General features: G+C 51.3%; 12 protein-coding genes, 4 long non-coding RNA genes, 1 other non-coding gene and 3 pseudogenes across 155 annotated transcripts in view, besides 101 other annotated features; 12 read left to right on the plus strand and 8 right to left on the minus strand.

Annotated features, from left to right (window-relative positions):
* Positions 8,524-9,516: an enhancer, noted in NCBI's record as "H3K4me1 hESC enhancer chr16:57541954-57542946 (GRCh37/hg19 assembly coordinates)". NCBI's record gives its function as "activates a minimal SCP1, AML or CMV promoter by ChIP-STARR-seq in naive H9 embryonic stem cells {active_cell/tissue: H9 hESC(naive)}" and the evidence as "EXISTENCE:reporter gene assay evidence [ECO:0000049][PMID:30033119]".
* Positions 10,212-10,712: an enhancer, noted in NCBI's record as "H3K4me1 hESC enhancer chr16:57543642-57544142 (GRCh37/hg19 assembly coordinates)". NCBI's record gives its function as "activates a minimal SCP1, AML or CMV promoter by ChIP-STARR-seq in primed H9 embryonic stem cells {active_cell/tissue: H9 hESC(primed)}" and the evidence as "EXISTENCE:reporter gene assay evidence [ECO:0000049][PMID:30033119]".
* Positions 12,663-37,498, minus strand: CCDC102A (coiled-coil domain containing 102A). Of its 2 annotated transcripts, none has more exons than XM_011523469.3 (9): positions 37,442-37,498; positions 29,075-29,806; positions 26,383-26,609; positions 21,550-21,658; positions 19,107-19,223; positions 18,550-18,759; positions 16,775-16,945; positions 15,823-15,926; positions 12,663-13,352 (listed from the first exon to the last, which is right to left on the minus strand). In XM_011523469.3, exons 2-9 carry the CDS (start codon positions 29,657-29,659, stop codon positions 13,223-13,225), a joined length of 1,653 nt encoding a protein of 550 aa, XP_011521771.1. In that variant the 5' UTR covers positions 29,660-29,806; positions 37,442-37,498; the 3' UTR covers positions 12,663-13,222. The 2 variants fall into 2 exon arrangements, with proteins under 2 accessions (XP_011521771.1, NP_149989.2); NM_033212.4 differs by lacking the exon at positions 37,442-37,498 and adding an exon at positions 36,982-37,053.
* Positions 20,412-20,581: an enhancer, noted in NCBI's record as "experimental_43689 CRE fragment used in MPRA reporter constructs". NCBI's record gives its function as "activates a minimal promoter by MPRAs in K562 erythroleukemia cells, with activity observed for both the introgressed and non-introgressed 16:57553927 variant alleles {active_cell/tissue: K562}" and the evidence as "EXISTENCE:reporter gene assay evidence [ECO:0000049][PMID:34662402]".
* Positions 29,425-29,925: an enhancer, noted in NCBI's record as "H3K27ac hESC enhancer chr16:57562855-57563355 (GRCh37/hg19 assembly coordinates)". NCBI's record gives its function as "activates a minimal SCP1, AML or CMV promoter by ChIP-STARR-seq in naive and primed H9 embryonic stem cells {active_cell/tissue: H9 hESC(naive and primed)}" and the evidence as "EXISTENCE:reporter gene assay evidence [ECO:0000049][PMID:30033119]".
* ADGRG5 (adhesion G protein-coupled receptor G5) lies at positions 29,555-77,671 on the plus strand. 8 transcript variants are annotated; one of them, XM_047433776.1, is made up of 12 exons: positions 29,555-29,901; positions 43,129-43,183; positions 62,538-62,639; positions 63,573-63,729; positions 64,330-64,461; positions 65,516-65,632; positions 67,081-67,233; positions 67,952-68,073; positions 68,338-68,606; positions 70,900-71,017; positions 75,297-75,574; positions 75,920-77,671. In XM_047433776.1, exons 1-12 carry the CDS (start codon positions 29,748-29,750, stop codon positions 76,018-76,020), a joined length of 1,758 nt encoding a protein of 585 aa, XP_047289732.1. In that variant the 5' UTR covers positions 29,555-29,747; the 3' UTR covers positions 76,021-77,671. The 8 variants fall into 8 exon arrangements, with proteins under 8 accessions (XP_047289732.1, XP_011521251.2, XP_047289734.1 ...); XM_011522949.3 differs by lacking the exon at positions 43,129-43,183 and adding an exon at positions 62,866-62,941 and having other exon boundaries at positions 29,748-29,901; NM_153837.4 differs by lacking the exon at positions 29,555-29,901 and adding an exon at positions 62,866-62,941 and having other exon boundaries at positions 43,125-43,655.
* Positions 30,256-30,415: an enhancer, noted in NCBI's record as "active region_10896". NCBI's record gives its function as "activates an Ori minimal core promoter by ATAC-STARR-seq in GM12878 lymphoblastoid cells {active_cell/tissue: GM12878}" and the evidence as "EXISTENCE:reporter gene assay evidence [ECO:0000049][PMID:35858748]".
* Positions 30,616-30,665: an enhancer, noted in NCBI's record as "active region_10897". NCBI's record gives its function as "activates an Ori minimal core promoter by ATAC-STARR-seq in GM12878 lymphoblastoid cells {active_cell/tissue: GM12878}" and the evidence as "EXISTENCE:reporter gene assay evidence [ECO:0000049][PMID:35858748]".
* Positions 32,942-33,501: an enhancer, noted in NCBI's record as "H3K27ac-H3K4me1 hESC enhancer chr16:57566372-57566931 (GRCh37/hg19 assembly coordinates)". NCBI's record gives its function as "activates a minimal SCP1, AML or CMV promoter by ChIP-STARR-seq in primed H9 embryonic stem cells {active_cell/tissue: H9 hESC(primed)}" and the evidence as "EXISTENCE:reporter gene assay evidence [ECO:0000049][PMID:30033119]".
* Positions 33,502-34,060: an enhancer, noted in NCBI's record as "H3K27ac-H3K4me1 hESC enhancer chr16:57566932-57567490 (GRCh37/hg19 assembly coordinates)". NCBI's record gives its function as "activates a minimal SCP1, AML or CMV promoter by ChIP-STARR-seq in primed H9 embryonic stem cells {active_cell/tissue: H9 hESC(primed)}" and the evidence as "EXISTENCE:reporter gene assay evidence [ECO:0000049][PMID:30033119]".
* Positions 36,346-37,295: a silencer, noted in NCBI's record as "silent region_7531". NCBI's record gives its function as "represses an Ori minimal core promoter by ATAC-STARR-seq in GM12878 lymphoblastoid cells {active_cell/tissue: GM12878}" and the evidence as "EXISTENCE:reporter gene assay evidence [ECO:0000049][PMID:35858748]".
* Positions 39,562-39,651: an enhancer, noted in NCBI's record as "active region_10898". NCBI's record gives its function as "activates an Ori minimal core promoter by ATAC-STARR-seq in GM12878 lymphoblastoid cells {active_cell/tissue: GM12878}" and the evidence as "EXISTENCE:reporter gene assay evidence [ECO:0000049][PMID:35858748]".
* Positions 39,902-39,951: an enhancer, noted in NCBI's record as "active region_10899". NCBI's record gives its function as "activates an Ori minimal core promoter by ATAC-STARR-seq in GM12878 lymphoblastoid cells {active_cell/tissue: GM12878}" and the evidence as "EXISTENCE:reporter gene assay evidence [ECO:0000049][PMID:35858748]".
* Positions 39,972-40,031: an enhancer, noted in NCBI's record as "active region_10900". NCBI's record gives its function as "activates an Ori minimal core promoter by ATAC-STARR-seq in GM12878 lymphoblastoid cells {active_cell/tissue: GM12878}" and the evidence as "EXISTENCE:reporter gene assay evidence [ECO:0000049][PMID:35858748]".
* Positions 42,905-43,074: an enhancer, noted in NCBI's record as "experimental_43712 CRE fragment used in MPRA reporter constructs". NCBI's record gives its function as "activates a minimal promoter by MPRAs in K562 erythroleukemia cells, with activity observed for both the introgressed and non-introgressed 16:57576420 variant alleles {active_cell/tissue: K562}" and the evidence as "EXISTENCE:reporter gene assay evidence [ECO:0000049][PMID:34662402]".
* Positions 44,469-44,518: a silencer, noted in NCBI's record as "silent region_7532". NCBI's record gives its function as "represses an Ori minimal core promoter by ATAC-STARR-seq in GM12878 lymphoblastoid cells {active_cell/tissue: GM12878}" and the evidence as "EXISTENCE:reporter gene assay evidence [ECO:0000049][PMID:35858748]".
* Positions 44,579-44,888: an enhancer, noted in NCBI's record as "active region_10901". NCBI's record gives its function as "activates an Ori minimal core promoter by ATAC-STARR-seq in GM12878 lymphoblastoid cells {active_cell/tissue: GM12878}" and the evidence as "EXISTENCE:reporter gene assay evidence [ECO:0000049][PMID:35858748]".
* Positions 64,909-65,410: an enhancer, noted in NCBI's record as "H3K4me1 hESC enhancer chr16:57598339-57598840 (GRCh37/hg19 assembly coordinates)". NCBI's record gives its function as "activates a minimal SCP1, AML or CMV promoter by ChIP-STARR-seq in naive H9 embryonic stem cells {active_cell/tissue: H9 hESC(naive)}" and the evidence as "EXISTENCE:reporter gene assay evidence [ECO:0000049][PMID:30033119]".
* Positions 65,771-107,504, minus strand: LOC105371291 (uncharacterized). Of its 2 annotated transcripts, none has more exons than XR_933627.4 (4): positions 107,210-107,504; positions 71,652-71,783; positions 70,957-71,115; positions 65,771-68,331 (listed from the first exon to the last, which is right to left on the minus strand). It is a non-coding gene; the product is annotated as an uncharacterized LOC105371291 (long non-coding RNA). The 2 variants fall into 2 exon arrangements; XR_933626.4 differs by having other exon boundaries at positions 71,652-71,803.
* Positions 75,701-75,870: an enhancer, noted in NCBI's record as "experimental_43740 CRE fragment used in MPRA reporter constructs". NCBI's record gives its function as "activates a minimal promoter by MPRAs in K562 erythroleukemia cells, with activity observed for the introgressed 16:57609216 variant allele {active_cell/tissue: K562}" and the evidence as "EXISTENCE:reporter gene assay evidence [ECO:0000049][PMID:34662402]".
* Positions 76,917-76,986: a silencer, noted in NCBI's record as "silent region_7533". NCBI's record gives its function as "represses an Ori minimal core promoter by ATAC-STARR-seq in GM12878 lymphoblastoid cells {active_cell/tissue: GM12878}" and the evidence as "EXISTENCE:reporter gene assay evidence [ECO:0000049][PMID:35858748]".
* Positions 90,121-90,190: a silencer, noted in NCBI's record as "silent region_7534". NCBI's record gives its function as "represses an Ori minimal core promoter by ATAC-STARR-seq in GM12878 lymphoblastoid cells {active_cell/tissue: GM12878}" and the evidence as "EXISTENCE:reporter gene assay evidence [ECO:0000049][PMID:35858748]".
* Positions 93,394-93,473: an enhancer, noted in NCBI's record as "active region_10902". NCBI's record gives its function as "activates an Ori minimal core promoter by ATAC-STARR-seq in GM12878 lymphoblastoid cells {active_cell/tissue: GM12878}" and the evidence as "EXISTENCE:reporter gene assay evidence [ECO:0000049][PMID:35858748]".
* LOC107984889 (uncharacterized) lies at positions 95,837-98,629 on the plus strand. The gene is made up of 2 exons (XR_001752212.2): positions 95,837-95,956; positions 97,975-98,629. It is a non-coding gene; the product is annotated as an uncharacterized LOC107984889 (long non-coding RNA).
* Positions 100,738-100,817: an enhancer, noted in NCBI's record as "active region_10903". NCBI's record gives its function as "activates an Ori minimal core promoter by ATAC-STARR-seq in GM12878 lymphoblastoid cells {active_cell/tissue: GM12878}" and the evidence as "EXISTENCE:reporter gene assay evidence [ECO:0000049][PMID:35858748]".
* HMGB3P32 (high mobility group box 3 pseudogene 32) lies at positions 103,580-106,020 on the plus strand (annotated as a pseudogene).
* Positions 110,329-110,428: an enhancer, noted in NCBI's record as "active region_10904". NCBI's record gives its function as "activates an Ori minimal core promoter by ATAC-STARR-seq in GM12878 lymphoblastoid cells {active_cell/tissue: GM12878}" and the evidence as "EXISTENCE:reporter gene assay evidence [ECO:0000049][PMID:35858748]".
* Positions 115,073-115,122: an enhancer, noted in NCBI's record as "active region_10905". NCBI's record gives its function as "activates an Ori minimal core promoter by ATAC-STARR-seq in GM12878 lymphoblastoid cells {active_cell/tissue: GM12878}" and the evidence as "EXISTENCE:reporter gene assay evidence [ECO:0000049][PMID:35858748]".
* Positions 115,243-115,302: an enhancer, noted in NCBI's record as "active region_10906". NCBI's record gives its function as "activates an Ori minimal core promoter by ATAC-STARR-seq in GM12878 lymphoblastoid cells {active_cell/tissue: GM12878}" and the evidence as "EXISTENCE:reporter gene assay evidence [ECO:0000049][PMID:35858748]".
* Positions 119,847-120,351: an enhancer, noted in NCBI's record as "H3K4me1 hESC enhancer chr16:57653277-57653781 (GRCh37/hg19 assembly coordinates)". NCBI's record gives its function as "activates a minimal SCP1, AML or CMV promoter by ChIP-STARR-seq in primed H9 embryonic stem cells {active_cell/tissue: H9 hESC(primed)}" and the evidence as "EXISTENCE:reporter gene assay evidence [ECO:0000049][PMID:30033119]".
* ADGRG1 (adhesion G protein-coupled receptor G1) lies at positions 120,220-166,049 on the plus strand. 62 transcript variants are annotated; one of them, NM_001370440.1, is made up of 15 exons: positions 120,220-120,363; positions 142,069-142,190; positions 150,735-150,833; positions 151,682-152,104; positions 153,685-153,817; positions 154,468-154,615; positions 155,881-156,012; positions 156,358-156,474; positions 156,708-156,753; positions 156,996-157,099; positions 157,855-157,973; positions 159,895-160,163; positions 161,250-161,358; positions 162,179-162,447; positions 163,934-166,049. In NM_001370440.1, exons 3-15 carry the CDS (start codon positions 150,770-150,772, stop codon positions 164,062-164,064), a joined length of 2,064 nt encoding a protein of 687 aa, NP_001357369.1. In that variant the 5' UTR covers positions 120,220-120,363; positions 142,069-142,190; positions 150,735-150,769; the 3' UTR covers positions 164,065-166,049. The 62 variants fall into 62 exon arrangements, with proteins under 62 accessions (NP_001357369.1, XP_006721403.1, XP_047290863.1 ...); XM_006721340.4 differs by having other exon boundaries at positions 142,073-142,190; positions 151,667-152,104; positions 159,877-160,163; XM_047434907.1 differs by having other exon boundaries at positions 142,073-142,190; positions 151,667-152,104.
* Positions 120,352-120,855: an enhancer, noted in NCBI's record as "H3K27ac-H3K4me1 hESC enhancer chr16:57653782-57654285 (GRCh37/hg19 assembly coordinates)". NCBI's record gives its function as "activates a minimal SCP1, AML or CMV promoter by ChIP-STARR-seq in primed H9 embryonic stem cells {active_cell/tissue: H9 hESC(primed)}" and the evidence as "EXISTENCE:reporter gene assay evidence [ECO:0000049][PMID:30033119]".
* Positions 120,856-121,360: an enhancer, noted in NCBI's record as "H3K27ac-H3K4me1 hESC enhancer chr16:57654286-57654790 (GRCh37/hg19 assembly coordinates)". NCBI's record gives its function as "activates a minimal SCP1, AML or CMV promoter by ChIP-STARR-seq in primed H9 embryonic stem cells {active_cell/tissue: H9 hESC(primed)}" and the evidence as "EXISTENCE:reporter gene assay evidence [ECO:0000049][PMID:30033119]".
* Positions 122,751-123,605: an enhancer, noted in NCBI's record as "H3K4me1 hESC enhancer chr16:57656181-57657035 (GRCh37/hg19 assembly coordinates)". NCBI's record gives its function as "activates a minimal SCP1, AML or CMV promoter by ChIP-STARR-seq in primed H9 embryonic stem cells {active_cell/tissue: H9 hESC(primed)}" and the evidence as "EXISTENCE:reporter gene assay evidence [ECO:0000049][PMID:30033119]".
* Positions 124,859-125,153: an enhancer, noted in NCBI's record as "tiled region #10529; HepG2 Activating DNase matched - State 5:Enh, and K562 Activating non-DNase unmatched - State 22:ReprW". NCBI's record gives its function as "activates a minimal TATA promoter and a strong SV40 promoter by Sharpr-MPRA in HepG2 and K562 cells {active_cell/tissue: HepG2 | K562}" and the evidence as "EXISTENCE:reporter gene assay evidence [ECO:0000049][PMID:27701403]".
* Positions 128,293-128,948: an enhancer, noted in NCBI's record as "H3K27ac-H3K4me1 hESC enhancer chr16:57661723-57662378 (GRCh37/hg19 assembly coordinates)". NCBI's record gives its function as "activates a minimal SCP1, AML or CMV promoter by ChIP-STARR-seq in naive H9 embryonic stem cells {active_cell/tissue: H9 hESC(naive)}" and the evidence as "EXISTENCE:reporter gene assay evidence [ECO:0000049][PMID:30033119]".
* Positions 128,949-129,604: an enhancer, noted in NCBI's record as "H3K27ac-H3K4me1 hESC enhancer chr16:57662379-57663034 (GRCh37/hg19 assembly coordinates)". NCBI's record gives its function as "activates a minimal SCP1, AML or CMV promoter by ChIP-STARR-seq in naive H9 embryonic stem cells {active_cell/tissue: H9 hESC(naive)}" and the evidence as "EXISTENCE:reporter gene assay evidence [ECO:0000049][PMID:30033119]".
* Positions 129,154-129,223: a silencer, noted in NCBI's record as "silent region_7535". NCBI's record gives its function as "represses an Ori minimal core promoter by ATAC-STARR-seq in GM12878 lymphoblastoid cells {active_cell/tissue: GM12878}" and the evidence as "EXISTENCE:reporter gene assay evidence [ECO:0000049][PMID:35858748]".
* Positions 131,573-132,228: an enhancer, noted in NCBI's record as "H3K4me1 hESC enhancer chr16:57665003-57665658 (GRCh37/hg19 assembly coordinates)". NCBI's record gives its function as "activates a minimal SCP1, AML or CMV promoter by ChIP-STARR-seq in naive H9 embryonic stem cells {active_cell/tissue: H9 hESC(naive)}" and the evidence as "EXISTENCE:reporter gene assay evidence [ECO:0000049][PMID:30033119]".
* Positions 151,686-152,086: a silencer, noted in NCBI's record as "fragment chr16:57685116-57685516 (GRCh37/hg19 assembly coordinates)". NCBI's record gives its function as "represses an EF-1alpha promoter that drives an FKBP-Casp9 reporter gene in an ReSE screen in HepG2 liver carcinoma cells {active_cell/tissue: HepG2}" and the evidence as "EXISTENCE:reporter gene assay evidence [ECO:0000049][PMID:32094911]".
* Positions 159,492-160,490: an enhancer, noted in NCBI's record as "H3K4me1 hESC enhancer chr16:57692922-57693920 (GRCh37/hg19 assembly coordinates)". NCBI's record gives its function as "activates a minimal SCP1, AML or CMV promoter by ChIP-STARR-seq in naive H9 embryonic stem cells {active_cell/tissue: H9 hESC(naive)}" and the evidence as "EXISTENCE:reporter gene assay evidence [ECO:0000049][PMID:30033119]".
* Positions 160,491-161,489: an enhancer, noted in NCBI's record as "H3K4me1 hESC enhancer chr16:57693921-57694919 (GRCh37/hg19 assembly coordinates)". NCBI's record gives its function as "activates a minimal SCP1, AML or CMV promoter by ChIP-STARR-seq in naive H9 embryonic stem cells {active_cell/tissue: H9 hESC(naive)}" and the evidence as "EXISTENCE:reporter gene assay evidence [ECO:0000049][PMID:30033119]".
* ADGRG3 (adhesion G protein-coupled receptor G3) lies at positions 166,111-189,860 on the plus strand. 10 transcript variants are annotated; one of them, XM_047433780.1, is made up of 13 exons: positions 166,111-166,182; positions 173,803-173,950; positions 176,682-176,820; positions 178,652-178,798; positions 179,659-179,793; positions 180,298-180,337; positions 180,747-180,847; positions 180,987-181,099; positions 182,967-183,107; positions 184,414-184,694; positions 184,872-184,965; positions 186,125-186,408; positions 188,834-189,860. In XM_047433780.1, the coding sequence occupies exons 2-13, from the start codon at positions 173,856-173,858 to the stop codon at positions 188,941-188,943; spliced, it is 1,680 nt and encodes a 559-aa protein (XP_047289736.1). In that variant the 5' UTR covers positions 166,111-166,182; positions 173,803-173,855; the 3' UTR covers positions 188,944-189,860. The 10 variants fall into 10 exon arrangements, with proteins under 10 accessions (XP_047289736.1, XP_005255899.1, NP_740746.4 ...); XM_005255842.5 differs by lacking the exon at positions 166,111-166,182 and adding an exon at positions 168,788-168,887; NM_170776.5 differs by lacking the exons at positions 166,111-166,182; positions 182,967-183,107 and adding an exon at positions 168,788-168,887.
* Positions 177,255-178,195: an enhancer, noted in NCBI's record as "H3K4me1 hESC enhancer chr16:57710685-57711625 (GRCh37/hg19 assembly coordinates)". NCBI's record gives its function as "activates a minimal SCP1, AML or CMV promoter by ChIP-STARR-seq in primed H9 embryonic stem cells {active_cell/tissue: H9 hESC(primed)}" and the evidence as "EXISTENCE:reporter gene assay evidence [ECO:0000049][PMID:30033119]".
* Positions 190,324-190,433: an enhancer, noted in NCBI's record as "active region_10907". NCBI's record gives its function as "activates an Ori minimal core promoter by ATAC-STARR-seq in GM12878 lymphoblastoid cells {active_cell/tissue: GM12878}" and the evidence as "EXISTENCE:reporter gene assay evidence [ECO:0000049][PMID:35858748]".
* Positions 190,574-190,623: an enhancer, noted in NCBI's record as "active region_10908". NCBI's record gives its function as "activates an Ori minimal core promoter by ATAC-STARR-seq in GM12878 lymphoblastoid cells {active_cell/tissue: GM12878}" and the evidence as "EXISTENCE:reporter gene assay evidence [ECO:0000049][PMID:35858748]".
* Positions 190,674-190,723: an enhancer, noted in NCBI's record as "active region_10909". NCBI's record gives its function as "activates an Ori minimal core promoter by ATAC-STARR-seq in GM12878 lymphoblastoid cells {active_cell/tissue: GM12878}" and the evidence as "EXISTENCE:reporter gene assay evidence [ECO:0000049][PMID:35858748]".
* Positions 195,288-232,287, plus strand: DRC7 (dynein regulatory complex subunit 7). Of its 9 annotated transcripts, none has more exons than XM_047434768.1 (19): positions 195,288-195,334; positions 196,885-197,076; positions 198,395-198,634; positions 199,332-199,506; positions 200,627-200,752; positions 202,418-202,612; positions 205,358-205,516; positions 207,942-208,160; positions 218,829-218,957; positions 222,149-222,221; positions 223,195-223,323; positions 223,484-223,612; positions 225,097-225,317; positions 226,550-226,765; positions 227,314-227,424; positions 227,781-227,891; positions 228,872-229,066; positions 231,413-231,552; positions 231,647-232,287. In XM_047434768.1, exons 3-19 carry the CDS (start codon positions 198,432-198,434, stop codon positions 231,738-231,740), a joined length of 2,625 nt encoding a protein of 874 aa, XP_047290724.1. In that variant the 5' UTR covers positions 195,288-195,334; positions 196,885-197,076; positions 198,395-198,431; the 3' UTR covers positions 231,741-232,287. The 9 variants fall into 9 exon arrangements, with proteins under 9 accessions (XP_047290724.1, NP_001276091.1, XP_047290726.1 ...); NM_001289162.2 differs by having other exon boundaries at positions 196,946-197,076; XM_047434770.1 differs by lacking the exon at positions 223,195-223,323.
* On the plus strand, positions 214,205-215,551 carry MTCH2P3 (MTCH2 pseudogene 3; annotated as a pseudogene).
* Positions 234,103-235,080: an enhancer, noted in NCBI's record as "H3K27ac-H3K4me1 hESC enhancer chr16:57767533-57768510 (GRCh37/hg19 assembly coordinates)". NCBI's record gives its function as "activates a minimal SCP1, AML or CMV promoter by ChIP-STARR-seq in naive H9 embryonic stem cells {active_cell/tissue: H9 hESC(naive)}" and the evidence as "EXISTENCE:reporter gene assay evidence [ECO:0000049][PMID:30033119]".
* On the minus strand, positions 234,311-237,126 carry LOC107984852 (uncharacterized). The gene is made up of 2 exons (XR_001752221.3): positions 236,918-237,126; positions 234,311-236,089 (listed from the first exon to the last, which is right to left on the minus strand). It is a non-coding gene; the product is annotated as an uncharacterized LOC107984852 (long non-coding RNA).
* Positions 235,710-235,819: an enhancer, noted in NCBI's record as "active region_10910". NCBI's record gives its function as "activates an Ori minimal core promoter by ATAC-STARR-seq in GM12878 lymphoblastoid cells {active_cell/tissue: GM12878}" and the evidence as "EXISTENCE:reporter gene assay evidence [ECO:0000049][PMID:35858748]".
* Positions 235,710-236,093: a biological region, named in NCBI's record as "Sharpr-MPRA regulatory region 7942".
* Positions 235,799-236,093: an enhancer, noted in NCBI's record as "tiled region #7942; HepG2 Activating DNase unmatched - State 1:Tss, and K562 Activating DNase unmatched - State 1:Tss". NCBI's record gives its function as "activates a minimal TATA promoter and a strong SV40 promoter by Sharpr-MPRA in HepG2 and K562 cells {active_cell/tissue: HepG2 | K562}" and the evidence as "EXISTENCE:reporter gene assay evidence [ECO:0000049][PMID:27701403]".
* Positions 235,840-236,009: an enhancer, noted in NCBI's record as "active region_10911". NCBI's record gives its function as "activates an Ori minimal core promoter by ATAC-STARR-seq in GM12878 lymphoblastoid cells {active_cell/tissue: GM12878}" and the evidence as "EXISTENCE:reporter gene assay evidence [ECO:0000049][PMID:35858748]".
* On the plus strand, positions 236,252-257,726 carry KATNB1 (katanin regulatory subunit B1). The gene is made up of 20 exons (NM_005886.3): positions 236,252-236,337; positions 237,460-237,765; positions 242,169-242,299; positions 244,876-244,993; positions 251,309-251,409; positions 251,743-251,784; positions 252,123-252,206; positions 252,422-252,537; positions 253,012-253,083; positions 253,260-253,410; positions 253,559-253,749; positions 253,871-254,001; positions 254,427-254,477; positions 255,412-255,479; positions 255,601-255,720; positions 255,827-255,976; positions 256,323-256,399; positions 256,474-256,548; positions 256,838-256,954; positions 257,296-257,726. Exons 2-20 carry the CDS (start codon positions 237,726-237,728, stop codon positions 257,426-257,428), a joined length of 1,968 nt encoding a protein of 655 aa, NP_005877.2. The 5' UTR covers positions 236,252-236,337; positions 237,460-237,725; the 3' UTR covers positions 257,429-257,726.
* Positions 236,320-236,559: a silencer, noted in NCBI's record as "silent region_7536". NCBI's record gives its function as "represses an Ori minimal core promoter by ATAC-STARR-seq in GM12878 lymphoblastoid cells {active_cell/tissue: GM12878}" and the evidence as "EXISTENCE:reporter gene assay evidence [ECO:0000049][PMID:35858748]".
* Positions 237,378-237,447: an enhancer, noted in NCBI's record as "active region_10912". NCBI's record gives its function as "activates an Ori minimal core promoter by ATAC-STARR-seq in GM12878 lymphoblastoid cells {active_cell/tissue: GM12878}" and the evidence as "EXISTENCE:reporter gene assay evidence [ECO:0000049][PMID:35858748]".
* Positions 244,171-244,671: an enhancer, noted in NCBI's record as "H3K4me1 hESC enhancer chr16:57777601-57778101 (GRCh37/hg19 assembly coordinates)". NCBI's record gives its function as "activates a minimal SCP1, AML or CMV promoter by ChIP-STARR-seq in primed H9 embryonic stem cells {active_cell/tissue: H9 hESC(primed)}" and the evidence as "EXISTENCE:reporter gene assay evidence [ECO:0000049][PMID:30033119]".
* Positions 257,471-258,110: an enhancer, noted in NCBI's record as "H3K4me1 hESC enhancer chr16:57790901-57791540 (GRCh37/hg19 assembly coordinates)". NCBI's record gives its function as "activates a minimal SCP1, AML or CMV promoter by ChIP-STARR-seq in naive H9 embryonic stem cells {active_cell/tissue: H9 hESC(naive)}" and the evidence as "EXISTENCE:reporter gene assay evidence [ECO:0000049][PMID:30033119]".
* Positions 257,699-257,993: an enhancer, noted in NCBI's record as "tiled region #7405; K562 Activating DNase unmatched - State 25:Art, and HepG2 Activating DNase unmatched - State 12:CtcfO". NCBI's record gives its function as "activates a minimal TATA promoter and a strong SV40 promoter by Sharpr-MPRA in K562 cells, with weaker activity in HepG2 cells {active_cell/tissue: K562 | HepG2}" and the evidence as "EXISTENCE:reporter gene assay evidence [ECO:0000049][PMID:27701403]".
* Positions 257,792-257,941: a silencer, noted in NCBI's record as "silent region_7537". NCBI's record gives its function as "represses an Ori minimal core promoter by ATAC-STARR-seq in GM12878 lymphoblastoid cells {active_cell/tissue: GM12878}" and the evidence as "EXISTENCE:reporter gene assay evidence [ECO:0000049][PMID:35858748]".
* Positions 258,699-363,340, minus strand: KIFC3 (kinesin family member C3). Of its 39 annotated transcripts, none has more exons than XM_017023221.2 (22): positions 363,211-363,340; positions 298,554-298,764; positions 295,481-295,623; positions 289,057-289,195; positions 285,946-286,148; positions 272,705-272,770; positions 272,025-272,168; positions 271,680-271,919; positions 271,009-271,182; positions 270,290-270,437; positions 270,077-270,207; positions 267,356-267,467; positions 265,941-266,122; positions 264,625-264,729; positions 262,622-262,752; positions 261,895-262,018; positions 261,524-261,653; positions 261,208-261,437; positions 260,764-260,898; positions 260,210-260,318; positions 259,607-259,635; positions 258,699-259,391 (listed from the first exon to the last, which is right to left on the minus strand). In XM_017023221.2, the coding sequence occupies exons 1-21, from the start codon at positions 363,316-363,318 to the stop codon at positions 259,631-259,633; spliced, it is 2,970 nt and encodes a 989-aa protein (XP_016878710.1). In that variant the 5' UTR covers positions 363,319-363,340; the 3' UTR covers positions 258,699-259,391; positions 259,607-259,630. The 39 variants fall into 39 exon arrangements, 38 of the variants coding, with proteins under 38 accessions (XP_016878710.1, XP_006721251.1, XP_047290037.1 ...); XM_006721188.2 differs by lacking the exon at positions 259,607-259,635 and adding an exon at positions 285,406-285,483; XM_047434081.1 differs by lacking the exon at positions 363,211-363,340 and adding an exon at positions 302,852-302,973.
* MIR6772 (microRNA 6772) lies at positions 272,771-272,834 on the minus strand. The gene has a single exon (NR_106830.1). It is a non-coding gene; the product is annotated as a microRNA 6772 (primary transcript).
* Positions 275,124-275,702: an enhancer, noted in NCBI's record as "H3K27ac-H3K4me1 hESC enhancer chr16:57808554-57809132 (GRCh37/hg19 assembly coordinates)". NCBI's record gives its function as "activates a minimal SCP1, AML or CMV promoter by ChIP-STARR-seq in primed H9 embryonic stem cells {active_cell/tissue: H9 hESC(primed)}" and the evidence as "EXISTENCE:reporter gene assay evidence [ECO:0000049][PMID:30033119]".
* Positions 276,253-276,312: an enhancer, noted in NCBI's record as "active region_10913". NCBI's record gives its function as "activates an Ori minimal core promoter by ATAC-STARR-seq in GM12878 lymphoblastoid cells {active_cell/tissue: GM12878}" and the evidence as "EXISTENCE:reporter gene assay evidence [ECO:0000049][PMID:35858748]".
* Positions 276,253-276,859: a biological region, named in NCBI's record as "NANOG-H3K27ac-H3K4me1 hESC enhancer GRCh37_chr16:57809711-57810289".
* Positions 276,281-276,859: an enhancer, noted in NCBI's record as "NANOG-H3K27ac-H3K4me1 hESC enhancer chr16:57809711-57810289 (GRCh37/hg19 assembly coordinates)". NCBI's record gives its function as "activates a minimal SCP1, AML or CMV promoter by ChIP-STARR-seq in naive H9 embryonic stem cells {active_cell/tissue: H9 hESC(naive)}" and the evidence as "EXISTENCE:reporter gene assay evidence [ECO:0000049][PMID:30033119]".
* Positions 284,218-284,820: an enhancer, noted in NCBI's record as "H3K27ac-H3K4me1 hESC enhancer chr16:57817648-57818250 (GRCh37/hg19 assembly coordinates)". NCBI's record gives its function as "activates a minimal SCP1, AML or CMV promoter by ChIP-STARR-seq in primed H9 embryonic stem cells {active_cell/tissue: H9 hESC(primed)}" and the evidence as "EXISTENCE:reporter gene assay evidence [ECO:0000049][PMID:30033119]".
* Positions 284,821-285,422: an enhancer, noted in NCBI's record as "H3K27ac-H3K4me1 hESC enhancer chr16:57818251-57818852 (GRCh37/hg19 assembly coordinates)". NCBI's record gives its function as "activates a minimal SCP1, AML or CMV promoter by ChIP-STARR-seq in primed H9 embryonic stem cells {active_cell/tissue: H9 hESC(primed)}" and the evidence as "EXISTENCE:reporter gene assay evidence [ECO:0000049][PMID:30033119]".
* Positions 285,715-286,374: an enhancer, noted in NCBI's record as "H3K27ac hESC enhancer chr16:57819145-57819804 (GRCh37/hg19 assembly coordinates)". NCBI's record gives its function as "activates a minimal SCP1, AML or CMV promoter by ChIP-STARR-seq in naive H9 embryonic stem cells {active_cell/tissue: H9 hESC(naive)}" and the evidence as "EXISTENCE:reporter gene assay evidence [ECO:0000049][PMID:30033119]".
* Positions 287,034-287,692: an enhancer, noted in NCBI's record as "H3K27ac-H3K4me1 hESC enhancer chr16:57820464-57821122 (GRCh37/hg19 assembly coordinates)". NCBI's record gives its function as "activates a minimal SCP1, AML or CMV promoter by ChIP-STARR-seq in primed H9 embryonic stem cells {active_cell/tissue: H9 hESC(primed)}" and the evidence as "EXISTENCE:reporter gene assay evidence [ECO:0000049][PMID:30033119]".
* Positions 287,693-288,351: an enhancer, noted in NCBI's record as "H3K4me1 hESC enhancer chr16:57821123-57821781 (GRCh37/hg19 assembly coordinates)". NCBI's record gives its function as "activates a minimal SCP1, AML or CMV promoter by ChIP-STARR-seq in primed H9 embryonic stem cells {active_cell/tissue: H9 hESC(primed)}" and the evidence as "EXISTENCE:reporter gene assay evidence [ECO:0000049][PMID:30033119]".
* Positions 295,096-295,914: an enhancer, noted in NCBI's record as "H3K4me1 hESC enhancer chr16:57828526-57829344 (GRCh37/hg19 assembly coordinates)". NCBI's record gives its function as "activates a minimal SCP1, AML or CMV promoter by ChIP-STARR-seq in naive H9 embryonic stem cells {active_cell/tissue: H9 hESC(naive)}" and the evidence as "EXISTENCE:reporter gene assay evidence [ECO:0000049][PMID:30033119]".
* Positions 295,915-296,731: an enhancer, noted in NCBI's record as "H3K4me1 hESC enhancer chr16:57829345-57830161 (GRCh37/hg19 assembly coordinates)". NCBI's record gives its function as "activates a minimal SCP1, AML or CMV promoter by ChIP-STARR-seq in naive H9 embryonic stem cells {active_cell/tissue: H9 hESC(naive)}" and the evidence as "EXISTENCE:reporter gene assay evidence [ECO:0000049][PMID:30033119]".
* Positions 301,916-302,592: an enhancer, noted in NCBI's record as "H3K27ac-H3K4me1 hESC enhancer chr16:57835346-57836022 (GRCh37/hg19 assembly coordinates)". NCBI's record gives its function as "activates a minimal SCP1, AML or CMV promoter by ChIP-STARR-seq in naive H9 embryonic stem cells {active_cell/tissue: H9 hESC(naive)}" and the evidence as "EXISTENCE:reporter gene assay evidence [ECO:0000049][PMID:30033119]".
* Positions 303,270-303,946: an enhancer, noted in NCBI's record as "H3K27ac-H3K4me1 hESC enhancer chr16:57836700-57837376 (GRCh37/hg19 assembly coordinates)". NCBI's record gives its function as "activates a minimal SCP1, AML or CMV promoter by ChIP-STARR-seq in naive H9 embryonic stem cells {active_cell/tissue: H9 hESC(naive)}" and the evidence as "EXISTENCE:reporter gene assay evidence [ECO:0000049][PMID:30033119]".
* Positions 310,716-310,845: an enhancer, noted in NCBI's record as "active region_10914". NCBI's record gives its function as "activates an Ori minimal core promoter by ATAC-STARR-seq in GM12878 lymphoblastoid cells {active_cell/tissue: GM12878}" and the evidence as "EXISTENCE:reporter gene assay evidence [ECO:0000049][PMID:35858748]".
* On the plus strand, positions 311,001-317,434 carry LOC388282 (uncharacterized). The gene is made up of 4 exons (NR_169553.1): positions 311,001-311,266; positions 314,144-314,363; positions 315,906-316,127; positions 316,702-317,434. It is a non-coding gene; the product is annotated as an uncharacterized LOC388282 (long non-coding RNA).
* Positions 311,036-311,095: an enhancer, noted in NCBI's record as "active region_10915". NCBI's record gives its function as "activates an Ori minimal core promoter by ATAC-STARR-seq in GM12878 lymphoblastoid cells {active_cell/tissue: GM12878}" and the evidence as "EXISTENCE:reporter gene assay evidence [ECO:0000049][PMID:35858748]".
* Positions 311,156-311,215: an enhancer, noted in NCBI's record as "active region_10916". NCBI's record gives its function as "activates an Ori minimal core promoter by ATAC-STARR-seq in GM12878 lymphoblastoid cells {active_cell/tissue: GM12878}" and the evidence as "EXISTENCE:reporter gene assay evidence [ECO:0000049][PMID:35858748]".
* Positions 317,193-317,738: an enhancer, noted in NCBI's record as "H3K27ac-H3K4me1 hESC enhancer chr16:57850615-57851160 (GRCh37/hg19 assembly coordinates)". NCBI's record gives its function as "activates a minimal SCP1, AML or CMV promoter by ChIP-STARR-seq in primed H9 embryonic stem cells {active_cell/tissue: H9 hESC(primed)}" and the evidence as "EXISTENCE:reporter gene assay evidence [ECO:0000049][PMID:30033119]".
* Positions 325,333-325,834: an enhancer, noted in NCBI's record as "H3K27ac hESC enhancer chr16:57858755-57859256 (GRCh37/hg19 assembly coordinates)". NCBI's record gives its function as "activates a minimal SCP1, AML or CMV promoter by ChIP-STARR-seq in primed H9 embryonic stem cells {active_cell/tissue: H9 hESC(primed)}" and the evidence as "EXISTENCE:reporter gene assay evidence [ECO:0000049][PMID:30033119]".
* Positions 325,835-326,334: an enhancer, noted in NCBI's record as "H3K27ac hESC enhancer chr16:57859257-57859756 (GRCh37/hg19 assembly coordinates)". NCBI's record gives its function as "activates a minimal SCP1, AML or CMV promoter by ChIP-STARR-seq in primed H9 embryonic stem cells {active_cell/tissue: H9 hESC(primed)}" and the evidence as "EXISTENCE:reporter gene assay evidence [ECO:0000049][PMID:30033119]".
* RNU6-20P (RNA, U6 small nuclear 20, pseudogene) lies at positions 331,019-331,124 on the minus strand (annotated as a pseudogene).
* Positions 336,045-336,546: an enhancer, noted in NCBI's record as "H3K27ac hESC enhancer chr16:57869467-57869968 (GRCh37/hg19 assembly coordinates)". NCBI's record gives its function as "activates a minimal SCP1, AML or CMV promoter by ChIP-STARR-seq in naive and primed H9 embryonic stem cells {active_cell/tissue: H9 hESC(naive and primed)}" and the evidence as "EXISTENCE:reporter gene assay evidence [ECO:0000049][PMID:30033119]".
* Positions 336,547-337,046: an enhancer, noted in NCBI's record as "H3K27ac hESC enhancer chr16:57869969-57870468 (GRCh37/hg19 assembly coordinates)". NCBI's record gives its function as "activates a minimal SCP1, AML or CMV promoter by ChIP-STARR-seq in naive H9 embryonic stem cells {active_cell/tissue: H9 hESC(naive)}" and the evidence as "EXISTENCE:reporter gene assay evidence [ECO:0000049][PMID:30033119]".
* Positions 337,862-338,598: an enhancer, noted in NCBI's record as "H3K27ac-H3K4me1 hESC enhancer chr16:57871284-57872020 (GRCh37/hg19 assembly coordinates)". NCBI's record gives its function as "activates a minimal SCP1, AML or CMV promoter by ChIP-STARR-seq in primed H9 embryonic stem cells {active_cell/tissue: H9 hESC(primed)}" and the evidence as "EXISTENCE:reporter gene assay evidence [ECO:0000049][PMID:30033119]".
* Positions 346,245-347,128: an enhancer, noted in NCBI's record as "OCT4-NANOG-H3K27ac-H3K4me1 hESC enhancer chr16:57879667-57880550 (GRCh37/hg19 assembly coordinates)". NCBI's record gives its function as "activates a minimal SCP1, AML or CMV promoter by ChIP-STARR-seq in naive H9 embryonic stem cells {active_cell/tissue: H9 hESC(naive)}" and the evidence as "EXISTENCE:reporter gene assay evidence [ECO:0000049][PMID:30033119]".
* Positions 347,129-348,010: an enhancer, noted in NCBI's record as "OCT4-NANOG-H3K27ac-H3K4me1 hESC enhancer chr16:57880551-57881432 (GRCh37/hg19 assembly coordinates)". NCBI's record gives its function as "activates a minimal SCP1, AML or CMV promoter by ChIP-STARR-seq in naive H9 embryonic stem cells {active_cell/tissue: H9 hESC(naive)}" and the evidence as "EXISTENCE:reporter gene assay evidence [ECO:0000049][PMID:30033119]".
* Positions 373,616-374,143: an enhancer, noted in NCBI's record as "NANOG hESC enhancer chr16:57907038-57907565 (GRCh37/hg19 assembly coordinates)". NCBI's record gives its function as "activates a minimal SCP1, AML or CMV promoter by ChIP-STARR-seq in primed H9 embryonic stem cells {active_cell/tissue: H9 hESC(primed)}" and the evidence as "EXISTENCE:reporter gene assay evidence [ECO:0000049][PMID:30033119]".
* Positions 379,194-379,243: an enhancer, noted in NCBI's record as "active region_10917". NCBI's record gives its function as "activates an Ori minimal core promoter by ATAC-STARR-seq in GM12878 lymphoblastoid cells {active_cell/tissue: GM12878}" and the evidence as "EXISTENCE:reporter gene assay evidence [ECO:0000049][PMID:35858748]".
* CNGB1 (cyclic nucleotide gated channel subunit beta 1) lies at positions 382,822-471,610 on the minus strand. Of its 3 annotated transcripts, none has more exons than NM_001286130.2 (33): positions 471,542-471,610; positions 467,610-467,776; positions 464,969-465,026; positions 464,612-464,684; positions 463,456-463,546; positions 463,324-463,354; positions 463,047-463,092; positions 461,322-461,397; positions 460,982-461,012; positions 460,370-460,547; positions 458,892-458,967; positions 457,823-457,859; positions 450,863-451,022; positions 449,835-449,921; positions 440,716-440,803; positions 439,912-440,074; positions 432,198-432,360; positions 423,755-423,862; positions 420,869-421,026; positions 419,581-419,736; positions 417,750-417,958; positions 416,611-416,661; positions 415,731-415,817; positions 413,412-413,476; positions 412,235-412,357; positions 405,216-405,357; positions 404,304-404,463; positions 402,010-402,107; positions 401,834-401,917; positions 398,278-398,396; positions 397,879-398,025; positions 388,337-388,556; positions 382,822-384,939 (listed from the first exon to the last, which is right to left on the minus strand). In NM_001286130.2, the coding sequence occupies exons 2-33, from the start codon at positions 467,766-467,768 to the stop codon at positions 384,646-384,648; spliced, it is 3,738 nt and encodes a 1,245-aa protein (NP_001273059.1). In that variant the 5' UTR covers positions 467,769-467,776; positions 471,542-471,610; the 3' UTR covers positions 382,822-384,645. The 3 variants fall into 3 exon arrangements, with proteins under 3 accessions (NP_001273059.1, NP_001288.3, NP_001129111.1); NM_001297.5 differs by having other exon boundaries at positions 460,964-461,012; NM_001135639.2 differs by lacking the exons at positions 382,822-384,939; positions 388,337-388,556; positions 397,879-398,025; ... (16 more) ...; positions 449,835-449,921; positions 450,863-451,022 and adding an exon at positions 455,157-455,850 and having other exon boundaries at positions 460,964-461,012.
* Positions 384,069-384,616: an enhancer, noted in NCBI's record as "H3K27ac-H3K4me1 hESC enhancer chr16:57917491-57918038 (GRCh37/hg19 assembly coordinates)". NCBI's record gives its function as "activates a minimal SCP1, AML or CMV promoter by ChIP-STARR-seq in primed H9 embryonic stem cells {active_cell/tissue: H9 hESC(primed)}" and the evidence as "EXISTENCE:reporter gene assay evidence [ECO:0000049][PMID:30033119]".
* Positions 384,617-385,164: an enhancer, noted in NCBI's record as "H3K27ac-H3K4me1 hESC enhancer chr16:57918039-57918586 (GRCh37/hg19 assembly coordinates)". NCBI's record gives its function as "activates a minimal SCP1, AML or CMV promoter by ChIP-STARR-seq in primed H9 embryonic stem cells {active_cell/tissue: H9 hESC(primed)}" and the evidence as "EXISTENCE:reporter gene assay evidence [ECO:0000049][PMID:30033119]".
* Positions 406,965-407,174: a silencer, noted in NCBI's record as "silent region_7538". NCBI's record gives its function as "represses an Ori minimal core promoter by ATAC-STARR-seq in GM12878 lymphoblastoid cells {active_cell/tissue: GM12878}" and the evidence as "EXISTENCE:reporter gene assay evidence [ECO:0000049][PMID:35858748]".
* Positions 411,880-412,586: an enhancer, noted in NCBI's record as "H3K27ac-H3K4me1 hESC enhancer chr16:57945302-57946008 (GRCh37/hg19 assembly coordinates)". NCBI's record gives its function as "activates a minimal SCP1, AML or CMV promoter by ChIP-STARR-seq in primed H9 embryonic stem cells {active_cell/tissue: H9 hESC(primed)}" and the evidence as "EXISTENCE:reporter gene assay evidence [ECO:0000049][PMID:30033119]".
* Positions 439,285-440,112: an enhancer, noted in NCBI's record as "H3K4me1 hESC enhancer chr16:57972707-57973534 (GRCh37/hg19 assembly coordinates)". NCBI's record gives its function as "activates a minimal SCP1, AML or CMV promoter by ChIP-STARR-seq in primed H9 embryonic stem cells {active_cell/tissue: H9 hESC(primed)}" and the evidence as "EXISTENCE:reporter gene assay evidence [ECO:0000049][PMID:30033119]".
* Positions 440,113-440,940: an enhancer, noted in NCBI's record as "H3K4me1 hESC enhancer chr16:57973535-57974362 (GRCh37/hg19 assembly coordinates)". NCBI's record gives its function as "activates a minimal SCP1, AML or CMV promoter by ChIP-STARR-seq in primed H9 embryonic stem cells {active_cell/tissue: H9 hESC(primed)}" and the evidence as "EXISTENCE:reporter gene assay evidence [ECO:0000049][PMID:30033119]".
* Positions 465,067-465,566: an enhancer, noted in NCBI's record as "H3K4me1 hESC enhancer chr16:57998489-57998988 (GRCh37/hg19 assembly coordinates)". NCBI's record gives its function as "activates a minimal SCP1, AML or CMV promoter by ChIP-STARR-seq in primed H9 embryonic stem cells {active_cell/tissue: H9 hESC(primed)}" and the evidence as "EXISTENCE:reporter gene assay evidence [ECO:0000049][PMID:30033119]".
* SPMIP8 (sperm microtubule inner protein 8) lies at positions 477,026-488,598 on the plus strand. 5 transcript variants are annotated; one of them, NM_199046.3, is made up of 8 exons: positions 477,026-477,116; positions 478,297-478,521; positions 484,785-484,846; positions 485,118-485,292; positions 485,688-485,749; positions 485,883-486,028; positions 486,391-486,423; positions 487,878-488,598. In NM_199046.3, exons 2-8 carry the CDS (start codon positions 478,299-478,301, stop codon positions 487,906-487,908), a joined length of 732 nt encoding a protein of 243 aa, NP_950247.3. In that variant the 5' UTR covers positions 477,026-477,116; positions 478,297-478,298; the 3' UTR covers positions 487,909-488,598. The 5 variants fall into 5 exon arrangements, with proteins under 5 accessions (NP_950247.3, NP_955535.3, XP_047290033.1 ...); NM_199456.3 differs by having other exon boundaries at positions 485,964-486,028; XM_047434077.1 differs by lacking the exon at positions 485,688-485,749 and having other exon boundaries at positions 485,964-486,028.
* Positions 485,692-485,841: an enhancer, noted in NCBI's record as "active region_10918". NCBI's record gives its function as "activates an Ori minimal core promoter by ATAC-STARR-seq in GM12878 lymphoblastoid cells {active_cell/tissue: GM12878}" and the evidence as "EXISTENCE:reporter gene assay evidence [ECO:0000049][PMID:35858748]".
* A 6,559-nt stretch (positions 488,599-495,157) lies between the features above and the next one.
* On the minus strand, positions 495,158-501,154 carry ZNF319 (zinc finger protein 319). Of its 4 annotated transcripts, none has more exons than NM_001384366.1 (3): positions 500,883-501,154; positions 499,975-500,147; positions 495,158-499,004 (listed from the first exon to the last, which is right to left on the minus strand). In NM_001384366.1, exon 3 carries the CDS (start codon positions 498,745-498,747, stop codon positions 496,999-497,001), a length of 1,749 nt encoding a protein of 582 aa, NP_001371295.1. In that variant the 5' UTR covers positions 498,748-499,004; positions 499,975-500,147; positions 500,883-501,154; the 3' UTR covers positions 495,158-496,998. The 4 variants fall into 4 exon arrangements, with proteins under 4 accessions (NP_001371295.1, NP_001371296.1, NP_001371294.1 ...); NM_001384367.1 differs by having other exon boundaries at positions 499,975-500,152; NM_001384365.1 differs by lacking the exon at positions 499,975-500,147.
* USB1 (U6 snRNA biogenesis phosphodiesterase 1) lies at positions 500,085-522,100 on the plus strand. Of its 5 annotated transcripts, none has more exons than NM_001330568.2 (7): positions 500,085-500,165; positions 502,961-503,127; positions 510,411-510,594; positions 514,755-514,808; positions 517,816-517,921; positions 519,454-519,537; positions 520,623-522,100. In NM_001330568.2, the coding sequence occupies exons 2-7, from the start codon at positions 503,016-503,018 to the stop codon at positions 520,725-520,727; spliced, it is 645 nt and encodes a 214-aa protein (NP_001317497.1). In that variant the 5' UTR covers positions 500,085-500,165; positions 502,961-503,015; the 3' UTR covers positions 520,728-522,100. The 5 variants fall into 5 exon arrangements, with proteins under 5 accessions (NP_001317497.1, NP_078874.2, NP_001182231.1 ...); NM_024598.4 differs by lacking the exon at positions 500,085-500,165 and adding an exon at positions 501,889-502,063; NM_001195302.2 differs by lacking the exons at positions 500,085-500,165; positions 514,755-514,808 and adding an exon at positions 501,889-502,063.
* Positions 500,238-500,507: an enhancer, noted in NCBI's record as "active region_10919". NCBI's record gives its function as "activates an Ori minimal core promoter by ATAC-STARR-seq in GM12878 lymphoblastoid cells {active_cell/tissue: GM12878}" and the evidence as "EXISTENCE:reporter gene assay evidence [ECO:0000049][PMID:35858748]".
* Positions 500,628-500,757: a silencer, noted in NCBI's record as "silent region_7539". NCBI's record gives its function as "represses an Ori minimal core promoter by ATAC-STARR-seq in GM12878 lymphoblastoid cells {active_cell/tissue: GM12878}" and the evidence as "EXISTENCE:reporter gene assay evidence [ECO:0000049][PMID:35858748]".
* Positions 500,808-501,407: a silencer, noted in NCBI's record as "silent region_7540". NCBI's record gives its function as "represses an Ori minimal core promoter by ATAC-STARR-seq in GM12878 lymphoblastoid cells {active_cell/tissue: GM12878}" and the evidence as "EXISTENCE:reporter gene assay evidence [ECO:0000049][PMID:35858748]".
* Positions 501,365-501,534: an enhancer, noted in NCBI's record as "experimental_43822 CRE fragment used in MPRA reporter constructs". NCBI's record gives its function as "activates a minimal promoter by MPRAs in K562 erythroleukemia cells, with activity observed for both the introgressed and non-introgressed 16:58034872 variant alleles {active_cell/tissue: K562}" and the evidence as "EXISTENCE:reporter gene assay evidence [ECO:0000049][PMID:34662402]".
* Positions 501,698-501,947: a silencer, noted in NCBI's record as "silent region_7541". NCBI's record gives its function as "represses an Ori minimal core promoter by ATAC-STARR-seq in GM12878 lymphoblastoid cells {active_cell/tissue: GM12878}" and the evidence as "EXISTENCE:reporter gene assay evidence [ECO:0000049][PMID:35858748]".
* Positions 501,698-502,001: a biological region, named in NCBI's record as "Sharpr-MPRA regulatory region 3942".
* Positions 501,707-502,001: an enhancer, noted in NCBI's record as "tiled region #3942; HepG2 Activating DNase unmatched - State 1:Tss, and K562 Activating DNase matched - State 1:Tss". NCBI's record gives its function as "activates a minimal TATA promoter and a strong SV40 promoter by Sharpr-MPRA in HepG2 and K562 cells {active_cell/tissue: HepG2 | K562}" and the evidence as "EXISTENCE:reporter gene assay evidence [ECO:0000049][PMID:27701403]".
* Positions 502,028-502,127: an enhancer, noted in NCBI's record as "active region_10920". NCBI's record gives its function as "activates an Ori minimal core promoter by ATAC-STARR-seq in GM12878 lymphoblastoid cells {active_cell/tissue: GM12878}" and the evidence as "EXISTENCE:reporter gene assay evidence [ECO:0000049][PMID:35858748]".
* Positions 512,693-513,225: an enhancer, noted in NCBI's record as "H3K27ac hESC enhancer chr16:58046115-58046647 (GRCh37/hg19 assembly coordinates)". NCBI's record gives its function as "activates a minimal SCP1, AML or CMV promoter by ChIP-STARR-seq in naive H9 embryonic stem cells {active_cell/tissue: H9 hESC(naive)}" and the evidence as "EXISTENCE:reporter gene assay evidence [ECO:0000049][PMID:30033119]".
* Positions 513,226-513,757: an enhancer, noted in NCBI's record as "H3K27ac hESC enhancer chr16:58046648-58047179 (GRCh37/hg19 assembly coordinates)". NCBI's record gives its function as "activates a minimal SCP1, AML or CMV promoter by ChIP-STARR-seq in naive H9 embryonic stem cells {active_cell/tissue: H9 hESC(naive)}" and the evidence as "EXISTENCE:reporter gene assay evidence [ECO:0000049][PMID:30033119]".
* Positions 524,845-525,432: an enhancer, noted in NCBI's record as "H3K27ac-H3K4me1 hESC enhancer chr16:58058267-58058854 (GRCh37/hg19 assembly coordinates)". NCBI's record gives its function as "activates a minimal SCP1, AML or CMV promoter by ChIP-STARR-seq in naive H9 embryonic stem cells {active_cell/tissue: H9 hESC(naive)}" and the evidence as "EXISTENCE:reporter gene assay evidence [ECO:0000049][PMID:30033119]".
* Positions 525,433-526,018: an enhancer, noted in NCBI's record as "H3K27ac-H3K4me1 hESC enhancer chr16:58058855-58059440 (GRCh37/hg19 assembly coordinates)". NCBI's record gives its function as "activates a minimal SCP1, AML or CMV promoter by ChIP-STARR-seq in naive H9 embryonic stem cells {active_cell/tissue: H9 hESC(naive)}" and the evidence as "EXISTENCE:reporter gene assay evidence [ECO:0000049][PMID:30033119]".
* Positions 526,236-543,925, plus strand: part of MMP15 (matrix metallopeptidase 15) — a 21,148-nt gene continuing 3,458 nt past the window's right edge. Inside the window, exons 1-8 of the mRNA NM_002428.4 lie at positions 526,236-526,994; positions 537,954-538,102; positions 538,748-538,876; positions 540,357-540,664; positions 541,019-541,180; positions 542,099-542,352; positions 542,713-542,851; positions 543,692-543,842. Of these exons, the coding sequence (NP_002419.1) occupies positions 526,833-526,994; positions 537,954-538,102; positions 538,748-538,876; positions 540,357-540,664; positions 541,019-541,180; positions 542,099-542,352; positions 542,713-542,851; positions 543,692-543,842 (1,454 nt within the window). The 5' untranslated portion in view covers positions 526,236-526,832. The remainder of the gene's footprint in view (positions 526,995-537,953; positions 538,103-538,747; positions 538,877-540,356; positions 540,665-541,018; positions 541,181-542,098; positions 542,353-542,712; positions 542,852-543,691; positions 543,843-543,925) is intronic.
* Positions 526,245-526,384: a silencer, noted in NCBI's record as "silent region_7542". NCBI's record gives its function as "represses an Ori minimal core promoter by ATAC-STARR-seq in GM12878 lymphoblastoid cells {active_cell/tissue: GM12878}" and the evidence as "EXISTENCE:reporter gene assay evidence [ECO:0000049][PMID:35858748]".
* Positions 526,245-526,800: a biological region, named in NCBI's record as "H3K27ac hESC enhancer GRCh37_chr16:58059673-58060222".
* Positions 526,251-526,800: an enhancer, noted in NCBI's record as "H3K27ac hESC enhancer chr16:58059673-58060222 (GRCh37/hg19 assembly coordinates)". NCBI's record gives its function as "activates a minimal SCP1, AML or CMV promoter by ChIP-STARR-seq in naive H9 embryonic stem cells {active_cell/tissue: H9 hESC(naive)}" and the evidence as "EXISTENCE:reporter gene assay evidence [ECO:0000049][PMID:30033119]".
* Positions 527,351-527,900: an enhancer, noted in NCBI's record as "H3K27ac-H3K4me1 hESC enhancer chr16:58060773-58061322 (GRCh37/hg19 assembly coordinates)". NCBI's record gives its function as "activates a minimal SCP1, AML or CMV promoter by ChIP-STARR-seq in primed H9 embryonic stem cells {active_cell/tissue: H9 hESC(primed)}" and the evidence as "EXISTENCE:reporter gene assay evidence [ECO:0000049][PMID:30033119]".

The following is a 543,925-nucleotide window of genomic DNA, read 5'->3' on the forward strand; positions in this document are numbered from 1 at the left end:
CTTACTAGCCTATTGAACCTCACGGAAACAATCTTCATTTCACAGGTAGAGAAACTGAGGCCCAGGAAGTAGAAGAATCTGTCCAAGATGATGCAGTCATGCCAGGACTTGAACTAGTGACTCTGGAGACTCTGTTGCTTGGGGCCTTGGCATAACCTAGAAGGATGGGGGTCCCTGTTCATGTCAGCCTTCTATGGGGCCTCTCGCAAGGTCCTTGCTCCCCCCACACTCCCCAGGTCTACTCTTGGGGAAAAGGGTAAGCTCCACAGAGCCAGGTGCCAGGCCCAGGGAAGAGGAAGACACCTGGAGTCCCCTGAATCCTGGGCAATGTCACCACAGCCATCAGACTGGTGAATTCTTTTTTTTTTTTTTTTTAAGACGGATTCTCACCCTGTCACCCAGGCTGGAGTGCAGTGGTGCGATCTCGGCTCACTGCAGCCTCTGCCTCTTGGGTTCAAATGATTCTCCTGCCTCAGCCTCCAGAGTGTCTGGGACTACAGGCGCCCGCCACCGTGCCTGGCTAGTTTTTGTATTTTTAGTAGTGATGGGGTTTCACCATGTTGGGCAAGCTGGTCTCAAACTCCTGACCTCATGTGATCCGCCCGCATTGGCCACCCAAAGTGTTGAGATTACAGGCGTGAGCCACGACGCCTGGCTATGAATTCTTTTCAAATGACATTGGTGAGAGGCTGGTGTCTTCGAGAGCTACACGGGAGCACTGAGAGCTGGCCCCTCTGTCCAGTTAAGATGAGGCCTTGGCCAGGTGCTGTGGCTCATGCCTGTAATCCCAGCACTTTGGGAGATTGAGGTGGGAGGATTGCTTGAGCACAGGAGTTCAAGACCAGACTGGACAACAAAGCGAAACCCTGTCTCTACAAAAAATAATAATAATAAAAATTAGTTGGGCACGGTGGCGCATGCCTGTGGTACCAGCTACTCAGGAGGCTGTGGTGGGAGGATCACTTGAGCCCGGGAGGTCGAGGCTGCAGTGAGCCATGACTGTGTCACTGCACTTCAGCCTGGGTGACAGAGTGAGAACTTATCTCAAAAAAAAAAAAAAAAAAAAAAAAAAGAAGAGATGAGGCCTCTTCCTGTCTCCCTCCCCGACTCGACAGTGACACAAACCAGCCTCCCCAGGAACCTTCACATCAAAGTGGACTGACCAGGAGGGGCGTGGAGAGGAAGGAGACAGGGGCCCCCTAGCTCCTTTAGCTTCCTCCTGAGGAGGCTGGGCGAGGGGCGATTTCTGATGGGCTCAGAGAGCAGCTCACAGGAAGGAGGCTTGGGACATCATTCCAGCCCCACCTCCCCGCACAGGGTTCTCCCTGGACTGCCTTCCTGAGCACATGCGTGAGATGCTAATAGCAGGTCTGACAAGCTGCTCCCTGGACAGGCAGCAGCGAAGGGAGGCCAAGTGCTTGGGCCAGCCTCCTCTCCCTCCCTGATTCATTGATCCACTCAGCAAACATCTGAGCACCTACTCTGTGCCAGGCACTGGGCACTGGGGACACAGTGTTCCACAGGAAGAGTCCATGGCCTTGAGGAGTTCACGGTGTAGTGCAAGTGACCAGCAAGTGCAACTGTGAGAAGGGCAGAGGGAGTGGAAACAGCTATAGGGTGCTAGAAGAGATACGGGGGCCAGGCACAGTGGCTCATGCCAACACTTTGGGAGGTCAAGGTGGGAAGATCACTTGAGGCTGTGAGTTCGAGACCAGCCTGGGCAACATAATGAGACCCAGTCTGTACAAGGAAATATAAAAAAACTAACCAGGCATGGTGGCATGTGCTTGTAGCCCCAGCTACTTGGTAGGCTGAGGCAGGAAAATCACTTGAGCCCAGGAAGTCAAGGCTGCAGTGAATCAAGATCATGCTACTGCACTCCACCCTGGGCAACAGAGAGAGACCCTATCTCTAAACACAAAAAACAAAAGACAGAGATACAGGGAGACCTGATTTGTCTGGGAAGGCTTCCTAAGGAAGGGACCCTTAAGGTGAAAGTGAAAGGATTAGTTAACTTGGTGAAGAAGAGAGGGAGAGTGTTCTGGGTAGAGGGAACTGCACGTGTAAAGGCCCCTTGGCAGAAGAGACCCTGGCCTGGAGATGGGCTTGGGAGGAGGCCAGGGTGGCTGAGTGCAGTGAGGAGGGGAAGTGCGTGCTTGGAGAGGCCAGACACAGGGTCTTGAAGGCCAGTCCCAGGGTTCCAGCTCTATCTTAAGAGTAACAGGGAGCCAGTCAAGGGTTTTACACGAAGCAGGAGATAAGATCCAATTGACTTTTTTTTTTTTTTTTTAAATGGAGTATCACTCTGTCGCCCAGGCTGGAGTGCCGTGGCGCGACCTTGGGTCACTGCAACCTCTGCCTCCTGGGTTCAAGCAATTCTGCCTCAGCCTCCTGAGTAGCTGGGATTATAGGCGCATGCCACCATGCCTGGCTAATTTGTGTATTTTTTTAGTAGAGATGGGGTTTCACCATGTCGGCCAGGGTGGTCTTGAGCTCCTGACCTCAAGTGATCCACCTGCCTCAGCCTCCCAAAGTGCTGGGATTATAGGCATGAGCCACCGCGCCCGGCCCCAGTTTATATTTTGAGAAAGAATCCCTCTGGCTGTCCTTAGAGAGCATATGGAGGGGGCCTAGTGGAACTGGGGGAGCAAGACAGGAAGCAAGAGCAAGTCTCGAAGGAGAGAGGTGGTGAGTAGTGAGAGGGTTGGTGGCTCTGAAGAGGTCTGAGAGATCTTCAGAATGGCAAGTGTCCCTGACTCCTTGGTGATTGGCTACTGGAAGCCAGGACACTCAAGGATAAGAAGGAAGAAAAACAATGACCCTGAGACGAACACTATGGTCTCAGTGCCTCCACAGATATAGACAGAAAACCAAGCCCACGTTGGATGCTTTTTTCCAAAACTGATTTTTCACTCACTCCCTCTTCTTTCGCAGGAAAAGGTGAATTTTACCAACAGTCTCCGACATACCCCTGGAGAAACACACTGTCATTTATTTAACCAGTACCTGACTGCGGCCATTTAGCTGTCTCTATTTTTGCTTTTGTAAACAATGCCACAATGAGCACTCGTGTGGCTAAATATTTGCGCCTGCACTTACAGATGATGTGTGCTTACAGACTTCCTTAGGAGAGATTTCTCAAAGTGAACTGTTTCAGCTGCATTTTGCCAGCCTGCCCTGTTCCCATCTGAGGGTGGGCATCGATGGAGGAAATCTTCTGATGCCCATAAGGTCAAAGCTGTCTTACCTTTAATATTCAGTACCTGAAAAAAAAAAAAACCCTTCCAAGACCAATATGTTGACCAAAGGCTACTAGGAATTCCCCAGATGATTCAAATTAATTTGTTCCTCCTCTGCTATGAGGACTCCAAACTTCCACTTGACAAGAGTCACAATTGTTTGGGTGAAACATTATTTGCTCAGTCCACAGATGAGACTTGCTGAACATATGGGTTTGGGGACCCCCCTGCCATACCCTTAAGTCCCCTCCCCAGGGTCTGAGACTTAGCGATGCGTGGAGAAGTCATTCCCCACAAACTTGCGCATCCCCTGAAGGGCATCTGCACTGAGCAGCTGGGAGGACCTGGGTAAGGTGAAGACGGAAGGTGTGGGGATTAGGTCAACCCTCTGCAGGGACAGTCCATGGCCTAAAGGTATAGGCATTACCCTGGGGATGCACCTTGCGGCCATTTCCTGAAGCAGCATTGTCCTGTGGCAGCAAGACTGGCCACATCATTTTTGGGGCCCAGTACAAAAAGAATATGTGCCCTGCCGACAAATTATTAATAAATTGCCGAGGGGTGACAATAGAGCATTAAACCAAGCCCTGGGCCCTCGGAAGTGTAGGGCCCAAAGTGACAGCACAGGCTGCCCGCACAACCGTGAAGCTGGCCTTCTTGGCAAGTCTCTTCCTCCCAGAAAAGAGGTCTTGCAGGCGTGGAGCAGCAGAGAGGAGGTAAGCGTGGGAGGCCAGCTCGGGGAGCAGCCCAGCCCAGCCATGGCTCACTGCCGGGTAGCCGGAGAGCCTCTGGGGCCTCCTTGAGGCTGCCTGTCAGGCTGATGGAGTGGATAGATGCGGTAGAAGCAGATGGGGCCGGTGACCTGGCAGACAGGTGCGCGCATAACACCTCTGCAGCCACAAAGCCGTGCAAGCCCAGCATGTGGGAGGGACTGGCGTGGCAAGGATTTGCTGCCTGCGGAGCGGGAGAAGAAAGCTGAGATTAACAACAGTGAGAGCAACAGAAGCTCTTCCTGCACACTCATGGGTGCCAGGTGCTGTGCTTGGCCTGAAGAGCCATCCCTTGAGACTGGAGCCACTGTTACCCCCACTGAGGCCCAGAGGGGAGAAGTGGCAGCATCTAGAAATCCTGAGTCCTCTTCTCTGTTCTTCCTTGTCCACCTCCAGCCCTGTCCTGCAAGGGACCAATGCCTGGAGTGGATGGGGAACTGGCCACCAGTGGCAAGGGAGAAACCCAGGAGTCCCACCTCCCAGAATGGGGCTTTGCCTCGATGTTGGGGGACCTGTTGCCCCAGTCCCTTGTTGAGCCTCCACCTTCTCCTCCCTTTACGAAGCCTGTCCCTTGGGACTGAGGGCAGAGGGGTGTGTGTGTGTGTGTGTGTGTATGTGTGTGTGTGTCCTGGATGCATAGGAGCTTCCCCTCCTTCCTCAAGGGAGTCAGCCCCCCCACTGCCAGGACCCACAGCCAAGGCCAGCTCCATGGCCAGACCCCAGATGTTCCTTCCTGGCGCCTCTGTTACTGTTTTTGAATCAGCCGTGCGGTAGCCCCTCCACCCTATCTGGGTTTGATCGTCCATAAAAAAATTAATGGTCCCTGCAAATAAAGAAGCACAACAACAGAGGAAGGCTTTTTAGACAATCAATTAAAAGCCTAGGAGAGGGATTATCTCATTGAAATATCAATTTTTAATAGCACTGCATCTTTGAATTTCCTCTCAAAAAACTTTGCACAGTGCATTTGCCTGACTTGGTTTCTCTCTCCAGCTCTTGCTGCCTTCGAGTGCCCAGAGCAGGGGCCTGAGAGGAAGCATGGGAGGTTATCCAACCATCCATTCATCCATCCATCCATCCATCCATCCATCCAATGCTTAATGAGCTCCAGCTATGTGGCAGGCATAGGTGGTGGGGGCACCAAGGTGAGCAAAAAGGAGGAACTCGCCGGCCGGCAAGGTCACGGGAGGGCAGCACCAGCCAGGTGAAAACATTGGCAATGAGGAAAGTGAAGCCATCTGGAAAAATCAATGTCAAGGGACTGAAATGCAGGTTAATAGGGGCACAGGAGAGGGTGTATCCTTTTAGCTAGAGGAGTCAGGGAAGCCCTTACCACTTCCTTGCCCTTGGGAAATGACCTTTAACTTTTTTTTTTTTTTTTTTTGAGACAGAGTCTCACTCCGCACCCAGGCTGGAATGCAGTGGCACGATCTCCGCTCACTGCAGCCTCCACCTCCCAGATCAAGTGATTCTCCTGCCTAGTAGCTAGGTTTACAGGTGTGCATCACCATGCTCGGCTAATTTTTGTATTTTTAGTAGAGATGGGGTTTTGCCATGTTGGCCAGGCTGGTCTCGAACTGCTGACCTCAAGTGATCCACCGCCTCGGCCTCCCAAAGTGCTGGGATTACAGGTGTGAGCCACTGCACTCGGCCTGGAAGTGACCTTTAAAATGAGACTGGAAGGATATGAAGGAGGGAAAGGTGGTTCTAGGCAGGAGGAACAGCCCGGCTGGAGGCCCCGAGGCAGGAGTGGGATTGGGGTGTTGGAGGAGTGGAAAGGAGGCCAGTGGACTGGCATATAGTCAGGGAGGGGGTGCTGTGGGGAGATGAAGCTGTGAAAAGAGACACCATCCAGACCTCAGGGCCCCGGGAGGCCCAGGAAGAGGTGTGTGTTATATTTAGGGTGTGCCATGGGCAGCAGATGCAGTGGGGTTACTAGCCCTGGTTCGAGCCCTGCCTCTTAGTTGCTCTGAGACCCTGGGAAGCTGCTGAAGATCTCAACCTCGGTTTTCTCACCTGTAAGATAATTAATTATTATCCCCTTACAGGGGATAATTGTCATCACTTTACCGGGCTGTCAGGAGCATCAAAAGAAATAACGAAGTCAGCCTGTTTAGCCTGGCACCTCTTTTTTCTCTCTGCCCCTACCTTTCTTAGATTGGCAGCTTCTTCAGTTTACACTTCAGGGATTGGGGGACCAGATAAGCTTCATCTGATAAAGGATTTCTACCAGACTGATTCCTACAGGATTTTGTTATACACCTGAGTCCAGTTTATCAGCCATCAGGGTGGGGATGGTGGGGACGGTGGTGGTCCAGGGACAGACAAAGGTGTCACTGCTCTCTAAGCATCGCCACTTCCCATCCCCATCCTATCCTGGAATTGAGATAGCTCAGCATTAAGATGCCTAGGCGGGCCAGTAGCGGTGGCTCATGCCTGTAATCCCAGCACTTTGGGAGGCCGAAGCGGGTGGATCACGAGGTCAGGAGTTCAAGACAAGCCTGGCCAACATGGTGAAACCCCGTCTCTACTAAAAATACAAAAATTAGCTGGGCGTGGTGGTGCATGCCTGTAGTCCCAGCTACTTGGGAGGCTGAGGCAGGAGAATTGCTTGAATCTGGGAGGCGGAGGTTGCAGTGAACCAAGATCACACCATTGCACTCCAGCCTGGGTGACAGAGCGAGACTCTGTCTCAAAAAAAAAAAAAAAAGACACCTGGGCGACTGATCGGGTGGAGGTTTCTGAGAGGGGACTGAGGGCAGGGGGAGACACTTGTGGCTGGGTAGGGCAGGCCGTGCAGGCAGAGGCAGATCCTGGACAAGGATCCTGCCCCAGTGTAGACAAGTGTGCTTTTTTTGCCTGAACAACTGGTCTCCCACACAGACCTGACAGGTGCCCTGGGACAAAGGTGGACACACAACAATACTGCTGGTGCTGGACCCTGTGTGAGGGGCGTGACAAAGGTCCTTTCTAAGCCCCACAGCACATCCCGTGTTACACAGGTGGAAACTGAGGCTCTGAGATGTTGTGCGGCTTGCATGGTTAGGGGTGGAGGCAAATCCACATCTGTCTGGTTACGCTCTCTGAATTTATGATAATGAAGGGGTCATTATTTCCTTAACTACGAAAAAAAATAAAAAGAATGGGTGGGGGATAAAGGAGTGATGGATTATGGCCCAATTAAGAGGATCTGGGGATTCTCAGGACACAGATGCTGGGTACCCTGGGACAAGCCACTTTGCTCTCTGGACCTCAGTTTACTCATCTAGGTAATGAGATTCACAACTGCAACCCTTCTAAGTTAGGGGATCAGGTGAGGCTCTGGGTGAGAAAGGGCTTTGCACAATGATCTGAAGGGAGAGGGTTTGGTGACAGCTGTCAGCTCATCGCTGGCTCAGTGCTGTAGCTGCAAATGCCCAGCCTTTGGAGCTACCTTGGTTCGAATCCTGATCCTGCCACTTCCTGGCTGGGTCCTTCCCTCCTTGGGCCTCAGTTTTCTCATTTGCCATTTTTCACCTCCCAGGGGGTTATGAAGGTAAAAATTAAACAGCAAAATAGAGAAGGAGCATGAGCCCCGAATGACACTCTCCTTCCTTTCCTGGGGACACACTCAGGTTCCTGCAGGCAGGATTCCTGCCCTCAGAGCTCGGAGCTCAGGGTCCAGGGGTGGGCTGATGGAGCATGGTCCCAAATCCCTGTGTTCTCTGGCATGCAGTCAGACCAGGTCATTGGTGCCCAGGTCGCAAGGCAGGTGCAGTGGCATTGCTGGGGAAGGCAGTTGGGGAGGAGGAGAGGCCATAGCAAGGGGCCCATCTGGACTTTTCCCTAGAGTAACAGGGAGCTGAGCCCACTTGGAGAATGTGCTCAAGGGTGAGAGTCTGGGGCACCCCAGGAGCCAGGATGTGGCCAGCCCTGCTAGGCCTTCAGCAGGGGAGGGGAAGGCCAGGCTGCTCCTCTCTGACGTAGGGGAAGCCTGGGAAATGGGAAAGCCTCGGAGGAAGGCTTCACGCTTCCACCTTTTCAGGCCCCCTCCCTGGGATGGGGAGGGAGTCTGAGCACTCTGGAGACCACCCCCAGTGCAGCTGGGTCTGTGGGGCTTGAGGAAGACTGGGAGGCTTTCCAGGGGGGCCCTTCTCCATTGGGAGGCGCCTGCCTGGGGCCTGGGAGGCAGATGGCATCTTGCAACCCTGCAATTAGTAAAGTAGGCAGGGGAGCCGGTGGGGGTGGGGGTGGGAGGCGGCCGGCTGAGAGCTGCAGCTGGCTTCTGGATGCTGCCGCTGCCTCCAGCCCCGCTCCGCTGGCCCAGAAGGGCTGCCTGGAGTGGCTGGAGGGCCCCAGGAAGACAAGGCAGTGGGGGCTTGGGAGGAAATACAGGGCAGCAGGGAGAGTCAGAGAGGGAATAGAATGGCACAGTCAATGTCAGTGAAGGCGGGTTTGGACAGCCCATTTGTTCCTGTCCCCATTTGACAGATAGGGAAACCAAAGCTGGGAGAGAGGCAGGAGCTCACTGGAAGACACATAGCCAATCAGAGAGCAGGCTGGGGCCAGAAGCCAGGTTTGTCTGGAGGGCTGGAGTGCAGAGGGCTCACTGCTGGACATGGATTTCTAGGCAGGAACCCCTAGGGGCTGCCTGGTAGAGTCAGGCTGGACAAAATGGCCTTGGCTGGAGAGGAAGGACAGGCCCAGGGCCCCCAGCCCTCCCACTATGGGAGAGGAGGGGCTGGGTGGTGGGGTAGTGTCTGGCTCAGCTGGTTCTCCAGCCCGTCTGGGCACTCCAGCCTGTGAGGAGAGGCACTGACACTGCTGCCCCTGGGCTGCTGTGGCTTTCGGTACCTGGGCTTGGGGGACTTCCACGTCCCCCTCCAGGAGGAAGACTTAGCTGGGCAGCAGCAAGACCCTCCTAGGACTGGCCTGGCAGTTATTGCAGTGGAGCTGGGGGTGGGGTGGGGTTCTGGTTTCAGCTTCTACCATCCCACCCATCCGTCCTTCCTCCACCCATCCTTCCACGCATCCATCAAGCTTTCCCTCCTGCCTCCCCTCTAACACTTAAAGATGCCCACTAGGCCCAAGGCATGTGCTGGTTGCTAGAGGATTCTCTGTCCTCCAGGAGCAGCCAGGGGGGCAGAAGCAGCAGACACATAAACAGCCCCTCTAACACGCTAAGAATGAGCCCAGTAGACCGAGTTCTGAAGGGCTGGTGGGACTTTGATGAGTGCAGGGCAGTACTCGGGGCAGTAAGGAGGTCGGCATGGCTGGAGCTGCAGCGTCTGCAGAGTAGAGTGTGGTGGTGAGGCAGAGGGCAGGGGCCACATGGGGCCTTGCTTTGGAGGGTGGGGTGGCGACCCATGATCAGGAGCGTGGGCCAGGTGCGGTGGCTCATGTCTGTAATCCCAGCACTTTGAGAGGCCAAGGCAGGTGGATCACTTGAGGTCAGGAGTTTGAGACCAGCCTGGCCAACATGGTGAAACCCCGTTTCTACTAAAAACAAACAAACAACAACAACAACAACAAAAAACAGCTGGGCGTGGTGGCACATGCTTGTAATCCCAGCTACAGGGAAGGCTGAGGCAGGAGAATCTCTTGAACCTGGGAGACAGAGGCTGCAGTGAGCCGGGATTGTGCCCCTGCACTCCAGCCTGGGTGACACAGACACACATTGTCTCAAAAATAATAATAATAAATAAAAACAATAAAGGAGTGTGGGCTCTGGCCGGGATCCCAGTTTCATGTCTAGTCAGCTGTGTGGCCTTGGAACAATCACTCCATCTCTCTGAGCCCCTGGATCCTCAGCATAAAATAGGATGATGATGGTGACACCTACCGCGTGTGGCTGTTGGGAATGATCAGTGAGACGATGCCTGTGAGGCACAGTGGGGTGGGAGGGGCGCTCAACACATTCTAGCTGTTCTTGGCAGTCACCCCTGGAGTGACCAGGAGCCTGCAGGGGATCAGAGCCCGCGAGTGACATGTGCTCTTGGCCTGGCTACATCTCATGCTGGCGGGCTCAGCACCTCCCCTCTCTCTGTTTCCTTACTTGCTCAAAGAGAAACTGGACTAAGCCCGAGGAAAAATCTTCAAATGCCTCCAAGAGTGGGGCAGTAATTTAAATGAGTGAGGGCAGTGCAGGGGAAGGCTGCAGGGAGTGGTGGGGACTGCGGTGCCCAGGGTGCCTGTGTCCCACCCCAGGGAGGAGCCTCCTCTCAGCCCAGCAGCTGTAGCCATGTGGGAGTGAGTCCACGCTGGTCAGAGATGCTAACTTCTCAAGAGAGGGAACCCCATGGCTTTGTGGGAAAACCTCCCATTACTAATGTTAGCAACGCATTAAATACTTTTTAAAGTATCAAATGAGGCAAAGCTAATGCTTCTTTGGGCAGTGGCCACCATGAACACTAGGTGACTTTCTCTGCAGGTAAGCTGGGGAGCCACAGAAGGGCTGTGAGCAGAAGCAGCACACGTTCCAGGCTGGGACCATCTCCAAGCCCTATCTGCAACCGTCCCTCCCCTCCCGAGGCCTGTTTTCTTGTGTACCATGGAGGTGGGAAGCCAGACCCTCTCCTTGCTGACATTCTTAGGAGCAGTCTGCCTGGGAGATAGGGGCTGTAATGAGGCCCCTGCTCAGTGCTATCTCACAGGTGGTGCCAGGGAGTCTGGGGGAGCCTGGCCACGCCAGACAGGGTCTGCTCTGTGTCTGGGAATGGCAGGTCTGGCAGGTCCAGCCGGAGGTGGCTCTTAGAGCTAGTGTCAGTGAGGGCCTGGCTCCTGCCTCCTAGCTCTTCAGGGTCAAAGGGCAGCACTTTCAGCCTTTTCTGGGACCAACTTCCTATTTGGGAGAGAAAGCAGACAGATCCCTGGCAGGAAATGACCTTCTTCTCAAAGCCCTGTTTTCCACTGGCGCTGACTTTCCACTGGCCACAAAGCAGGAGTCCCCGTGGTTGTCTCACTCAGCCTCCCCATCCCCCTCAGAGCCCAGGGGCTTTGCCATGGCAGCAAACCCACCTCGCTAACATCATTAATTTAGTGTTGGCAACAGAAAATTTTTCAGTGCCCTTATTTATTAGCGCCCAGCTGGGCTCCTGGGTCTGCCTCTCTCCTCTTCACAATCCCCAGAGCTCCTGGTGACCCTGAGACCCAGCACCAGGTGTCCCTGGTGTCCCTGGGACAGCTCTGAGCATTGTGGCCTCATGGCTCCCTCTTAACTAGGCCACACCGAGAGAAAATCATTTAGTGCAGCTCTCCCACCCCTAGCAGGCAGCCCCTTTGTCAACCGAATTTAACTGCTCTTTGGGGCCAGGCTGGAGCCCTAGCCTCTCCTTGCACAGCCCTAAACACAGGGAGCTCACCACCTTCTTTATGCTAGAATAATCCTGGCAACGCTTCCTTCTGCAGAAAGCAGGCCCGGGTACTGAGAATTTACCTAAAGGGTCCCATCAAAAGAGCAGATGCCCCGAAAGCCACTTTGACTGTGAAAGATCAAAAGTGTATGCTACCGTGTTTCTTTTTTTTTTGGAGACAGAGTCTTGCTCTGTCGCCCAGGCTGGAGTGCAGTGGTGCAATCTCGGCTCACTGCAAACTCCACCTCCCGAGTTCAAGCGATTCTTCTGCCTCAGCCTCCCGAGTAGCTGGGATTACAGGCGCCTGCCACCAGGCCCGGCTAATTTTTGTATTTTTAGTTGGGACAGGGTTTCACCATGTTGGCCAGGCTGGTCTTGAACTCCCGACCTCAGGTGATCTGCCTGCCTCAGCCTCCCAAAGTGCTAGGATTACAGGCATGAGCCACCATGCCCAGCCTGCTACCATGTTTCTAATCACTGTTACCATCAGATTTAACATAAATCTGCTGGTTATAGAAGGTATAGAAATTAAATACCAAAAATAAAACTGCCTGTAATTTCGCTATGTAGGGCAGGGCTGGGGGGAAAAAAAGGGTTTGTAATTTATTGTGTCCACATCTACCTCTAGGTAAACTTCCATCAATACTTGAACTTCATCCCCTGCGCCCACCTGGCAAATCCCTCCTCTCCAGGGAAAACTTTTAGGTATTTAATATAACTAACCTTTACCGAGCTCTGGGTTAACCTATCTAATTCTTGTGACAGCTCTGAGACATCTTATAAATGAAGAAACTGAGGCTCAGAGAGGGCAAGTAACTTCCCAGAGGTTGCACAGCTAATAAGGGGCAGAGACATGAATCCATCGGGTGCCAGAACTGAAGTCTCTAGAGTAGGCATGCACTGTACTTTCTTCCTCCTCGCCACAGGAGTGGATACCAGACTGCTCAGCAGCTCAGATGTTTATTCATTCATTCTTTGTGGGGTTTTTTTTGAGACCGAGTCTTGCTCTGTTGCCCAGGCTGGAGTGCAATGGTGTGATCTCGGCTCACTGCAACTCCCACCTCCTGGCTTCAAGCGATTCTCCTGCCTCAGCCTCCTGAGTAGCTGAAATCACAGGCAATCAACACCATACCCGGCTCATTTTTGTGTTTTTTTTTTTTTTTTTTCATTTTTGTGTTTTTAGTAAAGACGGGATTTGGCCATGTTGCCCAGGCTGGTCTTGAACTCCTGGGCTCAAGCAATCTACCTGCGTTGGACTCCCAAAGTGCTGGGATTACAGGTGTGAGCCACCGTGGCTGGCCTCATTCATTCATTCTTTCTTCTTCACATTCACTCATTTATTAAGTTACTTGACATTCCTGAGCTCTGGTTCAGCGTCAGGTGCAGGCCGATGCCGTCCCCCACAACCCCCGCCCACATCTGCCATACTTTCAGATGCCCCAAGAACTTGAACTTCATTTATTACAAATAACTGGGTTCACTGCATTGTATGATGAACAGCGAAGCCTAGAGAGGCAGCCCAGGGTGGGGCTCCAACAACTGCCCCCAACATGCCCAGCCCTGCATGAAGTCCTGGGTGGGTGAGGTCATCTGGACTGGGCCTTGGAGCTGTCCTGTATTTATAAAACCAAATGGGTCCAAAGACTTCTGGGTGTGCGCGCGCGCGCGCGCGTGTGTGTATATATATATATAAAACATAGGCTTCCTTTCCACAGGGCGTTGGTAGGTGGGACTGTTGACGCCATCCCTGGGAGAGAAGAAAGTCGGCTGTGGCAGGGACTGGTCCCAGAGTGAGCCTAGGCACTGCATCAGTTTGAGTGGCTGGTTAGCCTGGACCCTGGGCAGGTATGGGGCGGCCCATCCTGCCCAGCCACAGGAAGCTCTAGGCCACCTGGATTTGCAGGTCCTCGTCCTCGTCCAGGTCACTGGTTCCATCCTCGGCCTCCTCGGTGCCAAAGCGAGCACTGCGGATCTTCCCGAAGAGGGGAGCGTTCTGCTGCTGCCTGCGGAGCCTGTGGGGTGGGGGTGACAGGAGGTTAGAGCAGCCTGGCTGGTAGTCCCCCGATAAGGTGGCTGCAGCTGGTGCTGGAGCAGTTAAGCCTTCCCTGGTGCTTTCCCTGCTGTCTCATCTCCTGTAATCTCCTTATATGATAGAAGTGCCATTATCACCCCCATTTTACAAGCAAGGAAACCGAGGCACAGAAAGGTGAAGTCATTTGCTCAAAGTCACACAGATGGTGGGGAGTGGGGCAGAGCTCTGAACTGAAGTGGGTGGTGCCAGAGCAGCTGGGCGGTTAGAGAGGTGAAGGAGCTGGCTCAAGGTCATGCTGCAGGATTTGAACCCAAGCCTGGCTCTCAGAGCACAGGCAGCAGAGTTGGTTGGTGTGACAGTGCAGGGTGGGCTGAGCCCTCTACATTCCCAGTGTCAGTGAGAAAGGGCTCAGCCCTAGTTCTTCCTCACATTAAAATTCCTAAAGTCAAAATTTACGAGGAAAACTTTGAGTCTAAGAAGAGCTGGTGAAGGAAATGCCGATCCCTCCCCCAACCCCCCAGCAAAGTGGCCGCCCCGGCTGCATCTTACTGGAAGACATGAATTATTAACACGTAAGGGAGGGGCACAGGCGGGGGCCTCCATTACTGCACAGTGATTTAGTGAGCTGTCCCCGGAACATTAAAGCACAAAAAGTTGGAAAATAAAACGACACAGCGGTCCTGGGTGGCCCCACCCTCCCCGATGGAAGCACTTGAGAGGCCCAGCAGGGCCTGCCTGCCCACTTCTGGAGTTTATGGCTCCTGAACAATGTGACCCAGACTGCGGGAAAGCCCCAAGGCTAAGTGGTCTTTTGAAGGGTGTGTGCTGCAGGGTCAGAGCAGGCAGAGCCAGCCAGGCATGGGTCCTGACTTGGGCCCACGCCTGGGCCCCTGCACAACACTTTATGGGCGTCATCCCAGGCAGATGGGGAAATCGAGGCTCAGTTTACCATGGCACAATAGCTGTTAGGTCTCTGCAGCCCATTCTCTAAGCCACAAGATCTCAGCAAACAGCAGCATATAGTAAATGCTCAATAAATAAGGGCTTGGATGGCTGATGGCCAGGGGTGATTCTGCCTGGCCACCCACCAACTGTGTGGCCATGGAAAGACTTACCCTCTTGGGCCTTAGTTTCCTCATCTGCCAGCCCCCTAGGAAAAAACATCTTTCCTTTCTCTCATAGAAGCAGCGTGATGCTGATGCACAACATGTAACCCAAATATAAGCCCCTCCGCAGCGGTAGTAGTAACAGTAGTAATAGCAGCAGCTGCTGACAATCACTCAGCATTTATTATGTGCCAGGTGTTTTCTTTCTTTTTTTCTTAGAGACGGGATCTCACTTTGTCTCCCAGGCTGGAGTACCGTGGTGTGATCACAGCTCACTACTATAGCTATGAACTCCTGAGCTCAAGTGATCCTCCTGCCTCGGTCTCCCAAGTAGCTGGAACTACAGGCACACACCACCATGCCTGGCTAAGTTTTGTATTTTTTGTAGACATGGGGGTCTTGCTTTGTTGCCCAGGGGGTCTCAAACTCCTGGTCTCAAGCAATCCTCTTGCCCTGGCCTTCCAAACTGTTGGGATTACAGGTGTGAGCTACCATGCCTCCAGGTACTTTCTTAAGAATGGATCAGCTCATTTAATACTCACAACAATCAAGAGGTAAGAACTATCATCATCCCCATTTTACAGATGAAGAAACTGACACAGAGAGGTTAAATAAATGTCCCAAGGCCACACAGCTGCTAATGCTGAGCCAGGCTTCAGACCATTCAGGCAGTCTGGCTGCAGAACCGGGCACCCTCTATTCCACGAAAGAAGAGAATGCAACTAAGTGCATTCTCAGGGCCCGGCACAGGTCAATGCTGTGGCTCCGATGCTCCTTGGGCCTCCCAGCTGTGAAGTGGGAGGGACGTGGACTGAAGTTTTCTGATATCGCCTGGTTCTGTGATTCACAGAGTGCTGGGACAGAGACAGGGTTGGGAGAGGGAGGCAGAGTGTGCTGGGTGGGGCCTGTTGGCAGTGGACGGGATCCAGGCCTGGGGCCCCTCCACGAGTCCCTGCTCACCAGTCTCTCAGATCCCTGCTGTCTTGGTGTCACCTGGGCCCAGTAACGCTGAGGGCTGCCTATTTGAGCCCTGCTGGCCCCACCCACTGCCCCAAGCCTTGGGCCTGACCTCTCCAGCCCGCCCTTCCTGCCCTCACTCTACCCACCAGCCCTCCTGCTAGAGGAGACAATTCCAGGGCCTGCAGCTGGCCTGACTTCCTGCACCCCCTGCCCTGGTTTCCTGGCTCTGGCCCTTCCTGCCCGGAGGGGACAGGATTCTGGCTCCAGGCACCTGGATCTCTTCCTTCGTCTCCCCCTCCAGCCTTGGTTTGGGCTCCGTCCCTGACCGGAGGGTTCCCTGGCTGGAAGTCTCTGCCCTGTTTCTGTTCCCTGCCCGGGGCCCACCTGGACTGCAGGTGCTCCAGTTGCACTTGCAGGTTCTCGCTCTGCTCCGTCTGCTCGTCCAGCGACCGCTGCAGCTTACGTGCCTGGTTGTGGGCCTCGTCCAGCTGTGGGGGTGAGCAGGGCCGAAAGCACGAGGGTCACCCAGGGCTGGGCAAGGCCGGCCACCCGCCCAGGGAAAACCACTCCTGCTGTTCCCTGGGAAGGTGCTCCTCCGAGAGTGTTTGCTCCTTGAGGCCTAGGCTAAGGCTTACCTCTTCTAGAAAAGCATCCCTTTGGTTCCTCTCCATCCCCTTTGCCTCCTCTTGCACATCTACCCATCCTCCCAGGCCCTGCACTACTGATGCAGCCATCCACCTCCTATCCTTCTGTCCCCATCAGTCTGTCCATCGGACCATTCGTCCAGGGAGATATTCATCTGCCCATGGAGACAGTCACCCACCACTCCCCATCCATTAATCTAATCAGCAGCCCATCTAGCATGCCTAGCCATGCCTTCCTGCTCTCCCGGACACACCTATCTTCCCGTCAACCTGGCCTTCTTTCTCCCTCTGTATTCGTTCTTCCACCCACTGACCCAGTCAGCTGTCCATCCATCTGTCCACTCTCTACCCATCCAGCCATCATCTGTTCATACATCCATTGGATCCACCCATCCATCTGCCCGCCCTGCCTCTCTCTCCCATTCATCCATCCATTCATTCCTTTACCCATTGGTTCATCCATGCACACATCCATCTTGTCTTCTGTTCATTTTTCTTCCCATCTTCCCACCCACATGTCCATCCTGCCATCCATTCATCACGCACCTACCCACTCTATCCTGGGCGACTCCTGAGAGACAGGCTTGTGCCAGGCACCAGGGGCTGAGAATGGAGAAGCCAGGATGGCCCTGCGGCCCCCACTCCTCCCTGGCCAAGGTCTGTTGCTGCCCCTGCCCCTCTGTGGTCCTCACCTCGTCCTCAGCCTGGGCCAGCTCCTTCTTGAGCTCCTCCACCCGCAGCCGCAGCTTCTTCACCTCAGCCTCGTGCTGCTCCACCCGCCGGTTGGCATGTGCCAGCTCTGCCACCTTCTCCTGGAACTGCTTCTTCAGCTTGCCATGCACATGCTTCAGGTCTGCCAGCTCCTACAGGGCACAGGGATGGGGTGGGAGGGAGGAGGGAATCAGTATCAGCTTGGGCGCCATGCCAGGGAGTCCCACGAGGTCAGGCAGTTCTAGGGATGCTGGGTGTCTCTCCTTCCCAGAATCTCTCCATCTGTTGTCTGAAGTATCAGCAGTAGAGGTTTGGCTGAGCAGCCAGAGGCTGGAGGTGCCTTCCAGGGAGGTGAGAAGGCTGGGTGGGTGGAACCTGTGGCTCCGGTTTGGATGTGTAACTTTCAGATGCTACTGGATCTACCCTGGAGCTGTTGGAGCAGGGTCGGGGTTTCCGGGGAAGGATGAGGTCTGGAGTCTTCAGGGGCGTATGGCATTGAAAGAGCTGGGTTGGGAATGAGCTAGGCTGGGGAATGGGTGGGTGTCTCAGAGCCCAGAGTGGCTGGGAAGAGGAAGGGCAGCCAGCAAAAGAGATGCCCACCCTGGAGCTCTGTGAGTTCTCTAAGCCTCAGTTTCCATTTCTGTAAAATGGGAATAGGCATTGCCTAAAGGTCTCTTGAGTCCATCCTTTTTGTTCCATCTCTACTGACTGCAACCTGGTCCAGGTCTCCTCCCTCTCTTGTTGTCCAGGGAATGTCAACAGCTTCCCCCCAGCCTGTCTTCCCATCCTCTGCCCACACAGCCTGCTCACACTCCCCTCCTGCTTTAAACTCTCTCGAAGAGTCCCACCACTCGTGCCTCACTTACCACATCCCCCCGCTCACTCCCCTCCAGCACACTGGACTTGTTCCTCCAAAGCTCTGTGTCTCTTTCACCACGGACATTTATTCATGTTATTCCTAACTTCTCTCCATCCCCTCCCCTAAATCCGCACACTACCAGTTAACGGCTGCTTTTCCTGGAGAACTCAGTTTATTTATTTATTATTATTTTTTTGAGACGGAGTTTCTCTGTCACCCAGGCTGGGGTGCAGTGGTGCAATCTCAGCTCAGTGCAACCTCTGCCTCCCGGTTTCAAGTGATTCTCCTGCCTCAGCCACCCGAGTAGCTGGGATTACAGGTGCCCACAATGCTCGGCTAATTTTTGTATTTTTAGTAGATATGGGGTTTCGCCATGTTAGCCAGGCTGGTCCCAAAATGCTGACCTCAGGTGATCTGCCCACCCCAGCCTCCCAAAGTGCTGAGATTACAGATGTGTGCCACTGCGCCTGGCTGAGAACTCAGTTTAAAATGTCACTGCCTCCGGGAGGTATTTCCAGGACCGTGGGCCTAAGCCAGGTCTCCTAGTATCCCCTCTTCTTGCTGGTGACCATGAAGCTGTGTGATTGGCATGAATCTGTGTGACAGAGAGAGCCATGTGTACATCCCCCAAGTAAGTCTTCAGCTCCATGAGGGGAAGAGGGGAGGCCACATCTGTCTGTTCAGTGCTGTGTCTCTGGCACCTAGAGTGGAGCTTGGCACATAGTAAGTGCTCAATGAATGCGGCTACTATAATTACCAACTGGTCTAGCACACAAGGTGCTGAATACATGCAGCTACCATAATTATCACCAGGCCTGACACATAGTAGGGAAGCTGCGCTCTGGCTGGATGGGGAGGTGGCAGCCCCAGCACTGGCCACTCCACTCCTTGCCCCACCTTGTTCTTCTCGAAGAGCGCGGCCTGGCTGGCCCTCAGGTCGCAGTCCAGTGCGCTGGCTGTTTGCCGCCGCCGCCGGGCCAGCGCCTCCTCCAGGTCTCCGACCTGTGCCCGCAGCTTCTTGTTCTCCCGCTCAAGGCCCAGTTTCTCTGTCTCCAGCCGCTCCCGGCGGCCCCACTCCGCAGCGTTTTCGGCCTGCAGCCGCTCCATCTGCAGCAGGGCAGGGCAGAGTGAGGACTCCCAGCGGAGGGGGCATGCAGGGCCTGAGCTGGATGCCCCCGCCACCTCCTGGAGCCATTTTTGGCTCCAGGAAGCAGATCCAGCTGCATTGGCTGTAATTAAGCTGGGCTCATTTCATGGTGTACAGGATGTGAGGGCGCTTCTGGCCTCTGTGTGGGAGAGAGGCCTGCCTCTTGCAGATCAGGACACCATTGGATGTGGCTGGCCCCGCTCAGAGCACAGTCCTGGCCCCTGCCCTGTTCCCAGTGACCTGCTGATGGAGCAGGGCCCCAGGACCCCTAAACCCAGGTCCTCCTGGGTCCCATCCATGGCCTCACCTCGCCCCTCAGCTCGGCCATTTTCCGGTCCATGCTGGAGCGTGCACCGAGCTCATCTTCCAGGTCCTCAGACATGCGGCCCAGCTCGTCCTGGTGCGCCTCCTTCAGGATGCTGAGCTGCAGGGATAAGGCCCCACCTGGTCATGAGAACCACCAGGATATAGCCTGGAACCACCTCCGGGGGTGGGCGCCAGTGCAGGAGTGCTCAGCGTGGAGCCAAGGCAGCGCCCAAATGGGGCAGGCACCAGGTATTCCAAACAGACCTCGAATCTGACCACTTCTGCTCCTCCCAATGTCTCTCCTCCTCATTACTGTCTAGCCTCCCAGTGTCTACTCCTGGCCCTTCTCTGTCAACCCGTTTTCTACAACAGCAGCCCAGAGGGAGCTTTTAACAAAGATGAATGCAATCATACCACCCTCCTCCCACAAAGCCTCTGATGGCTCCCAGGTGCCTTAGGGTAAAGTCCAACTCCTCTCTACGCTCTCACAAAGCCCTGCACGATTGGACACCTACCCGCCGCTCCCCCTTAGTTCACTGTACTCCAGGCACCAGGGACTCCTTTCTGTTCCTCAGACACACCAAGTTCCTGCCCACCACAGGGCCTTTGCACATGCGTGGATCTTTCTGAGACACTTCTTAGGACTGATTTTTCTTATTCTCAGGCCTTGACCTAAAGGCCCCCTCCTTAGGAATGCCTCTTCTGCCCACCTGGCCTGGAGGAGGGGCCTCCTCATCCCACTCCCCACTGGAAAGCTAGCCTGGGAGGACGGGGAGCTTGTGCGTCTGTCCACCTTTGTGTCGTTGTATGGCCTGGGCACAGGGCCGCCCTCAGTGTACAGTGACTAATTCCAACACTGCTCTGCACACAGGTGCATCGGCATTGCTTGGCGTGCATTTAAGACAATAACATTTCTTGCGGTATACAGCAAACCCCAACAAACTGCTGCTCCCTGTAACACACGGATGAGTTTTCAACACATAATGTTGAGGGAGAGACACCAGATACAAAAGAGAACCTTTATAATTTTCTACTAAATTGTACATTTGTGTTTCATTCGCTTTTCTTCGAATGATTATACTTCATAATTTGAAAAGACTAAAAGAACAGGGTCCTGGACCCAGCCCTGAAAGGTGCTGATTCAGGAGGGTGGAGGCGAGGTCTGGGAATCTGTATTTTAGGAGATTTCCTCAGAGATTCTCATGTAAGACCAGTCTTGGTCCCCTCCAGGACAGTTTCAGGCTCTAAAGTTCTGTGATCCTCCCAGCTGCTAGAAACCCACCGATCCAGTGTGGCGTTCCCTGGGTGGCTGCGCCCTCTGGTGGCCATTGAGGCCTGCACAGGAGGCCGTAGTGGCAGCTCAGCCTGCTCTGAGCCCCCACACTGCAGTGGTGGATTCCCTTCTCTGGAGCCTCAGTTTCCCTATCTGTAAGATGGGGACATGAGGACCCAGCTCCCTGGGCTGCCATGAGGCTTCAGTGACACCTAGTACAGATAGGAACCCAATGAATGCCACATCCAGCCTCCTCGTCTTCATCCTGGTCTACAAGGCCCCCTCCTGCGGCCTCGCCTCTCACTTCCTGCTCTCCAGCCACCTGGCCCTCCCTGTTTCCCGCACACGCTGGGCTTGTTCCTGCCTCAGGACCTTTGCACCGCTGTGCCTTCTGCCAGGAACACTCTCCCCTGTATCTTTTCAAGGACAGCTTCCTCTAGCCCCTTTAGGTCTTGCCTCAAATGCCACCTTCTTAGGCCTTCCCTGACCTACCACCCCATCTCTCTCATTCTGTTTTGACTCCTTCATAAATTATGAATCTGCCTGGTGACTGTCGGTCTCCCATGCCCACAGCCCCCACAAAGTGAGCTCCTGAAGGCAGGGACCTTGCCTGCCCAGCACTCAGAACAACTCAGAAAAAATAACATAACATAACATAACATAACATAACATAACATAACATAACATAACATAACATAAATAAAATAAAATAAATAAAATAAAATAAAATAAATAAAAATAAATAAAATTAAAATAAAATAAAGCCAGGCACTGTGGCTTACACCTGTAATCCCAGCACTTTGGAGGCCGAGGCAGAAGGATCACTTGGGTCCAGGAGTTCGAGACCAGTCTGGCCAACATGGTGAAACCCTGTCTCTACTAAAAATACAAAAATTAGCCGGGCGTGGTGGCGGGTGCCTGTAATCCCAGCTATTCGGGAAGCTGAGGCAGGAGAATCGCTTGAACCCGGGAGGTGGAGGTTGCAGTGAGCCAAGATCACACCACTGCACTCCAGCCTAGGTGACAGAGCAAGACTCTGTCTCAAAAAAAAAAAAAAAAGAACAACTGTTGGATGAATTAATGAATGAATTCTCTCTTCCATCTCCACTACTGAAATTCAACAGCGCGATCCTGCCGCCTCCAGGAAGACCCTCTGGTCTCCAAGACTCACCTGCTTGAGCATCTCCTGCTTGGTCTTGCTCAGCTCCTCATACTTGATCTTCCACTGGCTGAGCTCCCCCTCTAGCTTCTCAATGTTCCTGCTCAACGCCAGTTTATCCCTGGGGAAGGGACAGACATGGGGGTGAGCCCACCAAGGCCCTCTGCTTGGAGTCCTCACCAAGGGTGGCCCTGCTGTGTGCCCTCTGCACTTGTTGAGCCCAAGTCCAAAATCCTTGCCTTGGTATTCAGGCCCAGGCACCCTATGTGGCTAGAAGCACCCTGGCTTTGCAGTTCTCCTGGAACTGCATTCCCTATCCAAGTGCAAGTGCCCAGCTCACATTGTGGGGAGGTGGTCGGGGTTCCAGAGCACTGAGCATCCCCGGGCAAGTACCTCTCTCCTGCTGCACCTCAGGCTCATCTGAAAATGGCTCCAGGAGGTGGCGGCCCCAGCACTGGCCACTCCACTCCTTGGCCCACCTTGTTCTTCTCGAAGAGCTGTCAAAGACCACCCTGCTCCTGTCTGTTTTGTAGACTATGTTCCCTGCAAGGCTTGGTCTGAACACATGGTTCTGCAGATAGAAACACTGGAAAACACTGTCCAGTGACCCGAAGAGAGGGTTCTCTCTTGCCATCGACACTGTGTGGGATCCCTACATCCTCCCATAACCCCCACCCTGCCTTGATCTTGAATAAGGCACTGTAGGTAACAAGCATGATGCCTGGCCCTGGCAGAGTAGGTGCTCACCAATGGCTGAGCTCAGCATCACCTTCCAGCACGCTGCCCTTCATGACCCCACACCACACTGGCCTCTCTCTCTGAAAGTGGAACACTCCATGCCTCCAACATGGGGTTCCCAGAGGGGACAACGTCACCCTGTAGGAGGCATGTTGAAAACCCATGGCAACATTTTTGGCTATCACAATGATTAGGGGTCATTTAGTGGACGGGGGCCAGGGTGCCTGACTCCCTGCAATGCCCTGGGCGTCCTGCCCATCAGGATGCATCCTGCATCCTACTGAATGCATGCACAGCCCACTGGACATTGCTCGGGGTAGAGATGATCTGAGCCTACAGCCTCATTCTGATTTACATTGAAACAGAAAGTAATTTTTATACTAACATACACTGAATTTTCTAGGAATGGAATCACTGTATAAACTGAAGGAAGACTGCACTTTTCTTTGTTTTTAGAGAGAGGATCTGGCTCTGTTGCTCAGGCTGGAGTGCAGATCACAGCTCACTCCCTGGAACTGCACTCCCTACCCAAGTGCAAGTGCCCAGCTCATATTGTGGGGAGGTGGTCAGGGCTCCAGAGCACTGGGCATCTCTGGGCAAGTACCTCCCTCCTGCTGTACCCCAGGCTCATCTCTTAAAGACTACCCTGTTCCTGTCTGTTCACAGCTCACTGCAACCTGGAACTCCTGGACTCAAGCGATCCTGCCACCTCGAGCTCCCAAAGTACTGGGATTATAGGCATGAGCCACGGTGCCCGGCTGCACTTTGCTTTGTTCAGAACTTTACCAAAGGCTGTTCATCTCTCAAGAAAGCGCATCGCAGTGACACCACTTGTGTCTTTGAGTTGCTAAGTCTGCACACCTGCATGAGCCGCCTTTGTAGCTGTCCTGCGAGGTGACTTAAATGTGCAGATACATGTAAGCCTTCAACACAACACCTGACTCGGAGCACATGCTATGTCTTTGCTGTTATAACTATCGTCACTATCATCCCATTTAAAGACACCCACTCTGACCACTTCACCATTTCTTCTAGAGGAGCTATGCCCAAGCACTCCCATATCACAACACGTGTATTTTAAGTTACTTTCAGGCTGGGCGCAGTGGCTTACACCTGTAATCCTAGCGCTTTGGGAGGCCAAGGCAGGTGGGCTCCCTGAGCTCAGGAGTTCGAGAGCAGCCTGGGCAACATGGTGAAAACCTGTCTCTACTAAAATACGAAGAATTAGCTGGGCGTGGTGGTGTGTGCCTGTAGTCCTAGCTACTCGGGAGGCTGACACATGAGAATTGCTTGAACCAGGGAGACAAGAGATTGTAGTGAGCTGAGATAGAGCCGCTGTACCCCAGCCTGGGCAACAGAGCGAGACTCTGTCTCCAAAAAAAAAAAAAGTTACTTTCACTTCTACTTTATATTTCAGTTAGTGCACTAGGTTGATTTTTTTGCTTGTTTGGCTTAAACAGTCTAAATTTATTCTCTCATATTTCTAGAGGCTAGAAGTCCAAGATCAAGCTGTTGGCAGGACTGGTTCTCTGAGGGCTGCGAGAAAGAATCCGTTCCATGCCTCTCTCCCAGCTTCTGGCAGTTTGCTGGCCATCTTTGGTATTCCTTGGCCAAAGATGCAACAATGTCCGCAAAAGCATCACCCTGACCTCTGCCTACATCTTCACAAAGGCATTATAGTGATTTTTTTTTTTTTTTGAGACAGCGTCTCTCTCTGTCACCTAGGCTGGAGGGTACTGGTGCATTCATACAATCACAGCTCCCTCAGCCTCGACCTCCTGGGCTCAAGCGATCCTCCCGCCTCAGCCTTCCAAGTAGCTGGGACTACAGTGGCACAGCCCCGTTCCCAGCTAATTTTTTTTTTTTTGTAGGCCAGGCACAATGGCTCATGCCTGTAATCCCAGCACTATGGGAAGCTGAGGTTGGTGGATTACCTGAGGTCAGGAGTTCGAGACCAGCCTGGCCAACATGGTAAAACTCCGTCTCTATGAAAAATACAAAAATTAGCCGGGTCTGGTGGCTAATTTTTTAGCCACCCTCTGGGTTGTCCCCTCTGGGAACCCCATGTTGGAGGCGTGGAGTGTTCCACTCTCAGAGAGAGAGGCCAGTGTGGTGTGGGGTCATGAAGGGCAGCGTGCTGGAAGGTGATGCTGAGCTCAGCCATTGGTGAGCACCTACTCTGCCAGGGCCAGGCATCATGCTTGTAACCTACAGTGCCTTATTCAAGATCAAGGCAGGGTGGGGGTTATGGGAGGATGTAGGGATCCCACACAGTGACGATGGCAAGAGAGAACCCTCTCTTCGGGTCACTGGACAGTGTTTTCCAGTGTTTCTATCTGCAGAAACATGTGTTCAGACCAAGCCTTGCAGGGAACATAGTCTACAAAACAGACAGGAGCAGGGTGGTCTTTGACAGCCCTTCGAGAAGAACAAGGTGGGCCAAGGAGTGGAGTGGCCAGTGCTGGGGCCGCCACCTCCTGGAGCCATTTTCAGATGAGCCTGAGGTGCAGCAGGAGAGAGGTACTTGTCCGGGGATGCTCAGTGCTCTGGAACCCCGACCACCTCCCCACAATGTGAGCTGGGCACTTGCACTTGGATAGGGAATGCAGTTCCAGGAGAACTACAAAGAACATGCGCCAGAGGCATGGTGGCACATGCCTGTAATCCCAGCTACTCAGGAGGCTGAGGCAGGAGAAACACTTGAACATGGGAGGCAGAGGTTACAGTGAGTCGAGACTGTGCTACTGTACTCCAGCCTGGCTGACAGAGTGAGGCTCTGTCTAAAAAAAATATATATATATATAGAGAGAGAGACAGGGTCTTGCTGTATGGCCCAGGTTGGCCACAAGCAATCCTCTTGCCTCGGAATCCCAAAGTGCTATGATTACAGACATGAGTCACTGCACCTGGCCATTATATTGATTTTTTAAAAAGGAGTGTGTAGATAGGTTATGCTATTGTCGTATTTAATTTCTGGACAGAAAAACTGCAGAATATTCATTATCATCAAGCTCGTGCCCTCTAAACTGCTCTGATCAAGGTCACTGGTGACCTCCACATTCTAAATCCAATGGTCCAGGGCTCAGCCCTGTTCTTACTGATCACTCTGTCCTCCGGGAAACGGTTTCTTGTGGTTCCCCTTCCCAGCCCGGCTCCCTTCTCTTGTCTCCTCTGCTGTTTCCCTTTCCTCTAACTGACCTCTAAACTTGGCACTTCAGGGCTGGATCCTCTGACCAGTTCCCTATCCACACTCATTCCTTGGCCCTTGTCCACGCTCATCGTTTTATTTATTTATTTATTTATTTATTTATTTATTTATTGAGACAGAGTCTTGCTCTGTCGCCCAGGATGGAGTGCAGTGGCACAATTCCGGCTCACTGCAACCTCCACCTCCCGGCTTCAAGCAATTTTCCTGCCTCAGCCTCCTGAGTAGCTGGGATTGCAGGTGTCTGCCACCACGCCTAGCTAATTTTTGCATTTTTGGTAGAGATGGGGTTTCAATTCACCATGTTGGTCAGGCAGGTCTCCAACTCCTGACCTCAAGTGATCTGCCCACCTCGGCCTCCCAAAGTGCTGGGATTACAGGCGTGAGCCACTGCGCCTGGCCCAGCTCATGGCTTTCAATATCATCTCTTCACTGGTGACTCTTGCATTTTTACCTCCAGCCCAGGCCTGTCTCATGAACTCCAGACTCATTCACATCCCCAGCTGCCTCCCTGCCATCTCAAACTCACACGTCCAAAACCAAGGTCCCAGCTGCAACCTTCCAACTTCCCTGTCTCCATTCCCTGCTTTTACCCTGCCCACAGCCCTCTCCCCCAACTAGAAAGTACGTTTCAGGAAGGCAGGGGCTTCTGTCTTATTTACGGCTGTATCCTCAGGGCAGAGCACAGTGCCTGGCCCAGAACAGGTGCCTGGTAACGTATTATTTGAATGAATAAATAAAAACTTGCACTGAGTTCTTGGGTGGAACACCACTGCTCTACAGTTCCAAGATACAGTCTAAACACTACCTGTCATCTTCGTGAGTCTAATGTTCTGTGATTCTGAGGGCGTTGTAGCACGGCCTGGCCCTGGCCCTGCCCCCTCCCGCCTCCCACGACTCACTCTCGCTCCTTGAGCAGCACCTTCTGGGACTCATCCAGCCGTAGCCGCAGGGCGGTCAACTTGGAGGCCTCCTCCTCCGTGGCAGCTGTGTCCTCCCAGGGTAGCCGGCTGCGCTCCTGGCGGCCTGAGCTGCCCCGCGGGCCCCCAGCCCCCAGGCTGCGCGCCTCCCAGCAGTCCTCAGACTCCTCTGGCATGCTCTTCAGCAGGCTCTCCACCAGCTCCAGTTCCTGCGGGGACCAAGGTGGAGGCTGGACCAGTGGCCGCCAAGCCAGGCCCTGGGTCTGAGATCAGCTTGATGGGTAACCTTGGGCAAGTCACACAGTGTCTCTGGGCCTCAGTTTCCTCTTCTGCTGCCTGCCTCTCCATCTCTGGAGAAGGAAGACACACCCTGCTCTGGGCCTCCCCTTTCACCTCCTGGAGCTGCAGAGTGTCAGCCACCATGGTTCCCTGTATCCTAGAAGATTCCCCAGGAGAGGTGGTGAGCTCCCTGTCACTGGAAGTATGCAAACCTACGGCGGGGCACCGATGGGAACAAATGTTGAAGCAGGAATTCCTATAATGGCTTAAGCCTAGATTCCTTCCAAAGGAATTCTAGCTCTAAGATCCTGTTTTTTCAGGGGCAAATAGTAAGGCATGGGGAGACTGGTGACACAGGGAAGCAGTGCCTGTGAGGAGAGCCAGCTCCCAGACAGGAAGCAGTTGAGAAATTAGGAACCCAGGGCCGAGCCCCTTTCCTTCTTGCCATCCTGCCCTTCTTCTCCGCCCCGCCCATCTCCAAGGCCTGTCTCTGACACAAACCCACAAGGACCACAGCCCCTGTTCCAGCTTCTCCCACAGCCTTTCCAGATGAGTCTGGACCAGCCTCTTCCTGGCCCGGCCCTCAGTTTCCCTAGCTGGACTGGAGCGGTGGCCCTGAGGACTCCCTGAGGAGTGAGAGCTACTCTTCTGTTTCTCAGATTATTCAGGTGGAGGTGTCCAAAGCCCCATTTTACGAATGGGGAACAGGGAGAGAGAGGACTTGTTCTGGGCCACAGCATGAAAAGGCTGGGCTGGAGAACAAACTCAGACTGCAAGCCTAGGGCTCCTGCCACTGCCCACAGCCCTCTGGCCTGTGACCGACAACTGGAATAAGGATAGGACAGGAACAGCATTGTGCGCAGTGAACACCACCTCCAAACACCAGGTCACCCCAGGGAAGAGGGGACTTCAGCCACAGGAGGCAGCAGTGCCCACGCTAGCCTACGGGATGGAGGGGGCTGGGCAGAATAGAGGAGGGGCAGTCTTATTTGGAGGAGTTGGCCTGTCCAGGGACTGAGCTGGGGACAGAGCTGGGGAACTGAGCTTGGACCCTGCCCCTAGGTGGCTTTCTGGTAACAGGCCTGCTGGCTCAGGAGAGGGTGCCCTCTGCACCCACTGTTAATGCAGCAGCCATCCTGATTATTACCCTGGACTCTGGAGCCAGATTGTCCAGGTTCAAACCCCAGCAAGTTGTCACCGGCTGGCAGACATTGCTGCTGCTTTTTTTTTTTTTTTTTTGAGATGGAGATTCACTCTCGTTGCCCAGGCTGGAGTGCAATGGTGTGATCTCGGCTCACTGCAATCTCCACCTCTCGGGTTAAAGCAATTCTCCTGCCTCAGCCTTCCGAGTAGCTGGTATTACAGGCGCCCACCAGCATGCCCGACTAATTTTTGTACTTTTAGTAGAGATGGGGTTTCACCATGTTGGCCAGGCTGGTCTTGAACTCTTAACCTCAGGTGATCCACCAGCTTTGGCCTCCCAAAGTGCTGGGATTACAGGCGTGAACCACCACGCCCAGCCCTTACTTCTGAATCTCTCTGTGCCTCAGGATCCTCCCCATGGAGCAAATATCTTAGAGGGTTGCTGTGGGGGTTACCTAGATAACGCACATGCTCGGCTAAGTGCTGCGTGGGCGCCCAGTGAATGACGGCCGTTGCTATTACTGCCTTTTTCCAAACTCACCAGGCCCTCTCGGCCTCTAGACTTTTTGCACAGGCAGTTTCTATCAGCTGGAATGCCTTCGGGCACTTTTTTTCTTAATTTTTATTTTTTAGAGGTGGAGTTGTTGCCCAGGCTGGAGTGCAGCAGTATAGTCATATTTCACTGCAACCTCGACTTCCTGGGCTCAAGGGATCCTGCTGCCGCAGCCACAGCCTCCCAAGTAGCTGGTACTCCAGGTACGAGCCACGTCGTCCTGCCCTCCTGGCACTTTTCACAGCTAATTCCTACTCATCATTCTAGTCTCAGCTTAAATGTGACCTCTTCCAGGAAAGCTTCTGTGAAGCCTGCGTCAGGGACCTCCTCTGTGATCCCAGTGCCCTGATTTCTCCCACCGCTCAGCTCTGATTGAATCAATGGATTCGGCTCTGCTACGAATCAGCTAACTTCTAGGCAAGTTGCTGGATCCCTCTCCTGGCTCAAAGGGGATGATTCCTTGGTTCTGTTGACTTCTCAGGTGTGGGAGTGGAGGGATCACAGAACTTGGGATTCTCCACCCTGAGGTCTCTGGAAGGAAAATGATGTGAGGCCCCGCAAGGGTAGAACCCGACCTGGAGAAGTGAAACCTCCAGGAGGCCAGGCCTTTACTAGCTTGTTTCTGAGCCCAGCAGCTCAGGACAATCGGCCCCGCCCACTTCGAGACTGGAGCGCGAACGCCCCGCCCGCGCCGCGCACCTGGCTGCCTGGCGGCCTCTCGGACCCGACGTCACGCACTGGCTCGCGCTCCGCTTCCGGCTCGGGGCCGTCGCGCGTCTGGTCGGCGACCCCCCGGGCGCCCCTCAGCCGCGCCAGCTCGCGGCCCCGTGCCTCGCACTCGCCCTGCGCCTCTTGGCGCTCGCGCCGTGCGCCCGCCAGCTCCTTGGTGAGCGCGTCCAGGCGCTGGCGCAGCTGGCGCACCTCCTCGCGCGCGCGGTTGCGCTCAGCGCGCACCTTGCTCCATTTCTCGCGCCAATTGGCAGTGCAGTCCGACCACCGGCGCATGGTCTTCTCCATCTGCGCCGCCCGCGCCCGCGCCTCCTCCAGCTCCCGCAGCCGCAGCTCCTCGCGGCTCTCCCAGTCGCCGTCGGCCAGCAGCGCGGGCGCGGGGGGCAGGGGCAGTGCGGGCGGCGGCCCGGGCGAGGGCGTGCCGCTGGGCGGCGTGGGCGGCAAGGAGTCGGCAGGCCCCATGCGCTCCGGCGACGGGCTGCCCAGGATGGTCAGGAGGCTGCCCTTGGACAGCTGCGGGGACTCGGCCAGCCGGGGGCTGGGCCCGTGGCTCATGGTGCGGCCGGGCGGGCCCTGAGCTCGAACTCGCGGTCGGGCTCAGGGGCGGCTCCGGGGACGCGCGGCGGGCGCGATACAACTGTGCATGATGACGCCGTGCCCCGCTTCCCTCTGGGCCACCGGGCGGAGGACGCCTCCTCGGACCTACGGGAGAACACAACCGTTATTGGACTGCGACCACCGTCAGTCTCGAAGATCAGCCGCGCCAAGGCCCTGGCGGAGGGAACAGAACGGCCAAGGTAGGAGGAGAGAGTTCTGTTCCAGGAGAGTCCCAATGAGGCAGGATTGGTGGAGCAAGGGCCCGCAAAGGCCTCCTCAGTGGCCTCGACTCCCTGCTCCAATCCCTTCACCCAGCGGCGCTAATCTGAAACCTTGATCTGTTCTTTATTCTCCCGGTCCCGGCTCACACACTGATGGCTTATACTATACTACTATGCAACTTCCGCACAGGACCCAGGCGGGGGCACTGGGCTGGTGCCAGGAGTCCCCTCCCTGCCTTTTCCTGCACTGGGCTAACTCTTCTCATATTTAAGACTCTTCTGAGGTATCACTTCCTCCTGGAAGCCCTCCTGGAGCACTTCAGGCCAGGTCCATCAGCCCCTTATGTGTCTCCATCACTGCACTAACTTACCCTGTCATTTATGTGTCTGCTGTGTACCTTTAACCAAGGCTGTGAGTTTGCTGTGGTCCAGGACTGGGTCCTGACCACTGTTTTAGTCCCAACACATGATGACAATGATATTTGTGGAGGGCAGGCCACAAGCCAGGCACTGTGCCCAGGGCTTTAGGTGAACGATCTCATTTATTCCTTAAAGAGTGGAGGTGAAGAAAATGATTACCTCCATTTATGGTATCTATGAGTACAAATTCAAACTCTAGTAAGGATTTGCTGAATGAACGCACGCGCTGGGGATGATGATGGAAACAAACCAGTCCTCAGATGGAAAGGGCTTCTGAGAGTGCAGCAGGATGTTCTCTCCCCTTCTCTGCCGGAACCACCCCTCCCTGACACCGTGACTCACCGCAAACAGCTCTCTTGTTCTCTGTGTCTCACTTCAGCCTCCCCATCGCCCAGCACTGGGCTCTGCCATTTATGGGCCATGCCCCCCTCCTCCTTAAAATAAATGAGAGGCATGTCCCTCTCTGTCCCCAGTCTCCCTCCACTGCGGCCTCTGTTGACTGCCACCCACCAACAGCCCCTTGGGACATCACACTTTTCCTTCCCCATTAGGCAGAGAGCCCTGGTCCACAGATCTTCACACCTGCCCCTAAGACCCACCCTTTCTGAGTGATCAGTGTACTGTCGGTGGGACTCGGCACTGGCTGTCCCCAAGGCTGCCTGGCAGCCCTCTATGTCCCCTCTCCACCTTCTTCCAATCTCTAACCCACCTCATTCTCGGCAGATGATCTATCGTCATGATTTGCAGTGAAAAAGGAAGCTGTCAAGCCCCACGGCCCCCTCCTCTCTGCCCCTGAGAGGACAGAGGGGTTCTCCTTCCTTGAGCCGAAGGCCTCCCTCCTGCCAGTCCCACCCTAGCCAGTGACGTCCTTTCCAGGGGTCTTACCCCTGCTGAAGTGTCTCCTGACACCTTCTTCTCCCCTCCCCTGGCACCTCCCTTTTAAGGTCCTTCCAAAGTGGTCCACACTCGCCGTCTCCACTCCGTCTACCTGCTTGGCGCTCTGTCACCCGGCCACCTGTGCCAGGCTGGTTTCCAGTCCCCTGTGACGGTGTGCCCTCTGGACCCACCGTGGCACCTGCTTCCCTGCCTCACTTGCTTCCACGTCTTCCTCTCCAGGTTTCCCCTCCTCTCCAGCTGCTCGTCAGCCTCCCAGGTGAACCCCCTGGGCTTATCCCTCGAATGCGGCTGTCATCGGGCCCTGGGCCCCCTTCTCCTCTCACGATATCCCTGCCCGAGCCATCTCGCTATGTCCCCAACTCCAAGTCCCTCTCCAGCCCAGGTTGCCCTCAGAGCTTCCCATACCTCCAACCGGATGCCTGATAGATGATTCAGGCTCATCTTGGTTAAAATAGAACTTGCTGCCTCCATTCCCCCCGTGACCAGCTCCTCCTGGGTGCTCCTCCGAGAGAAGGCACTTCCTCACTCCTTCCAGAGAAGGCACTTCCTCACTCCTTCCAGCTTTGAAGGCACCCTGAAATCTGCCTTCTTTCCTCCCCCACCCACCGCCAAACCTTGTCAGTCTATCTGCTGTGCATCCGCCTTCCATCCACCTTCTTTGTCCACAGTCACTAACCTGTCAGGGTCCACACCACCTTCACTCACCTGGGTAACAGTACCCACACCCACCTCCCTGCCCATCATGCACTTTCACCTCCTTCAAATCCATTCTCAACAGCAACAGCCAGAGTGAGTTCTTGTAAGAACCTGACCACTCTGATGGCCCCTCCCTGTGTCATTACCAATACTGATTCCTCCCTAGCCTCAATTCTAAGGTTACTCCCTCTAGGACTCAACTCCAAATACTCTCCAATCCCAGCAGGAGCCGCAAGCCACTGATCCCACCACTGCACTGCCCACCCCCATGTCCCTCTCTTTCCCAGCTCACCTTCTGTGCTCCTAATTTCTCCCTTGCCAGCACCCTCTGTGCCCTAGGCCCCTCCTGTTCTGGCTTCTCCTGGCAAACGCCAACCCTGTTCCCTCCACTGCTTTGCCCACTCTTACCTTCAACTATGGAGCCAGGCATTGGAGGTCTACACCACCACGTGGAGCAGTATTTTTTAAAACTCATGACCTTTTGTCAAGGTTCCTCCGTGCTGCTCAGCGACCCCGCTGCATTTCTCTAGGCCATTTGCTGTTTGTTTATTGTCTGTCTGCCTTTACCATGCATGAGGTCTAGGCCCAGCTCTGACACCAACCTCATGTAAGCCACTGTCCCTTTCTGGGCCTCAGTTTCCCCATGTGTAGAAGGGGGGATGTGTGAGAGAGACCAGTGCTTCTTCATCAGGGTGTCCTTCAGATTCACCCAGACACTTGGCCCTATACCCGAGAGAGTCATGTTTGCTAGGTGTGGAGCTTGGAATTTGCATTTTAATAGTCTGGGATATTTGAGTATTTGGCGATGCTTTCTTACTACCCACAGTTCCATAAACACAACATGTACACCCCGACCCTGATAACATCTGTGTCACGCACCCAGACACAGCCATACAGATCCAGGCTCTGGTTCCATGTACACCACTGACACCCCAGGAGATCCCTAGCAGCCTGTGCCTCTGTGACCCAGTCTCTCCGCCTGTGCAGTGAGCTGGCTGGCCTTGATGCCCATGTGCATTCACAAACATCTGTGCACACACAGACATGCAATCCCATGCACAGATGCAAAGACCCAGGGGCAGACACACATATGCTCAGATGGACGGACAGGCACACAACGACACGGGTGCATGGAGAGACATTTGCCTGTAGACACAGACACGCCTGAAGACACACATATGCCAGCACACTGACACACAGGTACAAGGACATGCAAGGAGACATGCTCATCCCCAAGTGAAGCAGACACACACACACACACACACACACACACACACACACAGAGGCAGACACACACACTCCTCCTTTTCCTGGCCTAGCTCCACATAGAGAAGCTCTTGGAAAAGAAAAACAATGTGAGAGCCTGTGGGGGGAGGGGAGGAGGAGGAGGAGGCAGGAAACCCGAATGCCAGCCGGCAGCTGTGCTGGGTATGGGGGCCCGGGCCCTGTCTGCTGGGCCCTTCTTGCAGCCGCTGAACTAGGAGCCTGGCAGGGAGGGGGCCACTGCCACATCCTCCCTGCCTCTGGGAGCTGCCAGGCCTGGCACAGGGCTTGGCCCAGAGAGGGCCACCGGCTTCTTCCAGGAATCCAAGCCTGTTGGGCAGGGCCAGGGCAGGCACCACCCAGGTCTCTAATGGCTTCCAGGCACCCATGCTAAAGGCAGAGATGGGGGCTCCAGACTCACCTCATTCTCCTTCCCAGCGGCCTGGCCAGGCCCCTCCTAGGGGCTGGGGGAGAAGGAAAGGGCACAGCAGGAGCACGGAAGTTTTGGAACAGCACTCCCACCTTTGCACTTCAGGCCCAGGGTCCCCTGGAGCGGGTGTGTGGGAAGGGGTGGGGGTCGGGGTCCTCAGGGGAGTTTTCTGGAGAAGCCCACCCCGCCCCCAGCACACCAGGAATCCTGCACTCCCACATAGACCCAAGGGCAGCCAGACCCTGCCTTGCAACGCCTCCCCCTACCCTGCCCCACTCATACAGCACAGCCCTGGGGACACACACTCACATACAGCCCCAGTAATGCACACATTCACACACACACCCCCAGGGACCCGCACTCACACACAGCCCCAGTAATGCACACACTCACACACACACCCCCAGGGACCTGCACTCACACACAGCCCCAGTAACGCGCACACTCACACATGGCCCCAGGGACCCGCACTCACACACAGCCCCAGTAACACTCACACTCACACATGGCCCGAGGGACCTGCACTCACACACAGCCCCAGTAACGTGCACACACACACATACAGCCCCGGTAATGCACAGACTCACACGCAGCCCCAGTAACGTGCACACTCACACACAGCCCTGGTAACGCACACACTCACTGAGGGGCAGCAGCAGCGCAGAGCATGGCTTACAGTCGTGGAGATGCCCCAGCTGCCCTGCCCGCCCCTTCCACCAGGCTCAATGCCCTCTTGCCATGGGGTGTCTATGTGCGTGGGGCGTGGCCTCCTGTTCCCTTGGCATACTGCCCCACCAAGGGGCAGGTCACGGTGGGACCGGCCACCACAGGCCCCGGGGAGCCTTTCCTACCCCACCCTTCGTTGTCCTGCCTCCCAACAGCCAGACAGGTCTATTACTGCTTTAAGTCTCTGGGTTTGTATTCCAAATGCCCATGTCCCAGACTCCAAAACCCCCACCCATCTTCAAGTTCAGCTGCCACCAACTCCAGGAAATGCCTTGATCTCCCCAACCCCACCCCCACCTGGGGACCACAGCCCTACAACCTCCCACAGCCAAGCCTGGCAAGCTGCCATCTCTCTTCTGGCAGTACAGGCTTCCCTCATCCAGATGGGACACTTGTGCCACTTAGAGCTTCCATCAGGGCTCCTGAACCCCAGCCCCACAGCTGTGCTCACTGGTAGCTCACTCCAGGACAGAAACAAGAATATTTTGAGCTGACACTTGCTGCAGGCTAGGCCCTCATCAGCCCTGCCCACAGAAAGTGACCCAGTGGTTCCTGTTGCTTGTGGACTTGTCTGGAATATCTCTCCTTCCTTCATCAGCAAACTCCTACACATCCTTCAAAACCCACCTCCAGTGTCCCCTCCCCTAGGAAGCCTTCTCTAACCTCTCTGCACAGAGTATGCTCCCAAAGCACCAGGCACCTCCGTGTTCTACAGCAAAGGCCTTACTTTGAAGTCCACGAGCGAGGGCATCAGCACAGGGCCCAGCATACAGCAGATGCGTGATGGATGGAAGGTACCCCTAAGAAGGTGGTACCACTCTTAGGGGTACCCTTGTGACCATGCAGAGTTTGGGAAGGTTGAGTCATCCTAAAGATCAGGAGTCAGTCGGTGGCCAGGCTCTGAGACAGGTAGGTATCTGAGCCTGTCTGGCCAGGGTTGGAATAAGAGGTCATCTCACGGCCAAGTCGGCTGTCCCACCTTTTACCTGGGGAAGCCTAATTGACCCACTGGGAACAGCGTTGTGTTTTGTCCTCAGCATGTTTGGATGGGTCTCTCCATATCAGTGAGAGGAATGAGCAATGCCAAGGCCTGGACAGGGGCCAGCTGAAGGGATGGGGAGCCCAGTGCCCCAACCCCTTCCCCGGCTCTGAAACCCTGTAGATCCTCCCAGAGCCTTTCAGGTAGGGCCCTGGGACAAGCCCATGGCCACAGGCCTGGCTGTGGACAGAAAGCAGAGCCCAGTGGGAAACCACAGAGGACAGCCTGATTGAATAAGTGCAGGGCCCAAGGCTGGTCAGCCCACAGACTGCGGGCACCTGTCCCTGTGACCTGCTGCCCAGGATCCAGCTGCAGGACCTCTGGGGGGAGCTGGCTGGCGGGAAAGGAAGGGATGGCGGCTAGGCCTCCAGGCTGGACCTAAGCCCAGGGGTAGGCACCCCTGGCCTATTCCCAGGTAGCCCCATCTTAGACTGAGGAGCCACAGAGACAGCCTGGATCATTGATTTGAACTCCTTTCTTTACATATGGACCAACTGAGGCCCAGAGGGACAGCTACGTGTCTGTGTCCACACCGCGGACCAGCAGCAAGGCCAGAGTAGGGAGCTGGTGATGGGATGCCTCCTCTTCTGGATCTTAGCCACCTGAGGGGCACAATGCCCCCGAGAGCACCTACACGATGGGGTCTGCAGGCACCAGGCCAAGTGGATACGCACAGCTGGAATGGTGGGGTGAACCTTCATGGGGACCCAGCCCCACCCCGACCCCAGCCCCACCCCTCTCGGCAACACCGTGAACTCTTCACTCTTGTACAGCAGACATCCCGCTAGTCCCAGCTCCATCACTGATATGCTGTGTGATATCTGCAAGTCCCTGCCCTCTCTGGGCCTCAGTTTCCTTACCTACAGGATGGGGAGAGGCACTAAAAAGATTCCTGAACGCTCTAACAGGTGGGCAGACCTCCCGAACCCAAACCAATCCAACCCCCACAAGAGCCCTGGGAGAGCGGGGGTGGGAAGGTGGACACCACCCCCACCTAAGGTACTGAAACTGAAGCCCCAGCCCTGCGTCGCCTTAGTCCTCACTTAGTCGACCCCTCCCAAGCCGCTGGCCCTGCGAACCGCCCCGCTCCACCTAGCGACGGGCGGAGGGTGGAGGGGGTTCCCGGCCCGCGCCGCGCGGTCCCGCCCACCCCACCGCATGGCCCCCATTGGCAGTCGCCGCGGCTCTGGGCAGGGCGCCGTGCTCTGATTGGCCAGCGCCGCCCGTCCATCCCGCATTCGCCATGGCGACCACGTTGGGTCCCCCGGGAGAGTCCCAAATTCCGTCCCCGCCCGCCGCCCCCTCCCGTCCGGCCCGGGCCGCGGCATTCCGGAGGCGCCTCCCCTCCCCCATCACCCCGCGGCCCCTCCCCACCGGAGACCTGGGGTTCCGGGGGCTGAGGGAGGCCGGGGAGGCGTCTAGAAAGTTCTGCTCTGAGTTCGGGGGTTGCCGCGGGCGCCCCGACTGTGTCTGCTCCTCCAGCACGCCCCACAACTTAACCCCTTCCTTCCCGCGGAAGGCGCGCGGCCTGGAGCAAGTTCCCGGGCCGCCTTGGCCTGCCGCCCCCCGGCCTGCCGCCCCCGCTCACCTCGGGCCGGGACTTGCGGGCTCCGTACGTCCCAGCCGCTGCGGCGGGGTAGAGCGGGCACCGTGCAGCTGCGACCGCCGCCGGAGGGGCCGAGGGAGGGCCGCGGAGTCTCCTCCTCCCTCCCGGGGGGAGGGGAAGCAGGGGGAGCGGCGGGGCCCCCGAAGCGGTCGCAGGCTGCGGCCCCGCTGTGACCCCGGCCCACCGAGCTGCTGGGGTGGGGGCTCCAGCCTAACTTCGGGGCGAGGGGTGCGGGCCGGGGCGGTGGGCTCTGCTGCAGAGCGGGCCGTACCCCAACGGAGGCCCCACCCCCGTGAGGGGCCGAGAGTTGCGGGGGGGCTCGGCTTTCTTGGTTCAGGTTTCCTCAGCGCCAACTACGTACTAGGCGCCCCCAGCAGAAACGGCCACCGCGGGTCCCAGCTCGGCACGTGGAGCGAGCTTACCAAGTCTTCACTGTTGTTACCTGCATTTTTCCCTGGGCCAGCTCTGCCACCGAGTGGAAGTGGGCCAACAAGTCTGTGCCCATCGGGCCTCAGTTTCTCTTTCTGTACAACAGAAGGGTTGACGAAAGCAACCTTGCGCTTGTTAAGAGGTGGGGGGCGCGGGGAGCACTCGGCCCGGCGGGCGGAGACTTTTCTCTGCATTGCGATGGTGGTTGGCAGGCCCTGGGGAATTACGGTACTTCGCCTTCGGGGACGCCCAGCTGTTTTGGGGCTTTCTCTCTATTGGGGGTAGGATGTTTGTGGTCTTGACTGGAAAGCCGGGACAGGCGTCTGGAGGACTCCCCACTACATCCTGTACCCTGGAAGGCCCCCGAGGTGAATCTATTTAAAAGAAGACCAACAATTCACCAAGATGGTGGGGAAAACCTGGCCTGATTGGGATTTTACCTAGAAAAAGAAGCTAAATATTACGAAGATAAATTAGTTTTACCCCGTGATTAACGGAGTTTAGATTATGATTGCAACCACGCACGCCTTAAAATGAACCAAGAATGAATCAGATGTTAACACTGGAAGTCTTGCTTTTTCTTGTAATAGTTGAGTATGTAGCATCCTTCCCTTCTGAACTGGTTTTTGCAGTAAGAGATTCATTTTTGCAAAAATATTTGAGAGCTTCCTCAAACTCAAGGATCACTCTGAATCCTTTGATAGTCCAGTGCCTTTTTTCGGGTCTGGGTCACTTCCCTTGCAGACGTTCCCTTTCTCTGTGGGCAGCGGCTGTTCCATTTCTCCTGCTTTGCTTCCACCAACTTCATGAAATCCCATACGTTGCAAGACTGGCAGTTTCACTTGTCGATTCATTTGCTTTGTATTTGTTATGCGTGGCTGAATGTTGAAAGCGTCTGTTCACCAGCCAGAGATAGATAGGAGATGTATGTGGGGTTTGAGTACTCAGAGGACAAGGGCATCCACATTTTACAGCTGAGGAAATGAAGGCTCAGAGAGGCTCTTGGCTCAGACTTGCACAAGGTCCTACAGCCAGTAACAGCCTTGGATCAAGAGCCCAGAGGTCTTGCCCAGAGTTTTTGGAGGTGGAAATGGGGCTGGGGAAGGTGGTGGAGACTGAGTTGATGGTGCACCTGAACTCCAGCTATAACCTCATCACTATCAGGCCTTCTCTCCTTAGGAAGAAGCAGTAAATATTGTCCTGAGGATGTCTTTTGCAGGGGCTAGGGTGGGGTGACGTGACCCACCCGATCGTAGAACCAAAGTAGGTGCTGGCCACAGGTTTTGGCAGCTCGCATGATGTTATCTTAGTTACCTAGGGGCTGGGTGTTATTACCACCCTCTCATAATGAGAAAAGTGAAGATCAGAAATGACTGGACTGGGCACGGCGGCTCACACTTGTAATCCCAGTGCTTTGGGAAGCCAAAGCGGGAGGATCGCCTGAGGCCGGGAGTTCAAGACCAGCGTGGGAACATAGGGACACTCTGTCTCTACAAAAAGATAAAAAGTTTAGACAGGTGTGATGGTACGCTCCTGTAGCCCCAGCTAACTTGGGAGGCAGAGGCCAGAGGATCGTCTCGAGTAACTGGCCCGGGGTCACCCTATGAGATGTCAGATCCCAGATCTGACTGTTTCAATTTTACCATAGTTCTCTTTCTAGAACAACACCCCCAGGCGCCTCTCTGAATGCAAGGCTAATCTGGCGTCAACCTCCCCAGTGGTCTCGGCAGGGTTTCTCTCTGGCAGCCTGTCCCACTCAGTTCAGGACAGTCAGGTTTTTGAGGCGTGTGTCAATATTTCCCACACTTCAGCAGTTCTGTTTTCCTGTATTACTGCCACCACTTTTTGCCACTAACACATGCCCTTATTTACCTAGCATTTTTCTTTAAATCATTTCACTTTGTAGGACCTACTTGTATCTTAAAGCCTATTTCATATAGCTAGGTAAATAGAAAATTTGTATAACTTGCCACAAATAGAAAAAGATCATAAAAATAAATAGTATGCAAATAAAACAACGTTAGTAAAGTCTAGCTAGAAACGTTCTCTTTGTTAAGAAGGGGCATCATTTCTACACCCATGTTGATTGTAGCATTATTCACAATAGCTGAAAGGTGGAAGTAACTGAAGTGTCCATCAACAGATGAATGAACAAAATGTAATATGTATTATACACATAGTGGAATGTGATTCAACCTTTAAAAGGAATGAGAGTCTGACACACTACAACACGGAGGAACCTTGAAGACGTCATGCTAAGTGAAATGAGCCAGTCACGCAAGGACAAAGACTGTATGATTCTACTAAGATGAGGCACTTAGAGTGGTCAAATTCAAGAGACAGAAAATAGAACGGTGATTGCTAAGGGCTTGGGGGAGTAGAGAACAGGAAGTTCTGTTTCATGGGTATGGAGTTTCAGTTTGAGAATATGAAAAATGTTTTGGACATGGGATGTGGTGATGTTTGCATGACAGTGTAAAGGTAGATAATGCCATTGCACTGTACCCCTTTTTTTTTTTTTTTTGAGACAGGGTCTCACTCTGTCACCCAGGCTGGAGTGCAATGGTTCGAACACAACTCTCTGCAGCCTCGACCTCCTGGGCTCAAGCGGTCCTCCCACCTCAGCCTCCTGAGTAGGTGGATCTACAGGGGCACGTTACCATGACCAACTAAATTTTTTTTTTTTTTATAGAGGCAGGGTCTGCTATGTTTCCCAGGCTGGTCTCGAACTCCTGGGCTCAAGTAGTCCTACCACTAGGGCTTTGTCCAAAGTGTTGGGATTATAGGTGCGAGCCAACCCACCTGGTCTGAATCTACACTTAAAAATGCTTAAAATGGTAGCTTTTGTTACATATATGTATGTGTGTGTGCGTGTATATATATATATATCTTACCACAATAAAACATTTAAAAGTCAGACGTCCTGTTTTGAAGTCTAATAAAAGATTGAAAAATGGGGAAAAATAAGGGACATAGTCTGTGTTAGAGAGGGGTTAAAACAATTTAGCCCTCGGCGGGGCACAGTGGCTCACACCTGTAATCCCAGCACTTTGGGAGGCAAAGGTGAGCGGATCACTTGACTTGTCAAGAGATCGAGACCATCCTGGCCAACATGGTGAAACCTCATCTCTACTAAAAATACAAAAATTCGCTGGGCGTGGTGGTGTGCACCTGTAGTCCCAGCTACTTGGGAGGCTGAGGCAGGAGAATAGCTTGAACCTGGGAGGCAGAGGTTGCAGTGAGCCGAGATTGCGCCACTGCACTCCAGCCTGGCGACAGAGTGAGGCTCTGTCTCAGACAAACAAACAAACAAACAAAAAACAAAAGAAACAGTTTAGCTCTAAGCTGAGGCTTTTGCTGGACACAACCAAGATTGAAAAAGATGTGTAAATGACTTTTTTTGCATTGTGACTGTTTATCTAAAGTCCTGTCGGGGTCCCACCTACAATCTTCTTGCAGGCTACTCACCAGGGTAAGTAGCCCCCATATAGGGAGACACTTTACTGAGATGGTATGTGGCCTCCTCCCTGCCTGGGGGCCTGAGAGGAGACTGGCAGGCTTCCTACTGCTCAAGCATCCAGAGTGTTTTGTAGAGGAGCAGGAGGCAGAGAAGCCTTCCTGGAGGAGCAGGAGGCAGAGAAGCCTTCCTGGAGGAGGCAGGATCCAGTGGAGCCCTGATGGGTGGAGAGGAGCTGGAGGGCTTCCCAGGTACATGTGTGGGACCACAGCTGGGACCGAGCAGGGAGGTGGGTATTAATATGGCAAGCACAATCAGACTGGGTGGCAATGGAAGTTGGACGGGGTTAGACTGTGAAGGCAATAGGGAGCCACCACTGGTTTTTTGTTTGTTCGTTTTGTTTTTGAGGTGGAGTCTCACTCTGTTGCCCAAGCTGGAATGCAGTGGTGCGATCTCGGCTCACTGCAACCTCCACCTCCCGGGTTTAAGCGATTCTTGTGCCTCAGTCTCCCGAGTACCTAGAATTACAAGCATGTGCCACCACACCCGGCTAATTTTTGTATTTTTAGTAGAGACGGGGTTTTGCCATGTTGCCCAGGCTGGTCTCAAACTCCTAGCCTTAAGTAATCTGCCTGCCTCCACCTCCCAAAGTGCTGGGATAACAGGCCTGAGTCACCGCACCCAGCCTCACCACTGGCTTTTGAGCAGGAGAGTATCTTGGTAGTGAGCTTCAGGATCAGGAGTGCAGGGCTAAGTAACGGGCACTAACTTAGCCCCCAACTGAAGCAAGGCACAGTGAGGCTGGTACAGACCCAGGCTAGAGGGGCTATGGGGTAGGCAGGGCCTCCTCCTGAGCCCTAAGAATAGCCAGTTGGGCTCACATTCAGCATGAGGAAGGAGGAGGTTGGCATGGCAATCCTAGAGGTAGCTGGGTGACCTCGGAAAGGAAGAGCCTGGAGGTCAAGGTCTGGATCCTGATCAAAGAAAACCGAAGCGCAAAGAAGGGCCAAGGCTTGCCCAAGTCACCCAGAGGGAGTGTAGCCCAGGAGTCAGGACACAGGTGCACCGGTGTCCCTGCAAAACCTTCACCGTGCAGCTGGGGTGGGGACCTGGCTGCCCTCCAAGGAGCAGCTCCCTCCTGCTTCAGCAGAGGCCACTTGTACTACCTGCAAGCTGTATTTGGGCTGATGCGGGAAGGGCCCCAGTGAGGCAGAGAGCGGGGAGACCATGTTAGGACCTGTCTGGTTTCTCCCTTTTGCTGCCTCTCCATCTTTCCCCCAGGGCTGGAAGAGCACATTCCTGAGTCAGTTTTCCCAGGAGTCTGGATGGGGCCCAGGCAAGAGAGAGCACCGTCTCCCCATTACCAACACTCTCTCTCTATCCCCCACACACACCTCCTTGCTTTCCCTTAGAGCTCTTCAGAGGGTATGGCTGATGCAGGACAGGCCTATCCAGCTGCCTGGCTCAAGGAGAAGCTGGCCAGCTTTCCAGCCTCATGTTTTCTGGGCTCTGTGGCCAGGGAGGCCCCTCTCCACCATGCTCTGCCACTTGGCAACTCTGGGCCAGGCCCAGGTCCTCTCTGGGCTTCAGGTCCCTCATCTGTGAAATATGACGGCTTCATAGAGCACTTCCAGTGACTTTGCCAGCCTTACCTTTTGTAAGCCCCACACTGCCCTGCAAGATGGTACTGTCATTATCTCCATTTTACAGAGGGGAAACAGGTTCAGAGAGCATGAGTGGCTTGCCCCAAGTCACCCACCCAGTAAGTGGTGGGCTTGGTACTTGAACCCAGGCAGTCTGACCAAGCTGCTGCCTGAGGTCTTTGCCATCATCAATATGCCATCAATTGTCAGGTCAGGCAGGGATCATTTTCCCTTTTCTATAGATGGGAAAACTGAGGCCCAGAGGGGCAACATGTCTTGCCCAAAGGTGCAGAGCTCAGGTGGGTCTTGCGCACTGCATAAGGCCACGTTGCCATGTCCTTGAGCACCTCCACAGAGGAGCAGCCACCCCAGGAAGTAGCTGCAGACTCTACGGGGTGATACCCTCAAAGGGTGACCAGGGCATGACCGACAGCTCGAAGGAAGCAAAGAGGCTGCTGCTGGTGAAAGAAGAAGTGAAGTGAGAGTGTGGTGCCTGGGCCTGGGGTGAAGGGAGCAGAGAGAAGTGCAGTGGGGGTGCAGGTGTGGGGCAAAGGGAGAGGCCACCCACAGACGCCTCCCGACTTCCCCTTCTTCCTGCAGAAGCTACAAGACAGCAGCCGAGACAGCAGCTGAGACGGCAGCGGCAGCTTCTCAGGTCAGCCTCCTCCGGGCCTCTCCCCACTCTCCTCTGCCCAGTTCTCTGTCCTTATCCACAGGCCCCTCAGTGGGCACTGGCCATACCCATGTCCAGGTGGGCACAGACCTGGTGATATCCTGGTGAGCAAGCTGGGGACCCACCCTCCTTCCCTTTCTGGTTGGCAGCTCCACATCTGGGGCAATGTAGAGATCTGTGCTTTTGGAAGGAGGGGCAATTTAAATTAAGAAGTGGTTAGGCATGGGTCTCGAATCTTAGCTTCCCCGCGAGGTCTGGGACAAGTGAAGAGAGGTTTCTTTTCTGGACCTCAGTTTCTCATCTGTAAAATGGGGTGAGTCTGGGAACCTGCACCTTGGATGGCTGTCAGGGGCTCAGTAGAGGACCTGGCACACAGTTTGTGCTTGGCAATCTGGAGCAGGTGCAGCTCCTTTCAGAGTGACCTGGATTGGATCCTGGGGACAGCATGTCTCAGGTAAATGGACCTGCTGCTGGCTTGGTCACAGACTTCCTGTTGGGCTCCAGGGTGGCCTCTCTTTCCCAACCTGGGAAATAGGGTTACTATAGCATTTCTTAGGGCTTTTTTTTTTTTTTTTTTTTTTGAGACGGAGTCTTGCTTTGTTGCCCAGGCTGGAGTGCAGTGGTGCGATCTCGGCTCACTGCAACCTCCACCTCCCAGGTTCAAGCGATTCTCCTGCCTTAGCCTCCTGAGTAGCTGGGATTACAGGCACCAGCCAGCATGCCTGGCTAATTTTCGTAATTTTAGTAGAGGCGGGATTTCGCCACTTTGGTCAGGCTGGTCTCGGACTCCTGATCTCAGGTGATCCACCTGCCTTGGCCTCCCAAAGTGCTGGGATTACAGGCGTGAGCCACCGTTCCTGGCCTGTTAGTGCTTTTTTGCAGAGACCACAGGTTGATTGATTCCTCACCCAGGCCAGGGGCAGGGGCTCCAGACTGTGGTTGGCAGGGGCAGGTGGGGCTGTGTGCGGAGAATGGCTGGCTCAGTAGGCCTTCGTGCTGCTGGGGAGAGGTGGGCTTCGGGGGTGCATGGTCAGCTGTAGGGAGGAAGGCAGGGGTTCCCAAGCCTTGTGCTCAGATGTATTCCTGGCCAAGGACTTTGATCAGAGCCCTGGACCTTTCTCAGGGCCTGATTCCCAGGAGAGGATCAGGGAAATTGTTGTTTGAATTTCTCTTTCTGGGAAATAGATTTCCTTGGCCTCATTTTACAGATGAGAAAACCTGAGACACAGAGAGGTCAGGTGCCTGCCCAGTGTCACACAGCCTAGGCACTGAATACTGCAACTGGTTATCAAATTCTCATCTTCCAAAGGCTCTGTCCTGTGCTCCACAGCTCCTCATTTCTCTATTGGCCTAAATAGAGTCTTACTTGTCTGCAAAGCAACTCAGCTGCCCAACCATCTTTGGGAGGCTGCAGTGTGCAGGGGGTAGTGCCCTGGACCGTGGAGGCCTGGGTTTGAGTCCCAGCTTGCCCACTGGCCTGCTGTAGAACCTCAAGCAGACTCCTCTTACGCAGTATTCGGTTTCCCCACCATCAACTGGAACCATCCTGGAAGTCAGATAAGGGATTGCTGTTTCCTAGAAGGCCACAAATAATGAATTGCAGGGTGGAGAATGAAATGGCTCAGCGTGTGGGGGGATGGTGCATGGTGACCTCTCTGAAGGGATGTGGAGGGGAATTTGGAGGTTGCAAGCAGAAGTGAAGACTGTGGTTTGCTCCTGGGAAAGGGGGTGGAAACCACAGCTTCTATCTGGAGTGCCTGGGGGAGGTATCACTTCTGCTTTGGCCTCAATTTCTTCAGTTGTGTGGTAGGGTCAGGCTTTTCTTCCCTCAGTGCCTGCCTGGAACCAGTGGGGGTAAGAGCCTGGTCTTACACCTTGCAGGTCAAATCCATCTATCTCTCTGGGCCTCAGTTTCACCAACAGTATAGTGAAGGGGTGGACAAATTGGCCCAAGATCCTTTCTGTGCTGTCAGGTCCTCCACTACTGGGCCTGAGTTATCTCTCCTGAATGAGTTCCTTCAGTAGCTTCTTTTGCCTCCCCAAACCTTTCTGTTTTTTTGTTTGTTTGTTTGTTTTGTTTTGCTTTGGAGACAAAGTCTCACTCTGTCACCCAGGCCGGAGTGCAGTGTCACAATCACGGCTCCCAGGCTCAAGTAATCCTCTCATCTCAGCCTCCTGAGTAGCTGGGACCACAGGCTCATGCCACCATGCTGGGTTAGGTTTTTTAATGTTTAATTTTGTAGAGATGGGGTCTCCCTATGTTACTCTGGCTGGTCTCAAACTCCTGGGCTCAAGTGATCCTCCTGCTTCAGCCTCCCAAAGTGCTGGGATTAAGGCATGAGCCACCACACCCGGCTCCCCCAAATCTTGTCCCTTGTCTTTTCTCTGAGGTTCTGAGAGGGTAAGTAAATAGCACAGCCAAATAAATAACCAAATAACCAAATAAATAAGAACCCAGTCCTCTGTGACTCCATAGTCTCTATTTCGTATTAAAAATAAACATATATATTTAAAAAATTCATGTTAAGAAAAATGGGTGACCACCTGGAGAAAAAATGAAATTGGATTTATATCTCCCAGTGCATCCCAGTATCAATGCAAATGGACTGGAGATTTCAATTTGAAAAATGAATCTATAAAAGTACTGGAAGAAACAGGCAAATTCCTTCATGACACTGGAGTGGAGACTGGGCTTGGTGGCTTCCTCCTATGATCCCAGCCCTTTGGGAGGCTGAGGTGGGAGGATCGCTTGAGCCCAGGTGTTGGAGACCAGCCTGGGCAACATGCTGAAACCACGTCTCTACAATAGCTGGGCTTGGATGTGCCAGTTGATACAAAAGTGCCCCAGTTGATACAATAAGTTGCATACTCTACAAACTATTCTGCATTTTGCTTTTTCACTTGAAAATACGTCTTGGAGAGCTTTCCATGTCAATAAGAGCAGAGCTTCCACTTTTTCATCTGCATATTCTAATGTTGTAGGAATAAGTTACAGTTTATTTAATTAGTCCCGTGTTCATAGATATTTGTGCTGGTTCTAGTTATTTGCTCTTACAAACAATGTAGCTGTGCTTATATTATTTCTCACATGTGCAAGTTCACCATTTATTTATTTTTATTTTTTGAGACAGAGTCTTGCTCTGTCACCCAGGCTGGAGTGCAGTGATGTGATCTCTGCTAACTGCAACCTCTGCCTCCCGGGTTCAAACGATTCTCCTGGCTCAGCCTCCCGAGTAGCTGGGATTACAGGCACGCTCCACTGCGCCTGACTAATTTTTGTATTTTTAGTAGAGACAGAGTTTCACCTTGTTGGCCAGGCTGGTCTTGAACTCCTGACCTCAGGTGAGCCTCCTGCCTCGGCCTCCCAAAGTGCTGGGATTACAGGTGTGAGCCACCGTGTCTGGCTCTATTTATTTATTTTTGATACAGGGTCTCATTCTGTCACACAAGCTGGAGTGCAGTGCCACCATCATAGCTCACTGCAGCCTCAAACTCCTGGGCTCACGTGATCCTCTCACCTCAGCATCCCAAGCAGCTGAAACTACTGGGTGCATGGCACCATGCTCAGCTAATGTTTCTGATTTTTAGTAGAGACAAGATCTTGCTATGTTGCTTAGGCTGGTCTCGAATTCCTGAGCTCAAATGATCCTCCTGCCTCAGCCTACCAAAGCGCTGAGATTACAGGTATGAGCTACCACGCCCCGCCATTTGCCCATTTTTATATTGGGTTAGACTTTTCCTTATCAATTTCTAGAAACTTTTACATAATGGGAAAATCAGCTCTTGTCTATTGTACATATATAAAACTATTACATGCAAATATTTTTCCTAATTTGTCACTTGTCTTTTAACATTACATATGGCCTTCTTTTGGCCAGGTAGAAGTGTCTTTTTAAATAATTTTTATGTAATAAAATGTATCTGTATTTTCTCTTTTGGCTTCTGGATTTTGAGTCATAGCTAGAAAAACCTTCCCCACTCCAGTGTTTTCTTATTTGGTTTCTGTTTTTTGTTTTTGAGACAGGGTTTTGATCTGTCACCCAGGCTGGAGTGCAGTGGCACAATCATAGCTCACTGCAGCCTCAACCTCCCGGGCTCAAGTGATCCTCCCACCTCAGCCTCCCAAGTAGCTGGGACTACAGGTGTGCGCCACCATGCCCAGCTAATATTTTGTAGAGATGGGGGTCTTGCTGTGTTGCCCAGGGTGGTCTCCATCTCCTGGGCTCAAGTGATCCTCCTGCCTTGGCCTCCCAAAGTGCTGGGATTACAGGTGTGAGCCACTGCACCTGGCCTGTCCAGATTTTGCATGTAATAAAATATATGGATTTTTTTTCAAGAATGGGATTAGGTTGTTTTGCAATGTGCTTTCTGTCTTTCATGAGCAATATGCCACTATTATTTCTTCCATATTGATAGTCATTTGGAGCATTTAAAAATCCTATTAAAATATTTGTGTTTTTTTTGTTGTTGTCATGAAGGTAATATGTTTGTTGTAGAAAATTTAAACAATACAGAAAATATAAAAGGAAGTTTTGAAAACACCTCTCCCCTCAAAAAAGCATTATTAACATTTTGGTGGCCACCCTTCTAGAGCTCCCAATATGCTTCAGCATGCATACAAACATAATTTTTCATAAATGAGATTATGTGTGTTATTTTCAACCTGTCCTTTCCACTCAGTGATATGCTGTGCTCTTCTTTTACATGGCTTTGTTTTTTGTTTGTTTTTGGTTTTGTTTTTTTTGAGACGGAGTCTCGCTCTGTGGCCAGGCTGGAGTGCAGTGGCGCGATCTCGGCTCACTGCAACCTCCGCCTACTGGGTTCAAGCGATTCTCCTGCCTCAGCCTCCTGAGTAGCTGGGATTACAGGCGCCTGCCACCAAACCCAGCTAATTTTTTTGTATTTTTAGTAGAGACGCGGTTTCATCATGTTGACCAGGATGGTCTCAATCTCCTGACCTTGTGATCCGCGCCTGCCTCGGCCTCCCAGAGTGCTGGGATTACAGGCGTGAGCCACTGCGCCCAGCCTGTTTTTTGTTTTTTGTTTTTGGAGAAGAGTCTCACTCTGTCATCCTGGCTGGAGTGCAGAGGTGCCATCATAGCTCACTGAAGCATTGAACTCCTGGACTCAAGCAGTCCTCTTGCCTCAGCCTCCTGAGTAGCTAGGATTACACGTGTGCCAACACGCCTGGCTAATTTTTATATTTTTAGTAGAGATGGGGTTTTTCCATGTTGCCCAGGCTGGTCTTGAACTCCTGACCTCAAGTGATTTGCCCACCTAGGCCTCCCAGCGTGCTGGGATTACAGGTATGAGCCACCACGCCTGGCCTCAAAATATTTTTTAGAGAAAGGGTCTCACTATGTTGCCTAGGCTGGTCTTGAACTCCTGGCCTCAAGCGATTCTCCTGCCTTAGTTTAGGATTACAGGTGCAAACCATGGTGCCTGGCTATACACATCTTTTTTTTTTTTTTTTTAAAGAATACACATAATTCTTAATAGTGAAATGACAATCTGTTGCATATTTTAACTTTTAATTTTGAGAAAATTATAAATGCACAGAAGGTTGCAAAAAATAGTACAGAACGTTTTGTATACCCTTCACTTATTCTCCAGTAGTAACATCTTGCATGCCTATAGTATAATATCAAAGCCAGGAAATTGTCTTTGGTATAGTTCACAGACTTCATTCTGTATTATACTCACTCATTTATGTATGCCGGTTCTTTGGTAAGTATATTTTAACTTTATAAGAAACTGCCAAATGGTTTTCCTTGCAATTTTATGACATGATAAAATAAAAGATTCCTGTAAACAACACCACGATCAAGACACAGAACTGTTCCATCGCCACAAGGATCCCTTGTGCGAGACCTTTAAAGAAACACACTCCCCCTCCCTAACCCTTTGCAACCACTAATCTGTTCTCCATCTTTATCATTTTGTCATTTCAAGACTGTTAAATAAATTGAATCACACAGCATGCAACATTTTGAGATTGGCTTTTTTTTTTTTTTTTTTGGCTCATGATAATTCCTTTAAGATCCATCCAAGTTGTGTGTGTCAGTAGCTTTTTTTTAGAAATTCATTTTTTTAACTGCTGAGAATTGTATTTCAGAGTGTAAAGGTATCACCATTTAACCATTTTCACCCACTTTGAGGCTATCATGAATAAAGCTGCTATGACTCTTCATATACAGGTTTTTGTGTGAACACGAGGTTTCATTTCTCTGGGATAAAAGCCCAAGAGTGCAATTATTGGGTCATATGATAGGTACATGTTTAGTTTTATAAGAAACTGTCGAACTGTTTTCCAGAATGGCATTGGAGTGTAATTTATTTATTCCTCTATTGATAGACATTCACATAGCTTTCAACTTTTCTTTATTAACAATACTATTCTAAATATTCTTGTATGTGTATAATCCTGGCTTGCCCTATTCTTTCCATAGGATAAATTCATAAGAATGAGTTTCCTGGCTTAAAGGATATTCAGAACGTAAAGTTCGAATGTGTTGCTAAGCCGTCCCCTTGCAGATGAGGCTCAGATCTTAGACAGAGAGTGCAGGAATGTGCCTGTCCCTACAGACTCACTGGGTGCTATCATATTTCAGATCTTTGCAGATCCAATGGTGGAAAAATGAGAACTCATGTTCTTAACTACTTTCCTCTGCCACTACCATCAAACACATATTTTGAGTTTTGTGGCTCTCCCTCTTGAAGCCTTGCAAGTTTTTGTTGACTTCCTTTCTCTAAGAGGAGGATCATCAGTTCTCTTGCCCTCCCTCCCCTATTTCCTCTTCTTCATCCTCTTAATATGTTTTTTGATTGGATTTCTAAAGTCTTGTCTATAGAGGTATACATACAATAAAATTCACCCTTTTGGAGAGGAGTTTTTGCATTTTGACAGATGTGTACAGTCATGTATACATGTATATTACAATCAAAATATAGAACATTGCTGTCCCCTGAAAAGTTGTCTCAGGCCCTTTTGTAGTTAATATCTTTTCCCTACTCCCTGGCAACTACTGATTTGTTCTCTGATCCAATAGTTTTGACTTTTCTAGATTCCACTTCCATGTTACATTCCCTCCAGAAATGAATGAGGCTTCCAGCTGTTCTATATCCTCATAATACTTTGTATTACCATTTTAATCCTAGTCATTCTAGAAGGTGTGTAGTGATATCTGATTGTGGTTTTTATATGCATTTCTCTAATGACTAATGATATTGAGTGTTTCTCATGTGCTTATTTGCATCTATACATTTTTTTTTTTAACATGTAGTTCCAGCTCTGTCACCCAGGCTGAAATGCAGTGGCATGATCTCAGCTCACTGCAGCCTCCTCCTCCTGGGTTGAAGCAATTCTCCTGCCTTAGACTCTTGAGCAGCTAGGATTACAGGCACATGCTACCACACCTGGCTAATTGTTGTATTTTTAGTAGAGACAGGGGTTTCACCATGTTGGCCAGGCTGGTTTCAAACTCCTGACCTTGGGTGACCCACCCGCCTCGGCCTCCCAAAGTGCTGGGATTACAGGCATGAGCCACCGCGCCCGGCCCATCTATATACATCTTCATTGGTATAGTGATTGTTCAAATCTTTTCCTATATTTATTGGGTTGTTTGTCCTCTTATTAGTTGTGTAAGAGTTCTTTATGTAGTCCAGATACAATTTTTTAAAAACATCAGATATGTGTTTGTAAATATTTTCTCCCAGTCTGTGGCTTATCTTCTCGTTTTGCTAACCATGACTTTCAAAAAGCAGAAGTTTTAATTTTGATGAAATTCAACTTATCAGTTTTTTGTTGTTGTTGTTGCCATGGATCACGTTTTTGGTGTTGTTTCTAAGAAATCTTTGCATAACCTAAGTCAGAAGGATTTTCTTTTTTGTTTTTTCCAAGGAGTTTTACAGGCATATCTTGGAGATATTGTGGGTTTGGTTTTAGACCACCACAGTAAAGCAAATATGGTAATAAAGTGAGTCACACAAATTGTTTGGTTTCCCAGTGCATATAAAAGTGATGCTTACGGCCAGGCACGGTGGCTCATGTCTGTAATCCCAGCACTTTGGGAGGCCGAGGCGGGCGGATCATGAGGTCAGGAGATCGAGACCATCCTGGCCAACATGGTGAAACCCCATCTCTACTAAAAATACAAAAATTAGCCGAGCATGGTGGTGTGTGCCTGTAATCCCATCTACTTGGGAGGCTGAGGCAGGAGAATCACTTGAACCTGTGAGGTGGAGGCGGAGGTTGCAGTGAGCTGAGATCGCACCACTGCATTCCAGCCTGGGCAACAGAGCGAGACTGTCTCACACATGAAAAAAGTTATGTTTACATTATACTGTAGTCTATTTAGTGTACAAAAGCATTATGTCTAAAAATGTACATACCTTAGTTAAAGGACACTTTATTGCTAAAAAGTACTAGCAATCTATCTGAGCCTTCAACAAATCACACGCTTTTTTGCTGGTGGAAAGTCTTGCCTTGATGCTGATCAAGGTGGTGGTGGTTGAAGGTTGGGGTGGCTGGCTGTTTCTTAAGACAGCAGTGAAGTTTGCCACATCAGTTGACTCTTCCTTTCATAAGATGTTTTTCTGTAGCATGTGATGCTGTTTGATAGTATTTTACTCACGGTAGAGCTTCATTCAAAATTGGAGTCCGTCCTCTCAAACCCTGCAGGGGCTTTATCCACTACATTTATTTAATATTCTAAATCTTTTGTTGTCATTTCCACAGTGTTCACCATATCTTCACCAGGAGTAGATTCCATTTCAAAAAACCACTCATTGTTCATCTATGAGAAGCGACTCCCCATCCATTCAAGTTTGATCATGAGACTGCAGCAATTCAGTCACATCTTCAGGATCCACTACTAATTCTAGTTCTCTTGCTATTCTAATCACATCTGTAATTACTTTCCCCACTGAAGTTTTGAACCCCTCAAAGTCGTCCATGAAGCATGGAATCAACCTCTTCCAAACTCCTGTTAATGTTGATATTTTGACTTCTTCCCATGAATCACAATCACATGTTCTTGCAGCATCTAGAAGGGTGAATCTTTTCCAGATTTTCAATTTACTTTGCCCTGATCCATCAGAGAAATCACTATCTATGACAGCTATAGCCTTATGAAATTTGTTTCCTAAATAATAAGACTTGAAGGTCGAAATGACTCCTTGATCCATGGGCTGCAGAATGGATGTTGTGTTAGCAGCACGAGAACAACATTGATCTCCTTGTGCATCTCCATCAGAGCTCTTGGGTGACTAGGTACATTGTCGATGAGCAGAAATATTTTGAAATAAATCTTTTTTTTTTTTTGAGTAGTAGGTCTTAACAGTGGGTTTAAAATATTCAGGAAACTATGCTATAAATAGATTGCTATCATCCAGGCTTTGTTATTCCATTTGTAGAGCACAGGCAGAATAGATTTAGCATAACTCTTAAGAGACCTAGGATTTTCAGGATGTTAAATGAGTATTGGCTTCCATTGAAAGTCACCAGCTGCATTACCCGCTAACAAGGGAGTTAGCCTGTCCTTTGAAGCTTTGAAACCAGGCATTGATTTCTTCTCTCTGGCTATGAAACTCTTAGATGGCATCCGCTTCCAATATGAGGCTCTTTCATCTACACTGAAATTCTGTTGTTTAATGTGGCCACCCTCATGCATGATGTTAGCTAGTTCTTGTGGATAACTTGCTTCTCCATCAGCACTTGCTGTTTCACTTTGTACTGCTATGTCATGGAGATGGCTTTTTTCCTGAAACCTCATGAACCAACCTCTGCTAGCTTCCACGTTTTTTCAGCTTCCTCACCCACCTTGGCCTTCATAGAATTGAAGAGTTAGGGCCTTGCTCTGAACTAGGCTTTGGCTTAAGGGAACGTTGGCCGGGGGCTGGTTTGATCTTCTATCCAGATCACTGAAGCTTTCTCCATATCAGCAATAAGGTTGTTTTGCTTCATGTGTTCACTGGAGTAGCACTTTAAATTTTCTTTAAGAGCTTTTCCTTTGCATTCATAACTTTGTGAACTGTTCGGTGCAGGATGCCTCGCTTTTGGCTTATCTGGGTTTTCACGTGTCTTCCTCACTGAGCTTAAAATTTCTAGCTTTTGATTTAAAATGAGAGATGTGTGACTCTTTCTTCTACTTGAACACTTAAGAGGCCATTGTAGAGTTATTCATTGTTCTGATTTCGATATTGTTGTGTCCTAGAGAATAGGGAGGCCCAAGAAGAGGGAGGGAGACAGGGGAACAGCTAGTTGGTGGAGCAGTCAAAACACATACATTTATTGGTTAAGTTTGCCATCTTATATGGGCGCAGTTTGTGGTACTCCAAAACAATTACAATAGTAACATCAAAGATCTCTGTTCACAGATCACCACAGCAGGTATAATAATAATGAAAAAGTTTGAAATATTATGAGAATTACCAAAACAGGACCCAGCCATTAAGTGAACACTTACTATTGGAAAAATGGTGCAGATAGACTTCCTTGATGCAGGGTTGCTGCAATCTTCAATTTGTAAAAAAAACCCACAAGATTTGCAAAATGCAATAAAGCCAGGTATACCTGTACAGTTTTAGTCTTGTTATTTGCATCTGTGATCCATTCTGAGTTAAATTTTGTATGTGCTTCAAGATATGGATTCAAGATGGCTTTTTTGTTGGCATGAGATATCCAATTGTTCCATCACTAATTGTTGAATCAATTATCCTTTCTCTATTGAATTATCTTTGCATCTTTGTCAAAAATTAATCGACAAAAATCAATATATGAACAAATTTTTGGACTCTCTATTCTGTTCTATTCATCTCTATATCTGTCCTTATGCCAGTAACACACTGTCTTGATTATTGTAGCTTTATAGTGAGCCTTGAAATCAGGTAGTGTGACTCCTCCAACTTCATTCTTCTTTATCAAAATTGTTTTGTCAATTCAAGATCCTTTGTTTTTACATATAAATTTTACAGTCAGCTTGTCATTTTCTAAAAAATATCCTGTAGTGATTTTAACTGGAATTGGATCTATATTCATGAGGGGTGTTGGTCTGTAGTTACCTTGTAATGTCTGTGGCTAGTTTTGGTATACAGTAATATTAGCCTCCTAAAATGAATTTGGAAGCATTTTCCCTTCTATTTTCTAAAGGAATACATTTAGGATTGTTATCATTACTTATTTTGTCTTCCATTTTTTTCTAAGAGTTTCTGTAGAATTGATATTATAACTTTTTTAAATGTTTGGAAGAATTAATCAGTGAGGCCATCTGGGCCTAGTGTTTCTTTGTGGGAAGATTTTTAAATTACAAATTCAATTCCTTTAATCAATGAAGGACTATTCCTATTTTCTATTTTTTCTTGAGTAAGCATTGGTAGTTTGTGTATTTCAAGGAATTTTTTTTCATTTCACCTAAGTTATGTAATTTATTGCCATAAATTGTTAATATTATTCTCCTATTTTTTAATATCTGCAGGTTCTGTAGTGATAGCCCCTCTTTTATTGCTGATAACTGGTCATTGTACTTTGTCCTTTTTTCCCCTTTATCATTCTGCCTAGAGACTTATCAATATTATTGAGGTTTTCAAATAACCAGCTTTTGGTTTCATTAATTTTTCTCTACTCCATTTTCTATTTTATTGATTTATAATTTTATCTTTTTTTTTTTTCTTTTTTCGAGACGGAGTCTTGCTCTGTTGCCCAGGTTGGAGTGCAGTGGCGCAATCTCAGCTCACTGCAAGCTCTGCCTCCCAGGTTCACGCCATTCTCCTGCTTCAGCCTCCCGAATAGCTGGGACTACAGGCACCTGCCACCATGCCCGGCTAACTTTTTGTATTTTTAGTAGAGATGGGGTTTCACCGTGTTAGCCAGGATGGTCTCAATCTCCTGACTTTGTGATCCGCCCACCTTGGCCTCCCAAAGTGCTGGGATTACAGGTGTGAGCCACCACGCTCGGCCATAATTTTATCTTTATTATTTTTCCTTCTGCTTATTTTATGCTTAGTTTGCTCTTCTTTTTATATTTATTAAGGTGGAAGCATAGATCACTGACTTGAAATCCTTCATCTTTCCTAATGTAAGCGTTTAATGCTATAAATTTTTCTCTAAGCACTGCTTTAGCTGCATCCCATAAATATTATGTTGTGTTTTCATTTTTATTCAGTTGAATATATTTTATAATTTCCCTTGTGATTTTGTCTCTGACTCATGGGTTACTTAATAGTGTATTATTTAATTTCCAAATATTTGGAGGATTTTTTGAGGCCTCTTTATGTTTTTTAATTCTAGTTTAAGTTCCTGGTGGTTACAGAACTTACTTTGTGTGCTTTTAATCCTTTTATATTTATTGAGATTTATTTTATGGCCCAGAATATGGTCTATTTTTGTGAATGTTTCCTGTTGTAATTGAAAAGAATATGTATTTTGCGTAATTAGGAGAGTGTTCTATAAATATAAAGAAGATAGTTAATAGTGTTGTTCATGTCTTCTGATATGGTTTGGCTGCATCCCCACCAAAATCTCATCTTGAATTGTAGTTCCCATAATCTCCATGTGTCATGGGAGGGACTGATGGGAAGTGATTGGATCATGGGGGCAGTTTCCCCCATACTGCTCTCGTGATAGTGAGTGAGTTCTCATGAGATCTGATGGTTTTATAAGCATCTGGTTTTTCCCCTGCTAGCCATTCTCTCTCCTGCCACCCTTTGAAGAGGTGCCTTCCTCCATGATTATATACCCAGTCTTGGGTATTTCTTCATAGCAGCATGAGAATGGACTGATATATCTTCTATATCAATTTTTGTCTACTTCTAGCAATTACTCAGAGACAAATATTGCATTTTGCAACTATAAGTGTTGGTTTGTCAATTTCTCCTTTTAGTGTTATCAATTTTTGCTTTATTTTTCAAAACTCTGTTATTAGGTGCACACACATTAAAGATTGTTACATTTTCTTGACGAATTAGTCTTTAGCATTATATAATCTTTATCCCTGGTAAAATTCCTTATCCTGAAGTTTACTTTTTCAGATATTAATATAGCTATTCCCTCTTACTTATTGATATGGTTTGGCTCTGGGTCCCCATGCAAATCTCATGTTGAACTGTAATTTTTCAATGTTGGAGAGGGACCTGGTGGAAGGTGTTTGGATCATGGGGACAGATTTCCCCCTTGCTGTTCTCCTGATAGTGAGTGAGTTCTCAGAAGATCTGATGGTTTAAAAGTGTGTAGCACTTCCCCCTTCTCTCTCTCTCTCCCCTGCTGCCATGTGAAGACATGCTTGCTTCCCCTTCGCCTCCCGCCATGATTGTAAGTTTCCTAAGGTCTCCCCAGCCATGCCTGTGGAACTGTGACTCAAACCTCTTTTCTTTATAAATTACTCAGTCTTTGATGGCTCTTTATAGCAGTGTGAAACTATACTAATACACTTATGATTGGTATATCTTTTTTCCATCATTTTACATGTAATTTATTGGTGTCTTTATATTTGGTACGTGTTTCTTGAAGACAGTATGTAGTTAGGTTTTGCTTTTATAATCCAGTCAGACAATTTTTGCCTTTTAATTGGAGCATTTGGACTATGCTTAATGTAATTATTTATATGATTGGGTTTATATCTACCATCTTGCTATTTGTTTTCTCTGTATTCCATCTGTTCTTTGTTTCTTTTTCTTCTTGTCCTGTCTTATTTTGGATTGAGCAGTTTTCATAATATTATTTTATCTCTAGTATTGCCTTACTAGCTGTATCTTATAATTTTCTCTTTTTTGTGATGGCATTGTAGGATTTAAATACACATATTTAACTTTCCACAATTTACCTTCGAATAACATTACAATACTTAAAATGTAGTTTAAGAACCTCACAACCAAATACTTCCATTTCCTCTCTCCTGCCTGTCGTGCTATTTTTGTGGTACACTTCTACTTCTACAGACACTGTGATCCCCACAATGCATTGTTACTGTTTTTACATTAAACAGATATTAAAACCAAGGTAATTTATTTTATATTTGACACATTTTTGCCAGTTTCAATACTCTTCATTTCTTGGTTTAAGTCCAAATTTCCAACTGGCATAATTTTTCTTCTGCCCTAAGAATTTTCTTCAATATTTATTTTAGTGCCAATCTGCTGGCAATGAATTCTCAAACTCCTTGCTCATCTGAAGAAGTTCTTATTTTGCCTTCTTCTTTTTTTTTTTTTTTTTTTGAGACAGGGTCTTGCTCTGTCACCCAGGCTGGAGTGCAATGGCATGATCATGGCTCACTGCAATCTTGACCTCCTGGACTCAAGTGATCCTCCAGCGTTAGCCTCCTGAATAGCTGGGACTACAGGTGCATGCCACCATGCCTGACTAAGTTTTGTATATTTTCTAGAGACGGGTTTTTGCCATGTTGGCCAGGCTGGTTTCGAACCCCTGGGCTCAAGCGATCTACCCACCTCAGCCTCCCAAAGTGCAGGGATTACAGGTGTGAGCCACTGCACCCGACCTTGTCTTCGTTTTTGAAAGATATTTTCACTGGGCATGGAGTTTTAGAATGACAGATTTTTATTGAAAGATATGGCTGCATTATCATCTGGTTTTGATAGTTTCTGATAAGAAGTCTCTTGTAGTTCGTATCTTTTATCTTCTGTGTACAATGGCTCTTTTCTCTGGCTGACTTCAAGATTTTATCTTCGGTTCTGCAGCAGTTTGACTAGGATGTATCTAGATGTGTTTTTCTTTGCATTTATTCCATTGGGTTTTGCAGAGCTTCTTGGATCTGTGGTTTGTTGTCTTTTATTAATTTTGGAAAAAAATTGGCCATTTTTTAATTTTCAATTTTCTTTTCTTTCTGTTTCTATTTATTCTTCTCTGTTCTCTCTCCTTTAGCTAGGATTCCAGTTACATATATACAGACCATTTGCACAGTTCTTGGGTAATCTGTTAATTTTTATTTTCACTCTTCTTACTCTTTATATTTCAATTTGGATAATTTATATTACACTATCATCAAGTTCAAGGATTGTTTACTTTGCTGTGTCCAGTTTGCTAATAAACCCATTAAAGGAATTCTTCATCACTGATATCGAGTTTTTTATTTCTAACATTTCTACTTGACTAGCCTTAATAGTTTCCATTGTTCTGCTGAAATTTCCCGTCTGTTCTTAGAGGTTTACCTTTTCCACTACACCCTTTAACATATTTATCAGAGCTATCTTGTCTCTATATGATAGTTCCAACATTTTGGCCATCTCTAAGATCTGGTTCTGTATGTCTTAAAATCTTTGACTAACTACCAGGCGTTGTGTGTAATGGAACAGTAGTAAAGTAAATGATATTTATGCCTAGAAATTGGAATATTTCTTATGTCGTGGCTGTAGTATAGGCCTCAAGTCAATATAATCTGTAGTTGATTTAGGTTTAAGTTTTATTTATTTATCTGTTTATTTAGAGATGGAGTCTCACTATGTTGCCCAGGCCAATCTTGAACTCTTGGGCTCAAATGATCCTCCTGCCTTGGCCTCCCAAAGTGCTGGGATTACAGGCATGAGCCACAGTGCCCAGCTGGATTTAGGTTTTGTTGTTGCTATAGTTACCTTCTGTATACTACAGGCTCCAAATTTCTCCAGTGGTGGACCGTCCCTACATTGTGTTCAGCATGAGGACTTGAGTCCCACAGGAATTTTCCCAGTGTCCCCACTCCGCGCTCAGCATTGCATGCATGCAACACAGAGGAAATCTCTCTTCGTGTTCTAGTCCCTTCTCCAGCAGTAGACTGCTATTACTTGTTGCTTGGTGCAAGGCTTGTGGTGGAGGCAGTGAATTCTTGATTCTCCTGCTCTAGCTTCAGCCTTAGACAGTCTTGAGCCCCAGGAGTAGGGCTTTCTAAGTGTTCCTGTTTCTCCTCCAGTTTTTGACAACCTCTGCTTCTTATTCAGTGCAGGTACTAGAGTGCAGGCAGACTTCTTCCCCTTCATCCCCATGGGAACCAATCTCTGCCTTATTGGTTGGGGGATCTTGAGTGGAAGTGAGATTCCTGTTCGTTTCCCAGTAGTAGCAGCAGCCCTCTGTTTTATATCAGTGCAAAATCCTGGACACTAATGGGTTGCCTCTTCCTTGCCAGTGTCCAGTGGCTTTTTTTTTTTTTTTGGTTTTCTTTTGAGACAGGGTCTCACTCTGTTGCCCAGGATGGAGTACAGTGGTGCTATCACGGCTCACTGCAGCCTCCAACTTCCCAGGCTCAGGTGATCCTCACACCTCAGCCTCCTGAGTAGCTGGGACTACAGGTGTACACCACCACATCTGCCTAATTTTTTTTTTTTTTTTTTTAAGAGACAGAGTTTTGCCATGTTGCCCAGGCTGGTCTCGAACCCCTAGGCTCAAGCAATTTGCCTACCTCGGCCACCCAAAGTGTTGGGATTACAGGCATGAGCCAAGGCGCCCAGCACTGATGTCTTTTGCTTAGTGTCACTGCAACATTGTGGTGGGAGGGTCTTCTACTCCTGCAGCAGCAGCAGTCAACATTTGCTTTATAGCAGGTCAGGGACCTGTGGGATGGGCATCTTAAATCAAAGCAAAGCCAGGGTGCAGGTGTTTATCTCTCGGCAGCAGCCAATTACCACCTTGCACTCATGCAGGGCCCAGAGTGCAGATGGGCTTCTCCAGGTAATCCTGCTCCACCCTCAACCCTTGGCATGTCCTGCATGGCTATGTTACCATGGGGCCTCTCTCAGGCCCTGTCCCACTCCACATCATTCTCATGAGCATCCAGTGGAGGACTGTAGGAAGAAACTGAGGGTACAGGTTACCCTTGTGTCTGGGGCTCCCAGTAAACTGCCACTCTAGCTAATGCTCAGCCATTAAGATTTCATTAAGATACTAGTCATTTTCTCCTTATCTACTTTTGCGGCAACTACCTATTCCTCTGTGCTCTGTCAAACATGAAACAGATCATGTGTTTCATCCATCAAAGATAATGTGTTCTAGTTACCTCCAGAAACCAGTTTGCTTGGTGGCCTGTGACCCCAGCTCTCCAGTAGGCTAAAAAAAAAAAAGATTTTGTATATTATTTGGCTTTCCCATTGTTATGATGGGAACAATACTCCCATCTGACTCTCTACTTTCTAGGTGGAAATCGAAATCATCTTAATATGGTTTTTACACAATTAAAAAAACTCCTGTTCAATGTTTCTATTATGACTATATGCATTACATTCCATATTAAATCATGTAGCGGCATTTCGTTTTCTTGTACAACTTGGTTTTCTTGAAATTAATTGCTTCTTTTTATTTTTGCATTTATAAACTTCGGTAAGACATCTCAAAAAACAATTTTTCTAGATGTTCAAACCTATTCGATAGTCTATCTACTCTCCTTTTCCTCTTCCTTATTTTTTTCTTGAAGACCTCCCTCCCAGGGCATTCTTTTCTCCTGCTCCCTCCGGATGGGAAATGCCCTAGTCCTGCTGTTCAGCATCAACCCGGGCCTTCCCTTCACACATTTTCTGGGGAGTAGCTTTACCTCTCCCATGGTAGGATACAGGGTTTCCTGTACCCTGTGTCTTCCTTCATGATATACTTTCTCATTTTGTTGGAGCACATCCTCCAGCAGCTTCTCAAGAAAGGATGTGTGTTTTGAAATTCTCAGTAATCCTTGGTTGACCATTCAAGAGAGGAGCACTAAAAACCTAATTGCTTGGCAGAGCTTGGTGACTGGTGAAATTTCACTGTAAGTTAGGTCTTGGCCATAACATTGAGGAACACAAAAATGGAAGTAGCTATAGGATACTATTCTTGGAATGGTTAGCTCCTCAGAGACTTTTCTCCTGCCTTGGGGCATAACCCTGGTTGCTGCAGTCTTCTGGAATCTGAGTGGGGGAGGATGTGGGGAGGGGATATTGCTTAATTCCCCCTTCTGTTCTGATTATGGTGCATCCTCTCTCCAGAGAGTAAACTTTGTGTGGAGCAGGATTGGGGATGGTAGGATGGTGAGGAAACTCCTGAATACTGGAGGTGGCAGGGGAGATCTGGGGACTGAGTTGGGCATTTTAAAGACTCACAACCAACAAACTCTGTTTTTATTTTTATTTTTTATTTTTTTGAGACAAGGTCTCATTCTGTTGCCCAGGCTGGAGTGCAGTGGTATGATTTTGACTCACTGCAGCCTCCATCTCCTGGGCAGGATCCACCTCACCCACCTGAGTAGCTGGAGACACAAGTGCAGGCCACCATACCCAGCTAATTTTTGTTTTCTTTTTGTAGAATCAGGGTTTTGCCATGTTGCCCAGGCTGGTCTGGAACTCCTGGTCTCAAGCGATCCTCCTGCCTTGGCCTCCCAAAGAGTTGGGATCACAGGCATGAGCCGCCATGCCTGGCCAACAATCGCTGTTTTTAGCCTCTTCCTTCATCCCCTCTTCAGAGGTTACTGATGCCCCCAGTTCTCAAGTGCTTCCAAGGTTGTGAGGCTTCTCCTTGTCTCCTGCCAACACCACACCTCTCCCCACTGCAGGCACTTGGGTTCAACTTTTTTTGGTCTGCTAAACGTCTTACCAGGTGCCACCTACTTGTAGCCTCCAAAATTTAGCTGACATCTCCCATCTCTGCAGTTGTTTTCTTTCCCATTGTTCTGTCTTTGTGCCTGTTTTCTAAGGAGTAGCTTTACCTCTCCCATGGTAGGGTACAGGGTTTCCTGTACCCTGTGTCTTCTTTCATGATTTACTCTCTCATTTTGTTGGAGCACATCCTCCAGCAGCTTCCTGAGAGGCTTTGTGCCTCCTTTCTTCCCCATTGTACTGTTTTTCATGCCTCTTTTCTTTCCCATTGTTCTGTGGCTTTGTGCCTATTTTATTCATTCCCTCTCATTTTAGTGGGGCTTTAAGGGGCAGACATAAATTTGCTCTATTGAAGCAGAAGTTTATTAGTTCATTTTAAAATGGAGGAAAATGAGGGCAGAGGAGAGACAGATCCTACCCAAAGCCGCACGATGAGTTAATGGCAGGGCTGGATGGGGTTTACCTGTTGCTTTCTCCCAAACACCGTCCCCCTGGGTAGAGACTGGGATCCTGGGGAAGCCCCCAGAAAGACTGCTTTTTGGGAAGGGGAGTGTATCAGGCGGAGCTGCTAATGGCAGCCATTACTTGGTGGTCAAGGATTCTGGAGTCTTAGAGACCTGGCTTTAGGCAGGTTTAAGTAAAGCAAGACCCTTTGCCCTTCATCCTCAGCTTCCTCATCTGTGAAATGCAGGAGTGGTGAGTCAAATAAGATGCTGCATGTCCTACTCTTGGGACATGCCAGACACCTAGAAGTTAGAGGTTGCTCTTTTATCATCATGGTGATGGCATGCACCTTTTTCAGGGCCGGAGCCAGTTCTTGGAGGAGACTCTGCACAGGGCATGGATCACTGTGGTGCCCTTTTCCTGTGCCTGTGCCTTCTGACTTTGCAGAATGCAACAACAGGTAAGGGGGCTCTGCTGAACTGGGGGCAGCCCTAGCCCAGTCGTGGGACTGTGATGCAAAAGGGGGAGGCGTCAAACCATGGGAGATTGAAAAGGGCCACTTAGGCTTCCTGGGGGCAGCAGGAGCTGCTTGTGAACTAGACTCTCAGGGTGGGATGGAAAGCCCAGAGGTTGTGGGGCCAGAGGGCAGTTGAGACACAAACTGAGGGGGAGGTGTGTCCCCACAGAGACATGGGAAGAACTCCTGAGCTACATGGAGAATATGCAGGTGTCCAGGGGCCGGAGCTCAGTTTTTTCCTCTCGGTGAGTTGGATGTGCCTCCCACCCCAAGCCTGCACCTTGAATCAGTGGGTCAGGGTTAGTCTAATGTAGACTCTTAACTGTGCATTTCTTCAGCACTTTTATTGAGCACCTACTGCATGCCTGACACTAGGCTCTGGGGATGCAGGATGGGCATGTCACTGCCCTCATGAAGTTTATCATCGAGGAATGGGGGCCCTTAATCATAGATGTCATGACACTAAGTGCAGAATTATGGGTCTCCATGCATTTTCCTGGGAAGGGGGTCTAAGATTCTGGCTGGGCTCTCCAGGGTCTATGACCCAAAGACTGAGCAGCTCTAGGTGAGCGGCCAATGCTGAAGACTGGTCAGGGCTAAGAGTGGCTACTGGGAAGCTGTGAGGGAGCAGTCAGGGAAGGCTTCCTGGAGGAGGTGACAATAAACTGGGACCTGAACAGGAGTTAATCAAGAGGAGGGGATAGATGGGGTAGGGAGGTAACAGTGTGCCAAGGACACTGTGTGTGCAGTGGTCTGGAGGTGCGTGTGACAGAGGTGTGGGTGGGGAGGCCCTGCCCTCCCAGGCTGTCTACAGCCCCCTCTCACCCTTACCCCACTCCGGGCTCTGGCCTCCCTGGCCATCTCTCTGGGCTGCAGTCAACTCCACCAGCTGGAGCAGATGCTACTGAACACCAGCTTCCCAGGCTACAACCTGACCTTGCAGACACCCACCATCCAGTCTCTGGCCTTCAAGCTGAGCTGTGACTTCTCTGGCCTCTCGCTGACCAGTGCCACTCTGAAGCGGGTGCCCCAGGTCAGAGGCTGCGGGTTGGGGGGTGTGGCCAGCTGCCCCGCCCTAGAAGTCCTCCAGGCATTTAAGGTCTGGACTTTCTTTAGGCTCCACTGTCTTCCTCCCCACACCCCACAGTCCAGGCTCTGCCCTAACTGGCAGTGAGTTGCCTCCTCTGTAAAATGGGGCTCATACTCGCTGTGTGAACTGTGGAAAGGGAGGTGCTTTATTGCCCCTGCAGGGCAGAATCTTCTTCCTGCTTTGGCTGGAGGCTGCCCGCTGCGGGAGGCGCTGTGGGAGAGGCCAGAAACCCTGGCTCCTTTTAGGACCCTGGGGTGATCAGCTGGATCCCTGGCAGGGGCTGGGGCTGGTGCTGGGGCTGGGTGCTGAGGTAGCTCCATCTTCAGGGGTTCAGTGGGTCAGGTAAACATCCAAAACTCAGGAACAGCATGGAGGGAAGGCCTGGGATCTTGGGAAGTTTGGGAGGAGATGCAGCCTGGGGGGAGAAGGTTCTGTGGGTGGAAACCCCAAGGAAGGTTTCACGGGGAGTGGGAGGCAGTGAAGGTGTTGGGGTCAGGTCTCCAGGTCCTGGTTGCCAAACAGCCTGTTTGCGACCCTCTGCAGGCAGGAGGTCAGCATGCCCGGGGTCAGCACGCCATGCAGTTCCCCGCCGAGCTGACCCGGGACGCCTGCAAGACCCGCCCCAGGGAGCTGCGGCTCATCTGTATCTACTTCTCCAACACCCACTTTTTCAAGGTCAGTGTGATGGCGGGCCAAGGAGGGTGGGTGCCGGCCCCTTCTTGGGATCCACTGCAGGTGCCCATGTCACTGCCTGGCCTCTGGGTGACCAGCACTGAGTGAGACCAACCAGCCATCTGTGCAATCCAAGCCAGCAATTGTCCCTCTCTGGGCCTCAGTTTCCCTGCCAACTTTAGCAGAATGGTAGGAAGGTATAATTACAATCTGCAAATAAGACCTAAGAAACCTACGATGTGCCTGTCGGTAGGCGGGAGACAGACAAGAAGGCACTTATTATTCCCTGCCCTCAGATAACTCTCTGTCTTGATGCCTAGACTAAGACCTTACAGATTTTTTTTTTTTTTTTTGGCAGAGTCTCGCTCTGTTGCCCAGGCTGGAGTGCAGTGGCATGATCTCGGCTCACTGCAACCTCTGCCTCCTGGGTTCAAGCAATTCCCCTGCCTCAGCCTCCTGGGATTACAGGCGTGTGCCATCATGCCCAGCTAATTTTCGTATTTTTAGTAGAGACCGGGTTTAACCACGTTGGCCAGGCTGATCTTGAACTCCTGGCCTCAAGTGATCCGCCTGCCTTGGCCTCCCAAAATGCTAGGATTATAGGCGTGAGCCACTGAGCCTGGCCTGATCTTAGAGATTTAATGTCAGCAGAAGGTTGATTATAGCCATAGAGATCCAGAGTGATGGATGAGTCAGGGTGGGGTTGGGGCTCTTCCCAGTGGGCAGTCCAGGGGAGTTTCTGGGGAAGGTGCCTTTCAACCTTGGCTTTGAAAGTGAGTGAGGATAGTGGTGAGGTGGAGGGCGTGAGGCTGGAATGCATTAAACGAATGGGAGGTGGAGCAGGGGGTGGTGAGAGGACAGCTTTCCACAGGGCAGAAACAGCACATGCAAAGGCTGGGAGGCTGGGAAGGCTGGGAGGCTGGGAGGCTGAGAAAGCTTTCACGCTGCACACGTGAAAGTCTTGCTGCTTGTTCTCATCCAGGGAAGCGGAGCTCAGACCTTACCCAGGGCCTCCCCATTTCCCCTCCACTCAGCCCTTCTCCTGCTGCCCTTCCAGGATGAAAACAACTCATCTCTGCTGAATAACTACGTCCTGGGGGCCCAGCTGAGTCATGGGCACGTGAACAACCTCAGGGATCCTGTGAACATCAGCTTCTGGCACAACCAAAGCCTGGTACTGCTGGGGGCGCCCCCGTTTCCACTGCACCCCTGCCCCTCTGTGACTCTCCTGTTGAACACTGGTTTGACTAGACCCAAACCTGTGGAACCATCTTGGAAATCCATCACACTTTGAAAATTCCTGCTCAAGAAATAAGAGAGAGAGAAGTTTTTACTCATGCATTTGTCAGAATTCTTTCAGTTGCAAGTAAGAAAAGACCACTTCAAGCCAGCTTGAGCACAGAGGGAACTGATTGGCACACATCCATGAAATGTCTAGAGGTGATCCACCAGCTTCAGACATAGCTGGATCCAGGGATGGATCTGATGCCCTTGTGGCTCAGTCTCTCTCCGTCTCAGCAATGGTCTCCTGTCTTGGCTGTCCATTCTGTGGCATGATGGATGCTGGAGAGCCAGACTTCCTTTCCCTCTTCCCATCAGGCTCTTCCCCCGACTCCCCACCCACAACCTGCCCCAGTGCAGATCAGGGTCTCAGGATCTTAAAGGTTCAGCTGGGTCACACATGTCCATCCCTGCACCTGTCACTGTGCCCAGGGGGATGGAATGTGTGGATTGGCCAGGCCTGGGTCACACGGCCCAGGGACTGGGGTGAAGGAGTGAGCTCCTAGGGTAAGTGCAGATGCTGATCCTGGAACAGAGACAGGGCTGCTTGTTGGGGGTGGGGGCAGAGTGGGGTGGTTCACAAGCCTCAGTGCCTCCATTTCTGGTTCCTGGCATTCCTGAAAAGCCCGGAGCCTCTGCTTTCTGGCTTCATCTTCCCTTCAGCTTCACCAGGACTGCCCTGCACTCTAAATTTCACCATCATCCTTTCCTTTCAGCTCTGGGCTTTTGCCACTATGGTTCCCTCCACCTGGAATGCCCTTGCCCTACTCGTGTTGAAATCCAACACGTCCTCTAAGGGTTCAGGGCCCCCACCTCCCCTTCTCCCTTTGGGTCAGCTCTGCCTACCCTCCATGGTCTTCCGTGACTACCTGTGTCATTTCCTCCACTTCTCCACCCACGTGGCTTGGCATTAGGGTTGTCTGTGGATGAGTCTCCCCCAACCAGGCGTGGGTCTGAGCACATTGCTGTTCCCCATGGGGAGGAAGGGAAGGGATCAGCTGGTTATGGAGCGCCTACTGTATAAAAGGCCAGAGCTGGACACTCAAGATTCCGTGTTGCCCTTTGTTTTTCCACCATTGTTGTAACATGGGTACGAATGATCCTATTCTGTAGATGACTAAACTGAGGCTCAGAGCAACTTGGTGTCTTGCCTGGGTCACTCTGAGAGCCCACAGTGGAGGTGGGACAGGAATCTGAGACTGTCTGAAGCCAAAGGCCAGCCAGTGCCTGGTAAAATGTTGGCAAATGTGCAGTTGAGTCACCGTTGGCCCCCAGGACTCCCAGACACTGATCTGCAGCCTTTCCTCTGCACCCTATGACTGACCCAGCATCTCCACCCAGGAAGGCTACACCCTGACCTGTGTCTTCTGGAAGGAGGGAGCCAGGAAACAGCCCTGGGGGGGCTGGAGCCCTGAGGGCTGTCGTACAGAGCAGCCCTCCCACTCTCAGGTGCTCTGCCGCTGCAACCACCTCACCTACTTTGCTGTTCTCATGGTATGTATGCATCCTGAGTGGGGCTCAGAGCTACAGAGGGCCCTGTGTCTGTGGCAGAGGAGCAAGGCAAAAGCTGGTGCAAGGGACAGAAAGTCCAACTGAAATGGGCTTAAGCAAAAAACAAAAAAAACTTTATGGACTCATGTTTCTGGAAAGGCTGGGTTAGGCTTCAGGCATGGCTTGATCCACGGGCTGATCACTAAGATCACTAAGATAGCACTCTATCTTTGTCCCTCAACTGTGCTTGCTCTGTGCTGGCTTAGCCCTCAAATAGGATCTCCTTATGAGATAATAATATAGCTGGCAGCAGTTCCAGGCTCATGCCCTGCTAGCTTTCAGGCCAGTGGAATAAAATCTTCTTTTACCCAGTTCTGCCAGCCATGTGCTCATCCCTGACCCAATCGCTATAGGCAGAAGGAGGGAGGGCCCTGCTTGACCAGGCCTGGCACCCCTTTCTGCACAAAGAGGGCAAAGTGGTGGAACCCCACAGGTGCATAGGGAGTGGGAGAAGGGAGGCACTCATAGAAGAAGAGGGAGATGGGAGATGTGGAGGGGGCAAAACTGACTGTATCTGCCATGGCCTTGTTCAAGCCAGGTCCATGGCTAGGCTTGTGGGGAAGGGGACTTGGAGAGGAGGCCTCAGGAGGTCCCTCTGACTGAGGCTGGGAGGAAGGGCGATACTATGCTTCTGGCCTCCAGCCCCTCTTCCCTCCTGCAGCAACTCTCCCCAGCCCTGGTCCCTGCAGAGTTGCTGGCACCTCTTACGTACATCTCCCTCGTGGGCTGCAGCATCTCCATCGTGGCCTCGCTGATCACAGTCCTGCTGCACTTCCATTTCAGGTATTCCGCTGCCACAGTGCTGGGCCTGCCCTGCACTGTGGCACATCACGCTTCCTTGTGTCCCATTTAGTCCACTAGAACTGGGTGTGCTTCTCCAGAGGGTGGGGACCAGGAGGCGGGAGACCAGCCTTGTGGTGCGACTGCTGTGGGATCCCTGCCCCTTCTTCGCCTCAGTTTCCCTGTCGGCATGCACCTATGCACCCAGTGGGTAGTGCTGCCTGGGTGATGTCCCTGGGCCATGGAGGACCATTCTCTCACCTGCAGGAAGCAGAGTGACTCCTTAACACGCATCCACATGAACCTGCATGCCTCCGTGCTGCTCCTGAACATCGCCTTCCTGCTGAGCCCCGCATTCGCAATGTCTCCTGTGCCCGGGTCAGCATGCACGGCTCTGGCCGCTGCCCTGCACTACGCGCTGCTCAGCTGCCTCACCTGGATGGCCATCGAGGGCTTCAACCTCTACCTCCTCCTCGGGCGTGTCTACAACATCTACATCCGCAGATATGTGTTCAAGCTTGGTGTGCTAGGCTGGGGTAAGCACATCATCTCTCCTCGCCTCCTCAGACTTCCAGGTGGGCAGGGTATTGATCCCCTTTAGTCCTTTCTTTCCCCTCCTCCTCATCGTCATAGTGGCCATTACATGACCACCAGCTGTGAACTCTGTCTACACCCACCTCTACTTTCTATGTTACTAATTTTATCACCTCTTCCACCTCCATCATCATCATCGTCACCTCCTCCACCACCATTATCACCTCCTCCACCTTCATTATCACCATCACCTCCTCCACCTCCTCCACCACCATTATCACCTCCTCCACCTTCATTATCACCATCACCTCCTCCACCTCCATCACCACCATCATCATCTCATCCACCTCTGTTATCGCCATCACCTCCTCCACCTTCATCACCACCATCGTCACCTCCTCCACGTACATCACCACCTTCTTCACCACCATGATCACCTCCTCCACCTCCATCACCACCTCCTCCACCATCATCACCATCATCATCACCTCCTCCACCTCCACCACCTCTTCCACCTCCTTCACCACCACCATCATCTCCTTCACCTCCACCACCACCTCCTCCACCTCCATCACCTCCATCATCACCTCCTCAACCTCCATCATCACCTCTTCCACCTCCATCACCTCCATCACCACCACCTCCACCTCTGTCACCTCCATCACTACCTCCTCCACCTCCATCACCTCCATCACCACCTCCTCCACCTCCATCACCTCCATCACCACCTCCTCCACCATCATCACCTCCATCACCACCTCCTCCACCTCTATCACCTCCGTGATCACCTCCTCCACCTCCGTCATCACCATCATCACCTGCTCCATCTCCTCCACCTCTATCACCACCATCATCACCTCCTCCACCTTCATCATCACCATCACCTCCTCCACCTCCATCACCACCATCACCATCTCCTCCACCTCCGTTATCGCCATCACCTCCTCCACCTTCATCACCACCATCATCACCTCCTCCACGTACATCACCACCTTCTTCACCACCATGATCACCTCCTCCACCTCCATCACCACCTCCTCCACCTTCATCACCATCGTCATCACCTCCTCCACCTCCACCACCTCCTCCACTTCCTTCACCACCACCATCATCTCCTTCACCTCCACCACCACCTCCTCCACCTCCATCACCTCCATCATCACCTCCTCCACCTCCATCATCATCACCTCCACCTCCATCATCTCCATCACCACCACCTCCACCTCCATCACCTCCATCACCACCTCCTCCACCTCCATCAACTCCATCACCACCTCCTCCACCTCTATCACCTCCATGATCACCTCCTCCACTTCCGTCATCACTATCATCACCTGCTCCATCTCCTCCACCTCTATCACCACCATCATCACCTCCTCCACCTCCATCATCACCATCACTTCCTCCATCTCCTCCACCTCTATCATCACCATTATCACCTCCTCTACCTCCATCATCACCATCGCCTCCTCCATCTCCTCCACCTCTATCATCGCCATCATCACCTCCTCCACCTTCATCATCACCATCATCACCTCCTCCATCTCCTCCACCTCTGTCACCACCATCATCACCTCCTCCACCTCTATCACCATCGTCATCACATCCTCCATCTCCTCCACCTCTGTCATCACCATCGTCACCTCCTCCACCTCCATCATCACCATCACCTCCTCCATCTCCTCCACCTCTATCATCATCATTACCTCCTCCACGTCTATCATCACCGTCACCTCCTCCATCTTCTCCACCTCTGTCATCACCATCATCTCCTCCACCTGCACTATCACCATCATCACCTCCATCTCCTCCACCTCCATCAGCACCATCATCACCTCCTCTACCTCCATTACCGCCTTCATTTTCTCTACCTCCTTCACCACCATCACCACCTACTCCACCTCCATCTCCACCATCATCACTTCCTCCACCTTCTCTATCTCCAGCAGCACCATCACTGGTACCTTCATCACCGTCCTTGCCCCTTTCTTGCTTATTTCTATTTCCTCAGCAGTTCCCCAGTCCTCCCTCCCATTTGCTCCCCACCACCACCTTCCCAGTGTGACCACTCCTCCCTCCACCACTGTTCCATCGTAGAGCCGTCACTAACATCATCTTGGAGGAGAGCTTCCTCCAAACCACCAGGCTCATTGCTCTGAAGTTGGGGGCTCACAACAGTCTCCTCTCAGTTGTCCCTTGACCAGTGAAATTCTGTGTCAGCAGCCCCAGGGACCGCCCCAGGGACCGAGGGTCAGCCCTCTCCCACATCTCCTGAGCCTTTGTCCCACCCCTCAGGGGCCCCAGCCCTCCTGGTGCTGCTTTCCCTCTCTGTCAAGAGCTCGGTATACGGACCCTGCACAATCCCCGTCTTCGACAGCTGGGAGAATGGCACAGGCTTCCAGAACATGTCCATGTGAGTGCCCTCAGGGCTGCAGTGGGCTCCCTGGCTCTGGCAGAAGGGCCACATGGGCCTGGGGCTCCAAATGGAATATCCTGTAGGCAAAGCACTGGCTGTGGGGCAGAGAGGGAGCTGGGGCTTAGACAGGGGAGTTTGCAGGGGGCTCCACCACATCCCTTCCATGGATCCAGGTCTCCTGCAGAGGCAGCCTTGTGTTCTATGCTGGTGAAGTCTACGAAGCCAGCGTCTGCTCGCCAACCTGCCAGGGCAGCCGGGCCTCCCGCCTCCTCTGTCCTGCCCTGCCCTCCAGTGCCCAGGCCCTGAGGGTCTGGCTCAGCCTGCACTTGACTCTGTTCCCCTGCAGACCACCTTGCTGCACCTACCCAGGCTCCAACTCCTCCCGACCTGCCCTGGGCACTGCCAGGCCTCTCAAGTCCTCCTAGTCGGACAAGAGTGCTGTGGGGGCTGGGCTTGGGGGAGACAAAGAGAGGCAGCGAGGTGGGCCTTTAGGGGCCGGGGGACACGCTGCTGCTTTTTTTTTAATAGCCCCTCCCTGCAGGCGAGGACGTTAAGCTTTTTATTATTATGCAACATTTCTAATAGCCAGACATAGACTAGCCTAAGGAACCCCCGCGCGCCCATCACTCACTTGCAGTTGGCTGTGGAACCTTTTTCCTTCTTGGCTGATGCAGGCTCAGGATGGGGGCTGATTCTGTGGCAGGCCTTGGGTATCAGCTGGCTTCGTTTTCACAAGGGCAAGGGCCGGGTCCTGTTGCCAGCCCTATTTTACAGTTAGGGCACCTGAGAAACAGGCAGCTTAAGAACTCTACCTGAGGAGCCCTAGCCAGTCAGTGGCAGAGCTGGGGCTTGGTCTCCGGCAGGCTGGTCCAGAGCCTGGCCCCCAGCCCCTGAAGCAGGGCCGGGGGACTGCGTGCTACATAGGTGGGGCTGATCCCTCTCACATTGAGGCTCGGGTGTATCAGAGGACATGTGACTTCAATTTACATGAATTGTTCTCTGCAATCTCCATGACAACCCATAAGGCAAGTACATAATCATCCCCAACCTACAGATGAGGAAATAGAGGCTCTGGCCTCAGTTTACATACTCTCTGAAGATGTATTTTCTTTTTTTTCTTTTTTTTTTTTTTTTGAGATGGAGTTTCGCTCTTGTTGCCCAGGCTGGAGTGCAATGGTGTGATCTCGGCTCACTGCAACCTCTGCCTCCTGGGTTCAAGCGATTCTCCTGTGAGTAGCTGGGATTACAGGCGCGTGCCACCACGCTCAGTTAATTTTTGTATTTTTAGTAGAGACAGAGTTTCAGCATGTTGGCCAGACTGGTCTCAACTTCTGACCTCAGGTGATCCGTCTGCCTTGACCTCCCAAAGTGCTGGGATTACAGGCGTGAACACTATGCCCAGCCTATTTTCTTATATAATAATATGATGAGGACAAAGGAGCTTTAGTGACACGTCCACAGGACCCACTAATGCACAGATGTTAGAGAACACCCACCTACGAGCCAGCTTCTCCCTGGGTCTTCCTCACTCTGCCCTCTCCTCTCAGGAAACAATTACCTTGGGGTTTGTGACTTTTTTTTTTTTTAATTTAAAACATCTCTTACTATGTATATACACATTCCTAAACCCAAACATCAGTTAAAAACCAAAAACAGGCCAGGCGTGGTGGCTCACGCCTGTAATCCCAGCACTTTGAGAGGCTGAGGTAGGCAGATCATGAGGTCAGGAGATCAAGACCATCCTGGCTAACACAGTGAAACCCCGTCTCTATTAAAAATACAAAAAATTAGCTGGGCGTGGTGGCAGGCACCTGTAGTCCCAGTTACTCGGGAGGCTGAGGCAGGAGAATGGCGTGAACCTGGGAGGTGGAGCTTGCAGTGAGCTGAGATCGCCACTGCACTCCAGCCTGGGCGACAGCGAGACTCTGACTCAAACAAACAAACAAATAAAAAACACATCCTGGCCAACATGGAGAAATCCCATCTTTACTAAAAATACAAAAATTAGCCAGACATGGTAGCGGGTGCCTGTAATCCCAGCTACTCAGGAGGCTGAGTCAGGAGAATCGCTTGAACCCGGGAGGTGGAGATTGCAGTGAGCCGAGATTGCGGCACTGCACTCCAGCCTGGAGACAGAGCGAGACTCCGTCTCAAAAAACAAAACAAAACAAATACAACCCTTGAAAATCATTCAGATGTCCACTGACGGGATGCTGGATGAATGGACTGCAGTAGAGCTGCCCCCGTGGGGATATTCCCTAGCGGTGAAAGTGAGTGGTCGCCTACCACACTCATCAACTTGGAGGAATCCCAAAATAATGTCCTGGGACCCTTGTGACTGTAGGGGCAGGAGCCACAAAGTGAACCTCAGCAGGGGATTGTGACAGTTAGGGGCTCAGGCTCTGGGCCTGGGGCTTCAGGATCCAGCTTTGCCTCTAACTGGACTGTGTTCCTGAGCTAGAGCCTGAGTTTCCTCATCTGCAGGATGAGGACGATTATGTACTTGCCTTATGGGTTGTCATGGGGATTGCAGGGGACAAGTCACATAAAGCACATCGTTACTGGTGGAGGGTGTCCAGGTTCTTGGCGTCTTGAACCAAGAATTGGACAAGCCTGGGCATGGTGGCTCGTGCCTGTAATCCCAGGACTTTGGAAGGCCGAGGCAGGTGGATCAACTGAGGTCAGGAGTTCGAGATCAACCTGGACAACACGGTGAAACCCTGTCTTTACTAAAAATACACAAAAATTAGCTGGGCGTGGTGTCAGGATTCTGTAGTTCCAGCTACTCAGGAGGCTGAGAGAGGAGAATTGCTTGAACCTGGGAGGCGGAGGTTGCAGTGAGCCAAGATCACATCACTGCACTCCAGCCTGGTGACAGAGACTCCCTCTCAAAAAAAAAAAAAAAAAAAGGAAAGAGTGAGGCATGAATTAAGCAAGAAAAGCAGAGATTGATTGAAAATGAAAGTACACGCTACAGTGTGGGAGTGGGCCAGAGCATAGGGCCTCAAGAGCCCTATTACAGAATTTGTGGAGATTTAAATATGCTCTAGAGGTTTCCATTGGTTACTTGATGTACACCCTCTGTAAATGAGGAGGATGAAGTAAAGTTACAAAGTCATTTGGCATATGCCCTATGTAAATGGAGAGGATATTTTCTGTCATAGCTGAAGTGTTTCCATTTGATTTATTTTTATTTATTTTGAGATGGAATCTCGCTCTGTCACCCAGGCTAGAGTGCAGTGGTGCGATCTCGGCTCACTGCAACCTCTGCCTCTCGGGTTCAAGTGATTCTCCTGCCTCAGCCTCCCGAGCAGCTGGGATTACAGGCACCTGCCACCACGCCCAGCTAATTTTTGTATTTTTAGTACAGACGGGGTTTCACCATGTTGGCCAGGATGGTCTCCAACTCCTGACCTCAAGTGATTCGCCCACCTCGGCCTCCCAAAGTGCTGAGATTACAGGCATGAGCCACCGCGCCTGGCCTCCATTTGATTTAGTTCTAGGAAGTCCTTACATTTCCCTGTCTCTAAACCCTTTTCTCCTGCCTCAGCATGACATTGTGTCCGACTAAAAGGTGGCATCTGTCTTGAAGGTGTCTTGGGGAGGCAAAGGGCAGAGGCCTCCGGGAGGGCGTGGGACCGGGGCTGGCTTCGGTTAGTTCTCCATGGCTCTCTGCTCAGCCCTCAGTGGGCTCTCCTGCGGCTCTGTGTGCTCTCAGGTTGACACTTGGAGGGTCCCTGTCCACCAAGCCACAGGTTGGCAGCCCGCCCACTCTCCAGCGCAGGCCTTGGTGGCCCCGTCTAGGTGGGGAGTGGCTCCTGGGGAGGGGCGTCCCACTGCAGAGATGGTGATGAGGTGGTGACAACCATGTAGTGGGGTGGAAGGGGAAGTTTCCAGGAAAGAGGGCTCCGGGCCAAGGATCCAATAGAAGATGGGGCATGCCGGCCTTGGGCTGGCCATGGAAGCAGAGAGGAGTGAGATGTGGAAAGGAGAGAGGAAGAATTTTCAGGGGGGTGAAGACATGGGGACGTGAGAGAAACCACTGTGGCTGGAAAGGTGGGCATGAGGGAGCTTCAGATTGTTGACCAAGGAGGCAGATGTGTCCTCTGATGGTGGCCTGGCTGGAAAGCCGGGTGAGGGGTTTCACTGTGTGTTCAGTCAGGCAAGAAACAATAGGGCCTGAGCCAGGAGACCGAGTGGGGCTTCAGGGAGTGATGCTGGCCTCCCCGCGGGCCTGGGAGCCACTGTGAGCCTGACACGTCACCCTCCCCTGCAGATGCTGGGTGCGGAGCCCCGTGGTGCACAGTGTCCTGGTCATGGGCTACGGCGGCCTCACGTCCCTCTTCAACCTGGTGGTGCTGGCCTGGGCGCTGTGGACCCTGCGCAGGCTGCGGGAGCGGGCGGATGCACCAAGTGTCAGGGCCTGCCATGACACTGTCACTGTGCTGGGCCTCACCGTGCTGCTGGGAACCACCTGGGCCTTGGCCTTCTTTTCTTTTGGCGTCTTCCTGCTGCCCCAGCTGTTCCTCTTCACCATCTTAAACTCGCTCTACGGTAGGGCTGGAGGGCGGCCTGGAGGAAGCTACCTGGCAGGGGGTGTATGGCTGGTGGGATGTTCACTGCTAAAGGGGTTCAGGTGAAGGGGGCGAGTGGGGGACTAACATCCAGCCCACAGCTCCACTAGCTAAGCTGGTGGGGGCTACATCTGCATGAAGGTACCCTATGGACTGGCCACAGCAGCTCTTCCAGCTCTGAGGCTCTGCCCCTCTGGCCTCCTACAGTAAGAGATTCTGGGAGTTGCCCATGGGCCCCAGGGAGGCCAGCTCGCTGCAGCCAAGGAGACCCTGGCCTTTGGGGAAGCCCATGCTGCCCCGTGGAACTCCCGCCTTTCTCTTGCAGGTTTCTTCCTTTTCCTGTGGTTCTGCTCCCAGCGGTGCCGCTCAGAAGCAGAGGCCAAGGCACAGATAGAGGCCTTCAGCTCCTCCCAAACAACACAGTAGTCCGGGCCTCCTGGCCTGGAATCCTCAGCCTCTCTGGCCGCCAGTAGCCTGAGGCTACGGCTCCTGCTAGAGAGGGTGGCAGGCCTGCTGCTGGACCCCAGAGGCCACTGTGACCGCCAAGGGGCCTTTTCCACTTCCACGGCCTCTCCAGGCACTGAGGGGAAGGCATTGCTCTACCTCTCCCTGACATTTTGCTCCGGGGCAGATCCAACCTTACCTGGGGCAGCAAACTTTGTCCTGGTACCTGGGCCCAGCTCGCCAGGGATGTGGGCAGAGCACCAGCCTGGGCATCAGGAAGCCAAGTTTCAAGGACTGTCTTTGAGTCTGTCTGTATGACCTTGGGCCTGCCACTTCTCACAGACCCTAGGTATCCACAGCTGTGACATGGGGGCAAGCGGCTTTGTTTCAGCCTAACCCAGGAGCTTAGTAAAAATTGCATAAGACCAGGGGGAAGAGTGTCAGCGTGGGGTGGGAATTCCCGCGGCCTCCACCTGCTTGCTAGGGGCAGGATCTCATTCAGGCTGCCCTGGAAGCACCTGCTTGGCCCTGCCACCTTCCTCCAGGGGAGGGCCAGATGGCATCCTGGCTTGGGGCGGGTGGGACCTACCCAGGCTCTGAGACTTTACTGGCCTATGCCTGAGGCCTCTTTTCCTTTAACTCCCTAAATTATGATGACTCCAAGTCCAAGCCCACCCTTCCCAAAGATTGGGAGGTTCCGCCGTTCCCAGAGGCTCCTCCTGCGGTGCTCCCAAGACTTCCATAGACCATCTGGACCAGTAGCCCATCCCGCAGTTTTCTTGGGGGCAGAGGAAAACGCTTCTTTCTCCTCCAGCTGAATCAGCTGGATCCCAGTGTCCTGGCTGTTTGGTGATTGGGCAAGATTGAATTTGCCCAGGTAGGCGTGAGAGTGTGGGTTTTAAATTCGAAGCTCAGGCCATAGTTTCAGAGAATCACCCTTACCCCAGACCTTCATGAGACAGTGCTCATGAAGCCAGTGCGTTTCCCAGAACGAACACTAGGCGGCACCGTTGGTCCACACTCAGAGGCCCTTGGCGCCAAGACTGCATCTAGAATCGCTCAAACACCTGTTTGCAGACCCCATGCACCAGCTGGAGGGGCCGTAACTGCAGGACTGCGCCTACTGAGTGACCCATTTCCTCCAGGAGGAAAGGCAAGACACGCTTACACGGCCATTTGTCTCTTTTCCCAATGCGGCGGTGCACTTTCGCTCTTGGGGGCTGCACCCCAGACATAGCTGGCACCAGAGCAGGGTGCTCAGGTGGTGGGTGCTCAGGGCCCTGCCCCAGGCCACTGGGCCGTTTTGATGACCTCGAAGGTCACAGGCAGAAAATAGGAGCAGGATTTCCCCTGGGGAAAAGTTCTCCTGGGACATCTTCTGCTCTTCTGTACATTTCTAGATGCAAATAACTCCTTCACCAGGCAGTGAGTGGCGTAGGCTCTGGAGCCAGGCTGCCTGGGCTCCAATGCCAGCTCTGCCACTTGCTAGCTGTGAGACTGTGGACAAACCACTCAGCCTCTGTGTGCCTCAGTTTTCCTATTTGTAAAATAGAGGCCATAGTGGTACCTATTTTGAAGACTAAGTAAAAGAATTCAAATAAAGAGACTTGGCACAGAGTAAGTGCTCAGTAAATGGTTACTGGTATTATCATTAGTATTTTTGCTATTATTGTTAACAGTGTTAACTGAGTTTCAGAGGCCAGCCTGTCTAAGCCCCAGGCCCAGCTCTGCTCAACCTTGTAGGCACAACCCCTTCTTAGGCACATCTCACCATGCCTCAGTTTCTTTCCCCAGACGGGTCTCTACTCCCACCTCGCTGACTTTCTGCTGTTCTAGGAATAGTCCCCACACAGTGCAGCCTCCAGGCCATGCCACATGTCCCCCGACCTCCCAGTTCCCCAATCTTCCGGTCTATAGAAATTCCTGGTGGTCATTTATCACATCTACAAAATTGCCCCAGCGGTGCCTAGAGAAGGCCTCTTTCCCACGCTAACTCCAGGCAGATTCTCCCCACCCCTGCCACCATCTGGGTGATGTGAGCACCCATCCAAGCTCCCATGGTTAAGCCCAGGCTCTCCAGGCCTTGGGGCAGGGGGTCCCCTTGCTAATGAGGGTCCCGAGGAATTATGGGAACCTTTAGCCCTTCTCTTGGGCAGCCCCAGGGAGTGGGGACACAGGCTCCTGCTGTGGCTGGGTCTGCATAGAGCCCCCCAGCCCAGGACCCAGCCTCTCAGACCCCACCAAGCCCAGGGCTTGCCCGAGGGAGGATGTGGCCACAGCGACACGGGAGGAGACTGGCAGTTCCAGGAAGCAGCCCCAAGCTTGTGGCCCTGAGCCCCACTGGGGTCCAGGCCCTGGGCAGGGACCACTTCCTGGAAATGTCTCACTGGGTGTGGGGGAGGGACTGAGGGAGATAGTGTGGAGCCAGGCAGGGCCCCTCTTCCCCCTTCCTCTCTCTCCCAGCAGAGCCCAGATGGGGCCCTGGGGCCAGCTCTTGGGAGCTTCCAGACTTAGCAGGAGGATGGAATGGGGTGGAGTCTGGGGGCTGTTGTTCAGGGCCAGGGACTCAGAGCAGGCACTTGGTGAACGGATGCCATGTAAATGTCAACAGGACCACAGATTAGGAGATTTCTGTGTGTGGTTTTGTTAGTGTTATTTCAGAAAAGGGTGTGTGCATGTGTGTGTATGGGGGGGCTATTGAAAATAGGGTTGCCAGATAAAATATCAGATGCCCAATTTGGGAGACGTACTAAAACATTATTCATTGTTTACCTGGATTCACATGTAGCAGGGTATCCTATTATTGATGTATTTTGATTTTGCTAAACCTGGAAGCTCTAATGAGAAGAGCATTGGCTCAGGAGTCCGGGGTGTGGACTCTTCACTCTCTAAATCCACCCAGGCTGTGCTGAGGGGGAAGCCCCTCTGCCCACTGGATGAGTCCCCCTCATTCACAGCCCACTCAGCTTGAGGTGTTCCTATTGCCAGCCAAAGCCACCACCAGAAATCCCAAGGGGTCTGCCTTGGGTGTCCCCACCCCTGCTGTCAGCCCTGGCGCAGACCTAGCCCCCATCCCCTGTAGAGGCGCCATGGACCTCCCTGCCTCCCCACTCCCAATTCCAAATTCACCCAGAAGCCAGAGGGTGTTTTCCATCCTGCAGCCTGCCCGTGTCCACCCCTGCGGAAGCCCTTCCACAGCACCCCCTCTTCATTGCCACACTCCCCAGTGGAACTTGAAAGGCCCACGGTCCGGCTTGTGTCCCCCTCTCCAGCCGTGTCTTACCACTCCTTCCCCCTCCTCCTCGGTGCTGCCACACTGAACAGCTTTCGGTTCCCTGAACAGGTTCTTTCTCATCTCTGGGCTGTTCTCTGTCTGGAAGGCTCTCCCTGTGTGTCTCATTTGTGGAGTGATGGCGACACATCCTTCAAATCTCAGCCTTGCACATCCTCATTCCCCTCAATGCAGACTTCAAATCTAGGGTGGGGCCTCCTTTCAGCCCCACCACTCCCGCCCTTCCCCCATGACAGACGTTATTTCTTTGTATTATGACTGTCCCCATCTGTCTCAGCTGCCAGACCGAGGGCATTTTGGAGACAGGTGCTGTGTCTCATTGGCTCATTCATTCACCCATCATGTAATTGTTAAACACTTGTTATATTCCAGGCACTGTACTAGTTGCTGAGGATATATAAATGAACAAGTCATCACATTCTTGTGGGGGAGGAATGTCTCACACTAAACAGTTTAACAAATAGACATAAGATATGACAGGTGGCGACAAGTGCTGAGAAGAAAAATTGAGGAGGGTGAGGGAGTAGAGTGGCCAAGAGCCTGGGTTTCAGCAGAGGGAGCTGGAGAATGAACCCAGGGGCGCTGGAGCTGGGGGCGTGGGAGAGTGTCAGAGAGCTGGCATGAACTGGCAGGTTGCCTGGAGGGGAGGGCTGGTTCCAAAGCCAGTCTTATAGCAATTTTTCCATTTCTTGATAGTGAACTTTGGAAGAGCTAGGGGTGGGGAAGATGGGAAGTTGAACCACCTCTGAGATAAAACTCTCTGAGGGGGCTGAGGTGGTCCTGGGTTGGGGTGCCCCCTGCTACTGGCAAGAGAGAAGCAAACTCAATATGGAGGTAAGCTTCCCTTGGTTAGGCCAGGAGGATGCCCAGAGTGAGACGAAGCAATGGGCTTCAATATAAAACTTACCCAAATCACAAAGTAAGCCACCGAGTGAGAGTCGGCAGAAAAGAAGGAAGCAACAGATTTTAGACCCCAGGGACGGAATACAGAATAGCCATATATGACACGTTTAAAGAAACACAAGATGCAATCGCAAAGATGAGCATATAAACGAATAGAAATGAAGAGAGACAGAGAGATTTGGGGGAAAACAAATGGAACTTCAAGAAATAAAAAGTATTATCTCAAGTTGGATGTGGTGGCTCATGCCTTTAATCCTAGTGACTCAAGAGGCTGAGGCGGGAGGATCACTTGAGGCCAGGAGTTTGAGACCACCCTGGGCAACATAGCAAGACCCCTGTCTCTATAAAAATCAAAAAAATTAGCCAGGCATGGTGGGGCACACCTGTAGTTCCAGCTACTTGGGAGGCTGAGGCGGGAGGATTGCTTGAGCCCAGGCGTTTGCGGCTGCAGTGAGCCGTAGTCACTCCACTGCACTCAAGCCTGAGTGGCAGAGCAAGACCTTGTCTCTACTAAAAAAAAAAACATAAAAAACTCTCAAAATCTAAAATTCAACAAACAAACAGTTGAATAGAGAATTAATTAGCCCAGCGTGGTGGCATGTGCCTGTAGTCCCAGCTACTCAGGAAGCTAAGGTGGGAGGATGGTTTGAGCCTGGGAGGCAGAGTTTGCAGTGAGCCGAGATTGCACCACTGCACCCCAGCCTGGGTGATAGGGCCAGGCCTTGTCTTAACAACAACAACAGAAAAAAAAAAAAAAGAGAGAGAGAGACAATTAATAAGCCTGGACTTATATACATAAAGCATGCAACAGAGATAAGAAGATGGATAACATGAAAAGAGATTAAGAGATATAGAGAATAAGAATGAGAAGATCTTATATATTGGAGTCCCAAAAGAAGAAAATAAAGGGAATGGGAAAGAGGTGGTATTTGAAGATGAAATGGCTGCAGGTTTTCCAGAAGCGATGGAAAAACACAGTCTCAGAACCAGGAAACACGAAATATCTCAAGCATAATACATAAATCCATGCTTATACACATTTTATTGAAACTACAGAATGTCAGAGGGAGAGAAACGATGAAAGCAGGCAAAGAGAAAGGACAGATTGCCTACCAACGACCACAGAACGTGAGCTGGCTCCTCAACCACCGTGACAGAAGCTAGGAGGCAGCAGTAATAGCTTTAAAGTGATGACAGCAAATAAATGTCCACTTAGAAGTGTGTCCAGCAGGGGCCAGGTGCTGTGGTTCACGCTTGTAATCCCAGCACTTTCGGAGGCCGAGGTGGGCAGATCACCTGAGGTCAAGAGTTTGAGACCAGCCTGGCCAACATGACGAAACCCCGTCTTTACTAAAAATACAAAATTAGCCAGGTGTGGTGGTGCACGCCTGTAATCCCAGCTACTTGGGAGGCTGAGGCAGGAGAATCGCTTGAACCTGGGAGGCAGAGGTTGCAGTGAGCCAAGATTGCGCCACTGCACTCCAGCCTGGGCGACAAGAGCAAAACTCCGTCTGAAAAAAAAAAAAAAAAAAAAAGAAGTGTCCAGCAAAACTGTTACTGGTGGAAGGTATCCGAGTTACCGTTGGTGAATCCGTCTGGATCTGCAGCAACCTCTTGCCTCCTCAGAAGAAAGAGTTTGACTGAGGGGTATAAGGCAGAAGGAGAGACTGAGGTAAGTTTCAGAGCAGGAGTCAAAGTTTATTGAAAAGCTTTAGGGCCGGGAGCAGTGGCTCACGCCTGTAATTCCAGCACTTTGGGAGGCCAAGGCGGGTGGATCACTTGAGGTCAGGAGTTTGAGACCCCCCTGGCCAAACATGGTGAAACCCCATCTCTACTAGTAAAAACACAAAAATTAGCTGGGCCTGGTGGTGGGCGCCTGTAATCCCAGCTACTCGGGAGGCTGAGGCAGGAGAATTGCTTGAACCCAGGAGGCAGAGGTTGCAGCGAGCAGAGATGGCGCCACTGCACTCCATCCAGCCTGGGCAACAGAGCGAGACTCTGTCTCAATAAACAAAACAAAACAAAGAGCTTTAGAACAGTAAGGAAAGGAAGGAGAAGAAAAGTACAATGTGGAAGAAGGCCAAGTGGTTGACCTGAGAAACCGAGTGCGCAGCTTGGCCTCTTGACTTGGGGTTTGATACCTTGGCATACTTCCAGGATCTTGGAAGTAAGCTGCTTCCCACTCCGGAGATCTTACTGGGAAGCTGCTGATCAGTTGCAGGTGTTTTCTATTAGGAGACTGCCTTTCCCCCGTACTGGCTGTGACCAATTACTAAACAGAAACAGTTAACAACCACTTGACCACCACCTGATGGTCACCCAGCACTCCTAGTGTGTGTGTGTGTGTGTGTGTGTGTGTGTGTGTGTGTGTGTGTGTGTGTGTGTGTTGGGGGGAAGTCCTTTCCTGCCCTGCTCATACCTAACTAGCTACCTACTGTAATAAAGCTACCATTCAGGAACCAAGACAAAAAGGAAAAAAATACATTTAACATTTACAGGTAAATAAAAGCTGAGAATGAGCCAAAGAAACTCCCGAAGGATGTACCTCAAGAAGGAAGATGATTCCAGGTCAGCCTAAGATGCAAGAAGAAGGAATGGTGAGGTTAGAAAATGGTAAAAGGCTGGGTACAGTGGCTCACACCCATAATCCCAGCACTTTGGGGGACCAAGGTGAGAGGAGAGCATGAGTCCAGGAGTTCAAGACCAGCCTGGGCAACATGGTAAAACCTCGTCTCTACTAAAAATACAAAAATTAGCCAGGCATGGTGGTGTACACCTGTAGTCCAGGCGACTTGGGAGGCTGAGATGGTAGGGTCACCTGAGCCCAGGGAGGTCAAGGCTACAGGGAGCGGTGATTGTGCCACTGCTCTCCAGCCTGGGTGACAGAGTGAGACCGTGTCTCAAAAATAAATAAATTTAAAAAATAGTTAAGTGTAGCTAAAGCCAATCCAAAAATCATCTGTATAAAATAATAATTTTATTTGTGATATTAAGAAGAAGGAATGTGAAATGTTGGAGAATAATAGTGTATAAATCAGGAAAAGTAAGACTGGAGTTACAGTGTCCTAAAGTGTTAGCTAGCATTTGTGCGGAGGGGTAGGGAGGGTGTTAAGATATTGTTTAATATGAGATATCATTAATTAAATACACGTGGTAAAACTTCAAGGGTTTAATTGCCTTTAGCTCAAAAAAAGCAATTTCAAGGGCAACAACTGAAAAAAAAAATAAAACTGGAATGTAGACATTTTATTCCAGTAGAGAGAAAAAAGTGGGGTAGATAAAACAATCAAATAAAACTCAAAGAAAAAGAAACAAAAAGTGGAACTAATAGAAATCCAAAAGTAAGATAATACAAACATACCCAAATATATCTATAATTATAATAAATATAAATGGACTAAATGGATCAGTTAAAAGGCAGGAGATATTAAGATTGAATGCAAAAACAAAACCCAGGTATATGCCATTCATAAGAAACGCAGCTCAAGTAAAAGGACATGGAAATGTTGAAAGTAAAAAGATGAATCAAGGCTGGGTGTAGTGGCTCACACCTATAATCCCAACACTTTGGGAGGTTGAGGAAGGAGGATCGCTTGAGCCTAGGCATTCATGACCAGCCTGGGTAACACAGTGAGACCTCATTTCTAAAAAAAAAAAAAAAAAAATTTGAAAATCAGCAATGCTTAGTGGTATGCACCTGTAGTCCCAGCCACTTTGGAGGCTGAGGCAGGAGGATCACTTGAGCCCTGGAAGTGAAGGCAGCAATGAGCTGTGATCATACCACTGCACTCCAGCCTGGGCAACACAGTAAGACTGTCTCAAAAAAAGAAGAAGAAAAAAAAAGATGAATCAAGATATGTGAAGGAAAAAATAACCAAATGAGAGACTGTGTAGCAATTTTGATATAAAACAAAATATGTTTTAAAGCACAATGCACTAATAGAGATGATCACAACATAATGATACAGTGTTTAATTCACCAAGAAGATATAATAAAGTAGCCTTAAAAGGTATAAGGCAAAAATTGGGCCGGGCGTGGTGGCTCACGCCTGTAATCCCAGCACTTTGGGAGGCTGAGGTGGGCAGATCACGAGGTCAGGAGATCAAGACCATCCTGGCTGAATGGTGAAACCCTGTCTCTACTAAAAATACAAAAAATTAGCCGGGCATGGTGGCACGTGCCTGTAGTCCCAGATACTCAGGAGGCTGAGGCAGGAAAATGGTGTGAACCCGGGAGGTGGAGGTTGCAGTGAGCTGAGATCACACCATTGTACTCCAGCCTGGGTGACAGAGTGAGACTCTGTCTAAAAAAAAAAAAAAAAAAAAAAAAAAGTATGAGGCAAAAATTGAAAGAAGTTTTTAAAACTCTACATAATTGGAGAGTTATGCCATATCTATGAATTGGAAGACTCAATATTGTTAAGTTGAAAGGATTCCCTAAACTGGGGAGATTCAATGATATCCCAAGCAAAATCACAACAGACTTTTTTCCCCACAAAGGCACAAAGGCAATTTAATGGAGGTAAAGGATAATCTTTTCAACAAATGGTACTGGAACAAATAAGCGTCTATACGCAAACAATATGAACCTCGACCCATATCTCATACCATGGACAAAAATTAAACGAATCATAGATCTAAACATAAAGTACAAAGCTATAATACCTCTAGAAGAAAACATAGGCAAAAATCACTGTGACTGTGGTTAGACAAACAAATCTTAGGACACAAAAGCAGGCAAAAATAGATAAACTAGACTTCATTCATAGAGAAACCAGACCTATTTATAAAAAATAGATAAACTAGACCTCACCTCTGCTTTTCAGAAGACACTCTTAAGGAGAAATAAAACAAAAAACTAGAAGAAAAGCTTTGCAAAAATACATATCTGACAAAGGACTTATATCCAGAATAAATAAGAACTCACATGCCAGGTGCGGTGGCTCACACCTGTAATCCTAGCACTTTGGGAGGCTGAGGTGGGCAGATCACCTGAGGTCAGGAGTTCAAGACCAGCCTGGCCAACATGGTGAAATCCCATCTCTACTAAAAATACAAAAATTAGCCAGGTGTGGTGGTGCATGCCAGTAATCCCAGCTACTTGGGAGGCTGAGGAAGGAGAATCGCTTGAACCCGGGAGGCAGAGGTTGTAGTGCACCAGATCGTGCCACTGCACTCCAGCCTGGGCGACAAGAGCGAAACTCTGTCTCAGAAAAAAAAAAAGGAAAAAAGAACTCTTACAACTAAAAAAAATATAATCAAATAAAAGATGGACAAAAGGCTTGAACAGACCTGTCACCAGTGAAGGGATATGAATGGAAAAGAAGCACATGAAAAGATGCTCAACATCTTTAATTATAAAGGAGATGCAAATTAAAGCCACAATGAGAATATGCTATACATCTATTAGTAAACTACATAAAAAACAAACACAAAACCCCAAATTGACTATACCAAGTGCTAACCAGGGTACAAAGCCGCTGGCACTGTCATACACTGCTGGTGGAAATACACATGGTACAGTCACTTTGGAAAACAGGTTGACAGTTTCTCACAAGTTAAATATACACCAACTTTATGCTCTAGCAATCCCACTCCTAGATATTTCTCCAGAGAAATAAAAACACGTCTGCACTGATACCTGTATGCAAACATTTAAAACATAACAGCTCTACTGAGACATAGTTCATATACCATAAAGTTAACCTTTAAAGTTTTCCATGTGGTGGTTGTGGTTATGAAACCATTACCACTGTCTAAGTTTGGAACTTTTTCATCATTCCAAAGAAAGACCTCACACTCGTTAGCAGTAACTCCTCACTTCTCTCTCCTCCCAGACCCTGGCAAACTATCTGCTTTCTATCTCTGTGAATTTGCCTATTCTGGACATTAATTATTCAATATAAATGGAATCACATATATCACAAGTAGAATATTTTGTTTGGAGCTTTTTTTCTTAGCATGATATTTTCAAGGTTCATTTATGTTGTAGAACATATCAGAATTTCGTTCATTTTTTGGCTGAGTAATATTCCACTGTGAATATACCACATTTTGTTTAACAATTCATCTGTTTTTTTTTTTTTTTTTTGAGACAGAGTCTTGCTCTGTTACCCAGGCTGGAGGGCAGTGATGCAAACACGGCTCACCGTAGCCTTGACTTCTTGGGTTCAAGTGATCTTTCCACCTCAGCCTCCCAAGCAGCTGGGACTACAGGCGCATGCCACCACGCCCAGCTAAATCTTTTATTTTTTGTAGTGACAAGCCAAACTACTGGCCTCAAGGAATCCCTCTGCCTTGGTGGCCCAAAGTGCTGGTATTACAGGTGTGAGCCACCAAACCCGGCCTGGGACTTTTTTTTTTTTTTTTTTTTTTTTTGAGATAGAGTCTTGTTCTGTCCCCCAAGCTGGAGAACAGTGACACAATCTCGGCTCACTGCACCCTATGCCTCCCAGTTTCATGTGATTCTCCTGCCTCAGCCTCCCCAAGTAGCTGGGACTACAGGTGTGTGCTACCATGCCCGGCTAATTTTTGTATTTTTAGTAGAGACGAGTTTTGCCATCTTAGTCAGTCTGGTCTTGAACTCCTTACCTCAGGTGATCCTCCCGCCTCAGTCTCCCAAAGTGCTGGGATTACAGGTATGAGCCATCACGCCTGGCTGGGACTTTTTAAGCTATTAAAAATATAATGTATTCTGAGAGTGGTGGTGATTGCATAACTGTATATATAAAAACTCACAGAACTGTTTAAAAAGTAAATTGTATTGTGTTTAAATTTACTCCAAAAAACTTGACTTTTAAAAGTTGATAGAGGCCGGGCCCAGTGGCTCATGCCTGTAATCCCAGCACTTTGGGAGACTGAAGCGGGCGGATCACGAGGTCAGGAGTTTGAGACCAGCCCAATCAACATGGTGAAACCCTGTCTCTACTAAAAACACGAAAATTAGCCGGGCGTGGTGGCACATGCCTGTAGTCCCAGCTACTCAGGAGGCTGAGGCAGGAGAATCGCTTGAACCTGGGAGGTGGAGGTTGCAGTGAGCTGAGATTGCACCATTGCGCTCCAGCCTGGGTGACACAGCGAGACTACATTTCAAAAAAGAAAAAAAATTGATAGAATAAGGAGAAACTGACAAATCTACCATCAGTGTGGCATATTTAAAATGCTCCTCTTAACTATTGATAGCAAAGCTGAAAAAAATAGCAAAGATTTGAACAACAGGAGTAACAAACTTGATCCAATGGACAGTGATTGAATCTCACCTTCCACAGTTAGGCGCTCCCCAAGCAATCATGGACCATTTACAAAAATTGATTGTATACCAGATTAGAAAGCAAGTTCCAAAGCATTTCAAAGAGGTACAGGTTGATTATCCCTTACCCAGAATGCTTGGGACCAGCAGTGCTTTGGATTTTGGATTTTCTTTTTTTGTATTTGGAATATTTGCATTATATACTTACTGGTTCAGCATCCCTAACCTGAAAAATTGAAATCCAAAAGGGTCCAATGAGCATTTCTTTTCTTTTCATTTTCTTTCTTTCCTTCCCTCCTTCCTTCCTTCATTCCCTCCCTCCCTCCCTCCCTTCCTTCCCCCTCTCTTTCTTTCCCTTTCCCTCTTTCCTTTTCTTTCTTTCTTTCTTTTTCTTTCTTTCTTTCTTTCTTTCTTTCTTTCTTTCTTTCTTTCTTTCTTTCTTTCTTTTTCTTTCTCTCTCTCTTTCTTTCTTTCTCTCTTTCCTCTCTTTCTCTTCTCTCTCTCTCTTCTCCTCCCATCCCCCCCTCTGTTTCTTTTTTTGAGACAGAGTCTTGATGTGTTGGCCAGGGTGGAGTACAGTGGCACTATCATAGCTCAACAAATCTACTGGGCTCAAGGGATCCTCCTACCTCATTCTCCTGAGTAACTGGGACTACAGGTGTGCGCCACCACACCTGACTAATTTTTAAAATTTTGCAGAGACAGGGTCTCACTATGTTGCCCAGGTTGGTCTTGAACTCCTGGGCTCAAGTGATCCTCTCACCTCAACATCTCAAAGTGCTGGGATTACAGGCGTGAGCTACTGTGTCCAACCCCAATGAGCATTTGAGTGTCATGTCTGTGCTTTAAAAGTTTTTAATTTTGGGCCGGGTGTGGTGTCTCACGCCTGTAATCGCAGCACTTTGGGAGGCTGAAGTGGGCAGCCTTGAGTGAACTCCTGAACTTGAGATCAGGAGTTCAAGACTAGCCTAGTCAACATGGCAAAACCCTGTTTCTACTAAAAATAGAAAAATTAGCTGGGCATGGTGGTGCACACCTGTGGTCCCAGCTACTCGGGAGGCTGAGGCAGGAGAATCACTTGAACCCAGGAGGCAGAGGTTGCAGTGAGCCAAGATTGTGCCACTGCACTCCAGCCTGGGTGACAAAGCGAGACCCTGTCTCAAAACAACAACAACAACAACAATCACAACAAACAAATAAAAAATAAAAGTTTTGAATTTTCGAGCATTTTGGATTTTGGATTTTCAGATTAGAGATACTTAGCCTGTATTTGATAGAGGACATTCTTTGATCATGATGCAATGAAGTTAGAGGGTAATAACAAAAATACAATTTAAAAAATCCCATATATTTAGGAATTTGTCACAGAGATCAACAAATTGACCAAAGAAACAGAGAAGAAAGCCCCGAGGCAGATGCAGGCATACGTGGAGCTCTGACCTATGCCAGTGGGAACATGTCAGATCAGTGTGCAAGAGGGACTATTCATTACTCAGAGTGGGTAAAATTGGTTGTTCACGTGAGGGGAAAGTGCAGTTGGATCACTACCTTACAGCATAACCGAGAATCAGTTCTAAATGGATTAATAATAGAGGTACAACTTTAACACAGTTTGGAGAAAACATAGGTTAATATCTTTCTGCCTTCAGGGAAATAATTGTTAAATAAAATACACCAAAAAGCATTAACTGTGATAAAATAATTGATACAATTAAAAAATAACAATTTTGTTTCCCCAAAGATACCTTAAAGCAAATGAGAAGACAAGCTAAATCTGGGAGGAGACATATACACATATACATGCATAATCAGGATTGGTATCAAAAACCCCTATGAACTAGCAAGAAAAGGAAAAATGTGCAAAAAAGCCATGAACCAGCATTTCACCAAAGATGAAACAGCTATGGCCAAAAATTATGACAAGATGCTTAATTAAGCCCACTGGCTATTAGGCACGTGGAAGTCAAGACCACAACGAGACATCATCTTTCACGCATTTGATGGGTAAACATTATGATGTCTGACACTGCTAAATGTTGGCGAGGACGTGGATCAACAGGAACTCTCAAAATTGCTGGTGAGAGTGTAATTAGTTCAAGCACTTTGGAAAAGCAGTTTGGCATTTCTCTTCGTGTAGAGCAGGGGGCCCCAACCCCCAGGCCATGAACTGGCTGGGGAGGAAACATTATCACCTGAGCCCCACCTCCTGTCAGATCAGTGGTAGCGTTAGGCTCTCATAGGACTGAGAACCCTATTGTGAACTGTGCATGTGAGGGATTTAGGTTGTGGGCTCCTTATGAGAATCTAATGCCTGATGATCTGAGGCAGAACAGTTTCATCCTGAAACCATTCCCCACTCTGCCCCCCGAATCTGTGGAAAAATTGTCTTCCATGAAACCAGTCCCTGGTGCCCAAAAGGTTGGGGATCACTGGTATAGAGGCACACTGGCACACCTATGCTCTGGCAAATCTACCTCCCAATTATATCTAAGGGGAAGCCTTGCAGTGTTCCTAGAGATGCACCTGAGAATGTTCATAACAGCGTTGTTAGTAATCACAGAAACAGCCCGACTTCCCCTTGATAGGAGAGTGGCCTTGTGGTATCGTCACAGAACACAGCATTCTAAACCTCTGAAAGCAAATGGACCGCAGCTACCGGCCACAGCGTGGGCAAAGCTAAGACACATAAATGCTGATAAAAAAAAAAAAAAAAGTTCCAGCGACTACAGTTTCATACCTTTAAAAAATTTACTTATTTATTTTACTTTTTTTTTTTTTTTTTGAGGCAGACTCTTACTCTATTGCCCAGGCTGGATTCCAGTGGTGTGACCTTGGCTCATTGCAACCTCCACCTCCTGGGTTCAAGCAATTCTTCTGCTTCAGCTTCCCGAATAGCTGGGACTACAGGTGCTCACCACCATGCTCAGCTAATTTTTGTATTTTTAGTAGAGATGGGATTTTACCATGGAGGCCATGTGATCCTCCCGCCTGAGCCTCTGGAGTAGCTGGGACTACAAGCACACCACCACACCCAGCTTTTTTTTTTTTTTTTTTTTGTAGAGATGGGGGTCTCACTATGTTGCCCAGGCTGAGATTACAGGCATGAGCCACCACACTTGGTCAATACCATTTTTTTTTTTTTTTGGAGACAGTGTCTTGCCCTGTCACACCCAGGCTGGAGCACAGGGGTGCAATCTTGGCTCACTGCAACCTCTGTATTCCAGGCTCAGGCAATTCTCCTGCCTCAGCCTCCCAAGTAGCTGGGGTTATAGGCGTGTGCCACCATACCTGGCTAATTTTTTGTATTTTTAGTAGAGACTGATTTTTACCATGTTAGCCGGGCTGGTCTCAAACTCCTGGCCTCAAGTTGATCTGCCCACTTCGGCCTCCCAAAGTGCTGGGATTACAGGCGTGAGCCACCGTGCCCAGCCCATACCTTTTTAATAATGGTTTAATGCCAAGAAAAAGTAAGTAATACATATCTAAACATTTATACTGCACTGAACTATACAGACAGAGCTGTAAAGGGCACATACAAAATTCAGGATGCCTCTGGGGAGGGGAGGTAGGGAAGGGTAGGGGAGACTCAGGAATTTGGATTTTGTTTGCAGGCAAAGGAGGGGGCACTGTTTCTAAGAAGAGTGATGATACCACCGTATTTTTGAAAAATGATGAAACAGCGTGGGGGAAACTGCTATGTCTTCCATATTCAGGCTTTTTCTTCTCCAAGCCCATTTCCTCCCTAGCAATGATAAGAGGAAACACTCCCGGTGAGTCAGATGCTCTCTAAATATTTTTGCTCATTGAATGTTGACACCAGCCCTGTGTTTAGTATCATACTGGGAACACGCATGAGGAGCTGAAGCACAGACAGGTTAAGTGGCTCGCCCAGGGTCATACAGCTACTCAGTGCTGGAGCCGAGATCACACCAGGCTCTGCTTCCCCACCAGAACCATGAGAGGTTGGGAGTGACCCTACTGGACAGGGATATCTGAGGTGGGAGGGGCTGTGTGTGTGTTCATGCTGAGGCCGGCATGCTTAGAACATCAACCTCAATTTTCCTCCCCACAGGGTCTGGCGGGGAGGCAGGGAGCAAGGTCGTTAAGGGTGGGCAGGGTGAGGGGGAGATTCCCTGACAGCCTGGGTTCTGCCCCTCACTTGCTACAGCCCCATGCAAGCCTCTTGGCCTCTCTGAGGCTCTGTATTCTCACCTGTCAAATGGGGGTTGTCCTGGGTGTTACTTCAAAGGCTGATGAGAAAGGAGTGAGTGGGCTGGCTCGCAGCCTGGCGTGACAAGCAATGCATAAATGTATGCCGTATGAGTCACCTGTCCACAGTGGCCCCAGCAGCTCTCTCTAGCAGGGCTTGGCCAAGACTAGGCCCTCAGAGTGTAAGAAAACTCCTGGTTTGGTGCCTAGCACACTATAGATGTGGCAAACTGTGTCCAAGAACGTTTTGATGGGAGCCTGCCTGGATGACAGAAGATCAGAGTGTGCTGGAATGTCCCACCCTTTCCAGCTTCCCGCAGCCAAGCCAGGCTCTGGGGTGATCATTCCCATAGCAACCACCAGGGGTCAGGGCTGGCCACTTCTGCCTTCTTCCCTCATCCTAGCGCCTGTGGGTGGCGATGACATCCCTGCCATCTATGAGGTGGAGCATTTCCAACAAGAGCAGGTCTGAGGCCCTGGCTTGACTTTCCCAGTCCTGTTAAAGAAGAACATTGGTAAGTGTGTCCATCCATCTGTTGGGCTGTCTGTTGTTCTAACATTCACCCATCCATTTATACTTTTGTCCATTCATCCATTTATCTGTTCATTCTTTTGTCTGCCCATCCATCCATTATCGCTTTATCTTCTATTTCCTCATCTATCCACTCATCTGTTCCTTCATCCAGCCATTCATCTGACTATCCATCTGTCCATTGTCCTCCACCCGTCATCCATCCGTCCAGCCTCCATCCATTCATCCGTCCATCTATCCATTCTAATGTCTGCGTGTCCATCTGTCCATCTATCCATCCATCCCTCCATCCATCCATCCTTCCTTCCTCCTTCATCCACTCATCTGTCCATTCTAATGTCTGTGGGCTCTTCTCTTCATCCATCCATTCATCCATCCATCCATCCATCCATCCATCCATCCATCCAATGTTCAAACACCTGTCCATCTACTCTCTGTCTATCCAACATGCAGTGAGACCTTCTGTTGAGCCAGGACTTGCTCAGCTCCAGGGTACCCTATGAAGGAAGGAGACCCAGTTCCCGTTTCTGCCACTTCACTCCCCCACCTTTGGCTCACCATTTGCTGGGGAGTGGAGAAGTATCAGGCAGTGATAACATAATGAGATGTGTGTGGTCAAGCTCGGAGGTGCAAAAATGTCATATTAATTTTTATGTCACATTAGACTCCAAGGCCTCTCATCCCCTGCATGGGTAGGAAATTCAACTCGTCCTTTATGGAGAAGGCCATTGGGTTAAACAAAAATCTGGGTGGCTTAGGTTGCTTGCTCCTGGAAGGAAAACGGGGGAAGGGCCTGGGGTTAGACTCCGTGGTCTCAACGTGGTTCTCTACACCCTCCAGGCTTGGTCCAGGGAAAGCTTTGCTAAGGCTGAGAAGCCTGCTTCTCAGAAGCACGCCAGACCTGCTTTCAGGCTGTGCCTGGCACAGTGGGAGCCTCTGGTCTCAGACAGGCCCTGCATTTGTTCCCTTACCCAGGAACCCAGGCTGCAAGAACACAGACCTCTCTGGAGTGCCTGGAGCCTGTGGGCTTGGCTGCTTCCGCTAGCAGATGTTAGAGTGGGGAGAGAGGTGTCACCCAGCCTGGCCCGGGTGGTGCAGGGCAGGAGGGTTTCCTGTGGGAGGTGACTTCTACACCAAGACCACAGTGTTGAACAGGGTTAGGCAGGAGAAAAGGGAGGGGAAGTGGCACAGGCTTGGGGTTGGGTGTGGTGGGGGTAGAGAGAGAATGCAGGAGAGTGGGCTTGGTGAGCAGAGTGGCGGTGGGAGGAGCTGGAGAGAAACCAGAAAAATAAGGAAGAGCCAATTATGGTGCTCGGGAAGTAGGGAGATACTGAAGCTCTTTGACCAGGGGAGTTCCTGATCCAAGTGGTGTTTCAAGAAGATCACTCTGGCAGGGGGTGGAGGCAGGTTGGAGTGGCATCCAGGGAGGAGTAGCTGTCCTAGATTGTGCTTGGGCATCAGCAGCAGGTGATGATGAGCCACCACACCTGGGTCATGCTGCCAGCAGGAATAAAGGGAGGGGCGAGGCTCTGGGAGGTGCTGGGAGGTAGAACCCACACTGCAGGTCAGGTGAGGGTGAGGGTGAGGTTGGAGCATCATCAAGGCTGATGTCTTGGACTCTTGGGTAGTTGGGGTGGCCTGTCTGTAACTAAGATGGGGAACCCAACGGAGGGAAGAGAATTGGTGATGTGTGTGGCTCGGTTTGATTGATAGATTGGTGGATTTTCAGAGACAGGATCTACTCTGTTGCCTAGGCTGGAATGCAGTGGCACAATCAAAGCTCACTGCAGCCTCAAACTCCTTGGCTCAAGTGATCTTCCCATCTCAACCTCCTGAGTAGCTGCAACTACCGGTGTGCACCACAATGCCCAGCTATTTTTAAATTTTTCTGTAGAGATGGGGGTCTTGCTTCATTGCCTAGGGTGGTCTTGAACTCCTGGCTTCAAGTGACCCTCCTGCTGCAGCCTCCAAAAGCATAAGGATTATATGTGTGAACCACCATGCCTGGCCTAGTTATTTATTTTTAAGCATTAAAAAATGGTAAACATTTAAGCATTAAAAAATGGAGAATACACAGGATATGCCCATAGTTTAACAAAAATGATAAAGCAAATCCCTGTGTAACTACAACCCTGGTAAAGAAAGAGAACATTGCCACCACCCCAGAAACCCCCACCGCCAATCCTCCATCACAACCTCACTGTGCTGGAGAGGGAAACGTTATCCCGACACTTAGAGGAATCTCTCTCTCACTTTTATTTATGGTTTTACCACCTGTACAGTTTTAAACAATACAGTTTTAGCTCTTTAGTTTTAGTTTTAAAACAATACAGTTTTAGTTTTGCTTATTTTGGAAGATTACATGAATGAAACCCACCTTCTTTTACTCAATGTTATGTTTGTAAGATTCATCTGCATTGCTGTATGTAGAAGTAGTTTGTTCCTTTTCAATGCTGTATACTATTCCAATATGTGAACATACTATGATTTATTAATCCATTAATTTCCTGGTGGATGTTGGGATGTTTGCAGGTTAAGGCTGTTACCAACAATGCTACTATAAGCATTCTTATAGGTGAGTAGCGGTACAAATATGCATGTACTTCTGCAGGCTATGTATCTGGAAGTGGACTGTCTGAACCACAGGTCATGAGCATCTTCAATGTTACTAGATAATGCCTGCTTTCTAAAGTGGTTGAACAAATTTACAACCCCTCCTAGCCATCCTCCACCCCCTCCTAAGTGTTCCACAGAGCCACACTCCGTATGGCTAATTTGGGGAAATCTCATGGGTGGGTCGTGATGGCTCATTGTTATTTTAAGTTGTATTTCCATGGCATGTATTTATCGGCCAGTTGGATTTCCTCTTTTGAAGTGCCTATTCAAATGCTTTTCCAGCTTCTTATTGGGTCATTTGGCTCTATAGCAGACACATCTGGGGCCAGCATCACTCTGATTTCAGCCTCCATGTCATGGAGCCTCCCACTGCCAGAAAGCCAGTCTTTCCACATTCTACCCAGGGACTCATCCAACCATGTGGGAAAGCCTGGAATGGTGGAGAAATGCCCCAGCCTCCTGACCTTCATGGAAACAACCCTGGAACTCTCAGGGGTCTTGGAGGTCCCAAAGGAACCCAGTCTTCAGTACCTACAGCAGTGACCTTGACAATGCCCGTGAACTGGGTTTCTACCTCCCTCCCCCACCAACTCTGCTGCTGGCATGACCTTCTAGATATACTGCCTGTACCCAAGTCCTTGTCTCAGGCTCACTCTTCATTTCTTCCTTGTCGATTTGTAGGAGCTATTTATGTATTCTGAATAGTATTCCTTTGTCAGTTATATTATTGTCAATATATTCTCCCATTCTATGAGTTTTCTTTTTCACTTTTTTTTCCCTGCCGTCTTTTGACAAACAGACATTCTTTAGTTTAATATATTCTAATTGATTAAACTCTTACTTCTGGTTAGTGTTTTTTTGTGTTTTTTTTTTTTTTTTCAGAAATCCTTCCCTGCTCCAAAGTTTATGTTATGGCTTGGAAGTTTAATAGCTTTTCACCCTTAGGTCTTTAATTGATTTTGGTAACTGGTATGTGCTAGGGTCAAATTTCATTTTTTTTCCCGTAGGGATACCCAACTGTTCTAGCACCATTTATTGAAAAGTCAACTCTTCCTTCAATATTCAGAAATGTCACCTCTGTCATAAACCAGGCAGCCACATGTGTATTAGACTGCTGGTGAGTGCCCTATCTTGTATATTTCTGCATGTCTTAAATTAGTTCTCAATTAAGTTTTAGAATTTTATCTGGGTTTTGCACATTTCTAGTTAGATTTATTTCTCAGTACTTGATATATTTTGAAGTATTATAAATGATGGTCATATTAGTTATCATGGCCATGTAACAAATCACTCCAACACTCAGTGGCTAAAACAACAAAATTTATCTCCCCATTTTTGTGGGCCAGGAATCCAGGGGTAGCCTAGCTAAGTGGCAATGGCTCAAGGTCTCTTATGAGGTTTCAGTCAAGTTGGAGGACAGGGCTGAGGTCTCATCTGAGGGCCTGACTGTGGAGGTGATCCACAGGGCTGCCTCATGACATGGCAGCTAGCTTCACCCAGAGCAAGTGATCTGAGAGAGAGAGATAGTATCAGAGAGAGAGAGAGAGAGAGAGATAGTATTCAAGATGGAAGCCACACTCTTTATAACCTAATATCAGAAGAGACATCCCATTATTTCTGCCATATTCTATTCATTAGAAGTGAGGCACTAAATCCAGCCCATACAAGAAGATGAGATTACCCAAAGGTGTGAATACCAGGAGGTAGGGTTCACTGGGAGACTTCCTTAGAGGCTGCCTATTGCAGTGATTTTTTAAAAATCTTCATTTCCTGATTCTTATGGCTACTATATAATTTTACATAATTGTTATTTTTTTTTGAGATGCAGTCTCACTCTGTTGCCCAGGCTGGAGTGCAGTGGTGCCATCTTGACTTACTGCAACCTCTGCCTCCCAGGTTCAAGTGATTCTTGTGCCTCAGCCTCCTGAGTAGTTGGGATTACAGGCACATGCCACCATGCTCAGCTAATTTTTGTATTTTTAGTAGAGATGCTGTTTCACCATGCTGGCCAGGCTGGTCTTGAACTCCTGGCTTCAAGTGATCCACCTGCCTCAGCCTCCCAAAGTGCTGAGACTGCAGATATGAGCCACTATGTCTGGCCTCACAATGAAGTTTTAATATTGATTTTTGTATTCAGCAACCTCGCTAAACTCTCTCATTGAATATAATAGTTTATCTGTGGATCGCTTTGCATTTTTCATATACTCGTCATATCATCCGTGAATGATAAAGTTCATTTTTATCTTTCCAATCCTTGTATGTTTTATTTTATTTATTTTCCTTGGTACACAGGCCAGGTCTTACAGAACAAGAGTTTAACAGCTGTGGTAATAGTGAGCTTCCTTATCTTGTTGCCAATCTCCAAGGAAAAGTTTTTAACAGTTTCACCTGAAAGTATACTATCTGTTGTAGTGTTTCATATACCTGTATATTAGATCAGATATTATCAGATTTAGGGAGTTCCCTTCTGTTTCCAGTTTGCTAAGGGTTTTTGTTTGTTTTAAAATCATGAATGAATGTTGAATTTTGTCAAACATCTCTTTGCATATATTGCGATCATTATTAGAATTTTCTACTTTGATCTTTTAATGTCATGAATTACATTACTTTTTTTGGTAATGTAAAATATGTATTGCATTTGTTAAACCTAACATTATCCTTTTATATGTTACTGGATTTAGTTTACTAATTTTTTAAAAGAATTTTTGCATCTATGTTCTTGAGAAAGAGTAGCCTGTAATTTTTCTTTCTCATACTGTCTAGTTGGGTTTTGGTGTCAAGAGTATGCCAGCCTCATAAAACAAGTTTGAGTCTTCATAAGAGTTTGGGGCCAACTTGGAATTATTATTTATTCCTAGAATGTTTGGTATAACTTGCCAGTGGAACTGCCTGGCCTTAAGTTTTCACTGTGGGAAGATTTTTGAGTATAAATACAAATTCTATGTCTAGGACTGCTCAGAATTTCTATTTCTACTTATGTCAATTTAGGTAAGCAATGCTTTTCTAAGGCTTTTTATAAAATTTAAATTTATTGGCATAAAGTTGTTCACAATATTATCTTTTTATATAATTATGGTCATAATAATGTTCTCCTTTTTCTATCTGACATAGGTTATTTGTGCTTTTCTTTTCTAGTGTCTTCGTTATTTCTCCAGAGGTTTGCCAATTTTACTAATCTCTTCAAAGATCCAATTTTGATTTTTGTTCATTTTCTTAATTGTATGCTTACTATTTTATTAGCTTGTGCTTTGGTCTTCCGTATACTTTTTTTGGGGGGGGGTTGAATTTACTATTCTTTTTCTAAGCTCTTTGAAATGGATGATTAGCTCATTAATTTTAAGTCTTTACTCTTTTCTATTATATGCTATATATTTTCCTGTAAGTATTAACTTTAGAAAAATTTCCTACCAGCTTTGATATATATGATATTTTCATTATTATTCACTTCAAAATGTTTTTAGTTTTTAATTGTAACTTCTCTGTGATATAAAGAAGTATGACTTTAAATTTTCCACATTATGGGGATTTCCTAGTTTTTTTTTTATTGATTTTAGCTTAATTATATTGTGGTCAGATCAACATTACATGAATTAGAAATTTATCAAGATTTGTTTTAGGCTCAGAATATGAGCCAAATTTGTAAATGTTCTGCTTGAAACATGTATCTTACAACAATTGTGTGCAGTATTCTACATATGCTCATTAAGTCTAGTTTATTAACAGAGTTCTTCAAATCTTTTATACCCTTTTGTCTCGTTTTTAAAATTAAACTGAAAACGGTGTCTTAAAATCTTCTATTATGGCTGTTGATTCTTCCATAGTCCTATTAAGTTTTGCTTATATATTTTGAGATTATGTTGTAGGCACAAATTTAATATTGTTATGTCTTCCTAGGAACTTTTGCTATCTTTTCCTCTGGTTTTTGCCTTAAAGTTTATTTTGTCTTTCATGAATATAAATACTTACATCTGCCTTTGTGTGTGTGTGTGTGTGTGTGTGTGTGTTTGTTAGATTCAGGGAGTACATGTACTTGTTTGCTACATGGGTATTACACGTGTAATGGTGCAATTGGGCCTCTGGTATACCCATCATTCAAATATTGGACACTGTACCCCATAGGTGATTTTTCAACTTTCTCTTCACTAGTATTTTTACCTTATTACTTTAAACTTTATTCTTATGCTTTAAATGTATCTCTTCTTTTGTAAACACCATAATTCCCCTCCCCCCATTCCAAATCAAGTCTGAAATTCTTTGCCTTTTAACAGGAGCATTTAGTTCATTTACATTTAATGTATATGTAAATGTAAATACAGTGTATACTTTGTAAATGTTTAGAATTAAATCTATTACTTTAGCTTATCTGCTTATTCATTCTATTCTTTTTCTCTTCTGTCTGGACTTAAAAAATGATCTGCATATATTTTATCATTTAATTTTGTCCCTTAGCTTGTTTGAAATGACATACTGTTTCTATTCCTTTAGTGCAGGGATTAGAGACCTTTTCTCTGTAAAGGGCCAGATAATATATATTTTATGGTTTGTGGACCACAGTCAGTGGGTTTTTTTAGGGTCTGTGGGCCGAAGTCAGATTTTTTATAGCCATTTAAAAATCTAGAAACCATCCTTAGCTTGCAGGCTATATAAAAACAGGCTGAAATCTGTATTTAGCCCATGGGCCATAGTGTGTAACCTCTTCTAGTGTTCACTCTAGAAATTATAACATGCACACTTAACTTATCAAAGCCTACAATTAATGAAAACCTTTACCCCTCTGGACAACACATTGATATTAGAACATTTTGAGTCTATTGCCTTCCTAACCCCAATTCCTATGTTATGTTGTCTGGTATTTACATTTTATTCCAAACTCTACTAGATATGATCATTACTCTTTTTTTTTTTTTTTTTGAGACAGAGTCTTGCCCTGTTGCCCAGGCTGGAGTGCAATGGCACGATCTCGGCTCATTGCAACCTCCAAGGTTCCAAGGTTCAAATGATTCTCCTGCCTCAGCCCCCCGACTAGCTGGGATTACAGGTGCGTGCCACCACGCCCAGGTAATTTTTTGTGTCTTTAGTAGAGATGAAGTTTCACCATGTTGGCCAGGCTGGTCTCAATCTCTTGACCTCGTAATTTGCCCACTTTGGCCTCCCAAACTGCTGGGATTACAGGCGTGAGCCACCATGCCCAGCCAATCGTTACTGTTTTATACAGTCAATGTTTGTGTACATTTGTCTGCATATTTACCGCTTTCTCTGCTCCCTATTCTTTTTGTGACCTCTACCTTCTACCTGGATCGGGTCCCTTCCACCTCAAGTACATGTGTTAGAATTTTCTTTAGTGAAGGTTTGCTGGTGGTGAACTTTCTAAGTTTTTATTTGCCAGAAAGTGTCTCTATTTTGCCTTCATTATTGAAAGCAGGACTCCCAGGATTCTAGTCCCAGCTCTGCCGTCACAGCTGCTGTGTGACTATAGCCTAGTCCTGTCTTTTTGGAACTCAGGTTCCCCACAGGTGAACCAAGAAGAAGGGCTAATCATCTCTCCTCCTGCCACCAGCTCATGTGACCAAGTCCCAGTGTTGTGTCTGTACTGGGAAGTTTGGTATCAGAGTTGCTGAGGTTACTCAAGGACCCTGAAGAGCTGGGTGATATAGAGTGAACTGATGAGATGAAGCTGCCTCCCCGGAAGCCACAGTCTTCAGGATCTGCAGCCTCTAAAGTTACCACACCTATAACACTTATGTAGGTTTACCCAATATCTGGCTTGGGCCAGCAGTTTCTCACAGGTATGGATGAACAACTCCAGGTGAGAACTTGCTGCTCCCCTTGGGCTGGACAAACTCAAGAAGGCAGGCTTCCCTTTCTGGGCCACCAGGCCCACCTGAGACCTGCCTTCCCTGAGCACAGGCAGGACACCTGGGTTCCAGCCTCTAACTCTGTACCTCAAGCCAGTCCCTGCCCCTCTCTGGGCTCCAGTCCTCCCCACCCCTTCAATGAAATGGGGTAAGGCACAGTTGAGATAAGTCTCAAGGGCTCCTCCTGCCCTGCCCATCAGGCAAAGGTGTGATGGTCCCTCCTAGTGTGTGGCCGTGATCTCCGTGTGCTCCCGCGGGGGAAAGGGCAGTGCTGAGTGTGGGCACTGGGGCAAGGGCCTGACCACCGAGCACTCCTCACCTGTGCCTGCAGGTGGCAGCAGCAGTCACCTGGCAGAGCCTGCGGGATTGCAGCAGCTAATTTGCGCATGGCCTGGGAAAGGGTCAGCTCAGTCATGCAAAGAGTAATTCCCAGCCCACCGGTGCCCGCTTCCTGCCTCTGCCAGGCCCTTGCAGGCCCCTTGCCTCCATCCTCAGAGGAAGCCAGAACTGGGAGAGGCCTTGGCCAAGGCGTTCCGGAGTAGGTGCTACAGGCCCTCTGTGGCCAGAGCCTCTGCTCACCCAAATCCTGCCCTGCTTCCAGGCCAACCCCCGAATCCATTCTCATTTAGTTAGGGCTGCCAGCCTACAGGCAGTTAACTGCTCCCATTGGCAAAAACTTTAACGAGCAATTAATTAATAAAACTCATGACTGCCAGCCCCACTTCTTTCAGTGGGGACTGATTTTATTAACTACTCAGTCATTGGGGCAAAGGCTGATATCCACGTGTTTGTATCCTTCAGGATCCTAGGGCAAATGAAGGGTGACTGATTATCATTTCTGGGCAATGTGCTTTACAAACCACACTTCTTTCGGTCCTTACAGTGAGGTACTGCTATTATATCCATTATACAGATGAGAAAACTGAGGCCCAGAAAGCTTACTCTCTTCCCCAGTGTCACCTAAGTAGAAGTGAATCCCAGTCTGTCTGACTCCAAAGGTATTTTCCCCTTGAGTGGCCCCTCAAAAACTGCTCTGTTTCCTTTTATGGCTGGAAGGTCCCAGAACCTATGAGCTAAGGGGCTGTTTTCTGACCTTCTCATGGCCTTGCAGGAAGGGACTGTGTGGACTCAGGTTTGTTCCCAAAGCAACTCCTTTGCTTTAGTGATGAAGGGAGCCCTCACCCCTCAGCTCTGTTGAGACAGCCCTTCTGCCCCTCTCCCTCCCCTCTAACCACCAGCCTCCAACCTGAATGAAGTTCCAGATTCTTCCTCTGCTTTTCCCTTACCTCTTTCATGTCTGTGGGTGCCCCCTGAGGCAGTATTCATGTGATTTCAGATGGCACAGGAGATTCATTTTTCATTTTACATCATCACTAGTCCTTTGTTAATTATGGCGTGTGCCCTTCATCATTTAATGGGATATTATATTTTATTTTAAAAGTGATCATTTTGAATTACATGTAAAAAGGCCAGTTGATCTAGAAGAAAATATTAAGTAAATATCTGGCCGATTTCTAGACTTGTTAAAAACCACTGGAACAGAACTTGCCTACCTGAAGCTGGGGAGACCTGGTTTGGATTACCCCATTTCTTCTTAACCAAACCAGCCCAGGGGGGAGTTTGTCGGCCTCAAGAGAGAAGTCCTGTCCCTTAGGGGAAGTTGGCCTTCCTCCTCAGCCAACAAGCTCATGCTGCAGCTGGGTTATTTATTTCTCTGAAAATGTTATCAATGTGCTACACACGTGTGGTTTCAGGTAATCGTGGTTGCCTGGGGTGGAAGTGGAGGGGAGGTTGACTGCAAAGAGCCCCAAAGGAACTTTCTTGAAAGATGGACGTGTTCTATATTTTGGTTGGTGTGTTTGGTCCGAGAGTGTACATGTTTGCCAAGTCATCAGTCATCACCCTGTACACTTAAAATGTGGAAATTTTATTGTAGATAAGCAAAGTTGATTTGAAAACAACATCAAAACCAAAGCCACAAATATTCACTGATGTTGGGAGCCACTCATATTCATTTCTCGTTCTGACTTCTGAGCTGCGAGGTGAGCTCTGTGGTCAGCTGCACTGTGGCGTATGCTCGCTGTCATTCAGCTGACATTTCAGCTGCTCCCAAAGTCAACATTTATGAGTTCTGCCATGTGCCAACCACAAGAAGAGTGCATAAAATGACAGAGAGATGCCTTTGACAAAGGGACATCACAAGTCAGGCAGGAAGGGGTGACTTAATCGGTAAATGGTGTTGGGACAATTGGTTCTCCATTCAGATGCAAACAAAACTAGATTCTAATAGGGCAACTATAGTTAATAGGATTTATACTTTATTTCACAATAGCTGGAATAGGAGATTTGGAAGGTTCCCAATGCAAAGAAATAATAAATGCTTGAGGTGATGGTTATCCTAATTATCCTCATTTAATCATTACACATTGTGTGCATGGATCAAAATATCACAGGTACCTCATAAGTATGTATGACTATTATGTATCAATTTTTAAAAAGACTCACCCCACAAAAAATTAGACCCCTACCTCACATCATGTTCATGCACACAAAAATTCCAGATGAATTAAATGTTAAACAAATACTCTAAAAGTATTAAAAAGAAAATATAGGAGAGTATTTTAAAAATAAATTCCAATCAGAAAAAGCCTTTTAAAGCAAGACATGAAAGCCAGAAATCATAAAGGAAGACTACATCTAACTATATAAAAATGCAAAACTTTTCTATGACCAATGACACCAAGAATTTAGCTAAAAGCATGCAGAAGATCCTGGGAAAATATTTGGCTCATATGTATTAAAGAATTAAGGTTTCTAATATGCAAAGAGGTCCTATGAATCAGTAAGAAAGTGGCAAAAAGCCCAATTAAAAATGTGTAAAGCAGGTGCCCTGCGTTGCCCAGACTAGCGACAATATAGTCAGGATGGCTAAAGATGACCCCCAAGAAACCAAAAGGTGAGATGTCTGCTTATGCCTTCTTTATGCAGACATGCAGAGAAGAATGCAAGAAGAAAAACCCAGAGGTTCTTGTCAATTTCACAGAAATTTCCAAGAAGTGCTCTGAGAGGCGGAAGACAATGTGTGGAAAAGAGAAGTCTAAGCCTGACGAAATGACCGAGGTGGATGAAGTACTCTATGATTGGGAAATAAAGAATTACGGACCAGCTAAGGGAGGCAAGAAGAAGGACCCTAAAGCCCCCAAAAGGCTACCATCTGGATTCTTCCTGTTCTGTTCAGAATTCTGCCCCGAGGACAAATCCACAAACCCTGGCATCTCTATTGGAGATGTGGCAAAAAGGCTGAGTGAGATATGGAATAACTTGAGTGACAGTGCAAAGCTGCCTGACATCACTACGGCAGCAAGCTGAAGAAGTGTGAGAAGGGTGTTGCTGACTCGAAGTCTGAAGGAAAGTTCGATGGTGCAAAAGTTAAAGTTGCCTGGAAAAAGGTAGACAAGGAAGAGGAGGAGGAGGAGGAGGAATTAAAAAACCTGTTTATCCATCTCCTTGTCAATATCTTAGAGCAGAGGAGTGTCATAATTCAGGGGTCCCCAACCCCCGGTCCATGGACCAGTACTCGTCTGTGGTCCATTAGGAGCCAGGCGTCACAGGAGGAGGTGAGCGGCAGGCGAGCAAGTATTACCACCTGAGCCTCCTGTCGGATCAGCGGTGGCATTAGATTCTGAACCCTGTTGTAAACTGCACATGAGAGGGATCTAGGCTGAGTGCTCTTTAGGAGAATCTAAATAATGCCTGATGATCTGAAGTGGAACCGTTTCATCCCAAAACTATCCCCCCCTTGCCCCCACCCTTGACCCCCGTCCGTGGAAAATTTTCTTCCATGAAACCGGTCCCTGGTGCCAAAAAGGTTGGGGACCGCGTTGTAATTGACTCATCTCTCATTTGAGAAATATCTGTTGCCCTCATTAGTTTTAATTACAAAATTTGATCACGATCATATTGCAGTCTCTCAGAGTGCTCTAGAAATTGTCAGTGGTTTACATAAAGTGGCCGTGGGTGTCCAGAGCACCCTGAAACTGTATCAAAGTTGTACATAATTCCAAACCTTTGTTTGTTTGTTTTTTGAGACACAGTCTCGCTCTGTCGCCCAAGCTGGTGTGCAGTGGTATGATCTCAGCTCACTGCGGCCTCCACCTCCTGGGCTCAGGCGAGTCTCCCACTTCAGCCTCCCCAGTAGCTGGGATTACAGGTGCATGCCACCATACATGGCTAATTTTTTTATTTTTTGTAGAGATGGCATTTCACCATGTCACCTAGGTTGGTCTTGAACTCCTGGGCTCAAGCCATTCGCCATTCGCTGGCCTTGGCCTCCCCAAGTGCTGGGATTACAGGCATGAGCCACCATGCCCAGCCTCCGAACATTTTAAAATGAAAACGCCCTCTCATATTCTCACTCTGTGCACTTTGCTGTTGGTGTGACAGGGCATTTAAAGATGTTTCTGGGCCGGGTGTGGTGGCTCACGCCTGTAATCCCAGCACTTTGGGAGGCCGAGGTGGGCGGATCACCTGAGGTCAGGAGTTCGAGACCAGCCTGGCCAACATGGCGAAACCCTGTCTCTACTAAAAATACAAAGATTAGCCGGGAATGGTGGCGCATGCCTATAATCCCAGCTACTTGAGACGCTGAGGCAGGAGAATCGCTTGAGCCCAGGAGGCGGAGCTTGCAGTGAGCCGAGATCACGCCACTGCACTCCGGACTGGGGAACAGAGTGAGACTCCGTCTCAAAACAAAACAAAACAAAACAAAACAAACAAAGAAACCATGTTTCTGGCATTTTTATAATTTGTAAGATGGTGTTAACTATATGGTTATTGGCTAGAAATCCTGAGTTATCAACTGTATATGTCCATAGTTTGTAAAAAGAATAAAACAACTGAGGCAAGCTCTTGATGCTTCTTGTCTGGCATTGAGGCTGTGGGGAAGGTGCCTTTTGGAGGGGCCATAGCTGAGGGCATGCACCGTGACGCTGGACCGGTTCACTGTGCAGTGGGCATTCATTTAGCTTCAAGTTGTCTTGTTTCTGTATGTGGTGACAGCTTTCTGCTGCCATTCTTAGCTAAAGGCAAAGATGGGGGGGTCAGCTGGCATGAGAAGTGTTTAGTTTTTGTTTTGTTTTTTAGTTAAGTGTGGTGGTTTTTAAACTGTAGAACTCTTCATTGTCACTAAAGCAAAGAGTCACTGCAATGAAAATTCAGGAACCTTCTGTCCTTAAACACGATTTGCAACATTCTGTTATTTTTTTTGTATGTTTAGAATGCTGAAATGTTTTTGAAGTTAAATAAACAGTATTACTTTTTTTTAAGTTGGATAAAGGATATAAACATTTGTTTCACAGGAGAAGAAAGAAAAATGGATGATGAAGTTATGAAAAGATGCTCGGTTCCACTCAGAATTACAATAGGCACACTAAAACAATTTTTTGCCCATCTAGAGAGATCACCTCCACATTGGAATGGATATGGTGGGACTCTAAATTGGTACTACTTTTTAAGGGGGCAATTTAGCAGTGTCTATACCTTTTTTTTTTTTTTTTTGACAGGGTCTTGCTCTGTCACCCAGGCTGAAATGCAGTGGTGCCATCATGCTCACTGCAGCCTTGACCTCCCCGGCTCAAGTATCTGTACAATTTTTAATTGCACAATTCTATAACCTAGTAATCCCTCTTTTAGGTATCTTTCCTTTAGAAATAGCCACACATGTGCCAAAATATATATGTTAATTACTGCAAAGTGTATTACACTAAAAAATAGGACCCCTTAATTTCCTTCAATAGAGGGTTATGGCTAAATAATTTTACATTCTATGCAATGGAATTCTTGTACTAATGAAAAAGAATGAGATGGAACTATACATTCTAAGCAGAAATGATATCCATTATAACTTGGCAAGAGAAAGAAAAGCGAGTTGCAAACACTGTGTATAGCATACTAATTCTATTTTTGTAAAACAATTGCATATATGAGTTACAGGGATATATAATAATCATGTCTCACAATTACTGAATGTTTACTGTGTAAACCAGGAGCATTGAATTATTATTACTCCCATTCTACATATGAGAAAACAGGAACAGAGTGGTTAAGTAATTTGCCCAAGGCGGCACAGCTGGTAAGTTACAGAGCAAGGATTTGAACTCTGGCAGCCCAACTCCACAGTCTGAGCACTTAACCCTATACATGGCCTTATAGGCCAAAAATACTTCTGTTAACAGGGATGACCTGGAAAATCAAGAGTGGAGGGGCAGAGTCACTTTTTAATAAATACTTCTAAATAGACATTAAAAAACACGAACTGGTAAAAAGGACTTATAGTGAAAAGCCCATTTCCTGCAAGCCCCCTCCCCAGAGGCAACCACTTCTAATAGTTCGAGCTCATGTGGCAGTTACCTCCAGAGCCATAAATAACATGCTTCTACTGCCATTTCCTGATTTATTAACCTTGGACATTATCTGTTGACTTCTGCAAACACTCAGAAAAGGAAAAATCAGCTTACCTTTTTTCTCCTTTCTTCTTGTTATGTTGCTTCTTGATAACAGGGCTGTTTGCTGCCACTGGCTCTGGTCTAGACCCTGGGCTGGACACTCGACTGCACAGTTGCCAAGACTAGGCCCACTGAGGTTCAAGACAAAAAAAGGACTTGCCCAAAGTCACTGTGAGTTGGTGTTGGAGGTGGCACCCGGCTCCTGGTCTGCATGGCTCCAGGGCCGGGCTGTCTCTGTGATACCCTTTGGCCCACCCTGAGAGTGACTCTTGTGCCACCCCTGGCCCACGCGGGCCTCTCTCACTCTGGCAGAGGCTTAGCATGGCTGGGGTGGGTGGCCCTGGCTGGGTTCCTGCTGAGGGCTGGCTGAGGCCTCCTGCTCAGGCAGGGGCAGGCATATTTGCAGAGCAGCAGGTGCAGCCTCCCAGTGTTTGGCCAGCCAAGGGTTTTATTCTCCAACACTGCCAGACCTAGACTTTGACCCTCAGGGACTTCTACACAGCTGGCCTTCCAGATCACTGCCCCCATAGCCTCTATATCTCCAGGGGAAAGGCTGAGCCAGTGGCTGAGACTGGCAAAGTGCCGAGCACCAGATACCCAGGACCCTTAGGGCGAAACCACCAGACTCACATGCCCCAACCCTGCAGTCGCCTGGGGCCATCGGGCGGGTGTGGGGGTGGGGGTGTATAGGGGTAGAAGGAGCTTTAAAAAATTACCAGTGCTGGCCAGGCATGGTGGCTCATGCCTGTTATCCCAGCACTTTGGGAGGAATAGGCGGGCGGATCACTTCAGGTCAGGAGTTTGAGACCAGCATGGTCAACATGGTGAAACCCTGTCTCTACTGAAAATACAAAAATTAGCCAGGCGTGGTGGCGCATGCCTGTAATCCCAGCTACTCGGGAAGCTGAGGCAGGAGAATCACTGGAACTTGGGAAGCGGAGGTTGCAGTGAGCTGAGATGGCACCATTGCGCTCCAGCCTGGGTGACAGAGCGAGACTCCATCTCAAAAAAAAAAAAGGATGTCCTGAAGGCCTCTTCAGCCCAGAGAGACATGGGCTTGCGGGCTGGGGGCAGACAACAAAGAAACACGGGGTTGGGGTGCAAGCCTGGGACTTGTAGGGGCCCCTAGCAGTGAAGAAAGGCTTTGCCTAGCACACGGTGGCCCCTGAGAGGATGCGGGTGGCACCGTCCCCACCCTTGTAGTCCCTTTTCCCAGACATGAGCTCCTGGCAGCTTTATTTGGGGTAGAAGAAGGGTCCTATTTATGCTGTGTCTGCATTTAGAGAGGCTGTTCACTCATTAAGTTACAGACTCTCCACCTTTCTGAACCTTGGTCTCCCCATCTGTAAAATAGGTATATGGTCAGGAATGGGGGTGGGAATTGAGGATTGTGGGAGCCTTCTGGCTTTAAAATTATGAGCCCTGAGGAAGATCCCTGAAAGAGCCTGTGCTAGGTAGGTTATGACTTTGGCTGCTGTAACAAACTCAAGAGTAAGAACCCATATAAACAAGAAGCCGTTTACTTCCATCCCATGCGAGGGACCAGGCTGCACGGTGGCTGTGGTGGCTCCTGGACTTTGGGCACTCATACCCCTTCCCTTTTTGCTCCTCCAAAAGGGTGCACCTCTTTTTTTTTTTTTAAGAGCATGATGCAAGATTTGCAGACTTTACTGATGGCTGCATCCTATTGTTCAGAACTTGGTCATGTGGCCACCCAGTTCCAAGGAATGTTAGGTAATAATGTCTTTATTGTAGGGGGCCATGAACCCAGCGAAAATATGGGGTTCTATTGGTATAGAAAGGGGAGGTGGATATTGAGGAACACTTACAGCTTCTGACATGGAATCTAGAGGTTGCTTGCTGGAGGCCCCGAGGGTGAGATCTAGCCTTAGATAGGCTTTGTTTGGCTTATGACAGGCTTTAAATCCATTTGAATTCATCCCCAACTTATAACAATTAAGATTTTCACATTAATTTCAAATTTCTGGCTTCCTTGAAAAAACTGAAGGATCAGGCCACATGGGGCTCATATTTCCTCAAGTGACAGTTCACTGGAGCTGGGCAGTGCTCCCCAGCGTGGCCCATACTCTCCAGTTCACCCCAGGTCCCCCCACTCCCTATTGTCTCCCACCCTGCCCCCTTCCTGCTCTCATTAGCTTTGCAGCCTGGCCGCTGTGGGCACTGTAGTTTGTGACTCTTGGCCCAGCATAGCCACCAGCTTCTATAAACAAGGAAATTGAGGCACAGAGAAAAAAAGAGACTTGCCCAAGGTCACCCGGTGAGCCTGGACAGAGCTGGGACTGCAGCTGCCGCCTGCACACTCAGCCTCAGCGTATTTTCTGCCGCACTGGTCACTTGAGGATCACCTGGGTGCCCATGTACTCAGGAGAAAGGATGGCCCAATGGTTAAGCCATTAGGTGCTGGAATCTGATGGGTCTGGGTTTGAATTTTGGCTCTGTCACTTTTCAGGGCAAGTAACATCAGCTCTCTGAGCCTTATTCTTTTTCTTTTTTTCTTCCTTTCTTTTTTTTTTTTTTTTCCTTTTTTGGACAACGAAATGGGATAATAATAGAGATTGCCTAATAGAATCACATGAAGATTAAAGTGAGGTGCAGGGCCATTGGCACTGACGGTGGGCACCTCCTTAAATGTTACACCCTAAGTATTTTGCTCATTCCAGCCTGCACAAGAAATCCTAATTCCTGGGACAGGAATTCAGAGACAAGTGGAAAAGCAGAGGGCTTTATCCCCATGCAACTGGGGGATGTGGCTGACCCTTCTGTGCGATGCAGCTCGGTTTCCTCCCTGTGGGGCCACAGCAGCCCCAAATTGCTGAGATCAGTCTGCATGGCAAATAGAATCTGTGTCAAGCTGCAGAGGTGGACCTGAGCCATTCTGTGTCGGGCTGTGCCGGAAACAAAAACACCTTCTCTGTCTTAGGAGCTGCGCCCACCTGCCCTCTCTTTCTTCAGCAGCCAGAGCTGCCTGCTCGGGTGTTAGTTCTGGCATGACTTGGCGTAACCTCAGGGAGGCACCACTGCGTCTCCTGTCAGCTCTTCTAAAGCTATGCCTCCGAGTATGGCGTGCTTTGGGGCCAGCTGTGACAGCTGGGGAGCAGCCCTATGCACCCCCACTACAGTCCAACATTTGGTTTCAGATTCTATTTATATACATTATGTACCTAGATACTTGTGGGTTTGATTTGGTTTTGTTTTGATTGCACAAATAACATTAGAACAGCTATAATGGAAACAATTCTAAAATGGAAAAAAAAAAAGGCACGCACAATGCTATCAGTTGGCTCGGCTTCCTAAAAGCACTGCTTAAGTGCTGGCAATAAGCCCCGCACTGTGCTGTCTATGGTTGATCTCACTAAAGCTGCACAACCACCCAGTGAGGAAGAAACCTGTCACAGATGGAGAAACTGAGGCACCAAGGGGCAGGTCGCCTCCTCAAGGTCACACAGTGAGGACTGGAATCCACCTCCAGGGTCCTGTGCTTGCCACCTCCTCAGGGCTGCCTCTTCTTGCCTGTCATCCCTGCCACCTCTCAGCTTGACCTGGAAGCATCAATTTGACATCACTGTTCACTCTGTGCAGAGCTTTTCCAAGTGGCCCCTGGGTAGCAGCCCTGTCTTTGAGTGGGGAAACAGGTCCCTGAGACAGGTGGAGACATTGCCTTTGTTTTCTGCTTATTTCACTGAATTTTGTATTACAGTCATCCCCCAATACCTGTGGGGGACCAAATTGTAGGATGCTCATGTCCCTCAGTCATGCCCCCAACGACTTGTGCAGAGGGCCAACTGTATAAGCGTTTTCCTTTTGTTGTGACCATATGACCATGAGCTGGGGGGTGACCAGCTCTCTCAGTTTACTGGAACTGAGAGGTTTCCCAGGAGGCAGAGCTTTCAGTGCTAAGCAGAGACAGTCCCCGGCAAAATGAGATGGTTGGTGACCCCAGAGGACAAACCTGGGTTGTGCTTTCTGAGCCATCTCCTGGTGCTGAGCACTTGGACCGCTTCAGCTCTCCACGGGTCAGGCTGGACAGCCCTGTGACCACAGCTTGTCACTGGAGTGTCTTTTCTTCAGGGCCCCTCTTGAGTAGGAGGAGACCAGGCTTTGAAGGTTCCTGAGAGGAGATGTACGGGACCTGAATACAGCTTTCCTGACCTGCCCCTCATAGGAGCCTGCAGGGAGGTGAGATGGGGACCCAGGACAGGGCTGAGGGCAGGCAAGGGCCAGGGGTGTGTTGGAGCTTGCTGTTTTGGCTTGCAAGAACTGGTGGTTAAATTTTTAGGCATTTTGTGAGTTGGTTGTTAAACATAGCCACTGTTAAGAATTAAATTACATACACAAAATTAAATTACAGTCATGTGTTGCATAATGACGTTTTGGGCAATGACAGACCACATAGATGACGGTGGTCCCATAAGATTATATGGGTCATATAAAGAAAGCTACAGATAGCACTTCATATTGGCCTTGCAGATCAACTAGGGGGAAATGACTGATATTCAGTAACGGTGCTGGGACATTTGGTTTTCCATGTAAGAATATATAAATTTTAAAATGCATCCTCTAGGTTTGGATAAATGCACTCTATGATGTTTGCACAATGGCAAAATCACCTAATGACGCATTTCTCAGAATGTGTCCTTGTTCAGTGACTCATGACTGTGTATTTAAAAAGATAATAAATACTCAGAATGAAACACTTTCTGATTATTTTACCACCATCATTCGTTGTAATGGATTGAATCCTGTTCCTCTTTGCCCCAAATTCTTAAGTTAAAGTTCTAACCCTGAGTACTTCAGAATGTGAGCTTATTTGGAGATAAAGTCTTTACAGAAGTAAGCAAGTTAATTGGCGTTTATTAGCGTGGGCCTTAATCCGATATGACAGGTGTGCTTACAAAATGGGGGAATCAGACAGAGACACACACACACAGGGAGGGCACCATGTGAAGATGAAGGCAGAGATCGGAGTGAAATTTCTACAAGCCAAGCAGTGCCAAAGATGGCCAGCCAACCACCAGAAACCAGGGGGAGAGGTGTGGGACAGATTCTCTTTCATAGTCTTCAAAGGCACCAACCCTGCCAACACCTTGATCTTGGACTTCTAACGTCTAGAACTGTGAGAGAATACATTTCTGATCAAGCCACCCTGTTTGTGGTACTTTGCTGTGATAGCCATAGCAAATGAATCCATCTGTGCTCTTGAAGTTGCCATCTGTTGCACTGGTAGAGTAAAAAGAATGGTGAGCTTCTGTGCACCTTTTCCAAATGCCGTGTTCGATGTTTGCTATCTTGCAATTGGCCGTGGCAGAAGTATTTATTTATTAAAACTTTTTTTTTTTGGTAGAGATTGGGGTGGGTCTCAGGAGGTTGCCCAGGCTGGTCTTGAACTCCTGGCCTCAAGCGATCCTCCCACCTTGGCCTCCCAAAGTGTTGAGATTACAGACACTGCACCTAGTCAGAGAGTATTAAAACCACGGAAATCTACAAATGTTACAAATCAGGACTTGCTTTGTTGTTTTGTTGATTGTCTAGATAGAGTTGAGAAAGCAGTGAAATGTTATTAAGGCATATTCCATGCAATCAATGTGTCATGTCTGTAGCTGTTACATCACGAACAGCACAAACAATTTGAAAACCATGATCCGATTCAGCCAACTATTCAAAATCTGTATTCAAAATCAGACTCAGCAAAGATTCCAGTATCTGAAGACCATAATCCCACTCGGCAAAAAATTGCTCACGTCATTGATGGACAAATGAAATTCCGACACGTATCTTTGTTGTTTCCTTTTTTTTCTTGTTAATGTAAATGAAAATATCAATATAGGTATCCAAACAACACTTAGAGAGCCTGTTGTCAATATTTAGCAGCCCACCACTAATGTGGGGCGGAGGAGGCCAGCTCTGGCCCGCCCAGGACTGAGGGGCCCAAGGCTGCAGGGCCTGCACGGGTGGGTGGACCGACTGCCTGCGTTTCAGCTGCTCTGGGTGGACCAGTTCCAGTGTCTCCTCCCTGGGAGTGGGGTGGGGGGCTGCCTTCCTACCCTCTACCCTGGGAGGCTTCTGCAGGGTTTCTGCTTGGTTCCTAGTGATCTCCGGCTATCAGGACCCTGTGGTGTTAGCAGCTGAATTTGTTTTTCTTTTCTTTCTTTTCTTTTTTTTTTTTTTTTTTTTTGAGAAGGAGTCTCTCTCTGTCACCCAGGCTGGAGCGCAGTGGCGCAATCTCGGCTCACTGCAACCTCCACCTCCCGGGTTCAAGCAATTCTCCTGCTTCAGCCTCCCGAGTAGCTGGGATTACAGGCGCCCACCACCACGACTGGCTAATTATTTTTTGTATTTTTAGTAGAGACAGGGTTTCACCGTGTTGGCCAGGCTGGTCTCCAACTCCTGACGTCAAGTGATCCGCCTGCCTTTGCCTCCCAAAGTGCTGGGATTTAGGCATGAGCCACTGCACCCAGCCAGCAGTTCAATTTCTTGATGGGGAAGTAAGAGAAGAAATAAAAAATCAATGATGTAATTAATCAAGTAATTCAATAAATATGAAGGCAAATACATGTAATGAAAGGGCAATGAAAAAAGCAAACTAAAAAAACAAAAGAGTGGAGATAATTATGCCTGGTCTGGCATGCAGGAGAGGCTGCTAGGCCTAGCATTGATCGATAGCCTTTATCTTGTCAGAGCAGGGCTGAGTCCTTCAGCTACCCTCCTTGAAATATAAATCGATCCCCTCACTCCCTTTTGAATCCACCCATGGCTTCCTGCTTCCCTCGGACTAAAATTATACTTCCGTTCCTGTCTTCACAGCCCGGCTCTTTGCCCTCATCTCCTTTGCCTCTGTGCTCCAGTCACAATTACCAGATCCTAGTTTCTCCAACATGCTGAGGATATTCCTCACTCCGAGCCTTTGCACATGCTGTTCCTTCTGTCTGGTATGCTGAGCCCCAGGCCCACTCTTTCCACGGCTGGCTCCTCCTTATCCATTAGGACCTTGTTACAAACATCACCTCCTCCAAGGAGCCTTCCCTAATTACCTGGCTAAAGTGCATTCCCTATTTCATTTCATCTTCACTCTTTTGTTGTTTAGGTTGCTTTTTAAATTGCCCTCCCATTACATGTATTTGTCTTTGTATTTATTGAATTATTTGATTAATTACTTCATTGATTGTTTAATTTCTTACCTTACTTCCTCATCAAGCCATCAGCTCCATGAAGGCAGGGATGGTTTCTGGGCTCTGTCAGGTATGCAGAGCCCAGCTTGAGGCCTGGCACTTGGTGGGTACTTAGGAAATGTTCGTTGAATGAATGAATAAAATACATTCACTGAGAAACTGTATGACCTAGAGATAAATCATGGACCTATGGTCCAACAGAGATATGGATTCAAGTCCTGCCACTGGCACTTATTGCTGGTGTGCTCTGGGACAGGTTCCTAAATCTCTTTAGGCCTCAGTCTCCCTGTCTATAATCCCCTATGTAATTCCCTTCAAATGATTGTTATGGGGATTAAATAAATCAATCCATGCAGTTTTAGGAATGGGCTTGGCACAGAGAGGTGCTTGGGAGTGTTGGATGCCAGTATTCTTATAAGTAAAGGGATGTGGGACTTTGGGGTTCAGGGGTTCAGGGGTTCAGAGCCTGACTTTCCATAAAAGAGGACGGGATAACTCCAAGAGGAGTTCTTGGAAGAAGGGGCATTTGAACTGGGCCATAAAGGGGGGTGGATGGCGTTTCTCTAGGCAGAGATGGCAGTAGGGAAATCAGGAGCCAGGAGGGACATCTGGTCCCAGAAAGAGATCTGCGGGCAGGCCAGGCCTGCTCCTGGCTGGTCCCAGAAAGAGACCTGCGGGCAGGCCAGACCTGCTCCAGGGCTGGGAGGAAAGCCACTGGGTGCCAGGGATACGCTCAGTATGAGCTGCCTTGTTCTAGGCCACGGCCTCTGCCCCCAGTCTTGACATTTGGTTTTCACCTGTTTCCTCTGGGTAGTTGACACACAGCAGCTGCTGACTCTGAGGAGGCATGGGGAGGCCCAGCTGAAAATGCCCCCGGAGGAGGTGACTCAGTAGCTCCTATCTCGACCCTGGCAGAACTCAGGTAACTCAAGACACGGGGCAAACCTGAAGAGGCCCCCAGAGCTGTACCAGGAAAGCTCTGCAGTGTCATGGAACACATGGAAGTGGCCTGATGCTACTGACTCACAGAGGCTTGGTGGATTGCTTTGAGTTGTTTTCGGTCACCCTCCATCTCCTTGTCTGTAAAACGGGGACAGGCACTCCTCAGAACTGCTGGGACAGTCCGGGGAGCCTTTTGGTTGGCACAGTGTGTTTCAGAGTGGTTCTCTGTCCCCCCGCCCCAGGCATCCTCATGTGATTCGCTTGAAAACACGGCAGGACGGGTCCTGTCATTATCCCCGTTTCACAGATGAGGAACACTGAGGCTCAGAGGAGGGCCCTGACCTGCTCAGTACCACATAGCTGGAGAGTGATAGATCCAGGGCTGGAGTCAGACCCCAGACAGTGCACAGATGGATGATCACATATTGACGGAACTTGGGTGTGACCACAGGATACAGAGAGTGGAGAACTGATCTGATGAACTGACTGCAGGAGGCAGGGTAATACCATGGCCTAGCTAGCCCTCACCTCTTTTCTAGAAAGCATGGTGAGGATGGGGGTGCTGATCCTAGGGCTGGCTGCGGAGCAGTGGCATGGAGACCACCTTCCAGTTGTGGCCAGAATGGAGGAAAGTTTTCCTATTGCTCTAATATGAGGAGGCAACACTGCAGACCAGAATGAGTTAAAAGGTCAGTAATTTATTTTTATTTTTATTTTTTGAGACAGTGTCTCTCTCTGTCGCCCAGGCCGGAGTACAGTGGCACAATCTCAGTTCACTGCAACCTCTGCCCCCTGGGTTCTAGCGATTCTCCTGCCTCAGGCTCCCAGGTAGCTGGGACTACTGGTGTGTAACACCATGTCCAGCTAATTTTTTGTATTTTTAGTAGAGACAGCATTTTGCCATGTTGGCCAGGCTGGTCTCAAACTCCTGGCCTCAAGTGATCCACCCACCTCAGCTTCCCAAAGTGCTGGGATTAGAGGCGTGAGCCATTTCGCACAGACCAAAGGTTAGTAATTTAAATTCTCCTCTGGATTTTGATGTGGCAGATGTTTACTGAGCACTTAGCCACGTGCCAGCCATGGGTGGTAGCACTTAGCATTGTCTCATTTAGTCCTTACAACTCCATGGATAGATACTGCTATCACCCCCATTCTGCAGATGAGCAAACCAAGGCTAAGGGAGATAAACCAACCGGTCAGTGGAGCCGGGTACCGACCCAGACGGTCTGCTCTAGAGCCCCATGGCTAATCACGCCTCTGCTGCCTGCTCTGTGGGCTGTTTTCTAAGTAAATCTAAGGCCCTGGTACCCAGTAGTTGCTGTGCAAATATCGGGTTAGCGGATGAATACATGAATTAGTGAAAAATGGCCCAAGTAAAATAACCTGTGAGTAGGAGGTGATTTTAGAGACCATTTAGTCCTCCCTGTAGATGTGGTAAGTGTCTTATCTGCAACGCCCTAGCTGCACAACTCCTTGGCTTCCCTCTGAGACAGGTAGCTCACCCCCGACCTTGTGGGCAGCACCAGCTCTCAGAGGGAGCAGAGAGGCTGAGCCCGCGGCCCTGCTGGAGCACAAGATGTCAGAGCTGGGGACCCTTCCTGCCCCTCCACACCTCCTATGTGCCCCAAGAGGGAAGGAGTCTGCATTTCCTGAGGCCCTCCACTGAGTGGGGATGAGGGGTGGGCAGGCTGAGACTGGGCTTACCCAGGGCTCAATAAGGGGCCTGGAGTCCTGGTGGGAGTTCTGGAGTCAGACTGCCTGGGTGGGATCTCCGTCGCGTTCCTGAACCCCCTGTGCCCTATCTGTAAAACCCGCATTATAAAGTGGCTCCCTGAGGTCAGGAGTTCGAGACCAGCCTGGCCAACGTGGTGAAACCCCATCTCTACTAAAAATACAAAAGGTAGCCAATTGTGGTGGCACATGCCTGTAATCCCAGCTACTTGGGAGGATGAGGCAGGAGAATTGCTTGAACCCAGGAGGCGGAGGCTGCAGTCAGCCAAGGTCACATCACTGCACTCCAGCCTAGGGGACAAAGCAAGACTCCATCTCAAAAAAAAAAAAAAAAAGAAAAAAAGTTATAAAGTGGCTTCCGCCTCTCGGGGTATGGTGAGGAGTCTGTGGGCTGATTCCTGTAATGGGCCTAGCACAGTGCCTGGTTGCCAGGATTACATAATAGCTATTATTATCATCTGCAGCCACCAGACATAGAACTGGACACTCTCCGGCTCCACCCCTTCATCCCAGGGGTGCTGGGCTAGGTCCCGGATTGGTGGTGAGGGAGGAGTCCCAGAGCCAAAGCCCTGACCTCACAAATGCTCCCTAGGTACCTGATGAAGCAATTTCCTGACCCTGTCTCTTTTCTTCCCTTTATTTATTTTATTTTATTTATTTATTTTTTTTGAGACAGAGTTTCACCTTGTTGCCTAGGCTGCAGTGCAATGGCACGATCTCAGCTCACTGCAACCTCCGCCTCCTGGGTTCAAGCGATTCTCCTGCCTCAGCCCCCAGAGTAGCTGAGATTACAGGCATGTGCCACCACTCCTGCTACTTTTGTATTTTTAGTAGAGACGGAGTTTCACCATGTGGGTCAGGCTGGTCTTGAACTCCCGACCTCAGGTGATCCACTCGCCTCGGCCTCCCAAAGTGCTGGGATTACAGGCGTGAGCCACCACGCGCAGCTTCTTCCCTTCACTTTTAGAAGGCAAACAAGGCAAAGGCATGTGCCCTCATTTACTAGATGATCTGAGGCACAGAGAGGTTAAGAAACCTCCCCGAGTGTACCTAGTGAGTGAAGGTCCCAGCCCAGGGCCTCAGGCCCAGCCCCTGCTGCTCCATCACAAGCCAGGGACCCTGAGGCCAGAGGTCATGGGGGATGGAGCATGGGTGTCAGGCGTGGCGGAGTTGCCAGCGGGTAGACAGGAAGTCACTGGGACTCCCTTGGTGTCCTTATCAGGGTGGGTGACATCTCTGGGGCTGTGGGGAAACCCCGGAGCCTAGAGGTCAGGCTGTCATCCTGCAGATCCCCCTCTCTCTGACACTCCTTCTCCCTTCTGGTACCCCAACCCTGTCTGTACTCAAGCAGGAGACTCGTAGGGCAGAGCAGGCCTGCAGGCCCATGGGTGCGGCAAAGGTGGCATCGACTGTTGGGAATTTGCCATGGGGAAGAGGGGCAAGAGGGAGCTGGGACTGGGAATGCCAGTGGGGTCTGGGCTGGTCTTCAGGAATGGACCTGGGCTGTGGCCAGCAGATAACCCTTCTTTACTGCCTTGGGGAGTCAGAGAGGGCTCCAGTCCAGACCTGGATCCACCTCTGCTCCCATCTGACCACCTGTCCACATCCCTGTTTCACCTCTTGCATCTCATCTCTACCTCAGCTCCTTTGTTCAGCCACAGAATCAAGCTGGCCTCCTCCTCCTTGCTCCTTAAACACCAATCCCTGGTCTCAGGGGATGTCCCAAAGGCCGCTTTCCCCACTATATTCAGTCCGTGCACAGGTGTCCCTTCCCAGAGAGCATCTAAGCTGCCCATCCCACCTCCATCACTCTTTCCCCTTTCCTGGCTTATTTTTGTTCCATAATTCTTACCACTGGATTTATTTATTTATTTGAGACTGAGTCTCACTCTGTCACCCAAGCTGGAATGCAGTGTCGAAATCTCGGCTCACTGCCACCTCCGCCTCCGGGGCTCAAGCAATTCTCCTGCCTCAGCCACCTGAGTAGCTGGGACTACAGGCATCTGCCACCATGTCCGGCTAATTTTTGTTATGTTTAGTAGATACAAGGTTTCACCACGTTGGCCAGGCTGGTCTTGAACTCCTGACCTCAGGTGAGCCACCTGCCTCGGCCTCCCAAAGCACTGGGATTATAGGCGTCAGCCACTGCACTCCGCCGCCACTGGATATTTTTAATAATTACTTGCTTATTCATTTCTTGTCTCTCCTACAGTTCTGAGGGCAGAGGTTTCTATGTTTTCTTGGCTGCAGGATCCCCCATGCCTGGCACAGGACCTGGTGCACAGCAGGCCCTCAATAGACACTCGCTGAAGGCGTGGTGCATCCCCTGCCTGTCCACACTTTCATCCATCCACCGTCTGTGCTTTCTTCCCACACTTCCTCACCCATCAATCACCCAGAATTTCTCGATCCCAGGCCCTGTGCTGGTTCTTGGGTTTGGTGCGCTAGCAGGGCACACGGATCAGGAAAGAAAGAATTCCGACACTTAGGGATTGGTCCCAGCCAAGGGGGAGCCTGGGGGACTATGGGAGAAACAGTGGGGTGAGGGGAGGTGAGGGAAGGTTTATAGGGTGCATTGAGGTGCATGCAGCACCTCGCACCAGGCGTGACCCACAGTGGCACCTGATAGAGACTTTGTAGAATAAATCAGCCATTGCCCGGATGGCTTCTAGAAGGGGTGGCGGGGCTCAGACGGTGTTCTCAATGTTGAGGATGTGATGCAGGAATCAGAAAGCATCTAGAGGAGGGGTACCTGGGTGTGAGAGCTTGAGAAACTTCCCCTGGAGAATTGCCAGACTGAGACAAGGAGTGAAGGGTGGGACAGGGGCCAGGCAGGCAGGGTTAGGGGCGAGTGGGCCAAGGCCTGCCTGGAGGACTCTGCTGGGCACCCTCCCAGGATGCCTTGAGCGGTGGCCGCTGAGCTCTTTCCTGGAAGAGGCTTCCATCCCTGCCCCTTTGTCTACCTCAGTTCTCCCTCTGTCAGGTGTCCTGCAGGAGCCTGGAAACTCAGAGAGAAGAATGAGCAGGACTCCCCATCCCCCTCGCTTCCCGCCTCCTGACCCCACCAGCTGCTGGCTGGGGCCTGTTTTTATTACAGGCAGGTGAGTCTGGCCCAGGATTCCAGGCGGGGCCTGGACTGAGGGAGGAGGCAGGAAGAAACTCACAAAGAGTTGGCAGATCACGGATGGAGGGCAGCATCTCCCAACAGCCTGGGCGGCCGCTGAGACCCAGAGAACCCAAGGACTCCCCTGGGCTCATCCAGCAGCCTCTGCTTCCCAGGAGAGAGGTGCTGAAGTCCACGAAGAGGTGAGGGGTGGGGGGACTCAGCACCTAAGGGTCAGGTTGGCCCCTGCAAGGACACCTGGGAACAAGAGAGGGTGGCGGCTGCAGTGGCTGTGGGGCAGCCGGAAATGGGGCGAGACAGACAGGCGGAGCCTCACCTGGGGCTGCCCGCCAGCCCAGACAAGCTCAGACTGGGTGCCTGTGGCCCTGGGAGGAGGTGGAAGGGGAGGAGCAGGCCACACAGGCACAGGCCGGTGAGGGACCTGCCCAGACCTGGAGGTAAGAGACGGGTGGGGGACAGGGGTGGGAAAGATAAGTAGGGTGCCACTGCCAGCCTGTCCCCCTTGACCTTGGCCATCCCTCAGGTCTAGTTCAATGCCCTGAGAGTCCCGATGTGTGTGGCCTGGCCCTTGGCCTGTTCAGGGTACTGGGCGTCTCTCAGTGGAGGCCCTGGCTGTTCTGGGGTTACCCCTTGCAGTGCACAGCATGGCCGGGCATGCTGGCATGGTGGTCATCCTAGCACCGGGAAGCTGGCAGGTGTGAGGTGTGTTCCCGGTGTCCAACGGACACTGCAGGACGCAGGGCAAGGGTGACGCCGCGGAGCCTGAGCATGGACGGGAGGCAGGCGGCAGGACCTGAAGTCTCCTGCCTGCTTTCCGCAGCGCCCTGAGCAGCTTCCTCCTGGGATCCCACGGAAACCGGTTTGGGAGCAGGTTGGCCCAGGTCGTTTGACTTTTGACTGGGGAGGAGAAGGCAGCCTCCCTTAGCGAGCCAAATGGAAGGAACAGGGTGCAGGCCTGGGGGGGCGTGCCCAGCCAGCGGCCAGCTGAGGGTCCCCTGCTCCCCCCAGCTGCCTGCACCCAGCATCACAGCCCTCCCTCCCCTGGCTGCAAGAGGCAGGAGGAGAACTTCAAACGGTCCCTCCCTCCACCGGCTGCTTGTCTTCTCTGGGCCAGGCCCCTCCATGGTGGCTGAGGACTCTTTGGAACAGGGAACTGTCGTGGAAGAAAGGGCCCGGCCCTGCCACTGCCTCCTGTGGGACCCTGGGCCAGGCTCCCCTGCTGTCCAGGCCTGTTTCCCTGTCTGTTCCATGAAGGAGAGGCAGGGGCAGTGGTCTGTAAACCCATAAGCTGCAGCAGTAGGCCCCTCCCCTGGTCTCATGGGCCACACACGCCAGCCAGCCAGAGGTGGGTGTCTGGAGTTGCGGGTGGGGTGCTGGCGCTGTGCCCTCTCTACCAACTTGGCTCCCTGGGGCGTGTGGGCAGCAAATGGCACCCCCCACATTCCCTCTGTTAATTAGGCAGCCCCTGCTAATGAGTGGCTTCATCATTGCTCCATTACGCCTTCTGAGCCATCTGTGCCCCAGGACTTAGGGGGAGACCCTGGGGGCTCCTGGCTGCTGGGCACAGGCACATGCAGAAGGCGGCATTTCTGGGATGTGTTGGGGGGCTGGGTGCTCCGTGGGCTTTCCACAAAGTAGTTTCAACTGCAGCTCTTCATTTTACCAAGAGAGAAGTGGTGGCAGTCCTGGTGTCCAGGTGAGGAAACGGAGGCGCCCTCTTTATGATTCTCCCAGTGGGAAGTCTCTTGTAGCCAACACTTTAACACATTCTGTGCTGGGCACTGATGGGGTGTGTATGGGTGTAGGGAGTGGGGGTGGAGGTGGGGTGCACGGGGAGATCAAAGCTGACCTCCAGGAACACTGTGGCATCGAGTGAGATGATACACAGTCCTTTCGAGTTGGAGCAAGTCCTGCCATCTTTGCACACTGCTGTGCCACCTTGTGGGTAGTCACTAAACCTCTCTGGGCCTCATTTGGCTCCCTTGGCACAGGAGCGACGATGCCTCACTGCCTGACCAGAGGCACCTGACACCAGGCCTGGCATCCGAGCAGCTGCCACTCAGACCTCACAGGCCAGGGCCAAGGGAGCTGCTGATGCAAGAGGCACAATTTTAGGGGCAAGAGCAGCAAGTAGGATGGTCTTGAGGTAAGGGGATGCTGGTGACCCCATGCCAAGGCTGGGACCCCTAGTTCAGGAAGGGAGGTTTCTACAGAGGAGTCAGAGGCCTCTTCTGCTGCCCTCTCCACTGGGGGAATTTGGATTTTAAAAGAGAACCCAAGCTGGGTGTGGTGGCCTACCTGTAATCCCAGCTCCTCGTGAGGCTCAGGTGGGAGGATCATGTGAGCCCAGGCGTTTGAGGCTGCAGGGAGCTCTGATTGCATCACTGCACTCCAGCCTGGGTGACAGAGCAGGATCCCGTCTCTAAAAAAAAAAAAAAACAAAACAAAAAACCAGAGAGAGAGTGGGGAGTTTATGCTAAACCAAAGATACAGCAGTGGCAGTGACAGAGGCTCTCTAAGATAGGCGGATACCTCCATTTTACACAGGAAGATACTGAGGCACAGAAAGCTCTAATTTGGTGCAAAATCTCATGATTGGCTATTCAGAGGGCTTCAGGGTGATGCTGGGTGGCGTCTAGGTGGAGTGATGGGCAGTTTTGAGCCCCCCAACCGCTGGGGCTCCTCCAGACAAGGCTGCTTCTAGCTGGGCGCCAGGTAGGGATCATCCCAGGAGCCACACTCGGAGGAGGGGCTGTGCTTCTGGCTCCAATACCCTGAGGTGCAGAGGACACCGTGACATGCAGGGATGTGTAGAGTCTCACCGAAGAACCCAGACTTCTGGACGCCCAGCCGTGCACACTGCAAGAGGGGCCCAGGCTGGCAGGCATGTGATTGGGTGAGGGAAGGGCTTATTAGAGGTGGCTCAGCCTTGCTCTGGGCTCAGGGGCTTCTGAAGGCTGGGGGCAGGGGTATGGCCAGAATGACCTGTTCTGGATGGATCCATCCTTCCTGCCAAGTGCTCTTGGGAGGCTAGGCAAAAGGTCAGACATTCCGTCATGCTTAGGAAGACGGGGCGGCCACACTGTCTACCTTCTATCTCAGGCAGCGGGGCACCCAGGCATGCCTTCCCCGCTGGGGAGGTCAGCAGGCGGGGGTGGACCTTGGAGGCCCAGCCAGCCTGAACCCTAAGGAACTGCATTCTGCAGTGGCCCTTTCCCGGCAGGGCAGGGACAGGGTGACCCTGGGGGAGGGAGAACGTCTGTCTGCATCTGGCTCAAGGCCATTTCTTGTTGGCATGTGGTCAAGTTGCCATTGGAACCAAGAAGATGGTATGGAGGGGCAAAGCAGGACTTAAATAAGGCAGCTCTAATCCTGTGTGACCTGAGTCAGTCCCTTTCCCTCTCTGAGTCTCAGTCTTCTCCTCTCACAAATGGGGCAAATCCTCCTTGACAGGGTTGTGGGGGAAAATGCAAGTCACCTGCCTAGCACAGGATAAGTGCTAAACAGGGGTTCACCTGCTCCAAGTCTAGAACCTTCCGGGGGTGGGGTGGATAGAGGCCAGTGCTGCAGCCAGGTGTGGACGCAGGAGCCCGACTGGCATCCGGGGAGTGCCTCCTCCCTGACCACAAGCTCCAGCGCTTTTGAAACCAGATGCAGGTTAAACATGGGCAGGGCACCTGCCGAGGCTCCACTCACCAAGGGAGCCAGTTAGATGGAGTCTGTCCTTGGAGCTCCAAATAAGGTATCAGAAAATGTCTTGGACCTGGTCATGCTCGCCCCTCCTGTGTGCCCGGCCTTTCATTCTATCATCTGAGCTGGCACCAAGGCTTGCATCCTAAGGCTGGTCCTGAAGCACCACTAGATTTGTCCCGTTTTAGCGATGAGGATGACCTTGCTTCCCCCGCATCTTGGCTAGGCCAGGCTCCCTGCTCTTTCCCTGACTGGGGGATGGGCAGTGGGTGGGGGAGGCGGGCCTAGGGAACCAGACACACAGCTCCCTTTGTGAAGGCGGCTGAGTCACATGTGCAACGCAATCCCTGCTGGGCCTGGGCCCTGAGGCGGGTGTGATGGGAGATGGCGTTATCATGGGACTATGGGTACCCCCACGCCTGTGTCCAGGAGGCTTTCCCACAGGAGATAGCAGGGAGGTGGCTGGGAACATTGGCCGCAAAACACATGGTCTGAGATCAGGTCCTGACTCTGTTGCCAACTTGCTGCAAAGCTTTGGGAAGTTCCTCTCTCTGAGCCTCAGTTTTCATCTCTGTTAAATGGGAACAATCATCACTGTTTTGTAGAGGAGGTAGTAGATGTGAAAGGGTTCTGCAAACTGCAAATGGTGGAGTTCTGGGCCTTTGGCATTCATGTGGACTTTATCATAATAATAATGATGTTGGCCAAGATTTATTGAGCACCTACTGTGTGCCTTGCATTGTGCTCAATGATTTATATGGTCACTCAGCTTGCAAGGGGAGAAGCCTGGATATGAACTGCTCTTGTCTAAAAAATACCCACCTCTGAGGCTGGGCGCAGTGGCTCACACCTGTAATCCCAGCGCTTTGGGAGGTCAAGGTGGGAGGATCGCTTGAGCTCAGGAGTTCAAGACTAGCGTGGGCAACGTATCAAGACCCTGTCTCTCCAAAAAAATACAAAAGTTAGCCTGGTGTGGTGGGGCATGCCTATAGTCCTAGCTACTTGAGAAGTTGAGGTGGGAGGATCGTTTGAGCCCAGGAGATTGAGGCTGTAGAGAGCTATGATTGCATCACTACATTCCAGCAAGGGCAACAGAGCGAGGCCCTGTCTCGAAAACAAAGAAAAAACCCACTTCTGAGCAGGCAGTGGTTGCTCATGGCCATTTGCACAGGTGGGGACAGCTCTTCACTGTTTGCTAGGCTGGTTCCCACTAAATGCTGCTGCTCTGGCCAGAGGGTTAGAGATAGAAAAAGGGGCTGAAGACCTCCTCCTAGCCCTCCCAGCCCCACCATGTCTTCCTACTCCCCCAGGCCTCAGTCACAGCAGACAATAAGGATGCCCTAACCCCTTATCCCTGTCCTGAGGCTCTCATGTTCTTGAAGATCTCCTCCTACCTCCCCGGCAGCCTCCTCTCTACCTCCTTTGCAGGCCCCTCTGAATAACAGTGCCCTGGCCAATGCATTGGGGTGCCCATTGTCTGCCAGGCCTGGGCTGCAAGATTTACGCATGTGGCCTCATTTAATCGGCCCAATAGAAGGTGCTATTTTGGTCCCCACTTGGCAGGCGAGGAGATAAATGGATGGAGAGATGCTTGCCCAAGTCATCCAGCTGGCCGGCTGGGAGTAGAGGCCAGCTGGCCTGAACCCAGAGTCTGTGATCACAGACTCCGGGCTCAGAGAGGGTGCAGCAGCATTGCCCCCTCTCCTCTGTCCCTCAAAACGAAGGGTTTCCTGCACCTTCAGCTTTCTGCTTTCCCCACACCATCTCTGGACTCCGTCGCCAGCCAATGATGCCATGACCTTCTCTGGGCCTGGCGACCCCAGTCCCTCACTGCTGAGCCCCAACGACGTGTTTCCAGCTGCCTTGGGAAGCAGGGGGGACCTGTGGCTTCCCCACATGACACAGAGCTGCCCCCATTCCATTGCACACAGGGCAGTCTCTTCTCTGCCTTCCGGATCTGCACCCCATCCTGTGCCCCGATTCTTCAGGGACGTTTCAGACATCTTCCCCCTCTCCTCGGTCCCCACCTTCACTTGTCGGGTTGTGGGGGGTGGGGTGTCCCAGCCCTTTTCCTGGTCTCTTGGACCAAAGTCTCCTCCCCCGCTCTTCCCCCATCTGCCTCCTTCGAGGCCCCATCCGGACCCAACTTCCCCTCTACTCCTCTGCCCATCCCTCCGCATCATTGCTGGTACAAGTCCCTGGCGTCTAGACCAGGGCTTCTCACACCTCCAATTCTGGAATCCCCTGGGCATCTTATTAAAATACACATTCAGATTCAGCAGGTCTCAGGCTATCTGTAGGTCTGAAGACCACATTTTGAGGGCTAATCAGGCCTCTCCCTACCCAAACATCTTCTCTGGCTCCCCAGTACCTTTGATTTAAGCCCAAACTCTACACTTTCAAAATCTTCCAGAATCTGCCCCTTGCTGCCCAGTTAGATCCCACTTCCTTCCAAGCATGGCTCCATGCCCTACCTCTCCACCTCAGCCAATGCTGTTCCCTCTGCCTGGGGTGCCCTTCCTGCTGGTCTCTGTTTATCGAAGCCCCCTTCTTCTCCTTCAGGTCCCAGCAGGGGCTCTGGGGTCTACACGCTTAGTTCAGATCCTGGCTGTTATAGAAAGGCGTGGGTAGCCCTCCCTGTACCTCGGTTCCCCTTCTGTAAAGTGGGGATAGACTGTTGTGAGAACAGAAGGAGAAGATGAAGTGCCTAGCAGGGGCCGGATATCTGGTGTCCCGTGTTTGGTTACAGCCCACACACCTGGAGGCCCAGCCAGGTCCAAGCTGTGCGACCTTGGCTAAGTTACTTCATGTCTCTGACCATCTCTAACATACAAGTGGTACCCAACCCACAGGGTTGTGTGGATAAAATGAGAATGATCTGTACAAGCAGAGCATCTTACACCATAAAACCTCCAGACATAGCAGGTGATTATTAGTCCTGTTATCAGCACTCATAACAGATAGTGTTGTGTTTAACAAGTCATTGAATTTCTCCCCCTTTACTCCCAGAGACCCCTGGATGCTGAATACCAACTCCAGGTATCGCTACTATGAGAACCAGGCTTGTCTCTCTAGCCAGACTCAGAGCTGGGGGCCTGCTTCCTCACCTGCCTGCCCCTAGCTCATAGTAGGTCTCTGCAAAGTCCGACGGTGAGAGAGGCAGGCAGAGCTGGGCAGCCAACTCCGCCCAGCCAGGCAGCCCCATAAGCCTCTCCTATGTGGCCAGAGTGGCAGCTGGCTCCGCACTCTCTTCAGCCATCTGCAGAGAGAGTGGTGCCTTCAACTCTCCATCTGTGCCCTTCTGGTCAGCACGCTCTGTGGGGTGTGTGTGTGGTGGTGGTGGTGGGGGGACAGCTGCCCTGTGGGCCTGGTCCCTGGGGAACAGCTGAGGCTGCCCGGGTTACCAGTTGATCAGGCCCTGAAGGACTGACCTTGGGGAAACTGAGGCAGAGGTGGTGGTATGTCAGGGACAACCCATCCTCCCCTAGATAACTCACTTGTCCTCCCTTGTTAGTGGGCCCCCAGTGTAGGCTGGCCTCTGCTGCTTTGGCAATAAGGGAGTTCCCACTGCAGCCCCGGGAGAGAGCAGAGGGTATGACATGGGCCCAGTCCCCACTGTGCCTCCCTGCCCCAGGTATTGGCCCACAGCCTGGACTGGGGACTGTGAATGTGGGAAGCACAGTGCCGTTTTCTGGAAGCTCTCACCTTATGGCCTCCCTGCACCCCACGGGGTGGCTTTGTGGCCCTTCCTTTCTGCAGCTTGATTTCAAGCAGGTAGGTGAGGAGTGCAGTTCACCTGCAGCAGCCCTGGCTCCTAGGCTGCCCGAGACGTTCCATTCATTCTTCCTCCACGTGGCATGGGGAAGCTTTTCCTGGCCCCCTTGTTTAGAAGGCAGATCTCTACCGGAGAGAAGGAATCTCAAGTTCCCCAAGCATCCACGTGTCCAGGCCCCAGGCTGAGGCCTGGGGTGCTGGATTGCTGAGTGGTTAGGAGACCCGCTATGGAGCCAGACGGCCTGTGCTCCCGCCATCCCAACTCGGGCACCTCCCTGCTGTGTGATCTTGGGCAGGTTAATTCTCATCTCTGAGCTACATGTATCTGCCTTAAGCTCCCTCTTCTTCATCACCACATTCACAGGGAGTATTTATTGAGGGCTTGGCAAGTACCAGGCACTGGTCTGAGTAGCAGGTTTGACTTCTCTCCACTGCCAGGGGCGCTCTGGAGCTGGAATGCAGACGGTGGTCAGCGAGTGTAATTACTGTTATTGTCACCACTCACCCTTCTGGCATTGTAAAAGCCTCCCAGCACATCTGACTGAGGAATCATCTATCCTCATTGCTCGGAGGAGGAGGGCAGACAGGAGCCTCTGCAGGGAGTGTGAGTTATCCAAAGCCTCCTGACTCGAGAAGGGCACTGAACCCCAGCAGCGGGAGGTGCTGCTGACAGAGGAATGACCAGAAGGGGGATGGGGCATGGTCCATTTCCACACTTCTCTGTCTGAGCTTTTGGGGCCACTGGGAATGGCTCTTCACCCAGGCCTCGGTTTCCCCTTTGGCTCAGCAGATGGATTAAAGGAGGCCGTTTCCAGAAGCCCCTGGGGTCTCAGAATCCAAAATGACTTGGGATGTTGAAACTGTGGGTGCTTGAGGAGCACTGAGAGGGGAGACGGGTCACCCCCCGGGGGGACGCAGGTCAGCCGGTCAGTCGTGCGTGGCCTGGCTGGCCTCCTGCCCGGCTGCCTGTCACCCGCTCCCTCCCGACTGCCTTCCGCTCTGCCGGTCAGCACTGGCTCCCGTCGGCTGCCAAGGAGGCTGGACTCTCCTTCAGGAAAGGGCAGTTGTCGCCCTGACCTGGGGGGTGGGCGGACAGCATCCAAGGGCCCTGTTGCCGTGGCAACCCCGGCCTCTCTGTGGGAACTTTGGGGAGACTGGCCCTGGGAGGCGACAGATGGAGGCTGAGGAAGCAGAGTGATCCCCGGCCCCTTCCTGTCCCTGAACACTGTCTGCCTGGATGAGGGGTGAGGCTGAGGTGCCCCCTTGCCCGGCGCTGAGTCATGGGCATCCCCCAGGATCACTGCCTCAGCGCTCTCAGCCCTGCCCCCTCCTGGTCTCCCTCTGAGAAATCCATGACTCACATATATCGTCCGTCATCCCCAGTCAAGCTCAGGGAGGAGGGAGGAGCCCAGCTGGGGCAGGAGAGGGGTGTCTCCCCACCAAACAAACCCGGTCCCTCCCTCTCCGCACTAGCTGTCTGCCCTGCCCTGCCGTAGGAGATGGGCTGGGAGCCTCCCACGCTCTCCAGCTCACTCGGCAGGCAGCGGGGACCAGGGCTGGCAGGTTAAGCCTCTGGGGGTGGATCCTGAAAGGTGGTCCAGCCGCCTGGCCCTGCGTGGGACCCTCCACCTGGCAGCAGGTACCCAAACAAGGGCTGGACAGCAGGTGGGAAGGGGAATAGTGTGAGTGTGAGAGTGTGAGTGTGTGAGCGTGAGTGTGTGAGAGTGTGAGTGTGTGAGTGTGAGTGTGTGAGAGTGAGTGTGAGTGTGAGTGTGAGCGTGAGAGTGTGAGAGTGTGTGAGTGTGAGTGTGTGAGAGTGAGTGAGAATGTGAGTGTGAGTGTGAGAGTGTGACTGAGCGTTTGAGTGTGAGAGTGTGAGTGAGTGTGTGTGAGTATGAGTGTGAGTGTGAGTGTGGGAGTGTATGTGAGTGTAAGTGTGGATGTGTGCATCCGTGCACGGGTGGCTGTTGGACAGTGGGTAGGGATGGTGGTGAAATGGGGAAATGGGGGGGTCTTGGTATCTTGGTGGGATCTAGTCCAGGTCAGCATGGCTGTGGGTGGGTCTCTAGAGTGGGGGCGGACCCACAAGGAGATGCCTGGGAGGGGACTGGGGCCCAAGGGGAGCGACACCTCCCGGGGCTCCCAGGCATTTTGTTGCTGGAGAAACTGAGGCTCAGAGTGGTACAGTCACTGGGCCCAGCAAGCTGGGGTCTGCTCTTTAGGCTGTGAGATCAGTGCTCCTACTACACAGATGGGAGAACCGAGGCTCTGGGAGGGCAGGTGGCTTGCCCAAGGTCACCTAGCACATCCAGGTATAGAAAGCCAGGGGCCAGGCTCAGGGAGGGGGTGGCACTTGAGGGAACTCCTGAGGACAGCTTTCCTGCAGCTGTCCCTGGGGCTGGGTCCGGGGTCCCCACTGAGCAAGGGACAGCCGTGCTCTTCATCACCAAGGCCAGCTTTGGGAGAAGGTGGCCCCGCAGGGTCTCTGAACGTGGGCCACGTGGGTGAGAGTCCTGGAACCGGTGACAGGCAGACGGGGAAGCGCAGGCTGCGGGCTGAACACCCTGCCCGTTGCCACCAGACCTCAGGGCTCCATCTGCCTGGCACTGATAGGACTTCCCACCCTGGTCCCCGCGGGGGCTGGGAGTGTGTAGGAAACCAATGATTCCTGTCCTCCCCCGTCCCCAACCCACCTCCCCTGCGTGGTAGAGTTGGGGTCTCCCTGTGCCCCACTGGGAGAGGTCTGATGTTCATTTTACTGCGTAGGGAGGAGGGGATGGGTCAAGGCAGGGGCCTCCCACCCCCACCAATGTGGAGCAGTTGTAGCCTGGGGTCCACGGGCTGTGTAGGAATAGCCTTTGTTGCTCCTTCAGTGGACCAAGAAAGTTATTTATAGAAGCATTTATTGAGCGCTTACTGTGCACTCTGTGCTCTGTCGGGAACATGGCCGTGGGTGAGGCAAATAAGGTATCTCAGAACTCGTGAGTGGCCCAGACCCAGAGCCAAGCCCCCTGCCCCTCCCAGAGGATAGCCCCGGGCAGCCTGTTGGCTCCTTGGGGTCAGAGACTGTGTGAGAAGGAGCATATCTGGGCATTAATAACCATGGGCTGCCAAGTTGGCTCCCCAGAGCCCAGGCAGGGGTCCTGTTGGGCTCTTTCCTGCCAATGTCCAGGTGTGGAATGAGCTCTTAGGGCCAGACCTGACCCCTTCTTTGCTGCAGGGACCCGAGATATGCACCCACCTTGGTCACAGCATCACTGTGGCCCCCTTGCCCTTCCTCTCCTCTCGCCTCAGGAGCTCAGCTGCTAAATGGGTGTGTAGGGGTGATCACAGCTGCCCTGGCTCCCGTAGGCCTGGGGCTTGGCTCCGAGAGTGTCGGGTGATGGAGAACGCCGCTCCAGGTGTGATCTGTGACGGACAGGCTGTGTCCCGGCCTGGGCCACTGGGCAAGGGCCAGTCAGCCTGGTGTGACACTTCCTTTTGTCAGGGATACAAACAAACAAACAACAGTTAGGAGGTGAGATGGAGGCGTGAGATAAGCTTGCTAACAGAGGGCCCAGAGAAGGGGAAGAGGACCAGGGAGCCTCTGCGGAAGGCACTTAGGCTGGGCTTGGGAGAAGGTGGGAGGGGAAGGGACTGATGTCTGTATGAGCACTGTAGGGGGAGTCCTAGTGGAGGAAACTACTTAGGAAAACATTTGGGGAACGATACAAGCTGGGGACCACGGGGAGGGTGATACCGGACCCCTGGCATGGGTCATTTCATGGGACTTGATGAGCCAGGCCAGCAGGTCTCAATCTGCTCTGTGGGGGGGAAGAGAGGCAGGAGGACTCGCCAGGCAGGTGCTGTGTGGGGCTGGGGGCCCAGGCTGCAAACCCAGCAGGACGGGGAGGGCCAGGATGGGTGTTCAGTGTGAGGTTGGCCAGGCAGTCCCAGTCTCTGGCTGCTGGGTTAAGGCTCAAGCTTGGGAGCAGCTTCACGTGTGAGGGAGACGAGGGGGAGGTGGCGCCCAGTCGAGGGGAAGGACAGGAGAGAGGTGGCAGAGCTGCAGCAGGGTTGGTGTAGGGGTTGGCCTCCTGGCAAGGCCCAGCATGACAAAGGCAGGTAAGAGGAGTGGGCAGGACAGCCATGGAGGGACCACTGCGGACCGTCCTCCAGCCGGACTGGGATGCGGGTTCCGCCATCCTGTGCAGAAGCTGTGTGCAGGTGGGGTCTGGGGGGCTGTGCCATTTCAGGGATGCAGGATGGGCTTCCATGTGGCAGGGCTCCCAGGGAGGCCATGGAGGAGGCCGTGGGGAAGTCGGGTGGAAGTAGGGAGGAGAGGGGAGTGTGACAACAGAGCCCCAAACCCCAGCACCACCTCCTCCTCCCAGACTGGAGCTTGATCAGGGCTCAGCCCCCGTCCCCATGCTGGGGGTGGCCCTGTGGACCCCGCCTTCTGACTCACAGCAGATGGGGACATCATGTGAGCAAACCCAGCAGTCAGGGGTGACCAGACACAGCAACTGGGCAGATGGCAAATGGGGGGCGGGGCGGGCTGGCACAAAGGGGTCTCTCAAACCGGGTGGGGCGGGGCTGTGGCACGGCCTCAGCCTCCCAGGCCTCCTTTCTCCTGAGCCGTCACTTGGCTGAGACCCTGCCCCTCCTCCTGTCTCTGGTGCCCCATCTGGGGCTCCTTGAGGCCCCCAGGGGAGCCCTGTAGATTCTGGTCTTAGGTCTGGACTGCTGGGTAGAGGGGCCAAGGGTTGGGGAGTAGGAAGGGACACACATTTTCTGACCACTGCCCAGTGCCAGCCTGCCCTGGCAGGAGGTCAGCTAAGCCCCAAACTCTCCCTGGTTCCCTGATGGCTCAGCCTGGATGGGAGCAATCCTGGACCTTCCCTGACCTCAGATTCTGCCAGGCCCTGGGCTCAGTGCCTTGCACACGACACCCACTTTTCAGATGAGGACATTGAGGCAGGGGAGGCTTACCCAGTGAGCAACCCCACATCTTTGGGGATCCAGAATTTGGGCTCTTGTCCCTTGGTGGAGAGGAGGCTCCTCAGCCAGCCAGGCACATGCTCGTGTCTTGAACCCTGCCCCTGCCACTGCCAAATCCACGCACCTGTAGGGTGACAGGGCCCGTAGAGACAGCAAGGGTGGCTTGCCCAGGGAGAATCTTGGCTTTGTTTCTCTCTGGTTGTGGGAACATGGGCCTGTGCCTCGGTTTCCTCATCTGTAAACTGTGGATCACAATCACATCTGCTTCAGAGGCTATTATGAGCATGAAGAGAGTTGATAGAGGAAAGCATATGGGAAAGTGCCTTTCCCATACGTGGGAATGTTAAGCCTTTTTTTAATACCTCTCCCATTGGACAGATGGCTGTATTGAGGCCCAGAGATAACCTGAAATAACTGTGAGCACTTCTCCCTGCCCCCGCTACTGCTGGGAGAGCTGCGGCCACCTGGACACCAGTGGCGCTCACTCACCCACCTCCAGCCTGACTCGTGCTTTGGTGAGGAGGCCAGTGTGGTGGGCGTCGGGCTCCCGAGCTGGCGCCTGCGCAGGCTCAGGCAGTTTGTGGTATGCTTGGCAGTTCCAGGCAGAGATAAAAGCTCAGCCCCGGAGGAGCTGGCATGCTTCCGGGCACCGGTGGACAGGCCTCTCTGCATTAGTGGGAGATGGCCTGGCGGTGGGGAGATGGCCTTGCTGTCCAAGAGCCAGCCCAACCCTGGTGGCCTGAAAAGTTCTGCGGTGAATGGCTCTGGCTTGGCTTCCCAGACTCGGGGCCACTTACACCAACTGCAAAACAAGGAACAGTGAGATAGAGAGCCGCCTCTGCCACCTCCCAGGCCCTTTCCCCTCCCGTCCCCAGGTCTCTGTCCTCCTAGTACCCCCAGCCTGGATGCTCAAGGCCCATGGGGGAAAGCTGACTTTTGAGAGGAGCTGTGGAGACTTGCATTCCACTGCCAAAGATGACAGCTTCTCTGGACCCGTTTCCCTGCCTGTAAATGGAGATAACAATACATCCCTTTGCAGGGTTGCTGTGGAATTTGGGGCAAAAGTGGCTGCAAAGTATGTACCTAGCACAGTGCATGACTTCAAGAGGTTCTCCCTAAACCTCAGCTGGAGGTTTAATCTTCCAGGTCATGGGCTCATTGACTTAGGCTCAAATCCTTGAAAAATGACTTAGAGCAAGCGGCTGAATTTCTCACAACTTCATTACTTGGGCTGTGAAAGTCTCTGATACCTAAATGCGGCTTTGTGGGGATGAACCGAGACAGCCACACGTCATAGGGGCTCATGAGACGCAGACCCTGTCCCCAGCTGTCCCAGACCTTTGCTTTTCCATCCCTCAGCCAGGCTGCCCCCTAGGAGAGGCAGCACGAGGTGGGCTGTTAGGGGTGTGGGCTCTGGGGCTGCCTGATTCTGTCCCAGCTCTACTGGCTGTGTGGCCTGGGACAGGTATATTAACCTCTCTGTGCCTCGTCTTCCTAATTGTAAACATGAGGCTGGTAATGGCATCCTGAGAGGATTAAGTGAGCCTCTGTATTTTAAGTGCTGAGTGCAGGGCTGGGCACACCTCAAGTGCTATTGTAATTGCCCCTTCTGGGCCATGACCAAGCCTTGTTCTTAGAGAGCATTGGAGACTTTATCCGGAACAATGGTGCCATCCTCCCAGGATGTTACCGGGAAAACCACCAATCCTGTGACAGCTTCCCCTTTGGACATGCCCATTCCTGGGGTCTTGATCTGCTGCCCCGAGGCATTGTCCAGCCTGGGACTCCTTCATGTTCCCCAAGACCTGAGACCTGACCCAGGTTTTGGAGTGAGTTAATGTGACCCTGGGCTGGGGAGCTGAGCTGGAGCCATTACCCACAGAACCGCCGACCTTTCAAAGGACCAGAGGCCATGGCCCTAGCCCTGGAGAGGAGGCCTGGGTTCCAGTCGAGCTGGTTTCCTGGGACAGAACAGCACTGTGGTCACTTCTCTGCTGGGTGAGTTCACCCTAGGCCCCTGGGAGCTAGGCTGAGCAGCTGACCCCTTCTGGGTCCTTGGCTGAGTCTGGGCCTCAGGGTGTGGCTCTGTGGCTGGCACCCTGGGTCTCGGACCCTGTGGCAGGGGGTCAGACAACTGCCCAGACCCACCTGCTTTGATGGTGACAGATGCTAGGGGTGAGCCCAAGGGGCTGGCAGGGGCCCCTGAGTCATGCTCAGCCCTGTGCCCTCTGCCCACTGCTCCTCTGCTGTGTCACCATCTGGGCACGGGCCAAACAGTTCAGGGGCGACTCACAGCCCAAACTTCCGCCCCTGGGGCATACACTTCACTGCCTACAAAGACCCTCATTCAATCTTGAGTGCTGCTGGCCCTCTAAGACTTGAAACTTTATCCACATTTCACAGATGAGGAATCAGGCCCAAGAGCTCGGAGCAGTCAGTGGTAGCAGAGCCCGAACCCAGTCTCCTGCCTCTTAGCCTGGACTTTTCCCCAGAGTACCACAGATGGCCATTCCCATGATAGGTAGTGAGTTCCCCACCTTTGTAGGTGTTCAAGTGTGGCAGGGGCGTTGCAGAAGCAACTTTGGCATCGCATGGGGCTCCTCTTCATGGCTGCTTCCAGCCCTGAGCTTTCCTAGCCTTGGGGGAGATGGGCACCCAATTCCCACATTCCCCGGAGTCGCTATGTCCTTAAGCATCACATGGGTCTTTCTAGCCGCATCAGGCCATGCTTGTGGGCAGGTGGTGCCTCTATCTAGAAACCCTCTTCATAGCCTGGCTGTCTGGCAAGGTTCTTCCAAGGAACCTCCACCATGAAAGCCATGAATGCATCTTCAGAGACCCCTGTCCATGTGTAAATAGCTCAGTGGGCTGGATGGGAGGGAGCAGAGGGGGAGAGGGACCCAGCTGAAGAGGACTGGAGTGAACAGGGAGAGGCTGAGGGAGGTCAGGAGGGCAGGACACCCACCTCCTGAATCTTCAGGACCCCTTGCTCTCCCTTATCCAACAGGCTTGAACCTGAATAGGGGCATTCCTGACCCCATGGCACTTCCCCTGCCCCCCACCTGCCTAGAGCCATGGGCAGTGGGCAAAGCTGGAAGAAACCCTCGTGCACAGCTTCCTCAAAGCTGTACTTATCCTATGCCATGGCTGTCCTGGCCACACCTTCTGGGGGACTCTGCCACCTGTGTGCACACCTAGGGGACCAGGTGCACACGGTCTGTCCTCCAGCTCCTCTCCTGCCTGCCTCCTGGCACCTTAAGTGGAGGTGGTGGGAGCTGGGACCAGTGCAGCACCCTTGCCAGCCATGGTGGGGGAGGACAGCCAGTGTCTCTTCATGGAGATCCTGCAGCAGGTGGTGGCATGCCCCAGGGTCCCGTCTCTGTCTACCTACCTGGGTTTGGGAAACTGGAGTCAGAACCTTTAGTGATTGCGATCTAGGAAGGACGGTAGTGTTTGCAAACCACGTGAGCACAGGAGTGAGCAAGGTCCAACCCCGCCCCTGTTCCCTGGGCCGTGAGGCTTTGGGCCCTGTGGCTCAGCCCCTCTGAGCCTCCCTTTCCCTCTCTATGGAGTAGCTGCTGCCGACTCTCCATGTCGTTGCCAGGGCATGCAGGACAACAGAGGCAGCCCAGGGAAAGGAGTGCACCATGCTCCTTTGGATCCAGTTTTACGAGCTCTGTGTCCCTGGGCAAGCTCCGTGTCCCTGTGTCCCTGCTATAAAATGGGAATGATAGTACCTCCTCATAGAGTGGCCCTGGAAGCATGGGAGGCCAAGTGCATATCCTATGGTTTGCACTTGTACGTGGCTCCCTGCCCTGCCCCAGCTCTGCCTCGTGAGTCTCTGCAGACTAGTCCTCGGGACACACCCCACCCCCAGCCTGCTAGATCGCAGGACCCCATGGCCATAGGCACGTGCCCTTTCTCCTCCTTGCTTGACCTTGGAGAGCCCATGGGGAGCCCAGGTGGGAGCTTGGGGTCTGCAGCAATGGGAACGGGACCCACTTTTCTTTGCACATCTGCTACCTGGGCTCCCCTTAGGCCCGAACCACAGGAGTGGGCCTTTGAGGGTCTTGGGGGTGGTAATTTTGCTTTAATGTAGAGAGAAAATCCAAGGTTCAGTGCTCACAGATTCAGATGGAATCTCAGACATCTTCTAATCCAGCAGCCATTAAAGCTGTCTGTGGCCCCAGTGGCATAGGAAAGGCATGCGCTCCCAGGCTTCCATGCTGTGGGACTTCTCAGAGCCTTTATCGGGAAAACAAAGGGGAGTTTGCCTTGTGTTTCAGATCCTATCAGGCTATGCACAGTCTTGGGAACCGTTCTCTGGCCAAGCAGCCGGCAGAGGTGTGTGTGCTCCTGATCCTGTTAGATGCTGGAGAGTGGAGATGGCTCAGTGCTTGAACCCTCTCCATCCCCTATCCCCTACCCCTCACATAGCCTGAGTGGCACTTTTGGGTTGGATCTTCTAGATCTTCTATCAGGAATGGCTATCTAGTATCTATCAGGAATGGCTCCTTTTGGGAAGAGGTGTGGAGCCTGCCTGCCCTGGGTTAGAGTCCCAGCTCCGTCTCAGTCTTCATTTACTCATCCAGCAGTCACTGGGGATCTTCTATGGACCAGGCACTGTGCTAGGTACTGGAGATGCAGGTGGTGAGCAAGACAGGTGAGACAGCAAAGCTGAGCAAGGGATAACAGGTAAGCAAATGGCAGAGTCATGTCAATGTTGGGTGCCAATACGGGTAATAAATCACATGGAAGCGAGTGATGGATACGGAAGATAATTTTAATTGGGTGGTCATGGAAGGCTTCTCAGAGGAAGGGACATTTGAGTTGAGGCCTGAGAAGGAGGCAGTCAGGGAAAGGGTCCTGGAAAGGATGTGCTATGCTGAGGGAAAAGTGCACGCAAAGACCCTGAGGTGTGTCTGAGGACAGAAGTCTAGAGTGGCTGGAGTTGGCGACTGCAAGGAAGGGATGGGGTGGCGTAAGGCTGGGGGACGGGAGTAGGCTTGTGGTCACTGGCTTGTGATTTCAGCAGTCCTGCTGCTCCCTGAGCCTCAGTTCTCTGACTTACAAAATGAGCTTCATCATTTCAGTCCCCGCCCCGACCCTGGTCGGGAATGTTGTAGGTGTGAAGTAAGACAGTGCTTTGGCTTTTGGCTCTGGGCAGCAATGAGCTATTGCAGTTATTTTTATTATTACTATGAGTGGGATGTTTAGGGACTATGGGTGGGGCTGGGGAAGCTGTGCCTCTGTTTCTCCGGGTTGCTGTTGTAAGTGAGTGCCAAGTGTATGTAAAAGGCGTGGTGTGCCTCGTCTGTACCTCCCCCCAGGTCCCCTGAACCACAGCCCCTTGCCAGCTCCCTTTAAGCACAGGATCCTTTGATGCAACAGAGGCCGCCTTCTCCGGCCAGCAAGCCTTGTGAGCCTTTCCGGGAGAAGGTTTCACCAGAGAACAGCAAGTCCTTTCTTTGCTTTCTTTTCCTCTTCCTCCGGGGGCCAAAAATAGGGCCTGAATGGGACCCAGCTCTGGGCCTGCAGTGAGACAATAGCAGCCTCCTGACTGAAGCTGCCTCCTGGCTCTGCTCCACGGAGGGGCGGGGGAGAAGGGGAGTTGCAGAGACACCATCCCCTCAGCCCCAAGCCCCTGCTGCCTTTCCCATGGCCTCTGCCAGAAATCATCCCAAAGCCCCTTCCTCTGTTGGACTCCCCTCAGAATGTGATTGCCAGTGGGGTTCCCCACTTGTGCTCTGAGAAAGTGCTTGTAGCTGGTTGACTGAGACCCCAGGACCTTTTGCACCCCTGAGCAACCCCACCCTATCTGCTGGCCTGGAACCGAAAACCTCGGTGGGGGTTCTAACCCCTGGTTCTTTTCTGTGCCCTGTCTGGGGCGTACCACAGTTTTTATGTCCTTTTCCCTTTGACTCAGTGGGTATGAAAAACTTAGAGATCAAAGGAATGTGCCCTCTTGGAAGAGAGCGAGCTCCCTGTCACTGGAGATGTTCAAATAAAGTTGGCTGAGCATTGAACGTGGGGGAGAGTTAGGGATTAGCCAAGTGCCAGATGGACAACTGGTCTTGATAGCTTCATGTCCCAGAGAAAATCTCCATTTAAATTCCATACCCTTCCCTTACCAGCTAGGTGGCTCACAGCAAGTCACATCCCCCGAGTCTCTGTTTCCCAATCTGTAAGGTGGGTCCCCTAGGGCTAACCTTGCAGAGTGGTAGAAATGGATCTCCAAAATGCCCAGTGTAGTTCCTGGCACACAGTAGGAGTTTCAGAAGCTCTGCCTCTATTTTCCTCCTTCCCCAGACTGGCAAAAGAGAATCTGAGCTCCCAGCCCCGCCCCGGGAGCTCTAGAAGGAAGCCAGGAGGAACCTCCAGGCCTAGGGCTAACTCAGAAGGGGGATTCTTGGTAGGCTGTGGCAATCTGAGGAGGCTTCCTGGAGGAGGTGGACCCTAAGGAGTTTTCAGAGAAATATGATGCACACATTGTGCTCACAAAAGCCAGTGGTGGGATTAGAGGGTGTTCAGCTTGTTTTGAGGGCAGGGCCACAGGCTGGCAGCTTCCAGAAGCAAATCCAGCTACTGTTAGGCATAATTTGGTTACTGGGTGGCCTGCACTGGGTTCTAAAAAGATTTGGTTTTGGGCCAGGCGCGGTGGCTCACACCTGTAATCCCAGCACTTTGGGAGGCCGAGGCGGGCATATCATGAGGTCAGGAGTTCGAGACCAGCCTGGCCAGCATAGTGAAACCCCGTCTCTACTAAAAATACAAAAATTAGCCGGGCATGGTGGTGGGCACCTGTAGTCCCAGCTACTCGGGAGGCTGAGGCAGGAGAATCGCTTGAAACTGGAAGGCTGAGGTTGCAGTGAGCTGAGATCACGCCACTGCACTCCAGCCTGGGCGAAAGAGCGAAACTCTGTTTGAGAAAAAAAAAAAAAAGATTTGGTTTTAAAGTCAATGTTGACAAACTTGCAGATTTCATGTAAAAACCTGGGGCTCTGCCTCTCTCGAGAAATTGGAAGCTCTGGCTCTTTGTGGTCCCTTCAAGACAGGCAGGTGTCCCCGGGGCTCCCCATAAATCGCTGTCCTAACCCCTGCCCTCCCTCCTGCCAGCTCCCTGTCTGGCCTGGGCAGCGTCTGAGTTGAGGACTTGGGAACAGGACAAGTTACGGAGCCACGTTGCTTTGCTGGGTCTGAGCCGGGGTGTGACGTAGTCCCTGCAGCTGCCAACGGTTGCCAGGGCAACGGTTGCCAGGGGCTGCTGTCACCTGCGCCCCTTCTCCCGCGCTGGCGGCTGGGGCTTCTCAGCCTCTATTCCCTGGCTGTCCCCTTTGTTTGAAGCTCCAGTGAGGGAGCAGTGGCTGGGGTGGCCCAGCTTCAAAGTCTCTGTCCTCTTGAAAAAAGGTGGTCGGGGGACATTGACCCACCAGCCCCGCAGGCTACTGCCTGCAAACAAGAACCCCTCATCTGCCACGCACGTTCTTAATGTATCTATAGTCTGCCTGATGCCACAAAGGAGTCCAGGTACGATTCTCCCGCCTCCTCTCCCCTCCTCCCCGTCCCTTTCACTCCTGCTCCCTCTCCCTGCTCCCCGCTTCTCCCCTGTCTTCCTCCTTCACTCCCCTTCCCCTCCAGCTCGCCTCCTTCCTCCCCATCCCTTCCCCTTTATCTTTTTCCTCTCCCGTGCATTCCCCTTCTCCCCAGCATTGATGGTGTAGCCAGTGGGTGGGGGTGTGGTGGCACTAGGGACCCTGGGGGGGTCAGATGGTACTCCAAGGGACTTGGGCAGTTTAAGACAGCAGCCTCAACTACAAGGAAATAGTTGGGGGTGAGAGCTCCACACCCGTCCCTGCAGCCCAGCCCTTGCTGAAGATTCTTTTGGGTCCCTGGGCTGCACCCCCGGTGTCAGAAACAAGCCTCTGACAAGTCCAGGGCGTGAGGGGACTGGAAGTGCAGGAAAGAGCCACCAGTGGGGCTGGGATCCAAGGTCACCTGGGTGAGTTCTGATGGGCTCCCTGATTTGGGCCCTTGGGAGGATGGCGTCCAGCTGAACCCATGGAAACACATTGTTGGAAGCTTTCTTTACTGTGACTTTTCAAGAGATGTGCTTTCTAAGAGTCAGGTAAGTTCAGGAGGGAAATAGGCTTGCAGATGGACAGCGTGTGTCCTGGAGCCAGCCCTGGGTTCGCATCCAATCTTCATTACTTGCTAGCTGTGTGACCTCGGGCAGGTAACTTGACCTCCCTGGGCCTCGCTGGCCTTATTTGTTGAGTGGGTGTGATGGTACTTGTCTCAAGGGTTTTGAGGAAGCTTAAATGCGTGAACATGTGTAAAAAGCTCACAATCCTGTCTTGCATTTTCGAAGAGCTTAATGAACATAGTTGTGTCACTGGAGGTGGTGAGCACCCCGCCTGCGGGGTGTGCAACCTCTGATGGTCAGTGATGCTGTGCTGTGTGCTCAGGAGTGGGGATGGAACTCAGTGCTTCTACTTCCCTTCCCTGGACGGGGCCCAGGCACAGTCAGGCTCGGGCCCCCAGCCTTGGTAGGGGAGAACTTTGTTCTTCTCAGCCTACTTAGTAGGGGAGGGTGCTCTCGGCCCCTCAGCCAGTGATCCAGGACCTCGAGGAGGGGGAGGAAAAAAGAAAGGGAGGGTTGGTGGCCAGCCTGGGAATGCTAAGTGTCCTGCGCTCCAAAGATGGGAGTTTGCCAGACCTGGGGTAGTTGAACTGCTAAGCAAGGAGGGAGGTGACTGGGCTGACCTTGCGGGCCTGGCCTTGGGCAACGTGGGAACACAGATAGGGAAGGGGAACCTCAGCCAGACAACTGAGGTCCGGCTGTGGTTTGAGAGGGAAGACAGTCTAGAGGGGTCAGGGGAGACGGTTCAGCATCCTCTTTGTCCCTTGCTACCAGCTTGGAGGTAAGCTCTGTTCTTACCTGTAGGCATCCTGAAGCCTGCGGGAGCCTGGAGGGCCCTGGCTGCAGAGAAGGCAGTCAGGGGACAAACATCAGAGTTGCCCACTTGACAGAGGAGAAAATAAGGCCCAGAGAAGGGACAGGCTGGCCTCAAGATTCCAGTTGGCTGCAGAGCTTGTCTGAACCTTATGCCCCTAACTCCTGCCACCCCTGCTCTAGGCATGTACATTCCCTGGGCAGGTACTGACTGGTGTGTGCCCTGGCGCCCAGGAGGCTGGCCTCAGCTGCTCCTTGGAGATGGCCAGGTGGAGACTTGGCCATGAACCTCTACGTGGCTGCAGACCACCCCAGGAGCATAAGCTGAACAGGCCTGGCACCAGAGTCTTCGGACTGCTGGCTCTTTGGCTCTTTGAGGTCCCTTCAAGACAGGCTGGTGTCCCCAGTGCCTTCCTAATCCCTGTTTCTCCTTTAGGTTCTAAGTCTCTTCAATCAATTCTAAAAGTCCTTTTTTTTTTTTTTTTTTGAGACAGGGTCTCGCTCTGTCACACAGGCTGGAGTGCAGTGGTGTGATCTTGGCTCATCGTAACCTCCACCTCCCGGGTTCAAGTGATTCTCATGCCTCAGCCTCCCGAGTAGCTGGGATTACAGGTGTGTGCCACTATGCCCAGTAATTTTGTTTGTTTGTTTAGAGATAGGGTTTCACTGTGTTGGCCAGACTGGTCTCGAATTCCTGGCCTCAAATGATCTGCCCACCTTGGCTTCCCAAAGTGCTGGGATTACAGGCGTGAGTCGCCGTGCCTGGCCTCCAAAATTCTTCTTTTCTTTTTTTTGTTAATTTGTATTTAGAGACAAGGTCTCACTCTGTCACCCAGGCTTGAGTACTGCGGCATGATCATAGCTCACTGCAGCCTCAAACTCCTGGGCTCAAGCAATTCTCTTGCCTCAGCCTCCCAAGTAGCTGGTACTACAGGCAAGCACTACTACCCCTGGCTTCAATTCCAAAATTCTAAGAGACTTTGATTCTCATCTCCTAAAACTCTTGCATCTTCATATTCTTTCTCTCTCTTTTCCAACATCCTGAGTGTCTTAGCTGCTTGAGATGAAGTCACAGGCCCAGCTGGCCACGGCCAACTTTAATGGAATGGCACACCTGGGACAGGCCTGGCAGTGCCCTTTTCCCCACGAGCTGGTGCTGCCGGCCGAAGGGAGGTGGGATAGGCCTGAATATACCCCAGGCTCACCAGGGACCTCTTTCCTGGAAGTGTCAGGGATGATGATGAGTGGCCCTGGGGAATGCCTAAGTGTCTCCTCTAGCTCATCTCATGCTAGCTAATGACCTTTGGGACAGCTCAAAGGGGAAGGGAGGGGAGGGGGCTGGAGGTGCTGGCAGGCTTCTGTGTGGCGTCAAGATTTCTGAGAGCTTTTTTCCATGTGGATAACAGGTGTCCGTGCAAAAAAGGCTCTACCTTCACGTTGGGTTGGGAAACTGCCCAACCAAGCTTTATGGGTTTCTTTCCTGCAGGACTTATCAGAGCCTTTGATATGCTAATATACAACAGAAAGTATGGCCCACAAGCATTTCTCTAATCTGGGGACTAGTGCTCCCTGAAAGTGCTTTGGCAAGTTACCTCATGGTAAAGATGGGGAGACTGAGTCCCAGAGAAGAGAAAGAACTCAGAAGACCACAATGGCTAAAAGTTTGGGCTTGGAGGTTAGGCGGACCTGAGTTTGAGTCCCGGCTTTTCTGCTTATTTGCTGTGTGATCTTGGGCATTACTTAACCTCTTTGGGCTTCAGTTTCCTAAAGTGGGGACACTGATAGCATTTGCTTCACCAAGTTGCTGCGAGGATTGCATGATTCATGGGCTCTGCTCATAGGGTTACTGTGAGGATTGAACAATTAATTTTTTGCCAAGTGCTTTGCAGGATGCCAGCGGCTAATTGAGCACTTGGTGAGTGGAAGCTGTGATCCTCCCTCTCCTCTTAGAATCTCCCTGGATTCCAGGGCCCTTTTCACTGCACCAGATAAGACCCCTGTTTAGTCCCACTCATCATCTGGTGTCCTGCCAGGCATGGGGACTGGGAGGATGTGGGGGCCTGAGGCCAGGACACTGGGACTCTCACAGACGTGTCACAAGGTTGTCATCACAGGGAGGAGGACCAGTGTGTGCAAAGGCTTGGAGGTGGGAGCATCCAAGGCCAGGCTTCTTCCTGGCTGGATGACTATATGTTGGCTTCTCTGAGGCCTCTTAAGCAAATGCCCAGTTCCGCATATGGGAGGCAGCAGGGCAGCCGGCTTTGGACAACTGACTCTCTGGGAGGACTTGGAGTCCCTTCCTATGAGTGGGTCCTTCCCTCTCAGGCTGGCAGGGAGTGCCCCAACTTCTCCCCTTTGTCACTCTTCCCACAGGGTGTGTCTGGGCAGGCAGAGGGTGTTGTGGCTCAAGCACTTGGTTGGACCAGAAGCCACGGGGACAGTGAGGCCTGAGCTGGCGGTATGGGGGGTGGGGGGTGTCCAGCAGGTCTGGTGTAAGAGTGTGAGGCTCACCCTGGGCAGTGAGTGGGCCAGGCCTGGGCACCTGCCAGCCTCCGAGGCAGGCAGCTTGCTTCATTTTATTCTCCTTTATTGTAGGAAAATTCCTGAAAACTGAAGTCACTCTGCTTCTGCCAGTGATCCTGGAATACCCCTCTTGGGGAGCTCTCTGTGGTCACCTAGCTTGGACTTCCGTCACTCACTTGGGGAGTGGGAATGGGGGAGGGGAGTGGGAATAGGGGAGGAGAGTGCTTCTGCCTTTGCAAGCTGTTATCCCAGGACCCATGGGTGCGGCTGAGGGGTGGGGGGACTGGGCTGGGGGTGGGGCGTAGCCCTGAGTGCCACCTGGGTCTGACAGGGGTGTCTACTTTGAGCTGTTGGGTACATGCTATTTCCAAGTAAGATTTACTTTTATTAAAAAAGTTTGGAAACCGTTGGAGGGAGGGTCCTCTCAGACGCCACGCCACCCACCATGGAGGAAACACCTGCAAGAGCCCTGCTCTTTGCACTGTGCCCCGCCCTCCCTGTCCCCTTCCCAGCTTTGAAGTCTGTTCCTCTGAGGAGCTCCCCGCCTTCTCTTGCTTTCTCCTCCTGGCCCCATGCATCCCTGTGTATGCACGGGCACACGCACTCATGCACACACACTCATGCACACACATGCACAGTCATGCACGGGCACACACACTCATCACACACTCATGCTCAGGCACACACTCATGCACACAAGGACATTCATGCATGGGCACACACACTGATCACACACTCATGCACGGGCACACAGCCATGTGCACACAGACATATGCACACTAATGCATGGGCACACACACTCGTCACACACTCCTCACACATTCATGCACATGCACACACTCATGCACGGGCACACACACCCATGCACACACATATGCACACTCATGCATGGGCACACACACTCATCACACACATGCGCAGGCACACACATGCACACACGGACACTTATGCACAAGCACACACACTGATCACACACTCATGCAAGGGCACACACCCATGCGCACACACATGCACACTCATGCATGGGCACGCACACTCATCACACACTCCTCACACACTCATGCACAAGCACACACATGCACGGGCACACACTGATCACACGCACTGGCACACACTGATCACACGTATGCACGGGCACACACCCATGCACACACACATATGCACACTCATGCATGGGCACACACTCATCACTCCTCACACACATGCACACACTGATCACACTCATGCAGGGCACACACACCCATGCACACACACATGTACACTCATGCATGGGCACACACACTCATCACTTCATAACTCATGCACACACACACTCATGCACGGGCACCCACTGATCACACACTCATGCATGGGCACACACCCCCATGCACACACACATGCACACTCATGCATGGGCGCACACACTCATCACACACTCATGCACATACACACACTCATGCACACGCACACACACCCACATGCCTGTGTAACTCGCAGGAGTTCATCCTCACCCTGCCGCCCGACCCCCTGGGCCAAATCCTTGCTTCCAAAGGCTCAGCAGCTCAGTGTCGTGCCCCAGCAGCCCACAGGAGAGCAGCTGCGGACGGGAGGGGAGCTAGGGCAGTGGAAGTTGAGCTGGGGGGGTCTTCCCCTCTGCCTCTCCCAGCGAGGGCCCATTTAAGGGGAAGGCCTCCAGGTGGGCAAGACTAGGCTGGAACCTGGAGATTGCCTCCGGGGCTCCCTCGTTCCTCCCTCCTTGGCTCCCTTCCCACCCCACCACCCCCCAACCTGATGCCTGCCCTTCTCCTGATGTCTTTCAGGAAGCCCCTTCCAGGGCCCCGCTAAATGCTGGGGGAGCCACAGAGGAGCCTGATGGGTCTGCGTCACAGGGCAGGGAAGAGAGTGCTGGAACGCAGGCTGCCCTGGCCCCGAGTCCAGGCCCTACCATCTAGCAGCTGAGGGATGCGGGGCCAGTCCCTCCCCTCTCTGACCATCTCTAAACCAGGGCTGCTGGTGCCTTTCCCTGGTTCATAAGCCCGTGGTTCCCAAGCCTGCAGTATGTCCATCAACGGGATGCTTGTTAAAGCCAAGCTCCCAAGCCCACCCCATCAGACCCTCTTTGGGCCGGGACTGTGAATCTGCATTTCAGCTCACTCCCAGAGGAAGGTCTGACCCACCGGCAGGCTTGGGAGCCTCTGATGTGAGCGCCTGTGGCAATGGGGGGCGTGTTGTGTTGAGGGTGGGTTGTGGGCCAGCAGGAACATGCGTTAATTTTGGCAAGGAATGGACGGGTAGGTGAGGCTTCATGGGGAGGACTTGTCTTAGCTCGTCTCAAAGATGAGCGGAATGTCACGGGGCTAAGTGCTATCCAAGGCAAAGGGACACCAAGGGGCAAAGGTCTGTGGGTGGGATGCCTGTGCTCGGGGGCGGGCAGTGGTCACTGTGTGTAAAGGGAAGAAGGAAGCAGTGGATGGCCAGGTTCGTGGGTCTTCCCGGCAGGAGACAGCAGAGAGGCGCCTGCCCGGGAAGGGTTAATCCCAGAGCCGTCCAGGTCCTGTCCACTCAACTTCCACCTCCATCCTCTGAGGAAATGGGTTTTCCAGGAGCTTGGCCTGGGCAGCGGTGACTCGTGGCTCCACACGGAAGTGACTCAGGTCCCCCGGGAGAAAGCGAGCCGTGGGTCCCCACTGCCCACCGTGCAGAGGGGCAGGGCTGAGCCAGGTCTGGAGCTGGAGCCCTGGGGGTGGGGCGGGGGATGGGCTGGTGGTGGGGTGGGGGTCTCAGCTCAGACAAACCCTGGCCACCTTCCACTCTGCTGGATCCTTGGGGAACCCCATGATGTGGCCCCCATTGTGTCAGACTGGACTGGCCTGTTCTGTCCTGTGTGTGTTTACGGAAGGTCTGAGGTCAAGGGCGGCTGCTCTGGAAGCTGGGGGTTGTGGGGGCTTCCTTGGGCCTCAGCCCCAGCACCCTCTATCCCAGGCTGGATTCTCTGCTACTCTCCATTCTCCTCTCCTTCCCTTTGTGGGGATTCTAAAGCCGGGGAGTTGGGAAGGATGTGCATCTCTGGGGCCTTTATCAATGCCAGCTCTACAAGGAGGGGGAGACTTGGCACCACGCTCGTGTGATCTCAGAACACACAGCCTTCCCCAGCCTCAGTGTCCGCATCTGTAAAATGGTAGCAGTGAGACCCGTATCACAGGGTGGTTCTGAGGGTTTGGTGTGATAACGTGGATGTCACCACTAACATTATCATTGCGGGGGTGTTGCTAGAATGCCCCCTGCTCAGCCACTCCCTCTGGCTCTGTGTGAGCAGAGGCAGGGCCCTTGCCTGTGGGGCCGTGGTTGGTACTGAGCGCCTGATGGCTGAGGCCCTGTAGCGCTGGGGATCTGCGGCTCCAGAGGCAGAGACAGGTCAGGTCCCAGGGGTCTGTGCGGAGACTCATGCTACATCCCTGGCGCCTGGGTGGGTGGGTGGGCAGGTGGCAGGTGTGTGTGCGTGGGGCAGACCTGGAGGGGTGGCATAGGCAGGGATGAAGGAGGGGCGCTAAGTGGACAAGCGTGACAGTGTCCCCCTGCCCAATCTGTGTGGCAACTTTCTTGTCCCCAGCCCAGCTCTCCTGTCCCAACGGGCTTCTGGAGGAGGGAAGTTTTCTGGGTGGGGTTTAACCTTCCATTGCACTCTCCCGGAAAGGAAGCTTCATGCTCTAAGAATTTCCCCTCAAGGTGCTCTGGTGGGTGAGCTGGTTGCTGGGGGCCGTACGGGAAGAGGGGGAAACAGGGAGGAGGGGCCTGTGACAGGCCCAGGGGGCTGAGTTAGGGGCAGGCATGAGCTGTTTAGAAAGTACAGAGATACTTAGCTGAGACTGATGGCACCTGCCTCTAAGCCGTTTACAGGTATCAATTCATTTAATTCTCACAATGACCTTTGAGTGAGGTTGACTTCTTTATTCTTCTTTACTAGTGAGGAAAGCGAGGCCCAGAGAAGGTGAGTAACTAGCCCAAGGACACACAGCTAGTGAGGGAGTCAGGATTTGAACCCAGGCAGTCTGGCTCTAGAGTCTACCCCATGGGTTAAAGGAAGCCAGCCAGCCCCTCCCCTCAAGCCTCAAGCATGTTAATGGAGCCAGGGCTGTCCACCTTGGAGTAGTTGTTCAAACAGCTGAGGTGGAGTGGGGATGACTCAGGAAGTGGCAGGGACAGTTGGTCCCTTGTGTGTGTCTGGATTTCTTCCGTGGAACCCCATGTTGTCGCTTCACTTGTTTCCTTCCAATGATGGGGAGCTCTCTACCTGTACTCCCCTCCTTTACTCTCAAGGGCCAATCCAGGAGGGCTGAAGTGACACGGTGGTTCTGCTTTGTCCTTCAGCCATGCCTACTGACAGTGAAGGCTCACTTTGAAGGTCAGTAAGCCAGGGAGATGCATGGATTCTGGCCAGTTCCTTCCTTGCTTGCTATGTGACCTCAGGAGGTCACTGGCCCTCTTTGGGCCTTGGATCCAAATTCTCCAAATGATTTGTCAGCTTCGAGTTTACAGGTAGGGAGTGGTGGTAGCAGTGAGGGGCTGCTTGGAGGAAGTGGCATTTGAACTGACAATCAGAGGGGGACAGCAACAGAGACTGACAGGAAACAGAAGGAAAGAGGGGGTCCGGAAGGGACATGTCCCTGTCCCCGGATGTTGGGTTTCCTTCCAGTGGTCAGAGGTGGCAGGAGGCAGTTTCAAAAGGAATCAAAATGCTTACAAATCACAACCTGGGAAATGGTGCCCTTCCCTAAAACACTTTCACATCCTTCTTCTCAAAGGGCTCTGTGATGCCACCAGGGCAAGATGATGTGCCTATTTGACCTACGACTGAACTGACAAGGCCTGAGAAATTGGGGTTCCATTCCACATGGTGGGACGCAGGGAACTGGCTCTCAGTCGAAGGGGCCAGGTTTATTTGAGGGAGGACTGGCCCAGGAAGGAGACATTGAGCTCCTGCCTGGGACACCCCTTCTTTTAATGCTGCTCTCAATGATTTGGTTCAAAAGCCACCTCTTCCTGAAAGTCCTCCTTGGTTTCTCTTAAACTCAGACTCCACGTGTGTTCTCCGGCTTGTGGCCGATGACTGCCTCTGTCACTGTGGCCAGCTGCCGCGCCACGCAGGATGAGGTTCTGTCTGTGTCTGTGAGCACCCAGCTCTGCCACAGGGCCGGCTGGCCATAGGGAGGGCCAAGCCTTCTGGCAAGTCTACAAGTGCCAGGGCCACAGGTTCCCTGCCAGGCACTATAGTCCTGACCAGGCAGGGAAAGCCCCTGGCCTCGGGAGCATTTTTGGGCAAGTCATTTAACTCCATGGGCCTCAGGTTCTCCATCTGTGCAATGGGTCAACAGCAGTGCCCACTTCAGAGGGTTGGAGTGGGAATCAATGCAGATGCAGGGGTGGGATGGGTCAACACAGAGGCTGGCAGATAGTAGCCGCTCAGCTAATAGAGAGCTTAGGGGGTCAGATTTGCTCCATCCTTGCCAGGGCGGGGCAATACCGAGTCCTTGTCCCCAGCAGAAACCGTGGTCCCTTTGCTGTTCCAGATGCTCTGGACCCTGGGTACTGGCTCCCCCTGGCGGTCATGATAGGAAGCGCCCTTCCCCTCTGGCTCCTGTAGAGGGCGTCGCGGATGCATTGATCCTTTAGTTCCTTCACTGTCCATCCCCACAGCCTTTATCCAGCAACCTCTGTACAGCCAGGGCCTGCCCACAGAGATGGATCAGGTGCTCCCTGGCTGACCAAGGAGGAGGGAATGCACGTCTCCCACTACCTGGAGGAGGCTACTGGGGGTGGGGAGGGGCTTTGGCCAGTGGTGTGAACCAAAGGAGGCTGGGACTGACTCTGGAGGGAGTTGAGGAGGGCTTCCTGGAGGAGGTGTCCTCTGAGCTAGGTCTCAGGAATGATGATAGGGAGGTAGCTGGGGAGAACTCTGGGAGCCCCCTTTTTTCTGTGTTCCCTCCGGGCCTGGAGGGGCAAGGTGGTGACGGTTCCAGGTAGAACCCTCATGCCAGATTCTAGATAAGATAATCCCGTCACTCTGGGTTCAGGAGGGAGGTACTACGATTAGCCCGATTTTGAGTGACTTACACAAGGTCCTGCAGCGGGCAAAAGGTGGAACTGAGACTGGAACTCAGCTGGACTCTGGACAGCCACTCCCCCGCCTTTTTTTTTTTAAAGCAGGGTCTCACTCTGTCACCCAGGCTGGAGTGCAGTGGCGCAGTTATAGCTCACTGCAGCCTCGACCTCCTGGGCTCAAGTGATCCTTCCACCTCAGCCTCCCTAGTAGCTGGGACCACAGGCATACACCGCCATGCCTGGCTAATTTTGTTTATTTATTGTAGAGATAGGGTCTCACTGTGTTGCCCAGGCTGGTCTGAATTCCTGTGCTCAAGCGATCCTCCTTTCTCAGCCTCCCAAAGCGCTGGGATTACAGACATAAGTCACCACGCCTGGCCTCACTGCCTCTTGGGGAGCGGCCTCTGGCCGCTCTGGGGAGGTCCATGGGCTTTTTCCACACTTGCTTCCCCACCTCACCTCCCACATCCATGCCACACTGGCCTCCTCTTCTGCAGGGCCAGCCCAACCACCACACAGTCCACACTCCCAGCTAACACTCCTGGTCTCTTCCAGGTGGTGACTTCCAAGAGTGACTCCGTCGGAGGAAAATGACTCCCCAGTCGCTGCTGCAGACGACACTGTTCCTGCTGAGTCTGCTCTTCCTGGTCCAAGGCAGGTCTTCCCAGGGGTGCCCTGGGCTGTTGGAACTTACGTTAAAATGCCCCTGTGCCTAGGGTGGCTGCCAGCACACATGCTAACTCCTTTAGGCAGTTACAGCTCGGCTAGTGGAGGGTACCTTGGAGAAAAGCAAAAGACACTCCTTCCTTCTGGCAGGTGCAGCCCTGCAGTGCACAGCTTAGGGTATGGAATATGGATGGGGTACTGGCCCCACTCACCTCTGCAGCCAGAGCATTCTTGTGCAGTGTACCACCTGCACAACCGTCTATGTCAGCCATGGCCTCATTAAATACTTCATTGCTGTTAAAAATATGTTTTCCCCTTGAAATTACTATTCGTTTTCAGTTTCCTCTTTTTTTTTTTTTTTTTGAGACGGAGTCTTGCTCTGTCGCCCAGGCTGGAGTGCAGTGGCGGGATCTCGGCTCACTGCAAGCTCCGCCTCCCGGGTTCACGCCATTCTCCTGCCTCAGCCTCCCAAGTAGCTGGGACTACAGGCGCCCGCCACTATGCCCGGCTAATTTTTTGTATTTTTAGTAGAGACGGGGTTTCACCGTTTTAGCCGGGATGGTCTCGATCTCCTGACCTCGTGATCCGCCCGCCTCAGCCTCCCAAAGTGCTGGGATTACAGGCGTGAGCCACCGCGCCCGGCCTCAGTTTCCTCTTTTTATAGTTTGATGCTGATAAGTTTTGAGTGGGAAAGACTAACACATTTTTGTAGACCCTTGGAATGTGTGTGAATCTCAGGCTCCAGGTTCACATGTACTCAGCCTAGGTCCTGTCCCCTTCCATGCCTCTGGTCAGCCCCTGCCACGGGGTCCCATCTGCAGCCTCTGCCTCCTCAGGTGCCCACGGCAGGGGCCACAGGGAAGACTTTCGCTTCTGCAGCCAGCGGAACCAGACACACAGGAGCAGCCTCCACTACAAACCCACACCAGACCTGCGCATCTCCATCGAGAACTCCGAAGAGGCCCTCACAGTCCATGCCCCTTTCCCTGCAGCCCACCCTGCTTCCCGATCCTTCCCTGACCCCAGGGGCCTCTACCACTTCTGCCTCTACTGGAACCGACATGCTGGGAGATTACATCTTCTCTATGGCAAGCGTGACTTCTTGCTGAGTGACAAAGCCTCTAGCCTCCTCTGCTTCCAGCACCAGGAGGAGAGCCTGGCTCAGGGCCCCCCGCTGTTAGCCACTTCTGTCACCTCCTGGTGGAGCCCTCAGAACATCAGCCTGCCCAGTGCCGCCAGCTTCACCTTCTCCTTCCACAGTAAGGCAACTTCCAGGCGGAGGGAACAACTGGGCAGTGGTCTAGAGGCAGGGAAGGCAAAATGCAAAGTGGACTGGGCTCACAATATCAGATCATGAAGACTGGGCTTTGCTCACAGGCACTGGGGAGCCAGTGAAGGTGTCTGAGGAGGGGAGGAGTGTAATCCAAGTGCTAGGATTACAGGCATGAACCACTGCGCTCGGCCCCACTGTCCCTTGATGGTTACTTTGTGGGCAGGCAGGGGTGAGGATGGAAGGGCAAGGGCCCGTCCTGAGGCTGCAGAGAAGGTCTTGGTGAAGGAGGATGAGGTCTGAATAGGGTGAGAGAGCAGAGACTGGAAAGGGACTGAAGATCAAGAGCCCCAGGAAGAATTCTTCCTCAGCATCAGTGTAGACTGTTTATTTCCTTTCACAGAGGAGGAAACTGGGGCACAGAGAGGATGCCCAAAGCTGCACAGCTAGCCAATGGGAGAGCCAGGATTTGAACCCAGCAGCTGATTGGAGTGGGGTAGGGGTGAGGGGCGGAGTATGAGAGGTCAAAGGTCAGGAAAGCAGTGGGGTTGACTCTGAGGTCCAGAAGCTGCATCTTCCCCCTTGAGTGTGACAGGTACATGTGGCCACTGCCATTCAGCACCATTAAATGCTGAATGGTGGCCAGGAAGGGAGGAGCATCAGAAGGAGCTTGAAGGTTTACTGGGGGGTTTTCATGTCTTTCCAGCACCTCAAGTTTGAGGCAGGGCTTTCAGGGGTGGGGGGCACAGCACTTTGATTGTGTCAGTGTAACAGGCTAATGATTATGTCCAGTGCAACAGGCAGGCCCAGGCCCGTCAGTGGTGGGGGGTTCCCCACACCCCAGGCTGGGATTCTGCCCCGCAACCTGGGAGGATTTAGGGCAAAGTTGATCCTAGTTGCAAATTGGCATTCTGAAGACCAGACTGAACTTGGTCTTGTTTGGCCTGTAGAGGGTTTTTAAAAAACATGGACCAGGGATTTCAAATCACCTAAAACCCAGGCTTTCTCGGTTATGCATTCAAAAGATGGAGCTACCCAGGGCCTGCCTTCCTCAGTGGCACAGAAAGTATACCCTCCAACCCCCACTGTTTGTCTTCCTCATCTGAGTCCCAGCTAATCCCTGGAGACACCTTAGTCGGCCGCCTTAGTAGGCCGCCCACGCTACCTGGGCAGAGGGGCCCGAGCCTGGAGTCAGGGAGGCTGGTGGGTGTGGAGTCCCAGGAACCACCACCAAGCCCCGCACATCCCTCCTAAGGAGGCCTGGCTGGGCCCTCTCTGCTCCGTGTGTGTAGCCGAAGGTGTCTGCGGAGGGTGCTGAGCAAGGCACATCCCACCCCATCCCGCTGGGGCTGGCATTGCTGGCGGGTTCTGTAAGACACAACCCCCACGGGTTGGCCTCATCTGAGTGGCCTTGGCAGAGTCCACTCTGCTTCTTGAAGCCTCAGTTTCCCCTTTGTAAAGTAAAGATCGAGGCATTCAGAGTCATGTCAGGGTGGTAGGGGGCAGAATGGGAGGGTCCTGGGACCTGAATCGGCAGCCTCGGCGGGGGCCTGTCCACCCCTCCCCCAGGTCCTCCCCACACGGCCGCTCACAATGCCTCGGTGGACATGTGCGAGCTCAAAAGGGACCTCCAGCTGCTCAGCCAGTTCCTGAAGCATCCCCAGAAGGCCTCAAGGAGGCCCTCGGCTGCCCCCGCCAGCCAGTAAGTTTGGCACCTGGGGCTGTGAGGGGAGGCAGGAAGGCATCAGAGATCTGGACCTGGGCAGGGTGGGACCTGGAGTAGGGGCTACTGCGAGGCCTTCCCTGGGACTGGAATGCTTCTTTGATTTCTCTTTCTGCCTTCTGGGAGTCAACACATGCCCCCCAGGCTGAGCCCTCTCCTGTCTGAGTCAGTAACCAACATCACATCCACCATCCCAAGCCCTCCTCCCCCTCATAAAGAAAGGATGGGTGGTCCACAGTACAGCCCAGCAGACCAAGGCTCAGAGACGGCAGAGCCGCTCCAAGGCCACAGAGTAGGTTGGCACAGGCGGAGCTGGGCCCAAACCCATGGTGCTGAGTCCCAGGACAGCCCCCACCACACCATTGCTCTCCTTTCCCTTGGCTCCCAGGTCCTGGCCTCCTCTGTCTGACCCTACCCCAGCTCATTCTTTCTCTCCCACACGCAGATGCCTGCTTTTCTCTTTTGTCTGCTCTCCACTCTCTCTTGCCCACCCCACCCCTCTCTCTGCCTCTGCCTCTGCCTCTGCCTCTTCCCTGTGTCTCTGTCTGAGTCTCTCGTCCTCCTGCCTCAGTCTCCCTGGTGGCCCGGCCCCCTCCCCACCATCACCACCGCTTTCTCCTCCCTGCCAGGCAGTTGCAGAGCCTGGAGTCGAAACTGACCTCTGTGAGATTCATGGGGGACATGGTGTCCTTCGAGGAGGACCGGATCAACGCCACGGTGTGGAAGCTCCAGCCCACAGCCGGCCTCCAGGACCTGCACATCCACTCCCGGCAGGAGGTCAGGGGCAGGCCTGGGCAGGAAGCAGATGCGGGTTGGGCCGGGGCCAGATGGAGGTGGGGGCTGTGAGCACTCCCTGAAGCTCAGTGCCGTCGCAGCCTCTCCCTGGGGCCTCCCGAGAAGGTTCCAGGCCCGAGGATAGCCATCCTAAGTCAGTAGTTCAACCGTGGGATTGAGGACCCTGTGTGGGCACAGTGGCAGGGTCTGCTTCCTATACCAGTCTCCTGGGGCCACCCGTGTGAACAGAAGACCAGCCCCTAAACGCCTGTCCACGCACCCCCCCCCCCCGTTTTTTTTTTTTCGAGACAGGGTCTTGCTTTGTCACCCAGACTGGAGTACAGTGGGGTAATCATGTCTCACTGCAGCCTCAAACTCCTGGTCTCAAGCGATTCTCCCACTTCAGCCTGTGAGCAGCTGGGACTGCAGGCTTGCTACCACACCTGGCTTTAAAAAATTCTTTGCAAGGCTAGGTGCAGTGGCTCACATCTGTAATCCCAGCATTTTGGGAGGCCGAGGCAGGCAGATCACTTGAGGTCAGGAGTTCGAGACCAGCCTGGCCAACATGGTGAAACCCTGTCTCTACTAAAAATATAAAAATTAGCCGGGCATGGTAGTACATGCCTGTAATTCCAGCTACTCGGGAGGTTGAGGCAGGAGAATCGCTTGAACCCGGGAGGCGGAGGTTGCAGTGAGCTGAGATTGTGCCACTACACTCCAGCCTGGGCAACAGAGCGAGACTCTGTCTCAAAAAACATTTTTTTATTTTTGTAAAGACAAGGTCTTGCTACGTTGTCCAGGTTGGTCTTGACCTCCGGGGTTCAAGCAGTCCTCTCGCCCTGGCCTCTCAAAGTGCTGGGATTACAGGCGTGAGCCACTGCACCCAGCCACACACCCCATCTTGAGACTGCCCCCTGAGTGGCTCTGGTTAGCTGGGAACCACCCACACTGCCCACATGGCCACCCCCAAGTTGGCTGCTGTAGGCAGAGCTGGCATCTGAAGCCCCAGACAACAGAACATCATGTGGTTCTCCCAGGGCTATTTGCCCTGGAGTCCTGGATTCTAACCACAAGACTCCCCAGCCAGAGCTGGTAGCAGGGAAGGGAGGGATGAGGAGGGCTGTCATGAGTCAGGCTTGACTTCCTGAAGAAATGGGCTTAGAAGTGGCAGCGTCCAGGAACGGATGGGTGTGTGTGTGTGTGTGCTAGGGTGGGGGGCACGGATCTAGGGGTCCGCATTTGGCTGAGCCCTAAAGGGACCTCTGCAGGAGGAGCAGAGCGAGATCATGGAGTACTCGGTGCTGCTGCCTCGAACACTCTTCCAGAGGACGAAAGGCCGGAGCGGGGAGGCTGAGAAGAGACTCCTCCTGGTGGACTTCAGCAGCCAAGCCCTGTTCCAGGTATGGGGTCCTCACCCTCATGCCTCCCAGGAGAAAGCAGTTTTTTTCTGACAGAGGTGGAAAGAAGGCACGCAGATGAGCTCCTTCCTCTGGGAGTCAAAGCCTTTCCTTGTAAAGTTACAAATTGCACTGCAATGTGCAAATCTCCCTGTGAGAGGGCTAAGCAATGTTCTTCTTACTATAGTGTAAATGACTACATGGGCAAAAGTGGTTCCAGAGGGAGACGCAGCATCTCAAGGCAATGTGCTGGGAGAGGGTTATCTAGAGAGGGTAAGGGGCTTCTGGGCCCTTCTTCTCAGTCCTGAACTCCCTCCCTACTCTCTTCCTCCAACCCCATGTATCTAGGACAAGAATTCCAGCCAAGTCCTGGGTGAGAAGGTCTTGGGGATTGTGGTACAGAACACCAAAGTAGCCAACCTCACGGAGCCCGTGGTGCTCACTTTCCAGCACCAGCTACAGCCGGTGAGTGGGGGCCAGCCATCAAGAGAACAAGCGCCCCTCGGCCATGTCACCCTTTCCTCTCCCTCCCTCCAGACTCATTTGTCTTTATAATGAAACGATTGCCTGATCGAGCAGTCAGGTCCAAATGGGGCGGGTGGTGGCTTGACTGTGTTCTAGACTTCCTCTGCCTGGCCTGTAAAGTTGGAGGGGTGGGGGGCTGTCACAGAAACCACTCTCCTTTCTTGTCCCTACAGAAGAATGTGACTCTGCAATGTGTGTTCTGGGTTGAAGACCCCACATGTGAGTATGCAGGGGTCTCTGGGCTGGACAAGTATCTGGAAGAGAAATAGAGTCCTGGGGGGTGGGGGAGGTGGGGTTAATCACCGAGGGCTTCCTGGAGAAAGGAGGACTTTGAAGAGAGAGCGATGGCAGGCTATGAGTAGGCCGGGTGGAAGAATGACACAGTCGTGCTTTTGGGGGTGGACACAGTGGGGTCCTGGAGGACTGGACTTGATTGGAGCCCCGTGCTGTCCCCTCCTCAGTGAGCAGCCCGGGGCATTGGAGCAGTGCTGGGTGTGAGACCGTCAGGAGAGAAACCCAAACATCCTGCTTCTGCAACCACTTGACCTACTTTGCAGTGCTGATGGTGAGGGTCCCTGCTCCCACCTCGCAGCCACACCCCAGGCCGTGTGCTTGTTCTGTGCAAGCACTTTTCATATATTCAGTCATTTATTCCTCATAACAGCTCTCCAAGGTAGCTTCTATTGTTGTCCCATTTTATAGATGAGGAAATGGAGGCTCAGAGAGGTTAAGCAATTTACCCGTGGCCACACAGCTAGTCAGTGAAAGAGCTGGTTTGTAGAGCCCCTGCTCTTTATTCCCAAATTTTGGTGTGTACGAAAATGCAGATTCCTGGCCCTCACCTAGGGTTCTGATTTGGCAGTGATGGGGCCAAGAGTGTTTCTAATGAGGCCCCTGAGGTGGCCTCCAGTGCCCCCAAGACCTCAGAATTCATGCTCCCAGGACTGTAGGATTCTGCCTGTGGGTATCCACCTGGGGCTTGAACACCCCTGGGTGTGGGAATCTCATTCCCTCACAGGAAACCTATTCCCATGTTAAATGTTATAGAAGAATAATCAATGCCAGGACAGAATAGGGGTTCTCTCATGAAGGGTTCTTGGCCTCTGTGGGTCAGGAAGCCGCTTGAGAATGTGGTCAAATCTAAAGATGCCCCCACTCCAGAAAAATGCACTTATGGGACCACATTCTGCTCAGTTGGGAGAGGGGGTTCTTAGGCTTCCGAGGCCCACCAGGGACCCCAGGTTAGCCCCTCACGCAGGGCAAGCCTCCAGGTTGTGTGGGGGACACAGAGGCCAGCTCTCTCCTGTCTCCTGGGGCCAGGTCTCCTCGGTGGAGGTGGACGCCGTGCACAAGCACTACCTGAGCCTCCTCTCCTACGTGGGCTGTGTCGTCTCTGCCCTGGCCTGCCTTGTCACCATTGCCGCCTACCTCTGCTCCAGGTGAGGCCTGAAAGGGGTGGGACAGGGGAGGGGACCCTCCATTGCACACACCTCCACCAGGGCGCCGCACACATCTCCGGTCATGGCCCGCCCGCATGACCTGGAACTGTGTGTGTGGTTAGGGGAGCTGTTTGGGGTAAGCTGACCCTTGGGGGCCACGTCTCCTCCTCAGATCAGTGGTGTTTGGATAACATAGTATTTACAAATTTTAGCTGTCGACATTGTATTTATTTATTTTTATTTTTATTTTATTATTATTATTTTTTTGAGACAGAGCCTTGCCTCTGTCGCCCAGGCTGGAGTGTAGTAGCATGATCTCGGCTCACTGCAACCTCTGCCTCCCGGGTTCAAGTGATTCTTGTGCCTCAGCCTCCTGAGTAGTTGGGACTACTGGCGCCTGCCACCACACCTGGCTAATCTGTATATTTTTAGTAGAGACGGGGTTTCACCATGTTGCTCAGGCTGGTCTCGAACTCCTGACCTCAAGTGATCCACCCACCTCAGCCCCCCGAAGCGCTGGGATTACAGGCATGAGTCACTGTGCCAGGCTAATTGTCAACATTTAAAATTGAGAGAGTCCACCTAAGAATCTGTTTCTTTCCTAGAGTAAGACAGGAAAGCAAAATAAAAAACTTAAAAAAGGAAAGATTTTTCATTTCTGCCTTTGAATAAGCAGATTTGTGAGAGCACTGGGTGGACACAATAATATCACAGCGGTAATGATCATACTTAACGTGTGTCAAACTTCCCGTGTGCCATGCACTGTTCTAAGTGTTTTACATGTGTGAACTCAATTCATCCTCACAACAGCCCTATGAAGGAACACTCAGAGAGGGTAAGTGACTTGCTTGAGGTCACACAGCAAGGAAGTGGCAGAGGTCAGATTGTCAGTGCTTGGCTTGGCCTAAATTGGGGTCCACTTGCCCTCAGCGCTGAACCCATTTGGGTAGAGGAGAGGCACCCTCGGTTCTCACTGTCCCCAGCCACGAGGAAGGAGAGGAAAGTGAAGCTGTATTTATGCGTGTGCACAAGCACGTGTGTGCCTATATGACTGTCCTGTGTGTGCACAGCTGTGTACCTGGGGAGCTAAGTAGGTGATGGTGATGAGGAAGGACAGCTGGGTGATGAGATGGGCTCGGCGGAAGGCTGGGGGTGGAGGCAGAAGTCCTCAACACCCAGTTGCTCACAAACATGCCCAAGGACACAGCACAGGAACCCTTAGGAACTGAGCACCTTATCTGTGTCAGATGCTTTGTGTCAGTGTAACTCTCACCCCAACCCTATGAGGGTACCATCCTCCCACTTCACAGATAGGCAAACTGAGAGTCTCAAGGGGAGGGGACCAGCTGAAGATGGTGCCATGAGTTAGGGGCAGGGCAGGGTGGGACTCCAGGATGGTGACACTGGGGCCTGCATGTTCTGCTGCACCCTCTAGGGCCATGTAGAATCCTGGAGTGGGGGTGGGGTGGGGTGTGCACACATTGACTTGCAAACCTCAGACAGACCGATGCGGGCAGCCCACACTCAGACTCACAGGTGCACAGTTGTGCAGACAGACGGGAAGACACAGAATGTGGATGGCATGGATTCTCCAACATGGTGAAAATGCCAAAGTGTTTCCGCTCTGACTTTGAGAGTATCTGGTTTATTACTGTGGTTGTCTTCCTCGCTCTGCCTGGCTGAGGCTTCTGTTAAACGTGCACGTGGTGCCTGAGTCTGTGGGTGCTGGGCACACAGTAGGTGCACAGGGGGATGTGGGGAACAGTTTGGCTGCAGCCACAGGAATAGGATAGGGGCCATGTATGACTGCATGTGTGTGTCGGGGTGGGGGGCAGTCTGGGAAGGCTTCCTGGAGGAGATGTGGGCACACTCCCCTCTCTACCTTCCCACACTGGCCCACCAGGGTGCCCCTGCCGTGCAGGAGGAAACCTCGGGACTACACCATCAAGGTGCACATGAACCTGCTGCTGGCCGTCTTCCTGCTGGACACGAGCTTCCTGCTCAGCGAGCCGGTGGCCCTGACAGGCTCTGAGGCTGGCTGCCGAGCCAGTGCCATCTTCCTGCACTTCTCCCTGCTCACCTGCCTTTCCTGGATGGGCCTCGAGGGGTACAACCTCTACCGACTCGTGGTGGAGGTCTTTGGCACCTATGTCCCTGGCTACCTACTCAAGCTGAGCGCCATGGGCTGGGGTAAGTGGTTGGGCGGGGGGTGCCTCAGACCTGCCTCTCCCACTTGGCTCTGGCAAAACCCAGGCACCTGGTTCTGCCTCTCCACCTATCTCTCTGACTTCCCTCCTGGCCTCCTTCACTCATCCTCAGGTGTCCTTCACCTTGGCTGAATCAAGGTCCCCTTTAGGAAGAAGCAGTGAGCCCTGTCCCCAAGAAACACTTCCAAATTCTCCACATCACTCACTCCATTGCAAAGGGGATTTACGAGCAGGGCCACCGTGTGTGAATGTGCAGGTTGTGCACTGCTCAAAGGCACCCAGTTCAGAGATCAGAGGGGCTGAAATCCAGTCCCGCTCCAGTCATTTAATTCACTCGGGCTGGCAGTGGCCCTGCCTCAGGATCCCCCTGGACCTTGGGTAACAGATTCCCTGTGGCTTGGCATTTTGTTCTTGGCCAATGACTGTTCAATTCACCTGTGGCCAGCCCTCTTATGTCAGACCTACAGCCCAGGGGCTCATGATGCCACAAGTCTGTTTGGACATTGCACAGACCCCTCAACCTCCGCATGCCCCTGACTCCAGCTTGCTGCTCTTCGCGGGTTTGTCATTGGGCCCCTTCTTTGTCCATTCCCCCATTTGCATGAAATTCCTTTGGAGGTGTCTCTGTGTCAGGACTTTGTGTTTGGAGGTGGGCAGCCCCCTCTAGGGAGCTTCTAATCTCCACCGAACGGGCGAGGTCAAGGCCCAGTGCAGACGTCCCCTGATGGCAGAACTCTTGCCGTCCCTCCTAAACTGTCTGCCCCTCCCATCTCCCCTGTGACATCCAGCCCTGCAGCAGAGACCCACAGGCCTTTCTCCCAGGGGCCCCCAGGGTGACGAAGGGCAGGGCTAAGGTTGGAGGAGATGGCATCCCCTTATAGGAAACCCATACTGGAATGGGGAGGGGGAGGGTCCAAACTTGGGGGAACTTCCCCACCAGATGGGGCTGGGTGGGCTTCAGGAGCCCAAACTTCAGAGGGGCCCTTGCCCTCCAGACTCCCTGAGGCCAGCAGGGAATGGGCAGGCCTCAGAGAGCGGGAAGTAGAGCAACATGCATTGCCACCCTCAGGCTTCCCCATCTTTCTGGTGACGCTGGTGGCCCTGGTGGATGTGGACAACTATGGCCCCATCATCTTGGCTGTGCATAGGACTCCAGAGGGCGTCATCTACCCTTCCATGTGAGTGGCTGTGTGCAATGGGGGCAAGAAGGTGGGTCTCTGGGCACAGAGGCCAGAGTGCAGCCCGGGCCCAGGTCATGCTGGCCAGGGGACACCTGGGTTCCAGTCTCCTCGAGGAATTGGCCTGGCAGTGGCTGAAGCACTGGTCTAAGAGTCATGGAGGGTGAGAAAAGGCCTGGATCTACCACTCACTCACCAGGTGACCTTGCACAGGCCCCGGCCCTTCTCTGAGCCTCGGTTTCCTCATGCATGAATGGGGGTATGGGTTGGAGCAGATGAGCCTCACCACATTCCTCAGCAGCACCTCTCTGTCTCCCCATGCAGATGGGAAGACAGAGGCTCAGGGAGGGAAGAGATCCGCTCTTGGCCACACTGAGGGCTGGTGTGCTGTTCGGAGGCAGAGGATGAGTGGGGTTGAAGTCCAGTCCTTCTCCACTCACCTGATTCACCCAGGCTGGCAGCGGCCCTGCCTGTGGATCCCCTGAACCCAAACCGGAAGCCAGGGTTCCTGAGCTCCAGCCTGGGAAGGAATCCTTCCCATTGGCTCAGTGGTTTTGAAATTTTCAGCTCTTTATGTTGTGACCCAGTGATTTCTGCCTCACTTTTGTACTATCTATATTATTACTTACTTAACATTTTCCTTTAAACAATCTGACTTGTTAACTCAAATGTATTTTTAAAATTACATCAACACTGTAAATAGAAAACAAGCGCACTTGCTGTAAACAGTGGATAATCCTGAAAACAAACATGACAACCACAGCCCAGGAAATGCTGCCCGTGCTGGCCACACGCTGAGCCCTCCTGCCTTTGCCCGCAGGTGCTGGATCCGGGACTCCCTGGTCAGCTACATCACCAACCTGGGCCTCTTCAGCCTGGTGTTTCTGTTCAACATGGCCATGCTAGCCACCATGGTGGTGCAGATCCTGCGGCTGCGCCCCCACACCCAAAAGTGGTCACATGTGCTGACACTGCTGGGCCTCAGCCTGGTCCTTGGCCTGCCCTGGGCCTTGATCTTCTTCTCCTTTGCTTCTGGCACCTTCCAGCTTGTCGTCCTCTACCTTTTCAGCATCATCACCTCCTTCCAAGGTAAGGAGAAGACCCGTCCCTTGGCCCAGGCAGGGTGTCTACACATGGAGCAAGGGCAGGGAAGAGATCACCCAGGGAACCTGAAGACTTCCCTTCTCTGGGCCTCAGTCATCCCATTCATAAAATGGGGACATCCAGGCCACAGTCAACAAGTCTTGATTGAGCACCTACTATGTGCAGGCCCTGTGTTAAGCCACAGGGCTTATGGCTGAGCTGGTTGGGTGTGGGCCTTGTTCTTTTGGAACTCAGCTCTACTGGGGAAGACTGCGCATGAGCAGGCAAGCATATAGCCATCAAAGGTGGTCCCAGATAGTAGGGACATCGTCGTGAGCACGTGCTGCACAGGGCCTCGGCTGGGGTGGGGGACACCCTAAGAAGGGTGGCCAGGGAGGCCTCTCTGGATATGAGACGTGTGAAGACAAGAGAAGGATCCCCCCATGGAGAGATGGGGGGGCCTCCCTACTCCAGGCGCGGTCCACAGACCAGCAGCAGCAGCGTTGTTAGGAGCTTTTTGGAAACGCAGCCTCTGGGCCACCCGGGCCCTGCCACATCAGAATCTGCATTTTCACAAATGCCCAAGGGGTCACGTGCACATGATAGGATCAGGAGCCCTGGTCTAGGGGAAGGAAGCTCCAGGCAGAGGGAGAGGCAAGAACAAAGATCCTGAGGTTGGAACCGGTTGTGTGTAGGAAGGACAGTGAGGGAGAGCGTGGCCAGATGGCGGCGGGTCGGGGCGGAGAGGTGGGATCCCAGGGCAGGGTCATGATGGCTCTGGCTTGATGCCAACAGGGTCCCTTTCTGTGCATGTACCTGTGTGTGTACATTGAGGTGCACACACAGGCATGCACACCCCTCTGTTCCTGGCCGTGCAGAATGGAAGGGGGTTGTATGGCCAGGCCCAGGGGCTCTCATGGGGTTCAAGGCCAGCCTCCCATACAGGGTCACCCTAGAATGGGAGCTGGGAGTTGGTGGTGGGGAGATGTTACCACATTTCGGTTATTTAACATTCAAGCCTTCATTCCTGCCTGTGAGATGAGGGGACTCAGGATTGTAAGTGAGGCCCATACATTCACACAGACATTTACTAAGCTGTGGATACATCATAGTGCTATTAATTTGAGGGGTGCAAAATCTCACAGTGCTTAAGTGGGTGGACTTCAGAGCCTGTTCACCACAGTTTGAGCCCTGGCTCAGCCACGTCCCTTTACCTGAGCCTCCTGGGCCTCAGTTTCCTTGTTTACAAAAGAGAATAGTAATGAATAGGATGGGCCTAGGAAGTTTGTGACAGTGAGAGGCCACACGGGGACGCAGCACAGTGCCCGGCTCATAGGAGGTGCTCGCTGGGTCTCATGGGTGCCCGACAGCACGTGCTTGGCAAACACTATGGAGAGGTGGGGCAGACCCGAGTCACAATGGCTGGGGAGGGAGGAGGAGGGATGGGGTGGGGCTCCCCCACCTGCTGACCCCGTGCCCTCACTGCCCGCAGGCTTCCTCATCTTCATCTGGTACTGGTCCATGCGGCTGCAGGCCCGGGGTGGCCCCTCCCCTCTGAAGAGCAACTCAGACAGCGCCAGGCTCCCCATCAGCTCGGGCAGCACCTCGTCCAGCCGCATCTAGGCCTCCAGCCCACCTGCCCATGTGATGAAGCAGAGATTCGGCCTCGTCGCACACTGCCTGTGGCCCCCGAGCCCGGCCCAGCCCCAGGCCAGTCAGCCGCAGACTTTGGAAAGCCCAACGACCATGGAGAGATGGGCCGTTGCCATGGTGGACGGACTCCCGGGCTGGGCTTTTGAATTGGCCTTGGGGACTACTCGGCTCTCACTCAGCTCCCACGGGACTCAGAAGTGCGCCGCCATGCTGCCTAGGGTACTGTCCCCACATCTGTCCCAACCCAGCTGGAGGCCTGGTCTCTCCTTACAACCCCTGGGCCCAGCCCTCATTGCTGGGGGCCAGGCCTTGGATCTTGAGGGTCTGGCACATCCTTAATCCTGTGCCCCTGCCTGGGACAGAAATGTGGCTCCAGTTGCTCTGTCTCTCGTGGTCACCCTGAGGGCACTCTGCATCCTCTGTCATTTTAACCTCAGGTGGCACCCAGGGCGAATGGGGCCCAGGGCAGACCTTCAGGGCCAGAGCCCTGGCGGAGGAGAGGCCCTTTGCCAGGAGCACAGCAGCAGCTCGCCTACCTCTGAGCCCAGGCCCCCTCCCTCCCTCAGCCCCCCAGTCCTCCCTCCATCTTCCCTGGGGTTCTCCTCCTCTCCCAGGGCCTCCTTGCTCCTTCGTTCACAGCTGGGGGTCCCCGATTCCAATGCTGTTTTTTGGGGAGTGGTTTCCAGGAGCTGCCTGGTGTCTGCTGTAAATGTTTGTCTACTGCACAAGCCTCGGCCTGCCCCTGAGCCAGGCTCGGTACCGATGCGTGGGCTGGGCTAGGTCCCTCTGTCCATCTGGGCCTTTGTATGAGCTGCATTGCCCTTGCTCACCCTGACCAAGCACACGCCTCAGAGGGGCCCTCAGCCTCTCCTGAAGCCCTCTTGTGGCAAGAACTGTGGACCATGCCAGTCCCGTCTGGTTTCCATCCCACCACTCCAAGGACTGAGACTGACCTCCTCTGGTGACACTGGCCTAGGGCCTGACACTCTCCTAAGAGGTTCTCTCCAAGCCCCCAAATAGCTCCAGGCGCCCTCGGCCGCCCATCATGGTTAATTCTGTCCAACAAACACACACGGGTAGATTGCTGGCCTGTTGTAGGTGGTAGGGACACAGATGACCGACCTGGTCACTCCTCCTGCCAACATTCAGTCTGGTATGTGAGGCGTGCGTGAAGCAAGAACTCCTGGAGCTACAGGGACAGGGAGCCATCATTCCTGCCTGGGAATCCTGGAAGACTTCCTGCAGGAGTCAGCGTTCAATCTTGACCTTGAAGATGGGAAGGATGTTCTTTTTACGTACCAATTCTTTTGTCTTTTGATATTAAAAAGAAGTACATGTTCATTGTAGAGAATTTGGAAACTGTAGAAGAGAATCAAGAAGAAAAATAAAAATCAGCTGTTGTAATCACCTAGCAAACTGGCGTAAGCATTTTGGGTCATTTCCTTCTGAGCTTTTTCCTGTGCTTCTATTGAAAGAGTCACTGATACTAATACAAATACCTTGGGGCCAATCAGGAAACATGAAAGAGAGAAGAGGGCTGTGTGTGAAGAAAAAAAAAAAATCGACTGCTGGAAACCTCATCAACCAGGGCACAGGGGAAGATAAATGGCAACTTGGTGTCTGTGCTGGGGAGGCAATGGGGAGTGGTGGGGCCTGTGGCGAACTGGAGACTCCCAACCCCATGCTGAGAGCGTGGCTGCTCATCAGCTCCAGCTGGTCACTACCTTGCAGGGATGAGGGCCCATGTAGCCAGACCACCTGCCTTTTATGAGAAATGGGAAATCCAGACTGTGGTTTGACATCCCCTGATTTTAAAATTTTGGCGAATCCAAAACATTTTCTGGCCAAAGAGATTACAGTCAAAAGCTGCCTGGTCCTGGGATTTATGCAACCAGTTTACTGATCACTCTGCAGCAGGTGGGCTGCAAGAATTAAATCACTGGACTTCTCTCCCATCCCTGCCTTTAACCTTGTTCCACCAAATCAATCTCTCCTCCCGCTCCTAAGGCCCAGGTGAGGCAGATCACGCAGGTTCCCATCTTCCCTGTGATGAGGGCAGTCACAACGGATCATTGCTACTGTGTTCAGGTAAGAGGTCCCAGTGCAGCCAAAGTCCTCCCCAAGGCCCACAGTCCACTCTCTCCCTTCTGCAGGCTCCTCCCTCCTCCCCTGGCCACTCTAGGGGGATGCCCAGCAGGGGAAGAGGCTCAGAGTCTTGGATTGGACAAGGTGGGTGTGAGGCAGCTGGGTCTAGACTGGCAGTGCCCTCTGAGGGGCGTGAATGTGGGATCTTGGGACCTGCAGGGACCAAGAACCCCTGTGCCCTGCTGCTCTCCCAGCCCTCCCTCCACCCCCTCCACTCCCTCCACTGACCTCTGTCCCCACCTTTCTGCAGGTGGGGGGCTCCTCTTATGCCCCCAGCTCCAAAGGACAGAGGCCAAACCTTCCCAAGCCTCCCCTACCCCAGTGTCCGGATTGGGCAGCCCCGGGGGATCAAAGCCAGCTTCCCTCCTTACAGGCTTCTAGGTCTCCGTGAGGGGGGTCTCTCAGAGCCCCATGGCTGGGCTAGGTCCTGGGATGGGGGTTGAGGCAACTCCCCCCATCTTCCAGAATGGGGGGGAAATGACCCAGCCCCGTTCCTCCGCAATTCTCCTGCTTCTCAAACATTTTGTTTCTGCATCTGAGGCTGGCTCAGGTAGTGGGGAGGGGTCTTGGGTTGGGTCTCACCTTCTCAGGTAGGCCCTGCACAGGGCACCAACAGTTCCATGCTGATCCTTTTACCCCGATGGTTATTATCATGCACTTTCCCAGGCTGTGGGGCTTTGGACAGTGGGATCGCCCTTTCTGCCAGCATGTGGCCAGGCGTGCATCTGGAAACATCCCTTTAGCTTGGGAAATGGATTGGAGCAGCTGAGGGCTGAATGCTGGCTGGGTCTCGCTGGAGGACTTGAGGCCCTGCCCACTGGAGCCATTGGGAGAAGCTGGGGCAGGAGGCGGCAGGAAGGGACACTACTGTTTTGTTGGCCCTGGGGTTGGGGGGGGTCTCAGGGTTCTGTGAGTGGCTCCAGGCTAGTCCCTGGTCCCCAGGGGGCGTTTCAGGGAAGGGGCCTTAGGAAAAGGTGGCCCTCCTTCCAGCCCTGCCTGACCTTCCCCTGCACCTGCCCTCTGCCCACTTCCCAGGTGGGCTGGCTGCTCGGAATCTCAGTCTGCTCACCCCCAGGCGCTTCTTCACACACTGGTACCTGCGAGCCTCTCTGAGGGCCCAGGTGCCAGGATGGGGCTTCAGCGATGGGCCCAGCACATCCAAGTCCACTGCCCCACCTCACCCTCACCTGCAGCTGGGAGGGAGGTCTGCAGATCTTCCAGGAGAAGGCTGGCCAGGTGTGGAGCAGTGGCAGGCCCAGCCATTCATCTGCCTTCGCAGCCCTCCCTGCAGAGGAAGTTTCTGGGGCTCAGGAAGCCCTGGGCTCTGACCTGCTGCTCCATGCTGAATTCCCACCTGCTCCCACACCATGAGTGACCCTGACATCCCCTCCCTACCCCTTCCCAGACCCAGAGGGCTCAGCAGGAGACACTGAGTGGGAGGAGGAGGAAATGGAGGCCAGCAGGGGCTGAGCGGCTCCCCAGTTCAATCCCAAGGCTGAGTAGGGCTAGTGCCAGCCCCGTGGGCCAGAGGGGGATGCCAGCAACCACACACCTTGGTGGGATGCCCTTCACCTTCCAATTGCCAAGTGGCCATGGCCTCATGCACAGTGCATCCGTGGGGCCTCCAGAGTTGGCCCGAGTGGCTGGCGCCCTAATTCCTTTAGGCTGAAGCCCAGGAGTGTTTGCCACCCCCACCTCCCACCTGATCAGTGACCATTTGGGGTGTAAAGACAACAATTTCACAGCTCTGATGATCAGAAATGATGTAATGGCCACAGGCGGCTCCGCCTGCGTCATCCATGATTTCATCACACACCTCGGGAGGCTCAGGGTGACAGACAGTGCATGCAAGGTCACCCGGCCAGGAAGTGGCCAGGATGGATGTTAGCTCAGGCCTGACCAGCCCCCGGGGCCGCACTGCTGTCTTCCCGCTACCCTGCCTCTGGGTCCGTCCTGTTATCCAGGCTGGTGGGGGAAGCTCAGGCTGCAGGGCCAGCTCCTGCTCTCCTCCCACACCCTCCAGCCTGGTTCAAGCCATAGGCACCATCTGGGTCTTCGTCCTCATGCCCAGAGCCAGGCTCTGTGCCCAGCTTGTTGCAGGTCTCATCAAACCCTGACACAGCCTTAGGAGGCAGCCCCATTGCCATCTTCACTTTACAGAGGAGGAAACTGAGGCTCAGAGAGGCTCCCAGCTTGTGAGAGGAGGGGTCTGAGTAGGTGCGCCTGACTCCAAAGCCTGTGCTCACCACAGTTCCCAGGGATCCGCTCTGAGCCAGGCCCCTGTGGCCACCCAGCCCCTAGCCCCGTAGATCCCACCCCAGTGGGGCCCCGGGGGCACATACCTGGGTGGGCTCAGCAGCTCCCTCTGCAGGTGGACCCAGGGTGCGGTGAGACTGGGAGCACTGCCCAGTTCCCCACACTCACCTTTCACAACCCAACCAATGGCGCCATCGAGCAGGAAGGGTGAGAAAGAGGACACAGGAAGCCAGAGTGGTGGGGCTGCAGGGTGGGGGCAGGCCAGCTCAGCAGAGCCTGGGGCCAGAGGGCCAGACAGCCACAGAGCTCCTGGCGTGGGCAAGGCTGGCCAAGGATGGCGACGCCCAGGGGCCTGGGGGCCCTGCTCCTGCTCCTCCTGCTCCCGACCTCAGGTGAGTGGCTGGCACCTCATCCCCTCCTGCCACGCTGGGCCGACCCTGCCCTGCCGAGGGAGGGATCCAGGGACAGACGCAGGGACTGGAGAAGGTGAGGAGTTGGGGTGTCTGGGATGTGTCCTCCGATACCCCCCGTGGCCGCCTCAGCACCTTCTCTAGCCCTGTCCCTTTGGGTCAGTCCTGTCCTTCCACTAAACCTTGCTCAGGACTGGTCTCAGGTTCCCTTTGTTGCTCCACAGTGCCCTGGAGATAGGGGAGGTCGGAGGGTGCTCCCTGACTCCCCAACCTGGGCTGTGTCTCCCTGACAGGCCTGGCTCTGAGACAGGGGTTGGCCCCGGGCAGGCAATTCTCCAGCTGGCTTGTGAGATCCTGGGGACGGGATTCAGACACTCTGGAAGCTGAGGCCAGGAAGGTCTGTCACCTCGTTCTTCTGGACCTCTCCTCCCGCACATGTCACCCCACACCGGCTCCCTCTCCCAGTCTCAGCCACAACCTCTTGGTCCTCAGTGGCCTGAGCCAGGATCCACACTCCTCCCCGTCACTCTCCCGTCTCACACACAAACACATGGTGCGTCTCCAGAGGCCATGGAAGTGCCCGGGCCTTGCCTTTGCTGGCCTCTCTCCCAGGAAAGCTGTCCCCCTACCCCTTGCCCACTTAGCCAGCTCCATTTACCCTTCTTGGCCTCTGTGGCGTCTTAGCAACCCTCTCGGACAGAGGGAGGTGCTCCCCCGTTAGTGCTCCCTCCTCAGTGCTCCTGTCTCAGGGCCTTGCAGGCCACTCTCTTTTTGCTCCTGACTCGGTGAGGGGCCTGCATGTCCATCTCCCTGTGTGTCCAGCGTGTGGTCGCGTGACTTTGGCCACATAGATCAACTTATTTGGTCTTCAAATAACCCTCTTCTTTTCAAACATTGGAAGATTCAGTGGAGTGAATCAGTCCCTGGCTCAAAAAAGGGTGGGAGATGACAGCACTGTCCTCCTAGTGGCCCCGGGAGGCCCTGGTACAGAGCAGGCCACCAGGCAGCCCTTGATAGATGAATGAACGGAGCCACCGATGGCAGCTGTGACCAGGGCTCATGGGCGTCCTCAGGTCCCAGCTGTCATCGCTGGTTGGGCCTTCAAGCCTCCTCCAGGTGATGCTGTTTCCCCCATGGTGATGTGGGTGCTCTGGTTGGGGCAGAGCAGCAGCCATTTGATTGAGCAAGGAGCTCTGAGAGGTCTACACACAGGAAGGTCTGCACACTTCCTGTGTGGACAGTGATGTGTTAGTCTCCATTCTCCATTTGCGCATTCATTCATTCATTCATTCATTCAGGAAGCATCGATGGTGCCCTCTGCTCCTGCTGGTACCACTTGGCCCCTGCCCTCAAAAGGCTCACAGTCTGCAGGAGTGACACAGTGTGGTGGGGGCTCGCATGTGAGACCCAGCTGTTAGGGCTGAGCAAGGGGTGGATGCAATGGAGGGCCTGGCATGAAGGGACACGTGACAAAGGTGCGGGCAGGGCACGGGGAGCAAGGAGGGTGGTCACTGGGCAGGCTGGCACCTGGGGCAGCCTTCAGCACCGTGAGGTCTAAAGGGGCCAGGAGGGAGTGGCCCCCTGGGCTTCTACAGCCAGACTGTGGCTACAGGAGGGAAATGGCGGTGGTTTGCTCACGGTGAGCCAGCAGGGGCTGAAGGAGCCATGCGGGGTGGGGGCAAATGCCCACTCTGCCCTCCTCCTGCCCTCTGACCTCCAGTCCACTTTCCACTTGCTGACCCCCAAATGAGGCAGTCCATGGAGGCCAGGCTCTGGAGCATAGAGGGTCTGGAGAGGAGGGGAGTGCTATCCCACCCACAGGCCTAGCACAGGGTCTCCTTGTCTACATGAAATGCTTGCAGTGTCTTCAAAGAATAAACACAGAAAAGATATTTAATGATCCTGTCTGTGTAGGGTGCTTGCCAAGAGCTTCACTTACATGCCTGCGCTGAAATTCATGGCAATCCGGGAGGGAGGCCTGCACCTGGACCCATTCATGACAGCAGGGCCGGGATGGCAGAGAATGGCACCCGTCCTCAAGCTGACAATGTTATCTCCCCTCCTCTCCTGTCCTCTTCCTTCCCCTCTCAACCCCTCCTCCCCTCTCCTCTCTTCCCTCTCCCTGTTTCTGTCTTCTTCCTCCTCTCCCTCTTCTCCCCTTTTTTAAAAAGCCAACATAGATCATACTATATTCATGCTCATCTATCATTTTCATTTCCCATTAAACAATGCATCATAAATATCTTTATAAACTAACAGAAATTTACAGTTCCTTTATAAACTATCTAAAACGAATTATCACATATAGAGTCCATTATTACAAAATCCCCTCTAAAATGTTATTTTTTTACCCTGCTGTTACTCTTTATTCAGCCATTATTTTTATCATGTCTTTTTTGTCTTAATGATTAAAAATGAACAGTTTTTTAAAAAATGTGACAGTAATACTGGACATGATTTTTAAAAAATCAAATACCAGGGAGGGAAATAAAAAATGGAAAGCAGATGAGCCCCTGCCCGCCTCAGCCCCCAGCACCACCCATCGCAGAGGGAGCTCTCCTAACACTTCCTGGGGGTGGCAATCCGAAAAGTGACAATGCAGAGCCAAGACCCACTTCCCACCCTCAAAGGGAGAAGGATACAACAAAGCACTTCAGAGTAAAAGACATAAAAGTGGCCGCAGATATACAGGTAGATGCTCAAACTCCTTAAATGGAAATAAGATTCAATGTCATCCCTCAGACTAGCAAAAATCCAAAAGTTCAGTAAGCTATAGAATAATAGGCATGTGGATAGTCACTCTTATCCACTTTGAGTGAGAGTATAAATAGGTACACCATTTTCTGGAGGGAAATTCAATAATACCCGGCAGTTTTTTAAAGCACATACAGAAAGTCCTAGAATAGGAGTTTTTTTTTTTTTTTTTTTTTTTTTCGAGACAGAGTCTCTCTTTGTCTTCCAAGCTGGAGTGCAGTGGTGTGATCTTGGCTCACTGCAACCTCCGCCTCCCGGGTTGAAGCAATTCTCCTGCCTCAGCCTTCTGAGTAGCTGAGATTACAGGCACCCACCACCACGTCCGGCTAATTTTTGTATGTTTAGTAGGGCTTCCCCATGCTGGCCAGGCTGGTCTCAAACTCCTGACCTCAGGTGATCCACCCATCTCGGCCTCCCAAAGTGCTGGGATTATAGGCGTGAGTCACCGCACTCAGCCTTCCTGGCGGTGTTTTAAAGCACATACAGTTAGATACAGAAAGTCCTAAGATAGGAATGTTTTCTATGAGTTCTCAACACAAGCTGAAAAGATGCACACTCAAGAATTCTTATGGCAGATTGTGAAAAACAATGTCCACCAAGAGGGGACCGGTTAAAAAAGTGTTGCAATGCCCATGGAATGGAATAGTTTGCAACTATATAAAGAATGAGGTGGAAAAGTTCTTCAAGATATATTGCTAGTCCAAGCGTGGTAGCTCATGCCTATAAATCGCAGCACTTTGGAAGGCCAGGGTGAGCGGATCGCTTGAGCCCAGGGGTTTGAGATCAGCCTGGGCAACACAGCAAAACCCTGTCTCTAAAAAAATAAAAATAAACAACATAAAAAAAGGAAAAACTAGCCAGGCATGGTGGCATGTGCCTGTAGTCCCAGCTACTTGGGAGGCTGAGGTTGGAGGATCGATTGAGCCTGGGAGGTCTAGGCTGCAGTGAGCTGTGATCATGCTACTGCACTCCAGCCTGGGTGACAGAGCAAGACTCTGTCTCAAAAGAAAAAAAAAAGATATATTGTTAAGTGATCTTATTTGTGTAAATTTAAAAAACGATGTATCGGCAGGGCTTGGTGGCTCACACCTGTAATCCAGCAATTTGGGCAGCTGAGGCAGGAGGATCGCTTGAGGACAGGAGTTCGAGACCAGCCTGGGCAACATAGTGAGAACCCCCTCTTCTTAATTAAAACATTTTTTCCTTAAAAAAATGATGTACTTATAAATACTTGCATATGCATACCTTCTGCAAAATTTCCAGAAGGCTGTGCAATAAACCGTTAAAGATGGTAAACTCTTTGAACACCTACAATGAGCTATGTATGTCCTTTATCTCTAATCCTTCCCAAAACTTGCAAGGAATGTATTATTAGCTCCATTTTGCTGGCAAAAGATTGAGCCTCAGGTTGTTTAAGTAACTTGCCTCAGGACATACAGTTAGTAGATGACCCAAAGCTTCCATTTTGTGCCCTGTATTAGGTGAAAGGGAACCGAACTAAAAGTCACAAAAGCTGGTCTTTAGTCCTGGAGCAGCCTCCAACTAGCTAGTAACCTTTCTCAAGTCATTTTGCTCGAGGGGCCTTGGTTTGCTGTATTTTCTACCTGTCCCAGGAGGTAGCTGTGATGGTTGTGTGTGCTTCTTAGCACAGGTGTGAGCCACCACGCCCTGCCAATACATCATTTTTTAAATTTACACAAATAAGATAGTGTGAATGTGGGAGAATGAGGCAAACCAAGACAGAATACATCCAAGAGTTTAACCAGGAGGCCACAGTTGCAAGGGCTTTGGAAGGTCTGATGTGGAATAACTGAAAAGCCAGGCAGACTCCCTGGAGGAAGGGGTAAAGGAGTAATAGCACAAACATATGAAACCTTTTATTTACAGAGCCATGTGCCAAGCCTTTTGTACATGCTTTCCCCAAAGCATCCTACCAGCCCTGGGAGATGGGGTATTTGCTTTTACCTTGGAAACAGCCCCAGAGAGGGTCTGCATCCTGCTCAAGTGCACCGTTAGTGTGATGCATGGAGCTGGAATTCTAGCCCAACCACCAGACTCTGGAGCCCCAGCTCCTTTCCCTGCTCCTCATCCTTGCTGCCCATCTTCGTCCAGCCCATTCACACTCTCTGCATTCCTTCCTTAGGTCAGGAAAAGCCCACCGAAGGGCCAAGAAACACCTGCCTGGGGAGCAACAACATGTACGACATCTTCAACTTGAATGACAAGGCTTTGTGCTTCACCAAGTGCAGGCAGTCGGGCAGCGACTCCTGCAATGTGGAAAACTTGCAGAGGTGAGGGGGCCCCCTGAGCTGGAGGGGGAATCTGAAGCTGCTGGGAGGAGGACTATCAGGAAGGGATGGGGCCATCTTCCCCCATGGCCCCAGAAAATGTTGCTCCCATCTGACTCTTCCACCTTGTTTGACACCACAGTCCCCCTGACCCAACATCCCCATTCTAGCAGTTGGGGTACCTACTGATCTAGGGTATTCAGAGATGAATCCACTCCTATCCTGGCCCTTGGGAGTTGTGGAATGACAGACACAGACCCAAATAATGATGACTCCAGAGTGTATACAGAATGGCAGACAAGGTGCCAGGTTAGCCCAGAGGAGGGAAGTTGGCCAAGGCTTCACAGAGGAGGAAACCTGGAAAGGGCTTTGAGGGTGCACAGGAGTTTTCCAGCTGGATCTAAACAATGGTGAGGATACAGGCAACAGAACTTGAAAGTAATGGGGGATAACTGCAATGCTTTGAACTGTAACAATGTAAACCGCGTGGGGATGGAAGAGACAATGGGCAGATGCGATGGGTGGGAGATAGGACTGGAAATATAAGCAGAGACTAAGGTGTGAAGGGTTGTGTAAGTTATACCAATGGGTGAGGGCGGCAGGGCAATGACATATTTTAAGCGCAGGGAGAGTATAGTCAACTCTGCGTTTTGGAATGATTGCTCAGGCTTCAGGGACCGGTGATGCAGGAAGACATGACCCAGTAGGATGCATCACAGGGGTCTGGGTGGGAGTGAGGGCCAAGTCAGCACCACTAGCAGCAATTGGCATTGCGTGCTTGGAAAGGAGAGATGGATTGGGGAGATGATACGATGTAGACTCCGTAAGACAAGAGACTGGTTAGATGTGGGGGTGAGGGAAATGAAGGGGTTTAGAATACAACATCTTTAGGAGCCATCTCCAAAAATATCTCTGCCTCTCTTTCCTTTTCCCACTCCTAATCAAAGTTGCCCATAACTCTTCTGGGATGCCTAGAAAAGCACGTGGCTTACATTAGTACTTAATAAATATGTGTTAAAGGAATGAGTTAAAGCCCTGCGCTCTCAGGCTTGGTGTTAGGACAGCCATCTCATTGGATCATGTTATTTCAGTGGCCTGAAAAGGCTTCCATTCCCACCTGCAGGTGATCCAGGAGCTTCTTAGCACCCCAGAGCTGTTCAGAGGCTCCTCTTTGTGCTGCCCAGGTATATGCCCAAAAGAATTTAAAACAAGTCTCCAAACAAAAGCTTATACATGGGCCAGGCACGGCGGCTCACACAAGTAATCCTAGCACTTTGGGAGGCCGAGGTGGGCAGATCACTTGAGGTCGGGAGTTTGAGACCAGCCTGGCCAACATGGTGAAACCCTGTCTCTACTGAAAATACAAAAAAAAAAAAAAAAAATTGCCAGGCTTGGTGACAGGCGCCTGTAATCCCAGCTACTCGGGAGGCTGAGGTGGGAGAATTGCTTGAACCCAGGAGGTAAAGGTTGCAGTGACCTGAGATCACTCCACTGCACTCCAGCCTGGGCGACAGAGTGAGACTCCATCTCAAAAAAAAAAAAAAAAAAGCAGCAGCAGCAGCAGCAGCAGCATCTTGTACGTGAATATTTGTAGCAGCACTTTTCACAGTAGCCAAAAAAAAAAGAGGAAAATACCCAAATGTCCCTCAATGGATAACGGCATAATTAAAATATGATCTCTCCATATGATGAAATAGTATTCATCCATAAAAAGAAATAAAATACAGGGGCCAGGCACTGTGGCTCGTGCCCAAAGTCATCCCAGTACTTTGGGAGGCTGAGGCAGGAAGATCACTTGAGGCCAGGAGCTCAAGACCAGCCTGGGCAACAGAGTGAGACACCGACTCTACAAAAAATAATTTAAAAAAAGAAATAGGGCCAGGTGCAGTGGGTTCATGCCTGTAATCCCAGCACTTTGGGAAGCCGAGGCAAGCGGATCGCTTGAGGTCAGGAGTTCGAGACCAGTCTGACCAACATGGTGAAACCCCATGTTTCTCTACTAAAAATACAAAAAAATTAGTTGGGTGTGGTGGCTCACACCTGTAATCCCAGCTCCTCGGGAGGCTGAGGCAGCAGAATCGCTTGAACCCGGGAGGCGGAGGTTGCAGTGAGCTGAGATTGTGCCACTGCACTCCAGCCTGGGTGACACAGTGAGACAGTCTCAAAAATAAAATAAAATGGAATACTGATACATGCTACAACATAGATGAACCCTGAAAACATTATGCTGAGTGAAAGAAGTCAGAAACAAAAGGCTGCATGTTGTATGATTCCATTTGTGTGAGCTATCTGGAACAGGCAAACTCAGAGACAGAAGGCAGATTAGTGATTGCAGGGGCTGGGGGAAGGGGGAAGGGAGAGCTTCATGGGTACGGGTTTCCTTTGGGGTGATGAAATATTCTGGAACTAGGTAGTGTGACGGTTGCACAACATTGTGACTTACTTGATGCCATTGAATTGGACACTTTAAAATGGTTAAAATGGTAAATTTTATGCTATGTGTACTTTACCATATGCACAAAAAAAGACAAACACATAAAATACTCAGAGGGACGCCTAGCTGGAATTCTGCAGGAGCAGCCTGGACGGCCCCCAAGCCACTTTTCTTCCTCCTGTCCTGATCCCAGGGTCTTTACTTTGATAGTTTGGGTCAGCCCTCTCACCCCAGGAGCCTGATGAGTGAGTAACTCAGCCTGCAGGATCCTACCCTCCCCCCATCCCTGGCCCTTTGCAGATACTGGCTAAACTACGAGGCCCATCTGATGAAGGAAGGTTTGACGCAGAAGGTGAACACGCCTTTCCTGAAGGCTTTGGTCCAGAACCTCAGCACCAACACTGCAGAAGACTTCTATTTCTCTCTGGAGCCCTCTCAGGTGAAGAGCTCCCCAGCCCTCTTGGCTGGTTCGGACCCTATTTTTCTTGGACGTATATTTCAAAACTCTAAGAGAGTTATATCCTGTGATATAACTAGGGCTTGTCCCTCCCCCACGTCCCAATTGGCAGAGCTGCGTCTGTAAAATGAGCTCTAAGATTCCTCCAAGCCTAAAATTTCCGTGAGCTCCTCTACTGAGGGAACATATTTGAAATGAGGTAAAGGGTTCGATGGACAGACTCTGGGTTTATGCTGGTCTGGATTCAAATCCCAGCTCTGCCCTTCACCAGCCATTGTGATCATGGGCAAATTACTTTTCTGAGCCTCGGTTTCTCTGTCTATAAAAAGATGAAGGTATTGCCCACTTTCAAGATTAACATGGCCAGGTGCAGTGGTGCACACCCGCAATTTCAGCACTTTGGGAGGCTGAGGTAGGAGGATGGCTTGAGGCCAGGAGTTCTAGACCAGCCTGGGCAACACAGTGAGAGTCCATCTCTACGAAAACAAAACAAAACACAAAACAAACAAAAGATGAATGAGAGGAGCAAATGAGATAATGCACAGGGAATGCTTGGGATAGTGAGGGCTTAGAAAGCCTCCTGCCTTCTGGAAGAAATGGATGTGGTGGTGGAACTTCAGGCAGCAAGGTGAGTTGGTTAGCACTGAGGTACTTTTAGGTTTGTCTGGAGAAAGGGGAATGGAAGAGAGATTCTTTCTCAACCCTTTATTATGTCACTCAAGCAGCTGAGCCCTCTGCAGGGGTTATGTACTGGCCCCAGAAATCACCTACATGTCCTTTCGTTGGGAGTCTGGACTGGGAAGGAGAAAGTTGGGGCCTTCAGCTCCAGCCATAAACCCCCTGTGCCAATGTGCATGGGGTGTTTCTGAGGCAGGCCCTGGGTGGGTCAGGCTGTAGCCCTTAGGGGAACAGGGAGCTCAGAGAATGAATGAAACATGCTTTGCAGCCGGGCACAGTGGCTCACGCCTGTAATACCAGCACTTTGGGAGGCCAAGGCGGACGGATCATCTGAGGTCAGGAGTTCGAAACCAGCCTGGCCAACATGGTGAAACCTTGTCTCTACTAAAAATACAAAATTAGCTGGGCATGGTGGTGCATGCCTGTAATCCCAGCTACTTGGGAGGCTGAGGCAGGAGAATCGCTTGAACCTGGGAGGCGGAGGTTGCACTGAGCTGAGATAGCGCCATTGCACTCCAGCCTGGGCAACAAGAATGAGACTCCATCTCAAAAAAAACAAATGCTTTGCAATGACCACTGAAATGTATTTCAATATTCTGACGATTCTTTGTTTTTTGAAAATGTGTTGTTGTTGTTGGGCGGGGAGGATTTGACATTCAGAGTAAACGTGTGTGTCCTCCCTCTCTGCCCTTGTTCTCTCGCTTCCTGAACTTCCTTCCTGACGGTTTTATTCTTTCCATTTATTCCTGAGTCAGAAGCCAGACACTGTCACAATCAAGCCCTGTGTAAACACTGGGACTGTTAGGGCCCTGGCCAAAAGCACATGCCCTCCAGCCGTCCTCATACTTGCACATTCAGCTTGCCCAGGCATCAGGTGCCCAGACAGGCACAAGCTTAGCTCTACTCTCTGTATTGGGAAAACCGAGGCTCCACAAGGGCTATAACTTGTCTAGGGATGCACAGCCTGTGAGGAGCAGAGCTTGCACTGTGCCCCAGGTGTCCTGCCTCTCAGAGCTGACAGTCCCCAGGTGCTGCCCCCTACCCAGTGTGCCTGCTTCCCCTCCCAGCTGGGGGAGTGGCAGGACTCGTGTTGGGGGGTGGGTACAGATGGGAGCTGCTGTGTCTGTGGTTGTAGGTTCCGAGGCAGGTGATGAAGGACGAGGACAAGCCCCCTGACAGAGTGCGACTTCCCAAGAGCCTTTTTCGATCCCTGCCAGGCAACAGGTCTGTGGTCCGCTTGGCCGTCACCATTCTGGACATTGGTCCAGGGACTCTCTTCAAGGTGAGGACTCAGGGAAGCTCCAAGGTTAAGTGCTAGGTCCTCTGGGGGCTCCATGCCACAGTTTGCTGTCACTGGAGCCTGCCGAGGGATCCAATGGGGACAGAGCAGGCAGTGAGCCTCTTAGTGTTTCTAATGCAGCCCGTGGCCATCTCAGACACCTGTCACTAGAGTCTATGGTCTTCAGACTCACACTGGTCACACGCTCTCAGATGTTTGACCCCCACACATGAGTGCCCTTTGGCTTGTCTATGTGTCCTGTGGGTGCTCGTGTGCTCTGTGTGTCCTCGTGCATGCACAAACATGCACATCCTTTTCTATTCTTGTGCACGCACAAGCCCATGTACTCAGCTGTGATCATATCCACACGAGCAAGTGTACCCATGCCCTTGCACATGTGTATACCAGGTATGTGCACCCAGAGGTGTGCATCCACTCCTGTGCAGACGTGTGTACCCCTGAGGGCTAGTGTGCTCCCCCCACCAGCCTCCTTTCTACCGAATGCACACTCACGCTAAGACCCTCAGGGGCACGCTATCCTCCCCGCTGACTTCCATTTCTTGGCTGATCTTGGCCCCATGCCCCCTCTAGTTAAGAGGGCAGAGGAGCTCTGGAGGCCAGCAATGGAGAGCTGTCAGGTGCACAGCTTTGCAGCCAGTTGACCTGGCCCAGCCCAAGCAGGAGACCACTGGGAGCAGCAGGGAGGAGGCTGCCTGTGACTCCTTGGCTCCCTGGTCCCCTGGTCTCGAACTCTGCCCTCCAAGCAAAGGCCATGGGTTCCTGGAGGCTCCTAGGAACCCCAGCGTTGGTGGGTTGGGATGGCCCCTTCTGCAGCCTGGCCTCCCCGATCTCCCCTTTCACAGGGCCCCCGGCTCGGCCTGGGAGATGGCAGCGGCGTGTTGAACAATCGCCTGGTGGGTTTGAGTGTGGGACAAATGCATGTCACCAAGCTGGCTGAGCCTCTGGAGATCGTCTTCTCTCACCAGCGACCGCCCCCTGTGAGTCCCCTGCTCAGGCCTGGCAGCCACTGCAGGGCAGACAGGCGAGTGGGCACACCTGGGCCCATGGGCCCTGCATGGGACACTACATATCTGTCCCCTACCCTTCCACAGTCGCCCAGGAGGAGCCATTAGGGCCATACACATAATTGGATCCAAGGCCACACACCATAGAGGTGCACATGAGGACCTGGCAAGCCCACCTGCATACACATGGCATTCCACATCCTCCACACCCATGCTCCCCTGACACGCACACATGCATGCAGACAGGCAAACCCTCCTGCCCACAGCCCCACACCACAGTCGCACGCTTCACACGCCGGCCCAGGGCTCATCAAATGGTGCACTTAATTTTTCTGTGTGGCCCATGGGTGTGAACCTTGCTTTCTACCTAATGCACACTCACACTAGGACTCGGGGGAGCACACCGTCCTCCCGCTTCCCCTGCCCTCCCCCAAACTTCCCTTTTCCTCTCTCCTGACTTCCACTCTTCGGTTTCAGAACATGACCCTCACCTGTGTATTCTGGGATGTGACTAAAGGTAGGGCCCGGAGGACCTTCTCTGGGGTAAGACAGGAAGGGAGGGTATGGGCTGCATTGTGGGGCGGGGCTAGCTCCACTGGCTGAGTCCCTCCCCTGCCTTCCTCTCCCCTCCCCTCCCCTCCTCTTTGCTCCCTGCATCCCCTCCCTTCCCCTCCCCTCCCCCCCCTCCTCACCTCCCCTTCCTCCTCCCCTCCCTTCCCTATATTCCCTTCCCCTCTGTTCCCCTCCCCTCCCCTCCCCTCTCCTCTCCTCCCCTCCCTATATTCCCTTCCCCTCTGTTCACCTCCTCTCCCCTCCCTTACCCTCCCCTCCCTATATTCCCTTCCCCTCTGTTCCCCTCCTCTCCCCTCCCTTGCCCTCCCCTCCCTATATTCCCTTTCCCTCTGTTCCCCTGGCCTCCTCTCCAGGGACCACTGGAGACTGGTCTTCTGAGGGCTGCTCCACGGAGGTCAGACCTGAGGGGACCGTGTGCTGCTGTGACCACCTGACCTTTTTCGCCCTGCTCCTGGTAACAGCCCCCTCCACTCTGATCCCAGCCATCCCAGGGGCTTCCAGCTCCTGCCCTGGGGAGGGGGCTGCCTGGTGGTCTTTGGGTATATGGGCCTGGCCTCCAACTGACGTGGTCCCGGTTCTGGGGTCACCCACAGAGACCCACCTTGGACCAGTCCACGGTGCATATCCTCACACGCATCTCCCAGGCGGGCTGTGGGGTCTCCATGATCTTCCTGGCCTTCACCATTATTCTTTATGCCTTTCTGAGGTGAGTGATCCCCACCTCCCCACCATGTCTCCCTCCCGCCCTCAAGGGAGGCAGCAGGGCAGGGTGGGAAGCATTCAGGTTGTGCAGCCTCTGACCGTTGTCCCCTCCACACGTTAGTGTCCTCATCCCAAAATGGGGTTGGGGGTTGAAATGTGTCAGAGCTATTTCAGGAGCAAGTGGCAGAAACTCAACTCAAATTGGCTTAAACATAATAGGGAATGTGTGGTTCACGTAACTGAGAATAGCAAATAGCAAATAGGGTTCATGTAATTGAAAAACCCAAGGTGCATGGACTTCTGGCAGGGTTCGATCCAGGGGGTCAAAAGAGGTCCCCAGAACTTGGTCTCCCTCTACCTCTCACAGCTTTGCTCGCCCCTTGACAGTCACATCGGGCAGCTTTACCACCCTCAGGGGCCCTGGCTGCCTCAGGATTGCATCATAGCTCCTTAGCTGCTTAGGCAGAAATAAAAGAGATCTCCTCTTTCCAAGTATTCTAAGATGAATCCCAGGATTGAGAAGGATTTTATTTTGAGATAAAACAGAAAGATGCAAAAATAGTGCAGAGTCCTGTGGTTCGTTCTCCCAGATTCCCCCTGTGGATACATCATAGACAACTGTAGTTCAATATCAAAACCAGCAGCTGGTGGTACAGTACTGTTGACTAGAATACAGACTTTGCTCAGTTTTCACCATTTTTTATGTACATTCATGTGTGTGTCTGTGTGTGTGTCTGTGTGTGTGTGTGTGTGTGTGTGTGTGCGCGCGTGCGTGCGCGCAGGACATATCATTTGATTGGCCCAGTCCAAAATGAAAATAAAGAAGGCTGGGCGTAGTAGCTCATGCCTGTAATCCCAGCACTTTGGGAGGCCGAGGCAGGTAGATCACCTGAGGTCAGGAGTTCGAGACCAGTCTGGCCAACATGGTGAAAGCCCATCTCTACTAAAAATACAAAACAAAAGTTAGCTGGGCGTGGTGGTGCGCGCCTGTAATCCCAGCTACTCAGGAGGTTGAGGCAGGAGAATCGCTTGAACCAAGGAGGCGGAGGTTGCAGTGAGCCGAGATCACACCATTGCACTCCAGCCTGGACAACAAGTGCAAAACTCCGTCTCAAAAAAAAAAAAAAAAAAAAGAGAGAGAGAGAGAGAAAGAAAATATATGGCCCCTTATTCAAAAAATTTTAAGAATGTCAAGATGGCGACAGTAGAACATTAAGTCCTTCTGCGTATGGGGTCCTACAGAGGTCACATGCTCATGAAACTGGCCCTGTGTGAGCATGTGTGTGCATGTCTGTGTATATCAGCCTATGCAGTTTTATCCCGTGTATACACCAGAGTTGAGTCTTACTGGTCTAACTTGGACCATGTGCCCATGCCTGTCTGGGTCACTGTGGTCAAGAGCTGGAATACACAGATTGGCCGGCCAGGCCATGTGTCTGCTCTTGGGTTTGAGCTAACAAAGAACCCCTGGCCCCTGACTTATGAGAGTGGGGACGGGCGTTCCTTAGGGAAACCTGGGGCTGTGTCCAGAAGAGGTGGGAGTGAGTGCAGGACAGGCAGAAACAGCAGAGAGCACTGCAGCCTGGGCCCAGGCCATGGCTGAGGGACCCACAGGATCTGCCAGCTTGAAGGAGCCTAGGGGAGCTGCCAGTGCTCCAGCTTGTCCTGTCCCCTGCCTCCTGGGGGTCCCTGGGGGTGGCCTAAAGCAGCCCTTGGGTCTCCTGCCCCCGCATCCAGGGCCGTCCCTCCGCCCTCTCCACGTGCCTCTGTGTCAGCATTTGGCCCTAGGCTGCAGCCCCAACTAGGCCCACCCAATCCATCACAGACCAACCCATGAGTGTAAATGGTGCCCCTCACCCCCACCCTCCAAGCCCTGGCCTAGGACATGGTCCCCATCCCCAACAAGCCGAGTGTGACTTGCCAGCTGGCCGCATTGCTGGACCCTGTGAGCGGGGCTTGGAGCGCCAGGAGAAATTACCACCAGCTCCCCAGGGTGGGGCCTGGCATCTCAGGTGAGGTGGACATGATCCCAGATGCTCCTCCAGGAAGCCCCCGGCTCCCCTCCCTCGGCTGAGAGCCCTTTTGGATCTGGTTTGCTAAGAATTCAGAGTGGGGGCTCCAGAGAGAGGGAGGTGAGCCTGGTGAGTCACTGGACAGGGAGTCTGGAGCCCAGGGTTGGAGCCCCTGCCCTGCTCTGTGACCCCATAAGGCTCCCGTCCCTCTCTAAGCCTCACTCTCCTACTGCATTTTCGGCTTCATGCATCCACCCATCTGTCCATCCACTTCACCAATGGATCCCTGGTCCCACCACTGTTAGGCCTGAAGTTCACAGCATGGGAAAGACCCGAGGAGAGAGAGGATGGGGAGTTACACTATGCTGCTGGGAAATGTCCAGTTCAGCTCAGGCTAAGGGGCATTCAGAGATGGCCTCCCCAGAAGGAAACCTCCAAGGGGCATTTGAAAGGCAGAAGAAGAGGAGTCAGGCAAAGAAGGTGGGAGGAGCTGGGGAGCAGGGAAAGGCATTGAGAACAGTGGGAAGAGCTGACCTCTGCGAAATGAGATCAGCCTCACCTTGGTATAGTTTGGGTCATTCCAGGTGTTTTTTTTCTTCTCTTCCCAAGGCTGCCTAATCTCTAGCCAGTGTCTGGCTTTTGACTGATAGGTGTGTTGCTCAGTTACTTTGGGCCCGTGTACGTTTGTGTGTCACCTCCATCCCATAATTTTAAGTACATGCATGATATGCAGCCCATATGCATGAACCTTAAGTAGCTAATTATCATACAGGGTTATGTGAAAGAAACTTTTTCTCTCTAATGTAAATGCCCATCTCTGAAGAGCTGCCCCTTACTGGTTTGGTCCGGATCTTGCCGGCCACGGGGTCCCTTTTTTATGTCACTTTTGTCTTGCCTGCTGAACCTCTGCTTTTCATCTCACTTCTTGCTCACCCGTCCCATTCACCGTGCTTCTATTCTCTGCTTTTACTTATTCTGCCCTTTATCCAACTTTTAATTCCCTTTGCTATTCTCCTGCCTCATTTTCTGGCCTCATTTTCCCTATTATCCTGCCTCACATTGATCAAGGGATGAGGCTGGCAGGATCCGGAACCCACAGGGCCCCGTGGGCCATGAGAGGCTCCTGGACTTGAACCTCAGGACACTCCCACTCTGGCTGCCGGCAGGGATGGAAGCTGGATGAGCAGGCAGGAGCTGGCAGTGGGGGTGGAGAGCCATAGGCTATTGGGGTGGACAGGCTTGGGTGCCTCATGGGAGCTCCCCATGGGAGCTGTGGCCCCTTGGGGCCTCTTATTTCTCACCCCAGGCTTTCCCGGGAGAGGTTCAAGTCAGAAGATGCCCCAAAGATCCACGTGGCCCTGGGTGGCAGCCTGTTCCTCCTGAATCTGGCCTTCTTGGTCAATGTGGGGAGTGGCTCAAAGGGGTCTGATGCTGCCTGCTGGGCCCGGGGGGCTGTCTTCCACTACTTCCTGCTCTGTGCCTTCACCTGGATGGGCCTTGAAGCCTTCCACCTCTACCTGCTCGCTGTCAGGGTCTTCAACACCTACTTCGGGCACTACTTCCTGAAGCTGAGCCTGGTGGGCTGGGGTAGGTGCTGCCTGGATGGACAGAATAAACGGCCGGCCCTGAGGGTGCAGAGGGAAATAGCCTTGGGGAGAGAGAGGAGGGGTTCCCAGAGCTGGAGGGATGGCCATCTGGAGGGGACGTGGAGGAGGAAGTGCCAGTAAGCCCCAGTGGTGTCATGCCATTTCCCCTTGTGCCCAGGCCTGCCCGCCCTGATGGTCATCGGCACTGGGAGTGCCAACAGCTACGGCCTCTACACCATCCGTGATAGGGAGAACCGCACCTCTCTGGAGCTGTGAGTGGCGGCTGTGGGAGCAGGGGTGATGCCAGCTCCCCGGCTACACATATTGGGGCTGGAGAGAGGTGGGGAGAGGAGGGATTTCTAGGAAAATCTAGACCAAATATGTCAAGACCAGAAGAATCCTCAGATCCAGCTAGCTCATGGCACAGAGAAGTAAACTGAAGCCTAGAGAGAGAGAGGGGAAGTGAAATGAGAGAGGGGGCCTGAGAAAGGAGAGGGAGAACTGGACCAGGAGGCAGGATGCCTTACTTGAGCCTGGGCCAACACGAGCCCACATGGCACCTTGAGGCAAAGTAAAGAAGGTCACCCCGTCCGCATGCGGGGTGCGCAGCCTGGAGAGTGGAGGGTGTGTTGGATTTCAGCCCCCACCTGCTGCCCAGCCAGGTGTCCTTGTTCAGGCCACCACCTGCCCAGTGATTCACAGTAGCCCTGGGTCTAGTCTGGGCTCTGCCCTGCCTGCTATGTGTGTGATCTTGGCAGGCCCGATCTCTCCCAGGGCCTCAGTCTCCTCATCTGCACCATGGGGGAACTGATCAACATGCTCTTTGAGGCCCTTTGCCCCTGCAGTGCAGAGGGCAGTGGAGCTGAGTTCAGTTTCTAGACTCACACCTTGGGATCCATGGGGCACCCACCACTGGGCCCATGGCTCTGTGCTAAGAGGAGCTGGTGAGGCCTTGGACCTGTCCCCAGGCCTCAAAAGCAGGGGCCCCAGGAGCTGGAGGGGTCACAAAGGTGCAGGCAGTGGGCCAGGTGGGGACTGCAGCGGACTGGCAGTCACAAGCCCATCTAATTAGCGGTCAGTTACTATCCTTCAGGAGGGCATCCACAGAGCTGCCAGGTGTATGATTTTATAGGAGAAGCAGAAATCTAGGTGTTTATACCAAAGCTTCTGATTTTAAAGGCGGCCACTAATTCCGTTTTTTTCACAATGTAATATGGGGCAAATGAAACATGTCTTTGAGGTCACTTTGGCATTAAAGAGACACCAGACTGGAGCCAGGTGACGGCCCCTCCCACAGCGGGAGAGCCAGGGATTGATGGGTGGAAATGGGAGAGGCACCTTCACAGACAGAAAAGCTCAGCCAGGGGACTTCCTGGGTTTGCTGGCCAGAGGTACCACTCCCAGTCCCACCACAGCTGCCCCCTCCTCCAGATGCTGGTTCCGTGAAGGGACAACCATGTACGCCCTCTATATCACCGTCCACGGCTACTTCCTCATCACCTTCCTCTTTGGCATGGTGGTCCTGGCCCTGGTGGTCTGGAAGATCTTCACCCTGTCCCGTGCTACAGCGGTCAAGGAGCGGGGGAAGAACCGGAAGAAGGTGCTCACCCTGCTGGGCCTCTCGAGCCTGGTGGGTGTGACATGGGGGTTGGCCATCTTCACCCCGTTGGGCCTCTCCACCGTCTACATCTTTGCACTTTTCAACTCCTTGCAAGGTGAGGCCCCTGCACCAGGGAGGTGATGGGCTGTGTTGTCTGTCCCAGGAGGTATTGGGAGGTGGGGAAGAGGGTGGTTTGCAAGACACAGGACTCTGTTCAGGCTAGCTGAAGTCAAGGATGTTGATTTCAAATACTCAGAGCAAGGATCCAGGGCAGCAAAGTTTGGCTGCTGTATTAGTCCGTTTGTGTTACTAGAATACAAAGGAATACTCGAGACTGGGTAATTTATAAAGAAAATGGGGTTAATTGGCTCATGGTTCTGCAGGCTTTAGACAAAGCACAACACCAGTATCTGCTCCTGGTGAGGCCTCAGGAAGCTTCCAATCATGGTGGAAGATAAAGGGGAGCCAGCGTATCACATGGCGAGAGTGGGAGCAAGGGAGTGGGGAGGCACCATGCCGTTTTAAACAGCGAGATCTCGCATGAACTCCAAGTGAGCACTCACTCATCACCAAGGGGATAGTGCTAAGCCATGCATGAGGATCCGCTCCAAGGATCCAATCTCCTCCCCTCAGGCCCCACCTCCAACATTGGGAATCACATTTGGACATGAGATTTGGAAGCAACAAACATCCCAGACATATCAGCTGCCTTCATGGGAGCTGCTACCAGAATCAGAAAAAGCCACCCAAACCAAAGCAGATACGTTCTCTATCTTTTTCCTGGAGCTATGGAGTCTCTCACCTAGTGTCTGTGGAAACTCCTTCATTCTCTCTCCACTTACCCTTTACTACCCATGGCCCCAAATTGTTACCCAACATGGCTGCCGTAACCCTACCTGACCTTGCAAGTTGGGTGTCCATCGTCCATCTCTGGTCCAATCAGCTGCGACCAGAAGGGCAGAATCATGTGATATGATGTCCACATGACATGGATGGGATCTCCAGGGATCTATGGAGGTAGGAAGGAAATGCTTGCTGTATTTGTTACTGGCCCCCGCAGGGCCCTTCCTCTGAGATCCCAGCAAAGGGGTAAGAGCAGTCCATGTGCTATGGTTTATATGTGTTCTCTTTGCTCCTTACATCCACAGCCCAGAGAGGCATCACAGTCTGACTGTGAGAGAAACAGCCAAGACAGGAGTGACGAGACTCAACCTGTTCAGGGAAGTCACTAGAAACCCAGGCGTCCTAGATGCAGCGGGTATAAGCCCCCAAGACCAGGACTGGCTCCCAGCGCCCCATGAGAGATGTGTGGCTTAGTGGCTAGGGCCAGGCAGCCCTGGGTCCAAATCCTAGCCCCATCCCTGACCCAGCAAGTCACTCAGCTCCTTCCGTCCTCATTCATCGCGAAATTGGGATAATCCCGTACTTATCTCACCAGCTTTTTTTTTTTTTTAATTGAGATGGAGTCTTGCTCTGTCACCCAGGCTGGAGTGCAGTGGCACGATCTCAGCTCACTGCGACCTCCACCTCCTGGGTTCAAGTAATTCTTCTGGTTTCAGCCTCCTGAGTAGCTGGAACTACAGGCACATGCCACCATGCCCAGCTAATTTTTGAATTTTTAGTAGAAATGGGGTTTCACCATACTGGTCAGGCTGGTCTCAAACTCCTGACCTCAGATGATCTACCTGCCTCAGCCTCCGAAAGTGCTGGGATTACAGGCGTGAGCCACTGTGCCTGGCCTGCCAGATTTCACAATGAACAATGACAATGCATATGTGGGAACTACTAGGTCTTCAATATGTGGGAACTATATTAATAATCATAGAAATTATGACTGTAAGGCCATCTGAGGCTGTCTCCAGGTGGAGAATCATGAGTCCATGCCTGGAGAATCCCAGGGGTTGATGGTTGGGGAGAAATGAACTTTGAAACTATAGCTGACATCGTTATTCTTTCAGAGGTTACCTTAATATGTAAGCCTGCACACTTCACTCTACTAAGTTTCCACTGGGTCTGAGTTATTCTGTATTTCTCTCTTCCTCTCCAATACAACAGAGCCCTTGGTATACTTGAATTGCCCATTGAACTCTTCTCAATATTTGTCTTGCATATAGAGGTTTAGTTACAGATTTCCTTGAAACATAGAGTTTTTCTAAGTCATGTTCTGTACTTACTATAATTTCTTTCACCCCACACTTTCCCTTTTCCTCTTGCTGGAGTGCCTCCCATAATAATCCTTTATAGAGGGAGTGATGGTTGTTTTGTATGTCTGAAAATTCCTCTATTTTGCTCTTTCTTTTCTGTAATAGGCATAGGTAGATATTTTATTTGAAGGTCTCTGTTTTTCATTTCCAAGATTTCGATTTGGTTCTTTTTTATTTCATTTTTGAAATGGTTGTGAAATGGTTGCATTTTTGCCTTTCCCAGCAGTTCTTGAGTGGTTACGGTGGGTCTCCTCCCTCTCAGCAGCCACCAGCCCAGGCTGCCCCACTCTCTGCCCACCCCTTTCCAGGCTCACCGAGGCCTCTCCTTCCTAACAGGTGTCTTCATCTGCTGCTGGTTCACCATCCTTTACCTCCCAAGTCAGAGCACCACAGTCTCCTCCTCTACTGCAAGATTGGACCAGGCCCACTCCGCATCTCAAGAATAGGAAGGCACGGCCCTGCAATATGGACTCAGCTCTGGCTCTCTGTGTGACCTTGGGCAGCTCCGTGCCTCTCTCTGTACTCCCTCAGTTTCCTTCTCTGTACAATGTGGCTGGGGAGGGAGAGGATGGGACCAGGTTGGACCACGTGGCATCAGAGGTCCCATCCAGATCCAACTATAGGTCCAAGAGTCCACGTAAGCAGGTTTGCAAGGCTCTAAAGTTCCTATAGTCCTGAGACCCCCTGCCAGCAAAGAGTGACAGTCACCTCCATGCCCTGCCCTCATTGCAAAGCCCTCACTCACCTTCTGGTCTCAGCAAGGGAGGAGAGTCTGTTGCTGGCATAGCCCTGGAAGGAGCCCCCAGCCTCTCCCCTCCTCCTCCTTGTCACTGGCCTCCCACAACTCCCCTTCTGGCTGCCTGTAACCTTGAGGGGCATTCAGGAGGCCAGCGTTCCCTCAGGCACTGGGGGTTTGTTTTGGGGGGTGGGAGTTGATCCTCCCACCCAGTCTGCCCCTGGTCTCTGCCCATCCAATCAGAGCCCACCCTCCTGGAAGAGACCCCCGTGTTCAGAGTGCTGGCAGCCCTGCACGTGTCCAGGGACACTGCATTTCAAAGAACCACTGAGTGGGTGAGCTACCTTGGGCAAACCCCCCACTCCTGACTCTGACTGCCACGTGGGTGGCCCGACCTCTGACCTGCTGTCATCGTAGAGGTAGAAAGCAAACAATCTGGGGCTCAGCACACCTGGGGGTGCTCCCACTCATTCAGTGTGTGGGGCCCCTGAGCAGAGGCTGGGCATTGCCACTAGGACCTGAGCTCCTAGAGAACAAGGACCTGGGTGGCCTCGCTTACTGTTCCAGCCCAGGCCAAGCACAGGGTCTGGCTCGTGGCAAACCTTGAATAAATATTTGTTGGCTGAATGAGTGGATGTATGAGTTTGGCACCAGCCTGGCAGATCCCTGAGCCAAGGGGGGTGTCTCAGGCCAGACCTAGGTTGGGCAGGGTACTTCCAGCAGCTGGGGCTCCATGTCACAATCGCATGCAGGTTTCTCAGTAGGAAACAAAAAGAGGCAGAGATAGCAGAGATGGGGTAGAGATACAGAGATGGAGAGAAGGAGAGAGAGACTTAACAGACAGGCTGACACAAAGAGGGAGAACGGTGGCGGAGAGACAGATGCAGAGAGATGGCAGCCCCACGCCGGCTCCAGCGACCCCCCTCCTCGGGGGGAGCAGTGAGTGTTGACATCATTCCCCTCCCTGGAGCCTCACCGCACAAGTCCATCCCTCACTCTACTCACAACTTACCAACCATTCTCCCTACCCGGCCCCCGACCCTCTCCAGGGAGCTCTGTGGACTGTCAAGCCCTGTCTGCAGGTGAGAAGTTACTGTCACTGTTAGGCCTCCCCCAACAGCCCTGGAAGCTGCGGGCTGCAGCCCACCTCCCCGTCCGGATGCTGGGTGCTGACGTTGACTGCAAATGGATGCGCTTCGCTTCCCCTCCCAGCCCACAAGCAGTTGAAAGACAGGAAGGTGGGCCCTCACTTTATGCAAGGCGCTGTGTTCCTGGAAGGGAAATTCTGGGGCGTGGACATTGCATCATTTGAGCCACAGGAGCAGTTCTGGTGGACAAACTTGGTGTGTTTTGGGGCTTATCTTCACAGACATCTGTTTCTCACACTGAAGGTCTCAACTTCCTTATCTCAAAGCCTCAGGGATGGTAACCTGAGAAACAGCTGTTCCACCATCTGATAGGTCTGGGCTTAAATCCTGGCTCGGCTACTTAGGAGCTGTGTGATCCTGGGCATTTTACTTCACCTCTCTGAGCCTCAGTTTCCCCATCCATAAAATGGGGATTATAAAGTCCTCACCTCATCCTGACAGCATTAAATGAAGTGACAGAAATAAAGTGCCCAGCACTGACTCCGCAGGAGTTAGTCAGCTCCCCCACCCTGCCTTGATTTAAAGAAAGACCAGCCAAGGGTAATGGCATGAGGAAATGGAGGTCCAGACAGGCCCAGCCACCTGCCCAACTAAGGTCACTCCATGGGCTGGGTTGAAGCTAGGGCCAGGCCTCCCCGGGTTGCCCTCATCCCAGAGTGGTCCCTGAGTTTAAGGATTATCACCTGGTCCTTGACTGGGCTTGGTGGCTCACACCTGTAGTCATAGCACTTTGGGAGGCCAAGGCAAGAGGATTGCTTGAGCCCAGGGGTTCGAGACCAGCCTGGGCAACATGGTGAAACCCCGTCTCTACTAAAATACAAAAAAAATTAGCTGGACATGGTGGCGTGCGCCTGCAGTCCCAGCTACTCAGGAGGCTGAGTCAGGAGAATTGCTTGAACCTGGGAGGTGGAGGTTGCAGTGAGCTGAGATTGTGCCACTGTACTCCAGCCTGGGCAACAGAGCAAGACTCTGTCTCTTAAAAAAAAAAAATATATCTAGGCATGGTAGCTACTTGGAAGAAGAAGCAGGAAGACCACTCGAGCCCAGCAGTTCAAGACTGCAGTGAGCTATGATGACGTAACTGCACTCCAGCCTGGATGACAAATCAAGACCATGTTTTTAAAAAAAAAAAGGAGGAGAAGAAGGAAGAGAAGGAAGGAGGAGAAGGAAGAGGAGGGAGAAGGAGGAGGAGGAGGAAGAAGGAGGGAGAAGGAGGAGGAGGAAGAAGGAGGGAGAAGGAGGAGGAGGAGGAAGAAGGAGGGAGAAGGAGGGAGAAGGAGGAGGAGGAAGCAGAAAAAAGAAGAAGAATAAGAATTATCATCTGGTCCCAGCCCCCAGTCTCAAGGAAAATCCTGGGTTGCAGAGTTTCCCAAACTGCTTAGTGGGATGCTTAGTGCTTGTTGTGGGACCAACAAGACCGCAAGTCCTGGATGGCTGGGCCTCCTGGCTCAGAAGGAGAGGGCAGATAAGAAGGTGTGGCTAGCATTGGGGGTGCACTGCTTTTCTGGCTTGCTCTCCATCCTGGGGCTAGGCAGGGGCTGAGGGGCTGGAGTTCCTCATCACCTGCGGTTCCTGCAAAAGCAGCTCCAAGTGCCATGTTGAGCACCCATAAGGCCAAGGGGGCTATGGTGAAAATACACCCCAAAGCCCAGAGCAGATGGATGGAGTTCCTCCGTCATTGCACAGCAGCAATAGCAACCTAGGAGGTGGGCCATCATCACAGGTGGGAGCACAGACCCTGATCTCCGTTCACCAGTTTCAAATTCTGTCTTTGCAACTTGTCTTGGGCAAATTCTTCAACTACTGAGCCTGTAAAGCAGAAACAGCAGTAGCTGCCCCACAGGGTTAATGAAGGAAATGAATAAATGAGACAGTGCCTGCAAGGACTGCCCACTGCCTGGCCTGCCTGGCCCAGAATGAATGTGACAAAGCCAGAGCTTTGCCTTGGCCATCATCTCATCAGGTCCTGGGTACAGAGAGGGTCCCTTCTGCCATGGCTCCTGCCTGGTTCTCTCTTCTGCCCAAATCTCTTCATTCCTTGTATTTTTTCATTACAACATAACAAATACACAGGAAAAAAGAAGACTTATTTGCTCCATGCTGTCAGATAGGCAACACTAAAAGATATAAATCCTTCATCAGTTAATGAATTCAATGAAATTACAGTAAAGATTTTGGGGCGGGCACGGTGGCTCACATCTCTAATTTCAGCACTTTGGGAGGCTGAAGCAGGAGGATTGCTTGAGCCCAGGAGTTCCAGAACAGCCTGTGCAACATAGCAAGACCCTGTCTCTACAATAAAATAAAATAAGGGAAAAAAATAAATATTCTAATTTATTTTTTTTTGCTTCTCCAGAAACTTTTAAAATTGATATGGAGGCATATAGACCTCAAATAGCTAAGTCAATCTTAATGAAAGAGGGCATACAGGAGGTGGAGGTTGCAGTGAGTCGAGATCATGCCTGTGCACTCTAGCCTGGGCGACAGAGCTAGACCCTGTCTCAGAAAGAAAAAACAGAAAGAGGGGCATAGAAGGAAGACTTGACCTCTAGACATAAAGATATTACAAGGCCAGTTTGGTAAATGCAACGTGGTGTCTGTGCAGGGATAGGAAAGAAGATCAGTGGAACAGCACAGAGTGCTCAGAGGCAGACCCATGGACACCTGGGGGATTTAATACGTGACAAAGGTGGCATCATTATTTTCAGAGGAGGAAATACCTAAAACTAACACATTAGTTCATGAAGACACATTTAAAATCATTAGTCATCAGAGAGCTGCAGACTGAAATGACAATGAGACCTCATTGTATCCTTATTAAACTGATGAACTAGAAAGCTAGATGGTACCAATGGGCAGGGACGATATGGGAGCCAGGGAGAGTCTAGACTGCTTCAGCTGCCTGGAGAAAAACACAGTGCTTCTGCTGAGCCAGCAATCTTGCTACTGGTTGTTTATCTTGAAGAAACATTCTTCCAGATCTAGACCCCTCTAGACCTGTGTAGCATTGTCTGTGATGGAAGGGAGCTGGTAGCAAATCTGAGTGGTCTGTCCAGCCCACCCAATGTCTGCTGGGGAGTTCCCTCAAGACTGCCCCAAACCGTCAAGAGGTAGGGCCAGTTGGAATTCCAAAGAAATAAACACTAAGCGCCGGGGTGATCCGTATCCATCCAAAGCATTTATTAGGGAAACGTACATAGGGAAGGCTGTAGTGTTCTCATGACAGACAGCAAGAAGGGAGATGAGTCTGTTCATAACGAGGAGGTGGGTTTATGGAGTTTATATGAGTGTTTAAGGGATTCGGTTCAGGGCTGGGGCACGTTTAGCATTTGTTTGATCTTTCCATGTTTCCAGCAACAACCTAAACAACTATCAGTGCCTGGGGACATTGAAAGCTCCCTCTAGAACACCTGGACACCGAGTGCCCGTCACTGGAAGGACGAAGAGGTAATAAGTGTGGATCCACACAATAACGTGGAGAGATCTTAAAAACACAGCCCTTCATGAAAATATAAGAACCAGAAGGATATATTTGTTCAGTCTCATATTAAACATATATTAAAAACACCAGCATGCCAAACAATACTCATTTTGGAAAAAAAAAATACACATCAGAATGGTTACTTTATAGAGGTGGGAAATGAAAGTGGGTATGAAGAGAAAAAGGAATGAATAAATATGTAAAAGGAATGAAGTGTTGCATAGGGTTGAAAAAGGACAATGAAGCCTATGCTGCATCCCACTAGCATAACGCATCACCTGTTTTCCTTTCTCCTCCCTCCTCCCTTCCTGCCTTCATCCCAGCCAGTTCCCCACAGAGGTAATTACGAGTTGCTTAGCACCAAGTCTGAAATACTACACACACTGTCTCGTGAGCTCTCCACAGTGCAATTGATCCTTTAGCACCAAGTCTGAAATACTACACACACTGTCTCGTGAGCTCTCCACAGTGCAATTGATCCTTTACAGCTTATTTTTATGGCTGCATGATATTCCAGCTGGGAGGGGGAACATCATTCTCTATTCATGAGAATTGAGGCAATTCCTAAGTTTCTAGCAGTAACACTAACTGTGCAAACTTGTCAGCACAGTGACAGTCTGGATTCCCTCCTGGCAGCCCTATCCCCTGACCAAAAAAGGCCCATGCACCCCTCCCTCCAAAAATAAAACAGTGAAGATTATATTTTAGGACTGTATTGGTAAAAACACAGATATAATTCAGGGCAGATTCACACTTATATAGTCATTATTATTCTCATTTTTTTCTTCTGAATTTAAAAGAAATTAAACATTTTCATGAGCCACTAGCCTAATGGATAGGTTTTCCCCGTACTTCGAGGTAATGTTCTACATCACAGCTCCGGCCTGGACTAGAACCCAGGACTCAGTCAAGGCAGCCTGGTTCTGTCCACCGCAGCTGGCAGCTACTCCAGGCCCCACACTGGTTTCTGTCTGTCTCGATCAAGGCCACATTCGGCATGCCGTGGGGCAGGGGCTGTGCTGTGCTGGTAAATGTTTAACAACTGGCTGGCTCAGAGGAAAAGCCCTGGTCTTGGCGTTTGCTAATTTTTGTGGTGTAAATAACCCCATGGCCAATTTTTTTTTTTTTTTTTTTTAGAGAGGTTCTCACTATATATTGCCCAGGCTGGTTTTGAACTCATGGGCTCAAAGGATTCTCCCGCCCTGGCTTCCCAAAGTGCTGGGATTACAAGTGTGAGCCACCGTGCCCAGCCCTCTTAATTTTTAATAATGGCTGTGTTTCACAAAAATTTTGGAAAGTTTAACAACTATCAAGTTGATGCCCCACTATACCAGTGCACCGCTGGCAGAAGGACCCATGAAACCTGGGAAGACTACATTTCCCAGAAGCCTCCTCTCCCAGGACCGGCGTTCAGCTTCCCAGGTTGTTACCATGGAGATGGCTAACAGCTAGAGCAGGCTGTCCTCGGAGGGGTGAGGAGGGAGCAAGGGACTTGGGGTGGCTGGACCCTGTCTGGCAGGGAAAGGGTGAGGCTGGTGGCCCCCTTCTGCCTGGGGGCCTCCAGCCCTGATCTTTCTGGGGAAGTTGTTGGTGGGGTGTGTGTGCGTGTTTATGTGTGTTGGGAGGAGGAAGTTGCTGGTGGAGAGGGGGTGCAGGGAAGGGCCGGTGGGTTGGGGCAGAATCTAAGGAACCTTGAGATAAGACTGCCTTCCCCACACTGGGCTATAGCTGAAGAGGCCACCTGTGTAGGGAATAAAGTGCTGTGGGTTCTTCTCCCCAGCTCTGCCTCTGATGGTGTTCTGGGACTGACACGTCGGCTTCCTCTTCAGCCTACTTCTTTCCTTGCCCACCACTCCCCCACCCCCACCATCCCTTCTAGCACTTCCCCATCTCATATCTCTTCCAGCCTGAGACACACAGGTTTCACAACCAGAAATACAGGGGTTCAAATCCCAGACCTGCTACTTACTGGCTGTACCTTAAGCAGTGCACTTAACTTCTCTGGGCCCCAATCTTCTCATCTGCAAAGTGGGTGTCCTCAGTGTCTGCCTCATAGAGTCAGTAGAGGATAAGTGAGATGATCTCCGTACAACCCTCAGCACAGGTCTGACACACAGTAGGCATTCAGCAAACTGTAAATGCCTTGTAATGGTGATGACTGCCCTTCCTGGGCTCATTGTCTCTGGGACCAAGAGGCCAACAAATGGATCTGATCACTGAGAAGTGCTGCTTGGCTAGAGGTTCTCCCCTGAGGATCTGGGGTCCTGAATGGTGTTGGGCTACCTAGGCCTTGGGTGGCTTCCAGCCAGATGAGCATTCGTCCCCTCCTGAGTCCCAGAGCACAGAATGTCAGAATTGGACAGAAAATATCTGCCCTCCCTTCCTACTATAAAGAGAAACTAAGGCACAGAAAGGCGCAGACAGTGACCCAAGGGTCCAGCAGGAGCTACTGGCAAAGCCAGGGTTTCCCCAACCAGGCTCAGTCGTGGCTGGTGGCCAGGGACTCACCTCCCTAGGAGGCCGAGGTGGCCCATGTGGGTGTGGAGTTGGAAATTGGGGCCAGCCTTTATCTGCTGCTCCCTTCTGCCCTCTTGCTCCTGGCTTCACCCAGGGAAGTGGGGGATGATTAGAAAATCAAGGGGATTCTGCTTTTTTTCCTTACTACTCGCCCCCTTTGTCCTGTGGGTTTCGTTTGTTTTCCTCATCTCTGGACCCCCATTTGCCGTAAGGAAAACAGATGTTCGAGGACAGAAATGGAAAGACCCCAGCTGGGAGGCTGCAGATAGTGCATCAGCTGGGATGGCGTTGGGTGGTGTGGAACAGGGACCCCCATAGAAGCTGAGGTTTCTTATATAAGGAAAGGCTAGAGGTGGCACTCCAGGCCTCTGTGGCACTGCTGGGGACCCCAGCTCCCCCATCTCTCGGCCCTGCCGTCCATAGCAGGCAGCTTTAGCCCTCATGTGTGGCCACCTCATGGTCTCGCCTTGGCTGCCCCACCTCCCACTTTATCTCCACATTCCAGGTGGGAGGAGGAGAAGGGCAGAGGGCTCCCCAATCACTTCTGCCCACATCTCATTGGCCAGAACCGGGTCACATCGCAGGGCCACCTCTAGCTGCAAGAGAATCTGGGAAGCTGAGCAATTCAAACCAGGCACACTGCTGCCCCCCACACAACTGGGGTTCTGCCGTATAGAAGAGGAGACTGGATCTTTGGGTAGGTGACTAGCAGTCCCCGCTCAGTGTGGCTCTGCTCTGTGACCACAGGACATATGGTGAGCACATGTGGCGTCTCTGCGTGGATCACAGAATGAAGCCTGTTCTCTGGGCCAACACAGGCCTTGGCCAAGAGAGAGTAGGCTGTGTTACCCCCACCCCCCACTCCCTGTTTGTATGCCCTGGTGCAGGCACCTTCACTCTCTGTGCCTCGGTTCCCAGTTTGATCAGGTGAGATATCATTCACCTGCCATCCTCATTTTTGGGTGGGTTGTAGATCATATCACCTTACCGTTAGGATTTTCTTTAAACCAATCTATTTATTTATTATTTATTTGAGACAGAGTCTCACTCTGTCACCCAGGCTAGAGTGCAGTGGTGCGATCTCAACTTACTGCAACCTCTGCCTCCCAGGTTCAAGTGATTCTCCTGCCTCAGACTCCTGAGTAGCTGGGATTACAGGCGTGTGCCACCACGCCTGGCTAATTTTTGTATTTTTAGTAGAGACGGGGTTTCGCCATATTGGCCAGGCTGGTCTCGAACTTCTGACCTCAAGTGATCCACCTGCCTCGGCCTCCCAAAGTGCTGGGATCACAGGCATGAGCCACCGCACCCAGCCAATTCATTTATTTAAATAAGAAACTTGACAATACTATAGTAATCCCCACAGCATTCACAGTACTTGTCATTGATAACTGTCAGCTGGCACAATGGCTCATGCCTGTAATCCCAGCACTTTGGGAGGCCAAAGCAGGAAGATCGCTTGAGGCCAGGAGTTTGAGCCTGGGCAACATAGCCAGACCCTGTCTCTACCAAAAAAAAAAAATAGCCAGGTGTGGTGGTGTGCACCTGTGGTCTCAGCTACTGGGGAGGCTGAGGTGGGAGGATTGCTTGAGCCTGGGAGTTTGAAGCTGCGGTGAGCCATGATCGTGCTGCTGCACTCCAAGCCTGAGTGACAGAGCAAGACCCTGTCTCAAAAAAATAAAAAATTTAAAAAAAAAGATAACTGTCAAATATACTAAAAGCAAATCGACACGTGCCTTTCCCTGTCCTGTCCTGAGGATGGCTTCCAACCGGAGGCCTGCTTTGTCTTTGTTGTAAAGGAATATTTGCCAGGATTAGAAAGGTGTTACAGATGGGGTAGCACCAAACAGAGACTTTCTCCATGTTTGAAAGGAAGTCAAAGAGGGAATCACTCCCTATGTGTTCGACACCTCCTCAAAACCATCTCCCAGGCCTCCCGGGGATGCCCAGATGGTGTTGGTGGCTCCTGCCTGGGCTGACAGTCGGCCATGGAGTATACTTACCCTTCCCCACAGAGACATTCCATCTCCAGACACCCAGAGACGCTCCAGAATGGAGGTCCTGAGGGAGAAGGTGGAGGAGGAGGAGGAGGCCGAGCGGGAGGAGGCGGCCGAGTGGGCTGAATGGGCGAGGATGGAGAAAATGATGAGGCCAGTTGAGGTGCGGAAGGAGGAAATCACCTTAAAGCAGGAGACGCTCAGAGACCTGGAGAAGAAGCTGTCAGAGATCCAGATCACTGTCTCAGCGGAGCTCCCGTGAGTGTGGCAGGGTGGGGGCCCTGGCAAGGGTAGACCGGGGCTGGGCACAGGGAGACCCAGGCAGAGTGCTGGTGCCTGGTCTGGTAGGGTGACCAGGAGATAGAGGGAAGCAGTTATGAGTGAAGGCTTTCTGCTTTCAAATGGCCTGGGCCGAGTGTCCATGCTCTCCCAACTAGCTGTGTGACCTTGGGCAAGTCACTCAGCCTCTCGGTGCCTCAGTGCCTTTATCTGTCTAAAAGTGCAGGTGCTGGCCAGGCGCTGTGTCTCACATCTGTAGTCCCAGCACTTTAGAAGGAAAAGGTGGGAGGATCGCTTGAGGCCAGGAGTTCGAGACCAGCCCGGGCAACATAGCAAGACCCCCCCACCCATGTCTACAAAAAATACAAAAATTAGCCAGGTGTGGTGGTGCCTATAGTCCCAGCTACTTGGGAGGCTGAGGTGGGAGGGTCACTTAAGCCCAGGAGTTCAAGGCTGCAGTGAGCTATGATTGTGCTATCACACTCCAGCCTGGGCAACAGAGCAAGACCTGTCTCTTAAATATATATATGAAAATGTGCAGATGTTAATGATACCTGCCTTCTCAGTAGCCGTGAGGATTAAATGAGGAAGGGGTAGAGCCAATGGCAACTCAGTGGAACCAGGGCTCCTGTGTGCCAGGCATGGCTTCCCTAATGCCATCCCTGTTGTGGCACAGGGCCTTTACCAAGGACACTATTGACATCTCCAAGCTGCCCATTTCCTACAAAACCAACACACCCAAGGAGGAACACCTGCTGCAGGTGGCAGACAACTTCTCCCGCCAGTACAGCCATCTGTGCCCGGACCGCGTGCCCCTCTTCCTGCACCCCCTGAACGAGTGTGAAGTGCCCGTAAGGCTGGCATGTTGAGGGCAGGGCTGGGGAGCCTGGGGCTGGAGAGCAGAGGGCACAGGGAAGTGGGGCAGGTTCTCCAAGGTCACTGGGCCAAATCACGGACCTCCTGTGGGCCAGAGCGCTTCTAGTCTGGGGGCAACATAAAGTCGAACGCCAGCAGGCCTCAGCAGGCTCAGTGCAGATTACCCTGGAGGGCGGTGGTGGTCTGGAGACCCCATGCCCCCGCCTAAAGAGGCAGCTGCTGATTGCTGCGGGGAAACTGCAGGCCTGGGGTTACCTGATCAAGAGGAGACTCGGGATTTGTGTGGGAGTCTCTGGTTTTTAAATGCTGGCAGCTGACATAAATGCTAAACATTGCCACGTGGGCCAAATAAAGCGGGTCTGTGGGTCCCTGTCAGCTCGTGGGCAGCTGTTTCCCACCCCCTGGATGAATCCCATGTCATTCCATCTACAGATGGAGAAACTGAGGCCCAGAAAGGCTCAGAGACATGCTCTGGGTCACAGGGCTGGAAGGAAAAAGCCAGAGCTTAGGTTCTTATGCCTGTCCTGGTCCAATTTGTCTTATTTCTCTGTCCTTCCCTGGACAGGCTGACCTCTGAGGCTTCAGACTGTACTGGTCGCCAGCTGGCCCCAGCCCAGAACCTCTGTAGGCCCCAGGGAGAGCATCGCTCCTGGGAGGAGAGCACAGTGCTCCCAGGAACCCCAGGAAACAGACCTGATCTCCTCATTCAGCCCTGACTTGCTGGGTCACCTCAGGCAGCTCTCAAGCCTGCTCTGGGCCTCAGGTGTCTCCACAATGCCCTAGGGGTTGAAGGCGGCAAAACTTCAAAGCCCTTCAAAGTCCAGATCCAGAATATGCTTGTGCTGTCTCCGGGTGCTGGCAACATGATAAGGGCCTCCCAGTCATTGCCACTGCGCCACTGATGGCTGCCATGTGCCAGATCTGGGCATCACCTTCCCAGCCAAGGGCTGCTCTGCCACCCCAGGTCATGTGGGCCTGGCCTCCTGCATTTGCTCAGGCCTCTAGGGTCCCCCTGTGGATTCAAGGAAGGCCCCAAGCTTGATCTCACAAGTTCTTATTGCCTTGACCCCACTGGCACCATCTCTCTCCTTGCAGAAGTTCGTGAGCACAACCCTCCGGCCCACACTGATGCCCTACCCCGAGCTCTACAACTGGGACAGCTGTGCCCAGTTTGTCTCCGACTTCCTCACCATGGTGCCCCTGCCTGACCCTCTCAAGCCGGTAAGCACCACTCACAGGCTGCATGCCTGAGCCCACCAGGACTAAGATGGTGTGAGAAACAAACTCACCCATCCAAACCCAAAGAATGGACTTAGAGGCCGGGCGTGGTAGCTCATGCCTGTAATCCCAGCATTTTGGGAGGCCAAGGCGGGCAGATCACAAGGTCAGGAGTTTGAGACCAGCCTGACCAACATGGCGAAACCCCGTCTCTACTAAAAATACAAAAATTAGCAGGGCGTGGTGGCACATGCCTGTAATCCTAGCTACTGGGGAGGCTGAGGCAGGAGAATCGCTTGAACCTGGGAAGCGGAAGTTGCAGTGAGCCAAGATGGCACCACTGCACTCTAGCCTGAGTGATAAGAGCAAAACTCTCAAAAAACTCTCTCAAAAAAAAAAAAAAAAAAAAGAATGGACTTAGAGACCTGGAGAACAGCGAAAGTGAGACTTTTAATGATGGTCTTGCAAGATTGGGTGTCTGATAGGCAGACACACCCAGCATAGTTTTAACAAGCAGTTTATCCCCTAGTGCGCAGGTCCCTCCCCTGGTTCCTCACAGGCTGAGTACTATGGGGTCACAATCTTCCCAGACATCGCCTATTGATTGTTAGGCAGGGGCTTTAGGTGTTTTTTCTAGGGTTGTTTTGCAGCATTTTATTGCAACCCACAATGCATTGCAATCCTAGTTAGCTCAGGGGCTCTTTAAGTATTTGACTTATGACCTGAGTAGCTGGGCAGGCTGATAAGAACAGACAAAGCGAGCTATTTTGCAGACTAGTAAACTTTTATCTTAGGCTAAACTTTTTTGGTTTGAGTGAGGGCAACTAAGGCGGTAGGTAAGGGGGAGGAAGGAGAAGGCTGACAAACAGGCATTGGCTATTCAAGCAGGGGCCTAGTATATCCTGGGGTTTTTGTAGTTTGCTGACCTAAGCCTATTCAAGGCACTTTGCCTTGGAAACGGATCACTGTGTACATGATTTCCTTCAATGGGATGTCAGGCACGGTCTGGGAAAAGGAAGCTCAGCCAGGCTCAGGGTACAGCCTCTCAGGGCCCCTAAGGGCAAACAGGCCTAGAGAGAGACAGCCACTTGCCTGAGGACACACAGCAAGCCTGGGCTTCTGGTTCCCACCTCTTTTCTCCTTTGCATTCAGAGCTTCCCTGCCATGGCTTCAAGCGGTACAGGAAAGAGAGAGGGGAGGCCCGGCTGCCCGTGGCCCTAACCCCATCTTTGGGCTTCTGACCAAATTCGTCAGCTTCTCCTTCAGAATAGAGGGAGGGAGGAAGAAAGGGCAAGGTCAACAGTGGAGAACTGATAAAGGGAGGAGGAGGAAAGGTGGGTATCGAAGGAAGGGGGAGCATTGGAGCAAAACAGTAAACTTACCAGTCAGAGGGCATTAGATCAGACACTCCTACAGTCCAGAAGGTTTCCCCCTATCAGGAAGTCCATAGCCCCTTCAAATGACAGGCAAATGTGAATGGCATGGTGTCTGGTTGTCATTCCATTCTTAGCAGGCTCCCTGACCCCACAAGGGTTAGGGGCCCAAAGCAGGTCCAGCCTGTGCATTGGTCCTGGCTCCCCACCCTGACAGGTGGTGGGCTGTGACCGGTGGGGAGGACAGGCTGGGGCAGCGGGGCCCCAGCTGTGCTGACCGTCCCACTGTGACCAGCCCTCGCACCTGTACTCCTCGACCACTGTGCTCAAGTACCAGAAGGGGAACTGCTTTGACTTCAGTACGCTGCTCTGCTCCATGCTTATCGGCTCTGGCTATGATGCTTACTGCGTCAACGGCTACGGCTCGCTGGACCTGTGCCACATGGACCTGACGCGGGAGGTGTGCCCACTCACTGTGAAGCCCAAGGAGGTATGGTCGGGCTTGAGCTGCCCGGGTTTCCCAAAGGATGAACATTCCCGGTGCTGTCGTGCCATCCTTAGAGACGTCCATCACTGCCGCCTCATCCCCAGCCCTGGCCACGCGGACACAGATCCCTCACCACCAGCCCTTCCGCTGCCCTGGAGTTCATATTTCAAACCACCAGTGATTTATGTCCTCGGTGTCTTAACACATCCAGCCCAGTTTTCCAAGCTGGCTGTTCTTCTCTGTCTGTTGTAACTCAGTTTTCAGCTACTATGCTCCCTGCTTGGTAAATTTTATGAATGCCACATAGCTTATATCTTAAGTCAAACGATTCCAAATTTACCCTATGCATTTGATAAAAATCCAGCCAGCCATTTTTATATAAGAAAATAGGCCAGGTGCGGTGGCTCATGCCTGTAATCCCAGCACTTTGGGAGTCCAAGGCGAGCAAATCACTTGAGGTCAGGAGTTCGAGACCAGCCTGGCCAACATGGCGAAACCCTGTCTCTATCAAAAATACAAAAAAATTAGCCACGCATGGTGGCATGTGCCTGTAGTCCCAGTTACTCAGGAGGCTGAGACAGGAGAATCACTTGAAACCCGGGAGGCAAAGGCTGCAGTGAACTGAGATTGCGCCATTGCACTCCAGCCTGGGTGACAGAGCAAGACTCCATCTCAAAAAATAAATAAAAGAAATAAAAAATAACAGACAAGTGAACAGACATTTGGTTCTCAGTCCCACACTCCCGAGGTAAAAAGCCTGCTTTTTTTTTGAGACAGGGTCTCTTCCACTCTGTCACTCAAGCTGGAGTGCAGTGGCATGATCTCGGCCCACTGCAACCTCAACCTCCTGGACTCAAGCCGTCCTCCTGCCTCAGCCTCCCAAGTAGCTGAGACTACAGGCGAGTACCACCACGGCCAGCTAATTTTGTTTGTTTTTTATAGGTTCTCACTATGTTGTCCAGGCTGGTCGTGAACTCCTGGACTCAAGCAATCCTCCCGCCTCAGCCTTCCAAAGTGCTGGGATTATAGGCCTGAGCCACCGTGCCTGGCCCTCAAGGCCCCTTTTTAATAGCAAAAAAAAAAAAAAAAAAAAAAAAAATCACCAACTGTTCAGTGGCTGGTGGCTGTGTTTTTAGATCTGCTCATTAAGATCTCCATAAGGACCACAGGCTGCTACAGACACAAGAAATACTCTGGAATGAATATCAGAATCACAAATGCATCTCTTTACATTTAGAAAATAGTCATGCTACAGACAGAAAATGCTCTTCATGAGGTGGATTAATTCCAGGACTCTGGGATCAGGGTCAGGCTCCTGTGGGTGTCCGCAGCTTGGAGATGGGGATCCAGGGACCTGAGGCATCCAGCAGGATCACTGTGTACCTGGGTTATACCTGGGTGAGCACCCAGGGACCCCAGGGTGGGTGCTCTGGTGGGAGAAGGGCGAGACAGAAGGGGAAGCACAAGAAGAGCCTTGCTCTCTCAGGCCCACCTCCCCAAGAGAAGATGGAGCACGAGCTCCGCCATGGCTTTTGGCTTCAAAAGCCTCTGGCTGGGCACGGTGGCTCATTTTGGGAGGCTGTAATCTCAGCATTTTGGGAGGCTGAGGCAAGTGGACCACTTGAGCGCAGGAGTTCCAGACCAGCCTGGCCAACATGGCAAAACCCCGTCTCTACTAAAAATATAAAAATTAGCTGGGTGTGGTGGTGCATGCCTGTAAACCCAGCTACTCGGGAGGCTGAGCCAGGAGAATCGCTTGAACCTGCAAGGTGGAGGTTGCAGTGAGCTGAGATCGCACCATTGCACTCCAGCCTGGGCAACAGAGGGATACTCTGGCTCCAAAAAAAAAAAAAAAAAAAAAAAGCCTCTGAGCTCCCACCCGGGCATCTCAGCTCTCAGCTCAGCCAAAAGCTTAATGATTAACATTATATCAATAACAAACAGATGCAGAGAACTTTCGGGTTTAAAATCCGCTTTCATGTCCATTGTGCTTGTTGCTCCCCACGATGGCCCAGTGTGGTAGATATTGTCACTTTTATGTTACAGATGAGTATGTTGATGAAATCAAAAGGTAACATAATGTGGCCAAAGTCACACAGCAGGAAAATGGAGACTCAGGGAACTTGAAACGCTGGAGATTCACTATTTCTCCTTCATGACTATCACAGGCCCACCTCTGCAGCCTCTGCAGTGCTCTTTCCTGGGAATACTTCTTGCCACTTAGCACACATTTGTAGACACGCAAGCGTACACACACACACACACACACACACACACACGGTTTCTTCTCCTTCCTGGCCCAGCAAACTGTTAAAGTCAACATATGAGGCCCTCCGATGACAAGATCTGAAAAATCCAACTCCTGACAATTCTCCCCACTTCTGGATCAGACCCAGGTCATGGCTAGGATGGGTGGTGAGGATTGAAGAGGAGAAAGCCACACCTCCTGAGCTCCTGGCCCTGACAGGTACCTCCCTCGGGCATTTTTTCTGTCTTTACTTCTCAGAAAGAGGCTGGGGAGAAAGTTCCTATTATTCTCACACCATGAACCTGAGATTCAGAGAAGTGAGAGGACCTCCCAAGGTCATGGAGCTGGAGCTGCATTTAGAGCCAGAAAGGCCACAGGCTACAGGAGTAGCTGCCATCCCCCGGTCTGAGGGACTGGCTGGGCGGGTCTCACCTCTTGGAGTTGCACATGTAAAGGGGGGATGCAGGGCCACTGACCCTTCCTCTTCTTTTGGGTGACAGACCATCAAGAAGGAGGAAAAGGTGCTGCCTAAGAAGTATACCATCAAACCCCCCAGGGACCTGTGCAGCAGGTTTGAGCAGGAGCAAGAGGTGAAGAAGCAGCAGGAGATCAGAGCCCAGGAGAAGAAGCGGCTGAGGGAGGAGGAGGAGCGCCTCATGGTGGGTCCTCAGCCCTGAATCCCCTGGGCTCAGCTATCGAGAAAGGACTGCTAGGGATGGGAAAAGAGGCATAGGTCATGGAGGGGATGTGTGTATGGACCCCCCAACTAGGTCCACCTCACAATCACCCCCAACCTCTACCTGGCCCTGCAGGAATCTCCCACTGGTGGTCAGCCAGCTTCTCATGATGGACTCCTAACATCAGGGCACTGTACTGCCTGGGGCAGCCCATTCTATGCTAGGCAGCTCTGGTGTCCTCTTTGCTCTAGACTCTTACTGGGGATATACCTGCATACACCCTCCCATCCATTCATCCTCCCATCTCTCCTCCCATCCATCCTCCCATCTCCCCTCCCATCCATCCTCCCATTCGCCAATCCATCCATCCATCCATCCTCCCATCCATCCTCTGATCTCTCCTCCCATTCATCCTCCCATCTGTCCATCTCCCATCCATCCATCCTCCTACCCAACCTTCCATCCATCCATCCTCCCATCCACCCATCCTCCCATCCATCTGTCCTCCCACCCACCTCCCATCCATCCATCCTCCCAACCATCCATTCTCCCATCTCTCCTCCCATCCATCCTTCCATCCATCCATCCTCCCACCCATCCTCCCATCCATCCATCTTCCCATCCATCCATCCATCCTCCCATTTATCCTCCCATCCATCATCCTCCCATCCATCCATCCTCCCATCCACCCTCTGATCTCTCCTCCCATCCATCCTCCCATCCATCCATCCTCCCATCCATCCATCCTCCCATTTCTCCTCCCATCCATCCTCCCATCCATCCATCCTCCCATCTATCCACCCTCCTACCCACTTATTCTCCCATCCATCCATCATCCCACTCATCCTCCCATCCATCCATCCATTCTCCCATCCATCCTCTCATCCATCCATCCTCCCATCCATCCTTCCATCCATCCATCCTCCCACCATCCTCCCATCCATCCATCCTCCCACCATCCTCCCATCCATCCATCCTCCCATCCACCCATCCTCCCATCCATCCATCCTCCCATTTTGCCTCCCATCCATCCATCCTCCCATCCATCCATCCTCTCATCCATGCTTCCATCCATCCATTCTCCCATCTTCCCATCCACCCATCTTCCCATCCACCCATCCTCCCATCCTCTCATCCATCTATCCTCCCATCCACCCATCCTCCCATCCATCCATCCTCCCACCCACCCTCCCATCCGTCCATCCTCCCAACTATCCATCCTCCCATCCATTCTCCCATCCATCCTCCCACCATCCTCTGATCCAGCCATCCTTCCTTCCATTTCTCCTCCAACCCATCCTCCCATCTGTCCATCCTCCCATCCATCCACCCTCCTACCCACTGTTCTCCCATCCATCCATTGTCCCACTCATCCTCCCATCCATCCATCCTCCCATTTCTCCTCCCATCCATCCATCCTCCCATCCATCCGTCCTCTCATCCATGCTTCCATCCATCCATCCTCCCACCCTCCCATCCACCCATCCACCCATCCTCCCATCCTCCCATCCATCCATCCTCCCATCCACCCATCCTCCCATCCGTCCATCCTCCCACCCACCCCCCCATCCGTCCATCCTCCCATCCATTCTCCCATCCATCCTCTCACCATCCTCCGATCCATCCATCCTTCCTTCCATTTCTCCTCCAACCCATCCTCCCATCCGTCCATCCTCCCATCCATCCACCCTCCTACCCACTGTTCTCCCATCCATCCATTGTCTCACTCATCCTCCCATCCATCCATCCTCCCATCCACCCATCCTCCCATCCATCCATCCTCCCATCCACCCATCCTCCCATCCATCCATCCTCCCCTCTCTCCTCCCATGCATCCTCCTATCCATTTTTCCTGCCATCAGTCCTCTCATCCATCCTGCCAGCCATCCTCCTACCCATCTCCCATCTCTTCTTCCAACTCCACACTCCTATCCTTCCTCCAATCCTCTTTCCCCACTCCCTTCTTTCCTTTCCTTCCATAGAGTATTCCTTGAGCTTCTTTTCTGGTCCAGACCTATTTATACATAACAATGAACAACAAGACAGTCACAGTTCTCTCAGAGGGAGGCAGATAAGAAAGGTACTTGGTCTCCCATTTCCTTTCTGTGGATGAAACCTCACCCAAAGTCATAACATATAAAGCCGGTAACCCCCAGATGCCCAGTGCCCCAAAGAGTCCGATTTGTAAACCACAGATCTAGTCAGACTCTCCCATTGTTTTGATTTTACAAATGGGCTCAGTGGTTGGGTGATGGGAGGGGAGATGGGCCGTCACACTCCGGTTGATGGTGCAGTCTACATCAGAACTCAGCTCTCCTGCTGGTTCCCCAGCCCCAGGGAGATGTCTGGGCCCCTGACACTCCTCTTCCAGCCATCTGACTCGTAGTCACCCACCTTTCCTTGGCAGGAAGCGGAGAAGGCAAAGCCGGATGCCCTGCACGGCCTGCGGGTGCACTCCTGGGTCCTTGTGCTATCGGGGAAGCGCGAGGTGCCTGAGAACTTCTTCATCGACCCATTCACAGGACATAGCTACAGCACCCAGGATGAGCACTTCCTGGGCATCGAAAGCCTGTGGAACCACAAGAACTACTGGATCAACATGCAGGATTGCTGGAACTGCTGCAAGGTGCCTAGGGAGGGGGAGCTGGGTGGGTGTGGCAGGCACAGTGCAGGTGATAGGAATAGAGGGAAGCAATGGCAGCCAGACCTTGGGGAGAGCGAGACACCAGGCCACGAGGGCTTTGAACCTTCTCCATAGCTGCGTCTCCATGGCCCACTCCCTTGCCCATGAATAACCATTCTGATACGATTATTGTCTCTCCTGATTTGTGTATCCTTCTAAAGTGTGGATTGTTTGAATGCATTTTTTAAAAACTCTATATTGAAGTGTAACCTACATGCAGAAAAGTACACTCATCCCATGCATACATACAGTTCAGTGAAATCCCACAAATTTAACACACCTTGGTTTCCTACACCCAGACCAAGAAATAGAATATTGCCCAAACCCCACAAAGTCCCTTTGCACAATTACTATCTTCCTCCAAATGTATTTTTAACTCACGTATGTGGCACTGGTACACACACGCGCCTACAAGAGGGTACAGAGGAGGTCACAATCCTAAGTGTACATACCATTGAATTATCACACACTGAACACACCTGTGTAGCCAGGACCATTAGAAGCCCCCTCATGTCTCCTCCTGGCCACCAACCCTACCATCGTCCCCAGAGTTAAGCACTATCTTGACTTCTAACGACATCCATTAGTTTCATCTGTTTTTGGAGTTTACATCAGTTGAATCACACAGTGATTCAATACTCTTACTCTTGGATTCCTTCACTCATTATGTTTATGAAATTCATTGTGGTTTTTTGTGTGGTTTGTTCATTTTCATTTTTTATTACTTTCCATTATTTGAATACACCAGAACTTATTTGTCCTTTCTACAGTTGCACATTGAGACTGTGTCCAGTTTGGGACTATTTTGAATAATGCCGCCATGAATATTTGTATACATATATTTCAGTGAACACATACACACATTTCTGTTGGGTAACTACTGAGGGGTGGAATCGCTGAGTCACAGGGTGGGCACATACTCAGTTTTAGTAGATACTGCCCGATTTCTCAAGTGATTGCATCCATTTACACTCCCACCAGCAATGTATGAGGGTTCTCAGAGCTCCATCCACATCCTTGCCAATACTGGATACTTTCTTTTCCATTTTAGCTATTGTAGTGGACATGTAATGGTATTGCACTGTGGTTTTATTTAATGCAATTGATTTTTGGCTGAGTGTGGGGGCTCACACCTGTAATCCCAGCACTTTGGGAGGCTGAGGAGGGTGGATCATTTGAAGTCAGGAATTCAAGACCAGCCTGGCCAACATGGTGAAACCCCGTCTCTACTAAAAATACAAAAAATAGCCAAGTGTGGTGGTGGGCACCTGTAATCCCAGCTACTTGGGAGGCTGAGGCAGAAGAATTGCTTGAATCTGGGAGGCGGAGGTTGTAGTGAGCCTATATTGCGTCACTGCACTCCAGCCTGGGCGACAAAGCAAGACTCTGTCTCAAAAAAAAAAAAAAAAAGCAATTGCTTTTTGCAAACTGTTCACATATCCAGTAAGTTTTAAACCTGCTTATTCATTTTAAAAATTAATCTGTAAAGACTTTGGGGTTTTCTGCATATACAATCAGTTCTATAGCTGAATGATGGCCGTTTTGTTTCTTCATTTTTAATCCTTATACTTTTTCATTTCTTTTTCTTGTTTTATTTCTCTGGTTAGTACATCCAGTATAATGTCAAATTGAAGTGGGGATTCTGAACATCCTTGTCTCAGTCCTGATTCACAAGTAACGCCTTAGTATCATAACATTTCACTATTTGTGTGATGTTTATCTTGACTGTAGGGTTTTTATAGCTAGCTACCCTTTATTTAACTAAGGGATTTCTTTCTCAGTTCACTAGCAGGTTTTTTTTTAATCAAACAAAATTTGTTTATATCAAATGTTTTTTTCATCTATTAAATGATCATAATTTTTTCTTCTATTAAGTGGTAAATTAGACTGATTGTGTTCCCCCCTTTTTAAAATTGAGGTGTAATTGACATAACATAAATCCACTAAAGTGCACAAGTTAGTGGCTTTTAGTATATTTACAAGATTGTGCAACTATCACCACTATCTAATTCCAGAATTTTTTCATCACCCCAAAAGAAGATTTTTATTTTTGAGACAGGGTCTTCCTTTGTTGACCAGGCTGGAGTGCAGTGATGCAATCACGGCTCACTGCAACCTCTGGACTCAAGCAATTCTTCCACCTCAGCCTCCCGAGTAGCTGGGACTACAGACTGCAGGCATGTGCCACTATGCCCAGCTAATTTTTGTATTTTTTATAGAGACAAAAAATGGGTTTTGCAATGTTGCCCAGGTTGGTCTCAAGCAAGCCACCCACCTTGGCCTCCAAAAGTGCTGGGATTACAGGCTTGAACCACTGTCCCGGGCCCCAAAAAGAAGATTGTGGTTGAGATTATACTGGATCCATAGATCAATTGAGAGAGAACCGTTTTCTTAACAATATTGAATTTTTCACCCATGAACCATGGTATCTCTCTTCAGTTATTTAAGTCTTTTAAAATTTCTATCAGCAACATTTTGTAGGTTTCAGTGTACAGTTCTTGCACATCTTTTGTCAGATTTATTCCTAAATATTTCGCTTTTTGATGCTATGATTTTTTTAAATTTCACCTTCTGACTATTCTTTGTTAGTGAATAGAAATGCAGTTGATTTTTACATATTGATCTTCTATCCTGAAATCTTCCCAAATTCACTTATTTGCCCTAATAGCCTTTGCGTGGATTCCATCAATGTTTATACAGATAATTATGTTATCTGTGAATAAAAACAGTTTTACTTCTTTTCCCATCTGGATGCTTTTCTTCCCTTATCACACTGGCTGGAATCATCAGTAAATGTTAAACAGAAGTGATGAAAGCAAACCTGTTTATTCCTGATCTTACGGAGAGCATTTAGTCTGATACCATTAAGTATAGTATTAGCCACAGGTTTCTCTTATTGGTTCCCATTATCAAATAAAGGAAGTTTTTCTCCAGTCCTAGTTTGCTGAGAGTTTTTTCAGAAATAGATGCTAGATTTTTGTCAAATACTTTTTCTGAGTCTATTGAGATTATTATGATTTTTCTTTTTTAGTTTATCTACATGGTAAGTTACTTGGATTGATTTTGAATGTTAGACTAACCATGGTTTTCCTGGGATAAACCTCATTTCATTGTGATGGTTAAATCTTTTATATATTATTGGTGTTGAACTGAAAATTTTGCTTAGAATTTCTGTATCTTTGTTGAAGAGAGATATTGTTCTGTAGTTTTCTTAGAATATATTTGCCAGGTTTTGGTATCACAGTAATGCTGGCCTCATGGAATGAGTTGGGAAGTTTCCCTTTTCTTCAGTTTTCTGGATGAGTTTCTGTAGAATTGGCATGATTTCCTTTGTACGTTTGCTGGACTTCACAAGTGAAGCCATCTGGGGCTGGAATTTTCTTTGTGGAAGGATTTTAAGGTACAAATTCAATAGGAAGACTCAAGCTGTTTTTGAGTGAGGTTTGGTGTTTGTATCTTTCAAGAAATTTGTCCATTTCATTTGTTTTCAAATTTATTGTTATGAAAGTGTTCAAAATAGCTCCTTATTTTCCTTCTAATATGTTAAAGTCTTTAGTGACATTACCCCATTCATTCTTAATATTGGTAGTTTGTGTGTTCTCTCTTTTGCTCCTGATCAATCTGGTTAGAGGTTTATCAATTTTGTTGCTCTTGATGCAGGGGCAGGCCCCAAAATCAGGGCTTTGCCAGTGAGGATTCGTGGCTTTTTCCAGGAAAGAATTCAAGGGCAAGCTGGTGGTGTTAGAGGCAACTTTACTTGAAGTGGCAGCGTACGGCAGCAGCAGATGGACTGCTCCTTGTGGAGCAGGGCTACCCCATAGGCAGTGTGCCCAGATTGTAACCACCCAAGGGGTTCACCTTGCCAGCTGCCTAGACAGAGCTGATTCAAGACTGGGGAATTGCAATAGAGAAAGAGTAATTCACGCAGAGCAGGCTGTGTAGGAGACCAGAGTTTTGTTATTACTCAAATCAGTCTCCCAGAGCATTCGTGCATTCAGGGAGCAGAGTTTTTAGGGACAACTTGGTGGGTTGGGGGATGCCAGGGAACCAGGAGTGCTGATTGGTCAGAGATGAAATCACAGAAAGTCAAAGCTGTCTTCTTGCACCAAGTCGGTTCCTGGGTGGGGCTCACAAGATCAGATGAGCCAGTTTATCCATCTGGTGGTGCCATCTGATCCATCAAGTGTAGGGCCTGCAAAATATCTCAAGCACTGATCTTAGGAGCAGTTTAGGGAGGGTCAGAATCTTGTAGCCTCCAGCTGCATGACTCCTAAACCATAATTTCTAATCTTGTAGCTAATCTAGTCCCTAAGCAAGAAGGAGGTCTGCTTTGGGAAAGGGCTGTTATTGCCTTTGTTTTAAACTATAATAAACTAAGTTTCTCCCAAAGTTAGTTCAGCCTTCACCTAGGAATGAACAAGGACAGCTTGGAGGTTAGAAGCAAGATGGAGTCGATTGAGATCTCTTTCAGTGTCTTAGTCATAATTGTGCAAAGGCGGTTTCAAGAGTAGCGGCTCAGAGGCAGTTCCACAGTCACATTTATATCCACTTTAATCATATGCAAATTAAGGGGCAGATTATGCAGAAATTTCTAGAAATAGAGTGGTAACCTCTGGTTCACTTTGTCATTGCCATGGAAAGGTGTAATTTCTGGGTGTTGCCTTGGCCCCGTTTTAGCTAGTCCTCAATTTGGTCCAGTGTCTGAGCCCCCAGCTTGGAAGTCAAGTCCCACCTTCTGGTCAGTAAGTCCCACCTTATTGTCAATAAACCAGTTTTTGGTTTTGTGGTTTTTCTCCGTTGTTTTTGTTTTCTATCTCATTGATGTCCACTCTGATCTTTATTATTTTATACTTTATGCTTACTTTGAGCTTCATTTACTTTTTTCTAGTTTCTTAAGGTGGAAGCTGAGATGATTCATCTAAGACTGTTTTTTGTTTTGTTTTTTTTTTGAGACAGAGTTTCGCTCTTGTTGCCCAGGCTGGAGTGCAATGGCGCGATCTTCACTCACTGCAATCTCCACCTCCTGGGTTCAAGCGATTCTCCTGGCTCAGCCTCCTGAGTAGCTGAGATTACAGGCATGCACCACGCCCAGCTAAGCCTGTTCTTTTCTAACATAAGCCTTCTTTCTCTCGGAAGTACTACTTTAGTGACATCCCACACATTTTACTCTATCATGTATTCATTTTCTTTCCATTCAATATGCTCTCCAATTTCCCTTTTAATTTCTCCTTTAATTCATGGGCCATTTGAAAATGTGTTTAGTTTACAGATATTTAGAAACTCTCTAGAGATATTTCTATTGTTGATTTCTAATTTAATTCTGTAGTGATTAGAGAATATAACTTGGTATGACTTCTATTATTTTACACTTGCTATAGTTTGTTTTATGGACCATAATATGGTCTGTCTAGGAAATTCACCAAATTCTTAATATAGTGAATTTTCTGTGTGTACTTGACAAGAATGTGTATTTTGCTGTTGGGTGGAATGTTCTATAAATGTCAATAATCTCAAGTTGATTGGTAGTGTTATTCAAATCTTATATATCTTTGCTGATTTTCTGCCTACATTTCTTTCAATTATTGACAACATTATTGAAATGTTGGGCTACAATTTTGGATTTCTCTATTTCTTCTTTCAGTTCTATCAGTATTTGCTTCATGTATTTTGAAGCCCTGCTATTAGATGAGTAAATGTTTGAGATTGTTATGTCCTCATGATGAATTAACCTCTCTATCGGTATGAAATAATCAGCTTTATCCCTAGTAATATTTTTCATTCTGATGTCTATTTTGTCTGATATTAATATAGCCACTGGAGCTTTGATTTGTATTAGCATTGGTTATCCTCTTTGCAGAACTGTGAGTCCATTAAACCTCTTTTTCTTTGCAAATTACCCAGTCTCGGGTATGTCTATCAGTGCTCTTTCGTTGTCTCGAAGGCACTCTGTTTCTGACCAGGCCAGTTTCCCTTGGGCCCTTTTTAAGGTGACCCTGAGGAACGGCTCGCTCATTTGTTTGGTGGCTTGGACTGTCTGTCCATCTGCATGGCGGACGTAGCCAGTCTGCTGCTCCTGAACTCCCGTCTCACCATCCTGTCCCAGCTGCCCTCATGGTGTATGAGCCTCTTCCTGCAACAACAGGTCAGAATACTTTGGGGCAGCAAGTAGGTCAGCTACCTGGTCCCTTTAGTTACACTCAGTACATTGCCAGCATTGATGGGAGGTGCAGGTTGTTCACAGGCTTAACACCAAAACTGCCTGGGAGTCCATGGTCAAGTTTTGCAGTAGTCAGGACCTGGAAATGTACAGAAAGCTGTCTCATCTTCCTTTGACCGAGTTATCATGGAGATAACTCAAGTGATAATCACTCGTTCTGTTGCTACCGCCATCACACATCCCTTCTGCATGATTACTGAGATTTGTGGTACAATTCACTGACAGAGAGTCCAAGTACTGTGAACTTTGTGACTCCATAGTAACCATCTATTGAGAAGAAGGCATCCTAGGATTTCTCATGTGTCTTATTCCTCACCTCCTAGGCAACATCATTTCTTTATGGCTCTGTAACTCACTGGCCTACCTCATCAATACCTATGCACTCTGGTGGGGCATGGCGGCTTACGCCTGTAATCCTGATACTTTGGGAGGATGAGGTGAGAGGATCGCTTGAGCTCAGGAGTTTGAGACAAGCCTGGGCAACAAAGTGAGACCTCGTCTCTATAAAAAAAAATTCAAAAAAATTAGCCAGGCATGATGGCATGCACCTGTAGTCCCAGCTACTAGGGAGGCTGAGGTGGGACGATTGCTTGAGCCCGGGAGGTCAAGGGTGCAGTAAGCCATGATTGTGCCACTGCACTCCAGCCTGGGCAACAGAGAGAGAGAGTCTCTCTCTCTCTGTCACACACACACACACATACATATGCACTGGACAGTGAGGTTTCTATCGGGAATGAAATGAAGAGTATGAAGAGTTATTCTCAAGATGTCACAGCACTGTTTGCCAGTATGTTGACCTATCCCTTTGTGCTTGTCTCTAATCTTATGGCTGTCAACAGCCATGGGCTTGCTGGTGGACCCCCTTCTTCCTTCCCAGTATATACTACTTGCATACATTGCTGGTGCATGCTACAAAAAGAGGGAAATATGAGCCGAGGAAATAGCTTGTTTTTCCCAAAGCATCCCTTTGGGAAGACTTGTTGTGACCTGAGAATGCTAATTTGAAGATGTAGGGCAGGACAGTGACATTTCTATAGTCCCAGATGCACCAAATTATGGGAGACAATGTTGATTTCTATATAGTTTTCCACACTTTTATTTTATTTTATTTTTGAGACAGACTCTTGCTCTGTCACCCAGGCTGGAGTGCAGTGGCGCGATCTTGGCACACTGCAATCCCCGCCTCCCGGGTTCAAGTGATCTTCTCACCTCAGCCTCCTGAGTAGCTGGGATTACAGGCATGCACTACCACAAGTGGCTAATTTTTTTGTATTTTTAGTAGAGACAGGGTTTCACCATTTTGGCCAGGCTGGTCTTGAACTCCTGACCTCAAGTGATCTGCCCACCTTGGCCTCCCAAAGTGTTGGGATTACAGGCATGAGCCACTGTACCTGATGACCTGCTTTTTTAATGGTCATTTAGTCTTGGGGAATGAATAAATAAGTAAATAAGTGTCAGAGGGGCGACTGCCAGCCCCTGCGGGAGACAGGCAGACTTGATGCATGATTGCTTTGCCGGTTGCTCTGTCTTTGTGAAGAAGTCAGAAGCTCTGAGATGAGAAACTTCTGCCTTCAGCAAAGGAGATGCCTCTCATCACTCTGCCTCCCTTAGGCACTGATTCCAGGGTTGTGGGAAGTAACACTCAGTAGATGCTTAGAATAGTCTCTAGCTGTTCAATAAATGTTAACTATTGTTGCTCCCATCTTACAGGTAAGGAAACTGAGGCCAAGTAAAGTGAGATCATTTCTCCCACGCCACACAGAGGGGGCAGAGCCGACACTGCCCTCCCCCAGGGCCTGGGCTCATAAGCACCATGGTGGTCGGTGTCCTCTGAAGGATAACAGCCCTTCAGAGGATGCTACAGTCCTTCAGCCCCTCTTCCAGCCTGAATGTCCTCATCTCATCCATCAGGCTCCGAGGTGAAGGTGGAAGTGAGGCCAGAGGGGCAGTGCTGTGCCAAGTGAGGGCATGAGGAAGAGATGATGGCATAGGCTGTCACTTTTACCAGCACACGAACATTGGAGCAGCTGCTTTGTTTCTTCAAAGAACCTTGAAATAGCGAGGGGTTGGAGGAGGATGGCAAGGCATCCACAGAGTGACTGCCTGGCGCAAACGTACCCTGGGCACATGGATGTGGCTGTTGTCCATTCAATTATGCTTTTTCTAAAGAAATAGAACTTAAGTTAAAGTAACAAAGCATAATATCTAACTACTGCTTACACTGGTTTACAAAAGTAACAAAATTTAGGCCAAGAGTGCGAATAGGTTGGCCGGGCACAGTGGCTCACGCCTTTAATCCCAGGACTTTGAGAGGCCGAGGTAGGTGGATCACTTGAGGCCAGGAGTTCAAGACCAGCCTGGCCAACATGGTGAAACCCTATCTCTACTAAAAATACACAAATTAGCTGGGTGTGGTGGCGGGCACCTGTAATCCCAGCTACTCAGGAGGCTGAGGCATGAGAATCGCTTGAACCCAGGAGGCAGAGGTTGCAGTGAGCCGAGATCATGCCACTGCACTCCAGCCTGGGCAACAGAGCAAGACTCCATCTGAAAAAAAAAAAAAAAGAGTGAAAAAAGGCAAATATCTATACAATTGGGTTCCTATCCACTAAGCCCATTAAGCTTTGCCACAGTCGCTGTGACATCTACCAGCAGTTCTCTCCCCAACTCTCCTCTGCTGTGCCCCCCACTTCTCTCCCCTCCACCCACGAGCTAGGGCAGAGAAATACTCAGGAGCCCTCCCAGGACCCACACATGACAGTGAGTACTAGGCTTAGAGTTGGCTTCAGGACAGCTTAATATTAACACCCCTCCAGGCAGCTGTTCTGCAGCCTCTGATTTCCTCTGGAACATGATTTAGGGTGGGGAGAACACCTTGCTCTAGGAAGGTTGATTAGAATGTGAGGTGCTCCCCACCTTCTAGGAATTATCTGACAGATGAGCCACTTTTATTGAGGGGACTGAGGACTCAGGTGGGCTGGGTGAAAAGAGGTCAGGAGTTTGAGACCAGCCTGACCAACATGGTGAAACCCTGTCTCTACTAAAAATGCAAAAATTAGCTGGGCTGTGGTGGCGAGCACTTGTAGTCCCAGCTACTCAGGAGACTGAGGTAGGAGAATCACTTGAACCGGGGAGATAGAGGTTGCAGTGAGCCGAGATCATACCACTGCACTCCAGCCTGGGCAACAGAGGGAGACCCTGTCTCAAAAAAAAAAAGAAAAGAAAAATAAAAGAAGGTGGCAGACACACTCCATGGAGGAGAAATTCCCACCCACCTGCTGTTTTTTTTTTTTTTTTGGAGAGACAGGGTCTTACTCTGTCTCCCAGGCTGGAGTACAGTGGTGTGTTCACAGCTCGCTGCAGCCTCAACTTCCTGGAATCAAGTGATCCTCCTGCCTCAGCCTCCCAAGTAGTCAGAACTACAGGTGCATAACACCATGCACTGGCTTAAAAAAAAAAAAAAAGGCCAGGCACGGTGCCTCATGCCTGTAATCCCAGTACTTTGGGAGGCCAAGGCAGGCGTATCACTTGAGGTCAGGAGTTCGAAACCAGCCTGGCCAAAATGGTGAAACCCCATCTCTACTAAAAATATAAAAATGAGCCAGGCATGGTGGCATGTGCCTGTAATCCCAGCTACTCAGGAGGCTGAGGCAGGAAAATCGCTTGAACCTGGGAGGCAGAGGTTGCAGTGAGCCGAGATCACGCCACTGCACTCCAGCCTGGGCGACAGAGTGAGACTCTGTCTCAAAAAAAAAAAAGAAAAGAAATTGTGGAGATGGGATCTCCCTTTGCTACCCAGGCTGGTCTTGAACTCCTGGGCTCAAGTGATCCTTCTGTGTTGGCCTCCCAAAGTGCTGGAACTACAGGCATGAGCCACCATGCCCGGCTCTCCACCTGCATCTTATGTATAACTTCCACGTGTGCCTGCCTATTTCCCTTGTTCCTGGCATGGGTAAAATAAACAGGAGGAAGCCTTTTTAAAAAACCTTCCACTTCCTGGGAGTTGCTAGACCCTTCTGCCATCAAATCTTGCTGGTTTGTTTTCATTGGCTCTAAGCACTGCCCAGCCGATGCGGAAAGACCTGCACATCCAGGTCTAGCCCAGGCCAGAGAGCCTCCTTGTCTTTCACAGAGGTCAACACGAGATTTCCTCACAGGGAGGCTGAATGATGGGCAGGGAGTTCTGCTCCCCCTCGGGGCCTCAGTTTCCCTGTTGGGATGAGGAGTGTGGGCATGGACTCTCAGAGCCACCTGGGACTGACGTTCTGCTTCCCCAAGCCCTGGGCCCAGGTCCCTTCTCTGCCCCGGAGTAGCCATCTCCCAACTCCCCATGGATCAGGTGGGGACGTGGTGGCTGTGGGGTACACTCAGTTGACTGCCCTCATCCCCAACAGGACTTGATCTTTGACCTGGGTGACCCTGTGAGATGGGAGTACATGCTCCTGGGGACTGATAAGTCTCAGCTGTCCTTGACTGAAGAAGACGACAGTGGGATAAACGATGAGGATGATGTGGAAAATCTGGTGAGTCTCAGCAGCTCGAGAGCCCAGGGAATGTGTGTGAAGGCTTCAGGGAGCCTGACAAGTGTCCCCAGCAGCATATGTGTGGCAGTGGGGGATGGCCCAAGTAGACCAGTGATGGGTTCCTCAAAGCAGGAAGGCTTGAGCAATTCCCTTATTTTACAGATGGGCACATTGAGGCCCAGAAAGGCCAGAAACCTACCCAGGACCTCCCAGTGGGTTACGGAAGGGACAGGACTTGACGTCAGGTCTTCTGCCCCCCATATCGTCCACCTTGTTCAGGAGTTGCCCTGCTCCTTTGGAAAGCATGTCCCTTGCCAGCCTGGGCAACATAGTGGGACCCTGTCTCTACAAGAAAATTTAAAAATTAGCTGGCTGTGGTGGCATGCACCTGTTGTCCCAGCTACTTGGGAGGCTGAGGCAGGAGGATCACTTGAGACTGGGAGGCCGAAGCTGCAGTGAGCCATGTTCATGCCACTGCATTCCAGCCTGCGCAACCCCACCCCACCACAAAAAATAAAAATAAAAATAAATTTAGAAAAAGAAAGTTGCAGAGCGGGGTCATAACACCCCGCTCTGCAACCCCCTGGGAGTCCCAGAGCTGGCTGTTCTCAGTTCTATCCCAAGTAGCCATCATGAGCCCCACATGCTGCCAGGCCTTTCTTGTCTGTTCTGTCAGTTCCTCTGAATGTCGTTGGCCAGGGCCTTACCCACATCACCAGCCTCCCTTCTCTGAATTCAGTTTCAGCCTTTATGTGAAATGGAGGCAGAAGGATCATAGTTGTATTCATAGTAATTCTAATAAGTGCATTCGTCTGGCATCACAAAGCACCACAGATGCGGTTGCTTAAATGACAGAAATTAATTTTCTTACAGTTCTGGAGGCTGGAAGTCTGAGATCAAGGTGTGGACAGGGTTGGTTCCTTCTGAGCCCCCTGTCCTCGGCTTGTAGATGGCTGTCTTCTCCCTGTCTTCACATTGTCTTCCCTCTGTACAAATCTATGTCCTAATCTGTTCTTATAAGGACACCAGTCATTTTTCTTTTTATTTTTTTTTGAGACAGGGTCTCCTCTGTTGCCCAGGCTGGAGTGCAGTGGCACGATCATAGCTCACTGCAGCCTCGAACTCCTGGGCTCAAATGATCCTTCCACTTTGGCCTCTGGAGTAGCTGGGACTACAGACACACACCACCATACCCAGCTAATTTTTGTTTTTCAGAGAGACATGGTCTTGCTATGTTACCTAGGCTGGTCTCGAACTCCTGGGCTCAAGAGATCCCCTTGCCTTGGCCTCCCAAAGTGTTGGTATTACAGGCATGAGCCACCATGCCCAACCAACACCAGTCATATTGGGTTAGGGCCCACTCTAATGAACTCATTTTACCTTAATCACCTCTCTAAAGACCCTGTCTCTAAAAACAATCATTCAAACAGTAAGTGATCAAGACAACAACAACAACAAAGAAAAAATAAGAAAAATAAATAAAACAAATACAGTCACTTTCAGGGCTTAAAACTTCAACCTATGAATTTTAGGGGGATGCCATTCAGCCCGTAGCAAAAGGTAGCACTCACATGGTCCTTACTAAGCACTGGGATCCATTGTATCTACTTAACCTGAAGTAACTCATTTAAATCCCCACAGCCACCTGGTGAGGTGGGCACTGGTATTACCACCTGTGATTAATATTATCCCATTTTACCGATGGGAAGACTCACACACAGAGAGGTTAAGTCACTTACCCAAAGCGATACAGCTGGTAAGTGACAGAGCTGGGATTTGAACCTACACAGTCTGGCTCCACAGTCTGGGTTCTCAATGGTAACTCTGTTCTACCTCCTGGGGCTGCTTGATGTGATGTGCTTGGCACAGCAGTGTAGACCATCTCAAAAGGGTGCTAAATGTTCTCAGCATCCTCATCTCCAGAGACTGGGGACATCTTGTGTGCAGTAAATCCAGGCATAGGTGCCCCCTGCTGGCCTTGGGGCATGGACCAGCCAGGGCCTGAGAGCCCAGCCCTGCAGGCAGCCGGCTGAGCACCCACATGGCTAATAATCAAACAGTTCCAGTCACAGAGTCCTGGTCCACCCTGGCCCAAGAGCCCTCATTACAGCAAAGACGGACAGAGGGCAGCCCAAAGAGTCAGAACCCAGTCATGGACCCCCAGGAAAAACCAGACCCCGGGTGACAGCCCACCCACCTGACCATCTTAGAGATTTTTGACAATACTAACTGCTGACTGCTCACTCATTTTTGTCCCCTGCAAAATGTCACAATTAGATAAACAGTTGTCAGAGGTATGAGCAATGTTTGTGGAAAAAAGGTTTTAAGTCGAGAAAGTCTTATCCAAGTTTCTGTGATTATCTAGTTTGAGGACCATTTATCTAGATCGGGCCTTATTTCACAAATGGGGAAATTAAGGCTCAGAGAGGAAATAATAATAGGCCGGGCATGGTGGCTCATGCCTGTAATCCCAGCACTATGGGAGGCCAAGGTGGGCATATCATTTGAGGTCAGGAGTTCAAGACCAGCCTGGGCAACACGGTGAGACACCACCCTCCTCCCCCGGCCGTCTCTACTAAAAATACAAAAATCAACTGGGTGTGGTAGGTGCATGCCTGTAATCCCAGCTACTCAGGAGGCTGAGGCAGGAGAATCACTTGAACCTGGGAGACGGAGGTTTCAGTGAGCCAAGATTCACTGCACTCCAGCCTGGGCAACAGAACAAGACTCCATCTCAAATGATAATAATAATAATAATGTCAGCCAATCAGAGCCCCAAGGCCTTTACAGACATTATATCATTTAATCCTCCTAAAAGGTCCAGTTTACAGTTAAGAAAACTAAGGCTTAGAGCAGTTAAAGGACTTGCCCAGGACCCCTTAGCTGGTCTTGGAGAGAGGGTGGGGCTTGGGTACCCTGACTCCAGAAACACCTCTCTAATCACGAAGGGCCTGCAGCCAGGGCAGGGGGTGCTGCTGTCCTAAGCCAGGCAAGTATAGGGAAGGGCTCCCTGCCCAGAGTCGACTCCTCCTTTTCCACATCATGGGTCGTGCTCATGACCTCCAGTTCCCCTGCGGAAGCCAACGGACCACCTTGGCTTGGCTCTGCAGGCAGAGACAGAGCTTTGACCATAACTTCTGCTTCAACACCCTGACCAGCACCACCTCCCCCACCCCCTTCTCTCCCATCAGGGCAAGGAGGATGAGGATAAGAGCTTCGACATGCCCCACTCGTGGGTGGAGCAGATTGAGATCTCCCCGGAAGGTATTTTCTATTTGTGTATTCACTTATCCTCTCCAGATCCAGTTCCTGGGCCTCCAGAGAGGTCTGCAACAGCGAGGCAGGGGGACACAGCAGGGAATGCCATGCCCCACATTTCCACCCTTCTCACCTTCAGCTGCACCCTCCCTCCCTCCCTCCCCCCTTCCTGCCACACGCACTCAGCTCTGACCCCGAGGGCCTGACGACCAGTCTGGCACACGGGGCGATGCAGTTCAGTGAGCATGTGTGGGATGATGGCGTGTAGGTGACAGCAAGGCCTGGAAACCCAGCCCATTCCCCTCTCACACTCTTCTACCCAGAGGAGGCCATGGGCAGTGCCCAGATGGTGCGGGGGGTCTCAGGACCGGAGAGGGGCAGGTAGAGAAGGCAGGAGGGCAGGGACTGTCATGCTCCATGTCAATATCTGCTGGTGCCCACCTAGGGAGCACCCAGACCTATGGGGAGGGCATGGGCCACTTCAACAGGGTGGGAAGTGCCAGAGAGGCTGTCATGGGAACCCAGAGGGGGGCGCACCCAGCCCAGCACTGGGGCTAGGGCCTGGGGATGGGTGAGCAGAAAGGGGTACCAGAAGTAGGCTAGGGGTCACCTGGGTGAAGTTTGGAAGGATCTGAAGGAGTCAGTCCAACAAGGGGAGGAGGGGATGACGGTGTTTCTGGCAGAGACCTGTACAAGCAAAGGCCTGGCAATGTGAGAGTGTGGTTGGCTGCAGGGCAGACCCTCTGATGGGGCTCAAATCCCATTCTTGGGTGGATCTGTGCTTCTGCCTGGCCTGAGAACCCCTCTAGGGCTGGAGCCACCCCTGGTGATTATTCTCCTCGGCCTCCCTGGATCAGGCTTGGGGCTGGAGGAGTTCAGTACACAGAGAACGGGCAGTGGATGGATGAATGGCTGGGCGGGGCTGGCCCTCCCTTCCCCCAAACTAGCAAGAAGAGACCACAGCTGACTGTGTCCACAGCATTTGAGACCCGCTGCCCGAACGGGAAGAAGGTGATTCAGTACAAGAGGGCAAAGCTGGAGAAGTGGGCCCCGTACCTCAATAGCAATGGCCTTGTGAGCCGCCTCACCACCTATGAGGACTTGCAGTGTAAGGGGGATTGCTCTGGACATGGGTCCAGGCCAGCCCAGGGGCGGGGGCGGCTTCTACTCTCTCTGGGGTCATTGCTGGCCTCTGTGTGCCTGGAATAAGGGGGGTTGAAGGCTAGGGGAGCTGGCCTGGCTGCGGCAAGTGTCCATCGGCCCCACAGGTACCAATATTTTGGAGATAAAGGAGTGGTACCAGAACCGGGAAGACATGCTGGAGCTGAAACACATAAACAAGACCACAGACCTGAAGACAGACTACTTCAAGCCTGGCCACCCCCAGGCTCTGCGCGGTGCGTGGCTCCCCTTTCCTGGGCCACCCAGGAGCCTGGGGTAGAGGCCTCACACACCCTGTGGCAGGTGGTATGTGGTGGCAGGAACCAGCATACATATTATACATGGGTTCTTGGGCAGCAAGCAGTAGAAGCTGCCCTGCCTCCCTCAGCAAACCCGATGTGTGGGAGGTCAGGGAAAGCTCAGAAATTCTAAGGAAATATAACAAATGCTCCTCCAGGAAAGCTAAAGGGGGCGCCACATACCCGTTCTGTGGTTGGAATCAGGCCGGAACCTCACCATGGGGTCACACGGTGGAGGCCACATTTAAAGGAGGCAGTGCCGGACACAGGGGCTCACACCTGTAATCCAAGCGCTTTGGGAGGCCAACATGGGCAGTTGAGCCCAGGGGTTCAAGACCAGCCTGGGCTATATGGTGAAACCCCATCTCTACAAAAAATATAAAAATTAGCCAGGCATGGTGGCATGTGCTTGTAATCCCAGCTACTCAGGAGACTAAGGCAGGAGAATCACTTGAACCCAGGAGGTCGAGGCTGCAGTGAGCCGAGATTATGCCACTGCACTCCAGCCTGGGTGACAGATAGAGATCCTGTCTCAAGAAAAAAAAAAAAATCCTGACCAAGAAATTTACAAAAGAAAAGCATAGGAGTAATATACATTTTTTTTAAATGATCAACCTCATTTGGAAGTTGATAATAAAAAAAAAGAAACTAATAAGGTCCCTAACCAATAAAGGACCATCTTATAACCCCCATGTTGGCAAAGATGAAAAAAATGGTCCTACTGGGTATGAACAAGTATGGGAGCAACAGTCACTCTGTGTCACTGTTGATGGGACAGCAGATTGGAACTTTTCTGGAGGACAGTTGGGCAAAATATTGATAATGACCATAAAACGTGTACGCTTTTGGCTGGGCACAGTGGCGCACACCTATAATCACAGCACTTTGGGTGGATCACCTGAGGTCAGGAGTTTGAGACCAGCCTGGCCAACATGGTGAAACCCCGTTTCTACTAAAAATACAAAAATTAGCCAGGTGTGGTGGCAGGTGCCTGTAGTCCCAGTTACTTGGGAGGCTGAGACAGGAGAGTCACTTGAACCCAGGTGGCGGAGACTGCGGTGAGCTGAGATCACACCACTGCACTCCAGCCTGGGTGACAGAGCGAGGCTGTGTCTCAAAAAAAAAAAAAAAAAAAAAGTACACTTTTGGGCCCAGCAATTCCACTGCTGAGAATTTATTCTTAGCAAATAATGGACAAGAACAAAAAATGCACGATGCAGATGTTCATCATGGTGTTGGTAATAATCAGAAAAAGTTGTACGCAACCTAAACACCCAGCAATAGGGGACTGGTTCATAGCTAACCTCATCCATAATGTGGGTCTGTCTTCTCCCTGGGCCTGGGGTTGGGCGACCAAGCCAGCAGCCATACTTCCTAGTGCTTATGAAGCTGTCTCCTCCCAACTCCCGCTCCCCACCCAGTGCACTCGTACAAGTCCATGCAACCTGAGATGGACCGTGTCATTGAGTTTTATGAAACGGCCCGTGTGGATGGCCTGATGAAGCGGGAGGAGACACCCAGGACAATGACAGAGTACTATCAAGGACGCCCAGACTTCCTCTCCTACCGCCATGCCAGCTTCGGACCCCGAGTCAAGAAGCTCACTCTGAGCAGTGCAGAGTCAAACCCCCGGCCCATTGTGGTAAGAGCTCGCGGGGGCTGGGGACAGGTCGCCCTCCTTCTCTGGCAGCTGATGTCACCTCTGAATGGTGAGAGCCCTGGCTCTGGGGTGGCATTAAGGCCTGAGACATATCCAAGGGCACCAATGATGAACCAAGCATTTTACCAAATGTATTAGTCTGTTCTCATGCTGCTTTGAAGAAATACCTGAGACTGGGTAATTTATAAAGAAAAGAAGTTTCCTTGACTCACAGTTCTGCATGGCTGGGGAGCCCTTAGGAAACTTAAAATCATGGCAGAAGGGTCCTTTTCACCTTCTGCCTAGTGAAAAGGGTCCTTTCCACCTTCTGCCTAGTGAAAAGGGTCCTTTTCACTAGAATCAGGGCAGCAGGAGAGAGAATAAGTGCTGAGCAAAGGGGAAGCTGCTTATAAAACCATCAGATCGTGGGAGAACTCACTCACTATCACGAGAATAGCATGGGGGAAACCACCTCCATGATTCAATTATCTCCACCTGGTCCCGCCCTTGACCTATGGGGATTACAGTTCAAGGTGAGATTTTGGTGGGGGGACACGAAACTAAACCATATCACCAAATGCGCCATCCTGGGGTTGTCTGGTGTCAGACTGTGCCCTCAGCCATGGGGCCAAGGATGTGTTACTTCCTTATTGTTATACAAAAATACACACTCATGACTAAACATTTGGAAAATATGTAAAAATGTAGAGAAAAGTAAACATATCTCAGAATGGCATCTCTCATATGTTGCCACGGATTATAGGTTTGGTTTTGAGAGTTTTTTCTAATGTAATTGAGATCGGGACCCAGGGATTAGAGTCCCTGTATTACCCACTTAACATGAAATTGTGCATTTTCCCCTTCATGTCATTACAAATTAGTTGGCAACTGTGTGTAATGGCAGCATGCCAAAGAAGCTCTTTCTAGCAGTAAGGGATGTCTAGCAATGGAGTAGGCTGCCTGGAGAGGTGGTGAGCTCCCCATCTCTTGAGGTAGGCAAGCAGAGTCTTGAAGGAGCTGAGGAGGGGCCCAGCACCATATGGGAGTGGAGTGGCCTGGCCCTGAGAACCCACGAAATCCATTGTCTGGCTAGGAGGGGCTATTCCACGTGAATCGCCAAACGACCCCAGACTCCAGTGTCCTGAACGTTCGTTGCTCCTGCCTGCGGGCATGCACAGAAATCTCCTCTCACACGCTCATCCTTTGCTCATCCTTTGCATGTTCTGGCCTCCCAGAAAATCACAGAGCGGTTCTTCCGCAACCCAGCGAAGCCCGCGGAGGAGGACGTGGCAGAGCGCGTGTTTCTGGTCGCGGAGGAGCGCATCCAGCTGCGCTACCACTGCCGTGAGGACCACATCACGGCCTCCAAGCGCGAGTTCCTGCGGCGCACCGAGGTGGACAGCAAAGGCAACAAGATCATCATGACGCCCGACATGTGCATCAGCTTCGAGGTGGGCCTGGGGGCCACGGCGGGCAGGGGTCGGCTGCAGGAGGAACCGGGGCTCTCTGTCTTATTCCAGCCACTTGGGAGAACCAGGATGGGCGCTGGTGAATCCCGGCGAGGAAATTCATCTTTGCTCTTTGGGAAAACCAAAAGTTCCCATCTGGGGACCCTTCTCTTTGAGCTCCTCTGAAAATCTTCCTTTTCCACCAAAAAAGCGAACTCAGCAGGCTAAGACGACTCTGCAGTCCTGGTCAGGGCAAACCTCAGATCCTAGGGAGGCTCTGTGGGAGGGGAAGAGTCTCACTACCTCTGAGGGGCTAGCTTTCCTAGTCAAACGCTCACTCTCCCGGCACAGTCCCCAGCTTTTCTGAGTCTTCAGTTCCTCTTTTATTATTATCTGTATTTTTATAAGTGAGAAAATTAAGGCTCAGAGAGGTTTAGCAACTTGCTCGAGGTCACACAGCTGGAAAGTGGCAGGGGTAGATTTGAACCCAGGTGGTCCTATGCCCCGATCATGGCAGCCTCTCTGTGTTACTAAGGTGGTTGTTGTCCCAGGTGGAGCCCATGGAGCACACCAAGAAGCTGCTCTACCAGTACGAGGCCATGATGCACCTGAAGAGGGAGGAGAAGCTGTCCAGACATCAGGTCTGGGAGTCAGAGCTGGAGGTAGGGTCCTGTGGGAGAGTGAGCAGGTGGGCGGTATCTTTGTTTTTGAGATAGGGTCTCGCTCTATAACCCAGGCTGGAATGCAGTGGCGCAATTATGGCTCTACATCCCGGGCTCAGGTGGTCCTCCCACCTCATCCTCCCAGGTAACTGGGACCACTAGCGCACACCACCATGCCTGGCTAATTTCTTGTTTTTGTTTTTGTTTTTTAACAGATGGGGTTTTTCCATTTTGCCCAGGCTGGTCTCAAACTCCTGAATTCATGCAATCTGCCCTCCTTGGCTTCCCAAAGTGCTGGGGTTACAGGAGTGGAGGAGGGGTGTCTCCATCACGCCCTCCAACACTTCTCATTTCAGGTGCTGGAGATTCTGAAGCTTCGAGAGGAAGAGGAGGCGGCGCACACACTGACCATCTCCATCTATGACACCAAGCGGAATGAGAAGAGCAAGGAATATCGGGAGGCCATGGTCAGTCCCAATCCCTTCTCCAGGCCCCAGCTTTTCCTAGACCCCCCTGGTCTCCAGGGTGGTGGGGACCATGAGGGATTCTGCTGAGAAACCCTCTGTGGGGGATACGGTTATTGATACCATGCGGTCATCCTTGCTGCTGAACTGACCATTTCTATGGTTCATCCCAAAGAGTACTTGGGATTTGGGCAAGGTTTCCCCCCATCCCCAGGGGCTGTAGCCAAGCCAAGGCCTGTGGTTGGGAAAAGAATTAAAATTATGTGCCCACCTCTACTCAGGGCTCCCACTGAGGTTGCACCCTGGGCCAGTGGCCCCAGTGAGCTACCTCTGGCTCCAGGCCTGAGCTCTCCTGCTCTCCAGCACAGGGAGGGCATTCAGGTTACACCTTCAGGTTGCAAGGCCCCGCCTGGTTTTCAGGGCCGGCTTCTGAATCCCTTTCACCAACCAAGTTGAGATTTTAGTTTGGGGGTCGTGAGGCAGGATGGGCATCAGATGACTGTTCTCAGATCCCAGGGGAGGGTGTCAGCCCCCACGTCTCCAACTTCACTGCCCCCTGTCTGCAGATGGAGGACACAGGCCCCAGGGTGGAAAAGAAAAGTGAAGGGAGTTACTGGCAGTTTTTAACTAACATCGTTAATAACCACTACCGTTGACTGAATAAGCATCTACTATGGATTGTCAGGCATCAGGCTGCGTGCTTTACAGACATGATCCTGTCAGATCCTCAGATCCTCAGAGAAGGAAACCAAAGCTCAGGTAGTGAGATACAAATTCATGTAAGAAAAAAAGAGTTGGCTGTCACCAGTAAACACAGGTCCAGAGACCAGCATGTGGGCCCTTCTAAGGCCCATCTTGGAGGCGCCATGCACTGGAACCTGGCTGTGAGGTCTGGCTTTGTGCTGGCACACTGCTGATGCAGAGCTGGTGGAGAGGTCTCTGTAGTTCCTGCTGATCCAGCTATCTGCCCCTCACCTTTACAGGAGCGCATGATGCACGAAGAGCACCTGCGGCAGGTGGAGACCCAGCTGGACTACCTGGCCCCATTCCTGGCCCAGCTCCCGCCAGGAGAGAAACTAACATGCTGGCAGGCGGTGCGCCTCAAGGATGAGTGCCTCAGCGACTTCAAGCAGCGGCTCATCAACAAGGCCAACCTCATCCAGGCCCGCTTTGAGAAGGTGCCACCAGGGCCTTTGTTGGGGAGGGGGGGATCTCAGCATCTGCATCCAGGAAATGGGCCCACGGCTGTCCGCCCACTACCTCACAGGCTTGTGAGGGCCTGATGACGGGATGAATATGTCAATGCTTGGGGTTTCCAAATGACTGAGTTGTTCCTCCTCACACTTGTTTATCGGATAGATGAATCGATAGGGGGATGGATGGATGTAGGTATGGATAGGTGGGTGGGTGGGTGGGTGGATGGATGGATGGATAGATGGGTGGATGAATGCATGGGTAGATGGATGAATAGATAGATGGGTGGGTGGATTGATGGGTAGATAGAGGGATGGGTGGGTGCATGAACAGATGGGTGGGTGGATGGGTGGATAAATGGATGGATAGATGGATGGGAGGATGAATGGATGGGTGAGTAGATAGATAGGTGTATGGGTATAGGTATGGATAGGTGGGTGGATGGATGGGTGGGTGGGTGAGTGAGTGAGTGGATGGATGAGTGGGTAGGTGGATGGATGAGTGGGTGGATGGATGAGTGGGTGGGTAGATGGATGAATGGATGGATGGGTGGATGGATGAATGGATGAGTGGGTGGGTAGATGGATGAATGGATGGATGGGTGGATGGATGAATGGATGAGTGGGTGGGTGGGTGGATAGATGAGTGGGTGGGTAGATGGGTGAATGGATGGATGGGTGGATGGATGAATGGATGAGTGAGTGGGTGGATGGATGGATGAGTGGGTGGATGGATGGATGGGTGGATGAGTGAGTGAGTGAGTGGGCAGATGGATGAATGGGTGAGTGGATGGATGAGTGGGCGGGTGGATGGATGAATGGATGGATGGGTGGATAGATGGATGGATGGGTGGGTGGATGAGTGAGTGGGTGGGTGGATGGATGAGTGGGTGGGTGGATGGATGAGTGGGTGGGTGGATGGATGGATGGATGGGTGAGTGAGTGGGTGGGTGGATGGATGAGTGGGTGGGTGGATGGATGAGTGGGTGGGTGGATGGATGGATGGGTGAGTGAGTGGGTGGGTGGATGGATGAGTGGGTGGATGGGGTGGGTGGGTGGATGGATGAATGGATGGGTGGGTGGGTGGATGGATGGATGGATGGATGGATGATGGATGGATGGGTGAGTGGGTGGGTGGATGAGTGAGTGAGCAGGTGGGTGGATGGATGAGTGGGTGGGTGGGTGGATGGGTGGATGGATGGATGAGTGAGTAGGTGGGTGGATGGACGAGTGGGTGGGTGGATGGACGAATGGATGGATGGGTGGATGGATGGATGGATGAATGGATGGGTGGATGAGTGAGTGAGTAGGTGGGTGGATGGATGAGTGGGTGGGTGGATGGGTGGGTGGGTGGATGGATGGATGGATGGGCGAGTGGATAGATGGACGGTTGGATGGGCGAGTGGATAGATGGACAGTTGGATGGATGAGTGGAAGGACGGATGGACGGATGGATGGATGGATGGATGATGGATGGATGGGTGAGTGGGTGGGTGGATGAGTGAGTGAGCGGGTGGGTGGATGGATGAGTGGGTGGGTGGGTGGATGGATGGATGGATGGATGAGTAGGTGGGTGGATGGAAGAGTGGGTGAGTGGATGGATGAATGGATGGATGGGTGGATGGATGGATGGATGAATGGATGGGTGGATGAGTGAGTGAGTAGGTGGGTGGATGGATGAGTGGGTGGGTGGATGGGTGGGTGGGTGGATGGATGGATGGATGGATGGGCGAGTGGATAGATGGACGGTTGGATGGGCGAGTGGATAGATGGACGGTTGGATGGATGAGTGGAAGGACGGATGGACGGATGGATGGGCAGGGATGGGTGGAGGGATGGGCAGAGGAATAGATGGGCAGATGGCTGGGTAGACAGAGAGATGGTACACTGTAACAACTCCTAGTCCTTGACCCATTTTTGTTGGTCAGGCACACACCATGTAGTTCCCGTGCACTACTAAGATTATGTCACTTAATCTTCACAAGGAGCTCTACAAGGGGAGGGGGGAGTACAATGACCCTCCTTTTGTAGACAAGAAATTGCAGGTTCTGAAAATGCCAGTAACTTGTCCAGAGCTACATGGCTCTCTCAGTCTTGCCCCGTTCTGATCTCATGGACATGACATCCCTATAAACATGACCCCACTGGCTCCCACCCAAGATATTTTGTGGCCCCTGCCTCTGTGGCAGGTATGGATAGGTGGCTTGTGTGAGTGGGGACACTGGGGCCAACCGTCATGGTGCTGTCTAGTGACCCATGGGATTGCAGCCTGCAGCCTGGGTGAAGGTCAGCCTTGTCAGTCCTCCTTCTCTGTCTGCCCTATGACCACAGGAGACCCAGGAGCTGCAAAAGAAGCAGCAGTGGTACCAGGAGAACCAGGTGACGCTGACACCCGAGGATGAAGACCTGTACCTGAGTTACTGCTCTCAGGCCATGTTCCGCATCCGCATCCTGGAGCAGCGCCTCAATCGGTGAGCAGGCAGGGCAGGTGGAGAGAACCCACTGGGAGGCTGGACCACCAGCTTTGTAACCCCTCACCCTCTTTCCTTGCCTCTCTGACTTCAGACACAAGGAACTGGCCCCACTGAAGTACCTGGCTCTGGAGGAAAAGCTCTACAAGGACCCACGCCTGGGGGAGCTCCAGAAAATATTCGCTTGATGTCCCTCCTGGGGCCTCAGCCAGAGCTGCCAGAGAAAGGAAACCTCTTCCCGCAGCCTGGCTCCTGTGTTCCCTCTATCCAGCCAATGCCTGTTTACACAGACACCTGGCCTCACTGCCAGCCCACCTCCCCTACAGCCCTGTTTGTTCCTGCTTCTCATGATTTTCCTGTAAATAAACACACTCTTAATTTGCCATTTGTGCCTTGCGCTTCACAAGCTCCAGCAGCAGCCTTTCTCTTCTTCTGTTATCTATAGCCTGGGACCACCCCCTTCCTCCCCTTGGCCTGTCGTTTGCTTCCTGTCCTTCTCTCCGTTGGAATGTCAGGTCTTCACAGCACCTCTGCAGATGGTCCCACAGCCATCTGCAAACAACTGGTTATATCTCAATGTGACTAGGGTGGCCCACCTCACCAAGTGGGATGGGGAAGGCTAAGATGCATGCCCCAGAATTTGAGGACTGAATCCCAGCTCCTCCTCTTACCAGATACCACTTACCCATCTGTGGAATGGGGTAGCATTGTTGCATTAAATAAGACTTATGGCCAGGTGTGGTGGCTCACACCTGTAATCCCAACATTTAGGGAGGCTGAGGCAGGAGGATCACTTGATCCCAGGAGTTTGAGACCAGCCTGGGCAACATAATAAGACCCCATCTCTAAAAAAAAAAAAAAACAAAGAGCCAGGCATGGTGGCATGAGCCTGTAGTCCCAGCTACTCAGGAGGCTGAGGTAGGAGGATCACTTTCACCTAGGAAGTCAAGGCTGCAGTGAGCCATGATTGCACCACTGCACTTCAGCCTAAGCAACAGAGCAAAACCCTGTCTCAAAAAAAAGAAAAAAAAGACATAAATTATAAAGCAGGGAGGCTGGGAATGGCACATAGAAAGCAGTCATTAAATGTTAGCTTACAAAATAGCCAAAAAACACATGAAATGGTTGTCAAATTCATGAGTCATCTGGCAAATGAAATGTCACAACACCCTCCGGTATGAAAAAAATAAAAAGTACTGGTGACGATGAGAAACAACTGGAACTCCCAAATAGCCTTCCTAGTGAAAGTATAAATCAGTACAACCATTTTGGAAAACTGCTTGGCATTATCTATTAAAGCTAAACTAAAGCCCAACAATTCTACTCTTAGGTTCTACTCCAATCCATCATTCATCAAGTAAGAATGATGAACAACTCAACCGAAATGTAGATAGATAGTTATCTGCTAAAAGGCATGTGCTAGAACTTTCATAGCAGCATTATTGATAATAGCACCATACTTGGAAGTTACCCAAATGCCCATCAAGAGCAGAATGGATACATAAATTGTGGTCTTCAGATATTTTGGGTTGTCTTTAACTGCTTAGGGAGAACTGCTTAGGGAGAATGCTACTGGCATCTAGTGCATACAGGCCAGGGATGCTGCTAAACATTCTACAATGCCCAGAACAGCCCCCCACAGCAAATAATTATCTAGGTCTAAATGCCAATAATGTTGAGGTTATAGAGTATATTAGTCTGTTTTCACACTGCTGATTAAGACATACTCAAGACTGGGTAATTTGTAAAGAAAAAGAGGTTTAATGGACTCACAGTTCCACACGGCTGGGGAGGCCCCACAATCATGGCAGAAGGCCAAAGGCACATCTTACATGGTGGCAGACAAGAAAGAATGAGAACCAAGCAAAAAGGAAAATCCCTTATAAAATCATCAGCTCTCGTGAGACTAATTCACTACCATGAGAACAGTATGTGGGAAACCCCTCCCATGATTCAGTTATCTCCCACTGGGTCCCTCCCACAATATGTGGGAATTATGGGAGCTACAATTCACAAGATGAGATTTGGGTGGGGATACAGCCAAACCATATCATAGAGCAATGAAAATGAATGAACTGCAACACAACTATATGGAATGATATGGTCAAACTGCCTAAGTATAATGTCAAAAGATTCAAGACACAAAAGTACATACTCTATTATTCCATTTATGGAAAGAACAAAAATAAGGAAAATTAATTGGTGATATTAGAAGTCAGGACAACCGTCACTCTTGGAGTGTGAGGGTTAGTGAATGGATGTGAGCATGGAGCCCTGGGAGGGGAGGTTCTGGTTTCTAGTCACGTTCTGCTTTTTGACCTGGGTGTGTTCGGTTTGTAAAAATTCATCAACCTTGTGCACTTACAATGTGTCCTCTGGAGTGTTTTTGACTGCTTGTTGTCATGAATCTAATCAAGCCTTTAGCCCTAACTTAAGAAATTCAAGGGAAGAAATGCATTTAAGAAGAACGTCCATCTAACAAGAACTTCAGGAAATTCAGGTAAATGATACTAAAAGGAAACATTCCTAACGTGGGACAATCTAGGTAAATGGCCTGATCTCTTCAAAAGATCGATGTCATAAAAATAAAAGTTTGGGGACAGAAATGGAAAGAACTTAAGAGTCAAGTGTGGTGAATACTGATTGGTTCTTAGTTAGAAAAAAAAAGTCCTAAAAGGTTTTTGGGATGACTGGGGACATACGAATATGGACTGGTTGTTACAGAATTAAATTTTCTTAGCAGTGGTGATAACAATGGTTATTGTAGAATAAGGGCTTTATTTTTATTTTTTGAAATGGATCTCACTCTGTCGCCCAGGCTGGAGTACAGTGGCCCCATCCCAGCTCACCGCAACCTCTGCTTCCCAGTTTCAAGTGATTCTCCTGCCTCAGCCTCCCCAGTAGCTAGGATTATAGGCACGTGCGCCACCACGCCCGGCTAATTTTTGTATTTTTTTGTAGAGACGGGGTTTCACCATGTTGGCCAGGTTGGTCTCGGACTCCTGACCTCAGGTGATCCGCCCGCCTTGGCCTCCCAAAGTGCTGGGATTGCAGGCGTGAGCCACCGCGCCTGGCCAAGGGCCTTATTTTTAAGAGATACATGCTCAGTATTTGGTGTTGGGGTGAAATGTCATATCTACAATTTTCAAATGGTTCCGAAAAGACACACAGACGAAGCAAATATGGCAAACTGTTAACAAGTACTGGAATCTACGTGGTATCATTATATTGTCTTTTAAAGTTTTCTCTGTTTAGTTTTCTTTTTATAATACAAAATTAAGGGGAACTGCAGGCTAGACAGTTTTGATCCGATGTTATTCTGCTAATCTTTTAAAGGTGTCTTGCGGTGACTCACGCCTGTAATCCCAGCACTTCGGGAGGCTGGGGCGGGTGGATCACCTAAGGTCAGGAGTTCAAGACCAGCCTGGCCAAAATGGAGAAACCCCGTCTCTACTAAAAATATAAAAACTAGCCTTAGCCCGTCGTGGTGGCGGGCGCCTGTGGTTCCAGCTACCCAGGAGGCTGAAGCAGGAGAATCTGAAGCAGAAGGCTGAAGCAGAAGGCAGAGTGGGGACTCCCCCACGCTTTGGCTTTCAGAACAAGGGTTCGAATTCTGGGGCTATTACTTTCTGACCGTGTGGTTTTCTGCAAGCATCTTAACCCGGGCCTCAGTTTCCTCATCTGTAAATGGGAACAGGAATTCCTACCTCTTATGGTTGTACTGGGCGTTATGTGAGCCCAAGGAGCCCTGACCTGCGGTGAGAGGCTGGAGGCCGAAGGGCAAGGTTCGAGGGGCTCTGGGTGCCTGGGACAACCTCTGGGCAACAGGGAGAGGCGGCTGCGGGGCCAAGTCCCTCCTAAGCGGCCACGCGAGAGGCCCTGAGTCGAGAAGGGTTACGGCGCTTCCCAGAGCCCACCCCGCCCAACGTGTCACAAATAAAGCTGGCCTTTCTCCGATTCCCTGATTGCAGCCATTCAGGGAGCAGCCCCTTGCCCACGCATCCATTAGTCGAGGCGGTGGCTGCGTGTGCAGTGCTACAGGGTTCAGCGCCTGCCTCGGCTCCGGAATCAGGCTGTTTCCTTCTAGACCTCCCATGGGGGATTCAAGCCGGCGTCCGGGTCAAAGAACAGGGACAAAGTCCTCCTGCCACGGGGGACCATCTGCAGGCAAAGTGAAGAATGAGGAGCTTCGGCAAAATGCCGACTAAGGCCTCCTTAGGTTTTGCCCCACTCCAAGATGGAAGGCCTGAGGCTTCACACTGCCCCCGAAGTTCCTTTCCCATTGGCTATCTGGGAATTGAGTTTTCCAATAATGCGGACGCTGATTGGTCAATCCAGGACGGTTGCTCAAGCCATTGGCGCAGCCGCCATTGGAGGGCGGCTCTCAAAAGTTTTCAGACACAAATTAGGTTCGAGGGAGGAAACGGAGAGGAAAGGGAAAACTTGAGACGGAGGCGGGACTAAGGAAACGGCAGCTTGCATTGGTTTATTAGAGGCCAAGGGGCGGCTCTTGAACGTTCCTTCCTCTTGATTAGTCCTATTTAGGAAAAGAGGGCGGGTACTGAGGAAAAGCGGCAGAAGCGCCTGCTTCCATTGGTCAGTCCTGGCAGGAGGCGGAGCACCCGCGGCAGCTGATTGGTGCGGGAGGCAAGGTGGGCGGGGCTCTGAGCCGGAGGTTTTGTTGTGAGGGTCGGTTGTCAAGCAGCGGCCAATCAAGGCAGGGGATGGAGGCAAGTGGGGGTCGCGCCTGGAGCGGAGCCTCGGCCTCCGGAGCCGCAGCTGCAGGTGGAGTGGGCAAGGGGACGAGGTGGCGAGGGGACGGTGGGCCCTGGGCTGGGCCGAGCCAGGCGGGGCTGGCTGGGCTTGCGGGCAGAGAGCTCTGAGCGTGGGGAGGCTAGAGCCCGTACTCCGCAAGCAGAGGGTTGGGAGGATCAGCCGTGGCCGAGGGACCTGCCCCCGCCCCCGGACGAGAGGGGTCGGGGTGGAGGCCGGAGGGGGCAAAACCAGGGAGGCCGGAAGCAGAGCTGGGGGTCTGCAGAAGGACAGGTAATGAATAGGGAGAAGAGAAGTAGGAGAATGAATGAATGGGAGACCCCGCGAGCATATGGGAAAGGGCAGTAACGGGAGTCTGGCGAGGCAGGGGCCACGTGAGGGATATCGGGAGACAGGATGTGCATAAGTGGGAGACTCAGGGGGCAGGGAGAAAAGGGGGTGTGAACGGAGGACTAGAGAGGCAGACCCGGGGACCCAGGAGAAAGGGGACGGAGGGGAGCGGGCTCATGGGAAAGAGGTGAAGTGGCTGTGGGAAGGAGGTGGGAGGCTCCATGAGGAGGCCTTTTAGAGTTGAAGAGTCATAGCCACTTACGCCCAGACTGGAGGCCTAGTTCCTAGCTCTGTCCTTGGGAATCGCAGGGAGCAGGAGCGGTTCCCTTGCCAGGAGCTGGGGAATTGGACCATCAGGGTCGTCTTCGAGATTCTTTCCAAGGAGGACTTCAGTGGCCGTCTCTGGGATGCCTTTCCTAGGCCCCTAAGCTTAGCTTCTGACTCCGCTCTCCCACATCCCACACGTCAGACAAAAACAACGACTCGCAGGAAATCTATGTGAATTGCAGACACGTGGTCTTCTCCGCCCCACTGCGGCTGCTGCACTTTAGGCAGCCAGCATCCCGGAACAGAGCTGCAGCTCATTATCCTGGCCTCTGGGAGGAGTTTCTTTTTCCTTACGTTCCAAATCACCCTACCTGAGGTGCCCCCTCTGCAGATTCCCAAACCTAATTTGCAGTGCAGCTTCTGACTCTGGTGGCTTTGGTGGGTGTCAGTCTTTATCAAGTGGTCTTGGTGATCCAGGGAGCAACAGCTCTTACCAAGCATTTTCTAACATGACGTCACCTCTTGTTTGTATTGCAGCCCTGTATTGAGCTGAGATGGCTCGAGCCTAACATTCCATGATCCAGGATCGTGACAGATGTGCACAGGCTGCTGCTGTTGCTGCTGTGGGTAATTTGGAACCACGAGGCACCCCAGGGCCAGAAGACGAGGCATTCTGTCTGCCTGGATGTGTGGGAACTCTCTGCCAACTTGATTGGTGGATCTGGGGGGGGATCCACCCCCACCCCACGAGGAAAGCACAGTTTATTTTGTGGGTGGGGCTTCAGGTGCCAGCCAGCTGAAGGATGGCCACCCCTGTGGTCACCAAGACAGCCTGGAAGTTGCGTGAGTGGTTTTCATTTTTCTTTATCACCCCATTTATTCTGTTAGCGGCTTGTTGCTGGGAGGCCTGAACCCACAGCTTTGTTTCCTGTTCTTGGCACAGGAGGAGACTCCTAGACTTGGGAGTAAGATAGACCATTATGTAAATCATGACTGTGGCACTTCTTAGCTGGGTGACACTGGGCAGGTGACTTAACCTCTCTGAGGCTCAGTTTTCTTATATGTACAATGAGATGACGCCTGCATTCTATGGTTGCTGTGAAATTCAAGTGACAGGATGAACCCATCCTAAAGCACTTAGCACAGCATTTCCAGTTAGGCTGACAGTGGGGTGAGAAATCCTGAAAGATGTTCACAGCATTCTCAGACATCTCACAAGTCAAACTTCCCCAGTCAGATAAAAGCATCTTGGGCCTGGGATGGGGGAAGGAGTGGGAGCGAGGAGGGGCGGGCAGAGGGATGCAGACAGGGCTCGGATTGTAACTGATGGGCACTGTCCACTCCCACCATTGCCCTATACAAGTGGATCTGGACTCTTTCATCTGAAGACTTCATACTTTAAGAATTATTGAGGACCCCAGAGTGCTTTTGTTTGTTGGAGTTATATATCTGTCAGTATTTACCACGTTAGAAGTTAATACTGAGACATTTTCAAACAAGAGTATATAATCAAATAGGCCTCTAGTGATGTTCTGGGAAACTCCACCATATGCTTGAGAGCAAATGAGAGTGCAAAAGGCAGATGCCATCTTAGTGTTATTGTGAAAATCCTTTTGTCTTCTCAGACCCCCCGAAAGGATCTTGAGGATCCCAAGCATCCCCAGATCATATTTTGAGAATTCCCCTACACATTGGCACCTTGGTGGGCCCTGCCCCACCTATTGTAACTGGTTGGCATAGCTTTTGTGTGCTCCACCTGGTCACTGTCTGCTGCCAGCTGTCCCTGGGCTGGTTTTCAGGAGCTGGGACAAGACTCCACACTTTTTTTTTTTTTTGAGACAGAGTCTCACTGTCACCCAGGCTGGAGTACAGTGGTGCAATCTCAGCTCACTGCAACCTCTGCTTCCCGGGTTCATGCGATTCTCGTGCCTCAGCCTCCCGAGTAGCTGGGATCACAGGCACCCGCCACCACACCCGGCTAATTTTTGTATTTTTAGTAGAGACGGGGTTTCACCATGTTGGCCAGACTCGTCTCGAACCCCTGACCTCAGGTGATCCACGTGCCTCAGCCTCCCAAAGTGCTGGGATGACAGGCATGAGCCACCATGCCTGGCCAAGACTCCACACTTTTTAACCATGAATTTAACCATAAGACTCTGGGCAAAGCTCTTTGCAGGGCCTCTGTTTCCTTGTTTGTAAAGTGAGAGGTTTGGGCCATTTTCATGTTGTTCCCCAAAACTCTAGGGCTCTGGGAGAACCCTGTTATGGTTCCCCAAGGAAGGCACACTTTGGTCAGAGTGGCTTTGTAATTATTGGGATTACGTATTCATCCCTTCGACAGCTGGCCTTTCCCCAGAGCTAGGCACTGGGGAGCCACTGGGGGACAAAGTAGTCAAGGTCTCTGTACAGCGGGAGCTCAGAGCCTGGGGAGAGCAACAGGCAGGAACTGGATAACCGTATCCCTCTGTGTCTCCTCTAGTTGCAAGCTGGTGCCTGTGCTTTGAATCAGTTAGCTGGGGGGTAGGGGTAGGGGTGGGGTGGGAATGCTGCAGGCTGCATGAACAGCAAGTGCAAAGGCCCTGAGGCAGGAGGCTCAGTGTATTGGAAGGACTCAAGGGAGGCCATGGGCAGTGGCACAGCAGCAGGAGGAATGTGGGGCCGCACGGACCTACTGAGTTCTCAGGACCCCAGCCCTCCTGAGGCTGCCGTGCTTTATCATAAAGGCAAGGCCAAGCCATCAGTGTGTGCGAGCAGGAGGTAATGAGATCAGGCGTATTGGGCATCTGCTGCTGCTGCTGATTTCATGTGCACGGTGGTGTCCGTGGGAATCAACTCTGAAGAGCCCAGGGCCACGTGACCTCTGGCTCCTTGTGGCTCCAGGGTCTGGTGAGGATCAGAGGTGCGTGGCCCACATGAGGTCGTTGAAACCTAGTACTTTGTATCTTGCATTTGGGATGCTGATCCTCAGCCCCTCTGGCCACGCCGCACCATGTTCCCCAGCTTTGGCTGGATGTGGGGCCCAGGTTGTACTCCCAGAGCTTGGCCTGCCAGTAGACACTGAGGATTTTTATTTTTTATTTTTGGTATGAAAATCAAGTATTCGGCCTGGGCTGTTGGTTGCTGTCCAACAAGCCAGGATGAAGGAGGAGCTCTTGGGGTGGTGCCCCGTGCCTCCTTTGCAGGTGCCTGTGCTGTGTCCCTGCCCCTCTGCCCTCCCTCTGTGGGCTCCAGTCAGTCCCTGGTCAGGCTGCTTAGAGGGGAGTGATGTGGGCTCCTCCAGAAGGGCCCAACTTCTAAATCTTTCTCACTCCAAAGTCTGCGGTTTTGCCAGCTCAGTGTCCCGCCCCCACCACCATCTGATTATACTGGGGCATATTTCGTGCAAGGCCTAGAACAGGCACCCAGGAAATACTGATATTATGAATGAATGCCCCTGACTCCAGGGGCAGCAGTCCTGAGGCCCAGTGAGGTGGGGCCCAGCCAGACACTTTCCCTGGGAGGAGTGAGGGCCAGGGGACAGACAGAGCCCTCCAGGTAGGCCAGGGGGAGCGAGCAGTGCCTCCACGGAGAGGACACCAGGCTCGGGCACGGAATGCCAGGGAGAAGGTGCTTTGCCCTCTTTCTGGGTCAGGTGGAAACCTTGAACAGACACGTCTGTGGCTGGAATTCCTCAGGTTTCTGTCCCGACAGTGTCCAGAGGACAGAAGGCTCTCATCGAGACGGGACTAAAGTGGGGCCCAGCTCCCTGGGATCCCCATGGCGAACTCCCAGCGCCCTGGCCCAGGTTTGGGCCCACAGGGAACCCTCGCCCTTGCTGGCGCTGCTGCCTGTGCTGGCTCTGCCCCGACCGGCCCAGGAGGCAGGGTGTCATCAGTGAGATTCAGCCTGCGACTTGTCCCCTGGGTATTCCTGGTGGCCCCTTGGAGCCCAGGTTTCTGGCAAGCAGCTTCCCTGGGCCCAGTTTCCCAACCTCCTTGTGGTCTGAAGCCCGCAGCAGAGACACCCAGGCAGGGTGGAGTCGGAGCTGGGGTGCAGGAGGGGCCTCTGTGGAGCGCCGTGGCTCCAACACCCTTTTCCTTGGCGTCACCCACGCTGGCCTTCCGGGTGCCTCGGGGCGTCAGCACCTTGGGGTTTTCCCCTGGCCTGTGTGGGGAGAACTGTCTTTTTTCTCCCTTCTTTCCAGGAGGAGCTCATGCAGGGATGGGTTCTGAGGCCCGGGCCGCCTCTTGGTTCCCTGCCTGTGCTTTGCTCCCTGCGGAGTCCTCCGAGGCTCCTGTCTGCCATCTCCACGGACCAGGCCAGGGCCTTGGGCTGTCTGCACAGGCTCCTCCTCTGTGTGGTCAGCCCTCACCCCCACCCCAGCTGCTCAGTCTGTTGCCTCCTGCCCCCTCCTCATGAAGCCCACCCTCTGGTGCCCGCCCAGGCCCCCATGCCCACTCTCTCATGGTGACTAGCCCCGAGCCTGCCCAATGTCACGGAGCCCTCGCCTGCTACTAAGCAGCACGTAGGCGCGCTCTGAGGGAGTCCTCAGCATCAGGTGTGAGCAGACACCACGGGCATCCCCACTTTCCAGACGAGGAGCCAGGCCCTCAGAGGACAAGTGACCTAGTAGCCAAGGCCACGCAATAGCAGATCACAGACCTCAGACCAGAACCTGATCCGTGATTGTGAATCTGAGCCGAAGCCCTGTGCAGGCTTACCTGGGGGCAGCTTGTCTAGAGGTGACTTCGGTTGTTCTTAAAGTGTGTTCTCCAAAGCAGGGTTTGTATGTACACACAAGCAGCAGCTGAGAGGTGTGTAGGCAGTGCATGGGTCAATTTTTTTTATTTCAATAATTGTTTTTCTTTTTGTATCATAGAAAGAGTATCATGAGTATATCAAACTTGTAATTTCATGGACATTGCTTAAGCCCAAGCTAATAAAAATAGCAAGTCAATTTTAAAAATTGCGTATAACTAGTCAATATTACCAGGTGATATGCAGAAACAGGAAGAAAATCGTGAAGTCTAAAGGTAGGAAAGACAGGCATGATGAAAGTTGAGAAACAGTGATTTCCGTCTCAGGCCCATGCCCTGCCCTGTCTGCTGGTCCTGCAGCTCATGGTGGACACCAAAGGGGGAGCTGAAGGAGGCAGATCCTTCCACTGGGCTTCAGGTTCCAAAGCGGGTAGCCGAGCAGGGTCACCCCTCCTTCACAAGGCCCCATCGGGCCGCCCTGATGGCCTCTCCCTCTCCTTCCCTGTGTAGAAGAGATCGTCGCGCATGCCAGCAACGTGTCCTCACTGGTGCTGGGCAAAGCCTCCGGGCGGCTGCTGGCTACAGGCGGGGATGACTGCCGCGTCAACCTGTGGTCCATCAACAAGCCCAACTGCATCATGGTGAGCCCCGACAGCTGGCGGGGGGTCAGGACAAGGGCCTGGGGAGGGGACGGGGACAGGGGTTGGAGGCTGAAGAGTGAGCAGCTTCTCAGACTCTCTTGAGCCCAGGGCCCCCTATCCGCTGGGGCCCAGCTCAGGGGTGGAGGGGGCGTGGTGGGGACACCATCAGTGCTTCCCCCAGCTGTCTGCTCAGTGAGGCCCAGGACAGCCCAGCATGGCTGGGACAGTGGCCAGCCCTCAGGAGCGAGGGAGTCACCTGCCTGTGGTACTATTAAGAACTCCAGGCAGGCTGCGTGAGAAGATTAAAATAAGCCCTGGGCCTGTGGTTGAGCCAAAAGACTTGTACCCCTCCCCTCCCACCTGCCCATCTGCCTGCCTGGCAGCAACATGTGGGCGTTTATTTTAATTCATTCCCAGCCTTCATTCCCCAATGAGGATTTGAGGGGACCTGGCTGGAGCTGGTTAGGGAGCTAGTTCTTAAATAGCATCTCCCCACTATTTATGCAGCTATATGTTCAATGCTGGAAACTGTTTTCCAAATAGGAGTGCATAAAGGAGAAAACACAAAATTAACTACATATAGTTCCGTTATCCAAAGGCCACCACAGTTGGTGTTTTGGTGTGAGTCCTTCTAGATGCTGAGACAGATACATATACGTGTACATGCACGTAAGTGCACACTTGTACATGCATGTACACATGTATACACACAAATACTCATACAAGCACACACACATAAATAAAAATACACTGCCACTCTTGTGCAGCCTGGTTTTTAAAAATAACAATGTTGTAAGGATTTGCCTGTGTCAACAAGTATTCTTTTACAACATAATTTTGAATGGCTTAATGGTGTTCCATTGTAGGGATGAGCCGTAATTAGCTTAGCCACACCCTGTTATCAGCAGAGAGGTTGTTTCCGGCTTTTTTTGGCTCTGCTAAAGCACCCTGTGGTGAACATCCTCAGCCACCTAGATCCTTGAGCAGATCCGTGATCACTGCATTCAATCCAAGGGTGTGTGCTTTTGTTAAAGCTTTCAAAACAGATTGCCAAATTGCCCCCCAGAAATCATTTTACATTCTCACCAGCAGCATCGGAACCTGCCCTTTCCTCCCTGCCCCAACCCCCATCCCTTGCCAACCAGGGAGTATCATTGTTGTGACTCTTGGTGAAATAAAGATGAAGAGGAATAGGCCGGGCACAGTGGCTCACGCCTGTAATCCCAGCACTTTGGGAAGCTGAGGCGGGTGGATCACCTGAAGTCAGGAGTTTGAGACCGCCCTGGCCAACATGGTGAAATCCTGTCTCTACTAAAAACACAAAAATTAGCCGGGCGTGGTGGCAGGCACCTGTAGTCCCAGCTACTCAGGAGGCTGAGGCAGGAGAATCGCTTGAACCTGGGAGACGGAGGTTGCAGTAAGCCGAGATGGTGCCACTGCACTCCAGGCTGGGTGATAGAGCAAGATTCCATCTCAAAAGAAAAAGAAAAAGAATATGGCAAAGGATGAATTTCTTAGTAGAAACTTAATCACCTCAGTGTTTTTCTGAGATCCAGGGGGAGAACTGAGATCCACCCCAGCCTCAGCAAGGGTGCCAGGGGTCAGTAATGATGAATTGAATTGTTTTGTTTTACTTTGTTTCTAGGATTCAAATGTGTTTTCTACCCCCATGAAATGCCAAAGTAGTAGCATACACAAGTTGAAAAAGCATCACCAATGACTGACCAAAAATAGGACATGCCACGACCCCCAGAGAAACGGGGCCAACCGTCTGGGGCCTGGCCTGCAGGCTTGTTTTAGAACGCCAGGTGCAGCTGTCAGGCCCCAGCCGGCCTCACCCCGGGCCCCTGCCCTGGCTCACACACACCAGCCTCCCAGGCCTCGCAGTGCCTCCAGCCTGCCGGGGTCTCTCTCCCCTTGGGGTTTCTGTGCACGCTGTCCCCCTGCAGGCCGTCCACTTGGATTTATTTTTATTTTTGAGTATGGGATACACTTATTCTGTTCAACATCCAAAAGATAGAGGATCCACAGTGAAAAGTCTTCCACCCTCCTCCAACCGCCACAGCCCTCTCCTTTCCACGGGGATGGGCAGTCAGGGAGAGCCAGGGGTTCTAGAGGGGCGAGATGTGTGCCCAGGACTAGGCAGGCCTTGGTTCCGCTGTGGCTTACCTCGCTGAGGGGCTTGCCTGGGGCAGAGTGAAGATGGGAACAGAGCGGGGGCAGGGTTGCTTAACTTAGGGCTGAAGGGACAGCATCCCTTTATCTTGTCCAGTCGCTCCCCTCCAAGGGGCCCAGGGCCATTTCTGCAGGTGACGCCCATGTCAGAAGCACAGCAGGGAAGAGGGAGGTGGTGGGGGGATGATTGGGGTTTGGCCACTCTTAGCCCTGGGAGCTGAGGCCGAGAGGAGTAGGTGCTCAGAAAGGGCCTGCAGGAGGGCTAGGCTGTGGCCCCCATGGGGCTCCCCCTCCTGCCTTAGCCATTTCTTGCTGAAGCCTTTCCGGGGGACTTGGAATTCAGGGCGCAACTGCAGGGGTCTGTCCAGCAGTGCACGGAAGCTGCTGCTCTCTCTCCACAGAGCCTGACGGGCCACACATCCCCAGTGGAGAGCGTCCGCCTCAACACCCCCGAGGAGCTCATCGTGGCCGGCTCTCAGTCGGGCTCCATCCGTGTCTGGGACCTGGAAGCTGCCAAAAGTAGGCCTCCGAGCTTGCCTCCTGTGCACGCACACCTGCCTTAGTCTTCAGGCTCTGCAGTTGTACTGCTTCCTCCAGGAAGCCTGCCTGGACTACGTTGGCTGCTTTGCTCCTGGAGCACTAACCCGGCAGTGTGGCACCCACTCCACCCCCATTAGCCTGGCATTGACATGCACTGCTGCCTCGTGTGGGTGGGGGGATGTGCGGGTGTGTGTGTGTGTGTGTTTGGATGTATGTGTGTTTGGATGTGTGTGTCTGCGGGCACGTGTGTGTGTGTGTGTGTGTGTGTGTTTAGAACCTAGAGGGATGTCACATGCCGCCAGGGGCCCTGCAGGTCACATGAATGAGTGAGGTGGCTGCGTGGGACAGCCATGAAGAACCGGGGAGCTTGTACCCTGACTCCAGGTGGTCCCCACTCTGCCTTGGCTCCCTGGTGCCATTAGAGGCAGCCTGGAATGGCCAGATCTGTTTCCTTGTGCTCTGTTTTAATTTAGTTTTCATCTGTATAGAAGTTGTACATAGCCTAAAATTTAAAACCTCAAATACCAGTATTTCTACAATTAATTTCAATGGAAAGAGGAAACTTCTGCCCCACTCCTTCCCATTCTCCATGAGCCTAAACTTTCTGTGCTTTCGTCTGTGCTTTGCTGATCGCCTCCACCTTTCTAGACCACATGGTCATACCACAGTTTCTTTCTTTTCTTATTTAAAAAACACCGTGGCCAGGCGCAGTGGCTCACGCCTATAATCCCAGCACTTTGGGAGGCCAAGGCAGGCGGATCACCTGAGGTTGGGAGTTCGAGACCAGCCTGACCAACGTGGAGAAACCCCATCCTGAGGTTGGGAGTTCGAGACCAGCCTGACCAACGTGGAGAAACCCCATCTCTACTAAAAATACAAAATTAGCCGGGTGTGGTGGCACATGTCTGTAATCCCAGCTACTTGGGAGGCTGAGGCAGGAGAATCACCTGAACCCGGGAGGTGGGGGTTGTGGTGAGCCAAGATCGCACCATTGCACTATAGCCTGGGCAACAAGAGCGAAACTCCATCTCAAAAAAAAAAAAAAAAGTTAACACATTAGTTATTCTCTTCCTACTGTAAAGGATGAGAATTTAGCTCTCTCATGGCACCACTCCCAGCCCCATGGCTCGTGTTTCTCCTCCCACCCTCCCAGTAGCACCATTTCAATAGGTGGTGTTTATAATGTAAGGACGCATAAGTGTCATTTACCACTGACTATTTCTTTTTAATAACTTGGTTTCCCTGGAGTTAATAATAGTTCCTTTTTTTTTTTAATCTGTGTGTTTTCTATGTCCATATTACTCATTCATCCCCAAATTCTCTGCCAGAAGAGTAAAGCTCCTCCTGTTTCTTTGAAACCCATCCCATAATCCAGGCGCCTTTTCTCAGAGCCTCTCCTCTGGTCCTAGTGACCTGCAGCCCAGCTGTCATCCTGGGCCTCTGTGTCTCTTCTCTGGGGAATTCTCTCCATCTGTTGTTCCTGGTCCCACGCCGCAACCTTTCTTGGTTTTCTCCCTCTTTTTGATGGAGCACATTCTTTTGTAGCTTTCTGAGAAAATGTGCTGGGAAGGCATAGTTTTGGAGAACTTCCATGGCTGAAAATGACTTTCTGCTACCCCCATCATTTGCTTTTGTGTTTGTTTTATGAGTTTGAGTATAGAGTTCTATGTTGGCAATAAAATATCGCCCTCAGAATTTGGAAGGTGCAGCTTTTCTGCCTTTTAGGTTCTAGGTTGCTATTGGGAGGGGCCGGTGTTGTTCTGATCCCAGATCCTTCACAGGGGACTGGCTTCATTCCATGTTCTGTCTCTTCCTTCCTCTCTCTCTCTCTTTTCTTTCCTCTCTCTCTCTGTCTCTGCAGGCTTTTAGGGTCTTTGTCCCAGTGTTCTGGTGTGGTGAGCCTTGGGGTGGGTCTGCTTCCACCCTGTGCTAGGTCGTCACTGGTTTCATGCGGTTGTGGTCTGGAAACTCATGCCCTCAGTTCTGGGCTGAGCGGAGAGTCTCGCCCACTGCTCCTGTGCTGTGCCTCGGTGCCTTAGCAGGTGGTGCCAGCTCTACGGATTTTTCAAGAGAGGCTGGAAATCTGGAAATTCATGTGCCTTGGTGCCTTAGCAGGTGGTGCCAGCTCTACGGATTTTTCAAGAGAGGCTGGAAATCTGGAAATTCATGTGCCTTGGTGCCTTAGCAGGTGGTGCCAGCTCTACGGATTTTTCAAGAGAGGCTGGAAATCTGGAAATTCATGTGGAATCCACCCATTTAAAAATGTTGACAGCTCATTCAACATTTGTTTTAGAACACCATGCAGGCCAGCACTGTGAGGTCCAAATAAGACCCGTTTGCCTGATGCTTTTCTTTTCTTTTCTTTTTTTGAGACAGTGTCACTCTGTCACCCAGGCTGGAGTGCAGTGGTGTAATCTCAGCTCACTGCAACCTCTGTCTCCCAGGTTTAAGCGATTCTCCTGCCTCAGCCTCCTGAGTAGCTGAGACTACAGGCACGGACCACCATGTCCCGCTAATTTTTGTATTTTTAGTAGAGACGGGGTTTCTCCATGTTGGCCAGGCTGGTCTTGAACTCCTGACCTCAGGTGATCCGCCCACTTCAGCCTCCCAAAGTGCTGGGATTACAGGAATAAGCCACCATGCCTGGCCTGCCTGATGCTTTTTGATAGCCCTTGTTGGATCATCCCGCGTGCCAGGCAGGAGGCCACCTACCTGAAGCCCTGGAGAGGAAGCAGCAACGTGGATTTTGCCGAGGCTGCTTTTTCCAGAAGAGAGCCCCTCTGGCCTGGCTGAGACTTCAAGATTCTTCTGGGCCTCTCCTTGGTTCATGCTCTATGTTGGCGGCAGGGCAGCAGCCATGAGCCACACATGCACAGTGGCAAGGTTCCCTTTGCTCAGGAACAGTGGGCTCTCTGTGTAGGTGGTACTCAATAAAGATGCACGCAGCCTCTTCAGTGATGCTTGCCTACTCAGTGATGGTCAGTTTAAGAACAAAAGAGCCCCAGGACCTCTTTGATAACAAACAGGACTGCAGGCTTTGCGTCTCGGCACGTGATCGCACTGCCTGGCCACACCAGGGCATGCTGTGCTTGGTGTCGCTGAACTCAAGCGGGCCAGGGAGGAGTGAGTCCAGGATGGCTGGGCTCTCATGGAGAAGATGGGAAGGCTCAGGCAGAAGGTGGGCAGCTCCCTGGACCTGAATCCCAGCGCGTGGGCACCAGCCATTCAGTATTCACCGAAGAACAAGAGACAGAAGGGAGAAGCCGAGGGCGCCGTGCCCCCTGTCCAGGCTTTCTCATCCACAATTGTTTTGCTCACAGGGGAAATGTGAGGAATTCCTTGAGGTGGCTGAGAAATGAAAACTGAAGATTGCTGGATTCCTGGGCCCTGGACGGCCAGGGCTGGCTGCTCCACAAGGAACTCATTACGAACTCACGGCCCAGACTCCATCCTCAGAGAACCCGATTCAGTACTGGGGTGGGCCCAGGATCTGGATTTTAATAAGCTTCCAGGTGATTCCGATGGACAGCCAGGTTGACAGATGGGCAAACAGAGGCCCAGGGAGAGCACCGAGCTTAGGAAAACCCCAGTAGCTGCAGGTAGCAGAGCCTGGGACTTGAATCCCGGTGTCAGGACTCCCATCCCAGTGTTGTCTGTTCTGCCATTGGATGGAAGAGAAACTTGCCATCAGCACAGCAGGTAGAGCTAAGACCTCCGGCCCCCCTCCACACCCCCTCGCCAGAGTGCAGGTGACAGTGACAGACAGGCAAATTGAGGCCCCAGGTGTGGAAAGGTTCCAAAGAGAGCTGCTCTGCGGGCATGGTGGCTCACACCTGTAATCTCAGCACTTTGGGAGGCCAAGGCAGGAAGATCACTTGAGGCCATGAGTTTAAGACTAACCTGGGCAACAAAAGGAGACCCCATCTCTATTTTTTTAAAAAAAAAAAAAAAAAGGAGAGAGAGAGAGCTGCCTCATATCGGTTGCCTTGAAAGGCCACCCATCACTGGAGGGTTCAGATGTAGGCTGAGGAGGTGCTCAGCTGGGAGGCGTTGGGGGTTCCTGTGTGGGGCAGACAGACCCCGGAAGCCCCTCCACTCTGCAGTTCCTAGATCCCATGATTGAATGTAGGCATCAGAGGCCTTCGTGGGACAGAAGAGCAAGGGCAGGAGTCAAGCCGGAAGAATGTGGTCCTGCCTGCTTTCCACAGCGCAGCCAGAGGGCAAGGGTAGCTCAGCGCAGGGGATCCCACGGGATCTCACAGGAGGGCGGCCGGTGCTTCATGCAGCCAGCCCACACAGGGTGGGACTCCGCCACATCCTCTCTGGGCAGGGCAGGATTTTGGAAGCCTTGCTGTGGGATCCAAGCTGAGTGGGCTGGGAGCGGGTGTGGACTGGAGCAAGAGCCAGCGTGGCCTCCTTGGCCAGGAGGCAATGCCCAGCCCCCAGCAGCACCTGATAGCTACACGGAGCAAGGAGTGACAGCTGCAGAGATTCTGGTGCAGGTGAATTGGATATGCATTCGACAGACTCCAGAGGGATGTGAAAGTATCCAGACCCAGCTCCAGCGCCAGACAGGGCCAGCTGCAGAGGGGCACTGAGGCCTGGGGAGGAGGAGAGAAGGCCCAGCTTGCGGGACAGCCAAGAGCAGAAGGCAGGCCTTGTGCAGGAAGAAATGTGAATGGGACTAATTAAGACTGGCATTTATTGAGCACTTACCATGTGCAGAGCCCGTGCTAAGCACTTTATGTATGTTTACTCCATTCTGTGACCCAACATGAGGCCCAAAGACAGTAAGTGATTGGCCAGGGTCACACCACCAGTGAGGAGCGGAGCCAAGGCTGATCCCAGTATTGTCTGATGCCAGAGCCCACATCCTGACTTTGGGGGTAGAGAAGATCATACAGTAGAGTTCATTTAATTCACCCAGTGCTTGGATCTTGACTCTGCAGTAAAGTGTTATATATGGAATCTTGAATACCTCCTCTGACAGAGAGCTCACTACCTCACAAGGTGACCTATTGCACCTTGGCTCAAAACTAAGAATGGCTGGACTCCCACATTTCCTGACCCTGGCACTTGGGATGGTCAGTTTCATTCAGATAGTGAATTATGAATCTTTCCAAAAGCAGGAAACATGAGACAAATCTGAGTGGTACTGGAGGACACCCTGAAACACACAAGGTTTGCCTCCAGGCTGGGCCGCTCCTGGCCATGGAGATGCCTGCAAAACCTTCAAGGAAAGGATAGGAGATGTGGTTCCTAGGGCAGTGGGAGGCGATCAGGCCCCACCCCAGGAGTTCTTTGGTCCTCGCGTGTCCTCCCTGTGTCCTCTCAGTTCTCACTGCTCCTCAGTGTGTCCTCACAGCCACCCTCAAGATCCCTTGGACAGAGGTCACCCAAGAAGACTGGTGTGTGCACCAGGGCCACCCCAGCCATGCCCTCCACTTGCCCTTCTTAGGGCCTTTGCCCATCACCTCCATCTACCTAACAGCATCCCTCATCCTCCACCCACTGACATCTACTCAAATACCACCTCCTCCATAAAGCCTTCCTGGATTTCTCTTTCCAACCAAGCAGCTTCTCTCCCAGCTTGAACCTCTCCTGGTCTGTCTCTCTCCTTGCACTGTCTTGGGTGGGGTTCAGTGCCCTGCAAACCATAAGCTCCACACCCATGGGGCCTGAACTGAGTGTGGTGGTTCCCTGGTTCTGCTTCCGCTGGAGCACAGTCTGTGGGGAGAGTGTGGTACAATTTCTGCAGACTTGAGGTAACATAGGGCTGTCACCTCTCAAGAGAAATGTGGGAAAATTAGTTGTTGGCAGGACGCAGTGGCTCACACCTGTAATACCAGCGCTTTGGGAGGCCAAGGCGGGTGGATCACTTGAGGTCAGGAGGCCAGCCCAGCCAACGTGGTGAAAACCTATCTCTACCAAAAATATAAAAAAATTAGCCGGGTGTGGTGGCACATGCTTGTAATCCCAGCTACCTGGGAGGCTGAGGCAGGAGAATTGCTTGAACCCGGGAGGCAGAGGTTGCAGTGAGCCGAGATCACGCCATTGCATTCCAGCCTGGGCGACAGAGCAAGACTCCTTTTCAAAAAAAAGGAAGAAAAGAAAATTCGTTGTTAGGGTGGTGGGACCCTTGATTGTTTCCTACTGTTTTAAAAATGTGTGTTATTGTTCTATTTTTCTGTGCAGCTAATCCAAAAGCGCACACACAAATGCCCACAGCAGCCCTTCCTCTGCCAGCCTTCTCATTTGCCTCTTAGCCACTGTCTCTGCTTTCCTTCTTGTTAGTTCTTCGCACACTCATGGGACACAAAGCCAACATCTGCAGCCTGGATTTCCACCCGTACGGCGAGTTTGTAGCCTCTGGTTCCCAGGACACAAACATCAAGGTGAGAGGCCGGTCCGTGCCCCGTGTCTCCTGCTGGGCCTGTGGCAGGACCAGCCCGGCCCGGCCCTCAGTGCTGGATGCCTGCTGAGGGGACCTCTTCCCTTTCTGCAGCCACATCCACACCATCCTAGGGAAAGCGGGTGGCAGGCATCTATCTGCCAGATGCTTCTGCTCAGAATGCCAGCTTTAGTGAGCAGTTTCTGTCCTTGTCTCCGTGGGGAGTAACGACCTAGAGAAGGCTGGGCCCCACCGTCTGCTCACGACTGCACACCTTCCTCCAGTCGTGGCTCTGACCTCTCCTGACTCTGCCCCTCTGCTTCTCTCTCCCCCACAGCTCTGGGACATCAGGAGGAAAGGCTGTGTCTTCCGATACAGGGTAAGGATGCGCTCTGTCGGTGACTCCATGAGCACCTTGCGGGCATTGAGTGTGGTGTGGTGCCCAGACCCCAGCAGGGGGTGGAGGGGACGGCTGTCCCACATGGGTGATAACATAAAACATAGACCTGGAGCTGAGCAGGAGCGCCATGGGCGGCCCACCTGGATCCCCTGGCTCTGCATGAATCCCCTAGAGCCACGTTCATCAAACTGCTCCAAGCAGAACCAGGCGGGTAACCAGTGTTGTTAGATGGAAGGGGTCCCATAGGAGTGAGGAGGCAGGGAGAGGTCTGTTGGGCCCAGGATCCCAGGGTGAGCTCATGCCGTGTCCTCCCTCAGGGGCACAGCCAGGCCGTGCGGTGTCTCCGGTTCAGCCCCGATGGGAAGTGGTTGGCGTCGGCCGCAGATGACCACACCGTGAAGGTAGCTCCCGGCCTGACCTGGGCCCAGGGGCTGGGGGCTGGGGTCTGCTGATCACAGCAGGCTGAGTCCTCACCTCCCTCCTGATCGGGCTCACATGTCCCAAGCCTATCCCGAGTGGAAGGTAGCTTGTGGATAAAGAGCTTGGCCTGGATTAGAGGGAGGGTGGGCAGCCAAGATGCCTGGTCACCCTGACCTCCTCCCTGCCCTGCCTCCAGCTCTGGGATCTCACTGCCGGCAAGATGATGTCTGAGTTCCCTGGTCACACGGGGCCTGTCAACGTGGTCGAGTTTCACCCCAACGAGTACCTCCTGGCCTCCGGCAGCTCTGACAGGTGAGGAGGAGGAGCGAGGCGAGTTGCTTGTGACTGCTGTCCTTCACCGCCTTGTCCTCTGTGCGTGTCTCTACTGCCGGTCTGTCGCTGTCTGGGGTGTCATACGTCTGATGATCCTGTGTGGACTGAATTGGATTTCAGCCGAGCCAGGACTGGACCCTGGTCCATCTCCCCTGGCTCTGGTTCCCTGGCCCCAGTGTCCCAGGTCTGTGGCTTCATGGGCAGGTTGGGACCCAAGGCATCTAGTGGGACCCCATAGGGCAGGGAGGCTCGTGGCTGTTGGGGCCAACCCTGGGGCCAGGGCCATCGGGCCGAGCCTCCCCCTTGCAAAGTCAGGGCCAGCTCTGCCCCAGATGTTGCTCCTGGTGGCCCTGCCCTGGGGGAGAGGTTTCTAGAGAAAAGCTGGCTTCCCAGGGACATGTGGAGGCCAGGATGAGGGATAGGCTTCGCAGCACAGCTTGGCTGCCTTTGCAGGACAATCCGCTTCTGGGACCTGGAGAAGTTCCAGGTGGTGAGCTGCATCGAAGGGGAGCCTGGGCCCGTCAGGTACGCAGGCTGTGGGGTGGGCGGCCCAGCGCTCCTCCCGGCAGTGGGGCGTGGCTGTGGGTGGGCCTTTCCCATCTCCGCTGCTGCGCCCTCCCTGCCCTGGGCCCTCTGGATTCCTCGGGGTGGGGACCAGGCTGGGTGCCACAGGACCCACGGCCATCTCTCGCCTGGCCCAGGAGCGTCCTCTTCAACCCAGACGGCTGCTGCCTGTACAGCGGCTGCCAGGACTCACTGCGTGTCTACGGCTGGGAACCTGAGCGGTGCTTTGATGTGGTCCTCGTCAACTGGGGCAAGGTGGCCGACCTGGCCATCTGCAATGACCAGTTGGTGAGAGAGCCATGGCACCCACCGCCCCCCACTCCCACAGGGCCACCCGCCTCCCTCCAGCCCAGGCCCCTCCTCCTACCCCCACACTGGGGCTGGGATTTTGCCCCCTCGGCTTGCAGTCCCAGCCCCACCTCTCCGCTTTCTGCAGATAGGTGTGGCCTTCTCCCAGAGCAACGTCTCCTCCTACGTGGTGGATCTGACGCGTGTCACCAGGACTGGCACGGTGGCCCGGGACCCTGTGCAGGACCACCGGCCCCTGGCACAGCCACTGCCCAACCCCAGCGCCCCCCTCCGGCGCATCTATGAGCGGCCCAGCACAACCTGCAGCAAGCCTCAGAGGTGAGGGCCTGGGGGGCCTTCGGGGGCCCAGGAGAGGGACTGTCACAGGGGAAGCCTCGGAGTTCCAGCCCTGGGCCTCACAGGGCACCTGCTTCCGTTGGGCTTGGCCTCACGCTCCCAGGGTGAAGCAGAACTCAGAGAGCGAGCGCCGCAGCCCCAGCAGCGAGGATGACCGGGACGAGCGCGAGTCCCGCGCGGAGATCCAGAACGCCGAGGACTACAACGAGATCTTCCAGCCCAAGAACAGCATCAGTGAGGCCGGGCTCCCGCCCCCAGCCCAGCGTCCCCATCGGTGAAAGGGAGGCTGGGGGTCCTTCCAGGGTAGCCTGCTGTGGCTCCGCATCCCTTTAACTTCCTCCTAACCCACACCTGGGCTCCGTATCCTGTCCTCACGTTCCCTGGGCCTTGCCAGGCTGTGCTCTGATGGAACTGAGAGGGGGGCCTGGGCACTCCCCAGCAGCGGCCCAGCAGCTGCTCAGTGTCCCAGTCCCTGCCCTGCCAGGGACAAGTGGGCTGGGAGGGGCAGGACTGAGGGTTCCTGGGACCAGGAGCAGGGTCCACAGTCTGCAGCCGCATGCCTGGGAGCTACCCTCCGTCCCCCGCACTCTGGACAGGGCCCTGGGTCCCAGGTGGCCTGGCCAGGAGCGCTCACAGCCAGGGGCCTCTTTCCTCTGCAGGTCGGACGCCACCCCGGAGAAGTGAGCCCTTCCCTGCACCCCCAGAGGACGGTGAGTTGGGTGAGCCTGGTTTCCCAAGGTCTCTGATGCCCCCCCGTCCCTCATCTTCTCTTCCTGTGAACCCTCCCAACAAGCCCCTTCCCAGGACCCTCCCCTCTCAGGACACGACCCACACCCTCTCCCGCTGGGTCTCTGCCCTCTGCCTGTTATGTGCCAGGTCCCTGCAAGACCGATAGTGCCCCCGTAGGAGCCTGTGCCCTGGTGTGTGGGGGACAAACATGGACACCACCACACTGGGGGGCCTGCCAGGGGCACTCGGGCTGTGGAGGATGGAGAGGAGTCACTGGGGGCCCACCTTAGATGGGGTCTGCTGTAGACGGGATGATCGGGAGGCTCTCAGGAGGCCCAATGCCTGTCAAGGCCTGGGGGCCAGTGAGAAGAGAGAGAGAGAAGTGCTTCTGGCAGGAAGGGAGCTGAGAGGAGGTGAGCTGGGGCGAGTCCCAGCAAGAGGTCAGGCCCACAAGGCCTCAGCTGGGGGTTTGGATTAAGAAGGGAGAAAAATGATCTGCACTGTGGTTGGAGAACGGGCAGGCATGGGGCCACCTGTCCTGTAGAGTACCCCTGCCCTCCCCTCAGGGACCGTCCTTGCCGTCAGTCCTGGCTTTCCTAGGAGCCTCCACTTCCATCTTGCCAGTCATCCCAGCCCCCTCCACATACATGCCAGTGAAGGGACAGGATGGCCACATCCTAGAGCCCCCTGGGTCCCACCCACAGGCAGACCTAAGGTTGAGTTGGGGGAGAGGGAGGAGGCAGGTCCAGGCCTGCCCCAGGTCCTCTGGAACCCCCACGCCACTGGCCTGCAGCCTCCCCCATGCTCCTGCTCCATCCCCCCATTGCAGATGCTGCCCAGAGTCCCGCCCTGAGCCCTGCCCTTCTTGCCAGGCCCTTCTGGCCGGACCCAGTCATCTTTTCCTTTTGCCTCCAGACGCAGCCACAGCAAAGGAGGCAGCAAAGCCCAGCCCTGCCATGGATGTGCAGTTCCCGGTGCCAAATGTATGTCCATGGAGGGAGCATGGTGTGGGGCCTAGAGAAGGTCCTGACCCAGGGTTGGGGGTGCCTCGGGAGGCAGAGAGGGAGGCCCCAGGCCGGCAACCGCTGAGTTTCACACTTTCAGCTGGAGGTCCTGCCCCGGCCCCCAGTGGTTGCTTCCACACCTGCACCCAAGGCTGAGCCTGCCATCATCCCTGCCACCCGGAACGAGCCCATCGGGCTGAAGGCCTCCGACTTCCTGCCCGTGAGTAGGAGCCCAGCTCGAGGCATGGGTGGAGGTCTGTGGGTGGAGGGCAGAGCTTTGCTGCTGGCTCCTCCCATGCCAGCATCTGGGTGTCCATCCCACGCAGGCCGTGAAGATCCCCCAGCAGGCCGAGCTGGTGGACGAGGATGCCATGTCACAGATCCGCAAAGGCCACGACACCATGTGTGTGGTGCTCACCAGCCGCCACAAGAACCTGGACACTGTGCGGGCTGTGTGGACCATGGGCGACATCAAGGCAAGTGCCCACCCTTGCACAGGGCCTCATCTCGCCCCCCTGCCCCTGCCACCTGCCTGCCCGGGCTTGGGGCAGAACAAGAAGAGGCCACCCATGGGGGACAGTGTGGGATAGGCCATCCCTGACGTCACACCATCTGTTTCCGCCATCATCATCATCATCACAGACTGCCGTTTAGTGAGCATCTGTTTACATGCCTGGCCTTACACTCATTGCGTTAGGTGCAGTGCTGAATACCCACAGCCCCATCAGCACACCCACATTCACGTTCGTACCCCCACCCTCACCCTCACAGGGCCACACTGTCCCCCACTGCCCCACCCCTGACGGTGCTCTGTTTGCACAGACGTCGGTGGACTCCGCTGTGGCCATCAACGACCTGTCGGTGGTGGTGGACCTCCTGAACATCGTCAACCAGAAAGCGTAAGTGGCTGCAGAGGGGGAGTGGGCGGAGGGGCAGGGCTGGGCTGATGGCAGCATGTCCTGGCCTCTCCTAGCTCCCTGTGGAAGCTGGACCTGTGCACCACCGTCCTGCCACAGATTGAGAAGCTTCTGCAGAGCAAGTATGAGAGGTGCGTGTGGGGAAGCCATGCCTGCCTGAAGCAGGGGGAGGGGAGAGGTAAGAAGCCTCCTCCAGAACCATGGGAAGGACCCCCAAGAGCCTGGGTGTTCCTGTGAGCTGGCTGTGAAGCATTGCTGCCCCTCAACAGTCCGGAGGTGGGAGTGGAAACAGGCGTGTGTGGGTGTATGTGTGGGTGTGTCTGTGTCTGTTTCTGCCCCTCTCCTCCTTTGTTCCTTGCTGTTTCTCTTTCTGTCTGTGGCCCTTGGTCCATCTGTGACTTCATCCATCTCCCCCTAAAGCTACGTCCAGACGGGCTGCACCTCCCTGAAGCTGATCCTGCAGCGGTTTCTGCCCCTCATCACAGACATGCTGGCGGCCCCACCCTCTGTGGGTGTGGATATCAGCAGGGAGGAGAGGTGAGGGCAGCGCATGTGTTGGGGGCAGGGGTGCCACAACAGGTGAGGGGACAAAGGCCTGGAGGCCTGGGCCCCTCTTACTGACAGTCCTGCTGGGACAGAGTACAGAGGAGGCGTTGGTCTGGGGCCATGGCTCAGGGTGTGGGTGGGCTTAGCCAGAGCTGGGTTCCTCCATGGCCTGGCTGTGCCCACAATCCCTGGCAGGGCCTGGGTGGTTCCCCTCTGGGCCTCCGCCTTCCCTTGGGAGGAAGGGCTGGAGCAGTTAGGACAGCAAAGGCCCTGGGGTTGGGTGTGGGTGGTGGTGGTGCCAGCTAGCCCCTCAGGCACTGCCCTCTCTACAGGCTGCATAAGTGCCGGCTCTGCTACAAGCAGCTTAAGAGCATCAGCGGCCTGGTCAAGAGCAAGTCAGGCCTGAGCGGCCGCCATGGCAGTACCTTCCGCGAGCTGCACCTGCTCATGGCCAGTCTGGACTGAGGAAAGCAGTGGGCAGGGGCGCTCGGCAGCCCACAGGGCCTGGCCTCAGCCCCCACTCCTGTTCCTTGTGCACCCACTGGCCCATGAGCCTCTGCCTGGCCCCTGCTGCTGTCCTGTGGCCGTCCTGGAGGAGGTGATGCTGGTCCCTGGCCACCTCTACAGCCCTGAACTCTTGAGACAACTCTCTCCAGCAATAGCTGCCCAGCTTTGCCCAACTGTTGCTTCTTGGGGCAGCGAACTGAGCCCTGGGGCTGCTGCTGTAATTTATAAGGCAAATTTTATTAAATTTGTAACTATTCCCAGGTTTCCTTGTGGGGAATGTTTTCTGCTGGCCACAGGGCTCCCCGGGCCCAGGAGTGCCTGCCCCATGGTTTGAGATGAGGCCACACCCCCTCCAAGCCCGGGGGTGGGGCTCTGGGCCATGTGGCCAGCAGGGGGCAGCAGAGAATCAGGCCTCTGGGACAGCACCAGTTCAGCCAGTGCAGACTGGGAAGGAAGGGGAGGCGGCAACCACCCTTCCACCACTGGGTGTTGAGGTTAGGGGTGGCCCCCACCAGCCCGTTCCTCCCCACCTCAGCTACACTCAAGCTGTCTTATGGACACCCCCAGGATGCCTCCAGGGGCAGGACTAGAAGGGCACCTGCCCCTTCCTCTGAGCAGGGCTCCGATCAGCTGTCACTCCCTGCTGGAGTCCCCAGCACTGGCTGGCGGGAAAGGGCTCCCTGCTCCGTGGGCACTGCGACAGGTGGGCCCCCTCCTGCTCCCAAGGCAGGGACCAGGTACAGCCCCGCCCCGGGGTGGTCAGGGTCCTCGGCACTGGAGGAAGGTGGCGTGGACCTCTGGCCAGTTCACTGAAGAGGGAAAAGGCCAGGGCAAAGAGTGGGCAGTGGGTGGTGCCCAGCAGTAACCTGGAAGCCCAGCATGGTTTGGGCAAGGCTTTGATAGCCTTTGAAGCTCTCTCCAGCCTTAGTTTCCTTCCCATCAGTAACATGGAGGAATGCCCCTGTTGGGAGGTCAGTTATCGTGGGCACATGGTAGGTACCGCATGAGGCGACTGTGACCACAAACAACAGAGAAAGTGACCCAGGGTGGGACAGCGCAGGCTCCCCCCAGTTGTTTGTTAAGGACGCATGTCCCTAACTGACCTAGAGGACAGATCCCAGAGGGCTGTGGGGTGACCAGCCAGCGGGGGAGTCCACAAGACCTGCCAGTGCCCCGTCCCCCTAATCAGACCAAGAGGGGCTCACAGACCAACTTTTTCAGACCATACTTGTGTAAAAAGGCTTCTTTTATTTTAATAAGTAAAAATGGCTAAGCTTCCAAAAGTTCTTAAATAGGATTTCAGAGGGAAGAAAATTCGAGAGACCAGCGAGCCAGGCAGGTGAGCGAGCAGCAGAATCCCCCACCCGCTGGCTGCCTCTGCCAGCCATAAACACAGCACGGCCCCGTGGCGGGAGGCCATGCGCCTCCGCACACCCCCCAGCTGCGGGAACCCTCCTTGAAGGAGAGGGGCGGGGAGGGCTGCCATTGGTGCCACCAACCCACCCCAGTCCCCATGGTTCTTGGGTCTGCCCAGAGGCTCCTCGCCCACCCCCTAAGGAGGGGGCTGGCCAGCTCTGCAAGCTGAGGAGAGGGGCCGAGAAAGCCTGGGTGAGAGGCCCACCCTCCTCCACACTCCCGCCCTCCTCACGGGGCCCAGTTCGCTGATGGCCCAGGCCTGCCAGGAAGAGCAGCCACCCCCGCCTTTCCGCCCATGCAATTTGCACTCAGAGCCACAGCCGAGAGACACCGTTTCCTTCTGAACATGTTTCTCATCTTTGAGGGGAGACGGGGCAGAAGAAGAGCCTCCACTCTCGCCTCTACCTCCGGGGGTCCTGGCGCTGCAGCAGGGACAGGCCAGTGAGGGCCCAGCTTCAGGCCCAGCGGGGTCACATCCGTCACACAGGCAGTGGCCGCGACTTCCCTGCAGGGGCATGAGATCATCAGCCTCTTGTCCACTTGCCCACCGGCAGCCCACAGCAGTTGCCACCGAGAGCAGGAGGGAACCCAGCAAAAGCACATAGACAAGCGACAGCAGGGGCTAGACCCAGCTCTGAACAGCAGAACGTCCCAGCGCAGCCCTGCAACCCACTGCGGGCAGGCAGGCGGGCAGCCCTGGGCCACAGGCCCCACACTCACCTAGAGACTCTGCAGCCCCAGCCGTCAGGCTGAAATCAAAGTGACAGGCGTCTCACTGGTGGGCTTGCCTTGGGCCAGTACCCCACAAGACCCTGCTGCTGCTACCCCTTTGGACTCAAGGATGGGCCAGGCCCTCCCATGATCTGGGCTAAACAGGGGCTGGAGCCCTGGGTCCCGGTCCTGTGGCGGGGCTCACTCCTCACCTAGGAGGTAGGCAAGCCCGGCCCTTTCTACCCCCGGGGCAGCTGAGGCACAGGGAGGGGGCTGCAGGGGCTGCTCTGGAGGGGGCTTACTGCACAGGCTCAGCCAGCCCATGCTCAGAGAGCAGGGTCCCAGGGTAGAGTCAGCACCCCCGGCTGAGAGGCTGGGGTCTCCTTACACTGCCCCCTTCCCACAGACCTTCCATTTCCCACCTGCAGAACGGACACAGCACTGTCTGCCCTGACTACTGCCTGGGGGCAGGGGAGGTTGTAAAACAGGTTCTGGAGAAGGTGTAAGAACTTTTTAAAAAGGAAAGAAAAGAGAAAGCCCATCCAGGTAAGGGCAGCCTGGTGACTATTACCCTGGGGAGACTCCCCACCCACACTGCCACTCCAGGCTCACCCGAGGGCTGCAGCTTCCTCCGGATGGATCCAGGGCGGCTACTGGTCCCAGAGCTGGGGGCTGAGTGGGCCCGTGCCGAGGGCTGTGGCGTCTGACAAGCCGGCTCCCACTGTGAGCAGGGAAGGGCGGATGGGCGGGGGCCACGGCTGCCCTGGCTCCCCACCCTGCTGTGCTTCTCTCTACTCCCCTGCCCTGCCTCCTAACACCCAGTTTCCTCATCTGCAAAATGGGCATGATGTTTGTGCCCCAGCCTCAGTTATGGCAAGAATTAAATGAGATAATTCATGTAAAGAAGTCAACTAGTTACCACTGAGCATCTACTATGTGCCACCCCCACGGCCAGCTCGTCACCCCACAGGAACCTCCGAGGCCAAGAAGAAATACCTGTACTGAAGAGGCTGCTGGCTGTGGGTTCCAGCCGTAGCTCCACCCAACTCCGGCAGCTTCCCTGCCCCCACTGCTTCAGGACGTCCCCGCCCAGCTCCCTGCTCCTGCCATGACCCAAAGTCTCTGACCCAGGGCCACCTGAGCCAGGCCTGTGACAGTCCCCGTACCTCTAGATGCTCCTGGCTTGACCAGGACCCAAGCTCTGCCCTGCGTAGCCCAGGCCCCAGCTCCACAGAGCGCACCCTCTCAGCAAACTTGAGGGAATAGAGCGTCTCGCTAGTGTTCTTCTCCACGGGGGACACCTAGGGGACACGAGAGCTCACTGCCCACCCGGGCCAGCTGGAGGGGCAACAGGGTCACGAGAGGGAGCTCACAGCTGGGGCCGTCAGAAGGCTTCCTGGAGAGGCCTGAGGGATGGGGTGGGAGGGCAGGCAACATGGCAGAGGTGCTGTGGTCAAAGGTGGAGAGGAGGGACTGGGAGTTACACAGGGTGTGTGTGGCCAGGTCTAGGGGCGGGGAGGTCCATTTGCACAGCCTGGGGTGACTGGGTCTCACTGCTAGCGTAGCCCCTACATGCTAGGGACTGGCCCGCCCTAACCCAAGGTCCTCACCTGTACCACCATGAGGGTCTTGCTGTCACCACTAAGCGAATCCTGCAGCAGGTAGGTGAGCTTGGAGTTGCGGAAGGGCACGTGGCCCTGGCGGGAGCGCAGGGCAGCAATGACGTCCCCCAGAGCCGACAGCGACTTGTTGATGTGCTGCGCCTCCCGCAGGCGGCTGCCCTCGGCCCCCGACTTGCCCACGCGCTCCGAGCCAGCCAAGTCCACCAGGTTCAGCTTCCCTGCAGGGAAGGCACCCACCAGATCAGGCCTGCCCTGCCCCTTGGGGTTGTGGGGATCCTCAGGCCAGGCTGCCTGCCACTCTCACCCGTGGTGCGGAGGCCTGTGCTGCAGTCCACGCCTCGCACCGTCACGATGAGCAGCGCGTGCGAGCGGGAGCTGTGCTCGTTCAGGTTGGTGAACTCGGTCGTGCGATTAGTGTGGCCAAACTCAAACACCTGGGGGATTGGGAGGAGGGCAGAGGCACAGCGTTGAGAATGGGGTCCTCAGAGTCACCTGGCCCCAAGCACCCATGAGGAGTGGCACCACCCTCCGCAGTTTAGATGAGGAAACTGAGGCTCAGAGAGGCGTGCGGACTTGCCCAAGGGTGCGTGCTTAGGACACAGCAGAGCCTACATTCAAACCCAGTTGTGTCCTCTAGAGCAGTGTGGCTGTGGTCAGGGGCTCCCGCCTCCACACCTTGTTGATGTCGTCCACGCTCTGCACTTGGAACTCAGTCAGCCCTGGTACATACAGCTGCCCACTGCCGTCTGGGCACAGCCGGATCTCCAGTTTTTCCTGAGGCTCTTTCCCTAGCAGGTCCCTGGAGGGGCAGGTGAGACAGTCACCCCCTCCTCCCATTTCCAGCTGCTGTTTGCACTGCACCCAGCCCCCCAGCCAGGAATGTTCCCCCAACCCAGGAAGCCTTCTCCAGCCATCAGCTGAGTGCATCTCTCCTCCTCCAGCTCCTCCACCGCATTCAGCTGAAGACGTGGAGATCTCACTCCACAATACAATGAGCCCCTGTTGGCAGGGCCCCTAGCTGCCCACTCTCACCCATGGCCACCTGGTGTAGCCCACAGGTAGGGGCAAGGATTGCCTGGGTCTCAGAGAGAGCCCCTCCTCCCCCCAGAACCATCCAACCCACTGGGCTGAGTCAGGACTTGCAGCCAGGTCCCTTGACGGCCTCATCTGGTCCCTACACTCCCTTCACCTTGACGGCCTCATCTGGTCCCTACACTCCCTTCAGGAAGACCCCACTTCCTATCCCCCATTGCTCCAGCACCACCCCTGAGGATCCCAAAGCTGCCCCTGAGGCCTGCTCCCCACATACTGGGGGTCCCACCTGAGGACCTCGTTCCAGCACCACCCCGGAGGACCCCAAAGCTGCCCCTGAGGCCTGCTCCGCACACCCTGGGGCTCCCACCTGAGGACCTCATTGTAGATCTCCGCAGCGCTGACGGTGATGGTGTACTCCCAGTCAGACGCCTTCTCCTGCACCTCGGAGAAGAGCAGCTGCAGGGCCCGCTGGTTGATACCTGGGTTCTCAGCGGTCCCCTGGGGACAGAAGGAAAGGCCCCAGTAAGCCAGGCCTGTCCCCAAAGACGCTCGTGTGGTGTCTGTCCCCAAAGCCCCTTGACTACCCCTCACAAGCAAGCCTCCTTGCCCAAAGCTCTTACCTACCTGCCACTGTCCCCCAAAATGCCCTCCACCAGCTGCGGGCAACTGCACCTCTATTTCCCCACCATTAAAATGGCATCGCCCTGCCAGGACTACCCTGAGACTTATAGTGCAGCACTGGGATGAGGGGCCTGGCCCAGACCCCACACAGGGCAGCTGAGGGCCAGATGCATGCCTGGCCCTGTGGGGCCACCTGGGAGGGGCACTGGAAATGAATGACCCCGCCACTGCCCAGAAAGGCGCTCAGTCTCAGGGAGGCTGAGACCTGGGCTCTGTGGGTGGTAGAGAGGAGGCACAAGGAGGAGCGGGCCAGTGTCCTGGGGAAGGACGGGTGGGCCGGCCTTTCTAGAAGGAAACCTGGAGTCCCCACCCGGGACCTCGAGGCCCTGGGAGCCTGGCCCTCACCCCTCTTCTGATAGCACCTCTCACTCACTCTCTATTCCGGCCACAGGGGCCTCCTGGCTGGGCCTCAGGTGCCCCTGGCATGCTCTGGCCTCTTGGCCTCAGCCCTGCAGCTCCCTCTGCCCCGGGTACTCCTCTGACCGCCCCTTGGCCGGCTCCGTCATCTCCCTCAGGGAGGCTGCTCCCAAGATGCCCCCTCAGGGAGGCTGCTCCTTCGCCCAGCACCCCCAAATGCCCTGTCCCTCCCCCTAGTCAGTTCCGCATTCCTGGCTTTATTTTTCTCCCTGGCCTGACAGGACACTTGCTGATTTGTGTAGACCCTGCTGTCTCCCCACAGCCAGGTTGGCCCTGTGGGGAGGGCCCTCTGTGGGGGCAGGGACTGTTTGGGTCACAGCTGTGCCTGGCACGATGCCTGATACACCTTATGCATCAGCAGATACACTTGAGGATGAACGCTCTGATGTTCCTGGTGGTCACCTCAACACTAAGCAATCCCAAAGCAGAGCGGGGAGCCCAGAGGATGCCGCACACATCCCCTTCCTCCTCCTGCCTGGCCTGGCCTGCCCCCACTAACTAGTCTCACCAGTCCCAGAATCGAGGGAACAGCAGAGTCCAGATGGGAAATAAGAGGGCCGCCCAGCAGGCCTGGCTAGCCCCTTCCCCTGTCCAGACGCCACACCACCTGGCCTCCTCCTGACCTAGGGAATCAATCCCACAGCACCCCTCAGAGCCAGGGCTAGCTTTCCACTGCCCTCTGCCCACAGTCAAGATCCTTCCTAGTCTCAACGCCCCTCTCCCTGGCCTGCCACCTGCTCCACCACACCTGGGAGGGTGCCGGTGACGAGCAGGGAGAGGAAGCCTTGGCCTGGCCCCAGGGACCACCGGCAAGAGCTGGGCTCCCCACAACAGCCTTCATATGCCAGTCTTGCCCTGGGATCTCCTTGAGGACTGAGACCCGCCACTCATCCCAGATCCCCCAGGCCCGGCCCAAGGCAGCGGTAAAGCAGGAGTGTGCAGTGCACACTCAAGGTGAAATGCAGCCCTGGTCCTGAGAGAGGTCGGTGGCCTGCCCCAGACTCTGTCCCCAAGCCGAGATCCCTGTGATGATAGTCCCCCCTTGCCTCTCTCCCAGTCCTGCTGGGCCCATTGTGGGTGCCCTTGGGCAAGGGGGCCCCCTCTTAAGGCCTGGTGCCTCAGGGCTAACACAGATAACTACAGCCTCTGCTCCTGGGTTGTGAGGACCAAATGAGGCAAAACACACACTGCACAATACCCCAAGACCAATGAGGGAGCCCGCATTCCCTTCATGCTTCACTGTGAACCCCCACCCCATTGGGCAGCACCCACCTCCATCGTGTACGTCTTGCCGGCGCCCGTCTGGCCGTACGCAAAGATGCAGACATTGAAGCCATCAATGCAAGAGGTGACCAGGGCCTGCACCTCCTGGAACACCTGGGAGGGTGGTGGGAGGGAGGCTGGTGGGGGGGCTTCCAGGGCCGCTGGGACCACCAGCTACAAGTCCAGCCACCTCCCCAACCATGCTGTCCTTCAGCAACACCACATCACGTGTTACTGCAGTCACTCAGCTCACAATGATTCGTGACTCATGAGTCATACATTAGACAGTAGTGGGCAACCGGGCCGCCCAAAGACTGCAGGGAAGACAGGCCAGTGCCTGCTGCCCTTCCCCCAGCTCCTCCTGCTCTCTCTCAAAGAGTGCTCAGCACAAGGAAGGTGGAGGCCAGCACATGCCTGGGGCCTCTCTGGCCTGGGCCTGCCTGCCAGCCATCAGAGGATGGGGGCAAAGATAGAACCAGACATGAGAACAGGAGGGCACAGGCCTGGCAGGGCTGGCAGGTTGGTCTGGGCAGAGATAAGGGAAGAGTGGACACTGAGAACACATGGTTCTCATACAGCCTCAGGGGGTTGGGGGATTCCTAGGAAGGCCCAGGGGACTGATACAGGAGGGTATTCCCGGATGGGGAAGATGGGCAGGGTCATGAAGATGGATGGGGCCATGTGGGTGGCCATGGGGGTGGGAGGGGCTGTGATGGTGGGAGGGGCCTGAAAGTGGGTGAGGCCACATGGTGGGAAGATGGGAGGGGCCTGAGGGTGGGTGGGGCCATGCAGATGGGAGGAGCCACAGCATGAGGGTGGGATGGGCTGTGATGGTAGGAGGGGCCTTGGGAGTGGGCAGGGCCATGCAGTGGAAGGGGCCACCTGAATGGGAGGACCCAAAGCCATGGTGGTGGGAGGGGCTGTGGGTGAGGCCATGTGGTGGAAGGGGCTGTGGATATAGGAGGGGCCACATGGTGGGAGGAGCCACAGCTGAGAGAATGGAATGAGTTACGATAGTGGGAAGGGCCTCAAGGGTGGGCGGGGCCACACGGTAGAAGGGGCCTTGGGGACGGGAGGAACCACAGCCATGGGAGGGGATGGGCTGTGTCTGGATCTCTCCTTCCTAAGGAGGCTTTCAAGGGCTTCAGTCTTAACTTCCCACCCTCTTCTGTCCTCCAGAGGAAGGAGCAGGACCCTGGCTCCCCACTTCTGATTCCTGCACCCCCCACTCTTAACGCTTCTTCCTGCCCAGCGCCCCCGCTCCCTGTGAGTCCATCTTTCCCTCTCTCCCTTGCTTTCCCTTTCCCGCATGGGGCCACACTCACGTCCTGCTGCGAGGCCTGTGGGGAGAAGACCTTGTCCAGCTCGAAGGACACAGGCTTGCCCTTGTGCAGCAGGTGGATGATGGAGTCGTCGTCGGCATCGAAAGTCACAGCATTGGTGGCCTCAGGTCCTTCCCCATCCTCTTTGGTGACTGGCCGGACACGAGCAATCACTCGGATGTTCCCTGGATTGGTTGGGGATGGGGAAATGGGTCCAGGCCATGTCAAGACCAGTCTCCATTCTGGTCCACTGGTGTCCCAGGCAGACTAGTTGACCTAGGAGTCCCCTGACTTTTAAGCACAGCCCCCTAGGGGAAGGGGGCCCACAAAGCTGTTATCCGTCATTCACACTATAGTATGAATTCACTTAGTACATTTCTTCTTGAACAGACCAGTTGACTGGGGTGGAGCTCTGCCTTGGGGATGGGGAGGAAAGGTCAGTTGTGGGGCTCAAGCACTGCACCCCGTCAGGGTGAGACACCAGAACGGACACTCTTTTTCTCCCTGGACTTCAGTTTCTTCATCCAGACAATGAGGGGCTTGGGCCCCAATGAGCAAAGAGCCTTGTCCTGAATGGCAGGACAGGGCTTAGGAATCAGATGGGCATATAGGCCCAGGCAGCAGGTGATGACTGGTGGTGTATCTGAGGGCCCAGATAGTGGGGCAGCCACAGGGGTATCTGGCAGCATGAGCTGGTCATGCCGCCATCTACTTCCAGCCTTTGTTGGGATCCCTGTGCTCTTGGAATGAAGAGGAAACACCCCCCACTGCCAGCATGGCCCACCTGCCCTCCCTTTTCACCCATCCGTTCCAGCTCACTGTCCAGGTCTCAGCTCTAACTTTGCCTTCTCTGGGAAGCCCCTCAACACACTTGCCTGTCCCATACCCAGGAAAGCCTGTCTCAGCCCTGGAAGGGGGCAGGGTTGGGGTTCCCTGACAATCATCATTGTTGATTCTCACACTAAAGTGTGCACCGGGAGGCAGTCTGTGGGGCCACGACCATAGCCTCGGGCTGGAACGGCACCTGGCACAGAGCAGGCACTCTAGAGCTCCATGCAGTGAATGGTGGAGTCTCAAGCTTGACCAGGCCCCAGGTCAGAATAAGCGGCTTTCCAGCTGCCACCAACCCAATGCTGCAACACCACACCCCTCGGCTACCCAGGGCCTGGGGAGTCACCTGCCCAGGCACTGGGGCCAGGGCTTCTGAGCTGGACAGACTCAAGTTCAAATCCAAGGCAGACCATTTAATATCCATGTGGCTTTGAGCAAGTTCCCTGCCTTCTCTGTGCCTCTGTTTCCTTATCTACAGAGATAGGATTAGAATAGTGCCTCAATGGTGGGGTGAGCTCCAAGCATGACTGCCAAGCCAGGTCGAGGACCCCGAGGCCAGCGCCCACCCCCAGCCCTCCTGCAGTCACCTTTCAGCCGCACGAGCTCATTGTGGCACTTCTTACGCAGCTGCAGCTCGCGGCGGTACTTGCGCAGCAGCTCCTGGTTGTTGCTGTTGACCTCCTCGATGGCCTGGCCTATCTGGTGGGGGGTGCACACCACTGTCAGGGGGACGGCTCCATCAGCCTTACCGGCCTGACTGCCCACCCCTGAGGGGTGCTCACTGCCTCCTGCCCCTGGCTGAGTACCTGACACACGCTGTCACATGTCAGACTGTCCCAATCACCCCTCTGGGTAGGTACTGCTACCATCCCCATTTTACAGATGATGAAACTGAGCCGCAGACACTAAGCTGACAGCTTGAGGCTGCTCTGCTAATAAGCATAGAGCCAGGACTCAGCCCTCCACACCACAGCACTAGTGCTTGACTATGTGATTCAGCCAGACTCAAATTCCAACTCTGCCCCTGAGTAGCTGGGGACCTGAGACCACTGGCTCAATGTCTTTAAGCCTCAATTTTCTCATCTGGAAAGCAGGGATAATACCATCTAACTCATGAATCTGTAAAGATCTCCCAGTTACATTTCACAGGTAGAAAAAAGATGCAAAATCACACATACAGTATCACACTGTACACAAATCACACATCCCCTTTCTGGAGTAGAAGGGAAGTGTATACAGTGTATACAGTCTTCCCTTAGTAACCGTGGAGGATACAAAAATCCACAGATGCTCAAGCCCCTGATATAAAATGATATAGTGTTTGCCTATAACCTACACACATCCTCCCATATACTTTATTTTTTTTGAGACAGGGTCTTGCTCTGTTGCCCAGGCTGGAAGTGCAATCACAGCTCCATGGATGTGGTGGAAACTCATTGTGAGTGGTGTTATCTTGGCTCACTGCAGCCTTGACCTCCCAGACCCAAGCAATCCTCCCACCTCAGCCTCCCGAGTAGCTGGGACTACAGGTGCAGGCAACCACACTCAGCTAGTTTTTTTATATTTTTTTGTAGAGATGGGGTCCCACTATGTTGCCGAAGCTGGTCTTGAACTCCTGGGCTCAAGTGCTCCTCCTGCCTCAGCCTCCCAAAGTGTTGGGATTACAGGTGTGAGCCACTGTGCCCAGCCCCTCCCATGTACTTTAAATCATCTCCAGGTTACTTATAATATCTAATACAATGAAAATGCTGGGTAGGGGCTGGGTGCAGTGGCTCATGCCGGTAATGCCAGCACTTTGGGAGGCGGAGGTGGGCGGATCACCTGAGGTCAGGAGTTCAAAACCAGCCTGGCCAACATGGTGAAGCCCAGCCTCTATTAAAAATACAAAACAAACAAACAAACAAACAAAACTAGCCCGGCATGGTGGCACACGCCTGTAATCCCAGCTATCCAGGAGGCTGAGGCAGGAGGGTCGCTTGAACCCGGGAGGTGGGGGTTGCAGTAAGCTGAGATCCCGCCATTGCACTCCAGCCTGGGCAACAAGAGTGAAACACTGTCTCAAAAACAAAAAAATGCTGTGTAAATAGTTGTTATATGTTATTTTTTATTTCTATTATTTCTAATTGTTGTACTGTTAATTTTTTTCAACTATTTTTGATCTGTGGTTGTTTGAATCTGGGAATGCAGAACCTGTGGATGGGGGAAGGGCCTACCATATATTCTCACACACACACACACACACACACACACGCACAATTGGCTTAAGCATGCTCAGAACAGTCGGGGGAAATGCTGAGAGGCCACATTGGAAGAGTTGGGTGGGTGGCAGAGAGGCCTTTCCTATTCACCTGATGCCCTGCTATGGAGTTTGACTTTTCACCACGTCCATGTATTACTGATATAGTCTTTTAAAGGAGAAGAACTATATTCTGTTCCCAAAATATATTAGTCTTTGCAAAGCTATCATACAAATTCAAGGAGCTAACGGCTATAAACAGCTCGACATGTAGGAGGCACTTAAGAGGCACTGGTTATTCTCATATGTACAAGTACAGCTTGAAAGAATTAAGTTAAACCTAACAGAGGTAAGACTGTATCGGCCAGTCATGGTGGCTCACACCAATAATCTCAGCACTGCGGGAGGCCAAGGCAGGAGGACTGCTTGAAGCCAGGAGTTCAAGACCAGCCTCGGCAACATAATGAACCCTGTCTCTAATAAATAATTTTTTTAAAAAATACGTATGTAGCATGTTTTTTGTTTGTTTTTGAGATAAAGTCTCGCTGTCACACAGGCTGAAGTGCAGTGGCATGATCTTGGTTCACCGCAACCTCCGCCTTCTGGGTTCAAGTGATTCTCCTGCCTCAGCCTCCCGAGTAGCTGGAATTAACAGGCACCTGCCACCCATGCCCAGCTAATTTTTGTAATTTTAGTAGAGACGAAGTTTCGCCTTGTTGGCCAGGCTGGTCTCAAACTCCTGACCTCAAGTGATCCGCCTGCCTCGGCCTCCCAAAGTGTTGGAATTACAGGTGTGAGCCACCGCGCCTGGCCTGCATGTTTGAAATATGAAGTTATCTGTAACATGTTTGGTTTAAAGAATCATAGTAAGACAAATAGCCGAATGCCTGCCCTGAGCAGTCTAGTTTCAAACAGGGCCTATAAGGGCAGCAGTAAGTGTCATGGGGGGTGGGGCAGGGGCTGCTGTCTGAGCGGCTTTGTCTGAGCTTTGGAGGGACGCCCTGAGTGGATGTCGTGCCTCTCCCAGTGCACCCCCTTAGCCTGGACCCTCCCACCCACTGCCCTCGCTCACCTCGGCCTTGACACTCCTGAGGGCCTCCTGCAGCAGCAGTGGGAAGCCGCGCACCTGCCGCTTGAGCCCATTGTAGTCGTTGGTGAGGGTCCGCAGTGCCGGCTGCAAGGTCAGCAAGTTGGTCCGGACGCCTATGGGGACACTCGGGCTGTGAGGCGGGAGGGGATGAGGGGCCGCGGCGTGGGGCAGACAGGGCCCAGCTGGTCAGCTCACCTGCTAGATTCTCGTGCACAGCCTTCATCTCCACCTGGGCTCTGGCAAAGGCCTCCTCAATGGCCCGGTTCTTGTCCTCTTCCAGGGACTGCATCTCCTCCAGCATCTGCCCATGGGCCCGCTCCAGCTCTGACTCGTACATGGCAATCTGGCCAGACCAGGAAAAGGCTCAGTACCTCGAGGTGCGGGAGAGAGAGGGGCAGGTGCCACACCGAGAAAGAAACTGGTCACCTCCCATGCACATGAACACACATGCACACACACATGTGCACACCCAGAGGGGCAGAATGGCCTTGTCTCCCTCCCCCTACAGGGCTGTGAGCTCTGGGCATTGGCTCCAACACCAACCCAGTGCTGAGCACACATCAGGTGCCCAAGCCACGTGCCCTCAGGAAGGTAGGAGAGGGCCTCTGTGATGACAGTGACAAGTGCCATGTAGAGCTTACTGAGCACAGCCTGTGTGCTGGGCCGTGGGCACAAAGCTTCTTGGGATGACGTTCCTGAGTCCCCACTGTGAGGTGGGTTCTGGGACCAGATCGTGTTATAATAGATGAGGAAAAGGAAACCAGACAAAACTTGCCCTGGGTCCCGTGGCCATCGGGGAGAGGAGGGACTGGACCCCGTGTCTGTGGGGTACCCAAATGTTTAACCGATGCATTGGCCCAAGGGCCTGCCTCTGGCTTCCTGGCTGGGCATGTGCCCCCACACAGCCTGGGTACCTGCGCCCGGAGCCGCGCGGTCAGCTGGTGTGAGCTCTGCAGCTGCTGTTCCATCTCCTTCAGCACCTGCCTCTGCATAGCCACCTGCTCCTGCAGGTGCTGGTTCCGGGCCTGGGACTCGCTGAGGGCCTGCTTGGTCTTGGACGACTCCACCTCCACTGTCTTGATGACATACTGCAGGGTGAGGGAGGAATGGCACGTGGAGCCAGCGGGCACCGTACCTCACCCAAGAGCCTGAGACGCAGCAGGCCAGGGGAAGGAACTCTCGGGAACATCCCACTCAGAAACCAGAAAAAAACTAGAGGAGCCTTGAGGTCCTGGCTTTCCAGAAAGCTGGGGGGGTCTCCTGGAACCTTCTCAGCTTAACAAGAGGCTACTATGAGCCTGGCTGGGGCCCCATCCTGGGTACAGACAAGAAAGGCAAAAAGACGAGGGCAGAATCCAGGGGCTGCGCTGCATCTGTGCCTGGCACCTCAGCTGTTGGATACCTACTCGGTGCCTGGCCCTGGATACAGGAAGGGGAAGGGGCAGGACCAAGCACAGAACTGGAATGATTCTTCCACCCACACACACCTACCTATTCACCAGGACAAGCCCCCCTTATGGGCTAGCCCTGCCCCAGGTGCCAGGGGCCTTGGGCTGAGGCACAGATCAGGTGGGCCAGGGCTCACCTTGACAGGTGGGGACTGGGCCCGCAGGCTGGCAATGGTCTCGTGGCTGTCACGCAGGCGCCGACTAAGCCGCTCCTCCTCCTGTGCCTTCTCAGCCAGGCAGTCCTTGAGTCGCAGCTCCACCTCAGCCAGCCGGTCGGTCTTCTGCTGCACCTCTAGGTTCAGCTCTGACAGCATGCCTTTGCTTTCCGCCATCTCCAGCTGCAGCTGGGACAGCTTGTCACGGAGCTGGGCGCTCTCCTGCAGCCATTGGGAGGCACTGGATGAGTGCAAGGGACAGGCTCACTGTGAGGAGCTGGGGTGGCCCTCCAGGACCAGCATGGGGACCACGGCCATTCTGCTCACCTGGCTGTGCTCACAACCTGGGCAGGGACCTGCTGGCTTTGTGCGCAGCTCTTGCAGCTCGGCCTCACAGCGCCGCATCTCCTGCCTCAGTCGCTCATTCTCCACCATCAGCAGGTCCCGGTGCTTCTCCAAGTCGGTGCCCCCCTGCAGAGAGCCAGGGCCGAGGGGGCGCATGTGGCGAGGGCAGATGACGGGGGAAAGAAGAGAGGCCCGCGGAGATGGCACAAGGGCAGGGAAGAGAGGAGAGGTGTGGAGAAAGGCAGAGGGAAGGAGAAAAAGAAAAAGAAAAAGGCAAGGGCAAGAGAGGAGGGAACAAGCTCAAGAGAGAAACCAAGAGAAAGACAGTGGAGGGCAGAGTTGAGAAGGGTGGTGACCCAGAGCCTGCTCTCCCTGCTGCCCCCACCCTATTCTGAGTGTGAAAGTCACAAGGAGAGACATATTTATACCAGGGTTCACACTCCCGTTTAATGTCAGCAACAGAGAAGGAACCTCCCACCCCCTGGAGCCACAAGGCCTCTGAGGGTACTAGGAGGTGGGGATAAGGCTCTCGGTGTGTTTCTGAGACAGGGTGGGATATGCGGGCTCAGGAGAGAGAGGGTCGCACCCCTGCCCCTGGCAGGGCCCATCTGCACAAGGCAGGCCAGGCCCTGCGCTACCCCAGGACAGCCTTGTGGCCTCACCAGCTCAGATCGCAGTCGGCTCACTTCCTGGGCCTGGCTAATGAGCTTCTCCTTCAGGTGTTCTACCTGTGGGCACAGAGTCAGGAGCAAGGTGAGCCTCAGTCCTCAGCTCCAGCCTACACCCAGGCCTCCTGCCCAGCACCAGGGATGACTGATGTGGCTGTGGCTTCTTCTAAGGCTGTGGCCTTAGGTTCCCCTATGTTCAAGCATCCCATCACACCTGGGACTTCAGGTGAGAGAAACCTGGGCTGGTGCTGACAGCCTCCCGCACCCTCTCCCTCCACAGGACAGAGCCAACCCCAGCTCTTCAGGAAAGCCCAGAGGGCAAGTGCAACCAAGGCCACCCCGATGCCCCCTGGGCCCACCCAACGGCAGCCCACCCTCAGGACCCCTCACTACACGAGCCCCTCCCAAAGTCCTGTACCTGCCTGTGTCTATGTAATTTTATGTTCTCTCTCTTTAAAAGGGCCCCCAGATGGTACATACTCCAGGTCCTCCGAGCCCTAGATCCACCCTGGCCCAGCCCCCAGAATTTTCCACTTGGGGTGGTCTCTGGCAAGTCAGCCTGTGGAGATGGGTCTGCCAGTGGTCAGGGCACACTCAGAACCTGTGTCCACCCCTGCTCCCAATCTGCCTTGCAGGAAAGCTGTGGCAGCCAAGGCTCTTATAGGGGGAAGGGGGTGTGCACCCCATGAGGAAGCCACGGTTACCTAGCTTATCCGGACCCCAGAAGAGGGGACACCATCATGGTGCCAGTCCCATGAGGGCAGATCCCAGGGGAGCAACCCTTCCCCGGCGCTGTCCTCCAGCCACCCATCCCCTCCCAAGGCCCTAGACCCTGGTCTCACATCAGCCCACCCCCAGAAACCTCTCTCAGGAAACAATTCACAGACACAGACTTTGGCTCCAGCTTCCGTCAGGGCATGTTTAGTACTTTTCTTGCAGAACGTCCTGTGGTGAGCAACCCCCACCTCGGGAAAGGTGCGCTAAGAGCCAGATTCCTGTGTGGTGGTTTAGGAGGTTTACACAGCTGGGTTCTCATTACTAAATGATAGGCAACAACGTCCACTGATTACAGGGGACAGCCAGGTAAGGCAGGTGAGGGGCTGTGCAGGGCTTGGCTCCCAAGAACCCTTTAAGAAGGCGGCCACCACGTACTCTCCTCGGACGACAGGAGGTGAGAACGCACACCCAGCATCGCCAAAATTCTCATCTTTCAAGAGAGGCCTAGGCCAGCCTGAGCAACACAGCAAGACCCCATCTCTACAAAAAGTTTCAAAACTCAGCCGAGTGCACCAGTGCACGCTTATAATCCCAGCTGTAATCCGGGGGGTTAGGTGGGAGATCACCTGAGCCCAGGAGTTTGAAGCTGCAGTAAGCTATGATAGCATCACTGTACCCCAGGGTGACAGAGCGAGGCTGTCTAAAAAAAATAAAATAAAAATAGAGGCTTAGAGTCCGCCCCCTTAGCACTCAGCAGCATGCATCAGCCATAGTTAAGACAGGCCGGACATTTGGATTTTGGGGGTGTGTGTAAAATCTCCCTACTTTACATGGTTGAGATGTCATCAAACAAGTCTGTGTCATCAAACAAGGTAGTGTTCGGCCTCGGAGGTCCCTGTCTCCCAGGGTGGGAGAGAACGGCTGACTCACAGCAGCTAGGCCAGCTCTGAGTGGTCAGGGAGGAAGTGGACCAAGGGATCCACCCCCACCTCTGAGGAAAAGGCCAGGGAGCTGGCACTGCCTGCTCTTGGTGGGGCAGGGGGATTCCAAGATGCAAGACCCAGGTGAAAGGCTGGGGGCCCAGCCAGGCCTCCTGGGGGACAAGCAGGTGACCCAAGGGCCAGACCCCTGGAGGTCAGCTCTGCCGCCACCTGCACAAACACATTCCTTCCTAGCAACACGCTGGGCCACGGGCCAGGCAGGGAGGCAGAGCTTGTGCCACTTCTCTGCCCGCTCAGTGCCTGATGAGAGGACGGCTCAAGTCCTTTGGCCCCTGGGTGGGAGTAGGGACAGTTTGCATGAGGCAGCCTTTCTGCTTTCGTCCTAAAATTGAGAATACCCTGAATAAGCACCCTTAGAGGAGTGGGCAGGTGAATTACAATGTGTATATATAGTACATAGACTATTCTGTCATCATTACATTCATGTTTATCAGGAGTTTTAAATGTCATGGGGAAAGGCTCATCAACATATTAAGTCCAAGAAACATCTGAAAAACCATTAAGTGTACAGCACTAAAAAGTGGGGGTCTCTGGGCTGTGGAATTATAGTTGACAAAATCTTTATGCTTTTCAGTAATTTTTTTTTTTCTTTTTGAGACAGGGTCTCACTCTGTCACCCAGGCTGGAGTGCAGTGCCTCGATCTAGGCTCACTGCAGCCTAGACCTCCTGGACTCAAGCCATCCTCCCATCTCAGCCTCCCGAGTAGCTGGGACTACAAGCACATACCATCACGCCCGGCTAATTTTTTTTTTTTTTTTAATGTATAGAAGGGTCTTGCCATTTTGCCCAAGCTGGCCTTGAATTCCTGGCCTCAAGCAGTCTTCCCGCCTCAGCCTCCCAAAGTGCTGGGATTACCGTTGTGAGCCCCTGCGCCCGGCCAGTAATTTTTCAGTCTCAAAGAATACGTAATTCCTACTCTCCCTACCCTGACATAAGTGAACTGACTTCCTCTTCAAAAGGTTGAAGTCTCCTTCCACGCCCCCTCCCTCCCCAGAAAGGCTGCTGCCTCAGCATGGGGCTGGGCGCACTAACCTTGATCATCTCCACTGCCGCCCCTGCCAGGCACTCAGACCCTGATGCAGGGAGAGTGGGGTTTGCCAGTGTTTGCTGGGGGTGGGAGGCGGGATACCCACCAGCCACCTGCCTGCGGCCCAGGGTTCTGTTCTGTCCTTGCATCACAATGGGAACCTGGGGGCTCCTGGGCTCTGTCCAGAATCTCAGAGGGGCACCCAAAAGGAAGTGGCCGCAACCGCAACCAGGGCAGGCTGGGGAGCATGGGGGATGGTGAGGGAGTTGAGGAAGGGGCTCTAAAGGCCCCTTTGTTCAGAGGTGTCAGACACTAGGTCATCTCTGGCTTCTTGAGGGCAGCAAAGCAGGGGGAATGTGACTGAGACGCAGCAGACTGGCACCACGAGCACTCTGGCCAAGGCACCAGTGGCCTGCTCCGTGGCAGGTGGTTGGCCAGCTCTACTGGGGGCTAGGTCTCGGGCTTGTAGGGAAGATGTCTGCTTTCTCCTGCACTTGAAGGCAGGCAATCTCTCAGAGTTAGGGAAAACAGGCAAGAAGTCAGAGAGAAACGGAGGCACCTGGGGAAAGCGGATGGAAGATGGCCTGGGAGCAGTGAGAGCCAAGAGCAGGCAGGGCCTTCCTCAGGGAAGACTGAGGGCCCTTCACACACTCACCGCAGCTTCCAGCCAGCAAGGGCCGTCCATGTCTCTAAGCCCAACAGGGGAGGGTCCCGAGTGCCACCCTGGGCCCGATACATACTTGTGGCCACAAAGGGGCAGCAGGCACATGCCTGAGCCCAAGACACAGGACGGAGGAGAAAGCAGACTCCCCACTAGGCGGCTGAAACGGTCCCAGGACAGCATGGACGTCAATCCAGGGCTGAGGACGGACCAGGCTGGGGCTGTGCGACACTCCTCCCGGGCCCAGGCTCCTCATCAGCCAGAGCAACTGAATCACGGGCCTGCTGCAGGGGGCGTCACCCTGCCTGCTCAAGGGGAAGAGGGAGCTGGGCCTGTCTGCCGGCTTGACACCACCTGCATTTACACTTCACAGGCAGAAGCGGCTCGACCAAGGGTGGGGCCAGCCAGCCCAGGTCTTTGTGTTTTCTCAGCTGTCTGCTTCCAAGGCGGCCTCTTACCATCACAGAAAGAAAACCTGCTGGTTACCTCCTTACCTCCCACCAAGCCCAGTCAACGATCATCAGCTGTCTGCTGAGGAAAAGCGGGCTCTCCCAGGCTGAAGCTGCTGAGCTGGGAAGGCCAGAGGGTCTGGGATCCAGACAACCTCAAGGAAACTCAGCCCAGAGGCCAGCGGGGCGGCCCTGGGAGCACACCCTGTGGAGCCCACAGAAGGCCTGATCCTGGCTGTATGACCACCGGCCAGGCCTATCTGTCCCCTGTCCACGCCACCCTGCCTCTGTTGCCAAGTCTTCACCTCTGGGTCCTTCCGCCACTGATGGGCAGTAATAGCAGCTGACAATTCGAATTCTAAAGCCAGGCTGCCCAGGTTCTAATCCAGACATCCCCTTACCTGCTGGGTAACCTTGGACAAGTCTCTTAAGTTCTCTATGTCTCTTAGTTTCCTTATTTGTATAATGAGGCTACCTCATGGAAGCTGTCTCGAGGATTAAACGAGATGATATATGCGAAGGCAGGGATTTTTGTCTGTTGTGTTCAGCACTGTACTCCCAGTGCCTGGAACAGTGCCTGGTACACAGTAGGTGTTCAGTAAGTACCTGTAGGAAGAATGCTGAATGCATGAGGGGCCAGCCAGAGCAGAACTTGTGGATGAGGTTGGTAAGCAGAGACAGAAAGGGTGGTGGGGCTGGAGCGTGCTAAAGGATGGTCACCTCCACCAAAGGCAGGAGCTGCCACTAGACCTCAAGCGGTGGGTGCCATGTGGGAATGTCAGCTCAGAGGTGCCACATCTTCCAATATTTTATGACAAAAAGGAAGTCTAGAGTTTTATGTGAATTTAATTAAGATTTGAATGTTGGAATTAATTTGATTTTAAAAGCAGGGCAATTAGAACTAATAAATTCAGCAAAGTTGAAGGATACAAAATGAACACACAAAAATCGGTTACATTTCTACAACTAACAATAAACAATCCAAAAAGGAAATTAAGAAAATAATTCCATTTACAATAGCATCAAAAAGAATAAAGTACCGAGGAATAAACTTAACAAAGGTTAAATATTGTATGCTAAAAACTACAAGATATTGGTGAAAGAAATTAAAGATGACACCAATAAATGGAAAGACATTCCATGTTCATGGATTAGAAGATTTAATATTGATAAGGTGTCAGTACTACCCAAAGTGATCTACAGATTCAATGCAATGCCTAACAAAATCCCAATGACATTTTCTAAAGAAATAGAAAAATCCATATCAAGGGACACCACATAGCTAAAACAGTCTTGAAAGACTGAAGGTCTCACACTTCCTGATTTCAAAACTCACTAAAAAGCTACAGCAATTGGCCAGGCGCGGTGGCTCATGCCTGTAATCCCAGCACTTTGGGAGGCCGAGGCAGGCGGATCACCTGAGGTCAGAAGTTTGAGGCCACCCTGGCCAACGTGACGAAACCCCATCTCTACTAAAAATACAAAAATTAGCCGGGCCTCATGGCAGGCGCCTGTAATCCCAGCTACTCAGGAGGCTGAGGCAGGAGAATCGCTTGAACCCGAGAGGCAGAGGTCGCAGTGAGCTGAGATTGCACCACTGCACTCCCGCCTGGGCAGCAGAGCAAGACTCCATCTCAAATAAAAAAAAAATTAAAAAAAAAAAAGCTACAGCAATCAAAGCAGTGTGGTACTGACATTAAAACAGACATAAAGAGCAATGGAATGGAATACAGAGTCCAGAAATAAACCCTCGCATATATGGTTAAATGATTTTTGACAAGGTTGCCAAGATCATTTAATGTGGGAAAGGATAATCTTTTCAACAAATGGTGCTGAGAAAACTGGATATCCACAGGCAAAAGAATGGAGTTGGATCCTTACCTTATACCATATACAAAAATTAACTCAAAATAGATCAAAGAGGGCCAGGCGTGGTGTAATCCCAGCACTTTGGGAGGCCAAGGTAGGAGGAGTGCTCGAGCCCAGGAGTTCAAGACCAGCCTGGGCAACATAGGGAAACCCTGTCTCTACAACAAGTAACCAAAATTAGCTGGGCACAGTGGCACACGCCTGTGGTCCCAGCTACTAGGGAGGCTGAGGCGGGCAGATCACTTGAGCCCAGGAGGCCAAGGCCACAGTGAGCCATGACTATACCACCACACTGCAGCCTGGGCAATACAGCAAGATCTTGTGTCAAAACAAAAAACAAAAAACCCCAAAGACCTAAATGTGAGAGCTAAAACTATAAAACTCTCAGAAGAAAATAGAGGAGAAAATGTCATGACATTAAATTTGGCAATGACTTCTTGGATATAACACCAAAAGCACAGGCAATAAAAGAAAAAATAGGTAAGTCAGACTTTATCAAAATTAAAAACTTTTGTATAACAAAGGACACTATCAACAGAGTGAAAAGGCAACACGTGGAAAATACTCGCAAATCATTTATCTGATAAGGAGTTATTATCCTGGATATATAAAGAACTATAACTCAACAACAACAAACCCAATTTAAGAATGAGCAAAGAACTTGAATAGCAATTTCTCCAGAGAAGACATACAAATAACTAAAACACACATGAAAAGATATTTAATATCACTGGCATTAGGGAAATGCAAATCAAAACCACTATGAGATACCACTGCACACCTATTAGGATGGCTGTTACAAAAATGAAAATAAGCAGGAGCGAGTCCCAGCTACTCCAGGAGGCTGAGGCACAAAGATTGCCTGAGGCCAGGAGTTCAGAGGCTACAGTGAGCTATGACCATGAACGGCCACTGCACTCTAGTCTGGGCAACATAGCGAGACCTCATCTCTACAAATAAATAAAGAAAATGAAAAACAAGTGCTGATAAGGATATGGAGAAACTGGAACCCGTGTGCACTGTTAGTGGGAATGTAAAATGGTGCGGCCACTATGGAAAACAGTATGATGGTTCCTCAAAAAATTAAAAATTGAACTATCATATGATCCAGCAATTCCATTTCTGGGTATATACCCAAAATAATTTAAAGGAGGGGTTCAAAGAGATACTTGTACACTCATGTTTATAGCAGCATTATTCACAGTAACCAAAAGGTGGAAGCAGCCCATGGATGGATGAATGGAAAAACAAAACAAACAAAACGTGGTATATCCATACAATGCAATATTACTCAGCCTTAAAAAGGAAGAAAATTCTGATGCATGCTACATAGATGAACTTTGAGGACATTATACTAAGTGAAATAAGCCAGTCACAGAAGGACAAATATTGGATGATTCCACTTACATGAGCAGTCAAACCCACGGAGACAGATGGCGAATGAGGAGTTACTCTTTAATGAGGCCCAAATTTCAGTAGCAGAAGATGAAAAGAGTTCTGGAGATGGATGGTGTATTAGTCAGTTTTCACACTGCTATAAAGAAATACCTGAGACTGGGTAATTTATAAAGAAAAGAGGTTTCATCAGGCATGGTGACTCACACCGGTAATCCCAGCACTTTGGGAGGCCGAGGCAGGTGGATCACTTGAGGTCAGGAGTCTGAGACCAGCCTGGCCAACATGGTGAAACCCTGTCTCTACTAAAAATACAAAAGCCGGGTGTGGTGGTGTACACCTGTAGTCCCAGCTATGCGGGAGCCGGAGACAGGAGAATCACTTGAACCCAGGAGGCGAAAGTTGCAGTGAGCTGAGATTGTGCCACTGTACTCCAGCCTGGGAGACAGAGACTCCATCTCAAAAAATAAAAATAAATAAATAAATAAATAAATAGATAGATAAATAAAAGAGGTTTAATTGACTCACAGTTCCACATGGCTGGGGAGGCCTCAGGAAACTTACAATCCTGGCAGAAGGAGGAGGAGACACAAAGCATGTCTTCTATGGCGGCAGGAGAGAGATAGTGAGCACATGAAGGGCAAACTGCCACTTTTAAACCATCAGACCTCATGAGAACTCACTATCACAAGAACTGCATGGAGGAAACCACCCCATGATCCGTTCACCTCTCACCAGGTCCCTCCCTTGACATGTGGGGATTACAATTCGAGATGAAATTTGGGTGGGGACACAGAGCCAAACTGTATCAGATGGTGATGGTTGTTGCACAATGAGAATGTACTGCTGCTGAACGTTACTCTCAAAAATGCTTCAGATCAGCCGGGCGCGGTGGCTCACGCCAATAATCCCAGCACTTTGGGAGGCTTAAGCAGGTGGATCACCTGAGGTCAGGAATTTAAGACCAGCCTGGCCAACATGGTGAAACCCCATCTCTACTAAAAATACAAAAATTAGCCAGGTGTGGTGGTGTGCACCTGTAGTCCCAGCTACTCAGGAGGCTGAAGTGGGAGAATTCCTTGAACTCAGGAGGCAGAGGTTGCAGTGAGCCGAGATCATGCCACTTCACTCCAGCCTGGGTGACAGAGCAAGATTCTCTCTCAAGAAAAAAAATATATATATATGCTTAAGATGGTAAATTTTATGTTACGTCTATTTTTAAAATGATTTAAAAAAAAAAAAAAGAAGAAGGCAGCAGCCAAACAAGACACATTTGAGGGCAAGATCTAGTTTTCCAGCCTGTGGTCTCTGAAGACAAATTTTTTTTTTTTTTTTTTTTTTTTTGAGATAGAGTCTTGCTCTGTCACCCAGGCTGGAGTGCAGTGGCGCAATCTTGGCTCACTGCAACCTCCACCTCCCGGGTTCAAGCAATTCTCCTGCCTCAGCCTCCCTAGTAGCTGGACTTACAGGTGTGCACCACCATGCCCGGCTAATTTTTGTATTTTTAGTAGAGACGGGGTTTCACCATGTTGGCCAGGCTGGTCTCGAACTCCTGACCTCAGAAGATCTGCCCACCTCGGCCTCCCAAAGTGCTGGGATTACAGGTGTGAGCCACCACACCTGGCCTGAAAACAATTTTTTAAGGTTCACTCTTGAGGTGCAGGGGGCAGGTAGGGAGTGCCGTGAGTGCCGGTCACAGTGGCTCATGCCTGTAATCCCAGCACTTTGGGAGGCTGAGGCAGTCAGATCTCTTGAGCCCAGGAGTTTGAGACGTGCCTGGGCAATATAGCAAGACTCCGTCTGGACAGAAAATACAAAAGTGGGCCAGGTGTGGTGGACACCTGTGGTCCTAGTTATTCAGGAGGCTTAGGTGGGAGGATGGCTTGAGCCCGGGAGGCAGGGGCTACAGTGAGCTGTGATCACGCCCCTGCACTCCAGCCTGGGTGACAGAGTGAGACCCTGCCTCAAAATAAAAAAGGAGTGTAGTGAGGTCTGGGCAGCATGTCACATTATTGGGAACTTCAGGAACCTTGAGGCCATGGCTCTAGGGACATTCACAAGAGGACAGGGGAACTCAAGGCCAGCAGGACATGGCCTGGGACTGTTGTTAACAACACTGGGGAGGGTCATCCCAACAGCCACAGCCTCCTGTGGTCACCAGACCAAGATGAGCAGCCTCTGTGGCCTGGGTCAGCTGGGTGCTCAAGGACTATGGGCCATTGGCCCAACTGCTCTCAGTAAATACAAACACCTCCTCCACCTGGCACAGCAATGAGGAGGTCTGAGAAGACTCCTGAGCTCCCACAAGCCCAGGTCCCAACAGTGATAATGGAGCCCCGTTAACTGAGTTGGCTTTGCCAGTAGGGCAGGGGGATTTCATAAGACCATTTTTCATCCCCTATTCCCCTGAGGTAGGTACTATTATTATCCCCATTTTACAGGAAGAAAAACTGAGCTCCTAAGAGGTTAAGCCTTGGTTAGGCAACTTACTTGAGGTCACCTGACCAGTAAGTGGTGGACCTAGGACCGGAACTCGCATCTGGCTGACCCTTGCAGAACCCTCACCCTTAACCATGGGGCCACACAGCCTTGCAGGAACAGCAGTGTGAGAAAGCAGCCGATCAGAAGCCAGTGGTGGATAGGGCTGGAAACACGGCACCATGGAAAACAAGGCAGAGTGTACCCCCTGGCGGGCTTTGCTTAGAGAGGCAAAGTTCAGAATTCCAGGAAAGTCCAAGTCTGAGTCAAACCACAGTGAGGCCAGCAGGAGACCAGGGCACACGGGAGTGACAGCTCACGATGCACCACACATTACAGTTGACCATCTTTTTTCTGTCCATTCTTACAACAGATCCACCCCCAAACTGCAATGCGACATTTGTGAGCCCCAGTTTAGAGACTGGGAAGTGAAGGCTCAGAGAGGAAGTGACTTCCTACAGCTGCCCAGCTGGCACATGGCACAGCCAGAATAGAATCCTGCTCACGGGATTCCAAATCCAAAACTCTCCCAGTAACAACAATGGTGGTGGCCACAGCAACACCAATGACTCACTAGGGATCATCTCATCACACCCTATTATTACATCCATCTCACAGATGAGGAAACTGACCTGCAGAGTGGTAATTAACTGTCCCAAGGTCACACAGCTAATAAGTAGTGCCAAAGTCAGGGTTTGAACCCAGCTCCAGGCCCATGTGGTTGGCCACATCTCCACAAGGTCGGGCCCTCCAGAGTATCTCAGAGACCTGGAGCTTCAGATACATCCCCTGAGAAATTTCCAGAAAAGAGCTGCAGTCAGAAGGTTCAAGGACAGGCTGGGCGCGGTGGCTCACGCCTGTAATCCCAGCACCTTGGGAGGCTGAGGCGGGTGGATCACCTGAGGTCAGGAGGTCGAGACCAGCCTGAACAACATGGTGAAACCCCGTCTCTACTGAAAAATACAAACAATTAGCCAGGCATGGTAGTGAATGCCTGTAATCCTAGCTCCTCAGGAGGCTGAAGTAGGAGAATCGATTGAACCTGGGAGGTGGAGATTGCAGTGAGCCGAGATTGCGCCATTGCATTCCAGCCTGGGCAACAAGAGCGAAACTCCATCTCAAAAAAGAAAAAGAAAAACAACATTCAAGGACAAAATGAGAACAAAGACCAGGAACCATTCTGAATTCCTAAGTCACTTGTGGGAGTGGGGTAAGCTCGGGGGTTCTCCTAAGAGAGGCTAGAGAGCTGGGGCTCAAATAACTAAAAAGGCTGGGATGTTTCCTCCTCACTTTCCCTTCTTAAAAAGTAAGTTGATTTTGTTAATTAAAGGAAAAAGTGTTTTCAAAAACCTCTTTAAAGTCACAAAAGGTTAGATACTACGATTTCACTTCTATGAAATGTTCAGAAAAGACAAATCCATAAAAACAGAAAGCAGATTAAAGGTTGCCAGGGGCTGTGGGGCAAGGAGCATGGGGAGTGACCATCAATAGGCCTGTTGGAGTGATGAAGACGTTTGGCAATGAGACACTGGTGATGGGTGCATTGCCACCTTAATATACTTACCACCGACCACCGAATTGTACACCTTCAAGGGGAGAATTTTATGGCATGTGAATTATATCTCCACAAAGCCCATTTTCTTTTCTTTTTTTTTTTTTTTTTGAGACAGAGTTTCACTCTTGTTGCCCAGGCTGGAGTGCAGTGGCGTGATCTCAGCTCACTGCAACCTTTCCCTCCCGGGTTCAAGCAATTCTCCTGCCTCAGCCTCCCAAGTAGTTAAGATTACAGGCGCCCGCCACCACACCCAGCTAATTTTTGTATTTTTAGTAGAGACGGGGTTTCACTATGTTGGCCAGGCTGGTCTTGAACTCCTGACCTCAGGCGATCCACTCACCTCTGCTTCCCAAAATGCTGGGATTACAGGTGTGAGCTACCACGCCCAGCCCACAAAGCCCTTTAAAAAACACTTATTTGCAAAATGAAGTGTCTGAAAAGCCTAACTGGGGAAGGTCAGGGAAGGAAGAGGGGCTGCTCAGCCTTTGCCTGAGGCCAGACACGTGTCCTTCAGGGTGGGCCCTGGACCCCCTGCAACCCCCCAAGGCGCTTGAGCCACACCTCTCCTACCACAAGTCCTTTTGCACTGGCTAGGCCTCAGCTCAGAGTACACTTTCCTCTGCTCTGTCCCAGAGCTCAGCTCAAGACGCCCAGGGACAAGCCCTCGAGGCCATGTGTGTGCCCATCCCAGTGAGCCCTTCCCACTTTCTGTGGGTGTGTGAAGCAAATGTCCGTTTTCCCCCAGGCAGAGCCTCCACCAGGTGGGAGCCTGCTGTCCACTGGGGTATCCCCCGTGCCCAGCTCAGTGCCAGTACAAAAGGGGCGTGCACAAATACCCAAGGGAGCAGGCGGGCATGCAGCAGGCAAGAGGATACAGGGCTAGCCTAGAGGAGTCCCCAGTTAGTGGGGAAGGCAGGCCCAGATAGTCAAGCTGTGGGGTAAGTGTGTAAGAGGAAGACACAAAGCATGAGGGGTGCCCCAAGGAGCCCCACCCGACTCAGCAAGGGGCAGGTGGGCAGGCCAGGCCATTCTTGAGAAGAGGACACACCTGTAAGCTGGAAGAAATGCTGCATTTCAAAAACGCGCACAATATGCTGCCCCCAGAACTGAGAGAACAAGTCACAGCACACATGATGCGCAACAGGCAGACGTCGGCATGTCCAGGCCATCTCTTTGCTGGCTCATGGGACACAGAAAGAACTTAGCTCTACCTGAAGGCCAGTCTGTCAACAGAGTGCTGGGCCCAGAGCTCAGAGGCCCAACAGCCAGGCCAGGGCACTGGATCAGAAGTGGGGATGATGTGGCAGACAGGCTTGGAGACCTTGGGGAAGTGGGCGAGGCTCAGATACAGCCACAGAGACAGACACTGAGGATGAGAGTGGGGAAAGAGGCCTGGGAGCCCACATGGAGATGCAGAAGGAGAAGAAAGTGACGCAGTCACACACACAGAAGAGGGCCGGTGGTCAGCCCCATGGGACGTGCAGCTCATGAGCCAATGGTACCCAAATGTCCTGCCCAGCCAATGAAGGAGACAACGCTGACCTGCATGAACCCTGGCTCTCCCTGGCTTCCAGAGGTTGAGAGATCCCTTCCCCAACATGCACTCAAACTAGCATCCACCTTTAACGAGAAATCAAAAGAACAAGAAACGTCATGCCAATCTCCTGTGGGGTGACCATCTGATGAGTTTTGTCCGCTCAGGCTGCCCAGTGCAGGGCACCGTCGAAGATGGGGTGGACTCAGGGTGGGAAGCACCCCGCACCTTCCTGCTCCACTCACATCTACGTCACCTCCTAGTGGGGAAGGTCCTGGCCCCTGGTAACCGCAAGGAGATGGGGCACAAGGAGGACCAGGATGGGAGGCCTCTGCAAGCTGAAAGAAATGCTGCATCTCAAAAGCGCATCCTCCAGGATGGGAGGCCTCTGACTCTCACCACCCTACCCTCCAGCGTATTCCAGGAAACGAGACCCCAGCTATCTCCTCTTACACCAGTAGCCTGGTGGGGTCAGGTGCCCAGGTGATGTCCTCTGACCTGCTCCATAGTGGGCAGTGGCCTCTGCCCATCCCAGCCTCCCCAGGTACCTGGTTCTGCAGCTGGGTGGACGTGGCCTGCTGGTCACTGTCGCGGAGGGCCAGCCTCTCCTGTAGGACCACCAGCTCCTCCTGTAGCTGGGTCTTCTCGTCCTGGAGCTGGGACATGGCCTCCACCATCCTAAGCACCATGGGGGCCGCACCTGGTGGCCCCGACAAGCTCGAGCACCTCCTGCTGCCAAAGAGACGCCCACCTACGAGCAAAGTAGTGGCTGATGAGAGGGCAGCAGAGGTCCCACGCTGGCAGAGGAGGGGGTCCATCACAGCAAGACAGACCACCAGGGATGATAGAGGTGCAAGCAGAGGGGGTGGGCAACCAGGTGAGGGCTGGGGCGGCAGCGGCATAGGTTAGCTGGGGCCTCCAGGGCCTGTCCCAGAAGAAGACACTTCCCCAGGCAGCATCTGGGGGATGAAATTACCTGGATCCGGACTTAAGAAAGCAATTTTCACTGAATACGGCTCTCAAAGCACATGTTCTAGGTCTGATGGGCCAGCCTCTCTCCATGGCCAGGCTGCAAGGAATCGCAGCTGGGAAAGACAAGGGATTCTCACCCTAGAAAACTCTATTCTTGTAGGAACGTTATTTCTTTAAGTCTCAAACCCTCTCAAGAGTACAGAAGAGTGGGGCTCCCCAGCCTGCCCCTGTGGCAAGTGGTCAACTGTGCAGAAAGAGGGGAGCCAGGGGAGCCGTGTGTATGTGCGAGGGACAGACAGACCAGGACACAAAGCCAGCCCCACACATGGAGCAAGAACTCAGCCAGCCGGCACCTAGCAAGGATGAAGCGCAGGAACCTCCCAGGCAAGAGAGAGGGAAACACCCGGCTGGGCAGAAGCTCTGCCTGAGTCCTCCTCCTCCAAAGGCCTCCCACTGTCCTGTCACCAGGAACGAGAGAGATGGACAGATGGATGAAGGACAAGAACACAGAATCAGGGCCCGTGACCTGTGCACGGGGCCTGGGATGCTTGTTACAGCTTGCTTCCAGGGCGCCAAGAATGGCCATGGTCTTTGCAGGTAGGGAGCAAAGAGTTTGGGGGAGAGAGAGAAGAATGGGGGGCTAGGGAGGAGGGATGGGGGGTTTGCCTCCTCCCCTCAGGGAGCACCAAATGGGATGTGACAGAGTGTGGCAGAGTGAAGGGTGAAGAGGGCATCTGCTGGCCAGAGAGCGCTGCCCTCCACCTCGGAGCCTGGGGCTCTAGGTGTTCCCACATTAGTCCCCAGGAAACCCAGCCCTCGGCAGGCTGGGGTTGGGGGGATCTTAGACTCTGGGAAGGAAGCCACTTGCACCTGAAGTCACACACCCCTCTGACAGCCTGGCCTGAGGGAAGCCAAACGGACTCAGCTGGACAGGGAAGTGGGGAGGGTGCAGCTTGCAGCTGGGCGGGGACATCTCAGCACAGCCCCAGGAGGAGGGGCAGATAGCTACAGGCCCCCCCAACCCGCTCTAGGAGAGCAGGAGGGGCACGCACAGGTCGGCTCTTCCCTCCTCCACCCGAGCACTCCAGAGAGCTGGAGCTGGGCATCCCCGGTTGGGTGGTGACCCTGGCTGTGTGGCCTGCACGTGATGCAGCATGTATGTCACACAGAGCTGGCCAAGCTCCTGCGATCTGTTCTAGAGTGAGTGAGATCAGACGGATGCTTCCAGGCCTGCACACGGGGCAGCATGAGCAGCACGTGACCAGCGTGGCCCTCAGCCCTTTGCAGGCTGCTGCAGTGAGGCAGGGAACACACTGGACTCCTGGCCCAAGAGCTGGTTCTGCCACTCGAGAGACGTGTGGGAGGGGCCCAGCAGGAGCTTCCTAGGAGAAATGGGGACAAGGAGCCTTGCCCGAAAGGAGCCCAGCACCATGGACATGCACAGGTGTGGGTGGCTGTTACACAACAGGCCATGGGGCAGAAATGAGGTCTCGGAGAGCCCAGCTCATCCAGAACACTGCTCACGCCACGGGATGTCACCCCTGCAGGGGCTCGCCGGGTCTCAGCACCGCGGCAGGGCAGTGGGAAGGGGGCCAGGAGAGTGCTTGTGGAGAAAAGATCTCCAAGAAGCTCATGGAGGCCCCAGAAAGGGGAGGACGGGAGGACAAGGTGAGATCAAAGGGGCCCTTGTGCTGGGGAGGCTGCACTCGGGGCTCAAAGATGCGATGCAGGCGTGGCCTGGACCCACTGACCAGGTAACCCTTGCTGTTCCCTGGGATCGGCCTTCCTCTTCTCAGCGCACAATCAGCAAGATGATGTCCCCTGCCCGAGGCTGGCCTGCCCACACTCAGCCAGACCCCAACCCCTGCCACTCGCTGCAGAGGAGTGCCTGGGCCCAGACAGGCCAGAACCCCAGAACAGGGCTCTGGGACAGCCTCAGAGAAGGGAGTGGCTCCTTCCACCACATGGCAAGTTCAGACACACAAGTTAACCTTTTGGCAATGGAGGAGGAAGATGACAGAAAGGCCAGCTCCTTTTTCCGTCACACGCTCTCTTCCTTCCGGGCTCCTAGAGGATGCTGCTTCCCCATTATCACCAGGCTCTCGCTTACTGCGAGGGACCCCCGGCATGGACCCGTAAGACTACAAGGGGGGCCTGTAGAATCTTCCAGAACCAGCCAGCCCTGGGCACCATGGCAGGCCCTGCCAGGGAAGAGCTGAGCCACTGGCTCCTTTGTCTCAGCCTCTGGCCAGGAGAATCAAAGTCCTGTCCTAGGAGCCTCCAGACCCTGGGGGCCCACGGATAGGAGGGAGAAGGCCGAGTCTCTCTCTGCAGGTGGTGGCGTCTGTGAGGCTGCCACCCTCGCCCTGCTTTAGACAGGCACTGGGAAAAAACAAAAAGCAGGGAAATTCAACCCCAGCCCACGCTGGCCAAGGACTCTTATCACTGGGTGGGGCCTGGATGCTGTGGGAGGCATGGGTGAGATGAAGGTTCTATACACACCACTGTCCCTGAATCCGGGAGAGGCAGGCTGGGGGATTGCAGCTGCGGATCAGGCAGCTGGAGTCTGTCTAGGCCACCTCCAGCCGGGGAGGACAGGGCATGGGGATATCACCAACTGCACAAGAGCCTCCCTCCTGCGCTGGCTTCACTGGGGAGTGCCGGTTTGGCGGGCAGGCCTGCTTTACCTGTATTCTCTACATTCATGGTGCCACCAGCTTCCCGGGCCTCCCGGGCCCGCCTGGGGGCCGGCGCCTGTCTCTTCCAAAGCTTCTCTTCTTTCGTCCCCTGACTCTGGCTCTTGCACCCCTTGTCCTGCAGGGCCTGCTGCCAAGACACAACCAGAATCCTCACGTGAAGGAGACTGTGCCAGGGAAGGACCCTCGAGCCAGAGGATGGTGTGCTCCCGGAGCTGGCAAGGATCCCAGGGCCCAGCGGGTCCAGTCCCTCCCTTTGTGGGTGGGTGGGGACGTTGAGGTCCAGGATCTGGAAGAGGATGTGCCAGGTCCCACAGCAAGACAGTGGCAGTGCCTTCTCCTGGCCTCCCTCAGCAGCTGGTCTTCTGCACCAGCAAAGAAGGTTCTTAGGTACTTCAAGTTCTCAGGTGAAGCTCATGCCATCCCTGCAGGGTCTGAGAGTCACCAGCACAGAGGCTGGCTTGCTTCCGGTGCGCACACCCCACAGGCAACCGTCCAGTCCCACCACACACGTATCAACCTCAGGGCAACTGCTCCCATGCCAGCTGCTGCCACCCCAGGCACACAGCCCCGCATCTCCAGATGGGACCCCCAGGACTGCCAAGGAGGCTGCGCAGGAGTCCGTCCGAGCAGGGGAAGGGCCACAGCCCTGCCTCCTTCACTCTCTCCGCCCCACAGGGCTATCGAGAGGCCATGGGAAGCCGTCTCCTCTTCCAGGGGGAACACAGGCAAAGGACTCGAGACAAAGAGAGCCAGTGCACAGGCACAGGGAGAGAGAGGGGAGGCACGAAGAGGTGTTTCATCCAGAGAACGTCACCTGCCGCTCACACAGAAAGATGCCCAAGGCAGGTGGCAGGGCCACATGCAAAGAGTGATCCCATTTGAGGATCATGAAAATAAAACAGGCATAGAGACAAATCTAGAGAACTATATAGACAGCGATCCTCTCTGGAAGATTCGGGGGGGATGGTGTAGTGGCTGAGAGTAGAAAGAAGCATCATTTCAATTTTGGGGGAATAAAAAGAAAGTTCACAACAGAGAGAACGTGAGAAGAGGGGAAAGGAGGTGGCCTTACATTTCATGTTGAACCTCTTTGGCATTTGAATTGTTAACCTTATAAACACTGACTGTGTTTCTTTGTTTTGTTTTGTTTTCTTTTCTTTTCTTTTTTTAAATAGAGTCTCACTCTGTTGCCCAGGCTGGAGTGCAGTGGTGTGATCTCGGCTCACTGCAATCTCTGCCTCCCAGGTTCAAGCGATTCTCCTGCCTCAGCCTCCCAAGTAGGTGGGGTTACAGATGTGCGCCATCACACCTGGCTAATTTTTGTATTTTTAATAGAGACAGGGTTTCACCACGTTGGCCAGGCTGGTCTCGAACTCCTGACTTCAAGTGATCCACCTGCCTCGACCTCTCAAAGTGCTGGGATTACAGGCATGAGCCACTGCGCCTGGCCATTTTTTTTTGCTTTCTTTTTCTTTCTTTCTTTCTTTCTTTCTTTTTTTTTTTTTTTTTTAAAGACAGAGTTTCACTCTGTGGCCCAGGCTGGAGGGCAATAGCACAATAGCAGCTCACTGCAACCTTGACTTCCTGGGCTCAAGCAATCCCCCTGCCTCAGCCTCCCAAGTAGCAGAGACTACAGGTACACACCACCATGACTGGCTGATTTTTGTATTTTTTGTGTAGAGATGGGGTTTTGCCATGTTTCCCAGGCTGGTCTCAAACTCCTGGGCTCAAGCGATCCTCCTGCCTCAGCCTCCCAAAGTGTCAGGACTACAAGCATGAGCCACCATGCCCAGCTTTTTTTTTTTTTTTTTTCATATCAACAGAGGTTATCTTGGAAGAGAGATAGCAAACAATTTCTGTGTGTCTTTGTGACCTTTAAATTCAAAACAAAAAAAATAAGCCACTCTTTTAAAAGTGCTCAGTCTAAAAAATAAACACGTAGTCTAGAGGCGGCAAGGCCCGTGTGTGAAGCCTGGCTCTTCCTCGGCTAAGCTGTGTGACGGTCGGCAAGTTGCTTACCTTCTTGAAGCTGCATTCTCCTCATTCTTAAAATAAAAATGGTAATAACAGGACCGCCTCATTGAGCTTGTGTGAAGAGTAACAGACAACTGCAGCCAAGTCCCCAGAAGGTGCCTGGCACATAGTGAGGGCTTGATATGAGGTAGCTATTATCAGGACATGATTCCTGTAATCTTCACATTTTTTTACTTTGACAATCAAAAAGCCAATACAGATAATTGAAAAGACAAGAAAAGTGACATCAGCAGGCTCCTTAGCCCAAAATTCACCCCCTCCCTCTCTCGACCCAGAGCTCCACTTGAGAAGGGCGGGTGGCAGACACACCTCTTATATTTAGGAATATTCCTGCTGGGCGCAGTGGCTCACACCTGTAATCCCAGCACTTTGAGAGGCTGAGGCGGGTGGATCACCTGAGGTTAGGACTTCGAGAGCAGCATGGCCAGCATGGTGAAACCCTGTCTCTACAAAAAATGGAAAAAAAATTAGCCGGGCGTGGTGCCTGTAATTGCAGATACTTGGGAAGCTGAGGCAGAAGAATCGCTTGAACCCAGGAGGTGGAGGTTGCAGTGCGCTGAGATTGCACCACTGTAATCCAGCCTGGGTGACAACTCAAGACTCTGTCTCAAAAAGAAAATAGAAAATTCCCTCCAACTTAATTTTGACCCCACCCTGTGACCAACTGCCACACCATCGCGAGCAGGCTTGTGAGCCATGGCGGCAAGGACAGCAGCTGGAAGTTTCCATTTGCCAGCCAAGGCAAAGGTTACGCTATTTCTGGCCTGTTGGCCAAGCCACAGGAAGGACAGACGGGGCCCTGGGGGGTTGGGAATTTCTGCAGCGCCTCTGTAGGGTGCATCTCAGGTTTTAACTGCTGGACAGAGGCTAGGGAGGGGGTGTCACTAACCCTACCAGGTTGCTACACTGTGCTTGGGACCCACTCTGGCCCCACATCTTCGACCCTGAAGCACCTACCGCATAATGGAGCTTTGTGGGGGCCCGCCAGGATGTGAACGTGGAAGCTAGTTGCTGGTGCCAGCGTCCCAGAGATCTTCAGTAGATCTGCTGACCCCAGGACTCAGCTGTAACCACAACTCAGCACCCCATAATCAAAGCTCAAGAACAGAGCCACCACCCAACTCGAGGCTGTGGGTTTCTGACTGCTGCCTTCCAATTTAACTACAGATGGCTCAAGACAGAGTAAAGAGCGGGTCCTCAGGTTTCTTTAACTGTTCTCTCACCAGACCTGCTTTTCTAACAGATTTGAACAGATAAAAGAAGAAACTTTTGGTTCAGTTTTCAGATGAATCACATAAGAAGGAACAAGAAACACCTCGAAACACAAGACTGTCCCTGAAGCAACATCAACCCCTGCACCCGTGTTCAGATCAGGGGCTGGGACAACAAGCTACCCGGGCCAGGACATCCATTTGTACCAGGAAGGACACGTCCCCTTGAAGGGTATGTGTTTCCCACACTCCATCCTGTCCACAATTTGTACACATTCCTTCAAGGCTCTGTGGAAATGTGGCTTCCAGAAAGGGCAGAATCAGTGTGTGTGGATGGTCAGGAGAACATGGGGGAGTGGTGGGCCCTCTCGTGCACCGGCTTTCTTGGGGGGTGGGCCTTGGCAGCATCCCCAGATAGCCCTGGTGTCAGTCCTCTGCCACTGCCTTCTTGGCCCCTGCCTGGTTTGCCTTCATCCCTTCGTGATTATTTGGTCACTCTCTGGCGCCTCTGCTAGACTCTCTTGTCTCTTTCTGCACTGTACCTCTGACCCTAGCACAGACTGGCACATTCTAAATAATCTGTTGAACAAATGCATTAATTAAAAATGGGCAGAGCTTGTACTGCCCTGAAAATACTCAAAGCTATCACTGCATGAACACAGCACAGATATTTGTTTAAGGAGCTCACTGCAATCAGAAACAATACAGAGGATCTGTTATAAATAATTTATGGTAAGCCCTGAAGTAGACTATTACGCAGCCGTGTAAAAGAAAGAGGTAGGGCCGGGCGTAATGGCTCACATCTGTAATCCCAGCACTTTGGGAAGCCAAGGCAGAGCCCACAAGTTCGGGACCAGCCTGGGCAACATGATGAAACCTCCGTCTCTACAAAAATTACAAAAATTAGCCAGGTGTGGTGGCACATGCCAGTAGTCCCAGCTACTCAGGAGGCTGAGGTGAGATGACTTGGCTGGAGGTTGCAGTGAGATTCTACCACTGCATTCCAGCCTGGGCAACAGAGCCAGACCTTGCTCAAAAAAAAAAAAAAAAAAAAAAAAAAAGGGTAGTTCTCTATGTGTTGATGAGCATGAAGAGATTACCAGGACTTACTTGAGGGAAAGAGCTAGTGACAGAATAACATGTAAAATAAATAATAAAAATCATATAAATATGCACTGGGAACTGTGGCTCATGCCTGTAATCCCAGCACTTTGGGAGGTTGAGGCGGGTAGATCACTTGAGGTAAGGAGTTCAAGACCAGCCTGGCCAACATGGTGAAACCCCATCTCTACTAAAAATACAAAAATTAGCCAGGTGTGGTGGCACATGCCTGTAGTCCAGCTATTCGGGAGGCTGAGGCATGAGAATCGCTTGAACCTGGGAGGTGAAGGTTGCAGTGGGCTGCAATCATGCCACTGCACTCCAACCTGGGCAACAGAGTGAGACTCTGTCTCAAAAAAAAAAAAATCATATAAATATGGCTGGGTGCACTGGCTCACACCTGTAATCCCAGCACTTTGGGAGGCTGGGGCGGGCAGATCACTCGAGGTTAGGAGTTCAAGACCAGCCTGGCCAACATGATGAAACCCTGTCTCTACTAAAAATACAAACATTAGCTGGGCACGGTGGCACACGCCTGTAATCCCAGCTACTTGGGAGGCTGAGACAGGAGAATCACTGGAATCCGGGAGGCGGAGGCTGCAGTGAGCTGAGATCATGCCATTGCACTCCAGCCTGGGCGACAGAGCGAGACTCTGTCTCAAAAAAAAAAAACAAAAAAAGAGTTCAAGACCAGCCTGGCCAACATGGTGAAATGGTGAAACCTTATCTCTACTAAAAATATAAAAATTAGCCAGGTGTGATGATGCACACCTGTAATCCCAGCTACTCAGGAGGCTGAGGTAGGAGAATCACTTGAACCCGGGAGGCGGATATTACAGCCAAGATCACGCCACTGCACTCCAGCCTGGGCAACAGAGTGAACGAGACTCCATCTCAAAAATAAAAATCATATAAATTTAATTAAGTGGTTCTATATAGGAAAGATAAACAAATAAACACCAAATACTTAATAGTGGATTTCTCAAAGATAGAGGACTAAGAGAGGCAGTTTCTGGATAACTGTATCTCTGCCCTGTTACAAGGCTAGTTGTGTTGAATGGTCGAATATGTGACCAGCAGCGAGTAACTTAACCTCTCTGAGCCTCCACATCCTCATCTATAAAGCTCAGATCAAATACTGTATCCTGAGATTGTTATGAGTATGATGAGGACTAACATGAGATCTTTTAATGCCTGGCACAGAGTCCATGTTTGATAAACAGTAGCTCTTATTACTATTATCGTTATGTATTATTTCTATAGCCAAATATACATACATATGTAAAGTTTATCTTTTTTCTTTTCTTTTTTTTTTTTTGAGACAGGGTCTCACTCTGTCACGCAGGCTGGAGTGCAGTGGTGCAATCACTGCAGCCTCAACCTCCTGGGCTCAAGCGATCCTCCCACCCCAGCCTCCTGAGTAGCTGGGACTATAGGAACCACCATGCCCAGCTAATTTTTTATTTTTCTTTTTGTAGAGATAGGGTCTCACTATATTGTCCAGGCTGGTCGTGAACTCCTGGGCTCAAGCGATCCTCCTATCTCAGCCTCCCAAAGTGGTGAGATTACAGGCCTGAGCCACCGCGCCTAGCCTTACTTTGTCATTTTAAAGTCACTTGGTGATAACTGCAAGGGAGAAGACCCCAAGTTTTAGTGAATCCTCCATCTAGCTTTGAATTCTCACTTCAAACAAGGAAATATTCCCAAGGAAATACAAGGAAATACTCACATAACCATGTTTCAGAATAATCAACCACCCCAAACCTGCCTGTTTTCCCAATACCTTCTCCAAGCTCTGCCCATCTCAGCTAAGGCCCCATGCTTCCCATTTTAACACCTCAGCCAGGGCATGGCTGAAAAGCTCCTGTCAGCTCCTATGAGATTTCCCGTCTGACTTAATAAAGCAGGCTCCCAGGCAGAGGGGTCATGAGGGGCCCAACAGAGAGGTGCGAGGTGGGTCCCCGGCTCTCCCCAGGTGCTTCCTACCCCCAGAAGCCTGGCAGGAACCCAGCCACTGGAGCTCAGAGAGCCAAGGCACATGCAGCCTGGAAGGCCCCAGTGCTTACCTGCAGGGTCAGGTAGAGCCCGTGGGGGCTTCCGGGGCCAGCCCAGTCCACGCTAAGGGCTCGGCACTGAGCTAGGGCTGGGCGAGCTGCACTTCGGGCACTGGAGTCCTCGTCACCGCAGACTGGGGTATCTTTTCCACGCCCTGTCCCAGGACAGAGAGATAGGTGAGACACTCCGACCACTGGCCAAAGACTGCTAGCCATGGACCACTGGCCAGGGCCGCAGCTGAGCTCAGCTTTCACACATCCCTGGCTGGTCCAGATGTGGCCAGGAGGGGCTCACACACCCAAAAAACGCCTGCCCTGCAGAGGGGAAGGCCTGGCTCGGGGCAGTGGCTACGCTCCTTCCTTACCAAAAGCCGCCCAAAGATTCTCTTCTGGAAGGGGCCCAATACCCCACCGGAGGCTCCCCTATCCCCACAGTGGCTTTTGGGGCAGGCATCTGCTCAGCAGGGAAGTGGAAGGAAGCCATTGCCAGCCAGCCTGCATGAAGCTTTGAGGACTTGCACAGGGGCTATGGCTTTATTACCCCGGCTGCCTCTAGGTGGCAATTTCTTCCCTGACTTCATTAAGACAAAATCCAAACCAGGTGGCCCAGCCTCCGTTGCCTCCCCAAGCGTATTCAGAACCAGCTAACGTGCATCCCCTTGTGCCTCTGACACACCGCCTCCCTCACCCATGGGAGAGAGGGCGGGCTGTGGCAGCAATGCCCCAGCCACCCACCTCCACCTGCAGGGCTGAACAGGGTGGGATGGGGGCCAGCCTCACGAGTCATGAGGCACACTGCAGAGCCACTACCCTGGGGCGTAACAATATCCCGAGTGCCAGCCACTGGGCCAAGTGCTTTTCAGGCCTTACACACATTCTGTTTTTTTGGGCTTTTTTGTTTTTTTTTTTTTTTTTTTTTTTTTTTGAGACAGGGCCTCTCTCTGTTGCCCAGGCTGGAGTGCAGTGGTGCGATCTTGGCTCACTGCAACCTCCACCTCCCGGGTTCAAGCAATTCTTATACCTCAGCCTCCCGAGTAGCTGGGATTACAGGTGCGCACCACCAGCCCAACTAATTTTTGTATTTTTAGCAGACACAGAGTTTCACCATGTTGGCCAGGCTGGTCTTGAACTCCTAACCTCAAGTGATCTGCCCGCCTTGGCCTCCCAAAGTGCTAGGATTACAGGCGTGAGCCACAGCACCCAGCCTTTACACACCTTCTTGGTCCTCAGTTTGCTTGTCAATAAAATGGGGACAACTTCACAGCCCTGTGATAAGGATCAAATGGGATGAAATACACGTGGTGCCCATGTAGTGCCAGGCACACAGAAAGGGCCCACAGTACAGGCCAATAGGACTACAGTAGCCATCAGCTCCTCAAAACTCCCCAGGGAGGTGGGGGGCATTCTCCCCACCTGACAGGCAAAGAACCGGAAGCCTGGAAGGGTTAACAATGTGCCCAGGGTCACAGGGAGCCAGGATTCAAATCCCATGTGCTAATCAACCCTCTGCCAGCCAATTCTCAGGGTGGCAATATGGGGGTTGGTCGGGGGACTCAGAGGGGCCTGGGGCAGCTGAGCTGGCTGAGGCCCAGTGGCAGGCACGGCGCTTGCATTTCACACACAGGATTTCATCTGACCTTTGTCTTAAATTTTTTAAGTGGATAAAAGTCTGTATGGTCATATAATCTTCATAATACCCAATTTTTTCCTTCAGGTTAGAAAGCTGAGATAACACAATATTTCAAAGACCTATATGCATGCACACACACACACAGACACACACGACTAGAAGGCACTACATAAAATGTTCAGTGACTAACTTGTGATTTTTATTTCCTTTTTGATATTTTTCTATGTGTTTTAAGTTTTCTAAGGGAAAATGCTTTTGTTTTACCGGAAAAGCAATACTCATTCATATTACATTTGTAATACTTAGGACAACCTTATGGGGTAGAGGCCATCCTCTGCCCCTTTCAGACAACTGGGCTACCTGGCCCAAAAGCCCAGGCTTTTCCCCAGGCCCCTGGGTCATCCCCAGCCTGGCTGTGCTGCTTGGGAGCAGCCAGCCCCAGACAACCATAGAAGCAGAGAGACCTCGGAAGGCATCAGTCCAGCTGCCACTGACAGCACAAATGTGGTGGGAGAGAGGGGTGAACAGGAGTTTGCTGTGTGCCCTCTCTGGGCCTCAGTTTCCCCTTCTGTGCACCAAGGGGCTTGGACCTGATGGCCCAGAGGGACTCTGCTAGCTCTCACAGGCTGGCAGTCTAGACCCTGTTCCTGTAGGTCACGAGGGACAGGGAGCAGACCCCTGAAGGCACCTTGCCTGGAGAGCCCTCTCTCCCCCACACTACCAGGGCGACCTGCCCACGCCTCGGGAGAGGGTCATGGACAGCTCCGCGGCCCCGCCAATCCAGTCCCGGCCCTGAATCAGAGAAGCCGCTCACTTCTTGACTTTCGCAGCACCGGGGGACATGACCCAGAAAGGCGAGCTGGCACTGACAGCTCCCCGGGGGGTACAGTGGGGGCCAAGACTCTGGGACCTCTGCCCACCTGCTGTCAGGGTCTCTACAGAAGCACCTGAAATGAGCACATGGACCCCAAGCCCCGCCAGGCCACGTTCCCGAGCAGCCTCGGTCCACTCCCAACGCCGTCCAGGGGCCAGCCCAGGCAGGATCAAGTGTCAGCGGCGCTTGGTGCCCAGGCAGCCACTTCACCTACCTTGTTTACCAGCCTGGGCAGAGACCGGAGCTAGCCCACACGCTCTTGGCCAAGGACGGCAGCCCGCAGAGCTCTGACCAGCTTGGCCAGAGGGAATGCAGCTGATTCCCCCTGCTCTGTGCCCGACCCGTGTTAAAGTTTAACCCGGCTTCCAGGTCTCCTCTTTTCCAGACAGGGGCGCAGGGAAGGAGCGCCCGGCGAGACTGACGCTCCGGCTCCACGCCCGCCTGGCTCTGGGCTGTCGGTTACCCTGTAATTACCTGACAGCTCTGACTGGGCTTAGGAACCGGTGAGAAACCTCAGTCTCATCTCTGGTATCTGGAGGAAGGAAGGGAAATAAAGAGGCATTTTAAAAATGCGGACTCACCAGTTCTCAACCTCCCCGGGCCGGTGTGTGGGAAAGGGCGGGCGGCCGGGCTGGCTGGGGCTGGGGCGGGGCGAGCCATCCCCGGCTCGGGCTCCGGGGCCCGGCCCACTCTCCACAGGCCCCGCAGCGAGGGCGTGGCTCCCAGGTTCCACGTCCTGCGAGAGGGGACCATGGCCTGGGGCTCAGCAGCCTCCTCGGGGCACCAGGCAGCCTGCGGAGAGAACAAGGGGAGATAAGCTTGAAGACCGTGGACCAGCACAACTGCACCTCGGGCAGAGCCAGCCATCTGGAAGGGTCTACGCCCCACCGGTCGCTGGTTACCCAGCGCAGCAGCTCCAACTGCACTGTCCCCCAAAGACCCTAGGGCTCGCAGGATGAAATGGGGCCTGCTGCCTTTTGGGGGTATTTGTTTCCGAATACGGAGGCTCCGAAGTGCGAAAGTTGCATATCAGCTGTGCCTGAGACCCCACACCTGAGCCCTTCCCAGCTGAGCCTGGAGCCTGAGGACAAGCCAGGTCCTAGCCCCACACAGAGGAGGCACCGCGAGTCAGCAGCATCTCCGTAAGTCTAATCCTTTTCCTCCAAGACATCTAATTTTCTAATTGCACTTAACCACATGCTTAACCCTTAGGCTTCAGGCTGCTCTGCCTAAGGCCTGTCAGCAGAGCAGTGAATGCTCTGAATATTAACATTTCACTGAGGAGGGACTCAAAAGGGCCCTGACTGTGGCCAATGACAAGTGAAGTCTATATACAGTAAGTTCTCATTCATGTATTCGACTAGCCTGCGCTCTGTGCCTAGCATGTGGCAGGCACCGTATGGGTGTTGAGATACAAAGATTCATTCAGTCTTCATTTAATAATGCCTACTGGGTGCCAGGCATCTGCCAGGGGTCCTTTTGGATCAGAAGAGATGAGGCCTGAAAACTCCCAGTCAGAAGGGAGATAAACACTTCAAAAAAACCCTCACAGTCTGAGCAGGCTACTGGAGGCGGCAGGTGCGAGCCAGGCACCAGGTGGTGTGGGGAATGGAGGGGGGCAGAGAGCATTGGTCAGGGATAGAAAGCTTCAGTCAGGGATAGGTCCCTCATGAACTGAACAAATGAACAGAGCTCAGGTATTCCCTGCAGAAGTCTTTATTGAGCACCTACTGTGTGCAAAGCAACCTTGAGGACATTTAAGGTGATCATGCTACAGTCCCAGACTCAGACAGTAATGTCATTTACAGAAGAAGCGAAGTCAGCTTGGAGAGGCAACATGGGGTTTTAAGATTGAGGTGGGGGTAACTGAAGGACTTCCTAGTGGAGCTTCCTGGGCTGTCGACTACTCTCCCCATCCGTCACTGCAGTGGCCACTTCCTGCCAGGAAGTGAAGATAGCTATTTGAAGGGTGTCCACCTCCCCTGACCCACTATGGGCCCACACACATTCATGTTTGCAGCCCCACTGCACCCAGTCTGCAGCTGCACCCACACTAAGAACTCTGGGATGGCTTGTGGGGTGAACGTTCTGAAATGAACACACACAAAAGCTTGAACTGAAGCCTGGAAGAGAGGTCAGGGCTGGACACAGACTCAGAGCTAAACAGGGCCACCAACGCCACAGGTGAGGAGGCAATCATCAAAGCTTGAGCAAGAGGAGACAGCCATGTGATAACAGGGCTCACTGCGGGGTGGAAAGCTGCAGAAGGAAGCTGAGAGAGGGACAGGAGCTCCAGGCAAGTATAGAGTTTTCAGAAGTGACTGAAGTGTAAGTGGGAAGGAGAGGTTGGTCAGTGCCCAGTGCATCATGCCAAAGAGACGTGGAGGACTGAAAGCCCAGACAGGCAGAAAGCCTGAGCCTGTGGAGGGAGAAGGGCAGATGGCAAACTTCGGAGGGCTCAAAGAGTGGGGCGGGAGCTGGGGGAGGAAGCAGCCACTTCCTTCTCCTTGGGGGTGTTTGGCTAGGATGGGAAGGAGAGGATGTGGTGTCTAGAATAGGGGGAGAGTTGAGCATATTGGGGAGACAGAGAGACAGGAGTGACTAAAGCATTGAGAGGCAAAAATAAATAAATAAATAAATAATAAAGTAAAGGGTCCAGGGGTTAGGGGCCTGAAGATCTGGTGTCTGATGTTTGCAGAGCCCAACCCTGGAAGAATGCCAGGCACCTGGCGAGGAAGCCATGGTCTCTTCCTTCCTTGACTTAGAACAACTAGGAGGCTCCTAGGTTCAGTCTTACTGGGAAGGGGATGGGAATGTGGGCCAAAGGACAGGGCAGAGGCTGATCTAAATACGTGGGCCAGCTCCACTGAGGAAACTGAGATGGACCAGTGTGGCGTGGAAGAAACCAAGGGGAGCAGCCAAATGTCCTCTTCTCCAGGCTGCCTGGCACAGAGCTGGGCACACAACCAACCCTGCAGACCAGCTGTCCAATGGGCAAGGGAAGGAGCAAGGCAGGTCCATCTGCAGTCTCGGCTGCTGGGAAGGTGAGACAGTGCAGGGCATTGGAGGCTGACTCCACAGTGGACAGAGAAGACTTTCAGGGAGATCAGCTCAGCTCAGTCTGAGGGGCAGGGACAGGAGGAGATAGCGTTTCTGCGGTTATCAGGAAGGGAAGTGGAGGAGGCAGCCAGGAAGATATCGGGAAGAAAGAGGAAGGGCGTGTGCTAGATCCCGAAGAGGAAAAAGCAGCTGAATTTAGCAGCCTCAGGGGTGTGAAGGTCAAAAGTATCAAGGAATCTTAAGCCCAGGGTTCTGGGCCAAGAAAGCAGGACTCTCTCTCATTTACATGGGCATCTGAGATGAAACCTGGTGTCCGGGGACTTCTACCAACCTAGGATTCGTGGGGGAGGGCAGTGGGACTGGTTCAGAACCTGGCTCCCCTGTTTACTAGATGTCTGACCTTGGGAGAATTACTTTGCCTCTCCGTACTTCATTATCTCCATCTATAAAATGGGGAGAACACCACCTTATAGGGTTGCTCTAAAGATTAGACAAGGCCAAGTGTTCAGAACAATACTGGCATATACAAAGAGCTCCAAAATTTTATTTTTCAGTTACTTTGCTCCAGTGGTGGGTGAATGCAGAGGGCCTGGCTGGGGAAGAGGGTCTCTGCCTCTCTGGGTTTAGACCAGGACAGCAGAGCTGCAATACTCCCCCTGCCCTAGATCAGGGACATTGCAAAGACTGGGGGGACAGGCTGGACAGCTGCTCAGAGACTGCAGCAAGCAGGGCTTGGTCGCCCTGGGAGAGCAGGCAGAAGGTCAAGGAAGTTGTACAGGGAATGCCACCTCCCTGCACACCATCATCTATCCTGGGCTTTCCAGGGCAACCTAGATTTCAAACCCTCTGCTCCCTGGTGCCCCTGTGAACAGCAGAACTCACCACCCTGTGCCCCTAAAGTCCACTCACTGCAAATGCAGGGCCCCATTCTGAGACTGCATTCCTAGCAAATGACTCTCCCTGGTCAAGGAGACGGCTACTCTAACAAGGGCATGGGGAATACACGTCTGGGAAAGAATGGGTGCTCACCCTGTTCAGGCAGAGGAAAAGCCGGGGAAGGTGAAAGACCAGGGGTGGCCACAACCCGCAATCTTGAGACAGTGTTGGGGTATGGAGGTGGGGGCTGGGTGGCAGTAAATGGTACTCCAGAATTTAATTAAACACAGCTTCCTCTTTAATATCTCCCAGGACCAGGCCCTTCACTGCACCAGCCAGAGTTCTGCTCTAACTAGCAATGCTGGGCTTAAAGGGGTGGTCCTGGGATCGCCCTCCCTGCTGAGACCCTCACAACTGCTGCGGCTGTCAATGGCCCGATTCCTCACTGCCCGGAGGGCACCGGCCAAGGCCCTTCTTCCTAACCTCTGGGCGGGCGCACCCCGCCCCAGGCCCTGCCAGGGAAAAAGCGAACTCCCCAAGGGACGTGGTGGGAGGGACCCAAAGGCAGCCTTCCAGGGAGCCCTGGGGGTGGGGAAGACGCCAGGAAGGGGAGAGGGCGGCGCCGATTGACAAGCCCATCCCGGGTAGGGTCTGCGCTCTTCTCGTTCAATAAAATCCAAACGGGGTCCCGAGGCTGCTCGGATCCCGTGGGACACGCCGCCCCTGTGCCCAGCTCCCAGCAAGGTCCTCGACTCGGGCTGAACGGCGCTGGAGGGGACCTCGCAGGGCTGGGTCTCCCGGGCCTTTCCCTCCCCGCGCCCATAGCGGGTCCGGGCAGAGGGGTCCCGAGGGCAGGGCCGGCCCGGACGCGGCGCCCCAAACGGCGGGCCGGGCAGAGCCCAGCGCCCCGCTCGCACCCAGCCCGCCCGGGCCCCCCACTCACCGGCCTGGCGGAGGCAGGATCCAGGCGTCGCCGCAGCGCCCGGGGCTCGGCCCGGCCCGGCCCGCCGGCAGGAGGCAGCTCCACGCCGCCGCCTCCTCCTCGGCCAGCCCGCTCGCGCCCCTCCCGCACACTTTCCACAGGAAATGATTAACTCGGGCCGCGGCGCGTTCCCATGGCAACCGGCTCCGACCCCGGCGGGGGGCGGCGGCGCGCGCCCGCACTCACGCGCACTGGCGCGCACGCGTCAGCCCGGGCGCGCCCCCGCAGGTCTCCCGCCGGCACTCCCACTCCCACTCCCACTCCTTCGCGGGGCCTCCCACTCGGTCTCTCCCGCCTCCCCGCGTCCCGCACTCGCACTGGCACACGTGCTCATGCGTTCCCTGAAGGCTCTCACAAAACAGGCCTGCACACGGGCTGGCACACACGAGGCAGCCCACACAGCCCCACACCTGGTGAGCCATGCGTACTTTTGCACAGCCTCAAACCCGAGTGCAAAACTTCCACGCGAGTACTCACACATACACTTCTCACGCGGGCTCTCATACCAGTACGTGTCTTCCCATCCCAACACACACACAAGCTCTTACTCACGAGACAATACATGTACATCCCTTACCGTGTCCTTGCACGCGCTGGCGCACATGCACTCACACTGTTTACAGCGCACACGCTCTCACTCGCTCCACCACCTACTCGCTGGCCAGGCCGCCTTCTAGCCACAGCACTTCCTACCTCTGCACCCCCAGCCCCACCCCAGCAAATGAATATCTTCCCAGCAAGGAAGCTGCCTGGAGTCCCTTAAGGTAAAACACACCAATGGTGCAGCAGTTCCCGGCCTTGCTGCAGAAGGCCCTGCTACTGGGGCACCTAGAGCCTCAGAAGAGGCCTGGGGGAGGCCAGGGGCCTGCCAGCCGGGAGAGACAGCTGACCTGGAGGAGCCACTCTGTTCTTTGTCTCCCAAACAGAGGCAGCATTTTATTCCAGAGCCAGCAGCAATATTCTCCCTCACTCTCCACACCCCCGGGTGCGGAAGAGGAGAAAGCAAGTCACTCTGAAGCCAGCCCATGCAGGCTGACGGTTCTGCAGATAATCCCAGGAGGGCGGGTACTCTGTCCCTTCCTGCTTGTCAGGGGATGGCCCAAGAAGATCAAGGAGAGGACTGGAGGGGGTCGGGCAACTCCAGGTGGGTTCTATCTCCTGCTGCCGCCCAGGCGCTGGGCTGCCAGTCAAGAATCTCGACCAGCGACGGAGCCAAGGGCCTGGGCCTCAGATTGTTCTGGACGCCAGAGCAGGACAGTCACAGTCCCCCAGCTGGAAGCAGCCTAGTGCATGCTTTATTTGACAACTGAGATTCCTCAGTGAAGGCCTGATAGAGGGTGAATGTAACGCTCCTGGAATCATTCCCTAGAGAGTTAGATTTCCAGCTGAACACCACACTGGAGAACCCTTCCAATGGGAGAGAAAGCCTTATTTGGGGAGTTATGATCTCTGAATTCCTCTGCCTGCCCTCCAAACAGCAGTGATCCAGGGGACCGCAAGGGTGGATGAAGGCAAAATGTCTCTAGAATTCTGATTTAGTATCTATCTCCCTTGATTATAGTCCCTATGAGTTGATGGGGCGGGGGATGGGGAGGACAGAATGTCTTTAAAGTCCTGGTTCAAAACTGGAGACTTTTTCTTACTCAGGGATTGAGTACATTGACATTAACTGTAGGTCCTTCCCACCAAAGCCAAAGCCAGATTTTTAAATTAATAATAACATTTATTGTTCTTTTGCTTTGATTACAAAAGTAATAGATGTTCATTGTAACCATATCCCACACACTGGAGATAAATGCTGCCAACACTTTAGAAGTCTTTTTTTTTCCTGTGTACATAATAGATGCCATTATTGAAGCTAACACTGTGTCAGGCACAGCACTAAGCTCTTTATAAACAAAATCCCATTTAACCCTGAACACCCTATGAACACCAGTACTGTTTCAGGACACCCGTGTTTCAGGAAAGGAAACTGAGCCTCAGAAAGTTTGTTCACAAATGCAGTGTGTGATAGAGCTATGACTCCAATAGGTACTCACACAGTACTATCAGATGCATATGGGTATAACAACTTATTAAGATCAAAGCACCAGCGAAGGAAAAAGGAAATTGAAGTGTAAGGAGGTTGTATTTTTGGAATTCTAGCAAAACTCCGATTTGAAACGTAAAAACTACTTGTTTCATGGTTGTTGCATTTTTGAGACAAGATCTTGATCTGTTGCCCAGGCTGGAGTGCAGTGATGCAATCATAGCTCACTATAGCCCCGAACTCCTGGGATCAAGTGATCCTCCCACCTGAGCCTCCTGAGTAGCTGGGACTACAGGCACACACCAGTGTGCCTAGCTAATTTTTTTTTTTTTTAAGTAGAGATGGGGGTGTCTCACTATGTTGCCCAGGCTGGTCTCAAACTCCTGGGCTCAAGGGATCCTTCTACCTTGGCTTTCCAAAGTCCTGGGATTACAGATGTGAAGATGTGAATCACTGTGCCTGACTCAATTTTTTTTTTTTTTTTTGAGACGGGGGCTCGCTCTGTCACCCAAGCTGGAGTGCAGTGGGATTACAGGCGCACACCACCACACCCAGCTAATTTTTTATATTTTTGGTAGAGACAGGGTTTCACCATGTTGGACAGGCTGGTTTCGAACTCCTGACCTCAAGTGATCCCCCTGCCTCGGCCTCCCAAAATGTTGGGATTGCAGGCATGAGCCACCGTGCCCAGCATGACTCAGTTTTTTAAAAAGAATATTGTGTGGAGTCGGGGTCTAGCTCTGTCGCCCTGGTTGGTCTCAGAATCTTAGCCTCAAGCGATCATCCTGCTTCAGCCTCCCAAAGTGCTGGGATTATTTGCATGAGCCACCATACCATGCCCATCCCAGTTGTTGGAATTTAAGAATGTACAATGTCATCAGGAACTACGTACCAACTCCAAGGTCATTTCTAACCCAGAAACTTCGCTGATGATTTGCATAGGAGGCTGCCAACTCTCCTGGCCCCGGGAAAGGTGCAAGTTTTGCTGAAACCTGGCCATTCCAACACTGAAGTCCTAAACCCTTGAGGGAGGACTCTTGGGTTCAGCCTTAGCCTTGACCCTTCCTGCCGAACTCTGGCAGAGGCACAGCTGTCTCAGGGAGGGCCAGACAGAAGACAGTGTCCAGAACACTGCAATTCCACGCCCACATCCACCCCATCCCCAGGCAGGGACTAGCAGCGCCATCTTTGTGTTCAGACAAGATCAGGTGTGTTCACGGTGGTATGCCCATAGACTTTTTTTTTTTTTTTTTTTTGAGACAGAGTCTCACTCTGTTGCCCAGGCTGGAGTGCAGTGGCGCAATCTCGGCTCACTGAAATCTCTGCCTCCTGGGTTCAAGCAATTCTCCTGCCTCAGCCTCCCAAGTGGCTGGGATTACAGGCATGCGCCACCACGCCCAGCTAATTTTTGTATTTTTAGTAGAGACGGTGTTTTGCCATGTTGGCCAGGCTGCTTTCAAACTCCTAATTTTTGTATTTTTAGTAGAGACGGGGTTTTGCCACGTTGGCCAGGCTGCTTGCGAACTCCTGACCTGAGGTGATCTGCCCGCCTCAACCTCCCAAAGTGCTGGGATTACAAGCATGAGCCACCACACCTGACCCATCTTTGTGTTCAGAGGGCCTGAAACCCTTTACTGCTCAGGCATTCGTCAGAGAAGTGGCCAAGAGCCTGAGAGTTCTGCTCCCCAAAGGGAAGGAAAGAAGGGGAATGAAAAGTCAGATTGTGTTTAATCTGATTCTCATAGCAACCCAGAGTAAAGCACAGATAAGATTTACATGATTTTCCCATTTTAAATGATTTAACCTCAGATCAAGTCTTCTCCGAGCCTTTGCAAATGTTGTCCTCCCTGCCTGGAAAGCCCCTCTCCTTCACCCCATTCTCATCTGCCTCCACTAACCCTTACCTGGCCAATTCCATACCTGCTTGTCCCTCCTTCAAGTTTAGAGGTCACCTTCTTTGACCCTCCCAGGCACCAGCAGGCGGGCTCAACTCACCCCCTGCAGCATCCCCGACCCTGGATCATGATGGCGTTCCTGTGTATACCATCTGCTCCTTCAGGACAGGACCCTTTCGTTACTTGATCACAGGGAAATCCTCAGCTGACCCCAGCTCAGGGCCTGGTATCACAGACATGTTCATTGAATAAATCCATAGATCCCATAGAATTCAGAAGGGAAGAACAGGTGCGTGAAATGTACCCAAACAGACTTTCTTCCCATGTAAAGTAATGATAATTTCTACCAAAAGGAAGTAAGAGAAGGCTCCTTAGCAATTATTTCCATGTGGTCAGGAAGGAGTGCCCTGCAGCTGTGAAAAGTGTGTCCTCTCATGCTTCTGGGTAACAGAACATTTATTGAAGTTGGAGAAACTCATTCTGGAGTGAGCCGCATATTAAGTAATCCTGACCCAATTAGCTGCTTTTTTGAATCCACATCTTCCAATCTTCCAATCCCTCTGAAATCATTCATCATGAGCACCGCAGAAAGAACTACGGAGGAGGCTGGACGTGGTGGCTCACGCCTGTAATCCCAGCACTTTGGGAGGCTGAGGCGGGCAATCACCTGAGGTCAGCAGTTCGAGACCAGCCTGGCCAACATGGCTAAACCCCATCTCTATTAAAAATACAAAAATTACCCGATGTGCTGGTGGGCGCCTGTAATCCCAGCTACTTAGGAGGCTGAGGCAGGAGAATTGCTTGAACCCAGGAGGTGGAGGTTGCAGTGAGCAAAGATCATGCCACTGCACTCCAGCCTGGGCAACAGAGCAAGACTTTGTCTAAAAAAAGAAAAAAAAAAACCCCGTGGAAGAGCTCTTGGAGGTGAAGAGCCTGGCACTGCACCCAGCCCCATAAGCATGAATTTGGTTTCCAGCTTTGCATGTCACCAACTGCAGGTCTTGGGCACATGACTCACCCTGAGCACCTCAGGGGGTCTGGCACAAGGCTCACAGCTGCAAGCTCTCAGGAAGCCAGGCTCCTCAGTGGGCATGGAGAGGTGGTGGTCTTGGATGTCCCTTGACTGGACTGTAAATTCCTGTCATCCTTGTCTGCTCTAGACCCAGCTCAGCAAGCATTAGGTGTTCAAGTGATATTTAAACTAATGGTACTTTTCTCACTCTTTTCTCTCCCTCTCACCTTCCTGCTCCCTGTGTCCCTTCCTTTCTAGAAGCTGTATTAACAGGGGAAAACAGTTCTCCCATTTTCAGAGAACCAAGGCAATCTTTCCCCCAAGAAAATCACCTTGCCGGCCAGGCACAGTGGCTCATGAGACAGGAGGATCGCTTGAGGCCAGGAGTTCTAGACCAGCCTGAACAACATATTGAGACCCTGTCTCTACAAAACAACAAGCCAGGCGCGGTGGCACAGGCCTGTGGTCCCAGCTACTCAGGAGGCTGAGGCGGGAGGATGGCGTGGGCCCAGGAGTTTGAGGCTGCAGTAAGCTATGATCGTGTCACTGTACTCCAGCCTGGGCAACAGAGCAAGATCCTGTCTTAAAAAAAAAAAAAAAAAAAAAAAAAAAAAACCTTCTAAGAGGACTAGAAAATAAAAAGGAAACCACCTTGCTTTAAAATCCAAATGGTGGCTGCCTTTCTGCATTGGCCAAAAAGACTGAACTCGACAGTTCTCCCCTAACTCTCAGTTTAGGGGAACCTAAAGCCTTATGACTCAAGGAGGAATTTGGCGGAGATTCCCTCCCTCCTAGCACTCCAAGGCTAAAAGCAAACGGAGGCTTTGTGAGGTTTTTTTTCCCCTTTTATCATTTCCTGTAGTCTTAAAAAAATGAGAGGAATGCAAACATTGAGGAGATAATGGACGTAAGCACCAGGTAATAAAAAGATTTAGCAATAACCGCCCTGAGAGTAGCACGGGCCAAATAAGCCCCGCCCCCGGCCCGCCTCTCAGCCCGAGGATCCTCCCACCATCCTCCAGAAGCCGCCGGGCTCCTCCTTGCTAAGTGTTCTGCCGCTTCTCTCCTTGCTCCTAAATTGTTATAGCTCCGGGTTCTAAACCAGCACATGCGTTATTAACATCCTTCGCATTTTTCCCCACTTCCTCATTCACTTCTCCCCACCTGCTGCAAATTCTAGGTGGCAGTTTTTGTTTTTGAACTTAAAATTTTTTTTTTTCTGCACAAATCTAATAGAAACCAAGAGAGAGAGGAAAAACACAAAAACTAAAACACCAAATCCCACCACCCTTCACTTATTGTCATTGGCCCAGATTTTTCTTTCCAGTATCTGACCTTGAGCTGATGTCATTTCTGTGTTAAGGAGAGACAGTATAGAGAGATGGCTAAAGGTGGTTCTGAGGCCAGGCAGACCTGGGTTTGAGCTCATTCACTGGCTCAGTCACTTCTGCTGTGCCTCAGTTTCCTCCTGTGAAAATGAGAGTAGGGCTAGTGTCTAACCCATTGAGTTATGGTGAGATGTAAATTGGAGCAAGCACATAGCACCCTCAGCCCAGCATCTGGCACACAATTGGCATTTCTGCAAACACAAGCTGCAGTTATAGTGGGAGGCAAAGACCGGATAGAATTTTTTACTCTGCCTTTTCTTACTTTGAATCATGTAAGTGCTGGGTGTGGTGGCTCATGCCTGTAGTCCCAGCTTCTTGGAAGGCAGAGGTGGGAGGATCGCTTAAGCCCAGGAGTTGGTCAGCCTGGCCAACATAGCAAGACTCCCATCTCTAAATTTTTTTTAATTATTATAATAAGCATTTTCCATGTCACTTTTTCCTGCTAATGCCTACATTTTTCTGAAGTGCAGACATCATAGGATAAAGCCAAGGTCACATTCAGAATGGAGGTTCCAGTGTCTGGGGCGCACCTAGCACTCAATAAAAATGGCTGAAAAGTATTTCATTTATTCACTTATTTAGAGTTGGGGTCTCGCTCTCTCACCCAGGCTGGAGTGAGGTGGCATGATCAGAGCTCACTGCAGCCTTAAACTCCTGAGTTGAAGCAGTCCTCCCACCTCAGCCTCCCGTGTACTGGAACTACAGCTGTGAGCCACTGCACCCAGCAAAAAACTATTTTAAATGGCTGCATAATATTCCACTGAGAGCCTGTGCCCTGACTGAGCTGGCCATTCCGTAGGGTCTGATATTTGAGTAGCTCCCATTTTTGTCACTTTTATAAACAGCATTGCTGTCACCATTGCCACCCACACAGCCCGTTCATTCCCTGGTGTGGGGAGGGAAGGGAGAAGAGAGGTTGTCAATTTCATAAAAAATCTTTCTGAATAAAGAGTCTGAGCATTTTTTTTTCACTTTCTAAACATGTTGCCAGATTGCCCCTCAGAAGGCCTGTACCAAATTTACACTGTCGTTGGCAGCATTTTTTGACGAGAACTACTTTTCACGCTAATTTACAGTTTTTCTCTTGGATCTGGAATTCTCGCCCTGGCTGGTTCTCCTGGGAGGCATGAGGCATATATAAAGATATCTGAGCGATGGCTGTCACCAGAGGGGCGTATCTGGTTCTTCTGCCAGGTGCTCAGGCCGGGAGTGTTTCTGTCTGCTGGGCCAGGCCAGGTGGGGCTGAGAGCACTGACTCAGTGCTCCCAATCCCTGCCTGCTGTTAAGCCCTCAGAGATCTTCTGAGGTCAGTCCTGGAACGCCTCAGTACCCCGCGGTCCAACACTCTGGCCCATCCTAGACGGATGAGTCTCATCTGGTGCCACCACCATGATTCCTGCTCTCACACCCTGGCACTTCACTGGGGCTCCTTGCAGTAAGTCAATCAGCTACTACTGGGGGAAAAAAAAATTCCTCCTGGGTGGGGAGATGGGGACAGGGGCCATAAGGGAAGCCACGTGCTCCTGGAAAGCCATAGCCACAGCCCCTGACCACCTGCTGAACTCTTAGCACCACTGCTGCTGCTGCCTTTAAACTGTAGCTTCGCTTTGCTGAGGTTCTGTGGTGCGCAGCCTCTCCCCTAGCTCTGGTCCTCCTCCTCTGGGGGTGGCCCTTGTTTGCAAACAGCAACAGGAAGTTTTGACGCTGCTGATTAACTAGACTCCCACAGCTCTCAGTGCTGAGTCATCGCCACCAGTGTCAACCTCCCGCCCGCCCCGCTGACACCACCAGCTTCCAGGTGACCGAGAGGAAGCAGCAAGGATCCTGCGGTTCCAGTGGCTTCCATCTGCCACCTTCCAAGGGAGGGGAGGGACAAACTTCCATCCACCCCAGACAACCAGAATGTGCAGGGCCCTGAATGCCAGGACGGGAATTTAATCTAATTCAACTTCAGCAATGGGCTGAGGGACAGCTTCATGCCAGGCAAAGGGAAAAACTCTTTACACACAGGATTGCCTTTGCTTTCATTCAATCCCCGCAACAACATGTGTGGTAGGTGTTATTATTCCCATTGTACAGATGGAGAGACTGAGGCCAGTGGAAGGCCTATGGATGTGTAGGGGCTGCTGTGGGAAGATAGCTTGGAGTGCCAGAGATGGTGGGTACCGCCAGCAGGAGCTGTGTCCCCAACCCACGATGTGACCTTGGTCAGACTTCCTCCCTGTTCTGGGTCTCATGCCCCTCCCTGGGTAAAGGAGGAGGGTGGACTGGTGACCTTCTCAGGGCTACAGCCACAAGGAAGTGAGTGGGCCAGCTGGAAGGGATGGTCCTCATTCTGGGACTCTGCTTGCTGAAAGCCTGATCCAAGGGCAGGAGCATCCCACCTCAGTACCTGGGGTTGGCTTCACTGTTCACAGTTGCTTCTCCAAGGAACTCCACTGAAAGAAAGTAGTTGAGTGGTTGCCAGGGCCTGGGAGGGAGAATGATGAGTGACTATGAATGGGGCTTCTTTGGGGCGTGATAAAATGTCCTAAAGTTAGTTTATGGTGACAGTGTACAACTCTGTAAATATACTAAAAACTATTGGATTGTACACTTTAAACAGGGAATGTTATGGTATGATAATTATATCTCAGTAAAGCCGTTTAAGAGAGAAAGGAAGAAGGAAGGAGGGAGGACAGGAGAGAGAGAGACCTACACAGAGGTCAGGCCAAGCGCGATGGCTCACGCCTATAATCTCAGCAGTTTGGGAGGCAGAGCAGGGAGGATCACTTGAGGCCAGGAGTTTGAGACCAGCCTGGGCAACGTGGCAAGACCCCATTTCTACAAAAACATTTAAAAATTAGCTGGGTATGGAGTGCATACCTATGGTCCCAGCTACTTAGAAGGCCTGAGGCGTGGGGCCAAGCGGAGTGGCTCACACCTGTAATCCTAGCACTTTGGGAGGCTGAGGCAGGTGGATCATTTGAGGTCAGGAGTTCGAGACCAGCCTGGCCCACATGGTGAAACCCTGTCTCTACTAAAAATACAAAAATTAGCCGGGCATGGTGGCATAAGCTTGTAAACCCAGCTACTTGGGAGGCTGAGGCGGAGAATCACTTGAACCTGGGAGGCAGAGGTTGCAGTGAGCCGAGATTGTGATTGTGCCACTGCACTCTAGCCTAGGTGACAGCAAGACTCCGTCTCAAAAAAAAAAAAAAAAAAGAAGATTGAGGCCAGAGAATCACTTGAGCCCAGGAGTTCAAGGCTGCAGTGAGCTATGATCAGACCACTGCACTACAGCCTAGGTGACAGAGCGAGACCCCGTCTCTCTCTTTTTTTTTTTTTTTGAGACGGAGTCTCGCTGTCACCCAGGCTGGAGTGCAGTGGCGCGATCTCGGCTCACTGGAGGCTCCATCCCCTAGGGTTCACGCCATTCTCCTGCCTCAGCCTACCGAGTAGCTGGGACTACAGGCGCCCGCCACCTCGCCCGGCTAATTTTTTGTATTTTTAGTAGAGATGGGGTTTCGCCGTGTTAGCCAGGATGGTCTCGATCTCCTGACCTCATGATCTGCCCGCCTCAGCCTCCCAAAGTGCTGGGATTACAGGCATGAGCCACTGCGCCCAGCCCCCCATCTCTTAAAAAAAAAAAAAAAGAGGTCAGGCCAGAGCTGCCTTTGGGATTTGCCTTCTGGGAATAGGGCCCTCAGCACCCAGCCCCTCTGCAATCATCCCCCTCTAAGCAGCCTCACTCCAGAGTCCAGGAAAGGTGTGTGTGAAGACACCCAGTGGCAGGCGGTGGCCCCAGCTGCTGACCGAGTGTGATGGGGCCCTGGCCTTTGGTGCTTGCCTTCCTCAGAGCGGAAAGAGCCATGAATCAAAGGGCAGGTGTGTGTGGACCTGAAGGAATGTGGGGAGGGTGGCAAGAAAACGGCTGGAGGTGGAGCGGGAGAGACCCCATGAGTCAGGGTGAGATGAGGTGTTGCTCAGACAGGGAGGGCCTGGAAACAAAGCCTGGACTGGAAACACCGAAACACCGGGCTGGCCAGGGCGCTCTCAGTTGCCTGGAAACATCTTAACACTCCAGAAAGTGTGAGTAAGGAATACCTGCTGCCCCTGAGGGGCTCCCCCGAACTGGTCCAGCCATGTCTGCTTGGCAGTTGTGGGGCACAGGCAGATGCAGCTGCCCAAGAGGCAACCCCAGACTAGACCTAACGCTGAGCCAGGTGCACAGGTGCAAGGGATCCATCACGAGGGCTAAACTGGCCAATAAGAGGCAGGAGCTCATTCCACTTGTACTGTTTAGGCAACTTGCTGTTGAAAAAGGAGAACCTGGCCAGGCACAGTGGCTCATACCTTTAATCCCAACACTTTGGGAGACTGAAGCTAGTGGATCACCTGAGGTCAAGAGTTCGAGACCAGCCTGCTCAACATGGCGAAACTCCATCTCTACTGAAAATACAAAAATTAGTTGGGCGTAGTGGTGCACGCCTGTGATCCCAGCTACTTGGGAGGCTGAGGCAGGCGAATCACTTGAACTCGGGATGCGGAGGTTGCAGTGAGCCGAGATTGCGCCACTGCACTCCAGCCTGGGCAACAAAGCAAGGCCTTGTCTCAAAATAAAATAAAATAAAATACAAAAATAAATAAATAAATAAATAAATAAAAGGAAAAGGAGAAGCCAGAGGATCTTGGAGGCACAGTGTCCCTGTCTAAATCTCCAGATAACCCAGAAAGCACGCACTGCCCCCACGCTACTCCACCCCCTCCACGCCTCCCTGTCCTATGCTCTTCATGCCCACCTCCTGGGGCAAATGGCACCGGATGCCCCTGTCTTAAGTGAACAAATGGAGACTCTAACCACCTTCTGAGAATCCCAGCCCTGGGGTCAAACCTGCATGCCTGCCGAGTGCCTGCATGACAATAATTAGGATTTCCTATGCTCTGAAGCAAACCTCCCACCTGGCATCCTGCGTGTGTCCAGCACCTCCCTGCACCCGGGCACCACTCATGCAGGTGGGCTTGGCATCCTCACAGCCTCTGCAGCACGTGCCTTCAGAGGGAAGAGAACCGGGGACTCGGGAGACTCAAGGCATCTCCAGAGTCACAGCCTGAAGACAGAACCCCATGCTCTCCTGGACATAAAAGCCATGCGGTCCCTGGTAGACAGGTAGGCAGAGGTGAAGGGATCTACCCTGGCACCGGGTAGGGGCTGTGCAGTCACTCCTGCTTATTCTTCCTGTACATCCCGCTACTGTCCTCATGCTATAGATTTGACTGGGGCAGGCTGGCTGCAGAGTCCAAGTCTTGAACCACTGCACCACACTGCCTCTCAAGGGCACAGTCAATGGGGTACCTTGTCATTGTGGGTCATTCCTCAGCATGCATTCAGAGCTCTTCACCATCTGCCTGCAGCCGCCCTGCCCAGCCTTCTCTCCCACTGACCCCACAAGGCACCCTCTTTCTGGTCTTTGAATTTTTCATATGCTCCACCCACACCCCCATATCCCCACCTGCAGCCGTTTACCTGTGAGGCCCAATGGAAGCATCACCTCCTCCATGGGGACTCCTGATACCACCTAGTCAGAAGTTCCCCAGGACCACCTCCCCTTCCCTTAGCTCACCTAGCACTGGATTCACAACTGTGGGGGACTGTTAGTCTCCTACATTAGATTGGAGGTCCCTGATTCAGGCTCCCATGCTGTGTGACTTAGGGTAAGTCTCTGAGCCTCAGTTTCCTCATTAACAGGTAATATTTATTGAGCACGTACTATGTGCCAGGTACTATGTGCTAAGTACTCTACATGAACTCTCCCATTTAATCCTTACAGCACCTATGAGGCAGGCACTATAATTATCCCATGTTACAGATGAAGAAACTGTCACTGTCATTAGGACCACCATCATTATCATTACTATCATTCTTTTTTTTTTTGGAGACAAATGCTCTGTCACCCAGGCTGGAGTGCAGTGGTGCGATCTCAGCTCACTGCAACCTCTGCCTCCCAGGTTCAAGCAATTCTCGTGTCTCAGCGTCCCAAGTAGCTGGGACTACAGGCATGCACCAACACACCCAGTTGTTTGTATTTTAGTAGAGATGGTGTTTCACCATGTTGCCCAGGCTGATCTTGAACTCCTGAGCTCAAGCAATCCACGAACCTCGGCCTCCCAAAGTGCTAGGATTACAGGTGTGAGCCACCATGCCTGGCCTATTATTGCCATTCTTTTGTCCGCTATAAAACCTAGTGCACAGCAGACACTCAAACTCAGCAAAATTCAAATATGGCTGGAACTGAAACCAGCCTTAGGTAGGAAGGAATTTCAGAAACAGAGTTCTGCACATGCTCTAGGACACGCAGGCCTGGCCCTGTCCAGGCTGGGGTGATACCATCTTTGGAGGCTGATGCTGGCAGTCTGTTGTGGCTGGGAACTTGGGGTGACCTCCTTTTGCTTCTCACATCAGCCCTGTCTCTACCCACAGAAACAGACTCTGCCCAAACAAGTCCTGCAATGCACAGAGCCCGGTGGCAAACAAGCCACCTGGATAAATGGTGCCCAAGGCTGTGGGGGTCCTGGGAGGCTGACTGGAGGCAGAATTGTGCTCATTTGTAACCAGAGTAGCTCCGGGTTGCTTCTGTTAGCTCAAGGCCACAGGTACATCTCTGTGCTTAGAGATCCACACCGCACCCCACCACCGCCACGTGTTTTCTAGGATCCCCTCCAAGCATTTTCCAAAGCCCGAGGGGCTGCTTACAAGACTCTGCCCATCACCCCCAACCTGGCTGATCTGGGACCACATCAGCACCTGGCCTGACTCTTCTACCAGGATGCCCTCCAAGACCAACACTGATGCCTTAGTCACCCTCACCAGGGAGGCTGGGGGTGCCCCCACATGGCTGCTGCACCTGATGTTGGAAACGGAGGCTCCAAAAACGTAAGTGAAGTGGGTATTCCTGCTAAACACTCCACTCGGGGCCTGGGAGAAGGGGAGCAAATATCTGTCTACTCCCTCAACTCCACCCAGCCATGGCTTGTCCCACGGCCAAGTTGCCTGGGTCCTTGGGATCACCAACTTCTTCTGACTCTCTACACACACACCCCCAAACACCCCCAGACTCCTTTCCTGCCACTCCCCCACCTCAGGCACACATGCAGTGCTTGGTGCCTGGGTTAAGTCTGTGCCCTGTGGCGAGTGCTGCCCGGATACCCCGGGGTCCATTTGAGGATGAACTCGGCTGGGTCACCCCTGCTACAAACAGGCTTTTACATTCTTGAACTTCACCTGGGGTGAGGGTCTTCAGGAGTGCTGTCCCTTTTCCTCCTGAGGCCTCCTTGGTCCTGATGTTAGTGAGTGGCCATCCACGTACCCACAGGAAGGATGTGGTCAAATCCTCTTACCAGTGGCTCTGAACCATTTGACCTGCTACCTGAGCTGCTGGGGAGAGGAAAGGGGAGGGTGCTCCCACTTCTAATAGTTCATCAAGTTCTCACAACATCCCCATTCACAGGTGAGAAAACCGAGGCCCGGAAAGTGTCAACCCAAATCACGACACTCCTTGCCCCAAACCCAGAAGCCTGAGGAAGTAAGGAAGTGCGGTGGGATCTGTCTTCCCGTGTGTCTTCAGGATCCTGGGGCCTGCCCCTCCTGGCTTCCTCTTGAGGAAGGCCTCAGAAGACCCGCCTTTGGTCACAGGACAGAAGCTGGGCCAAGAGGCAAAGGTTTTGGCCGCCACAGGGGAAACTCTGGGCTCAGAGCTGCCGAAGTGACTCACGGGCCCTGCTGGGAAGCAGCTGACGTTCCTTGTCTGCGCCTTACAAAACCACACGGGCTGCGAGTGACAGCTGGCTGCTCTGAGTGGCGGAGGAATGTTGTTGCCAGACAGGTTCCTGAGGCATCTGCTGAGCTGTGCTCCAGAAACCAGCCCTGGGCAGCTGCCACACCAGGCAGCCTCCACCCCTCCCCACAACCAGGAGTCTTGGAGGGCACCCCCACCAACCTCAACAGAACTCTCCCCTCAGGGATCCGTGGAAGTCAGCCACTGCCACAGGGACAGCCACCCCTTCCAGGCAGGAGCTCATGGGAAACCAAGACCAGGGAACCCATCCCACCCCCAGTAAGACTTGAGGCCAGGGAGGTTGGAGGGGTCTCCCTGTGACCAAATCTGTGGCCATCACAACCGACCTTGAACCATAATACTAAGAATGATAACAATAATAATCACAGCTAACCCTTCACACTCACTACATGCCGGGCACCATGGCATGGAGCACTTTTTCTGAATTATCACATGCATTCATTTCCTGGGGCTGCCGTCGCAAACTGCCACAAACTGCATGGCTTAAAACAACAAAAACGTATTCTCTCGGCCAGGCGTGGTGGCTCACGCCTGTAATCCCAGCACTTTGGGAGGCTGAGGCGGGCAGATAACCTGAGGTCAGGAGTTTGAGAGCAGCCTGGCCAACATGGCGAAACCCTGTCTCTACTAAAAATACAGAAATTAGCCGGGCATGGTGGTAGGAGCCTGTAGTCCCAGCTACTCAGGAGGCTGAGGCAGGAGAATCGTTTGAACCCAGGAGGTAGAGGTTGCAATAAGCTGAGATCGCACCATTGCACTCCAGCCTGGGTGACAGAGAGAGACTCTGTCTCAACAGAAAAAAAAAAAGAGAAGAAAGAAAAGAAAAAGAAAAAGGACTGTATTCTCTTACAGCTCTAGAGGCCAGAAATCCAAACCCATGGTGTCAGTGGGGCCACACTCCTCCTGAAGGCCTAGGAGAGAATCCTTCTTTTCCTCTTCCAGCTTCTGCTGGAGGCGGGCGATCTTCAGTGCACCTCGGCTTATGGGCATGTCACACCAGTCTCTTTCCACCTGCACATGGTGTTCTCTCTGTTTATCTGTCTCTGTGTCCAAATCTCCCTCTTCTTAGGAGGACACCAGTCATATTGGACTTAAGGCCTACGCTAATCCAGTATGACCTCTGCATACCTCTGCAAAGGCCCAAAAAGGTTCCAAATAAGGTCATATTCCCAGGGTTCCAGGTGGATATAAATTTGGGGGAACATTATTCAACTCAATACACCATGTGTAATCTTCTTAATAAGACTGATATTGCTTTTATCCTCATCTTACAGATAAGAGGCTCAGAGAGGTTAAGCAACTTGCCAGAAATCACCCAGCCTCTGATTCTAGAATCCACACTACATTGTCTCACCCATCACCATCATCATCACCATCTCCTCACAGAAGCTTAGCATTTCATCACTTACAAAGCTTCTCCTGGCCATTGTCACATTTTCTTTCTTTCTTTTTTTTTTTTTTTGTTCTTTTCTATGTTTTGAGACAGAGTCTCACTTTTTTGCCCAGGCTGGAGTGCAGTGGCGTGATCTCTGCTCACTGCACCCTCCACCTCTATCTTTAGTAGAGATGGAATTTCACCATGTTGGCCAGGCTGGTCTCGAACTCCTGACCCCAAGTGGTCTGCCTGCCTTAGCTTCCCAAAGTGCTGGGATTACAGGCATGAGCCACCATGCCTGGTCTATTGTTACATTTTCTTCTTGCCAACAAAACCTTGAGGGGCTTGGGAAACAGTTGGTAAGGAAACAGTGGGTTCCATTAATTAACGTATCCATGGTCATATAGCTAACAAGAGGAAGGTCTTTTTGGTTTTCTTTTGAGAATGGATATCCCTCTGTCACCCAGGCTGGAGTACAGTGGCACAATCACAGCTCACTGCAGTGTTGACCTCCCAGGCTCAAGTGATCCTCCCACCTCAGCCTCTCCAATAGCGGGGATTATAGGCATGTGCTACGAAGCCCAGCTAATTTACTTTTTTGTGGAGACTGGATCTCACTATGTTGCCCAGTCTGGTCTCAAACTCCTGGGCTCAAGGGATCCTCCTGCCTCGGCCTCCCAAAGTGCTGGGATTATAGGTGTGAACCACCAGCCTGGCTGAGTGGCAGGTCTTTTGACCCCCAGATCCAGTATACTGCACTATGTAGGCTCCAAATGGAGACCTCGTGGGAACGTTCCAAGGCTTTGTAAGCTCCTCGAGGCTATTTGCCCAGCGTGGTCAATGCCATTGCTGTGTTTACTGATAACACCCACTTCAGCTACACCTGCCAAGCTCATAAAACATATTGTAAACCTGCTGCTTAAATTTACCTCCTCAAATATCAGCTCCTCATCCCCTGTCTGTTCTCTGCCAGCAGCAAGGCCAGCTATTTGAGCAGTGACAATGTGGAGAAAATCCAAGAATCCAGGGGGCCCTCACAGCTCACAGCTGAGCCACGGAGTCTGGGGAGACAGTAGCAGGTGTGGCAGGTGCTGTTCCTCCAGTTGCTGCCAGCCAAGAAGGGACGAGATACAGGCACAGCCCCACTGTCAGCCCCACTGTCAGCCCCACCCCAGACGTAGCTCCAGAACGGTCCAGTGTCTTCACGTTGAATGCTCACAAGGGTCCCACAAAATCCGTACTATTGGCTGGGCATGGTGGCTCACGCATGTACTCCCAGTACTTTGGGAGGCCGAGACAGGAGGATCACTTGAGCCTAGGAGCTCAAGACCAGCCTGGGCAACACAGGGAGACCCTGTCTCTACAAAAAATTAAAATATTGGCCAGGCACAGTATCATGTGCCTGTAGTGCTAGCTACCTGGGAGGCTGAGGAGAGAGGATGGCTTGAGCCTAAGAGTGGGGTACATGACTTGGCGCAAGCAGGAGGATTGGACTCCGAGATATCTCCTGTTTGGACACCAGCACACAGCAGCCAGAGAAGTCTTAACATATAAAGGAGAGACTGTCACCTTCAAACTTTATTTTATTTGTATTTATTTTTTATTTTTTTAAATTTTATTTATTTATTTATTTATTGAGATGGAGTCTCGCTCTGTCACCCAGGCTGGAGTGCAATGGTGTGATCTCCGCTCACTGCAGCCTCCGCCTCCCAGGTTCAAGCGATTCTCCTGCCTCAGCCTCCTGAGTAGCTAGGATTGCAGGCACCTGCCACTGCACCCGGCAAATTTTTGTATTTTTAGTAGAGACAGGGCTTCACCATGTTGGTCAGGCTGGTCTCGAACTCCTGAGCTCGTGATCTGCCTGCCTCAGCCTCCCAAAGTGCTGGGATTACAGGCGTGAGCCACCGTGCCTGGCCCTTTTATTTTTATTTTATTTATTTATTGAGATGGAGTTTCATTCTTGTTGCCCAGGCTAGAGTGCAATGGCACGATCTCGGCTCACTCCAACCTCCGCCTCCTGGGTTCTAACAATATTCCTGCCTCAGTCTCCTGAGTAGCTGGGATTACAGGCGCCAGCACCATGCCCGGCTAATTTTTTGTATTTTTAGTAGAGATGGGGTTTCACTATGTTGGCCAGGCTGGTCTTGAACTCCTGACCTCAAGTGATTTGCCTGCCAAAGTGCTGGGATTACAGGCATGAGCCATTGCACCCGGCTACCTTCTGACTTTAAAATGTGGCACCAGGCCTTTGCACTCGCTGTTTCCTCTGCCTGGGATGCCATTCCTTGAACTCCATGCAGCTCAGCTGTCCACTTTTCAGAGTGACTTTATTTTTTATTTTTTGAGAGACAAGATCTCACTTTGTCACCCAGGCTGGAGTGCAGTGCAGTGGTGTGATCATAGCTCACTGCAGCCTCGAATCCCTCGGCTCAAGCAATTCCCCCACCTCAGCCTTCTGAGTAGCTGGGGCTATAGGTGCACGCCATAACACTCGGCTAATTTTTTTATTCTTCGTAGAGATGAGGCCTCACTGTGTTTTGTTGCCCAGGCTTGTCTTGAACTCCTGAACTGAAGTGATCCTCCCACCTCAGCCTCCCAAGTGCTGGCATTATGGGTGTGAACCACTGTGCCCAGCCCAGAGTGATCTTAGAGTTGATGGCTCCCAGTTATTCTCTACCTTAACCTCCTGGTTTATTTCCTTCATTGCACTTAGCAAAACCTATGATTACCCTGTTTATTTATCATTTGCTTCTTAATCGTCTTTCTCTCATGAAGACAAGAGGCAAGGACTTTGTCTTGTTCCCTGCTGACTCCAGCGCTTAGCACAGTGCTTCCACATAGGTCTTCAGTAGATATTTGTTGAATGAATAAATGAATGAATTCAATAGAGAATACAGGTAAGGTGCAGTGGCTCATGCCTATTATCCCAGCACTATGGGAGGCTGAGGCAGCAGTATCACTTGAGCCCAGGAGTTTGAGACCAGCCTGGACAACACAGCAAGACTCTGCATCTACAAAAAAAAAATGTCTATTTAAAAAATTAGCCAGGTGAGGTAGCACACACCTATAGTCCCAGCTACTCAGGAGACTGAGGCAGGAGGATCCCTTGAAGCAGAAGTTCGAGGCCGCAGTGAGCGAAGATTACACCATTGCACTCCAGCCTGAGTGACACAGCAAGCCTGTGTATTAAAAAAAAAAAAAGGGAGGACTATGGAGTCACAGATAAATAACCCAAAGCCTGGCAAAAGACTGGGCTGACCATTGGGTATGACAAGGAGAGTGGTCTGGGAGATGCAGACCCAGGTAGAAGCTGGGGAAATATTGGGAGAGCGAAGAGGGGTGGCTGGGCATCAAGCCAAGAGGACTTCCTGGAGGAGAATGACCAGACCTTGCGAAAGGATGTTCTGTCTCTGGCTGTAGCTTTGCGCAGGGACAGGAAGCAAGAAGGAAAACCAGGTAACTCTCTGCTGCTTTAGCTACAGCTACCACCACAGAGACCAGAACAGGGAAGAGTTTATTAGTCCATCTTCTGCCCCAACCTATAACGAGGACTTGAATTAGGAGGCAGTGATTTCTAGACTCAAAGGTGAACTTTCATCCTACAATCCTCTGTGCCCATTTGCTGGCAATCTTTCCTAAGTGCTGAAGACTAATTGCCCCCCGCTGTTTCTTGTAGGCCTGGGGAAAGTATAAAGGTCAACCTTCTTATCTCTACTGGTACATATTCGGGGAGGGGTGCTATTATAGGTAGGAGATAGCTGAGCACCATGACAACACTTCGCTGACCTCAGAATTCCTGAAGTTAAAAAAAGAAAAAAAATTTGTGTGGGCATTGTGGCTCATGCCTATAGTCCCAGCACTTTGGGAGGCTGAGGTGGGAGGATGACTTGAGCCCAGGAGTACGAGGTGGCAGTGAGGCTTGTTCCCACCACTGCACTCCAGTCTACATGACAGAGTGAGACCCGTCTCTACCAAAAATAAAGATTAGCCTGGCATGGTGGCGTATGCCTGTGGTCCCAACTCTTCAGGAGGCTGAGGTGAAAGGATCACTTGAGCCTGGGAGATCAAGGCTGCAGTGAGCTGTGATGGAGCCACTGCACTCAGCCTGGGTGACAGAGTGAGACCCTGTCTCAAAAATAAAAACAAAAACAAAAACTAAAACAAAAAACTGCAAGTAAAACAAGAAAATTCCCCAAGATACAATGGCCATGTGGTTAAGAAAATGGGATCTGGAGTTAAGCTTGGAGCACCTTTCGGGGCTGAGCACCCTCAGGCAAGCCTCTTAACCTCTCTGAGCCTGTTTCCTTCTGTGCAAAAGTAATCACTTGTCCCTCAAAGGGTTGTTGAAGAGATGAATGAGATCATGTACAGGAAGATCCTGGAACACAGTAGCTGCTCAATACATGGGAGCACTCCCTGCTGGAGGGCCTTTCATTCTACAAAATAACTGGCCTGTCCTCTTTTAAAATGCCAATGTGGCTGGGCGCGGTGGCTCACACCTGTAATCCTAACACTTTGGGAGGCTGAGGCAGGCGGCTCACTTGAGGAGTTTGAGACCAGCCTGCCCAACATGGTGAAACCCCGTCCCTACTGAAAATACAAAAAGTAGCTGGGTGTGGCAGCGGGCACCTGTAATCCCAGCTACTCAGGAGGCTGAGGCAGGAGAATGGCTTGAACCCAGGAGGTGGAGGTTGCAGTGAGCCGAGATCACACCATTGCACTCCAGCCTGGGCGACAGAGCAAGACTCCATCTCAAAAAATAAATAAAATAAAATAAAATAATAAAATAAATAAAATGCCAGTGTCATGAAATACAAAGAAAAACTCAGAGACTGTTCCAGATTGAAGGCAACACAGAGCTTGGATTTCCTTTTGCCATGAAAGACATTCTTGGAGCAATTGACAAAATCCCAATACAGTCTGTAGATTATTAGGTAGCAGTGTTGTTTCAATGTTAATTTCCTGATTGTGATCATTGTATATTGGTTATGTAAACCAAAAATTAAATTCTAAGGTCCCCCCCAACCATCTGAATAAACCCCTCCTCTTGGCCAAGGGCATTCTAACGTTAACTTGAAAAACTGGTTTAGACTATGATGGAAGAGGGTTTGGACAAGCCTCATTATACTTTCCTCCCTTTTGGAATTCAAAAGTCGACCAGCATTAACATCAACACAGACCTTAAGTCTGATAAGAAACATTTACAATCTATTCTTCATCTGCATGATAAAACCATGGTCTCTACAACCCCTTATCATAACTCAGACATTTCTTCCTATTGATAATAACTCTTTCAACCAATTACCAAGCAGAAAAATTTTAAATCAACCTATGACCTGGAAGCCCCTGCTTTGAGTTGCACCACTCTTCCAGATGGAACCAACGTAAATCTTATATGTATGGATTGATATATTATGTCTCCCTAAAATGTATACAAGCAAGCTGTGCCCTGACTACCTTGGGCACTTCTCCTCAGGACCTCCTGAGGCTGTGTCATGGGCATGTCCTTAACCTTGGCAAAATAAACTTTCTAAATCGATTGAGACCTGTCTCAGATACTTTGGGTTCACAGTTATAAAAGAGAATTTCTTGTTTTTAGGAAACATACAGTGAAGTATTCAAGGGTTAAGAGGCATTATGTATGTACTGTACTCTTAAACAATTTCAGAGGCAAGAGTCTCACTCTGTTGCCCAGGCTGGAGTGCAGTGGTGCGGTCTTGGCTCACTGCAACCTCCACCCCCCAGGTTCCAGCGATTCTCCTGTCTCAGCCTCCTGAGTAGCTGGGGTTACAGGTGTGCACCACCACACCCGGCTACTTTGTGTGTGTGTGTGTGTGTGTGTGTGTGTGTGTGTGTGTGTGTTTTTAGTAGAGATGGTGTTTCACCACGTTGGCCAGGCTGGCCTCAAACTCCTGACCTCATGATCTGCCCGCCTGGGCCTTGCAAAGTGCTGGGATTACAGGTGTGAGCCACCACGCCCAGCCTAAACTACTAATACTTGAGGAATCTATAGAAAAATTGCGAGAATAAAGTCTGCAATTATGAAAGAAAAAAGAAAGAAAGAAATGCATGGTTCCTGCCCTTGCAGAGTCCTGTCAGGGAGAGCACGTCTTGCTGGTGGCAGGCTTCCAGGGAGGGTGATCAACCGTCCAGGTTTGCCTGGGGTTGTCCTGGTTTTGGCACTGAAAGTCCTGCATGCTGGAAAACTCCCAGGATGGTCAGTCAGCCTAATTGCAGGCAAGCTTTGTAGATGGAGATCTGGGTGCATAAGAACCTCTGTTGGTCCAGTGAGGCTCCCTGCCTTGGGGGAGCCACTGAGTCTGCACCACCAGCCAGAGGCAGGCTTGTAGTGGGTAGGCTGAGGGCAGACTGGACATCTCAGCCCACCCAGCAAGAGCTGGGCCAGTGGCTTTCTGGCAAAATGAGATGTTCACTGCAGAGAACAAGATTCCAAGTAGGGCTGGGTGCAGTGGCTCACACCTGTAATCCCAGCACTTTGGGAGGCCAAGGCAGGTGGATCACTTCAGGTCAGGAGTTCATAACCAGCCTGGGAAACATAATGAAACCCTGTCCCTACAAAAAATACAAAAATTAGCCAGGCGTGGTGGTGCATGCCTGTAGTTCAAGCTACTTGGGAGACTGAGATGGGAAGATTGCCTGAGCACAGGAGGCGGAGGTTGCAGTGAACCAAGATGGTGCCCCTGCACTCCACCCTGGATGACAGAGCAAGACGCTGTCTCAAAGAAAAACAAAAACAAAAACAGAAAAACAAAAGATTCCATGTAGCCCTTTGCCTGAAATCACTACTGAGGCCCTGTAGGTGCAATGAACAAGGTGGGGAGGCCAGCCCTGCACCCCCGGTACCTTTTTCTAAGGAATTTTTGTAAAGATGGGGTCTCGCTCTATTCCTAGGTTGGTCTCGATCTCCTGGCCTCAAGCGATCCTCCCATCTTGGCCTCCCAAAGTGCTGGGATGACCAATGTGAGCCAGCACCATTGGCACCTCTCAACCAGGCCCTCTCTCATCAAATAGTTAACCTGCCTCCCAAGCCTACTCAGATATCACTGCGGCCAGAACCAATGAGATGGATGGATGGATGTCAACAGGGCACTTCACAACAAAGGAATGTGGCCTACAGCACAACTCACCCCAGCCCAGCCCTCCTAGCAGGTAGATTGCCCAGCCCTTGGGCAATCCCAGGCTGCTCTGCAACACAGATGACCTCTTGAGGGACTTGCCTCCTGTTACCTGCTGAGCAGCGAGTCCCACACCTAAGTGAGGTGGAGGAGAGGCACCACCATCAGTCCTCATGAATCACTGGCCAGGCTCCTTCTCTTTGTCCCTCCCCAACAAATGCCAAGCATCTGCACTAAAGCAAGACTCTGGCTTGACCCCAGCCTCAAAGGGAAAATGGGGTTTGCACATGGACTTTCGGCTCCATTCATGAAAGCATAGATACGTGTGATTATAACAAGGATATGAGCTTGGATGCAGCAGGCTGTTAAACACCATGCCAGGAGGACGCCACTCCATTTAACCCCTGAGGCCACTGTGGGGCCAGCTGTGAGTCAGGCTTTGACCTTGGCCACCTTCCTAATTTAGAGTGGCAGCTGCCCACCCAAATTAGCTGCCCCACGTTCAGCCTCAGCTCTGCTGTTCAAATGCCTCTATCTACTTAGGTTCTTTGGAAAACAATTCTGAGGTTGTTTTCTTTTCTTTTTTGTTTTTTGTTTGTTTGTTTTTGTTTTGTTTTGAGGCAAGGTCTCACTCTGTCGCCCAGGCTGGAGTGCAGTGACATGATCTCAGCTCACTGCAGCCTTGACCTCCCAGTCTCAAACAATCTTTCCACCTCTCAGCCTCCTGAGTAGCTGGGGGAGTACAGGTGTGCACCACCATGACTGGCTAATTTTTTCCATTTTTGTAGAGAAAAGTTTTGCCATGTTGCTCAGGCTGGTCTCGAACTCCTGGACTCAAGCTATCAATCCACCCACCTTGGTCTCCCAAAGTGCTGGGATTACAGGCATGAGCCATTGCACCTGGCTTGTTTTCTTGTTTAACTGTTTTTAAGCCATATATGTTCAAACAGTGCAAACTATGGTGAAAAGTAAGTCTCCCTCTCACCCTTAACCTCCGTCCTCTGCCTCCCTCCTCTGAGGGAATCATTGCCACCAGTGGCTGGAGGGTCCTTCCCCAGAATAGTCCCCACATACAAGCCCACACCCCAAAATGCCCGCTTCCCCCACCATGGGAGTCCAGAGCACAGTTCACATGCTATCCTGTGCTTTGCTTTTCACACTTCACCCTGTTGGAAAGCTCTCCACGTCATGCATACACACTTGTCCTTCTATGGTTGTACTTTTTTCAAAGAGTGGACCCAACTGATTGAACCAGTTCCCTATTAACAGGTAATCGAGTTATTTCTAGTCTTTTGTGACCACCATACTTCCAAGAATGCCCTTATACCTAGATCTTTTATCTCATTAAAGGTGGTAGTGACTATTCCTAAAAGTGGAACTGCCAGTGTTTTTAAATGTTTAAATTTAAATTTAAACATTAAAAAATATTGGGTTAGGAACCACCACTCTTTTGAAAATTTCACGTAAAATACCAGTTCTTTCTCGAGAAACAAACAAAACAAAACAAAATAAACTATGTGATGATTTTGCATTCAGTTACTAGAGGGAGGCTCATAGATGGCACATTAAGAAGTCTTGGTAGAGAGGAAGAGAACAGGTGCAGGAAAATTGTATCCGACCCTCACTTCCCTGTGTGCATAAGTGTTTTGATTTGGTCATCACAGAGGAAGCTGACAGTTTGTTCTGCTGAGACACACAGTGGAGTTCAGTTCTGATTCCAAAAGTCAGATTCCTGATCATATTCTGCCACTAGAGTACATACCTCTCACCGTGGTCATACTCTGGACCTCGGACTCCCAGAATGTGGCTGCTGAGCAGAAGTGCGTCTGGGGCTGCTCCACACGGTGCTGCGCTGGGACACTGGGGCCTGCTGCAGACCCTCCCTGCAGCTGCTGCCTTGGGACTGTGAAACCAGAGTCTGCTAGGAAGGCTCTGCAACTCACACGCTCAGTTAGGCTTTAATATTTTATGCCAGCTGCCAATAAGGACTCAGGTGACAAGAGTCACTTCAGGAAAGGAGCGTGCAGAAAGCATGGACCCCGTCATCTCTCATTCAGGGTCCGCATCAGACTAAAGCGATCCCACAAGAGAAAAGCTAAAAGGAAGCAGAGCCGTGAACAGCCTGTGGCTGGTGGGAGCCTGGCGTCAGCGAGCTCAGGGTCTCACTTCAGTGACTTGGCAGCCAGTAGCTTCCCTTGGGCCATGGCCACAGGCCACATCTCAGTGTCTGGTTGGCTCTACGTCCAAGGCCACTGCCGGCTGCAGAGACGTGGTGAGGGCTGAGGCCAGACAGCTGAGGGCCCTGGCTGACCTGCTGGCCCATTCACCTGAACAAGGTTCACCCAGGGCAGTTTCCACAAATCCGGAGCAGAGCCAGAGAGCCAGCCCATGCCTGGCACAGAGGAGACGCTCAACACCTGTCATCCCTTCCCTTCTCCTGCCTGTCCCTCAGAGTTCCTGGAGCTTCCGTTCTGCTGAGCCTCATGCTGCCCATGCGACACATCACGACCATTTTCAGGACCACAACCTCCCTGTCCCATGGCCGTTTTCTGAGGTCTAGAAGTCACCCCCTTGGGCTTAAGCAACCACGAGGCCATGGATGGTCACAAATTTCCCTGGGCTGCACTCCACAAACCCTCCAGTGGGCACAGCACGTGTCTCTCACATTTTGGAGAGAAAGGAACTGAGAACTCCCATTTCTGGAACCCCATGCCAGTTCTAGAAGGTTCCATCCTGAAGATGAAAGCTGATTTGTCATCTGTGGTGTGTCCCAAGAAAAGAAAAATACCTCATTTTGTACTGAGCACTAACTACACACCAGGTGCCTATTGAAGCCTCTGAGGTATGTTCACTTACTTATTTCTCCCAACAACCCCTTGAGGGAAGTTCTATTGTTGTACCCTCTTTTCAGGTGAAGAAACTGAGGCACAGAAAGGTGAAGTGCTTCCCCAAAGTCATGCCACCAGTAAGGAGCAGGCTGGGATTTGTAACCCAGGCAGCCTGCCACGTGGCCCCTGGCCCTCTTGGAGGCTCTTCCCTGAGCAGCCTCCAGAGGAGAGAATGGAAGAAGCCACTCTGCGCTCCTCCTCCTCCTCTCCTTCCTCATCATGAGGGAGCCCCTGCCTGTACAAGTGCTTTACCTGCATCATCTAATGTCACCTTTGCAAATGCCCTGTGAGGTAGGAAGCGTGCTTAGGTCCCTTTCTCAGGTGAGGATGCCAACGTGAGGCCACCTGCCCGGTAAGGCAATGGTAGACCGGGACTCGGCCCAAGGCTGTGCCGCCATTGAAACCCAGGCCCTCTCTGGGTGCTGCACATGGAGGCCTGTGTGCAGATGTGGCCATGAGGAAATGGTGTGAGTGGCAAAAAGGCCAAGAAGCCAACGTGGGTGGCGGGAGGGAGAGCTTGCCAAGGAGAGCTGCTTGTCATCATCTACCTGAGGGTGGCACCTCAGAAGACAGCCTGGGTGGGGCCCCGCGGCATTGGACCAGGGTCCCAGCCTGGGTTCTTGTCCCAGCTCTACCCTGATGGATCCCGTCTCTGGCAGACCTGGGCAGAGGAAAGGCCCTGAGGACCCTTCAGGCCCTAATGCTTTATGATGCTGGAGCAGGAAGCAGGGCTGACAGCAGAAACCTTGGCCCCTAGTGGCCTTTTAGTTAAGTGCCTGAGTAACAGCCCACTCCCTACAGGAGGCACTCAGCCCCTCTCCACTACAAGCCCAGCCCCCTCCACGCACAAGCCCCTCACCCCCCAGCAGAAGGTAGTGTAGATAGCTTTACTGATTGAGCCCTAACTAGATACTAACAGCCACAAAGCTGCCTCTCTGCTAGTCACTTGCTACGGATTAAAACAGATGCTGTTGCTATACCCATTTTACAGATGAGAAAACTGAGGCCCAAAAAGTCAGTCAGCTCACTCAAGGTCACCACAGACCCAAACACTAGGCCAACTTCCCCAGTAGGTACAATAGGCACAGTGATTACAGACCATAATACTTTTAAGGACCCATAAAAACGTTTTAATTTCACTTAAAATCAGAAGGGGAAAAAATGAACTTTTAGGGCAAAGATAATGATTTCATATATAAAATTAACATATTCACCTTTATACCAATATAGCAGGAAAATCTATTTTTATTTTTTATTTTAGTTTTTAAAATTAAGAATAACCTTTGTTTGTTTGTTTGTTTTTTGGAGACAGGGTCTCACTCTGTTGCCCAGGCTGGAGTGCAGTGGCACAATCAGAGCTCACTGCAGCCTCGACCTCCTGGGCTCAAGCAATCCTCCCACCTCAGTTCCCTGAGTAGCTGAAACCACAGGCGTGTGCCACCATATCTAGCTAATTTTTAAAAGATGTAGTAGAGATGAGGTCTTGCTATGTTGCCCAGGCTGGTCTTGAACTCCTGGGCTCCAGTGATCCTTCTGCCTCAGCCTCCCAAAGTGCTGGGATTACAGGCGTGAGCCACCATGCCTGGCCAAAAATCTATTTTTTAAATGTTCTTTTTAGCGGCAAAACAAACTCACCAAGGCAAAAGTACCTAGGGCTCAGGAAAGTCACCATGCAGCCCTGAATAGGTAGACCTTGAACTCAGATCTGTTTCCCTCCCAGGGTCATGTCCATCAAAGAATCCTCCAGCCTCTTCCCCAGTATCAAAGCAACCACTCAGGGTAATCTCACGGAGCTGCAGAGTTGACGTCTGTCCTTGGAAGGGTCATGGCCAGACGGCCACTCAGCCACAGGCATTTGCCCAGCTGGCCACAATCCCTGTGGGCAAGTGTCCCAGGCTCAATTTTTGGCCTTCCAAGAAGCCATTGGAGCAGAGGAGCTACATTTCTGGGGCCAAGTCATTCATAAGAGAAGAGGAACAAGGCAAGCCGGGAAACATGCTTGCCCCTCAACTGGGAGAGGCAAGAGAAGATGACCAAGATCATCCAAAAGAACATTCCAGCTTTTCTTCTTTGCCTGAAAGAAAACAATTGACAGCCTCTACCAGGGAATTATGTCCTCGAAAGGCCAGGTATAGCCCAGGAGGACAGAGAGCACTGGCTTTGGTGACAGGCAGATCTGGGTTTGGGTCCCCACTCAGCCATTTAATTTGCTGTGTGACCTTGAAAAAGTGACCTTACCTCTCTGACTGTTTTCCTTTCTTTTTTCTTTCTTTTTTTTTTTTTTTTTTTGAGATGGAGTCTTACACTGTTGCCCAAGCTGGAGTGCAATGGTGTAATCTCGGCTCTCTGCAGCCTCCCCCTCCCGGGTTCCAGCAATTCTCCTGCCTCAGCCTCTAGAGTAGCTGAGATTACAGGCACCCGCCACCACGCCCGGCTAATTTTTTGTATTTTTAGTAGATACAGGGTTTCACTATGTTGGCCAGGCTGGTCTCGAACTCCGGACCTCATGATCCACCCACCTCAGCCTCCCAAAGTGCTGAGATTACAGGCATGAGCCACCACACCCGGCAAAAATATGGAACGCTTCACGAATTTGCATGTCATCCTTGTGCAGGGGCCATGCTAATCTTCTCTGTATCGTTCCAATTTTAGTATATGTACTGCCAAAGCGAGCACTGTTTTCCTTTCTGTAAACTGGGAATAATAGCAATGCCCTTCCCCCAAAGGATGGTAGTGAGAATTGGCTGAAATAAAATGCTTTCTTCTATAGTAAAGCAGTTGCAAGGAGTAAAAGCCAGAAGAATATTTATTCATTGGTTTGAGAAACAAAATCATTGATGCCAACATTCCCGGGGCCTTGAGTAATTATGCCATGGGCTTGCCTGAAACACTGATAAATTTAGAGAAGCCACCAAAGCCACAGTAACTGAGGCCACACTATGAGGTCAGCCTCTTTTTCCCCCCAGGTCTTTGAGGTGACAGTTTAGACAGGAGGTAGGAATCTTGCTAATGAAAGGAGAGCCTCACCTTCAATTAAGGCGTCACCAGAGTGGGAAATTCATCAGCCCTGGTGATGGTGACTTACGCCACACTTGAGCCTTGCAAGTCCAGGATGACACAACCCAAGGCAGAAACCATGAAATTAGAACAAAGGTCTAAGTAATAAGCAGACCTGGGAGTTCCATTCAGGTGAGCAGGGCTGTTGCTCAGCAGGTGAGCCTGCCCCGCCATGGAGACTCAGCGCTAGAGTGAGAACCACATCTGCTCACACCAGGGGCCTGAACCCTGCTAACCCCACGGGGGGTTCTCACAGCCAAAAGCTCTTGTGACTCTTCCAATAATAGCAACTCCCACCCAGCGCCTTCTCTCCAAGAGCAGTGCTTCTCAAACCGCACTGTGCACATGAATCAGCTGGGATGTTATTAGAACGCATCTTAAGGCAGCGGCTCATGCCTGTAATACCAACATTTTAGGAGGCCAAGGCGGGAGGATCACTTGAGGCTAGGAGTTTGAGACCAACCTGGGTGATGTGGGCACAAGACCCCGGTCTCTATACAAAAATACTGTTTTTTAATTAGCCAGGCATGGTGGTGTGTGCCTGTAGTCCCAGCTACTCAGGAGGCTGAAGCAGGAGGATCACTTGAACCCAGGAGGTCCAGGCTACTGTGAGCTATGATCATACCACTGCACTCCAACCTCGGCAACAGGAAAAAAAGAAAAGAAAAGAAAGAAATACAGCTTAAGCTTTAGTGGGTCTTGAGATTCCACATGTCTGACAAGCTCTCCGTGGATACAGCTGGTGAACAATGAGGGCCTAGACTTTCCTTGGGCCCCACAGACACCTTGGGTTGCCCTTCACCAGGTAGACCTGGGAACCCTGATCAGTTTGTACTCCAAGATTTAGGATTCAAGCAACTAACAGCACAACTATAAACTGGATCCCTCATGATTTCTTTGGGGGTTGAGGGGAAAGGGATAGGATACAAAATGAATTAAACATAAACATTTGTGGCAGGATAATTTATTGCAAGGTGAATTTTTTGTTTTGTTTTGTTTTGTTTTTGTTTTTTTTAAGACAGAGTCTCGTTCTGTCACCCAGCCTGGAGTACAGTGGCGCAATCTTGGCTCACTGCAACATCCACCTCCTGGGTTCAAGCCATTCTCTTGCCTCAGCCTCCCAAGTAGCTGGGACTACAGGAATGCACCACCATGCCCGTCTAATTTTTGTATTTTTGGTAGAGACGGGGTTTCACCATGTTGTCCAGGCTGGACTCGAACTCCTGAACTCAGGTGATCCTCCTGCCTTGGCCTCCCAGAGTGCTGGGATTACAGCCATGAGCCACGGCGCCAGGCCCTTTTTTTTTTTTTTTTTTTTTTTTTTTTTAGACAAAGTCTCGCCCAAGCTAGAACGCATCAGCGCAATCTTGGCTCACTGCAATCTCTACCTCCCAGGTTCAAGTGATTCTCCTGCCTGAGCCTCCCAAGTAGCTGGGATGTGCCATCATACCCGGCTAATTTTTGTATTTTTAGTAAGGACAAGGTTTCACCATGTTGGCTAGGCTGGTCTAGAACTCCTAACCTCAGGTGATCCACCCACCTTGGCTTCCCAAAGTGCTAAGATTATAGACGTGAGCCACCGCGCCTGGCCGCAAGGTGAATTTTTTTTCTCCCAGCATACTGCCCTTTCCCCAACACACACACACCCTTTTCAGGTAGCAAGACCCTTTGATGCCTTCTTGCCACAGAGATTTTTAAATTTCAACTAATTTCAGAAGTCAGGCACTTTCCTTTAAAAACGGAGGGCTCCGGGTAAAGTCCATCCTCTCCCATCACCCCTACTCCTCACTCACAGCTTCAGACATCCCTACGGATATTTAGGCAAAGGTATTTTAAAAGAGAGATGTTTGCAGGATCATGTTGGACTGGCTCTTCCTTTCTTTTATTAAAAATATATAAGCCGGCCAGGCTCGGTGGCTCATACCTGTAATCCCAGCACTTTGGGAGGCTGAAGCAGGTGGATCACCTGAGGTCAGGAGTTCAAGACCATCCTGGCCAACATGGAAACCCCATCTCTACTAAAAATACACAAATTAGCCAGGTGTGGTGGCAGGTGCCTGTAATCCCAGCTACTCCGGAGTCTAAGGCAGAAGAATCGCTTGAACCTGGGAGGTAGAGGTTGCAGTGAGCCGAGATCACACGACTGCATTGCAGCCTGGGTGGCAAAGCAACACTCTGTCTCAAATATATATATATATATATGCCCAGGATGCCAGGAGGGCAGAGGGGACAGTGGCTACCGTTTCCTATCTTGTATAAGATGTAGTTGCAGGGTGGAGGTAAATAGTGATGGCACCAAAGGGAAGCTTGGGGGCCTTCAGTCTCCCCATTAACTTCACCAGGACCCCTTCCCCTAATCCCTGAACACAGCTAACCACAACACTCTTCAGATGTGGATCTCAGCACCCAAGGGGAGATTCCCTCCCACAGGAATGAGCCCTGCACTGGGGAGCAGAGGTGTGCTCTCCATTGAGGCATCTGGGCAGGGCTGAGCTCAGAAGGTCTTCCGGCTGCACCCAGGCTCCTGTCCCAAGCACACTCTTCCTGGAAGCAGCCCCCACAGACTCCCAGGACCCAGAGATCGGGACTCCCATGGTGTCAGTATCAGAGACTATGGCATGGAAATGCAGGGCCCCTACTCCCGACTTTGGGTGAGTTTCCCATCGTGGTGATGTGACACCTGGGAGGGGGAGGGACCCTAAAATTACTGAAGAGGAATTTATGGCCACCTGTCTCTAAGGGAGCTTGGGGTCAGACCTAGGGAGTATCAGTAGCATTTTAAAAAGTGGTATCATACCTCCTGCATACACTTAATGATATTCAATATTTAGGAATGCAGTTGCTTTTTTTTTTTTTTTTTTTTGAGTCTGAGTCTTGCTCTGTCACCAGGCTGGAGTGCAATGGCATGATCTAGGCTCAAGTTCTGCCTCCCGGGTTCAAGCAATTCTCCTGCCTCAGCCTCCTGAGTAGCTGGGATTACAGGCGCGTGCCACCACGCCCGGCTACTTTTTTGTATTTTTAGTAGAGACAGGGTTTCACCGTGTTAGCCAGGATGGTCTCTACCTCCTGACCTCATGATCTGCCCGCTCGGCCTCCCAAAGTGCTGGGATTACAGGCGTGAGCCACCGCGCCCCGGGAATGCATTTATTTTTAAAGTAATATACATACTATAGCTTAGCAACACATTATCAAATAAATTATTTGATGAAAAATTGCAAAAGTTACCATCTGTGAAAATAATCTCCCAGTATTGTTTCTTAGTGGACCTCTCCTGGTCTTAACTATTCTAGGCTGGGAAACATTGGTTTGTCCCTGAGCAAACTGCACTCCCTGACATTTTTTGAACATTAAAAAAATTATCACAAAAGTTTTACACATTATACAATTCATTAATTATTCAGTAAACTCTTCACCTTGATCCTTTTTTCAAAGTGTTAAAATTCTGAAGTCTCTGTAAAATAAAAATACCTTTAAATTTTTATTTATTTATTATTTTATTATTTTTAGAGACAGGTTCTCGCTCTGTTGCCCAGGCTGCAGTGCAGTGGTACCATTATGGCTCACTGTAGCCTCAACCCCCTGGACTCAAGCAATCCTCCCACCTCAGCCTCCTGAATAGCTAGGATTATAGGCACACGTCACAAGTCCAGCTAATTTTTTTATTTTTTATTTTTGTAGAGACCGGGTCTCACTATATTGGCCAGGTTGGTCTTAAACTCCTGACCTCAAGCAATCCCCTTGCCTCAGCCTCCCAAAGTGTTGGGATTACAGGCATGAGCCACTGTGCCCTGCAAAAATACCTTTAGGTGCCATTTGATTGAGTGTTACCTATTGGTGTCTCTACTGCATGCAACTCTGCAGAGGAAGCAATTCATGAGCTATGCTCAAACCTTTGTCATCACTGCTGCCAATAGCTTTTCCCAAGGAGGTAGATCTGAGAAACAGAGGGAGATCCTTGGACATGGTGGTAAAATTCAGGAGGAAAAAAAATGCAACAGAAAAGCTGCTTTCTTGTGCTTTCCTCTTTGCTAAGACTGGCTCCCTGCAGGCCCCTCCTTCTGTGAGTAAGAACGGAGGCGGGTTCTCTCTTTTGTTCTAGGTACAGTCATGGGAGAGATGCTGCCTCTTCCCCAAAGGCACAATAGCACCGATATTTGAAGAGTCAGTGATAGACGATTTCATCAGAAGGTTCTGGCAACAGAAACTACCAAACGACTTATTTTAAAAACAAAACAAAATGGAAAATATTAAAATCCAATCAGCTCATTGATCACCAGGGAGAAAGAAAATGAACATGTGTCTCTTGTACTCAGCCTGCTCTAAAATATGAAACTGGAATGTGTTTCAGAAAGCAACAAAGATGTGAGTATGGAATATTAAAGCACTATGATAATTTGATAGTACAATTTTCCTTTGTGGATTTCCTGTAGTGACCAATATTAATATAATAGGAGTGAACATCTACTGGGTACTTATTACATATTAGCATTTTCTATGGTATTTTATTAGGTTACAGAACAACCCAATGAGGAAAGTACTACTCTTGTCAGCCCTGTTTCATAGACTAGGAACAGAGGAACCGTGATTCACCCAAAGTTTTGAGTGATTCACCCAAAGTTTTGTGGCTAATAAAACTCCATTCCAGCCCAGGCGCAGTGGCTCATGCCTGTAATCCCAACACTTCGGGAGGCCGAGGCAGGCAGATCACTTGAGGTCAGGAGTTCAAGACCAGCCTGGCCAACATGGAGAAACCCTGTCTCTACTAAAAACATAAAAATTAGCCAGATATGGTGGCATGTGCCTGTAACCCTAGCTACTCAGGAGGCTAAGGCGTGAAAATGGCTTGAACCCAGGAGGCAGAGGTTGCAGTAAGCTGAGATTGTGCCACTGCACTCTAGCCTAGATGACAGAGTGAGACTACATCTCAGAAACAAAAAACAAACAAAAACTCCATTCCAGCCTGGGCGCCTCTCTCCAGGCCCTCACTTCCAACCCAGAACACACTAGATTCCAGAGGGAAACCCAGTCGCCAGCCTGAAGCTGGCATTCAGGTTGCCCTTCTCAGGGAACTCAAAGGGTGACGCAGGAATTTTCTCTGTTTTGCTTGTTTTGAGTCAGGGCCTCTGTCGCCCAGGCCAGAATGCAGTAGCAAGATCATGGGCTCACTGCAGCCTTGACCTTCCTGGGGTCTAGCGATCCTTCCACCTCAGGCTCCCAAATAGGTGGGACTACAGGCATTCCACTACACCCGGCTAATTTTTGTATTTTTGGTAGAAACAGGATTTCACCATGTTGCCCAGTCTGGTCTTGAACTCCTGGGCTCAAGAGATCCTCCCACCTCAGCCTCCCACAGTGCTGGCATTACAGGTTTGAGCCACTGTGCCTGGCCAGTGCAGGCATTTTCTCCTTGGCCCTTATCAGCTTGGTGGAGCTAAGAGCATTATTTTCTCCTGATGAAGAGCTAAGCCTCTGGGCAGAAGTTGAGCAGCCCAGGCAAGGTCAAGAAGGGAATGAATGGTAGACTTTCTGGTCTCAGGCTGCAAATTCCTTCTGTCTAATCGAACTACCCCAAAAGGCACAAAAAGAAAACAAAAATGTACCCTCTTGCTCCAAAACCATTCTCCTGGCTTTCTCAGCCCTTTATGGGACATCTCAGCCCTTTATGTATTTTTGTTCTTATTTTTTTGAGACAGGGTCTTGCTCTGTTGCGCAGGCTGGTGTATAGTGGTGCCATCATAGCTCACTGCAGCCTCGAAGTCCTGGGCTCATACAATCCTCCCACCTCAGCCTCCTGAGTAGCTGAGACTACAGGCACACACCATCATAAGCTGCTAATTTTTAAAATTTTTTTGTAGAGATAGGGTCTTGTGGTATAGCCCAGGCTGGTCTCAAACTCCTGGTATAAAGTGATACTTCTGCTTTGGTCTCCCAAAGTGTTGAGATTACAGGTGTAAGCCACTGTACCTTGCCTCATCTCAGTCCTTTAAAGATGCACCGGAGGCTCTGCTAGTCATTAGAAACCAGTGCATATAGTGTGTGTGTGTTTGTTTATGTGTGTGTATGTGTTTTGTAAGGGTGACAGAGTTGGCGAGTGAGGGCAACAACCAAGGAATTCAATCAACTCAATAGAGAAAAACATTACATCACTGACAATGTAGCAGCAGGGCCAGGTGGTGGCTCTTGCCTATAATCCCAGCACATTGGGAGGCCGAGACGGGTGGATTGCTTGAGCCTAGGAGTTTGAGACCAGTCTGGGCAACATGGCGAAACCCCGTCTCTACTAAAAACACAGAAATTAGCCAGGCATGGTGGTGCAAGCCTATAATCCCAGCTATTCAGGAGGCTGAGGCAGGAGAATTGCTTGAACCTGGAAGGCAGAGGTTGCAGTGAGCCAAGATCATGCCACTACACTCCAACATAGGTGACAGAGTGAGACTCAGTCAAAAAAGAAAGAAAGAAAGAGAGAGAAAGACGGAAGGAAGGAGAAAGAAAGAAAGAAAAGAGAAAGAAAGAAAGAGAAAGGAAGGAAGGAAGAAAGAAAGAAAGAAAGAAAGAAAGAGTAGCAGTAAACATGAGACTAGTTGCCATAGCAACCATTTAATTGACATTTTCATTTTCCCAGCATTTGTTCTGGGCAGGTGTGGGCAGACATGTGTCCTCAGGGATGTGCAAGGATGAGGGTGTGTCTGTTTCCCCCATTAGTCTTCATAATTGAAGGGGTTGGTACTGCTCCTAGACAAGGCCTTGGGAATCGGGACTTTAACAGTGCACAGAAAACCCCGTCTGAGAACATCCACAGCAGGCAGAGCCAACCTCACCGTGTAAAGGCAGTGGAGGTGATGGTGAACTTGCTTGCTGCGTGGATGGGATGCTGAGGCTCAAGTGGAGGGCCATACAGATTGGCCTTGGCAGAGCGCAGCCCAGACCCAGGTCCGCTAACTCCTGGTGGGCCACACTGGCTTGAAGCCACACTGGCTTGCTGAACCAGGGTCAAGTAGCCGGGGTTAGGGGAAAAAATATAAGACGAGGAAGAAGCATAGCACAGCTTAAATCCATCGAGAGTGCAGAATCACCTTTCATCTTCTGAAGGAGCAATTGTTTTCTGTACCAAACCACACAATGCAAGCAAATCTGCTGCCAAAGAACAAAGAGAAAAATGCAGGGAACAAGCAGCTTCCCAAGCCTCGCAGCCGGGGATGGAATTAAATTCAAATTCACCTGCAAGAGCAGCTGATGGTTCAGCTACAAACCGCCTCCAAGCAGCCTCTGAGATTCAAAATTCATGCGCCCTGCGAACTACACAGCATATACTAGTGGCAGCCCTGGCTGGGTCCTCGCAGCCACGCAATTTTTGAGGATGACACACATGGAATACTAAACATATCCCGGGAGTTCCAGACACAGCCACCTAGTTACAGCCCAGCCTGCTCTTGTCTGCAGCAATTTTTCTCAAAGGTGCGGCTTCATGCATATCTATTACCAAGCACACGTAGACAAGACGGTGTTCGGAAAGCACAGCCCCGAGTGGGAAACAGGAGCTGTCAGCAAATCATTTTCACAGGAACAGGAAAATCTTTACGTGGAAAATATTGCTTTGGGACTTCCCCGGGAGGAAAGAACGAGCTGAAATTGATGGTGTTGCAGCTTCCATTTTCCAAAAAGCAAAATGCTTTTAAGACCATCAGGGTTACGCTTGATCATAGCTTTGCTTAATCCATTTCTTCACGGGTTTTGCCCTTGTCATCTTTGCTTCCTGAACCACTCCTGCACCTTACAGTCACCGCAAATCCCATCCCATAAAAATCTGTGGCGTCTCTGTGTGTGGAAATCAAACAACAAAAAGGCACCGCCATGTGTAGCTGCGTTACGCTTTCGGTGGAAAGATGACATGGATGAAATGGCCCCTGGGAAACACTGGGGAGGCCTGACTAGCAAGGTGCAGAGTGGGGGATTAATGGGGAGATACACAGGGCCTCTTACTAAAACTGAGAATAGCATTCTGTTGAAGAACCCTTATTTTGAGGCTGGGCACAGTGGCTCACGCCTGTAACATCAGCACTTGGGGAGGCCGAAGTGGGAGGATTACTTGAGGCCAGGAGGTCAAGGCTGCAGTGAGTTATGATCAAGCCACTGCACTTCAGCCTGAGTGACAGAGGGAGACCCTGTCTCTAAAAAAATTAAAAAGAAACCATATTTGGGGTGATGATATCCATCCCCTAAAATAATAAAGATTAGCTGGGCACAGTGACTCAAGCTTGTAATCCCAGCACTTTGGGGAGGCCAAGGCGGGAGGATCCCTTGAGCTCAGGAGTTCAAGACTAGCCTGGGCAACATGGGGAGACCCCATCTCTACAAAAAGGAAAAAAAAATTCCAGGCATGGTGGTGCACACCTGTGGTCCCAGCTACTTGGGAGGCTAAAGTGGGAGGATCACTTGGGATTGGGAGGTGGAGGCTACGGTGAGCCATGATCATCCCACTGCACTCCAGCCTCGGTGACAGAGCAAGACCATGTCTCAATAATGATAATAATAATAAAAAGATTATTTATAAATGTCTCTGTAACTGAAACACCCCCTCAAAAAAATCCTGTAAATTGGAGACCTTACCTATCATCGTTCCCTTCATTTTATTTTAAATTTCATTGAAATTTATCCTAAAGCACTTCCTGTGACTTGAAAATGCAGGCATTTTGGCTAACATTATTATTCATTTCTTTACATTTGAATGTAATAAACGTGTCAGGTTTATTTATCTGAACTTAAATCTAAGTTTTAGTGATTTTTTCCCCCCTGGATCTAAAATTCCATCATTCTTGAGCAACTCATATTTGTCAATTTGACAGCTTCTCCACTATTTTAAGCACTTTCCTTTTCATCACCATCCATTTCCATTAACAACTCCACTCTCCGCTGCCTAACAGACTCCTGGAACTGACTCCTCAAATTGGATTGTCCCCTCGCTGGCCCATTCCTCCCCAGCCTTCCCAGTCTCAGTAAATGGCCACAGTTGCTCTAGTCAGAAAACCTAGCTTAGCCAGCCAAGGTGGCTCACACCTATAATCCCAGCACTTTGAGAGGCCAAGGTAGGCGGATCACCTGAGGTCAGCAGTTCAAGACCAGCCTGGCCAACATAGCAAAACCTCGTCTCTACTAACAATACAAAAATTAACCAGGCGTGGTGGCGCGCACCTGTAATTCCAGCTGCTCAGGAGGCTGAGGCAGAAATATTGCTTGAACCCGGGAGGTGGAGGTTGCAGTGAGCTGAGATCGAGCCACTGAACTCCAGCCTGAGTGACAGAGCAAGACTCTGTCTCGAAAACAAACAAAAACCTAGCTTGCCAGACACAGTGGCTCATCCTATAATTCCAGCTACTAGGAAGGATCCTTGAGCCCAGGAGTCAAGACTAGCCAGGGCAACATAGCAAGACCCTGTCTGTAAAAAAATAAAAGTTAAAGGCTGAGCACGGTGGCTCATGCCTGTAATCCCAGCACTTTGAGAGGCCAAGGTGGGCAGATCACCTGAGGTCGGGAGTTCGAGACCAGACTGGCCAACGTGGGGAAACCCCGTCTCTACTAAAAATACAAAATTAGCCGGCCATGGTGGCGCATGGCTGTAATCCCAGCTACTCGGGAGGCTGAGGCAGGAGAATCACTTGAACCCAGGAGGCAGAGGTTGTAGCTAGCCGAGATCTCGCCACCGCACTCCAGCCTGGGCAACAAGAGCGAAACTCTGTCTCAAAAAAAAAAAAAAAAAAGTTAAAATAAACCTAGCACAGGTTCTCTCCCTCCTCACCCCAGCTGTCACCAAGTCAAATGGGTTCTACACGCAAGACAATGTCAAACCTGGCCACCTCCCACCTTTGTCCCAGATGTCTTTGGAAGCCTCACCAGCAGATACTAGGCTTCCTGTGTCCACACTCCGGCTTTCTGGCGATCCTCCTCCACCAGGCAGCCAGAGGGACCTTGTGAAGGCATAGCTTCAACCCTGTCACGTTCTGCAGTCTCTTCTTCAGCAAATATTTGCACACCTACTCTGGACAGTGCTGTTCTAGCCCTTGCTGGACCTTGCGTTATCAGCAGAGACGGAACAATAGACGAAAATCAAAGAGTGAAATTTAGAGTGTGATAGAGGACCGTAACAGTGGTGGAAAAAAATAATTCAAAGGAGGACATGGAGGGATGGGTGGCTGAATTTTTTCCAGCTCTTGAAGTAGGGAGTTGTAATTTCTAGTAGGGTGGTCAAGGAAGGCCCCACTGAAAGGGGCATCTGAGACCTGAAGGAGGTAGGGAAGTGATCCACAAAACACCCAGAAGAGCTGCCACCCTCCTAAAGTTCCCTATTACATTAAAATGAAACCCAGGCCAGGCGCAGTGGCTCACGCCTGTAATCCCAGCACCTTGGGAGGTTGAGGTGGGTAGATCACTTGAGGCCAGGAGTTTGAGACCAGCCTGGGCAACATGGTGAAACCCCATCTCCATTAAAAATACAAAAAATTAGCCAGGCCTGGTGGCATGTGCCTGTAAACCCAGCTGCTTGGGAGGCCGAGGCAGGAGAATTGTTTGAAGCCGGGAGGTGGAGGTTGCAGTGATCTGAGATCGTGCCACTGCACTCCAGCCTGGGGGACAGAGCGAGACTGTCTCAAAAACAAAAACAACAACAACAAAACCCAGAATGAAACCCAAACTCTTTCCCATCGCCCATGAGACCTTATAGCATTTGCCAAGGGCCTCTCAAATGCGCGTTGCCCTCAGTTCCAGCTCTCCAGCTGCATGAGTCTCTTGTGTCTGTCACCATGCCAGGCTCTCCCCATTTCAAGGTCTTGGCTCTGGCTGTCCCCCTGTCTGGGACACCCCATCCACCCCCCACACACCCCATCCCCACCTCCTCCCCTCTTCTCAAGGGTGGCTCCTGTCTTTCTACTCTTAGGCCTTAAAAATGTCACTTCCTCGGAGAGGCCTTCCCTGACCATCCCCACCGGCCATCTCCTGCCTTCTCCCTGCGTTTGAATCTCCTCATGCTTCCTTAGCCAGGCATGGTGATGTGCACCTGTAATAGGTCCCAGCTACTTGAGAGGCTGAGTCAGGAGAATTGCTTGAACCTGGGAGGTGGAGGTTGCCGTGAGCTGAGATCGTGCCACTGCACTCCAGCCTGGGCAACAGAGCGAGACTCCGTCTCAAAAAAAAAAATAAAAAATCTCCTCATGCTTCTTAGCGCTGTCTGAAATGATCTTGTTCACTAACTGCCTCCCCCACCTGGAATGCAAGCTCCAGGGGGTCAGAAATGTGCTTGCTGGGCCAGGGTCAGAGCCCCCTGTGTCTGGAACGGTATGGAGTGGACATTCACTGCATATTTATGGAGTGAAGAAATCAATCCATCAAGTAGAACTGGGTAACAAACTTGTAAATAATTCATGCAGTCCAGTGCAGCAGAGCGGGAATCACTCAAAAACTCACATCCAATGCCAGCCTCAGGCTCCACCATTTTATCAACAATGAGAACAACAACAGCAGCAAAAATAATTCAATAATAATTCAATAATTCAATTTCGTAATTCAGTAACACTGTTCAATCAGACTAACAACTTGGGCATTGACTCGAAGCCTCTGTCGTTTGCTTTCTCTTTTCATCCCATAACAACCCATTATTATATTATCTTATTATAACATCCTAATAATAGCCCATTATTCTCATTTTAACAGGTCCAAAAACTGAGGTTTAGGAGATGTTTTGTGGCTGAGATCACACAGCCAGTACAGAGAGAGTTCAGGTCCCAACACTAGGCCACACAATTATGTTCCAATTCCTCTAAATAAATATCATAGAGCAGCCGGGCACAGTGGCTCATGCCTGCAATCCCAGCACTTTGGGAGGCCAGGGCAGGAAGATCGCCTGAGGGACAGGAGTTTGAGACCAGCTTGGCCAACAAGGTGAAACCCCGTCTCTACTAAAAATATAAAAATTAGCCAGGCATGGTGGTGCAAGCCTGTAATCCCAGCTACTCGGGAGGCTGAGGCATAAGAATTGTTTGAACCCAGGAGGCAGAGGTTACAGTGAGCCGAGATCACACCATTGCACTCTAGCCTGGGCAATAAGAGTGAAATTCTGTCTCAAAAAATATATATATAAATATAAATGTAAATAAATAAATATCATACAGCACCTACTCTGTGCCAGGAACTGTGTATAAAAGAATCTCACAGGCAAATCAGGGCAAAATATTTCAGACAAAAGGATTTTCAATTAATTCTGAACCACTTGACAGAGATTCAACCATGAGACAGTCAGAATATGAACACTGACCACCTTTATTGGGTACTTCCTGCCAACAAGGCCTTGGACCGCACACTTCACCTGCTTTGCCTCATCACTACTTACTGTTGGCCCATTTCACAAAGGAGGAAACTGAGATACAGGCTGGTCCAGTGACTTGCTCAAGGCCCTTGCCAGGAACTGATGGCGCTGGGTTCTGATGCCCTGGTGCCCTGGCTGCATAGACACTCATCATTAGAAAAATGGGGTGGTCAGCCTGTAATCCCAGAACCTTAGGAGGCTGAGACAGGAGGATCACTTGAGCCCAGGAGTTCAAGACTAGCCTGGGCAACACAGCAAGATCCCATCTCTACCAAAATAAGACACAAACAAACAAAATCCCTGGTGCTCAGTGAGTCAGATCTGGGCAGTTGGCAGGAGCTTCTGAGGGTATAGAAAATACTGGAAATACCTAAATTGAATACCTTTAGACATGTTTGCAAGGCCTAAAGGAAAACATCTATACTCCACCCTGGAGATGTTTCTTTCCTTGGCCGGGCATGGTGGCTCACGCTCATAATCCCAGCACTTTGGGAGGCCAAGGTGGGCAGATCATTTGAGGTCAGGAGTTCCAGACCAGCCTGGCCAACATGGTAAAACCCTGTCTCTACTAAAAATACAATAATTAGTTGGGCATGGTGGTGCACGCCTGTAATCCCAGCTACTTGGGAGGCTGAGGCAGGAGAATTGCTTGAACTTGAGAGATGAAGGTTGCTGTGAGCAAAGATTGCACCACTGCACTCCAGCCTGGGCGACAGAGTGAGAATCCATCTCAAAAAAAAAAAGAAGTTTCTTTCCTTGATCTAAAGGCAGCGTAGGCTGGACGCGGTGGCTCATGCCTGTAATCCCAGCACTTTGGGAGGCTGAGACAGGAGGATCATGAGGTCGGAGTTCAAGACCAGCCTGGCCAACATGGGGAAGCCCCATCTCTACTAAAAATACAAAAATTAGCTAGGCATGGTGGCAGGCGCCTGTAATCCCAGCTACTCGGGAGGGTGAGGCAGGAAAATTGCTTGAACCCGGGAGGCGGAGGTTGCAGTGAGCCGAGATCTTGCCATTGCACTTCAGCTTTGGGCGACAGAGCAAGACTCAGTCTCAGGGAAAAAAAAAAAAAAAAAAAGGCAGCGTAAACCTATTGGCAAGGTCTGGTGAAGGACCCTTACCTGAAAGCCATAGCCTCGTGTCTCTGAGATCAGGATGCACCCTGGGGAGGGGGATTGGAGTTCAGCAAGAATATCTTTGTTGGAGGTGCTGGAGCTGCGCCAGTGCCAGCCGGGGGCCTCCTCCTGGCCTGTGCTGGGGTCTCTGTCCCACTCTCCCCACCGCCCCCTCCGCAGGCCCCAGGTGTTTGAACAGAGCCATACCAGGGCTGGAACTACAAACATGGTAGTCTGCAGCCCGTCTCGCTCTGACAGTCTATGGGAGCACAGTCTTCTATGCTGGAGCCCACAGCAGCCTGTGCCCTGGAATTTTCTGCTTGGTTCACCAATTCCTAGACAGACCCTGCAGCGGCTGTGGTGTTGAACAAGGCAGGCATTCAGTCATTAGTTCAGCAATTAAAAGGCTTAGAGGACAGGATCTTCAGCTTCCAGGAACTGACCCAGGTCACCAGCAAGGTTCTTGAAATGTTACCCTTTGGGTTCTTTAGCCAGTGCGTCTCCTCTGCAGCCCATATGGTCTTGAGAAGAATTAGAATTTTTATAGCAGGGAGACAAAAATTAAGTGACCTAGGCTCCTGATATCCAAGTGGGCATTCAAGATGTCCACGCTGGAACTTTGATTTTCATTCCCCACAAATCTGGTTTCTCCTTCAGCCTTCTCATCCCAGCTAATAGCAACTGCATCCTTTCAGTGACTCCGTGCAAACCCTGCAGGTGCAGCCTTCATGTTACAACTCCTGCCGGCTCTACCTTCAAATATTATCCAGAATCTGTCCACTTCTCACCACTGCCAGTGCCCCCACCATCCCTCCCTGGACTCTTGCGATAGTCCTTGACCAGCTGCAATCACCTCGCAACTCAGCGGCCTGACTGATCTTGTTAAAACTGAAGCCAATCACGTCACTCATCTGCTCAAAGCCGTCTGTGGCCCCCATATCGCTTCAAGTGAAAACCAAGGTTCTGCAGTGGCCCTCAAGCCCTCTCTGCTCCAAACCTCCTATCCCTCCCAACACCTTTGCTCTGCTCCTAAAATCTGCCAGACAGCCTCAGGGCCTTTGCGTGGGTTCTTCCACCTCGGACATTCTTTCCCCAAATATCCACAGGGCTCTCTCCCTCCCTCCACACCTGCTCAGGCAGGTGTTCCTCAAGGAGACTCTCCCTGATCTCCTTAGTTAAAATCACAACTCACTCCTCATCTTCCACCTCTGCCCCAAGCTCTTTGCACCCCTTACTCTGCTGTTGGATTGGTTGATTGGTTTTTGTTTTTTAGTCTTCGCACTTAACACCTTCCAACAGACAAAATGTTGATGTATTTTTGTGCCTGTTATTTATTCCCTGTTTTCCTCTGTGAGGGAGAGTCACCTCTGAGAGGTGAAGATCTTTTTCTACATTGTTTGCCAGTGTCTCCTGGGCACTGGTAGAGTTTAAACTTACAGAGGGTTCTTTAAGATTTGTGAAAGGAAGGGGCTGCCCCAGAGCTGTGGGGTTTTTGTCAAAACAAAGCTGAGAAAGAGAACAGAGGAAATGCATTTGACTTCCCTGCCCCTCAGGAGATGAGATGAGGGAAGAGTAGACAAGGTGAGGGGCCTGGAGACCCAACCCTTTCATGCCAAGACACTTATAAGCCTGTGCCCACTCCCTCCCCACCAGAGCAGGAAGAGGCTGGACCTCCAGGGGCTGGTGATGGCCTGGTGGAGGGAGAACTCCACCCCTCTCCCTGGGTGGGGCTGGGCAGTAGAGGACCACACCCCTGGGTCCTTTGCTGCCCAGAGAGCACTATGGGGCTCCTGGTTCCAGACCTAAAGCCAGGCCGGGAGAAGCAGACAAAGCCATGAGATACACATCTTTTCCCTACCTGTGGCCTCCCGGCTGCCTCCAACCTGGACACAGGGCTTTGCAGTCTTTCTAAATGAGAATCCTGATGGCTGAAGAAGGCGGATGGTGGAGGGTGACCTAACAGAAGAGGGCTTGCGGCAGACACTGGAATGCGATGTTCTGCTGGGAAACCCAGCCACCTGGGCGGAGATGCCTGGAAGGCGCTGTTCAGCCCAGCAGGTGCAAATTCTCATGTCAAACCCTTTAAGGAAGCTGCTCGCAGACAGCCCATCCTCCCTCCTTTCTCCCCCACTCCATCTGGTTGTTAACGAGAATGAGAAAAGCAGATTAGAAGTGTCACCCCTGCAGCTGGTTCAAGGCTGTACAACCGATCCACTTTCGTTTCATTCTGATAGGTACAATTTCTTTCCCAAACAAACACTCACGTATTGGGTTTTGAGAAACCTTCTACTTATATGAATTTCATGAGCTTGACTGTGACCTGGGATAAGTCTTTATGAGCAAAACAAAGAAATGACCTATAAAAAGAAGTGTGTTTTCCTTTGTGATTCTGTGGCATAAGAAATATATTTAGGCCTGGTGCAGTGGCCCAAGCCTGTAATCCCAACACTTCAGGAGGCCAAGGTGGGCAGACCACTTGAGGCCAGGATTTCGAGACCAGCCTAGCCAACAAGGTGAAACCCCATCTCTACTAAAAATGCAAAAATTAGCCACGTGTGCTGGCGAACACCTGTAATCTCAGCTACTCTGGGGGCTGAGGCATGAGAATCTCTTGAACACGGGAGGCGGGGGTTACAGTGAGCCAGATGGCACCACTGCATTCCAGCCTGAGGTGACAGAGCAATGAATCTGTGAAGGAAGGAGGGAAGGAAGGAAGGAAGGAAGGAAGGAAGGAAGGAAGGAAGGAAGGAAGGAAGGAAGGAAGGAAGGAAGGAAGGAAGGGAAGGGAGGGAGGGAGAGAGGGCGGGGAGGGAGGGAGGGAGGGAGAGGTGGCTCACACCTGTAATCCCAGCACTTTGGGAGGCTGAGGTGGAAGGCTTGCTTGAGCCCAGGAGTTCGAGACCAGCCTGGGCAACACAGTAAAAATCCTGTGTCTATAAACAATAAAAAGTAATTTTGAAAAAATTGTAGGACATGCAGCTGGTGTCACAGAGAATTTATTGGTGTGGGGAAGAAACAACACACATTTGGTGTTAGGAGTGTTCCATGGATAGAAAAAGATTAGAGATTCCACAAATTGATTCTGTCAATTTGTGGAATTGACACAAACACACAGGGCTGCCCAATTTTCTGTTATAAGCAGGGGAGGGGAGTCCTGAAAGAGATTTGCAGATGATATAAATGCGTAAGAGAACATTGAGACTTTTCTTTCCCTTTGGCCTTATTGTTCAAGAATATATTTTTAGATTAAGTCCAGATGCCAGATGAATTTGTGTGTGTGTGTGTGTGTGTGTGTGTGTGTGTGTGTGTGTGTGAGACCGAGTCTCACTCTGTTGCCCAGGCTGGAATGCAGTGGCACAATCTCAGCTCGCTGCAACCTCTGCCTCCGAGATTCAAGCAATTCTTGTGCCTCAGCCTCCCAAGTAGCTGGGGACACAGGCGCACCCCACCACATCTGGCTAATTTTTGTATTTTTGATAGAGATGGGGTTTCACCATGTTGGCCAGGTGTGTCTTGAAATCCTGACCTCAAGTGATCCACCTGCCGCAGCCTTCTAAAGTACTGGCATTACAGGCGTGGGCCACCATGCTTGGCCTGGATGCCAGAAGAGTTATTTGCAAAACAATTTTTAAATACTTTTAAATACTTTGTAAAGAAGCCAAAGTTTTATTGTTGTTATTTTCTGTCTAATGCCTTGAAGTTGCCATACATTTTGGAGATTCTATTAAAGCTATAAGCTCGTTTTGTTCAGATGAACATTCATTTGTTTTTATGATCAAGCAAACAGAGAGTGGTTTAACTGGCTTAAGAAGGACCACACAGAAAGCCGAAATTCAGGACCAGCATTGAGATGCCAGCATGGAGGCCCCGTGTGGTGGCTCATCCCAGAACTTTGGGAGGCCGAGGCAGGAGGATTGCTTGAGGTCAGGAGTTCCAGACCAGCCTGCACAGCATAGCCAGATCCCATCTCTACAAAAAATTCTAAAAATTAGCTGGGCGTTGTGGTGCATGCCTGTAGTCCTAGCTATTGGGAAGGCTGAATCCAGAGGATCCCTTGAGCCCATGAATTTGAGGCTGCAGTGAGCTGTGACTGAGCCACTGCCACTCCAGCCTGATAGACAGAATAAGACCTGTCTCAAAAAATTAAAATTAAAAGACGCCCATATGAAGCTAATCTCCGATTCTGTGTGCAGACTGCTAAAATGTCTCTCTTGCTAAAAGGAAGCCCTAAGAATGGCTACACAGGGTTTTTAACAAAAAGATTTAGCATGTCTTAGGACTTAATGCATGTGCCACCTTCAGGCAGCCATAACAAAAAACTAGAGGTTTTCTCTAAATAAATACATAAAAATAAGGAATTTAGATTCTCTGGCAACTGTGACCTTAAACTTTGTTTTCAAGGTGAAAAATATTCACATAAAATTAAGCTTTATGAGAACATTTCTATGATGATTTAATTTCTTCTCTCTTCCCCGGTTCCACTTAAACACTAATCCTAGAATCCTAAAACTGTTCTTCCTGTAGATGTCATGGTAAGTACCACACTTTTTCTGTGCTTTTCCATAAGCAGAGAACAATAGTAGCTGAGTGATCAGACAGTACAGAGATTAACAGAGGAGTTAGTAATAAGCTTTAGAGGTTTATATCTGTGGCTCTACTCGTCTAAATTTAAGCCTTTTTGGGGACAGAAACCCAGTTAACCAATTTAAGGCAACTACCATCACAGTTTCTTGATAATTGGTGATCTCAGTAGAAAGGGTACGTTGTAAATAAACAAAGCAATGAAACCCAGATTTCATTCATCAATGTATCCCCTACAGACCAGTTTAATGGAGATAAATTACCTTGTAGATAATGACAATGCAAACTTAACACACATCAGATCGATTGAGACAAACTGCTGTGTGTGTGTATCTGTGACGGCCTTTACTTTGTTATTACTGATTTAATTATTTTAAAACCCTTATTAAGTGCTCTGTGGGTTCATAGTGGCACTTCTCTAAAAATCTGAAAGTCAATATAGTCTTTTAAACTACAGAGTTGGTGCCCTTTGTCTTATGAAGGGAAGGAGAACGTAAACTCACTGCCTCTAGAAGATAGGGGTAGAGGTGTTTAGAAAATAGTTAATGGGGCCAGGTGTGGTGGCTGATGCCTGTAATTCCAGCACTTTGGGAGGCCGAGGCAGGCAGATCATCTGAGGTCTGGAGTTCAAGACCAGCCTGGCCAGCATGATAAAACCCCATCTCTACTAAAAATACAAAAATTAGCCGGGTGTGGTGGTGTGTGCCTGTAATCCCAGCTACTTGGGAGGCTGAGGCAGGAGAATCACTTGCACCTGGAATGTGGAGGTTGCAGTGAGCCGAGATCATGCCACTGCACTCCAGCCTGGGCAACAAGAGCAAAACTCCATCTCAACAACAACAAAAAATAGTTAATGGGCCGGGTGCAGAGGCTTCCACCTGTAATCCTAGTAATTTGGGAGGCTTGAGGGGAATCAGCCTCGAAAAGTAGGGGAATCACTTGAGGCCAGGAGTTTGAGGCTGTAGTGAGCTATAATCGTGCCATTACACTTCAGCCTGGGTGACAGAGCAAGACCCTTTCTCTAAAAAATAAATAGTAATAATAAAAGCCAGGTGTGGTGGCTCATGCCTATAATCTTAACACCTTGAGAGACTGAGGCGGGAGAATTGCTTGAGCCCAGAAGTTCCAGACCACCAGCCTGGGCAACATAGCGAGACCCTGTCTCTACAAAAAATTGAAAAATTAGCCGGGCATGGTGGCATGCACCTGTAGTCCCAGCTATTCAGGAGGCTGAGACAGGAGGATTGCTTGAGCCCAGGAATTTGAGGCTGCAGTGAGCCATGATTGAGCCACTGGACTCCAGCCTGGGGGAGAGAGTGAGACCCTGTCACACACAAACAAAATAATATAATACAATAATAATAATAATAAATAAAAATAAATTTTAAAAAGGGTTTTTTTTTTTTTTTTTTTTTTTTGAGATGGAGTCTCACTCACTCTTTTGCCCAGGCTGGAATGAAGTGGCCCTATCTCAGCTCACTAAAACCTCCATCCACCAGGTTCAAGCGATTCTCCTGCCTCAGCCTCCCAAATAGCTGGGATTACAGGCGCCTGCCACCATGCCCGGCTAATTTTTGTATTTTTAGTACAGATGGGGTCTTGCCATGTTGGCCAGGCTGGTCTCGAACTCCCGACCTCAGGTGACCCACCCGCCTCGGCCTCCCAAAGTGCTAGTATTACAGGAGTGAGCCGCTGTGCCCAGCCACAAAAATGGGTCTTTTTCATACATTGTACGGAGTTCTCCGCAGGCCCTTCCAGTGCTTCAGCTGTGGGAAGTTTTCCTGTGTTATTTCATTGATATTCTCTGCCCTTTCTTTGTTCTCTCTGGAATTCTTTGAAATTGCTGATTTGATTTCAACTTCTTTCCTTCCCTCCCTCCTTCCTTCCTTCCTTCCTTCCTTCCTTCCTTCCTTCCTTCCTTCCTTCCCTCCCTCCCTCCTTTCCTTCCTTCCTTTTCTTGACACGATCTTGCTTTGTTGCCCAGACTGGAGTGTAGTTGTGTGATCACCGCTCACTGCAGCCTCAAGCTCCTAGGCTCCAGGCATCCTCCCACCTCAGCCTCCTGAGTAGCCAGGATTACAGGAGTGTGTCACCACACCCGGCTAATGTTTTTTTAATGTTTTGTAGAGACGGGGGTCTCATTATGTTGCCCAGGCTGGTCTCAAACTCCTGGTCTCAAGTGATCCTCCTGCCTTGGCCTTCCAAAGTGTTAGGATGACCAGTGTGAGCCACCATGCATGGCCTATTATTTTTCATCTCTCTCTGTTTGTTCTAGTTCCTGGAAAATTTCCTCAACTTCATCTTCCAATCCACTTACTGATTTTTCCCCTCATATTAAAAACACATAGATTTTTCTTGTGTTTATTTTATTTTATTTTTCCTTATCCCTGGTAATATCTGGAGATTGTCTTGGTTTTGAATATTCATTTATTCAATAGCATTTCAAGAGTGTAATTGCCTCTTGTCTCTGGAACTATTATAATATTCGTTCGTTCATTCTTTTTTTTTTTTTTGAGGCAGAGTCTCGCTCTGTTGCCAAGGCTGGAGTGCAGTGGCACAATCCCGACTCACTGCAACCTCCGCCTTCCAGGTTCAAGTGATTCTCCTGCCTCAGCCTCCTGAGTAGCTGGGATTACAGGCCTGCACCACCACACCCGGCTAATTTTTGTTGTTGTTGTTGTTTTCGAGATGGTAGTCTCGCACTGTCGCCTGGGCTGGAGTGCAATGGTGCAATCTTGGCTCACTGCAACCTCTGCCTCCCAGGTTCACGCGATTCTCCTGCCTCAGCCTCCTGAGTAGCTGGGATTACAGGCATGTACCACCACACTGGCTAATTTTTTTGTATTTTTAGTAGAGATGGGGTTTCTCCATGTTGGCCAGGCTGGTCTCAAACCCCTGACCACAAGTGATCCTCTCTCCTCGGCCTCCCAAAATTCTGGGATTACAAGTGTGAGCCACCACACCCAGCTCATTCTTTCTTTTTTATTTCTTCCTTTCTTTCTTTCCCTAGATTGTCTATTTTCTTTGTCTCTTTTTTCCTGCTTATTTTATTTTGGTCTCACTTTTATGTTAGAGACAAACTGTGAGATTATCCTTGGCTTTCTGTTCATATTTAAGATGAGACACTAACAGTCAGTCGGACCTGTATGTGGGGGTGGAGCTTGTGACTGGAGGACTTTGCTGCAGGGTGATGGACCCGGGCCTTGGAGCACTCATTGGAGGGTCCTCATTGTCAGTTTTATTAGTTCCTTTCTCCAGAGCTGATTTGTTTCCCCAGAAGTGAATCACCCCACCTCCTGCCTCATCATCAGCTGTAACCCTGGCTGCCAATATTCTGAGACCTAAGAGAAGGCAGGAGGCCAGAGGTCTCAGTGTTCTGAGTGAGTTTCACATCATCCCTGGGTTTCGGGTGCGGTGCTTCCTCAGCTCTCACCTCTGGGCCAGGTGTTCCAAAATCCAGATTCCTTAACACCTTTCGTCTACTGTTTTTCCTCTTCTATTATCTTTATCCTTATGGATTTTTACTTTTTAAATCCTTTACAATCATTTCATTTGGGTTCAGGAAGGGATGGAAATGAATGCAAATATTCCGTCTTCAACTAGAAGTCCTATACATTAATATTTGACTTCAAGAGGTTTAGTTCAAAGCACATTTAGATTAGGAGTAAAAATTGTTCTGTAAGCTCCCGTGAGCCGTGAGCCAAACTAGGGGAGACTAAAGGAACCTATCTAGCGAAAAGATTCTATATTCCACTTAAAGGGATCGAATAGCAATTCTAAGTAGACTGTCAAAAGCTAAATATGTATATTGTAATTCCTAGAGCAATTTTAAAACTTTCCTTGTAGAATTTCTTTTTTGTATAGAAGACATAGAAATTTTTTTGTACAGAACTAAAATTAGTATGCTATAGTATATTTCTTTGTACAGAAGCACTATAGAAAGAAATATATACCTAGAAAATCCTGAAGACAAGGAAAAAATGTTAAAACAATTTTAAAATAAGAAATATAATCAAAACCCAATAGATAAATTAAAATGGTATACTAAAAGTATTCAAATAATCTGCCCGGGCGCGGTGGCTCACTCCTGTAATCCCAGCACTTTGGGAAGATGAGGTGGGCGGATCACCTGAGGTCAGGATTTTGAGACCAGCCTGGCCAACATGGTGAAACCCTGTCACTACTAAAAATACAAATATTAGCTGGGCATGGTGGTACATGCCTGTAGTCCCAGCTACCTGGACGGCTGGGGCAGGAGAATCACTTGAACCCAAGAGGCAGAGGTTGCAGTGAGCTGAGACTGTGCCACTGCACTCCAGCCTGGGTGACAGAACAAGACTCCATCTCAAAATAAAATAAAATAAAATAAAATAAAATAGTATTCAAATTATCTAAGAGAGGATAAGAAAGGGCAAACAGAAACAAAACATAGAGGGAACAAACAGAAAACAATTCATTGGTGAACCCAAATTCGAGCATATTAATAATCACATTAAGTGTAAATAGTCTAAATACACCAACTAAAAGAATTTTTTAATTTTAATTTTAGTTTTTAATTTTGCTTATTTATTTATTTTTGAGACAAAGTCTCGCTCTGTCACCCTGGTTGGAGTGCAATGGCACAATCTCCGCTCACTGCAACCTCCACCTCCCAGGTTCAAGCAATTCTCCTGTCTCAGCCTCCTGAGTAGCTGGGATTACAGGCGTGCGCCACCATACCCGGATAATTTTTTGTATTTTTAGTAGAGATGGGGTTTCACCCTGTTGTCCAGGCTGGTCTCGAACTCCTGACCTGAAGTGATCCACCCTCCTCGGCCTCCCAAAGTGTTGGGATTATAGGTGTGAGCCACTGCACCTGGCCTTAATTTTTATTTGATTATTATTTTTTGAGACTGGGTCTCGTTCTGCCACCCAGGCTGGAGTGCAGTGGTGTGATCATGGCTCAATGTAGCCTCGACTTCCCAGGCTCCAGCAATTCTGCCACCTCAGCCTCCTGAGGAGCTGAGACCACAGGTGCACACCATCACACCCAGCTAATTTTTGTATTTTTGCTAGAAATGGGGTTTCACCATGTTGCTCAGGCTGGTCTCAAACTCTTGAGTTCAAGCGATTCACCTGCCTCACCCTCCCAAAGTGCTGGGATTACAGGTGTGAGCCACCATGCCCAGCTGGAAATTGTTAAATTGAATTTTTGAAAAAACTCAACTACGTGATGTCTAAAAGAAAACCCACTTTATATATAATGATATAGGTATGTTAAAAGTATAAAGATGGGGCCAGGTGCGGTGGCTTTTGCCTATAATCCCAGCACTTTGGGAGGCCAAGGCGGGCAAATCACTTCAGGTCAGGAGTTCGAGACCAGCCTGCCCAACATGGCAAAACCCTGTCTCTACTAAAAATACAAAAATTAGCCAGCCATGGTGGCATGCACCTGTAGTTCCAGCTACTTGGGAGGCTGAGGCAGGAGAATTGCTTGAACCTGGGAGGTGGAGGTTGCAGTGAGTTGAGATCGCGCCACTCCACTCCAGCCTGGGTGACAGAGCAAGACTCCGTCTCAGAAAAAAAAAAAAAAAGAAAGAAAGAAAATTACCACAGATAGAAACGTGAGCAACACCATCAACCAACTGGATCTAACTGACATTCCTGGAATACTCTACCCAAGAACAACAGAATATATTCTTTTCAAGTGCCCTGGGTCATAAACCAAATCTCAACAAATTTAAAAGAAATTAAATCATATAAAGTTATTCCCTGACCACAAAGGAATTAAACTAGAAATCAATAGAAAAATATCTGGAAAATCTCCAAGTGCTTGAAAGTTACACAACACACTTCTAAATAATCCATGAATCAAAGTGGAAGTTTTGGCTGGGCACAGTGGCTGACACCCGTAATCCCAGCACTTTGGGAAGTCAAGGCGGGAGAATCATTTGAGGCTTGGAGTTTGAGATGAGCCTGGGCAACATAGCAAGATGCCATCTCTACAAAGAATAAAAATTAAAAACAAAATAAAAAAGGTGAAAGGGGTTCCCCCTCCCCATTTCTTTCTTTTTTTTTTTTTTTTTTTTTTTTAGACATGGTCTTGCTTTGTTGCCCAGGCTGGAGTGCAATGGTGTCATCTTGGCTCACTGAAACCTTCGCCTCCCAGGTTCAAGTGATTCTCATGCCTCAGCCTCCCAAGTAGCTGGGATTACAGGCGTGCCCCACCACGCCCAGCTAATTTTTGTATTTTTAATAGAAATAGGATTTCACCATATTGGCCAGGCTGGTCTCAAACACTGGGCCTCATGTGATCTACCCGCCTTGGCCTCTCAAAATGTTGGAATTACAGGCATGAGCCACCGCACCCAGCCAAAAAGGTGAAAGTTTGGATAGAAATTGGGAAATATTTAAACTGAATGAAAGCAAAAGTACAACATATAAAAATTTGTGAGATTCAGGTAAAAAGTACTTAGTGGAAAATTTATAACATCAAATGCTTATCTTAGCAGAGAAAAAAAAGCTAAGCTTCCAACCTAAGAAACTATCATAAGAACAAAATAAATTCAAAGCAAGCAGAAGCAAAGAAATAATAACATTAAGAGCAGAACTTGGCCAGGTGTGGTGGCTCAGGCCCGTAATCTCAGCCCTGTGGGAGACCAAGGCAGGTGGATCACTTGAGGTCAGGAGTTCGAGACCAGCCTGGCCAACATGGCAAAACCATGTCTCTACTAAAAATACAAAAATTAGCTCAGCGTGGTGGCACACACCTATAGTCCCAGCTACTAGGGAGGCTGAGGCAGAAGAATCGCTTGAACCTGGGAGGCAGAGGTTGTAGTGAGCCAAGATCATGCCACTGCACTCCAGCCTGGGTGACAGAGTGAGACTCCATCTCAAAAAAAAAAAAAAACCAAAAACAAAAACAAACTAACAATAACAACAAAAAACAAAACATTAAGAGCAGAAATTAATAAATGGTAATGGAAATAAGGCTGGACGCAGGGGGCTCACACCAGTAATCCCAGCACTTTGGGAAGTGGAGGTGGGAGGATCACTTGAGCCCAGGCATTTGAGACCAGCCTGGGCAACATAGCAAGACCCTGTCTGTATATAACTAAAATTTAAATTTAAAAAAAAAGAAAAAAAAAGGCTGGGCACAGTGGCTCATGCCTGTAATCCCAGCACTTTGGGAAGCCAGAATGGATGAATTGCTTCAGCTCAGGAGTTTGAGACCACCCTAGGCAATATGGTGAAACCCTGGCTCTACCAAAAAATACAAAAATTAGCTGGCATGGCAGCACACCCCTGAGGTCCCAGCTATTCAGGAGGGTGAGGTGTGATGATCGCTTGAGCTGGGAGGTGGAAGTTGCAGTGCATTCCAGCCTGGGTGACAGAGACCGTGTCTAAAAAAAGAAAGGAAGGAAGGAAGGAAAGAAGGGAGGGAGGGAGGGAGGGAGGAAGGAAGGGAGGGAAAAAAGAAAGAAAAAGAAAGAAGAAAGAAAAAAAGAAAGAAAGAAAAGAAAAGTGTAAAAAGAATAGAGAAAAACCAATAAACCCAAAAGCTGGTTCTTTGAAACAATCAATTAAAACTGCTAGCTAGACTGACAAAGAAAAAGAGGGAAGACAGAAATTATCAATATCAGAAGGAAAGTGTGTATATAATAAAGACCTCACAGATGTTAAAAGGATAATAAGGAAATATTACAAACAACTCTGTGCACATAAGTTTGACAATTTAGATGAAATGGACCAATTCCTTAAAGCCACAAACTACCAAACCCACCCAAGAAGAAATAGACAGACTAAATAGTCCTATATCCGTTAGAAGAAATTGAATTCATAGCTAAAATCCTTCCAGAAAAGAAAACTTAGGTCCAGATGGTTTTACTGGTGAATTCTACCAAACATTTCAAGAAGATATAACACCAGTAGAACACTTCCTAACTAATTGTGTGAGCCCAGCATTACCCCGATACCAATGAATCTGATGGATTGCTATTTATTAGTAATGCCTACAACTGACCACATACCACAAAATCCACCTGCAAAAGATACAGCAGTGCTTTAATTCCAAGGCAGAGCAGCACAGGCCCACTCTCCCTGTGTGCTGTGTGTCTTCCAAGGATCTTCAGAGAAGGATATATTCTTCTGGTTTCTGCCAACATTCTCAGGAAAGAGTAAACGTGAAGGTCAGGAATCGCCATACCTTAGATACTGGCTTCTTCTTCCTTAGCACAGCCTGTTTCCAAATCTTGTTCCAGGGCCCCTGACTTCAGCTTGGCCTCCTGAGACTCTTAGCCCATTTCTGACTTTCGTAAGTCTCCCAGAACCCCCTAAAACCTTTCTTTTTTTTTTTTTAATTATACTTTAAATTCTGGGATACATGTGCAGAACATGCAGGTTTGTTACATAGGTATACACGTGTCATGGTGGTTTGCTGTACCCATCAACCCGTCATCTCCATTAGGTATTTCTCCTAATGCTATCCCTCCTCTAGCCTCCCACCCCCTAACATGCCCCAGTGTGTGACGTTCCCCTCCCTGTGTCTATGTGTTCTCATTGTTCAACTCCCACTTATGAGTGAGTATGTTCAGTGTTTGGTTTTCTGTTCCTGTGTTAGTTTGCTGAGAATGATGGTTTCCAGCTTCATCCATGTCCCTGCAAAGGACATGAATTCATCCTTTTTTATGGCTACATAGTATTCCATGGTGTATATGTGCCACATTTTCTTTTTCTTTTTTTTTTTATTTCTTTTCTTTCTTTCTTTCTTTCTTTTTTTTTTTTTTTTTTTTTTGAGACAGAGTCTCTCTCTGTCGCCCAGGCTGGAGTGCAGTGGCACGATCTCGGCTCACTGCAACTTCCGCCTCCTGGGTTCAAGTGATTCTCCTGCCTCAGCCTCCCGAGTAGCTGGCACATGCCACCCCACCCGACTAATTTTTGTATTTTTAGTAGAGATGGAGTTTCACCACGTTGGCCAGGCTGGTCTCGATCTCCTGACCTTGTGATCCACCTGCCTCGGCCTCCAAAAGTGCTGGGATTACAGGCGTGAGCCACCGCGCCTGGCCCCACATTTTCTTTATCCAGTCTATCATTGATGGGCATTTGGGTTGTTTCCAAGTCTTTGCTACTATGAATAGTGCTGCAATAGCTTTCTTTTTTTAGCTTTCCTGATACTGAATGAGCAAAGAAATTTAGCTTCTTTTAGTCTCAGAGCCTCATTGCAATCCAAATGTCCATTATATGTCTTCCCGGGCGCAGAGCACTTCGCCCCTAGGAGAAGAAGCCTTCCCTTCCCCGGAACACAGAAATAGCTGAAGCCAATTTTAGTTTTTTGTTTTATTTTTGCTTTTTGTTTTGTTTTGATTTTTCCTTCCTGTCTCATTTCAGTAATAGCAGAAAGATATCCAATATAAGGTCCGTGAACCATTTATAGAAAATTAAAGTGCACCTCATGACAGTCAGTGCACATCATGACAGCCAGCATTGTCTTTCTCTGGAGTTCTGCTCCAGGTGTATAATTGCATGTCATTAACTTTCTATATCTCACCAATTCACAAACATAGCTTTTTTTTTAACCATCCCCTCCCTTAACAAATTTAAATTTACATAATTGAGGCCGGGTGCAGTGGCTCACACCTGTCATCCCAGCACTTTGGGAGGCTGAGGTGGACGGATCACTTGAGGTCAGGAGGTCAAGACCAGCCTGGCCAACACGGTAAAACACTGTTTCTACTAAAAGTACAAAAAAGATTAGCTGAGCGTGGTGGCACGTGCCTGTAATCTCAGCTACTCCGGAGGCTGAGGCACGAGAATAGCTTGAACTGGGGAAATCAATGCCGCAGTGAGCTGAGATCACACCACTGCTTTCCAACCTGGGCAACAGAGCAAGACTGTCTCAAAAAATAAAAAAAAGAAAAGAAAATACATAATTGAATTCACAAAACAAATTTAATTGCTATGTATATGAAGACAGACAAATGCATGGAAAAATATTCTGTGACGTATTCTTTGGTTTTATAACAAAAAAGGCAAACAGACACTTTTACTTTACCTTGTTCTTATCTTAATATAATACATAGGACCATATCCACCTCTTTATTTCAGAAAGTATTTGAACAGTTTCTATTCTGGAGGATTAGAGATTTCCTTGAAGCCATTACTACTCTACAACTTTATACTGTGATGGGCAGCAAAGATAATATTGTGCCTGATCACAAAGAGGAGACACAAGCCTTTCCAGAAATGTCTACGCTAAAGACACACACCAAAAATAAGGAGTTTACTAATCTATATTCTCAGCTTGAGTATTTTGTCTGCTTCCACTTCTAGACTTAAGATAAGGCTACGTTCCTCACCCTCCTTCCTCCAGCACTTGCTTCATGCAGTTAAAATGGAATGAATGACTTTAGTTAAAGCGTCAAAAGAGTCTCACTAAGGAGATACTAATTATAGCTGTTTTCACGAAGCTCTCAGAAACTCCAGCAGGGGGCTCATTCATTCCTGCTGAGCTGCTACAGACCCTAAGATTATGTTGTCTACATCAGCCTTAGAAATTTCCCACAAGCAACACTCCTCCCACACCCGCCGAAGTCATACACCAGTTACAGTGGGAGGGCAACTGTGTAGGTCACTACAAAGGGAACTGTTAGTTTCATCCCCACATTCCCCACAAACATTTAAAATAAAATCAAGGCAGGGTGCAGTGACTCACTTGTAATCCCAGCACTTCGGGAGGCTGAGGCGGGCAGACCACTTGAGGGCAGGAGTTTGAGACCAGCCTGGCCAACATGGTGAAACCTTGTCTCTACTAAAAATACAAAAATTAGCCAGGTGTGGTGGCGCATGCCTGTAGTCCCAGCTATTCAGGAGGCTGAGGAGGAAAGATGGCTTGAACCCAGGAGGCAGAGGTTACAGAGAGTTGAGATCGTGCCACTGCACTCCAGCCTGGGCAACAGAGTGAGACTCTGTCTCAAAAATAAAATAAAATAAAATAAAATAAAATAAAATAAAATAAAATAAAATAAAATAAAATAAAATAAAATAAAAACAAGTGGGGCAGGTGAAGCTCCCTTAATTCCTCCCTAGGAAATTCTATAAAGGCAGAGTACAATTTAGAAAATCAAACTGGGGCTCTGGCTCACGCCTGTAATCCCAGCACTTCGGGAGGCCGAAGCAGGTGGATAACCTGAAGTCAGGAGTTCAAGACCAGCCTGACCAACATGGTGAAACCCCGTCTCTACTAAAAATACAAAATTAGCTGGGCATGGTGGCACATGCCTGTAATCCCAGCTACTCAGGAGGCTAAGGCAGGAGAATCACTTGAACTTGGGAAGAGGAGGTTGCAGTGAGCCAAAGATCATGCATTGCACTCCAGCCTGGGCAACAGGAGTGAAACTCTGTCTCAAAAAAATTTAAAATAAGAAAATCAAACTGGACATCCAAATGATAATTAACTTACATATGTTCATTCATTACCATTGCTGTTACCAGAAAATGGGTCTTGTCCCAGACCCCAAGAGTGGGCTCTTAGATCTCACTTTCTTGGGAAAGAATTCAGGGCAAGTTGCAGAGTATAGCGAAGTTAAGATAGTTTGTTAGAGACTATTACGGAGTAGGGCTTCCTCAGAAAGCAAGAGGAGGAATGCCCCTACTTTAAACTTTTTATTTATTTATTTATTTAGATACAATATCTCCCTCTGTCACCCAGGCTGGAGTACAGTGGCACTATCATGGCTTACTATAGTCTCAACCTCCCAGGCTCCATTGATCCTTCCACTTTAGCCTCCCAAGCAGCTGAGCTAGAGGTACATACCACCACGCCTGGCTAATTTTTATATCTTTTGTAAAGACAGGGTTTTTTCATGTTGGCCAGGCTGGTCTTCAACTCCTGAGCTGAAGAGATCCATCCATCTCAGCCTCCCAAAGTGCTGGGATTACAGGCATGAGCCACCATGCCTGGCCAAGAATGCCTCACCTTAAACATAGTGCTTGCTTATATAGGTTGTTAAGAATAGCATACTTCATTACAAAGACTTTTGATCAGCTTGTGACGGGCTATTAGTATTGTTATTTTCCTATGCTACTACTGATTTCCACAAGAATTTATATGTGTACTATTATCTTTAAAGCAAAACCTATTCTTAAACTAAGAATGCATTTTGTTCTTGAAATATTGGGACGTTTCCATAAGTTCTGGGTCTTTATTTGGTAAGTTAGCATCATTAACTCATCCCCTCAGCCATAAATATCTTGTGACCAACAGTACCAACCCCCTGGAAATGGGGAATGCTACCCAGCAGGATTGGCTTTACCCAGCCTTTATTCAAGATGGAGTCACTCTGGTTAGGACATCTCTGACACTATTAACTTTCTATCTCAATGTCTTTCCTTCTCTCACTGCACAACCTTAGATAATTAATTTGTTAATTATCAATCTCATAAATGAAACAAAGCTGATCAGGGCACATGGCTGGTCTGGATGTTCCCAAGGATGTATTGCAGGTGGCAGGAAGGACCGTGGACCCAGCGTCCACTTTCCCAGGGGTCGATCATAAAACAATTTGCACCATGGTACTGGGGGCCAGAAGGGCAAAAGGGAGCCATGTGATCAAAATAATCTTTCCTAGGCCAGGCGCGGTAGCTCACACCTGTAATCCCAGCATTTTGGGAGGCCAAGGCTGGTGGATCACTTGAGGCCAGGAGTTCAAGACCAGCCTAACAAAACCCTGTCTCTACTAAAAATACAAAAATTAGCCGGGCGTGATGGTGTGCACCTGTAATCCCAGCTACTTGGGAGGCTGTGGCACGAGAATCACTTGAACCTGGGAGGCGGAGTTTGCAGTGAGCCAAGATTGTGCCACTGCACTCCAGCCTGGGCAACAAAGTGAAACTCTGCCTCAAAATAATAATAGTAATAATAATAATCTTTCCAACAGGTAAAATATTTTCAAGCTGAAGGAGTGGAAGTACTGGCTAGTCATATGTATAGATCATCAAAGAACAAGGATGAGCTTCTGGAAGCGAATTCTGGCAGCTGGGCTTACCTGCTACTCCCTGGGAGCTTTTTGACGTCCTTATTATTATTATTATTTAATTTTCTGTCCTGAGTAGCTGGGGCTACAGGTGCTTACCACTACATCTGGCTTTTTTTTTTTTTTTTTTAGTACAGACAGGGTCTTTCCCAGGCTGGTCTCAAACTCTTGAGCTCAAGTGATCCTCCCGCCTCAGCCTCTCAAAGTGCTGGGATTATAGGTGTGAGCCACCTTGCCTGGCTGAGATTTCATCAAGCTACTTAGAACATCGTGCAACTTAGAATTCATGAATTGTTTATTTCTGGAATTTTCCATTTAATATTTTTGGACCTTGGTTGACCGAGGGTTACTGAAACCTCAGAAAGCAAAACTGTGGATAAGGGAGGATTACTATACTGCCATTAAGTTGTATTTTAAAAATAATTTCAAAAATTGTATTCAAGTAATATGTGTATTCAATTAAAATTTCATCCCTTCAATGTTTTATAAGTAATTCAAATACCAGAGTGGTAACCATCTTCTAAGAATATTAGCTACAATCCCAATCACTGTTTTTCAAAAAGATGTTGTCAGTCCTGCTTCTGAAATTTCTCTCCAACAGGCCTCCTCCTCCCATTCCCACTGCCCCAACCCAGCCAGGCCCTTACCTTGCACTGCTCCGGGACACCAGCCTCCAATCTGAGGGTTTCCTGGTGTCTGGGCTTCCATGCAGCTGTCAGAGTGTTCTTCCTGAAAAGAAACTCCATCTGTGCCATTTTCCGAGCAATACGTTTTACTGGGTTGTCCTGTAGCCTTCAGGATAAAGTACAAATTCCTGAACATGACACCTCGGATGAAGTCCGTCCCCTCCTTCCCAGATTACCACCTGCCCCTTTGACCCTGCCCTTTGGTCATCAGCCACAATCAGCTGCTGTCTCCACCAAGCCTCACCAGCTCTCCAAGCCTTCACCCATGATGCTGTCTGCCTGGACTGCCCTCCCTCCCATTCCTCTGCCTACAAGATCCGATATGCGCTTCAGCCTCCAATGTTAGCTCACCAAAATCTTCCCTTTGAATTATGAATGCAGCTGGCTGCAAACTCCTCCAAGTGACCAGAGTGTCCTATAATCACGTCTATTATAGCATCTTTGATTTAGGGGGTGATTTTTGTTTTTTTTGTTTGTTTGTTTGTTTTTCTTTTTCTTTCTTTCTTTTTTTTTTTTTTTTTTTTTTTTGCATTTCTGTATTTCCTAAGAGAATGTGAATTCCTAGAATCCTAGGAATTCTCATCTGATTTTTATTCCCAACGTCTAGCACTATGCAAAGCAAAAAGTAGGTACCCAATAACTGCTTTTGGAATGAATAAATGAATCAATGAATGGTACCATGCAGCTGCCAAAGTGCTTTCTGCAAAGCAACTCTGACCTTGTTGCTCTCTGAGCTGTGCTCCTTCCTGGGTGATGAGGTAACACTGGAAGCTATTAACAGATAAGAAAGAGAAAAAAAAAAGGAGGGGAGAGATCTCTGGGTCTCTGACAAATTACTTATTTTCACTGAGTTTCTGTTTCCTCATTTGTAAAACAAAAGTGCTGTCCGGATGAGCTCTGAAGGCATCTTCCAGTTCTCAAATTCCAGCCTGCTTGGCTCCTGAACAACTTTCCCAGAGTCTCTGGCAGCTATAACCCAAGTCTTAGCACCATCTAGTGATAAACAGGCACACAGCGGGGAGGGAAAGCCGGGGAGTGGGGAGGGCGGATAAGAGAAGGAAATGCCAACTTTAATTATATTATGAGCCGGCAAGGAATTAGGTCAAACCTGCAAATACAAAGTTAAACCAAGAGACCTAACTTTATCCTGGGGATGGAATAAATAATTAGCTTCAGAACATGGATGAAGTAGACAATTATAGAATGCCTGAGACATGGAAAAGGCAATAAAACAATTCCTGTGTACCCTGGCCCTCTTGTTCTTTTATCAATTTACTGCTTGTTACTGTAATTAAATATTTTTCTTGGGAGGACATGTACTTTTGAAGGGCCTATGGCATGGGACTCCAATAACTCAATAAAACCACAAATTAAGTATTTATTAAGAATATATATGTATTTTCAAGTTTCTTCCTTACTATTTATTTATTTATTTATTTATTTATTTATCTGAGACAGGGTCTTGCTCTGTGGCCCAGGCTGGAGTGCAGTGGCATGATCACGGCTCACCGCAACCTCGAATCCCTGGGCTCAGGCGATTCTCCCACCTCAGCCTCCTGAGTAGCAAGGACTACGGGGATGTACCACCATGCCCAGCTAATTTTAAATTTTTCAGCTAGGCACAGTGGCTCACGCCTGTAAATCTCAGCACTTTGGGAGGCCAAGGTGGGTGGATCACAAGGTCAGGAGTTTGAGACCAGCCTGGCCAGCATGGTGAAACCCCGTCTCTACTAAAAATACAAAAATTAGCTGGGCATGGTGGTGCGTGCCTGTAATCCCACCTACTCAGGAGGCTGAGGTAGGAGAATCTTACCCCGGGAAATGGAGGTTGCAGTGAGCCGAGATCGCACCACTGTACTCCAGCCTGGGTGACAGAGCGAGACTCTGTCTCAAAAAAAAAAATTCCAGTAGAGATTGGGGCCGGGGAGGTCTCACTATGTTTTTGCCCAGGCTGGTCTTGAACTCCTGGGCTCAAGTGATTCTCCCACCTTGGCCTCCGAAAGTACTGGGATTACAGGTGTGAGCCCCAAGCCCAACCTCTTTACCTTTATTGGAGTGTGATAAGACCAAAATATGACTAATTAACACTATAGGAAATAAGGATAATTCTGAGAGAAGCAGCGAAACAATAACAAAATACTAGTGTCTACATTCTTTTCTTTAAAACCTACTGACCTACACATTTTTATTAACCTAGTATTTGTTTGCTAAATGACTTTCTAGTTGCCAAAAAACAAGAATAAACAAATCGACTGAACAAATGACAAAAGATAAAGAAACAATTGAGCATTGAGTAACAGAAAACTATGTTGAGATTTTGCTAAAATCTGTCCCCAGGGCTGTCCTGAGACCATCTTCTGGACAAAGCACACATGTAAAGGGGTAGGTACTTTATAGATACTTTGAGCAATAAGGGCCTTTAGGCCAGCTATGGTGGCTCACGCCTGTAATCCCAGAACTTTGAGAGGCTCAGGTGGGAGGATCGCTTGAAGCCAGGAGTTTGAGACCAGCCTGGACAACAAAGCAAGACCACATTTCTATAATTTTTTTTTTAATTAGCCAGGCATGGTGGTGTGCACCTGTAGTTCCAGCTTCTCAGAAGGCTAAGGTGGGAAGATCGCTTCAGCGCAGGAGGGTGAGGCTGCAGTGAGCTATGATTGCACCATTGCACTCCAGCCTGGGTGACAGAATAAGATACTATCTCAAAATAATAATAATAAAATAGGCTGGGTGCGGTGGCTCACGCCTGTAATCCCAGCACTTTGGGAGGCTGAGGTGGGTGGGTCACCTGAGGTCAGGAGTTCGAGACCAGACTGACCAATATGATGAAACCCCATCTCTACTAAAAATACAAAAATTAGCTGGGCATGGGTGGCACGTGCCTGTTGTCCCAGCTACTAAGGAGGCTGAGACAGGAGAATTGCTTGAACCCGGGAGGCAGAGGTTGCAGCGAGCCAATATCATGCCATCGCACTCCAGCCTGAGCGACAGAGCAAGACTCCATCTCAAATAATCATAATAATAAAATAAGGGCCTGTGAGTGGGGAGCAAGTGAAATCAGTCCTACATTTAGGCCATTTCTAAAGTGAGATTCCATTGTAATGCATAATTACATTTGCAAGTCGTAATAACCTATGTCTGCATGTACATTACCTTATAAACCTGTTCTTACTCATCCATTTGGAGTCTAATGGAACCTGTGTAACCATTTATTGACTGATACATTATATACACAGTAATGATTATTGCATAACCCCAAGAACACAGAGAGTACAAATCTGAAACTGGACCATTTCACTGCAGTGCCATATTTTCCAAACCCAAAATAAGGCCACTTGTACTGACAAGAATGTGCACATGACAAAAGGAAAACGAGGTCTGATAACACACAGCACCTCCAGGTGACTTCCCTCTTGGCACATTTATAACCTAGAAGTGTTTGAAAAAGGAAGAAACTGCAGAGGGAAAAAGCAAGTCAGCGTTTTTTTTGCCTGGAGTTGGAATCCAATGGTTGGGTTTTGGAGACTGCTTTGAAGGAAAACGATGACTCGCTGGGCAGGTGCGTTTCAGACACTAACAAACATAAAAGAATGTAGGGAGTTATGGGTGATGGACTCATGAGACAGGTCTGTGCCTGATTTTTCTATTTTGCCTGCTATTAACTATATGCCTCAACCTGTAAGCTTACAGACGTATTTCTTTTATGGCTGATGCAGTTACATAAAGGATGATACGTTTCATTTGGATAAACTCAATTTTATCTGAAAAATCCAAAAGCATTTCAAACATACAGAGTTGAAAGACAAACTTTTTTTTTTTTTTTTTTTTTTTTTTTTGAGACAGGGATTTACTCTGTTATGCAGGCTGGAGAGTAGTCTTGTGATCGCAGCTCACTACAGCCTTCACCTCCCAGGCTCAAGGGCTCAAGATATCCTCCTAGCTCAGCCTCCTGAGTAGCTGGGACTACAGGCGTGTGTCAACAAGCCTGGCTAATTTTTGTATGTTTTGTAGAGATGGAGTCTCAGTATGTGTTGCCCAGGCTGGTCTCAAACTTGTGGGCTCAAGCAATCTGCCCGCCTTAGCTTCCCAAAGTGTTGGGATTACAGGCATGAGCCACCGCACTTGGCCAAAAAACAAACTTTAAACAAATAATAATTTTTAATTATAATAATGCTTACATAGGTAACCAAAGTACTTCAGGAGATGATCCATTAGCCCAGCGCAAAGCCATCAGCTTCATAATAAAACCTTGGCAAATTTAAAACACCTGCAATTCATTTCATGCCTCGTGATTTAAAGTATATTACATTAATGTGAAAAATTACCTTCTGAACTCACACTCATTGAAGTGTAAATGTGCTCTCCTTCCCCCCCGGCCCCCGCCACTTCCCCATTTCATCCTGAAATTCCATTTGTAAATTCTGTACATCCACAGATGCCGTAGTCATTACCTCGTTTTTTGTTGATAAGTCTTCTCTGCCTAGAGGTTTTTATAAGAGTTATTTTTCCTGTAATGAATACTCAGCAGTTCAGGCCCATCTTTTCAGCTGGCTGGATGCTAGTGTCCCTTGATTAATGGACCTGCCAACTCGATGAGGTGATACCACACCAACAAAGGCTCAGCCTAGAAAATGTCACCTCTTATCCTGGTTGTCCAAGCACTTCTGTTTTATGAGCTTTGTGTGCCTCCCAGATGTGCCTAGTATTTCATTTTGGGTTTTGTTAATAAGAAGGCAAGTAACATGAAAGCAGGTAATTGGATTATTTAATGCAGTAGAAATAATTTCTTTTGTTCAAATAATGTGCTTCATATGATAGACTTTTTTTTTTTTCTATTTTTCATTCCTGTCAGCTTAACTGCTACTTAACCATTTAAGTCAATGTATAGGTCAATACAAACAACATTATTTTTTCTGCCTGGAGAGAAAGGCTTACAATAAGAATTGTTTGAGAAGGAAAAAAAAAAGTCCTCAAATAAAAACATTTTGCTTTTTAAAAAATTTGCTTTAATAAGACAAAGACATGGAAACCCTAGTTAAAAGTTAAAGTTGTGAACTTTGGTAGCAAATTTTGCTTGTACTTTTTTTTATAGAGACAGGGTCTTACTATGTTGCCCAGGCTGGAGTGCAGTGGCGTGATCTCGGCTCACTGCAACCTCCACCTCCCGGGTTCAATCGATTCTCCTGCCTCAGCTTCTCAAGTAACTGGGATTACAGGTGCCCGCCACCATGCCTGGCTCAAATTTTTGTATTTTTAGTAGAGATGGGGGTCTCAGTATGTTGCCCAGGCTGGTCTCGAACTTGTGGGCTCAAGCAATTCACCCATCTTGGCCTGGCAAAGTGCTGGGATTGCAGGCATGAGCCACTACGCCCGGCCTAAAAAATATATATTTTGCTTTAATAAGACAAAGACATGGAATCCCTAGTTAAAAGTTAAAGTTATGGCTGGGCACGGTGGCTCACGCCTGTAATCCCAGAACTTTGGGAGGCCAAGGCAGGCAGATCACCTGAGGTTGGGAATTCGAGACCAGCCTGACCAACATGGGGAAACCCCGTCTCTACTAAAAATACAAAATTAGCCGGGCATGGTGGCACACGCCTGTAATCCCAGCTACTCGGGAGGCTGAGGCAGGAGAATTGCTTGAACCTGGGAGATAGAGGTTGCGGTGAGCTGAGATTGTGCCATTGCACTCCAGCCTGGGCAACGAGAGTGAAACTCCGTCTCAAAAAAAAAGTTGTGTACTTCGGTTTTTTGTTTGTTTGCTTGTTTGTTTGTTTTTTGGAGACAGGGCTTCACTATGTTGCCCAGGCTGGAGTGCAGTGGCTGTTCATGGGCATGCTCATGACACACTGTACCCTTGAACTCCTGGGCTCAAGTGATCCTCCCACCTCAGCCTCCCAAGTAGCTGGGACTACAAGTACAGGCTCCAGCTCCAGGTGCATGCGCTTTTTATTTATCATTATTATGGCCTAAGATGGCTGCTGAATGTACTTTTTATGTTGTTGATAAGATTCCATTTCTTTTTTTTTTTTTCTTTTGAGACGGAGTTTCACTCTGTTGCCCAGGCTGGAGTGCAATGGCACGATCTCGGCTCACTATAACCTCCGCCTCCCAGGTCCAAACGATTCTCCCGCCTAAGCCTCCAGAGTAGCTGGGATTATGGGCACCCGCCACCATGCCTAGCCAATTTTTGTATTTTTAGTAGAGACGGGGTTTCCCCATGTTGGTCGGGCTGGTCTCAAACTCCTGACCTCAGGTGATCCACCTGCCTCAGCCTCCTAAATTGCTGGTATTACAGGCATGAGCCACCGTGCCCGGACAGATTCTTTTTCAGTAGAAGAATCCTAACTGTCAGACTGTAAGTAGGCAAAATTATGTGCTACTCCAAGCTTCTGAATAAAACATTCTTAAGAAATTACACAGGGCCAGGCGCAGCGGTTCACACCTGCAATCCCAGCACCTTGGGAGGCTGAGGCCGGAGGATTGCTTGAGCCCAGAAGTTCAAGCCCGGCCTGGGCAACATAAGGAGACCCCTGTCTCTACCAAAATTTTAAATATTAGCCAGGCATTGTGAAATGCGTGTCTATGGTCCCAGCCAATTGGAAGACTGAAGTGATCGTTTGAGCCCAGGAGGTCAAGGTTGCAGTGAGCCATGATCGTGCCACTGAGCTCCAGCCTGGGCAACAGAGCGAGACCCTGTCTCTAAAATAAATAAATACATAAATAAAGTAACCATGGAGCAGAATAAATTTCAAGGGGATTATGAAGACTAATGATCCCGAAGTTATAAAACAATGGGACTGCCCCCAAAAATGTATTCCACAATTTGAATAAAGGAAAGTACTTATGTAAGCACAAAATACCACGCTGGGGCCCAAATAAAAGAAGGAAAGTTAAAAAAAAAAACAAAAAAAAAAAACACACTTCTTTCAATGCCTGGGGGGATATGCAAAATGTAGGCCTCAAAAGAAACAAAGAGTAGAGCATGAGTACATGAATACATAATTTCCATAACCATACAAATCTAAAATGCAATAAAATTATAAGAAAGGGTGGGCCAGGCGAGGTGGCTCACACCTGTAATCCCAGCACTTTGGGAGGCAGAGACAGACAGATCACTTGAGGACAGGAGTTCGAGACCAGCCTGGTCACCATGGTGGAACCCCGTCTCTACTAAAAATGTAAGAATTAGCTGGGCATGGTAGCCCACACTTGTAATGCCAGCTATTCGGGAGGCTGAGACAGGAGAATCGCTTGAACCTGGAAGGCGGAGGTTGCAGTGAGCTGAGATTGTGCCACTGCACTCCAGCCTGGGCAACCGAGTGAGATCTTGTCTCAAAAAAAAAATAAAAAGAAAAAGAAAGGGAACATAAGCCCAGAGCCAAGATAGCTAGACACAGCATCCAATGGAGAGGAGGCTCTGAGCCCTTCCAGGGCTGGCAGAGGTGCATCAGCGCGGCCAAACACAAGGACCAGAAGGCTAAGAGAGAAGTGAGGACATCCAGGTCCCATACATACCAAACTTGACCAACGTCAAGACTAAATGGCCGAAACCCAATTTAAAAAAGCAGTCGGCTGGGTGTGGTGGCTCACGCCTGTAATCCCAGCACTCAGCACTTTGGGAGGCCAAGGTGGGTGGATCACCCAAGGTCAGGAGTTTGAAACCAGCCTAGCCAACATGGTGAAACCCCATCTCTACTAAAAATACAAAAAATTAGCTAGCTGAGTGTGGTGGCAGGCGCCTGTAATCCCATCTACTCAGGAGGCTGAAGTAGGAGAATCGCTTGAATCCGGGAGGCAGAGATTGCAGTGAGCCGAGATCATGCTACTGCACTCCAGCCTGGGCAACGAGAGCGAAACTCCATCTCAAAACAAAACAAAACAATGACTAAGATAAATTATTAGAGGGAGTTAAAAAAAAACATATAAGGTGTTGACGATATCATTCACAAACATTGCAATGGCAATGAGAACAACAGCATGCAGTAAGCATAAGTAATAAGACACTCAATTGAATGTAGTATGAGAAAGCCGGTTGAAGACACCGCAGACATGCAGCTTCCTAATGCATGGAATATAGGATTTAAGCCAGCCAGTCTTGTTGGCTCATGCCTGTAGTCCCAGCACTTTGGGAGGCAGAGACAGGCAGATCACTTGAGCCTAGGAGTTTGAGACCAGCCTGGGCAACATAGTGAGACCCCATCACTACAAAAAAATACAAAAATTAGCCAGGCATTAAATAGCTGGGCGTGGCGGCACGTGCTTATAGTTCCAGCTATTTGGGAAGTGGGTGGTGGAAGGATCACTTGAGCCCGGGAGTCAGAGGTTGTAGTGAGCTGAGATCACCCCACTGTACTCTAGCTTGGACAACAGAGTGAGACCCTGTCCCAAAAAAAGAAAAAAAAAAAAGATTTAGGCAAGCTTTCAGAAGAAACCAAAGTTTATAATACAACAAAACATTAAAGAAATGCAGTCTCTATAGCTGACCACTTCCTCATTTTGTTGTATTGTCCTAAAAGAGTAATTGTCTCTAATCATTCTACAGTGAATCTTCTGCTAGGTATTAAACAAACATTATAAAGAAATTGCTAATGAAATCTGTTGATAGAATTAAGAAAAAAAAAGAAAGACATTGTTAAGTAGAACAATTCTAAATCCTCAAGCATGCATAACTCTGAGCGCTGTTAGTTGTCTCATTCAATGTCATATCAATTTGCTGAGAAATTAATAAGATAGCCTCATTTTTTCATATTAACAATCTCATGCAGATATTTTTAGGGTCCTGCTCATTAGAACTGGGTAGATGCCCTTTGACTTCCCTTTAAGCAAATCTGAGAAATTCTATGATTCAACAAGCATTTTTCTTTGTTTCTGTGTTTACAGGCATTACTCATATCTGGAAGAATCATCCCAGACTGCAATGAATAATTCAAATCTGAATCATACCAAGGTTCTAATCCCCTTTTCTCATCTTCAAATAGTGCTTTTTCTTTTTTCTTAATCTTCTTCTTCTTCTTTTTTTTTTTTTTTTTTTTTTGAGACAGAGTCTTACTCTGTCTCTTAGGCTGGAGTGCAGTGGCGTGATCTTGGCTCACTACAATCTCCACCTCCTGGGTTCAAGTGATTCTGCTGCCTTAGCTTCCAAAGTAGCTGGGACTACAGGCGCATGCCACCATTCCCGGCTAAGTTTCGTATTTTTAGTAGAGACGGGGTTTCACCATGTTGGCCAGGCTGGTCTCGAGCTCCTGACCTCATGTGATCCACCCGCCTCAGCCTCCCAAAGTGCTGGGATTACAGGTGTGAGCCACCAAGCCTGGCCCAAAAAGTGATTTTCCATGGTCATTGTGCAATGCTCTTGCGGAGTAATTAGAAATAAAAGACCTACAAACACTCTCAGTTCTATCCTTTCAAGTAAATTTAGATTCAGGTGGAATGCAAAGTATTATCTCTGGTGCAAATTTTGTGGCTCATACTTCCTCCTGGCAGCTTGTTTTTTGTTGTTGTTGTTGTTTGTTTGTTTTGTTTTGTGGGTGCTGTTCATGACTAATTTGCCAAAAGTCATCCAATATATTATCATATTATCCTTCACTGAATTGAGGCCAATCTAATTTTTTTTTTGAGATAGGGTCTCTCTCTGTCCCCCAAACTGGAATGCAGTGGTACCATCACAGTTCACTGCAGCCTCGACTTCCTGGGCTCAAGCAATCCTCACACCTCAGCCTTCTGACTAGCTGGGACTATAGGCATGTGCCACCACCCCTGGCTAATTTTTATTATATATATATATTTGGTGGAGTCGGGTTTTCGCCATGTTACCTAGACTGGTATTGAACTCCTGGGCTCAAGTGATCCTGCTGCCTCAGCCTCTCAAAGTGCTGTGGTTACAGGTGTGAGCCAGCGCACCTGGCCCTGATTTTAAAACTTATTACTTACATTTGACTTATATGTGGAAGTTTTCCATGGTATCTGAATTATTCTTTTGAACCTGCCTGGAAACACTTCACGTGACCCTCTCCTCTACCCACTTTTCATTAAGGAACACTTGATTTCAGAAATTTGGAAATGCGGCTGGGTGCGGTGGATCATTTGAGGTCAGGAGTTCAAGACCAGCCTAGCCAGCATGGTGAAACACTGTCTCCACTAAAAATACAAAGATTAGCCGGGCGGTAGTGGCGCGCACCTGTATTTCTAGACACTCTGGAGGCGGAGGCAGGAGAATTGCTTTAGTCTGGGAGGCGGAGGTTGCGGTGAGCCAAGATTGCACCACTGCACTCAAGCCTGGGCGACAGAGCGAGACTCTGTCAAAAAAAAAAAAAAAAAAAAAAAGAAAAGAAAAAAGAAAGGAAGGAAGGAAGGAAAGAAAAGGAAGAAATTTGGAAATGTGAAAGGTGGGGACCCAGTCTCCCGAGACTCTTGATAATGCGCTCTGGAGCCATTTGTCTAGTTAACTGCCTTGATTAGAAAGGATCCTAAAGCTTCTCTCACCTCCCTCCGGGAGACGGCCAAATGGCCACAGCCGAGCCTAGGTCTCTTGGCTAGCTCCAAAATGCCGGGAAGACTCCGGCGCTATCTCCCTAGGTATTTATATGTCAAAGGGAGAAAGTCCCAGAACTTGAAGACCCCTCCAGGTGGTTAAAGCTGAGACACCTGGGGCTATCTCGTTCCGGGTGAGGCTTTATTTACATATCAAAGGGCTGGGGTTAGGTTTCGGGCCCATTAAGTTTCCAAGGAGACCCTTTCAAAAAGGGAGGGGAATAGCTACCTCCTTCGCCTTTATAAGCAGAGAAAACTTGTCCTTCATCTATGGAGTGTCAGGCTACTTGCACGGGACATTTCCTGGCCAGGAGTAAGGCTTAAGGGGAGGCTGGGAGCGGAGGCTATGTACTTATTATTTGCTAAAAGGTAATTAATATAAAATCTGTCTCTGATCCCAAACACCTGTGTGTGTGCATTCAGGATAAAATTAATAAAGATAAATATTAAAAAACCACTGGCAGGCCAGACGTGGTGGCTCACATCTGTAATCTCAACACTTTGGGAGGCCAAGATGAAAGGATTGTTTGAGTTAGGGAGTTCGAGACCAGCCTGGGCAACATAGGGAGACCCCCGACTTGTCCCCACCACCCCCTATCCCCCGTCTCTACAAATAGTTAAAAAAAAATAGCCAGGTGTGGAGGTGCATGTCTGTGGCAGGAGGATCACCTGAGTCCTGGAGGTCGAGGCTGCAGTGAGCTGTGATTGAACCACTGTACTCCAGCGTGGGTGACAGAGCAAGACCCTGTCTCAAAAACAAGAACAATGAAACACTGACAGGACAGGCTGGACGTGGTCGTACATGCCTGTAATCCCAGCAAGGAGGCAGAAGGATTGCTTGAGGCATGGAGTTCTAGACCAGTCTGGGCAACATAATGATACCCCATCTCTATAAAAAACAAAAACCACTAACAGCAGCCTGGGGTGGGTGCTTTCCCTCTTCCTCCACCAATCATGATTGGCTCTGGAGAAGGGGCATGCCAGGATGGCTCTGGCCCAAGGTTGGCCCTAGAGGGTGCAGCCCCAATTGCTCTGGGCAGGAGAGACACTCATCCTCACCTTGCAGAATTGCCAGATAAAAACACAGGGCACCAAGTTGAATTTGAATTTTGGATAAATAACAATTTTTTTTAGCATAAGTATATCCCAAGTATTGCATGAGATATACTTAAGCTTAAAAAAAAAAACCTTCATTGTTTATCTGAAATTCAAATTTACCTGGGCTTTCTGTATTTTTACTTGCTAAATCTGGAACTCAACCATGGTGACCAGGGAAGAGGACCCCCTGGAGATGCCAACACCTTATGCCCATTGAAAGAATAATACAAGGGCTAGGAGCAATGGCTGACGCCTGTAATCCCAGTACTTTGGGAGCCCAAGGTGGCAGGATCACTTGAGGTCAGGAGTTCGAAACCAGCCTGGCCATCATGGTGAAACCGCATCTCTACCAAAAATACAAAAATTAGCCGGAAATCACTTGAACTCGGGAGGCAGAGGTTGTAGTAAGCTGAGATCACGCCATTGCACTCCAGCCTGGGCAACAGAACAATACTCCATCTCAAAAAATAAATAAATTAAATAAGGGCACTCAGGCCGTCTTTCTTTTCATTTCAGAAGAGATATCGAAGGAGATAGTGCTCAGGAAATTGAATCTAGGAAATGTTACTCACAATTTTTTGGTTACAATGAGTTTATCAAGCATCCTTTGAATCTTCTTCCTTTTTTTTTCTTTTTTTTTTAACAGAGTCTTGCTCTGTCACCCAGGCTGGAGTAGTACAGTGGTGTGATCTCGGCTCACCACAACCTCCACCTCTCGGGTTCAAGCAATTCTCCTGCCTCAGCCTCCCGAGCATCTGGGACCACACACGCGTGCCACCACGCCCGGCTACTTTTTGTATTTTTAGTAGAGTAGGGGTGTCAGCATCTTGGCCAGGCTGGTCTTGAACTCCTGACCTCATGTGATCCACCCGTCTCAGCCTCCCAAAGTGCTGGGATTACTGCGCCTGGCCCTGAATCTTCTCATAACAACCTGGAAGGATTATTTTCTTCCTCCCAACTTAGGGATGAAACACCTGAGGCCAGAAAGTAACTAGAACAGTGTTTGGCACAAAGAAAGAATTTTTAAAAATATTTATTGAATGAATGAAAGTTACCCAGGTGTGATTTCACTGCAGGTTGGTGGCAGAAGCAGAACAGTGGCCTTCGGGTTCTTTTCTCATGGCTGTTTCTGTCTCTAGCCAAGGTGCTGATTCCCTGAGAATAAATCCCTTTGCTGTCTTAAGTTTGAATTTTCTCATCTATTATTTGGGTCTGATCATTTGCTTCTTGATCACGCAGCAGCGTGGACAAGACTATCTGAATGGGGAAAAAGTTTCCAAAGCCCTAAAGCACTGTCACCTTTGTTCTCGGTCCAGTAGTAAAAGGCAGCAATGAGGCAGGGCGTCCAAAGGGTTATTGATGAGGAGGTTTCTGTCCCAGGGGGCTTTGCTGTGGTGTCAGGACAGTGAGGGAGCTGGGAAGTACCTAGGGGGCATGAGGCTTGATGCTCCAGTTCTCCTTGCTGGTGAATCACTCTCTCGCATTGGGCTGGCCATCCACAGACAGGTGTTTGAATTTCATCTTGGTCAAAACAGCCCCCTCAGCCAGGCATGGTGGCACATGCCTGTGATCCCAGCACTTTGGGAGGCCAAAGTGGGCACATCACCTGAGGTCAGGAGTTTGAGACCAGCCTGGCCAATGTGGTGAAACTCTGTCTCTACTAAAAATACAAAAATTAGCTGGGCATGGTGGTGGACGCCTGTAATCCCAGCTACTCAGGAGACTGAGGCAGAAGAATCACTTCAACCTGGGAGGCAGAGGTTTCAGTGAGCTGAGATTGCGCCACTGCACTCCAGCCTGGGCAACAGAGCAAGATTCTGTCTCAAAAAACAAACAAACAAACAAAAAACAGCCCCCTCTCTCCTCTAATCTCTTTTCTGAGGGGATCTTCCTAAGGTCTGGATTTAGAAACCACAAGTGCCTATGCTAGAGCAAAAGTCACACCCAGAATATGTGGCCTAGATCTTGAGTTTTAAATAATCAAGAAACTCCCAGAAGTACTTTTGTCTGCATCGGCTAGGCTTCTTTCATTATGAACAACAGAAACCATCTCCGACCAACTTAAGCAGAAGGAAGATACACAAGGTAGCTTGTGTCATTGAAGGAAAGTCGACTAGCCCAGGAAGGGCAAGAACACAGGTAGTAACAAGAACCTGAGCAGCAGGAACTCATGTCCAGTGTGATGAGGGGGTTGAAGTTGTGATGCGTCTGCTCCCATTTTCTTTTCTCTTTTTTTTTTTTTTTTTTGAGACAGGGTCTCATTCTGTTACCCAGGCTAGAGTGCAGTGGCACAATCTTAGCTCCCTGCAACCTCTATCTCCTGGGTTCAAGCAATTCTTATGCCTCAGCCTCCAGAGTAGATGGAATTACAAGTGTGAGATACGACATCCGGCTAATTTTTGTATTTTAAGTAGAGACGAGCAGGGCATGGTGGCTCATGCCTGTAATCCCAGCACTTTGGGAGGCCGAAGCGGGCAGATCACCTGAGGTCGAGAGTTCAAGACCAGCCTGACCAACATGGAGAAAACCCATCTCTACTAAAAATACAAAATATTAGCCAGGCGTGGTGGTGCATGACTGTAATCCCAGCTACTCAGGAGGCTGTGGCAGGAGAATCGCTTGAACCCAGGAAGTGGAGGTTGTGGTGAGCCAAGGTCATGCCATTGCACTCCAGCCTGGAAAACAGGAGCGAAACTCCATCTAAAAAAAAAAAAACAAAAAAAAACTAAAAACAAAGTAGAGACGAGGTTTCACCATGTTAGCCAGGCGGATCTCAAATTCCTGACCTCAAGTGATTAGGAGTTCAAGATCAGCCTCAGCCTCCCAAAGTGCTAGAATTACAGGTATGAGCCACTGCACCCGGCCTCATTTTCTTCCTTTCCTTCTCCAATTCATTGCTCCTTTTAAATTTTTAAAAATAATTTTTTTAAAAAATTGTTTTTAATGTATTTATGTCTGAGACGGGGTATCACTCTGTCACCCAAGCTGGAGTGCAGTGACACACTCACGGCTCATGGCTCACTGCAGCCTCTATCTCTTTGGATCAAGCAATCCTCTCACCTCAGCCTCCCTAGTAGCTGGGAGCACCACAAAGCCTGGCTAATTTTTGTATTTTTTGTAGAGACAGGGTTTCGCCTTGTTGCCTAGGCTGGTGTTGAACTGCTGGGCTCAAGCAATCTGCCCACCTTGGCCTCCCAAAGTGTTGGAATTACAGGTGTGAGCCACCACACCTGGACTTTTTGTTTTGTTTTATTTTTGTTTTTGTTTCGACAGAGTCTTGCTCTGTCACCAGGCTGGAGTGCAGTGGTGCCATCTCTGCTCGCTGCAACCTCTGCCTCCCAGGTTCAAGTGACTCCCCTGCCTCAGCCTCTCGAGTAGCTGGGACTACAGGCATGCACCACCACACCCGGGTAATTTTTTTGTATTTTAATAGAGATGGGGTTTCACCATGTTGGTCAGGATGGTCTCGATCTCCTGACCTTGTGATCCACCTGTCTCAGCCTCCCAAAGTGCTGGGATTACAGGCATGAGCTACCATGCCCAGCCGCACCTGGCCTTTTTTTAGAGACAGGGTCTGACTCTGTCACCTAGGCTGGAGTGCAGTGGTACAATCATAGTTCACTACAGCCTAAAACTCCTGAGCTGAAGCGATTCTCCTGCCTCAGCCTCCCAAGTAACTGGGACTAGAAGAGTGCACCACCATGCCCAGCTATTTTTTTTTTTTTTATCTTTTTTTTGTAGAGACGGGGTCTTGCTATGTTACCCAGGCTGGCCTCAAACTGCTGGGCTCAAGTGATCCTTCTGCCTCACCCTCCCAAAGTGCTGAAATTATAGGCATGAGCCACCATGCCTAGCCCATTTCACTGCTCCTACATCAGGATGTTTTCAGCTGCAGGTAACAGAGACCCTATGAATGGCTTTAAATAATAAAGATATTTCATTATCTCATATAATGAGTACTCTGAACACTCATGGTTTCAGGGTTGATTTGGCAGCTCAAACATGTCACAGGCTGCATCTCTCCAATTTTTGGCTCTTCGGTCATGAGATGGCTGCTGCAGCTCCAAATACATTCTCACTTCAGTATCCCAGGCAGGAGAAGAGAAGGACAACAGCAACAGAGCGCTTTCCATACCTGATTAATTCATTGGTTGGAACTGGGTCACACCTAGCTACAAAAAAGGCTGGAAAGGCAAGAATTCAGCAAAAAAGAACAGAGAGCAGGGATTGGCTTATACCAGGGGCTTCATCTCCTGGGGATGGGCATGCTGCTGCCCAAAGCTAAATCGGGGCTTTGTTAGCAAGGAAGAAGTGGGCCATCTTCTTAAGATTCACCTTCCCAGCAAAGAGAGTCAATGGGCCTGGCTTAGGTCACCGTGTTGGAGTCACCATGCATGACTGAAAGGTAATGTTGCAAAAGGGGAAGCAGAATTCTGGGGCTAGAAGAAGAAGAGAGACAGAAGCTGAGTGCAGAAAAGACATCTTTTCCTCCTTCAACCACTGGTCATTTCAGATACTGGGGAGTATCGCAACCTAGCCAGGACAGGTTATATCATTTGTAGGAACCAGTGCAAATAAAATGCAGGACCCATGGTTCAAAAGTTAAGAATTTCAAGCACAGAGCCCTTCTGGACACAGAGTCCTGTGTGACTGCACAGGTCACAAGCCCATGAAGCCAGCCCTGGGCCTAGATCAGAACTGGAGTGATTGCCCCAAGGAGAGTAAGTCTTGCTAGGGTGTTTCAGGGTCTGTTTTGTTATAAAATTGGGTTAAATCATTAATTGATGGTAAGAAAGCTGAGATTTATATTGTTATAATTAACATGTGTCCAGCCCTTTGTACAAACACTGTTAAAGGGTCGAGAAAAGAGGTGATCAAAGCCCTCTGTGGTATAACCCTAGGCAGAGGCAGGGTTCCAAGAAGACAGAGCTATCCAGAGGCTTCCAGTCTACTCCAGCTATCAGAGTAAGGGGGATGGTGAGTTGGTTTTATTCCTCATGCCCATTCAAACTTGGCAATTTCAGTTTATTACTTAATCATCACAGTGGCCCTGTGTGGCTCAAAGTATTATATCCATATTATAGATGAGGTCACTGGGGCTCAGAGAGGTCCGTGATCATCCATGGTATATGATCAAACTGGGATTGGAAGCCAGGCAGTCTGAATCCTTGCGTCCACCTTTATCAGCACTGTGTGTCATTGAACAAATCTAACAGGGCTGGGGAAATTGTAAGAAGTTGTCTTATAATAGATGAGATGACACAGATATAAAAGGGGTTTTAACTTGAAGGGCTTAGAGTCCTAGAGCCCATGGGAAGTTTTTTGGTTTTTTTTTGTTGTTGTTTTCTTTCTTTCTTTCTTTCTTTCTTTCTTTCTTTCTTTCTTTCTTTTTCTTTCTTTCCTTTCTTTCTTTCTTTCTTTCTTTCTTTCTTTCTTTCTTTCTTTCTTTCTTTCTTTCTTTCTGTTTTTTTTTTCTTTTTTTTGAGATTGAGTCTCACTCTGTTGCCCAGGCTGGAGTGCAGTGGCATGATCTCAGCTCACTACAACCTCTGCCTCCTGGGTTCAAGCAATTCTCATGCCTCAGTCTCCAGAGCAGCTGGGACTACAGGCGTAAGCCACCACACCTGGCTAATTTTTGTATTTTTAGTAGTGATGGGGTTTCATCATGTTCACCAGGCTGGTCTCAAACTCCTGACCTCAGGTGATCCACCCATCTCAGCTTCCCAAAGTGCTGGGATTACAGGTATGAGCCACCACACGTGGCCCTATTTTTTTTTTTTTTTTTTTTTTTTTTTAGACAGAGTCTCACTCTGTTGCCCAGGCTGGAGTGCAGTGGCATGATCTTGGCTCGCTGCAACCTCCGCCTTCTGGGTTCAAGCAATTCTCCTGCCTCAGCCTCCTGAGTAGCTGGGATTACAGGCATGCGCCACCACACCTGGCTAATTTTTTTGTATTTTTAGTAGAGAGAGGGGTTTCACCATGTTGGCCAGGATGGTCTTGAACTCCTGACCTCAGGTGATCCACTCATCTTGGCTTCCCAAAGTGCTGGGATTACAGGCGTGAGCCACCACACCTGGCCCTATTTTTTCTTTTCTTTTTCTTTTTTCTTTTTTTTTGAGACGGAGTCTTGCTCTGTCGCCCAGGCTGGAGTGCAGTGGCATGATCTCGGCTCACCGCAGCCTCTGCCTCCCAGGTTTCAGTGATTCTCCTGCCTCAGCCTCCCAAGTAGCTGGGATTACAGACACCCGCCACCACACCCGGCTAATTTTTTTGTATTTTTAGTAGAGACGGGGTTTCACCATGTTGGCCAGTCTGGTCTCGAACTCCTGACCTCAGGTGATCTGCCTGCCTCAGCCTCCCAAAGTGCTGGGATTTCAGGCATGAGCCACTGCACCCAGACTATTTTTTCTTTTAATAGAGATGGAGTCTTACTATGTTGCCCAGGCTGGTCTTGAACTCCTGGGCTCAAGCAATTCTCCCACCTCAGCTTCCCAAAGTGGCCATAGAGGTTTGATAAGAATATCATTCCAGCAATAGGAATACAGGATGGATTAGAGCCACAAGGATGTCCGTAGGACATTTGCTAGAGTGCCTGGGCCAGGACATTTACTTAATTTTTCTCACAGAGGTGTCTGTCACCCATGGCTGATTTCTGAAATGAATCCACAAGCCAGGAACATTTGTCTAAATACTTTAATTAAATGCATTGTAATATGAAAGGCAGAGTGTAAATAAAGTGTTCATGTTTACTAAGAAAACAGACTAAGATATTCCAGGTAGCTGAACACACTTTGATAATAAAATTTGAAACAGCTTCTTGGCTTTCATTCTATTTAAAATATTTATGTAGTTAAAAAAAAAAATTGACTATTTATTTTCTATCTAAATGCAGGAAATGCTGAGACATTTTAAATGAGTAGAGATTGAACATACATAAATAAGCGTCCTGTTTCAGCTACGGAATTATAATACTTCCGAGCTGCTCCATTCATACCTCAGCAAACAACCAGTCCAATTCAATTTAGAGAAGAATGCCAGCCTCAAATTCAATTTATTTAATATTTAAGTTTTGTGAAAGTGCTGAGTTAAAGGAGTTATCTCAGCGAAATTAAAACACTGCTAATCTCAATTCAAAATCAATTTTCTTTCCAGGACAATTCTTGGGAACCTCAAGAATCTCTTGCTGTATATCATAAGGAGTATACATTCAAGAACTGATATCTAAAAGAATAAGTACATTCGTATAAAAAAGATTCCTTATAAAATAGGATCTCACAGATAAGGTGCTGTTGAAGCATTTTGCCATTTACGGAAAAGCAATGTGTTTATTAGCATATCTGAAATACTTGCTAATGGTGGAAGCATTCTCCATGCTTTGATCTTAGACTATGTGGTACAAATATACAAACAGTAAATGGAGACGAAGGAAAAATAACTGCCTAAACTCGCAGAGTTCCCCCATTTAAAAAATGTTTACCAGTGAAATGATGTCTGCACAAGATTGTTTTATTGCAGCATTATTTTTAACAGCGTAAGACTGGAAACAACGCAAATGCCCATCAATGGGAGAGTCGTTTAAATGTTATCATACATCCATACAACAAACTAGATTGCCGTCATGAAAAAATAAGCATGCTCTTTAAGGACAGGGAACAATCTCCAAAGTAAATTAAGTGAAAAATAACAGTGGCTGTAATATGTGTTACCACTTCTGTTAAAATTTAAAAGGAAGGGAAGAAGCAGTTACATATTTCCTTGTATAAGCATAAAATAACTCTGAAATGATACAGGAGAAACTGTTAATAGTGGTTGCTTCCAGAGAGGGAACCAAGGAAGCTGGGTACTGGGGTAGGATGAAGAATTTTTATTGGATGTCCTTTTGTACCCATGTAAATATGTTATTGCCTATTAAAATACATTTTTAAAGCTTTTTTTTTTAAAAAAAAAATAGGGTAAAATAATAAGGTCAATCATCACTATATTCAATGTGATGATTACCCGGATCACGTGACAAGCCATCAACTAGACAAATCTGTTTCTGACTCTGGGGTTTGGAAATGCTTAGACCAGCCTGGGGACTCCCACATTCTTTCATTTTTCCACAGTGGAAATGAATGTTGTTTTTAGTGGATGGACAAATACATACAGACATTTGCAAACCTTCAAAGGCCTCTGAGCAGCTCACATTTTCCTGTAATTTTATATAAAATGGGCAGGACCTATTGGAATTCCAGGTCCTTTATGTTCACTGTTGCAGGTGGAAACAAATGGCCTAATACTAGAATACTAGATTTTGTTTTTAATCACTCACTCCCCCAAGAGCCATTTGGTATGCAAATAAAATCCTCTTGATAAATATTCATTCCCTGAATGACCCTTTTTTCTTTTTTTTTCTTTTTTCTTTTTTTTTTTTTGTCTGAATCATAAAAGCAACATGACACGATCTGGAAAGCTTTAGGGAATGTAAGTGCTGTCATCAGCTGGGAGATTTCATTTTCTAGGATTAATTGAAGTTGCTGCCACCATCTCTACAGCGAGAGTGTCAAAAGTGAGTAACGGACTGATCCCTGCTGGCGAATGGGGTTTCTCAGGATGACAGGCAGAGGATGCTCCTACCGGGCTGTTCCTCCTGGCAGAGGCAGAAACGCTAGCAGCTCCTGGCCAGTAAGTCCATTTCCCTTCTATCTGTTCTGAGATAATGGCATTGCATTGGAATTGAATAGAGTCTGGGGAAGATAAGCACTAACTACCTTAATGGGCATCTAGCCCCCTACTGTGATTGCCCGCAAAGGAAAACCGCGTCCCAAGCTCAGCTCAGAACCATGGCAATTCTCAGCTGAACAGCTCGGGCTGCCCTCCTTTCTTTGTTTTTTTGTTTGTGTACGTTGTTGTTGTTTGCTTTTGTTTCTGCTGCTGTTTTGTAGAGATGGGGTCTCAATATGTTGCCCAGGCTGGTCTTGAACTCCTGGTCTCAAACAATCCTCCCATCTCAGCTTCCCAAACTGCTGGGATTGCAGATGTGAACCACTGTGCAGGGCTATCTTTTAGTTTTTTTGAGACAGGGTCTCACTGTGTCCAGCTCACTGCAGCCAGAAACTCCTGGGCTCAAGCCATCCTCCTGCCTCAACCTCTCCAGTAGCTGGGACTACAGGTGCACACCATCACGCCTGGCTATTGTTTTTTTGTTTGTTTTTGTTTTTGTTTGAGATGAGGTCTCGCTATGTTGCCCAGTCTGCTCTCCAACTCTTGGCCTCCAGTGATCCTCCTGCTTCGGCTTCCCAAAGCACTGGGATTATAGGCATGAGCCACCATGCCCGGCAGTGAAGTATTTTCTATCCTTGAAATGTGTTAGACAAATTCCTGAGGGGAAACCCCACACATTCAATAACACTTTACTTTTTCAGCAAAGCTTCCCATGTATTGGAGCCTCATTTTATCCCTCACCCATGAACTTTAAAAGTGGAAAATCATTTTGTTCTTAAAAAGAGGAACAGTCAGGAAAAGGTAGGGCTCTCAAATGATAGTGAGAGCTCAGGGACTCGAACACTTGATGCAACTTGTCGAGCTCAGGCCCAGCCCCGCGAGGAGCTGAGTCGGGGCTGGCGTGCTGGCGGGACGGTCAGAGCTGCAGCCACTGAGGTCACGACTACGGAAAAGCATCTTCTCTTGAGCCGTGGGGGAAGGTGGGGCGCTGGGGCGCAGGGGCGCAGCGGGCGCTGGGGACACACCTGCTGGAACTGCGCGCGGGATCCGCCTCACCCCACCTTACTCCGCCTTCTCCTCCCTTTCCTCCGGCATCTTCACCGACAGGATCTGCTCTCCCGGCTCCGGGCCCGGGCTCATGCAGATCCTCACCGAGTGCTCTTCGGGCTCGGCCGGCCCCTCCTCCTCTCCCTCCGGCCTCCCAAGGGAGGCAGGCGGTGGAGAGCTCGGTGGAGACCCCGGGGGCTCGGGGGGCGTCCGGGGCGCGGGTGGGTCGGTGGCGGCCTCCTTTGGGTGCGTGTGCTGGTCTGGGGCGGCGGAGCCTTCCTCTCCCTTGACGTCTTGCGAGCTCTTGGCCTGGAATCCAGAAAGGGTGACTCGTGAGGCACAGACTCTCGGAGGGGTCTTGGAAGGGTCTTGGACACCTCCCTGTTCCAGCCTTTTTGGACCCCCAAAGAGGGCAGCGGAACACACAGCGGGTGAAATCTAGTGGGTGGGGTGGAGCCGCATCGGGGTTATTTAGGAGAAACAAAATACATTATGGGGAAGTGTACAGATTAAAAGTCCCGGTTGGATTTCGTGGAAAGTCTTGGGATGTCTTAGATCTAGGCTGTGGGGCTGGAAGCTGGGATGAGGCTGTTGTTTCAAGTTCAGGGCCCCTCCCCCGAGCTATTGAAGCAAGCCAGGCAGTGACTCTGAGGGAGTACCCGCAAGGCCTCTGCAAAGGCTGAACCAACCATCTGTTACCAGGGGTGGGCACTCCTGGAGTGGATGAGAAAAACTCCAAGCAAACAGGGTAAAAAGTGATGAAGGGAGAGGCTGCTGGGGCTGGGCCCCCTTTCTGGGAAGTCTCAAAGGTTGAGATCCTCAGGGATACCCTGGGGCTGGGTACCCCTGCTATTGGGCTGCGCTGACCCCATGTGTGGGGACCTGATGGATACCTCCAGCCTCCAGCCTGTGCTGCCTCCCACAAACGATGGCCATGGTCTTCACATCAGTAGGGGACTGGGTAATTAAATCAAGCCTTTGCGGATACCTGTGGCCCCTCCCACTCTGCCTGACCCCATCTCTGCACGGAAGGAAACTGGAGAGGGAGCAGCCCCCAGAGGAGGCCAGGATGGTCCTCAGCTGCCCAAGACCCATGTGAAGTGGTGTTTGTGAGTTTCAAGTGAGAGCAGTCAATGTGCTTGTGCAGAGAGACCTGCGCCATTTGCTCAAGTCATAGGATATTGAAGGAAAGGAGGAATGGAGAGGGGGCAGCCAAAATGCTCCAAGAACCCAAGGCCTCTCTTGGGACATGCTTCTCCCTCTGTCTCAGTGTTTCCCTATGTTTTGGTGCCCCTGTCCCACCCTCCCCTGTCCACCCTACACTCTATTCTTTTTGTCTTCTTTCTTTCTTTCCTTCTTTCCTTCCTTCCTTCCTTTTTTCCTTCCTTCCTTCCTTCTTTCCTTCCTTCCTCTCTCTCTCTCTCTCTCTCTTTCTTTCTTTCTTTCTTTCTTTCTTTCTTTCTTAGACGGAGTCTTGCTCTGCCACCCGGGATGGAGTGCAGTGGTGTGATCTCAGCTCACTGCAACCTCTGCCTCCCAGGTTCAAGCGATTCTTCTGCCTCAGCCTCCCGAGTAGCTGGGATTACAGGTGTGTGCCATCATGCCTGGCTAAGGTTTTGTATCTTTAGTAGAGATGGGGTTTTACATGTTGGTTAGGCTGGTCTTAAACTCCTGACCTCAAGTGATCTGCCCACCTTGGCCTCCCAAAGTGCTGGGATGACAGGGGTGAGCCACCTGTGCCCAGCCCACCCTAAACTCTTGACAACACATTTCCAGGGCAGGATGCTTAGATGGTGAGCATCGTGGAACTTCCTGAAGCATGGTGCTATGGCTGGAATCAGCAGCTCATGGGAAGTTAGAAAAGTGCTTTGCTGTGTTCAACATGCTTTTCTAAAAGGCCTCCAAGGTAATCCTGCCTGATCTTTATGACCTCATGAGGCAACCCTCAGTAATCCAAGTCTCGGAAAGCTTGAGGGGCTTCCTGGGTCATGGAGCTAGTGGGTGACAGAGCTGGGATTTGGATTTGTGTCTCTGAATGTCTAGTTAAGAGCTCCCTGTACTCTGCCATTCTGCCCTGGTTGTTCTGATTTGGAAGGGAAGTGCCTTTTAATGGAACACTCATGCAAATTTAATTCCCATCTTAAAGCCCCCTTGCTGAAGAGCTACCACTTAGGAGCCACAAGCCCACCCCAGCTGAAGCTCTTGGTGTACTGGGAGCACCCTTGGAGTTCCTGTCTAGTCAGCCCTCACAGCAGCCAGCACTGAAGACCCCCACTTGCCAGCTCCACCTTGACCTTGACAGTTTGTGAGCCAGGCAATCACATCTTTCCTCAGTCTGGGGCCATTGGTGGCTGTATCTGGAGAATGTCTTGGTACCCCAAATGGCTTTGATGTCACTCACCAGACTTCTACTGTCAAACAACATCTGGATGGGTCTCCTGGACTCTGACACCAGGCTGGATTGAGACTGAGTTCACTGGGCTCCTTTGAACTCTGCTGTGTAGACTGTTAAGCCCAGTCTGCCTAACCCCAGTCCCTCTCCAGATCCCCAGCAGACTTCCTAAAGGACAGCCGTGAACAGACATAATTAATGTAATCATTCCACTTGGTATTCTTGGCTTTGGTCACAGAAAAAAGTCCCAGAACTAATTTTAATGTCCCCCATAGGTTTATGGGGGTGGGGACATTTGGCATTTTGCCTGTGTGAGAGGTTTTCACTTTCAAATTTTTATTTTTCATTTTTTGAGACAGGGTCTCACTCTGTCACCCAGGCTGGAGTGCAATGGTGCAATCATAGCTCACTGCAGTCTCGACTTCCTGGGCTCAAGTGATGCTCCCAACTCAGCCTCCCAAGTAGCTAGGACCACAGGCATGTGCCACTAAGCCTGGCTAATTAAAAAGAAAAAAAGAAAAAATTTGTAGAGACAAGTTCTCGCTATGTTGCCCAGGCTGGTCTTGAAATCCTGGCCTGAAGAGATCCTCCTGCCTTGGCCTTTCAAAGTGCTGGGATTACAAGTGTGAGCTACCATGCCTGACCCAAATATCTTAAATTGTCACAGACACAGTATTAAATATGAGGACACACTGTCTTCTGGGGCCGGACATTTGCTTCTCATACCCTCTCCTCTAACCTCTGCAACAGTATCAAGACTGCCTTTTAGAGATCCTGCTCCCAGCCTACTCTCAGTCCAGGGGCGGGTATGTGACCCAGGCCTCTTTAGAGCACCATAGTGCCCTGGCCACACCGAATGGCTCAAGAATTGGCATGTGACCCAATTCTGTCCAATGACAGTGAGTCCTGGAACTTTTGCTAGAATCCCTGGGAAAGAGGTGCTTTCTTTCTGTTGGAGTTGCTATGCCAGGAGGATGTCATCCTAGATAGAACTCTTGAGAACCTGTCTGGAGATAAAACCATCACTGAATAAAGCAGAGATGACACGATGGGAAAACTCGTCCTGTTGGCATCTTTCGGGCTTTTGGATCCAGGCTTGCCTGAACTTTTCGATTACGTGACCCCTAATTCCCGTTTTTCTCAAGCTAATTTGAGCTTGCACTCTGTCACTGGTAACCAAATGAGCCCTGACTGATAGAAAAAGGAGGGGGAAGACCCTAAAACTAAATGTGTGGCCCACTCTTGGAGACCCCTTGGCCTTCTCCCTGACACATATTGAAATGAACGTGGTGGCTGGGTTCCCAACCACATTACCTGTTCCACCAACTCTTGCTGCTTTGCAGCCGCCTCCAGCGCGGCCAGTTCTTTGAGCCGGGCCCGGAGGTGAGCAAGTTTGCCGCCTTTTGCCCCCTTGCCACCCATCTTTCCTGTCATAGCGAGGGCAGCGTTGAAGAGCTTTGGGGTGCCCGCCCGGGGTGGAAGGATCAGCACGCTCTTCTCCTCCTTGGGCTTATTGTTGCTTCTCAGCATGCGCCTGGAAGAAAGCAGCATCCATTGACATCACAGACGCACTCTGGGGGAAAAGAAAGACTCGCTTCTGCAGCCTCCTTTAAGCTGGAGCTGTGTAGTGGTGGTGATTTTGGCTGGTGATTGTAGAGAGTTTTTTCTGGGCCAAGCGTCGTGTTAAGTACTTTATGCATTGCATCTCATTGAAGGATCAGAACAACTGTAATGAGGTGGGTCTTACTGTCTGTTGTACCTTAGAGATGAGGAAAATGATGCTCAGAGAGGTTGAATAACTTGTCTGAGGTCACACAGCTACGAAATTCTTCTCTTTCCTTCCTTTCTGTCTCTCTCTCTCTCCTCTCTCTTCTGTCTTCTCTCCTCTCTCCTCTTCTCTTCCTCTCTCTCTCTGTCTCTGTCTCTGTCTCTCTCTCTCTCTCTTTCTCACAGGGTCTGGCTCTGTCGCCCAGGCAGGAGTGTAGTGGCGTGATCATGGCTTACTGCAGCCTTGACCTCCATGGCTCAAGCAATCCTCCCACCTGAGTAGCTGGAACTACAGGTATGCACCACCACAATTTTTTATCTTTTTGTAGAGACAGGGTTTCGCCATGTTGCCCAGGCTGGTCTCAAACTCCTGGGCTCAAGCGATCTACCCGCCTTGGCCTCCCAAAGTGTTGAAATTACAGGTGTGAGGCACCGCGCCTGGCCTCTTTCTTTTTTTTAACCAGCAGAAGAGTTAGGAAATCCTGAAGGACACTTTCACATAGGGAATTGGGAATAAGATGCCCAGGTGGAAAAGGAACCAAAGCTCTTTCCTTCTCCTTCTGCTTCACTGTCACCTCCCCCTCGTCACCATCACAATTATCAGCATTTACTGAGTGTCTGTATATGCCAGGCCCTCTGCTCCATCCTTTGCAGGCACCCTTCAGTGGCTCCTATTACCCCCTTCCTGGTGTTCACGCCTCTGTGTGGTCCCCTTCCCTTGAGGATGGGTGGGGTACGTGTCTTGCTTTTAAACAATCGAATACAACAAGGGCTATCACTGGTAGAATATGTCACACAGGATTGTGATCTCTGTCTTGCAAGGGGACTCTCCCTTGCTGACTTTATTTATTTTTTATTTGATTTTTATTTTAAGTAATAGAGACGGGGTCTCCCTATGTTGCTCAGGCTGGTCTTGAACTCCTGGGCTCGAGCAATCCTCCTGCCATGGCCTCGCAAAGTGCTGGGATTACAGGCACGAGCCACAGTGCCTGGCCTCCCTTGATGACTTTGATGTAGGGAGCAGCCAGCTGTGTTGGAGAAGGCCCACATGGCAAGGACCTGAGGCCAGCCACTGGCCAATTGCTAGTGGGAGCTGGGGCCCCAGTCCTACAACCCCAAGGAACTGAATTACACCAACAACCATGTGATCCTGGAAGTGGGTCCTTCCCCCATCCAGACTTGAGATGAGAGCCTGCTCTGGAAGACATCTTGATGACAATCTTGCAGAGGACCTAGCTAAGCCATGTCCGGACTTCTAACCCACAGAAACTGAGATCGCAAATGTGTGACTTTAAACAGCTAAATTTGTGGTAATACTGTTATGCTAATACATACTCTCTCATTTAAGTCTCACAACAATCCCCATAAGTAGGTCTTATTATTCATCCTCATTTCCAAATGAGGGTATAGAAGTTCAGAGGGGGTGAGTAACTTTCCCAAGGCCACACAGCTAAGAAGCGGCAAAGCTAGAATTCAAACCCACACTTCTGACCCCAGTGCCCCAGATATTAATGATTACAAAACGACATTGCATCATTATCTTCCTGGGCACTGACAAATACCCCTGTGACATGGAAAGGGCTGAGATTATTGTGCCTCTGACAGTTGGGGAAATTGAGGCTCAGAGCAGGGGGAGTGACGTGCCCAAGGTTACCAGGAAGTGGCAGAAGCAGAATTGCCACCCACATCTAATGGCATGTACCACCCTGTTTCTCTAGATAAGGGTAGATTTTCCATCAAAGAGAGCCCTAGCTTTTTACCGGCAATTTTTCACACTACAAACATGCGGTGAGCAGTTTGTCTCAAGAACAAATGAATTCTGCCTGCAACCAGCGGGCCTAGACAATGAATTGGCAAATTCATTCATCAAGGCTCCAGCAAAACTTGTTTGTTTAAAAATGAGGCCATTACTGGCTGCTTATCTAATCAGAGGCAATGGGTTTAAATTGTGCATGTTGATATTAATTGCCCAAGATTTGCATTTCTAGCTGGAGATCCCCCAGGAGAACACAAACATGATAATTCACCAGACGCCTCTGACACGCGCCAGCTCGGCACTGTCCCCCATGTTATTTGAGTCCATAATTCATGATGTGACAGCCCACAGGAAGGCTGAGGGTGCTGTGAAAATGAACTATCTTTTTCTTTCTAACAAAATAACTATGTATAGGACCTTTGCTGATTGCTACTAGCTGTCTCTGTTTGGAAACATTGAGCTAGCTTCTGGGGCATTTCCAGATTAGGGAAATTTGTCCTCATTTTCTGATGATGTATGCTTCCCTGTAACTGAGATTGAGCAATCAGCCTGGAGCAAGTGACCCACATAAGACCTCTTCATCCTCTTTTTTGGAGTGGTCAAGCCGGAGATCTCAGCACTTCACTTCTTTGGGGACCCAGGTCCCCCATCTGCAAAGCAGGGAGCTTGGACAGAATCCCACACGTGGCCCTCACCAACTCAGATGTCCCCGGGACTATGGTTCTCAGACAGTGTATCTCCCCTGATGAGCAGAGCTCATACACAATCCCCTGCCTCTCTGGTCAAGCTGGCCTGGCCAGCAAACAACCACTCTGATGACTCATGGCTGAGACCCCCATTCCCACGCCCCCCCATGTTGCTGTGAGGCCTGTTAGCCCCATTCCTTCGCCTGGCTGCCTCCCACCCACACCTCAGCCTTCTCAGTGTGGACACAGGTGCACAGGCACTGTCAGGAATGGGGGCCTCTGCACAGCTCTTGGGAGGTGCCTTTGGGGTCCCATCTGATTTGCCAAACTCTTGCCTAACCCACCCAGCAGGATGGGTAACAGCTAAAAGCATGGCTTTCCTGAGCTTTGCTCCTCCTGGTGGGGGTGGGGGCAAGAAGAGAGGGTGGGGAGACCTGGTACCAGTTTTCAGTCATAAGCAGTTGAATCTCATGATTTGTAGTAATTATGTCCTATAAGATCTCTGCGGACACTGAATTAGCAAAAATGGAAACATTGTTCCTAGGGGAAATACAAGGCTAGATTCCTACAAATCTCCCATCACAACATTCATCAACCATAATACATGAACTTGGCCAGGCGTGGTGGTTCACACACAGTCCCAGAACACTGGGAGGCCAAGGCGGGAGATTTCTTGAGCCCAGGAGTTCGAGGCTGCAGTGAGCTATGATCGTGTCACTGCACTCCAGCCTGGGTGAAAGAGCACGACCCTGTCTCTAAAATTAATAATAATAAACTTGTCTTATGTGTGTTTCTTTTTAAAGACATTATTATTATTATTATTTTGAGACAGAGTCTCACTTTGTTGCCCAGGCTGCATTACAGTGGTGTGATCTTGGCTCACTGCAACCTCTGCCTCCCAGGGTCAAGCCATTCTCCTGCCTCAGCCTCCCGGGTAGCTGGGATGATAGGTGCCCATGACCACGCCTGGCTAATTTTTGTATTTTTAGTAGAGATGGGGTTTCACCATGTTGGCCAGGCTGATCCTGAACTCCTGACCTCAGGTGATCCACCCACCTCAGCCTCCCAAAGTGCTGGGATTACAGGCATGAGCCACTGTGCCGGCTAAAGACATCTTATTAAATATAGATTATTGTTTTATTAACATTGAACGCACAGCCAACAGCACTGTAATTCATGCCTGAATGAAGCTTATCTAACACATATTTTCTGTGTAAGGCACATTGCAGACTTCTTGTGCTTAGGAACATGAGACGGCACTTCAGCACTATGCTGGGGGGCCATTTTAAACAGTGCAATCGCCAACAAAAAGCACAAAAATGCAAAAAAAAAAAAAAAAAAGAGTAGCATTAAATGGACCATAAAAAGACACCTCTTCGCAGTACAAGAGCTAAAACCACAAGACAGAACAGGGACTTCAGCGGGGAGCGTGCACTTGGGGTGACTCAAGTATTTTGCTGCTCTGGGCATGTCCTTGAATGACCACAAAAGCCTGTTAGTATTGATCTTGGCGTTGCAAGTCCATTTCAGTGAGGAGGCGAATTTGCAAATATGGAGTCCATGAATCACAAGGGTCCACTCTACCTCCCTGTCCCTGGGGAGAGGAGGCACTGGCACGCACCACTGATGTGGTGGGGAACGTGGGGAGATTTTCTGGGAGAAATTCAGATAGACTGGGTTTTGGAAGGGTCCAGTGGGTCCCTTGAGAGCAACCAGGTAAGGTGAGTTTGGGGGCAGCTTCCTTCCCCAGGGGACCTCAGTGTCTTGTGTGCATGATGCTTGGACATCAACACTACATCCTTTTACCTCGAAGCTGCCAAAGGGCTCCTGTGAAAACCTAAGGCACTTCAAGTCACTCCTCTGTGTAAAACTCTCCATGGCTCCCATCTTCCTCTGAGGTCTGACCCAATCTCTTCCCCTAGACTCCTCTGATCCCATACCAAGCTATGCTAATTTTCTTGCTGTTGTGCCACCCACACACTAAGCCTGCTCCTCCCCAGGGCCTCTGCACATGCTGTTCCCTCTTCCCAGAATGCTGTACCCAGCCATCAGTCCCCCAGCTCACTCCTTTGCTTTGTGCAGGTCTCGTTGAAATGCCACCTGCTCAGAGCAGCTTCCCCAACCAGCTTATCTCAGACAGCTCTCCGTCACTTCCCGCTCCTCCCGTGGCTTTGTGTTTCCTCGTAGCCAGACGCATCACATCATCGCTCATCTTTCCATTGCCGGTTCCCTGACTAGAATGTGAGTTTTGTTTGGTCCCTCCTGTGTCCCCAGAACTCAGCACTGTGTACTCGATACATCACTGTGCTGTAGGAATGGATGCTGGTGAGTTTCTTCCCTCTATTATGACAGCTCTCTGTGCAGTTTATTTATGGTGTCATTGTATAGAATGAAGGGGAAAATAAGAATGTGTGATACAAGACAAGGAGGAAAACCCAGATATGTGGATTAAAAAGGTTTTACCCAACTGAAAAATTATAGGGTGAATTTGATGGCTACAGAGGAACAATTGCTTATTTATCTGAGAGACAGGGTCTTGCTCTGTCACCCAGGCTGGAGTGCAGTGGCACGATCATAACTCACTGTAACCTTAAATATTTGGGCTGAAATGATCCTCCCGCCTCAGCCTCCTAAAGTGCTGGGATTACAATCATGCAGCATTGCGCCCGGCCTGAAGTGATCCTTATTAACATGCACTGAGCTCTCTTGTATGACAGGCACCCCACCGGAGACATTCCTGCACACTATTTAATTTTCACAGCAGCAGGCCAGGCACAGTGGCTCACACCTGTAATCCCAGCACTTTGGGAGGCCAAGGCGGGCAGATCGCCTGAGGTCAGAAGTCCCAGACCAGCCTGGTCAACATGGTGAAACCCCGTCTCTACTTAAAATACAAAAATTAGCCGGGTGTGGTGGCATGTGCCTGCAGTAGTCCCAGCTATTGGGGTGGCTGAGGCAGGAGAATCGAATTGTTTGAACCCAGGAGGCAGAGGTTACAGTGAGCCAGGATTGCGCCACTGCACTCCAGCCTTGGCGACAAAGCAAGACTCCATCTCAAAAAAACAAAAAAAATTTACAGCAGCAAAGTAGGGGTTATGACCTTTATTTTACATAGGAGACAACTGAGACCAGAAAAGTTAAACAACTTCCTCAAAGTCACACAGCCAGCACCTCACATGGAAGGGATCTGAGCCCCGCCAGCCTCCCAGACCTATTGTGGGGTTCCTGACACACTACGTTGCCTGTCGCTCAATTTGAAACCTGATCTTAAGGGTTTGAAAACAAAAACCGGCTTTTCTAAAAAGAATGACCTGTTCCCCAACAATGCAAAATACGGATGCACACGGTTATTCGTTGCACCACTGTTTGTAATTGCAAAATTGTGGAAATACCCTAAATGTCCATTTACAGGAATGTTCTGCCACTGTGGAAAGGAATGAGGAAGCTGACTCTGCACTGATAGACAATGATTTCCGGGTTTTGTCGTCATGTGGAAACAAAGCAAAGTACAAGAATCTACAGCATGCCATATTTTGTGTAAGAAAGAAGAAGAAATAAGAAAATGTTTGGGCTGGGTGTGGTGGCTCACACCTGTAATCCCAGAATTTTGGGAGGCAGAAGCGGGCAGATCACCTGAGGTGAGAAGTTCGAGACAAGCCTGGCCAACGTGGCAAAGCCCCATCTCTACTAAAAATACAAAAATTAGCTGGGAATGGTGGCAGATGCCTGTAATCCCAGCTACTCAGGAGGCTGAGGCAGGAGAATCACCTGAACCCGGGAGGTGGAGGTTGCAGTGAGCCAAGACCTAACCACTGCACTCCAGCCCAGGCTACAGAATGAGACTTCATCTCAAAAAAGAAAAAAAGAAAATGTCTGTGGACTTGTCCATTTTCGCAAAAGTAAGCAGAGGAAAGAAAAGGCAGAAATTGATGCAACGAGCCACGTAATAATGGGAGTTGCAGTCAGGGGGCAATGGGGACAGGGAGAGTTGGGACGCTTTTCTGAGTGCCCCATTTTGCAGAGTGTTGACCTTCAGGAACATGTTAATGTTCTACATACTGAAAACAAGAAAAAGTCAACAAAGATCAGGGTGGCAGGAGCCCTAAATGGAATGTAAACTGAAACAAGTGAACCTACCTGTATTTCAAATGAATAAAGTAACCACATTAAAGGGTAGTGGAGGAAGAGAACGACTCCAGATAACTTTGAACGTAACACTTCCATCATATATACTCGGGCTAAACACAAAAGAACTGCATCCAGTACTGAACTCTACCTAGAAGCCTTACTTTTTGTTTTTACAGTGACATGGGCTGGAAATTCTGAAATGAACTTCCCTGTATTGCTCAGTGTTGGAGAAGAGATTTACAAGTATGAAAAGGGAGAATATTAGAATGAATTCTAATATGTGGTGGCAGGGCACGGTGGCTCACACCTGTAATCCCAGCAACTCTGGGAAGCCAAGGCAGGCAGATCACCTGAGGTCAGGAGTTTGAGACCAGTCTAGCCAACATGGTGAAACCCCATCTCTGCTGAAAATACAAAAATTAGCCAGGTGTGGTGGCACATGCCTGTAATTCCAGCAGAGGTTGCAGTGAGCTGAGATGGCGCCACTGCACTCCAGCCTGGGTGACAAGAGTGAAACTCCGTCTCAAAAAAAAAAAGAATGAATTCTGTGGTGCTGGATTGAAATTGTTTTATAGATAATCAGTAGAATAGACAGAAAAATTTAAGTTGGCATATACATGTATATGTGTGTGTATGTATTTTATATATACATAATATATTATATATGTATTTTTTATATATATATATATATTTGTACTTATACATCTTGGTGTGTATGTGGGTGTGTTTCTTGGTTCTGTCTGCTGCAGAGGCCTAGTAGCACTCCAGTAGCAATGACTGCTCCTAGGACTCAGATCGTGGTTTCTAAAAACCATCCCCCAGTAAAAGGAATCAAGGCTCCTTGGAGAAATGGCCATTTCCAGGATACTGCAAGGGAAGTACAAGATGAACCAGGGCATCTGGTTGTGGCTTACTGCTCCTTGAGTAAGCAAGGAAGTGCTAAAATATGACAGGGATATCACGAAGGTCACAAATGAGCCACCTTGAAAAAGTGCCCACTGGCCAAACTGGACTAATTTGAGCATCAAAATAATGATTGTTAACAGAGTATTCATGGAATCAAGTAAATCCATGCCTATATACATTGAGAAATGAATAAACAAATGGGAGAGAAGAGAAAGCTCTTCCACACAGCTGACTGCCAGCTAATAATCAAGGAGGGAGTGGAGTTACAAAATTTCCATTTTACAACTATCATAGCAATCTCTTTGTAACTATCATAGGGAGGAACCATCAAAGGATGCTAAAAGCAGTGGGTAAAAGTTTGACAGGGAACAGGATATCCTCATAGTCTGAAGGTGACTACCCACTAATTACTTAGGAATTAGGTTTAAGGGAAAATAGGTTTACAATACAGAAACCTTAACCAAGTAATCAAAGTAAAAATCATCGATATTGGGAGTAAATGGCATCGTGCGCCTCTCGATACATTTGCTGCAGAAGCGACTCACTTCTGAGTTCTTCCTGCCAAAAATGCACACTCTAATGGTAATCACGAGAAAACATCAGACAAACCCCAACTGAGGGGCATTCTGTAAAATAACTGGCCTGTATGGGCTGGGTGCAATGGCTCACGCCTGTAATCCCAGCACTTTGGGAGGCCGAGGGGGGTGGATCACGATGTCAGGAGTTTGAGACCAGCCTGACCAACATGGTGAAACCCCGTCTCTACTAAAAATACAAAAATTAGCCGGGCGTGGTGGTGTGCACCTGTAATCCCAGCTACTCAGGAGGCTGAGGCAGGAGAATTGCTTGAATCCAGGAGGCAGAGGTTGCAGTGAGCCAAGATTGTGCCACGGCACTCCAGCCTGGGCGACAGAGCAAGACTCTGTCTCAAAATAAATAAATAAATAAATAAATAAATAAATAAATAAATAAATAAATAAAATAACTGGCCTATATGCTTAAAAGAAGTCCAAGTCACTAAAGGTTGGAAAAGCCTGAGGAACTATCCCAGATCAAGGAAGACTAAGAATACTCTGCACCTTAATTACAATATGTGATCCTAGACCTGATTCAGGAATGGAAAAGAAGAAAAGGTACAAAGGATACTCTTAAAGAATTAGCAAAATCTGAAGATGGATTGTGAATGAGATAATAGTGTTGTTTCAATACGAAATTTCCTTATTTTAATGAAGGTACTAGGCCAGGCGCAGTGGCTCACACCTGTAACCCCAGCACTTTGGGAGGTCAGAGCAGATCATGTGAGCCCAGGAGTTTGATACCAGCCTAGGCAACATAGTGAGACCCCAGCTCTAGAAAAAAATTTTAAAAATTAGCTGGGAATGGTGGTACGTGCCTATAGTCCCAGCTACATGGGAGGCTGAGGCAGGAGGATCACTTGAACCTAGGAGGTTGAGACTGTAGTGAGTCATGATCACTCCACTGCACTCCAGACTGGGTGACAGAGCAAGATGTCATCTCAAAAAAAAAAAAAAAAAGATAAAGGTACTGTGGTTATGTAAGAGAAATTCATTGTCCTTAGCAATTTTTTATTAAACGAAAGAAAAGTTACATACCTGGCTTTCTTCCGGAGTAACTTCTGAGACTCAGGATAATGCACCAAAATCTCATTCAGGTCCTTCTTATCCAGGATGAAGAGGTTGGTAAACCCGTGCGCCACCACGTTGGCCGTGCGCCGGTTCCCGCCCCCAACAGCCAGCAAGCTGGGGCAGAGAAGGGAGGAAGGAGGCCCTTCAGAGACTGCCGTTTCGGTCACATTCAGATCTTCATTTCCCATGTGTGGAGGACAGTGGTGGCCCCACACAGATGAGAACCTTCCCCCGCCCCCATCCCCGCATACATCAGCAGGTGCCAGTGCTGCATCTACCAAGCCGTAGACACTCGCACTGCCCGCTGGCCGCCTTCTTTCCCAGCCCTTGCCCCAGGCCCCTCACTTTACCCCAGCTGCGTCTGACCTTATTTCTCCAAACACAGATCCAGCTTTCAGCGTCACCAGCACAGATTTCCCATCAGGGCCGCCCAAGACCTGCACTTGCCCTGCCTGGATGATGTACATCTCACGGCCGATCTCCCCCTGAAACAAAGAAGTGACAAGTCCCTCTGTTCATCCCCCAAAGTCACCAGAGAAGCAGCCAGGGCTGGATCCAGAGGCTGGAGGTCCGGCAAGGAGGAACCTAGGCACTGGGGTCCAGCCCTGCCACCACAACTTGGGGTGTCGTGTGGGGGCAGTCACTTCCCTCTCAGGCCTCAGTCACCCCATCTGTAGACTTGGAGGAGTGACTACCCCATGCCCTCCATAACTGACAGGGTTGCAGTGGGGGAGTTAGTGATGTCATGGAATGGGAAGTGCCAGCTAACCTGGGAGGTGCAGGTATAATGGAATTCTGCAAATTCCAGTTAGACTCACTGATGGAGGCAGGGCAAATCAGATAGCAGCTCCCACCATCAAATGATGTCTACACCTGGCACATCTCAGGGGCTCGGGAAGAATTTGCTAACTGCAACAGGAATGGGAACAACAATAACGATAATATTCAAATTGCCTTTTTTTTTTTGAGATGGAGTCTCGCTCTGTCGCCCAGGCTGGAGTGCAGTGGCATGATCTTAGCTCACTGCAACCTCTGCCTCCTGGGTTCAAGCAATTCTTGTGCTTCAGCCTCCCAAACAGCTGCGATTACAGGCATCATGCTTCAGCCTCCCGAGTAGCTGGGATTACAAGCATGTGCCACCATGCCCGGCAAATTTTTGTATTTTTAGTAGAGACAGGGTTTTGCCACGTTGGCCAGGCTGGTCTCGAACTCCTGGCCTCAAGTGATCTGCCTGCCTTAGCCTCCCAAAGTGCTGGGATTACAGGCATGAGCCACTGTGCCCAGCCCCAAATTGCTTTATGCAGTGTACTACTTATCCTCAACAACCCTCAGAGTCGAGATCACTCTTTGCCCAAGAGCTGGGATCTGAACCCAGACAGTCTGGTTCCAGAGTTCATGGTTGTTATGGGTTGAATTATGTACTCCCTCCCAAATTCATATATTGAAATCCTCATCCCCAGCATCTCAGAATGTGACCTTATTTGGGAATAGGGTCATTGCAGATGTAATTCCTAAAGATGAGGTCCTTCTAGACCTAATCCAATATGACTGGTGTCCTAACAAAAGGGAAATGTGGACACAAAGACAGGCATAGAGACCAGAGGATGTGAGGAGACACAAAAAAAACTAGATGACCACCTACAAGCTGAGGAGAGAAGCCACCCAGCTTGTGGTGGAGTTGCACAGTGTCCCGCGGCAGCCTGGAGAATGAATACAATGGCCTTAATCCCAAGTTAAACCGAATGCATGCATGAATGAATAGCTTGCTTTGGACTGCAATTAGAAACACCTAGTCTGCCATGCGCCTTCCAATCCTCATGCCTTCACCGGCCCTTGTCCTGGCCAGCTACCTGTGAGTCACATGTGTTTAAAAGGGGAAGAGGAGGTCTACAGAAAAAAAAAATAATAATAATAATAATTAAAAAGGGGGCCGGGTGCAGTGGCTCATGCCTGTAATCCCAGTACTTTGGGAGGCCAAGGCGGGCACATCACCTGAGGTCAGGAGTTCGAGACCAGCCTAGCCAACATGGCAAAACCCTGTCTTGACTAAAAATAAAAAAATGAGCCGGGCATGGTGGCATATGCCTGTAATCCCAGCTACTTGGGAGGCTGAGGTAGGTGAAATGCTTGAACCCAGGAGGCGGAGGTTGCAGTGAGCCGAGATAGTGCCACTGCACTCCACCCTGGGAGAGAGAGTGGGACTTGGTCTCAAATAAACAAACAAACAAACAAATAAATAAATAAGGGGTGGGGGGAGTGACCAAGGACAGTAACTGTCACACTTTTGACTTATTTGACAAAAATTTCCTGTGCATTTCACACATGCATGACCCCCTTAACAAAAAGGTAGAGAGGTTTGCCTCCATGTTTCTGTTTAGTTTGACAAGAGTGAAAGGGTGAAGGGACCCTCACCTCAGTAACCAGTCCCCGGGGTGTCTCAGAGAGATCGCTGCCGAGCAAAACCAGACAGCAGAGGGCGCCCTTCACACGTGCTCACCAAGTGCTCAATTTAATTTGCAATCACAGACTCTAGATTCACTTTTTCTCATTTAAAGCAAACTCTGCATCACCCACGAAGACAACAGCAACAGTACTGGCAGCTGCTGTGTGCCAGGAACAATGTTAAGCTCTGTATGCACATCTTATTCAGCCCTCACAACCACCCCATGAGGGAGGTACTATCAACATCCCCCACTTTATCCATAAGATGAGCAGGACTCAGAGAGGGCAAGCCACTTGCCCAAGGCTGCACAGCCAGGAAGGGGCTCCAGTGTCAGGCAGGCCACTCTATTGCTCCCAAACCCCTCTTTGCCCCTAAGGTTGCAGCTTTAAATTCTCAGGTCTCTGAAGCATACTTTTCCCCTCTTCACCCCGGCTCTCTGCTTCCAGAAATTTCACTGCTGCACAGCATATAACCTGGAGACAGGGACTTTCTTGGGGACGGGGGTTCCCAAGTCTTGCAGAGCCTGCTTGGGTAATGTTTCCCCCCGTATGCTTATTAACGGTTTATTATTAACTTATTAACGGCTCTGTGCAAGAGGACTGAAACCTGGGTTCCTGACCCCTCCCGTCACTCACCAAGTGACCTTGGTCTCACCTTGAACCCCAAGGACAGGGAGCAGAAAGGGCTCTAGACATTGTCAGGCCCCAGGATTCAACTCCAGATGTTTTCTGGGATCAGAGGGTGAAGCTGAGCAGGGAGGGGGTTCTAGGGTGGGGCAGTGGGGAGTGGTGGGGGCTGTGGCATCAGGAAGGGACACGATGTCCCCCTTTGGGGCAACCTTTCCTCCACCCCAGCTGCCTCTTGCCATTTGGGAAAGTGGACCCAGCGCTGGCAGATTTTCTGTTTTCAGCCAGAAATCTGAATTTTTATACAAAATCTCCAAATTTTTAAAGGTTGGGGACCAATTCAACATTTTTTAAAAATTAGAAAAAAAAAAACCCACAGAATACCTGTGTGCTGGATCTTATCCAAAGGCCACCAGTTTGCAACCTCTGACCTAAGCCCATCCCTTCTCCTGCCCCATTTTCCTGATGGGAAGATGGAGACCCCAGAAGCAGTTCCAGCTACACAGTCAAGGCCCTGCCTCTCTTCAGGCTCCACAGTTTCCCTTTCTGTAAGGTGGAGTTGGGGGGGGGGTCTTTGTCCTGGCCCCCATGGTCCTGTGTCAATGGAGCTGAGAAAATGCTTTGCAAAGCCCGAGGCACATGTGTGTTGACTGCATAGAGTCGGCAAAGCCTCCTAATCCGCTCCTGCTCTTGGGTCTGGTCAGGTCACTGCAGCATGAAGCCGCAGACGCTCTTCTCCCTCCCCAACAATCTCGCTCTGCCCTGGGCTGGCAGGCACCCCTCCAGCTCAGTTCCTTGAAAGCCAGGGGGATGGTGAACCCCAGATCCCGTGGTGGCTGCCAGGCCAGCTCACCTTCTTGCACACATAGTCGTTGGGCAGGTAGACAACAGAGCGAAGCCTCTTCAGCATGTCAAAGATCATCTGCCGGTCACAGCCCTGTCCCGGTGAGGAAGGGAAAGGAACTTTTTAGAGAAGATTGGGCTTGGAGCCTCCCACAGCCCTGAGCGTGAGGGCACCAAAAGGTGTACCTGAAAGAGTGCGACTTTGCTAACGATGTTGTAGTTCACGTCGATGGCGAGGTCCAGCCGCATCTTGTCTGGAAGCTGCACCATCAGCTCTGACTCATCTGTGAACAAGGCCTGGCAAGGGTCAGAGGCAAGGCCGGGCCCCACCCCAGACATACATACCGGCCAAGTGCCCACCTACTGGCTCACCAGGGCACACCATTGCCCTGCCGCATGGAACCACTCTGGATTTGTAGTGCACCCTCTCTCACCTCCAGGCATTTGCCAATACCGTTTCCTCTGCCAGGAGCACCCCTGTGCATTTCCCAAACTCCTACTCATTCTTCAGAACCCAGCACTAATATCACCTCCTCCAGGAAGCCTTCCCTGCCTTCCCTTGACATCCTCCACTCAGCTACTATGTTAGTAGCCCCTGCGCTGTTGCAATTATTGGTCACCTGTGTTCCCACTTCCCTGGAAGGACAACATCAGCAAGAACTAAAGTCTCTGGAGCACTTCTATGAGCCAGGCACCTGTTTTTTTTGTTGTTGTTATTTATGTTTTTGTTGTTGTTGTTGTTGTTGTTTTAGACAGTCTCGCTCTGTCACCCAGGCTGGAGTGCAGTGGCATGATTTTGGTTCACTGCAACCTCCACCTCCCTAGTACAAGTGATCCTCCTGCCTCAGCTTCCCGAGTTGCTGGGACTACAGGTGCCCACCACCACGCGGGCTAATTTTTTGTATTTTTAGTAGAAACGGGGTTTCACCATGTTGGCCAGGCTGGTCTCAAACTCCTGACCTCATTTGATCCACCCACCTGAGCCTCCCAAAGTGCTGGGATTACAGGAGTGAGCCACCGCACCCAGCCAAGCCAGGCACTTTTTAATAGAATGTTTTATAAAGATTATCTTAGTTTTAGTTTTTATTAAAATAAAATTTTTAAAATACTTTGAACCCTGAAAAGCTAAAAAAAATTTTTTTCTTTTAGAGACAAGGTCTCACTATGTTGCCCAAGTTGGTCTGAAAACTCCTGGGCTCAAGCAATCCACCTGCCTCAGCCTCCCAAAGTGCTGGGATTACAGGCATGAGCCACCGCACAGGTACTTATTTTTACTTTTCTGAGACAGGGTCTTGTTCTGTCACTCAGGCTAGAGTGCAGTGCAGTGGCACAATCACAACTCACTGCAGCCTCAACTTCCTCAGGCTCAAGCGATCCTCCAGCCTCAGCCTCCTGAGTAGCTGGGACTCACAGGGACGCACCAACATGCCCAGCTAAATTTTTTGACTTTTTGTAGAGATGGGGTTTCACCATGTTGGCCAGGCTGGTCTTGAACTCCTGGGCTCAAGTGATCCTCCCGCCTCAGCCTCCCAAAGTGCTGGGATTACAGGCAAAACTATTTTACTAAATCCCCTAAGCAACCCAAGAGGTGCCCTACTATAATATCGACTTTATAGATGAGCAAATGGCAGTGACATGCCCGTAGTCTTGTAGCTCGAGGGATAAACTCAGGACCCCAACCTGGCTGTGGAGCTCTAGAGCTGCCCCAGGAGATCCAGGGCTAAGCCTGCTGCACCCATCATGGGGTGTGCAATGCCCTGAGAGAAAGCGAGGAGAGAGGAGAGAGAGAGGGAAGGAGGGAGAGAGAGGAAGGGAGGGAGGAAGGGACAGAAAGTCCTTCTTCCTTTTTTTTTTTTTTTTTTCAATTTAAACTGCACTTCGGCCTCACACCTGTAATCCCAGCACTTTGGGAGCCCGAGGCTGGCTAATCACCTGAGGTCAGGAGTCCGAGACCAGCCTGGCCAACATGGTGAAACCTCGTCTCTACTAATAATATAAAAATGAGCCAGGCATGGTGGCACATGCCTGTAATCCCAGCTATTTGGGAGGCTGAGGTAGGAGAATCGCTTGAACCCGGGAGATGGAGGTTGCAGTGAGCCAAGATTGCTCCACTGCACTCCAGCCTGGGTGACAGAACGAGACTCCATGTCAAATAAATAAATAAATAAACAAACACACAAACAAACTACACTTCGCTCTTGGATGGGGATGCATTTCAAGGTGGGTAAAGTGAGGGGGGCAGGCACACAGAAGACAAGCCCCCCGTCTCCAGGGATCTCATGACAGCCCTGCTAGAGGCACTTCAGGGGCCCCACTGGGCACCTCTCACACCAATGTTGGGGACACAGCCAAGACAGGCCCCAGTACTCGGGACCTCAGAGACACAGAGGACGAGGGAGGCGCCCCGAAGGCATGGCACCGGGCACCAGGCGACAGGAGTTGACTGGGAGCTGGTGGCTGCCAGGGCGTGACCATCTTACCCAGCATGCCTTGCGAGTGCCAGGTGTACTCGTACCAGGTCTTGACGCGGTTCTGCACGGACTTGGGGATCTTGTAGAAATTCATGTACTTCACCGTGCTGTCCATGCAGCTGCGGTAGTAGGTCTGTCCGGCGGTGGCGGCCCCTACCACATCTCTCATCTGGGGGAAGGGTTATGGGAGGTCAAGGAAGCCACTGGGTCATTGGGGGTGGGCGCTATTCCATGGATTTGGGATGTGTCACTTCACACAGACCACGGGCATGTGCTCCTGGCAGGGCGTTGGGAGGGGGGTAGGCAGATGTCCTCACACAGAGAAAGTTTTACTGACGGGAAGTTCTGCCTCCAGCATGGATGTGGGGAAGAGGAAGGGAGGGAGACTGCCAGCCCCTTGGTGGCCTCAGGTCCCTGGGACCACACCATGGGGGAAAGCTCCTTGGGCTGGGCTGATTCTGGTACAATACAGTTCCTCGGTGACGGCGGCCATGTTGTCTGACTCCATGCTGGAGGAAATAGGAAGCCAGTGTGCTGTTCCTCGGGGCGGGGCCCTTCAAATATAAATTTGAGAACCTCTGACTGTCACCTCATGTCTCGACCAGAATGTAAGATGCTGCCCTGGCACACCAGAAACACCAGGGGCTTCTCCCTCGGTCTCTGCAGAAAACCATTCAGCCCAGTGCACCCGGAGGAACTGACATTTCAAATGATAATGACCTCAGAGAGGGAATAGGGCCGAGTTCACCACCACCCCCTTCACCGCGCAGGGACCAGTGCTCCAGGCTCCTGACTCTCAGTCTAGTGCCCTTTCCCAGGCTTAATCCAAAAGCAACGGGCACAGAGGGTGACATTTCTGGCAACAGTGGGAGGGGGCCCTGCAGTCAGGTGGGGTGGGAAGCTGGGCTGGTGCCCCGATACCTGTCCGATCATCACAGAGAAAGCAAAGACGCCCGTGAAATAATTCAGCAGCTGGAAGACAATTTCAAAGAGTGTCTTGGGGTCAGGCAGCCCCCCGATGGTGATGAGGGTCTTCACAGCAAAGTAGTAACAGCGAATATAACTGGAGAGAGAGGAGAAAGGGAACATGGGTCATCACAGGCCCCACTCTGCCGCCCCGAGCAGTCTGGCTCAGACGCCTCTGATAGATGCATGTTGTGCAAAAGACAGAAACCCTTTACAGCTCATCTATGCAAGGAAAACCACCTCCTGCACGTGTAGAGCACGTTGCCGTTTGCAGAGCAGGTTCACAAATGCTATCGGGTATGGTTGTGTCTCTAGGGACATGTTGCCATCCCCATTTACAGATATGGAAACTGAGGCTCCAGGGGATTTCCAGGAAGAGTTGGCAGGAGGCCAGACCAGGGTCTTCCAACTCCTAATGACCGCACTCCCTCAATTTCCTTCAGTGTTCCTTCAATTTTCAGTCTTTTCATTTGCTATCTCCTGCCATATTGGCTTATGAAAAGCAAAAGCAACATCAAGTTTGGACGATATCTTGAGGATGACTTTTTCTGACCCGCCCCTACCCGGCCCATCCATTTTCCAGAGAGTGAAACTGAGGCCCCCAAAGGGAAAGGGCACACCCGTGGTCACTAGTTGGTAAGTACAAGAGCTGGGCGCTGTCTGCTTCTCTAAGATGTCATCCACCAGCAGTAACCCTCTGACGTCGGCTTGTGAACCTTCTGGAAGGGAGGTATGGGGGAGGGTGTCCTACTGTGTGGTAAAAGGCATAGGAAATGCCCCAAGTGCTCCAGTCTGAATGTGTCCCCCGAAATTCAGGCATTGGAAACTTAATTCCCAGTGCAATGGTGTCAGGAGCTAGGGCCTTCGGGCGCCGTTTAGGCTGCGAGGGCTTTGCCCTCATGAATAGATTAAAGCTGTTACAAAAGGTTCTGGTGGAGGGTTTCCACTTCCTTTGGCCCTTCTGCCTTCTTCCATACGAGGACAGCATTCCTCTCCTCTAGTGGACACTGTGGCCTTCAAGACATTGTCTTGGAAGCAGAGAGCAGCCCTCACCAGATGCCAGCACCTTGATCTTGGACTTCCCAGCTTCCAGCACAGTGAAAAATAAGTTTCTGTTCTTTATAAGTTACCCAGTCTCATGTATTTTACTACAGCAGCTCAAAAGGCATGAAGACACCAAGCTTGTGTGTGATTATCACAGAGCAGCAAGGGTCCCTCTGACACCTGTCCACACCTCAGGCTGAGCCCTCCCCTGGGTCAGCAAAGGTGAGGTCAGAAGGGCCTAGACACTGGGCAGTCCCTGCCGGCTTTCCTGCAGCAGCTATTTATGCAGTGTCCTAGATAGAACATGGGCTCTGGACCAGGCTGGCTGGGCTCAGCCATTCGGCTCAGCCACCTTCTGGCTGCATAACTTGGACAAATCTCTCTCTCTCTCTCTCCAAGCCTCAGTTTCCTTCTCCATAAGATGGGGATGGCAATAGAATGTCCCTTACAGAAGACCATGAAGACAAAATGAGGTGCTAGAAGAAGCCTGGCACGTGGTGGACTCTCAGCAAGGGAGCTGTCAAAGCCTTCACAGCCACTGTTGCCTGCCCTGGGGAACTGAACAGATTCGCCCATATCCTCAAGAAGCTCGTGGTCCAGTGAGGGGACAGGCAGGTGACGTGCAATGCGTGCAGGAAGGAGGAAGCAGAGGTTGCTGGGGAGTGTGGTAGGGGCTCTGCCTCTGATAGCTGCGGGGCCTTGGGCAGGGCTGTGGGCCGCCCTGCACCTCCACATCACCTGTTGCCTGCAAGTTTCAGAACCCAAAACGGGCCTGTCAAGCCCCCGTCATACTGGTTCTGGCCATCAGAGGGCACGCGAAGCAGCGTTTAGCGGGACGGAGCAGCACCCCCAACTCTGCAGACCCCTCGGCTGTCCGGGAGCTGGGTGCTTATGCCGCTGGGCCACCAACAGAGAGAGGACATAGGCGCGATGTCCACAAAGCTCTGGCTTTACCCCAAACCCTTCCTAGCTGGAGGAATCTTCCAATGACATGCCACATCTTAGGGGCCTCCCTGAAGTCTCCTTGTCCTTGTCTGTGGGGACCATCTGTGCTTCAGGATGGGCAGAACTGGGGCAGGAGAGCACTGGGGCGGGATGCAGGGCCTAGCATTTGTAGGAGCTCGGGACCCTGAGCCCCTGGCACACAGCAAGCACTCCACAAATGTTCGCTTTGTAAAAGTTGTTATTCTTCATGCTATTGGAATTTCTTAAGAATCCTCCTTCATTACTCGTACTCGGTTCACATGTTGGGGTTCCCTGCAGGACGACATTTGGGAAGGAGTATTGCTGCCAAGGAAGCGTGCCCTTCCCACTGCTGGGCAGCTCGAGCTCCTCCCGCAGAGGGCCCTGCAGAAGGAGGTCCCAGATAGCTGTCCCCCTGCCCCACCCCTGCCCTGCTCTGCTTACTCTCCCTTCCCTGAGCTGCCCAGTGACGGATGTGCCAGGCTTAGCCCCAGGGAGGAGAGTTCTTAGTTTACTGGGGCACAAGCCCCTTTGAGAATCTAGAGAAAGCCAGCTCTCTTTCCCTAGAAAAGCCAACATATGCTCAAATTTTAGCTCCAATGTCTGGGGGGTTTGTGACCCCCTAAAATCTCTATACCCCAGGTTATTAACTCCTTTCCTGCCATGCTGGCTTCCCCCTAACAATAGCCATAGCTAGGCACAGGGGCCACTGACTCCTGTTCAGGCCCAGGCTAGACATGCTACACATATTAATTTATTATTTCTCATAAGAAATCTGGATGTAAGTTACCCACATTGTGCCTGTGGGAACACTGGGTCTCAGAAAGGGTAAGCTCACAGAGTTCAATTCCATGCAGAAATTGCATTCTCCCCTTTGCATAGAAAGGGGCTTCAAGTCCCCCTCTGCCTCCTTGTGATGGGTTAGATGAATAAGGAAGTGAATGAATGCATGGTTTAGCCAGGGCTCAGGAGCAGGGCTGTGAATGGGAATGGGTAAAAGGGCCACTGGTGACGTGGGGAAGCATTAGATCTTGACCCCATCCCTGATATTCTCCACCTCACAGTGGCTCTCAGGGACTCCTCTCCTGCCTGCCTGGGCTGCCCTGGCCTCTGGCACATCTCTTTCGAGACAAGGTCTCACTCTGTCACCCAGGCTGGAGTGCAGCGATCTGGGCTCACTGCAACCTCCACCTCCTGGGTTCCAGCGATCTTCCCATCTCAGCCTCTTGAGTAGCTGGAATTACGAGCGTGTACCACCATGCCCAACTAAGTTTTGTATTTTTTTTGTAGAGAGGGGGTCTCCCCATATTGCCTAGGCTGGTCTCGAACTTGTGAGCTCAAGCAGTCTGCCTGCCTCAGCCTCCAAAAGTGCCGGGATTACAGATATGAGCCACCAAAACCAGCCTGGGACATCTCTGTAAAGGCGTGGCTCCCCCTCGGGGCAGGGCTCATGGCAGAAGGCGACGGCCATAGCCATGATGGCTGAGGTTGGGGCATCTATACTGGGAGGGGACGTTCTGAACAATTAACCACTCTACAAAGCCGCCACCTTGGACGCAAGCATCCCACCTGTTCCCACTGGGAGCAAGGGCCTGGGGGTAGACAGCTGGACCACGGGCATTTTGTGTCACTAGTGGGCACAGCCCAGGGTGAGGCGGGCACCCTTCGGTGAGTAACTCCCCGCTGGACCTTTCCTTCTTCCACCTTCTCATCCTCACTATGGCTGACTGAGCGCCCACTGTGCCCAGGCACTGAGGCAGGGGCTCAGAGGCATCTACTCCTGTCACTTCTTTAGGGTGGGAGTCCCATTTGCAGCCCCATTTTGCAGGTGAGGGAACTGAGGCCCAGAAAAGAGAAGTGGCCTGTCTCCGCTGCCAGGGGGCAGCTCTAGGAGTCACACTTGGGGACTCCTCATCCCTCGTCCCTCAAGCCTCCGCTCTGACTCTGCAGGCCCAGCCCCCATCCTGTGCGCATCCCTCCTGCCCACACTGCCCTCCCTCCCCTAGGTCAAGCCACCGGTTGGCCTGGAGGGTTTGCTGCTCTCTCTGACACAGCAGGGCCCCTTGCTGGCTGTCTGCTGCCTGCCCTCACCCCCAGTGCACTCTTCCATCAGCACGAGGGCTGAGCCCTCCCTCTGCTCACTCTCCTGCTTAAGGCTTTTGACAGGGCAGGGGAGCGAGTGTCGCCTTCAACACCATCCAGCCTTAAAATGAGGTGCACACCTGTAACTCTAGCACTTTGGGAGGCCAATCACAGGCAGATAGCTTGAGCTCAGGAAGCCGAGACCAGCCTGGGCCACACGGCAAAACTCCATATATCCAAAAAATACAAAATTAGCTAGGTGCAGTGGCGTGTGCCTGTGGTCCCAGCTACTCGGGAGACTGAGGTGGGGGGATCACTTGAGCCCATGAGGTGTAGGTTGCAATGAGCTGAGATCATGCTGCTGTACTCCAGTCTGAGCAACAGAGAGTAAGTCCCTGTCTCAAAAAATAGTAACAATAATAATAATGGAGGTGGCATATATATGGGAACTCTCTCTACTTTCCAGTGGACCTCTCTATAAACTTCAAACCACTTTTAAATAAATTAAGTCTGTTCATTAAAATAATTTTCTAAACTTTTTTTTCCTGCTCTCTGTTGCCCAGGCTGGAGTACAGTGGCGCAATTTTGGCTCACTGCAACCTCCCCCTTCCGGGTTCCAGCGATACTTCTCCTGCTTCAGCCTCCCAAGTAGCTGGGATTACAGGCGTGCATCACCACGCCTGGCTAATTTTTGTATTTTTAGTAGAGATGTGGTTTCGCCATGTCGACTAGGCTGGTCTCAAACTCTTGGCCTCATGTGATCTGCCCACCTTGGCCTCCCAAAGTGCTGAGATTACAGGCATGAGTCACTGTATCTGGCTAAAAAAGTTTTTTTAAATGTTAGTAACTTTTGGTGACTTTTGGTGGAATCAACAGTGCTCATGCCCACCTCCCCCACTCCCTCTGGCCACCAGGTTGGCACTTTTCCTTTTCATCGAGGCAGTTAGGACTCTGTGGCCATGACACCTGGGTTCAAATCCCAGCTCTGTAACTCATGAACCGTGTAACCTTGGGAACTCCCATCTGCTACCTCAGCTGTAAAATGGGAATGGGGCGGTACTATCTGATGTGATGGTTGTGAATTACTGTGTTCAGTGCTTTAAGCAGGGCTGGCACAAAATAGGTATCCTACAAGCATTGCTGCTATTATCATCATCATTGTCACCATCACCACCATTGTAAACCAAAAATAAATTATAAGGCCCCCAACCATCGGAACGGACCCCTCCTCTTGGCCAAGGGCTTTCCCGAGTTACCTGAAAACCTAATTCAGGCCATGAAGGAAGAGGGGGTCGGACACGCCTCATTGTACCCCTCCAGCGTTAACATCAACACAGACCTTAAGTCTGGTAAGAAACATCACAGTCTCTTTTCTCTAAAGCCCGCTATTTAGAGGCTTCATCTGCATGAAAATACCTAGGTCACCACAGCCCCTTATCATAACCCAGACATTTCTTTCTACTGATAACTCTTTCAACCAATTGCCAAGCAGGGAATTTTTATTTATTATTGTTATTATTATTTTGAGACAGAGTCTTGCTCTATCACCCAGGCTGGAGTGTAATGGTGCAATTTCATCTCACCACAACCTCCACCTCCCGGGTTCAAGTGATTCTTGTGCCTCAGCCTCCCGAGTAACTGAGACTACAGGCGCTGCCACCATGCCTGGCTAATTTTTGTATTTTTATTACAGATGGGATTTCGCTGTGTCGGCCAGGCTGGTCTCGAACTCCTGACCTCAAGTGATCTGCCCGCCTCAGCCTCCCAAAGTGTTGGGATTACAGGCGTGAGCCACCAAGCCCGGCCTTTTTTTTTTTTTTTTTTTTTTCCCAAGCAGAGATTTTTTTAAATCTACCTATGACCTGGAAGCCACTCCTCCCTTTGAGTTGTCCCACCCTTCCAGATCTAACCAATATAAACCTTACATGTATTGATTGATGTATCCTGTCCCGCTAAAATGTATAAAAGCAAGCTGCACCCCAACCACCTTGCACACATGTCATCAGGAACCCCTGAGGCTGTACCACGGGCGTGTCCTTAACTTTGGCAAAATAAACTTTCTAAATTGATTGAAACTTGTGCCAGATTCTTTTTGGTTCGCACGTCATCATCATCCCTTTGGCAAGTCTCATAATGGATGGTGGCTCTCTGATTGGCAAGTGGGTCTCACCTCATTCGCCAGCACCTCCATGGTAGCAGTGCCTGGGGAGCTGTGCTGGGGAGTATTCTCTGGCCTCATTCCCTCTTGGCCATGCCCGGGGAAGCAGGAGTAGATGCACAAATACAGCGTATTTGCACACCCTAATAGAGTTTGGATGCAGAAAGGATCCAAGCAAGTCTTGTTCACACCAGTACCTCCGGCCTGGCACATGCAGGTGCTCAGGAAACCTTAGCTTGGGGAAGATGTAGTGACCTGGCTCTTTTTCTATTTTTATTTTTTGAGATGGAGTTTCGCTCTTGTGTCAGGCTGGAATGCAATGGCACGATCTCGGCTCATTGCAACCTCCGCCTCCTGGGTTCAAGAGATTCTCCTGCCTCAGCCTTCCCAGTAGCTGGGATTACAGGTGTGCATCACCACGCCCAGCTAAGTTTTGTATTTTTAGTAGAGATGGGGTTTTACCATGTTGGCCAGGCTGGTCTCTAACTCCTGATATCAGGTGATCCGCCTGCCTTGGCCTCCCAAAGTGCTGGGGTTAAAGGTGTGAGCCACCACACCCGGCCCAAGATGTGGCTCTTGAGCCTTGTCATGCCAGTGATTGCTTAGGAGCAAAGTGGCCTTGGCAATACAGCAGCAATAAGACTCCTTCCTGGAGTCTCTGTGCTGCGAATTATAAAGAACAGGAAGGTCACCCAGGCATGGCCCCAGGGGGAGGACTGTGGCTCACCTGTTTCCCACGCCATCGTAAACCCAGTGAGTGGAGCCGAGGCCCTGATAGGCCGATGCCCAGTAATAAAGACAGGAATTCAAATGCAGGCTGTAGAGAAGGTAGGCTGTGGTCCTGATGACCCTGCAGAAGGAACACAGCGCATGAACACAGCGGCGGAAGGGGGAGGTGAGGTATAGACACCTGGACAGTGAGAGCCAACCCATGGCTGGGCTGGCCCGACTGGATGCTTTGTTGAGATTGCACCAGTTAGGAAGGGTGGTGCTTGAATGGGGCGTTGTCATGACCTGGGGCTAGGATTGGAACAGAGGTAGCAGAGCTGACTGTGCACTGGGGGATGGAGGGGCCAGAGGGGAAATGTGTGTGTGTGTGTGGAGGAGCAGGGAGGGACTGATGTGTGCAGAGGAGTTGAGTTGAAGATGGGGCCATGTCGCCCCAGGAGAGATGTGGACAGGAGCCTTGCTCCCTAGCACGGCCTGGCTGGTCTTGCACCTCATGCTCAGACATCTGTGAAACAGCCACCGCCACCTTACACCTGTTCCCATTCTGTTAGAGCTGGCTGGGGGCTCCAGTTCCCTGAGCTGAGGCCAAAATGAGGCCCGGTTCGCTGCAATGCTGGTAAGCCCCTCGTGCCAGCTGATGTGCACCCTCATCACAATGAGGGGCATCGGATATTCCTGGTTCTCTAAATAACAAACATTTCTCTGGGAAAGAGGAGGCGGGACCAGGAAGATGCCTGGCTTCCAGTGGAGACGGGGCCTGGAGGTCAGTGGGGGTAGACAATGTCTTGCTGTCTGTTCTAGGTGCAAACTTCCTGTGTTGTGTGTGTGTGTGTGTGTGTTGTGTGTGTCATTTGTGTCGTGTGTGCATTGTGTGTTGTGTGTGCACTGCATGTGTTGTGTGTTGTGTGTGTTTGTGTGTGTTGTTTTGTGTTATATCTCTGTTGTGTGTGTGTTGTGCACGTATGTATGTGTTGTGTGTTGTGTGTGTGCATTGTGTGTTGGGTGTGTGTATGTTGAATGTTGTGTGTGCATGTATGTGTGTATGTTGTGTGTGTGTTGTGTGTGTCGTGTGTGTGTTGTGTGTGTGTCATCTGTGTTGTGTGTGTATTGCGTGTGTTGTGTGTTTGTGAGTGTCATGTGTGTGTGCATGCATGCACATGCAGGGGGAGTCTCACCTGTACACGTAGGCTTTGCTGAGGATGGATTCCAGGCGGCTGTTAAACTCGAAGAAGGCCATGTACTGGAGGGAGAGGAGGGCGTGAGAGCAGCCCACCGGCCATAGGTAGCATGCTGCTCCCACGCCCACGGGCGCCGAGACTCAGGGCTCTTCCTGCAGCCCCCAGGAGGGAACAGGACGGTGAGCATTCAATATCAGAAGTCCTCAGCCCCTTGACGGGTAGGGGCCAGAAACTCCATTTAGGAATCTGAAGAAAGTCATAGCCCGTCTTCCCTTGGAAATGACATGTAATCTTGTTCTCACAATTTGCATATAATTTCAGGGGACTCCTGGACCCTCTGAATTCTATCATGAGACTTTTAGGGGTACATGCATCCAGGTTAAAGCTGCTGTTTTTAATGTTTCTTATAAAGAAAACAATTTAATAAAGAGACAGCATCCCTAACACCCCACTCTTATATCCTTCAAAGGTTTATTTATAAGAATAAAAGTATATTAATAACTACTTTTCTTTATTGAGCACCTATTATATGACTGGCATATGCCTTTTTTTGTTTTGTTTTTTCAGAGACAGAGTCTCACTCTGTCACTCAGGCTGGAGTGCAGTGGTACAGTCATAGATAACCACAGCCTCGAACTTCTGGGCTCAAGCGATTTTTCAGCCTCAGCCTCCTAAGTAGCTGGGACTACAGGCACACATCAACACTCATGGGTAATTTTTAAATTTTTTGTAGAGACAGAGTCTCACTGTGTTACCCAGGTTGGTCTCACATTTCTAGGCTCAAGTGATCCTCCTGCCTCAGCCTCTTAAAGTGCTGGTATTACAAGCATGAGCCGCCACACCCAGCCAGCACATACATTTATATACATTACCTTATTCCTTATTTACATATGAAGTATGTATTATCATTCTCCTTTGACAGAAATTGGTGCTCAGGGAAGTCCAGTAACTTGTCCAAAGCACACAGCTGGTATGTGAGAGAGTCAGCATTCCAACCCAGGCCAGACTCAGAGCTGCAAGCTCTCTCCTTATGCTATACCACCTCTAGATCTTTGGATTTATTTTTTGATATTTGAAAATAGTATTTATGAAGATTCTCTAAGGGATATTCCAGTTATCATCCATGTGTTCATTCTAGTTCCAGCCACAGTTTAAACTGGAGGCAGAAAGAACAGGGGCTTGGATGGCTCACTTAAAGAGTTTTGTCCACTGAATGGTGTTCAATGTTAGGCCTGTGAGTTTTGCCCCCTCACTGGGGCCACCATGTGACCCAAGGTATGGATCTCACCTCTGCGTCTGGGGTGAAACTTGGCCTGTGGACCCAACCTTCCTCACTCTGATGTTTGGCTCTAAAGCAACCTCTGCAGCCCCTGGGAGGCTGGTATGTGTCAAATAAGAATGGTGCCAATTCCACTTTCCCCCTTCCTCTTGGCAGCCAGGAAGCTCAGAGGCAGCTTCCATGCTCGATTCCACATAGGTGTGCTTTCTTCTCATCAGGGCACTTGCACGCCCCCTAGTTTTCTCTGCCCTGTTTCTCTGGGTTGTTCATGTTATTGCATTTGCATTTTTTGTAAATTCCCTCAGTACTGTTTTCAGAAAAAGGCACCAGTCTTCATTTCAGGAGACAGATGAATGTGATTGGTTGGCCATCAAAATCCATTTGGGGGATCCTGAATGCTCTGAGTGGCTATCCACCCTGATCACGTGACAGGACCATGGCCAGCTGTGGCAGCCAGACCATCCTGGAGACTTTCGCTCTGCCCAGTGAGTGCCAGAAGGAATGGCTGGAATGACACTGAGGCCTGGCCAGTGATGAAACGGGTGTCTGGCTGTGCATTCAAATCCATCCCTGGCACTTCCTTGCTCCTGCGACCTAGGGCAAGTCCCCCAGCCTCTCCAAGCACCAATGTCCCCATCTTTTAGACAGAGACCATCATAAAGCAGAAGATCCCCTCTTGAGAGTCTCTATAATCACTGAGAGCGTAAACAGTGGAGACAGATGACCTGCATTCATATCTGGGCTCCACTCCCTCCTGGCTGTGTGACTTTGGGCAAATTAATTAACCTCTCTGTGCCCCAGTCCTTCATTTGTAAAATGCTGGCAATAATACTACCTAACATGCAGCACCACAGAAGCACTAGCAAATTGTAATGAACTTTCCACTAAGACACACGTGGAATAAATGCATCTCCCCTCGGGCCATCCCTTGAGGAACTCCCCTCCCCAGTGCTGCTGGGGGCAGACACGAAGATGCCAGTGTCGGTGCAGAGCAGGGATGAGCTGAAGGCCTGGGGTGGTGGGCCCAGCAGTCCTACCTTTAAACAGCGGGGCAGGCGGAGGAGGGGGTTCACACCGACTTTCAAATAGAGAAAATCCAAGGGCAGGAGGCTGAGCAGGTCCATCTGAAATCCCAGTGGGACACCATGGGGGTAAAACGGATGACTCCAGGGTGGAAGGTGAGGGGAGTGAGAGGCGGAGTCTCTCCCTTCCATGGAAAGGTGAGGTCAGAATGCCCCAGTAGAGCTTAAAACTAGAGGGCAGAAGGTGTCCCACCGACAAGCCCTTGTTTGGCTTCAAAGCCCGTGTTGCCAGCCCCAAGGGCAGCTTCATTATCCTCGATAGTGGCTGCTGTGCCATACAGTAAGGGGCGGGAGTGGTACAGACACAATGAAAGGTGGCTTCTGGCCAGGCACGGTGGCTTATGCCTGTAATCCCAGCAGTTTGGGAGGCCAAGGCAGGCAGATCACTTGATGTCAGGAGTTCGAGACCAGACTGCCCAACATGGTGAAACCCTGTCTCTTCTAAAAATACAAAAATTAGCTGGGTGTGGTGACGCACACTTGTAATCCCAGCTACTAGGGAGGCTGAGGCAGGAGGAGTGCTTGAACGAGGAGGCAGAGGTTGCAGTGAGCCGAGATCACACCACTGAACTCCAGCCTGGGAGACAGAGTTAGACCCTGTCTCAAAAAAAAAAAAAAAAGAAAAGAAAAGAAAAAGAAGAAAGATAACTTCTGGGGGCTACCCAGCCTGTGCTGGTCTCCTGGGGCTTGTGGTTTGGAGGACACTCCCACAGGGACCAGCATCCCTCCGTGTGGCAGAAACCACATCTCATGAACGCCCCAGGCACCCAGGGCCCTCTGAGGCACCCCCTTCTGAAACCCCGCAGACGCTAAACCTTGCATGCCCGGCACACACCTTGAAGCGGCGAGACTTCAGGTAGTTATTTCGCATGTCCTTTTTGTCCGTCTGAAAGAAAGGGAATGATGATGGTGAAATGACCTTACAGCTTAATCTCTGACCCTGTGGAGCAATTGTGAAACTTCCCCAAGAACCCCACCCTGAAACGAGCATAACAGCCCAAGGACCATCTGAGCCTTGGTGAAAGCCTTGAGTTTTATGGGTGGAGAGGCCCAGCCCCCAGGGAGGAGGGATCTGTTCTGGTCACCCAGCTAGATCCTGATTTCTTGGGTGGAAAGCAAGGACATTAAGCTTATTCCCTCTGCCCATTGGTCTTACCTGGACCATTTGCACATCTGTTTACTAAGGAATTGGTAGTCACTCTGATCAGGCCAGAAAAGAGGTTCTCCAAGGAAATCTCTTTACTTTTTACTTTACTCTCTTTAAATCTCTCCAAGGAAAATCGTTTACAGGCAAAACCTGAGCTTGTCTGCACACAGCAAAACAGGCACTGCCGGGGTGGAATTTTGGAAAGTGACCCACACTGGGAGACAGGGACTGTGTCTCCTGTTCCTGAGAAGTCACAGTCAGGGCCTCAGTTTCCTCCCTGGTAAGGCAGGGGTGGTGCACGGGGCTGGACCAGAGGCCAGGGTCTCAAATTGGCCCAAGTAGGAGAGCATCAGTGTGTTTTTGCAGGACCCCTGGGAGAAGTCAATTGCCAGTGGATACCTGTGCTGAGCGCCCCGCATGCATCGTTTCAACCAATCCTCATGGCAACACTGGGAGGTGGAAGCTATTACTAGCCCCATTCTACAGATGAGGAAACAGAGGCGATTCAGCTAGTTGTGGTGGAGGTGGGATTCAAACCAGGTACATCCTCACTAAAGACCATTCCCTGGACCACTTCTCTATCTTTGATTCTGTCAAGTGGTCCAGGAACTATTTCACCTATGAGCAATATCTGATGTGCGTAATTTGAACGTATCAAAGGCATGCAAAATAAACAACCATGCTATTGAACAAGCACAGCAGCCGTTCTTGAGATTTCCTTATTCACTTATTTTGTCATCTATGACAGCATCAGGGGTCAGTGCCCTGGAGGCTCTGGCTGAGCGGTCTGCCCCCGGTCACCCCAACACCACCTGCCTGTGACTCACAATGATGTCCCCGCCTCTGACAAACTGCAGGCGTGTCTGGAACACGGTGATGTCCAGGAAGTAGATGAGGTCGCATAGGTAATCCATCAGCAGCCAGTGGTGGATGTTGTCCGGGGTCTGGTAGGGGAAGGCCCAGCGCACGGGAATCAGCCAACAGTTCCAATTCCAGGCCATCACCACGAAGAACAGCCATAGGACATACATCAGGTCTGTGGGGAAGGTTGACGGGGACGCTAGAGCATCAGCCAGGCAAGGCTCTTCACCAGTTGGATCAGGTAGGGTTTTGTTCTTTCTACTCCTTCAACTACTACATGTGGCACTTTTGTAAGAGTGTGTGTATGTGTGTGTGTGTGTATATATACACACACACACACACACACACATACACACACACACAACTCTCTGCTTTAGGAGCCAGGCACAGTGGCTCATGTCTGTAATCCCAGCACTTTGGGAGGCCTAGGTGGGAGGATTGCTTGAGCCCAGGAGTTTAAGACCAGCCTGGACAACATAGCAAGACCCCCATCTCTACTTAAAAAAAAAAACACAACTATCTGTTTTAAAAATAAATTACTGCTAATCCCTAATAAATCAGAGTACTCTCAGGAGGGACTATGCTGGTATTATAAGATAATAGGCAGCCAACTGGAAAACTCATTTGCTTTTATTCTTCTTTAATTTTTTCCCAAAATGTATTTTCTTCCTCAGTAAATACAGAATAGTAAATAATGCATGAAGGATGGACAGATAGATGGACAGACAGGTGAATGCATGGATGGATGGATGGATGGATGGATGGATGGATGGATGGATGGATAGATGGGTATTCCAGATCATCTGGTTATTTATTTATTTATTTATTTATTTATTTATTTATTTACTATTTTTGTAGAGATGAGGTCTCACTATGTTGCCCAGGCTGATCTTGAACTCCTGGGCTCAAGCAGTTCTTTCACTACAGCCTCTCACAGTGCTGGGATTACAGGTGTGAGCCAATGTACCCAGCCCATCAGGTTATTTAAAGAATCCAGTGGACACCAGGGTTGAAGTCCTGCCCCCCAAATGTGTGACCTTGAGAAAGTCCCTCTCTGGCACCTGCCCTCTTCTGAGAAATCACAGGAAAAGGTCAGATAAGAAAGGCAGGGAGCCCTCTGTAAACTCTAAAGTGCTATGCACATATGAAGTGGGTTATTTCTGAGGAATATGAAGTGGGCTTAAAGGGAAGCAAGAGGAATTCACATTCCTGCTCTTTTTCTGTTCAGAGCAGGAGCTCTAGGAAAAGGCCAGCACGACCAGAGTGAAAAAGGACTTGGCCAAGAGTCAGGAGTCCTGGGTCCGCACTAACTAGTTGCATCTTTACCCTGGCTGACTTATCTGTACCTTAGTTTCCTCATCTGTAAAATGGGTATGATCTTATGTTCCTATTCCAGGGACTTTTGTTGTTGTTTTTAAGACAGAGTCTCACTCTGTCACCTAGGTTGGAATGCAATTGTGCGATCTTGACTCAGTGCACTCTCCACCTCCTGGATTCAAATGATTCTCCTGCTTCAGCCTCTCAAGTAGCTGGGATTACAGGTGTGCACCACCACACCCAGCTAATTTTTGTATCTTTAATAGAGGCAGGGTTTCGTCATGTTAGCCAGGCTGGGTTTGTTTTGAGAATCAGGCAAGAAACTGTGGAATACTTTTGAAAGGTATAAAAGATCATGAACCCAGGTTGTCTGTGGCCTCCCATCCCACCTCTTGAATCCCCTGACCCTCTCCCCATCCCGCTCCAACTCTCCTGCTCTCTCATCTTACACAGTGGGAACACCCATTCCCCAGGACTCACTGGTCAGCGGGTCAATGCTCTGGGGAAACTGGTACTTCTTCCAGGGGCGGTGTTTGAACTTGCAGCAGAGCATGTCGCAATAGTGCTCCTCTTCCACTGGCTCGGCTTCAGCGGGCTTTGTGTCTGGAGCTGGCTCTGGGGCTTTCTTGGCTGGGGCTGTGGGATGACATTGGTGACCATCTGAACCAGCCCTGAGGCCCAGGTAGAGGATGCAGAGAGAAGGGTCCCAACTGCAGACCTTGGATCCAGATCTGAGAGGACCCTGGCACCATTATACAAGCTACTGCAAGCTCTGTGTGCAGAACCCAAGGTGCTCTTCTGGAGTGAACTCCACAACCCTCCTCAACAGCAACAGCAACCTGGGTGCCCACCCAGAAGTTCTTACCAATTACAGTCTGGAACTGCTTCTCAGAAGCTGCCCCAAATGAGCTGTTTCTGGGCCAGTTGGATGTTTCAATGTCTGCTTGTGTGTTGTGCTTAGACCCCCTTTGTTCCCTCTGATGGGATGGGGGCATTTTGTACCCAGTGTTCCCAGTACCCATGGCTGGAATGCTGAAGGGCCTAACAAAATCAAGGAAGTATTGCTCCAGGTTTCTGAGAGGGAATCTCAACTCTTTCATCTCTAAAAACAGAGACCAGATGGGATCACAGCCTCCCTGTGCATCTATGATGATACTTTTGGTCTAGGGATTGGCTCTTATAGGTTCAATATGGCTATGTTTTCCAGCTTCAAGACTGGGACATCAGGCTCTGCATGGCCTGTTGTGGGCACCATGATTTCCAAGATACAGCCTTCCTCTGGAAAGATCTAAAAAATCTCCCTGACAAGAGATCATGTGTCTTATTTCCTCCTGATACCTTGAAAGAAAAGAAAAATTCGGATAGCCTCAATAAGAACTTTCAAGGCACTGACATCTCTGAAAAATAGGACTGCCTAGTTCCAGAGCAGGCTGTGCACACAATCTGAGTGTAAGACCATAAGATACATTTTGGGGTGGCACCACTCACCTACCAGTAGGAAAGGGACAGAAGGGTCAAGGAAGGCACTTGCCCCATGGGAGAGAGGGCCGAGTGCAAGTGGATTGTTGGTCAGAACTTTGATCTTCCCACCCTTGGGTACATATCTCAACCTGTACATATGGATCCCAAATCCAGAGAGTGGGGATCTGGGCTTCTCTCATGGACCTCAACCATTTCCTTGGGGCCACCCTTGCCATGAGTTGACAGGGAACTTTGGAGGCCCCACCCCATCCCCATCCAGGTAGACCCCCTCCAGCTCCAGACTCACAGGGCTTGGGGCTCTCCTCATCAGAGGTGACGTCAGGGTCAATGAGTTTCTCCTTCACTTTCTCTGTCCGCTCCTTGAAGAGCTTCACCAGCTCCTGGAGCCGGTCGTTGATGATGGCGCTATTTGTGCTGGCCGTGGAGGCCGCACGGTCCTGGCCACTGTGGGAACATCACCCAAAGCTGAGCAGGCTGAGCCGGGAGGGACCTGTGCACCCCCAGGCCAGAGCTGTGCAGCGTCTGTGTCCCACCTTCTGACAGAGCCTGAAGGAGGTAAGTCCTGCCCCCATCTCCTTCTGACATCAGAAACCACAGACCTACCGTAATCACCTAGAAGGAAATTCAGTCCGGGAATAATGCCCAGGTGTTCTGGCCCAGCTTTTGGAAAATGTACCACGTAGGCTCTGATTCAGATGGGCAGTTCTGGAAAAAGCGTGACTCCACTTGTAATTTAGGAGGAAACTCTTGGAACTCAGTTTAGAGTTCAGCAAAATTGGGCTGTTCATCCCAGTGCAGGGTTCACATGAGATATGTGTCCAGGGGCAGAACAGAGAGGGAGCAGGCCTACTTTTTTAGGCTTAGGATGTAACTGGTGGAAAAAGCAGTGCAGATACATTCTATATCCCTTTAACTTACAGGAATTAAAGTTTCTGCACTGTCAGCAAGAGAGAGAGAGAAACTGCTTTCTTTCCTCTGAGTAGCCTCACTGAGATCATCTTGCTGAGCTGAATATCTTTTTTATCTTTTTTTTTTTCATACATTAGGACACAGAAACTGCAGTCGACTACTCTTTTTGAGCTCAACTGAGGAAGACGGGCTGGAGAAAATGAGGCTCTTTTTTTTTTTTTTTTTTTTTTGAGATGAAGTTTCACTCTTGTCGCCCAGCTGGAGTGGCAGTGGTATGACCTCGGCTCAGTCAACATTCACCTCCTGGGTTCAAGCAATTCTCCTGCCTCAACCTCCTGAGTAGCTGGGATTACAGGTGCACGCCACCAAGCCTGACTAATTTTTGTAGTTTTAGTAGAGAGGGGGTTTCACCAAGTTGGCCAGGCTGGTCTCAAACTCCCAACCTCAGGTGATCCACCTGCTTCGGCCTCTGAAAGTGCTGGGATTGCAGGCGTGAGACACCGTGCCCGGCCAAGTGTGGGGCTCCTAATGAGAGCTGGCATACAGGTGTGGCGGGGACATGAGCTGCTCCCCTACACTCATTCTCTCCTGTGGTGCACACTCACTGGGATATAGCCACCCAGCCAGGGATCACGTGCCAGGCTCTCGCTATTGGAATGTGAGCTCTCAGACACAATACATGCAACTAGGGGCCTCCTTACTGAAGACAGGCCTGGAGTTCTCCCTTTCTAGTGGTGACCAGTGGGACATGGGAAGGCACATGGATAAAGTGGCAGAGCACTGTCATCTGGGTCCCTAAATGATTGCATGGAGCAGAACCTTCTGCTGACCTGATGCATGCAACTATTGAGATGATGATGGTATATGATACAGTTCCTTAAGCCACTCAGCTTTTGAGGTCCATTTGAGGTCCAGCAGCCTAGCCTGCCTAGCTAATACATGGGTCTCCAAGGTGACCTCCTTAAGAGTTTTCAAGAATAGGTTTTCTCATTATACCTCATTTCTGCCTTCGTTTCTGATATTAAACCCTACCCCTACCCTATCTCATAAAATGTGAGTCCACTGCGTGCTGCAGTGGGCAACTGGACTGAGGGTGGGGTTGGGGCTTCTTCTTGCTTATCTTTTCTAACTTTCCACAGCTCTGTTAAGCATAAACTGCATAAAATTGTGGATAGAAAAAAAGACTGGAAGGAAGAAGGAAAGCCTACTGTCTCCTGTGGCTCATCTAGGAGTCATGGCCAAGGACTGTGATTGGGGATTCCAGGCAGAGCCCAGGGCCCGGGTATTCGCCATCCACCAGAGCTTCTCAGATCCTTCGGGAAGAAACCTCCCACTGGCCCAGCCCTGGGGACAGTTCGATCTCAGAGACCCAGGTCCCAATGCCATCACAGTGGTTTCTTTCTCTCTTTCTTTCTTTCTTTCTTTTTTTTTTTTTTGAGATGAAGTATTGCTCTTGTCACCCAGGCTGGAGTGCAGAGGTGTGATCTCAGCTCACTGCAACCTCTACCTCCCAGGTTCAAGTGATTCTCCTGTCTCAGCCTCCCAGGTAGCTGGGATTACAGGCATGTGCCACCACGCCCGGCTAATTTTTGTATTTTTATTAGAGACAGGGTTTCACCATATTGGTCAGGCTAGTCTCGAACTCCTGACATCAGGTGATCCGCCCACCTCAGCCTTCCAAAGTGCTGGGATTACAGGCATGAGCCACCACGCCTGGCCGTCATCATAGTGGTTTCTAAACATTGTTCTGCAGGCCAGCTGCACCACATCCCCTGGGGAGTTTGGAAAATGTGAACTCCCCAGGCCTACTGTCTGCAGCTCTGATCCAGCGCAGCCAGGTAGGGCCAGGGAATCTTTTTTTTTTTTCTTTTTTCACAAACTCCCCAGGGCAGAACCCACTGGAGATCCTGGTGGTCCTCCCTGTCCCCACTGACCTTTCAGAAGTTCAGCAGCAGGAGCCCTGCAGGCAGCTCCCCTCAGCCTCTCCTTCACAAGGGGACCTCTGCCTAGAGATCCCTCCCTCTCTGAGCACTGCTGGCCGTGGACACAGCTGGGCCCAGAGGTTGAGCCCACTGGATTTAACAGGACTCCTGGGCCAGCCAGAAGCAGCCTGGGCAGGCGACCGATCCCGACTTACTGCTCGGAAGCCACTGGCAAAGTCTGCCTTGCGGTAGAAGGTTCTAAAAGCATCCACACTAGCCCCCCCACATCCCCCACCCTCCCCGCAGTCTTTCAATTTTCTGAGACCCCAGAGGGGTCTCACTCAGTGTCCTTCGGGGTGGTGGGGTCAGACCAGGCAACCACTGGGGACTCTGCTGGTGACAACGCCTTGAGCTCTTCAGCCTCATCATCCTCAGAGGGCAGCTTCTTCCTGCAAAGACACAGATGTGGAAGGGGCCTTCAGCAAAGGCAGAGGCCCCAGGGAGAAGTGTCATGACTTTGATCCCTAAAGATCATCTAGAGCCAATTCCTAGATAGAGGATGGGGGGCGGAGCATGAACTTCTGAGTCCTCATTTGCCTGGAGGGAGGGAAAACGGCAGAAGAGAGGGGCATAGCCACTCTCTAGACCTCAGTCTTCCCATCTGTTAAATGGCTTGGCCTAAAGGTAACAGCATTGGTATTGCACCCCAGTCCTGCCTCTTACCTGTGTGTGGCCTCAGCAAATTACCAAAACATGCTGAGTTACCTCAGTTTCCCCCTCTGTAAAATGGGATTAAATCTACTCAAGTAAATGAGATACTTATCACTTAGTTCTCAGTTTCAACTTCCTTCCCCTCTCCTGCTCCCTGTCTAAAGTCACCCACCTCATTCCCCTCTACTCTCTATCACACCACCTTTTCAGCTATCAGAGAAGCCATGGAATCCAGTCTCCGCCTTACGGTGTGACCTTAGGTAAGTCCCATCCCCTCCTGAGCCCCAGGCTCCCTATCTGAAGAATGAGGACTAAATGATCCTGGGGTCCTCCATCAGTCAGGAAGTCCAAGTCTGCCATGGAGTACCTCATTCTTGAGCCATTAGTGTCTTGGCTTATGGTGTCTAGATCTGAAATCCACCTGAATTTCAGAGACAAGAAGGTTCTTGCCCAACCTGCCTCTGGCCTGACATCAGCAGGTTGGAGCCTGGGTGTCTGACTTGGTGGAAGAGGTGATTTTGACACTATTTTATGTTGGTATCTTAGGGGCTAACTCTCTGGATTTTCCCACCCTCTGTCCCAGCAGAGAGAATGAATTGGTTTACTGAGAAACGCAAAAGCCTGGGAAAGAGGAAAAAAGATCAAGAGAGAGAAATTCCTTAATACCACCAAGAAACCAAGCTCCAGTGTTAGAGAAAGAATCCTCTTTAAGATAGAGTAGAACTAACTGATGTAGAAACACAAAGATTGTGTCTGGAGGACTCCGCCCAGGCCAATATCTACCAATAGGAAGAGCATTTCATATGTCCATGAATGAAGTCCTGGTGGAGAAGAATGGTCATTATTAATGACTTCCATTAGCATTTAAAACACAGAAGGCTGAGTGTTAGCACATGAAACCAAGAGTCTGGGGACATGGGTATGCATGTCACACATGAAAGCACATCAGGATGAGCATCAGATCAGTCAGTAGCATGAAGATGAGAGTTTAGGACTTGACGTGGTTTTGGCTCTGTGACCGCACCAAATCTCATGTTGAATTGTAATCCCCAGTGTTGGCGGTGGGGCTTGGTGGACGTGATTAGATCACGGGGGCGGAGTTCTCATGAATGGTTTGGCAACATCCCCCCTTGGTACTGTATAGTGAGTGAATTCTCATGAAATCTGATTGTTTAAAACTGTGTGGCACCTCCCCACTCTCTCTCAGTTCTGCTCCTGCCATGTGAGAGCCTGTTTCTTTTGCCTTCCACCATGAGTACAAGCTCCCTGAGGCCTCCCCAGAAGTAGATGCTGCCATGCTGCCTGTACAGTCTGTGGAACAATGACCCAATTAAACCTCTTTTCTTTATTTTTTAGTATTTTATTTATTTATTCATTTGAGATGGAGTCTTGCTCTGTCACCCAGGCTGGAGTGCAGTGGCACGATCTCGGCTCACTGCAACCTCCGTCTCCCAGGTTCAAGCAATTCTCATGCCTCAGCCTCCCAAGTAGCTGGGATTATAGGTGTACACCACCACACCAGCTAATTTTTTTTTTTTTTAGTAGAGATGGAGTTTCACCATGTTGGCCAGGCTAGTCTCAATCTCCCAACCTCAGGTGATCCACCTGCCTCAGCCTTCCAAAGTGCTGGGATAACAGGCATGAGCCACCACGCCCGGCCTCTCTCTTTTCTTTATAAATTACCCAGTCTCGGGTATTTCTTTACAACAATGCAAGAATAGACTAATACAGGAATTGAACCTGAGTGTACCAAAAATGGGCATAACATGGTAGTACACACAGCTGAATCAGCAAGAGAAACTTGGCTGTGGGGACATGAAAATAAAATGCAAGTTGGGAGTGGTAGGACTAGAAAACGGTTAGAGGCTGGGCACCTGCTGTGAAGGTCAGGCTGCAATTGCTACACTCAGCAGGGCTCTCCTCAGCCTTGGTGAACACAGGGCAGCCTTGCTTCGGTCTTTAGCTGTGACTCTGTGAAAGTAAAATGGTGGAGCTGACTTCCAGAAAATAGGTCCTGGGACCTTGGTTTCCCAAGGGAAGTTCATGATTACTTTTTTTTTTTTGAGATGGAGTCTCGCTCTGTTGCCCTGGCTGGAATGCAGTGGCGCAAGCTCAGCTCACTGCAACCTCTGCCTCCCGGGTTCAAGCAATTCTCCTGCCTCAGCCTCTTGAGTAGCTGAGATTACAGGCAGGTGCCACCATGCCCAGCTAATTTTCGTATTTTTAGTAGAGACAGGGTTTCACCATATTGGCCAGGCTGGTCTCGAACTCCTGACCTCAGGTGATCTGCCTACCTCAGCCTCCCAAAGTGCTGGGATTACCGGCATGAGCCACCGCCCCCGGCCATGATTACTTTTTACCAGGGCCTTCATTTCCGTGAGGTTTGATCAGAAATGGAATCCACAGGCAGGGAGCTTCACCTTGGGACCAAGCCTGACAAGGATCTTTAGTGATTAATCTGCAATTCCCAGCAGAAGCTGAAAACTCCAGCCAGTCCCCAAATTCCACCCTTTCCCCAGCTGGAGTGTCAGAGGAGGAGCCTCTGAGAACACACCCTGGGGCCCAGCCCAAACCTGCTGACATCTGCACATCTTCCCAAGAAGCTCACCTCAGCAGAGGTTCCTACTCCAGCCCCTGAGGGCCAATCAGAGAGCTGGGCAGGAGGACACTGGGGCAGGGGTCACTGAGGCCATCACAGTGCAGACGCAGCACTCCACTGGGACCCAAACCTGAGTCTGCCAGGGTTCTAGGCCAGCGCTCTTCCCCAGCCTCATCATCTTGACTCAGGATTGTACCACTAGGATTTCTAGGGGGATCCAGAGGGAGGGATGTGTGACATCCACCTTGATTCCAGAAGGCTCTGAAATGATCCTGTTGCCTTCTGCCAACTCGCCGAGGATGGCAAAATTCATGGATTCACTTTTTTCACACTGTAATTAACAAGAACAGCCCCACACAAGAAGATTGGGGCCAAAAACCCCATTGCTGGGACCCAAAGTCCATCCTCCTGTGCCCAGCACAGGGCACTCTCCTGAGCCTAGAAAGTGCACACTGCCGCTGGATGCTGTGGCTTACACCCGTAATCCCAACACTTTGGGAGGCTGAGGCGGGCAGATCACTTGAGGTCAGGAGTTCAAGACCAGCCTGCCCAACATGGTGAAACCTCGTCTCTACTAAAAATACAAAAATTAGCCGGGTATGGTGGCAGGCACCTATAATCCCAGCTACTTGGGAGGCTGAGGTAGGAGAATCGCTTAAATCAGGGAGGCAGAGGTTGCAGTGAGCTGAGACCATTGCATTCCTGCCTGGGCAACAGGCAACAAGAGCACAACTCTATCTCAAAACAAAACAAAACAAAATAAAACAAAACAAAACCCACAAAAGTCAAGCTGCCCCAGAGAAGCCAGAATGAGGACCTAAGCTGGCAGCTTCTGGTCCCCCAGCACTGCCTGTGTCTGGCCCTGTGCTCAGTACCTTAGGGTGCAGTAGCTCGTTAAATTCTCACAATTCTAGTAACCAGGTGGTGTTTCTTTCCTCGTCTTACACGGGGAAAATGGAGGCCTAGGGAGGTTAAATGACCTGCCTTAAGACCCACGTCTTACAAGTGATGCTCTGGGATTCACTCCAAGCCATGGCCTTAAGCTGGAAAGAGGGACTTGCTCAAGCTCCTCTGTGGCTTTTTGGCTCCCAATGTTCATTCTGTCCCTGCTCACAGTCAGCCCCACCGCCCTCGGCCTCTACAGAGAGGCAGGCCTCAGAACTCTCCCCTCTCAGGGCTGGGCTCAGGCAGAGGTTTCCCACCCTGTTTCTCATAGTCACAGTCAACCTGGCACTTGCTTGTTTATTTGGTTACTTGTTCATTGTCTATCTTGGCCCCTCTAGAATGTCAGCCTCATGAGGGCAGGCCCCTGCCAGGCTTCTCCCTCATGTATCCCCAGCACCCAGGGCAGAGCCCAGCACATACAGATGTTCAGTACATGCTTGCGAATGCATGAATGACAGGGACAAGAGGAGCCTCACAGGCCCAGCTCACAAGCAGAAAGCCAGAGGCTTAGATTCCAGCCACACATGATCTTGGTCCCCTCCCTCCCCTAAATATGCCACCCCCTACCCAGCCCAGCCTTCATTGTTTCCCTGCCCATATAAAGGGAACAGGGGTAAATGGAGAGATGTCTACAAGTGGAGCCATTTCTGGATCCCCTAATGGGCTTTGTACATACTTCAGTGAACTAAACATAAGAACTGATGAAGTTGTGAGCTGTACTCCAAGGCTCAGTGAAACTGTGTCTCTTTTCTCTGTGTTAAGACCTCACAGCCCTCAGTTTGCTACACCTAGCCATCTCCACTCTGACAGCCTTCTGACCTCAGCTGAGCAATTACTCAGGAGCTCATGGATGAGAGCAAAAATTAACTAAGAAGAAAGAACCATCTCTACATCCAACCAGTGCAGAAGAGTTACAGACAGCCTCCCTTAGCTTATAAAGCACTGTCCTGCCCTTGGCAGTTTGCCTCCAGCTGTACACACAGCCTTCTCCCAGGCACCTGGCTTGAGTTGTCCAAAAGCAGCTCTAACCACTCAGCAACAAATTTATCTGAAGAGGTGTAAAAATGTGCACCACCTTGACTAGGAGTGTCACTCTTGAGAAAGGAGCCTAAGGGCAGAGAGCGGAAGACCAAACACGTGATCATGGTGCCATTAGGGATAGGGCCCAACAAGAGGGGATTTGTTAAGTTCATTCCGGCACATGGAGCTGGAGGAATACCCAACAGCCATCATAAGTGAGCATTAAGGAGACAGCCCAGCAATATGGAAAAGGGTTCATGGAATGAGACAGCACCGTAAACTGGATCCCTCCTCCAATTAAAACCATTCAAGACCATGGGCCTAACCAAGGCATAGAGGAGAATGCAGAGTAGTAAAAACACCATCTTGGGTGGTGGGATTGTAGATGATTATTTTTCTAGTGTTCTGTGGTGTTTCCATTATATTATCTATTATCTTTTTTTTTTCTTCAGACAGAGTCTCACTCTGTCACCCAGGCTGGAATGCAATGGCATGATCTTGGCTCACTGCAACCGCTGCCTCGCAGGTTCAAACGATTCTCCTGCCTCAGCCTCCTTAGTAGCTGGGACTATAGGCATGTGCCACCATGCCCAGCTAATTTTTGTATTTTTTAGTAGAGACAGGGTTTTTCCATGTTGGCCAGGCTGGTCTCAAACCCCTGACCTCAGGTGATCCATCTGCCTCCGCCTCCCAAAGTGCTGGGATTACAGGCATGAGCCACTATGCCCAGCCCACATTATATTGTCTAATAATACAATGGGTAGATGACACTGAAAGCACAGGTAACAAAAGCAAAACATAGACAAGTGGGATTATCTCCATCTAAAAACTTCTGCATAGAAGGAAACAACAGTGAAAAGAAAGCCTGCAGAATGGGAGAAAATCTTTGAAAATTATATATTTGATAAATAAAAGAAACTCCTACACCTCAATATGAAAACAAACAAACACATTACCTAACTAAAAAATAGGCAAAGAACTCGAATAGACATTTCTCCAAAGAAGACATACAAATGGCTGGCAGGAATATGAAAAGCTACTCGACATCACTAATCGTTGGGTGTATTAGTCCATTTTCACACTGCTATAAAGGACTACCTGAGACTGGATAATTTACAAAGGAAAGAGGTTTAAGTGACTCACAGTTCCGCGTGGCTGGGGAAGCCTCAGGAAACTTACAATCATGGAGGAAAGCAAAGGGGAAGCAAGGCACATCTTACACAGCAGTGAGAGAGAGAGAGAGAGAGGGAGAGAGGAAAAGAGAGAGAGGGAGAGAGAGAGAGACTTTTTCTTTTTAATTTATAAGGAAAAGAGGTTTAATTGACTCACAGTACCACAGGCTTAACAGGAAATATAACTGGGAGGCCTCAGGAAACAAACAATCATGGCAGAAGGCAGATGGAAACAGGTACATCTTCCCATGACAGAGCAGGAGAGAAAGAAAGAGCAAATGCGGAGGGGCCACACAGTTTTAAATGCCAGAAGTGCCACAGTTTTAAACCATTGGATCTCGTGAGAACTCACTGTCATGAGAACAGCATGGGGAAAACCAGTCCCATGATCCATTCACCTCCCACCAGGTCCGTCCCTTGACACATGGGGATTAAAATTCGAGAGGAGATTTGGGTGGGGACACAGAGCCAAACCATATAATCAGAGAAATGCAAATCAAAACCACAATGAGATACCATCTCACACCTGTTAAGATATCCATGATCCAAAAAATAAATAAATAAATAAGACAGAAAATAACAAGCATTGACAAGTATGTGGAGAAATAGGAAAAATGGTATAGTCACTGTGGAAAACAGAATGGTGGTTCCTCAAAATATTATAAATAGGACTGCCATATGATCCAGCAGTCCCTGTTCTGGTTGTTTATCCAAAATAATCAAAATCAGGATCTCAAAGAGATATTTGCACTCCCATGTTCATTGTAACACTATTCACAATGGCCAAGAGATGGAAACAATATAAATGTCCATCAACAGATAAATAAAGAAAATGTGGGCTGTGTTGGCAGCTCACACCTGTAATTCCGGCACTTTGGGAGGCTAAGGCAGGTGGATTGCTCGAGCTCAGGAGTTTGAGACCAGCCTTTGGCAACAAACTAAGACCCCATCTCTACAAAAAATAAAAAATTAGCTGGGTGGTGGCATGTGCCTGTAGTCACAGCTACTCGAGAAGCTGAGAAGGGGAAATGCTTGAGCCTAGGAGGTTGAGGCTGCAGTGGACCAATATCACACCACTGCACTCCAACCTGGGTGACAGAGAGAGATCTTGTCTGAAAGGAAGAAAGCAGGAGAGGGGAGGGAAGGAGAGGGGAAGAGAGGGGAGGGGAGAGAGAGGGGAAGGAGGAGGGGAAGGGGGAGGGGGAAGAAAGGAAGGAAAAAAGAAAAGAAAATAAAAGAACAAAGAAAAGAAAATGTGGCATATCCATACAATGGGACATTACTCAGCCTTAAAAAAGGAAGAAAATCCTGTCACATGCTACAATGTGGATGAATCTTAAGGACATTGTGCCAAGAGAAATAAGCTAGTCCCAAAAAGATAAATATTGCATGATTCCACATATATGAGATATCTAAAGTAGTCAAGCTCATAGAAACAGAAAGTAGAATGAAAAAGTAGAATGGTGGCTGCCGGGGCTGGGGTGGGGGTGAAGGGAAGAATAGGGAGTTGCTGTTCAATGAGTATAGAGCTTCAGTCATGCAAGACGAAAAATTCTAGAGATGTGCTGTAAATAATGTGCATATAGGTAACAATACTGTACTGTACACTTAAAATTTAAGAGTTTTTTTTTTAAAAAAGACTTGGTGAGTTATAATATGCAAGTTTTAATAAATAGCATCCTATCAAAAATGAAATAAAATAAAATGTGGAGGTAGAAATTAATTCTGTAACATTTATTATGTATTACTATATTATTTATTTATTTTAAATTTAAAAAGTTTTTTTTTTTTATTTTTTGAGACAGAGTCTTGCTCTGTTGCCCAGGCTGCAGTGCAATGGCACAATCTCAGTTCACTGCCACATCCCAGGCTCAAGCAATTGTCATGCCTCAGCCTCCCGAGTAGCTGGGATTACAGGAGTGAGCCACTATGCCTAGCTAATTTTTTTGTATTTTTAGGAAAGACGGGGTTTCGCTATGTTGGCCAGGCTGGTCTTAAACTCCTGGCCTCAAACGATCCACCCACCTCAGCCTCGCAAAGCGCTGGCATTACAGGCAGTAGCCACCGTGCCTCGCTATTACTATATTATTTATTATATTACTCCTTCTAACTTATAGCTGAGGGCATTTGGGACAGGGCCTCCCATGAGAGCTTTTATAAGAGACCTAATTCAGGAGTTAGGAAAACGAGGAAGGGGCATCATAGTCCCACTTCTGACACCAACTCGCTGTGTGATTTTAGTCCAGCTGCTTCTCCCTCTGGCCTCAGTCTCTTCATCTGCCAAATAAACAGGTGGCACAGTGCCGAGAAAAGCCCAAGAGAAGCATAAAAGGTAACCTGTGTGTCCCCGAGGCTGAGCTTGGGACTATAAGGGTGTCTGATTTGGCAGGAGACGGTGGCGGCAACACGGTTGAGGGTGGATTCTCTTCTGCCATGAGGGGGCAGCTATCAGCATCAGTATCTTCCACCTGCACTTCTGGGTGCTGTTTCGTGGCAGGCACTGGGGGAGAGGAAGGAGAGGAGAAAGTCAGAGAGAGACAAAAGCTGGGTCCCAGGAGTCCAGCTGTGTTCTTGAAGAAAACCAGAGAAAGCATGTTTGGAGGGGACTCTGATAGCTTCACTTCCCAATGGGGCACACAGAAAAGCTCCATGCAGGGGGTACAGGAACGTGGTGCCTGGGGTCCTCTGAGGGTCACAGCCACCAGCCCAGGAGCCACGAAAGAAGCCACAAAGCCACAGAAACCACGGGAGCTCCCCTACACAGCCTGGAGCCCAGCTCTCCTAGCTCTCAAAGCCCAGTTTGGTTTCCCTGCACTTGAGCAAGCTCCAAGAGCTGAGGCAGTGGCAGCCCCCAGAGAGGACACAGGAGAGCCAGAGTCCTGGCGCCTGGCCTAGCACAGCCTGAGTCAGCTGCTTCCCCTCTCTGAGCTTCAGTTTCCCCACCCCAAGTTAGGGTGACCATGCCTTCCCAGGCCTGTGGGGAGGAGCCAGAAGGCACAAGTACTCACATTCTTAAAGATTCTTTTTTTTTTTTTTTTTTTTGAGTCGGAGTCTCGCTCTGTCTCCCAGGCTGGAGTGCAGTGGTGCAATCTCAGTTCACCCCAAGCTCCTTCTCCTGGGTTCATGCCATTCTCCTGCCTCAGCCTCCCGAGTAGCTGGGACTACAGGCTCCCGCCACCACGCCCGGCTAGTTTTTGTTTTGTTTTGTTTTGTTTTTTTGAGACAGAGTCTTGCTCTGTCACCCAGGCTGGAGTGCAGTGGCACAGTCTCGGCTCATTGCAAGCTCCGCCTCCCAGGGTTCATGCCATTCTCCTGCCTCAGCCTCCCAATTAGCTGCGAATACAGGCACCTGCCACCACGCCCGGCTAATTTTTTGTATTTTTAGTAGAGACCGGGTTTCACCGTGTTAGCCAGGATGGTCTCGATCTCCTGACCTCGTGATCCACCTGCCTCGGCCTCCCAAAGTTGCTGGGATTACAGGTGTGAGCCACTGCACCCAGCCAAGTCCTCACATTCTTTTTAAAAATTATTTTATTTGTTTGCTTTTGAGAAGGGGGGGCGGGTCTCACTCTGTCACCCAGGCTGGAGTGCAGTGGCACGATTGCAGCTCACTGCAACCTCTGCCTCCTGCAACCTCTGCCTCCCAGACTCAAGTGATCTTCCCGGCAGCCTCCCGAGTAGCTGGGACCACAGACGCACACCACCATGCTCGGCTAATTTTTGTGTTTGTGTAGAGATGAGGTCTCACCATGTTGCCCAGGCTGGTCTCGAACTCCTGAGCTCAGGTGATCCACCTACCTTGGCCTCCCAAAGTGCTGGGATTACAGGCGTGAGCCACTGGGCCCGGCTGGCCTCACATTCTTGAAGAGCATCAAATGGAGACATTTGCAGGGTCCCTCCAATCAAGGGTAACAGACTGTGTAGTGTGTGCTACTTCCTATTTGGATAACTGCTTGGTTATGTCCTTGTTCTTGTACATGCCAGGGGCCCCCAAATTCATCAGCTAGCCTGACTCTGGACCTCTGAGAGGCCCTGTACTGTGTCCCACATTCTGAGAATCAGGTCCTCTCCAGGGAGCCTGGACGTGGCCCTACCTTGGGCTCCATCACCCACCTCAGGGACTGCAGGGACAGGTCTGCCCCAAGTCCAAGCTCAGAGGATACTGAGAGGCTGGGATAGTATTCCTCCTTCTCCCCTACACCTAGGGGGGTCTACCCAATAGCAGCTGGGCACAGGTGTGGGCACCAGCAAGGCAGGCAGGGATACACCCCCCAAAAGCGGGAAGCAGGGAGATTTTGAAATAATTATATATGTGCTTTTTGTTTCTTTTTCTTTCTTTTCTTTTCTTTTTTTTTTTTTTTTGAGATGGAGTCTCGCTCTGTCGCCTAGGCTGGAGTATAGTGGTGTGATCTCGGCTCACTGCAACCTCTGCCTCCCAGGTTCAAGCCATTCTCCTGCCTCAGACTCCTGAGTAGCTGGGATTACAGGCCCCTGCCACCACGCCTGGCTAATTTTTGTATTTTTAGTGGAGACGGGGTTTCACCATGTTGTCCAGGCTGGTCTTGAACTCCTGATCTCAGGTGATCTGCCGGCCTTGGCCTCCCAAAGTGCTGGGATTACAGGCATGAGCCACCGCACCCAGCCGATATGGGGTTTTTTTCAAATGGCCTTTATAAGAAAAGCCGGCACTCTGTTAAATTGCTTACACTTACTCTATAGTTTAATGGAGTGAACCCTAAATCCTCTGGAGAAGAGGATGAGCAGGAATGGAGAAGTTGTTAAAAATGTAAAGGGGGCCAGGCACAGTTGCTCATGCCTGTAATCCCAGCACTTTGGAAGGCTGAGGTGGAAGGATCCCTTAAGTTCAAGAGCAGCCTGAGCAACATAGCAAAACCCCACCTCTACAAAAAAATTCAAAAATCGGCTGGTCACAGTGTTCCAGCTACTTGGGAGGCTGAGGTTGGAGGATAGGTTGAACCTGGGAGGTAGAACCTGCAATGAGTCAAGATCGCGCCTACTACACTCCAGCCTTAGCGAAAGAGCGAGACCCTGTCTCACAAAATAATAAAAAATAAAATAAAATGGAAGTAATGTTCTTACTACAGCTTCTCATTACCTTGTCTGTAGCATCTAGAATCATCATGTACTCTAGCACAGCTAGATCAGCCCCCTGTGTCAATGTGTCCCCGGGAACATTTTCCCAAGTGTGGGGCTCCCAGAGACTGGGGAGGACACGAGATGATCTCAGATGGTACAGACAAGGCAAAGTATAACCTAGAATAAGAATGTTACTCCTGGTCGGGCGCAGCAGCTCACGCCTGTAATTCCAGCACTTTGGGAGGCTGAGGCAGGAGGATGACCTGAAGTTAGGAGTTTGAGGCCAGCCTGGCCAACATGGAGAAACTCCATCTCTACTAAAAATACAAAAATTCCCCAGGCCTGGTGGCATGTGCCTATAATCCCAGCTACTCAGGAGGCTGAGACAGGTGAATGGCGTGAACCCGGGAGGCGGAGCTTGCAGTGAGCTGAGATTGCGCCACTGCACTTCAGCCTGGGTGGCAAAGCCAGATTCTGTCTCAAAAAAAAAAAAAAAAGCAGCAGTGGTTGCAGTGAGCCAAGATCGCGCCACTGCACTCCAGCCTGGGCAACAGAGCAAGACTCCATCTCAAAAAAAAAAAAAAAAAGTTACACCCTCTTTTAGTGAATACCCAGAGAGGAAGTCTCGGGTCGGTGCCACTGTGGCCTTAGAGCCTCTCTCACACAGCCTAATCCCACTTGTGGCTAACAGAGCAGGCCCAGCTTCGAGCCTGCAGCAGGCCCATCCGTCTCATTAGAAAACAGCAACACCATTGTGTTTTCAGTGTATTTGAGGTTATTTTTATTTATGCCTCTGTTTATGGCAAGCAATGCTGGTTTTCCATTTGAATAGTAATAAAGTTTTCCTGTTTAAATATACTTAATTAAATAAAAAAGAGAATCCACTGAAAGAAAAATAGTAAGCAAATAAAATTAGAATTGAGGCCGGGCACAGTGGCTCATGCCTGTACTCCCAGCACTTTGGGAGGCTGAGGTGGGCAAATCACCTGAGGTCAGGAGTTCAAGACCAGCCTGACCAACATGGCAAAACCCTGTCTCTACTAAAAATACAAAAATTAGCCCGGAAAGGTGGTGCACACCTGTGGTCCCAGCTACTCGGGAGGCGGATGTTGCAGTGAGCCGAGATGGTGCCACAACACTCCAGCCCGAGCAACAGAGCAAGACTCCGTCCCCCCCCAAAAAAAAATAGAATTGGTACAGATTTAGCAGTTATCAGGGAGTGGCCTGTGGCGGTGGGAGCTGGGGGATGCTTTGGGGTCTTTTTGCTTTGTTTCCTTTTTCTTTTTTTTTTTAAGCAATTCAGCATCCTCAATGATAGGGGTGGGCTGCTTTGGAGTAGTAGATTCAAGGCTTGCCTACCAGAAGATGGAGGCCGGGGTGGCACCCCTTACTGTTGGATGACCTCCATGCCACCTCATCTCCTCTCTGTGCCCACCTCAAGCCAGGGAGAGGAGAGAAGGACAACAGTGGACGTCTTCCCGTGAAATGTTCTGTCCTGCCTGGTTGGACTGATCTCAGAGGCAGCTCTGCACCGTGTCAACCACAAATAAACAAACAAGCCAATCAAAAGGGCAAGCAGGCATGTCTGGCTTGGGTTAAGTCAGAAAGTGACAGGGGTTAGTCCAGGGTGCCAGTATGTTCCTGAGCTCTTTGTCATCAGGGAGTGAGCAGTAGCAGCCCAAAGGCCACTACGGGGACCTTGTCACAATCAATGGATCCAGACAGCCCTCCCTCCACCCTAGCCTCTGAGGATGACTATCTGCACCTGGAGCTTCTTTCCTGAAATGGAATTTGCTGAGCAGCAAACTGTCAAGGTCAGTGGGTTCTGTCTGCAATCAGCACCCACATTACTCTTCTATTCCATTTCCCTCCTTTCACTCCCCTCCACTCCGATCCCAGACTCCCTGTCCAAGCCTCTCGGCCTAGAGATCTGAGCAAGTGACTTGTTTAAACTAAGGTTTATAAGGTTTTACCTGTATAAAAACAATGTGCCTAAAGAAAGGAATATATGTTTAACCCAAAGAAATGAATTGCTGGCCAGGCACAGTGGCTTATGCCTGTAATCCCAGCACTTTGGGAGGCCGAGGTGGGCAGATCATTTGATATCAGGAGTTTGAGACCAGCCTGGCCAACATAGCAAAACCCCGTCTCTACTAAAATACAAAAAGTAGTCAGGCGTGATGGCGTATGCCTGTAATCCCAGCTACTCGGGAGGCTGAGGCACAAGAATTGCTGGGAGGCAGAGGTTGCAGTGAACTGAGATCATGTCACTGCATTCCAGCCTGGGTGACAGAGAGAGACTCTGTCTCAAAAAACAAACAAACAAAAAAAAAACAAAAGAAAAGAGAGAAAGAGGAAGAGAAAGAGAGAGAAAAAAATAAATGAATTGCTAATTGTGGTGGAATTTTAGGCAGGAAGAGAAGGGGGCTACAACCCCTCAAGTCACTATCACAAAGCAGGATGAAGGTATTGATCGGCAGAGGAAAAGGAGATGGTTTTCCATAAGCAACTAGTGGTCCACACTATGACCACAGCACCCAGGCAGGAAGACAGCCCCAGCCATGCAGAAGCACACGCCACAGATATGAGAATGCTGGGTGGGCAAGATCGTGCTACCTAGTTGGCGGATGGAGCTCCTGGTCTCCTTGGCGAAGCTGGAGTTGGACAAGCTGGTTCTCCGGGAGGTGAGGACAGGGATGCGGGTGATTGGGATGCGGTAGCTGGGCACATTAGGGAGATGCTCTACCAGGTTTTGGAGGGCAGAGGCAGAGGCCACCTGGCCAGGTATCTGGTCCTGGACTAGGCAATTCAGCTCCATGTTCTGACATGGTGTAGCCATGGTGCTGGGGCCAGAGAGTCTCAGGCAGAGGAGTGACCCTGGGGACTGCAATTAGGAGCACAGAGTTGGAGGAGACAATAGGTGGGGGTCCTCCCACCAGCCTAACACGACCAGCCTGGTGCCTACCTGCATTTTCAGCAGTGCTACCCAAAGCCAGAAGCATCGCTCTTGTCCCTGGAGTTCAACGTCTAATGTGTCATCAGGTCATGTGGCTGGCCCACCCAGGAGCACCGAGGGACAGCCCAGGAGGCCCCCAACTTCCCATGCTCCCTCCACTTACCAACCACCGGCAGCATTTCCCAAAAATATTAGAATCAAAGAACCCAGAACTCACAGAATCTCAGATTCTTAGACCCAAGAAACCCAGGACTCGAACATTCTTAGCCTGGTAGAATTTTCCAGTCCAAAGCAGCCCTGGAGGTCAACTAATTTCACTTCCAACCAGAAGCAGTAACTCTTCCTATGGCCCTGGTTCCCCAACTGGGCTGTGCATTGGAATCACCTGGGAAGGTTTGACAATTTCTGTTACCCAGGCCCATTCCCAGAGATTCTGACTTAATGGCTGGGATGAGGCCTGGCAGCAGGAATTTTTAAATCTCCCCAGGTGATTCCAATGGGCTGTCAGGTTTGAGGACCAGGGCTCAAGGCTATTGCCCCTCAAACACAAATGTGCAGACAAATCACCAGGAGATCTTGTTACCACGAGGAGTCTGATTTAGCAGGTCTGGATCGCGGCCCAAGTTACTCATTTCTAACCAGCTCCTGGGTTACGCCAAAGCTGCTGGGTCTAGGTCCATACTTTTGAGTGCAAATGGCTATGCCTCAGCATTTCTCAGAGTGTGGGTCCCAGACCACCTGCTTCCAAATCACCTGGGAAGGGGCAGAACCCACCCCACTGAACCAAGCCTGCACCTGTTTGCTCCTGGTCTTTTTCATCCATGTGGGGACCCAGCCCCAGGCCTGGACTTAGTAGGAATTCCTATAAATATGTGTTGAAGTTAACAGAGAACACTTTTCAAAGACCAAGTAGGGAGCAAGCTCAGGATACCCAGGGTTAGGACACTTGGGTCCAGTCCCATTTCAACCACTCGCTGGCCGAGACACATCCTCGTCCCAATATTGACTCCTCCCTCAGTGCCAGCCACAGTTTGGGGTGCCTTGGACACATTGTCTCCCCTACTCTGCCCAGCAACCTGTGAGCTAGGTACTATTATTGCCCCTTTTTTCTTGATTTGGAAGTCATGGTTCAGACAGGTCACAGAACTGGCTCTGGGTCACACAGCAAGGAAGAGAGAAAGGAGCCAGGAGTGAAATGCAGGTCTGTGCCTTGACCTCTTGGCCAAATCCGCACACACAGAGCCTCAGTTTTCTCATCTGTAAAATGGTCTGTCTGCCTCACAGAGCGGCTGAAGACCCATTGCGTGGGGAATGTGGAGTGTAAGGCACGCAACACCTGCCGGCCAGGGGTTGGGTCCCACCTGTCCCAGCTCCAGGGTCCAGCTGTTGCTGGACTCCTTGGGACTCTTTCTCCGCCATTGCTTGAGTTCTCAGGATTGAGGGCAGGGTGGTAAATCACAGCAAAATGTATGTGCTGGGTACAGCTGGAGATCAGGAAAAGCTCATAAAGAGACATGGAGTCCAGGACACTCTGTTAGGAAGTTCTGGTTCCAGTTTTCACTCAGCTATGTGATGTCTGAGCCAAACCCTCACTGGGCGGTAGCCCAAGAGCTGCATCCTCATTGAGCGGAAGTGGCAGGAGAGGCTGGCAGGAGGGACTGGCTGGGAGGGGCTGGTTAGGAGGGGCCTGCAGGAGGGGCTGGCAGGGAGAGGCTGGAAGGAAGGAGTTGGCTGGGATCGGGATTTCCCCGGCGCCACTGGGAGTCCTGGGCCTCAGTGAAATTCCTTAGAACCTTTGAGATGTATCAGTAGGCTCTGATAATGTGGCCCCAAGACACCAAGGATGGGATTTTCCTGAAGACAGGGTGGCTGAGGGGGCAATGGGGGGAAGGAGATGGAGGGAGAGGAGGAGGGGTTGCCCCTGCACGAAGGCTGCCTCCAGCCTAAAAGGACCTCAGACATTCTTGCGCAACCCATCACCACCACCACCACACCTACCTCCTGAACTGGCAGCCTCGGCCTCAGCCTCAGGCTCCTCCTTGGTCTCCGCCCAGTCCTGGGGCTCCTTTTCAGCCTCCTCTTCAGCCACCTCCTCGGCCTCCTCCTTGGCCTTCTCTTCAGCCTCCTTCTTGGCCTCCTCCCCAACTTCCTCCCACAGCTTCTGCAGAGAATAAAGTGAAAACAGAAACTGTGACCATCAGCCCCCAGCCCTAGTCTCAGCAGCTCCTGTTAGATCTGCCTTCAGAAGTCCACATGGGCCCAGTTCTGCTTCTTGCCCTGCCCAGCCAGTCAGGTCCTGCCAGCCCACCTTCTGGGCATCCTGGGAGTAGCCTACAACCTGTAGAGGGCAGTGCACCCAGGACCTACGGGTCCTAACAGCTGGACGTGTCACCTGTGATGAGGGACACTCGCAGCCTGGCACATGGGGGAACAAAGCATCGACAGCACCACTCTTCACAGTGTGCAAGCCCTTTTGGGTCCTCCTACAGGCCCAAGGGAGGCGTCTGTAGCCCCCTCGTGCACAGGTGGCCACTGGGACCCAGAGTGGGGAGGCGACTTGCCCCAAGCCAGGCACCCACAGGAGGACTCGAGCTGGGTCCACCCGTCTCCCCACCCACGGCCTGGGCCGCTATCTGACCCCTGCCAAGAGGGGGCCTCGCAGGACCCGCCACCCTGCTCCCTCTGTCCTGCGGGCATCTTACCAGCCAAAACTCCCCCTGTAAGCAAAGTGGACAAGGTCCCCATCCTTCCACCAATGCCAAGCCAGGCCTCAGAGGTGCCAGTGCCTGGTGCTTCTCATACCTGATCTGAAGTGCTCTGGGGCCGGGTCCCGTCTTCTTCACTCTGGCCCACGCCCACCTGCGACACCACACAGCTATCCAGCAGCACCCTGTGACCCGGGGCGGGGTGGGGAGGATAAAAGGACTGGGTTAGGGTGTTAAAGGTTTCCCCAGCCCTGCTGAGGGCCACGCTCTGTGCCAGGAGCGGAGGGTACAGAGATGCCCAAGAACCAGTCTCAACCTCAGGAGCCTCCAGGGCAGTGTCCTACTAACAATCACCCCATCTGAGACATGCACTCAGCAAGGCACTGTGAAGGACATGCCACAACTCTGCTAGGAAGGAGGGCTTCCTAGAGGAGGTGGCCTGTAAGCTGAGCCTCCAGGATGATGATTTTACCACAAAGAATGGTGGGGAGGAAAAGGTTGTCCAGGAAATGAGAACAACATGTGCGAGAAATGCATGGAGGACGGTTGGAGGAGCTGTCATCTGGGGTCTCCCAGTCTCCAGGCAATCTTGGTGATGGGTAGAGCATGACAAAAGTGAGGCCCAGAGAGGTGAAGTGACCTGGCAAAATCACACAGCAAATTGTCCCAAACCACACAAACCTCAAACCCAGGCCCTGGTTCTTCCCATGCCATGAGATCAGAGCCACTGCAACTGCTGAAGTTTTCATGGGTGCCGGGCCCAAGCAGCAGGCATACATAAGTGATAGGGCCAGGGGTGAGGGTGCAGTGGGCAGGGAGGGCTGTGGCAAATTAGCGAACCCATGTCCATTTGAAGGCAGCAACCCCACTCCGCTGGAAAAGGGGGCCCAGGTGGCCAGATCATTCCATTTTCAAACAGAGCCTGAAATATATGTTTCTAAGGTAAAGTTGTCTGATATTTAGATGCTGATAATTCAAATTAATATATCTTTATTAATATGTAGTAGCCAAAAGAGCCCATCTCCAGGCTAAATTAGATGTCCGTGTGCGACCTCTGGGTTAAAATGATGACTCAGGACCAGGGACTAATGTGATTTTTGTAGTTAGGATTAGTTCCTGCTTCCTAACACCCCCTCCCCACCCCTCAGACTCCTGTCATCCAGGGGTTCACAGAGGATGCTCTGGGGTGTCTGCCACCCAGGAAACTTGAATGCATCATTCTCTACCCAGAGGGCCAAGTCTCAGCCCTCCTGAGCAAGGACGGTGGGGCAGGAAGGTGGAGACGGGATTGTTGCCTAGTCGGTCTGGAGCCAGCCGCTTGGCAGCAGAAATCAGTCGGTAATCACATTGCCACAGCGGCTCCTGGGCTGCGTGCCAGGCAGTCTGCATGAAAAGTCTCCCCAGATCCTCCTCCAAATTACCTTGAGAAATCTATAAACGCGGTACACCACAGCAACAAAATCATATGATCATCTCAATAGATGCAGAAAAAGTAATTGACAACATTCAACATCATTCCATGATCAAATCTTTCAACCAATTACATATAGAAGAAATGGACCGCAATACAATAAAGGTCATATGTGACAAGCCCGCAGCTGACATCATACCTAATGGTGAAAAGCTGAAAGCTTTTCCTTTAAGATCAAGAACAAGACAAGCATACCCACCCTCACTAGTTATTTATTTTTCTTTTCCTTTTTATTTATTTATTTATTTATTCATTTATTTTTGAGACAGGGTCTTACTCTGTCACCAAGGCTGGAGTACAATGGCATGATCATGGCTCACTACAGCCTCAACCTCCCAGGCTCAAGCCATCCTCCTGCTTCAGCCTCCCGAGTAGCTGGGACTACAGGCATGCTCCACCACTCCTGGCTATTTTTGTTTTTGTTTGGTTTGGTTTGGTTTGGTTTGGTATTTTTAGTAGAGATAGGGTCTTGCTACATTGCCCAGGCTGGTCTCAAACTCCTGGGCTCAAGTGATCCTCCCACCTTGGTCTCCCAAAGTGCTAGGATTATAGGTGTGACCCACCACGCCTGGCCCACTCTCACCACTTCTATTCAATGTACTATAAGAGGTCCTGGCTAGAGCAATTAGGCAAGAGGAAGAAATGAAAGGCATCCAAATTGGAAGGGAAGAAATTAAATTGTTCCTCTTTGCAGATAATTTGATCTTATATATAAAAAAAAACCCTAAAGATTCCACCAAAAAACTGTTAGAACTGATAAGCCAATTCAGTAAAGTTGCAGGATATAAAATCAACATAGAAAATTCAGTAGCATTTCAATATATTAACAATGAACTATCTGAAAAAGAAATGAAACAACCCAATTTACAATAGCTATAAAATAAAATAAAATGCTTAGGAATAAATTTAATCAAGAAGGTGACAGAACCATATGCTGAAAACTATAAAACATCGACGAAAGAAACTCAAGAAGATGGCTGGATGTGGTGGCTCATGCCTGTAATCTCGGCATTTTGAGAGGCTGAGATGGGAGGATTGCTTGAGTGCAGGAGTTCGAGACCAGCCTGAACAACACGGCAAAATCCCAACTCTATAAGATACAAAAACTAGCTGGGTGTGGTGGCATGTGCCTGTGGTCCAAGCTACTTGGAAGGCTGAGGTGGGAGGATTGCTTGAGCCTGGGAGGTGGAGGCTGCAGTGAGCCGTGATTGCACCACTGTACTCCAGCCTGGGCAACAGAGCAAGACCCTGTCTCAAAAAAAAAAAAAAACCCTACCCACATTGATTGAACACTACTTAAATGTAAAATCTGAAACTATAAAACCAATATATAAAATATAGGGGAAAAACCCTATGATATTGGTCTAAGCAATGATTTTTAAAAATATGAACCCAAGAGCACAGGCAATGAAAGCAAAAATATACAAAATGGGATTACATCAAACTAAAAAGCTTCTGCACAGCCAAGGAAACAATCAACATAGTGAAGAAACACCCTACAGAACGGGAGAAAATACTTGCAAACCGTAAGTCAAATAAGGGGTTAATATCCAAAATATATAAGAAACTCAACTCAATTGTAAGGAAAAAAACTGATTTTAAAAAATGGGCAAAGAATCTGAATAGACATTCCTCGGTGTCTCAAAAGATGACATACAAATGGCCAACAGGTATATGAAAAGATGCTTAACATCACTAATCATCAGAGAAATGCAAATCAAAACCGCAATGAAATATTAACTTCTCACCTGTTAGAATGGCAATTATCAAAAAAACAAGATAGGCCGGGTGCAGTGGCTCACACCTGTAATCCAAGCACTTTGGGAAGCCGAGGTGGGTGGATCATGAGGTCAGGAGTTCGAGACCAGCCTGGCCAACATTGTGAAACCCTGTCTCTACTAAAAATACAAAAATTAGGCGGGCATGGCAGCACACTTCTGTAATCCCAGCTACTTGGCAGGCTGAGGCAGGAGAATTGCTTGAACCCAGGAGGCGGAGGTTGCAGTGAACTGAGATTGCACCATTGCACTCCAGCTGTCTGTCGCCCTGCCCCCACCCGAAAAAAGACAAGATAGCAAGTGTTGGTGAGGATGCAGTGGAAAGGGAACACTTACACACTGTTGGTGGGATTGTAAATTCACACAGCCATTATGGAAAAGAATACGGAAGTTCCACCAAAAGTTAAAAATGGAACTACCATATGATTCAGCTGTTGGGTACAGATCCAAGGGAAATGAAAACAGTACGTTGAAGAGGTGTCTGCACTCCCATCATTGCAGCATTAATTTTTTTTTTTTCAAGACAGAGTCTCGCTGTGTTGCCCAGGCTGGAGTGCAATGACGCGATCTCAGCTCACTGCAACCTCAGCCTCCCGAGTTCAAGTGAGTCTCCTGCCTCAGCCTCCCGAGTAGCTGGGAGTACAGGCCCATGTTACCACACCCGGCTAATTTTTGTATTTTTAGTAGAGTCGGGGTTTCACCATGTTGGCCAGGCTGGTCTTGAACTCCTGACCTCAGGTGATCCACCTGCCTCAGCCTCCCAAGTGTCTATCAACAGATGAGTGGATCAAGGAAATGTCCTATATATACACAATAGAATTCAGCCTTTAAGATGAAGGAAATTTTGTCATTTGTGAACCTTGAGGACATTATGTTAAGTGAAATAAGCTAAACACAGAAAGACACATACCATATGATCTCACTTATACGTGGAGTGTAAAAAAGTTGAACTCACAGAAGGAGAGAATAGAATGGTAGTTACCAGGGGCTGGGGAGGGGTGAGAGGTGGGGAGATAGATGTTGGTTAAAGGGTACAAAGATTCAGCTAGATAGGAAGCACAAATGTGAGAGATCTATTATACAGCCTGTGACTCTAGTTAATAGCAATGTATTTGTAAAAATTGTTAAGAGTAGATCTAAACTGTTCTCACCACAAAAAATGATGAACATATGAGGAAATGTGTATGTTAATTAGCTCAATTTAGCCATTCCACAATGTATACATAATTCAAAACAACAATTATACACAAAAATATATACAATTTATGTCAATTGAAAAAATAATTAGGCTGGGCACGGTGGCTCATGCCTGTAATCCCAGCACTTCGGGAGGTCGAGGTGGGCGGATCACTTGAGGTCAGAAGTTTGAGACCAGCCTGGCCAATTTGGCAAAACCCGCCTCTACTAAAAATACAAAAATTAGCCAGGCACAGTGGTACATGCCTGTAATCCCAGCTACTCAGGAGGCTGAGGCAGGAGAATCGCTTGAACCCAGGAGGCAGAGATTGCAGTGAGCCAGTATCATGCCACTCCACTCCCTGGGCAACAGAGCGAGACTCTGTCTTTAAAAAAAAAAAAAAAAAAAAAACAAGAAAAGAAAAAATAATTAACTTTTTAAAAGAGCCTAGGGAAAAAAAAACTCAAATCTCACATAACCCTGACAGATCGTAACTGTTACTGCTCACATGCAAGCTGAGAAAACAGAGGCTCAGAGAGTTTCGATGGCCAATCCACGGTCATACCGCCTGTGCAAGGTGGGCCTGGATAAGATACTGCATCACTGACCCCAAGGCCACGTGCTTAATGCTCTGTTTCACTGCCTGCCTCTGAGTATTTTGGAGACTGTGCCTTCTACACTAAGGAGAAGTCAGCCTTGCACAAATGGGTTAAAGACAGGTCTCCGGCTGCAAGGGGGATGACTGGATGACTTTCCTGAAATAGATACAGGTTCTGTCTCGGCTCTCTGCCTACAGCACAAGGCTCAGAAAATGAACTGCCCACAGGCCCAGCCAGAGGCTTCCTGGGGTCCTGCTTATTCCAGTGTCAGACCAGAAGCCCCTGTATGGCCTTGGGCAAGTCACCTCGAAGCCCTTGGGCTGCCTCTGTCTGCTCATCTGTCAAATGGGCAGGATTTGCCTGGCCTGTGCAGCCTGACCTATTTGAGTAAGATCAGAAGGGCCAATGAGAATCTCACAGAAAAGTCAAAAAAAGACTGCCAGATGTTGTTCTGGTGATTCTTCTGGATTCTTCATCACTAAACATTGGGAGCAGCTTTCCTTGTCTGTAATGCCAAGAATCCCAGCTCTACGCTTACTGGCAGGGCTCTGTCTCTGAACCTCAGTTCTCTCATCTGTGAAATGGGATGAGAGAATAATAGAATCTGCCATTCAGGCTGCCTTAGCCGTGAGTGGCATGGAAAAAAATCGTAAGTCAAATGGAGGCCATTATTATTGTTCTTGTCATTATTATTATTAATCCCAGAGGAGGCGGTGATCTGCAGGGTTATGAAATCACCCACGTGGATTGAGAAACCTTTTGCACAAAAATCCCCAGCTATCAAAACACCTAAACAGCCCAGTGGTGGCGCTGTCAGCATCACCGGGGGCTGTCTAGGGGCCATGTTACCAAAGCCGTATGGCCCCTGCTTGACAGGGTGCCCAGTGCCTGCCAAGGCCCCCTCTTGTGCAGCCCAGAAGCAGCAAGCCATCAACTTCCAGAAAGTTCCCAAGTCCCAGGGATTTCCAAGCAAAGGAACAGACAGATTGGCTGAGGTTGGCTTCCTGGAGACACCCTCCGGCTTTCCAAGTTTAAGATCCAGGGAGCAGCAGTGGCAGCCAGCTCTCAAAAGCTTACCCGTCCACTCCTCCCGCCTTGTGCCATCCCGCAGGCCGTGCCCCAACATTAAGGTCCTCACTGTCACCTTCAGCAGACTGTCCACCTGAAATCCCAGCCCCAAAAGCAGGAAGGAGGGGAGCCTTAGGGAGAGGCAGCCACCTACTTGGATCTCTCGGTCGGGACCAGTCAGGATGCCCATGGTGCAGGGGTTCAGCTGGGGGCTGTGGCGTTCATCCCAAGCCTGGGTCGGTGCATGCAAGTGGGAGCCCAGCTCCCGAGCCAGGGTGGCTCCAGTGGCAGAGGAGCCAGCAATCCTTCCTGCTTCTAATCAGATTGAGGAGATGTGCAGGGAATGGCAGAAGCATCCCCAGGGAGGCCAGGTGGAACCAAAAGGCCTCGGTTGCTAGGGAAAGCTGAGCTGTTGCCTGTAGATACCGGGTCTCTAGGCGACCATCTGCCCGTTACCAGGCCCTCACATCATCAGTAACCTGTGTCTCTGCAAAGCTGGCCAAGAGCATCCTTCCCCAGCCATTGACAGCCCAGTTTTTCTTGCCCTGGGCCTCACACCCTCTGGCCCTGGCCCTGTGATCACCAACTCTGTCACTCCCTTGTCCCTCCCTGGGCCTGGAGCCCAAAAGTTCCCCAAGTTCAAAACTCTGGGTAAACATTTGTATGAAGATGTTCACGCCTGCAGCATCTGCCGGTAACTCTGGATGCATGTGCATTTGTGCAAGGCTGTCACGTGGATGTGTGCAAGTATGTACATGTGTGCCTGTGTGCACACACATGTATGAATATGTATGAATGTGCTGCCTGTGCTTGTGCATATATGAAGCATGTGTGTGGGTATACGTGTGTGCATGCCTGTACATGTAAGTGTGTGCATAACCCAGCATGTATGTCTGTGTTGGTGTGCTGGTGCATATGGGTATAGTGCAGATATGTGTGTGTGTGCCCATGTGTACTGCATTCTGAGAACATGTGTATAGTTAGTACACATCTGCACATGCATGTATGTGAGCATAGTTGATCACTGGCCTTCAAAGGGTGTCTCAGATCCAGAGCAGTGGCAAATACAGGGGTTTTCCAGCCTGGGTGTTAGGTGTACAAGTTCAGCAAGGCAGCCACTTGTAGCTATACACCCCACACAGAAGCACAGCTCCATAGAAAGCAGAGGGCAAACAAGCTGCTCTAATGAAACCAGGCAGCAGCTAAGTTCCTCATCTTGCTGGGACTGCAGGGTGGCTCAGAAGGCAGAATTAGGACAAGTCAGGAAGGGACAGAAGCCATAGGGAAGCAGGCTTAGTTTTGGTCTAAGAAATAATTTCACAAGTCAGCGGGGCATATGGATGACATGGACAGCCTTTGAGAGGTTGTGAGCTCCCCGTCATTGGAGGTAAGCAAGTAGAGGCTGTGTGGCCTCCTGTCAAGGATGGAAAGAGTCTATGTGAACTGAGTAAGGATGGACTAAAAGCAGCTGACACTGAACAGGCTTCCAGCTCTGAAATCCTGTTTAACTATTTCCTGACTGGAACGAAAAGAGGCCACTGGGGGACGAGAACATCAGTGGCCATCGATGGGGCACTTACTCCCCTACAACTTCCATCATCACCGCTGGCCCTGATGACCCCTCTGCAGGAGCCTTTTATTATCCCCCATTTTACAGATGTGGAGGCAGAAGCTCTGAGCGGGTACACCACTTGCCCCAGTCATTTCACTAACAGAAGCAAAGTGGAGTTGGCGTTTCTGATGCCAAAGCCTGTGCTCCTAACACTCACAGTGCTATCCTGTCTCAGGCCATGGCCAGAGGGACAGGTCAGGGAGAAAGGACGCGGGTCATGAGGTACCATGGTGGTCAGAGACACAGGGACATAATGCCAGGGGACTGGAGCAAGGAGAGAGTAACTTACTGTCACCTGGCCCACCATAACAGTCTCCTCACTGTTCTCCCTGACTCAATCTTTCTCCAACACAGCTGCCAGATCATGCCACTCTCCTGCTCATGAACCTTCAATGGCTCCCCATCGCCTTTGGGAAAACAAGTTCAAGGCTTTACAACCTGCTTTTGAGGCAGTCCTTCTTTCTTCTTCTTCTTCTTTTTTTTTTTTTTTTTAAGTAGAGATGGGGTTTTGCTATGTTGGCTAGGCTGGTCTCGAACTCCTGGGTTCAAGTGATCCACCCACCTCGGCCTCCCAGAGTGCTGGGATTACAGGCGTGAGCCACCACGCCTGGTCGACCTTCCTGAAACACTAACTTGGCTTCTGGGCCCCATACTCTTCTTGTCTCTGCCCTGCTCACTGGTGCCTCCTCCTCAGTCCTTTTTGGTTCCTCATCTCCCCAACCTCTGGTCTTGTCCATGAGCCTCTCCTCTATCCACACTCGCTCCCTGGGCATCTCCTCGAGCCCCACAGCTTTCAATGCCACCTACATGCCCAGAATCCCAATGTCACATCTCCAGCCCCACCTCTCCTGCTCCTAACTCCAGGCACAGGTGTCCAACTGCCTGCTCTTCCCCATGCATATCCCCCTGTCCAGTCATCCTTCCACTCACCCTCCATAGTGTTTCCTGATCTCCAGTGTTTAATTTTTATTTTAACTGAACTCTTCTGTGTGTTTAACATTGAAATATATGGATGTGGGTGGACGATCGACCATTACTGGGCAGTAGAGCAGAATCCAGGACAGCCCTAGAAGGCATCAAAGGCAACCAAGGTGGGTGGATATGGAGGGGAGGCAGCCTTGGCTTTGTGAATAAAGGGAGAACTGGGAGCCCACTGCATATGTCCATGCAGACAACTAACATTTATTTGGTGCCCACTGTGTACCAGGCACTGTTCTAGGCTCTAGGGACATGGCAGTGAAAGCAACAGATAAAAGCCCCAGCCCTCTTGGAGGCTGCATTCTAGTGTGTGTGGGGGGGGATGTGGAGTGGTGGGTAATATGATTCCCAGGTCATGATGAGCACAGCAGGGGAACCCCAGCTTCTCGCAGCCTCTTTGGTCAAAGCCCAGCCTTACACAGCACAGAACAACAGAAAGGAGCTCCCATGAGCAGCAAAGAGTGCCCAGACCCCAGGAGCTCAGCCAACCCCAGCCCCAGGGCCGTTCCCAGACAGGTGAGCAAATGACTTACTCAGTCACCTCCTCCTCTTCCTCCTCCTCCTCCTCTTCCTCTTCCTCCTCCTCATCTTCTTTCTCCTCTTCAATCCGGGACAGCTCTCTGAGTTGGGGTTAGAGGCAGGAGGTGAGCCCACCCGAAGCTGCCCCGCTGAGTCTACCTCCTGCCTCTATTTTCTGTAGGATGTCCCATGACACCTGAGCCCAGACCTGGACTTTCCAACCAAGGCTCAACCTGGGGAGCCCCACCCGAGCAACCCTGAACTCTCTCTGGCAACAAACCCTCTCCTCTGCATGAGGGGACTGTCCCAGCCACTGTCCTGGTGGTGACCCTAGGTCAGCCTCTGATCCTCTCTGGGCCTCAGTTTCCCCATCTTAGCTATGTAAGTTATGGGCTTCAGAACCCGAGACCTCCCACTGTCACCAAGCATCTCTAGTAGGAACAAAGATTGCGACATCCCTGTGGAAGGCGACTTGGCAATCATGACCACAATTCCACATTCCCATGACCAATGACCCAGCAATTCCCCTCTAGAAATCTCCTGCAGACGTATTCACACATGTGCAAAGACATGCATACAAGAGTGCCTGATGCAGAATTGTTCATAATAACAAAATTTTGGAACCAACCTAAATGTCCATCAATAGTGAAGAGGTTTAATAAATTATGGTACAGCCATATGATGGAATACTATGCAGCAGTGAAAAATGAAGATGCCCTCTATATCCTGAATGTGGAAAGACCTCAAGGTATATTGTTGAATAAATACAGGAAGGTGTAGATAGGTACATGTGCTATGCCATCTTCTGTACAAAAAGAAAAAAGGAGGGAGATGCGAGCTTGCATGTACCCAGACTGTCTCTGGAGTGGCACATAAGAACCTGGTAGCCATTCTACCCATGGGAGAAGGATGGCTGTATGAAGGCAGGGGGAAGCAGGCTTGGTTCCTGCTCTGTGCCTTTTCATCTTTGAGATAAGGTACTGCATGCTTGGCACTTTCTCAAACAATAACTAATCTTTTAGGGTCTTCTCAGACTCCCCACCTGGGCATCTTCTCCACAGCTTTGTTCTCTTCTTCATAAGCTGGAACCACCTCTGTACCCTGTGGGCTGGTACTGACATCCTGGTGGGCATCCTCCCAGGGCGGTTCAACCTCCTCTAGGACAAGGTCAGGCTCCACTTGTCCTCCAGGAAGGATGCTGACTGCAGGGAACACAGGAAGAGCCATTTATGGGATGTGCGGGAGAGTGGGCTTGGGCCTCTGAGTCCCAGGGAGCCTGCAGGGAGCCCTGGCTGTCGCCAGCAGTGCCTCAGTGCTTAGTCATGCAGTGGGGAAATGGCACTTTCCATTTTCAGCGGGACCAGATCGGTGTTCCGGTGATAGGTTGAAGCCTGTGCTCATTCACTCTGTCTCCATTATTTTCCCCCCTTCTCCTCTTGAGACAGAGCTTTGATTATGGTTGATCCTGTTTGTTTCTCACGGGGGATTCCTTCTTAAAGGTTTGTGCAGAGGCAGAAACAATGCTTCCAATCACAGCATCACAGGGATGCCAAAAGGCCCAGGTTCAGGGTCCACCTGGCCACATCCAGGTGCAGGTGGACTGGATTGTCCTGGGGGATGCAGAGAGAGCTTGCCCGCTTCCTGCTCTGTAGATGCCACCCCCGGGTGACAGCACGCCCATACGTTCGGCATTTGCTTCTGAGAGTCCTTCCCTCCCTCCTGGGTCTAGAGGCTCCGCCCTCCAGGGAAACTCATCTTTCTCATGGGGGTGGTCCCAATTTCAGATGGGAGTCTAATTTTCAACACTTCTTCAAGTATCCTGGTCCTTGACAACAAAAACACCCTGGGCCTATAAGCCTGGCAGATGCTCAAAGGGAGTGCAGAGCAGTCTCATCAGGAACCTAAGCCTACCCCCAGGCAGGTGTCAGGGACAAAGGACAATGCCTGAATACTAGGTGTCCCCCGAAAGCTCCAGGGATCTTGGTGGACCTCAGCCAAACATGAATTAGTAATAGTGACTTTTTTGTTGTTGAGACAGGGTCTTGCTCTATTGCTCAGGCTGGAGCGCATTAGTGCAATTATGGCTCACCTCAGCCTCGACCTCCTGGGCTTAAGCAATCCTCCCACCTCACTCAGCCTTCTGAGTAACTGGGACTACAGGCATGCACCACCATACCTGGGTAGTAGTAACAATGACTTTAAATGGAAGCCGGCCTCAAGTCTTATCCTGAGACTTTGGCTGTTATTGTTCATGATGTTGCATAACAACAATAATAGTAACAGCAGCTGCATTTTTGAGCACTTACTATGTTCCAGGCCCTGTGCTGAATGGCTTACGTGGAATAACTCGATTAGTCCTCACATCAACATTTTGGGGTTATAATTTGCATCCCCATTTTATTTTCCCTCTTTTATGTTTTTCTCCCCATTTTACAGATGAGCAAACTGAGACACAGATAAATACCTTCTTTTATGGGGTGCTTCCATTGCCAGGCACAGAGCTCCCCACTTCTAGGTACAGATATTATCCCTGTTTCACAGATGAGGTGCTGCCTGCCCTCTAGGGAAGCCCCAAGAGCATCCTGAACTAGCTGTTTCCATGGTTGCTCCCGGCTCCTCTGGCCCTGCAAACGCCCCTGGGGTTTGGCCAGGGAGGCTCCTCCAAGTGTGACCCTGAATCCGGTGGTGGGACGCTTTGTCTGTGTCAGTCTATGCTGCTGTCCAGCAATAGTGCCATGTCTCCACTCTAAGCAGCCCCTTGGGATGCCAGTTCCTGCCTGGGCATAGCAGGGGACATCCAGGGAACAGAACATCTTGCCTGACAGCACGTGAGCTTTCACAGCAGCCCCAAAGGGCAGGAACAGTACTTTCCCCCTTTTAAAGAGAGCCAGCTCAGAGAGGCTGAGTGTCTTGTCCCAGGCCACACAGGAAGGTGGAGGCAGAGCCAGGTCCCCTGACTCCCGTTTTCCCAGTGCACTATCCCAGGTGATAAATGTGCCCCACGAGCGCCTCACTGGCATCAGTGGCCACTCCTTATGGGGTGCCGTCCTTAAGAATTGATGCTGTCCTTGCTTCCACACTTCCTTTCCTTTCCTTTCCATTAACATTTTCTTTTTAGGTCCTATTTAGTGCGTGGGTGTTTTACAAGCATTTCCTTTTTTTTTTTTTTTTTTTTTTTTTTTGAGACAGAGTCTCACTGTGACACCCAGGCTTGAGTGCAATGGTATGATCTTGGCTCACTGCAACCTCCGCCTCCCATTCAAGCAATTCTCGTGCCTCAGCTTCCCGAGTAGCTGGGATTACAGGCATGCACCACCACACCGGGTTAATGTTTGTATTTTTAGTAGAGATGGGGTTTCACCGTATTGGCCAGGCTGGTCTCGAACTCCTGACCTCAGGCAATCCACCCACCTTGACCTCCCAAAGTGCTGGGATGACAGGCATGAGCCACCATGCCCGGCCTCATTTCCTCTTTCCATCTCCGCAGCAGGCCTGCAAGATGTGTCCTATACTGTTCCCATTTTACAGCTAAAGATTCTGCAGCACTGAGAGGAGGACGGTGCCCAAGATCACCAACCTGGAAGGGGAGGGATTGGGTATGCTGCCACACAGCCCCCAGGGCAGGCCCCCAGGAGGCGTGGTGCAGGAGCCCCTGGCCCACCCCTGGAGCTCCAACTGCCCCTCTCTACAGGCAGCTGATTCATAGCTCGCCCAGCTTCTCCGTGGCCCTACCCAGGTGCTCAGGAGCTATGAGTGCCCTAGTTCCCATAGAAACTGCCACTCCACCCTGGCACACCACCTCCTGGTCAGTGGCCTCTCTGCCCTCAGGGCCATCAAATGAGGTTCTGACCCTGGCCAGTGAAAGTCAACAGCCTCGGTCGGACACAGTAGCTCACACCTGTAATCCCGGCACTTTGGGAGGCCGAGGTCGGCAGATCATGAGGTCAAGAGATCGAGACCATCCTGGCCAACATGGTGAAACCCATTCTCTACTAAAAATACAAAAATTAGCTGGGCGTGGTGGTGCACACTTGTAGTCCTAGCTACTAGGGAGGCTGAGGCAGGAGAATTGCTTGAACCCGGGAGGTAGAGGTTGCAGTGAGCCGAGATCACACCACTGCACTCCAGCCTGGTGACAGAGCAAGGCTCAATCTTAAAAAAAAAAAAAAAAAAAGAAAGTCAACAGCCTCATGTAGGAAGGAGCCCCTGCTTCCAGGATCAGCAGGCAGGAGCCAGGGCACATGAATTCTAGGCTAAGGTCCCCACCTGGACCCCTGGGTCTCTGTCAAAGCCTGAGCCCTAACTCCAAACCTCCATCCTTTCTGGCAGGCCTGGGTCATGATACCTCCTTCCTCTGCCTCTCCCTGGCTCAGGCTCACATCTCCTCCTACCTGGCCCCAAAGCACTAACCTCTCACTGGATGTTTCTCAAAGTATGGTCCCAGCCTCTACCCCGTCATCAGAATCATCTGAGAAAGCAGGTGCTTCTCAATAAAGCAGATTCTTCCATAACCATTGCTTGGTCATCAAAGAAAAAAGAAAGAAAGAAAGAAAAAAAAAACAACACAGAACCAAATTCCCAGCTCCCGGTACTCTTGAATCAGAAAGTCTGGGGTAGGACATTTTTCATAGTTGGCCCCAGGTGCTTTGGAAGTGTCCCTGCTTTGATTGCTTTCCCTGTCTCCAATGCTTGCTCAGCCTCAGAGTAATCTTTCTGAAGTCACTCCCCTGCTCAATCACCTTCAATGGCTCCCCATTGCCTACAGCTTAGTTTCCTAAAGTCAGGCCCCAACTTCTCTAGTTTTATCTTCTGCATTAAGGATGCTGGGCTCCAGATTAGCTGAAGTCCCACCACTCTCCTGTATGCCACACTTTATTCCCTCTACTGGGATTGCCCCACCTCATCACCAGTTTGAGACCTCAGGGATCTCAAATCCAAAGGCCTGCCCAGCCAGGGTGATGATGTAAACAAATGAAGAGGCAGGTGCCACCTGCCTTCAGGTGCCAGCAGCTGCCCAGACTGTCCTCACAAGCACAGTGTGGGCCCATGACAGCCAAGTCCACCCAGTTTTCAAGAGAAGCCAGATTTTTCCATGTAAAGCTACCTGATTTTTAAATGTTGGCAATCAATTCTAATTTTTAAAATCACTCCATGGCCCAAACAAAGACACATGTGGGCCAGCTGGGAGCCAGGACCCCCAGCTCAGGACCCCTGGCTAATTCCTCTCCTCCTGCAACCCAACACCGCAAGCCCAGGGCTATTCAGTCCACCCACTTTTAAAACCTAAACCCTTCTTTTAGCTTTATCCTAAGCAATAATATCAATGCAATCACAGGTTTGATGTGCTCATTTACACTCTTTTAATGTTAATGAAAACATTTGTTGCTGCTCATTGGTGTCCCCAAGCCTTGGAAGGAGAGAGTGTGGCCAGGCCTAGGGAGAACCTCTTCTGGGAAAAACTGTATCCTGTCGAGGTGCTGACGGTGCCAGGTACCACACTGGGGGCTGTGCACGCGTCCTCTCAAAGAGATGCTCAATACTGAGTCCTCCATCCATGGGGCTTTTTAATTTATTAATTTAAAAAAGGTTTTTTAGAGACAGGGTCTCACTGTGTTGCCCACGGTGGTCTCGAACTTCGGGGCTCAAGCAATCCTCCTGCCTCAGCCTCCCAAAGTGCTGGGATTACAGGCGTGAGCCACCACGCCCGGCTATGGGCCTTTTCCACAGCCCTCTGGGGGTAAGTCCTGCTGTCTAGCCTAAATCTTGCAGGCTGCCCATGGCTGGCCTTCCCCTTGTTCTGGTCTGGGAGGCTCTGGGGCTGGTGCAGGTGACTCTGGCTCCCCTTGTCCTGCCTGGGAGTGTGTGGAGAGGGAGGGGTTCGCTGTTCAAATAGGGTGGGGTGTCAGTGGCCACCTCCCCCGGGAAGGTCTTCTCTTCAGGGCATCCTTCTTTCCTTCCATCCATGTGTCCATCTGAGCTCTCCCAGATTCCCTTCTCCCTTATTTCAGAGACCTCCAGCTCCCATCACCCCTGAAACAAAGGAGAAGACAGGGTGGGTGGCTGGGTGGACAGGCGGAGGGAATGAGTGAGTGAGTGAGTGAGTGGATGAGTGAATGAATGGGGAAGGTAAGGGACACATATCCCCCAGCCTCTCAGAGTCTCCCCATGACATGGGACGTGAGTGGAATGGTGTCTCCCAAAAAGATAATTGCAAGTCCTAACCCCATTACTTGTGAATGTGACCTTATTTGGAAATAGCTTCTTTGCAGGTGTGATTAAGTTAAGGATCTCAAAGTGAGATCATCCCGGATTGAGGGTGGGCCCTAAATCCAGTGACTGATGTCCTTTTTAAAGAACGGAGAGGGAGGCTTGACACACACAGACACAGAGGTAAAGGCTGTGTAGAGACGGAGGCGGGCACTGGAGGACAGCCAGAAGCCAAGGTTTGCCAAGGACCGCAAGTGGCCACCAGGAGCAAGGAGAGCAGCATGGGCATGTCTCGCTCAGAGCCCCAGGAGGAGCCAACCCTGCTAAAGCCTTGACCCTGGACTTCTGGCTCCTGAACTGTGGGAGAATCAGTGTCTGTTGTTCTAAGCCGCCCAGTGTGCGCACATCTGTTACGGCAGTCCTAGAAAATGAAACCAAGCCAGCTCCTCTCCCTGTCCCCATGAGCCTGCCCCCATGGCCACCCAGCGTCCACCCATAACCCATATGCTCCAGGCATTGCAGGGAGGCCCTGGCCACAGCTGGCGGGGAATCCTGCCTCCTTCCAGAGGGTTCTGATGCTCCATCCTCAGATGCAGACCCTCTGAAGGCTCTCTGCCCCAAGGAAACGTTTTTAGTTCCTTTAAGCTGTGGCTGCCAGGCCAGGTGGACTCGATTTGCTCTGTGACCCTGGGCAGGTGCTTTTGGTTCTCTGAGCTCTGCCCACTGCCTGCCCCAACAGCCATGAGGGTCTCTGCTCTGCTGCCCCAGGTTGGCCACGAGCTTCCATGAGAGACTGCTTATGCCCTGCTCTGAGACAGGCCAGCTCTCCTCCTCCTCATGTCATCGCCATGATTACCATCAACCCTAACGCCCCCCACGCCTCTCCATCAGACCTGAGCTCCACAGTCCACTGGGCTGTGTGTGCTCCAGGCCATGGCGGCCACCCCCGGCTTCAGGGCACTCATGGAGACCACCATCAGACTAGCGGGGCTGGGGCTGGACACAGCCTTGCAGACACAGGGCAGAGCTCAGAGCCCTGGGACAGCCTGAGGCCTGTGGTTGAAGGGCTTGTGTTCAGGATGGAACAGGGGATGCCACCACCCACAGCCCCTGAACTCTGCTCACAACTAGAACCCATCACAGGCCTGGCACATAGTAGGCTGTCCTTAACTATGTATTGAATGAATGAATGAATGAATGCCTGTCCACCGCATGCCTCTCTAGAGGCCATGAAGTGAAGAAAGAACAGATCCTGCCTCCAGCCCCTTCCTGGTCTCAGTCCTCTGTCCCCGATTCCTGGCTCAGGGCTGGGATAAAGGGCATCATATGCCTCCCCAACCCAGCTGCAGGTGACAGGGACCCCCTCCAGCTCAAGGGAGCTGGAGGCTGTGGAGCCTGGTTCTCCCAGTGAGACCCCACCCCTCTCCCTTCAGCTTGGCCAAACCCATTTGCCAGGGGATGGGGGAAGCTCTCTGGGCATTACCAGCAGGAAGGAGAGCTCATCTGACTTAGCCCTGGGACTGTTTTCCCTGGATAGAAGCTGGACACTGGGCTCCGGGGGCCTCCAACCACCATCTGGCTCTGGGCCAGGCTCTGGCTACCTGGCTACCTGAACAGAGGTAGGGCCTGCAGAGCATGGGGCTCTCTCAGCTCCAGCCCAGGAGACCCTAACTGCCCCCCTGTGTGAGTCCAGGTCTGGCCAGGGACAGCCCCCCTGCCCACATACAGTCAGACCCAAGGACACCAAGCAACCCTTCCTAATATGTACATGGGGACTCAGTAATGTGTCACTTACTGGTCTGCACATCACATATCCCAGGGGAGTCAGGCTCCTGCATGGAGAGAGAAAAAAGGGAAAATCCTGCCACGGCCTCTTCACCAGCCTCCCCGTTTCAGCCACACCTTCTAGCACGTGACCTTGACCCACCTCTCCGGGCCTTAGTTGTCCCATGGGATGGAGAAGAGAGTCCCTGCTGTGCCCAGGGCCAATGAAGGATTTGAGGTGGGGGGAGGGGGCTTTGAGAGCTCGAGCCTTGGCTCAAGTGAAGCAAGGTGGGGGTGACCCCAGACAGCCACAGCAGCGGCACCTGCTCAGAGGAGCCAGGCCGAGCTCTTGAGTGACACAAAGGCCCAGGACCTGGCCAGGCCTTCCTCTCTCTGGGGCCTAGACAGCTTTGTTTACGGAACTCTTTACCTCCATTCTCACAGCCCTGGGTATGAGAATGCAGGTAAAGAGTTCTGTAAACAACTGACCATTGGTCAGCTGGGACAACTGCAGTTCTGAGAGGGCCAGAGCTGAGGCCACACAGCCAGGAGAGAGATTAGGCCTCCCACCTCCCAGTTCCAGGTGCTTCTATAAAGACGTCCAATTGCACCCAAGAAAAAAGGGCCAGGTTCCCGGTTCTTGAGGAAGGAAAAGAAGGGGTGACAGAGCTCATGAGCGCTCCCCCTGGCCACTCATGTTGGAGCCCTAGGCTATCAGGAATGCACATAGGGCTGCCGGCTCCTGTGAGCCTTACTTCTTCCCAGAATCTAGGTATCTCTCATTTCTGGACCTTTGCACATGCTTGGAGGCCACCTCCACTGGGAAGCCCTTCTTGATGCTCCCAGGAGGCTCCACTTCTGTGCCCCATATCCTCTCTGCTCCCCCACGGAAGCACCTCCCCCGCTGACTGTGAACTCCTGGCAGGTGGGGCTGGGCCAGCATGTCTCAGGGAGTGGGTGGAATGAACGTGGGCCATGCAGACAGGAAGGCTGGGGGAGCTGGGCTTCTGCCACAGGGCCAACCATCCTCCTCCTTACCCAAGTTCCCAAGACCCCTCCCACCACCACCAGGGCCACCACTCCATGAGCCCAGCACTGACCTGTTCCCCTATTTTCCCATGTAGCACTGGCTGCGGCAAGGCCATCTCCAGCCTGTGCAGGACCCATGCCACCAGCCTGCAGGTGGGAGAGAGTGTGCGGTGTCCAGGTGGGAAGGGTCATGGGTAAACTGAGGCTGGAGTCAGCTCGTTCCCAAGGCAGAAAACAAGCCTGCCAAAAGGCAGAGCCTGCCAGGAGCCAGAGCCCAGGTCTCCAGCCCTGAAGACCATTCTCCCCCCTCTCCACCCTCCCTCGGTGCTCTGGCTATTGTTCAGGCCCTAGCAGGTAGCTCGGCCTCCCCCCACCCTCCCACCCGTTCTCGGAAGGGAGTGCACTTTGGGCATCTCACACATGGAATGTGGCAATACCTGTCCCGATTTCCTTCCCTCCTTCCCTTCTTTTTTCTCCCATCTTTCTTTCTTGACTTGGTGGCCCAGGCTGATGTGATCATATCTCACTCCTGTCTCAGCCCCCTGAGTAGTTGGGACTACAGGCACATGCCATCATGCCCAGCTTTTTTTTTTTTTTTTTTTTAATTTTTTGTAGAGATGGAGTCTTTCTATATTGCCCAGGCTGGTCTCGAACTCCTGCTGCCATGGCTTCCCAAAGTACCGGGATTACAAGCATGAGCCACTGCACCCAGCCTGTATCCCATTTTAAATATATGTATCCTTTGGCCCAGGAACTCCATTTCCACTTATTTATCCTCCAGATTTACTTGTGCGTGAACCCAATGATGCATGCACGGGTTATTGACTGTGGCAAAAGAGTGAAAACAAATGTAAATGTCCACTGAGTGGTTAAATAAAAACTGGTGCATCCATTTAATGCAGCTGTTCAAGAAAGAATGCAGTAAGACCTGTGTGAATAAAAGCACTTCTAAGACACATTTTTCAGGTTAAGAAAAAAAAAAAAGAGGAAGCAGGCCAGGCCGGGTGGCTCATGCCTATAATCCTGGCACTTTGAGAGGCCAAGGCGGTCAGATTGCTTGAGGTCAGGAGTTTGAGACTAGCGTGGCCAACATGGCGAAACCCCGTCTCTACTAAAAATACAAAAGTTAGCCGGGCACCTGTAATCCCAGCTACTCAGGAGGCTGAGGCAGGAGAATCACTTGAACCCAGGAGGCAGAGGTTGCAGTGAGCAGAGATTGCACCACTGCATTCCAGCCTAGGAGACAGAGCGAGACTCGGTCTCAAAAAAACAAACAAACAAACAAACAAAAAAGCAAAGTGCAGACGAGTATGTATAGTTTGCTCCTGTCAGGTGTGTGTTGAAGAAAAGAAAAGTACCCAAAGCTTGAAAGCTTGGACGTGCATAGAAAATGTGGGAAAGGGCACGAAGCTGATGTGGCTGCCTTGGGAAGGAGGCTGCACACATCCAGTTGAATTTTCTTCCAGGTTTCCAGGAGGTTGGGTGTTAGGCGGGGACAAGGTGCTCATCCTGCTCCCTGGTGGGAGGCGCTGCATTGAGGGTGGCTCACCTGGCAGGGTCCCTGGTTGGTGGCAGGGAGGAGGTCTGGGCCTGGGAGCCGGGCTGGGGCTCTGGAGCTGGTGCCTCCTTGGGTTCCTCCTTGGGCTGCAGGGGGATGGGTGTGGGCAGGGAGGGGGTCTCCCGGGCCTGCAGCTTGGGCCCCATTTCCTGGGGGCGTCCTGGAGGCGCTAAGCAGCGGGGAAAGCAGGAGCTAGAGACGCCATCCCTTGAGGGCTTCCTCCAACCCCTCAAGGGCACGGGGCCAGATTCGAGTCGCTAACAGGACTGAATGGGGAGCCCTTTGGGACCACCTCACCCATCCCAATCCTCAAACAGACCAGACAGACAAGGGAACTGAGACCCAGGGAGGGGAAGAGACTTACCCAAGACCCACAAGTCTGTTCCAGGACACTGGCTTCCCAGCCTGGACTGGGGAGGGGATTCTGGTGTCCCCGCCAACAGCCTGCTCCAGGCAAGCCCTGAACCCCGTCCTAGTCTGGGTGGGGGCTAAGGGCCTCTGGGGGATCCTCCAGGGCCCAGTTGATCCCTGAGCCCAGCCCGTGACCATCCCAGGCAGCCCCCTCCCGAGCTCCCCTCCCTGTACCTGGGTCTGAGGCAGCACCTGTAGCAACTGCAGGCTCATCTCTCCAGACCTGGGTGACAAACAGGGCGCAAGGTCATGGGCCATAGCAAGCTCTGTGCGCTTCCCCAACCGCCACTACCAGCTGTGTCCTGGCCCAAGGCGGGTGAGCCGGGGATGGGGGTGGGGGGTGTCTCTCCTTCTGAATCCCGGCCCCCTCTCACAGTCACTCCTCCCCATAGAGGACTCTCCAAAGTGGGGCATCGCCCCCTCATGAGTTCTGGGGTGGGTGGGGACAGCCTGCTGGAGGAGGCAGTCCCTCCTGGGGCCCCAGAAGCCCCCCCATATACTCAACTCCCTGCCTCTCCCTTCCTTGGCTCACCTCAGAGGATTTGGGGGGCTGAGGAAGCACTCTTTCCAGATTCTGCTCCAGCCACAGAAGCAGCCGCAGCCCAGGCCTGCAGAGGGGCCAGTGATCAGCAGAGTGCCCTGAGGGAACCGGCCAGCGCACTAACAGCCCACCTCGGGGCCAGGCCTCAACCAGCCATTCCGTGCCCTCCAATCCTGTTCTGCACAGTGGGGGCCTTGTCCTGGAAACTCTCAAAGGGCCCCAAGCGGGTGGGGAAATCCTGTCAGCCTCCATTTCTGAGCCAGGGCTGGACCAGGCTCTGGAACCACAGCCATGGCCTCCTGGGGCAGCAGGGGAGAGGCAAGAGCCGCTTGAGGACCTGAATGCAGCCCTGGGGGCTCCCTGTGCTGGAACAGACAGGGCTGGCTGGCTGTACAGGAGTGTGACCTGTGCCATCACACAAAGCCTTAGACTTAGAAGGACCTGGTTTTGGTTTCATACTCTGCTGTCACAGTCTGAAAACATTTTAAACAAACTTTTAAGGGGCCTGCATTTGCATTTTGCCCTGGGCCCCACAAATTATGTGGCTGGTCCTAAGATCAAGCATTGGATCCCAAATCCATCTGGCCTCTGGGAAGCTCCACTCTCTTCAGAGAAGCACCATGTTCCCAGGACAACCGGTTCCCCCAAGTATGGCCCAAAAGAAGGCTGGTGAGTCCTCTAGGTGCCCTCATCCTAAATTGCTTTAGTGGTCCCAGGAATCAGCTGCATATGTCTCAGAAGGAAGTAGAGGACCAAAAGACACAGAGAGAGAGCTGCAGCAAGGAATGAATGAATGAATGAATGAATGAATGAATGAATGAGTGAATGAAGTGTGTGATTATATATACGTGTGTTCATTCATGCATTCATTTGTCCCATGTGTGCTGAGTCCTCACTCTGTGGCAGGTGCTGTGCTGGGCACCAAGGGTTCAGTAGTGACCAGGACAAAAGCCCCTGCCCTCAAGGAGCCAGCAGTCTAATGAATGAATGAGTGAAGGAACGAATGAATGGGGTGAATGGAAATGAATGCATGTCTCTGGATTTCCAGCAGAAACTACAAACTGGGAGCTTCAAGCTTACTTTGGAAGTCTACAGTGTCCTGAAAACTTCTTGACTAAAAATTGAGGGTTTTACATAAAAAGCTAGATTTCTAGCTTCTCTGGAAAACCTGGAGGATCTGGCCACACAGGGCCTAAACGCCAGCAAGGAAGAGGCAGTTGAAACCAAGCAGGGCCCCTTCTCGGAGCTCCCTGGCTCCCCTCTTCGCCACAGTCCCCCTGCCAGTCTGCCACCCTTACTGATGGGGCAGCCACCCCTCCCTGAGTCAGCTCTGAGAACTCAGACACTGAGGCCAGCCCAGGCACCCTGATGTCCCCCACAGTGATCCAAGCCCTGCTTCCAGGCTCCACACGGAGCCTACCTACATGAAGCCCACCTGTGAGGAGCTCATCCCTGCCCCTCCCTATTCTCAGAGGGTGGCCCCACCCAGGGACCTCTCAGTCATCCCTGGGAACACCCAGGGACATCCCACCACAAACCATGAGCAGCACACGGTCCACTGTCCCCATTCTATGGCTGGAAACAGGCCCAGAAGAGACGGGAGGCATGTCCAAGGTCACACCCTGAGGTGGTAACAGACCCTGCTCCTGAAACCAAGGACCTGTTCCTCCCACCCACACATACAGACAACAGTGACACTCAGGGATAGGGACTCACCTAGTGTCTTGGGCCTCAAGGGCCTCATTGGGTTCATCTGTGCACCCTGCAGGGTCAGAAAATACAGAAAGGCAGTCAGCAGCGGGAGACCTGCCCCAGCCCCCTGGGCAGCCTGGAGTGGGCACCGAGAGCTCAGCTCAACCCCAGGTTCAAAGCAGGGTCAGTCAGGTGAGAAGATCCAGCCTGGGCAGAGGCTCCCAAGGGGCAGGGCCCATCCCAGCAGCCCCTCAGCCCCTCAGCCCTGCTGCTGAAAAGCCATCCTGCCCCTTGTTCTTACCTGTGTCCCCAGTGCTGCCATGCCCCAGGATCTGCCAGGGACAGACAGACAGACATGGGCAGGGAGCCCAAGGGCAGCCTCCCCACAGCCCCTCTCCAACCCGGCCCCTTCAGCCTCCAGCCCCAGCAGTACCTGAGCCGGGTCCTCCGTGATGCTGTGAACAGGCTGCGGGATCACCTTCTCTACGCCCTTCATGAGCCAGGTCAGTACCCTGCGGCTGGGACTGCGATGGACAGAGACACCAGCCCGCCCTCAACTTCCCCTAGCTCAATGAGGCCCTCGAGGCCCAAGACACTAGGTGAGTCTCTGTCCCTGAGTGTCACTGTCATCTGTATGTGTGTGGTGTGGTTATTGGAAAGTACCTACATGTACCACTGGCCCAAGGCCAGTCCAGTGTCCAAAAGAACTTGGCTTGAATCCTAAACCACTGTCTCCCCACTGTGAGACTTCAGACCCATCACCTCCCCAAAAAGCTCCACGTCCTTCTCTGAAAAATAGGGGATGCTGATGCTTCATGAGGCCAGGCAGACCGGGTGCCATTCAGAGCCCACCCTCCATGGGATGCTTAGGACAGAGCAGCTGACTTCCCTCTCCTCCTGCCTCCTGCTGTCCTGCTCTGAGCACACATCGTGCTCCCAAAGGGCCAAGGTTTGCTGCAGGTGTAATGCTGTGGCACAGGCTGAGCAGCCTAAATGTGAAGGTCACAGCCTCCCTGCCTGAGGCCAGCCCAGCCCCAGCCCTGCTCAGGCCCCAAGCACCATGGGCTGAAATGTCTGAGCCAACTGGGAGATTCCATGCAAAAGCCTGGATTTCTGGCTTTTCTGAGAAAAGCAGAAGCTCTGACCCCATTGGGCCTGCATCTCACCCAAGCACTGAGAAACGTCCGGCCCCCTGTACAGGGGCGCTCACTATGCAGCTCTGACCCACTGTTTCTTTTGGTCACATTGCCCTGCCCTCAAGGGGCTAACAGTCTAATGAATGAATGAGTGAATTAACAGTCTAATGAATGAATGAGTGAAGGAATGAATGAATAGGGTGAATGGAGATGAATGCATGACTGGATTTCCAGCAGAAATTACAAACTGGGAGCTTCAGGCTTACTTAGGGAGAGCCCGCCCTCCACCTGAAGCTCACTTCAGCCAATTCCCAGGATGTCCCAGGGCTTTCCCCAGAATGACAGCAGAGCTAAGGGCAGTGCCCATCCCCACCCCCATCCCCAGGGCTCCCTAGCTGGGAGGGTAGTTGGGAGGCGGGCTGGCCCTGAAGAGAGGGGAGGGTGGTGCAGTACCTATTCATTTCAGAAATCTCAGCGCCCTGGGCCCGGAGGGATATGGTGGAAGTAAGGGCAGCCTCCTTGGTCTCTGGAAAAGAATCTCTCATCCTTCAGATCTAGGGCCTCAGACAGGCCCATTTCTACCCTGCTTGGGGAGATCAAGTCAGGGGAGAGGAGAGAGACCCCCAGGGGTCAGAAAGCCAGGCTCCAGCTCAGCTCAACTGAAGTCTCTGGGAGCCCACCCTTAGCTTCTCTGAGTCTCAGTTTCCTCATCTGTGAAATGGGTCCGCCAGCCTCGTGGGCTCTGCGGCTCCGAGGGGAGAATGCGGGCCCCCCTGCCATGCCAGCCTGGGCTTCAGCACTCGCACTCACCCTGAGGGCTTGGGTCTGCCACAGCCACTTCCTCCTCCTTGAATGACTCTTCGGGGGGCTAGAGGGTTCGAACAGGATCATGTAAGTCCTAGGTGAGACCAGCCTGGTTTGGACAGGGGCAGCCTGATTCTCCCTCAAGGGATCCCTGCCCCACAAAAGACCTGAACGACTCTTTCCTCAGGATCATCTCTGTAAATCCTGTTGGCCTTACCTTCCACCTGGGATACTCCCTTCCTCCTAGCCCCAGGGACCCCTCATCTGGGGCTGGGGGCCCTCACAGCCCCCAAGGTCCAAGGTGGCCTCCAAGCCTCCCAGGCCTACAACATCCCCAGGAGGCTGCCCCACTTCAGTGGCCTGAGAGGAGAAAGGACCATTTAGAGATAGTTATGAAGCCTTGGGGCTGGCTGAGGGGAAGAGGGAGGTGAGAGGAGCCCACGCCCCTCATCCTCTGCCAGTGCTCTCCCTCTCCTTCTGGCCCAAACTTTCCATTCCTCCCTAGTAGCTAGGTGGAGTTTGGTCTCTGCCATCTGCCTTTCACCTGCCTCTGCAGCCACACCTCCTGCTACTACGTGCACTTATGTGTATGTACAAACAAATATACATGCACATACATACACAGACACATAAATGTGTGCATACTCACTCTCATGCACATACATACATGAACAGACATACAATGTGAGCATATATACACATACATATGCATGTATACAATGACACACAAATACCAACATGCATATATACACACACATGCACAGACACAAAAATAAGTGCATGTGCACACACGTACAGGCAAAAACATATGTACATATACATGTGTATGTACATATGCATGCATGCCCCAACACATATATGTGCATACAGTCATATGCAAACGTGCATATACACACATGCATTCATACAGATACATACATGCGTATAACTGCCTGTGTACAGACACACAACATGCACATATGCATAGGTACATTGCAGATGTATACAGGTGCAGAAATATGAGTATACACACATATGCTCAGTCACACACATGTGCATATTTGCACATACACAGAAGCATGTCCATATGGACATGCATATACACACAGATTTCTGCACCTAAATATACATGAACATCCATGCACAGACACAAAATGTGTATATATACACATGTGGAGACAGGCAAATATGTGTATATACACATTCACAGATGCACAAACATGCAGATACATAGAAATACATGAGTACACTCACATACTCAGAAATATGTAGACACATACACACACATACACACTAGCATGTCACACAAGCACATGGAACCACAGACATACTAATACATGTGCACATAAACATATGTGCAAACACATATACATGCATTCATGTACATATACATGTTCACATACATTGTCATGTATACCCATTGTGCAAATACATGTGTGCACACACAGACATACCAAGGGCACACTACACACATATATGTACATATACGTGTATATACATGCAACATATACACATGCATACGCACACCCTATACCTGTTTCCTAAACACACCCTGCCCTTCTCTAGTAACAGCCTTTCCTCTGCCAGGAATGCCCAGCCTCTCCATCTCCCTCAGTTAAAATTCTGCTCCACCCTCTGCGTCTAAGAAGCTCTCCCCCATCAGCCTCCAATCTCCAAAGTTAAGATGACTCTCCCTCTTCTGAGCTCCCATAGTTTGGTCTGACACACTTATTTGGCTCCCCAAGAAGGGGAGAGTTGAGGCCAATGTTGAGACTCACCACGTTCCCTCCTCTCCACCTATGTCTCTTGGCAGAATGAACTGGCTGGGCTCTTGTCTGCTGAGTCCCCGGGGCAATGCCTATTCATCTTTATGCTTTCAGCACTGACCACAGGGCCTGGCATCAATTAGAAGCTAAATCAAATGTGTCGAATTGAGCTGCTGAATTAGTTGTCATCCAGCTCCTGAATGGATGGGTTGCAGAGGAAAAGTTCTGGAGAAATACTCCACAGTGTGGTCCATGGATCTGTGCCAGTCTGCAAACTGTTACTGGTCCATGATGATTAAGCAGTTTGCACCAGAATGTTTATCAATGCACTGCTTCCTTCATTGAGAAAGTCTTGGTACAAAATAAATAGCAACTAAACTAATCAGTGTACTTAGCTACAGAGTAGATTTACATTCTGGTACAAACTGTTTAATCATCATGGACTAGTAATAAACAGTTCATGGACTGGCTCCTGTGAGTAGCTCTGTTCTGAACTCTAGAGGTTGGCAAAATACGACCTGTGGGCCAAATCTAGGCTATTGCTTGTTTTTATAAATAAAATTTTATTGGAACCCAGCTATGCTCATTCATTCATGCATTACCTATAACTGTTTTCACACTATAATGGCAGAGTTGAGTAATTAGCAGAGATAGCATCACTCACAAAGCCTAAAATATTTACTATCTATCCTTTTACAGAAAATGTTAGCCTTGGGCAAGCCCTACCCACTGTCTGAACCTGAGTTTTCTCACTCGAACAAGTGTGGGACCCTGTGACCCCCACTTTTCCTTCTGATGCCAACCTTTTCTGCTGTAGAAAGTCCCTGGAGAGCAGATGGCCCAAACTGGGAAGACCCTGAGCAGCGAGGCCGGCCTGCCCCTCCTCCCGCTCTACCTCTCACCATGGACTCGGACTCTGTCTCGGCCTCCTCAGGATTCGGTTCTGGTTCCACCTCCGCCTCCATCTCTGGCTCTGGTTCCACTTCCTCTTCCTCCTGCATCTTGGTCTTCCGAGGGGTCCCTGGGGGCTGAGGCAGCACCCTCTGGACCCAGCCCAACATCCTGATGCCTGTAGGAGACAGAGTCCTTAGCCCTCCCTGGAGCACTCACAGTAGCTCCCGCCACTTATGGGCCACTCTTATGAGTTGTACATTTCCTTTTCCTTCATCAACTTTAAAAACATTTCGACTGGGTGCGGTGGCTCACACCTGTAATCCCAGCAATTTGGGAGGCTGAGATGGGCCGATTGCTTGAATCCAGGAGTTTGAGATCAGCCTGGGCAAGACAGCGAGACCCTCGTCTCTACAAAATATTTTTTAAATTAGCCAGGTGTAGTGGCTCACTCCTGTAGTCCCAGCTACTCAGGAGGCTGAGGTGGGAGGATCGTTTGAGCCTAGGAGGTCGAGGCAGCAGTGGGTCATGATGCACCACTGTACTCCAGCCTGCACAACAGAGTGAGACCCTGTCTCAAAAAATATATAATATATATACACATACATATATATATTTGATATACATATACACATACATATTACATATATACACACAGATATGTGTGTGTGTATATATTTCTGCAATTATATCTCTAGGTATTTACCTTATAGAATTACTCAAGGCCATAAATATATGTGTACAAAGAAGCTGGTTGCAACAATGTTATAGCAAAAGATGAAAAACACCCAAATATTCATCAAGAGGAGACTGGTTATTGGAAAGTACCTACATGTAACTAAATGTTCATCTCTAAGAGGGGCATGTATTAAATAAGTTACACTATACCCAATAATAGAATATTATGGGGGCATTAAAAAGAAAGAAGCAGTCTAATTGAGCTAGCAAGAAGATGTGCCTGCTCTGAAGTCAAGTCATGAGCAGATCAGTTAATGTCTCTGTGCCTCAGTTTGCTTGTCTGTAAAATGGGGATATTAATAGTACCTACCTCATGGGCTAATTGTGAGGATAAAATGAATTGATAAGTGTAACATACTCAGGCCAAGGGCAGTGGCTCACACCTATAATCCCAGCACTTTGGGAGGCTGAGGTGGGTGGATCACTTGTGGTCAGGAGATCCAGAGCAGCCTGGCAACATGGGGAAGCCCCTTGTCTACTAAAAATACAAAAATTAGCTGGGCATGGTTGCAGGCACCTGTAATCCCAGCTACTCAGGAGGCTGAGGCATGAGAATCTCTTGAACCCAGGAGGTAGAGGTTGCAGTGAACCAAGATCGTGCCACTGCACTCCAGCCTGGGTGACAGAGTGAGATCCTGTCTCAAAAATAATAATAATAATAATAAATGTAACATACTCAGAACAGTGACTGGCACATGCCGAGGGCTTAATAAATGTTGACTATGACTATTACATGGTATCAAATGAAAACACTAATTGTGTAATATGCATGTACTACATAATCTCATTATAAGTAAAAATATTCATTATGAGTAATTACATGAGTGGAAAATCTGTCTTAAGATAAACTTAACCTATGTTCATCATTTTTTAATTTTTAAGATAAAATGGGCTGGGTGCAGAGGCTCATGCCTGTGATCCCAGCACTTTGGGAGGCCAAGATGGGAGGATCACTTGAGCTCAGGAGTTCGAGACCACTGTGGGCAACATATCAAGACCCTGTCTCTATTTAAAAAAAAAAAAAAAAAAAGCCTGTTATGGTGGTGTGCACCTGTAGTCCCAGCTACTCAGGAGGCTGAGGCAAGGGGTCGAGGCTTCAGTGATCATGCCACTGCACTTCTGCCTGGGTAACAAAGCAAGATCCTGTCTCAAAAAAAGAAAAAAAAATGGGCCTGTTGTGGTAGCTCACGCCTGTAATCCCAGCACTTTGGGAGGTGAAGGCAGGCAGATCACCAGAGGTCAGGAGTTCGAGATCAGCCTAGCCAACATGGTGAAACCCCATCTCCACTAAAAATACAAAAATTAGCTGGGTGTGGTGGTGTGCACTTGTAATCCCAGCTACTCCGGAGGCTGAGGTGGGAGAATCACTTGAACCCGGGAGGCAGAGGTTGCAGTGAGCCGAGATCGTGCCACTGCACTCCAGCCTGCCTGGGTGACAGAGCAAGACTCCTTCTCAAAAACAAACAGACAAACAAAAAGGCTGGGCATGGTGTGGCTCACACCTGCAATCCCAGCACTTCAGGAGGCTGAGGCAGGCAGATCGCTTGAGCTCAGGAGTTCGAGACCAGCCTGGGCAACATGATGAAACCCTGTCTCTACCAAAAATACAAAAAATTAGCCCAGCGTGGTGGCACGTGCCTGTAGTACCAGTTACTCGGGAGGCTGAGGCACGAGAATCACTGGAGCCCAAAAGGTGGAGATTGCACTCAGCCATTGCACTCCAGCCTGGTCGACAGAGTAAGACCCTGTCTCAAAACTGAAATAAAATGCTTATAGTGCTATATTTTAAAAAAAGAAAGAAAGAAAAAGATAAAATGCCAGGTAAGACTTTTTTCATGATATACTGTGTTATTTCAGTCCTACCTTAAGTACAGGTTGTTTCTGGTTGATTTCTCCTTGGGGAATGGGGAGCCCCAGCCCTTATGACTGAACCCCTGCAGGATGGCCTGGCCAGTGCGCAGCGTGCAGGTCAGTGTGTGCTAACTCCTAGCCCTAGATGTGTTCTTGCCCCACATGAGTGTGCCCCACCCCTCTCCCAGCCATGGGCAACCCGGGCTTTGGCAGAGAGTCTGTATGCCCCTTTCTGCCAGGGACCCTGGCCCCAGCTGAAGAGGGCAGCCCAGGCCCAGGATCCTTGCCCCCAAGCCCAGCTCCCCAGAGCCCACGGCTGTGCTGCCTGTCCTCTACTTACAGCCCTGACCTCTGTTCCCACTCTGGCATCAGCAGCCCAGCCTCTCCCACGAGAGGCTGTGGTGGGAACACAGCTCTAAGTGTCAGATCCCTGGCTCAGCCTCCCAAAAAATGAACTTGGGCCAGACATGACCCCTCTGGTCTTCCATTTCCCTGAAGGTGGGGGCACAGACACAATGTTTTCCCAGGTCGGGACTGCCAGAGCTCACATGTTGGGATAGCAGATTTCACTGACCCCAGCCAGCCCCAGGCAGCCCCGAGAGCCAGGGCTGAGCTAAGTGCATTCTACCCATGATCATACTCATCCTCGCTCTCACCACCACGCCCCGCCCAGCCCCTGCACTCAGTAAAATAAGAATTTTCATTATGTAGCACAGAAAGGTCAACAGAATCGCCTGAAGCAGCACAGCCGGCAGTGGCCAACTTGAGTTTACACTCAGGTCTGCCCGATTCCAGCTGCCCCACATGTATTCCCAGGTAGTCGTGGCATTTGCCGAGTGTTGGCCTCTTCCGCGGGCCAGGCCTGTAGACCCTTCCCAGCAGGCAGCAATTCTCGCTTGCATTTCTAAACCTTCTGGAAATGACTAAGGAAGCCTCCCCGATCCCCCATTTTTCTTTTTCCTCCTAAATGAGAATTTTTGCAGGTCCCTCCCATCTTTCACCCGTGTCCCTGCTGACTGCACTTTGATGAGGGAGGCTCAGGTGGGAAGGGGGACCCACGAGTGGCAGCTCGGGGAGCCATGGTGTTGCACCACCAGCATTTCCAGAGTCTTCTGGAGAGCTAGTGAAAATATAGATTCCTAGGTCCCCCAAGTCCTCCTGGGGGACCTAGGAATTTGCATTGTACAAGCTGTCCTGAAAATTCTGATGCCCGCTAAAGTCCAAGCTCCACCAGATAGAGGGAAGCCACAGGTTTCCCACCGTGCCAGTTTGGTCCTACCTAAATGCCTTTCTAGAGGGAGAACATGGGGATCCCCTCGGGGTCCCACCGAGCCTCCACCTCACCCTGAGTTACCTGCTTAGATGCCAACCGCCAGCCAGGAATTGCCTTCTTGCTGCCACTCGTAGCTGGCCCCTCAGACACAAGGAAGATTAATTGGCAGTAGCTGGGCCGTGTGCAAAGGATTAGCAGGTGCTGAATGGGGGAGGGGGAGAAAAGAGGCTGTTGATGCCCAGGAAACCAGCAGCACCTCCCAACTCCCAGGGTCCAGCAAGGATGTGGGCCCCAGGGAAGGGCTCCTGCATGGCCCAGGTTTGGAGCACCATGGGTTGCCAGGGGACCTGCCCGGCTTACCAGGGGCCTGGCTTCCCATACACCTTGGCCAAGACACGGAGTGGCTGATGGGAGAATAACAGCTTGGAGTTCCCATGTGATGCCTGGAGACTCCTCATGGTAGCAGGGGCTTGTCAGCTCCCACTCAGCGGTGGCAAGAGGTGTACCCCAACTCTCCAGCCCCCAGGCCAGGACGCAGGCAGGTTCTTTCTGGCTTAGAGTCTTCTCTGGGCAGGGTCTCAGCAGCCCTGCCTTGGGCTCTGCCAGAAAGGCTGTGTCCCAGGCCTGGGCCTTGAGGATGGATCCAAGACCCGGCAGATGACTGAGGCATCTGACCTGCCCTGTGAACTGAGGCTGGACACTTGAAGGGATACAGAGATCTAGGAGGAGAGGGTGCAAGGGACAGGGCCCAAGGAAGAGGGGCTCAGTGTGGTGGCCCTGAGGGATATTTGGCAAAGGGCAGGACTTGACTTAATTATCCGCACCATTTCTAGAGTTCTTCCTTTCCTTTCCTTTCCTTTTTTTTTTTTTTTTTTTAAGCCACAGTCTCTCTCTGTCACTCAGGCTAAGTGAAGTGGTGCAATCACAGCTCATTGCAGCCTCAACCTCTCAAACTCCTGGATGCAAGCAATCCTCCTGCCTCAGCCTCTCATAGTATTGGGATTACAGATGTAAGCCCCTGCACCTGGCCTAGAGCTCTTCCTTTGTGCCTGGCAGTGTGCCAGCCTTGGCACACTGAGCAAGACAGACATAGGCCCTGTCCTCATGGAGCTTACATTCCAATGGAGGAGATTACTGACAAATAAAGAATATTGCAAATTATGCTAAGTGCCATAAAAGAAACAAACAGGGCAGAAGCATGTTGTGGAGGGCAGTAGGGGCAGGTAGGCAGGCCCCTATGACGAGGTGGATGTATATTTGAACTGAGACATGAAAAGTAAGAAAGACTCAGCTGTGAAAAAAGCTGGGTGAGTGGTGCTCCAGGCCAAGGACACTGCAACGAGAAAGGTTCTGAGGCTGGAATGAGCCTTGAGGAGCAGAATGGGAACCGGGGAGCCTGGAGCTTAACGGGTGCAGGGGAGAGTGGTGGGAGATGAGGTTGACAGAGGGCAGGGGCAGATGTTGTGAGACTGTAAGCCACAGGAAGGAGTGTAGTTTTAGATGATGGTTTTGAACAGGGGCTGGGCATGATCTGTGTGGCTCTGTGTAGCAGGCAAGCATGGAAACAGGAAACTGGTCAGGAGGCTGCGGAGGGACAAGCTGATTGGTGACTGGATGACCCCTGGCTTCCCCTCCAGTGTTGGGCTTCAAGACCTCTGATAATGCAACCTCTACATGGCAAGTGATTCACAAGAAAGTTCTTTCTGCCAGCAAGGCCAGACCCCAACGGTAAAGCTCAATGTACTCCCTGACCCTTCCCTACAAATATGCCAGGCTGCAGGGGTCAGAGCTCCTCCCCAAGGAACAGCAGCAAGCCCTTCTGCTCTGCTTGGGCCTGAGACTAACACAGGTGACATTCGCCCTTGCCTGCAGCCTGACGGGAGGGATGATGGGGCTTGGACTATGCTGGTGGGAGTACAGATAGAAGGGAAAGGGGAGGAAAAAGGCGGGCATTGAGGGGCTCACCCTGGGAAACTGGGTAGCTGGTTTAGTGGGTGAACCAGTAAACCGCCCCAGGCTGGTTTACACATGTACTGAAAAGAAGAAGCCTGAGGCTGGAAGTTTGGAGGAAGAATTTTGGAGGGAAAATCATGAGCACTACTTTGTTAAGATGTCTGAGAGAGGCTGGGTGCAGTGGCTCACGCCTGTAATCCTAGCACTTTGGGAGGCCAAAGCAGGTGGATCACCTGAGGTCAGGAGTTCAAGACCAGCCTGGCCAACATGGCAAAACTCCGTCTCTACTAAAAATACAAAAATTAGTCGGGTGTGGTGGCAGGTGCCTATAATCCCAGCTGCTCTGGAGGCTGAGGCAGGAGAATTGCCTGAACCCGGTGGGTGGATGTTGCAGTGAGCCAAGATCACACCACTGCACTCCAGCCTAAGCAAAAAAAAAAAAAAGTCTGAGAGACATCCAGGTTGAAATGTGTGTGTGTGTGTGTGTGTGTGTGTGTGTGTGTGTGAGACTTAGGGAGAGGTCTACAGGAGATAGAAATTTTGGAGGCCTCAGCTTGCAGATGATGCTTAAAGCCACAGGACTGACTGATATCACCTCGGAAACCCAAGGAAACAAAGATGACCAGAGGTGGCACCTGGAACACGGGCTCACTCAGAGGATGCAAAAAGAGCAGGAGCTGGTAAAGGAGCCTGAAGGAGCTGCCAGGGATGGGGATGGAGAAGCAGAAGCATGGGGTGAGGTGAAAGCCAAGAGTAGTGGCTGTGTTGGGGTGAGGGAATGATCCAAGGGGCCACTGTCTGAGCTGAGACTTGAAATGCGTCCTGAGATTGGGCAACTTAGAGGCAGTTGGAGCCCCTGCAGAGTGGGAAGGAGGGAAAATTAGATGAGCCTGAGGGAACAGTAGTGGGCTCTAGGGTGGGGAAAATGAGCAAAACACAGCCACACACAGTGGCTAAAGTTTGGATGAAACTCATGTGCATATATATGGAGAGAAAGAAGCCAGATTCAAAAGAAGACCCCAGTGATCCATGCATACAAAATTCCCAAAAGGCAAAATTAGTCTGTCCTGTCTATGGCTACAAACACAAGTACATTTGCCACCTCTAGTTTTCTATAAAGCCTAGAGTTGTTAAATAAAGTTTTCCATAGTTGCCCATAAATAAAAGCACAGGTTGTACTACAAGATGGGAGAGTGGTTCCTTCTTGCTGGGTTGGGGGTTGTAATTGGGAAGGTGTATGTGGAAGCTTCTAGGGACTGGCAGGGCCAATGTCTTGCTTTCTTTTACTAACTTGGCTGGCATCTATTTTTCAAAACAAGCTTATGGGAATATATATGCCATAAAATTCACCCATGGTAAGTATACAACTCAATGACTTTTATATTACTTATTATTTATTTATTTATTTAAGACAGGGTGTCACTCTATCACCCAGGCTGGAGTGCAGTGGCGTGATCATAGCTCACCGCAGCCTCGACCTTCTGAGCTGAAGTGATTATCCCACCTCAGCCTCCCAAGTAGCTGTGACCACAGGCACATGCCACCATGCCCATTTAATTTTCATATTTTTTGTAGAGACAGGGTTTCGCCATGTTTCCCAGGCTGGTCTCGAACTCCCGGGCTCAAGCAATCCACCCACTCGGGGTTCCCAAAGGGCTGGAATTACAGGCGTGAGCCACCGCCCCGGCCTAACTCATGATTTTTAACACATTGACTGAACTGTGCAACTCTTGCCACATCTGGTTTTAGAACATTCCCGTTGCCCCAGTAAGACCCCTCACACCAGATGATAACCACTCTTCATTCGTACACCCCAGTCCCAGGCAACCACACATCTGCTTTCTGCGTCTATAGATTTGTCTTTCCTGGACATTTTATATAAATGGGTCATACAATATGTGAGTTTTCACATCTGGCTTCTTTGATGTAGCGTAATGTTTTATGAGGTTCATCCACCTCGTAGCTTGTATCAGAACTTCATTTCTTTTCATTGCCCAAGAGTATTGCATGGTATAGACGCACCACAGTTTATCCACTCATCAGTGGACACAGGTTGTTTCCACTTTTTGGCGATACATCATGTTGCTATGAACATTTGTGTGCAAGTCTTTGTGAAGATATATACTTTTTTTTTTTTGAGACGAAGTCTTGCTCTTGCCGCCCAGACTGGAGTGCGATGCTGCGATCTCGGCTCACTGCAACCTCCGCCTCCCAGGTTCAAGCGATTCTCCTGCCTCAGCGTCCTGAGTAGCTGGGATTACAGGCTTGCACCACCACGCCCAGCTAATTTTTGTGTTTTCAGTAGAGACAGGTTTTCACCATGTTGGCCAGGCTGGTCTCAAACTCCCAACCTCAAGTGATCTGCTCACCTCAGCCTCCCAAAGTGCTGGGATTACAGGTGTGAGCCATCGTGCCTCACAATATACTTTCATTTCTCTTGGGAAGCCTCCTGGGGTAGAATCTTCCAGATGACCCAATCATATGGTACATTTCTGTTTCATTTTTTAAGAAACTGATAAACTGTTTTAAAAGTAGTACTCCATGTCTTGACCAGGGTGGGTGGTAGTTATACGGGGTCTCATTTTGTAAATTATTAGTTACATTAGATATTTATTCACTTTCTGTATTTCTTCTATTTTATAACTTTAAAAGAGTCAAGAAATAAATTGGGGGTGGGGTGGTGAGTGGAGTCAACTCTGGGAAGGTTTTTTGTAAGGGGTAGCAGTTAGGAATGCTGTTCTGGAAGCTGTATGGAGCACTGGAGGAGGAGCAACTGGGGAAACAAATCCTACAAGAATTTCACAGGAGGGGCTCCAAGACCCATCAGGTTCAGCCCCTGGGCAGGTATATGCAAAAGCACATGCCAATATATGCAAATAAGTTAGGATCTCCTGGGGTTTCCTCACCTTGGGGGTCTGTCTCTAATGGTTGTGACCAGGATGGTGGGCAGGCCCCAGGGCTTTGGGGTGCTGGCCTTGGGCACTCACAGCCTGGCTTTTCTGGGAGCCTGCAGTCCTGCAGGGGCTGAGGGTGGAGTATCATCTGCTAATCCCTGGCCTGCTGAGTCCACCACTCTCCCTGATCCCCTCACGCTTACCCTGGATACTGGCCACAGCTAATCTCCACTCCTGGAGACTCAAGGGCTGGCAGACAGTGCAGTGCCCTCTTCCCTGAGGGTTCCAGGGAGGGGAGATCCCTCTCAGCATCCAGATCCTCCTAACGGCAGATCCTAGAGTCCTTGCCTAACACAGAGGAGAGCCTTGAGTCCCAGAGAGAGGCGGTAATTAGCCCAGGATTACACAGCCTGCAGTGGGCTCAGTAGCCATTTCTGGCCTGCCTTGGCCTGACTACCTCCAGGGAACCCCAGCTCCCCATCTGACATTTCCCAAGATGCCTGGCCTGTGCTAAGGCCTGGGAGACCACAGCCTTCAGGAAGGCTGGAAGGGAGTGGCCAGAGCACAGGAATTCTGGCACAGGCTCTTGTTAGAGCCTGTAGTTGCCAGGGTTGCTAAGGAGTGGGTGCCTCAGAATCAGGCTGCAATGGGCATTGTCTGTGCACAATGTTCCTTTATTCTGCTGCTGTCCATAATAAGGGCTCGTCCACCTCCCTTCCTCTTCTGCCCATTGAGCAGTCAAAGAACTGAAAGTCCTTATAAGCCTGTGCACCTGGGCCTGGGCCCTACAGATAAGGTAGCTGCTATTGGTGAGTCAGAAGCAGGGAGCCCTTGCTCTCTTCCCCATATCCGTGATCCCCCTCCCTGTCCCTCCCCAGGCAGTCACATCCCCTAAGGCAGCTTCCCCATGCCTTGTCACCATGCCCCCTCCCTGCTCCTCCATGATCTAAGGTCCTCTCTCCTCCTGCCACCCTAGCTTCCACCTCCACCTCTCACCTCTAACTCAGGGTCAGGAAGAAAGCAAGCTGTCTCAACAAATTCTCACTAAAGTGTAAATGACTGAAAGGCTCCTGGGACTATCTGCTTTTTAAAGGGAGGCACTGGGTATCCAGTAATGCTTTTCTAGTTTAAATATATCATGTTGCTCCCCTTCCTGAAAATCTTTCTGAGTCAATCTGTAGAATTTTGGGTAAATAGCTAGGGCAAGTCCATAATTATTCACCCAGAGGTATACGGCATACTAAGCTACATTCTGAACCCGCTTGCTGCTGCACTTTCCTGCTTATTATTTAAGAATAGACTCGCCAGGCAAGGTGGCTCACACCTGTAATCCCAGCACTTTGAGAGGCTGAGGCGGGTGGATCACTTGAGGTCAGGAGTTCGAGACCAGCCTGGCCAACACAGTGAAACCCCGTCTCTACTAAAAATACAAAAACTAGTCACATGTGGTGGTGGATGCCTATAATCCCAGTTCCTCAGGAGGCTGAGGCAGGAGAATCACTTGAACCCAGGAGACAGAGGTTGCATTGAGCCAAGATGGCGCCACTGTACTTCAGTCTGAGCAGAAGAGTGAGACTGTCTCAAAAAAAAAAAAAAAAAGAAAAGAAAGAAAGAAAAAAAAACGAATAGACTCAAATACCACCTCTTTTAGACCATTCCTTGAATGTCCTAACCCCAGCCTCCCCAGAAACACACACTCTGTACTGACCTCCCTCACAGCCATGGCACAATGTGAGTGTGTGTGTGTGTGTGTGTGTGTGTATGTGTGTGTTGGAAGGGGAGTGGGAGGGTTGTCTCTGTTATCTTCTGTTATCTGAATGTTCCTGCCACCTCATGCTGAGCTCCAGAAAAATGGCCTGGCACACAGTAGGTGCTAAATAAATGTTTGGCAAGTAGACATCGGCACTGGCCAAGGTTGTTTTCATGCAGAGAAGGGTGTCTGGCCAGCATGAGCCCAGGGTGAGCCCCTTAGAACCCTCTGCCCCCCAGCTATGGCCCGCATCATTGACCTGGTGCCCTGGGACGATGGCTCCACACATGTGTATGCCTCCCCGGCCATCCTGCTTCCCATGGAGCGGCAGCGCAACCAGCTGGCGGGCGTGAAGCAGCAGCTCTACCACCCAGCCCTGCCCACCCTGCGCCACATGGACAGGGACACCGTCAAGGCCTGCCTTCCTGATGAGCACTGCCAGTCCACCACCTACTGCCGCAAAGGTTAGGACACCAGTGTAGGATCCCCTTTGGGGAAGGGGCAGATGGTTTCAGGAAAGAGGGAGACAGATGCAAGGATGAAAGAGGCCAGTCCCAGCTCTGCTGCTCCCTGCCCAGGACACTTTGGCCAGGTCTGAGCCTCTGTTTACTGCTCAGTACAATGAGGATAATTGACAAGGCCTACCTCAAAGTGTTGTTGTGGGGTTAGAAGGAGATAAGGCACAAAAAACACTTAGAGGCTGGGCGCAGTCCCAGCACTTTGGGAGGCCAAGGCAGGCTGATAACCTGAGGTCAGGAGTTTGAGACCAGCCTGGTCAACATGGTGAAACCCCATCTCTACTAAAAATACAAAACTTAACCAGGCGTGGTGGCAGGCACCTGTAATCCCAGCTACTTGGGAGGCTGAGGCATGAGAATTGCTTAAACCTGGGAGGCGGAGGTTGCAGTGAGCCGAGATCACATCACTGCACTCCAGCCTGGGCAACAAGAGTGAGTCTCCGTCTCAAAAAAAAAAGCACTTAGAGTAGTGCCTGGCACATAATATGTGCTCAAAAAGTATTGCTGATGCCATTGTTGTTATTGTTGTTTTGTTTTTTGAAGACAGTGTCTTACTCTGTCGCCCAGGCTGGAGTGCAGTAGCATGATCACAGCTCACTGCAACCTCGACCTCCCAGGCTCAAATGATCCTCCCATCTCAGCCTCCCGAATAGCTGGGACCACAGATACGTGCCACCCTGCCCTGCTGATTTTAAAAAATTATTTGTAGAGACAGGGTCTCCCTATGTTGCCTAGCCTGGTCTCAACTCCTGGGTTCAAACGATCCTCCTGCCTTGGCCTCCCAAAGTGCTGAGATTACAGGCATGAGCCACTGTGCCTAGCCTGTTGTAATTAATGGAGAGAGAACTGGGCAGAGGTTGACAGGTGCAGTGGTAGGAGTCATAACAGTAGTAACTTCTGCCCAAGCATCTCTGTATGTGGAAAAGAGAGAGAAAGACCTCTCCTCACAGCCCCCATGCAGGAGAGGAAGACGTGTGGGCCTTCAGGGCAAAAGAGCCCCACGGGCCTAGTGAATAACCCCGCATGGACTGAGGAGCTTGCGTGTGGAGGGATTTAGAAGGTATTTAGCAGATAAAGTCAACAGGAGTAGGTGCAGGCGGGGCAGGGTAGGAGGCCAAACAGGGGGAGTGCAGGCCCATACCTAGGCTCCAGCTTGGGTGACAGGTGGGCTGAGGGTGTCAGAGACCGCACGGAGATTACCAGAGTTGCCACATGGGCCCTAATGGGAAACACAAGTGAGGGAAGTGGGTGGGGAGGCCGTGGGGAAGGAACACTCCACAGGGAAAAGGGGCACCCACACCTGCCCTATTTAAACGGCAGCCACGGGGTTCCCCACAGACTGTGCTATGTTGGAGGGGCCAGCCAGGTCACCAGTTCTTCCAATTTCCCGCTTCTGAGAGAAGCCAGGAATCTAGATTTTTAAGGAAAGCTCTGATGTAGATATGTATTTTATTGTAAGCATATGCTTTAAGTAAAAGTAATAGTCAGAACTTCAAAGCTCAAAATGCTATAACAATATGCACAGCAACAAGGCTCACTCCCACTGCCCCCGCATACAGGTAACCACCCCCCCACCACATTCTTAGTTTCTGATGTCTCTCCCTGGTTTACTAATGGGAATATAAACACATGTTATTTTGCTCCCCAACTTTTTATTACTGTTAACTGAAAACCCAGAAATTTGTAAATTTAGGCAGGGTACGGTGGCTCACACCCACAATCTCAGCACTTTGGGAGGCCAAGGCAGGCAGATCACGTGAGGTCAGAAGTTCGAGACCAGCCTGGCCAACATGGTGAAACCCCATCTTCACTAAAAATACAAAAATTAGCCGGGCGGGGTGGCGGGTGCCTGTAATCCCAGCTCCCAGGCTGAGGCAGGAGAATCACCTGAACCCGGGAGGCGGAGGTTGCGATGAGCCGAGATGGAGCCACTGCACTCCAGCCTGGGTGACAGAGCGAGACTCCATCTTCAAAAAATAAAAATAAATGTATAAGTTTAGAAAAGGAGACTTTATTTCTTACAAGGGGTTATAGCTGCCAGGTGGCCATCCCACAGGCTGGAAAGTGTGCCTCCAGCTTAAGCCCAAAGATAGGCATGTCAAAGGAGGAGGGGTTGGGTAAGAGCTTTATGTTCAAAGGGTTGGCTAAACATACATATTCAATAGTTTATAGGAGGAGCTATGAATATTCATGAAGATAGTACTGACATGGGCATATTGAACAAACATGCATGTAACATACAACCCATGTTCGCTTTGAGGTGGAGACTTAACCTTTAAATGTATTACAATTAGTCCCTATACGTCAAAAGTTCTTTTCAGGACGCGAAGCCCAGCAAGTGAGCAGCCTCTGTATGCTGGGCAGGACCAGTCCATGGTTGGTGGTCTTCTTACCTGGAGAAAGTTACTGAAATCAGCCTCTTATGCAATCAAAGGCATAGCTGTGGCTGGTGGATCAGGGGGTCAGTTCATCAGCATCTGTGAGCTGTATGAGTTGTAATTGTTTTAATATTGCTTATCTCAAGTCCAGGGCTAGAGAAAAAGAAAAACCTCATGGCAATTAAAACATAGCTTATTTATTTTTGTGTTTTGCTTTTCGTTTTGTTTTGTTTTGTTTTTTTAGACAGAGTTTCTCTCCATCACCCAGGCTAGAGTGCAATGTCAAAAACATGGCTCTTTACAGCCTCGACCTCCCAGGTTCAGGTGATCCTGCCACTTCAGCCTCCTGAGTAGCTGGGACTACAGGCACACACCACTATGCCAGGCTATTTTTGTTGCTGTTGTTGTTGTTTGTTTGTTTTGTGTGGAGACAGGGTTACACTATGTTGCCAGGGCTGGTCTCCAACTTCTGGGCTCAAGTGATCCTCCAGCTTCAGCCTCCCGAAGTGTTGGAATTACAGGCGTGAGCTACCACGACCAGCCTGTAGTTTATTCTTTAAGTGTAGGGGTGCGTGACTTAACCCTTGCCTGGCATGGCCTTAGGTCCTGTTAATAATCTGGTATCTTGGCCGGGCGTGGCGGTTCACGCCTGTAATTCTAGCACTTTGGGGGGCCAAGGCAAGTGGATCGCCTGAGGTCAGGAGTTCAAAACCAGCCTGACCAATATGGTAAAACCCTGTCTCTACTAAAAATACAAAAATTAGCCAGGTGTGGTAGTGTGTGCTTGTAATCCCAGCTACTGGGAGACTGAGACAGGAGAATTGCTTGAACCCAGGAGGCGGAGGTTGCAGTGAGCCGAGATCGCGCCATTGCACTCCAGCCTGGGCAACAGAGTGACACTCCGTCTCAATAATAATAATAATTATTATTATTATAATAATAATTATTATTATTATTATTATAATTTGGTATCTTATTGCCACAAAGAGTCTGTTCTCTTAGTCTTGTAATCTCTCTCTCTCTCTTTCTCTTTTTTTTTTTTTTTTTTTTTTTTTTTTGAGACAGAGTCTCACTCTGTCACCCAGGCTGGAGTGCAGTGGCGCTATCTCGGCTCACTGCAACTTCCGCCTCCCCGGTTCAAGTGATTCTCCTGCCTCAGCCTCCTGAGTAGCTAGCTGGGACTACAGGCGTGTGCCACTACGCCCAGCTGATTTTTGTATTTTTAGTAGACATGGGGTTTCACCATGTTGGCCAGGCTGGTCTCAAAATCCTGACCTCAAGTGATTGGCCTCCAAAACCACTGGGATTACAGGCGTAGCCACCGCACCTGGCCTTGTGATTGCTAGTTTAACATTAATGCTGGTCATTTATTGTGTCTAAACCGCAAAAAGGCAGGGGTGGAATGAAGCATGTCTGACCTCCTGTCCCATTATGGCTGGGAACTCAGTTTTTCAAGGTTTTGGGGGATCCCCTTAGCCAAGAGGGGGGTCCGCTCAGTCAATACATTGCGGAGACCTCAGGATTTTATTTTTAGTTTACATGATAAACATTTTCAAATGGAGAAAAGTTGAAAGAATACTACTATGAGTACCCACCACCTTCCTCCTGCTTCAGTTGATTTTTGCCATATTTTTGCTTCTCTCGCCCTCTCTCTTACATTCTTGGACACCCTTTAGCAAGCAGCTCCCAATGACAAAAACATCCTTCTACATGACACAATACCATTATCACACCTAGGAAAGCTAACAATACTTCTACAACATCTAATATCCAGACCATATTAAAATCTCCCCAATTGCCCTCAAAGATGTCTTTTCTGGCTTTAAAATGATTTTTTGGAACAAGAATTCAATCTAGGATTACGTATTTCAGTTACTTGTTATGTCTTTTGTCTTAGTCTAAAACAGTCCACCCAGTTTCCATTGCCCACCATCATACTGACTTTTTAAAGTCTCTAACAGTTGTGTTGTAGACAGTCCCATATGGTGAATTTGAGCCACTGTTTCTTCATGGTGTTTCTTATCTTGTTAATCTATTTTCTGTAAACCAGCAGCTAGGTGTAGAGATCTGAATCACCAGGTTAAACACTGCTGGCCAGAATCTTTCACAGGCGACAGATGCCGTGTTTGCCATAATGCTGCAGCAGGAGGCACAGAATTTCATTATCACATTATTTGTGATGCTAAGTTTGATTATTTGGTTAAGGTGATGACCTGAATATATATTCTCTGTTTCCAACAGTCTATGTTTAGTCTACCATTTTAAAGCAAACAGTAGGCCGGGCGCAGTGGCTCACGCCTGTAATCCCAGCACTTTGGGAGGCTGAGGTGGACAGATCACTTGAGGTCAGGAGTTCAAGACCAGCCTGGCCAACATGGTGAAACCCCATCTCTACTAAAAATACAAAAATTAGCCAGGCATGGTAGCACGCACCTGTAATCCCAGCTACTCGGGAGGCTGAGGCGTGAGAATCGCTTGAACCTGGGTGGCGGAGGTTGCAGTGAGCCGAGACCGCGCCACTGTACTCCAGCCTGGGCGACAGAGCGAGACTCTGTCTCAAAAAAAAATTTTTTTTAAAGCAAATGGTAGCATATTGTATATACCCATCTGCACCTTGGAGTTCTTGTATAGAGAAATTCCTCAACTTGTTAATTTATTTATTAAAAACAAGGTCTCGCTATGCCACCCAGGCTGGAGGGCAGTGGCATGATCACAGCTCACTTGCAGCCTTAAACTCCTGGGCTCAAGCAATCCTCCTGCCTCAGCTTCCTGAGTAGCTGAGACTACAGGCTCGAGCCACCATACCTGGCATTTTTTGTTTTGCTTGATTTCTAGGCACTCTTTCAATATTAAGGAATATTAATTAATATTAATATCTGTAAAATAAGTGGAAATATTTTTTCCATTTGTTTTTTGACATTTGTTTTTGCCATGTAGAAGTTTATTTTTATGTATTTAACTTATCAATCTTTTCTTTAAAGCTTCTGGATTTTTAATTAAAATTATTAAGGCCTTTCCCATCCCAAGATTATAAAAGAATTTGCCCATGTTCACTTTTTACATTGGAATCTTTGGAGTTTTATTCTGTTGCAAAGGTAAGATGTGAATACTATTTTATCTTAGATTTTTTTTAAGTTGTCAAATTAAAAAAAAATTTTTTAAGAGAGTCTCGCTCTGTTGCCCATGCTGGAGTGCAGTGGCGCAATCTCAGCTCACTGCAACCTCCACCTCCTGGATTCCAGTGATCCTCGTGCCTTAGCCTCCCTAGTAGCTGGGACTACAGTCGCGTGCCACCACACTCAACTAATTTTTCGTATTTTTGGTAGAGATAGGGTTTCACCTTGTTGCCCAGGCTGGTCTCGAACTCCTGAGCTCAAGTGATCCACCCGCTTTGGCCTCCCAAAGTGCTGGGATTACAAGTGTGAGCTACCGTGCCCAGCCTTTTTTTTCTTTTTTTGAGACACGATCTTGCTCTGTCACCCAGGTGGAAGTGCAGTGGCATGATCACTGAAGCTTCGACCTCCTGGACTCAAGTGATCCTTCTGCCTTAGCCTCCCGAGTACCCGGGATTACAGGTGCTCGCCACCATGCCTGGCTAATTTTTGCATTTTTAGTAGAGATGGTCTTTCACCATGTTGGCCAGTCTGGTCTGGAACTCCTGACCTTAAGTGATCCACCCGCCTCGGCCTCCTGAAGTGCTGGGATTACAGGTGTGAGCCATCGTGCCCGGCCTCAAAAAATTTTTAAAGTACAGTGTGGGCCAAAGTTCTCCTATGACCTCTGACCACTGGTGAAGGAGACACCTCTTCTCCCTTTCTCTTGTTTCAACAGATGAATTTGACAACGCCCATTTTACACTCCTTGGGGTCCCCAACAAACCCCTGCAGTGTTTGGTGAGTGTCCTTTGCCCTGCCCTTGGGTTTGCTAAGGGGCACCAGCCCCAAGCACCTCTGGTCCTGGGATCTACACCCCGCGCACCTTCTCAGGTGCCTGCTTGGGACTCCCGCTCCCCACATCACCCCATCCGGGTTCACGACTTCGGGCGCCCCCTCGGTCCAATGCACCGGGCCACTTGTCAACTGAGGCCTTTGGGATGGACTGGGATGGCTTCCCTAGGCTCCTGCGGCTACGGCCGCGCGGGCCTGACCCCCGTGGCCCTGTCAGGACATCACCGCCACAGGCCAGAAGCTTCGCAACAGGTACCACGAGGGAAAGCTGGCGCCCATCGCGCCAGGCATCAACCGAGTGGACTGGCCCTGCTTCACGCGCGCCATCGAGGACTGGTCCCACTTCGTGTCCTCGGCCGGGGAGTTCAAGCTGCCTTGCCTGAGGAAGCGAGGTCAGTCTACGGGCCGCTGAAGGAACTGCCGGGCAGGTGGGCCGCGGGGCTGGAGCAGGGAACGTGGACTGCGGACGGGAACGCAGGCGGCGGGCCAGGCAGAAACAGGGCGGGGCCGCTGAGATGAAGCTGTGGCACTTGCGGTGGGTGGAGCCGAGACGTGCGCGCGGATCTGGAGGCAGGACTGCCCTTGGGGAGGGGGCGGAGCCAGGCGGAGCCTTCGGGCCGGGGGCTTTGCCCTGGTGGGGCAGCGGAGGCGGGACCTGTTCTCCGTACACGTGTGGGTGGGGCTGGATTGTGGGCGGGGCTGGATTGTGGGCGGGGCTTAGATGAGGAGGCGGGGCTTGTCCTGGGGGGGGGCGGATGAGCGCTCGAGAGGGGCTTTCTGTTCGCAGCGGAGGGTCTCAGCGGCTACGCGGTGCGGTACTTGAAGCCCGACGTGACCCAGACCTGGCGGGTAGGGAGCGCTGCGCGCAGACCCGTCCCTGAGCGGGGAGCGGGGGTCCTGGTGGGGAGCGGCTTAAGCCGGGGGTTGAGGGGGGAGGAGACCCAGAGCAGGGCCTCCCAGTCTTCAGGACCACGGTCTCTAGCAGGAAGCCCTGTGTGGGGCGTGGGCAGGGCGTCCGTGCTCCCCCGACTCACCGCGCCCCTATCCCTGCTGCCCGCCTCAGTACTGCCTCAGCCAGAACCCCAGCCTGGACCGCTACGGACAGAAGCCCCTGCCTTTCGACTCCCTGTAAGTGACGCCACGCGCCCGGGGACCCCATATCTGGAGGAGGGAGGATGAGGTCTGGGCCGCTTTCCTAGCGCACAGGCAATGCCCCTTGAAAACGTGAGAACTGGGAAAAATTGGCTCCAATACACCAGAAACAAATTGCAATTTCAAATGAATACATGTGTAATTCCTACTAAACGGAGCACCTTGCCCTCCCTGACAACTCCACCCTTGCGGAGTGGAGGCGTTCGCATTGGGTGAAGGCGCCCTGGAACCCTTCAGGAGGGATGGCGGGGAGAGGGGGTGGCTCCCGAGGTCGAGTGAGGCGCCCAGAGAGGGTCGCCCCTTCCCATCTCGTGCTCACCCGCCCCGTTCTTTCCCAGGAACACTTTCCGAAGCTTCGGCTCCAGCTACAGGTAGGGGAACGGTCCTGTCCCGCCCCACAGCCAACCACGTTCTCATCCGACTGCTGGGGACAGCCTCGGGGCTCCCTGACTCTGAAACCCCCCTGCCCCAGCGAGGCCTGGCGAGGAGGAGGGGCCCTCCTGGGAGGGCGCGAGCTGCTTCGCTCTGGAGAGATCCGCCCCTGGCAAATGTGCAGCCCACTGGGGTGGGGGTGGACGCGGGAGGGGGTCCACATCCCACCAGGTTTGACTGGAGGAGGCCAAAAGGATAGGGCGAGGATGTTAACTAGAAGGAGAGAAAACAGACAAATAAGAAACACAAGGGAGAGAGCCGAGAATCTGCCTTTTAGGGTGCGGAGAGGCCCTAAGGGAGGGGGCTAAGTGGTCTTCCCGGCAGGGTCGCCCCACAAGTAAAGAGATAAGATAAGAACAAGAGTTCTTATCTCCAAGATAAGCACCTCTTGCAAGAGGTTGCAGGATACTCAAACATTTTCATAACTAAGCCATCTCTCACCCTCCCGGCCCCACTTTGTACACTCCAGCCAGACTAGACTCCCCCGAAACCCAGCAGACCAAGCACTCTTCACACCTTTGCCTGTGCTGTTTCAGCGCCTAGATGGCCCTTCCTCCTCTGCCTGGAAAACTCCTTCGTGCCATTATTATTATTATTATTATTATTATTGAGACGGAGTCTCACTCTGTCGCCCAGGCTAGAGTGCAATGGCCTGATCTCAGCTCACTGCAACCTCCGCCTCCCGGGTTCAAGCAATTCTCCTGCCTCAGCTTTCTGAGTAGCTGGGATTACAGGTGCGCATGACCAAGCTTGGCTAATTTTTGTATTTTTAGTAGAGATGAGGTTTCACCATGATGGTCAGGCTGGTCTCGAACTCCTGACCTTATGATCCACCCACCTCAGCCTCCCAAAGTATTGGGATTACAGGCGTGAGCTACAGTGCCCGGCCTCCTTCATGCTCTTCAAAGCCCAGCCCAGATGTGCCATCCTCCTTGAAGTCTTCCCCCACCCTCTGCCTCTCCCCACCGGCTCACACTCCCTCCCATTGGTCACTACCTTTGTGTCCCTGAGTATCGAGTGCAATACTCAGACTATTGCACTGTCATTATTGACAGAAACCAGCCTTCCCGTCTCCCACACGGGGAAACGTTTCTGGGTTTTGCTACCATATGATGCCTAACAGAGTAGGTTCACTAAATGATTGAAAAATGGGTGAAGCTGTTCATAGTTAGGTATCAATGGGAGAGAAGGATGAGGCACAGTCAAAGGAGGGAGGTTAGCTTGAAAGCTAAGGAGGACAGCTGAAAATACAGAAAACAGGGAGCCACTGAAGTCTCCTGAGCCACATAGAGGCTGGCTGGAAGCTGTGTTTTCAGATCCTAGAGGGGAAAAGCCTGATTTTTCCCCTAGGACACCCTGGAAACCCCCACCTCACCCCTACTTCTCTCCACAGTCGTGTCAACTACCTGACCCCCTGGCATTAATCTCTGGAAAGGAGGCTGACTCCCAGGCTGCCGGACGGTGCCACCTCAGGTCCCCTGGCCAGACAGAGGACTTATGGTGGCACCAGCCATCTCCCCAGGAGTTCAGCCTAACTAGAAATAAACCTAATGCTCCCTTAGAGACACACGCAATTGTCTCTGTCTGTGTGTGTTGCACAGCCTGGGAGAGGGTCAGGGCCACAGGATGACAGTATCTTACCCTTGCCCGTCCCCGGCCAACTCCTGGAGGACTGGTGGGGGGTTGGAGAAAAATGTCTGGTGACCTGGTTTGAGAGTCAGGGTGTAAGCCGCAAGGTCCAGCCAGAATTGAGATCCAAGAGCAAGAGATGTGCTCCAGCCCCTTGCCTGCAGCCCCACACCCAAGCCCCCTCCATTTCAGATCCTGAATTTGAGCCCTAAGAAGAAAGGGAGAGGGCTAGAAAGCTATTTTTAGGTGCCTTTTTGAAGCTCTTGTCATACTGGTGTGCTCTGGGGGGCTTCCCTGTGCCTGGGGTCCCCCTGAAGGTGTGGGAGCAGGCTGGGGCAAGGGGAGCTGGCCAGGCCTATGGCCTTGATTCCTGTGACGCAACAGAATGTAGAGTCTAAACTTGCATGAGATGCATGAAGCCACTCAGAGAAGAAAGTTCCCCGCTCTCCAAAGCACCACCAATAAACATGTCATTTAAGCAAAAAGTCCTCTGCTCTATCCATGAAGCTTCAGGACTAGCCCTTGTCTACCCACCAACCATCCATTCCAAGCCACTCCTGTGAAAGGAAGGTATGATGTCCCGGGGACAGTGTGGGGACTCCTGGCCCAGGTCTGGAATAACGCCATCCAGGGGGCTAGGGAAGAGCATCTCCAGCATGGTAAGGGGGTGTATTAGTCTGTTTTCATGCTGCTGATAAAGACATACCCAAGACTGGGAAGAGAAAGAGGTTTAATGGACTCACAGTTCCACATGGCTGGGGAGGCCTCATAATCATGGTGGAAGGCAAAAGGCACTTCTTACATGGTGGCAGCAAGAGAGAATGAGTGCCAAGCGAAAGCGTTTCCCTTATAAGACCATCAGATCTCGTGAGACTTATTCACTACCACGAGAACAGTATGGGGGAAACCGCCCCCGTGATGCAATTATCTCCCACTGGCCCCCTCCCACAACATGAAGGAATTAAGAGCGCTACAATTCAAGATGAGATTTGGGTGGGGACACAGCCAAACCATATCAGGGAGTTAGGGCTGCTAGCATCTGTGCTTAGCTCCAGGACCTTTCAGATACCCTACTCCCATCCCACCTGTGGGCAGCTGGCAAGCATGGACCCAGATCAGGATAAATAGCTACCAAGCTAAAAATCTACCTGCATAGGACTTCTGGTCCTGAAACCTGGGGCTTCAGGGACCCACAGACCTCCTGAAATCATGTACAGAATCATGTGTCCACTTTGGGACTGCACTTGGGAAGCCACTGGCAGAGCCGCCTGGAGTGTCAGAGCCACATTCTGTGCCACCCAGTGTCCCCTCCAAATGACAACTCAGAGAAGAGCTGGACTTGCCCAGGGCTCACAGCAGGGATGCTAGAATCCTGGCCTGGGAGAGGTGGGCCAGCCAGAGAACCCCAGCAGACATGCTGAAGCCTGCCAGATGGCATCAAGTGACTGGGGTGTTTTTCCTGGCCCTGCTTCCTTGAATGACTGGGCAAGTCCCTGCCAGAATACAGCCCAGCGAACACTAAAGAGCTTTGCCTGGGCCAGGCCCTTTGCTGGTGCTGGGAGGACACAGACAAGATGCCCTCCCTGCCTTTGAAGTGCCTCCAGCCCAGCAGGCCCAGCCAATGAGAACCTGAAAGTAGAGGTGATCACATGAGTACACACATAGACCATGTTCTCCCAGCCCAAACCCCATGAATGGCAACCCACACCAGCAATTTAATTAAAGCTTCTTGCCCACTGATTGTAAATTTAATCCTGATTTCAATAATATAAATAGATTATAAAATATATAAATATAAATATGTATATGTATATATGTAATAATATATATTTATATAAAATATAAATATAAAAAATGTGTGCCTAAGAATAAAGGAAATGCAGAGTACATAAGCATAAATGAGTCTGCTTTCACGTACAATTTCTATTTTTAAGTGGAAGGCAATGCATTAACCATCTTGCAGACCCCATGAGATGGGTAATTTTACACCCATTTTACAGATGATGAAATGGACTCAGGAAGGTTAAGCGGCTGGCCCAAGATCTGGTGATTGGCAGAGCTAAGAATTGAAGCTGGCCTGCCTAAGCCCCCCATCCCCATCCCCCGCCTCTGGCCACCAGGCTCTACTGCCTGCCTGCTACCAGACAGATCCAAACCAAGAATGGGGAAGAAACCAAAGGGGGCTTCCTGGGGGTGGGGGCATCTGACCAGGGCTTAGAGGGAGGATAGGACGTCCCATCAGAAAGCTCTCTTGGGGCCGGGCAGGCTGGCTCACACCTGTAATCCCAGCACTTTGGGAGGCCAAGCGGGCGGACCACCTGAGACCAGGAGTTCGAGGCCAGCCTGGCCAACATGGCAAAACCCCATCTCTACTAAAAATACAAAAATTAGCTGGATGTGGTGGTGCACACCTGTAATCCCAGCTACTCTAGAGGCTGAGGCAGGAGAATCACTTGAACCCAGGAGCCAGAGGTTGCACTGAGCCGAGATCGAGCCACTGCACTCCAGCCTGGGCATCAGAGCAAGACTCCATCTAAAAACAAACAAAAACAAGAAAGCTCTCTTGGAGTTGCTGGCAGTGGCAGAATCTGCAGGTTGAGAATCCCACCCAGAGGCCAAAGGCCAGAGGCTGAGAGATGGAAAGCAGCCCATCCCCTCCCAGATGGGGCCATTGTGTCCCAACATGCTGACACCCCCTCTCAGTCTCCAGGGACTCTTGGCTCATCAGAGTATCAGAGCCACATTCTGTGCCACCCATTGTCCCCTCCAAATGACAACTCAGAGAAGAGCTGGACTTGCCCAGGGCTCACAGCAGGGATGCTAGAGTCCTAGATCACATCGGAAATCTTCCCAGCAGCCATGGCCTTGGGGACAGTCCAGCCTCCATGGCCTCACCTCTAGGCCTTCCGGGGCCTGACCCCAATCCACTACGGTGGCCCTTTATCCCAACATGAACCCCCCTACAGCCTCCTTGCAGTTCCAGAGGCTCTGGGCTTCTGTCTGCCTCCAACCTTTGTTCAGAGCCTTCCTCTCACCAGAAATACCTTCCCCCACCTCTTCCTACCCAAATCCCACCCTGCGTTCCAGGCAGGCTACTCTCAAGTCCTCCCTTCTCCCCCCAACTCTTCTCTCAAATCACAAAAACAGGGACCATAGCTGTTCTCATGGGCTAACTCATGCCCTCTGGCCCGCCCTGGGCTCATTCACTGGCTCTTTTTATTCTAACTGGACCTGGGGCTCAGGAATGGGGCCTGTGGTCTCTTCCGGAACCAACACACCAATCAGGACTAAATTATTAACTGCTACAGAGTTATAGCGGTGTCGATTACAAAGTTACCTGCAAAATGATGTCCTAACCCAGGGCCTGGGGCTGGCAATGGGGAGGTTCAGGGATAGGGTGAGGGTCCAAGCTGCGGGCAGGGGTGGGGTAGGGGTCAGGGAGAACTCGTGAACATCATATTTTGTACTAGATATCAGCAGTTTTGACATTTTTTCACTGTACCTTTTGATTCACAAAAACCTCAAAACCGTCTCACCTGAAGTTTGTGCCTTGTGCCCTGTAGCACCTGCTCAGTGCCTGGCAAACGGTAGGTGCTCAGTAATGCTTGTGGATGAACAAAGGCAGGAAGACAGACCCAGGGTGGGGATGGAGAGACACACAATAAAGAAGGAGCCCTCCCCTTGGCTCCATTTCACGGCCCTGAGGAAGACTGTGTATTCTGGCTGGAATCTTTGTAGATGAGAAAATCAATAGTGGCCAAGGCTTTTCTAGGAAGCACCACCTTCAAGGAACCAAGAAGCCATCTGCTTGAGGATTGGATGTGGAGCTCGTGAGAGAGTCTGGCCCTCCTTAGGCTGGGGGACCTAGGGCCTTTGTGGCGCTGCTTCTGTCCATCTGGGAAGATGGAGCACAGTGGGCTTTGATTCTTCAAGGAGTTGAGAGGGGGCCAGAGGGGTTGGCCACGCCGTCTGCCTGCTGCTGAAGAGCTTTCCTACTGCCCTGCCCAGCCCTGGACTGGTCCAGGCCATTGTTCCCGGCTTTCTGGCCAGCAAAGAGTGAGCAGGAGCTCTGCATGGCTCAGACCCCACTGCCTCTCCTTCACCCGTGTGCAGGTACCAGGCTCACCTGGCTAACCCCCACAATTCCAGGCCACTTTCATCACTGCGTGGCTGTGAACAAACCCTGGACCTCTTAAGCATCTGCCTCGCCCCCTTATAGGTATGGAGTGAGGCTCAGACCTGCTGGCGGATGGGAAAAGGTTTCTGAACGGTGCATGGCAGGCCGGTGGGAGGGCTGACTCTCAGATGGGAGGGCTGGGCTGGCTCGCTCTTGCCTCTGACCTCCCAGCGCTACAGTCCTTCTGGGTGGCTACTATATGCCAAACATGTCACACAGATCATTCCACTGTGCCCTTACCCTAAACCTCAGAAGAGAGCATTATTGACTCCATTCCACAGATGAGGACATTGAGGCTCAGAGAGCTTCAATGGAACCAATGAGTGGAGACGTGGGACTCTAGCCAGGGCTGCCTGTGGTGCTCTGAACCAGGACACCGCACTCAGTCTACTACGGTTCACGAGTACAGGTTCCACCCCCAGAAAGCGGCATCCTCTCCCCCGTCCCCTGCAGGGCCAAGCATAGAGCAGAGCCAGTGCATGGTGGGAGTTTGGAAAAGCTGTCAGGATGATGGGCTTCCTAGGAACATCCCCTTTGGTGGCCCAGCCTGCCCTGGCACCAGCTTCTAGGACCCAGGAGAATGGCCCCCTCCCCTTCCCACCCCTGGTGTCTCTTTCACTAGCCAGGGGGAATGACTACCTCCCAAAGGCAAGGCTGTGTCAGTCTCTCCCTCCTCCTTCCTTCTTCTTCCCAGCCCTAGCCCTCATCCAGATGTCACCCTCATCCTAAAGCACCACACTTCCCATCCTCCCAGTGGTTGAGCCAAAAGGAATGATTAGCCAGAGGCTGAAGATATAACATTAGTTTATACTCCTAGTCACGACATCTGAAGCTCCCCTTTAAGATGCTGTGCTTGGCTGGGTGCAGTGGCCTGTAATCCCAGCACTTTGGGAGGCTGAGGCGGGTGGATCACTTGAGGTCAGGAGTTCAAGACCAGCCCAGCCAACATGGTGAAAACCTGTCTCTACTAAAAATACAAAAATCAGCCAGGCATGGTGGCATGTACCTGTAGTTCCAGCTACTCAGGAGGCTGAGACAGGAGAATCACTTGACCCTGGGAGGCGGAGGTTGAAGTGAGCTGAGATCGTGCCACTGCACTCCAGCCTGGGTGACAGAGTGAGACACGGTCTCAAACAAGCAAACAAAAAAATGCTATGCTGTAAGTGAAGGAGACACTCATCAGGTTTGGGACACAGGAAATTGGCCATCCTGTAGGTCAGCATTCCTGGGCCGGTTGGTGGGAGAAGTACCTGTATGACCAGGTGCAGTGAGCAGCTGCTTAAGCCGGTTTGTGCTGTTTCTGCCACTTACAACCAAGAGAGGCTAGTCGGAGATACCAGAGGGGAGCAGGCTGGAGGCCAGGAGGGGCAGGGAAGGGAAAATGGGCCATGGGTTGATCCTGGCGCCTTCCCAGAATCAGAGCACCAGGCCTGCTTCAGATGGGGAACTGAGGCCTGAGAGGGGCAGACAGAGGCCTTAGGCCATGTGTTACCAAAGGGCCTGGCCCTGAACCCGAACATCTGGGCTCCCAGACCAGGGACCCATTGGCTGCCCTGGTTTAGGCCCAGGCTGGAGCCTAGAGGCTGAGGGCCTGGTGGGAGGTGTAGGAACCCCACTGCTTTGTGAGGCAGGTAGGGGTAGGGACAAAGGAAGAAGCCACTGCAGGCTCCATGTGAGCTCAGCCATGTCCAGTCAGGGCCCCTCCTGCCCTGGCCCATGCATGCTGTCACCCACTTACAAGGGACAACCTGCGGCAGTAATTATAAAGCCTCACACACACGCTAGCACTTTCCAGGGGCCTCTCAGGATGGGTGGGTTTTGCCTAGGTCACATGGCGAGAAAGCAAGCTGGGACTTGAGCCTGGCACGGAACCAAGGCCCCGGGCATCCTCTTCCTGGGAGGTAGAAGCCTGTGGGAAGGAACCACATGGTTTCTCAAGGGCAGGTTCCTCCCGTGACCACCCAGAGGGAGGAAGAAGAGCATGGGGACTGGGTCACATCTCGGTCCCCTGGCCTTTCGCACCTTCTGTACCCAGCTTTCGGGCCACCTGCAGTGTGGGCAGCTCCTTGTCCTTTTAACTCAGGGCAAGGTGCCCCTGCTGACCACTTTCACTGGCTCTCAGGTGCCCGGGCCTGGGAGGCTGTTTTTCCCTCTCTCTCCCCTACCTCTATCCCCACCTTTGAGCAACAGACAGAGCCTGAGTTGCAGCTGGGCCACGGGGGCAGGGACGGGGTGCAGGAGGAAAGGTGTGCTGGAGGGGCTCAGGTGGGAGGCAGCTGGGCTGACCATGCAGAAGGGTCACTGTGTGACAGGGTGGGTGGTTGTGGGGTGACAGCAAGTCCTCCCCCTCCTCTGGGGCAGGGCCGGGCTGGCTGCATCTGCTGCTGCTGCAGGCAGGCCCTTGGTTTTCCACTGGGGCTGCGCAAGCTCTCATGCTCACCAGGCCCAGTGCCTGGCTTCCAGGCTTCCATGAGCTGCTGCTCTCTCACAGGTCAGCTCCCACTTCGGGGGCTGTGGTTAAAGCCAATGGAAGTGAGGAGGTCTCAGGCTCATTCCTGAAAATCCCAGGTGTCCTGGAGTTGGTACTGTCAGCATCTTCAAACATCCCCACCAGGGACTTTCTATAGGGCTCTATTTAATTCTCACAACAACCAAGCAAGGCAAGGTGAACCTCCCCATTTTACAGATGAGGCAACTGAGTCCCAAAGAGGTTCCCAAGGCCACACAGCCAGAACGTTCAAAGCTCAGGATTCAAACCCAGCCCTATGCCCCAGTCTCCAAGCCGCCACTCAGGCCTGTGCCCCTCTCTGCCTCTCCATGTCCATCGTTCCCCTGTGGAAGAAGGAGCAGAACAAGCAGTGCAGTGGTCTGTGACGGTCAATGTCTTTACTTCTAAAGCATACATTGGACTCACTATATATTAACATCAAAAGTGGCTACCTAAAATGGAGTCATTCTTTTTAAAAATCCAAATCCTCACATTTTTATATAAGATCCAAAATGACATGAAATTAAACTCTACAATGTTATGAATAGTATAACAAACTGCTTTCAGAAAGCAAAATGAAAGGAAAAGAATTAGCAGTTGGGACGGTTGTAGGCCTGGGTTCCATGTCTTTTGAGGCATTGTGACAGAGAGCCAGCACCGAGGGGAAGGACCAGCCCCTCCCTGTGGCCACAGGAAGGAACTCAGTCAGACAGAGGAGGTGGGCGTGGCTGGTCAGCCTTCTTACGGTGACAGAGAAGCATGGTGGCATCTCCCTGCCCCTCAGGGCCCTTGGTGTGCCCACTGATTAGTCTTCTTTCAAGACCAGGGAGGGGTGGGGCTGGAAGAGGGCAGGGGATAGAGCAGGGTTCAAAATGATTATTTTAATAATAAAGGTCCTTCTGGGCTTCCTAAGGAGGGCCGTAGCCACCCAGCGATGTTGGTCAACTCCATCCACCAGGTCCCCCACAGGCTTCCTTAACCCACTTGCTCTTTCTGCTCCCTATGACTGGGATACCCTCTGCTTCATGAGCCTCATGGGCAGCCAGAGACCTAGGGGGACTCTAGGAGGACCCAAAGGACACTCTGGCCTTTGAAGTAGCTGGATGTTGTCCAGAACATCTTGGCTGTACCAGACCCCTGGGGTCCAGGCCAGCAGCCACATTGATGTAGGGAGGGTACTGGGGGGGTCCCCACCCTGGCCTAGTCTTGGCTCTGAAGCAGGACTGGGTTGAGCTGACTGGGGCTGTGCCCCAAGCCCCTGACGCTTTGGTTCACACAATTCAGGGGAGGACACTTGTTTGCATCTGCTGGGGAGATCCTAGGCCTGGTCCTGCTTCCTCCCAGCCTCAGGTGGGCTGACAATCCCTGCCTTTCACACCAGCAGTTCTGTCTGCTGAGAGCACGGCACATTCCCCACCACACCTAGGAACTGCACTACAAAGGTGGGAGGGGCGCTTCCAAAACCGGAGGATTTGCCCTTAGCAGAGACAGGCTGCTTTTCCTCCTGTCCCCAAGGATGGCACTGTCCCTTGGCTGAGGGTGTCACACGAACTTCTCAGCTTCCCCCTTCCCCCTGGGCCCACTGGTCTCCAGGCAGACCCAGCCCCAAGACCCACCCTGCACATCTCCCCTGCCAGAAACCTGGGGACACGTCGCCCCTGGCTAGAGCAGACGGAGAGGGCTGTGACTCACCCTCTGCCCTCCCAGTCCCCAGGCCTACGTCTTAAAGCTGGCCTTCTCCCCCACACGGCAACTGATGCCTTACACCTAGCCCACCTCTGGGGCCCCAGCCCCACCATGAGCCTCCGCTTTCCTAACCTATGTGGCTGCTAGCTTGAAAGATATGGGAAGGTTGGGCTGGCATCACACCCTCCTTAGGGCAGGGAGAAGCCACTTGACTTCCAGCCTGGCTCCAGTGCCCCGGAAATAAGGGGGGTGCTGATGGCTCTCAAGAAAGTGAATCTTGTCATGGGAAAGAGGTTTGTGGAATCAGGATGGGCCACAGCAATCTGGCCGCCCGCACTGCCCGCTGGTGCCAGGAGTACGAGCGGCACACCCTCTCCCTGCCTCATACCCCTGCGTCCTCACTCCCGAGGTCTCAGAACACCGAGCTGGGTGGGGCCCTTGGTGCAAGGCAGCTGTGAGGAGCTAGGCTGCGCGAGGCCTGCTGGGCCCACGGCGCCGACTCAGGTCAGGCTGGTAGGGGCCACAGCCGCAGAGTCAGGGCAGGCAGGCGGCTACCTGGTAGGCGCCCTCCGCTGCCGCGGCGGCGGCACTGTGCTGCGCGCTGTGCTCCTGCAACAAGGCCACGTCTAGGAAGCGCTCCCCGCACCATACACACTTGAACTGCTGCTCGCGGGCGTGCACGCCCTGGTGCTTGTTGAGATGCTCCCGCTGCTTGAAGGCCTTGTCGCAGTTGGGGCACTTGTAGGGCTTCTCGCCTGTGTGTACCCGCCGGTGCCGCTGCAGGTCTGACGCGTACTTGAAGCGTTTCTCGCAGTCTGGGCACTTGAGTGGCTTCTCGCGGGCCGGATCGCAGCGGTGCTGCACGAACTCGGAAGAGGAGAAGAAGCGGCGTTCGCAAAGCGTGCAGCGCAGGGGCTTCTCTGCCGCCGCACAGTGGGCCAGCTGGTGCTTCTGCAGGGCCGACGCGCGCTTGTAGGCCTTGTTGCACACAGGGCACTTGAAGGGCCGCTCGGCCGCGCCGGGCAGGCACTTGTGCCGCAGCAGCTCGGCAGATTGGTCAAAGCCTTTCTGGCACACGGGGCACTTGAAGAGAGTCTCGAGGGTGTGCACGTGCTGGTGGTAGAGCAGGTGGCTGGGCTGCCCAAAGCCCTTCTCACATAGGCCGCATTTGAAGGGCTCCTCGGTCTTGTGTGTGCGCCGGTGGCGCATCAGTGCGTACTGCTGCTTGAAGCCCATGGGGCACAGGTCGCACTTGAAGGGCCGCTCGGCGCTGTGTGTGCGCTCATGCTGCCGCAGGTCCGAGGGCCGCTTGAAGGCCTTCTGGCACTCGCCGCAGCGGAAGGGCCGCTCCCCACTTGGCGTGCACGGGTGCTGCAGCAGCTCCGACGACTCCTTGAAATGCAACTCGCACACGTTGCAGCGGAACAGGTGGTGCTCGCCCGAGTGCGCGTACATGTGGCGCACCAGGTGAGAGCGGTGCTTGAAGGTCTTCTCGCAGACTGCGCACTTGTAGGGCCGCTCGGAGCTGTGCGTGCGCTTGTGGTGCACCAGGTGCGACGACTGGCTGAAGCTTTTGTCACACAGCGTGCACTTGTAGGGCTTCTCACCGGTGTGGATCCGCTCATGCCGAGAGAGCTCCGACAGGTGCTTGAAGGGCTTTTGGCAGATGGGGCAGCTGTAGGGCTTGTCGGCCTGTTCAGCAGGGGTGACAGTGGAAGGCGCGGGTGCTGCGGGAAGCGACGGGGCGGCTGTGGTGGCTGGCTCCGCTGCCTCAGCTGGCTTGTAGGTCTTTTCACAGATGGAACACTTCACCAGGCCACTGTGGGAGCTGTGGTGCTGTGCCAGTGAGGTGAGTAGTGAGAAGCCCATCTTGCAGACCCCACAGACGAAGGGCTTCTGCTCAGCCTGCACGCACTGGTGCTCCAGCAGGTCAGTGGCCTGGTGGAAGATCTTGAGACACTGTGTGCACTGGAATGAGCGGTCATGGCCCGCCAGACACTGGTGCTCATGCGGACTGGACAGGTGCGCCAGGTCGTGACCACACACGCCACATTTGGGGCCTGGCTCTCCTGCTGCCTGCAGGGGTGCGTGTTGTGGGGGCTGCAGGCCGGGGTCTGGCTGCAGGAGGATGCCATAGACGGCACAGCCCAGGGGGTTCTCCGCCGTGCCCGGAGGCAGCGTGTGCTCTGCCAGGGCTGGCGGTGGCTCTGCATGGTGCTGAGGCTGCGGTGGCTGTGGCTGCTGCGGCTGCGTCTGTGGCGGCTGTTGCCAGCTTTCCGACATGCTTGGGAAGATGAAACAGGGTTTGGAGAGTAATGGCTTCAGTTTCCCGCTTCACGTGACCCAATCCAGAGAGAGAAGCTGCCCAATCACAGAGATGGACAAGGACCTCAGACAAGGCACAGAAGAGGGGCTGGTCAGACAGCCCGAGTCAGTAACCAAGCGGACAGACTACAAGGCTCTGCCTACAGGACATGGGGGCTCTTCAAGGGAGGGTCCCAGCAGTGCCGGGGAGACTCTGCCTTCCCCAGTGATCCGTTCTGTAGAGAAGAGAGAAAGTATGAGCTCGAGGAAGGAACAAGCAGCAGTTTCCTGGGCCTTCTCCCTGTCCTGCCCGCACTCACCACACCATCACAAACCACACATCGGGGAAGGCAGAGGTGCTCAGGGCTGCAGGACTCCTCCCTTCTTAGGCAATCAGAGAGGTCTGCAGCCAGCTCAGCTCCTCCAGGCAGAGGAAATGGCAGCGGCCTCCACCCCCACCCACCTCAGTGCCCCGCCCCTGGGCCAGGACATCCCAGCCTCCACAAGTCCCCTCCAGCTTCCTGCCAACCCTTTAGCTGAGACTCACAGGTGAGAGTCCGGGGTTATCTGCCTACAATACAGAATCCTCCTTAAGGCCCGCAGCTCCTCTCCTGTTGCTACCCTGAGTCTTAATACGGGCCACACCACTTAGAGCTAAGGAGGCCAGACCTCCCAGGTCTGAGAGCCCAGTGGCAAATGGCCTCTGACAGTCAATATTTAGGACAACTACGTGGAACCAAGGACCATTTCAAAAACTCTCACCTATGAGGGACTGACCACACCCCTTCAACTATCCCTGACCACAGGCCCATTCTCTCTCCGCGTGACAGGATGGGTGGCCCTACAGGAACCAGAGCCCATAGGTGATGGGGGCTAGATGAGAGGGCCACAGAACCACCCAGGCTTGATGTCCACACAGCAGAACTTCCTCACTCTGGTTCTCTCCCAGAACTCACACACACACACACACACACACACACACACACAAAGTCCTAAATCCTCTGAATCTCATAGTGTCAAGGCCTGCAGGAAAATGTAAGAAACTGCCCTGGTCTGCCTTGGCAATGCAGGATGCAGCATGCTAACCACAGAGCATTTCTCATCACCTCTCTAGAGACAACTCCATTCCCTTACTCCAAGCCTATAAAGTTCTGGGTAATTGTTGGAAGGTAAAGCCCACCCAGCCCAGGCAAATCTCTAACTCACCACTTTGTGGCAGCATGAGGTAATGCCAGCGAGAGGGAGGAACTTTCAGAGTCAGATGCAACCCACTTCCAGGTTCCCAGCTCATCTGCCTCTTACATTTAAAAGTTTGTAAGTTTTCTCCTGAGCAGAGGAAGAAGGAAGGAGAAGCCTTCACAGGACAGTCTGGCCTCTAACTGCTCTGCCAAAGAAATGTAAGAGTCAGGCTAAAAGCTGTCATCCTCAGCATCTTCCGGAAGGGAGGGAGGAGAGGAGCGGCTGCTCTGGGTGGAGGCAGCAGGTTGCTTGAGCAAGCAGGTACCACTCTAAGCCTTCTCGGGACAGAGAGGGGGAAGGTGGGCTTCTCTGAGCGCCTGTAGGTCCGCTGTGCCAACCCACTGTTTTGTTTGCTTTTTCTGGCATGAATGGCTGTCAGACAGTGTCCCCTGGCTTGGTCTGCAGCACCCCCTGCCCACCCTGGCCCTCCTGCAGCAAGGTGCAGCCAGGAAGCCTCTGTGATCACTCCGCAAAGGGGAGAGAGGAGGCAAGGAGAGGCAGGGGAGGCCCCCCACCTGCGCCCCACCCCGTCTCTTCTTCCTCCCTGAGAAACCGAATGAAAGCCGATCACCTCCCGCCGGCCCTGCCTGCAGGCCCAGCTGGGCTGCGTCCTGTCAGCCCTCGTCCGGGATGGCCCGGCCGCTGCGACCCGAGGGCGAGCCCCGAGGGCGGCCGGGCTGGAGAAAGGCCCCAGGGCTACAGGCCGGGCCCAGGAAGCGGCTGCGCCTCGAGGCCCGGCCTGGGCCGCCCAGAAGCTCAAGAGGCCGCTAGGTCGCGGCGGAGGGGCGCGGGGGGGCGGCCGGGCCGGCAGAGGAAGGGGTGCGGCGGGCGCGGGGGTGGCCCCCAGATGCGGCCCCGGGCGCCCCGCCGCTCACCTGCTCCAGGCCGCCTGCAGGGCAGGCGCGGGGCGAGCGGCGACCAGCTGCTCTCTCGGCCGCCCCTTTATTCCGGCTCCATCCGCGGCGGCGCGGCCTACGCGCGCTGCCAATCCCCGGCCTCGCGTAGCGGCTGCGGCCGGACCGGGGGCGGGGGACGGGCTAGCGGCGGCCGGAACGGAGGAAGCGACGCGCGCTGCCGGAGTAGCGGGGCCGGGGCGAGGAGCGCCGGGAGGGCGGGCGGACGGACCGATGGCCTTGCGGAGACGGGCGGACGGGCGGGCGGCGCGGGGGCCAGGGAGGCGGGGCCGGGGGAGGAGCGGCATCCCGGGCGGCGGCGGCCAATGCGGGAGGAGCGGGCGGCGCGGAGCGAGGCCGCCCCCTGCCGGGGACCCCGTGGCCGGGCCAGGTCGGACAAGCCGGGTGCTCCGGGCGGTTTTCGAGTCGCCAGGCCTGGGCGCCTCGACTAACCGAGGAAGGGCGCTCTGCTTCCGGCCACCCCGCTCGGGCTTAGGGGAGGGGGCTCCGGGTGACCGCCCTCGGCCCGGCTCTGCGCAGGAGAGGAGGGGCCTCCTAGAGGCTCTGGTCTGCCACAATTGATCCGCCCCTAACTGCTCAGCTTGGCTTTTAGGGGCTTGGACTTTGGGCTGGTTTGAGGAGGGGGCTCCAGGACCTCTGATCCTGGCCGGGCTCGGGGCAGGCAGGGGTCTCCGCTGGGTCTAGTGCGCTGACCCGGGACTGTCGTGTCTGGTATGTCTGGTCCCGGGTGGCTGCAGACAGCAGCGGGCAGAAAGGTGAGGGCCCTGAGCGATATATGAAATGGGTACACGAAGGCTGGGGAGGTCCCAGCGGGGTGCCGGGAGGCTGCAGGTGACCAGATCCGCGTGCGCAGCCGGCAGACAGCTTGGAGTCGGTGGGCTGAATCTTCACCACTGTCCTGCCGGGTTCCGCCCCTCCCGGCTCCGCCCCGAGGCGGTGCCAGCCCAGGCCCCGCCCCTGGGAGGGCGCTTCCGGCACAGCGGAACTCCGGGTGCCGGTTGAGGTTGCTGGTGGACCTGCTCTGGTGGTCTTGGATGAGGCCCCATGAGCGCGGCGCCCCTGGTGGGCTACAGCAGCAGCGGCTCCGAGGATGAGTCCGAGGACGGGATGCGGACCAGGCCGGGGGATGGGAGCCACCGTCGGTGAGGAGTGAGGAAGTCTCTCCGGAGGGCGCGCGCATTCACCCTAGAGCCAGACGGGACCCGAATGTCTGGGGGTGGAGTGGGGAGGGAGGATGCGGGGCGGCTCTGGGAAGGAAAAGGGGACGCAGGAAGAAAGGAGGATCCAGAAGATATACCCCTCCCCCCCACCCCAGACAAAGCTCCAGAGTGGCCCCACCTGGCTAGGGCCAAGTTGGGAGGCCAGACCTGGGTTCGGGTCCAGCCTCGCGCTGGCCCACTCTATCGCCTGGCACACATCCCTGTACCATCCTAGGTCCGTTTCCTGATTTGAATACAATTGCGATAGTAATACTTGCTAAAGCGTAGGGAGAGCCTTTTCATTCATCCAGTAAATATTCACTGAGCACCCACTCCCTGCCAGGCTGGGGTCTGGTAATTCAGTGGTGAACAAAACCGTCGGCCTTACTTCCTGGGGCTTAGATTCTTAAATGCTAGGCCTTATCTTTGCTGAGTGCTTTACAAGCAGTAGCTCAGTTGATCCCACAATTGCTCTATCAGGTAGACATATACTTTCAGATGAGGCATTTGAGGCCCAGAAAGGGGACATGACTTGCCCAAGGTCATAGAGCTAGAAAGTGCTACTCCAGCTGCAGCCTGTCCAGCTTGGAAATGTGACCCCTGAACCACATTGTTGCATGCCCTGTTGTTTCCCATGGGGACCTTGTGCCCCAGAGTTGGAGACCCCAATGAGACAATACTGGAGAAACAATTTCGCTATCTAGAAGCTGCTTCCAGCACCAGGCTGGAAACACACACTCAGAGCCACCATATATAAGGGGTTACAACTTTTGTGGTATATACAAAGGTAGAGAATGCTAACAGGATAAATGTACTCATTTTTCTTTTTTTCTTTTGCAGTGGCCAGAGCCCCCTTCCCAGGCAGAGATTTCCAGTACCTGACAGTGTGCTGAACATGTTCCCGGGCACCGAGGAGGGGCCTGAAGATGACAGCACAAAACACGGGGGACGGGTGCGCACCTTCCCCCACGAGCGAGGCAACTGGGCCACCCACGTCTATGTACCATGTGAGTGATGTGTGAAAGGCAAGTTGCCAAGACCCATAGACCCGTAGGTGCCTCATGAAGGGCAGAATCTGGCCCCAACTAGAAGGAAGAAACCAGAAACCTCTAACACTGGTGGTGGGAAAGTCATTGACTTAGCAGAGAAAGAGCAGGTTTCAAGAACTGGGGATTTTTCTGTCATCTTGGTTTTGAATTCGTAGCCTAAAATGTGTATTACCTCTGGGTATAATATTCTCCCTGTTCACGAGGAGGTGACCAAAGGAGAATCTGGAGCAGGGTGTCAAGGTCATGCCAGGCACTTTATTTCTGAGAGGGCCCTGGGTACGCTGGGTGTGCAAGGTTCAAATCCCACCCTAGCTCTGATCAGCAGGTGGAAGACAAAAAATGCCCAGGCTTCAGAGTCAGACCTCACTCCGCTGCCCACTACTCTGGGTGCCCTTTATAAGATACTAGACTTCTCAGAGCTTCAGTTTCTTCAAATCTAAAATGGGGGTAGCACTGGCTAGGCCAGGTGGCTCACACCTATAGTCCCAGCACTTTGGGAAGCGGAGGCAGGCAGATCACTTGAGCCCAGGTGTTTGAGACCAGCCTCGGCAACAGGTAGAAACCCTGTTTCTACCAAAAATACAAAAAAATTAGCCAGGTGTGGTGGCACACGCCTATGGTTCCCACTACTTGAGAGGCTGAGGTAGGCGGATTGACTGACCCTGGGAGGTAGAGACTGTGGTGTGCCAAGATCGCTCCACTGCACTCCAGCCTGGGTGACAGAGTGAGACTCCATCTCAAATAAGACAGTTTGGTGGCTTCTTACAAAACTAAACATACTCTTATCATAAAATCCAGCAATTACATTCCTTGGTTTTTGCCCAAAGGAGTTGCATTTGGTATTGACAGTGTTCTGGAGTTTAGCCATTCTAATAGGTGTGTAGCAATATGTCACTGTTGTCTGTTAATTTGCATTTCCCTGATGACATATGATCCAGATCATCTTTTCAATGCTTTTTGCCATCTGTGTATCTTCCTCAGTGAGGTGTCTGTTAAGGTCTTTTGCCCACTTTTTAATCATTTTTGTTTATTAATATTAATCATTTTTGTTTATTAATAAATTTTAATCATTTTTGTTTATTTAATATTATGATGTGGGTCTAATATTGGATCTTAAAATATTGAGTTTTAAGAGTTCTTTATATTTGAAATAATAGTCCTTTATCAGATACGTCTTTTGCAAATACATTTTTTTCCCAGCCAGTCGCTTGTCTTTTCATTCTCTTGACGTTGTCCTTCACAGAGCAGAAGTTTTTAAGTTTAATGAAGTCCAGCTTATCAATTATTTCTTTCATGGATCTTGCCTTTGGTGTCATATCTAAAAAGTTGTCACCAAACCCAAGATCATCTACATTTTTCTCCTATGTTATCTTTCAGGAATCTTACAGTTTTGCATTTTACATTTAGTTCTGTGTCCATTTTGAGTTAATTTTTGTGAAAGGTGGAAGGTCTGTGTCTAGATTCCTTTTCTTATATATGGATATCCAGTTATTCCAGCACCATTGGTTGAAAAGACTCTCTTTTTCACATTGTATTGCTTTTGCTCCTTTGCCAAAGATCGGTTGACTGTATTGATGTGGGTCTATTTCTGGGTTCTCAATTCTGTTCCATTCATCTATTTGTTCACCAATACCATTGGTGAACTGTTTTGATTGCTGTAACTTTACATAGTTAAGTCTCGAAGTTGGGTAGTTTCAGTCCTCCAACTTTGTTCTTCTCCTTCAGTAGTGTGTTGACTATTCTGGGTTTTTTGGGGGCTTTTTTTGGTTTTTTTTAGAGATAGGGTCTCACTATATTGCCCAAGCTGGTCTTGAATTCCTGGGCTCAAGCAATCCTCTGGCCTCAGCCTCCCAAAGTGCTTGGATTACAGGGATGAGCCACAGCACTTGGCCTGTTTTGGTTTTTTACCTCTCCATGTACACCTTAGAATCCGTTTGTCAGTATCACAAAATAACTTGCTGAGATTTTGACTGGGATTGTATTGAATCTGTAGATCAAATTGGGAAGAACTGACATCTTTACAATATTGAATCTTTCTGTCTATAAACATAGAATATCTTGTAGGGTCCAGCCCCACTGGGTCGGTGGGTTTTCTCCCTGTGTGCGGAGACGAGAGATTGTAGAAATAAAGACACAAGACAAAGAGATAAGAGAAAAGACAGCTGGGCCCGGGGGACCACTACTACCAAGACGCGGAGACCGGTAGTGGCCTCGAATGCCAGGCTGCGCTGATATTTATTGGATACAAGACAAAGGGTCAGGGTAAGGAGTGTGAGCCATCTCCAATGATTGACAAGGTTACGTGAGTCACGCCACTTGGACGGGGGCCCTTGCCTGCCTGGCAGCTGAGGCAGAGAGAGAGAGGGAGAGAGAGAGGACAGCTTACACCATTATTTCTGCATATCAGAGACTTTTAGTACTTTCACTAATTTTGCTACTGCTAGCTAAAAGGCAGAGCCAGGTGTACAGGTGTGAAGGCAGACTAGGAGCATGACCACTGAAGCACAGCATCACAGGGAGATGGTTAGGCCTCCAGATAACTGCGGGCGGGCCTAACTGATGTTAGGCCCTCCACAAGAGGTGGAGGAGCAGAGTCTTCTCTAAACTCCCCTGGGGAAAGGGAGACTCCCTTTCCCGGTCTGCTAAGTAGCGGGTGTTTTCCCTTGGCACTGACGCTACCGTTAGACCACGGTCCACTTGGCAATGGGCATCTTCCCAGACGCTGGCATTACTGCTAGACCAAGGAGCCCTCTGGTGGCCCTGTCCGGGCATGACAGAGGGCTCGCACTCTTGTCTTCTGGTCACTTCTCACTATGTCCCCTCAGCTCCTATCTCTGTATGGCCTGGTTTTTCCTAGGTTATGATTATAGAGCGAGGATTATTATATATTGGAATAAAGAGTAATTGCTACAAACTAATGATTAATAATATTCATATATAATCATGTCTATGATCTAGATCTAGTATAACTCTTGTTGTTTTATATATTTTATTATACTGGAACAACTCGTGCCCTCGGTCTCTTGCCTCGGCACCTGGATGGCTTGCCACCCACAACATCTCTCCACTTACTTAGTTCTTCTTTGATTTCTTTCATCAGAGTTTTATAGTTTTCCTCATATAGATCTTATACTTATTTTGTTAGATTTATACTTAAGTATTTCATTTTGCTGGGGGTGCTAAGGTAAACCCTGTATCTTTAATTTCAAATCCTACTTGTTCGTTGCTGGTGTATAGGAAAGCAAATATACAGAAGTTGACTTTTGTATGTTAACTTTGTACACTGCAACCTTGCTATATCATTTATTACTTCCAGGAAATTTTTTTTGGTAGTTCTTTTGGATTTTCTCCGTAGACAATTATGTCATCTATGAAGAAAAACACGCTGGGTGTGGTGGCTCACACCTGTAATCCCAGCACTTTGGGAGGTCAAGGTGGACAGATTACCTGAGGTTGGGAGTTCAAGACCAGCCTGACCAACATGGAGAAACCCCATTTCTACTAAAAATACAAAATTAGCCAGCCGTGGTGGGACATGCCTGTAGTCCCAGCTACTTGGGAGGCTGAGGTAGGAGAATCACTTGAACCCAGGAGGCAATGGTTGCAGTGAGCCAAGATTGCACCATTGCACTCCGTCCTGGTCAACAAGAGCAAAACCTCGTTTCAAAAAAAAAAAAAAACAAAAAAAAAAAACGGACACAGTGGCTCACACCTGTAATCCCAGCACTTTGGGAGGCCAAGGCGGGCAGATCACAAGGTCAGGAGTTCAAGACCAGCCTGGCCAACATGGCGAAACCCCCATCTCTACTAAAAATACAAAAATTAGCTGGGCATGGTGGCACATGCCTGTAATCCCAGCTACTTAGAAGGCTGAGGCAGGAGAATTGCTTGAACCCGGGAGGTGGAGGTTGCAGTGAGCGGAGAGTGCACCACTGCACTCCAGCCTGGGCAACAGAGCAAGACTCTGTCTTGGGGAAAAAAAAAAGAAAAACAGGCTTATTTCTTCTTTGCTAATCTGTATACCTTTTATTTCCTTTTCTTGCCTTATTGCATTAGCTAGGACTTCCAGTATGAGTTGAAAAGCAATAGTGAGAGGAGGCATCATTACCTTGTTCCTGATCTTAATGGGAAAGCTTTGGAGTTTCCTATCAGTTAGCTATAGGTATTTTTAGACATTCTCTATCAAGTTAACAAAGTTCCCCTCTATTCCTAGTTTTCTGAGAGTTTTTATCTTGAATGGGTATTGGATTTTGTCAAATACTTTTTCTGTATTTATTGATAGGATCATTTGATTTTTCTCCTTTAGCCTATTGATTGGATGGATTACATTAATTGATTTTTGAATGTTGAGCCTGCTTTGAATACCTGGGATAAATCCCATTTAGTTGTGGAGCATTATTCTCTTTATATGTTGTTGTATTCAATTTGCTAATATTTTCTTGAAAATCTTGCATCTCTGTCCATGAGAGATATGGGTCTGTAGTTTTCTTGTAATGTCTTTTTCTGGTATTGGTATGAGGATAATGCTGGCCTCATGGAATAAGTCAGGAAGTATTCTCTCTGCTTTTGTCTTCTGAAAGATTATAGATAATTGGTTTAATTTTTTCCTTAAATGTTTGGTGGGATTCTCTAGTGAACCGAACCCATCTGGGCCTGGTGCCTTCTGTTTTGGAAGGTAATTTTTGTTTGTTTGTTTGTTTGTTTGTTTTTCGGAGACAGAGTCTCACTCTGTTGCCCAGGATGGAGCACACTGGCATGATCTCGGCTCACTGCAACCTCTGCCTCCCAGGTTCAAGCTATTCTCCTGCCTCAGCCTCATGAGTAGCTGGGATTACAGGCACCTACCACCACGCCTGGCTAATTTTTGTATTTTTAGTAAAGACACAGTTTCGCCATGTTGGCCAGGCTGTTCTCAAACTCCTGACCTCCGGTGAACCACCCACCTTGGCCTCCCAAAGTGCTGGGATGACAGGTGTGAGCCACAGAGCCCAGCCGGAAGGTAATTATTTATTTATTCAGGCTGGGTGCAGTGGCTTACGCCTATCATCCAGCACTTTGGGAGGCCAACACGGGCAGATTGCCTGAGTTTGAGACCAGCCTGGGCAACATGGTGAAACCCTGTCTTTACTAAAAAAATACAAAAAAATTAGCCATGCTTGGTGGCGGGTGCCTGTAATCCCAGCTACTCGGGAGACTGAGGCAGGAGAATCGCTTGAACCTGGGAGGCGGAGATTGCAGTGAACCAAGATTGCACCACCGTACTCCATCCTGGGCAAAAGAGTGAGACTCTGTCTCAAAAAAAAAATAATAATAATTCAATTTGTTTAATAGATTTAGGCCTATTTAGATTATTTCTTCTTTTGTGAGTTTTAGCAGATCGGGTCTTTCAAGGAATTGTTCCAGTTCATCTAGGTTATCAAATTTGTGGACATAAAGTTATTCATGGTATTCTTTGATTATCCTTTTATTATCCATGGGATCTGTAATGATGTCCCATCTTTCATTCCTGATTTTAGTAATTTGTGTGCCCTCTCTATTTTTCTTAGTTAGCCTGGCTAGAAACTTGTTGATTTACTGATCTTTTCAAACAACCAGCTTTTGGTTTTATTGATTTTCTTTATTGATTTCTTGTCTTCAATTTTATTGATTTCTGCTCTAATTTTAATTATTTCTTTACTTCTGCTTACTTTGGATTAAATTTGCTGTTGTTTTTCTACTTTCCTAAGATGAAACTCAGATGATTGACTTTAGATCTTTTTCTTTTTCTTTTTTTTTTTTTTTTTTGTGAGGGAGCCTCGATCCGTCACCCAGGCTGGAGTACAGTGGCGCAATCTCAGCTCACTGCAACTTCCGCCTCCCAGGTTCAAGTGGTTCTCCTGTCTCAGCCTCCCAAGTAGCTAGGACTATAGGCACGCACCACCGTGCCCAGTTATTTTTGTATTTTTAGTAGAGACGGGGTGTCACCATATTGGTCAGGCTGGTCTCGAACTCCTGACCTCCAGTGATCCACCTGCCTCTGCCTCCCAAAGTGCTGGAATTACAGGCGTGAGCCACCATACCCGGCCTAGATCTTCTTTTCTAATATATGCATTTGATGCTATAAATATTCTTCTAAGCACCTTTTGCTGCATTCCACAAGTTTTGATAAGTTATGTTTTCATTTTTATTTTGTTCAAAATATTTATAAAGTTTTCTGGAGATTTCTTCTTTGATCCGTGTGTTATTTAGAAGTGTGTTTTTTAATCTCCAAGTATTTGGGGATTTTCCAGCTACATTTCTGTTACAGACTTTTAGTCTAATTTCATTGTGGCCTGAGATCAGACATTGTATGGTTTCTAGTCTTTTATATTTAAGGGGTTCTGATGCTTACTATTTTTCTTCAGATTGTATTTTTGCCCTTTAGTATGTCTTGTAATTTTTCCTCGATAGCTGGACATGAAGTACTATGTAAAAGGAACTGTGGTAAACAGGCCTGTATGAATGTGGTGGTGAGGTGGTGGGGGACAAGAATCCTTCTGTAGTCCTGTGATTGGGTGTCAATCTTTTGGTGAGCCGGTTCCTCTGGACTGGGAACTTCCCACACGCTTCTCAGAATTTTCCCCTTCCTAGGTGGGACAGGATGACCAGAAGGTGCTGCAGTTTGGTATTTCACTTCCCCTAGGTCAGTTAAGAGTCTGATAAAACACTTTCAGGTTAGGCTGTAATTCAGTAAGTTTCTCCTGAGGGTAGACCTTGTTAAGAAAAACTGGAGGCTGGGCGCAGTGGCTCACGCCTGTAATCCCAGCACTTTGGGAGGCCGAGGCGGGCGGATCACGAGGTCAGGAGATCGAGACCATCCTGGCTAACACGGTGAAACCCCGTCTCTACTAAAAATACAAAAAAAAAATATTATCCAGGCGTGGTGGCGGGCGCCCGTAGTCCCAGCTACTCGGGAGGCTGAGGCAGGAGAATGGCATGAACCCGGGAAACGGAGCTTGCAGTGAGCCGAGATTGCACCACTGCACTCCAGCCTGGGCGGCAGAGCAAGACTCCTTCTCAAAAAAAAAAAAATAATAATAAATAAATAAATAAATAAATGAAAATAAAATTATATTAGAAGACATAGACATAGGCTGCTGTCCAAGTAATTTTCTCCCCAAACCCAGAGTAATAAGGACTTCCCTCTGCCTTCTGGGCTTCTTCATTCAGCCATGGCACCTTGGCTGAGAGAACGGCCCGCCCTCTTTACTCCTCCCCTCCAGATGAAGCCAAGGAGGAGTTCCTGGATCTGCTTGATGTGTTGCTGCCCCATGCCCAGACATATGTCCCCCGGCTGGTAAGGATGAAGGTGTTCCACCTCAGCCTGTCCCAGAGTGTGGTTCTGCGCCACCACTGGATCCTCCCCTTCGTGCAGGCTCTGAAAGCCCGTATGACCTCCTTCCACAGGTGAGTGCTTCTTCCCTCTGCCTCTCCACTCCCTCCCCTCCATGGCTTCTCCTCCTCTCCTGAGCTACTGCGGGCATTACCCCAGCAGGCAGGCAGACCTAAAGATAGAACACGGCCCCTCTCCTGGGGCTGCCTGCTCTACTTCTCATCCTCCGTGACCTTGGGCATGCCGTGGAAGCTCTTGACACCCCTGATGCCGTATCTGCTCTGTAGGAAAAGCCAGCTGTTTTTCTGTAAGCTCTTGCTCAGTACTTCCAGCACTTCTGTGACCAGATGTGTTGAGTTTTTTTCCACACCAACAAATTATCCAACTCTCCAGACACCCACTGGGTGTCCTATAATCGAACTCAATTCTGACACTAATAACCCAGGGTTAGTGCAGACTTCATAGGTTAAGGACTCAGTCCCACAAGACTGCGCTCCTTGTCAGACACCATCTGCAGTGTTGAGCTCTCAGGTTACCCACAACATCTGTCTGATTTCACTACAAATCAGAGGTTCTGTGGACCCTCTCCTCAGGTTTGATCATTTGCTAGAATGGCTCACAGAATTCAGGCAAACAGTCCACTTACTAGGGCGCCAGTTTATTACAAAGGATATGTTACAGGATACACATGAACAGCCAGATGAAGAGATAGGTAGGGTGAGGTCTGGAAGGGTCCCGAGCATGGGAGCTTCTGACCCTGTGGAGTTGGGAGTGAGCCACCCTCCCAGCACATGGGTGCGTTCTTAATCACCAAGGGAAGCTCCTCAAACCCTGTAGTTCCAAATTTTTACGGAGGCTTCATCACATAGGCATGATGGATTATTAACTCAGTCTCTAGCTTCCCTCCCATACCGGGAGGGTAGGGGGTGGGGCTGAAAGTTCCCAGCTTCTAATCATGCCTTGCTCTTTCTGTGATCAGCCCCCATCCAGGACCTCATTGCCTCATTGGAACCAAAGATGCCCCTGTCACCCAGGAAATTCCAAAGGATTTAGGAGCTCTGCGTCAGGAGCCAGGATCACAGACCAGATAATAGAACAAAAGATGCTCCTAGCACCCCTGCTGCTTAGGAAATGACACAGGTTTTAGGATCTCTGTGTCAGGAACTGGAGGCTGAGACCAACACATATGTTATCATTTCACAGTGATAGGTCAAACAGGTCATGGTAATGGTGGGAGCTACCTCACTGGGGGCCTATGGGGGTGAAAGGAGATCATGGGTGCCCTCAGCACACCACTTGGGTGAAGGGTTAGTACCAGACCCCACTTCTGGTTTTGTCTGCCAGCCTGGGGCTTTTTTTTTCCCCTTACCTATTAGATTATTTCATAACTCTTTTCCTACCAGAAATGCATCTCCTGCTAGACTGGTCCAGATCAAAACCCTGCTCTTTCACTGAGGCTCTCCCGGTTGGCATATCCTGCAGAATCCCTCCGTCCAGAGATCAGTCGGTCCTGTGGTTGTTTCACAGGTGACTCCTCTGTCCAGAGATCAGTCGGTCCTGTGGTTGTTTCACAGGTGACACCTCCGTCCAGAGATCAGTTGGCCCTGTGGTTGTTTCACAGGTGACCCCTCCATCCAGAGATCAGTTGGTCCTGTGGTTCTTTACCCCTGGTGGTCATTTCACTCACCCTCATATGCAGTCGTTCCTGTGTCCATCTTCCTTCCTGGAGCCCACATTCCTCCAGGCCAGGACTGTGGCTTCTCTCTGAATTGCCCCACAGCTTTTTTCCAAGTGCTCTGCTCACAGTAGACATCAAATAGATGCTTGTTGAGTCATGGTGCGGGAATGAGGGAGCCTAGAGAATATCTTTCTGGATCCTCTACTGTTGATACTAGAAGGAGCCTAAGAAGCCACCCGGCTGATGGTTTTCTGACCCTGCCTTTATCAGCAGAGCCTTTTTTCAAATGAGGTGTTGCACAAAAGCCTGATGTGTGGCTGTGTAAAACAGAAATAAACAGTCTTCTAGCCAAAGCCCCATTCCCACAGTTCAGGGGGCCATAGGCCCAGGAATTCCATAGGATGTCACTGCCCAACTAGGAAACTGCTCAGTTAGCTGAACCCCTTCTGAGGGCCAGAGGAGGACAGGATTTGTCCCAATCCAGACACTCGGCCAGGGAATAAGGGCTGAAACTCATCTCTCAACCTAGTCCAGCCCTCCCCCTCTTTGGATTGTCATTATCAAGTTGATTGATTGTATATTATCAGGACTCTCTTAACCACAGGTGCCAGAAGCCCATGCCAGAAGCCCAACCCAAAGTGGCTTAAACCAAAGAGAAATTTATAGGCTGGTATAACTAAAAGATTCAGAGGTAGCACTGGCTCATGCATGAGTGGACCGGGGTGACAAGATATCAGATGGCACCTGACTGTCACCACCACAGGCAGACTGTTCACCATCTCAGCTCTGTCCCCTTCCTTTGTCACAATGACGAAGCCACCGCATCTCCCGGCTAATGGTGTACCAGCCTGGAAAGACAGCCTCCCTCTCTGATTGGCTTCAGCACAAGTCACAGGAATGACTGCCTGGTCTGACCCGTCTCCTGTGTGCTTTCTTTGGGAGTAAAGAGTTAACAGGCCCTTCCCCCTTCCACAGAGAGTGCTTCCCTTATCCTGCGGAAGCTCTGCCCCTGGATGAAGGAGGAGAGCGGCTATGTTAGTGCTGATGACTGGCACACTGCACTTGCGCTAGGAAGACAGCATGAACTGCACCCCTCCAGGGAAGCCACGGCCTGGGCTCCCCTGCATACAGTGGTTCCTTAACTGGGCACGAGTCCCTTGCTGGGACTTAGGAAAACTCTGCCTAAAGTCCATTGCAAGAAATACTGATCCCTGTGGGATGTATATGTGGCTGGTTCCCTTGCTCACTGAGAGACTAGAAAACAGCACCTGGACCCCTGGGCTGGTTCCCTCTGAGGAAAGGATCTGTGTCATGAGTGAAGCCCGGGCAGGTGTGGTCTGTTCAACTTTGATCATCTGGTTGAGCCTAAGGTGACCAAGAGTGGGCGGTGCACCCCTGATTCTGTTGCTGTGACTGAGGAAATGCTAAGCTCTGTTTGGCCAGGCCTGGGCAGCCTGCCTCTGGAGTAGGGGTGGAGAGCCATCCTGCAACACGAGGTTACCAGGAGAAGGAGTTTTGGTTGGGCACAGACATCCAGTGTCCACTCCAGGATGTTTGGGAGACACCTTGAGAACTCTTCCTAAAAGCTGCACTTAACCAAGCTCCTGGTGGTTCTGTGATCCCTTACATTTTCTCCAGAGGCAGAGAGTTGGCTGACTGACTTTTGCCCTTGGGCAGATTGTGAGGCTCTACCCAGCATGCTGGTATATTATGTTCCCTCAGATGGGGGTGAGACCCTTGGCCTGGGGGCTGTAAAATGATCTGTTTCTGTGAGGAGACTTTCCATGGTGAGATTGCTAGTGTCTCAGAGAATAAAGGACAGAACCAGTCCAAGTCAAAGCACTTACCTAGCTGAGCCTGACTCTTCCCGTGTTATTGATCTGAGGGGTGGGTGGGTGGGGGCATCTGTCTCGATTTCACACCAACAGACCTATTCCCCTCACGAAAGCGTCATAGGTGACAACAAGGACTCTGGAAACAGGCAGACTGACTGTTCCAATCCTGGCTCACCAAATTCAGCTTCACCATGCCTCTGTTTCTTTGTCTGTAAAATGGGCATAATTGTAGGCCTGCTCACAGAGTTGTGTGAGGATTCGAGAAACAGAGTGTGCAAAGGCTTGAGCTCAGCCCTGACACACGAAGAAATGTTGTCGTGATTGCTTAGATGAAATCGGAGTCATCTATTTTAAAAAACTGCAAGAAATGAATCAGCTGTTAAGTGGTCCATTATCACCTACTTGATCAATAAGGCTTTCTCAGTTCCCATCAGTGAAGTTGAGATAGTCTCAAATTGTTTATCGAAATGAACTGCTATTAACAAAGTAAAATTTTTACTAGCACCTGGATGATGTTGTGTGTTACTCGGGCTGGGTGATTTTAAGGTCTTGTCCAGCTCTAATGTTTAAGGTTCAGTATACCACCTGCATAATGGGGTGATAATATGAAGTGCAAAATGAGTTAACTATATTTTCAAAGTGCTGTTTTTTTTTAACATAAGCTATTTTTTCTGCTTTTTTTCTTACGATTTTTCCTGAAATATGGTCTTCTAAATTTCAGATTCTTCTTTACTGCCAACCAGGTAAAGATTTACACCAATCAAGAGAAAACCAGGTGGGTCCTCCCAACCCCCAATCACCATCAGAGGAAGATTCTTTGGTGCAAAAATTGAGTGCTTTGTTTCTGGACTTGTTTGTCCCATTTTTTGTTTGCTTTTAACCAACTCTATGACTATAAAGGCAGCTATCCCCAAATCTGAACCTTTCTTTAAGAAAAATAACTGGGAGATCCCAGGCACAGTAGCGCATGCCTGTAATTCCAGCACTTTGGGAGGCTGAAGCAGGTGGATAGCTTGAGCTCAGGAGTTCCAGACCAGCCTGGGCAACATGGCCAAACCGTGTCTCTATGAAAAATACAAAAATTAGCTGAGCATGGTAGTGTGTGCCTGTAGTTCCAGCTACTTGGGAGGCTGAGATGGGAGGATCGCTTGAGCCCTGGAGGTCGAGGCTGCAGTGAGCCAAGATTGCACCACTGCACTCCAGCCTGGGCAACAGAGTGAGACCCTGTCTCAAAAAAATAAAAGGCCAGGTGCGGTGGCTCACGCTTGTAATCCCAGCACTTTGAGAGGCCAAGGTGGGCAGATCACCTGAGGTCAGGAGTTCGAGACCAGCCTGCCTGACATGGCGAAACCCCATCTCCACTAAAAATACAAAAAATTAGCTGGGTGTGGTGGCAGGCGCCTGTAATCCCAGCTACTCGAGAGGCTGAGGCAGGAGAATCGCTTGAACCCTAGAGGAGGAGGTTGCAGTGAGCCAAGATCACACCACTGCACTCTATCCTGGGTGACAAGAGTGAAACTCTGTCTCAAAAATAAATAAATAAATAAATAAATAAATAAATAAATAAATAATGACTGGAGGAGCATGTAGTGGGGTGGTGCCCAGAGATTGAGAGAAGCATCTTGGTTTAGTGAAAACCTGTGAAAGTCAGGAAACCTGTTTCTGCCCAGCTCCATCCCAGTTGTGGTGTTTAGTCCGTGTCTTCATCTCTGTGACCTTTCATTTTCACACTGGCACACGCCTCCCAACATCCACTGTTGGGCAGTTGTAAGGCTCAAATGAGCCCCAAGGCCTTTGAAAAGTTAAAAGTATTAAAGTGTTAGATGAACATAAGAAGAAATGATTATCCTGCCTTCAAAGCGAGCCTCCCTGTCTGATGCACTCACTGGGCCACCTTCTCTGAGCACTTCTGAAAGGGGCCTCATTTATTCATTCATTTATTCCATGCTGCACAAGTTTGTTAAGCACCCACTTGTGCCAGGCATTTGCTGTACACTAAGGATTCATCAGTGAAGAGGTAGACACAGCCCCTGCTCTTTTCAATCTCATATTCAGAGGGGAGACAGATAATAAACAAGTAATGAGAGTGTTTGTTAATAACTGTGGTGTGATATGGTCAGGAGTGGGTAGTCCAGGAGGGTACCAGGGAAGTGGCCAGGGAGATGGCATTTGATGGTGACCTGAGAATGAGAAGCCAGCCTTGGGAAGAGCTGTTGCAAGAGCTTCAAGCAGAGGACATAGCAAACTAAGTGACTCCGAGGCAGGGAAGATTTCAGCATGTTTGAGGAGGCCAGTGAGGCAGACCCCAGAAAGCACGAGGGAGAATGATAGGAGATGAGATGGGTAGGGTTAGCCCATCCAGGGGCTGCAAGCTCAAGTAAGGAGTTTGAATTTTCAGTATAATGGAAGCCATTGGAGGGATTTGAACAGAGGAGAGGCATGACCTGATCTATATCTGGGGATGTCAGTCTGGCTAGTGGTGTGTCTGTGGCCATGGAGTCTGGGGGCAAGATAGAAGGGAGCAAGAGTGGATGCAGGGAAACCAGAGAGGAGCCAGGTGTCATTGTCCAGGTGAGGGACCATTGGTGGCCTAGATTAGGGTGATGGCCATGGAAGACCAAGAGGTGGACACATTGGAGATACACTAGAGGCAGAAGCAACCAAATTACCAATGGGTTGGATTTATGTGAAGCAAGGGGAAGACGAACATTGATTCCTGGGTTTGAGGCTAGAACAACTGGCCCCGTTTTCTGTGATAAGAGACACTGGTGGGATGAAAAGCAAAAGTGCTGCTTTGTACCTGTTTGTTTGTACCTGCTAGGTTTTGCTATCTATTGGACCCCTAGGTGGAAATGTCACATATACAACTGGGTGTTCAGGAGAGGGACCAGCTGGAGATAGAAATGTGGGCAGTGTTGGCCTGTGTGGGAAGCGGGGCTGGGTGAGATCAGCCTCCTGGAGAGTGCAGATGGAGAAGATCCAGTGATCTTCACCACGGGGAGGCTGGAGAGGAGAGAGGGTGGCAGAGGACACTGAACCGGGAGACAGGAGGCAGGATTAAACCAAGACTGCGTGGCAGGTGATGTCTTGGGAGCCAAGAGAGAAAAGGGTTTCAAGGAGGGAAGAGTCCACTGTGTGAGATACTGCTGGGTGCGTACGAGGCGGACAGCGAAGTGTCCCTTGGATTTGGTAACGTGGAGGTTGTTGGCAACTTTGACAAGAGGACTCCCAGCAAAGTGGGTTGAAGATGGGAGGTGAGAAAGAGATAGTGATGGTGGACAAATGGTCTTTTTGAGAAGTTTCACTGAGAATGGGATGGGGACGTGCTGAAACCGTGGGTTCAGGGGAGAGTTTTTAAAGATGAGAGAGCATGCCTGAGTGCTTGTGGGAGGCGTGGCAGATGCCTGGGAGCAAAGTCCTCGAGAAGAGGCCTCCTTGAGGACAGGAGTCATTTGCGATTGGAATGATGATGGAGAATGGGGGTGCAGAAGCTTCTGGGTTTGTGACTTGGCAGTGGTGGGTGAAGGCGTTCCTGGAAGGGTTATTAGATCCAGAGAAGGGAGGAGAGCTGTGTGGGTGAGAACTGGGAAAGGAAGATTTACAGACAGAGAATCTGAGGACTGAGAGAGTTGGCTCATGGAGCAGGAAAGCGAGTGTACCAGGGAGACGGTGAGACCCACGGCCCAGGCCTCTTGGCCTTCTGCCTGGCTCCTGCTCGGCTGCGCAGATGGCTGTGTTCTCAGAGGCTACATCTCATGCCTGCGTTGTCTTCCTCTCCCCAGGACCTTTATTGGGCTTGAGGTCACTTCAGGGCATGCCCAGTTCCTGGACCTGGTTTCAGAGGTGGACAGAGTCATGGAGGAATTCAACCTCACCACTTTCTACCAGGTAATGAATGGGGCTGCTGCTTCTCCATTGACCCATTTCTAATGAGAATAAAACTGTCTTTAAAGAAGCCCTCGTAAGAGGCAAACCGAAGACCCTTCAGAACCTCCCGTGTCGGTGCTCTGAATGCCAGCCTTCTGAGGATGCACACCTCGGGGGGTGAGGGCTTTGAGGTGTAGTCAGATGCAGCCCACCCAAAGTCCAACATTTCTTAGAAATTTTGCTTTATATCCTAAATACGCCCGAGATTTGTACCTTCTGCTCCATAATGTTCCCGTGTTGTTTTCACATTTTTTAAGTAGATGTCCCTAATAATTTTTGGTCAGATTGACCCTCAGAGAGGAGTTGTAGCTTCACACACCTTCCTGCACCTTGCCCAGGCCCTCCAAGGGCACTTGGACTCTAAGTCGACTCTCAGGGCTTTGAAGGGCCATTCATTTTATTTGATATATGTTTTTAAACCGTGCTGAGGGAGATAAGTATGAATTTGAATGGAGACAATTATTGTTGCTTCAAAACTTGAGACTTTGGGGATTTTGTTCATGTCATCTGAAAAGTATGGTGTATACTGGAATGTCCTAGATCAGAATAGAGGGTGGATTTTCTTTCATGTCACAGATGTAATGACCCTCTGATACTTCAGGGAAAGCCTCTGTGAATACGACTGTCTTAGCTCAGGCTGTCATAACAAAATACCATAGACTGGGTGGCCTAAATAACAGAAATTTATTTTTGCACAGTTCTGGAGGCTAGAAGTCCAAGATCAAGGTGACAGCATGGTTGATGTCTTTTTTTTTTTTTTTTTTTGGAGACAGAGTCTTACTCTGTCGCCCATGCTGGAGTGCAGTGGCGCAATCTCAGCTCCCTGCAACCTCCGCCTCCCAGGTTCAAGCAATTCTGCCTCAGTCTCCCAAGTGGCTGGGACTACATGTGTACAACACCACGCCCAGCTAATTTTTGTATTTTTAGTAGAGACGGGGTTTCACCATGTTGGCCAGGCTGGTCTCAAACTCCTGACCTCAGGTGATCTGCCTGCCTTGGCCTCTCAAAGTGCTAGGATTACAGGTGTGAGCCACTGCACCCGGCCAAGCGTGGTCGGTTTCTGGTGAGGGTTCTTCCTGGCATATAGATGGCCGCCTTCACATGGCGGGGCAGGGGTTGGGGGCTACAGAGAGAGAGAGCAGTGCCCAAGCTCTCTGTGATTAAAGGGCACTAATCATGAGGGTCCTGCCCTCATGACCTCATCTAACCCTAATTACCCCTCAAAGGCCCCATCTTTACATACTATCACATTGGGGGTTAGGGCTACATGAATTTGGGGGAGGTGACACGATTCAGTCCATAGCAAGGACCAGTCCTGTGCTGTTTTGTCTGTCTGTGGAGGGTGCTTGGGATCAACACTGAGTATCTTGTCTCCCACTGGGCAGGCCAGGGATCCAGCAGGGATGTCACGACAGCTCTGTCACAGACCTGCTGTGAGGGCAGGGCCTGCCAAGGCGTCCGGGTGACTGCCTGCCTCTCGTTTCCCTCCCCAGGATCCTTCTTTCCACCTCAGCCTGGCCTGGTGTGTGGGTGATGCACGTCTCCAGCTGGAGGGGCAGTGCCTGCAGGAACTACAGGTGAATTTCCAGGGCGGGAGCACAGAGGGCGCTGAACTCCAGAAATGACAGGACAGATGCTGGAGAGGGGGAGGATGAGGCACCCAAACCTGAATCCCTGGGAAACAAATGACATGGCAGGAGACCCCAACACCTTCCCTTGTGACTCAAGGTGTGGCCCCTGGACCAGCAGCTTCAGTGTCACCTGAAGCTTATTAACAACACAGATCTTTGCCCCCACCCCCACCAAGACCTAAGAAATCAGAATTACATTTTAACAAGATCTCTGGGGATTTGTGTGCACATTACAGTTCTAGGGAGCACTGCCCTAGAACACTGATCTGCGAGGAGGCTGCAGGCTTTCCCTGAAGTCCTAGCCACTTGCCCAGAGGTCAGAGGCTTGGGCCTGGCACTGAAAATGGGTGAAATGTACCAGGGGTAAGGAACATCCAGCCCCCAGAGTCTATCAGATTTTGATAAGTAGCTGAAAGATTCCACTTTCCCATCTGCGCCCTTGGAGGAGAACCAGCAAGTTACATGAAGTGGTAAGCGGCGGCTGATACTCCAGCCCTGGTTGGGGAGACAGTAGGGAGTGTGGCCATGCGGGAAGATTGGCCTAGAGTTGCCAGCACTTCTGTTTCATAAGAGAAGCCAGAAACCTAGATTTTTACATGTAATCTGTCAGTTTTCAAATGTCAGCAACTAATTTGGATGTTTAAAAAACATTTTGCAACCAAACCAAACGTGCAGGCTGGATGCAGCTGTGGTCCCTCGTTAAGGAGCCACCTTGCGCTTGGCCTGATGTTGCTGGAGGTGGCAAAGAGCTCTAGTTTGGGCTCCGGCAGACCTGGGTCCCAGGCCTGGTTTTATTGGTTTCTGTGATCCAGGGCTCTGAGCATCTGTGTCCTCATCTGTAAAGTTGAGATGATAGGACCAACCTCAGAGATTACAGAAGTGATCAGACAAGATCACCAATGCAGAGCCTGGAGCCTGCAGCCTCAGCCTCGCCCAGCCTCTGAAGTTGGGTGAGCTGGTTTTGTTTGCAGTGCCCTGTGGGTCCCAGATGCCCCTTAATGTGACTGTCCTCCCCTGGCTGCTGTTTTAAGGCAATCGTGGATGGGTTTGAAGATGCTGAGGTGCTGCTGCGCGTGCACACTGAGCAAGTCCGCTGCAAGTCTGGGAACAAGTTCTTCTCGATGCCTTTGAAGTGAGCACCAGAGGCCTTCCTCCTCCAGGGCCCTCTGCAGACCAGGCTGAGATGGAGGAACCTGCTAAAATCGATGGAGATGCTTCTAGCCTCCCAGTAGGAGGCCCCAGCCATGCCTTCAACCTGGCAGGAGGTGTAGCCACTCCTCATCCTCCCTGAGTGCTGATATTCTCTCTCTCTCTTTCTCTTCCTCTTCTTTCTCTCTCTTCTCCTCTCTTTCTCTCCTCTGTCTCTCTTCCTCTCCTCTCTTCCTCTCTTCTCTCTTCCTCTCCTCTCTCTCTTCCTCTTCTCTCTCTTCCCCTCCTGTCTCTCCTCCCCTCCTCTCTTCCTCTCCTCTCTCTTCCTCTCCTCTCTCTACCCCTCCTGTCTCTCCTCCCCTCCTCTCTCTTCCTCTCCTCTCTCTCTTCCTCTCCTCTCTCTTCCCTTCCTGTCTCTCTTCCCCTCCTCTCTCTCTTCCTGTCCTCTATCTCTTCCCCTCCTCTATCTCTTCCTCTCCTCTCTCTCTTCCTCTCCTCTCTCTCTCTTGCTTTCTTCTCTCTCTCCTGTCTCGGCTGTTGTGGGTTGCAGGTTGGGTGCTGCTGTTGTGGTCCTTCCCAGAAACTGCCAGTAGAGGGCAGCCTGGGCATCCTAATGCTTACTCTGGTTGTTACACAAAGAAAATATTGGGGTCACTGGCGAGCCCACCCACACTCACCAGAATCTCCACTGTAGTCCCCCTAACAAACAGCCCTTCACTTCCTCTCCCACTTCAGCAATTTGTATTTTGATGCCATTGGCCTCAGATCAGAGTGTTTTAAATCATCACGCCCTGGCTTATCCCTGGTCGAGCCAGGACACGGGGTGCTTCAGTGGGTCTGTCACCCTCTCTCCTTGAAGCATGTTGCTTTTATTTATTTACTTTTACTCTCACCCTGCTCCTGTACCAGCAGGGGCCACTTCAAAGCCAAGGTACAGGGTGATAACTTGTGGTCCAGCATCAGTTTTCTCCACTTCTTTCTCCCACTCACCCCCAGCAAGGTGCCTGGGGAGACTTGAGCAGATGTTTCATTTTGGCCTGGCCAGTGGCTGAAAGCCAGGCCTCCAATGCACTGTGACCTCTGGCTTCCCCAGCAGCTTTCCCAGAGAGGCAGAGGGGCCTTCCACAGCCCGGGTTCTCCTGCTGCCTCCTGCCTGCTGCAGCTGCAGGCATTCTGAGGGGCAACGTGGAGGAAGGGCCAGGGATGCATGGGATTTTAATTGTTTCATCACACCTTCCCCGTGGCAAAGAAACAGTCAGTCCTCTTCAGGTGTCTTCTGGATTTCTGGTGATGGACAGAGAAATCTTTTTACAGTTTCAAATTATGTTCAACAAATAAAAATTGCATTTTTTATTTTGGATCTTTTTTGGACTACTTGTATTTAACCCAGTGAAAAGATGACTGTCACCTTCCCCTACCCTGTCCAGCTGTGTCTCACAGTTTGGGAGGATTCTTGGAAGTCTCTGCTGTGACTTCCAAGATGGCCTCGAGAGGCATTAATGATGCTTCAGTAAAATAAGGGTAGGGAGGGGTCACCCAGCCTGCCAGGTGTACACACAGAGTTCTCACATAGGACATCTAGCCTGGAGCTAGGTGGCAGGGGTCACCACCCTCATCCCTCACCCACATAGGCAGACATTGAAGCCTTATACTGCTGTGACACTGAGCACTTCCCAGAACCTTCTCGTGTCTTCCTCCCAGTATCCCCTGAAAGGTAAACAGGGTGGGAATGTCTAGTCCTCTGTTACAAGAACAGGTTAAGTGACTTGCTTGCATGAGAAATAGGGCCGTACTCAGCCCTAACCTCAGGTCCTGTGCTGGGGTGGCCCTGATCCAGCCCTGCACACCACCTCGTGGTCAGGCCTGGCATCTGGGTGGGGACATAGGGCTTCAGGGAAAGGTGTGGGGAGAGGGGCCTGTTGCCCAGGCTCCCATGGTGGCCCCTGCAACCCCACCTTTCCTGAAAGGGGCAGCCTCCCAGCCACTGCACTGAAAGACACAGGCACATTCTGTGCCTTGTTCCTGCTCCCCACCGCATTGATCTGCTGACTCCGACTCATCATTAGTCTGGTTCTTCTGGAGAGGAGGAGGATGCCGGGCATACTTTCTGGCTTGCAAGCAACATGGCAACTCCGGCTGTGCAGCCTGCACTTAACTGACACCTGCCCTGTGCCAGGCCCTGAACTGGGCACTTGGTGAACCAGACTAGGTCTACCCTCTGGGTGCTCACAGCAGGGCTGAGCAGGCAGGGAGCACAGAGAAGAATCCCCATCCTCAACATGGTACTTCCCCAGACTTGGGTACTGGCTCCTATTGGGAGGGGGGCAGGTGTGAGGTAGGGCCTCCATCAACAAGCCCAGGAAGAGGGACTGGGCCATTCCCCTGGGGGAGGATGTGGCTGGGGAGTCTGTCTGTGCTGAGGATGGAATTTGAGTGCAGCAACTTTGAGAAATGGGCCAAGATCAATAACTGGCTCCTCAATGGAGAATGGAAGGTGGCAATGGAGGAAGGAAGCAGGAGTCTCGCTGAGGGGGAGGGGTGGGCAGGCTGGGCCTGAGGAGGAGGCTGGCGGCAGGAGCTTGGCGGGCACCCAGACACTGAGTGTGCCTCTGGAGCAGAGTAAGCCCGTTGAGCGAGCGCTCCCGCTGACAGTGCAGAAGCAGCCGGGGCTCTTCCATAACAGGAGATTCTCCATAAGAGGAGAAACATGGGAGACAATTCTGGAGACAGAGGGAAGACCAGAGAAGGCTGCGGTCCCCCCCAGGGAGGCTGGCCCAAAGAAATGCTCTTGATGAGGATTTTATCGCACCAGGGAGAGTACAAAATCAACACATCTGGCCTCGGTGTCCTCAGATGTTCCCCGCAGGGCAGGGAAATCATCTCACGCCTGTTTGGCTGATTTCCACCTGGCACTCTCCAGCGCCTCTCCAGACCACCCCAGCTTTGTTTCCAAGGGAGAGGGAAATTACCTTGGCTTGTTTGTTTATTCCTTGTCTTGGCACGAAGAGTCCCAAGGCCTGCTTCACCTTTGATGGTGGGTCGGGTGGGTGCATCGCCCGAGGGGCCCCTGGAGGGGAGAGCTGGGGGAGGGGGTGTCCTGGGCCTAGTTCCATCCCACAGCTACTTTCCTTCACTGAACAGGAGACCTCCCCTACGACCTCAGAACTCTCCTTTTGCAAATGAGGAAACAAACCCAAAGAGGGGAATAACTTGCTCGGATTGCCCAGTAAATTACAGCTGAGGCAAAAACCCAGGGACCTGGCTTCTGATCCAGAGCTTTTTACAATCCCTCACACCACATCGGGACCTCTAAATGAAACTGCTCTGAAACACCATGTCTGGGCTTTCATTCAAAAGACCAAGAAAAAAAAGGTGTGTGGTGGTGGGCGGGGGTGTCAGGGCATAGATGAAACGGTATTGGCAAAATATGGATAAGGTTTAAAGCTACTTGATGGAAGGGCTGCAGTTCACACATCTCAGTCCCACTGACTAGTCCTTTCGGGCTTTGGGTGCTGTCCAGACCCAGTAGAAACCCAGCTATCTTGGGTTGGATGTAGATGCAAATCCACCTTGGACTCCCAAAGTACCTATAGGAGCCAGAACCAATAATTGGGAGCTTCAAGATCTGGTCACAGGGGATGTCATTTCCTTAAGGCAGGATTGGACCCCAAGAGAGGAACCTCCAACAGAGAGAAAATCACCAGACTTGACCGACCCAGGCCTCAAAGAACGTTGCTCCACTCATTCCTGGGCTCCTCTCACTAACAGCTAGCCCCTTAAACCCCAACTTTTTTTTTCTTTTTTTCTGAGACAGTGTCTCGCTCTGACAGCCGGGTTGAAGGGCAGCGGCATGATCATAGCTCACTGCATCCTCAACCTCCTGGGTTCAAGTGATCCTCCCAACTCAGCCTCCCAAGTAGCTGGGCCTACAGACGTACACCACCACACCTGGCTAATTTTTGTATTCTTTGTACAGATGGGGTCTTGTCATGTTGCCCAGGCTGGTCTTGAACTCCTGGGCTAAAGCAATCCTCCCACTTCGGTCTCCCAAAGTGCTGGGATTACAGGCTTGAGCCACTTTACCTAGCCCCAAACTTTTTAAAATTGGCTAATCGGGACTAAATATCATGAAAGAGTGCGACGTGGTCGGTTAAACAAGGACAACCCCGTTGTCCGTGTCTGAAGACCACTGCACATTTCCCAAAAGCAAATTTCGAAGTGGAGAATTTAGAAACCAACTTCCCAGATGAAGGATCCCACAGAGAAGTGAGTCCGTGGAAATGATAGAATCGCCCGGTTCCTTTCTCTAAACTCCGACTTCCTTTCCCCAAGGACATCCCAGGAGGGTTCAAACGCGCCCTCTCTAAGGCACTCTGCCAGGTCTCCTGATTTCCAGTTTCCGGGAGGTGAGGCCGGCTAGGGTGCCCCGAGGGCCTGCTCTAGAGAAAACCGCCCTCAGGTGAGGACGGCTTCCATTTCCGGGTCTGAAGATAAGGAACAGCTTATCTTCGGTCTCCGCCCTCCTGCCTGCAACCCTCACCCACTGACCACGCCGGCCAGTCCGCCGCGCCAGGGCTGCCCTTGGCCTGGTCCCCGGGTCTCGGTGGACCTTCGACCCGGGCCTCCCAGCTCTGGCCTCCTGCATCCACCCCGCCCCGACCTCAAGCTGCTTCCGGAATAGAATGAAATCCAGCTCGTTAAGCTTCGCGGGGAGGTGTGTCCACCCGCCCCGCGCCGACTCCGGCCGCACTGTCGCACTTCACTCGCACCAGCCAGTGGCCAAAGTGCTTGGGCACCTATTGCGCCAGGCCAGGAGCCGGAAGTCTTACCTCGCCCTCACCCCAACTCTTTGCCCCACGTTCCCGATAAGAACATGGAGGCTCGGAGAGATTAATTTGCCCACGTGCAAGCGGCAGCTAAGGGGCGGACGCGGAACTTGAACCGTGTCCCTCCTAAACCTGCCCCTTGTCCGCCGCAACGCGCCCTCGACGCGCACAAAACCCTCACTTTGCTACTGAGGAAAGTTATTCAATGGCCAGAGACACCCTGCGGCTTTTGAAAAGAGGTTTCAGGCTGACAAATATCCATATATACATATATATTTATATTTAAGCCTAAAACGACTCTTTGATCCCTCCCCTAAGACCTCCTTCCCGTCCGCCTAGGCCTCGGTATCCCCCACCAGGTATGAGAAGGAGGAGTCTTCATTCTTCCCAGGCGGGGAGACCACGCCTTCCCTGCCTCCTCCCTCCGCGGGGGGTCGCGTTGGAGGTCACCCCCGCCCCCTAGGCGCTGGGTTGGGAGTGACGCGGGGTGGGCTGGAGAGGTTTCCTGCCGTCTGGGAAGCGTAAACGGACCGCCCACCTGTCGGGCCTCGGCCGCCCGCACCTGCTTGTGAGAAGCCTGCGGCTGGGGCACCGCCCCCGGTCCCCGCCCGGGTCCGCGCATTGGGAGCACACTGGCCCTTTAAGAGCGCGGCGGCCGCGGCGCGCGGGGAGGAGGGCTGGGAGCGCCCGGAGCCGCGCTGAACTCGCCGGGGACGTCGGGCGCCCGCTCCTTGGCTGGCTCGCTTGCTCTCTCGCTCGCTCTCTCGGGTCGGCTCCCTGCGCCTCCTCCCGGGACTGCTTGGGGACCCGGGCCCGGTCGGGCGCGGCGGCGAGCAGAATCCCCGTGCAGGAGGCGCGCGCTCCGGGCAGCGCCCGGCCCCGGGCATGGACAGAGGGAGCTGGGCGCGCAGGGAGCGCCGCGGGACCGGGCGGCCGGAGCGCTGAGCCAGACAAAGGCTCCGGAGTTGCGCTTGCTCTCGGGAGCCGGGCCCCAGGCGCTGGGCGCCGAGGCTGCGGAACCTCGCCGGGGGCAGCTCCGGTCGGCCCCCTTTCCCGCCGGCTGGTTCCGAGCTCCCGGACCTGCCCTGCCCGCTTCTCCTCGGGCTTGGGAATTTGCCGAGGCGACCTAGGCGGCTCCGGCGGGGACCGGGAGCCCGAGGTCCGCGGCGCGCCTGCCGGGCCAGGAGCCAGGGAGCGTCGCAAGTTTCCAAGGCGCGTGCGAGGATCCGGCGTGCAGTGTTCCGAGCTGGGCTGGGCGCCGAGAGCATGGGCAGCGACCCGAGCGCGCCCGGACGGCCGGGCTGGACGGGCAGCCTCCTCGGCGACCGGGAGGAGGCGGCGCGGCCGCGACTGCTGCCGCTGCTCCTGGTGCTTCTGGGCTGCCTGGGCCTTGGCGTAGCGGCCGAAGACGCGGAGGTCCATGCCGAGGTAAGACCCCCGCCCTGCCCTTTGGCTGCGGGCTGGGGGCTTGGAGGGAGAGGCGCCACGTCCGCAGGCTGGGACTTGGAGGTGGAGGGAGCGGAGACGCGCCCCCTGTTCTGGGCCGTGGCGGGGAAGCAAGCGGACTTGGCAGTCTGCCCCTCCCCAGCTCGCCCTCTGCAGCGCACCTCTTCGCAAACCCTTGAGGGCGCAGGGCCTCGCTCTCCTCCCCGCTACTCCTACAGCCCTGTTCTGGGCACTGAGCCCCCACCCCGACCCCCTTACATTCAGCCTGTGTCCCGGGAGCCGCTTCCGCCGCCCCCAGCCCTTGCCTCCCCTCCTTCCTTCCCTCCAGGGCAGCCGATTCCTCGAGAGCCCGGCTGGCGCGCAGTGGCGCTCTTTGCGAGTGGGGAGGGGGCTGCTCTCGGGGACAGCCACAGGCGGAGCAAGAGCTGGGCGGCTGGGCAACTGCGCTCCTGCCCAGGTGGCCTCCCGTCTGGGTGATACCGAGCCGCGCACGGCGGGCCAGGATGGAGGCGGGGGGATGGGTGCAAACGGCTGAGGCAGCGGACTCGGGTTGCGGGGGCGCTTTGGCGACTTTCTGCGCTTTTGCGAGGAAGCCTAGGCACGCCCGGGCGGGGTCCTAAGGACGGACCCTGCCTCCCACAGCGCTTCCTCCCAACAGCGCCCCTACGTCGAAGCCCTGGATTCGAGAGGGTGGACCCCGCGCCTCTCTTCGCTAGGAGCCCGCTTGGCGTCCCTCCCGGGGCCCCGCTCTGGATGGGTCCCGCGGGTGACCAGGCGCGACATCCCGGCGTAGAGCCGAGTCCAGCCAGCGCCCCAGCTCCATGGTGTCTCCCGAGCGAGGACACCGAAGGCGCCAGCTTTCTTGCCCCAGAGCAAGAGCAGGGTCCACTCTTCCCCGACTTCTAAGACCTGCGCCCTGCCCCAGATAGGCGGGGAGAGGACTTGGGCGGGGAGTAGGGAGAAAGAACCACCCCGGAGCCGCTTCTGAACGGTGCTCAGGCCTTGGTGCCCTTGGGCTGCCCGGGCTGCGGGCCTGAGCGCCGTTTCTATTTGCAGCTCAGCTGGTGCTCCCTCCCTGGCCCACGGCGGCTTTCCCACCTCTCCGGGCTGCCTGGGAGATTTTTCCGATGGAAGCTTGCCCTTCCCCGCCCTACTTTAATAAAAGCATAGAGGAAGGGCAGGGAATTCCTCCTGGGCTCGAGTTACACCTCCCAGCCATTTCCCCACCTGCTCTGCCCTCCCTCCCTGGCCTGGCCAGGGAGAGCTGAAGGAGGAGCCAGGCCCTGGTGGGAGGCAGGATAGGAGCCCCGCCCCGACCCAGTCTGGCCACCCTCCCCCACCCCATTCACACAGGCAGGAGGAGCTTTAGGGGGCTCCTGTTGGTGAGGATTACCCCTCAGCCTGTGACCCAAGTACTGGGCGGAGAGTGCCATTTGGGCCCACCTGCCACTCTGGGCTGGAGTGCCAAAGAATTTCAAGTCACAGTCCCACCATTGAGTTTCTAATCTACTTAGGGATGGCGTCAATACATAGGAAGCAGTGATGGAATTCAATGGCCGTGCATTGCTAATGGCATCCTAGCTGGCCAGGAGCTCAGGGGTGCAGGGACCTGTAGTTGGAGGGGCTTCACTCTCTCTCTCTTCTGCTTTTCCAGTTCCATCTCACCCCTACCCCAACTCCCCAGCTCAGGGAGTGCCCACAGCTCGATGCCGCCAGGGAAGAAGCCATGGTTGCGTTATCACAAACCGTGCTCCTGATCTGGAGGTTGTGACTGTCCTGGAGCCCTACTCCTGGGGAAACACTTGGGTTGGACCTGGGCAGTGACTGGAAGAGACCCCGGAAGGTTTAAGGAGCCTTGAATGTTGGCAGCCATGCAGATAGAGGGCTAGAGACAGGTGGAGTGTCCCAGCTCCTACAGTTGGCTTTGGGTACAGGCTGCTTCTAGGGTCCCATCAGGTCTGGCCACATGTGGGCCCAAAGAGTCAAATGGCCTCAGCAGCCAGCCCATCTGCCGGGGGCTGTGGCCTCAGACTCCTGGGCCTGGCCTACACCCTGTGTTGAGCCTCCCTTCCTTGGAGAAGGCTGGCTCTCTCATCCTCACCCCAGCATCCACACAGCCTCAGGCCTCCAGTAGGGTCACAGCTGGGACCTTCTCGGAGCAGCTTGGCAGCTGAGCCAAGGCCAGCCTCTCTCCACTTCCTCTCTCCCCTCCCAGGGTGGAAGCCACAGGACTTTCACGAGGCTGAGACATCAAGGAGCCTGGCATGTGCTAGGAACTGACAAACACCTGCAACCTGCCAGGCCCTAGCCCACCACTGAGCTGCCACGTCCTATCCCACATTCTCCCTTGGATGTCCAATCCCAGTCTGTAGCCATTCCGGGCCAGATCCCCACCTGGCTGAGGTGCTCACTGTTGTTCCTGCCCTGCAGGGCTGAGAGTCTCCAGGCTCACCGGGGGAGCTCTTATCTCACCTGCCTCCCCCTACCCCCTCCTCCCAGGCACAATTCAGGTCCTCAGCCTGCTCTGTGGAGGTGACTCAGGCTGCCAGAGTTCACAGGGGTGGTGCCACCACCACCAAAACCGATCCACCCGCCTTTCCTCAACAGGCCCACGAGTATCTTCCTAGCCCCTACCCAGCCACTGAGTAGATGAGGCAGCGGGGGTGGGGGCGTTGGGAGGGGGTCAGCGTGAATTACCATTTTGACCTTCAGGTGAGCCACAGTCTTGGGCTTCCTTAGCTTCAGTCTCTACTAGCACTTCCATGCTGGCTCCGGGGGGGCCCCACTGGTCCCCTCTTTCTTTTAAACAGAGCAAAACTACAGATGCCATCTGTGCCCACCAGCTAAGAAAAGGGAGTTAATAGCGGGGCCTTGTCATTGGGAATCTGCAGAAGCTGAATCTTCTCCCCCTCCCCTCTTGTCTCTGCTTTTTACTCTGTTTTCTTGCTAGTAGTAAATCACTCCTCTCCATGCTCTGTCAAGACCCAGAGAGAACTGGTCTGATTGGCACAGCCAGGGACCTAGATCTCATTGGGCCATGCCCTTCACACCCAGCCCTTGCCATGTTTCCGAGTTGGGGCTGCCCTTGGGTCCAGCCAGTCATCTGTCTCCTTGCAGAGAACAGCCCAGTGTAAGCTCCTTGTCTGAGCAGTGTATTGGCCTGACCTTCCCATTGTGACCTCTGAACATAAATACCTCCTTTGCCCCACCCCAAGGGATGTTGATACTTAAAAGATATCCATGAATGTGGAGAGGAGCAACATGGAAATACACGCTATCCCCACCCCCAAAAGAAGACTTTCCCCAAAAGCCCAGTGCCCACTGCTATCTCTTATGCCCATTCAGGATGGCTACACTGCAGGCGTGGAAAAGCCCCTCCCTGCCGAGCGGTTTGTTCTGCTGTCCCTCTGTGGCCCTTTTGTTGTTTGGTCCAGATGATCCCTTCCATCATCACCTCTGCCCTGCTGGGAGTTTGACCTCTGCCTCAGGCTAGCTGTGGTGGTCACTATGAGAACCACTACTTTCCAGATCAAATCAGAATGGGTATCCTCCATATCATCCCAAGGCTTAGGTGGCTCCCTGTCTTGGACACTCCAGCAGGAGCAATGCTTTGGTCCTGGAGATGTGTTTTCTGAGTCAGCAAAGACAGAGAGGGGTTGTGGACTCTGCCCTTATCTTTCTCCTTTACAAAGCGGGTCCTGGGAGAAGCCCACCATTGAGTGTGAGGACCGGGACCCTGAAGGCGGCTGAATGCTCCAGACCTGAGACACAGTAGGCACCATCTGGCTGGACAGCTCTGAGTGACGGCTCAGATAGGGCTGCTCCACAGTCAGACACAGGTTCCAGGGATTCCTGAGACCAGAGGCCATGGAGCTGGGCCTGGATCCCAGAGGCAAAGAGGGATGCCTCTTCCCTAATCCCATGGCCCTCGTGGGAATGGAAGAAAAAGTGGGAAGAGACCCAACTCAGCCTCCAGTATCAGGACAGGTGGATAAGCCCCTGGTACCAGCCATTAGCCAGCCCCTGGAGATGCCCCCCATCCTGCTGCCATCGGCCGATGGTGATGCAGGCCAAGGTCTAGATCACCTCTCCAGGGCACTGGCACTGGCACTGCCTTGTCCTTCCCCTAGGAGTGACTGTCACCCTGTAGGGGTGAGAGTCCAGCTCCACGTTCAGCGTTTCTGAGCATGGCACTTGATACATAGTGCACAACACGGTGGCCTACACCCTGTGTCCAGAGCCTCCCTGGCAAAATAGTGCAAAACAGTGACAGAAGCGAATGGCATTTACTGTTGGGCAAGTCACTGAATCTGTATGAACTTCAAGATCTCTATAAAAAGGGAATAGCAATGGTCTATCTGCTTGATGGAGTTACGGGGAGATTCATTGCATTTATGTGCAAAACACTAAACGCTATGCACAATGCCTGGCACAGGGGGCCTAAGGAGGCGCAGGTGTTATTTTTGAGCACCTTCAACATACTTGTGTCTGTTGTGGACACAGACTAGGGATGTTTTGTAAGCGTTTTCACATTTAATCCTTGTATTAACTCTTCAAGTGTAGATGCTGTCATTACTCAATCTACAAAAGAGGAAACTAATACTGTGAGTTGAGAGAAATGACCCCCGCATTCCATAGCCAGGGAGTGGCAGAGCTTGGATTTGAACCCAGCTCAGTCTGGCCTGGAGCCCAAGTTCCCAACCCCCATGCGGGGTTGAAGGCTACAGGTCAGAGCCTAGGGTGCCATCCTGTGGAAATTCCACCAGGCAGAATTCTGCTGGGCCCGATCCAGGTGGGAAAGAGGTTTCTGAGGTGGAGCCAGGGCTGCCTGAGCTGTGTGAGCCAAAAGCCCTCCCCCGGCCCACCCAGCCTTGCCCCCATCTGTCCAGCCACCCAAGCTCTGCCCTGTGGACAGCCCCGTCTAGGAGTCAGCACCTGCAGGGAGGTTTCCAGGTGAGGACCCAAGGCCGGGCCCCCAGCCAGGCCCGAAACTCCTGGCTAACAGAGGCCTCTTCACCCCGCGCGCTGGCCAGGGAACCCGGTTGTTTTTTCCTCCAAGTTAAGGAGTGTGGGGCAGGCTGGAAGGCTGCTGGGTAAAGAAGTGGTCAGACCTCAAGACGTCTTCCTCCTTCCTGCTTCTCCTGCTGGACTTCCCCACCACCCAGAGTCCCAGCCCCCACCTGCAACTCGCTTAAAGACCCATGGGAGGGAGCAGATTTAATCCCAGACTAAGCATGTGTGTCCTAGAACTGCTGAAATGTGGAACATGCTGCCTCTAAAGGTAGTGAGCAATCCTCCAAGGAGGACCTGGCTCGATGCCGCCTTTTTTTTTTTTTTTTTTTTTTTTTTTTTTTGAGACAGAGTCTCGCTCTTGTGGCCCAGGCTGGAGTGCAGTGGCGTGATCTCGGCTCACTGCAACCTCCGCCTCCCAGGTTCAGGCAATTCTCCTGCTTCAGCCTCCCAAGTAGCTGGGACTACAGGCGCTGCCACCACACCTGGCTAATTTTTTGTATTTTTAGTAGAGACAGGGTTTCACTGTGTTAGCCAGATTGTCTCAGTCTCCTGACCTCGTGATCTGCCCGCCTCGGCCTCCCAAAGTGCTGGAATTATAGGCGTGAGCTGCCATGCCCTGCCCATGCCACCTTTCTTTACTGGCCTTGGGGGTAGTTGCGCCATCGGCGCTCTCAACGCTGCTTGGTGGGTCGGAGTGATGATCTTGGCCCTATTTTGCAGAGGAGGGAACTAAGGCTCAGAAAAGTTATCCTAGCCGTCTTCCGTTGCTGGGAGGCCTGTTGTGTGGACTAGCAGTCAGGACCAAGGGGCAGCCTTCCGGGGGCTGACTTCCGCTCAGCCTGAGGAAGAGCTAACAGTCCTTGCTGTCCAGAGAGAGAATGGGGGGCCTTGAGTGGCAGTGAGCGCCCCCTGTCTGCAGGATACAGGCTGATGAGTTTTTGGCCAGCTGTAGTCCGTAGAGGCCTGGCGGGTGGCTGGGCTTGGTGGTATTGGGGCCACCCAGCTGGTGAATGGACTCTTGGCTCAGGTCCGCTGATCCAGGTGGGCCCTGTGGGCCTGGAGTGTGCACTCTGCCTTCTGCAAGCTCCCTGGCTCCTCCAGGACTCATCCCATTCAGCACAGGCTCTGTGCCTAGTGGCTGGGAGTACAGAGCTGGGCACAGCCTTGGCCTGCTCCCTAGAGCCCTCCATACCAAGACTATAGGGTAGGGGAGATGGGCATGGTAAGGACCTCACAAGGCCACAAAAGGTCCGGGGGCTGGATCCATCGCTGGCAGCCTTGACAAGGCTTCTTTTGTGCCTGGCTGGGCAACTCTGCCTGGGTCTGCTCAGATTGCAGACAGAACCTGGGTGACAGAGACAAAGCAGAGCCCAGTGGAAAGTGTCCTTATCGCCTGGGGTCTGATAAGGGCCCCGGGGAGGGGGCTGCCGGCCAGCTCCACAGATCTGAGTGCTGGAGGAGCTGGAAGGGCCGGCTGGGGCGGCTGCAGCAGACGCTTGCCCCCTCCCCCACCCCACTCCCACTCCCCCACCGTGGCGGCTGCTCACTGCACAGTATTGATCTAGTGGCTTCTTACACCAACCCTCTCAGCAGCCAGTGGGGGAGGGTGGACTGAGATGGCCCAGCGCCCAGACCCGGCCGGAGATGTCGGGTGTGGGGAGGATTAGGCACCCTTCCCCGTGCTGTGCTGGGCACTGCTCCTGAGAAAGGTCCAGTGTCCCCAGCCTGAGGCCAAGAGGAGCTGGTGATACTTCAGAAGCAGCCTGGTCCGATAGCCCCAGCTCCAGCCCAGATCAGCTCTGGGACCCTGGGTGAGGCACTCACTATCTCTGAACCTTGCCGTCTGTATTATGGGAATGGTCACAAATCTACCCTTCAGGAGTGGCTGTGAGCATTCAGTGGGGGCTGGAATGGGTGGCTGGCCCATGCCAGACTCAGGTGCTGCGGTTATGACCTCTCCTGTGTGCCAGGGGCCAGGAACCACCCTTCTGACTCCTGGTGGCCCATATCTCCTTGCCACTTACCTGAAGTGTCAATAAATACGAATGGGATGGGGTCTGGAAGTCAAGAAAGAAATTGGCCAGGCGTGGTGGCTCCGCCTGTAATCCCAGCAATTTGGGAGGCCAAGGCAGGCGGATCACCTGAGGTCAGTAGTTCGAGACCAGCCTGGCCACCATAGTGAAACTGTGTCTCTACCAAAAATAGAAAAATTAGCTGGGCATGGTGGCACATGCCTGCAGTCCCAGCTACTCAGGAGGCTGAGGCAGAAGAATCGCTTGAACTCAGGAGGCAGAAGTTGCAGTGAACCGAGATCATGCCACTGCACTCCATCCTGGGTGACAGAGCGAGACTCCGTCTCAAAAAAAGAAAAGAAATGGCTGAGAGAACCACAGTGGCAGGTGCCCCCCACAGCAGCCCACACCCGAAGCTGCAGAAGGGAGGGGCCCTCATGGCCCCAGAGCTCTCCTTCCCTCCCATTGGACAGTGGCCTTGGTGGCAGAAGAAACCAAGTCCTGCTTCAAATTCTGCCGTACTCTGCCACTTACAAGACTTTCTGAGCCTCAGTTTCCTCACTTGAGAAGCAAAGCTTCACCCGCTTGGCTCACCCCACCTGTGACTCTAGGTGACAGGAAGAGATTCCTTGTATTAGGGACAGTTTTTACAGTCACCAGGAGGAGCAGCAAGGGCTTGAACACTGGGATTGCGAGTCATGACCTAGGGACTCATCTGCGCCTTTTGCCCAGTGGCAGCAGAGCAGTTCAGCAAGCTCCCCACGCTGCCCACCTGCAGGCAGCAGCACCTCTGGCCCCACCCCCGCGTCCCCGCCCCCTGCTGTCTCTTCCCTCCTGTGTTCCCCTGAGCTTGTCCCACTTAGTGTGGCAGGAAGGTGCCAGGAAACTTCTTCCTGGACCCTGGGGAAAGGAGGAAGCTCACAGTCCTATGGGTGGTATTGCTGCCACCCGGGCAGATTTTTGGGCACTTGGCGTTCAGTCACCCTGAGCACACTTTCACCGGTCAGGCACGCTCTGCCAGCTTCGCCTTGTTATCCAGAGGTTTGAGTGGTCTGCGCCAAGGCCGTGTTTCTGCCTACCACCCCCCAGCTTCCCCAATCACTGCCCAAGGGGTGCCCCCATCCTCAGCCTCTGGCTCTTCACCCCAGGTGGCTGAGGGTTCAAGCTTGGCTGATAGCGAGATGGAAGCTCTTGACTTCCCTGGAACTCAATACTGTTTCTCTGTGTGGAGGGTCCATAGTGCCCTTGGGACCCTCCTGGCAGCCCCTGAGCTGGCCCCGGGGTTGAAGGGGCCCCTCTGCCGGTCTCTGGAGCTCTTCACTGCAGACAGGCCAGCTCCCTTGCTTTCCTCCCCAGGGCCCCAGCCTGATCCTCCCCCACCCTCCCCTCCTGTCGCTCCGCAGATACCGCTAATCAGCCCCTCCATGGCCCATGATTGCGCTCCCAGAGATATTTTTACCTTATGCAAATAGGTGATGTAGAGGTGCCCTCATCTGCCGGCAGCCAGTCCCCCGCCACTCCCCCGGCCTCCAGCTGCATTCCCTTTGCCGTTAGAGCTGGCTGAGCATCATGGCCTCGCCTTCTAGATCTCCCTAAGCACCTTCAGGGAAACTGTCCTTTAAGGATGGTGGATCTGCTGCTCCACACCTTCCAGCACAGGAGCCTTGGGAGAGGTTTCCCGTGCTTGGGAAGAACAGGGAGGGTACCCACGACATTGCCAGTATCTTATTGAGCTGTGGGAATGCGCCCTGGGCCAGAGGTGAGGAGTGCTAGTGGAGGGGCCCTAGGGGCCTCCTGCCTCCCTCCACTCTGGGGTCCTGGTGGAGCCTGGCCCATCACCAGTCTTGGGAAGTCCAGACCCATCAGCCTTCTTGGTCAATGATGGGTCAAGGAGGCCGAAGGCTGCCTGCCCCAGGGACAACCACACAGGCCTCTGGTCTCTGTCATTTGCACGTTTGTCGAGCACCATCTGCTGCACAGGGTGGTGTCAGGCACTAGCATGCACTTTACGATTCCTCCTCACAGGAACCCAGGAGATGAGGCAGGTCCTGGTGCAATCCCCCTTTTACTGATGACCGACAGAGATAAGGAGGTGGAGTGACACCTCGGAAATAGCCAAGCCAGGGTCTGCCTAGCTCCACCTGTCCCCAGAGCTGGTGGTGGTTTCTCAGCTCTGCATTTCCACCTCATTGCTCTGGGGCTGTTTCCCGGGTCCTGAGAGGCCTCAAAGCTGTGGCTGCGCATCCAGTCTGCGACCCTGGCAGCTTCTCCATGCTGCCCCTCCTTGGGTCAGCAGCTGCTCCGTCTATTGGCAGCCTGGGTACCACTGAGCTGGCCTGCCCAGCCACACCAGGGACCTGGCCGGGTGCCAGGGCTGGGCTGGTGGATGGTACCAGAAAGCAGGTGCCTGAGGTATTAGATGTAACACTGGTGGCAGGCAGATATGTGAGTGTGATCTGGCCGGCCAATATGGCTGTCAGCCTAAAGCAACCACCGTGTCCAGCTACTGCCCTGCTGCCTGGGCCCTCGGGGTGCAGCCCTCACCTCCCAGAGCACTCAGAGTGCCAGCCTTAAGGGCTTCTCACTCTGGAGACCCCCAGAGACCCAGACAAGTCAGACACAGACACTTGCAGTGTCCAAGGTCCAGGGCAGCCCCTGGCCTCTGCTCACTGCCTCCCATGGCGGTCACCGTGCTCTTGAGGGCTTGAGGACATGAAGCAGGCAGGGCAGAATCCCCTCTCTACCACAGCTCGGCCTGTCTCTGCCCTCTGGCTTGGCCGTGCAACCTGTGGGGTGTGGGTTCCTTGTTTTGTAGGTGTGTTGGGTCTCCCAGGGAGACTGTAAGTTCCTGAAGGCCAGGATGCCTCAGCCTAGTCCTCCCATGGCCCCCAGCTGGCACAGAGGGTGTTGAGAAACATCTGGCAGGGTGGGTGGTGGATGGATGAGAAGACTTGCCAAGCAAGCCCTAGAAAGGGAAGGGCACACCCATTGTGTACCAGCTTTTTCCAAGGCTGTTTTCCTCAAACCTCACCCCTCAGCAGCCCATGGTTCCCCATTCTATAGGTGAGGAAGCTGGGGCCCAGGGAGAATAAAGAGTTTGTAGCAGAGCAGGGACTGGGCTTCAGGCTTCTGTCCTGCCCTTGAGCCTGGATGGGTACCTGCATCTGTCTACTCCTTCCAGGAGATTTAAGGTCTTTGGGGAGCAGTGCCAAAGAGTAAGGCCTCAAGAGGTCCTGAATCCTTTTGGGTCCTTGGCCTGGTAGGGGCCCACCCCAGAGGGGCTAGTGCAGTTGTCAGCTACTGTGGACACAGCTTCTGTCCTAATGGGGGAAGACAAATAGCAAACACCTAATTGAAATGTACAGTGCATCAGATGGGTGATAAGCATGGGAGGAAGGAGGGGGTGCAGGGTATAGCTGATGGGGCCTTTTTAACGTGTCAGAGAAGACCTCTTAGATAAGGTGGTATTGAAACAGCGACCTGAAGAAAATGAGGATGAAAGCCTCTCAGTTGTCTGGCGGGAGAGTGCATCAGGCAGCAGAGGCAGGAAGTGCAAAGGCCCTGCGGCAGGAGCATGCCCGGCTGGGGTGGATGGTGGTGAGGTCCAGCTAAGGTGGGGTGACAGTGAGGGCCTTGTGGCTCTTGTACAAATGGCTTTTCCTTTGCAATGGGAAATCTTCAGAGGGTTCTAAGCAGAGGATTGACCAGACCTGACCTGGCCTTTGTTCTGGCTCTTATGTGAGGAGAGATGACAGGGAGGAGGGTGCTGAGGCTCACACGGTCACCTGGGCAGGAGGTGATGACGGCTCAGATAGAGCAGCGGTGGTGGAGGTGGTGGGAAGTGGTCGGCACAGGCTGTGCATGTTTGGAGGTAGCAGTGCCAGGACCTGCTGACAGAGTTGCGGCTTCTTTGCAGAACTGGCTGCGGCTTTATGGCTACCTGCCTCAGCCCAGCCGCCATATGTCCACCATGCGTTCCGCCCAGATCTTGGCCTCGGCCCTTGCAGAGATGCAGCGCTTCTACGGGATCCCAGTCACCGGTGTGCTCGACGAAGAGACCAAGGAGTGAGTTCCCCCCACCATCCACACCCCACAGGCACCTGCCTTCCATCTGGCCTGCTCTCAAGAGGGCTCAGCATGTGGAGTTTCCAGAAAAGAGTGGCCTAGATAAGAGATGCCAAATGGTTTGGTCCTCCATGTCACTTCTGATTGGTTGGAGTGGCTGCCCAAAGCCTTGTATTGAGAAAGCTCCAGGGGCAGAATCCAGGCCTTAGCAGTAAGAAGCACAGTGATTGATTAGTGATGTCTGACATGGCCAGGGGAGTGTGGAGGTACAGTACAGGAGCTGTGGAAGGGAAATCGTAGCTAGGCATGGCTATGAATCTAACAAGTGACATGACCTAAAGCCATGTCCCTGAAAACAATGCACAGAGCATAACGTATCCAGGACAGAAGGCCTTGAGCGAACCCTCCATTACTGGGTGATAAGGAGAGAAGGGCTCACCTTGACTGAACCACTCCTGGGCACTCAGTCTTCCAATACAGGCATTTTGCCCATTTTACTGGAAGTTGAAGCTGAGAGTCCCCCATCCCCACTGTGTCATAGGAGGGGCGGCTGGGAAGCCCGGAAGTGGCGGAAGTGGCAGTGCCAGAACAGGCAGGTGTGTGGAGGGGAGGCTCCGTGCTCACCCCTCTGTGTCCATGTCCCAGGTGGATGAAGCGGCCCCGCTGTGGGGTGCCAGACCAGTTCGGGGTACGAGTGAAAGCCAACCTGCGGCGGCGTCGGAAGCGCTACGCCCTCACCGGGAGGAAGTGGAACAACCACCATCTGACCTTTAGGTAGGGGGCTCAGCTGCCCAGGGAAGCATCTGCCCCTCGGCAGGCCGAGCCTCAGACCTCCTTTCCCAGAGCCCACCTCGGCGCCCAGCCTTAACAGTCCAGCCCGCTTTCACGCTGATGAGACCAGCCACACACGCCAGGCAGTCTCCCTCGAGGGAAGGTCAGGACACTTCAAGCTACTTCCACCCTGTCCTTCCCCACCCCCCACCTCCCTGCAGGCAGGGGCTGGCCTCACTGGGCACAGCTGGGCTACTGCCCCAGCACAGACTGCAGCAAGGGATGGGGGATGGCTGGGGTGCAGGAATCCAGGCATCCATCAAGTGAACAGGCAGCAAGTCACCTGCAGAATCCTTGGATCAGGGGCCCTCATCCTTTTTGCTGAGTTCTTGAGCAAGAAAACCCTCCAGCCAAGTGTGCCTTGAGCCATGTGGTTGTCCCCAAGGGCTCCCCTTCTTGTTCCAGTCTGGCTCTGTCCTGACTCCAAGCTCCATCTCCCAAGGAAGAGTGGTTCCCATGGTCACTTAGACCTCAAGCCCCCAGAGTGAATTCAAGGTCCAACCAGCTAAAATATTCCCTTCAGGTTTAATGTCTAGCACACAGAGCTGAATCTGATTTATATAGGTAAGAGCAGGCCTCACCATACGTCATCAAATGCAGTCTCTGGCTACAACTTACTTCCTCTAATCCTCACTGGAACCCTGTGAAGAAAGTACCACACACACACTCTTTTCTAACTTAACAGATAAACTGGAAATCGGCCAGGCACAGTGGCTCACACCTGTAATCCCAGCACTTTGGGAGGCCAAAGTGGGTGGATCAGCTGAGGTCGGGAGTTCGAAACCAGCCTGACCAACATGGAAAAACCCCGTCTCTACTAAAAATACAAAATTAGCCAGGTGTGGTGGTGCATGCCTGTAATCCCAGCTACTTGGGAGGCCGAGGCAGGAGACTCACTTGAACCCGGGAGGTGGAGGTTGCAGTGAGCCGAGATTGCGCCACTGCGCTCCAGCCCGGGTGACAGAGCAAGACTCCATCTCAAAAAGAAAGAAGGAAAGAAACTGGAAATCAGAGAGTCACTTACCCAAGGTCACACAGATACTGTTAGAGCCAGGCCTTGAACTCAGGTCTGCCTGACCCTGGAGCTCAACATTGAGAACTGCTCAGCCTGTTTCCCAAACCTCACTCATTTGCATCCCATTTTCTAGGTCTTTCCCCCAGCCACATAGCACCTGTATTTTAGTTTACTTAATGTCTCTCTTACTTAAAATCAGTTTATTTGCCACAATGCAATCTTAATTTAATGATATCTTCATGATCTCCTGGATTTGACAAATTCAAATTATGATTTACATCAAAGCAAACTGCCAGTTGATAATGACGGGCTTGTTGGTGACCTTGCGTGCACTCTTGGGAACATGCCAGCAGAGGATAGTAGGCCCTTGGCCCTGCATCCGCTCACTCATCTCCCACCCACCCCCAGCATCCAGAACTACACGGAGAAGTTGGGCTGGTACCACTCGATGGAGGCGGTGCGCAGGGCCTTCCGCGTGTGGGAGCAGGCCACGCCCCTGGTCTTCCAGGAGGTGCCCTATGAGGACATCCGGCTGCGGCGACAGAAGGAGGCCGACATCATGGTACTCTTTGCCTCTGGCTTCCACGGCGACAGCTCGCCGTTTGATGGCACCGGTGGCTTTCTGGCCCACGCCTATTTCCCTGGCCCCGGCCTAGGCGGGGACACCCATTTTGACGCAGATGAGCCCTGGACCTTCTCCAGCACTGACCTGCATGGTGAGGACAGCTGGCCAGGGTGAGGGGCAGGGCAGGTGGCCCCGGAGCTGGGCAACAACACCCTGCTGAGTGGGTTCAGCAGCCGCGGGGCTGGGAGGAGAGAGTTCCCCTGTGTTTGTCTCCAGATCACTACACTCAATTTCAGTCTGTTGTCCCACCATCTCCAAGGGGAGGCGAGAAAGGATGATTGTACCCATTTCTCAGATGGGGTTGTTGTAGGCCGAAAGAGCTCAGCCTCTTCCAAGAGGGAAGCAAGGGCAGGCTCTCTGGCAGCCTCAGCCTGGAGGGTCCAGGGTGATTGGGTCCTGGGACTGGCCACAGCTGACTGTGCTGCCCTCCTTCTCTCCCCAAAAGGAAACAACCTCTTCCTGGTGGCAGTGCATGAGCTGGGCCACGCGCTGGGGCTGGAGCACTCCAGCAACCCCAATGCCATCATGGCGCCGTTCTACCAGTGGAAGGACGTTGACAACTTCAAGCTGCCCGAGGACGATCTCCGTGGCATCCAGCAGCTCTACGGTGCGTGGGCTGTGACCAGCGGGCTCTGCATGCCGCTCTCAAGTCCCTGGCCAATGAGGAGTAGGCATTGCTGCCATCCCCATTTTGTAGATGAGGAACCCAAGGCTCAGTGAGGATTAGTGACTTGCCCACATCATTTGGGGAATAAATGGTGGTACTGGAAATGAAACCCAGGGCAGGCTGCCTCCAGGGCCTGGGCCTCACTCGAGGCTGTGGCTGCAGGCTAGAGGCCTTGAAGGGACACAGGTTCTTCATGACCCTCCTCTCCTCCTCACCCTTGGCAGTATTCTTACTAGACCACAAGTGCCTGGGGGATCCCAGGACCCGCCCCCTTCCACCGTCACTCCCAGCCTGAGCCTGTCACAGCTCTGTCCACAGTGCTGCTGGTTTGTCACTTCCCAGTGGCTTTGAGGAAGTGCCACCCCCCCACCCAGGGCCCACCCGAGAAAGTCTCCAGCAGTGAGGTCCCCTGGGCCAGTTCGGTGGGCCAAGTCCTGCACTCTGTGCCCACACCGAGCCCTCCTCGGGGCTGGCAGCTCCTGCCGTGCTGGGCACTTGACGGGCACCCCTTGCTGCATCCCCAGCAACTTGGAAATGCAGAGTCCAAAACGCCTGAAGCCAGGGCCTGGAGCCTCTGCTGGAGCAGGCTGGCATCCCAAGGGGAATGTCCCCAAGGGGACATGCAGGCAGACACCCTCAGGAGCACAGTGACCCAAGGTCAGTGTGGGGAGATCGAGGAGGGGCTAGAAGGAGGAGGACCCAGGTCCCACCGAGGATGGAGGCAGGTGTTGGGGAGGGGTCTGCTGTAGATGGACAGGATTTTACTTTCCGCGTGGGTGGGCCTGTGCTGGGGGCCCCGGGGCCCAGGGTTCTGAGTAGGAACACAGACCTCACTTCTGAACCCCTGCCTCTCTGCAGGTACCCCAGACGGTCAGCCACAGCCTACCCAGCCTCTCCCCACTGTGACGCCACGGCGGCCAGGCCGGCCTGACCACCGGCCGCCCCGGCCTCCCCAGCCACCACCCCCAGGTGGGAAGCCAGAGCGGCCCCCAAAGCCGGGCCCCCCAGTCCAGCCCCGAGCCACAGAGCGGCCCGACCAGTATGGCCCCAACATCTGCGACGGGGACTTTGACACAGTGGCCATGCTTCGCGGGGAGATGTTCGTGTTCAAGGTCTGGCCCCGCCTCCCATGCCTGGCCCTGAGCCTTTTCCCTGGCTGCTCTGGGCCCCCTGTCCCACCCTCACTCAGCAGGCCCCGGGGAGCCATTAAGCCCTCAGCTCTAGATGGGGAGGAATCCAGCCCAAGAGGTTGAGGGACTTGCCCAGGGTCACACAGCAAGCCCTGGTGCCAGCTCCCCAGCTCAGGGCTCTGTTTCTGTGCAGCCCTGGCTTTCCAAGCCACTGCCTGCCTCAGTATCTCAGTGTCCTCCCCTTGGGCCCACCCTCACCTGGGAAGGGGTGGTTTGAGGATGGCACCTCTCCCGGCCAAGGCAGCTTGCCTGCGCTGCCCGCTCACACTATGCCCTCCCCAGGGCCGCTGGTTCTGGCGAGTCCGGCACAACCGCGTCCTGGACAACTATCCCATGCCCATCGGGCACTTCTGGCGTGGTCTGCCCGGTGACATCAGTGCTGCCTACGAGCGCCAAGACGGTCGTTTTGTCTTTTTCAAAGGTGAGCAGAGGTAGGGTTAGAGGGTTGGGCACGCCTCCTGCCATGACCTCTGACCCTGCTGGATCTGAGAGAAGAGGAGGTGAAGGGTTGCATTGCATGTCTGGTCCTGTGCCCCCACTGTGGGCTCACTCTGGGAGGATGAGGACACAGCAGCAAGGCAGGACGGGAGGAAGATAGAGGCTGGAGGCAGGGTTGGACCTGCAACCCGGAAGTGCCTGGCCACCTTGTGCAGCACAGGGCTCAGCCCTGCTTCCCTCTGTCCTTGCCTCTTTGCCTCCTGCAGCCCCATCCTCATAAGAACAGGTGCCCCCAGCCCACTCCGGGGCCAGATTTCTGTGGTCTGTCTGCAGAGACGAGGTCTTGCAGGGCAGCGCCCCGTGATGGATCCACCAGGGCTCTAACCCCACTGTCCTGAGCTTCAGTGAGGCAGGAGCTCCCTGAGGACAGGGCTGGCACCAAACTAAAAGCAGGGAGCCCTGGGCCACACACTGTGAGGGCTGCAGGTGTGCTCCAGGGACACAGCCCCCAGACCCAGAGGCCAGGCAGTCCCCTCCCCATACAAGAACTATATGTGCGGGGGTGGATGTGCACATGGAAGCGAGGGCTGTGGGTGGCATGTGGCGTGTATGGGTGTGAGCGGGTGACTCTTGCTCACGGGAACAAGTGTGCCTCAGGTATCCATGAGTGCAGCATGTGATGTGCGGGTGACCTCATTGTATGTTGTCTTGAATATGTAGAGGGGTGTGAGTGTGATTTTGTGGGCCCAGAAGAGCATTCTTTTCCCGCACACACCCCTCAGCCCCAGGCCTGACCTCACTGTGCCTGCCACCCCTCCTGTAGGTGACCGCTACTGGCTCTTTCGAGAAGCGAACCTGGAGCCCGGCTACCCACAGCCGCTGACCAGCTATGGCCTGGGCATCCCCTATGACCGCATTGACACGGCCATCTGGTGGGAGCCCACAGGCCACACCTTCTTCTTCCAAGAGGACAGGTGAGCAGTGCGTCCCTCCCCTAAGGGGAGAAGGCCCCATCTAGGCCCCCCTCAACCTCAGGCCTACCCAGAAAGAATCCACT

The sequence above is a fragment of the Homo sapiens genome, chromosome 16, assembly GCF_000001405.40.
Source record: "Homo sapiens chromosome 16, GRCh38.p14 Primary Assembly".
In the NCBI taxonomy this organism is placed as follows: domain Eukaryota; kingdom Metazoa; phylum Chordata; class Mammalia; order Primates; family Hominidae; genus Homo; species Homo sapiens.

Bases quoted from the DNA above. Each gene is read 5' to 3' on its own strand.
- CCDC102A (XM_011523469.3), bottom strand. From the start codon at position 29,659: ATGAGCCACGGGCCCAGCCCCCGGCTGGCCGAGTCCCCGCAGCTGTCC. The intron at 21,659-26,382 runs GTGAGTCGTGGG...TCCCTTCCCCAG, and splicing joins GTGCTGCTCAAGGAGCGAGA to GGATAAACTGGCGTTGAGCA. The intron at 15,927-16,774 runs GTGAGGACCACA...TCACCCCCACAG, and splicing joins TGGCCCAGGCTGAGGACGAG to CTGGACGAGGCCCACAACCA.
- ADGRG5 (XM_011522949.3), top strand. From the start codon at position 29,748: ATGATGACGCCGTGCCCCGCTTCCCTCTGGGCCACCGGGCGGAGGACG. The intron at 63,730-64,329 runs GTCAGAGGCTGC...GACCCTCTGCAG, and splicing joins CTCTGAAGCGGGTGCCCCAG to GCAGGAGGTCAGCATGCCCG. The intron at 68,607-70,899 runs GTAAGCACATCA...CCCACCCCTCAG, and splicing joins GCTTGGTGTGCTAGGCTGGG to GGGCCCCAGCCCTCCTGGTG.
- ADGRG1 (XM_006721340.4), top strand. From the start codon at position 150,770: ATGACTCCCCAGTCGCTGCTGCAGACGACACTGTTCCTGCTGAGTCTG. The intron at 150,834-151,666 runs GCAGGTCTTCCC...TCCCATCTGCAG, and splicing joins TCTGCTCTTCCTGGTCCAAG to CCTCTGCCTCCTCAGGTGCC. The intron at 156,013-156,357 runs GTATGGGGTCCT...CCATGTATCTAG, and splicing joins GCAGCCAAGCCCTGTTCCAG to GACAAGAATTCCAGCCAAGT.
- ADGRG3 (XM_005255842.5), top strand. From the start codon at position 168,830: ATGGCGACGCCCAGGGGCCTGGGGGCCCTGCTCCTGCTCCTCCTGCTC. The intron at 184,695-184,871 runs GTAGGTGCTGCC...CCTTGTGCCCAG, and splicing joins GCTGAGCCTGGTGGGCTGGG to GCCTGCCCGCCCTGATGGTC. The intron at 184,966-186,124 runs GTGAGTGGCGGC...CCCCTCCTCCAG, and splicing joins AACCGCACCTCTCTGGAGCT to ATGCTGGTTCCGTGAAGGGA.
- DRC7 (XM_047434768.1), top strand. From the start codon at position 198,432: ATGGAGGTCCTGAGGGAGAAGGTGGAGGAGGAGGAGGAGGCCGAGCGG. The intron at 225,318-226,549 runs GTAAGAGCTCGC...CTGGCCTCCCAG, and splicing joins CAAACCCCCGGCCCATTGTG to AAAATCACAGAGCGGTTCTT. The intron at 229,067-231,412 runs GTGCCACCAGGG...CTATGACCACAG, and splicing joins TCCAGGCCCGCTTTGAGAAG to GAGACCCAGGAGCTGCAAAA.
- KATNB1 (NM_005886.3), top strand. From the start codon at position 237,726: ATGGCCACCCCTGTGGTCACCAAGACAGCCTGGAAGTTGC. The intron at 253,750-253,870 runs GTGAGGGCCTGG...TCACGCTCCCAG, and splicing joins ACCTGCAGCAAGCCTCAGAG to GGTGAAGCAGAACTCAGAGA. The intron at 255,480-255,600 runs GTATGTCCATGG...TCACACTTTCAG, and splicing joins TGCAGTTCCCGGTGCCAAAT to CTGGAGGTCCTGCCCCGGCC.
- KIFC3 (XM_006721188.2), bottom strand. From the start codon at position 363,318: ATGGCACAGATGGAGTTTCTTTTCAGGAAGAACACTCTGACAGCTGCA. The intron at 295,624-298,553 runs GTGAGTCCGCAT...GTCCTGGGACAG, and splicing joins CCCGGGGAGGTTGAGAACTG to GGCGTGGAAAAGATACCCCA. The intron at 271,920-272,024 runs GTGAGCAGAATG...CAATGGCTGCAG, and splicing joins CAGGTTGTGAGCACAGCCAG to GAGAGCGCCCAGCTCCGTGA.
- CNGB1 (NM_001297.5), bottom strand. From the start codon at position 467,768: ATGTTGGGCTGGGTCCAGAGGGTGCTGCCTCAGCCCCCAGGGACCCCT. The intron at 461,398-463,046 runs GTGAGTCCCTAT...GCCCCTCTGCAG, and splicing joins CTTGAGGCCCAAGACACTAG to GCCTGGGCTGCGGCTGCTTC. The intron at 419,737-420,868 runs GTGAGTCTGGAG...GTCATCCCACAG, and splicing joins TGAGGAGAGCCCCAAGCCCT to CCCCAGCCAAGAAAGCCCCA.
- SPMIP8 (XM_047434076.1), top strand. From the start codon at position 478,299: ATGGCCCGCATCATTGACCTGGTGCCCTGGGACGATGGCTCCACACAT. The intron at 484,847-485,117 runs GTGAGTGTCCTT...TGGCCCTGTCAG, and splicing joins ACAAACCCCTGCAGTGTTTG to GACATCACCGCCACAGGCCA. The intron at 485,293-485,963 runs GTCAGTCTACGG...TGCCCGCCTCAG, and splicing joins GCCTTGCCTGAGGAAGCGAG to TACTGCCTCAGCCAGAACCC.
- ZNF319 (NM_001384365.1), bottom strand. From the start codon at position 498,747: ATGTCGGAAAGCTGGCAACAGCCGCCACAGACGCAGCCGCAGCAGCCA.
- USB1 (NM_024598.4), top strand. From the start codon at position 501,966: ATGAGCGCGGCGCCCCTGGTGGGCTACAGCAGCAGCGGCTCCGAGGAT. The intron at 503,128-510,410 runs GTGAGTGATGTG...CCTCCCCTCCAG, and splicing joins CACCCACGTCTATGTACCAT to ATGAAGCCAAGGAGGAGTTC. The intron at 517,922-519,453 runs GTAATGAATGGG...TTCCCTCCCCAG, and splicing joins ACCTCACCACTTTCTACCAG to GATCCTTCTTTCCACCTCAG.